This window comes from Phodopus roborovskii, unplaced genomic scaffold (genome assembly GCF_943737965.1).
Source record: "Phodopus roborovskii unplaced genomic scaffold, PHOROB, whole genome shotgun sequence".
Taxonomy (NCBI): domain Eukaryota; kingdom Metazoa; phylum Chordata; class Mammalia; order Rodentia; family Cricetidae; genus Phodopus; species Phodopus roborovskii.
The window spans coordinates 7,525,384-8,102,099 of record NW_026126611.1 but is presented as its reverse complement, the minus strand read 5'-3'; the positions used below and the strand labels follow the sequence as shown (position 1 = coordinate 8,102,099).

The 576,716-nt window shown below is 46.1% G+C and overlaps 1 protein-coding gene across 2 annotated transcripts; it reads left to right on the top strand.

Annotated features, from left to right (window-relative positions):
• Positions 1–256,182: 256,182 nt before the first annotated feature.
• Arid1b (AT-rich interaction domain 1B) lies at positions 256,183–574,723 on the top strand. 2 transcript variants are annotated; one of them, XM_051206126.1, is made up of 21 exons: positions 256,183–258,057; positions 298,062–298,256; positions 351,862–352,011; positions 376,522–376,632; positions 444,563–444,604; positions 483,561–483,804; positions 502,262–502,351; positions 515,896–516,075; positions 525,840–526,167; positions 538,444–538,589; positions 544,677–544,786; positions 545,460–545,618; positions 551,161–551,370; positions 553,347–553,551; positions 558,328–558,466; positions 558,712–558,884; positions 563,017–563,167; positions 565,071–565,167; positions 566,704–567,487; positions 569,443–569,573; positions 571,594–574,723. In XM_051206126.1, the coding sequence occupies exons 1-21, from the start codon at positions 256,183–256,185 to the stop codon at positions 573,301–573,303; spliced, it is 7,230 nt and encodes a 2,409-aa protein (XP_051062083.1). In that variant the 3' UTR covers positions 573,304–574,723. The 2 variants fall into 2 exon arrangements, with proteins under 2 accessions (XP_051062083.1, XP_051062084.1); XM_051206127.1 differs by lacking the exon at positions 444,563–444,604.
• Positions 574,724–576,716: the final 1,993 nt, after the last annotated feature.

Genomic DNA, 576,716 nt, shown 5'->3' with positions numbered 1-576,716 from the left:
TAGCAAAGCTACAATTTCAAGACAAATGTATGACATTAAAATCAGTGACTAGAGAACAGAAAGATTTAAATAAATGTTCATTTTGAGGAGCTGAAAAAAAGTAGTAAATCTAAAGAAGGGGTTTAACACATACAGAATAAGACCATAATTAAAGAATAGTCCCAAAACAATAGAGGTAGAGTTAAGGGTTATGCTGCTTTAGTAAAATGGTGGCTGTAGATTCTTTTCCGAGGTCTATGAGGTCACAAGCCCTGGATAGTTGGCCAGGTTTCCAGTATTAGGCAGGATTTCCCTCTTGTTGAGCAGGTCGTAAATCCAATTAGAGAGCTGCTGGTTACCACTAAGATATGGATGCCCCTCAACACCCATAGGGTTATTAAGGCAGCCTGGTCACTGAAGTATCCATAGGACTCACAGCTGTTGGTGGCATCCCTCCTTTGGAAGCTTGCATGGTGTATCTGGTACCATGAAAGCTAGTCCTCAGGGAAGAGACTTTCAGGTCACTTCCAGCTCAGGACTACGAAACTGAAGTACATGGTGTCTTTTGCAATAGGGACTTATCTTCCACGTCTGGGGAGTAAGCAAAGGCAAAAGGCAATTGGCTGTATGTTTTAATAGTCTCTTATGCAACCCTGACCACAACTCACAAGAGGGTTTCTCATTCCTGGTGTTAAGATTTTTATTAGGTAGTCTTTGAGTCTTGGAGGGAGCATCATCAGCCTAGATGAGAGAATTTTACTTTATTATATACATACATACATACATACATACATACATATATATATATAGATATATATTTGTAAGTATCCACTCCACAGGGAGGGTGATGCCTTCAATGAAAGATCATCAAAGTCTGTCAAATCATTTGGGGGTAGGGCCTAGGCCCTCTCCCATGTCTCTAGGCTAAGGGAACATCCCTCCATGGGGAATAGGCTCCTGGAGTCCATTCCTGCACTAGGGATGCATCAGGTTCTCCTGACAGAAGCATCATATAGATCCCAGGCCTTCTAAATGAGACCCCATGTTCAAGGGGTCTGGATCTGTCTCATGCTGGTTTCCCAGCTATCAGTCTGGAGTGCATGACCTCCCCCTTGTTCAGGTCAGCTGTCTCTGTGAGTTTCTCCAGCCTGGTCTTGACCCCTTTGCTCATCACTCCTCTCTGTAACTGGAGTCCAGGAATTTGGCTAGTGTTTATCTGTGGGTGTCTGCTTCTGCTTCCATCAGCTACTAGATGAGGGCTCTAGGATAACATATAAGGTAGTCATCCATCTCATTATCATGGAAAGACATTTAAAGTAGCCTCTCCACTATTGATTAGATTGTTAGTTGGGTTCATCTCTGTAAGTCTCTGGACATTTCTCTAGAGTCACATTTCTCTTTAAACCTATAATGGCTCCCTCTATTATGGTATCTTTTCTTGTTCTCCTCTATTCTTTTCACGACTCAATTTTCCTGCTCCCTCATGTTCTGCTCTCCCCTCCTCTTCTCCCCATCTCTTTCTCCCGACTTTTCTCCCCCTGTCCCCGCCTACTCCCCATGTGCTCAGGAGACCTTGTCCCTTTCCCCTTCTCTGAGGGACCATGTATGTCTCTCTTAAGGTCCTCCTTGTTTCCCAGCTTCTCTGGTGGTGTGGCTGAAGATTCTTTGCTCTATGTCTAAAATCCATATATGAGCGAGCACATACCATGTTCCTATTTTTGTGACTGGGTTACCTCACTCGAGATGGTTTCTTCTACTTCCATCCATTTGCCTACAAATTTTTAGATCCCATTGGTTTTTTGTTTGTTTTCTTTTCTTTTCTGCTTAGTAGTATTCCTGCTTAGTAGTAGTATTTCTGCTTAGTGTAAATGTACCACATTGTCTTTATTCATTCTTCAGTTGAGGGGCATCTAGGTTGCTTCCAGGTTCTGGATATTACAAATAATGCTGCTATGAACATATTTAGACAGATGTCCTTGTTGCATGAATGTGCATCTTTTGAGTATATGCCTAAGAGTGGAATTGCTTAATCTTGAGGTAGACTGATTCCCATTTTCCTGAGGAACTGCCATACTGATTACCAAAGTGGCTGTACAAGTTTGCATCCCCTTCAGCCATGGAGGAGTGCTCCCCTTTCTCCACATCCTCTCCAGCATAAACTGTCATTGGTGGTTTTGATTTTAGCCATTCTGCAGGAGTAAGATGGCATCTCAGAGTTGTTTTGATTTGCATTTCCCTGATGGCTAAGGATGTTGAACACTTTCTTAAGTGTCTTTCAGCCATTTTAGATTCACCCATTGAGAATTCTCTATTTAGTTCCGTACCCCACTTTTTAATTGGATCATTTGGTGTTTCAGTGACTAGCTTCTTGAGTTCTTTGTATATTTTGGAGATCAGCCCTCTGTCAGATGTGGGGTTGGTGAAGATCGTTTCCCATTCTGTGGGCTGTCATTTGGTCTTGTTGACTGTGTCCTTTGCCTTTTAGAAGCTTCTAAGTTTCAGTAGGTCCCGTTTATTAATTGTCAATCTCAGTGTCTGTGCTAATGGTGTTATATTCAGGAATCAGTCTCCTGTACCAATTTTTTCAAGGGTACCTCCCACTTTCTCTTCTAAGAGGTTCAGTGTGGTTGGATTTATGTTGAGGTCTTTGATCCATATGGACTTAAGTTTTGTGCATAGCGATATATAAGAATCCATCTGCAGTCTCTTACACACCAGAATCCAGTTGTGCCAGCACCATTTGTTGAAGATGCTTTCTTTTTTCCATTGTATAATTTTAACTTCTTTGTTAAAATTCAGGTGTTCCTAGGTGTGTGGGTTAATATCAGGGTTTTCAATTCATTCCTTTGGCCAATACTAAGCTGTTTTCTGGACTATAGCTGTATAGTAGAGCTTGTAGTTGGGGATGGTGATGCCTCCTGAAGTTCCTTTATTGTACAGGTTGTTTAGGTTGTTTTTCCATATAAACTTGAGTATTGATCTTTTCAGGTCTATGAATAATTGTGCTGGGATTTTGATGGGGACTGCATTGAATCTGTAGATTGCTTTTGGCAAGATTGCCATTTTTACTATGTTGATTCTGCCTTTCCATGAGCATGGGAGATATTTCCATTTTCTGGTGTCTTCTTTAATTTTTTTTCTTATAAGACTCAAAGTTCTTGCTATACAGGTCTTTCACTTGTGTGGTGATGGGAGTTGTCATTCTGTAAATATGTTTCCCTTACTGGCTAATGAATAAAGCCCTGTTGGTTAATAGGAAAGCAAGATACATGGGACTAGGAGACAAGGAGGAGAGAGGAAGTAGTAAGGAGGAGTCAACATGGAGAGAATGGAGAGAGCAGAACGCAGGCCCCTCTCTCAGGTAGGATAAGACCACGTGGAAGTACTTGGATTAATAGAAATGGGTTAATAATTAAGACAGAGATAGCTGATAAGAAACTAGTAATAGGCCAACAGAATTATATCAAATACAAAGTCTCTGTGTGTTATTTGTGGCTGGCACGGCTCTGGGCCAAGGTCGGCAGGAAAAAAGCTTACTCATAACGTATGGCTCCACAACGTGACTAACAAGAACTTCCACTTAAAAGTTAACAAAAGCTTAAAAAAGGGTTTTAGAAACAAAATAACAAAGACAAGCAAGGCTTCTTGCTAACAGCATTTTTCTGGGTTGGACTCTGTTTTGTGAGAGAGACTAGCAGAGACTTGTGTGGCTACTTTAAGGGAAGTTTCCTGACTCAGCATAAGCGGCAAAAAAAAAAAAAAAAAAAATGCACAGCTTTTAAGAAGCTCTGCTAACAATTTATTGGTGTGTATCAGAGCTGGCAATGGCAGTGACCACATCTCCAAGCCAGCAGGATGCTGCTGGATGGCAGCGTAGACCAAGACAGTGAGCACAGCTCTCAGTGCTGGCGGTAAAACAGCTGCTGCCATCTTTGATAGACCGCAGCTAATACAGCTGTGGCTTTCATTTAGCAATGTTATTGTTTAGCAGATAAAAGACTCATGGCCAGAAAAAAATAAAGACTTACAGTAAAGACAGATTCACATTAAGGAAAAGCACCAAAGGTTTACAGTATATTTTAAAATATACGTAGGCTTGGGAGAGAAAAAGAATAAAATGGTTTTAAAAAGATAGAGAGGAGCTAGCTGGGTGTGGCGGCACCTGCCTTTAATCCCAGCACTGTGGAGACAGAGGCAAGCAGATCTCTGTGATTGCAAAGTAAACCTGGTATGCAGAGTGAATTCCAGGACAGATAAAAGTTACACAGAGAAACCCTATCTCAAAAAAATAAAAAAATAGAAATTGAAGAAATAGAGTAATAAAAAAGCCATGTAAAGATGAAACCATGTACCGAGAAAATCTGGATACTGTATGGCATTATATTGTCATTGCATTGTTTGACTGATGAGGAAACAACTGTGAAAGGAAATGCTGCTGGATTAATTCAATTTATATATTTTAAAAATACTTTAACTCCAAAATTTAAGTTCAAGGACAGGTTACTGGGGAAAAGGATTTCTATTTTTGTTTCCACAGAAAATAAAAAGCTGTTGATTCCTTCCAGACTAACATGGTTTGATCAAGCCAGATCCCCTGAAACAGAGTTCCTGGTGATCCAACATTCAAAACAACTTGAACAAGGCAGCCTTGCAGACTACAGCCAGGATTTCTGCATCTTCTTAGGATCCCCAATGACAGCGCCCCCTATCAGCAGGAAGCAGTTTCAAAAAAAACAACGCCCAAATTCCCAAATATTGTTTATAAATGTTAGTTTTCACTTAAATGGGATTGGTTATAAATGGTTAATGACCACAACCAATCTCTTTTTAAAAGTAAAAAGGGGATTATGGTATAGATATGAATACTGTGTTTTAGAATGGATTTTCATTTATTGATACAATTCAAGGTCAATTTTGTGATATGTACATTTCTCCTTTTGTTTAGGTATTGTGTTTATATAGCTCATTTAGAAATGTAATGTATAATGTAGTACAGATTACAGATAATTACCTATGATAGTCAAAGCTTAGAGTTAAATTAATTAGGTTTTCAAGATGCACAGAGATGTATTTGAGATAGAGAGGCATTCTTCAAACCTTTCAAAGACCTAAAGAATATGGCATTTAAAATGGTTTAGGGTTTTTCTTGACAGTGAGACATAAATGCTCCTGGCAACACCACCTGCATCAGTAAGAAGATGGACACTGAAGAAACGCATCATGAAGTTTACTTCCAAAATGGCAAGACTAGCTTTTGTCTGAACGATTTGACTATATGCTGTATAAACTGGACATGCAGGGCCCACAGGAAAGTGAATACTGATACAAGATGGACATTGCTACAGAGTTCCTGCTTCATGGAAGAGTCTGCCAGACAGTCTGCTGGACACAGAGAAAAGTGACTGACAAACTGCCAATACAGGTGGTCAGTTTAGTTTCCTCCTTTGCTGAGGAGTCTGCTAAACACACTATGGCCTATAGGCTGAAGATGGAACATTACAGAAGAACTTCAGGTGACTGACCAGGCATTGAGTTGTCTCTGTCATTTCTAGAGTGTATATACTATCCTTCTGTGGCCTTTGGTGGAGTTGAAGACAGATAGTTATGGTTATAGTTTTCCTTAGTTAAGATTAAAGATAAGTTACATATAGGACTTTAGACTCACAAAGATAGGATAGATGATAGAATATTTTCTTTAAATCTCGCTAAATGTTAATGGACTAAATATTGTTAACTGTGATTTTTATTTTATAACTGTTGTGTGATGTATTTTGCTATGCTAAGGTGAAAATACTTCTTTTTATTTTAGACAGAAAAGAAGAGATGATGGGAGATGTCATTCTGTAAATATGTTTCTCTTAGTGGATAATGAATGAAGCACTGTTGGCCAACAGGAAAGCAAGGTACACGGGACTAGGAGACAAGGAGGAGAGAGGAAGTAGTAAGGAGGAGTCAACATGGAGAGAATGGAGAGAACAGAACGCCGGCCCCTCTCTCCGGTAAGATGACACCATGTGGAGGTACTTGGATTAATAGAAATGGGTTAATAATTAAGACAGAGATAGCTGATAAGAAACTAGTAACAGGCCAACAGAATTATATCATATACAGAGTCTCTGTGTGTTATTTGGGGCTGGCACGGCTCTGGGGCCAGGTCGGCAGGAAAAAACCTTACTCATAACAGTTTGTTATGTGTTACCCCAAGATATTTTATGTTGTTTGTGGCTATTGTAAAGGGTGATGTTTGTCTGATTTCTTTCTCAGTCCCTTTATTGTCTGTATAAAAGTAGGGCTACTGATCTTTTTTAATTAATCTTGGATCCTGCCACTTTCCTGGAGGTGTTTATCAGCTTTAGGAGTTTCCTGGAAGAGTTTTTCGGGTCACCTATGTAAACTATCACATCATCTGCAGATAGTGACACTTTGACTTCTTCCTTTCTAATCTGTATCCCCTTGATCTCCTTTTTTTCTCGTATTGCTCCAGCAAGAACTTCAAGAGCAATACTGAAGAGATATGGAGAGAGAGGACAGCCTTGTCTTGTTCCTGAATTTAGAGGAATTGTATTGAGTTTCTCTCCATTTAGTTTGATGTTGGCTGTTGGATTACTATATATTGCTTTTATTATGTTTAGGTATGTTCCTGTTATCCCTGATCTCCCCAGGACCCTTATCATGAAGGGGTATTGGATTTTGTCAAAGGCTTTTTCAGCATCTAGTAAAATGATCATGTGGTTTTTCTTTTTCAGTTGGTTTATATGGTGGATTACATTGATAGATTTCATATGTTGAACCACCCTTGCATAAAGCCTACTTGGTCATGGTGGATGTATGTACATATAGATAGATAGATAGATAGATAGATAGATAGATAGATAGATAGATAGACAGATATAGGTATAGATATAGTTATATACACATATATAGATATACATATACATAGATAGATAGGTGTAGATAGATATAGATACACACACACACACACACACACACACACACACACACAGGCTTGTGAGTATTAAAGAGTGAGAGGTTTTTAAGATAGATAGTTAATAGTATGGTTCCTAATGAAGTTTTCAGACATCATTACTGTTACTTTATTCTCCTCCCTCCTTCTGTTCTAAATATTTGTTCTTATACCTACAAATAAGTGGATTCTCCGCCTCTCTTTGAGGGAAATTCTCTTTGCAGTACAAATCATTACAGAAAACCACAATCAATCACAATAGAGAGCTGTGGAAGCCAGTTCCAATGCATCCATCTACAAAGCGACTCCCACACCTAAGGCTCAGGGAACGCTACAAAAAAAGACTAAAAAGCCAGAGGATTGAGGTGTTTGCTGTGTCTCCTAGGAATGATAGGAGCTAACACATATAGTCTCACCAACATGATTGCCTAAATGTGAGCTGAACAAGGACAAAAACAATAGGCATGCTTAAGGCTTCAACACTACACATTAAACTACAAGCAAGTAAGGAAGGTTGAAGGTGGAGGAAATAGTCTTCCCCAGGAAATAATGCACCAATAGGTTATCAAAACCCGATGATCATCCCTGAAAACATACGTACATACAACATTACACAGACTGAGCAGGTTATATTTAAGAGTATACATGTATATACATGTACATCTATGCATGCAACAACAATTATTGACAAAAAAAGATGCTATAAATTTGAAAGAGAGCAAGGAGATGGATTTGGGGGGCTTTGGAGGGAGGAAAGGGAAGGGAGAAATGATGCAGTTATAATCACAAAAAGAAAAGAAATTTTAAAACAGAAAAAATAAAATCCAAATTTGGTTCATATGCTGTTCTAAGTATTTAATACCAGGCTAGCCAATGAGGTGGCTCAGCTGGTAAAGTATCTGCCACCAAGCTTGATGGCCTGGGAGACTTATGGCAGGAGAAAGAATCAACTCTTACTAATTGTCCTCGGTGTTCCATACTTGGTCTGCGGTATGAGCAAGAATGACCGTGTGTGTGTGTGTGTGTGTGTGTGTGTGTGTGTGTGGTGCATACATATACACACACAAAATGATAAATATGAAATTTTATAAAAGCATATTCACATGACCTCTAAGAACAATACATTAGTTTCTAGGGAAAAAAAATTCTAATAGTGACCCAAGAATGAACAAAGAAAGTATAAGTAAGCAATTAAAGAACTTGAGCTGGTGATGGAAAGTCAAGCTAAATGGCACTACAGCCAGACTATATTACATATAAATCCACCTCAGTCTTGTAAGAATCTCAACAACAAAATCTCCAAGCTGATTGCGAAAGCAGAAAAAGAGAAGTCTCACTACTTACCCCAACCAGTAAAAGTAGAAGCAGGTAGACTACTGTCAGCACAGAAGGCTACAACAATGACTTCAACAGGCAGAGGTCTAAAATGCCAAAATATAAATGCATAAAATAGCAATTAATAAAACAATTGTTAATAATATCCTAAAGACTGTGCTCAAGTACATTTAACAAAAAAAAAAAATCAAAAGTGCCATATCAAACATTTCACTAATGGGTTCATCACCATAGAAAGAAATTAAAAAAAGAAATCATGTCAACAGATGAAGACAAAACCAACATGACTCAAATCTAATTGTTGACAAACATGTTTAACATGGAGAGGAGGGTCTCTGGAAGACACTCATGTTGAGAGCTGCACACATAGCATTCCTAGTTGGATGAATTTATAAGCATTTGATTTAGAAGTGGTAGAAAAGTAAGTATCAATTATTCTATTCATTATACCACAGGACTTAAGAATTCTGTAAAATGATGAAATATGTAAAGTGTAGTCACAAATGATGCTGATATCTACATAGATACTCCAAAGAAGCTACAGATGAATTATTAAAACAAAGTAAATGTTTAGAAAAAGCACTAGCCACAAAAAATCAACATAAATGAAAAAAATCCCACTGAGCAAATATTCTTTGGACTCCTCGGAATAAATTTTCCAGAAGATGTGAGATCTATATGTAGAAAACTACTTGCATTTGTCAAAGGATTAAAAAATACCTCAAGGACTTTAAGGTTAATTATACTACTTTGATTATCTCAACTAATTTTTTAAAATTAAAATTAAAGACTACATAAGGTTTATCACAAAACTCTATGCATCATCTTATATTTGCTTTTATATCAAAAAGCTAGTAATAGGGAAGAGAGTCTTGAAGAACAAAGTGGAAGAAATTCTTACCATATAAAAATAATTATTATAGAGTCACTGACAGTAAGAAGTGGGAGCATTATGGAGGAATGGTTCCTACACAAATATGATCCCACAGAAACAAAAGAAGAGCCAAGATATAGGCAGGGGCTTATCTGGAAATAGATCTGTGATAGGCGTGGCTACACAAACCAACAAAGGATGCTCTTTGGTCATTCAAAGCAGGGGGAAGTTGATCACAGCAAAGGGATAACAAGTTGATCTCCTTCTCACACCATACACTACATTCAATTCAATATGATGGCAGGCCTGGCTGTAAAAAATCAAATTCTAAGAATTTTAGAAGGAAACAGTGTAGGTATGTCTGGATGGGAGCAGAAAAAAAGTCTTACACAGTGTAAAATCAAATAAAAAAGAAAACATTGACAAACTCATTGTACTACCAAAATAATGTTAGCAAAAACATGATTAATATTAAAAGTTATAAGAAAAGACTATTGGGTTCCAAGGTATAGAAGAACACCTAAAGGATCCAATAGGAAAGCTAAGAAGGAAGACAAATGGCCTAGTAAGAACATCAAAGGTTTTTGAATGAGTCATTGATAAAAGAGGGTCACCATAGGCCAGACTCACTGGAGATGTTAAAACAGCAGACCATACATTCAGACTAGGACAATTTAGAGTCCAACAAACAGAATTCTGATGAGCACATGAGGAAATGGAGTTTTCCCCTCTACCAATGAGAACATAAATGTCTATCAGCCTCTGACTGCCCTTTGAACACCACCTCGCAGCCCACTCCTGTGACTTCATCACACAATAGCAAACAAAATCTTCTATCTTTGAATCCTTTCATACTCTTAATGACTGAAAAGTGCAAAGAGCTTTTATGTGAGTTGTATCAACTAGTCTATTAGAAGGTAAGAATGAGAATGTGTCAAGTGTTTACAATTAACATTACTATCCCAATAACCTCTCACATGCTGACATGATATCTTCAGCCCCTCACCAGCCCCAAATGATAATGTGTCGGTTGACGTAGTTGAAAGAAATTTAGCCTAACATATGGAATAGATCATTTATCCCTGTATAATTTTGCAATATCACAGATTTGTCATCAGGAAAATACTGAGTTATAGAATTATATGGCTCTTTCAAATGTGAGTACCTTCATTATACAATATAAAATGCTCTGCTAACATTACTATTTGGTTAAACATAAAAATGTTTTCAATTATTCAGTAAGTCTATAGTGGCAGAATTTACTAAATCGTTATTTTTTTTTCTTGGAGGCTTGAATTTTATGAATGGTCACACATACTACCAATCCTTGCTGAGGTGAAAGTTCACATCATTCATTTTTTTAAGACATGTCCCTGAGAATTCAGGTGGTGAAATGCAGCAGGCAGTGTGATGGTATTAGGAAGTGGGGCCTATGGGAGGTAGAAACAAGGCATGTGAAGGTAAGTCATGGCAGCAGTCTCCGGGATGCAGGGATGTTCTATGGGTCTATTCACTCTCTGAGTAAAGATGAAACATTCAAGGCACCATCTTGGATACAAAGACAAGACCTGTACCAGACCCCTAACCTGCCAGCAACTGTTTTTATACTCTTCAACCCTCAGGAAGTGAGAACAAATAATCATCTATTGTATATAGTCATCCAGTCTAAGATATTGTATTACAGCCACACAATCCGAGACAATCCACTAGCTGTCCAGGAGCCTGTTAGTGTGGTTTAACCACAGTTTATCTGTCTTCTGTTCTTTATAATAAATATGAAAATCTGTGGGAAGGTTTGGCCTATGACTTGAACTCTGTAACATAAACAGAAGTTCCTCCATGCACCTTTCCCGTGGTGGCACGGGTAATTATAAGGATCCATGTGTTTAAGGGTTGAGAATTAATAAGACTCATCTTTATTGCTTCGAGGATACTCAGCCAGCACAAGGTGGTAAACAATCAAAAACTATCAGCATGGTTTGTGTGGCTGTTCTGATTCACACAAGATTCCACCATAGTGTGAACAGTCATTGATTTTCACCATGAGTGCAAATACAGGCAGAGACAGATCACATCTCAACCTTATTATGAAAATGGTTTCAACCTTGAAGACCCTCTTTAAAAAAAAAAAAACCAGCATGGAAGCCAAGGGATCAATGGACAATGCTTAGAGAATCACACTCTGGGGAAAGGCATGCATCTGCACAGGCAGGCATAATGAGCTCAGCATCATTTGTATAACAAAAAGATGCAAACAACTCAAATGTCCCTCAGTAGGAGAATGGGTAAATAAAACCATGCACACCAATCCAATGGAACCCCAGATAGCTGATGCACTAGAACTGTATTCAGCCACATGAATAATTCTCATGCATAATGTTGAGCCAACAATAGTTGGCAGAGGAATATGCCACTAACAAAACGCTCAAATTTTTAAACTGATACTATGTATTCTATTATATATTTTGTAATTATACTATGTTAAAAGTTCAAGACTATGGCTGAGAATGATAAATCCTAAATACATGAAAGCAGTTTGAAGACATTCCTAGTTTCATTATGTTTTATACCTCCAAAAATCTATTGGAAATATACAAGGCATTGTGTTATGTCAAGACACCATAAGAATGTGAAGATATATATATATATATATATATATATAGATAGATAGATAGATATATGTGTGTGTGTATACGTATACATATATATATGTATATATATATATATATATATATATATATATTTACATTAACACCTATCCTCACATGGACATTTGAATTCTTTCATGATTTAAAACAGCCAATTTTAAAAATTTCTTATTCCATGGTCTTTTTTTGAGATTATGTCATTTCCCCTTCCCTTTCCTTCCTCTGAACCTTCCCGTATACCTTCTCCTTGCTTTATTTATAATTTATGGACCTTTTTTATACACTAACTGCTGTTACATGCACATATGTATGTGAATATATGAAATATATATTCCTAACTACAACCTCCTCAGTCTGCATAGTGTCACTATTACTTGTACATATGTTTTCAGGACTGGCCGTTGTTATGGGATAACCCTCATTGTCTGTTGTTCTGTGTCTAGGTTCTATGTCTTGTGGGTTTCGTCACAGTAGTATGTCCATTGGATCATTCTGGCTCAGATCAGGGTTAAACAGTCATGTTGGTGAGGATCTATGGATAGCTTCTGTTAATCCTAACAGATACAGTCTCATAGTCAGCTCTCTGTTCCCCTGATCTCCATACACATGCAGTGGCACACATGTCCACACACATTTGTATAATTAAAACGAATTAAGAATTAATTTCTTTTGTTGTGACAAAAGTTTAGTGAACTTGAATATTAAATGTAAGATCATGAACTCTCCTAATTAAATATATATACATATGTATATATATCATAATTTCTACACTTTTGTTAATACAGAGATGCCATTGTACTCTTCAAATGTTACCAGTGACTCCTTGATTTATCAAGGAAAGAATAAGCAAAACTTTTGATCCTCATCTTAATCTTTTTCCTGTCTCCCATTTCATTTTTATGGGATGGTTTCCAGAAAGTGGAAAGAAAAAAAATTAAACATAATTACTGGAATTTTGCTAAGAAGTTTGACAGAAGGGGAAATTAAAACTATTAAATATTTTAATTGTATGGCAATGTACTGATTTTATGTATTCTCTATTTTTCCTATCTCAGCAATTATCTTAAAGTTGGATTTTGCATTAAACAGGCATCATATTTATGAACATCCTGTACACTATTTATTCTTTACAAACTCTTTATACGACCGATTTCTGAGTCTAGCATGTGGACCAGCAGCCAATGACTTTGTTATCCACATCACCATTGTCACTGAGCCCATGCTTTCCTCTGGCTGATTATACCTGGCCCAAGCACAACCAACCACCCATCCAACACAAGAAGAATCAGTCAATAAAGCCCTTGTCCCAGGCAAAGGACTCAGATTTGGCTCCCAGCACCCACATCAGAAGGACCACAACTGAACTGCCTGTAACTTGATTTCCAAGGGACCCAATGCCCTTTCCCGGCTTCCACAAACATCTGCACACACATAGTACACAGACAGAAAAGCAGATACACACACACACACACACACACACACACACACACACACACACATTTCTTTAATTAAAGTGGTCGTCACCCAGCTTGAGAACCCGAGTCAATTGCTGCAGAATGCATGTATGATTGTGTGTATTAAAACCAGGCAAGCACTGGGGAGACAGGCAGAAGGCTCCCCGGCCTTGACAGAGAGCAAGCTAATGGAATAGGCAAGTTTCAGGTGGAGAATGATTAAGACGTCCAGTGTTACATGTGGGCGCTTACGGTCTCATAGTTATGCACACACAAATAAGTACACACATCCACACAGGCTGCGTGCACACAAAAAGTAAAGAATCTGAGGGTTGGGCTCAGACAAGGCCACAGTGGGGGACAGAAGCCAAGAAGAAAAGAGAAATCACAACTTAGGCATGGGGGCCAGGGGCTGGGTGTGGTTCAGCTGGTAGAACACTGGCCTAGAAGACTCAGCCCTGAATTTGATCCCGCACCACACAGATCAAATTGGGAGAGAGGAAGTAGCGAGGTTACTCCCTGCCCATTTAGCAATGGTGCAGTGCATACATGCCATTCAATGATTAGTTGATTCCTAGACAGGAAGTCCTTATAACTAGACTGTAGATGTTCAGTCCCGACGTTTGGGTGTTCATCTCTCTCTGACAGCGTGAAGAACTTCTGTTATGGACGTGAACTTTTTCTTTTTGAGATGGAGTCTCACTATGAAGCACAGGCTGGTCTTAAGGTGAGGATATCTCTTACCTCAGTCTTCTGGACACACAGATCATAGACATATACCACTATGCCTGGAGAAAAAGTCCCTGAAGGAAAATGTGTGGATTTTGTGTGCATGTCTGCCATACCAAACTCATCTGGTAAGGAGGACTCTTGAGGAAAATTTCAAGTTATTTGATATGTATTGTGGTGATGTATATTATTTAGGATTTACTAAAGCTTACCCGAGGACTCAGAAAGCAAAGCCAGCCTCTAGCTATAGAGGTCAGGCAGTGGTGATACACACCTTTAATCCTGGCAGCCAGAGGCTAGGAGGTAATGGTACACACCTTTAATCCTAGGACTCAGGATTAAGAGGTAGGTGGATCTCTCTGAGTTCAAAGTTGCCATGGTCTACACAAGAGTGCAGAGCTCATGCCTTTGATCCCAGTACCTGGGATCATATGTCTTTAATCCCAGCATCAGGGAGGTATATAAGACAGGAGCAGGGTCTCAGAGATGGCATTCATTCTCCAGCCATGTTGAGGACAGGAAGACATGGGAGTCTCAGGATTCTCCAGCCAGGCTGAGGAGAGGCAGCAATCTGAAGATGGGTGGAGCCAAGATCAAATCGCCTTTCATTCTGAGGCAGAGGTAAGAGGCAGTGGCTGGCTGCTTTGCTTTTCTGACTTTCAGCTTGAAACTTGAACCCCAATATCTGTCTCTGAGTCATTTATTTTTCATGCTACAGTGTATTCTCACATAGGTCTTTGAAACGTCACCAAATTATGAAACTTAATCAAGCACCACATGCATACACGTCCACTCATAACCTCTGAAGATACAAATGGCATTCTCTGGATAAGCGTACATAGTCAATATAACTTCAAGTAGGCCTTCATTGTAATTCCTATTACATCAATTTGCAAAAGTATTGTCGAGGTTATTTGCATGCATAGTAGGTGTTCGATACTACTTCGTTGAGACTGATGACAACACAATAATGACTGAAGAGATTTGGGGAGTTTGCTTCAATGGGATGTCTGCTTGCAAGCTTGTTTCTATGTGTGTTCCCATGGATGCCATTTGCCAGGAGGCCACACTCAATCACAGTCACAGGCAACCTCAAGACAAGAATCAGAGCCACCGGCCACTTTTTTTCTGGACCTTGTTAGAAATGAAAGTGTACCATGAATTTGAGTGCATCTACTGAATAAATAAAGATTTTGGATAGTTCAATGTCAGCATACCATATTGAAATGCCACATTACAAAATCAACTGGTTGCTATTATTCACTTACTTTCCCAATATCTGCAAGCTATTTTTCATCTTTTCCCATTTCCCTTAAACAGTAAAAGCTAAAACCTGGCCACTGATAGTACTTCCTTCTACACATCCTCAAAATAGCAAGTAACCAATGCTGAGCCTGTGGTCCAAGAGGTAAGAAAATTTTGCCTTTATTCTGTGTTCCCTATAGCCTATTTCAGGAATACCACTCTAGTGGCTTAGAATCAATAGCCTAGAGGGCTTCACAAACCACTAGAAGATACAGATACTGGAGAGAAGAAGTGTGTCTTTGTAAGGTAGCCACTGAGCAAACACAGCCTCCTGCAAATATTAACACAACGAAGCTTGATCCTTTGTAGAAGGGGTATGCGTGGGCCCAGTGTAGAAAAGACTGGAATAAGGAGCCCACAATAACAGAAATTCAAAGTGATATGCAGGTTGGTCCATAAGACTGAAGGTCAGATAGACAGACAAAAAGATGCTACATAAGAAAGAGACAGAGGAGAGAGGGAGAGAGAGACAGACAGACAGAGACAGAGAGAGACAGAGAGAGAATCATTTTAAATGGCTACAACCTCTGAAGATCAACTATTATAAGCCAAATCAAACATACTCACTCAATCCTTAGGCTATCAGAGCATGCCAGGCAATATTAATAGCGAGCATGTTCACTTGTACCAACTCTGCTATTCTACAGCTGGGTTAAGGTCCACCTGTGGACTCTACTCTCCTTCGGGATTAGACCCCAAACATTATAAGCTATTATTGCTATTGCTCTAGCAACCTCCAGAAGTTGATAGTAAGACCTTATTGCTGAAGATACCACAAAGACTTGAGTCATGGGACATATGAAAATCAAGATAGCAACAAGCTGGAAAATTTATCCTTAATGGTTAACTTTCATAGTGTTAGAAGGATCTGTGAGCACCATCGTGAAAGAGAAGAAATCAACAGTCTTACCAAGATGGCGAACCCTGTGAACAACAATGATGCATAGGCTGGCAAAATGTGTCCATTGGTGTGATAGTGGCATGGATGCTACAGAAGTAACCAAGCATTCCACCTTGGATTTAAGCTCCATGCCACAAGATGTAACTTATCCCTGGCACCACAAAATGGATTCCAAAAAATATAGCTTAATACATCATAGACTCTAAGGGGAGAGTCCAATATTATTAATATGATGAATGGGCATAGACTTAAATTTCCTGCTAGTTTCATAGTTTTAGACCTCTAGATGAGTGCATCTCTCAACCTTAATCATAGAAACATCTTTTGTTTTAGATGATAACTTAATACAGAAAGCCATGACTTGTCAAAATACAGAGAGTACTCACCCCTAGATGAGACATCCATGCCATACCTTCTTTACCCAAAGTCTCAAGTATCATTACAAAAGAGGAGGCAGAAAGATTGCAAGAGTAGAGACCAACAGTGAAACAGTTATTTTACCAATCGTGACAAGGCTGTTGTACATAAGACATTAAAGAAGTTAGGACTAAATATACAAGGCCGACACCCCAGTCAGGCTAACCAAGAGCCCAGCACGGGTTGTGGAGGGGCCCAAGAAGAAGTCTTGCCCTATGGCTGAGGCGCTATTGGCATCTGACAGTGGCTAAGAGAAGCAGCAAAGCCAGTTTTCTCCAGGGATGCAGCCCCTGGGGGACTAGCAATCCTCTAGTATGCAGTTATGTACAAACATGCACATACAGGCAGCAGTAAGTAGGCTCCCAACACATAAAGTTGGGAGGGGAAGTACTGGAGTGGAAGGAATAGGAATTTGATCAAAACGTACCCTATGCAAGTATGAAATCCTCAAACAATACACATAAAATCGAATGGCAGTTAGTTGTCTGTGATTCCCCTGCTGTGGATATAAAGCACTGCACCCCCTGATCTGGTAGACTCATTAAGCCATGAAATAGAGTGAGGAGGAGAGGGCAGGGGTATTTGTTCCTGGATGCCGAGCAATCCTTTCCTTCTTCTTTCCTTTCTCTTTCTTTTCCTTTCTCTTTATTTTTTTCCTTTCTTTCTTTTTCCTTCCTGTTCCATTCCCTTCCTTTCCCAAGAGGTAGCAGCCATCAGCCAAGGTTAGGAAATAAAAACAATAAATTAGAAAAGACTATAGGATTAGATTTTCTGTAAACTCTTACTTGGACCAAATGTCAAACCGACCAATAGTTTGGGATGCATGTCAGGGTTCACTGAACATGGTATCCAGTCTACCCCTGCCTGTGGACATGTCCAAATTCATGGGAGAAAAATACAAATTGGTGAAGCCCCAGTGAACTCTTGTCCTGATAGCAAGCTACAGAAGGAAGGAAGGATGGAAGGAAGGAAGGAAGGAAGGAAGGAAGGAAGGAAGGAAGGAAGGAAGGGAAATTGTGCCCATGAATGCAGGAAGTAGTTTGGAGTCTGCTTCAGATTGCAAGAGGCTGTATTTATGTTCCACTGTAAAATTAGGTAGTCTATTTTTTAAATACAAACACAAATACGAATAGAATACATTTATGTAAAATCAGTTATGTGCTGTTTGCTAGGATTTGGTATGTCTACTCGCTGACAAACAAGTCTCTTGAAACCCTCCTCTTCTTGAGGTGGAGAAAATGTTTTTGGCATAACCCCCGCCCCCCCAAAAAAAAGAACTTGGAAGCAAGTGTTCCCAAATAGGAGACTGTCACACTTGACAAAGAACTGTGTTAACAGCCATCAGGATGGTAGGCTTTTATTAAAATGCTTCATGATCTTCCAATTTTTCAAAACCCTGCAAAGTGATAGTTGTGTAATAATCCTAAAACTTGCACAAAACCACAGTTGATACCATAAAATTATTTAAAAAGCATAACCTATCATTTACCTCATTATTGCCACAGAGCGGGGATAATTAAGAGATTCATTCCACATGTACTTTTTGAAAGCCCCAATGTACAAAATTATGAGCATATTAAAATGAATAGTATCTGATTCAAGATCAAGTAACTTGTAGCTTAATTCAATAGTAAAAATTAGTAGTTTTCAAACAAAGTGCAGCAGGGACTATAACTTCCAGGCACCCTCCCACCATGGTTTCCAGCTAAGGATGAGGTACAGGACAGAAACAGCTTTGCAAAGGAGGACCCAGGCTCATGACAGGCCAGAAGTGACAACTTAAGAGCCAAAGAGAGTTGACTGCACATTGTCAGCCATATACGTACACTTCGGTTAGTCCTCCTGAGCTTTCTTCTGAGATGATCCATAGCCAGCAGGCTAACCCTAGGTCACAGAACACCAGCAGTGTCTCCTCTGAGGACTCCTTAGCCATGAGAATTGTGTCACACAAGGCCCTACACATAGCGATAACCCAGGAAAGTGGCCTTATCTGACCCAAGTTAGATGAACTTTAAGCCCAGTATATTTCAGCCCATTCTGTTTCATATTCTCCCTTGGGAACACCAAGAAGAACCACTGAACAAGGCCTTGTACCTTCCTGTTCTGGGAGATCGGAATTAATGTCTGCTTAACATCTTTCTACTGCCTTTACCGTCTCTTCCCAAGTTCGATTTTCCAGAGTAATCCTTCCCACTGCTCCTCTCCATTTGGACATGAGTTAACCTTAACGTGATTGACACACTGTGTCTAGGAAGATGGCCCAGTAGTTAGGAGGGAGAACTGGCTGCTCTTGCAGAGGACCTGGGTTTGATTCCCAGCACCCACATGGTAACTCACTACCATCTGTAACCCCAATTCCAGGTGCCTTCTTCTGGCCTCTGTGGGCACTGCACACACACAGTGCATAGACATACGTACAGGCAAATCACCCATATACATCAAATAAAACTGAATAAATCTTAAAGATGATTGACACACAAAGCTGCCATTTACCCATGCAACAATTCTATGTGTCAACAAAATGTATTCCTTTCTCCAGGTGTTTTTCTTCTATCTCATGAACATGGGTTATACATTCTACTAGCATGCTATCCTCCAGAATTCACTCCTAATCAACATACAACTAGAGCTGCTTCCCTCTTGCCATATCCCACCTGTTTGTCCCTGCTGTAATTTAAGAAAAGCAGAGCTCCAGAGAAAGACGCCATGAGACAGGGTTCAAGCAGAGGGGGTTTTTAATTAGGGAAAGGGATCATAACGCAATGCAATTCCTCTAAAATCAGGAACAAGACAAGGCTGCCCACTCTCTCCCTATATCTTCAATACTGCACTTGAAATACTAGCAAGAGCAGTAAGACAACAAAAGGAGATCAAATTGGAAAGGAACAAGTCAAACTGTCACTATTTGCAGGTGATCTGATAGTTTACATAAGTGACCCAATAAACTCTACCATGAACTCCTACAGCTGATAAACACCTTCAGCAAAGTGGCAGGATACAAGATTAACTCAAAAAAATCAGTAGTCCTATATACATACATGGACTGAGAAAGAAATCAAAGAAACGTCACCCTTTACAATAGTTAAAATAGTCACAAACAACATAAAATACCTTGGGGTAACACTTACCAAACAAGGGAAAGACCTATATAATAAGAATGCTGAGTCTTTAAAGAAAGAAATTAAAGAATATACCAGAAGATGGGCAGATCGCCAATGCTCTTGGATAGGTAAAAATGGCAATCTTGCCAAAAGCACTCTATAGATTCAATGAAATCCTATCAAAATCCCAGAACAATTCTTCACAGACCTTGAGAGAACAACCCTCAACTTCTTATGGGAAAAACAAAAGACCCAGGATAGCCAAAACAAACCTTACAATAAGGAACTTCCAGGGTCATTATCATCCCTGACTTCAAGCTCTATTCTAGAGCTATAGTCCTGAAAACAGCTTGGTATTGGCACAAAAATAGACAGGAAGACCAATGGAATCGAATTAAAAACCCTGATATTAACCCACATACCTACGAACACCTGATTTTTGACAAAGAAGCTAAATTTATACAATGAAAAAAAGAAAGCATCTTCAACAAATGGTGCTGGCATAACTGGATGCTGACTTTAGAAGACTGCAGATACATCCATATCTATCGCCATGCACAAAACTTAAATTAAGTCCATATGGATCAAAGACCTCAACATAAATCCACCCACTCTTAGAAGAGAAAGTGGGAGGTACCCTTGAACAAATTGGTACAGGAGACCACTTCCTGAATATAACACTGAGTAGCATAGACACTGAGATCGACAATTAATAAATGGAACCTCCTGAAACTGAGAAGCTTCTGTAAGACAAAGGACACAGTCAACAAGACCAAATGGCAGCCCACAAACTGGGAAATGATTTTCACTAACCCCACATCTGACAGAGGGCTGATTTCCAAAATATACAAAGAACTCAAGAAACTAATCGCCAAAACACCAAATAATCCTATTAAAAAGTGGGGTACAGAACTGAATAGAGAATTTTCAATAGAGGAATCCAAAATGGCTGAAAGACACTTAAGAAAGTGCTCAACATCCTTAGTCATCAGAGAAATGCAAATCAAAACAACTCTGAGATACCATCTTACTGCTGTCAGAATGGCTAAAATCAAAAACACCAAGGACAGTATATGGTGGAGAGGATGTGGAAAAAGGGGAACACTCCTTCAGTGCTGTTGGGAGTGCAAACTCATACAGCCACTTTGGAAATCAGTATGGCAGTTCCTCAGGAAATGGGAATTAGTCTACCTCAAGATCCAGTAATTCCACTCTTAAGCATATACCCAAAGAATGCACATCCATACAACAAGGACATCTGTTCAACTATGTTCATAGCAGCATTATTTGTAATAGCCAGAACCTGGAAGCAACCTAGATGCCCCTCAACTGAAGAATGGATGGAGAAAATGTGGTATATACAATGGAGTACTTACTACTCACAGTGGAAAAACATGAGGGAATCCTGAAATTCACAGGGAGATGAATGGAACTAGAAAAAATCATTCTGAGTGAGGTAACCCAGTCACAAAAAGCAAACACGGTATGTACTCATTCATATATGGATTTTAGATAGAGCAAAGAGGATCACCAGCCTATAAATCACACCACCAGAAAAGCTTGGAAACAAGGAGGACCCTAAGAGAGACATACATGGTCCCTGGGAGAAGGGGAAAGGGACAAGATCTCCCGAACAAATTAGGAGCGTGAATGGAGGGGAGAGGGAGTTAGGAGAAAGAGAAGGGGAGGAGAGGAGAGCGTGAGGGAGCAGGAAGATTGAGATGGAAAGAACAGAGGAGAACAAGAAAAGGGATACCATAATAGATTAAAGGAGAAATCTGGCACTAGGGAAATGCCCAGAGATCCACAAGGATGAACCCAACTAACAATCTAAGCAATAGTGAGAGGCTACCTTTAATACCCTTCCACGATAATGACACTGATGACTATCTTATATGCCATCCTAGACCCTTCATCTAGTAGCTGATGGAAGCAGAAGCAGACACCCACAGCTAAACACTGAGCTGAACTCCTGGAATCCAGCTAGAGAGAGGGAGGAATGATGAGCAAAGGGGTCAAGACCAGGCTGGAGAAACCCACAAAATCAGCTGACCTGAACAAGGGGGAGGTCATGCACCCCAGTCTGATAGCTGTGAAACCAATAAAGGACTGACTCAGAGCCCCAGAATGTGGTGTTAGGAGAACTGGGCAGTAATGGAGCCTCTGGCAGTGGATCAGTATTTATCCCTAGAATAGGAATGGACTTTGGGAGCCCATCCCACATAGATGGATACTTTCCCAGCCTAGACACATGTGTTGGAACTGGCAGAGACGCTCCGGGGATATTTGTGCTGTATGTTCAACCCTTTCCACTCTAGATCAAAACACTGATCATGCCCACCACCAAGGGGGCGAAGGTGGGTTATCTCTTTTGATGGTAATTATGATTTTTACCCTTAGGCAGAATTCTATTTTTCCCTAACTCACTACCTTGTGGGTGGAATGTTTGGAGTGAGTTGGATTACTGGGAAATTGGTCTTTTTATATGGATCCTACTTATGAGGGTGGGGGAGAAAAGAATAGTGGCAGTTCAAATTCCCATCGTTTAACTAGAGAAAATAGCAGGGTATGTAAAATCTGCATACACACAATGGGGAAGAAATAGTTTGTCAAGAAGTAAACAGGGATGAGGAATGACGTCTACAGAGGTGCCTTAATCTACAAAATGAAGTGGAGAATTAACGCAATCAAGCTTGCTTTCTTCTCTCCCTCCCCCCAATCGCCCCACACTCCTCGCTTCAAAGAAAAGTAATATATGAATAATTGAAGCAGAGGGGAATTTTTTTTTCCTTGAATAATTCAGGAAATTGCCTCAATTTTCCTCTTCGCTCTGTACTGCATTTGCTGGTGTAGAGTTAGGCCACATCTACATAATGAGGCCTCTCTTTCTATTATGCAATCAACAAGGTGTCTCTTTTCTTTGGTCTTAATTTCTCAATTGATTGTGTAATGCTTCACTGTATCAGTCATATATTGATCTGATTTCTTAAGGAAGAGAAAAAAAAATGTAGCTAGAATCATCTCCCTGGGCTTCTCTGACCTTCCCCTTCCTGTCTGGGTTCTTGCTACCTGAGTCAGGGTTACTGAGGTTTACAAAATTCCCTTCAACTAGCATATTTTTATTATATAATTATAAGGCTGACCTATCCGTTCATATAGTAGCAGGAAGTTCATTTAATTCTGGGGGAAATGGGTAGGCGCACATGAAGAAGCATCTTTTAAAATGCCACAGTTCTGGGGGTGGTGATACAGGAAATGAAGGGAGATTCACTAATTCAAGGTCAGGCTGAACTGCATAAGACACTGTCTCACAAACATAAAAAGGTGGGGGAGATTTAAAAGCAGTGGGACACAGACTGCTAGAGCCCTATATCCTTGTCTCCTTGCTATAACCAAATGCCTGGGAAGCAACTTAAGGGAACAGAGAGTCTTGCTACTCTGGGTCTGAGGTTCAGTTCATCATAACAGAGAAGGCATGACAGTAAGAACGACCTATGGCAGTGGCAGCATGGGCCAGCGGCTGCTGGTTCTCATGCTGGTGGGCCAAGAAGCAGAAAAGGGGGGCCAGGGACACTGCCAACTTTTTCCTCTTCCTTTTCTCATTCAGTCCAAAACTACAGCCCATATGACAGACCCCACATTCTCTTCAGAAACGTCTCTGGAATGTCCTCAGACATACCCAAACATACACCTTACTAATGCCCTAGCTATTCTTTTTTTGTGTGTGTGCAATCAAATTGATGATCAAAATTAATCATCACAGACCTTTTGTAGATTCTACTTCAGAACTTTGGTTTTTAGGGCAGACATTTCTTCATCTCACCATTAGATGCTGTTTTTCATTAGTGGGCTTAGCTTTCACAGAAGTACCAACGACAAGACAAACAGATTCCTGTGTAGGTCAAGACTGCTTCTTGTTATTTCAAAGTACATGAGATGCTTGATATGGATACAGACAATCCAACCTATCTCTAGACGCTCGCTGCGTGTGTCATGGAAATGCTCCTACCTCACTGTTGATAACAGTTTCTTCCTCATGCACTGAACACTCAGAAGTGGACACTACATCATGCATGGACCAGCACTTGCTCTGGATAGCACAGCTCCTGACTGAGAGGAAGCAACTCCTGTTCATCATCGGAAGTGATCCTTCTCTTTCTCTGCTAGGCATGGCTGGATCATGCCTAGCCCAGCAGGGGATACTTTATCAAAATGCATTTGCGGTGTGCGGGAGTTCACTCTGAGACTCCACTCAGCACTGGCATAGTTCGGCACCTTTTACCCCCCCCCCTTTCCTGACAGTCCCTCTTGCCTGTTCATTTATTTTCCTTTAATTTTCTTATTGTGAAAGTACTTCCGGGGTGGGGGCTGGCAAGATGTCCCAGAGGCTAAGAGCATGTATTCCTCATGCAAGAAGCCAAATCCAGTTCTCAACACCCATGTTGGACAACTCACAACTGCCTGAAACTCTAGCTCCAGAGGATCCGACTTCTCATATGGCCTTTGCAAGTAGCCCACAAACTACACATACATAAAATACACATCTAATTTAAAAATGAAACAAAGGATTAAAAATATACTCCCTTGTCTTTGACCCAACCTAAGCCTATTGCTATTCCAAAATGCACATCACTGAAATTAACCAGGAATGTCCCTGCTCTAAGCCACGCGTATCTGGACGGATTAAGGAACACTTTCTCATGTGTTGGCCCCCGTTCAGCTCTCAGGAGAAATGCCTCGCATATTCTCAACCGCTTTAGTTCCCGGTCAGGCTAAGTGGCTTTGGGATCACCAGTGTGTTGCTTAGCTTTGCCATCACTGTTAACAGGACACCTGACAGACAGACATACTTGAGCAAGGAAAGATGTACTTTTGGCTAATGGTCTCAAAGGGTTCAGCCCACGGTTACTTGAGTAGAGCATAGCAATGGGAACACATCGGAGAGTACAGCAGTTCCCATGGCAGCAGGTAGGAAGCAAAGAGCAGGATGTCAGAGACTGGTCAGCTTCCTCCCATCCTTCCCTGCGCAGCAAATCCTCTCTGAAAAGTCCATCCCAGACACACCCACCAAAGCTGGGCCCCACCATTCTGCTAGGTGATATTAGATCCAGTCTAGTTGCCAACAAACATCACAGCCAGCTGGCAAGCTGCATGAACTCCCAGGGCCCTGGTTTATGTTCCTGTAAAGTGTGGGATAAGAATGATCCTTGTGTTGGAAAAAATGAGGTAAAGCAGTGTGTAGGAAGCATCCTGCATGCTCCTGACAAATACACAACAGCTCAAGTTGAGGGGCCACCTTCCCAAGCCCAGCCGTCAAGCAGACAATGCCTTCCAGTGATGCCATCTCATAGCAACAAAACTGGGGTTCTGCATCTTGGGACCACACCCTCCAGATGAGTTTGCTGAGAGCCAGGAAAGTGCATTGGTGAAACTCTTGGTGGCAGTGGGGGAGAGGGGACAGACGGACAAGTAAGTGTGTACATGTTCACATGCAAGCATGTATAAGCCTAGGTATACAGACCAGAGGTCTAGGTCAAAGTTATTGTCTTCCTCAATTGCTTTCTCTCTTGTTCTGAGATAGGGTCTTTCACAGGAGCTGAAGCTTACCGAGTCTGCAAGATGACTAGGCAGCAAGCCCTGGGCGTCCTTTACTCTGTCCTCCAACACCAATATAATAGGCCCTTGTCAGTGCACCCAACTTTGTGGGTGCTGGGGATCTGTACTCTGGTCCTCACTCTTGCAAGCACACTACTCACTGAGCCATCTCAGCAGACCCTTCAGTGAAAACCTCAATGGCAAGCATAACCACAAGCACTGGGCGAGCACTGTCTCACAGCAGGTGGTGGCGCAGAGCCTGGTGAGCCTTATGGCATCCCAGGGGCTATCCCAACTCCTACACGGCTTCCTCCCCACCTGTTTCGGGCCTGCAGAAACCAGATTCGAGGTGTAATGCCAAAGGGAATAGCAACATTGTCTTCACCAATAAAAATGCAAGCCCCTTTAGGAGCAGCAGGGGGAAGACACCAAGACTCCAGGCCTGCAGGAGAACGTAATGAAAGCCCCATCGGGTGATGCTGCCAGCCGCGCTTCCCTCTCTCAATACCCAAATTTTGATTTATGGGCCCCGACAGCGGACCCCCAAGGACTCATCAGGATGTAGGTTGCAGACTTTGGCTACAGGCTAATGCAGACATTTTCAACATCACTCACAGTTGAATGTCTTTGAAAGTTTAACCTCTGGTCTACTATGGCCTAGTGTAAATGGGTAATCAGACCTGCAGGTATTAATTAAACTCATGGTTCTATTTATTGTAGGACTCTGGGGATCGAGCAGACAGCAAATAGCAATAAGTACTTCTGAATGTTCTCTTTGGCTTAATTACTGTTCCATAGTTAGTCCATCAAATTGATATACAATCAACAAGGCTGTACTTTACTCCACAGCACTCACTTAGGGGGAGAATGTTCCAAGTCTGCCAACAGCTCTCTCTTACATTGCCAGAGCCTACTGCAGGCTCAGGACAAGACATACCTGAAGAGGTCTCTTATCCAACCTACACGCAAGAGCTTGGTACGATCGCCTCTCCCCAGCAGCATCTTTCTATTCAGACACAGCCTCCATTGGTAATGGAGGTTCTCCTCACTAACCATGCCATCAAAGGCAGCCTACACAGGCAGGACCAAAAGATGAGCAGCACTGTCAAGCATCCCTGGCTTCTAAGGCGTCGTAGATGGCCAGCACTGACAATTGAAAGTATGGATTCCTGAAATCTAAAGGGGCTTTGGAGGGTACCTAATTTAATGATCTCATTTTACACAAGGTGAAACTGAGACCAGACCAGACCAGAGAAGAAGAGTGGTCGGACTAGGGTCACCCAGCATCTGAGTAAGGGGATGCCGGCTGCAATATAGAGACCCTTTCAAGCTAGCTGAATCAAGTAAAGGGTGGCTTCCTTGGAGAGTACATTGACTCTCCGGGGATCTCGCCAGGGCATTTCATGAAGCTGGAAGTCACCAGGTCCCCTCTCCACTGCTCCCCCTACATAGCTGCACCCTCCTTGTATCTGGAAACTCTTGATTTCTGTCCCTCATGACTTCGGCTCTCATGTGGCTCTGCTTGCCATCTGATCACAAGTCCGACGCCCAACAACCTCCAAGTGTCTTCCAATTCTGTGAATTACAGACTACGATGTCTCATCTCAAAGCTACAGTTTTTGGCTGAGGATGCAAACAACCGGGAGCATGGACCACCTATTCCCACCTGCTGCGGGCACTGGGGTGGGAGGGTCCCAGCAAAGCTACGTGGCCGAGAGACGCCTAACACCGTGGAACCACCAACAATAATATCCAGATTTTCCGACTCTGCACCCAGAACCCTTCTCACCTGTTACCTTCTACCAGCTCTATTCAGTTGACAGGGGCCACAATCAATGACAGGAACGACTTAAGTGGAGCATGTGGCCTTAGGATAGCCACATATAAAACAGGGGGGAAATGTAATAAGTTCCTTGATATTGAATCTCCATTCATAAATACCAAGAAGGAGGGAGGGAATGAGAGAGGAAATGAGGAAGGGAGGGAGGAAAGAAGGGCGAAAGAGAGGGGGAGGGGGAGGGGGAGGGGAGGGAGAAGAGGGAGAGAACATCAAAGATAAAGGGACGGACGGGAACTTGGACCCTCACTTCCTTCTGTGTGTGCCCATGGACACAGTGTGCTCTTGCTGTATGGAGGTCCCTTGCTAGGTAGAGCCATCCAAGTGACGAGCAACATGTCATAAAACTGCCTCCTTCCAGATGATCCTGAAATCATATGCATATTTCGCCTTCTGGCAACAGAACTGCTTCAGCCAGGGGTGAGGGTTTAGAAAAGAACGAACTGTGCTGTTTGAAATTCAGAGGTTAGCTATCCCTCTACCTCTCCTCTCTCGTTCCATTCAGTTTCCTTAAACCCGCTGAATGTGGCCAGGGACAAGTTCGTTCATACTGTTCTCAGGCCTCTTCAATCGCCCTGTTTGAAAACGGAGCATAAATAAACCAAAGCAGCTCGCAATGGGGAAACACGTGAAGCAAACACCAAGAATCTGAATGGTTCTCCTGGTGTCTGTGGCAAAGGGGCTGGGCTGGTGGTCACGGGGAGTGACCTCTAGTACTGGGTAGAGAGCAACCCACCTGTGGGACAAAGTTGACCCTGAGTGTACAGCACGTCATAGGTAGTCGGTCTCTCTGACCTCTTTCCAAGGGTGCCCAGGCAGTCACGCTTTCAGGAGACTCAATCATTCTAGAAGTTTCTGTTCCCTCTCCAGTGCCAGGCCACATGGCATTACTGCCGAGCCTACACCAGGAGGCTCAGTCTGGGCTCTTCCCTCCGGGGTGAGATGGCTTGCGTGGGGCTGTTCACTTTCTGCCACCTGACCCTCAGGAGCAAACGGGCAATTCAGACCAGAAAGGTTGACTTTGACTTTCCCCTGGGCCTGGCTCTTTCCAGGAGGCTGGTGTGCTCTATGCACACACACACACACTCTCACACACACTCACACACACACCCCGCATAAGGGCACTGTTGTGTTAACTTTTTGCGGGGAGTTGTGAGTAAATGTCTCTTTACCCCAGACAGGGCACCAAGGACAGACAGACTAAAATACAACGAAGCCCAGCTTGGTGAGGCAGTGAGCAAGATGCAAGGTCACTTACTGGGACACCACCAGCTGCGTCATTAAAAAGTCTCTCCCTGGGATGGGTGGCCACCTCCCAAAGCTGCAAAGCTGCCTCCTATCAGTACATCCTCATCCTCTATATACTGCAGCACCTCCCAAGATGCAGCTGGGGAGGAGAAGGAGCAGACAGGGGCCTGAGGGACAGAAGGCACACAATCCCAGGTCAGGGTCTAACGGCTTCCTTCACCCTTTGCTATGAAGGACTGTCAATGGGCCTGACATGGTAAGCCCAGTCACATGTGGGTAGCCACTGCTGCCATCATAAAGGTAATAGAGGCCATGCTATGCTCAGCGACAGCGGTCCACAAGTATGAAAGGCAACTGCATACTTGAGAGGCTTAGTTAACTGCCTAAAGCCTAACCCCCCCCCAAGCTGGTTCTGGCTCAGAAGCCCCCAAGTGATTTGGGAACTAAAATACCTAAGGCATTTCAAGCGTAGAAAGCAAAGAGGTCTGGAAATACCAACTATCCCCAAATCTACTGGCCATAGGAAAGAATTTTAGCCATTTGGGGTACATGAGACATCAACTCCATCTTTCCTTTAGCTGATGGGCCAGAGAGCTTGAGGCAGCTGTCTGTGGTCAGACTGGGAGTCCAGTCTATGTCCTCTGGCTTCAAGCAGGAGATGCGCTGGTAACTGAGCTGAGTTTCACACAGCTCTACAGCTCCTTCCTCGGGAGCCCTCCTCCCTGGGTGTGCATCCCTAAGATCTCCTGACTTAGGAGGGGATAGGAAACTAGTCCTGCAACACTGTAAGGCAGACTAGATGACCTCCTGTGCTATGTTGGGCAATATTCCAGCCAGCACCAGCAGTCAGTGAGCAACGGCTGAGCCTAACATGTTGTAAAAAAGAGACACCTTCCGGAACAAAGTGTGGCTCCACCTCGAAAGGCCCAAGAAAGTGACCCTTGCTTATAGCTCCTAATGGTACCATCAAAGTTACAGCAATGCCAGCCAAGAAAGCATGGCCAATGCACAGCCTCTCACTTGTGAGCTCTAGCTTTCAAAACTAACGGAGTTCATTGATGGCCTGCCTCATCTGAAGCCTGAGGCTTTCTTGATGAGAATACTACACAGTTATGTCACATTCCATAAATCACACACATAGGAGAAAGCTTGGAGCATTTTCTCAAATTTGAATACATTCCAGATTTTTTTTTTAATCTCCATTTTTGCCAGGCTGGTTGAGCAGTAGGTGTCTAGGTGGGTGAAATGAATGACAAGCTAGTGAGAAATTTTCCTCCCTCAAAAAAAAAAAAAAAAAAGTCAGAGAGCTATCATCTGGGGAAGTGACAGGCAGATCATACAGTGGAGTTACTGATGAAAAGGGGTTTCAATCTGTCAGAGCCCCGAATTCAGCACCCTGGCACAGAGAGGGAGGGGGCGAATCCTGCTCACCTGTCTGTGCTGGGGTTTTCCTTAGAGACTAATGCCTGGTGGGAGGGTGCAGGGGGGTTGAGGCTAATCCCGCAGTGGGGGTGACTCCATGGCTCTCCCCCTTTAACTTCCTGCAGCCAAAAGGCAGAGCTCAATAGCGCCATGGCACCAAAAGCCTCCAGAGCTTCCTTCCCCATTTGTCCCCCAGAAAGTTCTCTTCCTCCGCCTTGCCACACTGGCCGCAAGCACCTGTCAATCATCTCTGCCCCATTAGAAAGAGATGCAGTCTGCAAAACGAGAACCATGGGAGTGATGGGAAACTTCCTGAGAACAAAACACACACATGTGCATGCACGTGAGCACGCCAACACACGCATACACACACACACACAAAATGCTCATATACACACATGCACGCACACATGCATACACACAAATGCTCATATACACACATGCACGCACACATGCATACACACAAATGCTCATATACACACATGCACACACACATGCATGCACACAGACCCCCTAGACACATACAAAACGTACACAGTGAGACATACACACAGACAACACACACACAGAGGCACAACACACACACACACAGACACACAGACACAGACATACAAATACATACACAGACATAGAGACATAAAACACATACATACAGAGAGACATGCAAACACACACACACACAACACACACACACACACACACACACACACTGAATCTGGGCTTTGAAGGAGATATTCCCGGTGCAGCTTTTAAGTGTTTTTGAAAAGCCCAGACTCAGTCTGACCTACTTAGGCAGTATTCTTATCCGCGTCTCTGATGCAGGAGCTGTATATTTAGCACATGGCAATGACGCACCCCCATACCCACTTTGTGTTTAGAGAGCTAGCAATTTTCGCCTTTTTTTCATCCACCCTCCCCAACTGTCTCCGTGAGAGTGGATATGTAAGTTAAACACCTCTAAAAACCCTTGAGTTCCAGGAATTCTGCACAAATGCATTCAGTGCTCACCGAGTGCATGGGCTAAGTGGCTTAAAAGGAAAGGACCCGGCGTGGCTGATCCATGTTTGTCCGTCTCCTGTCACTTGGCAAACCAGCTGCCTGGCTCATCTGTTGGTAATGCACAGCCGAGATTTACTGAGGCTCCAACAACATGCAAATGGCATAAATTTTTGCCAGGAGAGGCTGTGTGTATGAAAGGAAAGGCAGAGCCAAAGCTATTATCTAGCTGACTCAAGCCAAAATAGACATTAGTTTCAATTACCTGCGTTTTCGGGAGGAAGCCTTTTTAACCTTCATTATCGGGATAATTACCTCAACTCTCACCTTTTGTCCACACAGTCAAAACGGAAAAGCTTTACTCCTTTCTAACCATCACCTCAAACCTTTTGGAAGTGGTGGTCATGGAGATAAGACACAGCCCACGCAGGTAAACAGCACACACAGAGGCCACATGCAGCCGGCTCCGTGGGTGTCCACCACCACAGGATGTCATACCACCCAGCAGTGAGATTCAGACCCTTGGACTGTGTGGAAGAAGCAAAGGCCACCTTCAGGGAATGCAGGCCACTGCTCCACAAACACTGAGCAAACCTTACCAGAGGTCTTCTGCTTCTGTCTCCTGGGCAGAATGCCTTCCTGATGGACTTCTCACCCTAACTAATCTCACTGATCAGGGAGGAGATACAGGCTAATGATGAAGAGTAGGCTAATATGAAAAAAATAAATGATATGGGGTCCACCTCAACTCTAAGGAGACCACACCTACTCCAACAAAGCCACACGTCCTAATAGTTCCACACCCTATGGGCCAAGCATTCAGACATGAGTTGACAGGGGCCATGCCTATTCAAACCACCACACTGACTTAACAGGGTAGGTTTAACATACGTGTCTTCCTCTGCCCCTCAGCCTTGCCTAGGACCCCACCATATTCCCCAGAGCTTGCTCTGCCCTGTCCACATGCCATCCTCACTCTTCTCAGGAGAACCAAAGCTTCCTTGCATTTCTATGGAACACTGCTGAACAGGAGCTACTAAGAGGGCATGCTCCATCCATCTTGCACAGCCCAGCATTGATAGATAAAGATACAGATGTAAGGATGGGGAAGTGGCTTCATCAGCAGGTGATGGCTGCACTACTACAATGACCTGAGCTTGATCCCCAGAACCCTCAAAGAGAATACACGGTAATCCACACATATGCCATGCCAGCGCTAGGCGGACAGACAGAGGAGGGCCACTGTGCTTCACTGGCCGGCTAGCCAAGCAAGTGAGAGGCTCTGGATAAAATTACACAGCACCTGAAGAACAGACAGGCTTGTCATCTGATTTCCACATGTACATGTATGTACTGACATGTACACACATGTATTACACACACACATACACACACACACACATGCAAAAAGCAAACATACAGACTCTTCCTCCCACTCCCACCAGGCACCCTGAACCAGGTCTTCCCAACCACAAGACAGAAAGAAATCCATCTCTGCGCGCAAGTCCCCCAGCTTGCACCATCTTTCCTGGTGGCCCCTGGAGGCTATGGTAAAGCTGCGCTCTCACACCCCTGCACCTCCTAGAGCCCACACCCCTCCTATGTGTTAACAACATTCCCACACACTCGGCCCCATGTGTGAGCCCATTTCCTTCCTGGAATGCACGGACTGGCGATGGCAGAGCAAGAAGCTAATGCGTGCTTGCTGTGGGGGCCAACTCTTGTTAAGACCCTGTGCCCTGCAGTTAAACAGCCACCATGAGCAGCCTATGCAGGTGCCTGGAGTCCTGCTAATGGGCTGGTACTGGCATTGGCAAGCAAAGAAAATGAAATACAACTATGTTGGCTTCTGCTCCATTAAGAAAGGGGGGGGAGAGTAATCAATGTTTGTCAAATGTAGAAGGACAAAATCAATAGCGAAAGAAATTTTATTTCCAACCTTCTAAGGGAGTATTACAAAGAAGAAAGAGTGAAAATTATTATTATTTATTGATGTATGTAGCACCTTCTGAAATCCTCAAAGTGTTTTATAGAATTACAGACAGCCTTCATCCTTTCCTGCGTGCAGATGGCTTTGCCCTGCTCTTACACAGCCCTTGTTAAGAGGCAAGTGCATGCACAACATGATGTGGCATCTACAGAACAGTTATAAAGAGCCAGAGTTTGTGTGTGTGTGTGTGTTTGTTTGTTTACTTAGAACAGAAAGGGGGTCTCTGGCAGTGTGACAGGGACAGCACACCCTCATCTTGCGGAAAGTTCCCAAGGAGGATGGCATCATAATCCGTGCTATTTGGCAAAATGAAAAGTACAGCGTATCTCCCCATCCTTCCCCGGTGTTCCTTGGTTGGAACAAGAAGTACACTTGGGGCGAAGCAGCCACCCACTGCCAACATCTGACTGCAGTTCCTGGCACACAGTTTGGATAGGCGGCTTCAAAGCCATGGATCTTGACGGCTGAACCAAACTTTCCAGGGGACGAATTGTCAGGGGTGTGGGGCAGGAGCACGCAGGCTGAGGGCTGCAGCTGTCTGAGATACCTTCACAGGCGATTGTCAAATTGAAATCCTGTGAGGGCAGAGAGGCAAACCTTTCTGCCTCCGTGCACACGTTCCCTTCTCGTGTGAACTTTATAAAAAGTCTTTGAGAAAAATAGAATGGGAATTGTTTGCCAAACTTACATGGGCTCATAGTGCGCATGGCCAGCCCCAAACCACTCAGCCTTCTCCTCTCCCCCACACCCCCCAGAAGAGCTAAGAACAAATCCTAGCCTCTTCCAGTCACAAGAAAGAGGGAAGAAGCTCCACTCTCTATCCTAAACAAAAGTCCCCTCCTGGCATCCCTGAGGAAGAGGTGTAGTCATTAGTTGTGTATTGCTAGAACAACACCTAACAAACACGGTTTTGTCTTGGCTCCTGGTTTCAAGGGTTTCCACTCATTGTGCGAGGAAAGGAATGGCAGTCTGCTCAGGATCTGATGGTGACAGCGGCATGTGGCAGAGGCTGCTCAAAGGCCAGCAAGCAGAGAACAGAGCAGGGTCCAGTGATGGGCATATGCTTGGAACCCTTTCGAAGTGAACTACTTCTGCCAAATAGGCTCGCCCACCCCCTGTAGGTTCCACAGCCTCCCAAAATGTCACTACTAGCTGGGAAACAAGCATTCAAACCATGAGCCTGCAAGGGACTGTTCAGAGTCAAACCACAGCAAAGGACTAAGCTGGAAGTCAGAACTTGTGTCTACTCTTTTGGTTGCCACTCGGCCTCTTAATTATTAAAACATGAAAATCTGCTTCCATATTGGCACCCGTCACTTTCCCATTTTTTACCATCTAGAACTGTCGATTAGTGTCACCTTCCTGTGAGGACAATGTAAGATGGGAAGGCCATTAGGTATCCACCACTGTCCACTCTTCAAACATCCTGTGCCATCAGGAACTGACCCTGTATCATGGGCTTGGGAGACAGATTGGTTGATAAAGTACTTGTCTTGCAGCACAAAGACATGAGTTCAACCCCAAGAACCCATGTTTAAAAAATAAATAAATAAATGAGCATGACAGTAGTCACACAAAGTGGTAACACTCAAGAGGGAAGGCCTGCAGTTCACTAGCTGCCACTCCAGCCTACTTAGCAAACTCTAGGCCAGTAAGGAGGCTGCCTCAGAAATACAAGGTAGATGAGGAAGATGACTCTTAAAAATTAAAACACCATGATTTTCCACAAGCACACACACAGGGAGGGAGAGAGAGAGAGGGAGAGAGAGAGAGAGAGAGAGAGAGAATTGATTGGTCTTGTATTGTGGTTTCCAGATATCAGGTACGTTCTAATTTAACGCTAATTCATATTAAAATATCATGCAAACCACTCAACAAAAGATTCAAGCATCATGGTGGTAAAACGATTTCCTCCAGCTTTCCAGACATGATTAGACATGCTAGTCACCATGGAAGGTCTTTTCCTAGGAACTGCTGTGTGTCCCACCATCAACCCCCTGGGTGCACCCGTGTAGTCAGCTCTCAACATCACATCGGGGCCAGGCTTTGAAGCCCTCCCTTCTTATGCATAACTGCTACACTTGAGGTTTTGGCACTCCTGGTTCTGTTCCTTAGTGTCGTTTGCCCATCATTTTTTATCCTGCATCACATTTGTGGGCCATACTTTCTACTTCTTCACTCCATTCACTAATGTAACCAATTCAGTCAAACGAAGCCTGGAACAGAGCCTGCAACAGGCACCAATGGCTCCCTGGGTGGCTGGGATTTTATGTCTGAGTCCTTGCCCTGGTTCTGAATTTACCAACCGGTATTCAGTTCCTTTCATCCGGCACAGCTCTAGGGTCAGCCACGGGCTACTTTAAAAACTCAAGGAAATTATCCTGACTCCAGGAGCCTGAGGTCTTCTCTGGTGTTTGTTCATGACTGGGTAGGCTGGGTCCTACCATGTGTCTGGCCGCCATTAGATTTTAAATGTCACCTGAAGACCTGTGTGTTAAAGGTTTGGTTCCCCCGGGGGGGGGGGTAGCTATTGGACAGCAGCAGAAACTCTGAGACATTTGGGGCTATCAGGAGCTCTGTAGGTCATTGGAGGATACCCTGATCTTCATACTCTCTCTGTCCCTGGCCATGAGGTGACAGCTCACTCCACCATGATGCTCTCTTGCCATAATGAGTTACCCTGAAACAGGTCCAAATCACCAGGACCCACCAATCATGGGCTGAAATGTCAGAAACCATGAGCCACCTCCTTTTAACGGATCACCCCTGGTATTTCATTTCAGTGATGGAAATCTGACTAATCTAGGACCCCAGGTACCACTTGGGCTTCCCCTAAAGCCCCACACCCCGATGCCTTCACTCTTAAAGTCACCTTCCTTAGAACTGTGATGTTGCCGTTTGTTTATCCCCATGATACAACTTAGCCTGCAGAAGCATCAGCTGCTACATGTAAAGTCTCCTTGAAACCAGCTGGCTTTAGTGCCCATGGTCCCTTGTTCATAAGATTATTCTGTCATCTCCTACCACTTCATTTTGTCTCCACTAAAATCCTACAAGGGCTGAGGCGTGGCTGAGCGGCTAAGAGTTTACTGTGTGAGGACTGTTGCTCAGATCCTCCCAACGCCTGTAAATGTCAGGTAGGCTCGGAGGCCACCTGGACTTCCAGCTTCTAACGGTGGAGATGCAGGGTCCCCACAAGAAGCTGACTACAGAGACCAGTGTCAGGGAGCTCCAGGTTTGACGCAAAAAAGACTGGCCGCGACACATAAGGTGAATGATTCTCAGTGTAGGCCACACATGTCCACTTACACACTCGTCATGTGAAACTCCCATGTGTGAAAATGGGAGAAAGTTAGAGAACTTTTGTTAAAATTCTTGTTAAATCCAGATATGTAAATACACACACACACACACACACACACACACACACACACACACACACACACGGCCCTCACACAGGACTGTGTGATCCCACACTTAGCTTCAGCTGATTGGTCCAAGAGGAGCCAATCCCATTCCTTCTATAGGGACTAACACTGGAACAGAGTGCTAACATCATTGGCCAGGCCTACGGTACAGTTCTTGATCCACAAAGAAGTGCCCAGTACTGGAAAAGGGGTTCAAGGTCAATTGAAGGACTGGGGTGCCCAGAGAACATCAAACCAAGCAGACCCCAGGAGCTCAGGAAAACCTGTCCCTAATCCCCCTGAGATGCTCCGTGTTCTTTCTGAGTCCCAGGAGGCACTCAAAATCTTTAAAACCAATACCCCCTTTCATTTGAGCTCGTCTGAGTCATTTGCTACCCAATCCTAAGTGATGTAATGACATCACAAGCCCCATCCCCAGAGCCAGAGAGCCCCGGGCTCTCAGGACATTAGCAGAGGAAATATTAAAACTCCCAGCATCCTCTGCAGAGCTCTGGGCCCCCCCCACCCCCCCAGGGGAAAGGTAATGTGAGGCTATTGCAAAAGCTAAGCAAAAGTGTATGCTCTTCCCAACTTGTCCACCAGCAGACATAACAGCCCACTGCTTTTTTTGGGGGGTGGGGGGAGCAGAGTCTCACACTGTAACACAGGGTGACCTGAAATTCATTCTGACTGGCCTCACCACAATCCTCCTGCCTCAGCCTCAGGCTGAGTGCTGGGATTACAGGAATGAGTCACCTGACCTAACTCCCCCTTTTTATTATGCCAGTCAGTTGAGATCTAGTCTCTTTTCATTACTTTCAGGCCTCGTAATCACAGCACTGCACAGTCCCTCTGCTGGGCCATAATCCAAAGCGCGGAATCTTCCAGGCAACTGGGCGTCTGGGGAGGGGGCTGGGCAGCTGGGAGTGCTTGCTGACGCTGTTAGCTGGGCAAAACAGCTAAGAGGATTTCCAGCTGAGCAGAGCACAAATACACCTGACCTTCTGTTCTGAGCACAGGCGAGGCCCCCTGGTATCTACCTGAGCCATCCTGTTTACTACACTTCCCACTTAAGTCAGAAGAACAGCTTCTGAAAGGGAAGGATGGAGGGGGGAAAGGGAACGGACTCTCCATAGTCCTAAATCAGTCAAATTCAAAAACACTGACAGCACATCTAAATACAGACTCCACTCGGGTCAGCACATGGCATCGGAATCTGCTCCTGGGAACCCCACATCAGGTGGGAGTCGCTCTCCTCCAGTTTAAGAGGGAAAGGGCATCCCTCCAGGTAGGCTTGGCATTGCTAGGCAACATTGCCACACTGACCCTCAGACTCAGGGGCTGCAACAGTTCCCCTGACATGTTCAAGAAGACATGCCCAAAGAGAGCTGCAGGGCACTGGCTACTAGAACAAATGTATATCGTGAATTCCTCCTTGGCCTGATCCCTGTTCCGTTTCTTTATTTTCCTCTCTAGTGTGTTTATAATCCAGACCTGCTAAATAATTTTCAGAGCCCCCTGCAGTACGGAAATGCAAGGCCCTTGCTTAAAAATCGTTAAAGCTCTCAAGACAGCATCAGCCGTGCGTGACAGCAAAGACCCGGCCCTGTATGAGCTCACAGGTTGCACACCCACACAGACAGCCGGGATTTGGATGGAATAAATGCTTGTCAATATTAAATCAGTGATTTAAAATAACCAGGACCAAACCAGAAGGAAACCAAAGGGAGTGAGGGTACCCCAACATCAATGTACTTTTGCCTCTTGGGATTCTGCTTGGAACCTTTTAAGAAGGGGAGATGGATAAAGCATAAAGTATACTTGTAGCACAAGCAGGAGAACCCAAGTTTTATCTCCGAAACCCATATGTAAAAACCAGGTGGAGTATGCTTCTCATCTCAGCACTGAAGCAGCCAGACAGAACCTTGGGGCCCACTGGCCAAGCCAGCCCAGCAGAGTCAGAGAAGCCAGGCCAATGAGAGGTCCTGCCTCAAAAACACAAGGTGGAGATTAACTGAAAAAGACTTCTGAGGCTAGCCTCTGGCCTGCACACCAGAAAGGCACACGCACATATATGAAGGACACACATACACACAGAGAGACACACATGCATACACATGTGTTCACATAGGCACACGCACAGGGTTTTCACCGCTGAATTAACCTTGGGAAATGTTTACAAGCATGCTTTTGTGGACTCACAACCACCTTCTTAGCAAATCAGTCCAGGGATGGACTGAACACCGAGTATCCCAGGAAAAGCATAATCCATGTGTGAAATCCAAATCTCCTTCGGAGCATGCTGCCTACTGTAAGTAATCTGCGAGGTCATAGACAGCTCTGCCCTTCCCCCAAGCCCAACCTCCTCCCATCCGCTGGCAGGCCACTTCCCCAATTTGTTCCTTCGGATTTTCATTTCTCCCTCACGGCTTCAGTCCCTATTATTAGCTCCTCAGATCAAAGTCGCTGTCTGAGAGAGAGCCCAATCCTTAAAGAAATGGTCAAACACTTGGCTGATCGTGGTAACCTTGGTCTGCTCTCTGAGTGGAGGACTGGGCTGCTTAGCAAGCATTTTCTGAGAAATGAGTGCAAATTGCAGGAAACCGTGTGTAAATTAAAGGAACTGCCTAACCTAATTAGCCGCGCAGGAAATGTAATGGGTCTGGAAAACAAAAGTGTAATTTATGAGGAAATATCAATTGGAATGATGTAAATAATGGGGTTTTTCTCTGCAGCTTCTGGTTCCTCGTGAAGCCGAAGCAGTCATTAGGAAAGGAAGTGCTTGTCCACATATAGAGAGAGGATCTAAGGGTGCTGCTTTAAAGTGTCACACCTCCTCTGGGAAAGGGTCCTAATGAACAGCTGGGGTCAGCGGAGAGTCTCACCCTCTATCACTTGTGCCAGTGCCTATAAAATATGGCCGTGCTCTTGGCCAGGGTTCTTGGGGTGATGCTCTGTGCGCTGTGCTGTCCGTCTGAGGGTGAATAATCCATTCACTCTGGCTCACACTTCAGCTTCCTCTGAAACACTCAAGATAGATATTGGCAGCACAGGCTTTAATACCATTTACCTGAATGGAGATTGTTATTGGTGCTCTAATATGCCTCTCCGGGGGCGCACTGAGCCAATGTCCTTACCAGCTTCACCTTCTGTAACCCTTGAAGCAGTTTGCTTCTTGGTATGTGTGTGTGAGTGTGTGTGTGTGTGTGTGTGTGTGTGTGTGTGTGTGTGTGTGTGTGAGACTGTGTGATTGTATGTAGCAAACCCAGTGTTTCGTTACACAAATGAAGACATAGCACAAACTGCTAAGCAAGGAACACGGAGCCGTCAACTGAAGCTCAGGCTAATCCAAGCCTTTGCATTAGTTATTAATATCCTTAGGTGCATGTTCATGGGGGTATAGTATGTTCAACACATGTCTACAGTGAACAACAGTCCACTCAAAAGATTTGTTATGGCCCTGTTCTAAAACATTTTGGAAGGACAGGGAGAGATGTTGACTAGCAGGTACCAGACATATTTTGAAGTTAAAACAACCTTAACTTGTATTTTAATTGTGTACTGCTTACTCCAAGCATCTGGTGGTTGCGTGCCTCAACTCTAACTCCAGTCTATATCAATGCTGGAGTGGCGTACAAACACCCTCAGCGTCAGAGGCTTCCTAAGTCTCTTGGTTCAGGCTCTTGGGGACTAGGGCAAGATTCCCAGACTCAGTGGAACAGAAACCAGTAAGAACGCCACAAGCTCGCCTACTTTCCACTCTCCCTGTCCTTGAGAACAGCAGTGCTGGTCACCAGCCATTCCCACTCCCCTTTCTATGAATCTTACATCCATCATTCTGAGCTCTACAGACACACACACACACACACACACACACACACACACACACTCATAGACATACACACACACACACACACTCATAGACATACACATACACACACAGACACACAGACACACACATACACTCATAGACATACACACACACAGACAGACAGACACACACACACTCAGACAAGACATACAGACACACCCACACACAGCCCCCCACCTTAGTCCTGTGTCCTCCCCTGAAGAGGGGAAGGGACTCACGGGCCCCCTCTCCTACTGCATATGGGGCAGGTTCCCCCCTCCCTGCTCCTAACCTTCAAAGCATAACCCACAGTGCCAGGGAAACAAACCCTGCCTTCAGACACTCCTAACCCCTGCACAGGACACTAAACATGTGGCAGCTGGATAAAAAAAAAAAAAATGGACAAAACTAGAGTGTGGAAAAGTCGTTCTTTGGTGAACACATGTCCAACGGCTGGAGACCCAGTTCATCAGGCCTCTCTGGTCCCTCTGTGCATCCTTTATGATAAAGGCAGGTGAAGGTGTCTTGGAAATGGTTGTGTTTTGAAGGTACAAGTAGTGACATCTATTTCTTACAAAGAAAGAAAATAATAGCCATCTCCTTACTCTTACTTCTGGCCACCATACTATCTTTCTTTATGATTATGTGGGCTACTGCTATTATGGCCATCATTTTTGCTATTTACTATTATGGGTATTTAGAGGCTCATAAAAATTGAGCTTCCTCAATGCTTAAACAGCACCAGAGATAAATCAGTGTGTTGGCTGTGTGGAGGAACCCTGCCTGAGAACAGCTGCAGTACTCTCTTGACTAAATATTTACCAAAAGCCCGATTACATCACTGAGCGACACTGCGAATATAACAATTTATCAATCATCTTGTTTAACACCATTTCCCACAGGAAGGGCGGCATTCCTATTTAACAATAAGAATCTACTGTATGCTAATTAATTTACTTATTTTCACTTAAGGTTATTTTAGACACGTTTGCCCTTGTGTTTTTATAACAGCCCCTAATGCACAGGGGCCAAACGAATGTTTTATAGGCAGAAAAGGGTGGGGGGTGGAGGAGGCAAAGCTAAGCATCAGTCTGGTCCTCTGGGGCTCAGGGTGGGAAGGAAGGATGTGTTGAGACGCATCCCGGGTATCTGCTTGCAGATACTGGGGCTAATTCCGAAGAGGTTCTGGGGAAAATAAAAAGTACAGAGGCCAGCAGCCTTCTGAATTTAAATATGAAAGTGTTCCGCAAAAATTTCTCCCCGGTGCGGACAAAGGAACATCTACCCCCACTTCTAAGGCGCCACGACAAACCAAAGCGTCAGCGAACCAAAGTCCTCCTATGGAGAGCCAATGAGGAGTGTAGAAAGCTCACTTACAAAGCACAGGTGAGGGGTCACTGACAGGACCGTGGGTGACCCCAAAGCAGCTACACTAAAGTCTTCATCTAGGTTGCTGGCGGCATAGACCGAGCCCCTTCTCCGCGTCTATATACTCCAGCCCCTCCCGGAGACACGGAACCCTCGTGCAGTCAAGGCAGACTGCAAACAACTGGTCAGAAAGACTGGCTAGATAATTGAGTAAGAGTACAGAGACCTTCTCTGGCCCTCCTCCTACGAGGGGCCGTCAACCGTCAACGAGGCCAGCTGTGATTAGTTTGTGCACCGGGAAGGCACAGCTGCGCTCCTGTAAATCGCAGTTGTTTGTACAGCAATCAGACACAGCTGTGATTACCCGTGTCCAAAGAGGCCGTGAGACCCAAGCGTAGCTCCCATCTACCACCGCCCTCAGCCTCCTGGGAAAACGTGGGAAATCCAGCTGATCACATAGACTAGCCACAGGCATGAGCCTCCCTACAGAACCAACTGGGAGAGGGATTCTGGGACGCTGGCTATGGTGCCTACACACAGTTTTGGACTTTCCAGGACTTTCACTTACTACGGAATGTATAGACAGTAAAGGTACCATGTGAGGACAAGCCGTGCCACAAAGCTAAGTGATAAGGTTTCTCTACAGATCCCCAAATGCAAGCAGTAGAGCTGTGTCGTCCAAACCTGCTCATCGTTGTCGTCTGAGAAGGAGAAGTAGAGAGGAGGAGTGGTAGCCTACGGGCAGAAACCCCACACAACCAGCAGGAATTCACTAGTCAGTACTGAGCTGGCTCAAAGGAGCTTGGGGTAAAAAAGTGTTTTACCCCCCATGGTGGGCACAGGTGAAGGTCCGGTGATGAAATTCCAGGGGCCAATACCATTGAGTCTCTGTAACCATCTAACAGCCTCCAGCCCCGAAAATTGAGAAAATTTGAAATCGCATGAAAATTAGTAAGACAAAATTATACAAGCCAACCCTCTTACAAAATGACTATAAGAAAATAATAATAATAAAAAAAACTCCCAGAATAATGACCCTAGTGACAGTATGCCAGAACTGTAATGGGCTTTTTTGAAACAAGCTGAGAAACATTAAGAAAAATAATGCAAGTCATGCAAGAATAACAAAAGTCAGATTTAGGAAAAACCTAGAAACAAAGAGACAAACTTTTTAAAAATTATATATAAAATTCAATCACTTTACAAATAAATTCCAAGAAACATAAGGATAAAAACAATTAGAACTGCCTTCTGAAAATGACAATAATTTTAATAAAAAAAATGTAAAAAGCAGATGCTAAATAGACAACAGAAGATGAGAAGCAGAGAACTGGCAAGAATCTAGCGTGAATTGTAGTAGTCCCTGTAAAGGAAAACCAAATCCAAGGAGAAGAAGCAATTAATCCATAACTTGATGGGGATGGTGAGATGGCTCAGTGGTTAAGAGCACCGGATGCTCTTCCAGAGGCCCTGGGTTTGATTCCCAGCACCCACAGGGCAGCTCCCAACTGCCTGTAACTCCAGTTCCAGGGAGCCTGATGCATTCTTCTGACCTCCATAGGTCACATGTGGTGCACAGACAGGCATGCAAGCAAAACGCTCTACACACATGAATCTTAAATCTATTTATTGTAACTCAAAGTAACTTTCCTTAAGGAAAAGATGTGCAATCATGCATTGAGAGAATTCCATGATCTTCGAGAATATCAAACTAGAATGATCAGCATAAGTCATTGTTGATAAACATGATGCAACTTTAAAGAAAATTAACATTTTAATTTTATGGCAGACAAAAAGAGCACACAAAAAATGAAATTAAAGTCACTTCCACGTGACTTTAACTCTTACATCAAAAGAAGATAAACATGTTTAAGATACGTAAAGAATGGAAACATAAAGCAAAGATTTTATACCCAGTTAAGTCTAACCTTCAAGGTAAAACATATCAAATTACTGTTCACAAGACAACTCAAGACTCTTGTTTCCAATCATCCTTCCTGAAGTGAAGAATCTATCAGAGAACAAGATTCAAGCAAAATAAATGGCAACCAAGAGATCAGCAGAAAGAATTCTAATGCACATTAAATGTCTAGTTACTAATATCTAAGGCAATGAGAGCTATATTTGTACATTGTGTTGTATGTATATGGTGTGTGTGTATGTGTGTGTGTGAGAGAGACAGACAGACACACACACACACACACAGAGAGAGAGAGAGAGAGAGAGAGAGAGAGAGAGAGAGAGAAGGGGGGGAAAGGGAGAGTTGTTGGTCAGGCTAGTCCAAGAGACTTCCAAAACAATACAGATTATTACTGCTGTTCTTGGTTGCCAGCCAGAATTTAAATGTAGGTCACTATGCTGAAGACGCTGTGTACTTCAGACCTGAGACCCACAAGATTAGTGCTGGATCTGACCTGAAAGTCTCTTCCTTAGGCACTAGCTATCATGGTACCAGAAGGTGCCATGCAAACTGTCACAGTGAGAGGCAATCAGTAGTCCTACCCAGCTGTGATGCCTCTGAACCACAGTGAAGACCAGCACGGCACAAATCTCCTAGAACAGTGGCACTTACATCATAGTAATACCAATAGCTGTATAATTGCACTAAGACTCGCTCAGCAGGAGAGAAGTGATGCCTGGTACTGAAAACCTAGGCAACTGCCCAGAGCTGGTAAGTTTGTAGCTCTTAGAGGAGAATCTTCTACCGCCACTTTCCCAGACCTAAACTGTGTCCTAAATACTTATCTTTATACCTGTGGATAAGTGTAGCTCTCGCCCCCTTGTCAAAGCATATTTGATGGAGACAATCATAGAAAACCACAGTGAGTCAAAACAAGAGCTCAACTGATCATGGGGAGTTCAGACCCAATGGATACATCTACAACATAACTCCTGCACCTAAAACTCAGAGGCCGTAATAAAGAAAATTCGGAGAGCTTGTAAGAACCAGGGGAAGCTGAATCCATGATACTGGTTATCACAACAATATGGCTGCCACAAGACCTGAAGAAGGAGGACATTAACAGACAAGCTATCGTAGAATGTAGAATGGCTTTGTCATCTTCAGAGGCTGACAGAGTGAGGACCAATGTATTCACTTGGGGGGAAAAGGGAAGGGAAGGAAAGAAACAAGGAAGGAAAGAAAAGAAAAATTGTGACCGGGAGGGGACTCAGATTGCAGAGCTGACAGATGGGCAAGTGGTCCCAGTTCACCTCTCCTGAGTGCCCTAGACCACCACATACAGCAACCTCCTGTGCGCTACGCAGCACATCCATCTCTGACTGGGATCTTCTTGACTGTAAAGATGCTCTGATGCTTTGCTTGGTTTCGCTCCTCTACCCCATCCACCCCACATCCAACATCTGAGAACTTTCACCCCTGCCTGCTGCACTTTTTAATTAATTCTTAATTTGTAACAGTTTCATATATAATGTAAACACATTTACCCCCCCCCCACACACACACACTACTCCTTCACCTCTCATGCTCACAAACCCCCTTGTTCTTCCTAACTATCCCCCCTTCCTATCCTTCTGTGTGTGTGCGCGCGCGTGTGCGCGTGAGTGTGCATGCGTGCATGTGTGCCTGTGTGCGTGCATGCGTGTGTGAGAGTGTGCATGTGTGCCTATGTGTGTGCATGTGTGTGTGTGAGAGAGAGTGTGTGAGCATGTGTGCCTGTGTGTGTGTGTGTGTGTGTGTGTGTGTTTGCTCTTTGTGCAGCCCCCATGCGTGCAATCAGAGCTAGTGTGGGTTCATGTTTGCATGCTCTATCCACAAGACCGTGCCCAAACCACTCCTCCCCATCTTTCACCTCCCAATGTCTTCTCATTGCCCATTTCACAACGTTCCCTGGGCCTAAGACAGGGCGATGAGTGACACAAATGTCCGATTTGTGGCACAGTAGTTAGCAGTCACATTCACAACCAATCACGAAACTGGTATTACTCTAATACTAAACCCAGATTAAGACACAGCCAGGAAAGGAAACTATAGACCAGTAATTCCTTGTGGCATTTTAAAACCTGGTCCCAGATCTCAGAATGTGACCTGGAAACAGTATCAGTCCCCAGTGAGAGCAGTCAGGAGAAGGCACAAAACGTCACAGACTCCTCCAAATACAGTCTGCAGACTGTCCCTTTGAAAAGAAAACTGGGCTAATTCAAAAAGAGTCTCCTGCCTGCTCCCTGCTCCCTTGGAAGGGGAGAGGGAGAGAGAGAGGGAGAGGGAGAGAAGCAAGGCCACTCAGATGTGTCCCAAGCTCCCTCTCTGTCTCACTTGGGAGGAAGGGTTTGAGGAGGGCATGCCAACACAGCCCTTTGTCGTGCACAGCTGGAGGGGAGGAGCAAGGGGGCTCAGAAGCACACATCCCACCCAGCCTGCCAGGGTGCCCAGCTGGCTCACATCCCTGGTGACTGACTGATAGTGCCTGCCTCTCCAGGACCTGAGTCTTCAGATGTCAGCAGCATCCTGGGTAAAAGAAAGAGAGTGCTAAATGCTGTCTATGGTGTCTGCATTTCCAGAAGCCTCTGTAGCTGGTTATTAACTTCAAAGGGAAACCCAAATTCTTCCTTCCTTCCTTCCTTCCCTCTGAACCCAGAGAAAAGCTGTTCTGGAATCATGGGTATCATGGAACCTTGGGAGGATGGCCAAGGCCTGGGCCCCACCCCTAGGCCCCACTCCTGGCCCCACCCCTGGGTACCAGTAAGGCAGATCCATTGTAGAAAAAGAAAGGGTCTTTCCCCCTAATTTTCATAGAGACTACAGGGTGATTTTTTTTCCTATTTTTTAAAAGCAAATCTACTTTTAATTTCATTTATGTGTGCTGTGATATTATTTATTCTTCTCTCTCCTCCTTCCAATGTATCCCATGTCCCCTCCCCTCCATCTCAAGTCTGTGGTCTCTTTTTGTTTAATTATTATTGCTATGTGTAATATGTATATGTATATATATTTATATATATGAATGAATACAACCTACTGGATCTGTTTAGCGTTGCTTATGTACCTATGTTTTTAGGGCTGACCGCGTGGTATTGGATAATGGGTTAGGGGCTCATCCCTGGGGAATGCTAGTGCTCTGTTTCTCCATAGCCATTAATTGCCTGAAGCACTTCATCTAGGGGCGGGCCCATGAGATTTCTCCCATCTATGTTGGCATGTCCCCAGAACCCACATTCTAGGCACGGCAGCACACAGGTTTGCAAGCATAATCCCAACCCCCAGACCTGCTGTATATTTACAGAGGAGCAACTTGTCTTTGGGTCTCTCAAGGGATCCTTTATCACTCTCAAGGATTAAGTAATTGTGCAAAGGCGAGTATACTTGACCCTCCTGCATCCCTCATCCTTGTGGGTGACCCCTGCTCTCTTGCAGTGAGCCCCAAGAGGAGAATGCCTGCTGGTCCTCAGCTGTGCCTGTCTCCCCATGGTCTACAAACTCTCCTGCCATTCTGTTCCATTAGCATTTCCCAAGTACATCCCAGGAAAAGCCTTTCCGAATCTGCCTTGACTTCAGCTCCTCCAAACCTGCACCAAGCATCCTAGAAAGACTGAACCCACTCAAGGTGTTCTGTTAGATGTCCCCAGGGGCCCTGCCCCTGTCTGTGATTACCACTACGGACGTTGCTTGCCAACGTTCTTCAAAACTAGCCAACAAGAGGCTGAATTACAGTGCTAATTCTCCCTGCACCCTGACATGTCTATGCTATATCTATATATATATATTAATGAGGTGTGTCCAATTGAAAATTCAAAACCAAATATATTCATTAGCAGTCTAAAAATAGACGCTTCCCTGTGTGGTTTTAAAGCCTGTAGGCTCTTCTTCCCATGGTGATGGTCTTGGTTTGCTATAATAAATGCAAGAAAAAAATAATCTTTTAAGGTTAATAGCTTTGAACAATTAGTATAAATAATCGCCCACTTTGATGTTTTCTGCAATATTAATTTCAGAACGGAGCATATTATTTTGCTGAGCCAGAGTGCTAAGCTGACTGAAAGTTAATGTGTATTCTTATTCCATCCAAGGACATGAATCTATAACATTCATTACACCATTTACCATTTTAGAACCATGAGCATACAACCATCATCTCTGAGAAGGTACTGGCTTTTAAAGGCCATGTCTACAGGATTCTAAGAGTCCAACCAGCCCTTACCATCTTGCCAAGAAATAATCCTCCATTTTATGCTGAAATCAGAGCCACACCCATGTTTATCATAGCAGTGTTCACAAGAGCAGAGACAGAGTCAGCCAAGGCGTTCCCTGGCAGGTGGGTGATGTCTCTTGGTTCCTATTGCTGTGACAAAACAGCATAGCCAAAAGCCATTAGGGAAGGAAATGGTATATTTCAGCTTCTAACTCACAGGTCCCACTCTTCCACTGAGGGAAAGAACCCGGACGCAGGAACGGAAGCAGCATCCACAGAAGATCACTGCTTACTGGTCTGCTCTCCATATGGCCTGTTCAGCCACGTTTCCTATACGAATCAGGGCTACATGTCCAGGAGTGTCACTATGCGCTGAGCCCACCCACATCAATCACTGACCCAGAAAATTCCCTTTAGATTTGCTATGATGGTTTGAATGAGAATAATGCCACCATGGGCTTATGTATTTGAATGCTTTGTCCCCAGATGGTAGAACTATTAGAGAAGAATTGGAAGGTGTAGCCTTATTGGAGGAGGTGTGTCACAGGGGACAGACTTTGAGGTTTCAAAAGCACACATTTCCAGTGAGCTCTCTCTGCCTCCTGGTTCTTGTCTCCAATGTGAGCTCTCCGATACCACTCTAGTGTTACGCCTTCCTGCCAGCTGCCATGCTTCCCATCGTGACAGCCATGGATTTGCCATCTGAAATGCCAAGCCCCCAATGAACTGTTTCCTCTATCCTTACCTTGGCCGTGGTGTCTCTTTACTACAGATCAGTGTGATAGAGGTTACCTTCTCAGTCGAGGTTCCTGTCCTCAAATAACTCTAGCTTGTATAAAGTTGACAAAAAACTAACTAGCACAGATGAACAAAAATAAATGTGGAAATACGTGGATAGATGGATGGATAGACAGACAGATGATGGATGGATGAATGCATGGATGGATGCATGGATGCATGGATGATAGGGACAACATGCATAGAACTGGAGGACATTATGTTAAGTGAAATAAACCAAGCACAGAAAGACAAATAACACATTCTAACTCATATGAATAGTGGCCACTGAAAACTGGAAAAGGATGATACAGAGGGGCTAAGTAATGATACCAAATACGGTAAGATCAGAGGAATTTGTTCTCGTGATCTATGGTTCTGAAAGGTGACTATCATTTATAGAAATAATTAGAAGAGCCACAATTCCCCTGCACCCAGGAATGGAAACCATTTAAGGAATGAAAAAGCTAACTGCTGGCTGGAGAGACGGCTCAGTGGTTAAGAATGTTTGCTGCCTCAGGCATGAGAAACCACACCTACAAAAAGCTAGGCATGGCCACACACATTAGTAACCCCAGGGCTGTGGGAGACAGGGAATCGCTGGGGCTTGCTGTTTGCTAGTCTGCCTCCACGTTGTCTGAGAGACTTTGTCTTAAGGCAAAGAGTAATAGGAGGGGGGTACCTGACAGCCCCCTCTGGTCTTCTCACACATACATGTGCATGCACATGTATACACACATATGTATATATATATATGCATACATACATACATACATACATATATATATATATATACATATATATATATATATCAACTGAGCCTATTGCATTCCCTAAACATGTACCAAGAGTACCAGTGTGTGTCAATTTTAATGAACAGTTCTGAGCTGTGTGCGTTGCTCAATAGCAGAGCATTGAGAGGCCCTGAGTGCAACCCTGGGTACCACAAAGAAAAAGGATGCAAATTACAAAACTGTACAAATGACGTTCCATAGGTGCTGGCTAGGCACACGACATTTCGAATGATTTAGGCCAGGGTCACCCTAAGTATTTGAGCTTCAAGGCTAAGATCACAAGGGCATTCTCTCATGCAGTTACTCCCTCTGCTTAAAGTGAGACGGGCCACAAACACACATGTGTACTTTCCTCTAGAGTTCAGTTGAATCAAGCAGGTTTTGGTCAGGAAACTGCTTTGGAGAAAATGTCTTTCCAAAGCCTGCCAAGTGCGTGATATCCTCCGCCAGTCTGAGAGGATGCAGCTGAGGAGCCCAGCACTTCACGGCATAAGATACAGGTGTGTAGATAACCTTCTTGCCTGTGGAGATGCTCAAAGGAAGACATTATCGACTTTCCTGCCTCAAAACCCTCACTACACACAGGGAGACTTGGAGGAGTTATGACACACTTGGCAGCTAGTTGGGCATCAGTGGAGGGCTGTGGGGACCACCCACTTGCTCTCAGAAAGCCAGTCACCAGAAAGTTAACTCCTCTCTGCCTTGCCCTATAAATGAAATCTAAGGCTTCACACACAGTACTTTAGTTACTACGGACATCACCGTTATTTGGAGATACAAATGCTGTGTTCAATATTGATAAATACAATATTTTTACATCTGATACACTGAAAACATGTTCATATTTAATAGTCCAAGCACTGCAACTTCATCATTATTAAAAAGGTCACTTTAATTTACTCTGTCTGCCTTCTAGACCTTCCATATACTATCCCTGTTTATAGATAATGCAAATAATAAAAAGAACAAAATCCTAAGAGGCCATTTATTTTTAATTCAATGTAACCATTTTCCCTAACCAGATTTGAACTCTAAACTCAACCCTAAGAACACTGGAATCACATAAGTTCTAAGCCATACTAAAATGAACAGAATAGAAGAGTGTCTCTTTATTAAGAAGTGTTATTTATTAATCCCAGCTCTTGGAAGCAGAGGCAGGAAGATCTCTGTGAGTTCAAGGCCAGGCAGGTCTACAGAGTGAGTTCCAGGATGGGTCCCAAAGCTACACAGTGAAACCCTGTCTCAAGAAAAACAAAGTTATTTAGAAAGCACTTTTACACTAAAGACTATATTCTTAAGTATTTCAACTTAAAAAATTATTTCTGAGATTAACTTTATTATTGAATTTAGACAATTTATAATTACAAATAATTTGCTTTGCTTTTCAAAACTGAAGATTAAACCCAAGATCTTGCTCATGATAAACAAGTACTCTATCTCTGAGGTGGATCCCCGGCTCAAATTGAATTGAAGCTTTGACAAAGTCATTCAGTTTACTGCAAATATCCACAGACATAGTTAAGTTCCCCTGTCGTTCAGAAGAAAGCATCCAAACAGAAATTTTTCAAGATCTGTATTTTACCCAGAGAATACAAAGACACTGAATACAGAAAATCTATTAGTAAAATATATCACATTAAGAGAGAAAAGTTGGGAGCCCCACCAGGGGCCCTAAGTTCTTTGTGATGGTTTATTACAATATAGGAGAAGATGGATCGCGCAAACACTAGTAGTAAAGAGTTAGTTTTTTTATAAACTTAAATTTGTGCTGTAGTTTGGCTGTGCATCAAGATCCAATTCATATATGTACAAGACTAAAATGTCAAAGAAAAATACGAGATCAAGGGGAGAGACAGAAAAGGGAAAAGAGAACTAGAAAAGGAGAAGAAAAGTCACAGGCTTAGTTAAGTTTAACACAGGCTTCAAAGCAGGGAAGCAGTGGAGGGCAATGACTTTAAATGGACAAATAGATCTGACTACATCAACGTTTCCATGCGTTTTCAGCATATTTCAACAGAAAAAGAAGCTGTCAACCATTAAACTGAGAAAAATATTTTCCACAAGTCTGAAAGACAAATATGACAGACCTTTTATAAATTATTAATCTAGCACCCCACTTTTAAATTTTTAAAGGAACTGAATAGTAATTTATACAGCAAAAACTCAGTTCTCCAGAAACTATAGTCATTTGTAATGAATGGCTATGCTAAGCTTTTCAAATTGTGTGCCAATCACCCTATGAAGTTGGTAAAAAGAAAGTCAATTAATTTTTAAATAAAGCAGTAACTGCAAACACTGACAGTGTGCATACCACAAAACAGACATTTTAAAGTCCCACTGAAAATAATATAGTAGACAAAACATTATCAATAGCAACCTGGAAATGTCCATTGGAAGCTCTTCATTCTAGTAACTATACATTCATAAATCACATTACAAACGTAATTCAAAACACAGACCAGGATTAATGTATAAGAATCTTAATTGTACATGATTTATAGTAGCAAAAATAAGAGCTCCTCTCAGAAGGGAAAGATTACGTTTATGGAGGCTAATATTAATAGTGCCATGGAAAAGAAAAGATGTAACAGAACAATGAAAATATCATGCTTCATAGCACAGAATGGGAGGCTCAGAATCCATTGCACCATGTCTGCCACAACATTTATACAAATGCTAAGTAGACAGACACACAGACTGGAGCAAAGGATAGCAAAGGTAAATCTGTAGCCATTCCTGATTGGTTAGATCATGAGTGACTTCAATTTTTCTCAGTTGATTTCTGTAGCTTATACCTTTTCCTCAAGTAAATATTTGGTAATTGCCCTTTATTTGCGGCTTTGTTTCCTGTTATTTTAGTGATCTGTAGTCAAAAATAGTCTGGAATATTACATGAGACTATCCAGAAGGAAGCAACCTATAAGTTTTCAAGCACATGCCTTTCTAAGTAGCATGATAAAATCTTGCACTGTCCCTCGTGTGGCATGACTCCTGTCTTTGTTCACCATATCCATGATGTATATGCCACCGGGCCATTATTTGCTTAGCATCCATCTGAGTTATCAGACATTCTACCCTTTGCATTCAAGACCCCCTAACCAGGCAGGAGTCACGGTGCTAGATATTGGTGATACAGCTAGAAGGGGGCGGGATCTCTTTCTCTTCTCTCAATTCCTAGAAGTAACTTAGTATCTCCCATATAGACGGTGTTCAATAAAAGATGGATGGATGGATGGATGGATGGATGGATGGATGGACGGACGGATGGATGGATGACTGATCTAAAAGTTGCCCCCAGGTATCTCACAGTCTGATGAACAAAGACTCTTTGATACTGGTAAGCCAGTGCTTAATGTGAGGTAGGCAAGCAGGTATTTGACAAAAAGTAATTTTTTTCCCAGCAGTTACCCCAACTTATCATCACCTAGAAGACTAAGATAAAGCCAATGAGGGAGTGAGGGTGAAGGAGAGTTCATGGGTGCCAGGTCTACAAGTGGCAACATGTATAGGCACATGGAACATAGTGATAGCAAGGGTCTACCTTCTTAATACTGAGTCTGTCATCTTGGCTTTGCAATAATACAACTAAAGTGGGTCACTAGAACTATGTCGGACTGGAAAATAACTAGTGGGATTGCTAACTTGATCTGCTGGTGAGACGTCTGTATGCCTGTGGCAGTTTCAATGGCATTAGTCCCCATAATCTCATAGGAAGCGGCACTATTGGGAGGTGTGGCTTTGCTGGAGTGGGTGTGGCCTTGTTGGGGGAAGTAAGTCACTGTGGGGATGGAATTTGAGGTTTCCTATGCTCAGGATATGGCCCAGTGTCTCCGTTGACTTCCTGCTGCCTGTAAAATGTAGGGCTTTACATCTGCCTGCACGCCACTGTGCTTTCGGCCATGATGTTAATGGACAGAACTTCTGAAACTGTAAGCCAGCCCCAATTAAATGTTTTTCCTTATAATAGTTACTATGGTCATGGTGTTTCTTCACAGCAATAGAAACCCTAACTAAGACAATGTATCTACCAGGGTCCTAGCAGCCTCTTGACATTGGTTTTAGTTAGCTGGGTTACTATTACAAAACACCACAGACTGTGTAACCTAAATATTTGCTTCCTGCTGGTCTAAGTGATTCAAGACTAACATCAGGACCCCCGTGCTTAGTCAGGTGAGGACTTACAGATAGGCTCCTTCTTATATCTTCAAGAAGTAAAGACCCCCGCTATGGTGTGAACTGCTACATTCTTCTGTGTCCTCCCCTTCGGGACAGACTAATACCTCTGATATGGTGAGCCACAGTAAATAATCCTTGCATTGTTTGTGTTGTACACTTAGTCACTTAAATTGCTAATGTTAAGTGATATTTTTAAAAAGGAAACAGCAGTCAAATGCACATTTTAGAGGCTGGCACATGACTGGCACTCTATTACATTCAAATCCAATCATTAATCCCTATAGCACTGTAGACATATGCTAAGATGTGTGTTGCAAATTGCAATGCCATGGAGTCTGTAAATGTTGTTTGGCTTTGAGGTATAAATAGGATGAGAACATGTTTTGGTGCGATGTGGGAAGAAACATAGCGTTATTTTTATTCCCCAAACAGTTGGGTTTCTCCTGGTGCTGTTGTTTTGTTTATAATAATAATAATAACAATAATAATAATAATAATAAATAATGAGCCCTCTCACATTTCAGGTACCTGGAGTGATTTGCAAGCTGTAAACATGAATTTATGGGAACTAAATCACCTGTACAGCACTTTCTCATCAAAACTTCCCAGGTACCTCATGCAAAAGCCAGAGCCATGCAAGGGTCCGAGGATATGGCATGCCACAGAAACATATCTCAAGCTGTAACCCAAAGTAGAAACTCCACAGTCTGCTGTGGAGACAGAAGAAACAGAAGCCAGAGAGACTGGGACCCTACAAATAATAACCCATATACTTTTGCCTCCATATAGATGAGTTGATAGTAATGGTTTGCTGCTACATCCCAGAAGATTCTGGGAGCCTGTCCCATTAGTAGAAGCACCCAAGATTTCTTGGTAACATATTCGCAGTAATGATGCTACTTATATATTTTCATTTTAGAAGGATGGAAACCCAATCAAAATTTTCAAATAAATTCATAAAAGTGAATTGAGAGAAAAATAAGAAGAAGACAAAGACAAAGACGAAGAAGAAGGAGAAAGACACAATGTCCCATGTTGTAGCCACAGCCCGTCTGGATTCTCCAGTTTGGACGCTTTACTGGAGTCTGTCAGGAAGCCCAACAAACATATAATACATTCTATTAAAGTTCCATGAAAATACAGTCACACCCCCCTTCACAAAAAAAAAAAAAAAAAAAAAAGGCATCTGTAGAAATCAAATTATGCTTCCCAGTAATATAGTCACAGGCAGCCATGTTGGATGTCACACACCAGCTCTGCTCCTTTAAAAACAAGATCAAGCCAGAACTATGGCTTAAGAAGGAATGCCAACCAGAAGGTTGTCCACGTGTCATGACATCCTTCAGGGACCATCACAGGACCCAAATATCAGCCTCTTCAAAGCTTAAGGGAGAGGTCTTTGTGTCACCAACAAGAAGGAAGAGAAGGCAGGGAAGATGGAATCCATTCCCTTGCAAACTGTAAGTCAAAGAGAATTTCTGTCCCTATGGTCTCTGTCAGTTCTCTTTTCTAAGGTAAATTTCATCTCTGCTAATCTTGTAGATGAAAACTAAAATTAAGTGCAGGATATGGCTTTCATCTAACACTCCCTCTACATTCTGTTTACTTGGGAAACCCCCATTGGACCTCCAATTTGGAGTGGATCCCACAGACCATGGAAACGGGATTACTGATGTTTATATGTGGCTTTGCTGCACTTGCTGAAGTGCTATCCTGTAAGCAGGGCTCACTGTCAGCATATGGGTGTGGGATAAGTCTTGCATCCCAGGACCCCGTTAGCTCAGGCTGTAAGCTAGAAAGGCCCTAGGAACCTCAGGAGGGAAATGAATCTTCCAAGAGCACCATCTGTGGAATTGGAACACACTGAGTCTCTGAAACCCTGGGCTCAAAAGTAACCCAGGGAGAAAAGCAGACTTCTAACATGTGTACACTTCAGATCTCCTTCCCGTCGCCAATAAGATTTATTAGATCTAATAAAATTCTGAGCTCAAACTTGAGGGAAATTTTCCTAAAAGACATGGGAAACCACATCAGAGTAAAAAAAAAAAAAAAAAAAAAAAAAAATATTTTCCTCTGTGTAGTACTCTGTGGTTGATATACAAACTTTGGAAGGGTGAAACCATCAGTGAGAGCCTGGATTTTGGACTGGAAGAGAAGGAAACTTAAGTTGGCCTCTGCAGTGAGCAGGTGCTGTCTAGAGGCAGGGAGAACAAACCCAGGGGCAGGAAAAAGACACAACTCTGGGGAATTCTGTGAACCCTTGTAGCCTTTAGTTAAAAACCCTGCAAGGTGGTAGCAGGGACGCTTGGTTTATAACCAGACAGTGAAACACAGGAGGCAGCCTGAATAAGCAGGTGTCCCCAGAAATGGTGTCAGAGCTGAGTTTAATGGTGGGACACCCAAGAGGTGGAGAACTGCCTGGTGTCGGAGAATCCCACACACGTGGTCAGAAGAGAAGCCCAGAGTAGGCAGACATGGAAGACCTTTCCTATTTCAGAGCCCCCGAGCATCTAGCAACCCCAATGTCTAGAGGCATCTCCATACATTTATTTTTTTTTTACTTTCTTGTGGGGAGGGGTGTACATGCCCGTGTGAGGATGTGCTTGTGGCATGGTGCGTGCGTGGAAGGGAGAACGTGCCATGGTGCGTGCGTGGAAGGGAGAACGTGCCACAGTGCGTGCGTGGAAGTGAGAACGTGCCATGGTGTGTGCGTGGAAGTGAGAACTGCCACGGTGCGTGCGTGGAAGTGAGAACTGCCACGGTGCGTGCGTGGAAGTGAGAACACGCCACGGTGCGTGCATGGAAGTGAGAACGTGCCACGGAGCGTGCGTGGAAGTGAGAACGTGCCACGGAGCGTGCGTGGAAGGGAGAACATGCCACGGTGCATGCGTGGAAGTGAGAACAGCCACGGTGCGTGCGAGGGAGAGGACAACTTGCAAGCCTCGGTTCTTGTGCTCATGGCTCCAGGCTTGGTAGCAAGCACCTTTACCCAACTGAGCCACCTCACCAGACCCCATTACCTATTTTTGTGAATACAATTGTCCTTGAACTCCATGGTACCCACTCATTCACACATGGTACCTGGCTGTTTGGATGCTTCTTCTACAATCATCGAAGCATTTTAGCCCAAAATGCCTAAACTCCGAACTCCCTGGGCCCTTCCACATATGTTAGTTTGCCCATCCTTGATCTAGATTTTAAAGTAGCAATAGGTATGCCCAATAATATGTCCAGCCATTACATGTTGATCAAAAACTTGGTCACGGAGGCTGAGGAGATGGACCAGCCTGTCAAGTGCCCGCTGTGTACATATGAGCACCTAAGTTTGGTTCCTGCCAGAGTTCAGGTAAAAAGCCACAATCTGGGAAGATAATTCAGAGGATAAAGCATTGAGCATGCAAGAGTAAGGGCCAGAGCTAAGATCCCCAGAACCCAACTAAAAGCCAGAAGGGTGTGGCAACCACCTTTCATCCCAAATCTCAGGAGGCAGAGACAGGACCTGCCTGAGGCAAGCTTGTTGGCTTGAGTATCTGAAACTGCAAGCTCTGAACTCAGTAAGAAAACCTGAGCCAATAAATCAGATGGAGCAGTCAGCCAGCATCAACTCCAGACCTCCACATGGATGTCCACACACGTGTGCACAAACACTCGAGGACTGGAGAATAATCAATACCCTGCTATGACAAGAACACATCTGTGAAGGTATTAAATTATGACATTGTACCTCATGAATCCACATAACTAAAATTATAAGCAAGTAAGAAATCAAGTAGGGGAGACATGCAGGCTAAACTACAAAGTGCCACTTAACCTGTGACCTGATGTTGTGCCAGTCATCAATTCAGGAGCAACGATGGCCATAGCTGGTAAAATTCTGGGATCCAGCTGCATTGTTTCGCTTTTGTACGACTCTTTAATGCAAAGGAAAATGTCTCCAGCGTCTATATCAAAACCATCTCCAGAGAGGGTCAGTGGTTACTTGTCACCGGGCAGATTCGCTGCCACAGCCGATCCCACATCACCATGCTGGCCAGGGGTGTGCCTTCACAACTGTGTTTGGCTTTATTTAAAGGAGCCTAGCACGTTCCTCGTAAGTTCTGTGAAACATATCCATAGCCTACCACCACCGGTGTCATGCCCTTCAACACTGTGATCACAGTTCCATTATCAGAGACCCCACCCTAGCAGTAAAGAAACAGACACACAGTGATGTAAATGACTCATGCAGTGTTGACATGGGGATTCAAACCCAGACTCACTGAAATCTAAGTACACTCCCCTGACAGTTGCAATCGCTACGATTTTTTCTTAAGTATGTTATAATCTTTTAAAAAAAAAACTATGAAATCAGTTGTACTTTAATATATATTTACATTTTATTAATGGAAACACCATGTAAAAGAAGCATTTGTTAACTCTACGGGCAATGTTTGGCATGAGTGCACATTCTGATAATTCAATATCTAATTCAGAGCTCCCCAGCCGAAGACTGGAAATTCCCGGGGCAATCTTTATGGATAAGTTTGGGGAGATTGTGCAGCATCTAGGAGGTGGGACCAAACTGATAGACATAAGGTCGCTGGGGAAGGCCTTGGGGCTTGTAACTCTTCCCTGGTACCAGCCAGAGCTCTTCGCTGATGGCCACCTCACACTCATGTGCCCAGCACTGCAAGCCACCTCACCACAGTGACTTCCCCATGACGCCATGAGCCAGATTAAATCCTTCCGCCACTGTCAAGTCCTCTGCCATGGCAACAGGGAAAGTAGCTAACACATCATGTCTCGTGGCAGCTCAGCTGAGAGCCATGGACCCAACCGTTTCCCTCGCCTGGAGAGGACTCCTTTCCTCCTCTGGCTTTCCCCTCCCCACTCCTCCATCTTTCAATCTCTTCCCTGCCTCTGTCAGATGTCGTGAGGAACAAATGGCCTACTGTTCACACATCAGCTATTCTATGTATTTCAGGACCTCCTTTCCCTGGATAGATGGCCAAGAGCACCGTGCCCCTCGCTGTCCGTGTGAGACTCTGAAATGTCCGATACGGAGCAAGTACAGAATACGTTTGTGATGCCTGAACAGATGGACAGAGCACCTGACAGGCAGACAATGTGCCTCAGCAAAACTGAAGGCCTAATTACTTACATTACTAAAGGAGTTTCTCTTAGCAAAACTACGTCTTAGATATTCCTCTTTTGCTGTGGTGAGATACTACACACCTTAGCCAGCCATGTTGGAGTTAAGTGTGGTCACCACCCACCTTCCATCTCCAGAATTTTGTCCTCATCCCACATAGGGACTCTGCCCCTGGGGAGCATAAACCCACCACTCCCCTTCCCCACCCACTAGAGATCTTCCTCCGCCTGCCACTCCAGGTCCCCATAGGAGTGAACTCGCTCGCACATTCTTTTTCATTCTGTCATGGGCTTATCTCACTTGACACAATATGCCCAATGCTGTCTTTCATCTCTCGATCCTCCTGCCACCTCAGCCTTCGTCACAGGTCTGTGCCATCACGCCTGGCTCAGTTCACTTATTCCTAAATATCTGACGGTGAGCTCACACACAGCCTCTCACAGACACAACCGTTCCAGAACAAGGGACACTGTCTCTTACAGCAATGGAGGAGAAATAGCTATATTCCAGACACGCGCGGTGCAAAACTCCTTATTGTCTCACCAAATCCTCATAAGAACTCAGGGTTGGGACCTACGAGATTCCTACTTCAAAGACAGAAAATGAAGCTTACCGAGGCCGGGTCTTGTGCCCTGAGTCATGGCCAGGAAATATGGAGGCAGAGATTTAAACACATCGGGCATGATTAGATTCCCAAATGCCACATCCTTCAGTGCCTCCCACATGGTGCAAACTTAAGTCAAGCAACCAGCCCATCCTGAGATAGACTGAGCATGCTCAGTGTGACTGCAGAAGAGAATGCTGAGGAAGGCCTCGGAGCTGCTCAGGTGCATATGATACAATTAGAGTGTTAAAGCCTTTTTAAATCTGGAAGAATAAACAACTGTCTTCTGTAGGAGTGGCAAAAATTTCACGATTGAATGGTTTGTCACCAGGCTGTGAGTGTCATGTTCTTGGGGACTAAAGGAAGCAGAGGGCCCCTAGAAGGCTCCAGTGTGAGGAAATGAGCAATCCATGCTCTCAGGGCTCTCCCTAGCATGCAGAGTCCCTGAGGTAACGTTTGCAAACCTTTGAGTTCCTGCAAAGAGGGGCTCCAGAAACACGAGGTGAATGTCATAAATATGCGTGAGTATCTTATCCCCTGTTGGCATTAAGTGTTCTACTGGGTGGAATGTGTGTCTAACATGCTCAAACTTAAGGGGCGATGTCCCCTTTGATTACAGGGCATTCTGCAGAGAACAACTTTCAACCAAGCCCTGTGTGCACGCAGGCAGCGTCTTTTTAACTCAGGCCAAGCAGAAAGTTTGCCTTGAAGTGAGGGCTGCACTGAGGCAGGGTGCCAGCTTCCTATTTCCATGTCTTTCTAGCCGGCTCTCTGTGCCTTGCTTCAAAGGCTGAGTGTGTCTGTCTCCATATGTAAACTGCAAGCCCCACGTGCAATCCGGGGTAGGTAAGTGTGGTAAAGGGTGACATCCAAGTCACCTCCTTTCAGAATTCCTCTAAAGGGAAAAACAACATTGAAAGCACAGTCATCCTGGGCGACAGGAGGCATCTAAACATTGCAGACATGCTCAGCAGTAACGCTATGCTCTGAGCTGAGGCTTTTATGGCAGACACCTTTCTTTGTCTTCTACTCGCTCCATCAAATCTTTTCTCCTTTGCTTCTGTGGTCCACTCTTACTCTCCTTCTGGTTTTAAAGAAAGTCTAAGTAAGGTTCACAGCCTTCTGCCTGGCCCCTGTCTGCTAAGGGCTTGTGGCTGCCACCATGGTACTCACCTCTACCTCCAGGCTTTCTGACACACATCTGTCACATGCTTCAAAGCCGCTTCTGGGTTGACTTTATCTTAGGAAGCTTCGGAGTTACTATTGTCTGAAACTGTTATTTCATGGCTGGTGGTTGGGTTGTCAAAACATGTGGATGATTCAGACTGGTATCTGCTAGTCTTTATGCAAAATGGCATTGGCTCTAAAGCACTGAGGTCTACAAAGGAGATGGAAACTAATGAGTTCACTGGTGTGGATATCAAGAAGCAGAAGCTCTGTCTTCTAAAAACATGGTCATTCCCAGTTCCCCAGAAAAAGGTCCTCCTAGCATTTGCAGAGCCGTGATGCCTATGGCAGGCCCTTTACTAAGGCCTGTCAACCCCTTAAGTCTGTATGCCTTAGACTGACTGGGACAGAAAGGGTTTTTTTTTTTGAGCTGCAGGCATTTCTGTGAAGAGGAATAAATGTAGATACCCACCACCACCCAAACCAACCTTAGTTCAGTCTCCTCTCTCATTTCAATTGCCTTTGCAAACTGTGAGGTAGAGGACTGAGCCAGTCTTAATCCTGTGACCTGGTTGGCTATAACTGGCCGTCTGACCAATAAGAGTCACCTGAGAAGGGAGGCTTGGTGGGGGAATTGTCTGGATGTTACTAGCCTGTGGACATGGGGGCAGGGGGGCAAGTCCTCGGTTGTTAATTGATACAGGAGGGTGGCACCATTCCCTGGGGATCGTGGTCCTGCACTGAAAAAGAAAGCCACAGAAGGAGCCTGCAATGGAGCCAACAAGAGGTATTTTTCCACCATGGCTTCTTCTTGCCCCTGCCCTGACTTCCTTTAGCTGAAATGAACCCATCCCTCCCCTTGGTTTGTTTGTGGTTTGTTTTTCACAGCAAGAGGTGAAATTAGGACAACGTGACAACAGACCCATGGCATAAAGACGTTCTAAGCTGTGACTCGGTCACGTCTGCTCACCAAGACGACCTCAATCTGCTAAGGTGGCCAGAATATGGACTGAGGGCATGGAAATGATGCTCCAGTGGTCTGCCCTGAACCCGGTCCCAAGAGACATGGGAAGTTCCCAGTTACTCCTGCTTGTGGGGCTGGAAGTTCTGATACTGGTTCTGTGCAGTCACTGTCACGACATGACAGATAGTGATGAGGACAGAAGTGGGTTTAGAAGTGGCACTGTTTTTTGAATCTGGGCTATGAATTTGATAGCCACAGTCTGAAGACACAGTAAAGCCTCCTGAAGTTTGAAGAAAAGCCCCGGGTGGGTAGATAAGAAGGCAACATAGATGGTCACAAAGCTAAAGGAAGACAATTTCAGTTGAGACAAGCTTGACAATCACCCCTTCGGTCTTGACTGAGGGGAAGGGCTTTCTGGCCTGTGGATGTTACAGTCAGCAAGGTCTTCTCTGAAGGAGGCGTGGCCTCTGAAAGCCTGATGTCTGCCAGCATTTGGGATCTCACACCAGTCCCCTGGCCACAAGTGCACGCCCACACACAGCTTTCCCCTTACAAAGCAGCTGCCCTGCTGACATGGGCATTTCAGAACGGTAAATTAGCACTCAGCACACACATCATATTACTGATCCCGTGAAAACTATTGTCCCTCATTCTTCATCTCCCCTCTCATGAGAAGTAAACAAGCACGATTTATTTAATTGTCTTGGTTAGGGTTTCTATTGCTACAACAGAACACCATGACCAGAAAAAGCAAGTTGGGGAGGAAAGGGTTTATTTGGCTTACACTTCTACATTGCTATTCATTGGCAAAGCAAGTCAGGACAGGAACTCAAACAGGGCTGGAACCTGGAGGCAGGAGCTGATGCAGAGGCCATGGAGGGAGCTGCTCACTGGCTTGCTCCTCGTGGCTTGCTCAGCCTGCTTTCTTATAGAACTTAGTACCACCAGCCCAGGGATGGCCCCGCCCACAATAGGCTGGGCTCTCCCCATCCATCACTAATTAAGAAAATGCTCTGTAGATTCACCTACAGCCTGATCTTATGGAGGCGTTTTCTCAATTGAGGGTCCCTCCTTTCAGATGATTCTAGTTTGTGTGTCAAGTTGACAAAAGACGAGCCACTAGTGATGGCTACCTTTAGTACAACAGAGGCAAAGGAAGGTAAAGGCCAGGGCTAACCTACTCTACATAGCAGCGTCCATGACATCTACAGATACACAGTGAGACCCTGGGGGGGGGGGAATACTAGGTGAACATTAATCACATATTTTCAACTGTGACGTATAAAACGTGATAAAGACACAAGGCAACGAGAGCACAGGAGCCAGAGGGATGGCACAAACCGTGAAATGCTGGCCTTGTAAGCATGAGGGCCCGAGCTCAATCCTCACAACACACGTCTTTATAAAAATCAGACTTTTGTGTGCACTTGTGTGATGGGAGATGCCATTATGTATATATGTTTCTCATACTGGTTAATGAATAAAGCACTGTTGGCCAATAGGAAATGAGCATAGGAGGGACTAGGAGACAAGGAGGAAAGAGGAAGTAGGAAGGAGGAGTCAACATGGAGAGTCTGGAGAAGGCAGAACTGCCAGCCTCCTCTCGCTGGTAAGACCACGTGGAAATACATAGAAATGGGTTAATACTTAAGACAGAGCTAGCCGATAAGAAACTAGTACCTGGCCAACAGCATTATATCAAATACAGAGTCTCGGTGTGTTAATTGGGGCTGGCGCGGCGGTGGGACAAGACCAGCGGCAGAAGGAAAAACCCCTTACAAATGGCGCCCGTGGCTAATAAGAACTTCCACTTAAAATTTAACAAAAGCTTAACAAATGGTTTAAAAAAAAAAAAACAGATAAAAGCAAGCCTTTTTGGTAGCAGCATTTTTCTCGGTTGGGTTGTTTTGCTAAAGACAAACAAAGATTTACACGTGGCTCCTTTAAGGGAGGTTTCCTGACTCAGCATAAGCGGCGAAAAAACGCTTTTAAGAAGCACTATAACAATTTATTGGTGTGTGTCAGAGCTGGCAATGGCAGTGACCACATCTCCAAGCCCGCAGGATGCTTGCTGGATGGCAGCGCAGACCAAGGCAATGAGCACAGCTTTCAGTGCGGGCGGTAAAAGTACCTGCCGCCGCCATCTTTGATAAACCGCAGCTGACACAGCTATGGCTTTCATTTAGCAATGTTGTTGTTTACCAGATAAAAGACTCGTGGCCAGAAAAAGGTAAAGATTTACAGTAAAGACAGATTCACATAAAAAAAAAAAAAAAAAAAAAACACTAAAGGTTTACACTGTGTTTTAAAATATACGTAGACATGGAAAAAAGAAAAGGAATAAAATGGTTTTTAAAATACAGTGAGGAGCTGGGTGTGGTGGCACACGCCTTCAATCCCAGCACTGTGGAGACAGAGGCAAGCAGATCTCTGTGATTTGCAAAGTAAACCTGGTATGCAGAGTAAATTCCAGGACAGATAAGAGTTACAGAGACAAACCCTGTCTCAAAAAATAGAAAAGAAACAGAATAATAAAAAAGCCACAAATGGAAAAAATCTGGAAACTGTACGGTATTATATTGTCTTTGAATTGTTTGACTGCTGAGGAAACAACAACTGTTAAAGGAAATGCTGCTGGGTTAATTCAATTTATATATTTTAAAAATGCTTTGACTCCAAAATTTAAGTGTAAGAACAAGTTACTAGGGAAAAGGATTTCTAATTTTGTTTCCACAGAAAATGAAAAGCTGTGGATTCCTTCCAGACTAATGTGGTTTGATCAAGCCAGACCCCCTGAAACATTGTTCCTGGTGATCCAACATTCAAAACAGCTTGAACAAGGCAGCCTTGAAGACTACAGCCAGGATATCTGTGTCTTCTTAGGATCCCCATGACAGCGCCCCTTACCAGCAGGAAGTAGTTTTGAAAGAACGATGCCCAAATTCCCAAATATTGTTTATAAATGTTTGTTTTCATTTTAATGGGGTTGATTATAAATGGTTAAGGATCACAGCCAATTCTTTTTAAAGGTAAAAAGGGAATTATGGTATAGATATGAATACTTTGTTTTGGAATAGAGTTTCATTTATTGATATAAATTTAAGGTCAATTTTGTAATTAAGTATATTTCTCCTCTTGTTTAGGTATTGTGTTTATATAGATCATTTAAAAATGTAATGTATAATTCAATACAGATTATAGATAGTACCTATGATAGTCAAATCTTATAGTTAAGTTAGTTAAGATTTCTAGATATACAGACATGTATTTGAGATAAATAGGTGTTCTTCAAACCTTTCAAAGACCTACAGAATATGGCATTTAAAATGGTTTAGGGTTTTTCTTGACAGTGAGACATAATTGCTCCTGGCAACACCACCTGTGTCAGAAAGGAAGATGGACCTTGAAGAAAGGAGTTATGAAGTTTGCTCCCAATATGGCAAGACTAGTCATTTGGACAAGATACTGCTCTTGTCTGGTCTGTTTGACTTTGTGCTGTATAAACTAGACATGCAGGACCCACAGAAAAGTGACTGGTGATTCAAGATGGACATTGCTACAGAGTTTATGCTTCATGGAAGAGTCTGCCAGACATTCTGCAGGACACAGAGAAAAGTGACTGACAAACTGCCAATACAAGAAGACAATTTAAAGTTTCCTGCTTTGCTGAAGAGTCTGCCAGACACACTATGGCCTATGGGCTGAAGATGGAAGATTACAGAACTTCAGGTGACTGACCAGGCAGTGAGTTGTCTCTATTATTTCTTCAGTTTTTAAACTATCCTTCTGTGGTCTTTGATGGAGTTGAAGACAGATAGTTATGGTTATAGTTTTCCTTAGTTAAGATTAAAGATAAGTTACATATAGGACTTTAGACTCACAAAGATAGAATAGATGATGGGATATTTTCTTAAATCTTGCTAAATGTTAATGGACTAAATATTGTTAACTGTGCTTCTTATTTGATAACTGTTGTGTTATATATTTTGCTATGTTAAGGTTAAAAACCTTCTTTTTATTTAGACAGAAAAGAGGAGATGATGGGAGATGCCATTATGTATATATGTTTCTCATACTGGTTAATGAATGAAGCACTGTTGGCCAATAGGAAAGCAAGAGGGGCGGGACTAGGAGACAAGGAGGAAAGAGGAAGTGGGAAGGAGGAGTCAACATGGAGAGTCTGGAGAAGGCAGAACCGCCAGCCACCTCTCGCTGGTAAGACCACGTGGAAATACATAGATATGGGTTAATACTTTAAGAGAGCTAGCCAATGAGAAACTAGTACCTGGCCAACAGCATTATATCAAATACAGAGTCTCAGTGTGTTAATTGGGGCTGGCACGGCGGTGGGACAAGACCAGCGGCAGGCGGAAAAACCTTACTCCTTACACTTGTGATCCCAGAACTGTGGAGATGGGACTTGCTAGCCATTCAGCCCAGCCTACTTGGCAAGTTCCAGGCCAATGAGAGACCCTGTCTCCAAAGAGAGGGTAGATGGTGCCTGCATAGTCAGGATAAGAATAGCCAGAGCCTGGGGAATTGGAGTCTGGGTTGTTTTCTGGCCTCAACACACACACACACACACACATACACACACACACACATTGCATATCTACACATACTGGCTCACCTGCACAAGTACATGTATACACATATGCACACAGGCGGTTACACACACACAAGAAAACAACAGAATTATTCTACTTGGGATAAAAAATGCTAAATTAGTGTTCTGAGTGACTAGTTTGTAGGCAGTCTATATCCCTGTCTTTGACCTACCTAAGTTGTATGTGTATTTGCTCCTTATAGATGCCTGACCTATTTCTGGGTATATAGACATGCAAATATTTACTCACTTATCATAAACACAGAAATGAAATACAGGAAAACTTTTCTTGACCCAGAACAAGGCTAAATGTCAAAAAGCAAAGCTGCAAACATCAGTGCCCCCAAGAGGGACATGCCAATTCCCCCTATAGAAGGCAGGCCTTGCAGTCCCCAGAGAGCAGCCACCAGCTTCCTTGTGAGACTCTTCCAACAATGTTGTCTGTGACTCCCCCACACAACAGGTGAAGGAAGAAGGAACCATTGGGCCCCCGAGGTCACCACTGCCTCAGGACAACTCGCATCACATTATTGCAGTCACAGCAACAGTGAAGGGTACCGTCAGCACTCTCTCCCTGCTCACTGGATGAGAAAAGATTTTTCATTTCATACATCATTTACAACTTGCCACTGTGGTTCTAAGAAACCAGTGGGCTTTATCGAGTTAATGAGCAAGAAAAACATATTTGGTGAGCATGTTAATTTTGCGGAAGTTCTGCAGAGCCCAGGACATTAGGCAATGAGCATGGGGGGCATCTGGGCACTGCAGGGAGTCCACTCCCCAGATGTCCTCCACCCAGCGATGTGGCACCTGGCTATTTACTAATAAGTCAGAAATGCATCTAAATTGAAACTGAATAGCAAATGTGTCCCTTGTACTTTATGTCTCTGGCAGGGACATCTAGGACCTCGGGCCAAAGTCACCATGGGCCCAGTTGAGTTTGCCCTCCACATGCAAGTCTTTATAGCCAGAAAAATAAGCTTGCAGGCGCAGCTTCGGGGAAAATTGGGCCACAGGGAGAAGAAAGTATGCTGAATTCTGGCATTGAGGACTTCCAAAATTATGTAAGACGATCTCAAAAAAAAAAAAAATCCTGTAATAAGGTGACAGTCTAGACATGCAGGTGAAATGACCCTGTCACAGGACCCTGCTAAGCCACCAGAGTAAGACTTCACTTATTAAAGAGTTCTTTCTTCTTATTTTTGTCTATCAACATCTCTGACATTTCAAGCTGGTTCAATACATCTCAGGATGAATCCCCTCTCCCAAGCCATCAAGCGGGACAGCCCCCAAAGAGCCTTCAGCTCCCATCTTGAGTTTCAGCCTACATTCGACATGAGAGATTGGATCCCAGCAAGTGCATGTGCTAACAGAAGCCACATCCACAACCGATGGGTGTGTGCGCACCAATGTGGAATGGCGTCGTATTAAAGATGGGGAGATGTCTGCCACGCTGTTGAATCACAAGTATGTGACGTGGATTGAATTTTAAACTGAAACACAAGATGACGGCTGCAACTGCAAACTACCCCTCACTCCACACACAACTGACAACAGAGAAAGGTGGCATTTGTAACTGTGCTATGAAATTCACTGGGGGCCACTTTCGGGCTTCTGGCTTCCTACTTGTCACAGGCGTGGCCCCTGTGAACACACACACACACACACAGGGGGGGGGGCAGAAACTGAGAGGGTGAGTTTTCACTAGGTAAGGGCACAGAGCATAGAACACTTCTGCTGAGCACTGTTGTGCTAAACGGGTTGTTGTGTTTATCAGGGCAAAATAGTCTATTTAAGAAAAGATGAAAACGAGTCCACTGCTTTGGGGAGGAAGACAATCATGGTATGTAGGTGAATGTTAAGCCAGGAAACAGGTCTGTGTGCTGATATTTAATGGTGGCCTGTGCTCTGTCTTGCCAGGGTACAGATAAGGCTCCCCCTAACCAAGAGACGAACTTTACTCTCAGCACTGAGCCAGGCTCGTTCCTCATGCCTCATGTGCAGTTAGACTATGCGTGAGAAATGTCCTAGTTTGCAAACGGCTTTTGGAGAAATGGAAACAGAGATGAGTAGTGTAGCAGAAAGGGAGGAGGCTAGAGACAGGGAGCAGGCCCTCTACCAGGCTTTAAATGCCCACCTTGGGTGAATCCCTTTAAAAAGGGCCACACTGACTCTACACCCTTATTACATCTTGTTCTCCTCCTGAGGCCACCTCAGGCCAGGAGAGCAGCCAAGAGCATGCCCTATATTCAAGCCAAGCAGAAATACACATGTCCTCCAACATAATCTTTAGATACTCAGTCACTCTCTACTTAAAACTTAGGCTGGGCTGATCATGGTGGCACATACCTTTAATCCCAGCTCTCAGAAGGCAGACACAAGGGTATCTCTACGAATTCAAAGCCTTGAACATAGATTTCCAGGGCGGCCAGGGCTATCTCAAACAAAGATGGGGACCTGGGGGATAGTACAGTAAGTAAGAGCATTTACCGCACAAGCCTGAGGACCTAATTTCAAATACTCAGCACCCAGCAAAAAGAGGACGGCGAAGCAGTTGTGTTATCTGTTACCTTAGTGCTCTGGGTGGCAGAAACATGGCATTCTCTGGGTGTGCCAGCTAAGTTCAGTAAGAGACCCTGTCTCCAGGGAATAAGTTAGGGCGAAGGGAACACTTGACCTTCCTCTGGTCTCCTGGAGTTGCTTTCCCATTCCACAGGAAGACACATTCTCCAACGGGATGACACACAATCATCATCTCCCTTGAGGGACATTGCTGTGCCCGTGTGGCCAGAGTACCGAGCTTGGCAGAGGGTGTTGGGATTGAAACAGATAACAGACCACCACCACGAGAAGTGAAGAGGAAGAGTAATGGGCTTATATGCCCAAGCCAGGGGATGGGCTAGGCATAGGAGGAAATCATGCACCGCCCACATTGGGGTCAAGGCACGGGCACTGCACACCGGAAAGTTATGAGAACAACCATGTTTGATCAACCTTGAGAGCACGGGAGTTCTACAGCTGGGTGGGGAGGAAGAGAGCTGTAAGGGACAAGTGCTTACATTTCCCAACAGGACATCTGCTGTGAGAGTGTGAGTATAGGTCATATAAGAATATTCTTCTTCACTGGGTTAAAGACAATATCCGACAGAACCTTTTTTGTGGAGAGACAGACAGTCCAATTCAAACAGGCTTAACAAAGCAATCAAATGAATAAACAGATGCCAAATGATGGAATAGTTCATGGCAGGCAGAACTGGCAACTCTGGCCACTTGCTGCCCTTGACTATGCTCTCCTCTGCTGGCTTCATTTGCCTATTGGCTCTCTTCTCCTGTGTCAAGACTGCAGCCAAGATCCAAGTCCCTGCTCTCCTGTTGCCTTAAAAGCACAAACAAGTCCTCCAGCTGCCATCAGTTTATTTGGATGACGTCACTGGTGAGCAATCAGGGTGGTGGAGGTGACAGTCTCTGATGGTCTTGGCTGGGACAGACACCCACAGCCGAGCATGGAGTGCAACTGGCCTAGTCAACTTGTGTAGACTGAGGGGAGTTGACGGAAGCCTTCCTCAAAGTCCGGAAGACTAGAACCCACTGTCAACGGGTGAAACCAAACCTCCACATACTACAAGCAGTATTCCAAGTGATCAGTTTTCCAAAGTGTGAAAGCCCGAATTGTATCTGACGTGAGGATGGCCTGGGTCTGTGACGTCTACTCCTGCCTGGCCCCAAAGCCAGACTGGAGAGTGTGCGCTTGCCACACATCAGCATCTTTGAACTTATTTTTAAAAAGAGAAATGTCCTCCTGGCTACTCTCTCTTCTGAGTGACAGCTAGAGGGTCACCTCCTTGCTAGCTTGCTCCATGGCTAAATGGTCACCTGCCCCTCTGCCCACTGCTTCAGATGCAGAGCCGACACCCTGGTAATCCCCTACAGGAGAAAAGGCCGCGGGCCCACGGAGCCCAGCAGTGCGGACACTTTCTCACCCCCCAGACTTGGCTTTTCAAAAGAAAATTCTTCAAACAAACCACTCTCAAGTCCTGAGTCGGTTGAAGTTTAAACACAAAGATATCTTTGAGTTTTCTAAACACATTCTAAAAGAAAAGGTTATTTTTTTTCCCTTCAAAAAACTAAAAACAGACCAATTCTTTTGGTGTTCAAATACAGTCAGGGTTGCACTAAAAAAATTTCCCCTGGGTGCTAATTGGCAATAGAGACCAGGCACTGGATATTATTTTTTTATACGAAAAGATTTTTTTTTAATTCTTTCAAAAAAAATGTACCTTAAGACAAAACATGAATTAAAAAAAAAAAACAAAACAAAAAAACGACATCTTAGAGCCTAACACTAGACACCCTCAAATAAATGGTTCACACCACCTCATCAGACATCATTTTTGGATTCAGATAATAGTTTTACTGGAAATCATTCAGACTTCTGTGAGGTAGAAGAGCCACTAAATCTTTACCCCATTTCGGAGATTCATGGGCCCATTCTCCTATTTTTAGCGACCCGTGTCTCTTCTAGCATAATGGAGGGAGGGATGTGCTTAATCTCCCTGCCAGGGCTGCATATGTGTTATTTTCTAGTACCTGGGTATAATTATCAGTGTTATTTTAATAATCAATTTCAGTATAATGGCAGGATTTGCTTCAGTTGCATTTAAATTATAATAACGCTCAATAAAGAGGAAATGAAAAAGAAAGAGAAAATATCATTGGGAGGATTACCAGAACGTTCCCACAAAAGGGACCTTTTTAATTTTCATGAGGTGATAAACTGATAGCCTTTTGAATAGACAATTAGGCTCGTAAACCCGACGCACCAAGGGCTTAATTCACAAACACACATCATCACTAATACATTCGCAGGGCAACCGTGTGCTTAACAGGATTAGAATACAGCAACCATTCATTATTAATGGGACTGCACATTGCATTGGTCTGTATCCCTAGATAGACCAGTATTTAAATCACACAATTTAGCTCAATTTCTGGAGTTTAGTTCTGTACATAAATGGCTCAGTGTTTGTCTGCACGGAACGAGGAGTTTGGGCTACTACACACTGTTAGCCTGCTTCAGCCCCTCCTCCAGTGAAAGCACGATTCTGGAAGTTTGGGGGCCTTGCTCCATGCAGTAGTAAGTTGAGAGGGAGCTAGCCCACCTCAGGATGTTGCTTCCACATCAACAAGAGGCTGTGAGCCCCAGCATGTTCTGGTGTCACCATTTACACGTTCGCACTGGACACATGTCATGAGGGTTCAAACGAAATCTGGTCCAGGTCAGGGGCAGAATTTGCAGAGTTGTGATTTTTTAACAAGACCCCGGGTATCACCATCCCACAGAGATGACATGAAAGATTCTCTCATTCTGCCTTTAGGGTAGGTATACCCAGGCAGTATGATTTGTGAGACCAGTGATCACAGATGGTTTTTCATTCTTACCATGAAGCCTGGAGGAAAGCGGCAAATCATGCCAGTTTGGCTGGGACCATGGGGCTTCCCAGGGCACAAACTTAGAACCAGAAAATTCCCCAACGTACAAGCCAATGGGTTGGTTACCTTAGCAAGTCAACATGCTTGCCAGGATTTCATGATTCTCTCAACCTGAGGCAAGGATACCCCAGTTTTAGACGTCAAATTTAAGACTCAAAAGGGCCACTCTACTTCATGGCTGGCAGGGTTTTGTTGTGGAATATTATTTTAACTAGGCAAAGATAGGTTATATTTGTTTATGCTGCCAAATAGTACTTTAACTGTGTAAAGGTATGATACTTTCGTTTATGCTGCATTTGTTTAACGATGTAAGGATGAGTGTTTAATCATGTAAAGATGTATGTTTCACCTTGCATACCTAAGGCACCTGATTGATCCAATAAAAAGCTGAGGCCAATAGCTGGACAGGAGAAAGGTTAGGCAGGCTTGGTGGGCAAAGAGAGTAATCAGGAGAAAATCTAGGCTCTATAAAGAAGAGAATGAGGAGAAAGGGGGGGGGGGCATATGCCTGGGGCAATAAGCCAGGCAGCTGCCAGACAGAAGGATCCAGAAGCAGTGAAAGTAAGGTCTACAGAAGGAAAGAAAGGTAAAAGGCCCAGAGGCAAAAGGTAGATAAAGAGAAAGGAGTTAAGTTTAAAGAGCTAGCCAGAAACAAGCCTAAGCTAGGGCAAGCGTTTATAACTGATAAGAAGACTCTGTGTCATGATTTGGGAGCTGGTTGGTGACCCAAAAGAATTAGCCTGCTACAAAGCTTGGCATGATCTGACGTCTGCCCAGAACCTCCGTGCCTACCTCTTACTCTGCTTGGACATTTGAACACCAGCTCACCTGTAGCTAACTCCAGCCAGTGCCACAGCTATGGCACCAGTGCAAACACTCTGCCCACCTAGGAAGTCCCAGCAGGCCAGCTGGGAAGTGAGCAGACCTGTGCGTATGGCCAGGCCAAAGGTCAACTTGGTGAGACTCTCTTCTATGACACAAAGGTCCTGCAGAGGTTGCGGCTTGCCCCCAACCTCAGGAGGACATGTGCCTACACACCCAAAGGACGCTTGGCTGCAGACAGTACTAAGTCGCATCATTCCATGCTTTTCCCAAGTGCTCATCACACCAGTGACCCTTAACCTTTGCCCTTTGAGGAGTGTAAAAGTAGCACAGCTTCCCCTTTCTCTCCTTGATGAAGATCTTAGTGACCTCACCATACAGTTTTTCTCTTCCTTGGTAAGTCTTGAACTCTTCACCTTGTCATTAAAAGAATCACTTCCCTGGGCCTCTTTGACATTTTCAAATAACTGCCATCATTAAATTAGCACTGGAGTCATCATCCAAAGGATAAAGGACTGCATGCACAGTCCATCCATGGTGGGACATGTCGCGGTAAATAAGGATCTGGATAAACAAATAGGCCGAATACATGTTTATTCAGGGAGAAATAACTTACAACCTAGACAGATGAACACCAGGAAATTCAACCCGATCCTCTCCTGTCCGAGTCACGCCAGAAAGAGAGCGCCTTACTTGGCCCCCTCCGACCTCCTTCCACAGGTCACTTCCGCCCATGGCTCCACCCCCAAATGGGTGTGGTCAGTGCTACAGAAGGACTATCTCACTACAGGGACAGGTCCCAGGTGGAATTGAGAGGGACTGTGCAGGGTGTCACCACTTAGAACAGGGCACAATGTAAAACTTAAGGAACTTTTGCTGTTTTGTTTTTCTATTTTGCAGTTCTGGGAGGTCAAACCCAAGTCTTACTCTTGCCAGACAAGTGCTCTGTTACTGAGCCACGAGTGCACATACACACACAGACACACAGACACACACACACACACAGACACACACACACAGACACACACACACACAGACAGACACACACATAAACACACACACACAGACACACACACAGACACACACACACGCACGCGCACACACACACACACACACCAGCTTATGAATTCTTTATTTCAGGAAGTTCCCATTTAACAATTTCTCCAAAGCAACTACGGATACCTGAAACCATGGGAGTGGAATAGGGGAAACTGGACCATCGGAAGTGGGATTTATATTAAAATTACTCATGTACTTTCCAAGATGAAAATATCCTGCTCACAGGGGTTACTGGATAGGCTTAGTTGTGTGCCTAGTGCATTCCTCGTGTTTTCAGATAAAGATCTCAAAGTCCCCAGAAAGCTCACAAAGCCTGGACGCTTGTCTCATCCTCCTGCCCTGGGCTACAAGCTGGCTTTATTCCATAGCCTAGGTAGCCACTGTGCCTCGTAAATGTGACTGGTAAACCAGGCAAGCTTCCTACAACGGACAGACAGACAGACCACACGGAAGGCAAAGACTGGGAAGGAAAGAATCCTAGCTCTGCTGTGTCACTTGGATGACCCTGCATTTCCCATGTCCTCATTAGTGGCTGTGGGCTCAGACTAAGACCCGCCCTAGATTAGTGCACGTGAGGAACTAACCACAGGGGCTAATATCTGCCCCCATGCCTTTTTCCCTGTCACACACGGCCCCACAGCCAAAATTCCTTGCAACTATCGGCATTATTCTGCTTGAAAGGGGGTTCCAGGCTGGGGTGTTAGCTTGCAAATATGAAGATCAAAGTAAGCCCCCCCCCCCCGGAAGCCACACTGAAAACCACCTGCACATGGTGGCACATGCTGTGGACATGGAGACAAGTGGGTCCCTAAGGGCTACTTGGTGATTCCTGGAGAGGGAAAGGTTGATAGCCCTTGAGAAACAGAACAGCCGAGTTTGTCTTCTGGCCTCCACAGATGACAGACAAGAGGAAGAGGTGGAGGGAGAGGAGACATGGATTCTACCCCAAGAAGAAGCCATCATGGAAAGTCTCCCTGGCCTGTCCATTCTCCTTTCCCTAGGCGTTTTGATTATTAGTCACTTCAGAATACCCTGCCCTTCATTGCTTCCTAAAGGTAGGCAGTTCTAGTGGGTGCCACTCATAAATGAAGTCATCTGCCCCGAATATAATCTGGAAAGTGTTACTCTTCTCCTTAGAAAAGCGTGTTTTCTACACAGCAGAAAGAAAATCTTTACCATACTAACACCTTAACTACCTTCCTCATTAATTATGAATGGGTAGTGGTACATATTAGTCCTCTGAAATTCACAATGTATAAGTCTCAGTGTCTTAGTTAGAGTTTCTATTGCTGTGATGAAATACCATGACCAGAAGCAAGTTGGGGAGGGAAGGGTTCATTTGGCTTAGACTTCCACAGCACTATTCATTATTACAGGAAGTCAGGGCAGAAACTAAAACAGGACAGGAACCTGGAGGAGCTGATGCAGAAGCTATGGAGGGGTGCTGCCTACTAGCTTGCTCCTCATGGTTTCTTATAGAACCCAGGACCACCTGCCGAGGGATGGCACCATCCACAATGGGCTGGGCCCTCCCCCATCAATCACTAATTAAGAAAATGCCCTACAGCTCTACCTATAGCCAGATGTTATGAAGACATTTTCTAAATTGAGGCTCCCTCCTCTCAAATAACTTAAGTTTGTGTCAAGTTGATACAAAACTGGCCAGCATGGCCCTTTTCCGTTTCCTGTGCAAGTTTCGGGGCCCCTGTAGGTCCTGGAGACTGAGCCCTGGACCCTGGTGTCTTGTTAGCAAACAGGACCTTCTGTGGTCACTGAGTGAGGAAGAATGCTAGGCAATGTCCCTCTCAATCCTGCCCCTCCACTCACAGCCCTCACCCATCACTACACAGCCCCTTATCTCTTTGCCACTCAGGTCTAACCTGCACCAGAATGACTCAGGCTTCCATTACATGGCTGAGGAAATCCAAATGTGCTCAAGGCCTGTGGAGTCAGTCACACATGGCACAGCCCTGCTGCTCTCTCTGGCTTTCCCTTGGGCTACTCTAGCCTGCAGTACTGACTTTGCAGGGCCTCTCTCTAACTCCCATCTACATTAGGCCTCGGCCCACGAGCCTTTCCTCAGAGTATCACTGGCTGCTTTCAGCCCTCCCTTCACACTCCCTGGTTGTCCCTCCTGGCATTTGTCACAGCCATGAGTCGCATATTTATTAGTGTGGGGTTATTTGCTGTTGCTCTTTTATGCCTTTCTCTCGTTCACTATAGGCCCCATCTGAGCAGGAACAATATCCATTTGTTCTCCTGGTGCCGGCAGAGAGCAGAACAATGTGTGGCTCCTAGGAGGTGCTCTGTAAATATTAGTGGAATGATCCAACCTCAATGCCTCTCTTTGTGGCATGATGAAGGATAGGGATATGTTGGCTCTAAAATAAACACGATTAGCCTGGGCTGGGCTGGGCTGGGCTCTCGCCCGATTCATACCAGGAGGGCCTGGCAAGCGCAGCACTGTTGGGGAAAGCCATTTCACCAACCGCCACCTACGGAGTCATGCTATTCATCCCAACCTCAGTTTTCTATAGCTTACAGAGAGACGCTGGCCATGAATTCCTGGTGTAGGATATTGCACAATGGCCCCTGAGGCTTCCGAAGCTCTTCCTGCTAAAGAACAGTTTACTAAAAAAGACATCAGCACACTCTTTCACTAACAGGCTGAGTGCAGGTTCCCATCACTGACCACCGGGCTGCTCTCTTGCATGGCAGAGGCCTAACAACATTGCAGAAAATAGTGCTGAGTACAAGGCCTGAATTAGGGACAAAGCTATGTTCCTCCAGCAGGGACCTGAGTGTGTCATTCACTTGGAAATATCACCTGGATTCTCTCAAAGTCACCTCCTCGGTCATGCAACCATTTTTAGACCGGGGAACAGAAGTAAGTGGCAACCCTAAACAGTTTTTGGAACAAAAAGGACATCAACCTGGTGTCATGAAGGCAATTTCAATTATCGTTCGGGAGCTAAACAAATGACTTTATATTTTCCACCAACTTTCTGCCCATCTAGTGCACATGAAGATTATCTAGAAGTCAAGCAGGATTTGTCTCTCCTGTTTCTAGGCAGGAGAACCAGAGCAAAAGCAAACTAGGATCAGAAATGGGTTCATTTTTCAGAAATGCTGTCTGTCTCGGACCCTGGAATGACCACCAGAATTTAAGTTCCCTGCAAAACTCCGTCAGTCGATGGCAAGCAGGGATCCAGGAAGCAGTCTCATGGGTACTGCTGTGTGTCCATCCGAGGTAGCTATGACTGTACACATTGCACTGTTGATAAAAGACCCCAGCACTGTGAGAGGATTCCCCTCGTAACAAAACCCTGACTTACCCTCTGTCTCCCCAGGCCTTCCTCCCTCTCAACCCAGTCCCCTTGTCCCTTTTGGCAGCTCTGGTCCCTCGTGTCTCTCATGGACTTCCACAAGGCCCTAGGTCCCCATCTCTTACTAAATCAGGGATTTTTAAAATCCAACCCTGTGCACTATAGCTGTAGCCAGCCAGGAGCTCGAGGGCTGCAGAGAAGGAGTTGAAGAAAAATACACTTGCCCAGCACTGTTCAGACTGAGAGTTCAAAATCAACTAACATGTCTTTCAACAATGCCCCACTGTCTACAAAGTTAGGCTTCCTAGTTTGGAAGGGGGGTATTGAAGTACTATCTTACATACCAGGAAAAGAGGGGTGGGCACATGAACCCAAACAAATGCTTGTAGAGTGACGTTCATGGTGGTGTGACTCAAAACAGCCAAGTGTGCGAAACCACTCAGTGTCCACTAGTAACTACGATTATTTAAGAATGCAATGACCGGCCCGTGAAAGGGCTCCACAGGTAAAGATGCTTGACACCGAGTCTTATGACCTGAGTTCAGCCCCCAGGAATCACATGATAGAGAGAGAAAATCAACCTCCACCAAATTGTCTTCCGATCCCCACATGCACACACAGGCACACACATACACACAGAGGCAAAATAAATAAATGCGATCATTTTAAGTAAAGAACATTTCAAAAAGAAGGCAATGAAAATACTGTTTCATTTGATTTTTGTAGAGGAGTTTCAAAAGATCAATAATTGTTTGGAATATAAATACTTTGTGGCGGTTTAAATGAGAATGCCCCCATAGGCCCATAGGGAGTGGCATGATCAGGCAGTGTGGCCTTGTTGGAAAAAAAGTGTCACTGGAGGTGGGCTTTGAGGTCTCAGATGCTCCAGTTAGGCGCAGTGTCTTACTCTCTTTCTGCTGTCTGCAGATCCAGACATAGAGTTCTCAGCTACCTCTCCAGCACCATGTCTGCCTGCATGTCTCCACGCCTCCTAAGATGATGACAATGGCCTAAACCTCTGAACTGTAAGCCAGCCCCAGTTAAATATTTTCCTTTATAAGAGTTGCTGTGGCCCCGGTGTCTTTTCACAGCAATAGAGACCCTAACCAAGACCTACTTATTAGGCAGTTTAAACATAAATACTTAACCCACAAATTTTCTTAGTATTCTTTGAGCCTAAGGGCACTATACAAGCATGCATGACCCAAAAGTGCTGTGACCCAACACACAACACAGGACGCTGACTTACCCAAAAAAAGTCACGCTTGAACCACGTCCACTCCCAAATTCACAGAAACCAAGAGAGAAATATGCTAAACCTTCAGCAAATCTGAACTGTGGGGTGACACCAGGGACAAAGAAACCCCGGTCCACAGACAGACCGCAGAGAAAGAAGAGTTAAGAGATAGATTCGCCCATTGTAGTCCAGGGACCTGATCAAACCTGAGTCAAACCAGCCTCCAGCATGTCAGAAGAATATCAGGAGAACGGGAGAACTGGCTGGATGCTGTTTTTTACTTAGGAGATGTCAACTCTGTGATACAGTGGTAGAGTTGTGATCTTCTGTCTGAAACGCGTTCAAATGTTTAGGGGGAAAGAAACAGTTCCAAGGTCTTGCTTGAAAATCCAGATGTTTACACTGCAGGTGGCATGGAAGCATGCCTATAAGGCCTATATGGCCACTGTCTTTTTGACTTTCAGTAGTCAGGGTTTGCATGAGGTGCTCCATCCTTTACCGCAAACTAGACTTGCATGGGATGGCTTCCAGTGTAGGCTGTTGTGAGTACCCCAAGCACATTTTATGTAGTCTAGGTTCACTTGTGTTGTTCACTGAGTTTACGGTATTTCAGGCATTTGGGGACATATGTTCAGTTCCCATCGGTGTCTTCGTCAGGGTTTCTATTGCTGTGATAAATACCGTGACCAAAAGAAACTTGGAGAGGAAGGATTTGTTTCAGCTGACAACTCTCTCGGATCATACGCCATCACTTAGGGAAGTCAGGGCAGGGACCCTACGGCAGAAACTGAAGCAGAGGCCATAGAGGATCACTGCTTACTGGCTTGCTCTCCATGGGTGTTTTAGATTATTTTCCTATGGGGTGACACCACCCCCCATTCCTCCCTGGGCTGAGCCCATCAACATCAACCATTAATTAAGATAATAGCATCACTGACTTACAGGCCAATCTTATGTAGGCATTTTCTCAATCAAGATTCCCTCTCCCCAGATGTCTAGGTTTGTGTCAAGTTGACAAAGACCAGCCAATAGAGATGGTCCAACGGGTCATAACCCCACTGTCAATCAGGGAGTTCTTGAAAAGTAAGTAGGGAGAAAGGGGTGCAGAGGAGGGAAGAAATAAAACAAACCGGGCCCTGTGTCGCTCAGTACGGATGCTGGGCCATGGGCATACGGTGCATGTAGCTCTCCCCCCACAATGTCCTTGCATGGCTCCTGCATGGCTCTTGGGGTGATGGTCGAACGGAGGCATGACTTGCGCCTTGCTCCAGTGATACTGGACTTTGACCTCATCCCTACAGCACACTCACATCTCTCCCTTGCAGGGTGCCTTTCAACACTCTGCCCACTCACCTGAAAACTCCTCTTCTGCACGTGTGGGGTCCAGATTCCTTTTCGGTGCCTCCGCTGGTACCCCACCCATCTCTGACTGGAGCTATCCCCCCACACACACACTTCACCGTAACAATCATTTTCTCTATTGTGGAACTTTGGACATTGTTTTTTATTTCACGGGGAAATAAATTCTGGTCCATACATTTCAGATTCTTAATAAAGATTCGTCAGATTAAGAAACGAATGGCATGGGGGGAGGGGATAGAGAGGGGACCTAACAGCTAAGAGGAGGATCCATATTCGGTCCTCAGCACAACCTCCTGCAACTCAAACTCCAGGGGATCTAACGCCTCCTTCTGGCCTCTCTGTGCACACACAAATGTACACAGTGGTAAAAATAAATCTTTTGAAAAGTAAATAAGTGAATGGTTAACCAAAAAAACTGAAATAAATATTGTTGTTGTCATTATTATCAATCCTTTTCTCCAATGAAAGCTTCCCATCTACCAAAGAACTTACCCTCCTACCTAGGCTGCAAACAGACTGCTGTATTAATGAAGCTCACACTAGGGACTCAGCCGGTAGAGCACTTGCCACACAAGCATGACGACATGAGTTCAGTTGTTGGAGAATGATAGAGAAAGACACTGATGTTGATCTCTGGCCTACACACACACACACACACACACACACACACACACACACACACACCAATCAATTACTCAAAAAGTACTATATTTGAACTACCTCACTAGGTCAAAGAAGTCAGCCAACATTAGACATCGCACAAAAGCCTGAATCAAAACAGTGTGGCTACTCCAGCTTGGGGTATGTCTGTGGGCTGGTCTCCATGGAGGTCTGAGTGAGGAGGGGAGGCCTCCTCACTTGCTGATGGGCGGCTGACGGACCATGGGGTTCAGGCTCCGTCAAAAGGAGAAGGTGAGCTGAGCACCAGCCTTCATCCCTCCAGGTTTCCAGGCTGTGGGGACGAGGTGACCAGCTGCCTCACGCCACTGCTGTCATACCATCTCCATCACTAACCTTGAACCCTGAGGCACAATAAACCCTCTCTTCCTCAAGGTGGTTTCTGCCTCTGTGTTGTCACAGCAACAGCAACAAAAATGTTGCTATAAGGAGTCACATAATAGGAGGGGCCTGGTGTGGTCATGAGAACCCTGATGCAAAGAATTCAGTTCTCACTTGCCAGGCACTTACTAGCCCTGTGCCCCCCCCCCCACCCCTCAGCCCACTTCTAGGGCTTCGGTTTCCTTACCTGTCATTTGGTAACCTGACATCCTCTGGTTCTACCAGTTTGCTGATATTTACCAACCACCCTTTATCTCTTTATGACAGCTTAACTAGGTGTTGGCCTTGCCAAGACTGGCCTGAACCTGGCCCCCGGGACGGGACGGGAGGCAAATTCAAACATGGGCTTTGCAGAGAAAGCCCTGAACGGGGCAGTAGAGGAGTCAGAAGACAGAGCAGCAGCAAGTCAGCCTGTCAGTTAGCAAGCCTGCACCACAGGACAGACAGCCCAGAGGTGTGCGGGACCCAGACAGGAACTGCCCTTGGGGTACAGTTGCCTGCACGGCTAGGTTTTCCATGGCTGAGTGGTTCCACCGGGCAGCTCTTCTGTCTTTCGTCCCAGCCACACTCCAGTGGACTCATCACATAGACATCCCTAAGTACAGAGTTCAGCCACGCCACACTCAGAGGAAGGCCAGAGAATATCCTTCTAGTGTGTGGTTTCTCCCTGTGGCTCTCTCAGAGGAAAAGTAAAATCTCCCCTGAAGATAACCAGCAAGTTACAGTTAAGTCATATGGCCAAAGCGAGGTGACAGGTCCATTCTGTGTCCTAGATCCATATGGGACTGGTTAGCTGAGTCACTGACATTTCTGGGAAGGCAGAGGGTAGACAGGTGGTTCTGAGCAGAGGTCTGAAGATGACACAAGACAGAGCTGAGTTCAAGTCGTCCCGGGCCCAGCGTGTCAGAAGCACGGCTGCACAGAATATCCCGGGCCATGGAGACCAATCCCTGCCTTCCACCATCCCCAGGAGTTGGGGACCAGCCTGTGCAAGTCTCTGGGCACTCTGAGGGACTCCGGTAACCCCTCTGTGACTCCCATACTCCAGCATCAGACTCCCCCAAGTCCATTAAGGCTCAAACTTCTCTGTCCCACTCCAGAGATCTCTGACACAGAGGGCCAGATGGGGGTCAAGGATCACATCCCATGTGATGTGATGGCTGTCACTAAGACACCAGGCTGTAGCTGAACACCATCAAAGTCACCAAGCCTGAAGCCTCAGCCCCCTCCCTCATAATGGCTGCCTCTGTGCACACAGTCTGTGCTGTGGAAGAACTAACTGGAAAGGACACGCAGCACCTCTCTTGACCACGCCCACTCCCCCCCCAGGGGACCTTTATTGGTTAAGTCACAATGGCTGTGGCTGTGTACTGTCCCATGTAAGTGACCCTAGACTGGTCCACAATCCCACCTCTAGCATTCCTTTGCCTTCTCAAAATGTCAAAGGACACAAAATGTGTGTATTCATGCATCCTGTGCAAATTCCAATTCTCTGGAGTGTTTTTTTTTTTTCTGTTGTTGTTTTGGTTTGGTTTTTTGTTGTTTGCTTGTTTGTTTTGTTTTTAAATACAATGACGCTGATCTGGAAGAAGACATCTGTTCTTCTTTCCTTAATCTCTAACGTATCTAACCTCCCTTTGTAAAATAGGTATATTGTTAATGACTGAACTCCTGCCAAGGGAATGAGATGCTTGCTTCTATCACTTACTCTTGTCATTGGCTTTACCCTCTGAGGAACAATTACCACCCAATATAAACATAATAGATGGGCCACATCTTTTGTTTGTTTGTTTGTTTTTGGTATCTTCATTCCTAGCCACTATCAGGGAGCTTTCCAGAATGGAGGTGTCGTTTTCCATGACGCACCATACTGCATGCTTGCTGCACATCTGTGGTGGTCAAACCTCTTTTTGAGATCCAGCTTTCACCTAGGCCCCAAGTGCCAACCCCTGGAGAACCCTCAGCGGAGCGTGACCATGACGGGACGAGGCCACCAGAGGTCGCCGCAGAGCAGTGTGCCCGCCCCTGCAAAGACTCCCAGCCGCGCCCTCCCAGCCCGGCTGTTTATTGTCGAGAAGGGTGTTTTTCAAAACCTGCACACGGGGAGGTGGTTTTCCGTGGACCATTCTTTTTTACTCTTCTGGTTTTGGCATTTAAGTGATAGTCGGAGAGGATCTGCCCCCGTCCTGTTTACAAAAGTAAACAAAGACGGCACTTAAAAGATGGAATTAGACCAAAGGCAGAAAAGGATCGGCACCTGAGAGTTCAGAGCTGGCGGGGGAGGGGGGGGCTGGAGGCACCCACCCAGGCGCAGGCCTCTGAATTCTGTTTGAGCCCTGTCCTGCAAGCACCTGGCCAGGCCCGAAGACACCAGCTCCAACAAGTATACCACTTAACCCAACACTGTCCTCTATGTAGTCTTTCTCACTCTGAAAAATAACAACATTTCAAATTCCATTTTATAACCTGTTTCTACCATACCTTGGGGGGGGGGTGCATTTTATAGTATTTGTAACTTAAAACGCGCCATTTTAACCTCGGTGGTGTTAAGTACATCCAGGCTCGCCACCACCCATCTTGAGAACTTCCTATCCTCTGGCACTGAAACACCCCTGGTGACCTCTATCATGTTGTCCTGGCACGTCTACCCTACTACCTTGCGGAAGTGGAATTGTGCCGTACCTGTCCCTTTGTGAGTGGCAGAACTTCATTCCTTCCGTGGGTGAGTTCAATTCTAGCACATTCGTTCTTGCAGTGGAAAAAAAATGGAGGAAGCAAGGCAAAGAGGCTGCCCCGGCCCCTGCCTTCCAGGTGAGGACCCTGAGCTTCTCCGCACAGTGCAGGGCCTGGAGTTTGGGTCACATGCCACTCCCCATGCCCACGGTCCCCTGCCCTGCCATGTCTTGGGCCCTGTGCCACCAATCCTCTGCACCCCGACATGGGCAGGTGCACCTTTCTTGGCCAGAACATCCAGTCCACCAGCAAGCATCTTGTGATGCCCACACTTGTGACTCAAACTAGGGCACGAAGCAAAGTGGGAGGGGCCAGTGAGGGTGTGTGCCACTTGCGTAAATGTACAGACCCTTCCCAAAGGCGGTACATGGGCTAGGCAAGCAAGCATCCTTTTGCCCTTCCATCACTTTGCCTAGGGGTGTATATTACACCACAGGACCCTGACCTGGACACTCAAAATACGCAGCGGCCCTATGTCCTTCAGAAGGTCTCTGTGATGGAAATTCCCGGGAAAGCTCAGTGTTCCTAACAAAAGTTATCTGAAGGGAATTTGGGGTCAGCTGTGTAGAGGGACTATTCTTACATCTCCACTCTGGCTTCTCTCCTATTCCCAGTACCGGGACGGTGATTTCACATTCGTGCTCTACAAGCTGCTTACACATTATACCACTGTGTTCTGCGAATGCTCCATGAAGTGTAAGGATTCGGGCATTACGCTGGCCTGCCCCTGTCACCTGGTAGAATGCACTCAGGCAGTGCCCTGGCCAGCCCAGGTGCAAAGGACCCCTTTAAAAGACAGACCCCGCCCACCCCTGCTCTGTCCTCTTTCCCAAGGCTCCCCTGGGGGAGGGCAGGACTTTTCCTGTCTCCCTCTCCTGTCTCTCTGTCTCTTTACCTCTTTTCTCTTTCCTTCCCCCTCCCCTCTCTAATAAAACTGCTCACTTAATCTCTGTCTGCCTGGTGTGTTTGTCCTCTGTCTTGTCACCCTCGCCTGCCATGGAACCCGCCACATTTTAAAGATGGTGGTTGACTATTTAGTTAACTTTCTCAGGACCTCCAGTCCCAGCAGAATGATGAAATAAACTTTCACTAAACATTAAAAAAAGAAAGAAAAAAAAAAAAAAAAGGCTAACATACGTATCTCAGGTTACACAGCCAAGAAGCCCCAGCCAGGACTGTAGACCTGGTTTTATGGCCCACATTTGCCACTGCCTAGCTAAATTATTCTGCTAGGCTCTTCTGGATCTTCCACAGGTGGGAGCTGCCCTAGAGGGAAGTATTATCCACAGGTGTTTTGAGAAATGCCAAGAGGGTGCAGCTTCCTGAATCTCCCATCTAAAAACGAATTGAGGGGCTAGAGAGGTGGCTGCTGCACGACACAACGACCCGAGTTTGAGCCCAGCATCGACATTAGAAGGCCAGGCAGAGTGGTACGCGGCTTGTAACCAGAGCAGTGAGGAGACAGACAATACGGGAGGATCCTTGGGGCCTGCTGGCCAGCCTGCCCAGCCTACCAGTGAGCTCCAGGACTGAAAAACAACAAAAAACTGTCTCAAAAATAACGAGGAGACCCTGAGAAGCCATCCTGTGGTTGACCTCTGACCTCTAGACGCACGCAAACCTGCAGGCCCGTACACATATTTAAAAAACAAAACACAGTGCTGGTTTTATCTGGGCCTTGCAGGGTTAGATTTGGGAATAGCCTGAGATTTTTGACTATATTCATTTTCTGGAATGTTCTGAGAGAAAATGAGAGTTATGTATGGGATGTCGTTCAGGTGGAAAAATATTGATACCCGGTTCTTAGTGACACATTCGGACCAACCATTTCCCCGTTTGACTTGGAGTTGCTGAGATATCTGGCATTGCATGCAATCTGTCCAGTAACTTCAGCCAGGCACTGAGGGCATTACCGGGGGAAGGAAGGGTACGGTCAAGACGCCAGCCATCGTGTCTTTCACACGGTGGGAACTGTATTTATCGTAGAACGACTATAGGGACACACACAGGAGACCTGGCTCCGTCTTGCTTCGTGTTCTAAATACTGAATGCTAATAACTTACAGGAAATGAAGCCAGACCCGAAGAAGGCTGGCTGCGTCTAAAAGGATGAAAGCCAATCCCCATGGTCAAAGAGCTCTTCGCAATTTCAACGGCTCGCCACCCCAGACTATATTTGCCAATTTCTCACAGGAAAATGCTGTAAGGGTGTGTGCTGGGCCGACGACAGACTCCCCAGGGTGGAAGGAGATGTGAGCTGATATCCTGGGTTCCCACCATACTGTGTTACTGAGGAAGAGGGGGCGTGGTCTCTAGTTTATACTGAACATTTGAACCAACAAATGGGACAGTGCTTTCCTCTTAAATAATCTGAGGAGAGTGGGGGAGGGTGCTCCTCATAAACAGTGCCACGCTTGAGTATCTGTACCCCGAGAGCTAGGAGAATACTCGGGAAATGAGCCACTGAGGTTCCTCTCGGGACAGCTCTTAGAGCATACTCAGAAGGGAGTTGGGGGTGTGTGGGGGGGGATGATGCTACACACAGGATAGTCGTTTAGAACCCAACTAGGCATTGCATGACATCACCATATGGGTGGAGCCAAGGAACCTCAAACTGAGCATGCTCAGTCCAAGCTTACGTGGGCCATGACAGTTCTTTGTTTGACCTATGCCATCTTGAATCTCTTTTCTCTGCCTCCTCTTTAGTCCAGGGATCTAACAGGATCCTCCTGGAGGAGGTGAGTCCTCTCACACCTCACTGTTGACCTGTGACCTACTTCAGTCTGTGTGTCCAAACCTCGGAGGCAACATCTAATGTCTCTGATACCACCCGGGCTCCAAATGCTTCCTTTCCTTGAGGCCTCTTTCCCTTGGCTCTGATGCTAACTCTTCACTGGCCCTCTCTATATACTCAGCTCACAGCCCCAACCTCCTCTCCCCTCCCCTCCACTGAGGGTTAGCCTTGGACCAGTGGGTTATGACCAGTGATGGAGCATGTCTGGGGGCAATCTCGGGCTCATTTGTGGCATGACTCAGATTTGAGGGGCATCTTCAGCTAAGTCCCACAATAATGATCTAAGGACCACAGCTGTAGATGACCCAGAGGGAAGCTGAGATTTTTCCCCATGCTTGTTACACAGTGTTGCCTAGTGAGTACCAAGTATCACTTGGGGCTGCTTGTTACTTGTAGATCAAAATCCAAATTCCATAAGTTGGTACCCAGACCCTGCTTCCATTGCCTTAAATTAGCCTTGCTCCTACACACCAGGGATATGTTCAGCTCTTCAACAACCCACTGCTATTGTGCCGATGACCACTTTAGACTCAGTAAGATCAGCTCCTATAAGCAAAGAGCCCCTGACCATTTTAGTCAACCCATCGCCTGCCTTCCCTACATAGAGTACATTGGGTTTGTAAGTTTATTGTTACTTGCTTGGTCATTTCACTGCCATGCCTGCCTTCCTTACGTTGGTCATCATAATTGTAATCCCTTTGCTTATTTAATGTCTATCCCTCTGGCCACATAGTCACTCTTAAAGTCCCAAAGAACACTTGCTGGTTCCTTCCTGGGTCCAAGAGCTAGCAAATGCACTAACCCATAGGAGGTAAACCAACAGTAAAGGACTAAACACCCCAAAGGAGGAACGTGAAAACAGAACACGTGTTAATAGTTATGTCTCTGAGTGCCCTGAAGAAAGTCTTGCATTTGATTGAAGAGAACAGCCAGGCTACAGTCACATAGACACCTAACTTCTCCTACATCAGCCCACCCCACCCTCTGAAGAGAGGCAAACGATTCCAAATTCCTGTGGCAGGTGGTCTGGCCTCAGAGGCCACGTGACACTTCGGAACATCTGGAGGTTTTCTGGGAACACAGATCACTAGGATGACTGATTTACTACACAAAATAGACTCTGTCCAGCTCCGAAGGATTCTCCACCTGTGGCAGCCTTGACCTTCTCATTTGCAAAGCTTTTTCCCTTGAAGGGGCAAGAAATGGAAAGAAGAAAGGGCACCCCAGGGGCTTCATATTGGCTACCAAGCAAAGCCCTAAAAGGATCAGGGGCCACCTGTCTCCCCACGTCCCACAGCTATGCCCCCACCCAGCTGCTGCCTCCCACTGGGAATGTCCTTTCTTGACCACCCCACTCTTCCACACCAGCAGCAGCGATCCCAGCATCCGCAGCGCATGATTCCCTCTTAGACACCGCGCATCAGCCCCGTCCAGTAGATCTGGGAATATGGAGCGGAAATGCACCCCTCAATTCTATGTGGGTCAAGATTAGGTTCATCTGCCCCGCAGAATGAGATCAAAGCCTGACAGGTGTGAGATGGAGGGGATGTTCACAAACACTGGACTCAGGCAAGCCCATGTGTTCAATCCCACCCCCTTTCAAGACACAGATGGCACTCGGACCGTATCAGTGTGTAGGAGGGATGGTCTGCTTGGGCCTTGACCTTAAACTGGAAGGAATACAAGCTGGACTGGAAGCTCCATGCCACCAGGACCATTTTTTTCCCCAGGCTTCAGTGATAGCTCAGACAGTCAAAGTACTTGCGCTGCAAGCATGGAGACAGGAAGTTCAATGCCCCCAGAACTTACGACAAAAGCTAGGTGTCATGGTGCTATGCATTTTTAATACCAATGCCACACGTTCTTGTTGGGAGTCCTAGTCACTGATACCCCTGAATGTGATGCCTTAAAGGGAAAGTCTTTAGAAGCAAACGTAGGCGAGGGCCCCACGGTGGGACCTATGACGGACGGAAACTGTTCCGAAGACACACGCCGAGCACACAGTCTACGACACGTCAACTAAAAGCAACCCTGCCAGTGTCAATGCCTTGACCTCAGCCTGCAGGACTCCAGAAAGCTTTGAAGTTCCTGAGACAGTGCCAAGTGCTTGTCCCTGAGCTGTGGCCGCCAGACCAGCCCCTATCGTTCGCTCCTGCTCCCACACATGAAGACTCAGAGTGAGTGACAGGAAAGGACAATCCTGACGCTGTGGGGCCAAACACGATTGGGAGGGTACAGTACACACGGCACATACGACATTCAGGGAACCCCAAACAGAAATAGGGATTGAAGTGATTGTTGGGGGGGGGCTGGTGTAGCTCAGCTGGTGGGAGGGCTTTCCCAGCATGCAGTTCTAGCCCCAGTACCCAGTACCAGGCAGAGTGGTACATGCTGCAAATCTCAGCACTCAAGGAGGCAGTAGGATATTAAGTTCAATAATAATCCTTAGCTACATGATGAGTTCAAGGCCAGCCTGGGGCATATCAGATTATATGACACCCTGTCTCAAAAAAAAAAAAAAAAAAAAAAAAAAAAAAAAAAGGAAGAAAGAAAGGAAAGAAAGAAAAAAGAAAAAAAAATGATTTGTCTTCACAGTTATTTTAAGAATGTTTGAGACAGAATTAAAATTTTTTTCATTTGTAAGCTCCATAGTCTCTTAGATAAATAAGTCAACACTTAAGCAACATAAAAAGCAAAGAACCAACAACTAAAAATAAGCTGCCTCCTTTTAGCACAGCCCTGAAGCCCTGTGGATCCTCTTGCAAGGTCGGCTTCAGCTGCCACCTGCTTCTGTCCCCAGGGTACTGGACTCACAGGCTAGGGTGTCATGTATCCCTGCCTTGGCTCAGAGCTGGCTCTCCTGAGCACCCTGGTCCTGCAAAGCTCCAACTCAAAGCTGGAAACAATGTATGGAGCAAGGGGGCACACTAGCATCCTTCCTACCTCTCCACAGAACTGAGCACAGCCAAACAAGGCTCTATCTCACACTCCACTCTGATCAGAACCAAGTGTCTAAACTAGGAAAAAACCCAGCAGAGAGGGTACCACTCCTATGAGGCTGCATAAGCAGGGGCTCCATGAAGGAAGTATCTGAGAAAAGCCACCAGGCTGCCCAGCCCTGAGTCACTCTTTGAGTATGCCGAGCTATCTCCCAGATGCTTGGCAATTCCTGCCCCTTGACTCGCTGTCCTTCAGCGGTGGGTATTAGTGCACAATCAGAGAAATGTCTTTCCTTAAGTCCAAGCCCCACTTACATCCCTGAGTCTGACAGCCACTGTGTCTAGCTGGCCCCTTCCATCCTGCAAGCACACCCCATCTCGCCCAACACCTCTTGTCCACTGTGCATCTGTGGATACTCAGCATGTGGAACCCGGTTGCGTGGACTCCCCGAGAAGGGACCAGGATAACAGACTGGTTTTCACCCAGATCCAAAGCCATGTCAGCCCCTTAAGTGTATATTTCTCAGTTAGTCCCAATTCTTCACACTTGGTTTAGGATATGGTTTAACATGAAATGTGAAATATTTGCTTGGTGACACTCGGGTTTGGTCTATACACTGGTTCTGTGGCGCTAATCCCTGTGGAGAGCTGTAATTTAAGACCGCTGCTAACAAGAAGTGCCTGGCTCCCGGGGGAGCCAGTGTGAGAAAGAGGTACACTGCAGCCAAGCAACCACAGTCAGCTGCGCAGCAGGGGAGTCCTGTGCTCCTGACCCTCCCAGCCCCTCATAGAGCACTGAGGACCCAACGGGAGAGACGCAGCTTGCCCACTGTCCTCCGCGGTGGACGCGGTGTTATACACTCTTTCCCGCCACTCTCTTAGTTTGGTTTCCATCAGGCAGCTGTGCTTTAGCGGGGAAGATGGCTCGATAGATGAGGTACCCGTTGTGCAAGCGTGGGGACTTGAGTTCAAATCCCCAGAATGCAGGGAAAGGCCAGGTGTGGGAGTGCTTGCCTTTTGTCCCAGTGTTACTGTGGTGAGAGAGGAGAATGAGGTGGGAGGGTTCCTGCAAGAATAAAGAGATTTAGCCCTGAAACCAGGTGGAAGGTGAGGACCGCACCTAAGATGGTCCGGATTGTCCTCTGACCCTCACACAATGGCTACAGCATGTGCACACACTGCGAGGCCTGGGTATGAACACGCACACACTGCGAGGCCTGGGTATGAACACGCACACACTGCGAGGCCTGGGTATGAACACGCACACACTGCGAGGCCTGGGTATGAACACGCACACACTGCGAGGCCTGGGTATGAACACGCACACACTGGGAGGCCTGGGTATGAACACGCACACACTGGGAGGCCTGGGTATGAACACGCACACACAGCGAGGCCTGGGTATGAACACGCACACACTGCGAGGCCTGGGTATGAACACGCACACACAGCGAGGCCTGGGTATGAACACGCACACACTGCGAGGCCTGGGTATGAACACGCACACACAGCGAGGCCTGGGGGCCCGCCTTGAGGACCAGTGACAACGTGTCTGTCAGGTGCTGGATTTGATCTGCAGCGCTGCAAAATGCATGCCTTTGAGTCTGACTGATACTGTCCTTAATGTGCTCTCCTGAACCTGCCATTTCCTGTAGTACCTTAAACGAATCACTTTGAATTTCTCTATGGGTGCCGTTGTGTGGTGGTGTAGCATGCAGACGTATGTGTTTGTGTGTACATGTTCATGTGTGTGGGTGAGGAGGCATTCCAATGGAGGCCGGCTCACTATGTCTCACTGTGTCGCCTCACTGTGTCACCTCCACAGTCCCCACCCCAACTCTCACCACATTTAATTTCCTCCTGAAATGCGACAGCAGTAGCCCTTACCTTGTAGGGTTTCATAAGAATTAATCAGGGGTCCATCCCAAGAAAGGTGAAGACAGAAAAGAAGTGACAGACCAATGGAAGTTGCTAGAACATCTTTGTCAGCCTATCCATAGAAAGTTCTTACAATAATGAAATAATTTCACGAGTACTGCTGCAATTATTGTAAAGTAATCATGTTCTCATCTACCTAAGTAGCTAGCACTGCAGTTTGTAAGTGTCTAGATAGATGTAGGCCTGGTGGGTGTGTAGGACTAGATGTAAGACTAGGAAAGACAACCAATACATTCATTGCCCAGGTAGAAAAACAAAGGTCATAAATGGGTTGTTCACTTGTGCATAGCAAATCAATGTAGAAAATGAAATCTTACACTGGTCATTCTTCATGTCCTCGGCCTGTTGTTGATGGCCTTGGGGAATACCCAGAAACTACAGGATGGTGACAGGAGCAGAGTCATTAGTAAGTCTTCTCTTCGGTTCTGCTGACAATTCTGCCAGGGACATCGAGGCTTATGCGTTGATCTGTACCCCAATTTGTTGATGTTACAAAGGCAAGACAGGCCTGATAAACATGTTATGTTACTTTGGGGACTGAGGACATCTGCTCAGACCTCCATCTGCACCTTGTAGGGAACTCCATGCCCATGCTAGTCCTGCGGTTTCCCAGTTTTATGCTAGGGGCTAAGACCACACGAGAATCATGAGTTGTTAGTCATGGAGGAAGAAATGGAAAAAGACTTTCTCAAACAGGAAGAGCTAACCCTCTTCCTCAGTTGCTTGTGGTGTCCAGTAGCAATGCGACCTGCATCGATCTAGCTAGCTAGCTAGCTCTTAGATGAGTGAGAACATGGGCCTCCTGGTAAAGGTTTACTAGCGTGCTCTGTGAGAAGTAAAACCACTGATCTACAGTGTTTCACGGTTTCCATGGCAATCATTTCCAAGGTGCCCCAAGAATCCACTGAATCTGATGGGACCCTGATAACTATGGCTACGGCCGATGAGGAGAAGGAGATAACAGACGCAGGACTTCAGCAAATTAAAACCACGGAACCACTAGGACAAGGAAATTCTCCCCACAGATCCCTATGCAGCTTTGAAAACGTGATAATTGTTCTGGTCCGCGTGGGTTTGCATGAGACGGCTCGGTACACTAAACATGGAGATGGCCAAGACTCAGTCACCTAAACTGGACAGAGGTGGGGTTACAAAGCTGAGTATCAGCAAAGCCCCACCCCAGGGAAGTCCAACAGACTGAGAAGTTGAGGGATTTTTCTCCCTTATAAGTCATGCCAAAGAAGAAGCTTTGAGAAAGTCAGAAGGGATAAGATTTACTCGGCTGAAGGTTGGAGCGCACACACCCAGGCTGCTCCCTTCTCTTTCTGTTTTCTCATGTGAACCTTAGTGATTTGAGAGCATTGCTCCGCCTAAACCTCGGGTCGCCATGGCAGAAAAGAACGAGCAAATTAACTGTCAACAAACAAAACTTGAAAGCAGATTTTTTTTTTCTGAAAGGACGCTCCTTGAAGGTACCAGGGAGAAACTGAGAACAACCCGAGCAGAGGCAGAGAGAACCACAAGGGTTACAAGGGCTTGAAATGGCATGATCCCTGCAGTCTGAGAAGCTAAGGAAAGAATCCACAGAACTGGGAAACCAAAGACAGGCACTGAAGACTGGCCCAAGCTAGGCAGACAGCTTAGCAGCTGAAAAGGATTGCAGCGCTTACAAGAGAAGCTGGCTTCCCCTATGGCTGCTCTGTAAGTAACTCCAGATCCTGCAGAGTCAACACCCATTTCTGGCCTTTGCAGGCACACACATTCACGTACACATACTTGCAGGCACATGCTCATACACATAAAATAAAAACAAATAGACCGGCCCAAGAAGAAGCCTATTAAACTGTGGGGTTTCCAGTGGGATCCCTAAAGAGTAACTCTCAAGGAAATGGAAGAGGATATGGTGATGCACATCCTAATAAAGTCAGAAGCTGGTTTCACCCAGCTCCACATTTCTTTACAGCCTCTATTCCTACTGCCTGCCACAGAGTACAAATCTCTTGAAGAAAGATAAAAGGCACAATGGTCTCCATGGCCTCTCTAATTTACTTACATTTCCTATAATTTAATAAAAAACAAATACTAGGCAAAAACCAATCATTAAAACAGACAAGGACAAAGGGGGTAATGAAGAAATCAAGATGTTAACATTATGCAACATAGGGACCAAGGGAATTAATGAGAATATGGACAATTTCAGCTGAGAACTAGAAACTGCAAAATGAAGAATAAGCGGAACTTACTAAGATTCAAGATCTGGTAGAAAGGTTCAATGGCAGATTCAAGAGGTTACACAGAGAGTTAGTAAAATGGAAGACAGTTGATGAGAAAATATCCAGAAGATCCAAACAACAGAGATCTAAAAGCACAAAGGGAATACAGGTTTGAGACGAGACACAAAGGACAGAAGACACGAGGGAAAAGTGCAGGGTTGTCACTGAGAAACGACCGAGAGGGTCAGGTGAGGGGTCATGCAGCACGCTGACAGCCAGGCTGGTACCACTTTCTAAAGTTTTATTCCATGTCTAGATTTGGGCTGTTGTACAGATAGCTGCTCTACTGTTCATATCTCTGTACTCTCGGATCAGTGCCCTTCACAGGATACTCCTGGTGCCCTGGGTGACATGTCCTAAAGCATCAGCCAGCTCCTGTCAGTTTTCCTTCTCTAGCATCTTCAACCCTTGAGCGAGGAGAATCATGTTGGAAGATGTGAGTTTCTGCTATAAGACTCTGTCACCAAAGACGAAGGTTTGAGGCAATGAGAGTTGTCAAGGATTGCCACTGTCCTGGTTGGATTTCTGTTGCTGTGATAAAACCTTCTGACCGAAAGAAACTTGGAAAGCAAAGGGTGATTCTGTATCACAGTCCACCATTGAGGGACGTAGGAACCCAGGGTCAGGAACCCAGGGTGCAGAAGGAGGTCAGATCCCCAAAGGAATGATGCTCACTCTCTTGCCCTCATCCTCATCCTCAGCCTGCTTGCTTAGCCAGCCCAGGACCACCTGCTGACGGGTGATGTTGCCCACTGTGGGCTGGACCCTACCATATCAGTTACTAATAAAGAAACGTGCACCACTCACTTGCCTACAGATGAATCTGATGGATGCGTGTTCCCAGTTAAGTGTCCTCTTTCAAGAGGACCCTAGTTTGTATCAACTCGACAAGAAAACTAGCCAGCATGTGACCCATCCATGCAGGTGTCTGTTTTCTCTTCCAATCTGTCTACTTTGTTCATTCTGGCCCAGTGCCAGAAACAGGAAGTATAACCTCCCCTAGAGCAGTGAGCCAGTCAGGGGAATTGATACAGTCAAATGCCTGCGATGGATCCGTGAGTCTGTCTGTGCACACACATGTCTGTGAAGCTCCTGGTGGTTCTGTTTCTTGGCCTGGACCCTCTTCTGACCAATAGAGACAATATTTAAATAAATAGTAGCTGAGGATGACCCTAAGCTTATGTGCAGCAAACATAAACTTAAGGATTCAATTCCTAAGCATACAATTAAGAAGAAGACTATATCGCAGAAAAAAAAATTCCAGAAACCAAAAAAGCAAATACTACAAGTGAAAAAGCAAACAATGCTACAAAATGCTGGAGAGGAAGCAGCACCATGGGATCCATTGTTCATTGCTAGGGAGGATGTAATATAGGCAATAATCGACAAAGTAGGCTGATACAGCACGCATGCACTAATCAAGAGAAAAGTGCTGCCGCTACATCAGTCTCGGGCTAAATAACGCAGACTCCAGAATAAGCAATGCCGTCAGGGATAAAAGGGGCACTGTGTAGTGATGGAGGGGTCCATCCTCTAAGAAGACCATGACACTCTAAACATGTATGCACCCCGCAGCAAAACTTCAAATTACATAGAGCGGAAGCTTACCAAGTCAAGAGAGAACTCAATAAATCTCCAGTTCTTACTGGAGACTTCAATGTTCTTCTCTCAACGGTCAACAAATTACTGAACAGAAAGTTGATAAGACTATATGCCTAAATATACTACTGGTCAAATTGATCTAATTAATAGTAACAAAACACTCTGCCCAAAATCAATGTATGTTACTCGTAGATATGCATAGGACATTCGTTGAAAAAGGCCACCTTTGGACAAAAAAGAAAAAACAAACCTTAAATTTAAAATAAAATAAATCTATACACAAAGCAGAATTAAACTAAGGATCAACAACAGAAATATTTCTGGAACATGCCAAAGTATTTGTTAAATAAGCAATATACTTCTAAATAATCTGTGATTCAAATAAGATTTCTTGAGAAAATTAGAAAATCTTTTAAAGTGAGTAAAAAATGAAAACACCCTGTATCAAAACGTAATCAGTGTGTCATAAAAAAATTATAGCATTAAATGCTTATGTTAGGCAAAAAGAATGCTGTGAAATCAGGAATTGACTAGATATCTTACCAAACTTGACAAGAAATCAAATCAAAGCCAATGTGAGGGAAAAGACATAAATTACAAGCAGGGTCAGTTGAATGGCAAATGGAAAGATGGAGGCTTTGTAAGGACATTCTCGAAGGAACCACAAAACCCACCCTCACCCAGACTCGCGCTTACGAGGCTTTCTCACACAAACCCTAAAAAACAGCCACAATGTATGAGTTCCCGTTGCTGCTTCCCCACCAAACACCAAGCACTTACTACTACTGGGGGCTGTGTTCCAGGGTCCCACAGGTCCATGGTCAGGGTGCCTGCAGAGATGCACTGCCTGGTACAGGCTCCCAGGAGTGCAGGCCCCATTCTTCCAGCAGGGGTCTCCCCCTAGACCAGGCCTGCTCCATCTTCAACTCCAGCTGTGCAGGGCTGAGTCCCAGGCTGTCCTTTCTTCAATTCTCCTCCTCCACCCTTCCCCCCCCCCCAGAAGAGTGCTTGCTGTTTGGGAACCCTATGCCCCCCTCCCAGAAACCATGACCCAATTACCCACAGACTCACAGAGCAAGGAGGCTGAATTCCAGCCTCTTCTAGAACACTACCTCCTTCCCTTGCAATCACAAGGTTGGGAACCACTCCCAACCCCACAGCACCCCAGCTTGAGTCCACCAACCCTCATCCGCTACTGATGTTTACTATTCAGTCCACCAACCAGCATGTGTTGAGAGTCCCTGTCGACTAGAGATTGCTGGGAGCTGAGATAATAAAGATCAATGAAATGCAGCCATGCATCTTCCAGTAGCTCTTGCTAACATTTTCAGTACACAGTGGTGACAGAGGTCATTTGGTGTGTTTGTGAGAGGACACTGATCATCACCTGTAGCCACTGATCACAAGAGTAAGTAAGCCCCAGAGCCAAGTCTATTTTTCTATAACACCTTACCCCTTCTCTGTGTACTTCTGTCAGAGACCATTTCAAATGCCCTGTAGAACTCAGCCACACTGCTGGAGGGGAAGAAAATGGTCCAGCCAATTTGCAAAACTGCTTTGTACTTTCTTTATAAATGGCATACACACTTGCTGTGCCACCTGGCAATTCTACTCCTAGATTTTTATCAATAGTAATGAAAACGTATGGCCACACAAAAACCTATACTTAAATGTGTGTAGCAGCTGTGTTCATTGTCGCTGAAACAGTGAGGAACTCGGAGGCCCAGCAGCTGCTGATCAGATAAACTGTGACAATGCAAACAGTAGAATACTACTCACGGATAACAAGGGACAACTCCCAGTAGGGAGACAACTGATAGAAGCCACATAGTCAATTTCGAGTGAGAAAAAAAAAGTTATTGAAGTTCACAAAACAGTTCAAATTTGAAATCTTTGGGGATTCAGACATCAATGTTATATTTTAATGTTTGTTGTTGTTCTTTTATTTTCAAAACCAGGATTGGAACCGGAAAATCACCAACAATTCAACTGGATGGTAAGTCAGTCAATGCTGGCCTTATGATGGATGCTTTTGGTGTTTTCCTATATAGGCTCATACTGATAAGGGGACAGACAGGTACCTACCAAATTATACTGATAAAACATTATTCATGCTGTAATGTTATTATGGCACCAATCTTAAGTGTCTCTCAAGTAGCCCAAAGATTGGCTCCCAGGTATTTCTGGCTATATGACATCAATGACAGCAAGCATCAAAGTATCAGGAGGTCAAGAGCAAGGTCCTTAATGCCTTTGCCCTATAGATGATACAATTTTAAGCAAAAGTTTCCTCGTGCTAAAATAGAAATAAATGGGGAGGTACAGTGGTTGAATATGGAAGCTCACACTTGCTAGGCAAGCACTCTACCTACCACAGGGTGAGAGCCCTAGCCCTCATCAAGTCCCCAGACTCATGCTTGCACACCTTGAACTCCTGCTGCTGCTGTGTAGCTGGGGTTACAAGCTTGTGCCCAGGTCAGACTCGGATTTTCCTTTTCAGGTTCATGAGCACGGACACACTTGTCTTGGGAGGTGGATTCAAGGACTGTCAGAGACTGTGTCCTGGTTATGGTACAGGCTGGAGGACAGCAAGGCTCTATTTCTCCATTCTTTTCATTCCTTCTGAGAAGAGAGAGTTTAGAAGCACCGGGCCTCAGTGGGCTCCCCCTGCTCTACTAAGCCATGAAGCCCTAAGCAGCCATATCCTCTGTCAAACATCCTGAAGAAGAAAACATTCAGACGGACTGTTTTCCCCTGTGGCAAGACCTAGACGCCTTTGGGAAAGGGAATAAGAATGAGGACTATTTACTTCACTAGCTCCCAAAAAAGAACCGTGACACAGTAATAGGATAGAATTGGCAAATTTGAGAGATCTTGATAGTATCCAATGATTGCATTAAAAAAATGAGCAAGACATTGACTTGTTGTGGAGCAATCTTTTTGTGCACTGTGAAGATGCGTTGCTCTCACTGGTTTAATAAAGAGCTAAGTAGCCAATAGCCAGGCAGAAAGAAGTTAGGCAGGAAAGTCAGACATAACTCTGAGACAAGAAAAGGCAGAGTCATGAGGGGACTCAGGTAGAAGCACAATAAATTCACCACGCTGAAAACAAATGCCAAGCCATGTGGTAGTGTATTCATTAAAAACATGGGTTAATGTAAGTTGAAAGAGCTAGCCAGTAGCAAGCCTAAGCTATCGGCTGAGCAATTATAGTTAGTAATAAGTCTCTGCATGGTTATTTGGGAGCTGGCTGGTAGGACAGAAAATTCAGTCTCCGTTGGCTCTTAATGATGGGAGTTTTAGGCACATGGGTGTCCTTTTAAATGCTACCATAAACTGAGAAACTGAGAACCAAACATGGCTTTGTGTGTGGAGGAGTTACTATTGCCTTTCCCCAAGTGATTTTTCCAGAAAGGGAAACTCTGCATTCCCCACACCCATCACTCATATGTCTCTTTTCAGCCCCTCCACACAAATGGAAATGTGTCAGAATCACCCGGAAGGCTGTTTGAACAACAGGTTGCTGGGCTTTCACCCCGCCCTTCATCCCACCCCTCATCCCAGTGGGCACTGGTGTATAGTGGTGAGCATAGCTGCCTTCCAACTCCTCATCCCGCCCCTCATCCCGCCCCTCATCCCGCCCCTCATCCCACCCCTCATCCCACCCCTCATCCCGCCCCTCATCCCATCCTTCATCCCATCCCTCATCCCATCCCTCATCCCACCCCTCATCCCACCCCTCATCCCACCCCTCATCCCATCCCTCATCCCACCCCTCATCCCACCCCTCATCCCATCCTTCATCCCATCCCTCATCCCGCCCCTCATCCCATCCTTCATCCCACCCCTCATCCCATCCCTCATCCCACCCCTCATCCCACCCCTCATCCCACCCCTCATCCCACCCCTCATCCCACCCCTCATCCCATCCCTCATCCCACCCCTCATCCCACCCCTCATCCCACCCTTCATCCCATCCCTCATCCCATCCCTCATCCCACCCCTCATCCCACCCCTCATCCCACCCCTCATCCCATCCCTCATCCCGCCCCTCATCCCATCCTTCATCCCACCCCTCATCCCACCCCTCATCCCACCCCCTCATCCCACCCCTCATCCCACCCCTCATCCCACCCCTCATCCCGCCCCCTCATCCCATCCTTCATCCCACCCCTCATCCCACCCCTCATCCCACCCCTCATCCCACCCCTCATCCCACCCCTCATCCCACCCCTCATCCCACCCCTCATCCCATCCCTCATCCCACCCCTCATCCCACCCCTCATCCCACCCTTCATCCCATCCCTCATCCCATCCCTCATCCCACCCCTCATCCCACCCCTCATCCCACCCCTCATCCCATCCCTCATCCCGCCCCTCATCCCATCCTTCATCCCACCCCTCATCCCACCCCTCATCCCACCCCTCATCCCACCCCTCATCCCACCCCTCATCCCACCCCTCATCCCGCCCCTCATCCCATCCTTCATCCCACCCCTCATCCCACCCCTCATCCTGTCCCTCATCCCACCCCTCATCCTGTCCCTCATCCTGTCCCTCATCCCACCCCTCATCCCGTCCCTCATCCCGCCCCTCATCCCATCCCTCATCTACTAGGCAGGCACCCCTGTCTACCCCTCCACATCTACAGAGAGAGCATGAAGTCACCTCAGGTAAGCCTATGCAGATCCCACAGGTCTGAAACACACCAAGGGGTAACTCTGACACCTACCCCAGCCCTAACAAGTAGGCTGCAGGCAGACGTGGAATAACCAAGGCAATGTTGCTACAAACTTGGAATTTAAATGAAACTTGTTTTAAGTTATAAAAGTATAACTTTGAAAAAGATTCCTGTGAAAAGATTTGTCCAAAAATATTCTAATTAGATTTTCATCACTTTACATTTAACCAACTAGACAACTTTAAACACACATTATTGCATCAGAGGAGTCCATTCTAACAACTGAAAGATTCATCTGTAAACAGAAAGTCTGCATTTGGGCCATCAAGATGGCTCTGCACAAAAAGATCCCTGCTGTCAAGCATGGCAGCTCAGCTCTTGAATTTGGTTCCCAAACCCCATATGGTGGAGAAAGAGAATGAGACTCCTGTGAGTTGTCCTCTGACCTCCATACTTGCACCATGGGTCACGCTCACACACGTGACACATGTATCCATACACATCAAATACAGTGAAATTCTGAAAAACAAGTAAAATTTACATTCAACCATAGGCAAGAAAAGTAACAACCTTCGTGGAGTTGTTCTCCCAAGACATATGTGTGTTTTTACACTCTTTAACACAGAATGAAGCCAGGCATGGGGGCCCGTGCCTGCAACCCCAGTGCTCGGAGACTGAGGCAGGAGGATTGCCACAAGTTCAAGGCCAGCCTGGGCTTCATACTAAGTCTGTATCAAAAGAAATGATAAAATAAAACCAGAATCATTTTGAAAGTATGCACGTAGAAGAAACACGATTTTCAGCGTAAACTGCCATCATCAAAACTCATCCCCAAGCTCAGGAAAATCTCAGCTTCCACATTAGAAACTTTATTCTATGTGTTTTTCAACGGCATCCGCAGCTCTGGATGGTTCCTAAAATTTCAAGAGAAAAACTGGGGTTTTGGGAAATGACTTCTGAGACCCCGCTTTGCCCAGCCACACGGACATTGGTCATAAGGTCACTCTGGTACACTTTCCACAGAGTCAGGCTGAGGCAGGACTCTGCTTCTGCTCAGTGTCTTAGGTGGGAATATGATTGAAGCTGCCCTGAATTTCATCTGTCTCTCACAATATTGGCTCAACGTACATCTGTTGTACCGCATTGTGTGCCAAGCAGGATGCTTACAGGTTCCCTGAAAACAATTGTAGGAAAAAACTTGAAAGGCATCAAAGACACATGCTGTTCCACTTTCGTGCCCTACAATTTTGCCAGGAGTTGGCTATGGTAAGGCTGCTAATCATGCCCATGTTTTAAAGAAAAACAGACAGGTGATAAATTACACTATCTCTCCAGAGTATGACACCCAGTAGTAAAAATCTACTGTAACCACATGTTATGACATGGATGGGTCTTAAGATATGATAAGTGATTAAAGAAAATGAAAGTGAAATGGAAAAACCAAAGCTGGTCCTGATGACGCCATGAGGAAGGAAGGGCAGGGGGAAAAAAATCACAGAATCACACAAGCAGATTAGAGTCAGCATCAATATTCTTGTGGTAGTCAGCATCCTACCACAAGACATCTGACACAATTATCTTCTTAGTGTGTGTGTGTACATATGCGTGTGTTGTGTTGTGCACGTATGTGCATGCACGTGTGTGTGCACGTGTGTGCATGTGTGCACGTGTATGCATTGTGCAGGTGCGTGTGTGTGCATGTGTGTGTGCATGTGTCCGCGTGTGTGTGTGCGTGTATGTGCACACTTGTGCATGTGTGTGCATGTGTGTGCACTGTGTACACATGCACACGTGTGTGTGCGTGTGTGCATGTGTGTGCATGTGTGTGCGCGTGTGTGCGTGTGTGTGCGTGCGTGCATGTGTGCGTGTGATATCACGCCTGTGGAGAGCAGAAGCCAGGTTTCTTCTACCATGTGTGACCCGGAGGTCAAACTCAGGTCATTAGGATTTGTGACAAGTGCCTTTCCCACAACCACATATCTTCTCAGCCCCAAGACAATTGTTTTCCTCAATTTTATTTTTAAAGTTAAAGCTTTGGAAAGTTCTAGCCCAAGGTCAGGGGAAGACCCTACTCTGGGCTCCAGCTGGGCTGCCTGTGCAAAGACAATGCTGTTGAGTCCACCAAGCCGTTCATATTATCCATTTACTTCTCAAAGGAGGTTTGGGGTATCCTGAGGGATGCCTTAGTTATCAAGCTGGTAGAGTAAATAAGAGAAATTTTGTAGAATTTGTTTCTAAAGGAACAAGAGAACTCTATTAGCAGACTGCCAGTATTCCCAGGTTAATTAGGAAGTCTGTTAGGCTGTAGAGAGACTCAGCATATTTTAATTTAGATTGGCACTCCTCGAGATATAGGTATCAATGGTGTTCATTCAGTAATTGTGAGGTTTCTCAGGGCCTCTGAAAGATGCGAGTCTAGCAAGAGCTTCCAGTCAAGTAGTGCATAGCATGTGTTTGCAAACCAAAGCCGCATCTTTGGGAAGGTGTTCGGGATGGGAACTGATGCAACTCTGAGATGAAAAGAAAGCAGCTTGAAAGGCACCGTGTAACCTGGTTCTGACTGTGGCCGGCACAGCAGCTGGGAGGGGAGGGTTAGAAAATCCTCAAGATTATGGATTGTGTTTGGTATCAGACTGATGTCTAAAGAGTCAGATAAAAAGAATAGATTCTTGGCAGGAACACTGAAACATGTCTCTACAAGGTCTCTAAAAATTGCTTTATCCCTCCGGGGAGTCATCACACCTACCTCTTCACTTGGCTTTCTAGTGACTACACATGGGAGCTTCTTCTTACTTGGAATCTCAGATGAGAGCTACCAAGACTAAGCAACGAGGCGAGGTCATAGAGCTAGAAACAACCCATCTCAGACTCCAAGGGCTGGGGTCTCCTTGGCCTGCAAGCCACCCTCCGTTATCCAGCCACCATGCTGTAAGAGAGAGGAGAGGTCTCAGGGGTGTGTCTCTGCCCGGACAGGCGGGAAGAGAAGCTATGGAGTGAGTGTTTAATATAAATACTCACTGGATTCCTGTTTTCCCTGTGACTCCTGCCTCGGTGAAGCTGGTGTGTGTGTGTGTGTGTGTGTGTGTGTGTGTGTGTGTGTGTGTTTACAGAAAAGAAAAATCTATGCCTAAGCCATGAGGGTCCATGAGCTTTCATTGTAAGTAGGAGAGCCATGGCCTGACTAGGGACACTTCTACAGATGTGTTCATCTCCAGTTCTAAGCTCTCTTTGCAAATTTAGAGAAAGAGAAATGAGAAAAGCCAGCCCCGGCCACCCTCAATTGTCCATGCCTCCAAGAGGCATGGCCATCATTTGTAGCTTGAGTTAAACTGTTTTCACAAAGCTTAGCCACTGTTACTATAGGGCAAGATTATAAAATGGTACAGCCTACTAAATTGTACCATCTCCAAGGCTCTGGGTGCTTTGTACCTTTGAAATTTTGGAACTGTACAATTGGGGGAATAATATTTCCGTAGAGAATAGAGAATGGGAATAATTTCTTGCCATCCTCCACTAACACTGAAGTCATGTTAATCAATCCGGTTGTCTAGGTTGTGTCTGTCTATCCCAAAAGACAGAACGCAGTTGGTCTCTGACATTAACTGCACGTGTGATTGCAGTGCCTGAACTTGCACCCCTGGACTCAGCAGGCACAATGAGCAAGAAGGCTTGAGCAGGTGACAACCACATAGCCACATTGCCCGACTTTCCCTGACACCCGCTGGAAAGGCTGTTGCAAAAGCAATCCTGAGATGCTGGCTTCTCTGATCTCTCTGTATGAGGAGATCCTGGAAGAACCTTCTGAGAGCATCCTAGGAGCCTTTTTCTCCGCTCGTCATCCACACATGTATATATGTATATATGTATATATGTGTATATGTGTATATATGTATATATGTATATATGTATATATGTATATATGATGTATATATGTATACGTGTATACGTGTATGTATGTATGTATGTATATGTGTATATATGTATATATGTATATATATGTATGTATATATGTATATATGTGTATACGTATATACGTGTATATGTATACATGTATATATATACATATACATATGTATATTCATATAATCTAACATATAATCTAGACTACACAGACAGGGTGAAGAAGTGTGTGCAGTGTGAATACCATGTTTTCTTGTGTGTGTTCACTTAGTGGTGTCTTCGCTGGAGAAGAGGAAGTCCCACCTCCCAGAGCTCCACAAGAAGGGAAAGTTCTCAGCGGATCCCATCGCTGCCGGTCATCATCTCGGGTGTGGAAGAGAAGGAAGGAAAGACGCTCATGCCTTACATCACTGGGGAAATGCAAATTAAAATGATAATGAAAGGTCACCACACCTATCAAAGTGCCGAAGTCCAGAGTAGTGACCCACCAGATCCTGGCCAGGATGTGGGGTGATGAGGATGCTGGTTCGAAGCTTCTTGGAATACACAAATCTCTGTCACCTTGCAAGGTAATCTGTCTGCTCCTTCCCAAATAAACACTAAACACTCTTCTCACAGGATCCAGAACTCGGCTCCTTGGCCTTGCTCAAATGAACTGAAAACTTGCCTGCACATGAAGGCCAGCAAATGGCATTTGTACCAACTTTATGAGGAATTTCCAAAGATTGGATGCCACAAAGATACTCTTCAGTTGGTATACAGATAAACTGTGGTAAATCTAGATAACTGGGTATTATTCGCCATAAATAGAAATTATTAAGCCATGAAAAGATGCAGACAGATATCAAAAGCACACGGAGAAGCCAATCTTAAATGTCTACATACTTTGGTTTTATTCTGTGACAGCTTTTGAGAAAATCTAAATTAAGATGACAGGGGCAGTGTGTGTGGGGGGGGGGGGGAATGACAAGACACAGAACATCTGCAGAGCAGTGCAACTATAGAGATGCTTAGCAGGTGCATCACCTAGGACGGACCTAAGGTATATGGACCTTGTGTAGACATAAGGCCATACGGATTCTTACATTTGCGTCATTCTGTATTCAGAAATGCTGTCATGTGTAGAGATATGGGTATACAAAGGTCTGTAATGTCTGCTCAGCTTCTTCAAACATGAAGAGGACAGCAGAGAAAGGGGGAGGGAGGGAGAGAAGGGGAAGGAGAAGGGAGGGAGGGGAGAAGGAGGGACAAGGAGGGAGGAAGGATGGAGGGAGGGAGGAAGGATGGAGGGAATCGGTTCTCCTAGTCACAGATAAGTAGTGACAAGTTCTAGCCACAGAATTTGACCAAACATCATCTGTTTTTCCCTCTCGTAAGGAGAGGTCATCACTGTCCACACTTTTTTTGAAAAGAGAATAAATGAGAGGAAGGAATGGAGAAAGGGAAGGATGGGGAGAGGAAGGGGGAAGGAGGGTGTAGGTGTGTCAGTTACTTGTGTGTTGCAATGAGAAGCCAGGACCAAGCATACACCCTCAATGATATACTCCCCTCAATTAGGCCCATCCCCAATATCCTCAAATAATGTTATCATATTATGAATTCATCAATGAATTACCCCACTGATTAGATCAGAGACCTCACTAACCAATTCACTTCCCTTAACATGGGGCCTTTCAGTTTCATTTCCAACCCTTATAGGGGAGAAGGAATGGGTCAGCTCACTCACAGAGGGTTGGGATCCAGGACTGGTGATGACTGGCTGTTAATGTGCTCTGTTGGTGCCCAACAAATGGCCACACACTCAGTAGTTTCAAAGACCACACATTAGAGCCTGGGCTCTGCCAATAGAGTGCCTGCTTTACAAGCTGAATCCAATCTGGAGCTCCCAGGCATAAAAACCTAATGTGGTAGCACACACTTATAATCCCAGCAATGCCCAGCCAGACCAGTTTGCATGGCAAGCTCCAGGACAGAGAGACCCTGTCTCAAAAAATAAAGTGGATGGTGCCTGAGGAATGACATTCAAGGTTATCCTTTGGCTTCCACCCATACACATGCGCGCGCGTGCGCGCGCGCGCACACACACACACACACACACACACATACAAATACACCTCCAAAACCATACATCTCGACTTTGTTGAAGGTCTCAGTTCCCCTTCTATGGGCTCTCATGCATTAACTCAGACACACCCAAGATAACCCTTTGCACTAACTCACATGTCAACCGCTTAGATACCTTAATAATAATAAACCCATGTAACATAGCATAACCATAGGAGTGACAAGCCATGTTTTACTGACCGGAAATGAATAGCAAACTCCACAAATGCTCAGTGAGAAGGAATTGCATAAAGCTGTGATGCACTGGGGGCTGCCTTATGCTATGCCCAGTTTGTTTGTTTTTTTTTTTTTTTAAACTAGAAAATAAGATGGAGTTGTTGGTGAGGATCTTCAGCTACATCTGCTCCCTGCCTTTCTGAACCCTTGCCTCTGAGCTATAAAAAGAACAGGGTCTCGCTGGGAAAGGACTTATCTTTGACTTTCCCTCCTGTGCATACATTAGGAGAAAGAGAGGTAAGAGCTGGTAAATTCTTTGACTGAGTTTTGACTAACGCTAATACAACCCACGGGGGTGGGGGGTGACAATTTGTTAAGATGAATGTGAATGAGATTTGAAACTGAGTCATGCTCTCTTATTTCTCCTTTTAGGCAGGGGCCCCCTGTGATGACCAATCTTGATTGTCAACTTCATAAGATTTAGAATGACCACAGAAACAGACCTCTGGGTCCCTCTGTGAGGGGTTTTCTACACTGTGGTAACTGGGGAAAGAAGACCCCCCCACCCCCCACCCCTGCCCTGCACCATTCCATGGGCTGGGGATCCTGGACTGAATGAGCTGAGAACATGAGCTGAGCACCGCCACCCCCTCCCTCCCTCCCTCCCTCCCTCCCTCTCTCCCTCCCTCTCTCCCTTCCCCCCCCCCCCCCCGTCTCTCTCTGTCTCCTCTTCCCCCTTCCCTCCTCCTCATCCTTGACTGCAAATTTACTGTGACCAGATGAAACTGTTTGCCTCCTGCCGGTAAACTACGCAGCATCATGGGTAAGAGGCAGGAGAGGCTGCTGGGACATTGACCACAGGGGAAAGATGCCTCCATTTCTACCTAGAAAGGGGGTACGTGGGACACAACTGTGTATTGGGTATTAATGTAAGTCTACGTGTGCAAGCCCCTAAGAGAAATCCCGGCCTACACAGATGTAACTGGGGGGGGGGGGGGAAGGAGCTGCAATTGGAACAGCATCCAGCAGCTGCTCCGCCAGATGTAGATTTCCGAACATTGAGTTCAGCCAAAACTCAAGCCAGTTAAGGTAGTGCATGCCTATGACCCCAGCTACTCAAGAGGCTGAGGCAGGAGGATTTCAAGTTTGAGACCAGCCTTCGAAATCTTAACTAGCTATCTTCTCAAAATGTAAAGGTCTTTTTAAAAGACAGACTGTAGCTCGGAGGTAGAATGCATGGGCCTTGTGTTCATTCCCCAGGACAAAAACAACAAAAATCATTGGGGAAATTCAGTTTGAAACTTATACCCTCTCCAGTCCCTCCCCAGACGTTGGGAACCAGGACTCCACCTCATCAGACGGGAGCTCAAGAGGCCCAGAAGTACCAGCACCCATCTGCATGCCTGCACTTGGGAATGGCTGTGCCAGAGATGCCGTCTGTCTTGTCACTGATCAACTAACCCTTGTCCACAGCAGGCCTGAAGCTCAAGCCCCTCTGAAGGACATCCCCTTGCCATCAGGAGACTATCCTCGGCTGGAATGTGACCTCCATGAGGCTCCGTCAGGGATTCTGCCTGTTTTACTGTTGAATGAATGATGGATAAATGAATGAGCCTACGGACGTGCTCGAAGCCCCAACCACAAATGAAATCGGCAAACGGAGCAGGCCGTCTGTCACGTCATGGACGCTTTAAGGGGTTTATTTCATCCCTTTCTTCTCTGCTCCATTACCATGTCTCACCGGGGAGAAGTCAAATCGCTCTGCCCTCCCTTCCCCACTCACCGCTGCCTGGCACTGCCACGGGCACCGCGGAGAAGCGTAACCTGGACTCTGGAGACCCTTGCAGAAGCCACATTTTTACTGATGACTCTAAGAAAGCCCCCGCGGGGAGCCCTCACACAGATATGCCAGGAACAAGATGCCTCCCCACCCCACCCCACCCCACCCCCGCCCCAAGTCCCATTTCCCTACCTCTCCTTCGGGAACCTTGACACTGACTGAGCCTTAGCCCTCCGCTTTGCCCCAGCACCCTACTCTGGCCTCCTGCCCCTTCACCAACCCCCTAGCCTTCGTGACCTTTCCACTCCCAGGTGGGAGACTTTCCCTCTTTAATTACATCAAACTTTCAGTGGTCACCGCATGAGGCCGGGGGCACCCTAGCACGCTCCTCCCACTCCTCGGAGGGTCCGGGGACACCCCATAACTTGTAAGGAAGCAACATGCCCGTAGGCACGAGGGATGCTTGTGCTATGGTCCTTGAGGGGGGCTTCCTGTGACAGGCTGGCCCTGTCCACAACCCTTCCTCATGCTGTTAGTGTTACTGAGTGCTATACCACGGTGCGTTTCTTCTTCCAGGTACGTGGCAGCAGCTTGGGGGAAAGAACTCTGCCTCTCCATGCCTTTGGAGTTCCTTCCATAGCCATTCACCACGTTTGCCTATTAGGTGTGGATAAATCACTGGTCCCTTCCCAAACACTGTCTCCCCAGAAAGTCTATCCAGGTAATAAAGAATCGAGCTCTGAGTGATGTCTCTGAGCACAAAGGACAAGCACATGTGTAAACACGTGAAGGGATGCTAGAGTAGTCATCCGAACGGGAAAGGGATCCAAGAGGCAAGCTGCAGGCAATCGCCAAGGCTCCTGCGCGGAACCTGCCAGTCACTTCTGACACGGTACAGGGAACGGCTTTTGAAAGCTCAGCTTGACAGAGGTCAATGCTAGGTCATTGTCTACACCTCCCTTGACCTAATGTGAGAAGTGTGTCAGGCTACTGGGCTGGACTTGTAGCCATGATTTGTCCTGCTGATGATGCATGGGCCCCAGATAAGAGAGACTGTGCCACAGAGTCCAGATTCAGGATGCTTGCTTGCCTCTTCTCCCCACTCACACAGAAGGCCTGATAAAGAAACTCAGGAGGAGGAGGAGGGACAGTCACAGTCAAGAAATAGGTCAGTGAGAACTCCCTGCAAAAAGCCTATCTGCTCCTCGCCCTGACTCAAAGCACTTCCCAGCGTCCAAGGGAGCCCGTTGTGTTGTTCAAGGCATAAGGGCTCCAAAGGCAAATCAGCATCCCAGAATCTGGCAGGCCAGCAAGCACAGAGAGCAGCAAGAACCCTCGGCCCTCTGAGCCCTGTCAAGTGCAGTTCACACAGCGAAACCAGCGTAAAGGAGAGACGGAGGACAGGCTCCCTAATGGGCAATTACCTCCCCTCTTTGCTTCCATTCCTTTTTCTCCCTCACGCTAAAGAACAGCAAGCAGGCAGTAGAGGATATGACGGGGACAGCAGTTTTATTTAGTCTGCCGCCTAAGAAGTCACCTTTGATGCAGTTCTGAGGTGTGTATAATTACAGGAGCAGTTAATGTGCTTAAGAGCTTAGAGGAAGCAATTGTATATGAAAGATAACTTCCTAACAGACAGCTTTATTACAGCCGGGCTGGCAGCTCCGGGATGGTGCACACCTCTGCCTGCGTACCTCCGTCCTCCCCTCCCAGCACCGCTCAACTCCGCAAAGATGATGCCATTGTCTGTGGAAATGTTGGGCTGGGGGTTCAGCTGGCCCCACCTCCCAGGGGTAACACGTAGCAGAACAAGCCACCAAATCTCTTGTTGCTGACTGAGGTTCAGGAGCCCAGCAAAAGGACTCCCCCCCCCCCAAAAAAAATGCCGGGAAAGAAGGTTCAGAAATTGGTCCAAGCGCTGAAAATGAGAGACCATGTGCCGGAATTTCCACACAGATGAGGAGTTGGGTTGCAGTGTGTTCAAGTGACAAGGAAATTCCAACAGGGTGTGGGCTTAGAAGCAGCACGGGGCAGGTTGGAAGAGCTGTGGAGCTGGACGCAGGGCAGCACCCTGCTGGAGCTCTCCTTGCGGGGGAGTGGGGGATGCACCATTTTTTGTTTCTGAATAATGTCACTTCTTTATAAGCTTAGATTAGCAACGACCAAAGGGAGACACTCCCTACAAAAGGCCACTGAAACACATGGCGGAAACCAGCCATGTGTACGTACCACTGAGGGGAATCCAACCTGGAAGGATCGAGTCCATGGAGAGAGAGAATGAGAAGGAAATGGCAGGGCAGGGAAAGGAGTAAAAAAAAAATCAATCGGCCAGCACTCAAGCCTCCCTCTGTCTCTCCACTCCATGTGTAAAACACACACACACACACACACACACACACACACACACACACACACACCTCTGCCATAAAAAAGTGAGAGTCACGTCCAGACAGACAGACAGACCGGCAGGCAGGCAGGCAGAGGAAGGCTCAACCGGAACGGTCTTTGGCCCTTTAAACACTAAGACAGACTGGGCTTGGCTTTGGCTTGAGGTCAGAGCAGGCACATTTTTGTGAATGTAAGCACAATTAGTGATATCATCTCTTGGTACTCACTACTTGTTCTTGCTAAAACGGGACGGAGAACACCCTGTCCCTGTCCAAACAGGTTGTTGTTAATGGCCTGGACGAGATGGGGTAGTTTCCAGCCTGTATTTTCCAGTTCTTTCTCAGAATCGGCCGCTAGCTTTCTGGAGAAGCTCAAAGAGAGAGACTGCTCGGTGACTTTATTACCTCCCACTTAACTTGTTCCTCTCCTGCCCAAGGCCACTGGCATGCTTTTCAACTGGATCCTCCACTCCTACCTTTCAACACAAGTGGCACCAGCTCCTAAGACATTATTGTCAGTTAAACACTGGGGGGGTGGGGTTGGGGCAACACTGCCCATCTTGTTCAGCTCAGCACTGCAGAAGAACCTCTTCAGTGCCGCCCCCTAATCCAAAATGACCACTGGGCCCCCAACTGTCTCATCCACTTAGAAAGTAAGAGGGTGGTCTCCCCACTGAGTGAGCCATCCATAAGCAGCCATCTGAAGGTTCCGTGGGACATGTGCTTACGCAGGCCAGGCAAAACCTAGTCACAGTGGACCGGGATACAGACCAGCTGATGGAGTGCTTGCCTTGCTGGCACAACCCGGGTTCTGTATCTATGCATGAACCAAATGGTAACACACACCCAGATCCCCCCACACTGGGAGGTGGAGACAGGATGGTGGAGTTGAAGAGCAACCTTCGTTACACAGAACTACATTCCCCAGCATTCCCTTCTCTGTACAGCTCTAAGCTCAGTTTAGCCAGACACCTTTGATCTAAGATACAGCACAAACAAGAGCACGGTAGTCACAGCTTGGATGCTGGCTGCTCACTGACCTGCGGTCCTGCCTTGTTACAGCAGGACAATGCCCCTATGTCCAGCCATCCCAGTTCCGGTCAGACTTCCTCAGTGCCTCTGATCCTGGGCTAAGAGCCACTTTGTGATCCTCTCTCGTGGAACAGCTGCATAGGAATGGATAGCAGCATTCCTGCAGGCCACTCGCAGAGAAAATTGGAGCCAGTGAGAGTCAAGAGCAGGCAACAGCTTATTCTTGAAGGTTCCAACCATCCTTGCAGTTACAGCTCATCTCACGGGATCATTTTTTTCTTTGCTTTTCTTTACCCCCTGTGTTCTTTCCCATAACCAGTCTAGATGATCCTTAGTAAACTCAGGCCCAACAACAGATGCTCAGAAACAGACTGTGTGGGTTTGTCTCCGCTAACCCCCACAGCAGCATCGTCCAAACTTAGAATAGAACCCCCAACATCACTTCTTGTACTGAAGCCTGCTCACGGGGTTTCCCACTCATTTCACAGAGGGAAGAGCAGAGGCAACATGTTAGCACCAACAGAACCCATATTTTCCCAGAGCTCTTCACAACTCCTAGCTATATCATCTAGCACCTCTCTTGAAAATGTCACTGTGTATGACAGCTAATATTTGTTTCAGCTTTTGTGCAGCTACAGAAATTCAGAGAAGGGAAGAATTACGTTTACACGCTAGCATATGTGATAGTGAACAAGCGATGGCTTGTGGAGGTTTGTGGGGTACGCAGCAATAAATATGTGAATAGAAATCGATTACATAGATAGATATTAGATGGTAGATACAAATAGATATTAGATGATCTCGATAGAGATATCAGTAGATAGATGATAAATAGATAGACAGATAGATGATAGATGTGACAGTAGATAGGTAAATAAATGATAGAAATAGATTAATAGAGGGTAGATTGATTGATTTAGATATGCATACTTTCAAAAACAAATGTGAAACTTCTCCATCACACTTTTCCTGACAGCTAAAGCCGTCAGGCTCCAATTTTTTGTTTAAATTAATGGAGTCATGCGGCCACTGTCTTAGAGTTCCTATTGCTGTGACGAAACACCATAGCCAAACAGAAGGGAACAGTTTATTTGGCTTGCACTTCCATGTCACTTTTCATCACAGAGGGAAGCAAGAACAGGAACTCAAACAGGGCAGGAGGCTGAAGGCGGGTTCCTGGAGGACACAGAGAGGGAGCTGCTTATCCCCTTGCTCCCATGGCTTATCCCATGGCTTTCTCAGGCTGCTTTCTCATAGAACCCAGAACCATCATCCTAGGGATGGCACCACCCACCATGGGCTGGGCCTCCCCCATCAATCACTAAGAAAATTCCCTATAAGCTTGTCTGCAGCCCAGCTCACAGAGGCATTTTCTCAGTTGAGGCTCCCTCTTCTCAGATAACTCTAGCTTGTGTCAGGTTGATCTAAAAGCATCCAGAATAACCCCCAAACTTCCACCTAATAAAAATGTTTTCAAAAGGACAAAACCTTTAAGCATCATATAGAAGGAAACTCAAGACTCCTCCAGAGAGGAGGAGGTTTGGCACTAGAGACTCAAGCCACCAACCAATTCACAAACAAACTCTACTGAAGATTCACTCGTGACTCTAATTTCTTTTTATGTGTATGATGGGTTTGCCTGCATGCATATCTGCCTCAGTTAGGGTTTCTACTGCTGTGACAAAAGATCATGGCCACCCCGGGGATGAAAGGGTTTATTTCACTTTACAGCCTATACATCTACCACCATCACAGAGAAGGGCCGAGGTAGGAATTCGAGGCAGGGACTGCATGCAGCAGAGACTGTGGAAGTACTGTGTATACTGTGTATTCCACTGTTCGTCGTGGCTTGTTTAGTCACATACCAACCAAGGGTTGCACCACCCACAAGGGGATGGGACCTCCCAAAGCTATTATCAAACCAATCATCAATCAAGAAAACGCACCATAAACTTTCCCACAGGCAAATCTTAACAAGGTGTCTTCCCAAAAGGACTCTAGCTTGTGTCAAGTTGGCAAAAAAAAAAAAAAAAAAAAAAAACAAACTATCAAGGACAGTATGTGAACACCACAAACATGCCTGGTGCCCATGGGTCAAAAGAGGCCATCAGATCTCCAGAGATGGGAGTTAGAGATGGTTATAAGCGACCATATGGGTTCTGGCAACCAAACCTAGGTCCTCTGCAAGAGCAGTGAGTTGCTGAGCCATTTCTACAGTCCTGAAGCTGGTAATTTAAAGCTACAGTAGGAAAGGACACTATGCCCCAACCAGCAGAAAGTTGCAAGAACGTTAGACAGGAACTAAAGAGAAAAGCAAAATATCAAAAGAAACTATGATACATAAAAGAAATGTTAAAACTGTCCATTGTCAGGTGTGCATGTACACGCATGTAAACACAAATGAAAAAAACACAACTGGAGTATTATTTCAACAAGAAAATGATGAACTTTGAAAGAAATTCTTCCAGTGTCCATGCACTGTGTCATCACATAAATACAGCGTGGATGTGTTCATGCTTCAATTTTGAGCTATGAGGCAGGGACCAGACACACGGAGGTCAGCTACAACCTTACGAGGTAGCTTATTGAGTCTGCTCTCCTCTTCCGCCTTTGTGTGGGTTCTAAAGTTCAGACTCAGGTTGTTGGGACTGCACAGCAAGTTCCTTTACCTGTTGAGTCATCCCTAGGACACTTTAAAACGTAGCACTGTGACCTGCACAGACAGCTCCACAGTTAAGAGCACTTGCTGCTCTTGCAGAGGACCTGGGCTCAATTTCTAGCTCCAGTCCAAGGAAGTCTGTCAACACACACAGATGATTGTGACGTCCTCTTCTGTCACACACAGATCATACATACATACATACATACATACTTACTTACAGGGGAAAAACAACGTATAAGACAAAAATAAATCTTTTTAAAGAATGTAGATCATGAAATTGCTGAAAGAAAAATTAAACATTAAAAGGAAGAAGGAAATATTGAGATGCAAGGGAGTTTATCGAAAATGGTGATTAAATGCGTGAATATTTATAGATAAGCCTGGCTCTGGAAGGTGGTGGAACATGAAACCTGGGAAGATGACTTAGTTAAAGTGTGTGTCAAGCATGAGGACCACAGTGTGGATGCCCAGCCCATGAATAAAGGTGTGTTGTCCACCTGTAATTCCAGCCTCAGGAGGGGAGGGGGCAGGGAATTGCCGGCATAAGCCGGCTGGCAAGAAGAGGCAAGGCCAAGTCTGGTTTTGATTGAGCGAGCCTGCCCATATGAAAGATGGAAGAGCAATAGAGGGTGTTTCCCTGACATGAACCTTGGGTTTCCATAAGACCTCACACATGTGTAGTCTCATTCATACATACATGCAAACATGAACACATATACATGTACATATAAAAAAAACCACACACATGATGGGGGATGTCCTTCTGTATATGCGTCTCTCTTACTGGTTGATGAATAAAACACTGTTTGACCAATAGAGGCAGGAAGATAGGCAGGACTAGGAGACAAGGAGAATTCTGGGAAAGGTAGGCAGAAAGGCACGGAAGAAAAATGCCATGTAGAGACCAGGAGGATAGGACATGCCAGGCATTCTCTAGTAAGATAAGGCCATGTAGATTAGTAGTCATGGGTTAATAGTTAAGTCAGAGCTAGCCAATAAGAAGCTCTAGCCATTGACCAACTGTTTTATAATTGATATAGAATCCCGTGTGTTTGGGGCTCAAGGGTGGCAGGACCTGGCAGGACAAGAACCTCCAGCTACACACACACACACACACACACACACACACACACACACACACACATTTTGAAAAAGGGGAAAAAATAATCATAAGTATCCTAAAACAACAAAGGAATGGTTGAGGTTAGACACCCCACATTATTAGTCAGTGATCATCATCAGTCAGGAAGTGTGTATAACTAATACTTAACACTACTATGAAATAATACGCACATGCTGGCAATAACCAATAAAAGACCAGGAGCGGGGTACACAGCTCCCAATGACACTGAGGTAGGGGGGAGAAGAAACTGAGCTAAATTAACCAACAAAGTGGAAAAGGGAAAAGCTGAAGCAAAGACAAGACACAACAAAGAAACAGTACAACAAAAATCAGAGCAGACATCTATGTTTTCCAGGTTAAAAACACAGACTCAAATTTGGTTTCTTGATGTACATAGCAGGCATTCCAGGTGCAGATGCCTGTGTGTGTACCAGTACACGCAACCATGTGCACTCATGTGGGGGCCATTGGGAGTCTTCGATTGGGAGCTCTTTATGGTATCTTTTGAGCCTGGATCGCTCGGTAAGCCTGAAGCGCACTGTTTCAGTGAAGGTGGCTGGCAAGCCCCCATGATGGGAACCTCCTAATCCTGTGGTTGCCAACACATGTAGCCACGCCCAGCTTTGAGAATTCGGATTCAGGTCCTTTTGTTCTCACAGAAAAACGCTCCCATCCCTGGCCTATCCCTTCAGCTCCTCAAATTGCTTTTTAAAAGTCAAACCCTGGTCATATGGGTTTGTATAATGAATATGCTTAAAATATACGGTTACATAAATACTATAAATAAAGGAATCAAGGCAAGATAAACCCTCAAAATGGAAACCAAATAAAGACTGCCCTTGGTACATGTTAAGAGACAAAATAAACTTTAAAGAAGAAACTGTTGGGGGGGGGGGGTTCCGTGCTCACTGACAAAAGGAAAAGCCCAGCTGGAAAACATTACCCTTTAAAAATGTACATTTATTTAATAAAGTAGTCTCAAAATATATAAAAATTGCTGGAATTACAAGGACAAATGAACTAATTCAAAAATGTTATGCAAGATTCTAGCACACAGCTATGAGTGCTTGGAGAATTTTAAGAAAAAAAGAATGGAAAAGACGTCAAAGATTCTTATAGAAGAATACAAAAGAGCAGCCCGTTATGGAGAGGAGGTGATGCGCATTGATACACCCTGGATTCTCTCATTAGGAAATGCATGTAGCATCAAATACACAGAAACCAGTGTTGTAAGCATCTGGGGAAGTGGGCAGCATAACCAGGATTCAGTGCCGTAGAATTTGGAAGCTCTCTGCTGACTCTCGAGCATCTGGGGGACTTTTATTAGCAGCATCATGTTCTGTTCAGAACCAAGATGCCTAATCAGACACAAGAAGAGAGTGTTGAAGAGGCTCAGCAAAGGGAAAAGGGTACTTGAACGGTGCAGGAACTCCTCTGATCCAAGCCAGTGCCCACAGGCTCCTCTAGGCAATGTTGTTGTTGTCCTAATGGGCTAAGATGAGAATTAGTCTACACTTTCGGTCAAGATCATACACTATGGGACAAGTGCCCTCAAGAGTACTCTGCACTGAAGTAGGCATCTGGGAAGGGGACAATAATTTACAGAAGGCACACAGAATCCAAGAGACTGCAGCTGGGATTAGCAGTGTCCTTGAGAGCCAGCCATGCATTCTCTACACCTATGGGCCAGTGGGGGAACACAGGGCCCTTGGTGAGTCTCCACCCACCTGTTGCTCTACTCTCTTCCATCAGCCCAGCCCCACACACACACACACACCTCCACATCACAGGCCTGTACAAGGGCAGCCCGCCCTAACTGTCCTCGCTTCTGAATTACTGGAAAAGAGCCATGCAAAACTCACATCCCCAAACAGCGTGCAGCACTGATTCCCCCAACCACACCATTCGAGGCCAGGAGAAGTGGCAGAATCCAGCCACTTTGTGGCCATTTCTGGTGGAGTGGGGGAAGGGGAGGACCTGAAGACAGGAAACGATGAGAAGCTGGCCCCATACACTGGGCAACATAGACCACTCTACTGGGTTGCCAAGAAGAAAATACACATGGGATTTGCAAGACGGGCAAGACAGGAGATTGACCAGTCGGAAGCTTTCCGGGAAAGGGTCATGATCACTTTGACACTCAGTCCACAAGCAGTGGTGTCAGGGAGTGACGAGGGGAAGGAGTCAGAAGGGGAAACTGGAGTCCTGGGGGAAAGCTGTGCTTCTTTTACTTAGAAAACATGAAGATCCACGCTGCTAGGGAGCTCTGAACACATCCAAGAGAGAGATACTCGTGTTACTCTTGAAGGGCCCACCTCTGGCTTGCAGGATGCTTGGAGCTTCCTCATTTCCTCTGGGAACAGGCTTTTCCTCTTAGAAAATGACTTGCAGAAAAACAGCTAAAATTGTGTGTTCTGTCGTGTTTACTTTTAGCAAGTTTACAAACCATCCAGTCAACTCGAACCTGTGGAATATGGGGACTGGGGATTGTCAATGCACACAGTCAGAAGTGGGCAGGGGCAGGGTGCCTGGAGCATGCCACACTTCTACTACCGGAACCATCTGTCGCACACACACCTCCACTGCTGGATATCGACAGCATCCTTTGCCTGCCTATGCTAAGAACATTGCGGATGTATTAGTCCTGACATACTGAATTTCTACAAAGGATAAAATACTACATCCTGGTGAAAAAGCAAAAGAAAGCTCTTGCTAGAGAGCTTAATTCCCATCACAGACTTGGTGAAGAGGGCTCCTTGCATTCCTAACTGCCAGTCTTCTGTGAGGGACAGAAAACCCACAGCCCAAGTGGCCAAACTCCCCAGGCACAATCCCAGTTCACCTGCTTCTAATTAGCCTTGACTGTGGCCGGGAGTCAGAAAAACAAAACCAGCAGAAAGCACCAGTCAAGCATCTTTTTCTTAAAAGGATGGGAGAGCACTGAGGACCAGTGCTGTGGGGACCCAGGGATGCCAGCCTTGGTCCCACTCTACTTCTCCACTCAGGAGTGAAACTGTTCTGGAGTTATCTACGCAAGGCTGGCCAAACCCCACCTTTCTGGGTCATGGGTTATTGGACCACGACAGAGTCCACGTGGCTTGTTTGCAAACATAGCCTCTTTGATTGGGTGGGAGAGGTTAAGAATTCCCTTGGGAAGGAGTGCTGGAAGCTTTATACAAATCCACTGGGGCCATGAGGACTCGGCCAGCTATAGCAGGAAATTTTATCTCACTCAGCTCTCTGAAACCCTTCCAGAGGGTTCCTTAGGAAAAACCAGCAGAAGGGGTGCTTTCTGGCATGGCTGTCCCTAGCTAGGCCTGCATGGAGATGTGGGTGGATTTTTCTGTCCCATCAGCCCAGTTCCAAATAACCACTCAGAGACAATTTATTAATTATAAATGCTGGGCTGATAGCTCAGCCTTGTCACTAGTTGACTCTTAACAATTTAAATTAACCAATACTTCTTACCTACCCTCTGCCACATGGCAGTACCTTCTTTCACACACGTTTGCCTTGCTTCTTTCTGAGTCTTGCAACTACTGAGACTCCGCCCTCCTCCCTCTCAGCATCCTCTGTCTCTGGCTGTCCTGCCTAGCCTATACCTCCTGCCTAGCTACTGGCCAATCGACTCTTTTATTAGACCAATCAGAAGGTGCCTTGGCAAAGACACATCGTCACAGTGTTCAAAAAATTTATTCCATAACCTGGAGAGCCTGAAGTCAGCCTTGGCAAACCTCAGAGGCAGAACTCGGCTGATATGCCACCTGCCTTTCTAGAAATATCCTCTTCAGAATTAGTGGTTGTGAGTATGACATCTTTCTATTGTTCTGTTCCTGGAGTTCCTGAGGTCTCATTTCCCATGATGCAATGGAACAAACTCAATAGAGCATTCATCAAATTGAGGTCCTTTGACTGTAGTAATTTATTTTCTCCTAGGAATAGTCGATGTATGTCTTGCCAATCACCTTTCACCCACAGGGATCAATACACGTTCCCTGGGACTCATTCCCACTGCAATCCCACTGTATGCCCGACACTGATGGCTGTGGACCATGTGCGCCCCCCCCCCAATGCACACTGAAAGGACATGTCTCCTGATTCTAAATATTGGATGAGAAAATGTAACTGTTTGCCATACTACAACCTGAGCAAGAAAGCATGGACATGTGCTAACCCTGGTAAGAAACAGGATCTTCCTGTGGCCTGCAGGGATCCCCCAGGAGAGTCTATTAGTGAAAAAATGAAACCACTGCCTTACAGCGCAGGAAACTGCAGGGCGCTGTCCCTGGCAGGTAGTGGAGGTGACTCCAGGAGTCACGCTTACCCGGACTCCCTCAACCCAGTCCCCCATGGTCTGAAAACATTAGATGGCAAGTTCCAAAAATAAACCATTCATAAGGCTTAAAAATAACTTTTACTTTAACGTTGTCACAACTGTTCCTTTTTATTATAACCCCACCCTGACATATGCATGCTGTTATGGTCTGAATGTGAAACACCCCATAGGTTTCCCCACTCCGTGTCCGGGGGAGCCTGCAGAACCCTTAACGGAAGGGCGTTGGTCCCCTGGGTGGGTCTTCTGGGTTATACCCTGACTCCAGCTCCTGCCTGACTATTCCATTCTCTAATCCACCAAGATGCAAGCAGGCAGCCTGACGCTTCTACTGCCCTAGCCACAAGACTCCACGGACTCTGCCATACCTCTCTCTCCATGATGGATTGTACCTTCTAAATCCGTGAAGCACAAACATATGTAACCTTTCTTCCCTTGAGCTGACTCTTCCAGGTACTGGATCACAATGAAGAGAAAATTAGCATGTGCTTAGGAAAAAAGCATAGAGTGTGAGCACAGAGCAGCCTGATTTCAGGCTCACGGTGGGGAGCGTGGTGACAGCCATGGTCACGGAGAGGGAGCTGGGATGTTTACACCCCAATCCACAGGCACAGGGAGAGAGAGAGGCAGAGAGACAGAGAGACAGAGAGAGAGGCTCTAGGCTTGGCGTGGACCTTTGAGACATCAAGCCTCACCCCCAGTGAATAGATAGATAGATGGTAGATAAAAACAATCATACACATAAGCTAAAAATATATATTTTTAAAATAACCATAACAACTTATAAAACTTTAAAATACAAGCTAAATAAATATACACAAACTTCTAAAATATTTCAGAAAATTCACATATTCATGCAGGTTCGTGTATTGTTGTATGAGTTTGGGTGAAACACTTAATCTACACCAGCCTTCAGTTTTTCCACGTGTGAACTGGAAGTAATACCTAGCCGTGGTTGTGAGGATTGATGATCTGGTGTATGTAAATTCCACAGAACAAGGGTGAGCATCTAGTCAGTTGTATATGAGGCTGGGCCTCTGCATAGTGAGTTCTAGGAGACCATGAGAAAGAGCACTGTCTGAACAAACAATCTCCAACAGATTCCTCCAGCAGCCGCTGAGATCACCTTCAGATTAGATTTTATTTCCTGCCTAAACTCACAGACTTTTGCTCACTATCCAGAGCTTGGTATTCAAATAGGCCCCTCCGACCTTCACTAGAACCAGATACCTATGATGAGTGAAATAAACAACATGACCATATGGGTTCCAAGGACTACATACTACTCCAAAGATAATAACTCTGGAAAAGTAGACACCAAGATAAATAATACTCACGACTATGAATCTATTCTCTTACGAAGTTACGTGAGGAGAAGGTTGCCCATAGAGGAACTAGAATTTGACAGCCTGTGCCTCAGCAGCAACACTGAACCCAGGAAGTGCTTTTAATATAAGACGGGAGGAACTGTGAACGTACGTTACGTTCAGCTGGCTTGCCATACAAATGTAGGGATGTGATAACAGTGTTCGAGGGAGCGATACCTCAGGGTCTGCTACCAAACGGCCCACACTGAAAACGTCTTTGGAGAAAAAAAAAACTTAAATATTAAAAATAAGTCCAAGAAAACCTTCAAAGAGTTTAGAGAGCAAGGAATCAAATTTCATTATTGTCTCAATTTTGGGAAAAAAAATAGTAAGAGTAAGAGAGTATATTGGCAACAAAAAATAAACTTTAAATAATATTTCATGAGAAATCTCTTAGGACACAAGAATGTGCAAGTTGTTTGGCTTCCAAAAAGAATGAGTGAATAAGTGAAAAGCAAACGCCAAGGAGAATAAAAGTAGAACACAAAAGGGTTTATGTCACAGAAGATACTTCAACACATTCCACAAAGCAAGAAAATGAAAATATAGGAAAATAAATGGAACATATAGCAGAAGTAGATCTTTCTATGGTTACGGTGAATCCAAGTTAAACTATTGACAAAGTCCTGCTGAATATCAAAATTCCAAGGTTCAGTAAAATGATCCTCCTGATACATATACATATATGTGTGTGTGTACACACATGTGTGTATATATATAAACACATATATATCATGATATATACATATATCATAACTCTTAAAATTCCTTTCAGTGATGCTGTACAGATGGCAGTGTGCAAATTTGTTATTTAAGCATGCAATAATAAATAAAGTTTATAATCTTCATTTTTAAGATTTATCTTCTTGTTTGTTTTTGTTATGTGTGTTTGTAGGTGTCTGCATGCATGTGCCTGCAAGTCATAGTGTCCTCAGAGGCCAGAAGAGGGCATTGGACCCCCTGGAGCCAGATTACAGGTGGTTGTAAGCTGCCTGTTGTGGGTGCTGGGAACTGAACTCAGGTTCTCTTCGAGAGCAGCAATCGCTCTTAACCGCTGAGTCATCCCTCAAGCCCCTCGTTTTCTCCCTTTTGAAGTTACTGTCTGTTGCCATGATTTTCACTCCCAAGAGACTTTTTTCTTGACTGAATGACCTCTTCCCCTCTTTAAAGAACAAATAGACACCTATTCTTAGGCTTTGGATGCAATGTCTCTGGGCACTTGAATAATGTATTTCCAGAAATTTCTTCCCCCTGTATTTCCCACCATGGGAGCTACCCCCTGTGTACTTTGATATCCACCTTCTACAGGAGACAGTTCCCTTTGTGATCATAGTAGCTGCTGGGCCATTGATCTGCTCGTCTAGCAGGAAGGCCTGCCTTCCTTCGTCAGCTGCTCAGGCTGTTCCCTGCCCCTGGATTTGTCTGGATGCAGACTTTCCATGCCTTTCGAGAGAGATATCTGCGAGTCTTGCTAAATCTCAGCTTTCCCGCTATTTCAGACTCTGAGATTGTTGCCAAATGGCAAGTGAACCTGGACTTCTGTCCTTTTCTCCCAAAGTCACTGCCAAAGTAACTAGAAACTAGAGGAACTAAACAAAAACAGTGTTAGAATTACAAAATAAGACAGAAAGAGGCTGCTTGGGGACTGGGGTGCCCATGGGCTGGGTACAGCTGCAAACCTTACTGAGGAGACAGAATGAATGACTCTTTCTCCCTGTGACCCTGGGACAGTCATTGGCTGGAAAGTGGTCTGGGTAACTAACCTGGTATTAGTAAGGCACACCCCGAACTCTGCTGGGATGGAGGATTTGAAGACCCCTACTGAACAGACTTCAATCACTTACCCTTAGGCCCTTGTCTCCCCTCTGCCCTCAGAACTAGGACATTACAACCCAGGGAGAGTTTTTATTTCCAACCTCAGTGCAAGTTAGCATCAGCCAGGCAATCCACCCCAGAGCAGTGAACCAACTGAGGTCTCTAGGTATGGGACCAATGCTTCTCTATAGTTGACACTTCGTCATGTGTCTGTGTGAGAGAAACTGGTGTTCACAAGTGAGGTGTTAATCCTGAGGAGTTCCCAGAGGAGGACATGTGCTTTGCTGTCGGGGGCTCTACCCTGTGCGAGGACCTTGTCTATCCAGACCGTGGCCTGTCTGGGCCTCTGCCAAACCTCCCTGGCCTTCCCATAAATGACTGCATGTATGCAGACCCAGGGTTGGGGAAGGCTGATCAGGACAATAGGAAGTCTGAAGAATATACCTTCTGAGACAAAAGATAAACAACTCATACCACACTGGGTCACACATAATGTTCTGAAGTAGGATTTTATAAAACATATATGTGTGTGTGTGTGTGTGTGTGTGTGTGTGTACTAAAAAGTTTAAAATAAATATATATAGGAGAGAGGAAGGAGAAGAGGAGAGAGAAAAATCATAGAACAAATATAGAAAAATTAAATTAAATAGAAGATAAAGCCCAGATAAGGCCAACTGATTTTCAACAAAGGCTCCAAAACCATCCAATGGGGAGAAAATGATTTTTTTCAATACATGGTGCTGGGAAAATTGGATATCTGCACGCGGTAGAAGAAAATTGGATCCACAAGTCCAGTAAATACTTCAAAGACCTAAACTTAAGAACTTCATGAACTCTTAGACGAAAACACAGGGGAACATCTTTTCAATGTGAATTATGGGTATTGCCATGATTTATTGGCTATGACATTAAAAAAAACAAGCAAATAAAGAAAACATTAATTATAAAGACTCTGAATGTTTATGGATCAACAGACAATATGAGCACAGGAACACAGAATCATGGGAGAGGCGATTTGCAAGCAATGTATCGGATAAGGGATCGGCATCCCTTAGTGGAAGAGGCTCTACATTCTATTTCTTTGCTCCAGAGTGTATTTAAAACTCTGCGGTCAGTCAACACACAACAGTGAAAACAACTCAGTTCAAGAGTGGGCAAAGGGCCGGTGTAGAAATTTCTCCAAAAGAGATAAGCAAATGTCCGCGAGACACACGGAAGCAGGTCCAGTCAGTTGGGAGACAGGAGGGAAAGCCACAAGCGGTCACGTCACAAACTTTAAAATGGCTACTATTGAGAAGTAGCTTGGGTGAAGACTTGGAGAACAGGGGAAATGATGCAGCTGCTTATGAAAAACAGTTCCATACAGTCTTATAACTTAATCACTGTCACCACACAAGCTGGAAACTCAAGGCTTGGTGTCTGCCCCACAGGACTGAAAGCAAGGATTCAAACAGATACTCACATGCCAGGGTTCACAGCATCTTTGTGTATGATAGCCAGCAGATGGGAGTGGCCCGAGTGCCCACCAGCAAATGAGTGGATACACAAAATATGGAATGTGTATTTAAAGTGGAATACTATACATCCCTGAAAAGAATGAGGGTGGGTGGGATGGCTCAGGGAGTAAAGGTCCTTGATGACTCGAGTTAGATCTCGGGAACACACGTGGGGGAAGGGAAAACAGACTGAAGCAAGTTCTCTGACTTCCACGTATATATCAAGACACATGCACAAACATGTGTACATGCGCGCGCATGCGTACACAGTAAGTGTTGACAGAAGTCATTCATAATGCATGGTACAATGTGTACCTTGACAACACGATGCTCTGTGAAAAACCCCCCAACAAAGATGGATTCAACAAGCACAGGCTACTGTGGCCATGTAAAGCAAAGCAAGAACGAAAGGACGAATTATACATTGTCCCAGTTATAAGGCACCTAAAGGAAGCAAATCCACATGGACCAAGAACAAAACAGGTCTAGCAGGAGCTACAGGAAACCATTGCTCCCTGGATGAATAGAGTTCCTATTTGGGATTCTGGAAGGTTCTGAAAACAGAGAGTGGCGATGACTACACAGCACGGTTGGTGCCACTGAGTTTACACCATAAGAAGGATTAAAATGGTGAGTCTTATCTGTATTAGTCAATGAAATAATACATGTAGAAATGAAAAGCTAGCAGAAAGTTGACAGATAAGAACAATGAAATCTCCAAGGAAGCAAGGCAAAATCAGAGACAAGAAAGGAACAAAAAAAAAAAAAAAAAAAAAAAAACTTTAATAGGTGAATTGACAAATGAGGTTACCATTTCTAATAACCACTGTTTTCCAGAAAACTTGAGTAGAAGTTATAGGCATATATTTTAATCAGATATATAATTATTTATATATATATATATATATATATATATATATATATATATATGGAGGTTTATAAGAAAATAAGCTCCCGAGACTACAGAAGCCTACAAAGCCACAATATGCCACCTGTAGGCTGGAGACCCGGGAAGACCAGTGTGGTGATCCAGACGGAAGCCAACATCCTGAGAACCTAGAGCCTAGAAACCTGTCTTCCAGTCCAGGGTAAGAAAAGATAGTGCTCCACCTCAAGAAGAAAGAAATAATTAGACCTTCTTGAACCTCTTTAATCTATTCTGGTCCTAGATACATGGAGTGATGGCCACCGGCTCTTCATACCCTAAACCCAAAAACCAAATTCTTCTGGAAACACCCTCACTAACAAGTAAATGATGTCATACCGGGCATCTGGACATCACTTATCCAGGTCAACTTGAAACATAAAATTAGCCTTTGCAACACACGAATAATAGGAATGTCAGGGGGTAGTATGGAAGTGGGCATCTTCCTTAAGCTGAAGGACATAAACGTCTTATCAAAAATATCTACCAATACCTAGCATATAACCTATCAATGGGGTCACACAGAGGCCATTGTGACATCCAGAAATCATGAAGCAAGGAGATCATGGACCTGAGAGAAGAGTTGTAGAGGAGGAGAAGCAGCCTCCTGTGACTTGAGAGAATAAACTGGAGCTGTGGGAATGGGTAGGCAGCCAACCCGGAAGCAATCTGTCTCATGTCTGGTTATGAGAAAAAGCATTGAATTGTTGGTGTCTGGGCTGCTGGGGACCGGCTGACTCTCAGAAAACAAAACAGCTGCACTGCAGGAAGATTGCTCAGCAGCCCCTTGTCCTTGAGGACGCTCTGTTCTCCATCATTCCCGATATTTAAGATATTTCAGAAGCCGGGGGCGGGCTGGGTGTCTCCCCAAATCTTCCAGGCAAGGACCCACACATCTTTCTTCTTGACAATACTCAACACAGTGAAAGCGCCCGGCGTGTGATAGACTCTGGGGGTGTCTTGGAATCTGGGTAGACAGTTCGAAACTCCAGTGTGACTCAGACATCATCACCACATGCCCGGCACCTTCTTTTTAAGTTCAATTATCATCTGTCGGCTCAGTTCTCAACCTAATGCCACTAAAATGAAAAGATTGTGGATAGCTAATGAGCTGCGCTGCTCCAGTGGGCTACATTCAGCATTTTTAAGTGTCTGTCTTCAACACAAGATTGGCAGAACCTCACCGGCATCATTTTTCCTGGCTTTGTGGCAATTAATGGGAAATTTTCAAATTGTCTGAATCTCTACTTAAATGATTTATATAATGGACCTTCAGGGTTGCTGTTACAATCTATCACATCTATAATGAAGGAAGTTAGGTGTGTTTATTGCCAATTTATAGATAAAATGGCAGAACTGGTGATGATTTTTTTTAAAATAATACTTTTTGCCTCTTGGTTTCCTCATGGTTCTAAGAGTCTGTGTTGGAATAACTGGACCAAAGTTCTCACATGAAGGAAGGGTGGGTTGATTTGTTTTATTTCCTCCTGGGTGCAGGCTGGTCGCTCGTGATTTATGGAAGGTGTTTCATTACAAACTGCTGTAAGGAAAGCCATTGCTTAGCCACGAGGTGGGGTGCATTTATTCATAAGTGTTCAGGAATGAGACAGTGTGAGTTTGGGAATGATAGAGCTTTTGTTTTTCCCTTCCCCATTCTCTTAAAACAAAAGGATGCTTTAAGAATTGAATCTCAGAGGGATAGCTTGAGGAAAGGGGAGTCATGCAAGCTGGGCCATGTGCATCGTGGGTATATGCCAAGTAAAGACACAAGAAGGGATAACAAGACTCATCCCACCTCTGCATCAAGGTCACAGACGTCTGTCACAGCAGAGCAGACTCCAAGGATAAACAGTTTCCTATGCCTTAAGTCTATGGGGGTCAATAAACAGATTTTAACCAATCTGTCCAAGAGGTTGAGTCATATGGATTTGAGTCACTATTTATTTTTAGAATACATGAAATAGAGAAGTATTTGCAATTAGAAAATTGTTATCATATGGTTTCCAGGCTCAAGAACATTATCATTCTACCTTTCAGTATCCTCGTTAGCTTCCACACCTCTTACATGTTATAAATGTACAAAACATCTTTGCTTGGCATATTATACAAGAACTTAAAGGAATGACCTTTTAAAAAAGAAAATGCTGTGACTAACCATTTCTCAATTCAAACCAGTTTCGTTTATGGAAGTGTGGATTTTCCAGATCTGTGGGAGATCTTTATGCCAATGTTTTTATCTTTGTGCATTTGCAATCTTGATGATTTAAATAGATGTTAGTTGCTTACGTTAGAAGCAGACCACTCAGGTCTGTGAGACCCTCTGCTATGGTACCAATGTGTCCTCTGAAGTACTTGGCAATATAGCGGCATCAGTAGCACAGGACCTTAAAGAGGTGATCAGGGAGTGAGGTGGCTACTCTTCTCAACACAGCAAAGTCAACGTCTATGGGAAGAGTGGGTTTGTCATACAAGCATTTGGCCTCTTCATGGACTTCCTATCTTTCAAGCGCTCACTCAGTTATGCACCCCCCTCCTGATGTTGCCGGCCCCATCATGCCATGCCTTCCCGCACATGACACATTAAGACGCTGTCCCCTCCACTGATGTGCTTCTGGAAGCATGAGGATCTAATCTTTGCTTTATAATAACCCAGTGTCTGGGATTCCGTCATAGCCACACACAACAAACCAAGACATTCCCAAAGCATGTAGTAGCAATTGTTGTTGTTGTTGTTGTTGCTTATTTGGTTGTACTGACATGTAAATTTCTTCTTGTTCCTTTTTATTCCTGAACAATAACCCATGTTTTTCTTACCTGTTTATCAGTTGGTGGATATTCTGGCTACAGTGATTGAAGACACCATGAGCTTTGTAAGTGTTTTGTGGGCATGAATTGTGCTTTAGGATAAATGCCTATGGAACAACTGCATCTTGCATAAAAGGATGTTAGGGTACTCTTCTCATTACTGGGATAGTAATACCTGAGAGAAACAAATTAAGAGAAGCAGTATTCATTTCTGGTAAACGCTTCATGGCAGAGGAGACATGGCATTGTTGCTGGCTGGTTCCTGTCCTTGGCAGTGGGCCCATGAGGCAACTCACTCACAATGTGGTAGCTGACCAGGAAGCAGAAACCTCTGGCTAGAAATGGTTATCTCTACCCTCTAGGCCACCAACCTTAAGTCAGCCAACTAAGTAAGCCCTATTCCCCAAAGATTCCACAACCTTCCGAAATAGCTTCACCATCTCGGGACTAAGAACTCAAACCCATGAGCCTATGGGAGACATTTCAAACCATAGTAGTAAGCATATGATTAACTTTAAAGAAAAACAAAACTAGTGGATGGGTTTTTATGCCTTTGAAGACCTCAGAAGCAACTTTACCAAGTTTTTATCTTTTGGCAAAAGTTGTTTGTTTTGAAACAAAGTCTTGCTATGTAGCCCAGGCTACCCTCATGAAAGATTGATTACATTTGCCCAGTAAATATTTGTCTTTCTAAAATAATAGCAGGTAAACCCTAGTTTCCTTTTGTGATTGTCCTTTTTGTTTCTCTGATGGCTAATCTTATTAGTCATCTTTTAAAGGATTTATCGACCATTTTATTTACCTTTGTTTTTCTAAGTGTTCAGATTGTTTGTCTATTTGGCATTAGTTAGTTTTTTTCTTGCTGAGCTATAGATGTTCTATCCAAACCCTCTATATAAGCCCTTTGCCAAATACATGCATTGCAAATGTTCCCTTTAACTGTGTAGTTCTGTGTTTATTTGTTGTTGTCGTCTTTTAAAGGGTGAATAGTTTCAATTTTGATAAAGTTCGATATGACATCCTTTTCTTATGTGGCTTCCGTTTGTTTGTGTCAGAGAAGTGTGTGTATTTCTAAAAGTGATAGAAATTGCTCCTATGTTTTGTCCCATTTCCACAGTCTGAACTCTGCTACTGCGTTCTATGAGCCATGACGTGTGGCTTGGTTTTGTATACCTTTCTTTTTGTGTTGTGCGTTACACTAGTTAGCCTTGTCAACTTGGAATGCCCTACAGTAATCGGGGAAGGGATTTCCCAGGTCAGACTGGCCTGTGGATGTGTCTGTGGAGGACTCACCTGATTGTTCATTGGTACAGGATGACCTGGTGGCATCATTCCCTAGGCAAGTGGTCCAGGTTGCATTTTTAAAAAAAGCTAGCTAAGGATGGCCTTGGGAGTTAGTCAAGAAAGCCGCATCCTCCCATGGTTCCTGCTTCAAGCTCCTGCCTGAGTTTCTGTCCTGACACCCCTCAATTATGGAGTCCAACCTGCAAGTGTAAGTCAAATAAACCCTTCCCTGCCCAGTGTTGCTTTTAGTTACAGTATTTGTCACAGTGACGGAAGGGAGACTATGACACCCACCTGCTCCAGAAAGTGGCTACGCTGGGGATAGAAACACAGCACTGTGCTGCTTCTGTTCAGCGTGGCATGCAGTGCCCACTGGTGAATTATCAGCTGTCCATGCAGTCGCTATTCACCCCTTAGTAACCCACGCTCCTCTCCGACATTTTTATCTCCTTATTCTTGCTATTCGGAGCTTCCACTGAATCATTTTTCAAGGCATGACTGTCTTTTTGTTCTGCTTGACAAAACGTCCCTATCACGCCAAACTCGCCTCTACGTTTAACCCTAGAAAAGTGTCAGCGTCTTTTTTCCCCCAAATATTTCCTGTCTCTGCTCCCCCTTCTTGCTTTCCGAAATGTGGACTACAAATAACATTATTTTTCAGTTTATCTTCCACGTCACTTGCTGTGGTTTGAACATAAAATATCACCGATAGCTTCGAGTGTTGAAATCTTGAGCCCCAGCTGGCAGCACTATCTTGGGATGTGCTAGACACTGAGAGGCAGGGCCTGGCTGGAGGGAGTAGAACCCTGGGTACCAGTGCCTGGGGTTGTTTATCCCGGTCTCCTCCTCCTATCTCTGTTCTTCCTGTCTATTACAAAACAAGTACCCTCTGTCACGCATTCCCGCCACTGTGGCATCATGGATCCGGAATCAATGAAGTCCAGGAATTTAGTCTCCATTGACACATGAACAAAGCAAACCGTTGCTCCTTCCAGCTGTTTGTGTTAAGTATTTTGTCACAGTGGCAATAAATCAGACTAGCATATCTTTTATGTTTATTTATATTGCATTTATATTAATTTCCTCTTACATTTCACTGTTTCTTTCTCCTTGGGCATGCCAGATGATGGATAATGTTTAGGCCTTCTCTCCCAACCTCTGCAACTATTCAGCTCTGTAGTTCATTTAAAGTTTGCTTCTTACTTTAGAGACTAAATGTGCCATTTCCAACATTTCTAATTGCTTTTCACTCGCGTCCATCTATTATGGGTGCAGTAACTAGCTGAACTCATGTGTTGAGGCTGTTACTGTATCATCCTGAAGGTAGTCAAGTTTTTGCTTTAAAGTGAATTTGGATTCATGTGTTGCTTATAGACCCCAGGCAGAGGTTCTTCGATGGCTGCCTGGCCATTGCCTAGGTGAAGTCATCCCACTATTTCTTCATGAACAGAACCCAGTTGTCCCTGGGTAGCATTGTGTCCTGCCAATAGATGCTGACTGCTCTGAGGCAGTTTTGACTGCTTGTTTCCCTTCACCATAGTTTCCATTTCCCCACCTCCCTGAGCCAAGGAGAGTGGGGAGGACGTGGCCCAGCCAGTATTACTGAGATGTAATGTGGATTATGTTTGGCAGCTTCTGGAAGGCAGGGATTGAGATACCTGAAGCTACAATGGCCAACAAACAACAGACTCTACCAGGGAGAGGACAAGGGAGAGACCCTTGCTCGCACCGCTGAGCTGCTAGACCAGACCCCCTGGGTCCTTGTTCTCAGAACAGATACGGAACGGAACGTGGGTGTAGCCATGGCCACAACTTCTTGCTGCTAAAATCGTTCCCAACTGGGAAAAGGAGTTCTTGCCCTCCTCAGCCTGGCTCCTGGGAGATCTGCACTTCAGAAATACGGCCTCACCTTTGGAGGGGGTCTTTCTTGTCCCCAACTCTAAGCGAAGGACAAAGTTTGATCCACATCTGAGTCATGCAGTCACTCAGCTCTGCTCCCTCTCACCACCAAAGAGAAACGGCTGTGTCAGCTGCTGAAGCCCCGTGTGGTCCACTGGAGTCACATGCATGGAAGCACACCCCCATAACCAGCTTTAGAACAGGCACATAAAATGTAGCTGATGGCTGTCCTCCGTTCCTCCGTTCCACTCCCAGCTTGAAATGTGGGCCCAATCTATCACCTCACATCCCCGGGACTCCAGGCTCAGCCCCAATTCTGCCATGGGCCTCCCCCAACTCTGGACATAGGCAGATTCACCTCTTCCCTTTGGCATAGCCAGGCAGAGCTAACTTCTGTCTCTTTGTTGTTCCTAATCCCTCCACGTGGAAGAAAAAGGAAACCTCAGCTGCTGCTTGTTTGGGCTTCTTTTCCATCCCAATCCAAGCTTAAATTACTGCACTTGAGTTTCTTATGAGTAGACTTACTCTTGGAAAAGTTTGGAACCACAAAAGAGGATACAGACAGCAGAAATGCTATTTCACCATGACAGTTCATGGCTGAAATAGTGCATCCCAGCGTTTTTAATTCTGTTTCCTGATGTCGTGACACTAATGTAATAGACAGGGTTATGTCGTGCTTTGTTATTGAATGTATCGAGATGGTTCTACGGAGGTGTATAATGATATAAATATATCTTATGCATCTACCATAACTTCCCTAATTCCCCAATTATGGAGCTGTAAATTTGTATCTACTCTACATAATGTTGCATGATAAATATTTTAAGATTTCCTTAGGAAAAACTCCTAGAAGTAGAATTACTTAGACAATGGATATAAACATTTTAAATACATATACAAACACATATCTATTGCCAAAGCATTCTCTCAACAAATGTTCATCCTCACAAACTCTGAGTATAATAATGTTCTAAGCTTGCCAGTTTGATAGACAAAAAACCCTCAATGCTCATTTAATTTACATTTCTTTGATACTCATAAGTTTGAGCATTTTTCATATGGTAATTAGCCATTTGTCTTTCCTCCCAGTGCATTTTAAATAAGATTGTATTTACTTAGAACTTTGCAGAGACAGTCGTTTCACAAATCAAATTAAGATTCCTTTTTATGCCCAGTAAGTATATAAAGCTTCTGAACGGTTTGTGTTGATATCTGTTTCATAACGGGCATCTCCTTTGCAAGTTGAAATGGCATCCTCAAGTTTCATCAGGTCCAAGTGCTAATTAGACTCTCTTTAGGTAATTTACATCCACAGATACAGGAGTGGAGAGCTATGTATATAAACATAAGTGACCGAGTTATACATATGTGTATCTACATGCATGCTTGTGTTCTTGTGAATATGTGTATACATGTATCCATACAAACAATCCATATCTATATTGTATGTATATATTGTATGTATATATATGTATGTATGTATATACTGTATGTATGTATATTGTATGTATATATATGTGTATGTACACATATATATACATACACAGACACACACATACTTCACTACAGGTATAAGTGATATTTATCTGGAAACATAGACATAATCAGATATCTCCATAACCTCTGGTCATAATCAAACCTGCTTTGAAAATGATTTTAAAAATATCATTGATACAGATTTTAGCTATAATTTGGACTAGACTAGAGAGAATGGCCATGCGGTTGTTTTCACAGGCACAGCTTCAGGGGTGATCAACCTCGGGTGTTGCTCTTCAGAAGCCATCCTCTTTTTCGTTATGAAACAAAGTCACTCATTGGCTAGACTGACTGGCCAGTGGGCCCCAGGGATCTACTTCTCTCTGCCTCCCCAGTTTAGGGATTACAAGCATGCACTACTACTGTACCCAGATTTTTCAGATGGGTTCTTGAGATCAAACTCATGTCCAAGAGCAAATACTTCAGTAACTGAGCTAGCTTCCAGACTCTAATTTTTTATTTTCTTTTCCCCTCCTCTAGTTAGCTTACATCAAACTAGGTAAACGTGCATACAGTCAAGCCAACTTCTTTTTTTTTTTATTTTGAAAATATTGAGATAGGGTCCCACTGTGTAGCTCCTGGCTAGCCTGGAATTCTTTATGTAGATCAGGCTGGCTTTGAACTCATGGAGCTCTGCCTATTTCTGCCTCCTGAGTGCTGGGACTAAACCTGTATACCACACACCCAGCCCAGGCCAAGTCTTATACCCTCAGTGAAGATGTGGGAAAATCATCCCAAAAGCAAAGATGAGAATTTAAGTGTATGGTACAGATGCCCAGACTAAGATTCATGGGACGAGGTTATATATACTACGGGTTATTATATTTCATTCGGGGAGAAGTCACTTATAGGAGAAACCAATGACCTACAAGTTCCCGTTCCAATGATCCACGCCCAGGCTGACCCCACCAGAAGCAAGAAAGAACAAGCTGCGGCCGGGACCCCAGACCTAGCCCCTCACATCGGCACCTGTGACCAGGAGGGCGTGGTCACCGCAACAGGTGCTGGCGGGTGGGGTGGGTATCTCACTACAGTGTCTCGTTATCATTACGAAATGACCAGTGATGGAGCTAAGGACTTATTCTACTTTCATGAAAAAAAAACTAAATAAATATTCCTGAACACTTTTCTCGTGTCCTCATAGCAAGTTACAAATTGTCTCTTCAGGTAGCATCTTATGACTAAGCCATGCTAAGTAAGGTGTCTGTCTCTTTAAAGCCAACATTAATGGTTTTCAGTCTTAATTTTTTGTGCATAAAACTTGTTTAGATGTTTCCTAAGTAGGAAGCAGACATGCCAGAACCACGGAGGGACCTATGTAAATAATATAGGCAAGCTCAGTCTTGTAACTCAAGCTGGATCAGCTTTTTAAAATGACACTGGCATTGTTAACACCTATGCATAATTGTGACAAGTATATATGGTCAAGACACACATAGTTATGTCTAATTACACAGCTACAACATGTTACATAGTTACAACTAACCTGTATGGTTTTAATATGCATGTAATTAAGATACATGCAGAGAGGAAGAGTCACTCTTTAGTATGCAGTAAGTCTCCCTCGTCCTTCTTTCGTGACTTTGACATGCTTACTTGAAATAAGAACAAGGGGTCCTTCATCAGAGGGCCTTGAAAATGAATAAACTGTGTTTACCACTGTACCTCTCCTTTCTACTTCAGCTCTCCTCTCTGAAGCCCAAGCCTCTCATCTTGTAAAGAAAGACTCAGGATTGCAGCCAGAGGTACTTAATAGTCTCCTTTTTTGGTGATTAGCCAATAACTGTCATATCATAGAGGCTTCAAATGTACCTGCTTCCCACATAAAAAAAAGCAAAGCCAAAGCGTGTAAAATAAGTCAGAAGCCCTCTCCTGCTCCAGACTTCATCTCCTGAGGCTTCTGAGCACTTTCCAGGTGGCACACGGGTTCTAGAGCCTACTTTCTTTCATGGCTTGTGTTGAACCTGACTTTCTAGCCTAACCTCCAGCCTCCCTATTTCTTATGATTCTGGATTTGCCTTGTTCTGTCACACTGTGGCCACAGAGAAGCACAGATGCTTGGACAGTTTGGGGGCATTGTTAGCTGTGGCTCAACCACAGAATGCATTGGAAAGATTCTATGAACACTAAAGGCAAGAGCATCCCAGATAGCCTGGAACCGGAAACCTCTGAACTGGTCATCTGCAAAGTGGGCACAATGCTAGGGCTGAGCAGAAAACCAAGCCTATGTGTTGTTCAGTTAAGAGGTTACGCACCAAGTACTAAGCCAAAAGATGAGCCAAGATGTTATGTGTCTTAGGATCCAACCCCAGCCCAACAGAAGTCCATGCTAGCCAGAGGAGCCCACCCAGTGTTGCTTGTGAGCATGGAGGTGCCATCAGGTGACATGGCCCAGAAAGAACGGGACAAAAACCTGGGCTTGTAGACACAGACTCTGCAATCACGTTCAAGGCCACAAAACAGATAGGGCCATGTGTCCTCAGAGGCCCCTACAAATGAAGTAAAGGATGGAAGGCTGGCTCAGAGCTTAAGGGCGGTCCCCACGATGGCTGGGTTGAATGCACACCAGGCACTGCGATGAGCATTGATAATGGGCTCCACACCCAGATCAGACCTGATGCCTGAAGGCCGCCCGGTCCTCACTGAGAACTTCCGTGTGACCAGGGCCCGCCTGTTCTGCACCGCAACATATAATTCAAGGACGGGACTTCTGCCTAGGAGCAGTGGGATTTCTCTGTGGATCTTTGTGCTGCCAGGAAAGGATTCTAACCTGTGGAGAGCTTATAGGAACCAAGAAAATTCTGTCAGCTTGCCAGCTATCTATGTCCCTGGTGGGGACGCAGGCCTGTTATAAACCCAGGGTTTCAGGGGCAGCTGATATCCCAGACTTCACAGATGTCACCTAGGGGTCTAAACCAGCAAGAACTACACTGGCAACCTGGTAGGACACAAAATGTAACTAGAGGTGAAGAAGGTGGAGGATAGAAGCCCAGCTCCCACAGTTTCGAACAGAGTTGGCTTCAACACTCAGGGACTGGGTTTGTGCTCCCAGCTAAAACTGTCACCTGGGGAGTGGTAGAAAAAGAAAAAAGAAAAGATGTCCTTTCTAAGACTGTTTATAGTCACCTGAGTCCCATGTGCATGCACACTGTATCTTCTCCTCCCTGGACATGGAGATACTGCTCAATGCACCGGGCTACTTATTCTCAACTGCTCTGCTCTTGACTCTGTGCAGTTAGATTTTTCTTTTTTGTACCCCTGAGGATGGTGACCACTGTTCCTTCAGTTGGTCCATCTCCCAGGCTCTGACCATAGAACACTTACCTCTGCCCTTCTAATTGGAGTTAGTCTCAACCTGGGTCTTGCCTCTGAAGACACACTGGCCCCTTCTCGGCCTCGTCTATCTCTACAAATGCAACGCCTATTGGACCTGGGGAGTTGTCACATTTCTCCCTGCACAGCCAGCTGTACAATCACAGGAGGTGCTAACTGTTGCCATCGAGGTGACTCTTGGAATGCCGACACCATCTAAGTCTACCCGGTGAAAGGGGGGGGAGGGACCAAAACACAAAACAAACAAAAAAACACAACTCCTTATAATTTCCTCAAGTCCTTGGAGTCCAGGTTCAAGAAACCCCGCTGACTCCGTTGACCTTCGCTCAAAGCATCGAGGCCTGGGGAGAGGGGATTGCTGCGCTTGAGTCTTGTGTGGGTCCTAATAGCCCAGCTTTGCCTAGCGCTTCCGATATTTTCTTTCAAACTTGCCATTTTGCTGCTACAGCTGGGCCTGTCAGTTTTCAGTACTAATGGGTTGTGATGGGGTGTCAGGGGAAGTCAGCAATCAATGCCTGGGGGGAAAGACGTGGGGGTAGAGGGGCCCGTCAGGGCTAACATGGCCAGGAATGGAAGCACAATGGCTTTCTTTTGCAGAAAAACAGTCAAGAAATCCTATGCTGGCTTTTCTGCTTTTTTCTTTTTCTTTTTAATTAGTATAGATTTTTGTCCTTCCAGGACTGCGCTATCCGACCTTCCCCTGATTTAGGTTTGGCTATCAGGAGCGTAGACTCCAGTTTTTAAATAACCAATTTACAGTATAGTTAAATGGTAATTCATGTTGTGGCTTGTGGTGATCTTTTGCCGGCAGATGAAATGAGACAGGGAGCCGTCTGTTGGAGCAGAGACGTGGGAGAAATGCTGAGGAATGGTAGGGGCACCACATGGAGCAGACACTTCTAGAAAAAAAAACTAATTCATTCAGACCCCAGAGTTGTATGACTCGAGATGCCATTACAGGAACACTCAGCGTGGAGACGCTAATGTGAAAAATATCAATGCCTGGCTGTAGTCTACATCCACAGCAAGGAAACTTACTGAAAATGTTGCTGCTAATAATTCAGAGACCCCCATTGTGACTCTGGTGTCAGAGTGCAAGAACGATGTTTAATGTACAGCTTACTTGTACCTTTGTTCAAGTCACCTATCAGATGTGAGAGCAGATAGCCTCTCCAGTCAAATTCGATATTACCTGTGTTGGAGAAATGTTTCCTAAATGAAGGTTTATTGTACATACATGCTTTTGTGGATTATATTTCTGCCAACCACCCCAGCACTACTGAGCAATATGATTCCAAGCTGACTTTATTCAACACATGAGTTGCTGAGTGTTATGTAACTCGGGGATGGCATCCTACCTAACCTGTTTGCTTTGCAAATCCAAATCCGCATGGATCCGGTTCTTTTAAAGCAAGAGTCATCGCTTTTCGCCTCTCTGTTCAAAATCCAGACTTTCGGTTACAGAGGAAAATGCGAGCAGAAAGTATTTAAAGTCAAAGTGAAACTGGATGCTCTGTCACACCCAGCCCCACCCACCGTGCCTTACCCTTCTGTATGCCTCAGACTTACCCAGTCCATCAATGCAATCGCACCCTTTTTGCTTCATCAGACTCTTAATGGGCACAGAGTATTTTCACGAGAGTTAAATAACACATTTAATCTTTTCTCAAAAACTGGCTCCAGGAAGATAAGGTATATGTGCTTTTCCCATCCCTCCCATTACGCCACAAACACTGGATGTTATATATGCCCGTGTGTTTACATAAAACAAACACACGAAGAAAGGGTAGTGCAGAGAGTGAGGCAGAACTGAATAGTGAGTTGGGGGTCACGTGGGTGCTAGGAACCCAACCTGAGTCCTCTGCAAGAGGAGGAAGTGGTCTTCACCACTGGGCCCATCTCTCCAGCCCCTAAACATGGTATTTTTATTAAAAAAAAAAATAGTTAGAACCACTTAAACCCTTCGTGTCCCAAAAGAGTAAGTGAGAAACAAGGCAATCTAGAAAGGGGACAGTCATAAATCTATGTCACCCCTCCCCCTAAAACAATGCCTGGACTCACAAAGATGAGCTCACACACCAAGACGGCCAACACTATGGGGAAATCATCATAAAAAAAAAATAATCATCAGAGACAGAAAAAAAAAATTCTCCAAGAATATTGACAACAATCTGAAACAGTGTAAAGCAAACGTCTGCACACATGATATGAAAGATTATCCACAGGTATTTATAACCATATGAGAGGGTAGGAGAGTGAGCAGATTGGGAAAAGGAGAAAAGAGGCAGCATCTAAAGAGAGAAGAAAAACTAAATGAGAACTCTGTACACAAGATACACTACCATTTCAATTTTGCAAAACACCGTTTGGAGAATCCGCGCTGCTAATTCATGGAAGAAGGGGAAACACAAAGACAACATGTTTTGCTGTGGCCAGAGCCATTCCCCAGCCAGCTGATGGTTTACGAGGCAAGACACACACCCGCTCCACAGTAAAATACAAAACAGCATCCAAGCATCCGACTGCCGTTCCGACTGACTTTGAATCAGGCTCTCTTTATATGACCTGAAGATACAGTGAGGAACAAGATGGCCAAATCCTCTTCTGGTATTTGCACTACAGTGCTTTCTAGATGACAGACAAAAATAAATCCAAATGTTGCTAAGCCTTGTGAAGACAATGGAGAATGGTGGGAGAGGAAGGTCGGTGTTTGGAGAAGCCCATCTGTAGAGGTGGCAGTTAGGCTGAGCAGGTGGGGAGGGGAGAAAACAGTGCTCAAACAACACAAGGAGAGTCAAGGACAGTTTGCAAAGCAAAAGGGAGCCTTATCACTTGAGGACAGCCAACGTATACCCTGGACTACAGCATGTCAGATGCCATGGCAGAGGGTCACTGCGAGGCAGCAGGATTTATATTTGGTGTCCTTCCCTATTTCCTGGTACAACAGCCCAGCACTGCATCATGTCCAGGCTAGGGACTACATTCCATCACTGATGGAATATGATCAAACACAAAGTGAGTGTTTGTGGTCTTGACACACTGAGCGTGCCCCGGTCAAGGAGCCAAGGCATTAAGGTTGTGTTTGGAGATAATTTCCACACTTTCATAACCAACAGATTTAGGATATTGTGTGCACTGTCTAGTATTAACAAGGTTTTAAACCCCATCTCTCTTGCCTTTAAATATTATTTTACTTCTGAGATGTATCGTGGGCGATGGAAAGGTTCATAACAAGATGGCTGCCACTACACTTTTGATCACGTTACCAGACCAGAACATGGGCCGATATTTCGAGTTTTGCTTTTTGAAACCACATACGTTTTTCACCCTGTAGTGTCACATCCTGTTGCACTAAAAGAGTTCATCTGTCTTCCCATGTTTTATGCATCTGGTACCAATGGAAGTTCCACTGCCTATCTTCTTCCAGGAGAGATGACGTTCATCTCCATTGAAGCCTTGCTATGGGTGGTGGCCAGACAACAGCTGCAACAGCTTCTTCGTCAGCCAGTGAGCATCTCTAGTCATTTCTGTATTTTTCACTTCAAAACTGTTCTGGAATGCATGTGACTAATGTAGGGTGATAAAGGACAAGGAGAACACCCTGGCCTTGACCTGGGAACTGGGATTGAAATCCCACCAATCCCTCAGGTCCCTGAGCACAAAACCCCACCAATCCCTGAGCCCCCTGAGTACTAAATCCCACTCATCCCTGAGTACAAAAATCCACCAGCCCAAGCCACCCCAGAAAGCTTGGCATCCCACAAAACCCTACATAAGTGCTGTACCCTGTTCAGTTTGCTGCTGTTTCTCATGGGAGGCAGCTACCCTCCTGGATTCTTCCTTCCCAATAAATCTCTTGAGTAAGGTTTGTTGTACAGTGTAGCATTTTTTACCAGATTGAAGCCCAGCTGTAACAACTTTGGCTGGAGCAGGAGCAGAGCAGATAAGAACTGTACCGCTTTGGCTGGGAAAACCTTCCTGTAGCAGAGCAGAGTTGTTACACTCCAGGGGACCTAAGGAGAACTGTAACTCTTTCACTGGGAAATCTTTCCCTTAAGTGGAGCAGAGCTGTGACACTCATTGGACCTGAGCAGAGCTGTAACAACTTCTCTGCAGAAACCCTCCCCTCCCCGAGCAGAGTTGTTACATTAGGGAAACCTTTTCCTGAAGCAGGGCTGTAAGCTGCTACACTTAGGGATGACCTTTTGGTATTCCTTGGCTCCGGGCCTTCAGGACACACTTTGCATCTGAGCTGCAATGCTTACAAGGACAATGCCTTGGTTGCAGTGAGAGGCTTCGGAGCACTCACTGCTGGGGATTCCACGCTGAGGTCTTCACTTCATCTCAAGGATATCGGCATCACCATTAATCAGGGCACATTTTCTGTCCGCATCTTCTCCCCACAAATGGGATGCATTTCCAGCATGAATGCTGTGCTGGGAACTTGCGAAGCTTGAGATGTAGCAGCAAAAGTCAGTACGTACTTCTCTCCCCTTCTCTCTTCTACAGGTAGGACGCTTCTTCCTGTGGGACCCTTTTTTCATTTTTAGGAAACTCTTAAGAATTCTCTCTGGCGGCTTTGAGGTCCCGGCACCACAAGTCCAATGCTTAGGAGCCATTGTTACATAAAATGGTGATTACTTGTACCCAGCCACTGTGATCTGAACTTAACAATGGCTCTGAAGTCCAAATGGAGGTCCAAAGAGGGTAGAGATACCTGAGAAGCAGGCTCTCCAAATATTCAAGTCTGAATCTGTAATGTATTGGTGAATGTCAATCACCCCTAAACTGTGGGATCATGAATATTTAGTATCTCCCGCATCTGGGCTGGATCAGAAATTTGGCTGTAGCTTTCCTGGGTGATTCTGGCTCAGGCTCTCAAGTGCGGCCAGAGCTGGAGACACATCTGTGGGATGAAGAAGCCAATCTCCGCAGGGCTCACTCAGCAGGCTGGTCAGTTGATGCCGGCAGAAGATGTTGCCGGCAGAAGATGTCTGAGCTCCCTATGGTGAGGGCCCCCCATCAGACTGCTTGTGTGTCTCTTCACAACACAGTAAATGACTTCTCCAAACAGGGAGCCAACAAAACAAGGTGAAAGTGGCCAGGACATAGCCTCAGAAGCCATAATCCATCACTTCCACTGTATTCACTCGGCCCCATAAACCAACCCTGATGGAGTATAAGGAGGGTGGTTAAAAAAAAAGAAAAGGCTTGGATCCCAGGAGATAAGTATCACTGGCTGGCATTCGACATCCATACCCTTCTACGGGCAAAGGACACTCACTCTCTTTCAAGTGTCCCAAAGTCACTTCTCATCACAGCCATAGATTCAAAATCTAGAATCTGGCCATGTACAAAATGTTCAAGTGCAAAGAGGCTTCTCAAAGGCCAACACACTATTCCAAAGACATCTGGAATTTTGAGAAATTTTAGTGCAAGCAAATTGTATTAGTTGGGTCTACAAACATAATATAGACAGACAGACAGACAGACAGACAGACAGACAGACAAGATCCATATGTTCAAGATGCTATGACCACAGATGAGAGAGACAGAAAAATATGGATAGATAGGTGATAGAGAAAAGAGAAAGATATATAAGTGGTGTGTGTGTGTGTGTGTGTTACAGAACTGACTCATACGATGTATAGGCTGAGAAGTCCCATGATCTGCTCTCTCAAGGACAGTGTAATTCAATCCATGTCCAAATGTTTGAGAACCAGGAGCACTGATCCAGTCCAAGGCAGGAGAAGACCAAGCTCCAACCTAAGCAGTCAGGCAGGGATAACAGACTTCTGTCGCCTTTCTACTCAGGTCTTTGGTATACTGTTGAGGCCCACCTCACACTGAATATGAAAATCCACTTTACTCAGTGCAAGGAATCAAATGTTAATGCTATCCAGAAACACACCACATACACCCAGAATACCCCAACGAATTTGACCCATAAAATTAGCACCCACAACCACTGAAATAAGACAGTATAAGCTAATGTTTCAGGTATTATTTCACATTTATATCTTACTGTATTTCTAGCTCGTGTAAGCTTCCTGGTATGCATAACAAAGCCCTTATTGGCTCATTAACATATTGGACACAGAAAGCATGCATGGTGTGCTCCTGATGGAGACACAGAATCTAAAGAAATATGGGGACAGCTGGTGTGAGGAGCCAGTGAAGACAGAGGACAGTGGTTGTTTAGTTGCTTCTGTTTTCAGGGACAACTGGTCAAGGAATCTATCTGGAGGAAATAAGTGATGCCAAAAACAGATACCAGCCTGACTGCCTTTGGGAAGTGGCAGCTAATGGTGTGGGTTCTCAGGGGGAGCAGATGTAAAAATCACATCAGGGTAGATGAGGCGGTAGTGTGGCAGGCGTTTTGGCTGCTCTTCAGGATGAACAGAATGTTTAGAATCAAGGACATGTCTTACTTTAAAGAGCTAGGAAACGCAAGGCCCCTTTTAAGCAACTTAAGCAACAAATCTCTGAGAAAAAAAGGAACAGTTAAGACGAGAATTTTTTTTATACTTTCTTGTAAAATAAAAGTGTTTTATTTTTAGACAGAGAAGGATGTAGATATTTGGTGGAGGGGTGAGAGAGAGAGAAGGGGCCTGAGAGGGGGAAGGAGGGAGGGAAGATGAAGGAAGAAGATGAAAGAGAGAAATTATCAATGTCTATCATCAGCAGCTGCTAGCTACTTAGCCAAAATATTGCTCTGCCCTCTCCTTTACATTCTTGTGTCGCTGAAACTTTCCCTTTCAGAATTTGGGTTCAAGATGGCAAGCTCAGTCCTACCAACATTCTTGGCCAGTCTAGTCTCAGACACTCGAAGAATGTCGTTCCCATGACTGTGCCTAGATATTACTTGGGATATTGTAGAAAGGTCCCAATTACATCATCTCTTCTGAAGGAGTTACCCTTTCCCAGCCTGCCCATTTATTTACACACAGCTAATATTGCACATACTTAGAAAGAACACCGTATAGTCAGTATAAGCTACCTGCTATCGCACAACTATTTGCATTATTGAAAAGCATCTTAGTTAAGTCACCATTACTGAGAATCATAGTCTAGGCTGCTGATGGGATTGGAATAGCCCCCATAGTTTGTGAAACTTAATGCCTAAGTTCTTATATTGGTGGTATTTAGGGGTAGGACCTATAGGAGGTCACTAGCATCAAAAGTGCTCATGAGGGTGAGGACTCCACGCTTGATTTAAAAAAAAAAAGGGGGGGGGGAAACAGAGGCTAGGGATGAACAGAACTTACTAAGCAAAGTAGGAACTGAATTCAATCTCTAGCACCCATGTAAAAAGCTGGGCATGACTGAATGCATTGGCTAGGGAGTGAAGACATGATCCCTGGAGCTCGCTGACCAGCCAGTCTAGCCAATCAGTGAGCTCTAGGTTCAGTTAGAGACTTTGTCTCAAAAAAAAAAAAAAAAAAAAACCAAAAGGAAAAAAAAAACAGGGAGACATGATTGGGAAAGAAAACTGACTTCAATCTCTTGCCTCTAACATGTATGCATACACACATGTGTAAGGGTATACCCTTACACACAACATGTACACAAAAAAAGACAAGAGATTTTTCCATTTGATGCTCTTTGCCATGTTCTGGCATAGTGACAAGGTCCTCACCAGATGCCAACACCTTTACCTAGGCTTCCCGAACTCCAAAAACATGAGAAATGTTCTTTGTGAGTTAGTGTATAACATTCGGTTACAGCAACAGAAAATATAGACTAACAGCTATAAACAATTTCTACCATGTCCTGAGGCCTTGCTTGTAGCTAAACACTCTGCACATTGCTTCTCATCCACCTAGGGGTTTCTAATGTACATTTGCCTACTATTCACATTCTGTGGAAGAGGAAATCGAGGCTGAAGTTGCTTGCCACAAGCCAAGCAGGTAGCAGAGGCTTGACTTCAGAGAACACAGCTGACCTTTTGAATATTATTCCAGTAGCTCTAAGACTAGATGTCTTTAAGAATCATGGAAAATCATGCTAACAGCATAACCCAGTGCTTCATCTCCAAACTTGACTCTCGACTGAGCAAGCCTGAGCATATCTGGGAAGTGCTTTTTTTTTCCCATGAAACACCCCTGCTGATGCTAACTTGGGCACTTAGTAGTTTTCTGAGACACACATTACATTGCTGGTCTTTGACAGGCACCATGGCCCACGTCCATAATTCCAGCATTCAAGAGGCAGAGACAAGAAAAGTAGCTCAAGCCTGAGAACTGCCAGATCTACGTGGTGAGTTCTAATCCAGGAATTTATAGAAGACTCCCTGCCCCACACACACACCAAAAAAAATCTGTCTCTTGAGTTGTAACGCTGCTTGCCTACATATACAAAGGGATGATGGAACTCTATCATATAGATTATGAATTGGAGGAAATGTGTGTATGCCACATTCAACCACAAACTAAAAACTTGGACTTTTTTTCTTTTACTTATTTTAGAAAATTACTTTTCAGTTCACAAAAAGGTTCTTTGCAGTGAGGTCTCTTGTAGCAGAAACTTCCAGAATCTGATGCCTTGCAATGTAGACTACAAACTGAAGAACATTTGGCCACTAACATGGATGATGATGACGATGACAGATTTCCCAATGTCCAGGGCAGGGGCTGTATGCTTGCCTACCATGCATGCACAAAACCCTGGGTCGTATCCTCAGCATTAACCAGGAATGCTGGTACCCAACTATAATCACAGCACTTAAGAGCTGGAGGTGAGAGGGTAAGAAGTTCAAAGTCATCCTTGGCTGCACAGTAATTCTGAAGCCCAGCCTGCACTACAGGAGACTCTGTTTGAAAAACAGAAAAAATTAATCTAGGTGTATAGAAAAAAACTTAGTGAATCCAGATTTAACCATGTTAATTTTGTCTTCCATGCTATGTTCTTTGACATCTGGCAGTGGTTCTGCTTAATTGCTCTTGAAGGAAAGTTGATGACCAAGAAAATAAAAACACACTAAGCAATTATTGGAGAAAATAGAATCTATTGGGTCACATTTGACCCTAGACAGTTTCTGAGGTGCCTGTGCTTGTAATTTCACACTTCACAAATGTGGCAGCATCAGCGTATGTTCTGCAGATGACGTTGTCCCCAGCTGACATAAAGTGCCTGGATGTCTCTTTCTTCTGTGCCTGCATTAGCAAGAACATGAAGACTTCCTCCAGGTACACTGCCATCTGAGCAAGTGTGTGAACAGCTGGCCTGGCTCCCTTCAAATGTGATTTTATTTATACCACTTCAACGATATGCTTTTCAGGAACACATTTATTATGTAAGCTACTATGTGCCCTTTTATTGTTAAGTTGAAATCTTTGTTCTTGTAGTTATTTGCCTGCTGCAAAGCAATCTTGACACAGCTCAGGAATGCCACATCCCTCAGAGACATGGGCCAGAAGCAATCCAGGAGAACTCATGCCCTGGGCTCCTGTATGTCATCACCCCTACTCTGTAGAGGGCTAAGGAACATCTCTCAACAAAGAAAGAGGAAATTAGTGAGAGGACCCAGGGGGGTATGCTGGGAACACAAAGCTGGGTGTGAGCTATTGGCAGAGAGCATGGAATGTAAAGAGGCTCTGGGGATGACTAAATCTCCATTCTAGTTGTTGTTAAGACACTGAGCTTTGCTTCTGGAAGCAGTCGGTTTAGGCACCAATTGTGCATCAAGCTAAAGAGGCCATTCAAGGAAACGGTTGAGAAACAAGGAATGGACTCTGGTGTGAAAGATGGGAGGCAGAAACATCCAAGATTACAGGGGTGGGGCAAGCTAAATGGTGTTCAGGGAAGCCCAGAGATTAGCTGTGAGCCCCAATGAGGGAAACGCCCAGTGCACCAGCTCATCATCAGGACCACCAACCTCTCTCTCCATCCTCAGGACCACCAACCTCTCTCTCCATCCTCAGGACCACCAACCTCTCTCTTCATCCTCGGGACCACCAGCCTCTCATCCTCAGGACCACCAGCCTCTCCATCCTCAGGACCACCAACTTTCATCCTCAAGATAATTCCCACACATGGACAGAGACAGCTTGTCCCCTGGAACCACAGTGCTCAGTCCATCACTCTATCTCCTCCCTCACTAGATTGTCTGTGCACTTCAGAATTTTCTCTCCCCTCTCTGATGGGTTAATTGAAAATCTGTGATCTTTTTTTCTTCCAGTGTCAACTCACCCAAAATGGCTCTGAGGAATCTAGGTAGGCTTTTAGATGCCTGGACAGGCCCATAGTCCCCAGTCTGCCTAAGGGTGTTTTGCCTGCCAACAGAAACTACATCCTGAGCATGTGGGAACAGGGGAATGTGGGAATACAAAAGTACATTTGTCGAGTACACTTTGGGTAAGGAGGAGGAGGAAGTTTTTGTGAGGAGCACTAGCCGGAAGGAACTGCCAGAGCACAATGGAAATGCATTCCTGCCAGGTTCCAGAGGGGAGAAGCCTACTGCCAGGCTTCTAGAGACTATCACTAGACCCCGATCAGCCAGGAAGGAACCACCAGGTAATGAGAAAATGCTGCCAAACTGTTACAGAACGTATGTGCCCATGCCATTATCACATCACTGTGGTGATTATGACTAATATCCTTCTTCACTCGGGCAAGCACAACCATGGGCAGGTGTAGTACCAGCTACTCAGGAGACCGAGGCAAGAGGGCTGTCCGGCAGTTCAGCACCAGCCTGGGCAGCACAGTGGAACCCATCACAGAAAAAGCCACCATCTGTGAATCCTGGACACACATGGTGCACAGATGCATGCAGCTGAAACACCCACATGCATAAAGTAATAAACGTCTAAGGAAGAGTACTATTCAATCCCCGAAACAAAAACTAAATTTCGGTACTGAGGAGATTACAGCTCACCTGGCTGAAAACAAAGCTGTGTGGCTCGATGGTCCTGGATGAACAAAGTCACCAGGCAAGAGGCTGAGGGCCAGATGAGGGGTCAGGTGTCAGGCAGGGAGTGATGGTCTGCCAGTTAATGCAAAAGAGAAGGGATGCTAGAGAACCACTTCAGACCTCATCTGCCCATCAAAGAGCTTCATGGAGCACTAGGCCACAGGGTTGGGGGACCGGGTGGGTGGAGCTTCCTTCTGAACAGCCTCACCAGTGAGTGCAGTAAGGGACAGGCTGGAGTGTGCATCAAGGTGATCTGTTTATATGTTGCTGCAATATATTGGGCTCTTCCCCAATTTTGAAACCTCCAACTCTGGGCTCTGCTGAACACAGACACAGTCAGCACTGGGAAATAAGCTGTGCCACAGCCTTTCGTACAACACAAGGCAATAGGAAAAGGAACCTGATTCTCTTTGTCTGCTGTATTTACGCTGTGCCTCAGAAAACCAATATGTGTGTGACCTCGTTCAATACACACATACGTTCTTTTAACAGGTTTCTCCTCTCAGGCAGGGACTCGGCACTGGTAGGGAGGGCAGGGTGAATTTTCATTTTCAGAAACTTGTAAGATTCTCTTTTTCCCAGCTCTGTTTGTTTGGTTGGTTTGGTTTAGTTTCTTAAGTATCTTTAAAATACACTTGTAGAGGCAAACCTCTTTCTTCAAACGATGATGTTAGCAAAGCCCCATGTAGCAAAGTCACATGCAGCAAAGACATATGCAACAAAGCCACATGCAGTGAAGCCATACGCAGCAAAGCCATACACAGTAAAGACACATGCAGCAAAGACATGCAGCAAAGCTATATGCAGAAAAACCACATGCAGCAAAGCCACATGCAGCAAAGACATGCAGCAGTTCTTCCTCCCAGAGCAGTCTCACTAGCCATTGACAGCCTGACGCTGAGCTTCAGGCTGAGTCCGATTCTTATCAGTGCCGTTAGAGGCACCATATTTCTAGCTGTGTTCCTTTCTGACCCCTTGACTGTCCTAGACACATGGATATATGGACGGACAGAAAGACAAATAATGAGACCCACGGGTCAATAACTTTTCTCAGTCCAGCACTATAATTAAGAAAGACCTGCTTTGGCTTCCCCGCCCCTACATAACTCTTGTTTGGGGCTGAACAATGTGAGACTGATTTCTATCACAGCACACCATGAGGACAGCTTTGGACATACACAAGGACAGCCACAAATGTGTTTAATTTGCATATGTACAAAGACAAGCCAGATTCACATGAAGGCCCCTGTGTGCAGACAGGACAGAGCACATGCCTTGCTCTGGATTCTGCTCTTATCAGACACCTGCTGTGTGCCCTGTGCCATTCCGGGGCCAGACTTTCAGGACAGGGAAAAATAAATGGTAAAACTGCTAGAACACCGTGTTGTGTTTTCAGACTGAAAAACCATCCTTCCTCCCTCCACCCATGAATCAGTCAAGAACAAAAAGAAACTGGTCAGACCCCCCCCCCCTTTTATTTCCAAGTAGCTTGGGAAGAACCAGGCATATAGCCAACAAGAAGAGGCTGAGGAAAACCACCGCTCCCCTTGCCTTTGATGGGGAAAATAAAGAGCAAAGCTCATGGCGCACAGAGGCTTGGAGGCTGTTTTCACGGATGACCGCCATGGGCAAAACAGCGCATCTCATCAAAGGCGCAACACACATGGACATGCCCGGCCTCTGGGAGAAAGGAACTCGCACGGACTGGTTTTTCTGCTGCTACTCAACAGAGAAAGTAGACAGCCTTACTTTGCATAAACTATCTCTCACAGCCTCCCATCCTCCACTGGGAGGGAAATGCAAAGAACTCATCGCTAAGACAAACCACTAAATCCAGACTATGTTCAAGCTAATCACATATCCCTGGTGTACCAACCAGGGGAGGTGGGGTCCCATGTGGACCCCTGCCTGTGTGAAGCCAGGAATTGGGCCTGACTTGGCAGCCAGGCTTCGGGAGGCATCATGTTCTGGGCCCCTCTCCCTTCTGGTTCCACTGCCGCTTTTGTTTGCCTGTCAGAGAGGCTGATTCTGCTGCGAGCATCCTCCTGGCTATGCAGGGGACCAGGGGGTGTGGCCACTGCCCCTCTCTGTGGCCATCATGTCCTCCAAGCTCACTGCTCTCACAGGGATTGCCTGCCCGAGTCCCTGCCACCTAACCCTCATTCCCCACCACCACTACCCTGCCCTCCCATAGGCTCCAGAAGTCTGAACACAGAACATGCCTGAGCAGGCAGGAGTGGGCAAGGAATCTGGGAGAGGAAGCAAGGTCTGGCTTCCAGAAGCCTGGGGGTGGGGGGATAGGGGAGAGGAGAAGGCTCTCCTGGGGAAAGTGTCTGTACCACGTGCTTAGTAAGGAAAGAACAGAGTTAACTAAGGAGCCTGAGAGGTGCAAATCACATCACAAGGCCCAGGCAGAACTCTGGGTATTAGAGACGCGGTAGCAGCTCTGTCGGGAACCCTTCCTAGACCCCAGATGGATGTAATTTAAGCCTGCCCCGTTCGCAGCTGTGGTCCCAGCCTCTGCCCGTCTCTCCACCTGTAGGTTATCTCCAGGCCTTGGCACACACCAGGCACCATGCTGTGCCCTGTGCGGATTACCCCACTCACTTCTCAGGGCACCGCTCTGTCACCTGAACCACCACTACCCCACTGCCAGAGCCTGGAGTCAGAGCAGGCCCATGTCAGCAAGACCAGCTTCCCTGTGCATCCAGGTGGTCCTAATCCAGCATCTTCGCCTCAGGCCATGCTTGCAGAGCCAACCGGGAAAACCGAATACATTTCTAAACTGACATGTGGAAGCCAACTAGATTGAACCCTATCAACCCTGCAAAGATGGTAGAGCGAAGGCCATCCCCAATTGTCTATTCAGCCTTATTTAGCAAATACCAAAGTGAAAGGAATACAGAAATGAGGTTCATGAGTTAGCGAAACCCCTATTAGAAAATAAAACTTATGGGGGAGGCTATAAAATCAATCTCTTTTGACTGTACTAAGATTGAACGCCCAAGGATGAGGCGGTAGGGCCAACTCAGCCCGTGATGGAGGAAGAGCGCGCGCACACACACACACACACACACACACACACACACACACACACACACACACACACACAGGGGCCTGCTCTCAGGACAGGGCTCTCAAGCGTCTTCTGTAGCTTGCTGGCCTTCCTCTTAGCAGCGCCCCGCTTATCCCTCTGGTCGGAATCCAGGTCCCCACCCCACCCCATTTTTCCTGTCTGTGCGCCGAGATAGACACTCTTGCATGGGTTCTTTTTCTCCATTCTTTCCTGTTCACATTCACCTCATTCTTCCCCTCCTCCTTCCCCTTCCTGTTTGACAAAAGTTATCATTCTTCCTTTCCCATCACCAGCCCCTCCTGCCCTCCAGCTGCGGCTGCCCTATGCTCTGCAGGCCGGCCCCCTGCTTGGAAACCTGTGCTACCCTCTCGTCTTAATGAACACAATAAATAAATAGTAAGGAATCTTAAACTGTGGCCGGAGAGGAGGTGGAGAGAGAGGGATTAATATTGGCATAGGACAGAAGCCAGTTGGCAGGAACACTGGAAAGCCCTGCCGCGAGGCTGACCTTAGCTGAGCATGCGCAGAAAGGCCCACACTTAGAAAATGACCCGAAATCCTGTGGTACTGCGATAGAAAAGTCCTGATCCCTTGTATGGTCTTTGCCACTGCGAGGCTAACCTTCCTTCCCAGCTGTCCTTGCCCCTGAAGGGTTTCTGCTAATAACTGTCTACATGCTGCTGTTCCAGTTCCTCACTGAGGGGCACAAGAACCTGGAAATGCCAGCCACATCCCTCCAGACCCCAATATACTCAGAGTACAGCATCCCTCCTGCTGATGCCATTCCCTGTTGCAAAGTTTGAAGAACTCCCTGACTCACAGGCGTGGCCTCCGGGTGTCACTCACCTAGATTCCCAGGCATTTCCCCCTTGATGCTGACTCCAGGTCTAAGGCACTGAAGTTGATCCCACTCCTCGATTTGAAGGATACCTCTCCAGGGTTCCCTAATCCGCACCCTGACGACCCAGCTCATCAGACAGCAGCTCAGGCTGTGCTCACTACCCATACTCTCTTGAGCATTGCAGGCCCTAGAAACTTCTAACTGGCAGGGATTCTACACAGTAACACCAGAGCTTATTAGTAACTCCAAGTCTGAGGATTTCTTGACCTAAATGGCTCTGGCCTCAGGGCTGGCCATGAGATAACCGGCCGGCCATTTGTAAGGCAGGAGTGAAGACTCGAGCTAACCCTCTAAGGGGCAGGCCCTCCTCACATAGCTCATAGGTGCTATTGCTGATCTGCTGACTAAGGGTGCTTGCCTGACTCAGACATCTGCCAGCTTCCTGCTTCCTGCTTCTCTGGTCCCTGAGCCAGCACTGTGAAGCTCCACAGCAAAGGCCACCAGCCACTTCTGCAGGTCAGTCCTGTCACTAAGGATAAGGTTAGTGGGAGTGGAGACTTATGGTTTGTCCTCGAGGGTGTGACTCACCCTCCACAGGTTCTAGTGTGCCCTGAATCGTCCCAGCTCTGTGTCTACCCCTTCTGACTTAAGAACACCAATGTAGAGGAAGTGAACTAGACTTCCACAGTGCTTACACTGGCTTCCACTATGCCCTGTGAGTCTGGTTGCTGCCTGAAATCCTACTTGCAGGCATGCAGCTGCAGGCCTGGCTTCTCCGATCAAACACTGCCTGCTGCACGTAATGGTGAGGGCAGTAATTTTAAGGGAATAGATCTTTAATATTGGGTTCTTTGAGCCGGACATTGGTGGCACACACCTTTAATCCCAGCACTGGGGGGGGGGGGCAGAAACAGGTGGACCTGTGTGAGTTCGAGGCCAGCCTGCTCTACAGAGCTAGTTCCAGGACAGGTTCCAAAACAATACAGAGAAACCCTGTCTTGAAAAAAAAAAAAAATGGTTCTCTGACTTGGCACTAGCTCATTTAGAAGTGGATCTGGTTAGGTTTAGAGGCATCAATGGCCCTATCACCAGGAGCAAAGGGAGACATTAGCAGCCTGTGGGATACAATGATAAAATATTCACAAAATTGTCACTTAAAATCAAGAGTCTAAAAGACAAGGCTTTAGGTATCCAAGTGGTGGTTGCCACAATACATTTGGTCAAAATAAAAAGTGTGTAATGCAATTGGTTGCCTTTGGAGAATACTAAAGAACTGAGCAAAGAAAGATGCATAATGTCTTAATGTCTCAGAGACCATAGAGCTTCTTGAACTATCCCAGAGGAAGACTTGTCTTCTGCAGACAAAGTTTCTAAGATTGAGCCCTCAGTCTAACTCAAAGTATTCCAGAATTATAAAATGCATTGAATGCATGTACCGGGAGAAGCTCCAGTGTCAGAACCAGGCATTAACTGAAACTCTGAAACCAAGTCTTGCTGGTCTGTGGATGCAGCCCTTTCTTCCAATCTGTTTCCTCCCTGAGTCCTTTCCACAGCTGAGCAACCTGAACAGTCGGTCACTGCTTTGAAGTTACCTTGTGGGAGATGCTGTGTTTACTCCAAACCTACCAGTGACACCAGTCACTGCTTCCCAACCCTGACCATTCTACAGTCCCGGCAAGTCTCAGGAGCTCAGGTGACAAGTATGGCCCCTGAGGATGAGACAACATTTGTACCAGAATAAAACAGAAGATGCTGCGAACTTCTGTCGAAGTTTTCCTGGGAAAGATGATATGGAATGGACCTAAGAGTACTGGCTCGTGTTACGAGTATGCACTGATGAGCGCAGCCCATGGCCGCCGTGTTAACTGGAAGGGTTGGAGGTGTCTCCTGAAGTTTATGCAGTGAGTTTCTACGTTAGTTACTTTTCTCGTTTCTAGACCTGACAGAGACATCTTAAGTAAGGAGTGGTTCATTGTGGCTCACAGGGGGACAGTGCATCGTGGTGGAGAGGTGTGGCAACGGGAAGAGTCAGCAGCTCATGCTGCCTCCACAGTGAGGAAACGGAGACGATGCTGTGCTCACTCGCTTTCTGCTTTCTCCTTTACCTAGCCTGTGTCCTCAGCCCACAGGATGGAGTCACCACATTTGGGATGTTTTTTCCCACCTCAGTTAACTCAGTCTAGAACCTCTCTCAAGAAGCACCCAGCCAGAGGTTTGACTAGTAAGTGATTCTCAAGCCTGTCAAGTGATGATCAATAAAGGCTGCCACAGCTTCCTGAATCAGAAAGAAAATGGCCTCTACTGACTGGGGCTGAATGCCCTCACTTCCTTGGAGAAACTCGGAGAGGTAAGCGGAGACTCACAGAGGGTGGGTGGGGATGAGGAAGACCTGTAAAGTCTCCTCCAAATATAGACTTCCTTTGCCACTTTCTTAGTCACAGTATGGTACCGAACAATGGAAGGAGCCTAGAACACTCTACAGTAAGGCTCTTCTCCGTGGGCCATGGAAGATGACCTCTGTCAACACACTGGGCCACTGGGGTCCTCAGGATGAGAGTACTATGAGAAGGGTCTTCGTCACAGAGACCAGGTTGGCACCTTGACTAACATGGGTGGCAGAGAAGCAGCCATCGGAATTGTTTGAACCACAGAAGCCTTTGGTGTCAATGGAACTGAAATAGGCACATGGCTGACTACATCTGCCAGAGGAATCTAACTTTGTCTCTTAACCAAGTCAGAGGTTTGAGCCATTCCTTTGACCCAGTGCTCCTTGTATGAAGGCAGTTGGCTCCTCTGAAATATCCAGCGATGCACTAGTAAATAGTTAACCAACGCATCTCCCAGACGTCCACAATGTGTCCTGCTCATCACAGCACTGCTGGCCCATTGAAGTTGCCAAGCGCCCCATCCGAGGCCTACGAACTCTGAGCTGTCGTTCCTCTGGGCTCTTCCTGGACTCTCTCTTCTCTGCCCTGAGTGTGAAGCTCTTCTCTGTGTTTCTGTCCTGGTCCCTCTTCTCATTTGCTAAAATATCTGCTTCGTTTCAAAATAACCCTGTCTCCTCCCTCTCCACCTCCTACTCTACTTTCCATAAGTATTGTTACCAGGGAATTCTGGGTTCCCTTTCGAGTTCTCAGACTTGTAAATAAAAAAAAAAAAAAAAAAATTGAACAACAGACTCAGAAGGAAGCTCGAGGACCATTTTACCAGGACAGGCAGCTGGGAACCTTGACAACTTCCAGTAGGGAGAGGAGAGGGAGAGGAAAGCCGTGCCCTTTTTGAGTCAGTATCCACAAAAGCCAGCCAGCATCCTCAGCAATGGAGGGCACCAGAGGTGTGGCAGAGGCCTACAGAGAGCTTCAGAGAATGAGTGAAAAGACTCAGAGTGTCGAGAAAGCGAGCTGAGCATACACTGCTTAAACACAAAGACCCCTTACCAGCAGCAAGTAGTTTGGAAAGAACAACGCCCAAATTCCCAAATATTGTCTATAAATGTTTGTTTTCATTTAAATGGACTTGGTTATATAAAATAAATAAAAAACAATAAAAAAATAAAAACAAAGAGAGAAAGGTGTCCTCATAACTCAAAAAACAAACAAACAAAAATAACCGTGTGGCATGGGGGAAACCCCACAAGCAGCTGTATTGGGGGTTGGGGGGCTTCTCAGAGTGTGAGTGTGCAACGTTCTAATCTTTGGAGCAGGTAAGAATGTCTGGCCTCCAATTCAGATTCAGAACCCATCCTCTTGACTAGGAGGAAGCTTTACCCTGATGGCCCTCAACAACAAAATCCGGAAGGGGGCAGCTGTGGTGTTTACCTGTCTAATGTTATCATGGAAATGGAGGTAAGGCCCAAAGCTAACACAAAGGGGCTCCATCTTCAATGCTTCTGCAGCTGTAACCTGAAATCCAATCCTACTGCGTATTACTCCTACTTTCCATCAGCTGAACAGCAGACACCTGTCCGCCATCACCAAAACCCTCGCACAGAGCCCTTCTGTCTCCTTAGCACCGACCCCCGCCTCTCCCATGTCAATCAGGCAGGCACAAGGTTCAGGCACACATTGAAGAAGGGAAGGCAGAAAGAATATAAGACCCTCCGTGAGTGACGGCGCACGCCTTTAAACGCAGCACTTGAGAGGCAGAGGCAGAAGCATCTCTGTGATCTCTGTGAGTTCTAGGTCAACCTGGTCTACATTTTGAATTCCAGGACAGCCAGAGCTGTTCCATAGAGAAACCCTGTTATCTGCACAAAATCTACACCAAATGAAGCCAGGCAACATTCCAGCATGGGAGGAAGAGGTAAGATGAGGTTCCACCACTCCCAGGAAACTGTAGGCAGTTAATGGTTGCTGTGGGAGAGGAGTTCTACTCCTCAGTGGGCAGTCACTGGTAAGCTGTCCTTGCTCCCGAAAATAACTTCTGACTTGTGCTTAAGCAAGAAATCCTAGTTAAATGTAGTGTGTCACCAAAAAAGTTAGGAAAGCAGACAGGGCTGAAGGAGTTTGGTGGGGGCGGGGTGTGGGGTATGGGTGTGTGTACACATATGCATACGTGAAGAATAAACACATAAATACTTAAGACATGCAATATCGGCCATCCTTAACACTATCTCTCTTCTCATCCAACATCTAATCATTTGTAAAATATTGTTTTGTTTGTACACTGTCTTACCTGCTATTACTAGATAATGTCCCCTTGCTCAAATATATGATCTCTCTAGAGCAGTGGTTCTCAACCTGTGGGTCACAATCCCTTTGGGAGGGGGGGTCAAACAACCCTTTGACAGGGACTGACTAAGACCACTGGAAAACACAAATATTCACACAAAGTTACAGTTATGAAGTAGCAATGAAAATGAATTTTATGATTGGGTCACCACATGAGGAAGTGTATTAAAAGGTCTCAGCATTAAGAAGGTTGAGAACCACTGCTCTAAAGGTTCAGTCACCTTTCACCCACCTCCCTCCTCCACAGCCACCCAGCCTGTTCTTAGTGTATGCTGTGTTTGGTATGTGTGGATCCCCTATTCAAAACTCACCATGATCCCTACCTAACCCCAAAGATGTCCACGCTTCCAACTTTAGTGGGTTTCGCCCTTCATCACCAGCCCCTCAGCTTCCATTTCCCACATCATTTCAACCACCACATCACAATCCTTGACTATAACCCATTCATTGGCACATCTACACGTTAGCTACCACCGCATTCTCACAAGCTTCGCGTTCCTTCGCCCTGTTTGCTTTACCCCTCAACACCACTAAACATCTCTCTGCAAAGCCTTCGGAGTCCCAGGGCATTGTTCCTTCCTCGGGATGCTTAGAATCTGGCCTGTTGGAAATGTGTGCGTTCTCTGTGGAACCTCCGGCAGCAGTGGTGACCTCTAAGTGCTGCACAGCTTCCCTTCCTCTTGGGATTCTCCTAATGCTAGCTTGCTCCCTATACCCGTTGGGACCCTGCCTCACACGAATTGCTCCCGACTCTATGGAGTCAAGTCTATCATTTCCTTCCGTCACTGATCACGGGGCACTTCTTCCCTCTGACTTATTCTCCAACATCTGCCCTGCTTCATTCAGTACCTGTATGAAATTGTATGCGTGCGGGGGTGGGTATTGTTCATGTACTGTGTATCTTCTACCGCAGGCATCCTCTATGAGAACAAGGATGCTGAATCCTAAAACTGTCCTTTAGAATCGGCGACTGTTCCCCAGTCACGTCTCTTAACTTCGACAAGAACGCACCACTATGAAATTGGAGTTTACATGTTCCTTGGACCAGACCAAATTCTTAGTCAGGGCTTTCTTCCTCCAGTAATTGTTTCCACCAGCGGAAAGGAGAAAGGAAATGCATTATCCTCTCTGGTCCAGCTCAATGCTTTGGGGTTTTGCCTTTTACTTTTCGCTGAATATATTAAAAACAAACTCTGCCCTCTCCCCAGGCTCAGCAAACTAGGGAGCCTGATCACTGTCTCCCAGTGAATGCCCTACTCCAGCCAGACACAACCTCTCCTACCTCTTTATGTGTAGCCGTAGCTCCTAGGGGGCCACGGCCATCTCTTGGGGCAGTTGCCTTGCAAGGCATCAGCACAGTGCCTTCCTACAGAGCATTCGGTGGCCCAGGAGCTAGAGAAGCACGGAGCAGGGTGCTTGGCTCCACACCACCTATCTTTGAGCAGAACCACATCACGCAGGGACCATCACTTCCATGGAAGTGGACTCATCTGGCCTCTAAGTTCTCAGAAGCTCTTACTCCCCAGTTCCCCATATCACATGGGCTCAGGCTTGGTTCTGTTTGGGTTTTGTTTCACAGTGGGTGGCTGATACAAGAGCTCTGGGTGGAGCTTTGGTTCTCCTAAGTGGCAGCGACAACAGCACATTGATAGCAAAGGCGGAGCTACACATCCCTGTCTCCGGGCTTGATACTGAGACTAACATGAAAGTGCTGAGTTCAGCATCTGCCCTGTAGCAGCACGGTGCCCACCAAGTCACACTTCCTATGGAGGGGAGAAGCCTCTACATCCCTGCCATCTAAGGATGCCCAGAGCAGAGCCTAAAGACAACAGGCTCGGGCTTCCCAGGGCATTTCCACACCAGACAGTTGCCTTGGATGCCCAGCAGCTCTCATCATTTTTAAACCTGTCTTCGTTGCCCATCAAAACTCTGTGCTATGAGTTGATTTCTGTGACATAGTGAGTCCCCATGGTACACATTCAGTAGTCTTCCCATTAGCTGGACACGTGCGCACACACACACACACACAGAGAGAGAGAGAGAGAGAGAGAGAGAGAGAGAGAGAGAGAGAGAGAGAGAGAGAGAGAGAAGCTACTCTAATATCTGGTTTGTATCCATGACTTTCTCCTCTGGCCCAGATTGATTTTATTCACTGCAGATCAAGGCCAGTTGAGTCATCCATCCAAGGGAACTCTTCAGACCCTCTGAACTTCCAGAGCTAATGTCAGCTGTCCCTTTTAGCCAAGCCAATTGATTTCTCCGGTAAGCTAGCTGGTGCTTTCTAACCCTGGATGTGGATTAGAAGCAAATGGGGAACTAGTAAACCCACTCTGGTGCCAGGGCCCCTCCTCCCCAGACCAATTAAGTTCAGATCCCGGAGCAGAAGGCTGAAAGCCAAGGCCTTGGTATTTTTTTTTCAAGGTCTCCAAGGGATGTTAATTGAGGTCAAATAGGGGGCCATCATAGCCTTCAGTTCCTCAGCACTAACCTCGGAGCCTTCAGTCCCTCAGTGCTAGCCTCCTTCCATGCTGTAAGGCCCCTCCACGCACGGAGACAGCAAGGGCTATCTACTGGATGCTGACAAGCATCTCTGATGAGCCTTCCCTTGATCAGAAGGGAATGGCATGGCCCACTCACCTGGTATTTTACTGTCCAGAGAAATAAACTCAAGGCACAGTCAAAACAGCATCCCAGTGGCTTCATATGCCACCCAGAGAATAGTCAGAACCTGAATTCCCCAGACAAGCAGTACCCAAAAGGCAGAGTCACTGATCCGACTATAGGAAGAGCCCGGCTTATGACTTGTGGCCCCACCCCTCCTCGAAAAGGTCAACATGGCCGCTTTGGAGGGGCCCCCAGCCCCCTATCCACACACCGGCCCGTGCACCTCCTCCCTAGTCACACAACACTTGTTGGTGTGTGATGTGTCCTAAGACACTGATCTCGGTGCTTAGGGAACTGAGAGGGGCAGAGTGCACTGAGGGTTGCATGGGTGAGCACCGGGTGAGGCTACAGCTCATCCCCCTGGGGCAGTTTGAAATCTGAGCCCCCACTTGGACCTGCGCTCCTGATTCTACTCCATCACTCCGTTCCACACGGAGGCACATGCGACTATTGTCGCCATTGCTCCAGTGTTCGCTGGTTCCTCTGCCCAATGTTAAGCACCTTAAGGAAGGAACCTGATGTGCATTTGTTCTGAACCAACTGGGCACACAGCACACAGTAGACACTGAGCTCAGGGGTTGGTGAAGGCCTTTGAAATGGGAAACAGGAAAGGCAGAGATAGTACTGAAAGGAAGGTTTTCTCTCCAATACCATCCATTCCTCCACCACCGAGCACAGTGACCATTTTAGATCAAATTGGCTTAATTTCATGGGATTGCAGTATTTTCAAATAGAGATGTTGAAGGTCTTCTCATCCAACTGTTCGTGTTAGGGGAAGGGCGTCTAAAGCCTTGTAAGTCTGGGATCTCCCCAGTGGGCAGGTACTAGACATTCCTCCAAAGTTCTTGGGGCGGCTGAATGAGCCATCCCTGCCACTTTAGGAGGACACCATTGTGGCACCAGCTGGGCCACTCCTCCACCACCTAGCCCTGCTGGCCCCAGTGGGTAGGCACAGCAGCACAGCATGCCCCTGAGTCCTCTGGGCTCCCGGCACCACAGGCCCCTGCCAGTTCCCTTCAAATTCAGAAATTTCGCCAAAGCAGTTTACAGAACAAAGAGTTTTCTCGGTGCACTGTGTTTTCCGCTGTCAGCCTGCCTGCATCTTGGCTTCTCTTGCAGAGAAGATGGTTAAAATAGCTCTAAATGAGTGGTGAACTCACAGTACACTGAGAACTCGCCAGCCTTTGTTAGCCTGTGCCCTCTGCAGCAAGCATGAAGGTACACCTCTGTTAGGGCTCATTAACGGTGCAAAGGTAAGCGCAAGCCACCACTAAGGGCAAAAATGCTAGGGTTTACGACACGTTTTTATCTGGAAGATACTTTAACTCAAAATCATCTAATATTAACACTAAGCGGGCTTGCCTACTAGTTCCTAGATTATAGAGGGAAACGGATTTGTTCTTTTGCTTTCAAAATATAAAATATCAGAATACAGATGGTGCTTTTTCCAAAACTACATGAAGTCTTATTATTGTTTAAAAAAAAAAAAAGGACAAAAAGCTGTACTTTCAACTCTGATGACCAAAGAAGAAAATGAAGCCAGACAGCATAACAGTTTTTGGACTGAGCCTGCAGCTTGGAACCAGGCACCATGTTTTTTAATTCAGATAATAGGGGCACTTGGCAGGGATGTCTCAGGCAAGTGTGCATGTTCTAACTGCCATCAGGAGTTCTGACGCCTCAGCCTAATTCCCAAGATTACTGAGATCTTACGGTCTGGCCTCCACACTTCCTTGCCCAGAGTGGATGGAAGAGAAATGGAAACTTAGTACCACATGAGTAGCCTTAAAAAGGAAACAAGGTTTCTCTGTCTGCCGCCTGCCAAAGATTTATAACAGACCCTCGAATAATAGCCAGACAGGGCAATAAGCAGGAGCCTGCAGCTCCATCCTCCATAGGAAGAGATCATAATATTGTCAAGCAGTGAGAAAAAATAAAGAATTGAAAATGCTATTGGAGAATGTCCCAGTGAACACAGGCAGTATTACTCTCTGATGTCCTCTGTAGCCAAAGAGCACGTGCCTTATGGTAACTGTTTCCTGACCTCTGATTGTGGGTTAAACACCCAAAGAGGGAAAGCTCAAGCCTTCTCCACAATCCATAAGTGGTCCTGGTTTTCGCTATCTCTGGGTGTGTCCTTCTGCCTCTCAGGACCATTGTTAACCTGAAGTCTTTGGCCCAAGGGCTGGGACATCATGCTATCCTGCCCACAATAGGACTGCTGGCGCAAGTGGATGCCACACAGAGTAGTACAGGGACCCATTCCTGTCACAGGAAGGCTAAACCACACATAACCTCAGCAAGCCAGGGAACAACTAGAGTACCAGACCCCAGGTGAACAGTAGAGCGATATGGGCATTGAGCAGAAGACAGGCAAACCCCCAGGCCTACAGCACTGCCCGTGTGAGAGCCCCCTGCCTGCCCGTGTGAGAGCTCACTGCCACAGCTTCCATGCAGCTGGCACCCATGTCAGAGCTATGAATGTGTGTGGATTCAATCCTTACAACCGGGAAGCCTCATAAGAACTGGATCCCCACTTACACAAGAGGAAATGAAACATGGGAGAAATAAGTTAATTGGGCTGAGGTGATGGTTCAGTGATGTGGAGCAAGTGTGAGTTCGGGGCCCCAGAGCATCCATCCACAAGACTGGGCGGAGCACAGGCCTGCTAACCCAGCGCTCCTACAGTGAGATAGGAGGCAGAGATTGAAGAGGTTTGGGTGCTCGTGGGCCAGCTCGATGGGCTTATATAATGGCCAACAGCAACCCTGTCTCGAAACCCTATGACTTCTACACATGAACTGTGGCACAAGGGCCCATGCTCAAGTGCACACACACACACACACACACACACACACAAATAGATGGTAGCCAGGTTAGATAAATGAGAGATGATTGATAGATAGATGATAGATACAAAAATTTTTTAATACAAGAGGAACGATAATATGAACAAAGGAGTCAAGACCACGATGGGGAAGCCCACAGAATCAGCTGATCCGCGCTAGTGAGAGATCGCTGACTCAGGTCTGACAAATGGGGAACCAGCATAAGACCGAACTAGACTCCCTTAACATAGGTGACAGTGGTGTGGCTGGGACAGTGTATGAGGCCACTGGCAGTGGGTCCAAGGTCTAACTCCAATGCACAAACTGACTTAGTGGAGCCCATTCTATAAGGAGAGATACCTTGTCCAGCCTAGAAACTGGGTGTGGGGGTGGAGAGGAGCCTTGGTCCTGACTTAGTAGACTTCCTACGGGAGGCCTTACCCTCTCCAAGGAGCAGATGGGAGGGGGGGAAGGGGGGAGTGGAAGGAAAAGAGGGAGGGAGAGCTGGGATTGGAAAATAAAAAATAATACATTTTTAAAGATACTTTAAAAAATTTAATACAAATCTTTTAAATGAACCATGAAGATAATTGCTAGGTTTGGTTTTGTTTTTCTTTTTTTGTTTTTTTGTTTGTTTGTTTGTTTGTTTGTTTTGTTTTGTTTTTTTAGGTCAAAAGGTGGAAGAGAACTTTAGGTTTCTGACCCAGCAGGTAAAAAATGGAAGGACATCATCCTATCCTAATAACAACAACATCAGCTTTTCTCAGATCCCTGAGCGGTAAGTTCTCAGGCAAAACCACTGCCTCTCCTATGGAAAAGACAGGAAGCACTCTCAGAATCAGAACACCCCAGAACAGAAACCCTGGAGGAAAGCACACACGCACACCCACCACCCTGGGCAGAGGGACCCGCCTGTGCTGTAACTGGGAGCCTGGAGGTTTGGTAGGCTCACATCTGAGAACTGAAAACTCCAGGGTGAGCCGGCCACAGGGGCCCTGCTCCTGCTGCTGGATTTCACCTCCAGGATCTCTGCCCGGTCCACTCAGTGGCCATCAAAGGGAAATCCCTCTGGGCTTCAGGTAGAAGAAAGACAGCGAATTGCTGAGAAGGTTTGCCTCAGGAGAAAACATTTTACACAAACCTAAACTAAGTGTTTTCCCGAACCTCACAGACCTGAGGGAAGGGTCTAAATCTTAATTCTGCTGCCCCTGTCATCCTTTTCCACAGAAGGAATGCTGGGAGTAAAACCCAGCAAACGGAAGAAGTGGGTGGAGTCCACAGTCCAGAGCAAGCTTGGGAACAGAGGCGGGGCTTGACGGTGGGCGTGTTCAATGCTCCCCTCCATACACGCTTGGCCACGTTTACTCTCCCAGGATGGTATGCCGGCTAACCACCACATGAAAGTGAATATATAGCTAATTCATTTCCTAGTTTCAACTCTGTCATTGTTTTCTTTCTGTGGTGGTGAAGCCCATAAAAACGTAATTAACAATGAAAACACTACGTGAAGCCCCATGGCTTCAGAATGGACAGTCTAACCAGGTAAAAGTTCGCTGAGACTGGGCAAATATTTGTTTGAGTGGCTACCTTAATCGAGCTGTGTGGTGTCTTTATTTGTGAGTTCATTATAATATACTGATTTTTAAAAGTAAAAAAATTAAGACCAGTTCCTTTGACCTAGCCCATCTTTTAACAAAACGGATTGCAAGGCATGCTACAAGGCACGCTGCAGAGACTGGGCTAGCATCATGCGCAGGGTCAGATACGGTGAGAATGTTGGGAATCGAAAAGTAGGGATTTTGAAAACTGTGATAAATATACTAAGAACATTAGTGGAAAGAGAGAAAATGGATAAGAGCAGATGGATAATGCAGAAAAAGAAACATTACAGACTAATCAAAACAAAATACTAAAGGCCAGAACAATGAGAAAAAGAACTGGCTGGACATTTGAGTGCACTGGCCACGGTTGTGAAACCCTCTATTGGAGCGGAAGGACATGGTGACAGACACCTTCAAACATGACACCAAAGAGAAAAAGACTAAAACTGAAAAAACTATCCAAGCACTAGGGGACAAGTCCAAAACGCTCACCGTGAGCACCAGGGGAGCCCCCAGAGGAAAGCAAGAGACAGAAAGTACTAGAAGAGGCATTCAAGGCTCTCATGGCTGACTGTCCCCAAATTTAACGGCCAACACTAAACCACAAGTCAAGAAAGTTCCGAAGACATCAAGAAGGAGAAGGAGTAAGAGGAAAGGGAGAAGGGAGGAGAGGAGAGGGTGGAGGAGGAAAACCTACACCTTTTGGAATTTCATGCCCAAACTTCACAAAATCGAAGAAAGCCACCAGGAAGGCGGGATGAGGAGGGGGAAAGACACCTCGCCGGTAGGGGAACGAAGGCCAAGAAATGCGAGTGCCTTCTCCTCAGAAGACATCAGTCACGGCTTTCGTTATCACCGGTGTCCATCAAGTTCATGCGCCGAATGCATGGTCCCCACCGGACACTGCTATTCGGGGAGACGGTACAAATTAAACGTCAGGGACGCAGCTACGGGATCTCAAAGTCAGCGTGGCACCCCAAGACCAAGCTCTCGGGACAAAGGAGACTTGTTTGCCCCAGAGGGACAGAGGGCAGTGATAAGGTACAACGGCAGGAGACAGAGGACAAGACAGCAGAGGACGGGGGAGGAAACGGGCAAGGGTGAGGGGCAGGGGTACTTGTCGGGGTGGGGTGTAAAATGGAAACCCTCTGTGAGGATGAGGTATTTAGCTTTAATTGGGCGTGTTAGTTAGGTGAGTCAAGGGACATTTTCATGCTTCTATTTTAATAGCTTCTATTTTAATAGCTCAAGAGGAAGAAGTGGCCCTCGGTGGCCAGCTCTAGGAATGTCATCTAATGGTTCTAGCAAGGCAGAGAAAATGGGGAGAAGGGCAAGGCCTGCCAGAGCCATGCCTGCCACATTTGCCACATTTGCCGGGCAGGCCAGAGTATGATGCTGAAGGTTACGTCTGGTCCTGGGTCCCTTCCTCTCTTACTACACTCCCTCACCCACCATCAGGTCACGTTTCCCTCACGCCCCAAGTGCTGCAGTGAAACCATGAGCAGAAATAAATTATTCATCCCTTGTGGTCAGCTGTTCTGTCAAGGCAATGAAAAGTTTGACTGACATATTATGCAATGAAAATAAACAGTATTTAAATGGCTGGGGGGGGGGAGAAAAGCACAAATCTATAGTTCCATGTGGAATGAGTAACCCTTCAAGGATGACAGAAAACCAAAAGTTTTCTCGCAAAGACTGAGGGAGATTTTTGTCAGTACCCATTTTTCAAGAAAGTTTAAAAGAGCGTCTCTGAACAGAAGAAACACTATAGGGCAAGAAATGTACATGTGCATTGTGAAAGGGAGACTTGGAGAAAGAACAGGGGAGGGTCTAACAAAAACTGGCCTCCTCAATTTCAAATCATCTAAGAACAACTTGCTTAGAAAAACAAATGTGTAGTTGATTCCATTTTCAGGTATGTAGATATGTACATCTTGAATTTATTTCTTTATGTGTATAAGTATTTCACGTGCTTCTCTGCAGTTGTATGTAAGTAAAATGAACTGTAGCGATGGACAGGAAGGAGGGCTAAGGTAAACACACAGCCCAGGAAGCAGTCGTATATTATCTGAAAATAGACTCAGAAAACTTCCCAATAACCCCATAAAAAAAAGTCTAAGAAAGAAGAGTGGAAACCATGTAAAACGCTCAACCAAAACGGCAAATAGTGGGGGGGGGGGGGATCTGAAAGGGAGAGCACAGAAGAAACACCAACAACAAACAGAAAGTAGTAAAAGATAGAGAGATAGCCATCTAAATTCACCAATTACGGGACAACAGCCATTGGAATAGGGAAAATGTGCTCTATAGTGCCTGCAAGAACCTGAAGGCAAACATCACAAGTAGAGGGATGGAGAAGAAACAGTATGCTGACCAGAATAAAGGGAGAAGAGCTACACTGATTTCACGGAGATGACTGAAAGCAAGAACAGTTGTCTGAGAGCAAGAGGGACATTATAAAATGATACTGTGGTCAGGACCGCATGAAGTCCTAACCGACTGCATTGTACATGCTCCTCACAGCAAAGCGAACCCGAAGACGCACAAAACAAAGCCCTTCGCAGTTCAAGGAGAGGTGGCTGGAGGTTCTGTCATACTTGGAGGTCTCTATACCCCTGTGCCAGAGGTCCATGCATTGAATGCATGTCAAATCTGTAAGGAGCAGGGCTGGAAAAACGACTCAGCAGCTACGGGCACTGGGTGCTCTACGCTTCCAGAGGACCCAGCTCCAGGAGATCCGACATCCTCTTCTGGCATCCAAGGGCACCAGGCATGAATGTGGTACATAGACATACATGCACACAAAACAGTCAAACACAATAAATAAATAGATGAATAAATGTAAATAAGTCACCTCTAAAATAAAACCCTGGAGACATGCAGATGGGGAAGGACAGAATAAAACTGAGAGCATGATCATCCATGTAGGAAATCCAAAACCATAAAAAAAAACAGTAACAAGGTTACACGATACATGATTAATATAAAAAATTAATCATGTTTTCATACGCCAACTATGAATTTGACATTAAAAGTGGATTGTCAGCTGGACATGGCTCACGATTTAATCCCATCACTCTGGAGGCAGAGAAGGCAGATTCTCTGAGTTTGAGGCCAGTCTGGTCTGCAGAGAGTCCCAGGATAGCCAGGCTACACAGAGAAACTCTGTCTCAAAAACAAAACCAACCACAAATGTGTATTGTAATTTAACTGACTCCCCCCCCACACACACACACACATACATATGCCCAATGAAATGACCTAGGTATAAATCTAAAAAACTGTGTGTAAAATCTGCATAAAGACAATTCCAAACTCCGAGCAAAGAGATCAAAGAACCAGAAAAGTAGAGAGAAATTCCATTTTCATGACAGGTCTTAACGTTGCTAATTTGACGGCCTCTCCCCGACTTGATCTTTAGTTATCCCAGCCCCAGTCAGAATCCCTGCAAGTTATTTTGTGGATGTCAGCGTGTAGCTCTAGAATCTGTATGAAGGAGCACAAGGTACCACAGCCAACGTAATGTGGGAGAGTAAGAGCAACAAACAAAACTCACGTTGTTAATTTGTTTAAGTGTCAGAGCTGGGATTTGGTGACAGGCTGTGAAGGCTAATCATGGCTGTCAGTGTGACTGGATCTGGAATTAACTAAAACACAAGCTGCTGGGCACGCACACACGCTGGTGAGATTTTTCTCGGTCAGATGATTCCAGAAAGGAAGAGCTACTCTAAATCTGGGCAGTGCCTTCTGGTGATGGTGGCAGCCCACATAAAAGGACATAAGAGAAGGAAACCACTGTGCCTGTTTGCCCTCACTCTCACTGGCAAGTCGTGTGTGTGTGTGTGTGTGTGTGTGTGTACAACATACACATTTTTTTTTTTCATTCTGTTCTGCTCTTTTAGGGAACTGTGATTAATACATTGGTAGTTCCAACTCCTTAAGTAGGAAACATCAACAGGCCCATGAGAACAAAAAACCAAGACCTAAGCGATCCAATTGGAAGTTGTAATGCCTATTTCTTCAAACAGGGGATCATAATGGCAGCTGGGCCTTACGCTCTTACCCAAGAAGGAAAAATCACTACGGAAATCCTCTACTCACACCAACCGCTACTGAATTCCGCCTGGCCAGTTATCTGCTCTGCCCAGTATTGCCCAGTGGCTTAACGCCCATCGCGGTATTCCCCTCGCTTCTATGAGCTTGTAGCCTCACTGATGTTGTCACTGGTGGTGACTCGCGGGGACATACTTAAAAGCCATGCGATGCGCTTCTACAGCTTAGTGTGTGACATCTAAGACAACGAAAGCCCAGGCTCGGAGCCCCTGAGTCCCCGCCCCAGAGCCTGCACGATCTGCTTCTGCTACATCCCAGGAGTCAGAGACCATCCAAGAAGGAACTAGGCTGCGCCTCTTGGGAGGAACAGCAAAACCGCACTACCAAAAACATGAGCGTGGAAAGGCATGAGTTGCCGGGGACCGTTATCGTATATGCTATTGTATGCATCACCCCCCACCCCACCCCACCCGGCCATGATTCACAGATCTTTCGTATGGAAAGTTTCAAAGCCTCTGCCAAACTCCTCATCGGGCTCAAGAGAACATGACCTCAGACAGGCACAGTGCATACTTGTAATGCCAGCACTTGAGAAGCTGAGGCAGGAGGATTACAAATGGAAGGCTCTGGGGCAGGAGAGATAGCTCAGCAGCAGTTAGCATTTTTCTGCTCTTCCAGAGGACCCAGGTTCGGTTTCAAGTACCCATGTGGCAGCTTGTAACCATCTTTAGCCTCAGTTCCAAGGATCCAATGCCCTCTTCTGGCCTCTTTGGGCACTGCACACATGTGGTGCACATATATACATGTAGGCAAACACATGTATACACAAAAAAAAATCGATTTTAAAAATCAAAAGCTAAAGACTAGCTACAGAACAGGGAAGAGAAAAGGAGAGAGAGAGAGAGAGAGAGAGAGAGAGAGAGAGAGAGAGAGAGAGAGAGAGAGAGAGCAAGAACAAGCCAAAAAGATCTGGAGGCATAGACTCCTCGGGGTCCATCCTAAAGTCCCAGTGAACATGCTCAGGCCTGCTCCTCTAGACACAGACACCCCTGTCAGGCTGCCTGTTCTGTCCCCTTATTGGTTCCCTTGCTTGTCCTTTCAACTCGTGACTCTAGTTCACACTTGTGGGTTGACTTTCTGAAGCACCTGCCATTAATGACAAAGGTTTGCAGCTGCATTGCCTTCCTAATCCCGGGAGACTTCCCACAGAAGGCTGGGAGCGTGAAGGCTTATTTCATTTCTCATTTCATCTCATTCTCTCTTATTGTCATATATTCAGGGTACACGGGTTTCATAAAGGCAGTTTCATTCAACTGTATCTTTTACTTAGACCATACTCGCCACTCCCACGCGCTCTCCTTCCTGCTCCTCCCCCTCCCCCACCACTATTCTCCTCCCTTCCCTCAGTCCCCCCCCCCACTCTAGGCTTCCATATACAATCTAGAATATACAAGTACAGGAAAACAGGTGATGTTTGTCTTTCTGAGTGCCCAGGCCTCTTTGATATTTTTTTAATTCCTCTATCCTCTCTCTCTCTCTCCTCTCTCTCTCTCTCTCTCTCCTCTCCCTCTCTCTTGCTTTCAGTAACCTCATAAATACAATTTCAAAAACCTTTGAGGGCTTCCTATGCATTTTATAGTCTTTCTCCATGCCCCAAAAAGCACATCCATAATTCTTCCCAACACATAGCTGTGCTGTGGACATGGCAAGTCACTATGAAACAATACCCTTAAGATTCTCAGAGACATTTTGTCTGGCTGGTGGGGACTATTAGGCCCCTCCTTAAATTCTTCTGAAGTCTTAATGGTCACAGTCCAGATTCAATGTTTACCTTGAGGCCACTTCTTATTTTGACAATCTTCAGCTGACTAGAGAGACTAGGATTGTAAATAGTCTTATTTTCTCACTCAATTCTCACTCAACGTCTTTTCTCCTGTAGTCCATGTAAAGTCTAATTTCCAGAGACTGTTTCCTGCTTTGGATCATTTCTCTGAAGGCCAATAGGCTCTGTGACTGAAACCCTCCTTGCCAAGTCCCCACGGTCACTGAATTAATTCTTTTCTCTTCCGAGTTACCAGAGTTATGAGTTTGCCCCATAACACCTCAGCAGTCCCTTCTTCCTCTTCCTCAGAGCCTCTGCTAACAGAGTCCTTACTACCATGCAGGCTACCTGCCACCCTGTCCCCAAGCCAATGTCACACACATTAGGAATTTGTTCTTCACAGCCCTGCCAGACACCAATTTCTCTACCAGTTACTTATCATCATGCAAACAGGCACCCTAAAAGTTGGTTGATTTTCTCCACTCAGGATGCCGCCGGTTGGCTCAGGAATTCACTGGCAGATTTTACGTGGATTCCGTGATGACTAATCTTGACTGGATCCGGAATCGACTAAACACAAGCAGCTAAGACACTCCCAGGAGGGACTTCATGATCAAATTATATGAAGCAGGAAGACCCCCCCCATCACCACGGCTAGCACCTTCTGATGACAGCCCAGATGAAAGGGGCGTGGGAAAAAGGCAAGTTTTACTCTGTGCCTCTTTAGCCTTGCTACGATGGCAAGTTCATCTGTCACCTGGCTGCTGCGCTCCTTCAGTGACATTAGAACCTGTGTCTTCAAGCTTCCAGCATGAACTGAAGACCAGACACTCTCCAGGGACCCTCCAGCCGTCAAGGCCAGGTTGGAGCTTCTGAGATCAATCTAGCCTCATGAACAGAGACAGCAACTACCACATGCTCAACCACTCCTGTATGAGACAGCCATTGGATTACCTAGAAAGTATCGTGTAAGCCAGTCTCATAAATGCCATGTATACACATTCTATTGGTTCTCCTTGAGAGAACTCTGACACACGTACCCCTGGGTGGCAGGTTGGCATTTGGACCTACCTGGCATTTCTCTCCAGGAAGGATTCATCCTGTGTAGCATTCTTCATGTCAAGAAAACGGCAAATGCTTCCACAGCCTGTGTAAGTCCAGCCTCAAATGACACCTGATGTCACTTGGCTCATATTCAACAGGTCAAGGATGGACGGACAAATATCTATCGGTTGAAAGGATGTAAAGTATGACATAAATGCAGACAGGTCTGGTTCATTAAGGCTGCCATTCTAACTAACAATCTACACACATTTTATGTAATATTTTTATATGTATAGAAATAAGTGACTATGTGCACAGTGTAGTCTTCCTTCTATCTGAATTTAGAATCATGAGGTTTGCATTACTAGTTTATTCGGATAAATGGAGTTGAGTCGTAATGCTTTATGAGCGTCAGCTAGTGAATGGTCTCTAGTATACTTGGCAAAAGTAATGAATTCTTAGTGATTTGAGATTTGCCTAGAGCTCCCAGCTATAAAACGTTCCCTGGGAAGTAAAATGACATTGCTGGGGAATTTTGTGTGTGTGAAAATGACAGGGTTTGTGGATTAACAAAGTGAGACGTAATGAGGCTCCACTATCTTTTCTGCAGTCAGACAACTGGCATTCCTCTAAAAAAAAAAAAAAATTGATTCTAGGAGCGAAGGCAAAGATGACATCATATTAAAAGCAGCAGGCTGTAACAGCCTACATTTCTCCATCCTAGACATCATTTTTATCAGACTCTATAATTTATATTAATTACATTTTCACACGGGTAACTTGGCAATAGTTATTTATAATCTTAGTCTATTATCTTACTATGGGGTATTTCTTTTGCAAAGGCTCAAGACAAAATATAGTTGTCTTTATTTCTCAGAATCCCTTTTACTGTTTAAACTGAGAAATGTTTATACACTGGGATATAAAGTATTGTTTTACAGACGCCTGTGACAGAAACAAAAATGTTATTTTTACCATTTCCAAAGATGTGTAAAATTAATTATTATAAGAATCCACCACAATCATTACCATCTTCATTCACATTTTAAGGGTGCTACTAACAAAGTTGTGTTGAGTAATACTGAGTAAGACCACCTCAGTGGGAGAGTGCTTGGTTTTATACACAAAGAGCCAAGCAAATCAGAGAGTATCACGATTTGTCTACAACTTATTTGTTTAATGGTCATCATTACACCTAAAGTTCTGACCCTTACTGAGAATAAATTGAGATAACCATCTTTACGATGAATCACATATTCAGTGAAAAAAATTTAAAAATGTAAACCACTTGAAGGCATTACATTTTTCAGTAACTCATACTGTAAAATCTTTCTCCAAAGCCATTTCAAGTCTGATAGCCATTCTGCCGAAATGTAAAATTAAGGGCTAGCAAGATGGCTCTGCGGGCTAAGAGCTCATTGTCGAATGACCCCAATTTAATCCTGAGGACCCACATGGTAACTGACTCCTTCAAGATGTCCTCTAACTTCCACATGGGCTGGTATGCACGCATGCACGCATAACGCACATGCAACTAATTTTAAAAGTTAATGTAAAATTACTACAAGAGGTATCTGTGATAGTCAACTTCAGAGTTGACAAGTAGGAGGGTTATTTCCAAGGAATGGAGGAGAGAAAGATGGGCAATTACTGGAAATGAACAGCTGATGTTGGCTACACAACAATGAATGTACTTAATGCACCAAACTGTGTTCTTGCGCTTATGCATTTCATATTGGTGTGTGCAGGTGCACACGTGGGTACAGGTGCATAAGTACGGTGTGTGTGTGTGCACGTGTCAGAGGACAACTTTTGTGGAGTCCGTTCTCCCCTTCCACCTTTATGTGGGTCCTCGGGAACAAACCTAGGCTGCCAGGCTTATGGGGAACCACGTCACCTGCTGGGCCATCTCGACAGCCCTCGAATATACCCTTAGACATAACCCAAACGGTAAAGTGTATGTTCTGCGCATTGTACCACAGTGAAACATTTTAAAAAGCCGAAAGACGAATTATAAACTTGCAGGCATAATAAAAATGGAACCTGAAGGGCTGGTGAGATGGCCCAGTGGCTGAGGGGCACAAGCATGAGGACCTGAGCTCTGACCCCGGTGTCCCAACAAAAAGCTGGGTGTGGCAGCGCCCGTTTGTGAGTGATATGGCTCCAAAGAAGGGCGGACCCCCGGGGCTTCCTGGCAACCAGCCTAGCTCCAGGTTCAGTGAAAGACCTTGTCTCAAAAAAAGTAAGGCAGGCATGTGAGAGGGCAGAGAGGGTAAAAGGGAGGGAAGGAGGGAGGGAGGGAGAGGGAACTGGGATGGACATGTAAAATAATAAATTAAATTTAAAAAAAAATGCTTTGACTCCAAAATTTAAGTTGAAGGACAAGTTACTGGGGAAAAGGATTTCTATTTTTGTTTCCACAGAAAATGAAAAGATGTGGATTCCTTCCAGACTATTGTGGTTTGATCACGCCAGACCGCCTGAAACACAGTACAAGCTGATCCTACATTCAAAACAGCTGGACAAAACAGCCCTACAGACTACAGCCAGGATATTTGAATCTTCTTCGAATCCCCCAAGACAGCGCCCCTTACCAGCAGGAAGTAGTTTGGAAAGAACGACGCCCAAATTCCCAAATATTGTGTATAAATATTTGTTTTCATTTAATTGGACTTTGTTATATAAAATTAAATAAAAAATCCAAAAAAAAAAGTAAGGCAGAAATGATACAGTAAGATACCTGACAATCCTCCTCTGACCTCCTTATAGGCATACATACATACCCCAAGCCTGCATAGGTATAAAATACACACACACACACACACACACACACACACACACACACACACACTCCCCATAAAAGTAAACAGTCTATATATCCCAGTGGGGGTGAGTTAAGGTGAAAATGACCATAGGAAAGAGAGAGGTGGTTATATACACTGTGGAGAGCTGAAGCGTGTGTGGCTTAGTGGAAACCAGGATACGGCCAGGTCATTTATTCAGTTAGAGATGAAGGGATTCTAGGGAATATCTTTAGATATATGCTGTGGGGTGTGTGTGTGTGTGTGTGTGTGTGTGTGTGTGTGTGTGTGTGTGTGCTGTACTTACAGTAGAACACTTATAAAGATAATATATTGATATATTTGGAGTCTTCTTGCACAGAATATGCCCAGGGTGAAATAGTCTTCATGGGCAAGTGTGTCGGCTTCTTTTCATAGCTCTTCCCAGGCCCTTCCCAGTGGGATTGTGAATGTAGACTAGGAATTACCAGTTAGGAAGCACACTGCCTCTTTGGGTGGACTGCCTGACTTTGCTGGTCTGCCCCTTGCTGCTGGGATTGACGTGGTTTGAATCCCGTCTATGGAGACTGGTATAGGATGACTAGGTTTCCAGGTTAGTCTTTGTGGTTGGTCCTGACCCTTGCAGTTGGACCCTTTCTATGAAACTTGATTCATCTGCTTCAAAAGAGTCCCACAAGCTGTGGTATTTATCTCCTGTTGGAAACACCGTGTGGATGCAACACACTATGGCAGCCTCCTGACAATCTTCCTTGAACATACTCTCCAGTAATCAAATGAATGCTGGTTGGAACACTGGAACTATCCTGGACACTATAAGGAAGCTACCATGGAAGCAAAATGTGGAAAGCATCCACAAAGAGTCTGATCTGGTACCTAGAGAAAGGGCTGAGACTTAGTCAAGGAGGTGGCCAGGGCATCAGAAACAGCAATGGCAAGAGAGTGGAACTGTAAGCAACAGAAGTGTTTCCCTGCTTCCAGGAAGATACCACAGGATGCTCAATCTAGTCCTGACCTTTTAAAATACTTGAATGGAAAAGCTTAAACAGCCACAGAAGTCAAGGCTGACAGGATTGTTGTAGGTGTTGAAGAGTAGCAGGGGCAGGAAGAATGAGCTAAGGAAAAATCTACCAAGCAGCTAGGTTATTTCACTTATATTTATTAAACCAATGGGTTTAGTACTTTCTATAGAATAAAAATCTCATAAAAGCTATTTGTCTAAGTCTTCTGTTGCTATAACTAAACACCTGAGACCAAGTAATTCATAAAAAATAAAAATCTATTCAGCTTCCAGTGCTGGAGGCCAGAAGTCCAAAACTAGACAAGCATACTGCTCATTTTCTGACAAGGTTTCTCTTGCTGGATCATACTGTGGTAGAATGTTCCACGGTAGCAAATAGCAAGTGTTATGTTACAGCACAGCCGCCCTCAGTACCTCATGAAGCCACAAATCATCTCCTAAGGTTCTACCGTTCAAGACCATTAGCATAAGACTTTGATTATTTAGTTTCCAGCACACAAAATTTGGAGCTCTCCAATGCACAGCCCGTCTTATACATTTACTATTTATCACCTTTCACAGTGCTGTGGGTGAGCACCAAGGGGTAGTTCTGGTTTGGGATCTTTCCTGGATCTGCAATCAGACAGCAGCTAATTAAACGGGATGGAACAACTCAGAGGGGCAACTCCAAGACTGAAGGTTGATGTTATCTCTTGGCGAATGGAATACTGCTGGAAGCAATTTGCATGTTATCAACCAGCCCACCTACAAATGCTCTCCCCTAGACACAGTTCCTCAGACTTGAAGATTACAGCCAGGTGCCCAGAGGAAACACCTTTAGAGCCTGCATTCCAAGAAATTCAGGAGGCAGCAAGATGCTTACGGCCTACAACTTCCAATGCATCCCACAATCAAGGAAGGACTTCATAAAAATGTCAAGGGGGGGGTACTGAAGACACGATTCACTGTTAAGTTGTAACTGTTGCTCTTGCAGAAAACCAAAGTTCAATTCACAGCACCCACATGGCAGCTCACACTGTTCTGAAATGAAACTCTAGTTCCAGGGCATCTGCAACCCCACCATGGGCATCAGGCTGTGGCATAATCCTTCTCTATACTGTGTGTATATATGTCACCGTGATCGGTTTAATAAAGAAGCCAACTGGCCAATAGCTGAACAGGGTAAGGTTAGGCGGGAGAGCCAAACTGGGAATGCTGGGAGGAAGAAGGGTGGAGTCAGGGGAGTCATCAGCAGACTCAGGGAGAATAAAGATGGGCAGGTTATGCTGAGAGAAGGTACTAAGTCACGTGGCAAATCATATGTAAGAAATATGGGTTAGTTTTAAATGTAATAGTTAGCTAGTAACAAGCCTGAGCTATTGGCTCAGACTCTGAGTGGTTATTTGAGAGTGGCTGCTCGCACAGGAAAACTCTGGCTACACACATATGTATAGACATGCATGCAGACAAAACACCCATGCATATAAAATAATGAGAAATCTAAATGATACATGTAAACAGATTCTTTTTTGAAAGAGTGTGATTCAGGAAAGCATGGCTCCTGGGATAGAGAAATCTTTGAAGTAAGAACAAAACAGATAGAGACATGATAGATTGATGATAGATGGATGAATGGATAGATGACAGACGTATACACGTTATATATCATAGAGCACAGAATATTATTATTTATATAGTATATATAAGTATGTTATAAAACATGCCTTGCATACATTATTTCATCACGAGTCTAGGAGTAATTTTCCCATTTTACCAACAAGGCATCTGAGCTTCAGAGTACTTAAGTCAGTGGTCTAAGATTACCAAGCAACCCCTTCAGTCTCTGAAATCCAATCAATGCGCCATCTGCTCTTAGAAACTCAAAGCTCTACTTCCAACACACACACACAAATAAAATTCTGCTCTACAAAGCACTGGTAGAATTTGAGATGAGAAAGGTGATATGGCCTCTACTTTCAAATCTGAGTACTGGGTCAAGGGTCAGGAGACCTCTCTAGACAGTAAAAGTGTTTTTCTGGGAACAACCTCAGTTCCCAGTTCAGATCCCTGGAATCTAAGTCCAGATTCTTAGAATTGAAAAGCCAGATGCTACAGCCCAAGACTGCAATCCCAGCAGTCCAATGGTGAGGTGGTAAGCAGAAGAATCTCCCAGAAGGCTTGTGGGCCATTGAGCCTGGAGTAGGCAAAGACCAAGAGAAATCTCTGCCTTCACAAGGTGGAAGGCAAGGACCGACTCCTGCAAGCTGCCCTCTCACCTCTACATTGAAGCCATGGTATGTGCACACTACCACACACACTAACACAAACACGTGCAGCATGCACATATAAACAAAAAGAAACATGAAACAGTTGCTAAGAAACCTTTTTTTTTTTTTTTTAAAGCAGATCTTATTATGTAATTCTGCCATGGTGGTACACACCTGTAAGCTAGAAATAGGAAGGCTGCCAGTATCAGCCAGCCTTGGGCTACATAGTGAGTTCAGCATCAGCCTCGGCTGCATGGGACCCTGTTTCAAAGACAAAAACAAAAAGGGGTTGAGGTATGAATTGTGGCAAACAACAAAACTTCGATTTTGATGGATGCTATTTATCAAAATGACAAAGTAAGTGCAGTTGGCAAAGCTGGCTCCTATGTCTACAGCTTTTTTTAAGGAGTCAACCAACCCACGGTGGAGCTTGCTCCCTCCCTCCCTCCCCCTCCCTTTTCCCTTCCTTTCTTTTTCTTTGTCTCTCTGTCCTTCTGTATTTATGTATTTCTTTGTTTATTGGTTTTTCTTTCGAGACATGACTTTACTATATAACACAGGCTGACCTCAAATTTGCAACTCTCTTCCCAACTACACCCTCACCTTGCGCCACCACACCCTGCCACACAGACTAAACAATACCGCATGGCATGACATTTAGGATGTGTTAGGTATACCAACTGGAGAGGATTTAAAACAGAGGTGTCCAGCCTTTTGACATTCCAACCCGGCATTGTCATCTACAGATGTATGGTGCTACCAGGGGACACATTTATCCATGGCTACCAATTAGACAATTAGAGAAACACACAGAGTGATGTTCACGGGGGATATATAAGAAATGCCACATTGCATAAGGGACTGAAGCATAAAAAGGAGTTTGGTATGGGGAGGTGCTGAACAGGCAAACAACTTTATTGGGAAGAGCTAAGGGGAATCACACTGAAAAATGCTTCTTGATCTCGTTGTATGTGCTTTAGAGATAGGAAGAAAAATCAAGAGTGCGAAGGATGTGGGTGAAGAGCAAGGAGTAGCATCCAGGAGGCCAGGGAGGAGCTGCTTTGGAACCCTCCTGAAGGAGAAGCTCCTCCACATTGTTCTCAGGGTGTGTCCTTCAAGGGGAAGGGATTGTCTTTGTTGAACGTGTAAAAATTTAAATACTATTGATTCTCTTCCAACAGACCAGGCAGACAGGAATGAGAGAGTGTGTGTGAGTGTGTGTGTGTGTGTGTGGGTGTGGGTGAGTGGGTGTGAGTGAAAGTGTAGAATGCATTTCCTTTTCCTCTATAGTAAGGAAAGGGCCATAAAAAACCTTCAACTGTTTTATCACACTGTTGATCACTTTCCCTACCTACAGGGCAATAATTTTCCACTCTGTAAGGCAATCAATATGTTATCTACCGCCCTTGACTCCCGTCCTGTCCCTTCTCCTTACCCTCACAGTTTTAAGATATTTTTGAAATTACAACTTCTTTATAGTTTCCATTTTAAGCCTTTGGTTCTCTTCAAAGCTGTTAGTTTTCGACTTAAGGGGAATTTTTTTTGTTTGTTTATTTCTGCCTTCCACTGTTAAAAGCCCCATAGTTTAGTTTTAAGGACTCGAGTCACAGTATACCTTATTTGTCCCCTTGTGTCTGCTACTGGAGCCCTAGGTGTTTTGTATAATGCATGAGTGAGCCCCGCTTAGAAATAGAAATGCATTTTCAATAAGTATTTATTATGTTGTTCTGAGCATACAGCTTTAAATTTGCCCGCTGTAGCTTGAAGCATTACACAAACTGCTGGTCTGCTGACTGCCTCTCTGGCAACAGCACACAGAAAATAGATTGCTAAGGGTTCTCCCCTCCCTCCCTCCCTCCCTCCTCCCCCTCTACTCTCTTCCCACTCTCTCTCCCTCGTTTTTTTTTTTTTTTCTGTTTCTCCTTTCTCTTTAAACCGGTCGTGAACATTTTTTTTTTTTTTTTTGGTACTCTTGTGGCATTTTTAATCAACACGTATTTCCTCCCAAGACCTATGCTCCTCTATTGATTCCCATTAAAAATGCTTTTCTTTTCTTTGACCCCCTCTGCTGATCGAATTTCAGATCAGCCACAGGATATGCAACTAACCTTCCGGCACTACTGAACCCAGCCGAGCGAGGGTGATCAAAAGACTTGATGCATTCATTAAACATTCCCCTCGCCCGGGCAGAAGCTCTAAAGGAAGCTATCTCTTTGCACGGCAATTCTCCTTACCCCTCCCCACCTTTTTTTTTTCCCTTCCCCTCCACCCTCCAAAGGGGGAAAAATGTTTTTGTTTTTTTTTTTTTTTTTGCCTTTGATCGCGAGGGAGGGGAGGGGGGAGAACATGAGAACAAAAGAGACCTATCTTTTCCCCCCGGGCTGACGTCAGTTTGATTTTGCTGACAACTATTCGAGCGTGCGGAGCAGTTGGAAGCGGCCCCAGCCGCCCCCGCCCCCCGCACCTTCCACTTTGGGGAGGAAGCAAGACTTTGAGCGGCTCGGGAGACGCGCCCTGAAAAATGGCCCGCTCGGCAAAAGGGCATCCTCCGAGGCTTATTTGCGCGGCACGATCTTTACTGGGGCGGAAAACACGCGGCCGGGGGAGGAGCGGGGACGGGGACGGGCGCAGCCGGGCGGGGAGAGCCAGGAATGTTCCTTCCCGGCCGCGAGCCCGACGAAAACAGGCCCCGCCCGGGCGCCGCGGGTCCGGGTCCGGGTCCGGGTCCGGGTCCGGGTCCGGGCGGCTCCGGGCGGGGCGGCGGCGCGAGGGTTCCGGCCTGAAGGAGCCCGGGGAGCGGGGAGCCTACGACCCCTCCGGCGCGCGTGCGCAGTGCGGCCCTCTCCTCCCAGCCACACACACCCGCGCCAACCACCCCCGCCCGGGCCGCGGAGGCCTCGGCGGCGCCAGGCTCCGCTCCCGGGAGCGCGGCGGGAGGCAAAACCCGGGCCGGATGGAGTGGCGGATCGTACGACGTGGCGGCCACACGCACGCACGCACGCACGCTCGCAGAGGCCCCGCTCCGGCGGCCTCCACCCGGCTGGAGAAGCGGCAGGGTTCCCGGGAGGGAGCGAGAGGATCGGCAATGAGGAGACGGACAGACAGACAGACACCTCGGCGGTTGCCGGGACCCGAAGATGCATGAGCGACCTGGACCGTTTCTGGAAAAGTCATATTTTCCAGGTTTCGGGCAGGAGTCACCGCTCCTATTCTGAATCTGGAGGCGGCTGAGCATCTATTTCAGGGAGACAGGAAGATGTGAAAAGTAGACCCGACTCCGGGAAACGTGGGCAGTGGGGTTGGACCGCGCCCGAGGTCCACTCAGTCCGCCCCCTGACTCTGCAGACCCGGAGTCTTCATCAGCCTAGGGCGTGGGGGGGGGCCTGTAGGGCGGGACTAAAAGTGGCCTAAGGCTGGGGGCGTGGCTCAGTGTAGAGGTCTGGGGTCCACCCCAACAACGGAGGGGAGGGAACCCCGCTCACTTTCCTTTAAGGGTGTCGACTTTTCAAAGTGAAGAGTGAAAACATGCATGAAATAAAAATTTCGGTTTTTCACCAGGCTCCTTGTGTGTACCACGACTTTGTCCTTGAAGGGGTGGGAATCGAACCCCGAACCTCCTGCCTGCTATGAAAGGTCTCTGTCTACTGAACTACATCCCCAACCATTGCCCTGGAGTAAATTATGTGTGTTTCTAACCATCTCCCGATGACTGGGGAGGAGTCCAGAGCACAAGTATCAAGGTTTATTATTTGGTGTCTGCCGGAGGCCCTTGACTGCTTAACCATAAGCACTGAGTAAATGGTTTTTGTTTGTTTGTTTTCTGAATGAGTGTTTGTAAGCAAAAAAAGAAGTTCTGAGGAGCTTAGGGGAAAGATCTGCTAGCTTTGCCTGAGTAAGGAGGATAGGCCGGGCTCCGTGATCAGCTGAGCAGCACCTTGGAGACCAGCCACAGAGGACAAGAAAGGCCATTCCATGCTGATGTGAGGACACCGGCAATGTGTGCGGGGAACATAGTAGGGCTAAGTAGTGATGTAAATGTATAATACAATAAACAACATGGACATACAGAAACCAAGGAAAAGCAAGCAACGTGGGCACTAGGTGGCCGATGAGAATTTCAGGGAGATAGATAACATGAAAAGGGAAACGCCAGCCTTGGGAGGTGGGGAGACACTGAATAGCACTATGGAGGTGCGCCCTGAAAAGGAGAGAGAACCGGAAGAATGGAGGTGTTTTCACTAACCGTCCTGGCCATTAGGGTCTTCCTTACCGGTGAAGGCATGAGTTGATTTAGAATCAGAAGAAGGTATTAGTCGATCTCTGTAAAGAGATGAGACTCAGTGGAGACAAGATGAAATGTCTGCCCTCAGGAATTTTAAATAAGTAGTGGGAGTGTCACAAAATGGAGAACAAGAGACTATGTAGTCCGGTCATTGGAAATACGATTCAGGGCTGGAGAGATGGCTCAGCGCTAAAGAGCGCCCCTTGCTTCTGCAGAGGACTCGGCTTGGTTCCCAGCGCCTACATGGCATCCCACAGTTTCACTAATTCCAGCTTCAGGGAACCAGACACTTTCTTTCGGCCTCAGCACTAGGCACACACGTGCTCCACATGCATACATGCAGGCAAGACACTCAGACATGAGATACAAATCAGTAAATAATCTTAAAATGCCGTACAGAGCTGGAGACACACGGCTGGCAGTGAAATTCTTAGGTTGCAAATATGGGCAATTGAGCCCAATTTGCAGAGCCCACATAAAAATATTTGGTGTGCTTTTCTAATTCCAGCACTGAGAAGATGGAGACAGGTGGATCCCTGGGGCCCCCTGGCCAGCTAACCTAGCCTACTTGGCAAGCTCCAGGATAATGAGAAGCCTTGTCTCAAAAACCAAAGTGGATGGCTCCTGAACAATAAGACCTGCCAGGGCCTGAACAGCTTTGAACTTAACCTTACTGGGCTGAAGGGGAAAGAAGAAACAGACACACATACACCTATGCATAAAAGTAGGGAAGGGTAGCGGGCAAGCTCTGGCCTACAAGCACCAGCAGCCCTGGGTGCTGGCTCCTCTCAGGTGAGAGTCTGAAGGACAACAGTCTCAGGCTGCACCCATCTTAGAGGAGAAAACTGTGCTCCATTCTTCCTTCAAATACTGTCAGCATGCATACTTAGACCAGGGAAAGTTCTTAGGGTTCCCCTGGGCCTAAGGCAGCCGTTCTCAAGCTGTGGGTCTTGATCCCTTAGGGAGTCACATATCATATCAGAAACTTACAATTCATGACAGAAGCAAACTTACAAAGTAGCAACAAAATAATTGTATGGTCAGGGGTCACCACAACACATGACCACATTAGGAAGGTTGAGCTCCACTGGTCTGAGGCTTTGTGGTCCTTGACGTGGCTATGCTCGTGTCAACAATACACACTCACTCAGGACTTTACACCCAAAGTTGACTTCTGGCCTCCATACACAGACAATTGCATATATACCTTCAGGCACCAGCGCATACATTAAAACCACAGCTCTTTATTGGGAAAGCCCACATGATACATTGTTACTTGAAGGAGCAGGTAACAGGTTTAACAGACGTGCAAGGACATAGCTAAAACATCGGGGATGCTCTCTGAGCCATTCAAGTAAGTTTTCACTTTCCCTTTCAACCCTGCAGAATTGGCTGAAGCCAGCTTCTATATTTCAGAGCCCAGGGCCCTTCTGTTACAACACATGTGCCGCCGGACACACTGGGCATCCTCCTACGGAAAACCAAAGAACACAGACAGTCTCCAGAGTCAAGCTGACCTGAGGGCTGCATTCCCTGTGCCATCTGGATCCAGCAACTGCAAGACCTTTCTGGGCCTAAATAACTTCAACTGTGAAATGGGGGGAATAACAGTATCTACCTAACAGGGCCTTGTGAGGATCAGAAACGATATCTGGGGGGCTCTCGATGCCTGCTGCCCTGAGGTCTCAGCCGGGGAGAGAGAGAGGCTTCCATGGGAAGCAGCCTCTGTTGTGGCGGCAGTTCTCTGAATCCGCAAGCAGTCCTCTATCCTGTGAGACATAAAAACGTTTCACTCCCTGGAGTCATGGGTAGCCATGGAATAAACTTTGGTCACCGGGGTGGAAAAAGATAATATATGACCGGTGAGCTTTTAGCCAGGTTCTTTTTTTTTTTTTTTTTTTTTTTTTTTTTCCATCTGCCACTACAACCTCAATGCTCAGATCGTGTCTTCCAGAGTCTGATGTTGGAGAGGGTGCAGAGCCTGCAGGAAGCCTTGAGAGACACATAGCACAAGGGAAGAGTAAGTCTGGGTTTTAGGCCACAGGGAAGCTGGAGGGATGTCTGCTGCCGAAGCCTTGTTTAACTAACTAGTCCTGGGAGAAGGGTAGCATTGTTTAACTGACTATCCTGGGAGAAGAGGGGAAGCCTTGTTTAACTAACTTGTCCTGGGAGGAGAAGGCGCCGTGTCCTGGTATTGAAACCTTGAGAAAGGTATTACCCTGCTCAGGCAGCCATCCCGTCCCCCTACAAAATGTAGGGGCAGTATTCTCAATCCCAAATTTGCAAAAGAAAATGGTTGCATGTTTGCAATGTTTCATGTGGTGCCTGGTAACTGGTAACTGTCACACAAAGTGACAGAGTCAATTGTCATCTCACCATAGCAGCTTCTGTCCCCACCGGCTGAATGAGACCAGCTATCAGTGTTCACGGTATCTGCTGGGGCCAGGCCCTTGCCTCTGTGTTTCTGTACATTTGTGTGTGCAGGTGTGTGTGTGTGTGTGTATGTGTGTGTGTGTGTGTGTGTGTGTGGCGTGGGGGCCAGAGGAACAACCTCACAGAACATTCCTCAGGAAGTATTCACCATTATTTTTGCTTTTGAGACAGGGTCTCTGCTGGCCTAGAATTCAGCATGTTGAGGTAAAGTGACTGGTCAGCACTGAGAAGACAGGCTACCATGTTGGTTGTTTGTCTTTCACTGAGTTCTGAGAATCAAACTTATGTCCCCATGCTCGCAAGGTAAGCCCTTTACCCACTGAGCCATCTCCCAGGCTCAGCCTTTGTGTCTTGGCCATTGCATTTGCTTCTACTGCAGCCACAGGACTAGAGATTTAAGCAAACAAGAGACAGAAGAGTTGGTGTGGGTGAGAGGCAAGAGACCCCACACACACGGTGATGATCTCCGTCCTTGGCAGAAGTGCCTCATGGTCAAATCTATGTGGCAGCCAAGTCTGTCTGTCACCATGGCCAAGAGAGACCTCTGAGGAGCTAGGAACACCCAAAGGGCCCAGGACCACAGACCGTGACTGTGACTGTGCCTGACAGAGATCACTGCGGGATAATAACCTCATGTTTCTTCTCATATAAAACCAGACTTCTGCAGGAACCACAAATTTAGTGTCAGCACTCAGGAGGCAGAGGCAAGAGGACCTCAAGCTTGAAGCAGGCCTTGGCCACATGGTCAAATCAGATCTGTAAATCAATAAACCCATGTTTGTTTTTCAATGAAGAATCGCTATAATAGAACCTGTGTTCTCACGCCCTAGGTCTGAGAAGGCATCTCTCATGCAGAGAGAGTAGCTTGTTGGCACCCTGCTGCTTTCTCTGTTTTCATGTTTAGAAGGATCACAGGGCCGCATGGCCCAGGAAGAATTTGTTTGTCTTTGTTCCTCCCACAGAAAATGAGCAGTCTGATGAGGGAGTTTGGACCCAAGGCAAACACCCCTGAGAATCAGGCGTGTGGAGTGGCTCTCCTCTCATGCCTCAGCGGGAGGTACTGTAGCACCTTCCAAATTTGGAAATGGACAGGAAGAACTCTGAATCCCCGGGGAATACCAAAGACACCTTACCGCATGCATTTCTCCTAATTAAGGCTAAGTCCACTCTCAAACTGCTTCCTCCATGGCCGCCCTCCTCTTCCTTCTCCTTGACATCAATTATGCCGATGTCACACACATAACCGGAAGCAGTGGCCCAGGCCTGTAAACCCAGCACTCAAGAGGCTGAGGCAGGAAGATTCCTGCAAACAGTAAGCCAGCCTAAGCTGCATAGGGAGCTCAAGGCCAGACTGGGCTTCCATGTGACGTCCTGCCTCATAAAATGAATAAAAGAAAAATTAAATCCACACATGAGCAGTGAGTGAGCCTGTCCTTCATGGATTACAGCAGGAGCTCTACCGTTCACACAGCCCCCTCCAAACCAGCTTCACTAACCCCTCAGGGGTCAAAACCTTGCACGAGTGGGGGGGGGGCAGACAAAGGCATTCTGAAGGAAAGTAAGGCCAAGGTCTTCCATGTTCATACTCACTTTGTATTAAACACCCGTCCGTCACAAGGGCTCTTCCTAAAATGGCCTTTACTCTCACCCATTCTCAGTCTTACTGTGATTCTCTTGCAGGTTTTAAAATTCCTATCTGAGCTGGGCGTGGTGACGCAAACTTCCATTGCTCAGAGGCTAAGGTATAAAGACTTCCTCGCATTCACGATTAGCCTCCGCCACACAGTAAATTCTAAGCCAGCCAGTTATTCCTGAGTTGGGTTCACAAGCCTTTTGCAAATCAGGTGTAGTAGTTTGTATTGATGGTCTCAGCAGGTCTCTGGGAATGTCTGCCTGGCTCTAGATTAGGTTAGCTGTGATGGGAAGACCCACCTAACTGTCAGACCGAATAAAAAAGGGGAAACAAGCCGGGCTCCAGCCTCTTCTCTCTGAAAGGAGATGCTGTGTGAGCCACTGCCTCAGGGTACTGCTGCCCAGACTTCCTCTCCAGAGGGACCATACCCTGCAGCTGTGAGCCTTGACTGTGGCGCAAATGCAAAAAGCAACCAATACAGGTGCTTCCCGATGGTTTAATTTAAACAAGCCTAAAAGAGGGTCCGATGAAGCTGCCACAGGACTGAGCTTTAAATATGTTTGATAGTAGATTAGCAGGTAATGCGGGGCAAATAATTTAGAATGAGTTCCAAAGCTCAAAGGACGCTTCCCGAATAACGCTCCGCGCATCTCCTCCTATGGAAGCACAAGGGTTTCTCAACTCTAAAAAAATAAAATAAAATAAAATTAGAACTGATGCTGTCCAATTTGTGATCATAGCAATCTGGCAGTAGTAATATTTATCCACAATCATGAGACATGTAAGGAAAGTACGGTACCATTCCTTATTAAATGAAAAAGTGCAAACTTCCACTAGGACTCTCCCCTCTTGCCAGCATTCGTCAAGGATTCTCCACGCATTTAGGCTGCTTTGATCAGTCACGTGCTACTACTCATTGTGAAGACAACTCAATCCTGAAAACACTGAAAGCCTTAAGTCATGGGAATTTTAAGATGTATAAATTTTCATTCTTATACATAGGCTTGACAGATAAAAGTACAACTGGCTATTCAGGAGGGACTATATCATAATTACATTGCATTAGCACGAGATTCTGAAGCAGAATGGAAATAAGATTTCTAAGAGAAAACAGAACACATATTTTTTTTTTTCCTTTGCTAAAGAGACGCCTGTGTGTTGTTCCTTCGGTGGACAATGAAGGTAGTAGCAAACTGAGATGAGGCTCTGAGGCCACTTAGAGACATTTAAAAGGGTGACGTCAGCATTTTGTCTTAGATATCAGTATTTACTATATGCTAGACATTTCATTGCTAGCAATATTTAAGTTCATGATCAAATCCTGCATATCGATTCTAAAATGCACAGAGAAAAGCAGCGTTCCCCTTACATTTGTGTCTGTATTTATTTGTGTGAAGGGTCATACATGTGGAAGTCAAAGGATGCCTTGTGGGAGTTGATGTTGTCCTTACCCCATGTGCAATCCAAGGATCAAACTAGGGTCCTCAGTCTTGGTGGCAAGCATGTTTATCTGCTGAGCCATCTCACCGGCTGATGAGTGTAGTTCTGTAAAGCATTTCAGGGCCCTTGAGGAGGAAAAAAAAAAACTTAACTCAAAAGTTTGATTCATATGGCACCCATTTCCATTTGGTTAATGTGGTCCTAGACAGCTTCCTGGGAATCCATGGACACTGAATGACTTTGTATCTAGACTCACTGTTCTCACTCGACAGTGGAGGAGTGGAGTTTGGAAAGAAGCTGCGTTTATCACTGTTCCACCAAGGCAGGTGGAATAGTGGAGTTGGATGTGTACTTGGAACTTTTCTCCTTTCTGAGGATGGCATGATGCCATGAAGTGCACAGTCAAGCACATGCACCACACACACACACCCTCCGAAGGCTCAGGGATCTCATGGAAGCTGGAGCAGACAGACTGTGAGAGCCAGATGTGCTGAGTGACAAGGAAACAGTGTCCTCTGGTCACTCTGGTCACAGCCGCACATATAAAGTCACAGTGCTTGTGACTGCACACACAAGCCCAAGCCAGACCAAACCCCAGTGCGGAGAAGAGAGTTGGGGATGACATTCCACCCTAGCAAAGGAGCTACTGGTGATTCTCAGCTGCTGGAAGAGGAAGGGCCATTGTTCTGGAGTGGAGACCAGGATTAGTCTACACCTTTAAGTGGAAGGCCACCTATCAGTGCATATTTGGGCAGCACAAACTGACTTTGTTGGGGAGGGGAGGGAGAAGGTAAAGTTAGGAAGGGGAAGGGGGGGTTGATCTGGGAAGGGGTAGGAGAGAGAGAGTAATGTGATCAAAATATGTACAAAATTCTGAAGGAATGAATATATATATATACACACACACACACATATATATATATGTATATGTATGATGAAAAGTAGATGGTCTTGAAACCATGTGACAAGGTGTTCCTTCACTCTGTTTGGATGCCTGTTATCAATAATAATAATAGGGATAATGATAAAGTCAGGGAGGGAGAGAAGAGGAGAAAAAATAACCAAATGAGGATATATTGCAACCATTCAAACAGTTGTGCACCTGCCCCCCATGGAAAAAGCAACATGGTGATTCCTCAAAAAATAATAATTAAAATACAGTAAAATCAAATAATATCACAATGTGGCGGTGGCCCATGTCTTTAATCCCAGCACTTGGGAGGCAGAGGCAGGCAGTTCTCTGTGAGTTAGAGGCCAGCCTGGTACACAGATTGAGTTCCAGGACAGCCAAGGCTACACAGAGAGACCCTGTCACTATGTGCCCCAAAAATCAAAAGGGGGATGTCTGATGAGGTATTTTTATGGTTTATGGCAGCATTATCCACAGTAGCAAAAAAAAAAAAAAAAAAGAAGCAATACACCAGCAGATAAATGGCTAAACAAACTTCAGAACATCTTCATAATGGAATATTACATACCTTCCAACAGGAAGGGAATTCAGACATGTGCCATTATATGGGTGAACCTTGCAAGCATTCTGCATGAACTAGGTAGTCTTATTAGGACAACGCTGTGTGATTGCACTGGCATAAACTACCTAGTTACTGGGTTAGCTATTTCTTCCAAACTAAAACATTACTTCCTGGAGCAAAGGTGGATCATAAGACGCAGGAAGCTGATAAAATTGAGGAGGTTCAGGAAACTCACAAAAGTTACAAGACTCAGGACTCTCTGGAACTCATAGCACCTCCCCTGAGGTTATATGAGCAGAAAACCATCAAACGGCAGAGGGAAAAACTCTTCTGAGGAGATGCCTACAGTCTGGGCAGGATGTAGCATTATGTGAGTCGTCTGTCACCTGTGCTGGGCTGGGTTATTCAGGGATGAGCTAAGCCATCCATCTTCATGTAAGAACCACCCAACCACACTTCTGCAAATAGTCAGTCTGATGTTTCTGTGTCTAGAATCAACTTGTATTTGTTTAAATATTCCACCAAGAAACATCATACAATACAGTAGAATAGAGAAACAAGTCATAAAAGGATAGTTTCTAAGGACTGGGAGAAGGACTCATGGGATACTTAGTTGCACATTTGTAAGATGAAAAACAATTTGGATATTGTAGATGTTGTAGATGATTGTATAACAATTCAAAAATCTGTGGTCTTGGGATTCAATGAGACCTGAGTTCAAATCCAGTATTTCTTTGATCTGTAATCTTGAATGAGTTGTTTAAAATCCCTGAGTCTCAGTTTCTTGCCCTCCATAGGACAAAGATGCCACACTTGGAGGATTGTTTTGAAAAATGAGAATATAAACAGACCCACAGTAGATGTTGTATTGTGATCCCAGAACCCCTATTAATTGCCCTAGCTGTTGGGAATGTCAACTAGAGGTGACCCACAGCCCATGTTATAAATCCTCTTGGGAGACAATGACTAGTCAACACCAGCTTGCAAGGCCCATCTCTACTCCTTCAGTTTAGGAAAGGATTATCTGAACCCTATATGCTCCAGCCAGAGCACCTGAGGTTTCTGGGAGCTTCCAGTGGTCTCAGATGAAACTTGGACACTTTTCCTGCACGAAATGTCTCTCTCTGCAAGACTCAGCCTCTTGCCTTTCCCTTCAGCTCCCGTATACACCCGTTTCCAGCCACCTTGAGGGTTCCAAGGTCCATCTTGCCTCTGTGTCTCTACACGTACTGTTCGTTCTGCTGGAGCACACACCCTTCTAGGCTTGAGGTAGCTGACTTCATCCCTCTACATCATCCCTAAAGCCTCTTCTTACACGTACCCCAGCCCTGGAAATCTCTTGCTTTGTGGTTCTTCATAGCTATGACGTTTGCATTGAACATATATGTTCATTTGTGTATAGTAGGTACAAGAACACTTTTCAAAGGCAAGAACTTCCCCTGCCCTGTGCCCCATGGTACTCCCAGCAAGTGGGGCCCTGACCATAACAGGCACTGGGGAAATGTTTCTGGAGAGAATTAAGGAGTCAGAGATAATTTGCACCGAGGACATAACTCAGCAGAAACAAATGTCAGGGTCCACAGGGTACATGTAATTATTATTTTATTGTTTCTTGTCCATCCGACTCAGACAGTGAATGTCAGACTGCCCTTCTTCTGTTTGTCTTTCTAGGCACAGAGCCACTCCACCAGTAATCTTTAGCCAGGCTTGATGTCTTCTAGAGCCAATGGGAGAAGGGAGCTGAGATCATCTGTCCATTAGCTCCTTGGTTCTCTTCCACTGGAGTGACAGGGTCCATCACAGCTTGTCAGGACACCAACCGTCACTCCCTAAGGAGATATCAGCCACTGCCTGCCAGCGTCATCCTGGCTCCCTGTGGAACCTGAAGGTTGGGTGGACACCCCCTGTGAAATCTCTTCACTCTAGTGTCTAACATCTTTAGATATTACTCAACACTCTTCTAGAAACTCCAGAAAGGGAGGTGATAGACACAATCTCTGCCCTCGGATCACTTGAAGTACGAACTGGTCAAAACAGAAGAGGAGAGGGTCCTTTGCAAGCACCTGTTCTGGCCGCCTTTAGTAACAATGTCTCCTTTCCCAGTACCAGCTCCAGTAACAATGTCTCCTCTCTGCCCCCACCCCCAGCTCCCATCTCAAGGCCTGGTGGGTAATCCCTGTGGGTTTTGAGGTGTCATTACCAATTGGCATCCCTCTCTGTGGCTTTGAAATGACAGCACCTTTGTGGGGTTTATGACCAGGGTATCTCCTCCATTGCCATATTCAGGGTGCAGCATACACATGCATGGTTAAATGGCCCGCTCCCGTCCATGCATCTGTAGAGCAAAGCAAACATATTGAGGATGGGATAGCAATTGGTGCTAAGTCTTCGCTGTTATTCTTCCTTTGCAGAGGAAAGCAAGCCGGGGAAAGAGAAGTTGTGTCCTTCTCCCTGGGAATGCTTTCAAAGGGAGGGGCAGCTGGTTTGTTCTCACTTTCTGTGCATGGACTCAAGAGGTGAAGTTCGCAGTTGTTATGGCCATGTGAAACAGAGACATGGGCTTTCTGAGCCCTTGGGCAGTGGTCTTGCCATTCAACTCTATATTTAATGTCCCGTGTCCCCCCCACCCCCGCCCCTGCCCCATCACACAGTGTAGCAATGGAAAACAAGCAAACATGCCCGTGTTGGTCTCAGCACAGTGACTGTTCTCAAGCTGTGCACTCTCTGTTTGTCCTCAAGACACATACTTTGCATAATTACACACCATAGCTCCATTACGGTTTCCAGCTCCATCTTTCCACTTTCTGTGTCTTAAGTCAGCAAATCGCTGACGGTTTTGTAGGAATGGCTGATGGCTGATGACTGTCTTTCCCATCTCTCAAGCGTTCCTCTTCTACAGAACCGCCCATGTAAATCTCCACCCGGAATCCAATTGTTCATAATCACCTGAGTATGGTCAGTGCTTTGTATCTCTTCCCACAGTGAGTAGTCCTGTTGCTGTCCCCAGGTCTTGGGTGACCACAGGATGGGCGTGGTTCTGCTTTGGGGTGTCTCTCTGGGCCAGCAGCCCTTCTGCAACCTCCACTCAGAAGCCCGTAGCAGAAGGAGTTGTCCATGGCTTTCTCTGGCTTCCTGGCCTCTCATTCCTGCTTAGGACCCACTCCTTGGTTTGTATGTAAACCTGTGGCTTCCACATTTAGCTACAGGATAGTCATTGTACAAACCATGAATCATTCCCAACGTGTCCTCCATGGCCAGGGAGAAATTGCCCCTAAAAGTCACGGTTATGCACAGTGTGACTCATGGACGTCAGGGCGACACAAAGAAACCCTTCCTTGAAAAACCAAAAGCAAAACCAAACAACCTCCCCACAATCATGTGGAGTGCACTGAAGGAAATACACAACCATGTCCTACCCCAAAACCAGCCTCAGACAAGTGCTGGGGCCAAATCTACAGGAAGAGGAATGTACCAAGATGCTTGTCCTTTCGTACTTTACAAAAGGTTGGCTCTGATCAAGCTTCAGAAACACACAGCAGTTACCGAAAAAGGCACCATAGACTGAGGCTCACTTTCAGACATCTAATTTACAAAAAGGGGAAAGCAAGAATTATTTTTTTAATCTATTAGCAAATTCAGACATCTAATTTACAAAAAGGGGAAAGCAAGAATTAATTTTTTATCTATTAGCAAATTCAAATTTTTATTTTTCTCACCAATAAGATCTTTGCTTGCAAAAAAAGAAATCCTAATTTCATTTTGAGAGTGAAAAGAGAGGGAAAATTAAAAACAAACTTGAGATTTAGCACATTAGCAACTAGGTATATATAATGCTTTTAAAACTCAGTTCTTACATGCATGAGTGTTTGCAGGAACACATGTACACCACGTGCTTGCCTAGTGCCCACAGGACTCAGAAGAGGTTGCTGAACCCCCTGGAACTAGAGTTGCAGACAGTTGTTAGCTGCCATGTAGATGCTGGGACCTGAACCCAGGTTCTCTGCAAGAGCAGCAAATGCCATTATTAATCACTGAGCAATCTCTCCAGCTCCTGGGTGTGGCTTTTCATTACCTGGCTAAGACGGGTTAGGAACAGTCAAGAATTGTTGCAGACTATGGTTTTGTGTGTGTGTGACCACTGGCAAGAGTTGAAGTTTACAATAGCTGGAATTCAGAAGAGGCCATCTCAGCGCCGACCTGGGAAAATGTTGGACTCAATCACATCGATAGCATTGTCAAAGCAGGATTGTGTTGCACTGACTGTCCCCTGTGTAACATGGGGCTCTTCATCTGAGTCACGTGTATAGGCACCATATCGGGTTAATTGCCAAACAATTGGATTTAATAATAATACAACAGTGTATCCCTGTACATCGATTCCCTGGATTGAGAGCTGCGAATTGCCCTTGATCATGAGGTTTTACTCCCATTAACATGCTGAGCAACTCCCTGGCCGATCGTGAAGCCTAAGCTGCCAGGATGAGCTGTAGCTCACGCGCGGGTTTGGATTGCTACTGCTGACACTTTGTATGTCTGGGATGTGATGGCTTATGAGCAGGATGCCTTTAAATTCCAGTTATTCTAGAAAGCATAGCTCTGTGTTCTGCTAATGCTTAACATTCGGGTCAGCGCCAGTGGAAACTTTGCAAAGAAGGAAGGTTTGCGCGGGCCCACTCACTTCATAGTCACAGAAACTGTTTCCCCTCAGCTGTTCATCTGTCTTAGCTCACCAGGTAATGAGTGTGAGCAGGGCGGTTCACAAAGTGGGCATAATTCCCCGGAGATTCACACCAAAACAAAGCGGAGATGGACTTACTGATGTCTTTGTGGCTGAGCAGAGAAGCTGCCATAGTCATTTTGTGTTTGAAATGATAAGTGCTTTCCACTTTCGCATTGCAATCTCTTCCCCTGCGAGACAGATGACTTGAAAGAAAATAGGCAATGCCGTATCCAAATGACGAAAGAAACACAAGTATGGGTATTTAAGCAGTGTTAGGAGAGGAAGAGGGGAGAGGAGAAAGGGAAGTAAAAGGTGAGTTCCTGAGACCGTCCAGACATGGTGGCACATACCCCTAAGCCCAGGACCAGCACTTGGGAGTACATGTCTCAGGAAAAAATTCAGTGCTTTTTAAACGGGGTTAAAATGTGCTCAGTGGCTGAACGCTTGCCTAACAAGCATTGAGCAAGCCCTGGACTCGGTCTCCAGCCAGTAACAAAGGAGGAGAGCATCCGACAGCCCCACTGAGCTCAGATGTCCAGAATCACGGCAGAAGCATGACACGGCGCCCCTAAGGGTGCTGTAGCGGCACACACACCTTGGTGGTAAACAACAGCTCTCTAATTGGACTTCAGACCCATTCAACAAGAGGGAAATGATACCTAGTACTGGAAACCTAGCCAATCACCTAGGGCCAGTGAGGTCACCGACCTTGGAGGAGAACCACTTTACTAAACCATCATCATCCCTAACTATGTTTTCAGCATTTGTCCTTACATCCACAGATAAGTGTAACCCTTCCTCGCCCCTGTAGTGAGATAGTCCTTCTGTGGCACTGACCACGCCCATTGGGGGGTGGAGCCATGGACGGAAGTGACCTGTGGAAGGAGGTCAGAGGAAGAGCCAGGAAAAGCTCTCTTGCTGGAGTGACTCGGACAGGAGAGGATCGGGTGGAACTTGCTGGTGTTCATCTGTCTAGGTTGTAAGTTATTTCTCCCTGAATAAACATCTATTTGGCCTATTTGTTTATCCTGATCCTTATTTAACTGCAAAACGCCGCTCATCAAGGAAACTTCCCTTGACAACAGAGGCCATCGCAGAAAAGCACAAACCATCAAAATGCAGAGTTGAGAAGCCTAGTCCCAATGAACAGATACATCTGCCAAACACTCCTGCACCTAAGGCTCGGGAAATGTTTGAGAGGGGGAACAGGAAGATTGTAAGGCACAAAGGATCAGGGAGTTTGCTGTGAGACTGTCTCCCAGGAATGACATGAGGGACACCGCTACAGTCTCGAGCTCAACAAGGCCAGCAACAACAGACATGGCAGAGGGGACGCCCAGGGAGGGGTAAGTAGGCAGAGAGCAGAAGGCCTCACTCAACCCTATACAAAGAACTACAGGCAACCAAAGAATGCTGAGCCTGGGAGACATCGTCTTCGCCAGCAAAGTGCACACCAATCGGTTAGCCAAGACCAAATTAAGAGTGACATTATACAGTCTGATCAGGGCAGGTACATATTTGCATGTGTAGATCCATTTTGCATCTAACAACAATTAATGAAAGAAAGAGGCCATGAATTTGAAAGGAGCAAAGAAGGGCCTACAGGAGTGTTTGGAGGGAAAGAAATGATGATTATGCAATCATAATTATGTAAGTATAGTTACATAATTATAATCACAAAAAATAAATCATTAAATTTTTTTAAAAAACTTCTTTAAACTAAAGAAAGAAACGTTGGTTGAGATCAAACTTTGATGCATGAATTTACACTAAAATGTTGATCTCACCGGTTATATTTATTTTGCCCATTGTTGTAATTATCGAACCTGCTATAACATTTTCTTTACAGCATTTGACTTTATTGTCGAATCAGACGAGTAGCTTTGAGAATCACTGATGCTAAGAAATCCCTCCAAACTCTGGAGGCCAAACCACTTTCCACACAGTGTAGTCCTCTCCCCCCATGTGGGAAAGCCATCTCACACCAACCTAAAGGTGAAACTTTTGGTACTAAAGACGAAAACAAAATTGCATGTGGTTGTTCAATCAGAGCACTCACCTACTAAGGTATTGGCTGTGCTTATTAGTTCGCCTCTGTGGATGCACGGATAAAGATTCACGGGACTCCGGCTCAAATACAGATTAAATATAATTTGTTTTGGGGAGAAGTCACTTGCACAAGCCGGTGACCGGAACAAGATCCCTCTTAAAGGATCCACCCAGGCTGTCCTCTGTGACCCGAACAGCAGAGGCAGCCAACTGTCCCACCCCAGACCTAAAACCCACTGATGTGAAAAGAGCTAGAGCTGTGCACTGTGTCACGTGCAATCCTAGTGGCTGCCAGGCAGAGACAGTTGCGTGCTTGGGGCTCACTGGCCGGCCAGCCCAATCGGGGAAGCTCCTGGGTCAAAAACACAAGGTGGACCGTACCCGAAGGACAGAACGCAACGCTGTCTTCTCACATCCACTTCCTCCGGCATGCACTTACACACACGCATGCGCACGCGCGCGCGCGCACATACACACACACACACACACACACACACACACACACACACACGGACACCCACAAGGCACCTAGGGGCTGTGCCCACTCTATAGACTGTTATACTCCCTTGCAATGTTTGCCTGGAATTCCCTCACCTCCCTGTTTACTGCGCTGGCTCGTCACTTTGGAGTCGGACAGGGTCAAACATGGTGGCTTGCTGCCGTTTCTCCCAGATGTTCTACTTCAGCCATCGGTACTTTGCTTGAACAAATATCTGTTATCGATGCCCAAATCACCAGGAAGTTGCTGTTTTGATTTGTGTTGCTTTGTTTCATTTGGCAGTCCTGGGACTAGAACCTAGGGGATCCCTGAAAGGATTGCTTAATTACGCTTCTAGTTACCAGATACTCTGCCTTCCTTTCTTTCCACGAGTATCCTCTCTGTACAGAACTCAAAAATGTCCTCGCCTTGCTTTGACTGGCGAAACACAACTGCATGAAGGAATCCCAGCCCAGAAACTTCCAGAGAAAGAACACAGCTAGCCATCTCCTTTTTTTTCTCTGCCATAATCATTTCTCTATGTTCCACACAGCGGCCATTCCACCATTTGAACCCCATGATGAGACTTCAGTAGGTCAGAGCCATGGGCGTACCGTGAACAAGCAGTAAAACGTTGTTGACGGAAGCTAATGAAATGTCCTAGGCCATTTATTACTGAAGTGTCACCCAAGTTACACTGATGGACACAAGGGGTTTTATGAGGCCTGAGGAAACATGACTGCCTTGGTCCATTCTGGGTGTCGGAGTAAAAGAAACCATAGAGTGGACAGATTAAGTGACGGAAATACAGTGCTCACAGTCCCAGAGGCTGGGAAAAAGCCAGGTCAAAATGCCTGCATGTCTGGCATCTCCTGAGGATCTACTTCCTGGCTTGCAGACGGCTCCTTTCTCATCATGCTGTCACAGTGGCAAGCAGGGAGAGAGGAAGTCTCTTCTTAGGAATGCTCCCATCCCTGGGAGCTCCACCTCTCCCGAGGAGCTACTGGCAGCAACCCACTTGGGGAGGAAGAGTCATTTCCTCCGGGGATGTAGCCACTGCACTCCTCAATAACGTACACGAGTAAACTCAGTGGATCACAAGACAAAGGACGTGAAAGCAGGAGGGGGCTGGGGAAGGAGTCCCGGGGGCAGTGGGAAGCCATGAAGGAAGGTAGACCTCACGGGCTAAGACTTCACGGGCTATCCGGTGATAGTCTTAACTTCTGGGCTGTTGGAAGCTGTGGTTCACTAAATTAGTACATTCCAAAAAGCTTCGTCTGAAGGTTGGTTGGCCACAGAGGTGCCGGGGTAGCCTAAGATAGACTGTAACCGGGCAACACACCAAGCTCTCTGCAATTAAAGTTCGAATCAGTTCATTACCCTGTAGAAGGTTCTAGGAATTGTCCTAAATGGGAGAACACATAGTGTGTGTGTGTGTGTGTGTGTGTGTGTGTGTGTGTGTGTTAGGTTTCTGTTACTGTAACAAAATACCTGGGACAATCAATTTTAAAAGAGAAAAGGTTTAGGTAGGCACACAGTTTCTTAGATTTCAGATGCTTGGCACCATCATAGCTTTTAGACCAGTGACAAAGTAGACAGGTGTGGAAAGCAACCGTGGGCGAAACAATGCCATCCGTCAGAGGGCATCCGAGAACCACGGTATCCCCTCCTAGGCCCCTCTCCCCACTTCCCTCCACCAAACCCCATCTTCTAATGGTTCCTCCATTTCCCAGTAGTGCTGTGGGCTCGGAGCCAAGCCTTCAACATACAGGCCTTTAGAAAATACTGATTCACAACACAGAAGCCCAGAATAATGATGAAATCCATGATTTCAAAGAAAAGTAGCAGAGTTGGGGGAATGGATTGGTGATTAAAGACCCTGCCACACAATCATGGAAACAGAGTTTAGACCACCCCCACCCCCACCCCCCACCCCCCGCCACAGTCCATGCAAATGCCTACCTGTATGGCAGCATGTCTGTAACCCAGTGCTAAGAAGGTGAACACCACAGCGAGCTGGCTAGGTGGACTCTGAGCTCAATTGAGAGACCCCCGCCTCAATGAACCAATGAAGAACAATCAGGGAAGACTCTGGATGTCACCCTCGGGCTTAGACATGTGTGCAAACATACTCACACATATGGACATGCATGAGCAAACTATACATTTATACGTGTGAAAAGAAGAAGGAGATGGGTCATGGCTACTCAGAAAGAAGGGCAAATGGAAATCCAAGTAGATTCTGGAAAACAAGCTAGGTCATTATTCTTTTCACGCAAACAAGTGACAATAGTCAATTCCGCCATGGCGTCTTAAACCTCTACTTGTGACCTGAGAAATTTGCATAACCTGAGTATGTAGGTGTACAAATAAGGGTGCAAATCAGACTCACTGGTAATGTGTCATATAGAAATTTATTTTAGAAACGGTTCTTTTCTGTACATATAATTTACCACTTATTAACAATAAAAGCAAACTGGCATGATGAAGAGAAGAGGCAGGAGTGCTTTGCTTCCACATAAATAATTAAATCTTGCAGGGATATTTGATGCTGAGAAAGGGAGGGCATCTTCAGTGATTTCCAGAGCTGGTTGACATAATGATTTCACAATCGCCCAAGGCTGTTCCTACCATGCCCAAAGGCAAGGTGCCACTATAGAAGGGCAGGAGAGATGGCTCAGCTACTAAGAGCTTGAAGTGCTCTTGCAGAGGACCTGAGTTCAGTCCCCAGCACCCACTTCTAGCATGCACAATGGGCAGCCCACAGCAGCCTGTAACTCCAACACACTCTTCCAGCCTCTGACACCTGTACACACACACACACACACACACACACACACAATTTTAAAAATCAAAGCAATGTAAAGAATATGGGTTCGTTCTTTAGGTCATGGCAGAGTGCTTGCCTAGACACATGAGATCTGAATTCTATCCCAGCAGCGTGAACAACTAAGTAACTTGAAATATGAACAGTCAGAACATAGAGTAATGGGGAAAAAATACAAAAATATAACTCCTTTAAGGCCAGCACTCGGGAGGCAGAGACAGAGCTCTGTGAGTTCAAGGCCAGCCTGGTTTACAAAGTAAGTTCCAGGATAGGCTCCAAAGCAACACAGAGAAACCCTGACTCAAAAGAATAATAATAACAATAATAATAACTATTGTTATATGATAAAAATTAATTCTAAATAAATTGAAATTGGAAGTCCAAGTTCACAATGTTGATTGTCCCACATATGTATTGCAACATTGTATTACATGTGCGTGTGTGTATGCAGTTTTTTTTTTCCAGATCATAAAGAAATCACTACTAGAGGACAGATAATTGAAGAAAACAACAAAATCCCGTATGGGAGCGACGGTCACCGCTTTAGATAGACTGGACTGAAATTAGATAAAAAATGGCTTCCGAGAGCCCCTCGCCTTTTTTATCTAGGATGTGAAACAAAGAGTAAAGAACAATGACACACTCAATCGAAGGGGAATTCTACAACCCCCAGCTGTGTAAAAAACCAGTCTCTACCACAAGCTGCAGAGAAAGACCAGAGGGCAGATGAAGCGGGCACATTTGTCCATCTGGTAGAGGACCAGGTTCAGATCCCAGCACTCACGTGGTGACATAAAAATCACCTGCAAGTTCAGTTCCAGGAGATCTGACGCCCTCTTCTGGCCTCTGGCGGTACCAGGCACATACTTGGCACACATACGTGCATGGAGGCAAACACTCAAGTGCATAAAATCAAAATAAACAATCCTTCTTGTAAGAGCATAACTGGGTGTGGTCAGATGTATGAAGGATGATTTGAGAGCAAGTGTGTGTCTCTAGCTGCTAGAGCTGGCATTGGCCTTCTAAGCTGGGAGGCCTCTGGAACAGAAACCGGATTTCATTTGCCAAAGAAAAGAGTGGTAATAGAAGGCCGGGGGAATTTTCCTCGCTTAATTTATTAACACTCGATGGAGGTTAGGGTGTGTGCTTTTAGAAGTGCCACGTTTTCTGAAAATATATACAAATAAGATGAATCCGGCTCATTTTTGTAAGACCTCTTTCTTAAGGCAAAAATGCTCGATGTTATTTCTGAAGTCGCTAGTCCGAAAATACCTGGGGTGGGGGAGGGAATTACCGGTGGCGCTGAACAAGTGGCAGTGACCTTCATCCAGGTACTTCCAGCATAAAGGGAGGCAGGTTCCTCCACTCCCTAACTAGGGAGAGGTGCGGAAAGATGGAGAAAAGCGTGTAAACCACTGGCCGGTTTTAATCTATTGGCCGCCATTCCAACTCATTCAGGCCAAGGGTTGGGGTGGAACGCAACCCAACTGCTATGATTTCTGGCATCTCCTCTCCCCATGGTTTGTCAGACCATCGGCAATGGTGTTTGTTTTCCTGTCGCTGTGACCACAATAGCAGAGAGCCATCTCAAGGGGAGGATGGTTCTCTCTGCTCACTGCTTCTGAGGGTTCTGTCCAAAACAGCCGGAAAGGTACCTTTGAGCAGATGGGTTCATATACAGCCAGGAACGGGGATGGGGACAGGGACAGGGGCAGGGGCAAGGCCGGGCAGGGTGTCAGCACTTGCCAGGCTCTCTGCTCCCTTCCTTTCATTCTGTCTAGGCCTCCAACCCACAAGAAGGTGTTCCCCACATTCCAGGCAGGTCTTCCCCAGGCTCAGTTAATCCTCTCTGGAAATGTTCTCTTGTCTTTCCTCAAAGTGATGACAAAGACGATCACCTGTCTGTGAGCCCCGGTAGGTTGACCAATCAGGGCTGGACCCAATTTCTAGAGTACTTGGCAACACAAACTGGACTCCATGGGTTTTAAGAAGAAAAGGAGGAGGAGAGAGAAGACCTGAAATTGAATGAGTCAGGAGGTAAGGACAATGAGGGTGGGTCCTGGAGGAGTTGTGGGGGAGTGTCATCAGCATACACTATATGAAACCCCCAAAAGAATTAGTAAAAATACTATTCTCCAAAAGATTACTACCTGGACACTAAAATCATCATACATGACATCTTGGGTCAGTCTTAAGAAAGCTTGTGTCAACTCCAAGAGGCTTGCCCGCGTCTGCTACCTCCTTGAGGGTGATTCTGAAACATCATTTCCCAACGTGTTTCTATTGAGATTCCATTGACATGTCATAAAATACTCACATTTCTGCAGTTCTGTTTATGATGAGGAGACTAAACAGTCATCTCAATCAGGATACCAGAAAACGTCATTTAAGGGCACTTCCCTCAGGAATGAAACACAAGGACTTCTGTCTCTCAATGTTGTGTGAAGTCAGAGGCTGGGTGCTAATGAGGAATGGACTGTAAACTGTACATCTTACCCCATTTATTTATTTATTTAATAATTTATTCATTTTTATTTCGTGTGCATTGCCTGCATGTGTGTCTGTGTGAGGGTGTCAGATCTCCCAGAACTGGAGTTATAGACAGTTGTGAGCTGCCATGTGGGTGCTGGGAATTGAACCTGGAACCTGTGGATGAGCAGTCAGTGTTCTTAACCACTGAGCCATCTCTCCAGCCTCCATACTCTTACCTCATTTATAAGAACAGTTCTAGGACCAGGGATGAAGGCATATATATGCCTTTAATCCCAGCACCTAGGCGGCAGAGGTAAGTGAGTCTCCATGAGTTCCAGGCCAGCCTGTTCTACACAGAGTGTTTTCAGTCCAGCCAAGGCTACATAGTAGGACCCTATCTTTAAAATAAACAAAACCAAACAAATTCAGGTAAGAAGTACTAACTGCTGTAAATAATCATAAAGCAGAGATTATCAACCTTCCTAATACTGTGGCCCTCTAATACAGCTCCTCATGTTGGGGTGACCCCCAACCATCAAATTATTTTCATTGCTACTTCACAAATGTAATTTTGCTACTATTATTAATCATAGTATAAATATCTGACATGCAGGATATCTGGTATGTGACCCCTGTGAAAGGGCTGTTCAACTCCCCAAAATGAGTTGAGACACACAGGTTGGGAAATGCTACCATAAGTGCCTTTTACTTTTGAGTCCAAATCTTTAACATTTATATGCGAGGGTGTTGCTGGCATTTCTTTCCAGCCTGGTCCCGCTGCTGCTTTGCCCCAGTAAACACACGGACACTATATTAATTTATAAAACTGTTGGCCGAGGGCTAGGGCTCTGTCTTAATTAGTAACCCATTTCTAGTAACCTAAGTATTTTCACGTGGTCTTATCTTACGGGAGAAGGGTCCAGACCTGTTACTCTTTCCTTGGCATCTCCTCGGGGTCTCTCTCTACCTATCTTTCCCAGAATTCTCCTCTTCTCCTAGTTCCACCTATCTTCCTGCCTCTATTGGCCAAACAGCGTTTTTTTAATTCATCAACCAATAAGAGAAACAAGCCAACACAGTTTATCTTCTGCACCATCATAAATACCTAGATTAGCAACCCAGGCTGAATTCCACACCAGCAGCAGGGGCTACAAACAGCTCTCTTTAAGTCAAAGGGAAATAGCAACACATCCAGAGTTGTCCCACCCATCCCCCACACCCTCCCTCAACCCCCAGCTCTGAAGTTCCTTTATTTCAGTTTCAACATCTTATAACAAGCTTTTTTCAAGTCTTGGGAGCAGTTTTAAATGATCCTCTTATTGATTTCCCATGCTGGGGTCGGGTGGGTGGATGGAGTGACTCCTGCTACTAATGACTGAGGTATGCCCAGTGTCTAAAGGACCAGAAGAAAAGCAGAGGAGCACTGTGGGGGGGGGGGCACCTATGACTGGGAGATGGAGACAACAGGACACAGAACTCCACTCCTCTCTCTTCCCTAAATACAGCCCTCCTGTATTAATACCTCCGGTCTTCGGAGCCCTGGCACGTCACACTGCCCATCGCAGAGACAGCCACATGCTTTGGTCTCCACCTTTGGGGTCCAAATTCCCACACAACCGCTTTTTAGGAAGGCAGTCCTCTGTTTTTGGCTTCATTCTCCATGGGCCATTTGTTAGGGATGCGGGGCCATTGTAAGCAGAGAGGTTACAGTGAGGAATTGCCCTGCCGCTTCCCAACTTGATGAGAAAGGCCCCTCAAGACAAACAAACCATTTTTTTTGAAACAAAGACCAGAAGTGAATGGGCGTTTATCATAAGAGGTGAGAAGAAGGGTTAGTTCAACCTCATAAGCAATCAGGCAAATGTAAGTGCAAGCCATTTCACACCTCATCAGATTTGTTAAGTGTGACTTTTGCCAACACACAATATGGATGAGGATGTAAAACAATAGGAATTCTCAAACAACTCGGTGTTGGCTGGGAAGGAGCGACCTGAAAGAGTAAAGCCTGTTGGAAAACAACTTGCATTACCTAGTAAAGAGGTATGCACACTAAATCCAAGGAGTCTGTTCACACACACACACACACACACACACACACACACACACTGTATGTTAGGTGATCTTAAATTACTGTTAATTTTATTACGCGCGATAATTCTGAAGTATTTAGAACTGAAATGTTGTTCACAAGTTTAAATTGAGTTGATAAAAACTAGAAAGGAGGAGGAAGGAGAGGGGAAATATTGATTAAAGGGAATGGGAAGGCTCTGAGGACAGAGTCCAAAAATTTAAATTGTGCATCCGTCAATCATTGATTGTGACCTGAGAGATTCGTTTTAGTCCTCTCTCCCGCTGTCTAACCATCTCTACAACAGAAGCAACTGCTGTCTGACTTCTTTAGGGACCAATAACTCAGAAAAAAATGGCATGGAGACTTCTTATTAATTATGAAAGCTTGGCCTTTACCTTAGGCTTGTTTCCAACTAGCTCTTTTTAGTTAAGTGGTTGGTTTTTCCAGGTAGGGTTTCTCTGTATAACAGTCCTGGCTGTGGTGGAACTCGCTTTGTAGACCAAGCTGGCCTGGAACTCACAGAGACCCTCCTGCCTCTACCTCCCGAGTGCTGGGATTAAAGGCATGTGTCACCAGCACCCAGACCAACTAGCTCTTATAACTCAACTAACCCATATGTTTTCATCCACCTACGTCCTGCCACACGGCTTTTTACCTTTCCTCAGTACAGCATATCCGACTCACTCCAAGTCTGCTGGCAAAATCCTCAAGCCTGGATCCCTCCTTCTAGTTCCTCTCTCTGCCCGGAAGTCCCGCTTGCTTACCCTCTCCTACCTAGCTATTGGCCATTCAGCTTTTTATTAAACCAATCAGAAGGCACCAAAGGCAGAGACCCATCTTCATAGAATACTAAAAGACTACCCCACAACAAGTAACAGTGATCAACACTTCAGAAAGGAAGCCATTAAATAAAGCAACTCGAGTAAGTAATTGCTCCTTTGTTACAGGCTTGCACGGAACTGCTTAGCTCTGTTGCCTCTGTTTTGCAGAGGATGTAAACTGAGACTAAAGGGGAAGCAACCAACTTCTTGGGGCCCAACAGCTGTTGATGGTGCCAGCAGATTTGCAGCACGAGGACACCCGAGAGGAAAATAGCATAGCTACACTATGCATTGACAGGAAGGCTACTGAACATTACAGTAAGAGGGGGTGGGTGGGGGTGACGGAAGCCGTGAGTGACTGCATACTGTTGACATGGACACAGCAATGTCAGGGACCCTAGCCTCAGACTCATGGAGAAATGACAAAACCTCCCCTTTCCCAGGGGGTGAGGCTGTAAGAAAAGAAACCCCGCCTCCTTGTTCAGCTGTGTGCTGAACCCTGTCTCTGTGCTGAAATCTATGTAATAAACCTGTCAAGCTTCTGGGATGGTGTAGCTTCTCCATCCAAGAGCCCAGACCACCCAACCCCAGCTTTTCTGAGCGCTGGTGTGTGTGTGTGTGTGTGTGTGTGTGTGTGTGTGTGTGTGTGTTTCCTTCATTCCCTTTCCATGCCAATCAGACCTAAGTCCTGGAGGCTAAGCAGGAACTGGGCAGGCGGGGACACATCTCACTCCGTAGACTGCTTACTTGGCAAGCCTGAAGACCTGAGTTCAGTCCCTGAATGTTTTTATGGTCTCAGGATCTCAGGCAGGATAAGTGGGTCAGCCTAACCTACTTGGCAAGTTCCAAGGCAGTGAGAAACCCTGTCTCAAAAAACAAGGTGGGCAGCATCCGAGGAGCATCATTTGACATTACCATGCATGGCCACGTGCATGTGTGTGTGTGTGTGTGTGTGTGTGTGCACCAGTACACACATGCACCTGCATATGTGTGTGTGTACACACAAAATAAGCTAAAGACTTTTATTGTATCCTGAATGATATTAGCTGCCCCAGAAACAAAAATAACAAATTCAGCCACCAAAATTACCAAGAAGATGAATCAGAAAGTGCTTTTATTTAAAAACCATATTGTCTTTCTTCACAGTACTTGTGGTTAGTGTAAGAAATCACTGTCTAATTGTTTAACAGGTGACTAAACCAAAGAAATGGCAGCTTTAAAACAAAGAAATGCCCCGACAGTGATTGAATCTGCAACCATCAACACAGTGTCTTAAAATGGATATTTAGTGGTGTGGTAAAATGTTCACAAAATAATGCTAAGTTTCAAATAGAGGATCTGGGGCTGATGAGATGACTCAGCAGGAGAGTACCTGCCCCTCCAGGCTGAAAGACCTGAGTTTGATCCCCAAGTCCCACCCTAGGTTAGAAGAGAACAGACCTCCACAGAAGTACACACACACACACACACACACACACACACACACACACACACACCATGCTTGTACACAATAAAACACAAAAAAAAAAAAAAATAAAGGAATGCTATTTTCTTTGTTTCTGTTTCATGTTTGGTTTTTGTTGTTGTTATTGTTTTGCTGTTTGGTTTGGTTTTTTTCAAGACAGCTTTCCATTGTGGCCCTGGCTGTCCTGGAACTAGCTCCTTCCACCAGGCTGGCCTCCAACTCAGAAATCCTCCTGCTTCTGCCTCCCCAGCACCAGGACTAAAGGCGTGCACCTCTCACACTCGGCAACACAGATGTTTTCAGGTTGCAGCTTTTAAACTTGAAATTCTGAAATCTTTCCACTCCTGCGTGGAAGGCTTCACTTGAGTAGAATGAGATGTGACAAGGGAGTTCACACCAACCTTGTTTGTGCTGGGGAAAAAAGTCAGAACAAACAACATCCACCAAGAGAAACGTGGATGTCTAGACAGCGGATTTGCCAGCAAGAAATAGTTACAGTAACTAATTCAGCTATAGCTAATGGAGTATGTCTGCAGTATGATGGCATTGATATAAAAGCTTGGAAGCATTTGAATCATACGTGATGTGTGTTGCATGTGTTTACACATAAGCAGTGTTTTGTTCTGTTTTCTGGATTTTCCAAGAAAAGGGTTCTCTGCGTAGCAGCCCTGGCTGGCCTTGAACTCACAGAGATCCACCTGCTTCTGCCTCCTGAGTGCTGCGATCAAAGACATGCACCACCACATCGAGCTGAGCAGGGTTTTTTTTTTTTTTTTAAAAAAAGACATCATATATATATATATATATATATATATATATATGTATATATATATATCCACAGAAACCAGAATAGGGCACAGCTTCTCCTAGGAGGTGATGTCACACTGGTCATGAGAGACCCTATGAGGATACTTTGAAACTACGAGGGTCCTCTGAGAGAATAAACTGGAAGTCTTCTAAACCACTGAGCCCTCTCTAGATGCATGCCTTTTTTCAATGCACATGAATGATAAACTCCAAATGCAGTGTGATAGGTCTGTCTGGAAGGTGAGGAAAGGAACTTGACTAAGAAAAGGGGCAGGTGGGTGGAAGCTTCAGTTGCGTCTATAATACGTTATCTCTTGGGTAGAGCACAGAGGTGTATTACAAAATTCTCTGGAGGTTTTGTATGTCTGTAACGTTTCATAATTGAAAAGAAGTATTTATAACGAAATAAAAGTTTTAAACCAAATGTGCCACTACAGACAGGCAACTAATTGAACCATGAACTTTTGGGATAGTTTTAGATTTATTTGTATTTATGTGTTCATGGGCCTGCATGGATTTATTGTGTACCAGGTGCAGAGGTGTGTAGGTGCCTGTGCGCGGTGAATCCCCTGAAGCAGGAGTAACATGTCGTTTGTGAGCCAACAAGTAGATGCTTGGAACTGAACTTGGTTCTCTGGAAGAGCAGTTAAGTGCTCTTTATCACTCAGCCCTGGACCCTGAAACACTTTTTTTAAAAATACATATATTTTTGGTCAAAGCCCAAGATTTCCTTCATTTCTACAAAACTAATGATTTACGATATAAATATTTTATTATAGTCATTTCTAATTTGGTTTCTAATCCAAACCTTCTCTCTAGTGGAAGCGAAATAAGTAAGGCATGTTCTCTCCTCCCTCTAAAATACATTCTCTCTAAAAGGGAGAGAGAAAAGACGGCATTAACTCCGTAGAAGGTAAGTAGTTATCATTTTATTTTTCCACCAAATCGCAAGTTATAGGGAGAAATCAGCACCTCCAGCCTCAGTACAACAGACCGGCCGGCTCAGCTCAGGCAGAGTTGCACGTGGTTAACCGGTTTCGTCAGTGAAATGGATTGAAACTTGCTTAAATGTAGGAAAAGAAATCGTTTGGTGCATTCCATACTTGCCCCTAGGTATACAGTACCTTCAAATCATGCTGGCCCCAGCATTCCACAGAGCTTCGAAACACACCCCCTTCAACTGTCTACATAAATCACTCCATCCCCTAATGGAACAGGGCTTTCTCTTCCTGGACAGAAAATAAAAGAATAGAGGCGATCTGTCCCCAAGGGGCTACACCCCAGGATGAAGATCCCTGCCCAGACAGGATCTCATGCAGGTGTTACAATGTCCCAGTTCTGTCTGGAAGCCCAGAGAATTGGATTCCTGTTCCCTCTGCCACCCACCCACCACAATCCTCCTCGCTGCAGAGAGCAATGACCCCGGTGTGTAGAAAACACGGAATTGCACCGGGTTAAAAAATAATAATAATAATCACCAAGAAGGTGGACACTTAACCAAGACGGACAACAATGACCTAGAGGAACGCTTCCTGGTAAACAGCCATCTCCAGTTAAATCCTCCGTGGGCTTCCTGCAACTCACACATTCCCCTTGGCTCTTCCGAAACGGGCGATTTGTTGACAGGCACACACCTTAGGGAAGACCCACGCCACGTTCTGGGGTTTTGAATGTTTCCTTTGCAGAGAAGCCGCCAGGCCTGCGAGGGGGCGGGCCCTAGCAGGAAAGGCCTTGGAGCAACTCACCTCTCCCCGCCCAGCCTGCTGCTCCCGCTGGAGGAGGTGCAGGGGGACTAGCGAAACTAGTTCGTGTGTCAACTCCCCCAGGGATTTGGCCGAGGAAGGCTGGGCCTGGAGCAGCCCGGAAACACTGGCTTGGGCAACACACATCCCTTCCTCCTTGCATGGCCTCTGCAGGTCTGCTTGCAAAGGTGCTCTCTCTCTCTCTCTCTCTCTCTCTCTCTCTCTCTCTCTCTCTCTCTCTCTCTCTCACACACACACACACACACACACACACACACACACACACACACACACACACACGAGACGTGCTTACTAGCTGCATCTTGCATGAGTGCACGAGCCAGGCCAGCCCTCTCTAGAGAAGCCAAAGGGGCCTTTGGAAACGTCAGGAAGTCTCCATCTCCGGGTAGGCTGGGCCCGATCAGCCCCTTCCTAAGGGCCTGGCTTTCCCTGGCACTGAAAGGACTGCGACAAACCGGGGAGATCACCAGACCGCGAGGCAAAGCTGACTTCACCCTTGACCCCTTGTTTCTCTCGCCCACTAGTTCTCAAGAGCCATTTTTCATCTCTCCCTGGTCCTCCTTGAGAAGAGCTGAGCCTAGATTCCGCAGGAAGAATAGAGGAGGGTTAATGGCCCAGAAGCAGGGGAAATCCTCCATTAGAAGAAAGACGGGCAGAGCCGGGGACTTCCGTGCTTGTCCCGCCCCCGCCCAAGTTAATAAGCTACGAGAGAGAACCAGTTGCTTCGAGTCTGGACACGCTTTCCAGTTCTGCAACTACAGAACCTTTTCTTTCTTAATTTTTTTTTTTTTTTTTGTCACTGTAACTCCAGTAGTCTTTGGTGCCCCTGAAGGCGAGCAGCACACACACACCTGAATCATAAAACTTCCAGATGCGCTTTTGAGTTCAAAGTTTTTATTTTCTACTTTTAAAGCCCTCAATAAATTAGGGCAAAGGTAGCTGGGACTCAGCCTCCTGCCCTGCCGATCCTCTGAGATTAAGGTTGGCGAGAAGATCTGCTCTTGAGAAACCAGGTGTAACGCGACCTGGGCGGAGGCATCTGGGAGTTGTTTGTTAAAATGTTCCGGGCCTCTGGGTCTGGGCCGGGTCTCCTACGAGCAAGTTTTTGACACCAGCTAAGATCTGGTCGAGCTGTCCTTTTATGCAAGTCTCCAAACCAACCAGGCACCCTGGCTTGAGTAGCCTGGCTAGCACGTGGAGCAGTGAGTGCATCAGACCCATAGTGCCTGTCCTCGCAGCCCCCACAGCAGCCTGATCGCTGAAACTCTTAGTGTCTTCACTGTAAAAGCCATACAACGCAGTCAAACATTCTGAACAAATTTAGATTGATCCTAAAGAAAGCAGCTAATTCTTACTGACATATCCCTCCTCTTTAATAGAATTCTTTTGTGTGCGGAGGGTCTCGTCCGTTCCTGTTCCCAGTAACGTACATGTTTCCAAAATTCATTTAAAACGGTGGCATTACTGGACTGAAGAGATAGCTCAGTGGTTAAGCGTACTTAAGTGCTTTCATAGAGGTGCTGGGAATCCAGCACTGATATTAGGTGCATATATACGTATGCATAAAAATTAATTTTAAATTATCGTTTAAAGCGTACCACCAGGAACTTGAATTCTCACTAAACCCTGTCTACCTGCACGCATGTCTCTTGTTGCTGGAGTAGTACCATACTTTTGAATCCTGGGTGAACAGATGCTATTTACTGTAGGGAGGAGGGACTCAGATTGTTTACCCAAGGGGAACTCCAGGGAAACACACTGGGGAGGGGGAGGCAGAAATTTAGAAGGACAGAGGACGGTATCTTTATTATTATTATTATTAATTTATTTTTCATCCTGACCACAGTTTCCCCTCCCTCCTCTCCTCCCATTCCCTCCCCTCTGCTCCTCCACCCCAGAAGGTATCTTAAGGTGAATGTGTCCCAAAATACAAGGATATCCTACTCTAGGAGATCCTCCCCATTGAATCGGCTTCTCAAAATCAAAGGGGGAAGAAACAGAGGCTTTGAGAGGAAAATAAAGAGAGAAAGCTACGCTTCCAGACATAAAGGAGATCTTGTCCTAGGTTTTGTCATCCATAAGCCTGCAGGTCTTGGAGGGGCACAACCCATAGGCTCTCCTTGAAGCTGTAGGGGAGAGAGATGGCGCCACCTCTCCTGGCTATCCCCAACACTTCTCTTTGAACTTTTGGGACAGCTGCTGCATCACAGTTGTTTCCTAGAGGGTGGTGCTATCCATGGAGGGCGGGGCCACTACTATTTTTACTACTACTACTACCACCACACACACACACACACACACACACACACACACGCACAGTGGCGGTTCTAACTGGGCTGGGCGTTATTCTCACTTCAGACTTTTAAGGTTTGTTTTACCTTAGTGATATTACAGTGAAACGTAAATTTGTTTTAACCAGCAAACCAAGGCATCATACATAGATTAAGAAATGGATGGGTTGAACCAAAAGATAAGTATGGAGAATTAATCCAAGTTTTTGACTCTTCCTTTGCTCAATAAATTTTTTTTTGGCAAAGATTAAATGATGCCAAATAGCTATCAGTTTTATGCTGACAAGACTATCAAACTTGTTTTACTAAACACTTCCCCCTTCCCTTCCAACTGTCTAGACAGGATTTTCCCACTTAGCACCCTATCAGTCCAACTGTGACTATACCACAGCCTAGGAAAGCCTATGTATCAAATATTAATGTTTGTATAAGCTATTGAAGTAGTTGGTGATTTCACTCTGTGAACTTAAATATAGCATGTCATTTATAGTATTTGAAAAGAGCATAAATTAAAAAGTATTAATATAGCCTTTGGTTTTTGCTGGAATGACTTATAAGATGACATATTTTAAGTGGTAAAGCTAATAAAGAAATGTACTTTCAAATCACGCAGCAGGTAAGCAAAACCTTTTTCACTGCTCAGGGGTTTTCTATCGGTATTTATCCAAGAACGCTCCCCTTACCCACCTACCCACCCAAGGAAATATTAAATAGGAGGAACCCTGGGTTTCTTGTCACCTCAACACACTGGCTATCCACATTCCTTTTAGGGTACCGTGCTCTGGAAAGCTTAAAGAATGTGAGGGTTACTAAGAATACATATACGGAGCTGGGAAGAGAACATAGTTGTTAAATGTTGGCCACACAAGCATAAGGACCTGAGTTCAATTCCCAGAACCCTACAAAAAACCAACCAAACGTGTTTGTAATTTTGTTACCAGGAAGGTGTAGATACGGGGTTCGCTGGGGCTCACTGGCAGGGAAACCAAGGCCTAGGAGAAAACTTGTTTCCAAAAGAAGGTGGATTGTGACTGAGGAATGACACTCAATGTGAACACACTCACACACACAGTATGCACCCACATACAGATGAACATGCATAATACACATACACACAAAAGGCAAGTAAAGGCACTATTCAAGGTGTCCCACGTGTATGTACCACAATGTTTTTGAAAAGTCATTCAATCAACGTCTGACTCTTATCTTCAGCACTCATAGTTTAACTTGTGGCCTTTTGTAGCAGTGACATACATAACAGACACAATAACTATTTGTACCCAATACTTAAATAGGTAAGCGGATTATTTCAAATTTCAAACTTTCCTTATTTTGCTGTTGTTTTCTTTCGGGGTGGGGAGATCTGTTTATTGCTTGTTTATCTTATCAGTGCCAAAAAAGGTCAAAGGGCATGCTAGCCCAAAAGACCCTATGACCCAGATGAAATATTTAGAGAAATATTCCATTTTATATAATAACAGCATGATCTTACTAAACGATTGTCAAATTAGGATGGTTCTCAACCTGTGGGCCATGACCCTTTGGGGGGGGTCAATCCACTCTTTCACAGAGGTCACATATCAGATACCCGGCACATCGGATATTTCCATTACAGTTCATAACTCGAAAAATTACACTTATTAAGTTGCAACGAGAAAATTTTATGGTTGGGGGTCACCACGATGCAGGGGGCTGTATTAAAGGGTGGCAGCGTTAGGAAGGTTAAGAACCACTGCCCTAGAAAATACTTTATCTCAATCTTTTTTCTTTTCATCTGAGAAGACCAAGATCTTAAATGCCAAAGCAGCATCACAAAATCATGCTGAAGGTCCAGACCAGAACATGGTTATCTTGCTCAAGAGACACAGGCTCATCTCTACCCCACTATTTCATCTATTTGTATTGTACACATTAGTGTGTAACTTTTACAACTCGAAAACTGGCCGTTTGCAGAAATCAATTGGCTATTTCTACATGTCCATTATAATCAAGAAGCAGAGATTGTGTAGGGGTTGAAGATGGCCCATAAATAGCACCAGCTGAAGGAGGTGTGTCTGACAAGGCCGTAGTTCCAACGCTCACAATGCATCCACAGAGTTAGCACAACTCTATGCACAGACAAACACGGCAAACACGTGCCTGAGAGAGCTAACGCCCCAACTGCTGTAATTTAAGAAAAGCAGCACCCGAGAGAAAGATGCATGAGGCAGTGTTCAAGCGGAGGGTTTTTTTTTTTTTTTTAATTAGGGAAAAGGATCTTTAAGAAGGGAAAGTGATGGGAGGTGTCATTCTGTAAATATGTTCCTCATACTGGTTAATGAATAAAGCACTGTTGGCCAATAGGAAAGCAAGACAGGCGGGACTAGGAGACAAGGAGGAAAGAGGAAGTAGTAAGGAGGAGTCAAGATGGAGAGACTAGGAAGACCAGAGGCCGGCCCCACTCCCCGGTAAGATGAGACCACGTGGAAATACTTAGATTAATAGAAATGGGTTAATAATTAAGACAGAGCTAGCCGATAAGAAACAAGTAACTGGCCAACAGCATTATATCAAATACAGAGTCTCGGTGTGTTAATTGGGGCTGGCGCATTGGCGGGACAAGACCAGCGCAGGGCGGAAAAACCGTACTCTTTACAGGAAAGGGGAGGGGGAATCCCAGCCTCCAGAGACAGAAGAAGCAGGGGAGAGGGCAGAGGAAAGAGGGGAAGAGAGAGGGGAACAGACAAAGTGGGAGAGAAAGAAAAAGAAAGCGAGAGAGAGGAAGGAAAGAAGGAAGGAAGGAAGGAAGGGATAGGGGTGGGCAGGGCCTTTTAAAAGGGAACATAGTGAATGTTCACAGCTGGTGCTCTTAGTGGCTGCAGCTGAGGGTGTATCTTGTCAGGACCCCAAGGACAGGCCAGTACAGATGCCTGAATACTAACACCAACAAACATCCCAAGAATCCCATACTTTCCACCCTTCAGGAACAACTTTGCTACCTGAGCCCAGGAGCAAAAATCAGGATGGGATAATTCCAGAAGCGTTAAATCTTGCTAAATCCAAAGGGTTATGATCAGGGCCTGTCATGCATATGTATAATTAAAATAAGAGTCCGTGTGGTTTTATTTAGCATGAGTATTTATTTATATGCCACATACATTCTCAAATGACACAATTGGACACTTTACAAGTCATGTGTTCTTAAACATTGGAATGTCTTAACTAAATTGGAATCATTCAAGGTCTTTTTTGGGCTTTCAAGGGAAATAGTCAAGAAGAATTTGCTAGGAACACAATTAATACACTAATTTCCATCCTGATTTTTGCCAGTTTTGTTTCTGCCAGAGAATAATCTGTTCCTGTAATGACAGTTGTTGTACTCTTAATCGAGACATAATTATATTACATGCATATCAATATTTGTATTTGCAAAATAGTTTTGGAGAAGCCACCAGGAGCTCAAATGAGAGAGGTGGAGGTGTGATGGGCCTGTGGGTGGAGTTACCAAGCTCATGCTGTGAAAACTGACCTATACCAGATTCTAACTGGGGACTTATATGTCCTTTAGTGAAATTCTTCAGGTGAAAAACACTTCTCTTTGTAGAAGCATCTGGAGAGCTTGGGACAGAGAGAACGTTTTCTATTCAGGTTGTTCAGGTTATATTATCCAGGATGGCCTTGATTTTTAAAGTATATAATACAAGGTTAGGGATAGAGTGGCTGGCTCATATAAGCAAGGCTCTCATGTGGGTTCTAAGCATCGTAAAAAAAAAAAAAAGTTATGTATTTAAAGTTTCTTCAGAGCACAGCTGGAAGGAAAAAAAAAGAACATCATTGATCTTTACACATCACATAGTTCTTACTCACCCTACTCGATATCACTGGTGTTAAGGAAGAAATAAATTTGAAAATTGTCAAGGATACTACCAACTGGGAACTGTTGACATCTGTGGTCATGGATGCATTTGCTCAATTGCAATTGCGAGTTAGCCCTGAAGCGAACACAAACCGTTCAGACTTCTACTTTACAGCAAATCCATGAAGACCCAGGGCACTGAGTTTTGTCCTTTATCATCACCGCCAAAGCACAATCTACAGGATACGCGCTGTATAAATAAAAGGGCAACACGGGGATTTCCAGGGTATCTCTACAGGTGTGCAGCCATCGCTATAGTCCAGCTTCTGGGTCATTTCCATGACTCTCCAGGCCCCTCATCTGCAGCTAACCCCTGAGTCTACCCCAACCTCCAGTAGAGTAGTCGTTCTTGTAATGTTTCTCTCTCCAAACTTGTCTTCCTGGACGTTGCTTATAAACAGAGTCACAGGAGAGGTCTCTTTCATCTAGCATACTGCTTCTCTGTTGCCATCAACACTGACAGAGAAGTTGGAAGGACAGGACATATGTGATTGACAGGTTGTAGTCGGCAGGGAAACTGAGGCAGGAATCTGAGGACAGGAACTGAAGGAGAGAGCCAGGGAAGAAAGGATACAGCCGACTGACCTGTTCCCTTGGCTTCTTCAGCTTTTCTTACACAGCCCAGCCACAGCTGCCCAGGGATGGCAGCACCCACAGTGGGCTGGGCCCTCACACATTAATCAACAATAACGAAACCGTCGTCACAGACTTGCCCACACGCCAACCTGATGGCGGCAATGCTTCAGTTGAGATTTCCTCTTCCCTGGTCCGTCTAGGTTTTTGACAAGAAAACATTCCACATACGCTTTTGAGGGCCGGGTGTTGATCTGGGTTTCTTTTCTATAAGCAATCTAACGGATGCCTGTAAGCAAGCATGTGTCTCCAATTCTCTCAGGTAGATTCCTATAGTGAATTGGTTTTGCTGGTGAGTTTGTGCAGTTTCAACAGCTGCCAAGCTGTAACCCAAGGTGGCAATGTCACGTTGCCTTCATTCCGGCAACGCCTGCAGGCTGCGTGTCGCGTTCTTTGCTGTGTGCTCCCAGACTCTCTGGCTGCTGCCACCCTGGCATTTGTGCGAGGCTCTTTCTCGCCCACCGTGGTTTTGATGTGCATTTCCCTGGTGGCCACAGAGGTTCAGCATCTTCTCCTGTGATTTGCCTTGTCTTCTTTACTGAAATGTCTGTTCTAATCTGTTACCAGTCTTTAAAATTGTGCTGATTGGTGTAGTGCTGAGTTGAATGAGATTGGATTTTTATTTTTTATTTTTTAATCATTAATTGACACCTTACTTAGCCTCAACTTGTGGACTCCTTATTCTTTGGTCTTCTGTTGTTTTTAAATTTCTGAACCATCAGTTGACTTTTATTTTACACACACACACACACAATAAATAAATGTAATTTAAAAATGAAAAATATGCTGACCCTAAAAGAAAACTTTTGTCTCTTTTTTTATAAAGCAAATAATTTGAACACAATAGATTTTTTAAAAAATATTTGTTGTTGTTACAATAGCTGGGTGGTGTACTGGCACATTTCTTACTTCCCGGGAGGTAGAGTCAAGCAGGTCTCTGTGAGTTCACAGCCACCCTGGTCTATAGAGCTCCAGGACAGCCAGGACTACATAGAGAGAACCATCTCAAAAACAAAAATAGAAAAAATATTGTTTCGTTCATGATAAAAAGCTTGTTGTTTTTTCTTTTTAAATCAAAATATTTTGACAGCGCCTGGAACACTAACCCTGTAAGTTGTGGGGATACTGTTTCATTTTGCTCATTTTGTGCATCAAAGCCTTTGGTTTAAAACCATTTTTCGAGGAAGACATGCTTCAGTGTTTAAACTTGCATGAAAGAATCAATCACCAGAGGAAAAAAATCTGAAAGAAACCTGGAGAAGACATAACAGTCAATGGCAATTAATATTTTAAAATTAAAAACAAATTTGAGTTTAGGTACTTTGTTTATTCTACAGATGTCTTTGGGTACCTTAAACAAATAAAACAAATAGCAAAAAAATGTAATTGATCACAAGCAGGCAGTTCTCAAGTGTACCCAAGAGTAAGCAGAAAACACATTGTATACCTTAGTTATGAATAGTACTTTAGAACCCAAAGAAAAGATTTAAATAGGAATGCAGAAGCCTGCATGTAAATCAATAACAATGCCCCCATCAATGGTAAATAACATGGGGGGGTAACTTTTGTGCCTTACCTGGAAGGATGCCAATGACATGCACTCGAGAATATTTTAAGGTAATTAGCATTTTGTCTATGTGTCAGTTAAAGTAGGCTTTTGCCTGCTACTAATTTTCTTTGGGTTACCGAGCCATTGTATGAATGAAGGGCTTTTAAAGGCCATTTATATTGTGCAAACAGAGGTGCAAATTAGGGAGGGCATGTTCCTAAGAAAAGAGGGCTCATGAGAGCTTAGGAACCCTGAACCTGTTTCTATTTTAGATGGATAGAAAACACATCAATCTTGCTTTTGGAATATTTTCAATTAAAACGAACAGCACACAGCACACCAAGAGCCAGGGAACACTGTGACCGTGAGGGTTTTGAATAATTCTTCCATGCCATCTTTGCATCGAAACTGATAATACATATAATAGGGCTGAAATACAATCTGAAATCCCAGAGGAACAAGGTCCCCAAGCTGCTCAAGAAGCTGTAAAAGAAAAGAAATACAAAACTAGACCATCTGTTTTACTTTTCAACTTGCAACCTTCAGCATAGAGGATTTGGAAGGGGATCCCGTTTAAAACCTGGATAGGGATCTGATACAGTGCGTAGCCACACAACATATCATTAACTCCCTCTCTCCTCAATAATAAATAGCACCTGCAAGCCTAGCTCCCCATGTTCAAAACAACACCCACATCAGTGGAAGTAACTGAGCTTCCTGCACCCCGCTAGAGACAACGGTGAGTGGATTCCTCCGTGCCCCAGGCAGAGCCCCTGTCTAATCAGAGGAAGCAAAGGAAAGTGTCCACTCTCCATGTATGGTTTGCGTAGTATACAATGTTGGCCTAATTTACTCCGGGGTTAGCTACTGCTTTCAATTGTCTAAGATCACGGTGTGTGTGTGTGATCATATTTTCTGGTATTTGCACGTGTATATCCGCATTCCTGCTTACACTTATGGAGACCAGAAGTCAGCATTAGTGTTGTTCCTAAGGACCATCCACTCTGTTCTTGGTTGTTGGTTTTTTTTTTTGTTTGTTTGTTTGTTTTTTTGGGGGGGGCTTGGGTTTGGTTTGTTTTTTTTAGTCATTATTCATTTTTGTTTTTAAATTTATTTTTATTTGTGTGTGTGTGTGTGTGTGAGAGAGAGAGAGAGAGAGAGAGAGAGAGAGAGAGAGAGAGATGTGTGCCAGTGCCCACTGAATCAGAAGAGGGCATAAGATCCTCTGCAGATAAGAGTGATGGGAGCCGTTTATAAATGGGTGCTGGAAACCAAACTAGAGTCCTCTAGAAGAGCAGCAAGTGCTCGTAAGTGCTAACCCATCTCTCCAGTCACTTACCACCTTGATTCCAGAGACAGGGTCTCTCACTGGGATCTGGAGCTTGTTGATTAGGCCCTGCAGATTGACCCCCAGCGAGCCACAAAGATGTGCCTGCCTTTACCTCACCAGTACTGGGACCGAAACCATGCTCACCCCCATTCCTGGTATTGTTACACAGATTCTGTGGGACCACACGCATGCTCATTCCCACTCCTAGTGTTATCACACTGGTTTGGGGGATCAAATTAGATCTTCACACTTGCATGGCAAGAACTTTGCTGGCTGAGCTCCTCCGCAGCCCCAGATTATATTTTTGATAGTCTCCAAAGCTGCCTTTTCCCCTAGGTAAAACACTTATTTTAGAATCACAGCTAAACGAGGCACCCAGGATTCCCACAGTGTTTAAAGAATAGAAGTGGATGCCCTGAAAAACAAAGAGCAAGAAAAACAAAGGCTTAGTCTCAACAAAAGTCAACCGCGCTCCTCCCTGAATCCCATGCCCAACTTCCTCATGGCATCTCAGTTAGAACCTTTCTGTTTCAGGCAGAACTGGTCCTCTCTTGAAACTTTTGTAACTGCTAAACCTGAAGCGCCATAGAAAGAAGGTAAAGGGGTGAGCAGGGTCTTTCCTGAGCTGGTTGTGGAACCTGGCTTCAGGATGATGGGACTGAGAGCTTGGCTTGGAGTTTGTCTGTTAGAACGTGAAAGCTTTCTTTAAGGGAGACACACTCAGGGCTCCTGACTGAGATATAACGTCCGTTGCTATGGAAAGGTGTGTACGTGTTACAGAAGTCTATCAGGGATGACAAAAAACTATTTTATAGCACATACCCCAGATATTAGAGGAGCATTGTAAAGGGCTTTCCCCCATCACATCTCACCATCCTACCGCCCAGGCCCTTCCTACAAAAACAAATGACCGTTCACTTAAGCACCACTGGTATTTCCATGGCGAAATTCACCCCCGCGTGACATTTCTTGTTTCTCCCCAAGATCTGTCATTGTCTCCATACGAGAGCTGTACTTTTGCTATGCCATGTAGTGTTACTTCCTGGTGAATAATTTGACACCATGAATGCGTTGTGAACCCTTGCTGCTCGTGAGCCCAGATCCCTATGAACTGGCAAGAGGGGTTGGGGTCTCTTGCTTGTCATAATCTTGGCTTTTCCAGACAGATGTCACAAGTTTAGATACCCTCTAACAATGATCTGCCTTGACATTTTCCCTTACCGTTAGACACTAAACGCTCGGCTTTGGTTGCTGTGGCTGTATGGTGTTCCTACGGTTAGTGATACAGGAGGAGGCGGGAAGTCCCAGCCAGGAGAGAATATGAATGCATGCAAGCTGACTCCTCCATCGATGAGCTGTGTGGCCTCAGGCAGGCTTTTTTTTTTTTTGATACTTCTTGCCCTGGTGCTACATCTGTGACTTTGGAGAGGTCACGGTGACCACTTCCTAGAGCTGAGAGAGGAATTAAGTGAGGTCACCTTGGTGAAGCTCTTCAGAGTGTGAATGGTGGGTAGTAGGAACGCAATTAAGTGCTGGTTTATTGTAATGGTCCATGTTATAACCCTGTGATTTTAACTCTTGCCTTTTATCGTGAATGCACAACTGCTTCCTTGATGCGAGCCCTACAGTGGTGCACTGGGCCAGCATAGAAGGATGCTTGGAAACTATATGGGGATGGGACATTTTCCAGTGTTCCAAAAAGAGTGCTAAAGCTGGAATGGATAGCTAGCCCGTATCTATGAGGGCCTCTGAGGCCTTCAGTATGGAATAACTACTACGATCCTCTTTTGTCTACTGTCCCTCTAAAAGCTGGTTCTGGATGATCCAAACACAACAAAGTGCCTGCTTTACTAGCATAAGGACCTGAGTGTAACCCAGATTAAAAACAACAACAAAAGCCTGCCATGATGGTTTGTGATTATAATCTCAGCACTGGCGCGATGGAGAAAGGCAGATCCTTGGCGGCCAACCAGCTTAGCCTACTTATGTAACAAATCTTTCTCTGCCCTACCAGCCAGCTCCCAAACAACAACGCAGAGACTTATTATTAATTATGAAAGCTCGGCCATAGCTTAGGCGTGTTTCTAACGTAAAGTAAGGCATTCCTGTTAGTCTGCATGCTCCCATGTGGCTTCTGGCTTTTACCTCTCCCCCAGCATGTCCTGCTCTCTCTGAGTCTGGCTGGTGATGTCCCTTTCTTCTTCCCAGAGCTCTCTCTGTCCAGAAGTCCTTCCTATACCTCCTGCATAGCTATTGGCTGCTTAGATTTTTTTTTTTTTAAATCAGTCACAGTGACACATCTTTACACAGTGTAATCAAATATCCCGCAACATACCAGCTGAGAGATCATGCCTTGAAAAAAAAAAAAAAAAGGACAGATTCCTTAGATGTGCATGTGATGCTGTCTTTTAGGCTCCATACACACATACATATATACACACAGGTATACACACACATAACACACACACGGTACAATGGTTGTCTATTACAACTTGCAAGCATCCAGTCCTCCTTATAAGAGGCCCAAGACACAGATGGGCCTCATATGTGTAAGGCTTTACCAGGGTACCAGGTTTCATTAATATAAACATTTATGAAACATACAGAAAGATGTAAAGAGCCCATTTTGCTGAATCAGCCCACCCCTGGCACTCACTATCAGATGTAGCATTTTTCCAGTGCTCAGAGCCACTGTGAGTTCACTCAGAACATACCCTGGCACTGTCAAGTCAGTCTGGCAGAAACTAAATGGCGCTTTTCCAACTATTGTTCTTCAAATGCTTTTCAAAAATATTTTATTTCCATAATACCTCTAGTATGGTCAAACTCCCCTGTAAATATCATCTAATTTATTCTTGTAACATCCCTAAGAGATAGGATGCATTCATCTTTGTTATTAGCATCTGGCATGAGCAAATTCACATTTACTTTCCTGGAAATCACCAGGAATAAATCTCATGTAGACACTAATGGAAAATATAATAGGAGATAAATACAGGTATGCTTGCAAATGAAGATATTTTCCCTCCTTTGAAATCTGTTGACTAAAAAGATAAAAAGTGGAACAACTTATGATGATTGAATAGTAATAAAAAAACAGCATTTAATCTAAATCTCTCCTTCCTGTGATTACAGCATGCTAAATATGACTCGATACTAGGGAGTCTGTTGATGAGCTATGTAAATGTTTTCCAATAAAATTAAATAGATTAGATTTAGAAAGAGAATGCTAATGTTTTGATGGCTTTTGAGGAGTCTTCTTTCAAAACTTTCCAGAGAGACATTTAAGACAGTGCCACAGTCCTCACAGTCCCAGAGGAACAAATGCCACCATTTCCCCGTGTGGAGCATGGACATAGACAGCTAAGATGTCCCAGACATTTGTGCCATCTGCAATGCTTTGTTGCTAATTCTCTTCGTGTCTTCTGTCCACACTTTGCTTTGGTTGTCACAGTGTGTTACTGAGACAAGGCCAAGATCACCCTGCTTTGACAGCTGAAGATTGACTTGGCATGACGTACCATGAGGTGAGTCTAATTGCTGTTAATATCGAAAGGATGAAGAAGCATAGCAAAGAAGATGGGCTATTAAAAAAACAGTAATAATAAGTGAGTGGAGCTAGGTCACAAAAGAAAGACCCATTAACCTGAAATCAGACAGAGCCTTCCTTCTAATGTAGCAGCTGGGGTGCAACTATGTTCCTACTAGGTTGAGTAGAAACAGTTTTTCTGATTCATTTATAAACTTAAAAACAGGCTGTATGTGGGGAACCAGATCCTTCCTTGGCCCTTGCTAACAACAAGCAAAGAGCCAGGCTGGTCAGATGTATCAGCCTTCTTCTTCCTCAGATAATGTAAACAAGACCAAGAGTTGGTGTCAACATTAACTGTATTGGGTGATGATGACAATACGCTAGACTGGACGTTTGTATTTTTCTAGGCCTTGATACATGGCTTCAAATTCCTAACCCTTCTTCCTGTGCCCCCTGAGCACTGGGACTACAGGGGTAAACCACAACACCTACACAGTAGAGTGATCTCAACCGTGGCTTCTCAAACTCTAAGGAGCCCATGGGTCTCCAGGTTCTGATTCAGGAACGGTGGCATGGAGCCTGAGAGGTTTTAGTGGGGATGCTCCCGGAGGACTTCCCTGCTGCTGCTTCAGGACCATTTTTTGAGAACCCCCACTCTCCCCAATGCTTAGAGCAAACGTATGAACCACTGTATCTGGCTCAAATGTCAAGATTCCAAGGTCACCTTGAATCGTTGGGAAGGAAGAAACTAGAGCTAGGCAGTGTAAGAGGCGGACATCCTGGTTCCTAACGGCATTTCGTGCATGGCCTTCTGCCTATGGTTGTAGTTAATGATGGCTACAGGAAGTATGGGGACAATCTATCCAAACAAACAAACCTCTTCCCCTCTTGACTTCTCAGTAACTTATGAGAGATTGTCCTCCCAGGCTAGGCTGTGAAGAGAACACACAAGGACCATTTTTTAATGGCTCCACACTGGCAAGAGCGCCTGACACTCTTCAGTGAAAAGTCTGGTGTTCTGGGCTCTTGAGTGCATTAATCAAACCTAATCAAACTTCAGATAGCTGAATAGGTGGAGGAACGTTGAATTGCTTTTAATAATTAAGAATGCATTCGAGTTGGGGGGGGCACTTTACAAGAGGAAAAGAAGTCTGAGAAACCTGACTACTCACCTAAGACTCTAGATTATGGGGTGATTACAGACTATCATTTATTATCATTTGTCTGGCTAGTGTGTGGGAATAGTACAAACATGAAACACTGAAATTTTGTCCATCAGATGAGAAGAAAGTAATTCACTGGTTCATGGGAAAGGATGCATTAAAGGAGGGCGCGTGTTGATCAATTAAATACATCAACGCATTTTTCTCTAGCTCTCTCTATATACGTCTTACATATTTATCCTTTTCTAGCTATGTTACAGCTATATGTCATCACTATATGCAGTCATGACAATTATTAACTAACCACTAGCATGCTATTTATTTATTCATTTATTCATTTACTTTGAGAGGCAGCTGCACGTAGTCAAGGCTGTCCATTAACTATACAGTTTTGTAGCTTTAATCTTCTGCCTCTGTGTCCTGTTTCAGAGCAGGGCTTGAGAAAACACACACGCGCACACACACACACACACACACACACACACTAACTACACCTCTCTGGATAGCAGAAACAAAGAAAGGCACCAAACCTGGAACACAAGGGCCGATGTTCCAGGCCTCTGCAGGGGATACAAGACCTAGTGGAGAAAGTTAGAGAGGGCACAAGGCAGACCCAGGGGTAGATGAGGCCTTAGACTCACTCAAACAAACTCCCACAGAGTCCAGAAGGTGAAGCAGAGCTAGAGAAACCCCAGTCCCTGGCCGGAGGTATGAATCAAGAAGCTGGAGTGAAGGACATCACCCGAGAGTAAATGACACCTCACCAGGTCACATGGTCAGAGGGCTCAATTAATATTCTTTGCGTGGAAACCTAATTCCATTTTCTTAGAAAATGGCTCTATGTAAATAAATTAACATTAAAAATAGGTTAAAAAATAGAGACCTTTGAGTCCCTGAAAGATCTAGTAGACATAAATACAGAAGTGTTCTATGAGACCATTTTCACACACTTGGAGGTTAAACACTGTCCTAATTTTCCAGTGTTTCTATTTAAAAAAAAAAAAAAAATACACCATAGACTGAGTGATTGTTCATCTTCACCATCAGCTTGATTGGATGTAATCACCATGGAAACAGATCTCTGGGTGTGTCTATGAGCCTGTCTTCAGAAAGATTTTTACGGGAAAAGGGATGCTTCATCCTGAATGTAGGCAGCACCATCCTATGGGTCTGGGGTCCTGGGCTGAACAACAAGGAGTATGATGTGAGCTGGCTCCTAGCACTCAATGGGCTGCTCTCCTGACACCTAATGCAAAGTGATGACTGCCTCACATTCCTGGGCCATGGCCTCCTCTGTCGTGATTGGCTGGATCTCTTCAAACTGTGAGTCTGAACAAGCCCTTACCTCCTTGAGTGATTTCCTGTCACGAATTTCAGACTAATACAGGATGGACAGCTTACACAATAGAAACTAGTTATGTCATAGTTCTCCTGGGAGCTACGAAAGCCAAGATCAAGATGCTTCTCCCGAAGACCCACCCTTGGGCTTGTAGACTACCTCACTGGAGTCTCATCGGGCAGGTCATCTGCTTTTGTCCATCAACCAGCTCAAAAGTCAACTTCTTCTGAAAGCCCTCACAGTCACATCCTAGGTAATCTATCTGGGCAATCCATGGCCCTGTCAGGACAACACATAGACTAACCACCCCGGGCTTCAACATTGGAGCAGTGAGCAGGGTGCAAATCAGTTCACAGCAGAATCTGCTCGGAAAGGAAGCAGGACAATGGCAACAAGCTATCAAAGTCACAGGAATATAACTGCCACTCCAAAACAAATGGCATGTAAGGGGAGTAGAACAAAAGAAAAATTAAAAGATGTGAAAACATAATGAGACAATAGGGCACAGTGGAAGTAAGGAACAGTAAATTTAAAGTCAAACACATAGATGTCTAGAAATGAAAATATGCACCTTAAGGTCTCAATGCATAGACAAAATTGTATTGGGTGCTATGGGAAGAACAGTAAAGGAGAAGTCTCCGTGATGGCGAATAGAGAGGCTGAAGGAGTGAAAATGTTTTTCAGACACGAGGAAGGTAGTTAAGAAAGCTCATCCCATCCGCATACTGGAAGATAGCAGAAAATGAAAGGGAGGAGGGATTCAAAAGGAAAATCAGTGATCCTTCTTCTGTAATAGAACACAAGAATCTAAAGCTTGATTAAACATGATGACCTTCAGGCCTGAGAGATGACTCAAGGTGTGAAGGGCTGGCCACCAAGCACGAATGGCCACCTGAGTCCCACGGCTGAGACCCACATGGTAGACAGAGAGAGCCAACTTTCTCCAAAATTGTCTTCTGCAAAAGAGAAGTCAAATGCACTTATTACAAAATGAGAAAAGCAAAATTAAGTAAATATCTAGTGCTCTGTTTAGCCCCCCCCACCCCACTGGTTTTTTTTTAAATCAACAGCTCTGGGGCTGTGGAGTGATTCAGAGGGTAGAGGCATTTTCACCAAGGCAGACAGCCAGGTGGGGACACTGAGACCCACATGGCAGGAGAGACAAGATTTCCACAAGTTCTACATACATGTGAGCTGTGGCACATATATGCTGCCCACATACAAATAACAAATACATATGTAACAAAATATTAAAAAGCAATGTCAGTGTTTACTAAAAAAACAAAGGCTACATATGTAACGCATTCTTAGATTGTAATACTGAAAAACTAGAGATTTGTGACAGGGTGGCTGGTAGAATGACAAAGAGGGCTTAAGCAGTGATAAAAGAATCTGAAAAGCACAGATGAGTCTACTTGGATGTAACTCAAGAAATACCTATATGGAAGTACACATTGGACTCCCTCCCTTCCTCCGTCTGCTCAACCCCCTCCTCCTCCTTTTTGAGACAGAGCCTCACTAGGTAGCCCCAGCTGACTTGGAGCTCACTATGAAGATCAGGCTGGCCTTGAACTCAGAGATCCCCCTGTATCTGCCTCCCCAAAGGCATGCACCTCCACACCTGACTAAAACCTTCTTAGCTACCTCCTCTCCTCAATGTAAAGAGCAAATGGTAAGAGACTTAGTGTAACATCTTACCTGGTCATTTATAACAGAGGAGTTTTCCCATACCTCATGGCTTTTCCTGAGAAGACTTTTTTTTTTTTTTTTTAACTTCTGGCTGATTTTGCTATTACAGGACTACATTCTGACATTCTGTGGGTATTTCATGAAGTGCTTTTACATACATCCTGTCGTCTTCTAATTTCTTCCTCTTGGTAATGTAAATGGAAAATGCATTTGCAGCATCCTTCACTTAACTAGCATGCAAATCGCCTAACGATATGCAAATGAGCAAATACTCAGGGTGTTGGAAATTCCTTGCCAAGTGTCTTCTCCCCTCACGGAGTAAGGAGACATCACTCGAGTGTGCCCAGTGGATACCGTCTTACAGTGGAAAATTACTGCTTCTAAGGGGACGACTGAGCTTAAAGACAGAGCCCTCCCACTAGAACATGTTCATATGTGCAGATATGGGTGTGTGGGGGCATGCAGGCCAGAGGAAAATCTCAAACTCAAACATCCCTCTTCAGGTACCATCCACCCCTTCCTTCCTTCCTTTCTTCCTTCCTTCCTTCCTTCCATCATCCATCCATCCAAGACAAGGGCTGTCATTGTCTTGGACCTTCCCAAGCTGGTTGAACTCCAGCAAACCCGTGTCCGTCTCTCCAGCCCTGGGATTACAAGTGAACCACCATGCCCATTTTCGTTGTTGTTGTTGTTGTTGCTTTGTTTTTTTGTTTGTTTGTTTTGTTTTTTGTTTTATTTTTCCTTGAACTCTGATGATCAAAATCAGGTCACCCTGTTTCCAAGACAAACACTTAGCTACGGAGCTATCTCCCCAGCCCTCCCATTAGTATTATGGATTAGGTATATTTTAGATTACATGTGTGGTTTCATTGGCTGAGGAAAAACCCAGTCTGAATAGCCCGAATTTAGTAATTGGAGAGTAGCCGGGAGTATAAGTAGAAAAGCTCACTACGCCCTCCCTTTAAATCGGTCTATGTCAGCTAGAGGGTGGCTCAGAGGTTAAGAGCACTCAATGCTCTTCCAGAGGACCTGGGTTTTCTTCCCAGCACTGACCAGTGGCACACACTGCCTATAACTCCAGTTCCAGGAGATCCAACGCCCTCTTCTGGCCTCTGTGGACAGCTGCACTCATTGTGGTATCCTGTGTGCACGCGTGTGCGCGCGCGCGCACACACACACACACACACACCATTTTAATGAAATAAAATCAAACTTCCAAAAATAAAGGACAAAATTGATAACTTTTTAAAAAAGGTGTGTGTCACAATGTGTGTACATGTAGGGTGTGTGTGTGTGTGTCTGTGTGTGTGTGTGAGAGAGAGAGAGATGCTGGGGTTTCGTGATTGATTTTAAAACGCTGATAATTCTGTCCTTAATTTCTATCCTGATATGCTATCAGCCCCTGAACGTCTAATGGGGCTGATATTCACAAGGAGGCGGGGCGGGGGCGGGGGCGGCTCTCAGAGATGCTCCTAGTGAATTCTGGCTGCTTTCTCCATAGGCAGGCAGCTTTTCTTGAGGCATAAGAGCAATTTGAAGCCTGGGCACAAACAAACTGCAAAGCATCCTGTGATTCCTCTCTTGTCCCTTTCCTGTCGGGGCAGAAGAAGTGTCACTGAAGTATGTGCTGTTTTTTTCATGCATGGAGCTGAATGAAGGCTTCTGCCGGGAACCCACGTGATACAAAGCCTTGCTATTCGCCAGCTTCCACAAGATATCCAATTCATTCAGTCACTTAAAGATTTATAATCGATAGCATCAGTCAGTTGCAGACCCTGAGGGAATCGGTTGCACGAGAAGGGAAGTCTTAAGTCCTCCCTTGCCTGGGACCTGGCCATTACAAGCACACCTTCCTTGTACTCTCTCCAGCATAACTTTCCTGGAGATTTTTCCATTCTTCAGCTCCAGAATGATCTCCAAGGTGAGTTTCTTTGCCAGATGCCCTTCGCCCAAGCCCTATTAAGCAGGGCAATTGGGAAGGAACCTTTATCTTATCTCAGAAGATAGTAAAGGAAGGCCCTAGAGCGGAGAGGCCTACAACCAACAAGGACCCTGCTAGCCATAAAAAATAGTTCCTCATTAAACTACCTGTCCTGACGTTCCTCTCCTCCCAAAACCACCTTTGTTCTATAAATAGATTAAAATGTAAGACAGAACAATTTTTAACATAAAGAAGATCTTATTAACAGCACAGTGACTACATTCTCTATTAAATGAGTTGAATCAGAATTTATTTGGGGTGGGGAGAGACAGAAACTTGAAGATTTGGTTTGGAATTCTGAGCAATTTCAAAGTTCAATGAAAAACAAGACACGGTTTTAGAAAGTTTGGTGTCGCCTCTTTCTGGTTCTAAGTGCTTTTAGTTTTGTTGTTGTTGTTTGTTTGATGGATGGTTTATTTGTTTGGGGTTTATGAAGTCAGCTTCCACTTGGTAGCACCTTGCTCCCTATGAAGCTCAGCTGGCTTCGAACTTGCAGCAATCCTCAGCCTCCCAAGTGCAGTGGTTTCAGGCCTATGCCACTCACCCACACATGGCTTCAAATGCTTAATTCAGTTTTTATTCTAATGACTCCTGAAACAGATGATTAAAAAGCATTTACCTAACGATTTGGAAAGACCTATGCGTTGGTAAAAGATCTGTCATTGGTAAATAATCCTTGAACCCAAAATACACTTGTTCGCCCTTCTTCCTTGAGAGAGAAACAAAACCAAAAAGCTAGGTGTGGTGTGGGGGCAAGACCTTAATCCCAGCGCTTGGGAGACGAAGGCAGAAGGAGCAGGAGTTGGAGGCTAGCCTGTGCTACTTTGCCTCAAACAAACAAGAAACAAAGGCCAGGGAGGTGGCTGGACACCCTAAATATTGAAGACCAGAGTTCAGATCCACAGAATTTACATAAAGTCAGGTAGACAGGGTGGCTACCTGTAATCCCAGCACTTGAGAGACTGAGATGGGACTGCCAGGGTATACTAGCCCACTAGACTAACCAACTGGCAGGCTTTGGGTGCAACTGAAAGGCTCAGGCTCAGTTAATAGAGTGGTGGTGGAGGAAGACATCTGATACCAATTTCCAGCCTCCACAAGCAGGCACATTCACCTGCACCCACATCCATGTGAACCCATACACACACACACACACACACACACACACACACACACACGCCATAAATGTATATGCATGCAAATGAATGATAATAAATTTTTTAAAGAAACAAAACCAATGTGCATCGGTCTCTGCTATAGAAACGAAACAATTAAAGTGGAAAATAGTGATAACAATTTCTTATAATTAGCCTACCTGGAGATATGAGATAATGTTCTTAATTCCACTTAAGAATAAACTAAAATTGCCAACCAGCTACTTTCCTTCCTCACTTTAATTATATCAGGCTTCATTTAGTCATTCATTCCAGCATTGGCTACTGTGTGGCCTCTTTACTCTGAAGAACGTATATTTTGTTAGTCAACCAACCCTAAGACCAAATAAATTCTATAAATAGCCTCGGCTATTTATTACAGCAATAGAAAATTAACTAATATTCTGAGGGTGGAAGACCAACCTTAAAGTAGGTAACACTCTCTCAAGGCTGGGGTCCAATTTGCCTAAAATGGAGAAAGTGAGCTGAGCCCCAGCATGCATCACTTTCTGCTTCCTGACTGGGGATGTCATGTGACCAGAGGTCTCACCCTTCTACCACCCTGCCTTCCCTCCCAGGAATGACTGTACCCTCAAATCATGAACCAAAGTAAACTCTTTATTCATTAAGTTGGTTCTTATTAGATATTTATTGTAGCAACAAAAAAAAAAATTCCAAATACAGATAAGATTCTCTGATTAAGAGAAATGAAAGAATTTCATCTTTTACCTAAAGCCCAGAGTTGAATACTCCAGCCAGCATCATCAACGCTCATCTTCCCACTCCAGCTACTTCAGAGAAAACACTTGAATGAATGTCAGTTAGCAAGTAAGATTAAGATGCAGCTCTTGGGCTGCAGGATTTGAGCCGCAACACTTGAAAAGTAAACAAATAATAAGATGATAAAACTCAGCTATGGATACACTGTTTCCTTACTGATTCAAGTTTGCCAAGCCTCCCTAAGACCATCTGTGAGCCAGTAAGCCTTAGTCCCCTTGAAAATGCGAAATCATAGAAAGTAAGATAATTTGGATAGTCTATGAAGAGGGAGAATTTCAAATAAGCTCTCCAAAGAGAACATTGTAATAGAAACAACGGACAAATACAACAAGTATCTTAAGGATAAAGTTCTGAGAAAGGCTTGAAATCCCCATACATGTTCTATGCCTTACGTTACCTTTATTTCATCCTAAAGTTTTCAGAAGATGTGGAGATGGTCATCATTTTTCTTTGGCTTTTCATTGTTCCTTTTCTAATTTTGCTCCCTCCTGAAATATAAATTTGTCTTTGAGATAATGACGATGTATTAAAGTTACATCAAACAACTATCTTAGGATTAAGTCAGTTCCAAGAATGCACTTTCTTTGGGAAATTTTATTAAATCCAGTTTCTCTAATGAGAGCCTTAAATAGAAATGACCTTAAATCAAATTTATCTTGCATAAGAAGTCTACTAGTAAAAACAGGGTCATTCTTGTAAGTAGGATATTTATTATGGGTTCTTTAAAAATTATTTTTTCACACCAATGATGTGGCATTATTTCTATGACAATGTTTTTATATAATAATTTTATATCATAAAAAGGTAAACCAGTCAGTTTCAGAATAGCGCGTCAGGGTTGGGGACTGTAGTTCAGTAGGTAGAATGCTTGCAAAGCTCCCATGAATCCTTGGCTTTGATGCCAAGCATCCCATAAAACTAGGTGTGGTAGTCCATGCCTGTAATCTCATCACTCAGGGTGTAAGCTGCAGGATCAGAAGTTCAGGGTCATCCTGGGCTACATGGGGAGTTTAAGGCCAGCCTAAGACACATGAGACCTTGTCCCTAACAAAATTATGATAATAATAGCTCTGTCTGTAGAGGAATAATTAGCCAATGCTACACACAAAGTCAAAGCTCATAGTTAAAGGAGAGAAATGAAGCTTTCAGAAACCCAGACTTGACTTTTTCTCTTTCCTGTTACCAGGGATGAAAACATTTGTGGGGAGTTGGCAATCTGCCCTCCCAGGCATAATCAGTAGGACCGTGAATGGATACAACCTTTCTAGAGAGCCATTTGGCCGCATGTATTAAACTTTAACACATTAAGTCTTACTTTTAAATTTAAATAACACAACCTTTGATTTTCCAGTACCATTTACAAACTTATCCTGCAGTTCCCACACACCTGATCGGCAATGATCATTGATACATTTGTCAACAGCCAAAAGCCTGGAGAAAAATTCCACTAAGGATCTGGCCTTCTTGTGTGTTATGGTCCACATGTGTGTCTATTGAGAGGATGAGATGAAGCAAGTGCCGACAAGTTGTAGTCTGTACACACATGTGGTGTGAATGTGTAATTTGTTTGCCTGAATAAGTAACCATTTTCCTGGAAAATAGGAGAATGGGACATGCTTTTCCTTTGCATATTATTCTGCTCTAAATGACTTCTTTTAGTTTGACTGTTGTTCTGAGTTCTTTGTTTGCTTGTGTGTGTGTGTGTGTGTGTGTGTGTGTGTGTGTGTGTTTGCTGTGTGCACATTTTATCATTTTTGTGACAATTTGCAACTAATAGTGAAAATTCTTCTAACTGTGCTTAGCATTTTCTTTCAGTGTCCCCCAGATCTCCAGGACACCATAATGTGCTTGCGATTTATAGGCATAGGAACCAGCCTGAGAATATGGTCAGCCCCTGTGTCCCTGTCTCCTCATGGCACCCCAGGTAGAGAGTCACTCTGTAACCCTGAACAGACGCAGGGATGAAGGAACCCTAAGGGGTGGATGTCTCATGGCTTTATGATATAATAAAACGTTAATGTGCTTTTGTAAAGTAATTTTTAAAAGCCATAATTACATGTAGTGCATCCTCATCTCCTCTCAAGTTGTCTCGAGTAGTAGCCACTGGTTTAATTTAAAAAAAAAAGTGTGGGGGGCAGAGAATGGAAGGAGACATGGGTGTACCCCCACTTCTTTTATGGAATCACTTTTATTTGTGCATCCTGGGGCGCAGGTACTAGTGGAGGTCGGAGGACAACTTGCAGGGTTCCGTTCTGCCCTGCTGCATGGCTCTGGGATCTCAGTCAGCAGGTTTGGTAGCAATCATTCTACCCACTGGGGCCATCTCACTGGCCCACAGCTCGCTCTGGAGCCTTTTTCTAGGGCAGCCCCAGTTCTAAATGGCTCCCCTAATCCTAAAGAAATCAACAATATGGATCAGAATGACGTTATCTCCTGTCATGTCAAGTATTAACTGAAAAAAAAAAAAGAGGACATATACTGTCTGTGTGTGGCTTTTTCAGACTAAAAAGTATCTGTGATATACTTAGGAATGATTATTTCTGTATTTTCTGATATTGGACTCAATACACTGAAAGTAAGACACACCAGAAGGGGAGTGGTTAATAGCTATTTTATTTATCCATCTTCTTTTCCTGTTTGGTCAAGATTTCCAGCAAACTCCTCTGCTGATTAAAGTTTATTTTTGCAGGCAATTCCTTGGTTGAAGCTGCTTCTCAATCAGAGAAGGATGGATTAAACTGCCCTCCTCCTAATTGCTTTGTGAAGCCTTCCCTTCCTAATCTCACTGTAGTTTCTTAAGAAATGAGGCTCTTATGTATCCCGAGGGCTTAAACGGGTCTTTCTGAATTGGAGGGGAAAAGGAGGGCGCTAGCCGCATTAATCATTGAGTGACATTAATCAAGCTTCCACTTGGGCAGCTAAGTTTCTCTTCAGTGAAGTACAGAAGTACCTGGGGAATGTCTCCCTCTTTGTAAGCCAGGTCTGAACTGGGTATCTGTCATGAAGGCTTGTAGCTAGAGATATTTACACGCCAACAAAGTTATTTTAATGCAACATAATGCTTGGGCACACGGTGCATGATATTTTACAAAATATCATACCAGTTCCTCAACCAGACTATTTCCTGCCTGCTTACTCCAAACCTGTCGGCTTCTTGGCAGCAAGATTTACTGTTTTAAACAACATTTTTATTCCAGACACATTTTTCAGAGATGATAATAGGCTCAGGGGTTAAGAGTACTTGCTACTTTTCCAGAAGACCCAGGTTCAAGTCCCTGTACTCATGTACAGTTCCTGGGGATGATACACTTGCTTCTGCTTCCTCAGGTACCAAGCATGTAAGTGGCACACTGACGTACACACAGGCAAAACATCCACACACATAACATAGGTTGCTGTTGGTTTTTTTTTTTTTTTTTTTACTCTTTGTCTTTTTGTTCTTTGGGGAACCCACCACCCAGCTCCCAAATAAATTCACATGGAGGCTTATTCTTACTTACAAATGTCTGGCCTTAGCTTGGTTTATTTCTAGCCAGCTTTCTTTAACTTAAATTCTCCCATTTACCTTTTGCCTCTGGGCTTTTATCTTTCTGTATTCTATATACCTTTCTTTCTTATTCCCTTACCGGTTGTGTGGCTGGGTGGCTGTCCCCTGATGTCCTGTTCTCCTCCTTTTCTTGCTCCTTGCTCCTCTCTTTCCAGATTTCTCCTACTTATCCTTGCTGCCTGCCAGCCCGGCTTATCCTTTCTTCTGCCTATCTATTGACCATTCAGCTCTTTATTAAACCAACAAGGTGTTTTTAGACAGGCAAAGAACCACAGCTCCACAGAGGTAAGCAAACACAACATAAAAGAGTACAAACACATCTTTGCATCACTAAACAAATATTCCACGGAATAAATGAATGTGGCACATCTTAAAATAATATTCCACAACAGTAGTTCCAAAAAATTGAAGAGAGGGGGTTTTAAAAGGACAACCATAGTCTCTGTCACATAACCAAAATATTCACTCATGACTAGTCCAACAAACAAACTGTGGTGCTTTGACACAATGAAACAGAGAATTATTAAAACAGCAGTGGGATTCCATAGTCACACGGAATGTGCATAGCTGCATTCCATAGTCACTATCATGAAAGGCACACGATATTTTCAACCCCAAAACCAATTCTCAACATTCCCTGTTTAACCATCTACTGGTTTTTTGTGTTAACTTTTTTCTTTTAGCCTAGGTGTGTGTGTGTATGTCCTCGAGCGTGTACACAGGTGTGCATGGTTGTATGTGCATCTATGTGTTGAGATCCAACCTTGTTGTCAGATTTCTTCCTTGATCTCTTTCTACCCTACATAGAGTCCAGGTCTCTCAATGATTTGGAAGCCCCAGGTTCAGGTAGCCTGTGCTAACCCCGCTCGCTGCAGGGCTTCCTACCTCCAGCATACTGGGATTACAGACCACTGCCATGCCGGCCTAGCTTTTAAGTCAGTGCTAGGGATTTGAACTCTGGTCCTCTGGATTGTTCAGCAAGCTCTTTACCCACTTGAGCCGCTTCCCTAGCCTTCCTATCATCTTGAAGCGCCATTTTAGTTTCTAAAATGATAGACTTTCTAGAATATCTATCTAGTATTCCAATGTCTGGCCACACTATATGTGAAATAAGCCATACATAAAGTACACAACTTGAGAATTTGCAGAGTGTTTGTTGAGATTCAATTGTGGTCATTCTATTATTTGTCATCTCTATTTGGGGCAAGATTTTGTATATATTTACTCTAACAACAATCTTAACTTTTCACTATATATAAATACAGGATTGCTGTAGTTTCTTGGCAATTGTTATAATTACAGTTATTATTATCGTGTGTGTGTGTGTGTGTGTGTGTGTGTGTGTGTGTGTGTGTGTGTGTATGTGTGTGTATGTGTAGGGTCACACATGCATTAGTGTGTGTACAGAGGACAGAGGACACCTGGTGGGAACTGACTCCTTTCACGTGCCTCTCAGAGATTGAATTCAGGTGGACAAGGTGATGCAGCCAATATTCTCCGCTCTTCTTGTTTTAATTAAATGATGACCCTGCTTATGCTGAATGTTAGTGCATGAGAGCGTATTCCACATAATTAATGTGTCATCACCATTACCAGCTTAGTGTTTTTCTGGGTTTTATTTTTCACAGTTTTTTTTTTTTTCTGCAAATGTGTGACCCTTATGTGACCCTTCCCCCTGAGACTGAATCTCAGGGCAGATGATCTCCATCTTGAAGCATGTGAGCTTACTTGCATTTGTTAGGACTTCTAACATTGCCTTTATTTCCACAATCTCTTTACTTTTAAATATCATTCATTTGTGGGTGTGTGCCTGGTGCCCCTGCCACGGTGTGCCCCGACTGTGAATGGAAGGTGAGAGAGTCAGATCCCTCCCTCCTCGTGAGCAGGATGCAACCGATAGGCTCATTATTCTCACCAGTTTGTTCTCTTCTTGGTCTCAGACTTAGGGTTTGGGATCAGGGCCTCCAGTGGTTGTGGACCCGCCCACGGTCCACAGGAAGCAGCAGCTTCTGAGTGGCTGTAGGTACCGGGTCCCCAGTGTCCCAATGATACGGCCTTCAGTGGAGCCTGTGGAACATGAATCTCATCCCCAGGAGAACAATCCAGCCAGCTTGTGGCTCCACTCCCAGCTCAAGAGCCATGTGACTTGGCTACATAGTCCCCTTGGCACACCCCACTGCCAAGAACAGCCTGGCAAGGCAGGCCTCGGAGAAACACTGGGTGTGGCAAAAGCCAGTTGGCCTGACTAGCTTGCTGTGACGGTGACTTCAAAAGGCTGGAGCTATCTGTGGACTCACCACCACCGGCGGTAACGAGTTGAGAAGCTAAAATAAACTTTCCTCAGATACCAAAAAAAAAAAAAAAAAAGCAACGTTTTGATCTTGCTAGAAGAAAACTTTTTCTTTAAAAGCCCGAGTTGTCTCTCTTGCTTATTTCTGGTGTGTTTTAAAGTCATTGTCACCGCAAGGGGAGGGTGGTGGTTTCAAAGAGCACGTGGTCAACAGTACAGAGAATAAAGGTGCTGTAGGTTCCTGGATGAGTTAGGTCAGGCGTAGCAGGTTGTTTTTAATCCCGGCTGTGAAAACACAGAGGCAGGTAGATCTATGTGTGTTCAAGGCCAGCCTGGTCTTCATAATGAAGTCCAGGCAGTGAGAGAGGTAAATACTGAGGCCCTGTCTCAATAAACAAACAAACAAATGAACAAAAAGGTCATGCTATATCTTGAGTTTTGTGAGATGTTATAACTTTTCATGGTAGTTGAATTAGTATTTGCTGTAATTCCTAGCTTTATGCTAAATAAATCTAAACTTTATGCCCTATTGTCTATGAGTATGTTGGGACTATTTTGTTAAAGAGAGTCAAGAGTTGGCTTGGTTGGGCTGCAGAAATGGTTCAGAGGTTAAGAGCACTGGCTGCTCTTCCAGAGGTCCTGAGTTCAATTCCCAGCAACCACACAGAGGCTCATAACCATCTATAATAAGATCTGGTACCCTCTAGAACACTGTATACACAATAACTAAATTAAAAAAAAAAAAAACAAAAGAGTTGGCTTCGTTTGGTGGCACACGCCCTTAATCCCAGAACTTGGGAGACAAAGATGCAGATCTCTGTGAGTTCCAGACCAGCCTGGTGTACAGAGTGAGTTCCAACACAGATATCAAAGTTTCAGAGAAACACTGTCTCAGGAAACCAAAAAAAAAAAAAAGTGAACCCCGTTAGTACTTGCAAAACTATACCCACTTTTTGTTTTTGTTTTACAAAGTTTGTTTGTTAAATGTGTTTGTTTTTTAAGGCTGGATCCCCAGTGACCAGATCTGCCTCTCAGCACTGGATCCCAGGAGCTCAGCACCTGCACCCTGATGTGGGTACCTTGCACTGAAAGAGGCGTTCACACTTCCGGATGAAGCACTTAACCCACCAAGCTATCCCAGGTCTTTCTTGTCTGTTTTCCTTTGGGTTTTGAGGGAAAGTATCTTGACGGCAAAGAGGCTGGCTGGCCTGTGAGCTAAGGAATCTGCCTGCCTCCTACCTTCCCCTCGCCCAGGCTGGTATGACAAACTCATACTCAACCTTGTCACGTGGTCTTGGGGATCTATCTCAAACCCTCGTGTTTTCCAGTACCGCTTTACCAACTGAATCATCTCCCTGGCCCCCCAAATTAATACAAAGAATAACGGAGAGCCAGATGAGGTGAGGCACATCTGTAAACCCAGCACTTGGGAGGTGGAGGTGGAGTTCAAGGTCAAGGGAGGCAGAGGCAGGCAGATCTTTGAATTTGAGGCTACATAGTGCATTCTGGGTTAGTCAGGGCTAAAACCATCATTAACTACATAGCAAATTTGAGGCCAGACTCTCACAAAGCAAAATTGTTCTCCAAGAAAGAATAAGATTGGGCTACATAAGAGTCTGTCTGGGCAGGGGGGGAGCATATTAATACTGCCCCCAAGAACGTGTGCATCGATGTGTTTCACCACCTCATTCCATCCTCACCTCATCCTAAACCCGATGGTAATGGGAACTTTGACTCCTCTGTGACCTCCCAAAGCCACGTTACTATATATGTTTTTAAACGGCGTATCATCAGACAGAAGCTGGGAGCGTTTTTCCCTTTGCATCTTCGACTCGGATGACAATCCCCAGTTTCCTTTACGTGGCTGGGCATAGCTATAATTTATTCATACTCTTCACTATATAGTATTCCACCACCTATCTTTTATTGTTCTGTCGATGGGCATTGATCTGCTTCTAGTTCTTTCCTAGCAGCCACAGTGCTGCTCTGGGCATTTTTGTTAAGTGCCTTTTGGAACAGGCTGTTTTCTTTAGCGTTTCAACAGCAGAGTGAAATTGCTAGGTCATGGAGCTCTGGCATTTTCATGAAGCAAAATTGTTCTCCAAAAAAGATTGAGCTGATTTACAGGCCTATCAGCTGAAAATGAGGAATGGCTCTCCTCTGCCTGCCCATCTCTGCACCAAGTTTTTGCCAGTTCTTTGAGTCTATCGTGGCATTAACTTGTATTTTCTGGAATCTGAATTCAGTTGAGTGGGGTTTTGTACATCGACTGGCCATCTATGTTTCAAAAACTCTTCCTCTTTTTTGAACGATTAATCTGTCTTCTTCTTCTTGATATGTAAGAACTCTTTATATGTGCAGGATACCAATACCTTGGCAACTGCTTTGTTTGGTTTGTGGTTGGAGATGGAATGCAGAGTATGTTCTGGGCAAGTGGTTTCCTACAAGCTATATCTCCAATGTTATTTTTACTTACTATTTTGACACAAGGTCTCAGCAAGCTTCTCTTATTGGCCTTGAACACAGTGTGTAACTCAGTGCATTAGTTAAGGTTCCCTAGAAGAACAAACCATACAGATTAGCCATACAAATAAAACCATACAGATTAGAATAGCTGGTGGGCTATGATCCAGCTAATCCAACAACAGCTGTCTATAAATGAAAGGTTTGAGAATCCAGTAGGTTACTGTCCATGAGGCTAGATGTCTCATCCGGTCTTCAGTATGTACCAGAATGCCAAAGAAATAGACTTGACTGCCAGAAGGAAGGAAAAAAACTCGCCAGCCAGGGCGAGGGCAAGCAGACAGAAGAACTGAAGCTGTTTTCAAGTCCTTACGTAGTTGGCAGCAGAATGTGTGGCCCAAGTGTCTTCCTCTATCATTCTCCATCTTATTCTTTGAGACAGGGTCTCTCACTGAACCTGGAGCTCACCAAATCAGCAGGTCAGTCAACTCCAGCTCTGGGATCAGAAACATTGTACTGCCTTGTTCTGTTCACCTCACTTGATATGGACACTAGGGATCTGAACTCAGGTCCTCAGACTCATGGGCTAAGTACTTTTCCCAGCTGAGTCATCTCTCTAGCCCCAGTAATTTTGTAGGGGTTCAGCAGCTAAGAGCTGCTCTTCTAGAAGACCTGGGTTCAATTCCCAGTACCCACATGACAGCTTACGTCTGTCTTTAACTCAAGTTCCATGGGGATCCAAGACCCTCACACAGACATACATGTGAGCAAAACACCAATCAAGGAACCTCAAATAAAAATAAATATATCATTTTTAAAAATTTCATTTTCTATAACTTATTCAAAATACTAATGTGCCTATTGAAGAGGATTTCCGCATCAGCCCATCTTTCTATTGGAACCAGAAATTGCAGAGAGAAAGAGGTCCTGATTAAACTCCTCTTTAAAAGAATACCCCCCAGTGTGGGTGATGATAGATGCTCTTGGTTTCCTATTGGCTTTTCTTTAAAACATTCAGGCTTCATACAATGAATACGTAGTATTTGTTATTTGAAAACACAAATTAACTTCAACTTTGAAAAGCAATTGTAATGAAACTGGATTAGAGTATCTTGTTCTCACTTAGCTCAGAAGTGACTGTGCCCTTCTTCTTATATTTAAGCATGGGGAAAGGGCCTCACAAAGTCCCAAACAGGATCCAGATTTGACGTTGAACACCCCGAAGTAAAGCATTACCACCTCGGAGGAAATGAAGGAAACGAGCTCAGGTTAATCCCATGATGTCTCGATATCTTTAACATTTTTTAGCTTTTATAGACAAACCCAATAAATGGAATGGCAAATTGTATCAGTCAGGAATGCTCCTATAATAAAAATATAAGCTGTTTTGTTGCTTTCAAATGGGCGGGGGATGTCCATCTCCCTTTCTGCCCCTCAACCCTTGTGTGTCCTACTTAATATTCAGATATCCTTGAAGTGGAATGTGGCTTCAGTATGTTTTCCGGGTGCTGTGATAAAAGGAGAAAGAGTAAAGTTAAGTTGAAAGAGAACGATCGGTCGTGGTAAGGCCTTAAGCAGCGTATGTTTGGGTTCATCCTCCCCACCCCCTACCTTTCCCATCCCAATTTAATTAGTCCTTAGCTAAGAGGTATCAAGGAAGAGGCCGGTAGGTTATGGCGTGGTGGTGCAGGAAAGGGTTAACCATGGGATAACAGCCTAGCCATGTGTACCCGCAGAGTCTAACCCGCCTATTGAGTTGAGGAAAACACCAGAACCAAATTCAGCCCAGGAACTGTAGGGAGAGAAGCAGCAATCCAGGCCTGGCATACATGGCCCTTCACCTCAGGATGTCCTTGGACTCTGAATGCCTGGGACTCCTCCAGCTCAGAGTGAGACCTCTGCGGTCCAGGCTCTGGTTCCCCTTTCCTGCATTCCTGCACCACCTTGTCCTATCTAAAGAAAAGAACGGTGTCATCCACCTCGTAGGAGCCTCAGGAAGAAGTGGACAGGGGTGAAGGCAGAGACCCTGCAAGGCTCCCCCAACACAGCAGGCCCTCAGTGAGCCACCGCGGTTACACAGTTGCTGAAGAGCGCTCTGCCTAAGTGCTGCGAGCCAGGTAGTGTTCAAAAAGGAGAAGCCGACACTTGGCAGCCCAGGCTGGCAGGCGGCAGTGATTTCAGCAGTCAGCCGGTAACGAGGTTCCAGCAGTGGACCAATAGTGAGGGACAGGTGCCATTCCCGACAGAAGTGTGCAGGTAAGATGGCCCAGTGGAGAAGCAAAGGAGGTTCAATGGCTGGGACTCACGGGCAGGGTTAGCAAACCCGGGTGCCATGGACACGTCTCTGCTACCAAGCTCCGAGCATAGCTAGCTGGACTGGAGAGAATTTCAGCAAAGGAGAAAGTGTGTATGTGTTCCGAAGTGTCTGTTGTAATTGACTTTGAATATGCATGGTATTTTCACAAATGAAAAAAATCAAAACTGGTCCAGTAGGGTGGGGCAGTGGGTGGAAGCAGCTGCTAGCAAGCCTGGCGAGCTGAGTGTGAGCGCTAGGTCCCTCCCTCATGGTGGAAGGAGAGAATGGATTCTCACAAGTTGCTTTCTCTGACCTCCACCCACATGATCTCATGATTCCCCCCCCCCACATCCCCCTACACTGTAGTTTAAAAACTGCAAGGCAAAAAAAAAAAAAAAAAAAAAAAATCTAAACTAGGCTGAATAGCTCAGTGGCAGGGAGCTTGTCTAGCATGCCTGAGGCCCTGGGCTGGATTCTTAGCCTTAGGAAAAGTAAACACAGGAAAGAATTGAGGAAGGAGAGGGGAAGGCAAATAGAAGGAAGGGAGGAAGGGGAGGGGAAGGGGCAGAAGGGAAGGGAGGGTGGATATGGAGGAGAGAGAAACGCACAGGTTCTTCTGCGAGGAATTGTATTGCTCCCATAAATTCCCTCATTCCATTCCATAACCTCGTCACCCCCTGTAGTCGCTTATTCATGTTTTACAAACATAAATAAATAAGTGTATATTTTTTTTGTTTTTTGTTTGTTTTGTTTTGTTTTTTACTTCTGCTTCTTATACAGAAGATAGCATACTACAAGCACTGGAAGTTTTTGTTTTGAGAGGCGGGGTCACTCAGCAACCCAGGCTGACCTTGACCTCATGACTGTCCTACCTTAGCCTCCCAAGGGTTGGGATTACAGGCTCAACTTTAAAACTTGACATATATCTTGTGGTAAACTGTCTATACTGACTTCGAAGTAATGGCGCATGCCTTTAAGCCTTTAAGGAGGCAGAGGCAGGCAGATCTCTGAGAGTCTGAGACCAGCCTGGTGTGTAGAGCAAGTTCCAGGTCAACAAGGACTGTTACACAGAGGAAACCACCCCAAAGCACAAGTGTGCCAAGCACACACACACACACACACACACACACACACACACACACACACACAAAGCCATGACCTCGGGCACACGTCATTTTGCACTTTTACAGGGATAGTAGGAACCAGGTTTCCAGAGTGAAGTGGCTATCAGGTTTGCCAATGAGGGATAGTAGGACAATTGCTTGGGAGCTGAGTGGCTGCTGGGTTAAAGGATGAATTTATTTTGTTACCCTTTACCAAATGCCTTCAGTATCTTCAGATCTAGGTCTCCATCCAGCTAGCTATAGTTGGGATGCCTACTCCTACAGCTTCCCCAGTAGAGCGTGTAAAACTCTGAATGGTTGCTAGCCATGGTGGGAAGGTTGTCAACCTGAAGCCCCACCTGGCAATGTTTTTATCACTTGAAGCAATCCTCCCTCCCGTATTTCTTTTAAAAGATGCGAAATGTCGTACTGTGTGTAGTTATATCTACTCAGCTATGGACCCACACCTGTAGCAAGCTGATGAACCCAGCTGGTATAGATAAGAGTGATGTGGACGGTAACACTGCCCCCTGGATGTTTTGGAGCCTGAAAACTCTCTCCTCTTGCGCCATTCTGGCTCTGGAACACCCTGCAGCAGCCACATCCTCACCACAGTGATCTGACCTCCTGGCTTCCACCAAGCATCTTCCTGCCTGCCCATGGTCTCATGCAGAACCCTCTTGTGTTGTGATACCCAAGGCATCTAGCATGCCATAGAAAAGAGTTTGTAAGGCAAATTAGGCAAACAAGAGTGGGCTGAGACCTTGAAGGCAGAGCCCTGGTTATTTTCAATGAACTTCATTGTTATTGGGCATTGACTGAGAAGGACACATCATTTGTTGGATCGTTAAAAGATGACTTTCAGTCACCAGAGAAGGCATAAAGCACTTTTTAAAATTTAATAATAGATGTTCCCGATTTTCCTATTAGGACAATGACGATATAAGTCTCCTGTAGACCAGAACAGTAACTATTCTGCCTTGGGGGGGGGGGGCGGGGAATCAAGGTCACTATAGGGCTCCTACTTCTGAATACACAGCCAATGTCACTGTGATGCTTGGTTTGTTTGTTTTGATACATGTCTCAAGTGTCCCAGGCTGGCCTCTAACTAGCTACAGAGTCAAGGATAACATTGAACACCTGATCTTGTTGTCCCAGCCTCCTAGCTTTTAGGTCTGTGCTGCCACAAAGTTGACTTTAGTGTAGAATCGTCAAAGAGAGAGAGAAAAAGAAAATCCCATCTTCATTTTCCTCAAAGCATTAAAGAGAGACTGTCTATATACTCCCAGCCTTTCAAGGAGGCTAGTGCCTATGAGTACTGTGGTAAATGCAGAGATTCATGGCTGCACAAGTGACAGCTGAAAACTCAGTCCAACACAAAACATTTATATCATCCCTTCTGAGGCACAGAGACCATTTTAAAAGAGGGGGCATAGAGAATGTAAGAGTAGAAGACAGGGAGGATGGTTACAAAACGCCATCTTCCATAAGTGATGTAGATGTTGTAGTCACGAAAAACTTGTAGCCAGGCTTGGGTAGAGGAAGGGCTCAGGGGACCTCACCCATCACTGCGGAACTGTTTGCCACTGATAGACTCAGGGAGAGCGGGAGCCCTTTCCTTCGCTTATGTGCCCACTAGTGACTTCACCAGGGTCAAATGGGTAGCCCCAATCCAATGGTCACAAGGATAGTCATGGTAAACTTAATGGAACACAAAGCCAAACCCAAAGCCATGAACCTGGGAAGGAAATGCATGGAAGGAAGTAAAGATGACAGATGTTGGCGGGGTATTCTGTCCCACCAGGCAGCTCCCAAATAAACACACAGAGACTTACTATTCATTAAGTTGCGTGGTTGATAGCTTAGACACGTTTCTAATTAGCCCTCATAACTGGAGTTGACCATTTCCATTAACTTATCTGCTGCTACATGGATCATGACTTGTTACCTCACCTTGTACACACCCTGCTTCCTCTGCATCTTTTAAAAAAGGGGGGATTAACATTAATGACTTTATTCCATAGGAATGTCTATGAAACCATAGAATAATGCTCCTTCCAGAAGCCACAGGTTATAAAACAAAAATCCCCAGCACCGGTATGGCATGCCTTTACCGTGAGTGCCTGATTGGAGGAAGGGTCCAAGAGACATCCAAAACAATACAGACTATTACCATTGCTTTTGTTGCCCACCAGAACTGGATGGAAAGACCTTATTGCTGAAGAAATCATGCACTTCGGCTCCAGAACTTGGAGAAACCAAGTTGTACTGAGCTTGAAGCTCTCTCCACGCTGGTCGGTTTTCAGAGTTCTAAAAGGTGCTGTGCAGGCTGATTGTCTTCAACAACCTTAGGCAGCTGTGAACCTTGAGAGCTACAATAATGACGAGTTTAGCAAAATATATCCATAGTTGCAACAGTAGTATGAATGTTGTGGGTGTAAACGATTGCTTTGTTGCTGGAGGTAAGGCTCCACATTAGTGTGAAAATCACCTGTGATACAGTAAATCTGGCTAAGGAATTTTCTCCTTGTTGGCTACAATACACTTCTCTCTCGGGCTGGTTCCATTCCCTGTTAGCAGCTCTCCTCAGCAGGTATTCTACGACCCTGGCATCTCTAACATCTTGGGGACTCCAAGGCAATCCAGGCTTCACCTTCACACAATGGCCTCTCGGGGCCTCCATTCAGGGACGCCCCTGATACATGCCTGGCCTCAGCATCTTTCGTTAGTCATAGCTCAAGTTTCCATAGCCCCTTTCTTCTGTCCTTGACTCTAAAACCAAAACCATGTGGCTGACGCTGCCAAGTTCTGCTGCTTGCTGGGGCTGGACCATGGTCCCCTAGTTCAGTTACATTTCCGCCAGCTTTCCGTTTTCCATGATGTCCTTCACTACCTCAGTTTGGCTGTCCTGGCTCTGTAGATGAGGCTGGACTCTGTAGATGAGGCTGGACTCGAACACAGAGATCCATCAGCCTCTGCCTCCTGAGTGCTGGGATTAAAGGTGTGTGCCACCACACCTGGCTCTAAACTTCCCTTTAATTTCTTGTCACAAGTTGTAAACTTAGACAGGTGGGATCTTGCCTTGAGGTCACCTCGCCCTTTATTCCTTGTCTTAATTTATCTCCTTGAACACTGGGTTTAGTTTCATTCCACTTCCGGGGCCCCCTTTTTCCTCCTCAAATTGTACATTTCGTATTTTCCTTGCTCAGTTTGATCCTTTCATGGTAAATCCTTATTATCATGAACACTAGTAATCACACAATAGAGTCTACACTAGGCTCTTTTGAGATTTCCTCTGCCAGTGGAATTAATCCAAAACTTTGGCCTCAATAAGACACATCAGACAAGGGCAAAAAGCAGCCACATGCTTTTCCAAAATATCACAAGAACAACTCTCTAGGCCACATATTAATATTCTTCGCCCCTGAAACCTCTTGAGCAAGGCCCCCGCAGTTCATCAAATCACGCTCAGTGCCACTGTCCTCCATGCTCCTACCAGTGTGGCCCCTTAAGCAGCACTTAAAGCAGTCAACCGCTGTTCTAATCCACAGTCCCAAAGTCCATATTCCTTCAAACAAAAGCATTATCAGACCTACCACAGCAATGCTCCAGTGCCTGGCACCAAATTCTGTGAAGAGACACCACGACCACAGAAACTCTCATAAAGGAAAACCTTCAAACTTCAAAATTGGTTTCAGAGGTTTAGTCCATTATCCTCATGGCTGGACATGGCGGCATACAAGCAGAGATGGTGTTGGAGAAGGAGCTGAGATTAATACATCGTGATCTGCAGGCAACAGGAAGCAATCTGAAGTAGGCATAGCTTGAGCGTAGGAAACCTCAAAGCCCACCCAAGCACCTACTTCAACAAGGCCACATTTTCTAACGGTGCCACTCCTTACGAGTACATGGCAGACATTCCCAGACTCCAACTGTCTTATAAGTATGTATATCTATACCCATAGATGAGCATAGCTTACAATCCTCACTAGAGAAGCATCTCTGTGTCGGTGGGTGGTTGTTAAAGCAGAGATTCACAGCTGGTCCAAGTACAGAGAGTAAGTATTGGTGGAGTTCAGCCATAGCAGAACATCTGTATCGCACCCTCTCCAGACAAGTTCAGGGAACAATGGGAATGGGATGGGAAGGATTGTATGAGCCAGGGGTTGGAGAGGACTGGAGCAAAAAAAAAAAAAAAAAATTGTGTCTTCTAGTTGGCTGCAGGAACTCAAAGTAGCTGTAGTTGCCTGTAGGAGATCAGGCCATGCAGCCTTCCAGCATCAATGATGGAGGTCATGCACGTCCCTACCTCTGGCTAAGAATCTGCTGATAGCTGCTATGCTCCAGTTGGTCTTTATTTTGTTTTTAGGGATATGGCCTCTGGTGGGTTGGTGATGCTCTGGTGAATGGTTCTATAGTCATGTATGTATGGGTAGCACTAATGGGTTATTAATGAAACAGGAAATTAGGCTGAGAGGGATCTTGGTGGGGTAAACAAGGAGTTGGGACAGGGAGTCAGGGAGAATATGATAGAAAACCATGTGTGTATGAAAGTCTCAAAGAGTAAACAATGTTACATAAAATATTATCTGACCCTCAGCTGAAAGTCAAGCAAGAAATCAAAGGGAACACATCCCAAAGAAGGTTAACAAAAGGATGGAGAGACTAAAAACCAAACAAAAACTAAAACACAACAGCTGGAAAGGGGGCTGCTTCTTGGTTGTGGGGCAACGGGAAGTGAAGTTGTTGTTGGAGAGAGGGAAAATGCTCAAGAAAGTTTAGCTAACGGTGATCTTGGGGGAGTTGGCAGGACAGAGAGTCACCAGAGACCCAACCGGTCCACTCACCTCTTCCTGGTGGATGGGGACATTGCTCTCGGGTCAAAGGTTATCAAAGGTCCTTTACAGTCCCTTTCACCAATTATACTTTGGCCTCTTCATACACATTTGAGTGACACTTGGAAGGGTTCTGCCACCTTACACAGACCTCCCCTTACTGTTTTTATTAAGCAGGGGTTGGGGTATGGTTATAGAAGGCTACCATCTTAGGAGTCCAAGTATATTTCCCAGAGATTGAGCAGAGGAAGAGTCAGGGAGGAAGGTGAAAGAATGTGTGTGTGTGTGTGTGTGTGTGTGTGTGTGTGTGTGTGCACATGTCATTGGAATCCACAAATGGGAATCTTTTGCCAGCCAGAGGAAGTGAGGATTCAGAGTGTGGCAGGATTTTGAGATAAAATATGAAAAAGTAGAAAAGTTATCCAAGGAATTTGTTCACAGAAAGTGTGTGTGGAGGGGGACTGAGGGGGGTATAGTATTTAAACAGGCTAAAGAGTCTTCTTAATTTTTGTAAGAATTCATTTTACCCTGAACCTAAAATTTCTGACTCGCATGAATTATCTCAGAGTAGTGAACCAGTAGTCTAGATTAACTTCATGACAAATATATCGGAGGATGCCTCTGTCCCTCTCTTCCCTCCCTTCTTTCCCCGGGTCACCACTTGGGTGAGGAAAAACTTTTATTTCCGTTGAAGGCGGCAATCCTTTTCATTCTTGTAATTACAGCCCGTGGTGATATTTTGGTTATGGTCTAACAAATAAAGCTTGACTGAAGATCAGAGTGCAAAGCTAGCCACACAGGTCAGTCACAGAGGCCGGGCAGTGGTGGCACACACCTATAATCCCAGCAGCCACACTAGTTAGCCATAGAAGCTGGGCAGCGGTGGTGCACGCCTTTAATCGCAGCACTGGAGAGCAATCTAAGGCAGATGGAGATAGGAGTGCAGTGTATTCAGTTACGCCGAGGACAGGATTGATCCTTTTGGTCTTAGCCTTGGGAACGCTCTGCTGGCTTTTCTCATCTTCAGCTTGAACCCCAATATCTGTGTCTGGGTTTTTATTTGTGCTACAGCGGCCGACGGAACCATGGCTGCCCGCAGCCTTCCGCCAACACAGAATGAGCTCCAGAGGTCAAAAGCCAGCAGCTGTGTCCCCTAACACTTTGGCCTTGGTGCTGGTGTTGGTCTACGGAGAAGTCATGGAATCCCACATCACCCACTGACCCATGTAACATGGGAATCTGGGAATTCTCTTGGGCCCCATATTATCTCAGTGCCTCTCTTCCCTAAAACATGGCCAGCAATGACAACTACATTAACAAATGGGACCAGAAGCCTCAAGACCAAATTGTTTGGATGGAATGAAATATGAATTTTTCTTTTTTTTTTTTCTTTTTTCTTTTTTTCTTTTTTTTTTTTTTTTTTTTGCTGTATTGGTTTGTCTTTTTTGTTTCTCTTATCAACCGGCCTTCTTTCTTCTATGCAAGACTTTTAATTAATTTTTTTAAACCAGGAATTGAAGCCACAGCATCACACTTGCTGGGTACCATCCCCAGCCCTACGAAATAGATTCATAGTGAGTTACTTATCCGAGAGAAGTTCCTGGTGATGCTGAAAGCAAAATTTTTATTTTGGAGAAAGGGATAAATTCACATGTCTTTACTGTAGAAATTCCAATCACGTTACAAGAAAAACGTTTGGGGTCGATAAGAGTACATCTGGTTTCCTGAAGTTATACACCAGAAAGCACGTTTGGAAATTAATTCTCTATTTAACTCCAAGCACTATGCTAAATGATTGATATAGCCTTCAGTTCATCATATGAACCAGGTAACATTGAGCCGTCCTTTCTTCCTGCTGCCTTCTGTCTCGTTGAGACAGAAGTCTAATGGAGCCCATCCTATATAGCCGAGGATGACCTTGAGCTTCTGTATCTACTTCCTGCTGAGATTTTAGCCCTGAACCACCTCTGGGTTTGTTCAGTGCTGAGGATCACTCTAGGGTTTCGTGTCTGCAAGACATGTTCCCAGTTCAGTGGGTCCTGTTTTATATACACCGTCGTACTCAAATTCTGCAAGGTCAGGAAAACTGCCCAAGCCTGCACCCTGTACACGCAGAGCAGGGGATATGAACTGAGTTCTGACCTCAGATCTTGAAAGGCCTGAAGGTTAGCGTGATCTGCATGGAGTGGGAAGACATTTCCTGCTTGCTCCCTGGCTTGCTTGAAAAATACTATTTTCCATACATCACTCTTAAAAGTCCTTTTGGTGAAAAAGATAATTTTTATTTTTCAGGGAATTGTATAGAGTTTGTGTATGTCATTCTCATAAAGATGTCCCTGGGATGAAACCCAGTGGCTTGGTCTAATTTCACTTTCAGCCTATTCCGGGTATACAAAATAAACAGCATATGGCAAGAAGTTAATGAGATTTAAAAAAAAAAAATAAGTTCACTTAAAATAGTCCATGGGTTTTTCTACATGTGTTGTTGGTCTGGTTTCAAAAGACCACAGGAGTTTTACTGTGCTTCAGAGAGGGGTGAATAATTTGCGTTGCTTCCCTTGGGGTCAGCCTCATGGAATCGGCTGCAACCGTTAGACTGTTTATAAACACGTGTCATGCCAGACACATGCAGACAGGGTCTTATGTGAGGAGCCTGAGTGCTAACAGTATACAAAACACCGTGTGGCACTGGCTGTGGTTGGCAGTCTGTGGCCCCGATGGTCCATTGCTACCAAGGATAATGAACAGTCTACCTGGGGCTGGAGCTGGGAGATTAGATAGGGTTAGTTTCTGCAGATGGCGGCCTCTGACCACAGTCAGCATCTACTCTCGTACCCTGCTTCTTGTGAAAAATCTTTTGTGTATACTAAGTAAAGAAAAACTTAAGAATCCTACCTTTATTTTATTGCTCCCTCATTTTGGGCAAGTACATGTTGATATGGATTTCTCTCTCTCTCTCTCTCTCTCTCTCTGTGTGTGTGTGTGTGTGTGTGTGTGTGTGTGTGTGTATGACAGCTTGGATGTTGTTCCTCAGGGTTTGGCCATCTTGTTTTTGACCTAGAATTCACTAACTAGCTTAAGCTGACTCCAGTGAGTTTCAGATATCTTTCTGTCTCCATTTCTCTGGTGAGAGACCAGGAATAAGTACTTCATCTGTCAACCAACACATAGTTTATTTTGATGGGTCATCTGTGCTTTGGATTTGGATCTTGATGCCCCCCCTAAGCTTGGTACTTTTGAAAGGCGATAGGAGCTACAAAATACAGGGCCTAATGAGGTCTATAGGTCACTGGGGCCATCGCCTTGAAGGGGATAATGGAACTCCAGGCTCTTCTCCCTGGCCCGTGACTTCTTGCCTTTTTCTCTGGCCAGGAGGTGAGCAGCTCTGTTGACCAAAACCTCTCATCATGATGGCCCAAGATCTTGCCACAGCCCAAGATCAACGTAGCCACCTGATGATAGACGGCTCCTCCATGCTGTGAGTCCTAAGGAACCTTTCTCTAAGTTCGTCATCTCAGTCATGTGTTCTAGCGATGCCAAGTTGACTGCACTATCACAACCTTACAGATCTCTACTCAAGAGAAGGCCCCCAGACCACAAAACATTCCCACTGCATGGGTATGAGGTATTGCGGCGACTCCCCAGACTTCTGAGTGTCAGTAAGTTGAGAGCATGTGAACAGAGTTGGTTATCAGAGCTATGGCAAGTGGGTAGAGGACACTGGATAGGAGGCAGGGCAGGGTGACGGTGAGCTGATTGGTAGTCTCTGCAATTCTGAATTTGCTAACTTGGCTAGGAAGAGAGAGGAGGAAAAAGCCAGAAGTGAGACCCCTACCCTCTTTCCTCTTTGTTGAACTTGTCTCTAAATTCTTCAAAGATGAATCCTCATCATCTTACCAGGAGGTCATCGTTATCAAAGGAGGTGCTCTGTGAAAAGAGAAAGGTACCCCATTCTTGTGAACTCTGTCCTGTTCAGCCAGGATTTATTTAAAAAGAACACATCTTAGGATTTATTGCATGTGGACAGTACACTTGTATCACACTGACTTTTGTTTATAGTCACCTATAGTTTTAGACATGCATATTGATGTTTAATAAGGATCAGGAGAAACAAATAGACTGAATAGATGTTTATTTAGGGAGAAATAACTTACATCAAAGACAGATGAACACCAGCTTGTTCCTGGTCCCAAGGATGCCTCCGGATGTACCCCTGTCCCTGTGCTGCAAGCAAGAGAGCTCTCAGAGCCCCCTCCTCAGCCTTAGTTCCCCCAGGTCACGTCCGGCCCTTTCTCCACCGCCAATGGGTGTGGTCTATGCCACAGGTGCGGACAAAGTGAATATCTCACTGCAATTCCCCTTTTAGTCTAAAGAAAAGATTTGGGCTAGATACACAAACTACATACAAAACAGTGAATAACAAGTGTGCTCTAAGAAAAGGAAAATCGAGAACATACAAACTTAAGACCTAACTATCTAGTCCTAGGGTAAAGTCAATAGAGTTGTCCTAAGCTGGAAAACTTAAGTCTAGTACCTAATATATCTAACTAGAAAGAGAGAATAATAGTTGTGATAATTTAATCTTCAACCTCATCAAAGACCTGAGAAGGAAAATAACAATACCAGGGTAGGCAGGAAGTGCGGATGGGCAACTTCCAAGAGGTGCAGCAAGGACAGAAACAGCAAGCTACCTGGACAGTCACCCTAGGTCTCACAGCAACGTTGGTACAGCCAGTTTTGGCTAAGGCCTAGAGTACCTGATAGACCACAACAAAAGCAGGGAGGTAGAACGGCTGTCTTACCCTGACTTGGCAGTGTTCAGCAGTCTTCTATGTTTGTCTCCGCAAGCACATAGGACCGCATGTCCAAATCAGTGGTCGAGGTGGGGCAGTTCTTTGCCCAAGAGGCCATAGCTGAAGCAAAGATGGACTCCAGAAGGAGTGACAGCAGTGTCCAACATTTTTCAGGAAAGTGCACGGTGCTGTCAGGAGCAACAGTGTCTCATGTCAACAGAGTACTAATATTAAAACATTTAAATGCCATGATCTGCAGGTCTATGAAGTCTTTGAAGATTAAGCACCTATTTCTGACTAATCTCATAGGTATAGGAAACATGGGTGAAGATAATCTGTAATACTCAGGAACCCAGCTATAACACTGATTGAAATTTCCCCGAGTAAAGCAGGGGCAAATTCCTAAGCAATATAACTATGTACATGTATATATGCATGTAAATCCCTAAAGCAGAGGTGGAGTAGAAATGTCTAGACCAGAGGTAGAACTATAAAGTGCAGATGATAAAGATATCCCAAATTGTGTCAATATACAAAAATGTCTTGAACATAAGTGAAAGTATACATACATAGAATATGGTAAAGATGGGCGTGGTCTATGCCACAGGTGCGGACAGGAATAAATCTCACTACACATGCAAACATTAAAAATAAAACTATTATTGTTGTTGTTGTTTGAGACAGGGTCCCTCACTACATAGCCCTGGTTGGCCTGGAACCCTCCACGTAGACCTCGACCTCACGGAGCGCCTCCTGGCTCTCTGCTTCCTGCAGAATTAAAGGCATGCACCACCAGACTTGGCGCAGTCAGCTCCTTGCGTCCTGCTTTGCTTTTATATACTACGATAGAGCACCGTGAGCAAAAGCAGACTGGGGGAGCAGAGGGTGTGTTTCTGTTTGGGGTTGTAGCCCATCATGAAGGGAAGACAAGAACTCAAGACAGAAATGTGGCGTCAGGAACCAAAGCAAAGCTGTGGAGAGCCACTGCTTACTGGCTTGCTCGACTTCTCCGTTTTTATGCAATCCAGGACCACCGGCCCAGACATGCCAGTGCTTGTGATGGCCTGGTGCCCACCCACATCAATCATGAACCAAGAAACTATCCCACGGACTTGCTCATAGGCCAACCTGATGGGAGCGTTTTCAACTGAAGTCCCCTCTCCCACAAATTTGGTTTGTGTCAAATTGACATCATGCCCGGCAAAATGAATAGATTTTAACCATCTTCTTTGATTATTTCTCACAACCCTAAGACCCTGGAAGCTTCAGCTGATCATGAAAGGTCTGGCAAGCCTGAGCCTGGACTCCTGGGACCGGATCCCTAATCTCCTTCGCATCGCTCTATGTCTGATGTGCTGCCTTCCCGGCCCTAACCAAAGTCTGTTGTTGCTAAAAGACCCTAGTTCCCGCTCACTGATGTTAGGATAGCAACCCTGATTTAATTAGGCTTCCGGACCAAGTATGGCAGCCGCACTGGGACGCAACTGGCTACTTTGATTCCACCTTGTTTTTAAATGATCAGCCCAAGCCTGGGGACGGGCTGGGGGTGAGGGACAGTCTCACAGCCCAGATTCCCCTCGTGACCATACCAATGCTCCCCGAGAGCCTTGGATCTTTCCTTCAGCTGTCATCACCTGGCAATTACGTTTATTTTTGTGAGCATCTGCCTAATGTTTAGCAGGTACATTTGGTACAGTTATTATTTCTCTGTATTGCTTTCAGCAGTGGCTGCAGGGCTGGCACAGCTGAGAGGCTGGGTACTGTTTGCTGGGTTCAAATGAGTGGGGTTTGGCTGGACATGGCTGCTAGTTCATACATAGAGGAAACTTTCAGCACCCGTATCCTTTAGAAAACTACTCATCTACCTGGCATAGACCAGCAGCTTAAGACTCATCTATGTGTGGAGAGACGTCTTAAGACTCATCTGTGTGTGGAGAGAGGTCTTAAGACTCTGTGTGTGGAGAGAGGTCTTAAGACTCATCTGTGTGTGGAGAGACGATGTCTTAGTGCTTACAAACACTGGCTTGTTCTTCAGAGGACCCAGGTCAATTCTCAGCACTCATGTGGTGGCTCACAATCACCTACAAGTTTAGTTCCAGGGAGAGCGGTGCCTTCTTCTTGGCTCCCTGGGCACCAGGCATGAATCTGGTGCACAGACATACATGTAGACAAAACATTCATACACATAAAATTAAAGAAAAAAAATGTAAAAGATTGATCCGAAGAAGATACTAGATAGAGTTATGCTGTGGAATATTCCTTTACACTGTGTGAATATATGTCAGTGTGATTGGCTTAATAAATAAACTGATTGGCCAATAGCTGAACAGGATACAGATAGGCAGATAAGGCAAACTGAGGATGATGGGGAGAGGAAGGGAGGAGTCTCTGGGAGATGCAGAGGGTGCAGGAGATGAAGGTGCCATGCTAATAAAGGTATCACCGTGTGGCAGAGCCTAAAAAAGGAATTCAGAATGTAAGAGTTAGCTAGTAATAAACCTGAGCTATTGACTGAGCACTGATAATTAATATAAGCCCTTGTGTGGTAATTTGGAGCAGGTGGTCAGGACAGGAAATGTCTGTATACAGAACTGTATTACTTAGGTTTTGTATTTTTTTTTTTTTTAATTTTTATTGCTTCAAAGAGACACCATGACCATGACAACTCTTATAAGGAAGACATTTAATTGGGGTTGCTCCCTTAGTTCCAGAGGTTCAGTCCATTATCATCATTGTGGGGAGCATGGTGGCATGCAGGCAGATGTGGTGCTGGAGAGGTAGCCGAGAGTTCTGCATCTTGAAGGCAACAGGAAGTTGACTGAGACACTGGGTAATATCCTCAGCATATGAAACCTCAAAGCCCGCCTCCACAGTGACACACTTCCTCCAATAAGGCCATACCCACTCCAACAAAGCCACACCCCCTAACAGTGCCACTCCCTGAGATTATGGGGGACAGTGACATTCGAAGGACCACAAGAGCTCACTGAATTTTGCATCTTAGAGTAACATGTTGCAATGAGAAAGAAATATTCAAGTTTTGTGGAGAAAAAAATTCCTTGTGATTAACAACAGCTTGTACATTTTTAGGGGTATGCCATTAAGAAGGGGATTCCTCAGTGAAATTATGTCACTCTTTGTAAGAGACAGATAAAACTAGTCCTTCTGCACTTCCCAGGACAATCGGGAGCTTGCCACTAATGTATCCTTTAAAGGTAGCCATTGATTTTCACAATGGAAGTAGGCGCAAAGCAAGTGTTTATCAACAGCTGAAAAGGAATGTACCACATGAGTGCATATGGCCCATTTGGAATTTATTGTACTTGAAAAATAGCTTTATTTTCAAAGTCTGTATGTACCATAAAGCAATTAATCACAACTGTGAGAAAGACCTGGAAGGCCTTTGGATTAAGTCACAGAAACATCTCTAGAAAAAAAAAAAAAAAAAAAGAGTTGATTTGATCCCCAAATGACTTCCCCTTGTATAAGTAATTATTATACATTATATCAAATATGTTTACTAGCCAAGTATTTGTTTCTGAGGAACTAGAATGATTTATAAAGTGTCTCAACCGAAGTAACAGCTCATGGATGAGGGGACCCAAGTGACAGCCAATGACAGAATCCACACACTGCTTTTTCCAGTAACAGGGATTGAACCCAGAGCCTTGAACATGCCAGGCGAGGACTCTACCACTGAGATATAGCAGCAGCCCTTTTCTGTTTTTCAGACAGGGTCTTCGTGAACTTGCTTCAAACTTGTGATCCTTTGTTTTCAATCTCTCCAACAGTTGAGGTTATAGGCTTTTGCTGGTATTCCCAGCAAGGGGAGAATATTGAGAAGCGACAGCAATACCTTGTAACTTTCAATGATGGTGAAGTGAGTGAAGACAATCACAAAAACAAAAGGACCACCCACGGACACACATTTGTCTAAGAGTTATACAACAGTGACACACTAGACTGTAATAAAAATATTTATTACACATCGCTCCAAGTACAGATAGCTGATAGCATACAAAGCATTAAATGCAGTAAGGTGTTTCTTCATTGCTGCCCTGTGTTCCCAGGGTCTTTGGAGACAAAGTTGACATAGACTTCTGGAAGCTCAACCTAGGACTGGTGGTCTTAGTGTTTGCAGAGCAGTGTGCACTAAGGGTTAGATGTCTCATAGAGGCTGCCAAAGATGGACAGCTCCTCAGCGAGGAAATCTAGGCTCAGTTCTTCACTGATAGAGTTTTGGTGCAAATGTTCATAGTTGATCCCTATTCAGGACTGGGCAAAGGTAACACACTTTTCTTTCTCTCTCTCTCTTTTTGGACACGGCAGGAAGTAGACTCTTAGCAAGCGTGTTGAATGATCAAGTGTAATTTATCCCTATCCTGTTTATTGTGCCCACTTTAATCTCCTCAACAAATATAATGCTGCCTATCCCAGTCTGTCCCCCTCCACCCCCAATCCTAATTGTTTAGCACTCTGAATTTACAGGCCAGCGATAATTTGCATAACTGTTTCCAATTCAACACTGTAGAGCCCGGACCCTGCACCGACTCAGTTATTCACCGCTAACGTCTAAATCGGAGAAGTGAATAGGACAATTGTTAAGTGCTTTTTAAAGTTCCTGACCAAGACCAGTAGGGAAATCCCATTAGTCCCATTCATCGCATCTCTCATAAATCTAAAAGGAAAGCAAGTATCCAAAGCTTTATTCTTTAATAGTTCTTATTTGTAAAACCTTGACAGGGCTTTATTCCAAATTGCTTCCAAATTACGGAAAGAATACTGAGAAATATGATGGGCAGTGAGTCGTGATAGCTTTAGTCACCGAGTAAATAAGGAGATCAGTATAAAGGGCCTAATCTCAGTGCAAACAGTGCATGGGCCTTGGAGAGGCGAAAAGAACTGTGGAATCCTGAAACTACCATCTGGCTCGATTCTCTTTCAGTGGGCAAGTTGAAGAGCCTTTTATTTGGTGCCCTAAAACTTATTCAAAAGGAGCAGTATTTGAATATTAATATTTCCATATAGTCAGGGAGGAAAAAAAAAAAAACCCTTTGTAACTAGAAAGGCATGTTTAAGGAAATAATGGGTAATCTTGTGGCTACACAGGAAAGGGCTGGGGATAACCCTGTGGGTGGGAGGGTTAGCTGGGGCCAGCGCATGGCCAAGGCCACCAGCAGATTTCCACCTCCAAAGCTTCCTCATGGTGACAAAACATGACTGTCATTATGGTTTGACACTTAGGCACAAGAGGTGTAAAAATTAAGAAACTCATTAAGAAAAAGCCAAATGCAGCCAGCGATTCCTATTGCTTTATCCCACCAGGCAGAGGAAATAAGCTAGGGTTGAAGCTGCACTTCTGTGAAAGGTGACCTTGTTTCGTCATTTTAGGCCAGACCCCCACAAATATCATTTTCTTTATTAAGCGCTGGGTTTTTACGTGAAACTTTGAGAGGTTTTCGTGATATTTTCCCGAGGAGGTGTGCTGGAGGAGTTGAAAACATAGTACTCTATAGTTTCTCTTCAGCAAAGACTCATTTTAAAAGTCACGTTAGAAGTCTCAGTGGTTACAGGGACAAAACCAAGTCCTGAGGGCTTTGTGCTCCTCTATTCCTGCAGGTTGCAGGGCTGTCTGCTTCTGGGTGTGATGGCATCAGCCATCGGGGAGGAAAACTGCCATGTGCCCTCCCTTACAGCAGGTTGATTTCCTTGTGCTGGGGCCTCTACTTTACAGACTCTTGGGTCCACTCGTTGAGTTGACTTGGAATTAAACGAGATTCCACTCACATCCTTAATTATCAGTTTTGATTACCATTTTCTTCTATTTATTATTTATTTTAGTTTCACGATTTTGACATGAAACTATTTCTAAGAAACAGGCCAGAGCTGAACTTGATGACTCATTTTCTTTCTTTCTTTTTTTTTTTTAGGCATGGTTGTGAAAATAAGTCACAACATATGGCTTGTCTGAATTGACTTTGATATATTCTACTCATTTGGAAAAAATGCACTTTTATGATTATATGTATATATTTAGTTTGACTGTAAGTGTCTACAAGCATAAATATGTAATTGATTTTAGAATGTCGATAGACATATACACAAAACAGACATCTAGTTCTATTTGTGTATGAAAAACTTTGAAAATTCAGCTCATGTGGTGTAACCCTATAATTAGTATGCATTCGAATATATAAAGAGAACATCCAGGGGAAAATGTCAAAAGCCACAGTAACAAAGATGGAGTATTCTTTTGGCAAAACTGATGATTTGGCATAGATTCATTCTGTGGCTGCTACTCCTTCATAGGCAAGGATACATACCCTGCTTTCCAGTTGTTTCCATGGTGTCATGATCTGCTTTTATACTCTGTTAACGGCCCTGGTTCTCTTCCCCTTTTAGTCATTACTACACCCCACTCGGCTTCTAGAGTTGTCTATTTAGCCACGGAAAATATTTACACTCGGTCTAGCAAACAACCACTGCAATTGACATAAACTAAAATAGTTTTTATGAGCTGCTAAAGAATGATTTTGGAAAAAAGGACTCTGTACCCAAACTGAACGTGTTCCGCCAGTGTGACCTCTGGGAAATGCTGGATTCAAATGCTTTTTCTCAACACAAATAAGTCCATAGGTGGAGACATCTGGGCATCAGAGGCCCGCCAAGAGGTTTACTCAGTGATTATAATAATAATGTTCAAAAACATTATACTGCTAAAACAATAGGTACCTTTTTAAAATGGGAAGTTACTGCATATTTCTGCTTTGGGATTAGACTGTTTACATTATTATTGACTTTATGTTCATTAAATACATCTATTTGGTTTTGTTCCCCATTACTTAGAAATGAACTCATATCAAGAGGGTTAATTGCACACATTAACCTCTGAAATATGATGAAAGGTGTCGTGTAGATTTATGAAGACATGAATGAGATAAAACCTTAGCGCTCGCTGTTTCTGCACCAATAGGTAAACCTCCTCAATGCTATCTGGAGCTAAGAGAGGACACCCAAATGCATTGTAAGAAAAACACTCCGTGGGGAATACTAGTTTTCGAACCTACTTAAGGTGCCTTAAAAAAAAAAAGTTATATAATAACATCCACTCAGGGATCGAAGTAGTGAATCATAAGCAACTATTGAGCGCCTGCTGTGTACCGGGCACAGCAGTCTTTGCGCCTTAGCCTTCACTGAGTGTTTCCTAACGTCTCAGTTGGCTGAAGTTGTGGGAATTACGCCGATGGCCTGAAATCGAGGCGGAGAGGCCAAGGTTGTGAGAAATTACGTAACTCCTGGGAGAGAGGGTGCTTTCTGCTGGGCCGGCCCGGCTAAATAAACGTATCCCTTGCCCGGCGGCTCCTTAGCACCTCGGGAGGCCCAACAAGACCCTTCTCCCTCTTTTGTCTACTCGTCAGACTCGTCCTCAGCCTTCGCAGCGCTCCCTTTAGACGTGAAAACAAACACGGGGACGCGGGTTGGCAAGGAGACCGGAGGCGCGAGGGGAAAGAGCAGCTCGGGGCCGCGAGCGAGCGAGCGCCAGCAGCCTGCGCCTCCCCGCTAAGCCCGCTCCCCCGGGCCGGGGCCGGGGCCGGGGCCGGGCGAGGCGGCGGCGCTGGGGGCCCGAGTCCAGTCCGCGTTTTGCGAGTGCGCAGCAGCCCTGGGAGAGAAGCGGATAATAGTTGCTCCGGCTCGCCCGGCTCCCTCACGCCAGCGCTGGGCCCGAGAGGCTCAGGCAAGTCGTGCATTTATTTCCCCCACCCCCATATCCGGGTTAGAGAGGGGAAAAAAAAGAGAGAGAGGAGAGAGACAGACAGAGAAAAGTTTTCATTGCAAGCGGAACTAAAAAAAAAAAAAAACTTTCCGGGGGGCCGGAGCGGGCGCGGGCCCCGGAGCGCAAAGGCGCGCCCCCGGCGGGCGGACGGACGGGCGGGCGGCCCGGGGCTCGCGGGGGGTGGGTGGGGAGGGAGGGCGCACGCTTCCCCGCGGGCCGCGTGGATGCGCGCAGGAGGGGCGGCCGGCTGCGAGTGGGGACATTGTCTCCCCCCCACCCCGCCCCGCCCCGCCGGGCCGCGCCACGCCGCGCCGATCATGGCCGCGAGGGCGGCAGCAGCAGCGGCGGCGGCGGCGGCGGCGCGGGCGCCCTCGGGGCCGCGGCCGGCGCCCGGGGCCCGGGACCTGCAGGCGGGCGCGCGCGGCGCGCTGGCGGCGGCTCCGGGCCCCATACTGGGGGGCGGCGACGGCGGCCTGAATAATGTGCACCACCACCCCCTGCACCCCCGTCACGACCTGAACATGGCCCATAGCGCGAGCGCCGCGGCCGCCGCCGCCAGCTCCAGCCGCGCGCAGAGCGGCGGCTCCGAGGCGGCTCTCAAGGAGGGTGCCAGCGCCGCCACCGCCACCGCGCTGTCCTCCTCCTCCTTCTCCTCCACCGCCGCCGCCGCCGCGGCCTCTTCCTCCTCCTCGGCGGGCTCCGGCTCGGCCATGGAGACCGGGCTGCTCCCCAACCACAAACTGAAAGCCGTTGGCGAGGCCCCCGCTGCACCGCCCCACCAGCAGCAGCAGCAGCACCACCACCATGCCCACCACCTCCACCATGCCCACCATGCCCACCACCTCCACCACCACCACCACCACCACCACCAGCACGCACTCCAGCAGCAGCTAAACCAGTTCCAGCAGCCGCCGCAGCCACAGCAGCAGCAGCCGCCGCCGCCGCCGCCGCCGCCGCAGCAGCAGCAGCAGCAGCATCCCACTGCCAACAACAGCCTGGGCGGCGCGGGCGGCGGCGGCGGCGGCGCGCCTCAGCCCGGCCCGGACATGGAGCAGCCGCAACATGGAGGCGCCAAGGACAGCGCCGCGGGCAGTCATGCCGAGCCGCAGGGCCAGCCTCTGCTGAGCAAGCCGGGCGACGAGGACGACGCGCCGCCCAAGATGGGGGAGCCGGCGGGCAGCCGCTATGAGCACCCGGGCCTGGGCGCGCAGCAGCCACCCGCGCCGGTCGCCGTGCCCGGGGGCGGCGGCGGCGGCCCGGCGGCCGTCTCGGAGTTTAATAATTACTATGGCAGCGCTGCCCCTGCTAGCGGCGGCCCCGGCGGCCGCGCTGGGCCTTGCTTTGATCAACATGGCGGACAACAAAGCCCCGGGATGGGGATGATGCACTCCGCCTCTGCCGCCGCCGGGGCCCCCGGCAGCATGGACCCCCTGCAGAACTCCCACGAAGGGTACCCCAACAGCCAGTACAACCATTATCCGGGCTACAGCCGGCCCGGCGCGGGCGGCGCGGGCGGCGGCGGCGGCGGCGGAGGAGGAGGAGGCAGCGGAGGAGGTGGAGGAGGAGGAGGAGGAGCAGGAGGAGCAGGAGGAGCAGCGGCAGCGGCAGCAGGAGCCGGAGCTGTGGCGGCGGCGGCGGCGGCCGCGGCGGCGGCGGGAGGCGGCGGCGGCGGCTATGGGGGCTCGTCCTCGGGGTACGGGGTGCTGAGCTCCCCGCGGCAGCAGGGCGGCGGCATGATGATGGGCCCCGGGGGCGGCGGGGCCGCGAGCCTCAGCAAGGCGGCCGCCGGCGCGGCGGCGGCGGCGGCAGCGGCGGCGGCGGCGGCGGGGGGCTTCCAGCGCTTCGCCGGCCAGAGCCCGCACCCGTCGGGGGCCACGCCGACCCTCAACCAGCTGCTCACATCGCCCAGCCCCATGATGCGGAGCTACGGCGGCGGCTACCCCGACTACAGCAGCCCCAGCGCGCCGCCGCCGCCGCCACCGCCGCCGTCGCAGCCCCAGTCCCAGGCGGCGGCGGCGGTGGCGGCGGCGGGGGCGGCGGCGGGTGGCCAGCAGGCGGCCGCGGGCATGGGCTTAGGCAAGGACCTGGGCGCCCAGTACGCCGCTGCCAGCCCGGCCTGGGCGGCCGCGCAACAAAGGAGTCACCCGGCGATGAGCCCCGGCACCCCCGGACCGGCCATGGGCAGATCCCAGGTAACCCCCGCGCCGGCCGGGCCTGCTTCCGCCCGGGCCTCGCGCCGCGATCCCCGACTTTCTTTCTTCGCCGGGTACTTTTCCGGGCGGCTGGCGGGGGGTGGCGGGGCCGCGGCGCCGCCCGGCCAAGTCCGGAGCCCGCGGGGTCGGGGCAGCGGGGCCGCCCCGCGCCCTCCCCCCCTCCCCGCTGCCGCGCGCCCCTGGCCGCGCCAGGCCCGGGACGGGACCTCGGTTCCCCTACCCCCCACCCCCACCCCAGGCCGCGCCCGCCGGGAGGGCTCCCCGGGCGGCGTGCTCCGCGGCCCGGCCTCGCTCCGCCGGAGCCCACGCTGCGCCCCGAGTGGGCGCGGAGCGAGAGCAACTTTCTCGCTCCTCCGGGCCCCGGCCGGGTTCGCATCGCCCTGCGAGGTAGAGGCAGGGAAAACGGGGTTAGCAGCTTTGTGACAGCCGGGGCTGTTGGAGTTTGGATGTTTACCAGCGGGGATGAGACCCAGATTTACAACGACGCGGAGGCGAGATATTGTAAAATAACATCGATTCGTTCCTAAGAATAGCGGGGGAGATCCATTATGGGGCTTTAGGGCTGCTCGGAAGGAGTCACCTTCAACCGGGAGGCGATGTGGAAGGAATAGATTCCGGATCGATGGAACTTATTTTGATCAAGGGTTAGACTTTCCTTTTTTTTTTTTTTTTTATTTATTTTTATTTTTTTATTCAGCAAACCTAGTGAAGGTAGTAGGCCGGTGAGAATGGATCTTTGTGGATCGCATTTATGTGGATTTTCTTGGTTTTGCTGTCGCCCGAGTCCTGCAGCGATGCTAGGAAGTGTCTTGCGCTCTGGCTGTCTCTTGCTAGTAGGCTGAGCCTAAAGACTGACTTGATCTCCTTTGCAAGGTTTGGAATTTGAATTGTGGAGGTAAACTGGCTGTAATAGTCTCCAGACAGCTGCCTCTGAGTTGACATCTAATCTGCCATCTGATTGGCTCCCCTCTCACCATTGGGCATTTAGCACGGCTGATGTAAATAGAAGTGCCGAGCAGTACAGTCACAAAAATTCCTGCCACAAATAATAACTGAACTCTATTCCGAGCAGATGGAAGGTTGAACACTATTTAGAGCTCAAACGGTTATGAATCATAGTTAGTAATAAGAGGATTGAATACAGAGAAACACGCTGTTGTCCAGCATTGGGCATTTATAAAACTCGGGTCTTTGATGATAGTCGTGCAGTATGAATATCACGTTTACCTTGGACTTTAATTGTCGATTAAAGATTGGAGCATTGAAAAATAATTAAAGCACAGATCGTGCCATTTAGAGCTTTTCTAAAAAAAAAAAGTCTGCTTTTTACAGATTTAACTGTGAATATATTTTAATTCTATCAGCACACAGTTTAATACGTTAAAATTTCAGTATCTTCATATGCAGTCATATTTCTGGGCTGATATTTAATTATCTAAATTCAGAAGAAAGCTATATATTTGGTGATTCTTAATTAGCTGAAAACCAGAATAAAAAGCTATGCATTCTCAGTGATTTGTGTTCTTGCAACTGTGACCATTTTAAGCTGGTCATGTGTTTCTTAGAGCTGGCATATTTTGAAATCCATGAAATGAAACTAGTTTTTGTAGAGAACAACTGACTAAAAGAGACAATGAGTTTTCCTGTGAAAGTCTAAACATCCCATCTCTTGGTTTGTAGAATGTAGAAATGTCCTCTCCTCCCCCAAATGTTGTCCCCCCCCCCTTGATTGTTTTGTTAGGCTAAGTAATGTGAGCCTTGTTTGAACTGCTTATGAATTAGAGCAAGCATATTATAGGCAAGTCGTACTGGATACTGTTTCTTCTAGATAATGTTTCCCCTGTGCTTGTCTTAATGCTGTGGAGTTTTGTAGTTTTTTTCTTTCTTTTTTTTTTTAATCTGCTAGGAAGGAATAGCAATGGTTCTTTTTATTTAGCTCATGATTTTAGGGAGGTGTATTTTAATAATAGCTGTGTGTTTGAGGATAGACTTGTCAGGTAAAGAGGCCTTAATATAAGAAGTAATTGAGTGACTCCTAGGTTCGACATTGGTACCTGATAAAAATGCTCCTTCCAGAACTACATAGTCCATGGAGTTCTGCTTTAATAAAAATTTTCCCTGTTCTTGAAGGGAAACTTGTGATTTCAGTTTTTATTTTTGATCCACACAGTAAATGTGAAAGAGAAGCCTGGTAAAAAAATAAGCCATCTTGTAATTAAAATTCTCATCTTTGTAAACTATAAAGGGAGGGAGTTAGAGGCAGATGTAGGTTCATAGGTTCATGTTACTTTTAGAGTATTATTTCTTAATGATACCAATCATTGTAAGTATTTTTTTTTTTTTTCTTGGAATGAGAGTGTATCCATTATGGCCTCAGTGTGGCCCTTGGGAATAGCTTTTTTTATCTCTGAGAAAAAAGGACAGACTTATGACCTCAATTCACAGATTTCTCTTATGCACCTTACCGATAACATGTAGATTGTTTCTTTTTACACTTTTCTGTTTTGCTTTTGGGAGAACAGTATTATTTAATATTTGTTATGATAACTGTGCTAGGTAGCTACTTGTCTATAACACTGAAATATACCAAACTATAGGTCATAAAATACTCAGTCATATTAAATACTTGAAAAATAAATCTTTTTGGCTTTTAATACATTTAGTTTCATTTTTGATTTTAGGCAAATGGTTTGTGTTGGGTGACTTTTTTCTAGGAACTAAATCTGCCTATTGTGGGGAGAGGTGTTTCAAATATTAAAAAACCATTTTATGATTTAGTTTATTCCCCTTTCTTTCTTTCTTTCTTTTCTTTTCTTTTTTTTTTTTTGCAATAAGAATTTAGATATAGCAGTCTCAAAAGAGTCCTGGGGACTAAACTTTTAGGATGTACATATTTGTCTAGAATTCTCTGTGTGTTATTTTATCCTTAGTTTATAGGCTATAGTAAAATATAATAATAAAGAGTGCTATTTACCATTTGAATAATGCAGCTTGTTTAGGCTTTCAAGGCAGGAAGCCCCAGAATCCTTCCTTATTCCTTAAAACGACTCTAAGATATAGTGTCTCACAAGATCTATCTCTCCCTCCATGACATCTTAGATTACTTGGTAGTTCAGATCTCATCAGGTCATCCTGAAGGCCTAAATTTATATATTTGCCTAGGTGTAGATGTCTGACATCTGGTTAGGTGAATTTAGTAGCAACAGTTCAGATAAAAAAAAAAAGGCCTGTTACTTAAGAAACAAACACAAGGCCCCCAGATTTTTAAAAAGTCCGTAGTTTTTGAAGATATTTATAGCTCAGAATAAGTTTTGTTAGACACGTTGATGTTTGTATTACTTGGTTTTGACTGTTTTTCTTTTTACAATAGTAATCAGTTTTAAGGCAGCTAATTTACAATTTTGATTAGTTAATACTAAATCAGATTAATTCCTGGGTGCATGCCCCTGCCTCTACTCAAACTGGAAACAGCCTTCCTTCTTTTCCCCCATTTGCTTTTGTGTGTCTGTATTTAAGAGTGCACTTTTGGTCAGGCTTTGGTCATTTTCCTCAGTATCGCATTGTGTGAGAAGTGTGTCATGGCTATGGGCATAGTCCAGAACATGCTCGCGCACTTTCCCTAAGGCCCTTAACCCCTGAACTTCCTCTTTCTTTGGCATTGAGGAGAGTAACAGCTTCACTCTGCTGTGAGAATGCCGTTAATTCTAGTTTGAGAACTAATTTGAAAAATACAGGACGGTTGGCTAATTTTACTGTACACAGTCATCTTTTAAAGAAAACCAGTGTGGTAGGGTTGCTTAGTTTTTAGATCTGTTTCTCATGTAGGGACCATAGCCCTTTATAGTTTGGGCTGGTGGATGCACAAAGATGATTTCTGATAGAACAGGATCATTGATGCTATAGGATGTTCGCCAACTTCGTGTCACTCTTTGACAAACCCAAAAGGGGATCCCTTCCTTTATTTAACCCTGTCCTTTCCAGGGAGGGTTGACTTAAAATTTACCGTGATCTGTGACATTTCCCAGCTTGTTTTGGGAGCATTGCAGATGCTCTTGGGCCAGGAGGTTTTGGGAGCTGGCCTCATGCCGGCCTTCATTTTGCCGTTGCTGTGTCCAGCTGTTGCTGCCCTGGTCCTGGAACCCCATGCTCCGTGCTACGAGCTGCATTCTGGGGCTCATTCCACTTTCATTTTGGGCTGTATGTGGATTTGTAGATTTGAGGTTGATATTTATGTTTGATAAAACTGCCTTGCGTTACTTAAAACAACAGATTTATGGGAAGCTGAAAATGAATATTAATAAGAATCCCATTAATTTTTTTTGCAGTATTTACATTTTCAAAATGGATGTTATGAAAATTTTATGGCACTATAGCAGTGCTGTTTTTACTTAAGGGGCCATACCCACTTCTTCAGCAGTTTTGGAACTGAGGTGTTAGGGGCTGTGTGTGCCTTTTCTGAGGAGTTTTTTTTTTTTTTTTTTTTTTTTTTTTTTCCCCCAAAGGAGGCTTTGTGATTCTCTGTGGACAGGGGAAGTCATGTTGCATGCTTGCTGTTTCTGCAGATTAGCAATGTATGTATGCTCTCTTGGAGCTGTACGTGCATGCTTGCTTTGTATATAGGCTTGTTATATGTACGAGCTTGTAGTGTATGCACGCTTCCTGTGCCTGTGTGAATGCTACGTGTGCACATTGCTGTGTGTGCATGCTTGAAGCTGTGTGTGCATGAGTGAGGCTGAGGAATCCCCAGACCCCTTCTGATCCCTGTGGTGTGGGGGAGGAACACTGGGCAAGACTGTGCATCCACCAGGGAGGTGTTTATGCACCACAGATGCAGAATATTGCGAGGCCCAGTTTGGAGACTATTTGCATAAGACTAATGACCCTTTTTTGGTTTAATTAGGTGCCTGAATGGATTAACTCTGTTCTGAAGCCTTGGTGTGCTTTAGTGGACTTTCTCTTTTAGAAAGGCCGTATCTAGAAACAGATACAGTTACCATGCAGTTACTACCTGAGTGTCTCCAGGATTCTACTCAGTTTACCCTATACTTATATTTGAAAAATACACTATTTGATACACATTTACTGTACTTCCTTAGAGTTTACACCCAATGAATCTACTGAAGTGTAGTAGGTGTGTCCCCAGTGAGTTTTCATGAAATGTATTTTACTTTTGAAGTTTGTTTTTTTTTTTTTTTCCAGATAGTTTTGTGTACCCCAGGCTAGCCTGAAACTTGTTGTGTAGCAGAGGCTGATACCTTGACTTTCTGACGCTTTCACTTGGGTGCTGGGATTACTGGTGTGGGCCACTACCACAGATGATTTGATGCATTCCTGGGATTGAACCCAGGGCTCTGTGCTTTGGGCAAGAACTTCACTCATTTGGAACAATTTTAAGTGTACTGTTTCTTAAAAAGGACTTAAATCTAAGTAGGATCCAGCAGGTTGTTTCCAAACGTAGTTCCACATGGATCAATGCCAAGTATGTTAGAAGGCTACTGTTTGACAGAGGAATTAATGATGAGATTAATTTGTTTCTTACATAATGTTTACTTCCAGGACAGACTGTGCATACATGGGAGACAATTATTTCTATTGTTAAAGTCGGGTAGATAGAGACAGAGTCTGGAATGATGTGTCAAGCAGGACTGTCCTTTTGGGGTGCTGAGTGAGCTGTAGTCTCTGCTGACCAACTCCTGTAGGGCACTCTTCTTGAGTTTTCAAGAAAGATGAACCTTGAGAGCTAGACAGAAAGTTATTCCTTATTCAGCCATTCTGGAAGGGAAGCCGTAACTTGATGAAATCTAGAAAATCGTGGATGAGAGTGTACACCTTTTCTTTTTTTTGGAATAGATGTCCAAAAAAATTACGAATTTTAAAATATGTATCTTCATATGTTGATGAAACATCCATAACATAGAATTTACTTTTAACCATTTGTAGGCATGGCTGGGTGGCACAAGGCACATCTTGTACTGTCTGTCACCTCTGTAGACTTTCCACTTTATAAACAGTACAGAGGTACTGTTTCTGTGTCTGGCTTTGACCATGTTCCCTCTCACAGTGTGGTATGATTGTGCTGGTTTTGTGTGTGTGTGTGTGTGTGTGTGTGTGTGTGAGAGAGAGAGAGAGAGAGAGAGAGCACTTGATCTGCCACTTTATAGTTTATTAGTAAAGCTTTCCTCAGGTTCCATTGGGGGTACCAGTGATGTTTTTCTTTTTAATCTTATTGATTTGTTAATTTCAGTTGTAACTTTGAGACGTTGTGGATTTGGTCTTTCTGGAGGTGTGTGATTGTGTCATTACTGGGTATGATGTCATAGCTGTCTTTCTCAGGTTGAAAGCGCAGGGGACTGAGTGGGAGAAACCTGGGACTCTCTATGTTCAGATGTGGAAGCAAACTCCTGTGATCACTTCTCACTTTTGCATTTTTAGCTTCTTTTAAAGAACATTTGTTTTATATTTGTAGGGTTAGGGGAAATGATTTACATTGATTTTTTTTTTTCCTTCCTGTTTTAAATGTTTGGGGATTATGGTGCTGCCCTCAATCCCAGACACTGGAGTGAATGTCAGGCCAGGTGACACTGTGTCCTCTTTGCACCCAGATTTATGCTTTCTGCATCTCATGTTGCTGGTGTGTGTGTGTGTGTGTGTGTGTGTTTCTGGATGTCTGTCTCTTATGCCATGGGCTTGGACTCTGTGTGTAGTTCAGAGGTTGGCACTTGACTATTTTATTTTTCCTTTTGGAGAGGGTCTTACGTGGTCCAGATGACCTTAAATTTCCTAAGTGCTGGGGTTACAGGCATGTGTCGATACTCGCAATTTTATCTGGTATAGGTATGAAATGCAGAACTTCCTACCCAATAGGCAAGCATTTTCCCTTGTTGGCTTTCTGTGTTGTTGGTGAGCATTGAACTCGGGTCCTCACGCTTGCAGGAAAAACTGAGCCATGACCCGGGCTCCCATGTTGTTAGTGTTTAGTCCTCTGTAAACGCAAAAGTTCATGCAAAAAGCACTAATACACGGGAAAAATACTAATGTAAAAAATTAGAGCAATTGGTCTTTTAACTAAAATTTAAAGGCTGCTCCAAAAGAGATGCTTGCTAGATCTTTCTCTTCTTTCTTTATTTTTTATCATATTATATATTTTGATCATGTTTGTTAGATCTTTAATGTGAACAGGTGTGTGTGTGTGTGTTTATGTGTGTGTGGGGGTTGCCATGCAGTCAGTTCTTCACTGATGGACAGGAAGTGCCAGACCCTAGAGAGGAAAGAGACTGATGTAAGATCCTGTGTTGGGAAACAACAATTATTTTAGGCATGAACATTTAGTGTTCATGTGTGCTGTGTGGTATGTGGCTACCCCAGACGACCGACTAGCAGATAATTTGAGTGCCCACTTTTTAGTCAGTGCTGTGTAGACGTGGCCAGTAGTGGGACTAGGCCCCCTGCTGCTCCCTGTGCTGGTGATGCTGATGGCTGCCAGGGCTTGCCCGGTCATACCTGCACGGCAGTGTTTGGCACTGTGGCCTTAGAACTGGCTCGTTTCAACAGTGTGGCTGGCAGCTATGTGGTTCCGCAGAGTGGTGGCCCGATTTGGGGAAGGGGGGTGTGGATTTGGGGAATGGCAATAGTTGCAGGTGGATGTGGTGCAGCTGATGTTTGTTATTTAGTGACTCCTGTTTCTCCCAGTCAGCCACTGGCTTTGTGCCAGTGCAGAACACTTCTTCGTTACAGAGAATAACCCAGACTGGAAAACCGAATCAGAATGTAGAATGGTCCTTTCCCTTTTTCTCAGTTTTCTGCATCACATAGACTCTTGGAGAGGCAGTCTGCTGGGCCTGGGGACTCTCCTTAGCTTGCTGGGTATTTCTGGGAATGGTTTAGATAATGTATGCTGGCTGAGCATAGGACAGCCACTGCTCCGGGTCCTGAAATAACCCTGTCAGAAAGCCTGGCACCGATGATTAGTGGGGGTGGCTCCAGAATTCTTAGTAGGGCTCCTGCCCCTTTTCTGTGGTGTCTCAGAAGTTCAGCCACTCCCCAGAGCCCGATCAGGAAATGGCTGGGAATCCCAGAACTGATCTAGGAGTTGTCATCTGTCTAAGGTTTGAAATGTTACCAACCAAATTAAGAATGCCTTACATCATCTTTTTGCAGTTCATATGTAATTTTAAATAATGGTGACCTTGGGAATGCAAGTGGAAAATCTTGCCAAACAAGTCGTTTTCTGAGGGAGCAGGCGCAGCTGCAGGGCTGGGCACTGAGCTCTGTGATGGTTAGGAACCCGGAGAGGGAGGCACCCTCTCCTGATGTGGCTTGGGAGTCCAGCAGGTCATGTCATGGCTTAGTGTTGGGCTGGGCCATTCGCTCTCTGTGGCTTCCACAGGGATTTGATTTTCCGTGCCGCCGCCGGCCTTCCTGGGGGGGGGGGTGCTCGGTTAACCCTGCCCTCACTTTTGCCTGCCTCACGAGTCTGCTCGCTTCTGTGTCAGGACAAGGCTGCCCTGTCAGTTCCAACGTTCCTTGCTTCTTCGTAGTCTCCAAGCAGCCATCCTCCACTGTCCCTCCGCGTAGAAGCTTACACTGCGTTCCATGGGTGTCCCAGGGGGGTTTCAGGTCGTCTAGGAGGTCCCTGTGAGCCATGTCATTGCTACTGATATTCCTCTGGTCAGGACCCAACCCTCCCTTACACTTACACTGTCCGTTTACATGAACTGCAAAAGTTACTCTTTAGGGTCATTAATTTTCAGAATTTCAAAAATTAAAACTGAGGTATCTTGGAGCTTCTGGGTAACTGGACTTGGGTTCCTTACTAGCTGAGTTAACTCAGTTCCTTCTGTGTCGTCTACGACTTCACTGGAGCTATTAGGTTTGCTTCCTCACAGAATTCTAATGCTACATATAGGGATCAGGGATGTTCTTAAATATCCAAAACACACAATGCCAAATCTCAGAATGCTAACGGCTTCCCTCAGAGACTACTATCTCAAGTATTTGTTTATCTGTTTATGTATTTATTTATTTGAGGCAGGGTTTCTCTATGTAGCTAAATATGTATATTTGTCTGTTTGTGGGCGTGTGCACGTGACTGCAGATGCTGGAGGCCAGATTCAGGTATTGGAGCCGGGGCTACAGGCAGTTGTGAGTTGCCTGTTGTGAATGCTGGCACCTGAACTCAGGTCCCTTTGCAAGAGCAGTAAGTGTTTCTAACCACCCAGCCGTCTCTCCAGCTACGTTTTTTTTGTTTTTAATGCTGACACTTGTCATAGACGAAATTTAATTCTATCAGGAGCAAGTGCTGACCGCTGTTTTTGCTTTTCATACAAAGAGTAAATACACCATAGGATCCATAATTCTCCCTGGTGAATGGTCAGAAACTCCTTGGGGTTTGCCCAATAGAAATTAGAGCGAACGGCTGGAGTAGTCCTCAGTTCTTGTGTGGAAGATCACAGCCCTCTAAGCATACCATCTGAGGGGAAGCTCACCAGGGGACACAGGAGAGGAAGGGGAACAAAGCGGAGAACTAACTCAGTACAGTGTATGAAGATGCTACTGTTCAACCTAGCGCATCAGGCGCTACCCCCAGCAGTCCTGGCAAACTGCTCCTCTTGGGAATATTTGACGTGGCGGTTGGCAGTTTGGCTACAGTGAATGTCCTGATGCGCTGCTCACTTTCAGATCAGTTGCGAGAGAGTCTGGTGCCGCCAGCACTCACCCTTTCAGGAACTTGGAAGCTGTTCTTGGATGTGAGGGTGTTGACAAGAAAGGGATCCTAGTGTGGATTTTGTCTTGAGCATCACTCATATTATGTGTGCTCCCTAAAGAAATGGGATTCACAGCTAGGCGGAGCCCCAGCAGCTGGAGGAGACATTGCTAGGTGTCCAAGGCCAGCCTGAGCTACCTAAGTGAGTTCCAGGTCAACCAGAGTTAGGAAGTAAGGCCCTGCCTCAAAAGCAAACAGAAAAAGTCCGCAGTGTCCTTGCAGGAAGGGTTTAATATTGGGTCATTTAACTTTACCTCTCTGGACGGTCTTGTTCCAGGATGTGTCTGTCACCATAGCAAGAATGTAGCCTGCTGCGTGCTTTGTACTGTGGGGGAAGATGAGAGCCCCCAGTGGCTCCCCTTGATTAAGGGATCTGCTACAAGCAGGGTAAAGGAATCTTGTGGGAACAGTTTTGTTAGAGCCATGCTTCACAAAGATTAGATTGAGCGTGTGGAGAAGCAAGAAGGCCCTGCCCATCAACTGGGGCTTGCTGGAGATGGGAGCAGATGGAAGAGTACCTAAGAGGCAGAAGTAGTGAGCAACAGAGGCTTCAAGATGGGCTGTTTACTGTCTGTGTGACCTCAAGCCAGTCCCTTCATGTCTCCCTTTCAAGGGATGGGAAAGAATTCCCATGCGACTTCCCGTGTAGACTTGATTTGGTACCATTGGCAACGAAAAGGACATTTTGATAGAGTTACAAAATAGTGTGTTTTCTCATCAATAAAGATTCTAAATGAGTTTGTTCTCTTTTTCTTGTAGTTAATTTAACAGTCTATCAGTTTTTCCCTTCAGAACAAATAGGTTAATATTTGCAGCTTATTTCTAATCTAAATCACCTCAGCCTTTTCCCCTGATGTTTCTTCCTTTACAAAGTAAAGGAAAAGTAAGTTGTTGAATAGTTGTAAGATGTGGGCTGTAGTTTTCAGGCCTGATGTTGCCAAGGCAGTTGGAGATGCAGAGAATATTTGTAAAGCGTTAAGCTTTGTGTTCATTGTTTATCATAGAGGGCTGCTCTTAGATTATGGAGGAGGTAAATGTTGGCAATTAATGAAATGGAATCGTTTGTTGGGGGTATTCTTTTGTTCCTTATGCTACTTAATTAGAAATAGAGACTGTGTAACTGACCTTATGGCAGTCTAAATTTTGAGTTGAGGGAAAATGTTGGTATGTAGACAATTTCCAAATTGGGTCTTTTGTTTCTAATTATTTTTCACCATCAATTAAGTGGGTTGAAATGATAGTCCTACTGGCTAAGAGTTTGCTGGCTTTGAGGATTGCCCTTGCCCCCCTTGGTGCCAGATCCCCAGCTTCTTGGCTGATGTAGGAAGCGGGCAGCAGGGGGATTGCCCAGTGCAGGAGGAGACTTGTCCATAGCCCTCAGCCTTCTGTCCTTCCGCCTGGCAGCCAAAGTGTGGGGAGGCTGCGGTCACTGAGTGTGAGGCTTGCAAGACACCAGCAGCGGAGACGCCCACTCTGGGGGGGTTGTGTGTTGTCTTTGGAAGTTCCTGTGAGTCCCCATGGGCAGCGTGACTCCTGAAGGGGGAGCCGCAGAGGAGGGATGTTACTAGAGTCGGCTGTGCTTGGACAGCTTATAGGAATATGACTTTTGGGTCTAATTTTTGCCCTTGTAAGTCTTTTGATGTTTCACTGAAAAATTGGTTGCAAAGAAGTGTGTTCAGCTGCTGATACTGGAGCCAACTGGAAGTTAGTGTGTTGCCTTTTATCATCCGTGTGTCCAGCAAGGCCACAGAAGGGTATTTGATGGAGAGGAAAGCACAGTAGCATGGCCTACCCGGCCAAGCTAAAAGTAATGACTTTTAGGGACTCTCAGAGTTTTGCGTGAAATACACTCGGCGGTATGCACAGTACCACGTGATCAAAATATTTTTCTCTGGCTGCTGCCAGAAGCTGACTATTGCTTCTCAACAATCTCACTTGTTGGGCATCCTGCCAAGATGTTTAAGACAGCCCCTTCCGTGAGCCTCCGTTTCTAACCTCACACTGAAGTGCCGTGACCTTCACATATGTAGATTAGCCATGTGCTCTGTGAATTGAAACCGCTGCCTCAGGATGAAAGCTGTTTTCTTTATTCCCCGGGGAACTTGACAGCTATTCATCCCTGACCTGGGCAGAGGGAATGCAAGGAAATTGGACTCACGTGGAGCATGGACAGATAACCCAGGGAAGGCGCGTGTGCCGGCATGCCGCTCTCTACCAGGCCCTGCGGTGAGCACTGGTCCAAGAGTTAACACACGCAGATGTGTGTGCAGTGTCTCGTAGAAAAGACCCTTACCATGTGGGCTTTTCTAATTAGTGTAGAGTGGCCTTTCCAAGTTAAGGTGTTTTCTTCTCTGCCTCTTTCTTCTCCTCCATCCCTCCCTCTCATTTGTTTGTTTGTTATTATCTATTTATATGAGGTAGAATCTCACTGTATAGTCCAGGCTGGCCTAGAACTCCCAAGCTTTCCAGTGTTTCCTGATCACAGGCATGTGCCTCCATGTCTGGGCTTTGTAGTAATTGTTGTATTATTATTTATTTCCTATAGCTATTTGAAACAAAATACTCAAGAAAATACTTTCGGTACCGTGGAGCATCATGGGTTACATACTTTTCATTCAGACAAGCCTTTCAAAGATAGGAGATTTTGGACATTGGAGAGATTTGTTGTGCATGTCTGAAGTGAACCTGTATGGCCTGACTCACTCGAGAGTTTTATATTGATGGATGCAATTAATGAGCTGTGGGCTTTTATTAGATAAAAGTAGTTTGAAAGGGTGTCTCTCTCTGCCTCTTCAGTGTGTGTGTGGAGTTGGAGCTCCACATGGGTGGCAGTCGAGGCGCTTGATCGGGTTGGCATGGTACAGTATTCAGAAGGAAAAGTTCTCGTTGTGAGATTAATCGGTCTGAAGAGGCACTCTAGTGCGCTCTTGCCAGAAGGAGGGTGATCTGGGCGGTCTGACATTTGTAAGTGCTTTTGTGTTGCTTCAGGCTGAACTCTTCCTGTGAGCACTCTGGTTTATGACGTGGGTCAGAGCCCGGGTGCGGATACCTGGCTCTCCCCGTGGAGTCCGGAAGAGGTCCCTCTTCTGTGAAGAGTGTGCCTGATGATCATGCCAGACTCAGGAGAAGAAAAAGCTGCCCCTTTGACCTGAGGAAAACTTGTTTCTTTCTGGTGTGTGTGTGTGGGGAGACTAATTTTAAAAAATTGGGAGAAGTGATTGTGACAACCTTGGCTTCCAGAGATGTACGGGTCGTGGTCCCCAGGTCACTAGGCCAGCATGTGCCTGGCCTCTTTCTGTGTGCAGTTTTGGATTAGGAACAGAAGCACACCTCCAAAATGAGATTGATGGAGGTGGGCGTGGCAGCGGCTGGCATCGGAGGAGGAGAAGGGAGCTCGTTCTGTGATGGATGAAGTCACAGGGCAGCTGTGTAATTAAGGTCAGAGTGGCTGCGTGCAGAGTGGTCCTCCCGGGAGAAAAGGGTGCACGGAAGGGAAGGAGAGTGGCCAGCCAGGCACAGAGAGAAATGTCACACTGGCAGTGGGTCAGCAGCTGAGCCTGGCATCTTCTCTAAAAATGTGTCCTGCCGAGGACGGTCATGCCATACATAGTCAGGAGTGATGGGTTAAAACTCTGAAGACATGCTACTTTTTGTTCTTGGCCTCTCAGATGAAGAAAGCAGGTTTACGGAATGACTTAGGAGAGTGATACAATGTAGTGCTGTAATAACAATCAGTACTGTCAGAATGGCTGCAGTTACTGGATGAGGCTGTGCATGCGGTGCACGTGCATGAGCTGGAAGGCACCCTCCTTCCTCTGTTTGAAGACAAGCAAATAGGTAGAATTAGGGAATGTGTTCTTTCCCAGCCCACCCAGGGAGGAAGACATTCAGAGGCCCCCCTCCTGTGGAGGGGCCTGGGGGCCCACCTTTCTGCTGTTCACTCACAGAGACAGAATACTCTTTATCCATGTAAAACCACACTGTGATAATTGAGCTTTTATTATGTGTTCCTTTGTCACGACTGAACACAGAGTAAAGAAACTGTATTACAAGAGGGTGGCTATTGGTTTATTCTGGTAGTGTCACCAGACATTAATTTGCATCCGCCTGTCATGGGAAGGCCATACCATGATCTGGGTCATTGCTCTGAGTTACCAAGGCTGTGGAGATGTCTGGATGTTTAGAGAGAAGTGTAGCTCGTCTCCCCTCTGTTTCTTTCAGAGCAGCTGCCGCTGAACTTCTCAAGCAGGAGGTGGGGGTGTGCATGCAGAAGTGCCTCTAGGATGTGGGAGCTGCTTAGTGACTTGATTTGGACAAAGTGGATGATGTCTGCACAGCATCTCAGGTCCCTCTGTTGTGCACGAGGCCTGCACCTCTGAATCCAAGGGCATAGGAAGAAAGACTCAAGGCAGTTGGTGATATTGGAAGGGGCTTCGCTGAAGATTGAGAAAAGTAGGAATATGGGCAGCTGGAAGACTAAGAGTTTTAAAGAAGCCGACAAAACACAGTGTATTGTGTTCACTGAGCTGCTGAGGTGTGGGTGTTGTCAGCCTGACAGCAATATCTGTATGGTTGGAAAAAAAAAAAATAAAAAAAGCACCGGGCTTGGGCTGTGCTTTGGGGGTGACTAAGATGGTGATGGACTTGCCCCCCAAACGCAGGGAACTGGGTCTGATCCCCAGAGCCCACGTAGGAACAAGTGCCTGTCCCAGCACCACAGAGGAGGCAGAGCCAGGCTAGCCCATTTGCTGAGTGCCAAGCCAGTGGAAGGCCCTGTAAAAGAGGGTGGATGGTGTCCCTGAAGGTGACACAGGGCTGTCCTCATGTCCCACGTGTCCCACGCAAGTGTGCACACGTTTTTAAAAAGAGAACCAGGATGTGAATGAGAGTGGGAAATGAGCTTGAGAGAGACCTTCTCACTTCCTTTTGTGAGGTGCAGCCGGGATTATCTGTCTTTGTGGTGGCCAGCCACTTGGCCCCTCAGGACCGCCTTTAGTGGCAGTGAGATTGGAAAGCACTCGCCTGACCACATCTTGCTCTGCTGTGATGCCTCTAGGCATCCTGGGCCTCATGATGCTGGGCCAGATGTAGCGAGCCTTTCTTGTCCTGTGAGTGAGTGAGGTCCAGGACTGGAGATGGTTTCCCTTTATGCCCTAAATAATTCTCGCTTAAATTTCTCAGTGGAAGCAAGTCTCTGCTTTTAGTAAAGATCGGGTTGTCTTCTGTCTTGCAGCAGAAGTGTGTAAGTAACAGCGCTAACCCTGCACAGGTGTTGCAGGAGTATGAAAGAGCTACTTTTCCCTCCAGCTGGTGTTTCCTCACTTCCTGTTCACATTCCCCTAATGCTGTTCTTGGCCTAGACTTAACGGTATTTCACTTTGCGTTATTGTTTATAAGATTATATTCCTAAGAAAATGCTTAATGTCTGTTTATAGTAATCCCGGAGAAAGCTGTATGGTAGGGCATGTGTGTAGGGAATTCAAAAGACTCGAACCTTGTTTAACCTGTGGTCAAAGACTCAGAGACAGGTACAGAAAACAATCCTTACTTGCAACTCAGAACTCATGTGTAGTAAGAGTTTTAATATGTGCTAGAGGGAACATTATGAAATATAAGACAGTTTAAAGTAACGAGATACTAATAACTAGAAAGGTTGGTTCTCATACTGAAGAATAGATCATTCACATGGGACTCGAGAAAAAAGTGGATATTTTAAAAAACCCTCGATGTACTAATGGGGTTAGTTACTCATGCCTGTCACAGTTTTTAAAAGAACTGCCACACGTGTATTTCTTACTCTGCACATACTCAGCATGCACTCCTCTGACCCGTGCTGTTTTCAGAAGAGGTATTTTCACCATTAACAGCTGAAGAGGCAGATGCAGCCTGGCCCTCTCTGCCTCCTGGAGGCTGGGGGGGAGGAGCAGGGGGGAGGGGAGGAGAAAGGTGTAGACTCTTTCCCATCAGGCCCCACCGGCAGGAGATAGGGACTTGACATGGGTTCTGCAGCTTTGGAAGGTATTCTTGCTTGTGTATCTTTGTGTGTGTGTTCATTCTGGGCTGTGGTTTGGGAATGCTGGACCCCAGATGCATTTCAGACAATACAGTGGAGATGCTAAAGTTCTTTGTAAGGAAAGTAGGAACCAGCAGGAGATGAGACCCTGCTTGGGCATGCATCTGTGTTCTTTAAAAACCCTAGTCACATGTGGTATACCATGCCTTTAATGCCAGCACCGGGAAGGCAGAGAGTGATGTATCTCCTTGAGTTCAAGGCCAGCCTGGTCTACACAGGAAGTTCCAGGACAGCCAAGGCTGCATAGTAAGACCCTGTCCCCAAACTAAAACAAAACAAAACAAAACCAAGCAAATAAACAAACGAACAGAAAGAAGAGCCTGAAAGGCACGGAGGACTGTGAGGAAGTATCCAGATCCAGAGCGAGGGAAAGGAGCTTAGAATTGGAAGGGTCCCAAGCTTGGGAGTGGAAGCTTCTGGAAGAGAGACAGGCACAGAGTGAGGAACTCTGTGGAGTCCCTGAGATTGGAGAGGCTATTGTGGCTGTTGGTGTCTAGGTGAATGGGGGGCGGGGCGCTAGGAAGGCCAGACTGACTTGTGTGACTGCGTGTGACCACCTCTTAGTGATTAGGAGCTGTTCTGCCAGGCATGGGGGGCTTTGTTTCTGTGTACCCCTAGAAACTGTATGCGCTTGTGATCTGAGTTCCCATTTAATCTTGGCAGCACTCCTGGGAGGCAGGTTTTGTTTGCTGTTCCCACTTTATAGATTTCAGCAAATACAAGTCACAGGGGCATGTTTATACAGAGATTATTTACAAACATTTCTGAAAATTTTCTGTACTCTGTTGAGCTACCAGCATGTTCACGTGCTCTTTATCGATGCCAGCTGCGGTGTCGTCTTGAAGTAGACAGTGGGTACTACCCTAAGTGTCTAGGGACACTTAGGCAGGGTCGTTGTTTGTGACAGTGCCTCGGGGTCAAGGCCTTGGCCAGCAGGAGTAAAAAGATGTCACTACATATTTTCATCACCTGTGAAATCATTTGTGTTTGCAAATGTCACACAGGGCTTCTGCCTGCATAGCTGGTTCATGGAGGCTAAGTCAATGAAATGGGGATGTGTTTCTCTTGTGCATTTGTAATGAAGTCTCTTTAAAGTTACAACACACTGTGCCTCTCACTTCTATACAGGTTCTTTCATGCTACCTAGAGCCCCAGAGACAAACCTGTTGTTGGCCATCGCACTTAAAACTCATTGGTAATGAATGCATAAGGTAATTGGTAGACCGGCGAGTAGGAGTCGGCCGCTACTGAGGGATTCTACTTTGGTGTTTTGATGTTGGGGCCTGCACTGTATGTCCCCGTTTCCCAGTGAGTACAGCGGAGGAAGTGGGGGGCTTTCCAGCCCCTGAATTTAGCTTTTGGAAGCTGTTGGTGTATGAGGATTTTTTTGTCTGCTTGCTTGACAGCATCTGATAGCCTGTGAAGACAGTGGAAAGGCTGGGGTGGTGGTGGTGGTGGTGGAGTGTCTTTCCAGCAGAGGACATCATTTGGTTAAAGACAAAACACCTCACTCTTTCAGGAAGCCAGAGTAGGGACATCCCCAGGCAGCAGGCCCTGGAGATAATACCCAGAGAGAGGCCCTGCCTCCGGAGACCCTCCCCCTACCCATGCTGTGCCTGGGCTTACCAGCTAGGAAGCAAGTTGAGCCAGGGTGTTCTTCCCTTCCTTTTGAAGCTATGCATTGCCATTCCTTTGCGAAAGGAAAATACAGAGATCCCAGCAGAGGCAAGAGGAGCTCTGTGTGTTTGAGGACAGCTGGGACTACATAGGGAGACCCTGTACCAAACCCATCCCCAAAATGGGTGGTGGTGGGGGACTTAGGACATTAATGTGATTGAAGCATCTTTTTCATTTAAAAAAAAAAAATAAGCATGGAAATACATTCTGGAACTCTGTTAGGTGGCCACTAGCCCTTTGTGATTGTTTAAAGCAAAACCTCAGTTCTCTACATGGCTCCATGGATATGCAAAGCTGAAATACAGCACAGATCCAGAACAGGCCAGTGAACAATGAGACAGTACTGTAGAACTTTTAGTTGCATTTTGCATTAGGTCAGGAAATTTGGACATCTGAGTGCTCTACACTGCTTCTAAGCACATAAGGTCAGTTCCTTTTATCCGATTGAGCATCATCACTAAGGTAGGATGTGGAGTGATTTTTTAAGTCCCTCACTCCCTGATTTTTTTTTTTTTCTCCTCTTTGAGGTGGGTTCTCAGTGGGTAGCTTTGGCAGAACTGTCTGTGTAAACTCTGCTGGCTTTGAAGTTGTGGTTATCCTCCTGCCTCTGCCTCCTGAGTGCTGGAATTACAGGTGTGTACAGGTGTGCCTGCCTTGCAGCTATTTTGACATAGCCAGCATTAGATTTCTCTCCTCGGAAAATAATTGAGTAAGAACAGTGTTATTGCAAGCAAATTCTTGCTAGTGAAGCCTCTGTGGTGCTTTTGTGAAAGGTGATGGGATGGATGCTTACCCTGAACTCATTTTTGTTTGTCTGTTTGCTTTGTTTTTCCATGACAGGGCCTCACTCTGTAACCCTGGCTGTCCTGGCACTCACCCTGTAGTCCAGGCTGGCTTGAACTCAGAGATTCTCTTGCCTCTGCCTCTTGAGTGCTGGGATTAAAGGTGTGCGTGACCATGTCCAGAATGAACTCACTTTCCTTTCTTTCCCCGTCTGTCTGTCTGTCTGTCTGTCTTGAGGCCAGGTGTCCAGTGGTGACCAGGCTGGCCTTGGCATGTTGAGCTGAATCCCCCTGTTTAAGGACTATACCTCCTCACTGGCTCTCACTTTCCTCAGAGGAAGGCTTTTGTTGCTTCTACTTTCTAGCCATTGAAAGTCCACATGAGGTTGGTTAGTGTTTTCTTCCTACAACACTGCCACAGACTTCATTTCTAGAAGTCCCTATCACAGTTTGAACTTTAACCCCCTGGCTGGGTGGTTGGGATAGTTTGTGCATTTGGGGGAAAAAAAAAAAAACATTGGAATTTTGTTCTTAAGATTGACTGAAATGCGTTCGCACTCATAATCAAATGAGGCATGAGACAAATTGTCAGGAGCTTGGAGCTTGCCTGCATTAACGTGGTGTGTGTTTAACTGATCTGCCCTGTGCTGGTCAAGGTCTGAGAGGAGCAGAGGAGCAGAGGATGTATGAGCTGTGCCTTGTTCCCCTCTCCTGCCCAGAACTTTCACAGCCTATCTGCTGCAGGACCTCCGGAGAAATTACAGCCCTTCTGAGAGTGTTAGGTTGCAGTGTTGCTGATACTGGGAGCTGCAGATTTGGAAGGGATGTCCTGTTTGCAAACAGTTCACTTCGATCATTAGATGAAGAAGCAAAATACATTTTTTTCCCCGTCTGAAAGCTTAGTTGTATGTAAAGGATGGTTATTGATGTGCCCAAATTCTCCTTTATTATTTGGTGTGGACGTTGTACTTGGAATGATACTCCTTTTGTTAGGACATACTTAGTCCTTTGAATAATAGTGCTTGAACTTGAAAGACAGTGAAGTGTTTAAATCCTGGGCATTTTCTTATAGTTGGCTCTTAGCATGGATCCCAGATTAACCTACGATCCCCATGGCCCAAGTGGCTTTGAACTTTTGTTTGAGTTGTTGCAACCGCCCTGTAAACATCCAATCCAAGCTGTGGATCTTTTAAAAAAAAAAAAAATCTTTTAAAAAAATTAAACCGTTTATTTAATGTGTATAGCTGTTTTTCCTGCATATATGTCTGTGTACCACATGTGTGCCTGGTGTCTGTGGAGGCCGGAAAGGGCATTGGATCCCCTAGAACTGGAGTTAGAGATGGTTATGAGCCACCATGTGAGAGCTGGGTCCTCTGTTAGAGCAGCCAGTGCTCTTAACTGCGGAACCATCTCATTAGCCCCAACTTAAAAAAAGAAAGCAAAACAAATAAACAAAACCAACCAACTTTTAAACAGCATTTTCTCTCTCTCTCTCTCTCTCTCTCTCTCTCTCTCTCTCTCTCTCTCTCTCTCTCTTTTTTCCGGAGACATGGTTTCTCTGTAGCTTTGGAGTCTGTCTTGGAACTCACTCATTGGACCAGGCTGCCCTCGAACACACAGAGATCTGCCTGCCTCTGCCTCCCAAGTGCAGGATTAAAGGCATGGACCACTAGCTCCTGGCAAATATAGTAAATGTTAACTTGAGAATTCCTACAGGTTTAATCGATGATACTTCCTTTGTGTGTGTGTGTGTGTGTGTGTGTGTGTGTGTGTGTGTGTGTGTGTGTTATTTGCTTTTCAATTTGAAGCTTCTTTCTAGGTTCCGATGCTAGAATTTCTTAACACACAGAAAATAGAAGTTTATAGATCTCCTAGTCCACCGGAGTATTTCATTTCAAGCATACATGTAGGGTGGCTAAAATAGCTGTTCCCTGAGGAATAAAGGAGAGGCCATTTAGAAAGGAAACATTGGGTATTGGCCTTGTTTTTCTGTGGCTAAAATTAGGCTACGGCTTATTTTTATATTTCTAAACATTTGTAGTGTCTTATAAGCAGAGGGATACATGAATACATATGAACATATATATGTGCTCATAAGTGTATGTTTGTGTATATGAACATCTGTAACATTAGTCACCAGGCTTTGTGTAACTGCAAGGATGCAAGACCGGCCTGCCACATGGAGCCAAAAGTACTTTTGCATCTCTTTAGTTTTTTTGTTTTGTTTTTGTCTTTTGAGGAAGGGTATCTCTGTGTAATAGCTCTGGCTATCCTGGAACTTGCTTTGTAGACCAAGCTGGCCTTGAACTCACAGAGATCCATCTGCCTCTACTTCCCGAGTGCTGGGATTAAAGGCGTGAGCCACCGCCAGCCAGTTTGCGTTTCTGACAGCACCAACACTTTTTTTACACCCCTCCTCTAAGTCACCATGGCGGGGTAGGTGTTTGTAAAGCATGTAATGAACTGGTTATGCAGCTTCTAAGCAACAGGGCTCCCTGCTTGTTAGACTGACTGCAGTGTACAGAGACCAGTACATTTTCTGGCATGGTCTTCTACATTTAGTAAGTCTTTTTTTTTTTGAGATGGGATCTCTATGTAGCCTTGACTGTCCTGGAACTTGCTATGTAAACCAGGCAGGGATGCTTCTGCTGATACGCACTACCACCGCCCGGCCCTTACTAAGCTTTTCAATGAAGAAGCCAGTATGGATGGGATGTTTCCTCTTTCATGTGGCTGTATAATGGGAGTGCGTGTGTGCGTGCATGCTTGCGTGTGTGTGTGTGTGTGTGTGTGTGTGTGTGTGTGAAAGAGAGAGAGAGAGAGAGAGAGAGAGAGCGAGAGAGAGCTGAGCAACACTTGTTGAGGGCTCAACACCAAGTTTTGAATCACATCCAGAAGAGTCAAATAAGTGGGAGTTCCCGTGACACCAGAAAATTTCCAAAATACACTGCTCAGTTTTAAGTGGTTGACGGTCGGGCACATTGTAAAGAATTCTGTGCATCACTGGAGGACAATAGCATGTTCTACAGGCAGTAGGAACAGCTGAGAAAATTTATTACCCAGAGAATTGATTTGGCTGGGGGGGGGGGGAGCAGAAAAATAACAACAGAACAAAATCAGAACAAACAGTCTCTTTTTACTTTTTTTGGGGGGGCGTGGTGTTGGTGTGGCGCCCCTGTGTTTATGAGTGCCAAGGGCAGAGGTATCTTTGTCTTGCCCAACCTTATTTTTTGAAACAGGGTTGCTTGCTGAACTTGGAGTTTATGCATCACCTGGCATCAAAGCCGCCGCGTGGCCCCCTGACCCCTCCGCAGCATTGGGATCTCAGGCTTTTTCTTATAGTGCTGGGGTCTGAGCTCAGCAGAGCCTTTCATTTGTGTGTGTGGTCCTGATGCTGCATCACATCTCTTCGTCCTCCTGAAAGGATGCTGTTTCCAGGTTGGGTGGCATCACCAGTGGCCAGTGCTGCTGCAGCATCTTCCAGAGGCAGGGTGCCTTCACGGCAGGGCTTATTCTCCGTGTTCAACCCTGCCTAGCCATAGTGACCCGTTAGCAGTCTTGGTTGTTTGCTCATGTGCCTGAGGCCAGGGCACCCTTCCCCAACTTACCCTACCAAGGCTTGACATGTCGGGTTTGCCGGGTGCCACTTTATGGCACTTTACATCTTCAAGCCACTGTGGTGGAGTTCTTGCTTGTCTTTGGCACCGTGGACCCTATGACAGAGAGCAGACAGAAGGCTGAGTTGGAACGCCCAGCTCGGGTGACTTCTGCTTTGCAGAATGGGTTGATCATGTGACTTGGTTTGGGAGCAGCATTGAGAAGTGTGTGAAAGTGTTCTCCAGCACTGGCTAGCCCGCCTTCAGGGCTTCAGGCATAGTTCTCCAGGTGTTGCTGTGGTTGCCCGCAGGATGGTTCTCGCTGCTGTTAGGCACCTACCAGGATCCTTGGCCTCTCTATCTGGAAGCCACCTCTGCCTTTTTAAATGCCTGGGCAAGAAACAGGCAAGGGGAGCTGTGTAAAGTCTGAATGATTTGATTTTGAAAGGGTTTCCAGCTCACTTCTAGTTTATGCATGCGGTAGCCACTCCAGACTCCCGGAACTCAGCTCAGCTCGGTGCTGGGTCCTAAGCCATAAACACAGCTGAGCTTCTGGGTCCTTCTCCATGCGATGGGGGCTAGTAACCTGCCATGAGGGGTGCTGCCCAGGTCCTCAGCAAGTGAGGCATTTGTACAGAGCTCCTTAAAGGAACTTCAAAGACTCCAGACCAGCAAAGGGAAGCGCTTTTGGTGGCTGAGACCCTATAGACCACTGGAGAAGTGAGCTCTTGGTGTGAACCAGTGACCCTCTCCCCAGAAGTACATCTCCTAAGAACGTGTTTCACGGCTTCATGTTTTGAGATTCCGTCCAAGATGAAATACAGATTGTTTGCTTTTAACGTGAAATTCCCTCGCTGGCGTTCTCAACTTGTCCTCATACTGAGTGTGGAAGGACCAGTGGGCATTCCTGTCTTGTCTGTGGCCAAGCTGGGCCGCAATGGCTTGTCATTCTGGGCACCCAAGCTCCAACACCATCATCCTTGAGTGTTGAGATTGGTCTGCTTAAGACTGCCCGTGTTTGGATCAAGGATTAGAAAACTCCACCCCTGGGGGAGGGCAGATAGTGCCTAGTTTAGGATTCCCAGGCCAGGTGATGTTCGCTTTGAACGCTCATCTTTGCCCATTATCCCCAAAGCAGACACCAACTGGTTAGGGGGTGTGCCACTTAAACCACATACACTGCATTCCTAGTGTTACATACTCTTACATGTCAGAACCCTTTGATTTTTATTTCCTCAGCCATGCATCTGCAGATCGTGGACCAGGTGTGGGCTGAGGACTATAGTTTGCCAACCACTGGACAGGATGTACTTCATTTCAAGCCCCATCTCCAGCTAGGCAGGAGGACTGGCAAGCCTCTGTTAACTCATTCTCCACTGAAGCGCGAAGCTGACTTGGGGCTGGCAGTTTCCATCTATTGGATGAAGGACCTGGATTGGGGAGGGAGGAGGCAAAGCACACAATTTTGGAAATGGATGAGCACAAAACTTTCAAACCAAGTTCTCCATTCTGCACGTAGTAGGTAGCATTTGGTTTTTGTTTTTGTTTTTTTTAAACTGCCTACCATTCATTCAGTTGCGTGGTCTTTCTTGTTCAAAAATTTGGTCTGTCTCCTTAAATTTCATTCCTAACATCTTGAGTTTTTGTCTTTTTCCCCTGAGTTACAAAATGATGGCATTTGAATATGTTTTCACTATGAAAGACTCAGGCATTGGCAAAGACACGCAGGGAGACTATTGGTAGCCACTTTCCCAGGGTTGGTCTAAGTGGGGATCACTGTGTATTGGTGCCAGGTGACACCTGTTAATTCATACACACAGAGACAGGTATACACTCTTGCTATGTAACCCAGGCTAACTTTGAATTTATAGACTTCCTACTTCAGCCTGGTAGGAGCTGGGATTGCGTGTGTGTGTGTGTGCGCGCGCGCGCGCGAGCGCGCGCACATGTGCAAGAGAGAAAGAGAAAGATATTATAACGAGGGTCTTGAAATACTTTAATTTCCATCCTTTTTTGGGGGGGCCACAGTGCTAAATAACATAGCCATATAATTTTGTAACTAATACCTCTTGAAGAAATCCTTTATTGCCTTCTTGATAACCTGGCAGGGGCGTTTATTGAGCATGTGGGCCCCTTCCGCTATTGACTCTCATTACAGCTGACATCAGCTCTTTTCTGCCCAGATAGCAGACTCTTAGAGCTGTGCCTTGCTTCCTTCCATTCTTTTACACTTGTGTTTACGATAGAAATCTTAACTACAATTTTTACAGACATTAGAGAGACGCACTGGCTCTCCAAAACTAAAGAACTTTCTTCCATTTGCATGTCACATATGCAAATAAAATAAACACGGGATTGCCTGTTAATGAGGATCTATTCATTAGCTGTGTAAACTTGTCTGGCTCTAAAATATAAAGGACTACCCCTTGTCCTCATTTGCTCGAGTTTTCACTTGATGAAAGGGAAAAAAACTTTAAAAAGATTATATTTTTAGAAGGACTAAAATCCGCGATTAGAAACAGAATTAAGGATTTTTATTTCATTGGGAAAAACACTTCAAAGTTTTCGCATCTGAGCATGTCTTATCTCTCAGCGAAGTTAACCAGAGTCCTGTGGCCCTGCAGATTCAGATGATCACTGTTAGAGATTTTTATCTGCATGTCTGTTTCTCCCAAGTGATTCATTTTCACTCCAGTGACCTGTCTGAGAAGTGTTGCGCTCCTTATCTGGGGTCTCATTGCCTTAGTGCAGCCTTAGTGCCTTAGTGTCCCTGCAGGTGGGGTTTGTGGAGCTCTGGGGACTGTTTCCTGCTGGCAGACCATCACCAGCTTCAGGTGAGGGAGCAGGCAGCTTGTGTGCTCCTCCTGGAGTCTTCTGGCCTGCGCTTCCCATGCTCTGAGCAAGGCTGTCATTCTGCACACACGATACTGTTGGTCTGATACTCCATCGAGCTTGGAAACCGGTCCTAAATTCCGCTGTCTCTTGTAATGACAGCTCAGCCCCGGTTTGCCTTTGAGATCTAGATGAAGCTGTCCCTGGAGGGTTCTTCCACCATTGTTATCTTTTCATACGATAACCTGATTCAGTCGGAAGCAAATTTGTAACCATGTACGCGTAAAGGAAGCAATTTAATAAACAGGGTTTGAGAGGAACCTAATAAGAATTGTAAAATGACCCCAATGAACTGTGAGGTTAGCTGAAATTTCTAGGTGAGTCTGGGCAAATCATTGCCACCCCTGCCAAGGACATACAAAGATTGGCCTTTTACTAAGGAAAGGGAAGGAGTGACTTTTGTTTCTTAAGCTTGTGGGTTTATTAAACAGTGGCTCACAGGTAGCCATGTCCAAGTCATCTGAAGGAAAATAGGCAAGGATCTTGTGTGCTGCGGTGTGGTCTCCCAAGTGAAGGCCAAGTCCTGGGCAAGTCTGGCAGTTTGTTATGTGGTCAGGTAGCACAGAAAGAGAGATACCCCCCCCCCAAGCTGCCACTCTAAAGGGGAGCAGGATGGCAGAGTGCTGGCTGTCAAGACTGGCGGGCTGTGACTTAAAGACCTGTGGCAGCTTCGGCGGGAAATACAGGCAGTGATAAATAAGCATTTGTTTACCTCCATGTCTGCAGTCCTGTGTGCACTGACAGACAGCTACCGATAGTCTGGACCACTTACTTCAATCCCCATATATTGTCATTGTCTTTATTCCTGGGGTTTGGCTTGCAATTCAGGTTGACCTTAATTGTCACATTCTGGTGACACATACCCTGCTAGACTCTGCAGCTTACGGAGGCGCCGCCGGGTGCAGCGTGTTTGGCCTTCTCTCCAGCCCTGCTGCTCAGCTGCAAGTGTGTTCATGCGCACAACGCTCTCTGGCACAGAGTGGGGCCTGCTTTCCTTGGCCATTGCAAGAGGGCTCCTCTTTTCCTCGGCCTCTGCTGTCCTTGAAGGTCTGTGAGCCCCAGAGAGGTGTTCCCTCATACAGTGGTTTGTGGATACTCTAGACAGGGGGGGCCATTGTAGAACCAAGGTCTTAGTAGATGGAGTTTGCTCGGAGATAGGGGAAGCAGAGTCACACACAGCAGCTTCTGAGACACGAAAGCATTCCGGCCCTGCCAGCAGTGCTGGTATTTTGGGCAGCAGTAGGTCCTGTGTGGAGGGTGGTCACCTACAGGTGTGACCCATTTGAATTCAGGAGTCTGGAGCAGCTGTGTGTGTTGTTTCCCTGACAAGTGGGTTGGCTTCCTGTGGCTCTATGGAAATTCAGCTTAAGAGAACCCCTTACTTTCTCAGGGTGTCAGTGGAGTGGGGTTCAGGCTCTGCGGAGCCCTCTGGAGCTCCTGGGCTGCAGTCCAGGGACTGTCCGGGCTGTGTTCTGTGTAGGACCGAGGAGGGAGCATTTTACAGCTGCGTTCCTTGAGGCTGTAGACTTCATAGCAGTTTGCCTCTTCATTGCCCCAATTGAGGGAGAGTCACTATGGCAGGGGCTTTCTGTTCAAAAATCTCACCTGGTTAGGTCAGGCCAAGCTAGGATGCTCTTTCAGGACCCAGAGTCAACTACTTGGGACTTGAACGCCACCTGCAAAATCCATTCGAATTAGCAGTGTTTTCTGGGTTGATGCAGTGCAGGACTTAATGGGAGGGAATTACACAAAACTGTAGCTACAAGGAGGCATAACTCTCAGGGATCTCCTTTAAAATCCTGCCCACTATATAGGTGGAGTGTTCAGAGGCGTACGGTGGAGTAGTTTGTGCTAGTCTGTTCACGTTCCATTAATAAATACCACAGGCTGGGTACCACTCAAGTAGGAGTCCTGGGCCATGGCATCTAAGGGACAGGTGGCAGGGCAGGTATTTTCCTTCTGAGCCTGTGAGAGGTGGCCTCCCTCCCTCCCTCCCTCCCAATTTATTATTTTTATTTTATGGCTTTGGTGTTTTTCTGGCATGTTTGTCTGTGTGAGGGGTTCAGATCCTCTAGAACTAGAGTTACAGCCAGTTGTGAAGAGCCATGTGGGTGCTGGGAATTGAACCTGGGTCCTCTAGAGGAGCAGGAGCAGCCATTGGTCTTAACCACCGAGGCATCTCTCCAGCCTGGGGTTTTTCCTTAACTTGTTAACTGAGTTGGAGGACTTACCCTGAATGTGGGTGGCCAGTTTTCACTCACGGTGCATGTGTTTGGGTTTCTCTCTGCTCTTGACTGTGGGTGTGATAGAACCACTTGTTCAGAGTCCCTGTCTGACCCTCCCACAACGGTGGCCTGGCACCTGGGACTGGCAGCCAAGCAAACCCTTCTTGCTTAGTTAGGCCACCGTCAGGTGTGTTGTCACATCAACAGACATGAAGCCAGCACGTGTTTACCTTTTGGAACTTCTGCTCTCAACAGTTTGACTTAGACTTCTGCTAGTGGTAAGTGTTGTGAGGGTGCTGTGTCTCCAGCCTCTTGACGTGCACAGTAGATTTCTCTGTCTTCCCTTAAGACCCCGACTGTGTACCCAGAGGTTTGCATGGATGTCTTTGGCTTTGTGAAGCCTGTTGTTTAATGGATCAGTGTGTGAGTTTGGGGACAGGCATCCATCCCACCTCTCTTTGGAAGCCTTTTGAAGACATTACTGATGTGTAGGGTGTCCTTGAGGGGAGCCACGTCAGCATTGTGAAGCAGTGTTAAGTGGGAGGGGGTAACGTGGACAGGGAGGTCAGCAGGACCACCCTCCAGCCCACCGTGTGGTGTGCAGACGTCACTGACCATGGGTTTGTCATGTTGGCATGCAGCATGCTGGTGGGTCTGATGTACCAATTAGCTCCCTTCACCAAGCCAGCAAATTAAATACTTGGTTTCAAGGTAATAGAATGGTTTTGTAAGGGGATCTTTGTTTCTTAAAGGAATTTTGAGGACATACATAGGGATTAAAATTCAATGTGGGAAGGGAAGGTAAAGTTCATTAGGGCCCCATTCATCAGGAGCCCTTTGAAAGAGGCCTTGTGTGCAATTGGATTGTGTCCAAAGGGTATCGTTCCCACTATACTTTGGACGTTATTTTATGCCTTTGAAAGTATCTTGGCTTAGTTTGGTGAGCCCGCTTCTATGGACTGCTGGAGACAAAGAACATGCTAGTGAGTTTGAAGGACAAGAATGGGGGTGTGCCTCCAAGATTTAAGGGTTTGGGGGAAGCTGGACATTCTTTTTGAAAATGCAAATTAACGGTAAAGAGAAAAGTGCAGCCTTGGGCTGGATTTACACTTAAACTGGTACAGTCTTGGTATGGTTATATGGATAATATGTTCTCAGTTTTTTTTTTTTTTTTTTTTTTAGAATGACAATTAGTTTAAATCCCTTCCTACTTGTTCTATATTTCAGTGGTTAATTTTTACACTAAGATATTTTTGAAATTATTTTGTTCTGTATGTCCATGTGTGCAAGTGGCCATGTGTGCATGTGTGTGGGTGACAGTGTGTATAAGTGACTATGTGTATAGGTCAGAGGATTACTTTCAGGAGTGAGTTTTGGGGGTTAAACTCACGTTATCAGACTTACACAGCAAGAACTTTTACCTGATGAGCCTTCTTATTGATCCCCTAAAATATTTTATGTCCTAATCTTTGCTAATTGATTATGATGCCAGGCTTTTAGTTGAAGATTCATCAATTATTACTGATAGCAAGAAATTTAATAACAAACTGAGTATCCAGCAGATACTCAGATGTTTTTGAAGATGAACGATGTGTGTTTGTGTGTGCTTGGAAGGATAGGTTTTGGCATCTTGGGAAGTTTCTAGAATTCTAACAGCAGAGGTTGATACTGCTGTGAATCCATTTGGTGGGTCGTGTGACACCCTGTGTCTTTCTTCTGGCCTAGGGATAATGTGCCTTCTCTGGTTTTCTTTCTTTATTGCCCTTTCCCCTTATCCGTTTTTAAAATAGCAGTGCTTTTCATACTGTCAGAATTTCATGTTGTGACACCCTACTCAGCCTTTATGACAGTAGGGTAATGACAGCAACTGCCTCCTGAGAATCAATCAGGCAATTAATTTTGTAAATGAAATGCTGATTATACAAAGCTTCACACGAGAGGCCCAGTGATTAAAATCAATTTAACAAATTGTTTCAGGTGGGACTTGATTAATAATTTGCCATAAATGCTGAGGATATATGACCAGTGTACCTGCTGCTCTCACTGTGCCAAGTTTCCAGGTGGCCTTGTGTCCAAATCCAGGTAGATAGGTGAGTCAGGCTTCACAGTCCCCATGCTTTGGTTGTGTGTCCCGTCCTCACCAATAGTGAAATGGAATACACAGTTACACTTTTGTATTATTATAGCTCACATTTTCATGTGTTCTGCTTAAAAAAATAGTTGGCGAGCCGGAGAGACAACTCAGCAATCTGCTCTTCCGGAGGACCCGGGTTAGATTCCCAGCACCTACATGATGGCTCACAACTGGCTGTAACTTCAGTCTTAGGGCATCTGTCGCCATCTTCTGGCCTCCAGGGGCACCAGGCACGCATGTCTTATGTAGACACAAATGCAGGCAAAATATCTGTACAATTAAAAAAGAAAAGATAAGAGTTGCCCCAGTGGGCCTGCGTTCAAACAGGTCTTTTTTCCACATGGGGTGCTTCAGATTTTGATGGTGATGTGTGTGATGAATCTTTAAGAGCGGCAGGTGCTTTATAGGCGTTTTTCATTCTTAATTACAGTAACAGCAATCAGCAGAGCTTGGGAAATGTTTTAAGACTATTGGAAAGAGTGACATTATGGCAGGGAAATAAAACACGCCTGTTTGGAGCATTGTAATTTGAATCCAGAAGTCACGCTTGGAATAGGAGACAGCTGGTTGCCTTCCTCACATCCATATACCAAACATTTATTAAGAGCCAAGCATTTATTAAGAGCCTGTCATGAGTCAGGCTCCGTTATCAGGTGTCATAGCTGTCATTACTCAAAATCGACACCTTTAGCCAGGTTGTAAAGGCATTGGAAGGGGATGGCTGGGAGAGAGGTAAAGGTTGACTTGTCCTTGGATGTCATATATAAATCGACTCGAAGCAGTATACTAGTTGTGTCCAAAGTTCACTCTGGGGAGGATTAGAATGAAGAGCAAACGTTTCCGGTCTCAAGGAGCTCGGCCTCTGATGAAAGTGGCAGATAAACAGTTGCAGTGCTTGGAATAAATATTTAGTGCCTGTTAAGTGGGAGCGTTGTGAATGGTGGGACCCTGGGAAGGCAGGGTGTTTTCTGCAGTGCTACTCGGCAGGGTTTGCCAGAACTGCCCCGTTTTACCGGGTGGCCAGGGGAGTGCTGGGGAAAGGCTTTCTAGACAGGTGTGTGGGGCATGGCTGCGCAGGGATGGTGTGTGTGCAGGAGGGCTGGGTAAGACTTGAATGGTGGTAGAACTTACTTGTTGAGGTGGGTCTTGTCTCAAGGTGTCAAACCTTCAAGAGACTTTACCGACTGGTCGAATGAATGGAAAGGAGACGCACCATTGACCACTGTTCGTAGTCTTTAATACCCTGCAGCCGGAGGGCCAGGCAGGGTGGAGGAGTAGTTGTAGAATGTCAGAACAGCAAGGGCACACTGCTTCTCCCTAGTCCTCTCCTCTTGCCTGTGAGGAGTGGGCAGCTGCAGGACCGAGGGTCTTCAACATGGGTTAATGCCCACATCCCCGGCCGTGTGCTCATCGCTGTGACCCGCTGTGCTAGACTCTCAGACTGATAGTTATTGTTAGTGTGTTGACTTTTCAAACCAGGCAACTGAAAGTTCAGACCAGTGAGTGTGTTTGGTGTCTAGGCTATTTAGCCTGCTTGTTCTGCTGCGGAAAGCAGGATAGAGCGGGAGAGGTAAGCCCCAGGAAGGGCCCCTGTCCTGGCTCAGCCCGCTGTCTACCATGGCAGCTGCTGAACTGCTGGCTCGTTGTCTCCAAGTTGATCCCAGAAGCCTCCTCTCCCGTCCGTTCACCTGCACCTTTGGAATGCATGCTGAGTTTATAAAGACACTTGTTTCCCTGTGGCTGGTCCTTTCTCCTCCACACACATGCAGAAATAAAACTTTACAAGGAGAGGCAAGCCTGGAATGGCAGGGGGCTGGCATGTTTTACGGGCATATATGTCTGTCTGTACATCATAAGAATGCCTCGGGAGGCCACAGGGTCCCCTGAACCTGGAGTTACAGGCAGTTGTGAGCTGTTACGTGGCCACTGGGAATCAAATCTGGGTCCTCTGCAAGAGTGCACCTCTCCAGCCCCTCTGTCCTTTTGTAAAATACAGTATCTGTCTGTGTGTTGGTCTCGGGAGCGTTTATCCTGCTACCCACGTTGCATAGGAGTCACTGTAAGGTCCCGTTGGCTCTGATAAAGCACATACTTGGGCATGTCTCTGGAAGCAACCTGTGTGTCACCATGGAGTGTGGTTTCATCCAGAAGCAGGTGTTGGTTGACAGTTTTAGCTCATTAGCATTTTTATGCCGCAGTTTTAAAGTTGCTAAATTTAACAACCGGGGAAGTAGCGCTGGATGGATAGCTCAGTGGAAGGGGGCTTGCCATCACGAGCAAGCAAGGCCCTGTTAACCTACCACCCCCAGCCAGTTAAATCGCTCAAGAGAGATTGGAGGGCAGCGTTGAGACCACGAGGGAAGTCTAGCTTCTGTCCTCAGGTGTGGTTGTGAAGTAGCTATGCAGGCGTCTTTCCCGACAAATGACAGTGGCATTCCCTTTGAAAGATGGGGAAATCGTGGCTCGGCTCTTGAATAACTTATCCCTCATTTTGGAGCCAGGCCTCTCTGATGACAGACTCTTGCACTAGAGACGATGTGTGCAGAGTGCAGTTCATGGGGCCTTAAGGGACTCCTGTGGGGACTGTCCTCTGTGCCATGGTGGCAGAGTAAAGGGTTCCCGCACATTTCAGACCACTGAGATCCTGTTTCAGAATTGTAGCGCTCTGTAACGATGCCACTCAAATCCTATGCTATGAGAAGCCCGCTTGTTATACGTGAGTATTTGAAACACACCTACGCCTATCCTGAAAGAATTTTACAGCAAGAGTGGCAGTGTTGATAGCATGTGAGAGACTCAGTTGCGATGTGTGGAGGTCAGTGGTGGCTTTTCAGCTACAGGGGGTGGGGCTGAGGTTTGACACATCCACACACTTTCCTTTCGTGACCTTTGTCTGTATTTATATGGTCCATGCCACCATGCTATTGCTCTCTGTAAGTAAGAGCCTGCGGGGAGGGGGGGGGCTCTCTGCTCAAGTACAGTCTGAGCACTGGTGCCTGTGTGGCCAGGGTTGGAAACAGTGAGAGCTTTAGAGTTTCCTCTAAAGGAGGGGCAAGACGAGGGACAATGGAAGAATGTTTCAGTATTATTTTGATACTCCATTTAGACCAATTTACCCTTTAGTAGACCCTCTCTCTCTCTCTCCCTCCCTCTCTCTGATGGTTGACAATATAAAAGTCTGGTTTAGTTAGACTACAATACACTCACCGAATTGATTTATAAGCCGCTGGACTTTTGGGGATTAAACTAAGTTTTTACCGACTTAGAAAAATCAGACCAAAGCTGGCGAACTAAAACTTTTTCTTTTTGAACTTGTGTAGTGCCACCATGACAGCCACCACCAACGCTTTGGTTTGTCAACCTCGCCATCTGTACCCTTAGGGACAGACTAGGCAGGACGTAAGTCATCAGACAGTAAGAGTCACAGGAGACTTTGTCACCTGTGGGAACATCCTGAGGGATCAGCATAGGGTAGTTGGAAGGCAGCCTGCTGCGGCTGCTGCTCAGGAAAGCTCTTTAAGGAGGAGACAGTGGAGTTGAGTTCTGTAGAACATTCCTCTTGGTGGAAGGAGTAGCTTGTTTGAAGACCTTGGTGGGGAAATATGTGTAGTCCCAGAGTTCCAGGCGACCATTGTGAAGGGTTGGGGTAGTTGAAGCCAAGGTATGTGTGATCTTCAGGGATGTGAAGGTTTGTCTGAAAAGGCTTATTGGTCATTGCAACCCCTGCGCTGTGGTTGGAACCCTGCTGATAACAGGCCGTGTCACACTGATAAGCCTTGCCTTTCCTGGTCCATAGGGCTTTTGGTGTCAGGCATTGTGCTATGGGCTGGGGCAAATCAGATAAAACTTTCACCCTTAGTCAGTCATCTGCTGGTGAGACAGGAAAGAAAATCATTGTCTGGTTGTGGTCTAGTTCACTGATTTCTTAAGAAGAAACGAGTTTTAGGCAGCTCCTAGTGTGAGATAAAACTTGCAGTATCTTATTTAATCCCCAGCAACACTGAGAGAGAATGTGAGGCTCTATCCTTAAAGATAGCACTTAAACCAGTGTGACTGACAGGGAACGCGTGCAGGCTTCACACCCAGGTGTGTCTGACTCTGTGTCCTTTCCTGTACATCCTTTGCCTCTGTTTCTGAACACTGAACTGTTTTGTGTAAGTGAAGGCGGAGATGATTGGCAGGTGGGCCTTGCTTACAGGCATTTTAGGTAAAGCAAGGAGGGTTGTGGGTACTCCAGCTCCCACTAGGACCCAGAGGAGTATTTTCCTTCTCTTGAATATTAGTGATATGGCTATAAAGACAGAATGAAGCACATTGCTCTCACCGTCGGCCGGTGTAAAGCTGGGAAACGTAGCTGGATGTTAGAGGTCCTCACAGAAGCCTCTGGGTTAGGAACAGAGACCAGAAATACACAGAAGATGAACAGATGCACAGACTTCCGCCACACAGCTCACCGGTCCGATAGAGTCCGCTGTCAGATGTTACTTGGGACAAGTGGTGTTTAGTTAGTCACAGATAAGGGATGGCTGTGGAGAGAGCAGAAACGTTATAGAGTACATTAGTGGCTGTGTACGCTGTGGAAAAAAGCGAGTGCCGACCTTACCGTGCTAGCTTTTGTGTTAGAGAACTGGCTAGAGCCGTCTCAGATAATCTCAGATAATCTCCTAAAGGTATGAAGACAAACTGTCCTGTAGGAAGGAACCTGCAGAGCAACACTTCCTGGTGTCAAACCCCTGGGGGTGGTTCCCATTGCTGACTGCTTAACCAGGATGACTATGGAAATGAATGCTTGTTGTCATTGAGGGTGTCTGGGAAGGCTTTGGATGAGTTCCCAAGAGGGTGGCTCTATGAACTCCCAACTCTGTAAAATTCGGGACATACTTGTTTATTTCTTTACTTTTTAATTAAATGACTGGCTAGCAACTTACTCTGTATCTCAGGTTGGCTTTTAACACTCTCTCTGTCTCTCTCACTCATGCATACACATACCACAAGGAAGGAGGGAGGGGAGGGGAGAGAGAGAGAGAGAGAGAGAGAGAGAGAGAGAGAGAGAGAGAGAGAGAGAGAGAGAGAGACTGAGACCTGCCTGTTTGTGCCTCTCCAGTACTGGGGCTAAATGTGTATGCCAGCCACTAGAATTCTTACTTCTACTACCCTCAGACTGAAAAGAGAGTGAGCTCCTGTCTCCTCCCACCTACATTCCTCTCTCCGCCCAGTCATCTTACTTTCTGTCTTTCTGTACAGACCTCCAGACATCAGTGGCTAGCCCTGCCCTCTGATCATCAGGCCAGCTTTATTTGTACAAATAAGATATTACCGCATTTCCCCCCTTTTGTCTAAAAATAAAAAATTATAACTAATGTAAGAAAAACTACATACAGTAAGTACAATAAATATATACAGTATATACAGGCAATAAATAATCAACAATGTCTAGTCCATTAATAATTGGCAAATTCATAGAAAATACTGCATATCTAGCCTATCTTGGTGAGTCCAAAAGTTTGTACATGATTCACTTTCTCTTCTAACTTGCATTACATCAAAACTGTCTTTTTATGTCTCTCAACTTTACACACTTTACATGTCTTTAGTGAGTTTCTTTTCTAAATCTGGTAACAATGAAAACTATAACTGTAAAGTCTTATACTCCATCAGAGACCTGGAGAAGGAAATAATATTACTTGAGTAAGCAGGAAGTGCAAGCAAGTGACTTCCAAAAAATGTGAGAAATGACAGAAACATCTGGCTGCCTGGACGCTCACCTAAGTTTCCTCTGCAGCACTGGGGCATCCATCTTCAGCTCACAGGCCTAGCGTATCTGACAGACTTTTCTGTGAAGCAGGATGCTCTGAAGGGCTGTGGCTGTCCTGCCTTGTCTTGTCAAAGTTCGGCAGTCTCTTCTTACGTATCCTGTCCAGTTCGGAAGGCATACTGTCTGTCAGCAGTTGAGGCAAGAACACGTTCTTGCCCAGTGGCTAACTTCTGCCAAAAAGAAAAACTCCATGGGGAGTTTCTTTGATGCCCATCATCTCCTCTGAAGTAGATTGGAGCTACCAGAAGCAGATGTGTCACACTGTAATAAAAAAGAAAAGAACATATATTATTAAAACCTCTTAAAGGCCATATTCTGCAGATATCTAAAGTGCTTGAAGGTAACCCGTCTATCTGAAATATGTGTTTGGCCTTGAAAACACCTAATATGACTACAAGTTCAATTGTAATAAGTGACAAATCGATAACTTGTGCTTTCTTATTATCCTAAATAGTTGATAATAATAACTTTTAAGGGCTAAAAATGTGCATGACATTGTTAAATGAGTTGCATAGGTACCATACCTTGAACAAGATTAGAAATGTATGTACAGTATGTTCTAGCAAATAATCTCATTTTTTATCAATATAAAAAAAAATCCAAACCAGTGTAAAATACTTAAAACTAGTAGTTGCTCCTTTGGTTTAAAAGTAGAGTCAATAATCCACCTTTTAATTCTATTTCTGTACCCGCCCTTTTTTTCTTTTCAGAGTAGACTTCAATAATCTATCCTTACATTCTATCTTATCTATGTCTCCTTTTATTTCCCAAACAAGAACTCTGAGTCTAATCTCCTCTATTTAACTTTTTTCCTGACCATTACCAATAACAACTTGTAACCAACCTCCCTAAACAATGACAAATATCCATGACCTGTTGAATGACATAGTCTTAAATTTACTTCTTGCTAATTTTGGGTAAATTATCAAGTCCTGGGAGAGGTAGCTGTATCATTTGTTGTCTGTTCGATGTGTAGTGGCAAAGTGTAGGGCCTGTCTCAAATCCTGGCTAGCGTAGTCTGTACGACTGCATCATCTCAGCTAGTCACCTCGAAATTGTCCTGAGCAGTTTGTGGTCCAAAGCCGGTCTTTAGGTTTTCCAGCTTAGTGGTATTGTCACAGTTCTGGTGGAATCGTCTTCGTGGGCCCCTTCATCCTTTGGAGACTTCAAAGGTCACCATCCGGCGCGGTCATGGTTCACTGAAGAAAATGTAAACATTTTAAATGTCATATGCAGCAGATCTCACAGAGGTAAAAGGATCAGCATTTGTTATGTACATCAAAAACTTAAGTCCTAGTTACCTGATAGAGACCCAAATCCAAAATCATGTACAGGAAGCTGGATGAATCCTTTTTCTAGAATTAATTAGCACTCTATATGACCATTGATTTCATGACAAGAGTTAGAAGTATTAGCCACCTTAACCTACTCAACTTCCCAGCTCAAAAGGGACCGAGCTCCTGTCTCCTCCTGCTTTGTCACTTCCTCTCTCCACCAGCCATATCACTTCCTGTCTGTCTGTACAGACCTCCAGACCTCTATGGTTAACTAGTGGCTAGCTCTGCCCTCTGCTCTTCAGGCAAGCGTTATTTGTACAAACAAGGTATCAGCACAGAGGAATTTCAAGAAAGTCCTAACAAGTAATACAATCCAGTTTGGCAATGGTTGTGTCTCCCGGGACTGAAACTCGTGTGCAGCATTGTGGAATGCTCGTGGAGAGGGAAAACGTGCTCAGTGAGGTGCTGGAGGGCCTTTGGCTGTGGATGGTGCCTGGCGTAGCATACATTTTGTGTGAGAAATGAAGATGGTCGTACTAGAAGTATTCGAACAGGACAAATGGTAACATGATTTAGGGGTATACGTGCACACGAGGACTAACCTAGCTTTTAGTTTTTATAGGAAAAGTCTGGGTTTTGGTTGGCGTTCTGGTTGCTTTATAAAACTGGAAGTAGAAGGAGCTGGGGAGAAAGAAGTTGAGGTAGTTCATTCCGTGTCTTAATGTTCAAATCAGCAAGTTCACAGAGGGAGGGACTGGATTGTGGACGAGTGCATAATAATAGGATGTAAGGAGAGAGGGTACAATTAGATAATATGCGCTCTATGACTAGTTATGAGCCTTCGTACTTAAAGTCTCATGATCGATCTGATGCCTTCGAGGTGGGATTATCTGTAGTTCACATTCTTGATTTTCAGGAGTCTCAGGTTAAGCTATCGTTTTTGATTCGAGTGCAAATTAACTGCGTTTAAAATAGGATTGAGTTGCTGAGACAGATATTATAAAATAGTGTTTAGTCACTGGTCGGGCGGGTGCTGCCCTGGAATAGCACCCCAGTGCAGGCATTCTGTACATCTTACCAGTTTTAAACTGCATAGTGGCTTTCACTAGCCCATTGGGTTGGACGTTATGTAGAGCGAGGTGAGTAGACCCCTCCTGTGTTTGTGCTGTCTAAGCGAATGCGGACACAGGTCCTCTGCAGGACGGTACTGCTGGATCGCTGTTTGCAGCCTCTCTGTGGGCCACCATTCCCTAGCTGGTTTAGAAATTACCAGCTCAACCTTGATTTTTCACACTGCCAAAGAAAGTCTTGCTTTATCGTTGGAAAGAAAATCTGGAGAAAAATTACACCCTACTTTCACAAGTGTGCGCTGTAATGTAAATATTCAGAGGAAATGCTTAGTTCTAGAATTTGGTGTTACCGCAGTCATGCAAGTGCATGTGTTTGTGAGGCAGGCTGGGGTTATGGGAGAGCAATGTATTGAGTAAAACCATATGCTCTTGTTCATTTTCGGTTAGTTTAGCTTCAAAGTTCTTGGTCGGTGAAAGTAATAGAGTTTAAATCCCCAAACCTGTGAATTTTCATAGGTGGTGTGACCCAGGGGGTACACCCATTTCCTCTCTGCTCCCTATAGTGGTCCATCCATGCAGGATCTGTACCCACAGATGTGTTTCACTGTGCGTGCGTGTGTGCGTGCGTGTGTGTGTGTGTGTGTGTGTGTGTGTGTGTCTGAGGCCGTGTGTTTCCCAAGGTTCCTTTCTTTTCTCCTGCCATCGAGGCAGTGTGTCAGCTGCCTGCATCCCCCCCCCCCATCCTTGTCCTAGGATCGTGATGTCTTTAGCCACCCTCCCCACGAAATCTTACCCACCACCATCATGACTGCTGGATTCTGTGCCTTCACTCCCTCACTGCTGAAATCATGTCAGTGCACACACACTCTGGCGTGACACTCTTTGCCAGGCTCAGCAGGTACCCGTCCTAGCCAAATGTTGGGACAGGCTTCCCACCTTCCTTGTGTGGCCTGCGGGCCTCAGTTGGCGGGCTGCTGGGTTGCCCCTGAAGGGCCTTCCCTGCAATGACAGCATGTTCCCTGGAGTTCTGACGACACTTTCACACACTTTTGCTTTCTTTGTGGTCCATATTTTTTTCCTTTCTCCTAAATGGTGAGGCTCTCTTAATTTATTGTTCCACCCCTCGTTCTCCCGTCCCGCCTCCCCCTGGTTGTATAGTCTCTGTGTCCAGCTGCCTTTACACTCTCCATCCTCTGCCTCAGCCTCCCAGGCTGAGAGTACAGGCCATGGGCCACTCTACCTGGATCATGTCAATGGGCATTACTTGCTAATGCATCCTGTATTTATTGAGCATTTACTTTGTACCACTTGCGAAAGTTACCTTTCGTGTCAAGTGTCAACATCGCTGTGGGTTCCAAGTTGTGTCCCCATTGCATATTCCTTAAACTGTGCCACCACCCTCTTCCATAACTTCCTAGACTCCAGTGTGTGTGTGTGTGTGTGTGTGTGTGTGTGTGTGTGTGTGTGTCCCCGTCCGTCCATCCGTCTGGCCTTGCATCCTGTCATCACTGCTGTTCATCCATCACAGGACCTCTGTCTCACCTGCCCAGTGTGGCGGGTGGCCCTGTTTTCAGCCACCTCTTGAGAGAGCGGTCCTAACAGGTGGCTTTGATGACAGGCTTCTATAAAAGCACCCAGAGGGTCATCGGAAGAGCCAACCTGAGATGACCTGTCAGGCTTTGGCTCACACTGTGGCCTCAGGCTCCTTCAGCAAATCTGCAGCCACCTGCCTCATATACCAGTAGATTCCAAGTCCCCAGGCACCGCAGGCAGCTTAGCTTCTGAATTGCAGGTTAGCTTCTGAATCCTCGCCCTGAGTGGATTCCCATTTAGTCTGCAGTTCTTTCTGAGAGTCCTCACATACCTAACAGCCCTGTGTGTTCGGGAGCCTGGCACATAGTACGTTTTAGGAGGAAGGTCTGTTTGTGAATGTTGTGGGCCTTGTGGCCTCTGGTGAGGGGCTTCCCTTCATAACTGTGCTACTGTGGCAGGCCAGGTTGTGAAGGCCATGCTTGAGGCTCTGCTCCTACCTCTCTGGCCTTGGCCCTGAGGCTCAAGGACTGACTCACCAGACCAAAAATAAAATTCGCAGTTAGCTTTGAACTTGTGTTTGTAAGGTGTTTAACTGGCTTGTGACTCATAGTCTGAGGCTATTGCTCACTAATTATCTTTGGGAATTTGTATCTGAGAGCGTTTTGGTTTGCACTATCAGGAATTCTTTTTATCGTAGTGAATCCTCGGACACTCAGGCTCCCTCAGGATTTGTAGACTTAGCTCTAAAATGCCATTTTTCTATGCTACTTTGAATCAGAAGTGTTGATAATCATCTTTGCCCCTATTAGAAATCATATTGTTTTCTCTATGCATTTTAGGATTCTAGATACTTAGGGTGTAAACTTTTTCTTGATATTGTTTATTGCAGATCTTAATTTTAAAATCATCTCTGAAAGTTAGTCAAAACAAAAACCAAAAAGTCTTTTTTCCTGCAATGTTCTGGATTTTTATTTTTTGGAATTGTGGTCTTTAATCTGAAAATTTGGGTAGTTATTATATATATATGTATGTATGTATGTATATATATATACACACACACACATATATATATATATTAAAATACAAAGGCTGCCTTTGTTGTAAGTAATAGCTAATAAACTCACTTCTTGGTTTATTTCCTTGCAGGGTAGTCCAATGGATCCGATGGTGATGAAGAGGCCTCAGTTGTACGGGATGGGCACTCACCCCCACTCCCAGCCACAGCAGAGCAGTCCGTACCCAGGAGGCTCCTACGGCCCCCCAGGCGCACAGCGATACCCCCTCAGCATGCAGGGCCGAGCTCCGGGGGCCCTGGGAGGCATGCAGTACCCACAGCAGCAAGTAAGTGTGAACTTTGCTCCGCCTTCCTGGGCTGTGTTTTTCTTTTGTTAAGGATGAACAGCTGGACTATTCTCACTTTTGTTTCTTTTCTTAAAAAAAAGAAAAAAATGGAAATTGATCTTGCAACAAAGTAGGCAAAGCTCTGCATGGTTGGCAGAAGGCGGTCTTGCAGTTCCCGGTGACCTTGACTTCCTCGCTTCCCTTGAGATTGAACTCCTCAGATGGGGAGTTGATGCCCAGCTGTGAGAAGACTTGGATGGTGGATTTTCCAGTCATTTAAAGTGTTGTTTGAGTTAGTCTGACTGTGTTAGCCCAGGCTGCCCCCAGTGCTGCATTGCAGGTGTTGCCGCCTGCCTGGGTTGGCATCAGTTGCCTGGGTTAGGCTATTTCTGTGGAGTGCTCTAGAAAAGGTTTCTGTGTTTCATGTGTGATTTTGGTTAGTTGTCTTGGATCCCATCTTTACGCCCCTTCGCCCCTTCAGAGTCAAGTGTTGTTAACCGTACATGGCTGTACATCTTCTAGCAACAGCAGCTCAGGGGCTTCGGGGTTCTTAGAGTTTGCTTGGGCCTTGCAAAGGACACAATTGGACCCAAGTTTGCCACAGCATGCCCAGCATGTCCAGGGAGGGCGAGGCTACTGGGGACGTGTGTTGTATGGCATCCAGACTGGGGCCATGGCAGCCATTACAGCCCTTCCACCCAGGAAATTCCTCTCTGCATTTCACCAACGCTCTACCGCGTGGCAGCAAGTCCACAGAACCTTTGTTCACTGACGTGGATGAGAAGAGCAGTTGACTGCATTTCATGCGATGCTGACCTGTGGTTGAGTGTGGTCGGCCCTCATCTTGCAGTTATAGGGAAAGATGGAGTTAGGTCTGTCAGCCCTTCAGTCCTAGCGTGATCCCTTTCACTCGGCAATATCGAAAAACAACTCTGAGTGCAAGGATCAGCTTGCTTCCTTCCGTTACCCCAGGTTACCCTTTGCTTCCTGTTACCCCAGGTTACCCTTTCCTCTGCCAGGCTTTACTTTTCCCCAGAGTTGAAGTACTGATTTTGACGAATAAGAAATTGATAGCTCTCAGCGGTCCCCACCAAGAACCTTTGCACTGTTAGAGTTCCTTCCTCCCTGAAGGATGAGGCCCCATGCAGCAGGGAGCCCAAGGTCTCCTGGCCCTTGCAGTCCATTTGGTGGGTGAGCAGTGCTGTCTGCTACGGAAGGAAAGAGACTGAGGCATTCCTGGGAAGCTGGAGAGTCCTCTTTTCCTGAGTTCAAGTCTTGTTAGTTTTAGACTTTGGCCTAGTTTGAGCTAGGGTGAGAGCCAAATACAGACAGTCTGTGAAGAATGGTTACCAAGGAAATATCTGTATATTAGTCTCTTCCTCACATGTGTGGGTCGAAAAATAGGTCTGTGCTAAAATACAGTCTTAATTTTCTTCTTGGTTTTATGTAACTCCCATGATCGTTACATACCTTCAGAATCTGATAACTCTTAGATTTACTTGAAAGGACAAATTGCTGAATGCCCATGAAGTATTACAGCAAATGCTTTCTGGGTAATGTTTATTTATTTATTTTTGTTTTTGTTTTTGTTTTTCTGTGTAACAGCCCTGGTTGCCCTGGAACTTGTTCTGTACACCAGGTTGGCCTTTAGCTCAGAGATCTGCATGCCTCTGCAGTGCTGTGATTTAAAGGCGTGTGGTTACATACGTGTCACAGCATGTGTGTAAGCGTGTCTGTGGATGTCACAGGACAGCTGGTGGGAGCTGCTCCTGTCCCTCTACCACAGGGGGCCCAGGAATTGAACTCAGTTTAGGCTTGTTGCGGTCCTTGCCCACTGAACGGTCTCTCCTGCCCTCAGCATGTTTTAATTAAGAATTTAGTTCAGGTGTCTACTGCTACCCAGTTCAGCCGCACACATCTTTTTGATAATAAAAAGAAAATAATATACTTGGTGAGAAAGTGAATATTCTAGCTGCAGAAATCTCAAACTTTCATGACAATTCATTCATAGTCAAGACTCTAATCTGCCAAATTTTACCCTTTCATTTACTTATAAGACAGCCTTGTCTCATTTTGAAATTTCAAAGGCAAAAAATAGCTGGGGATAGATTTCTGTTTGAATGCTTGTAAACTCTGTAAAGGAGATACAGCTGCAGATACTCATTGCTCTCCCTCCCACTCCCATGCTGGGGATTGAACTCAGGGCATCACTCTTGCTAACAGCCCTCAACCTCAAGTGAGGCTCACCCTCACATGGTACATAGGGCATTTACAGTGAGTGAGCACTCGCCCACCGAGGCTAACCCTCCACTAGAACACACAGCTCTTATAACAAATCCACGGAGCAGTGTCTAATGGTTGGAAACAGAAAGTAGTAAAGGGCTTGAGAAATAGTTGTTAGAGTGTGTGCGCACATATGTATATGTATTGCTGTAGTCTGCACAGGTGCACTTAGCGTGCCAGACTGAGACAGGGTTTTAAACTGGTTTTAAACTCACAGTGTAGCCAGCAGTAGTCCTGGGTTCCCGATCCCCCTGCCTCTGTTAGTCTTGTGTGACCACGCTGGGCTTTGGTCTGTTTTATTTATTTATTTTTTTCCTTCAAGATGTGAAAGTTATAAATGTGTATACGACAAGGTCCGGACACTGTGATTGGTTGACATACTAGTCTCATGGTCTTGTCTTGGGATCCGTGTAATTGGCCCAGCATTGCAGGAGTACAGGACTAATGTCCTTCAGAGAAAAAGTTGGAAGATAATTATGATATTGAGTGTTCATTCAGTGGACATCACCACCTAGGCATAGATTTGCTTTGGACGCCTTCCAACACTTCCTGTGTTTGGTTTGTGAACCTCTAATGAGCTGAATCCAGTTCATTTAGCATTGCTCATATATTTCTGCAGAGGATTAAAATGCAGGGATTCGGCTTTGTAAATTGAGTTGCCCACTTACCAGCTGAGTGGTAAGTTGCCTTTGGCCCAGGGGTCGCGGTTTGATTCTTGGCTGGCATTCTGTTCCTGTGATAGGAATTTGAAATGCGTAACCCATTAGAACTGTAGTGCTCGTGTGGAATTTCACATGTACAGCATCTCGGCTTATTGCTGGCCACTGAGTGTTAGATATTATCACTAAACTCGACGGTCTTGATTTGGTAGTGCTAGTTTTAGGTTTGAAACATCCCCATGACTGGCTTATTGAAGTATGGCTTGGTAAGAGCGTGATGCTTTAATCTTTGACTGGAACTAGATATGGGGTCTTCACTGCCTTTACTCGATCCTGCAGATACATGCCTAACCAGACCAGCTTTGCGTGGTCCCATCGAAACTCGTCTGTTCGGGTTCCTGTTGAGCTGACGGGGAGGAATTTTCTCTGTGTCCGTGGAGAATGTTCCGCCTGGAGATGGTCCGCAGAAGCGCCCTGTTGATTTGTCATACAGAGCCGCACTGACGGGGCTCTTCACACTTGTCACTGGCTGACTGGGATTTCAGGGTTGTTTTTGACGTAAAGAAACGAGGGTGTTCCTCTGCAGACCAGGGGTGTGGATTCGCAAAGGTCTTGCTTCATTTTTCTCAACTTCTGTGCTCATAAGTGTGTGTGTGCCTTTTCCTCCTCGCTCTAAGAGAGTTTTATACAAAATGAGTAGCAGTGATGAACCCTGGACCATGGAATCCGCTGTCACAGGCTCCCTCCCTCCTGGGTTCTAGAGTCACAGCGTTGGTGGCTTTATCTTGCTGGATATCCGAGCAGGATTCCATGGTCATTACACAGCTGGGGAAATGGAAAGAATCTGAGATTCGAGTAACTGTTCTTAGTTCAGTTTCTTTCTTCCTTTTTTGTCTCTGACAGTACCTTGCCAGGTGGGCCAGGCTGGCCTGGAACCCAGCGATCCATCTCTCTCTATCTCCCAAGTGCTGTGATTAAAGGCCTGTGCCACCACACTCAGCACAAATGTTTTTTATGAGAAAACCCAACTTTTTTCAGTTTGTAGTAAGTACCGGTATCGTGCAGAGTTTTACAGTAAAGCATGGGATGTGGTCACTGTTTGAAAGTGGCCAAATTCAGTCGAAGTTAGTAATTTTTGTGAGGGTGCTGTATCTGAACTCTCCAGTTTAAAGTGAGGCGGAAACTGAATTAGGCGCAGATTCTTCTGAAGATGACTTAGGGCGGAGCGGACACTCTGATGCTTGTTCGTTAACCCTCTCATTCTCTGACCATGTTAACTTCACTGCGTGTCTGGAGTGAGCTACTCCAGAGCAGAAGCATTGTCCTTTGGTACCATCTTTGCAGCCAGAAAGCATCTTCGAGCACACATGTTTATTTTGGCAGTAGATGTTTCTAAAAAGGAGGCAAACATTACAATTGCTTGGCGAAAATAAACCTTTTTTTTTTTTTTTGTGGTTAACTAAGGCGACTGAACAGTTTCCAGGATCCTTACCTCTGTCACCATATTTTTGGTATTGCCTAGAAAAGTTTTTTTGCACTTTCTTGAAAGTCATATTTTGATGGAATTTGAACAGCTTCCTGAGGAGAAGACTGCTTCAAACAGCAGTTCCATAATGTTCATTGTTTTTGTTTTTAATGTGAAATACTTGTTCAGGTTTACCGCATCGTAAGTGTGAAAAGCCATAGTTTTGGTTTCATCTAAAAAAGCTTAGATCTCCTGTTTTTGAGGGGTGTGATTGGATGAAGGGGGAAGGCTTGCTGTGGGACAGTGGAAAGGAGAAGATGCCTGGCATGTTTACACTTAGACGCTTGGAATTCTGGGTAGCTTCCCATTGGCCTACAGACATCCCTGCATGTGTGAGTGAGTGCATGTTGATACACTTGCTTATAGAATATTAGCGGGACACAGCGTGTCCTGTACGCTAAGTATATTTTCTGTGTAAACAGACACATTTATGTGAACCTGTAACTAAAGATGAAGGCAAGCATTTTGCGGTTACAGCTATGGAATGCTGCGGTGGGGTCAATTGGCTGTGTGGTCCATCGCAGTTTCGGTGGTTGTCCTGTCTGGCGTCAAGGAGCTTTGCTTTATACACGAGATGCTTGCATTTCTCAGCTCTTGGCCGTTTGTGTAGATAATGGTGTTTCCTTGGCTCGTTCTGTCTGGTTGCTTCAGCTCTTCTTACACAGGGAAAATGCAGGCATTTAAGGTTTGTCAACAAGACTCTTACAGGTCACACACCTGCTTCTGTGAGGAGAGAGCAGAGGCAGAGAGCCACCCAATCTAATATGACACCTACTCTCTGCATTTTATCTTACAGGTTTTTGTTGTTTTGTTTTTTGGGGAACAATGGATAAATGTGGTTGATTGATTTCATTGGCATCAACTGTTAGCCTTATTGCTAAAATTTTAACATAAGTACATCATATTCTTTTTTGGGGTGACAGCAAGTAAGTGAAATTTATTTAGAATATACTGAAGTGATACTAAAACCACCTGTAATAGTCACTTATGACTTACATTAAAACTATAGAAGCTGGAAACGTGGCTTGGTGGTTAAGAGCACTGGCTGCTCTTCCAGGGGACCCAGGTTTAAATCCCAGCACCCACATGGCAGCTCACAGCTATCTGCTGGTGACTTGGCAAATTGTATGGACACAACCACTACCATCAACATCAAACATTCTTTATAAAAACCAAAGGATTGTTGGAATGAATGCAGTGTGATCTTTTACACTTTTTTACTTGTGAAGTTATTCTTGGGCAACGTGTTTTCTGGATACCTGTCATGTGTAGATGCATGGCATGTAGAATGTCTTTCTGACAATGAGGGGAACTGTTAGGCTAACACACTTAGGTTTCTCCGTGGTTCACAAAGGAAACCTGTGCTGTGAAACTGCGAGGTAAATTGTGTAAGTGAAGCCTGGATCACTCTGAGTTTAGTTTCTTTCCTCCAACCCCTAACAGGGCGTCCATGGCTAAGATGGGTCTTTTCCAAAGGTCGGAAAGAAGCTTGTTCTTTTTATGTTAATAGCTAGTCATTAGTTAAACTCTTAATGGCAATTTGATTGTTTTATATATAATAAATTACAGATGTTTGTTCTTATAGTCTTGGAAAGTAACCTTTAAAGTTAATTCTGTGCTGTGAGTAAAATTAAGTGTTACTCCGTGTGTGTGTGTGTGTGTGTGTGTGTGTGTGTGTGTGTGTGTGTGTGAGGTGGGGGGGTGGGGGAGACAAACGAGTCAGGGCAACTACTGGAAGAGAGAAATCATTAGGGTACTCCCTAGAGCAAGGGCGTCTTGTGTAATCCAAGCTTCCTTGGGCCTTGAGAGGAACTCCCTGTCTGGAGGTACTAGAAATTTCTGGAAGTTCTAGAGCTAAGCTCTGTATGTGAGAATTACATATAAACATATGCCACAGACATCTCTTACCTATTTACTGTAGTTCCGCACCAAATTTGGGTTTCTAGATTATTATATAAGAAAGTGGGAATTACCTAGCTTCCCAGTTTCTATGGAGAAATATGTAAAAACAGATTGTATTCCACAGTGAGCCAAATTCATATTCCATAAAATTAGCCAAATTCATCTCTATCAGAATTGACTCAGAGCAAAAACATTGATTACTAAAACAACCAACCAACCAACCCACCCTCCCACCCACCAACTGATCTACCAGTTAACCACTTAACCACCAGCTGACTAGCCAACAAGCCAACCAGCCAGCCAGCCAAACAGCCAACCAGCCAACAAGGCAGCCATTAAACTAGCTAGCTACCTTATAGAATTTACTCTTCAGGCTGGTCAAGGCTATGATCCAGGTCAACTTTTATAAAACAGCAAACATTGAGGACAAAGTAAAGACTAGTAGAATGCACAAATGTTGGAATTGAAAGCAGAATCAGTCTTTGCTGAGGTCATTACCTCTTACTTAGTGGTGGTAGCAAAGCCAGCTTCCCTGGACAGCTGCAGTGGTTGGCTCCTAGAAGGCTGGGAAGGGGTACTCCTGCCCAGCTGTACCTCAGGAAGGATAGACGGGCTGGGGTGCCCAGGTGTAGAGAGAGCAGTGGCTTTTGAAGATGGGTAGTGAGGGTTGGCTGGTCCAGGGTTGCAATTTCTTCCTGACTAGTTTTAGGATTATCTGCGGAGAAAGGTCAGCATACACTGTTGTTGGCCTGTAGGCTCTCTGCTTCAGATGCCTCACTAAAAGGGCAGCCAGAAAAGGACCTGCCCTTGGCTTTCATACCCTCTGGACATTCCTGGCTTGACTGGGGGGGGGGGCAGTAGTCACTTCCCCATTTTCCAAGCCCGTGCTTGTGGAGTTAGCTCTCTGTGTCCTGGCTTCATGGAGAGAAAAGGTTGTTGTTGTGGTCGTCTTAAGTGTGCTATTTGTCACAGGTCAGGGAGACACATGATGGGGTCTTCTCCCCAGGAACTGGGTGAATTTGAGTGGTGGAGGATGGAAGAGTAGAATTTCCTTGTAAACAGCAGCTGGGTTGCTGGGATGAGCTGGTGCTTTGCTCGGGGGCTTTGCTGCCATCTTCCACATTAGCTTCTGTAGGGAAGAGCAGGGGCAGGAACCTGGGGACGCCACTGGTCTTAGTTCTTGTGTATCAGATGTGTCATGGCACACGTTAGGTAGTTTCAAGACAAAAGGGACATTTTCCTGTCATCTACCTGCTGACGGGAGAGTAATAAAGCCTGAGCAGGGGAGGAGACCAGCAGGGTTCCACTGGGAAGGCATCACCCCTGCTGGTGAAAACCATCCTGACCATGCTCACTTGTAAATCAGAGCCTTCTGGGAGGTGTCTGACTTCAAGAGTAGAGACGCCAGGGCAGGAGGTAGGCTTGGCGTCTGTGTTCCTGTTCTGGGGGCTGATTCTTGGCTCTGGAGGCTTTGTAAGAACACAGGATGACTTTCAATTCCAAAGCTTCTCTTGTTCTTTCCAAAGATTTGTTTTATTATTTATCTGTGTGTGTGTCCTGGAGTGTGTGTATAGAGGTCGGAGGAGGAAGGTGGGTACTCTGGAGCTGGAGTCACAGGTACCAGTGAGCTGCCCACCGTGAGTGTTGGGGATGAACACTCCCGTTCCCTGGAAGAGCAATGCTCACTTTTAACCACCTAGCTTAGCCTGCCAATGTTTCATGTGTAAACACCTCCCATTCTGTAGTCCTATCTTGTCCTCGCCCAGCCTCAGCAGCCACTCCGTCCATCCGTCCATCCGTTGGTCCCAGATGCGCCCTGACACGGCTCTTCAGGACTTTCAAAGGCAAGCATGGATTTACAGCGTTGTAGGTTTTTGGTCAGTGGAATCTGTCCAGCCTGATGTTAATTGCATATGGCTTGGTCTCTGATATAAATCACCACGAGGGTCTCAGGGCCATTTCTGTCCCAAGTTTGTAAGTACAGTGATCTCTGTCTTGCTCATCAGTGTAGCATCCTGTGTGTGTTTCTATTTGATGCTACACTGACGTTAGAGATGCTTCTGCCCTGCTTTATTTATGGCTGGGCATGTTTCTAGAATTCTCCCCGGGACCAGGTGTAACATGTAAGTAGGGCAGATGGTCAGAGGCCCTAGAAAATGGACAATGGCTGCATTGGATGTGGTCCACATGTAATGGAAACTCAAGTTCCTGTCTTCACCAAGGCCATTTACCATGTGTATTGAGGAAGGCTCTTGGGTAGCTCGGATGCCATGTGGACAGCAGACAGGTGCCTGCCGCTGCCTATTTACTGCTCTGTCAAAGAATGCTCCTTAATGCCGGGAAAATGTTCTACATGTTATGGTAGAATAGGGCAGGGCATGGGTATGAGCACCTCACATCCATGTCCATGACTTAAAGGTTCTTAGCAGACATTATCTTCACTTGCTGACCAGGGCCTGAAAAGCTCAGTAGACTTAACTTTCAGAAAGGGTGAGTTGCAGACTTGGACTTGGAACTATGGCTGTCATAGCCTGTTTCCTAACTTGGAGGTTATGGCTACGCCAGGTGTGTGACTTAAGCTTCCTTCTTCCTCTTCTTCTCCTCTCCACTCTCCCCTCCTCTCCTCTCCCCTCCCCTCCCTTCCCTCCCCTTTTCTCTCCCCAAGACAGGGTTTCTGTGTAGCTCAGGCTGTGCTGGACTTAACTCCAGAGACTAGGCAGGCTGCTCCCGCCCCAGAGCGCCAGATAACTTGTTTGGTTCCCAGCACCCAGGCAGCCCCAAACAATACTTACGACTCCACTCCGGAGCACCTGACACCCCTGGCCGCTGAAGGGACCACACTCAGTTGTGCACATATACGTGTAACTAGGAATAAAAATAAATCTCTATAAAAAAGAAAAAGGAAAATTGAATGTTGCCCATTATGCTTATCATAATGTTTAGAATAATTTGTTTTGAGATTAAAAAGATCCATGTGGCATAAAGTTAGCCGTTTAAAAGTGTGCAACGCAAACATTTACAGTGTTGTGCGCGTGTTGCGCGCTCCAACACTGTTCTGGCATGTCTTTGCGATTCCCAATTAACGGACTAATCAATCCATCTATCCGTGCCTGCGGAAGTCAGAGGCCAGCCTGTGAGAGTTGGTTCTTCCCTTCCAGCGCATAGGTTCTGGGGATCATATTTAGTTTATCAAGCTTGCTGGTAAGAGACATTCACGGGCCCCCTTTTGTCTTTCTGAAGATTAGACTCTCTCGGTCTGTGCTTGGAGTAGCGAAGTCAATTATTTGAAGTAAAGTAAGCGATTCTCTGTATAAATACACAGCCCACACTCTAAGATGCACATACCTGCTTTCAGTTTAACTTGATACAAGTGAATTGAGTGTGTGCTATGTGGTACCACACCAGTCACCAGGAGTCCCAAGACGACCATGACCAGTGTTTGCAGAGGACCTTGGAGGAGAGACTGGAAGGGTGTAGTAAGGTGAAAAACACTGAGTCAAATTGAGTAGTGAGCACAGGTATGAGCCCTGGCCCTCCTGTTATGATGACATAGAGGGACATTCACTTGGGTAGGGGTTGGAAGGGGCCTTGGGGAGGTGTCAGCGTGCTTATATGAGTGCTGACCCTTCCCACTTTCTTGTTCCCACTGATTTGGTGCTATTTTTGGTTCATTGGATTGAGAAAATATTAAGGTCTTTGATGGCTTCTTAACTTAGTTGTCGCCAGGTATTTCTTGGTAAGGCTAGAGGACCTCTAGGTGCACTAGTAGGAACAGACCCGCATGCAGGCCCTTGGGTGTGGTGTGCCGGTGCTGGGCTGGTCTTTGAGGAAGGTGTTCTGGGAGCATCTATTGCCGCACGGGGCTGTGGCATCTAAGGGTCCGTGCCAGCAGCCCTGCATCTTGCCAGAGAGGACTGTTTTGCGTCTGAGTGAGAAGCATGCTGTTTTCAAGTTCTATTAGGCTTCAAAGGGGTTTGTGTGCGTTTTACAGAAAATGTGAGGTGTCAGGGTTGCAGAGGTTTGTGAATAGAGGCCAGCCACCCCACCCTTCAATTCTCCTTTCATTTGTACCCCATGCCAGGGTTTCATTCACCCATAAAGAGGAGGGCAGTGATTTTATCTAAATAAATCAGTTGAATAAAGAAGATTAATTTAAATTTATTGCATTTATTATTCTTTTAGAGGAACTACTCTTCCACATGTAGAAGCAGCACTAGGTCTCAGAGTCGAGAAAATTCCCTGTCTGCCCAGATATCAGAAATGTGCATCTGTTAAAATTGTGTCCCTTGGCTGGGGATTGGAAAGTGTCCCTTTGTACCCGAGAATCTAGAACTCCATTTTACAACCTACTGCAGCTAGGACAGATTCCATTAACTTAGTTCCTTCCAGTACCACCAACTGTAGTAGAGTCTGCTAAGAAGCAAGCCCTTGTCCCAGGACACGTCTCCAGTGATTTCTTGGTCAGAGCTGGCAACCTAAAGCCTTTGTTACTGTGCTTTCAATGTGGTGTTGTGTGTGTGTGTGTGTGTGTGTGTGTGTGTGTGTGTGTGTGTCTGTCTGTCTGTCTGTGTGTGGGGTGAGTGTGTGTGTGGTGTGTGTGTTCCTCTGTGTGTGTGTGTATTGTGTTCATGTGTGTGTATGTGTGTTCCTGTGTGTATGTGTGTTCCTGTGAGTGAGTGTGTATGTGCGCGCGCGCGCGTGCGCACGCGCGCAGATGAGTCAGTCACTCCTTGGTGTTTTAAGTCACACCCTTCTGGGTGCCATGTCTTCCATGTGTCCCTTGTTTGGTGGGCACACCTCTGGAGAAGCTTCTTTGAAAGGTGTGGGAGAGGAGAGTGTCCCTGGGTGTGGGAAGATGCTCCTGACTCTCACCCCTGAGCGGATAGAATGGAGTTTGGATATGTGTTCCTGGAGCCCTTTGTTCCCAGTTGCCCAGGTTCCTTCTAGTGGTGCTGTGGAGAGGCTGGGGCTTCGTCCCCTGTGTGGTGTCCATTTTTTTCCTTTTCTGGACACTTTAGATGTTTTTTATTTCCCTGACGTTTTTTCTAGACCCACCTATTGTTAAGCTCATGCTTTGTGTGTGTTGGGTGGGTGGTTTATGTTTTTTTTTTTATTATCATAGTTTCCTTTATTACAACCTATAAGGTTTATTATTTAATTCTGGGTTAACTCTTGACTCTGAAAATATTTTCTTTCCCTTTTTCATCTGTTCTTCTATTTTTCTCTTCTATTTCTTGGCAGATACTGTTAAGTTTTCTGCTGTCCTGATAGATGTTTTATTTATTTTATTTTGGTAGTCTCACTATCTACAGACTTGTTTTTGTTTACCAAGCTTTGTTCTCTAATAGTATCTTACGTGAAGGCATCGGTGGCTTGTTTTGCTGGCGATAGTTTTAAAAATCTGTGGCTTTCTCTTTGCATGTGATTGCAAGGTTCTGGTTTCAAAGAGGAAGCACCATCGTGTGCTTGGATGGCCTTGTACCCAGGCGGGCCAGGTGACGGCTGGGCTGAGCCTTTTTGTTTGAAGACCCCACGTGTTGTCCGCATTCCTCTTCCAGTAATGCACCCTTTGCTCTCCGAGAAGGAGCCGGGCTGAGTGGAGATGGTCACCACCGGCTGTGGTTTCATTCCGTGGGCTTCTCTCCTGCTGACCTTCCAGATGGTAGTCCTCCTCTGAGGTGAGGATCCGGAAGGGGCTCTGAATTTCTCTTTGCAGATCTTTTTGTCCAATTCCTGGCCACCCTCTGATTCCCGAGTCTTCGGGGTTCTGTGCTTTAATTAGCTTGCTTCTCACCTAGAACAAATTAAAATGTTAATTATCACTTGTCTCTGCTTTTCTCCTGCCAGAAATGTGTTGACCTCGTGTGGGCTGTCACCCCAGCCCTTGTTTTCCCCGTCCTCGTGGATTTAGACTTTTACCTTGTATTGTTCTTTCGCCGGGGTTCCATAAGTAGTTATAAACAGGAGCGGTCTGTTTATGGAAACCTGCGAAGACATTTTTAGTAAAAGCTGCTCTTACAAGCTGTTGTCTATATGTTTGGTTTTCACGGTTCACCACCGGGTAACTTGCTGTCTCTTAAAGTGACTCCAGGAATGTGTACGCTAGGAACAGAGCTGGGTTTGGGAGCTAAGTGTCTGCCTGGGGCTTGGGTTGGCAGGGCCTCAGCCTGAAGAGCTGTGTGAGGTGGGGTGACCTTTGTTTAGATGAGCCAGGGAAGGCTCCTGGAACTGAGGAAGCAGCTTCAGAGAGATTGCCCAGCTGTGCAGGGCAGGGCCAGGGAGTCCTGCCTCCAGGCCAGTAGGCTGTCTTCCCTTCTGGAGGAAGCCAGGCTGGGCCTGAGGAAGAATCCCGGTGAAGGGGACTAAAAGAGGCTTGGTGAGAGGGGCCGTAGGGAAGCACTTGGAAGGTGGACTGGGTAGGGGCAGGGGAGTGTGGTGCTTCAGGGGAGCCAAGGACCGCCCTAGGCTTCTTCTCAGGGTCCACACACTCTTGGGCACTCTCTGTATCATGAACTTCGTCTGCGAATGGCTGTCTTGCTTTGGGAGAGAAGACCAACCGGGCATTCAAAGCTGCTTGGCAGTGGATGCTGAAGGTGGTCGGCCCCTGGACTGGAGCCCACCTTGCTGAACTCAACCTGGCCCTGTTGGAGGATGGTTTCGGTTGCGTTTCCGTAAACCTAGTGGGTTGCTAGCCTCCATTCTCAGAGAAAGATGAAATGGTGTCACCAAGGGCAGAAACATTTTACTGAAGTCTGTGTAATGCACTTTTTTTTTTTTTTTTTTTTTTTTAGCAAGAAAGGCCAGGATGAAAAGAGCCTTCTGATGAATACTAGCCCAGGAAATAAGTTACCCAGAGTAGAATAACCCAGGAGCTCTCTCTGCGTGCTCGCGTAGCGTTGGAGTTTTATCTACCAGCCTGGCTTCGTGGTATCTGTATATTTGGCCCAGTGCCAAGATCAGTGTGAAACTAAAAAACAACAACAGCAAACTGTTAAGAGTAATTATAACAGAAGTCAAGTTTGTAGCCTTCTGTGTCAGGAATGAAAACCAAGAGTCCAATGTATTTGGCCCGTGTTCGGCATCCACGCTGCTGTTTACATAGCTTTGCATATGGTCTTTGAAACCCTGTGTGCTCTTTCAGCGTGAACCATCTACCCACTTCTATCAGCGTTCAGGCTGCTGCCTTTTATGTCCCGGCCACTGTTAGATCACTGTGGTTGGGAAGGAAGTAGAGAGCTGGGAAACAGATCTCAGATCAGACCACCATCCTGCCTGGAGGTCGTTAAGCTTCCGTGTGTATTTCTGGTGCCCTCCTGGTGGCCTGGTCCTTAGGCCTCCTTAAGTTAAAAATACCGGGTGTGTGTGGTCTTGCCAGCTGGCATGCAGCCAGGCTTTTTATATCCTGGTCTGGTCTGGGAATGGAGCTCAGTATAAGGAGGTGTGGGGTGAAGGGGGGGGCTTCTCTGGCTGGGGAGGCAGGAGTGTGGAGAGGCCCTGTGGCCTGGCTGACCTGACTTAGTCATCGTAAATAAAATACAAGAGTCATCTGATGCCAGCCCTTCACACATATCTTTTGGTCTGATATTTGTTATAGTAACCATAGAGAGGAAACTTTAAAGTATAATTTTCTTTTCCTTTTGAAGCCTGTTACACCATCTGTTAGGGAGAAACTTCTGCCTAACTACTTAGAGTTTAGCTAATTAATTGGGCACCGGGTTCCTGGACATATTTAGTAAATGTCAACAACTTGGGGACATTTAGTCTTTGTTTCCGGAGTTTTATGTCCAGTGTGATTTTTATTTTTCTTAGACTATGTCTAGAATATCGATAGTTGGGGGTCTGCGCATGCTGTGGAGTTTTATTGTGAATTATTGATTAGATTGTTCTGAAGGTGTCTTCCTCCCCTCACCGGGCCTAGAAAGCCATTCTGTGTCTCCTTTTCTCCCTTCCTCTCCTGGATATCGATTGCTTTGCACACTGAAATGCTGGAGCTAACGGGAGGGGGGGGGGCGAGGCTGACTCATTGCTTTCTTGCGTATTAGACAGTAGTAAAGGGAGGAGTAAGGACAGAGCTTTCATTGTGAATGCTCTTCAGGCTGTGCCCTCCAGGGTGGGAGTCAGGGTGTGGCCCCTGCAAAGCCCTTAAGATGGAAGAGCAGAGTGTCAGCTCCTCACGAAGACCCAGCTGCACTTGAGGCACCTGAGACGTGGCCACGGTCGGTCCCAGCTTCCCCTGAAGTCCCTGACCAAAGAGCAGGAGAGAGACGAGCACCCATGTGGGTCTCTTGGGAAATGGAGGGATGAAAGCTCTTAAAGAGGGTGACTGGTAAGCTAGTTGTCAAAGTTGGGTGAACCCTGAGCAGCGTAAAGCCATGTGACAGTTACAAGGATCTTTCCCGCCCTTTCTCAGGTTGAAATGCACGAGAGCATCTTTGTGCACTTTTCTTCCCGAAGCCTCATGACGTTTCTTGGAACATTCGTGGGGATGTTTCTCCACAAAGTGGAGTCCTCTGCAGCTTTAAGTGTTATTTGAAGTGTATTTATGTTTGTGTGTGTCCTGAATGTGTTGCATGTGTGTCAGTGTATGTGTGAAAGGCAGGCCAGAGGAGGAGTCTTCCTCTGTCTCTCTTGTCCTCAGTGCCATGAGGCGGGGTCTCTCATTGAACTGGAGATCCTTTTCTCTAGGATCTGCCAGTCCCTGTGCCCAGTGCTGGGGTTCCAGGCTGTTCAGCTGTCCCTGGATTTTCCTAGGGACGCTGGAGTTTCTAACATGGGTCTTCATGCCGGCCATATAAGGTAGTCAGTCAGTTCCTGGAATTTAAGGAATATTTTTCTGGCAGACGTTAATGGGTAGCCCTGGCTCTAGCCTTGTGTGGCTTTAGTAATTACTTACCTCAGGCCTCCCTAGCCCAGGCATTGAAGTCAGGCCAGTCTACACACTTTGCAGAGCGTGTGCTCCCACTTTGAGTAGCATTCACTCTCTTCTCTGAAAATGGTATTTGTTGGGTGGAGAAGTAGAGATGTTGAGGGCGCTAGGCTAGGGCCGGTCCTGCAGACCCTGTATAAGTGGCCTGGCCAGCGTGAATGTGTGTGTTTTAACTACAGCTTTGGGGGACCTTGGACTCTAGCATTCCCATTTCAGACTGAGCATTCACAAAATAGGACTCAGCTGCTGTTCTCCCTATGGCCCCGTGGCTAAAACATAAGGGGCTTGCTTTGTGGGTCAGCGTTGGGACCTCTGAATTTGTAGTATGGGGGAACCCATTAAGATGCTCTGTTTTGAGTTTAGGTCCGTGGTCTTCACGTTAAGGGGTTTGCTGGGGTACTGAGTTAGAGCCTTTTGCAAGGCATGCTGTATGTGGTGCCTTGGAATAGGCGGGGTGGTGGTGAGAACCTTGAACTCCACCTCTCCTGGGCATGGGAGGAGAGTTGTGTCTTTTTCTTTGCCCCCATTTTAAAGTAGTGCTTGTTAAGAGACATACAAAATATAAATGCTTCATGCAGAGGCAGAAGGGTAAACTCTCCGAAAACCCGCTTTTCATAGATGAAAGTGTGCGGAGCGTGCAGCACGCCGTGCTGTGCCGTGGTCCCTGCCGGCCAGGCCACTCACATGCCTTCCTGTGTTCGCATCTCACCCCTCGCTGTGCAGTGCTGACGCTCTGTGTGGGCTGGATGGGTTCAGGTAAGCCACGTTCGCTTGATTCCCCTTCACCGCGGCTACAGAAGCATTGCAGTCATGCGGGCAGCTTTACACATTAGGAGCTACTCCTTGAAGATAAATCCCTAGCAGTGAGCTGAGGGCCACCCATCCCATGATCAGAAAAACAGTCAAGAACATGAAAGAAGTGAACTTCCAGTCATCTGCTGCTTTTAATAAAAAAGTTTCTTCTTGGATCACCAGAAAGCCAAGGCCACAGAAACAGGCAGTGTGAGGGGCGTTATCAGGGCTGCTTTGCTTGAGAATGGAGTGCCTTTTGGTCATTTTCTCTTTTTCGTTTGGCCTTTGATCTGCCTCCTTCGCTTGGAAAGCTTGAATTTTACCTGTGTTTTGTAATGCCCAATTCATAGAATATAACCATGGCCTTTGTAATTTCCCGCTTGTAGAATATAAGCATGGCCTGTGGATCTCTCCTGTTTTGTAATCTGTGACTGTAAATCTTGGGAGACATCTCTGAGCTCGTTCTTTGACTTCTTTTGGATTCATCGTCAACACCGAAGCTAGGCTAAAATTCAGAAAGTAGATCATGTCTGCTGGTCAGTAATTACTGAACTCTGTAAAAGGCAAAGTGGCCTTAGGCAGCTGGGGATGTGTCACATAGGACTTTGATGTAATATAGCAGATGGCAAATACTACGCTGTCTTTGTGCATTAAACTAAGTTCCTTACCTTGGGTGGCATCAGATCAGTGGATCAGTGGTTGAGCACTTGTGTGGAGTGTGTAAGGTCCAGGGTTCTAGCACCGGCATGTACAAACTAAGGCAAAAGCTTACTCCCAACACTCAGGAGGCAAAGGCAAAGGCAAAGGCTGACTTCAAGGCCAGCCTCCTCTACAAAGTGAGGTCCAAGACAGCAAGGGCTACACAGAGAAACCATCTCAAAAAGCAAATAACAACAAAAACCCTAAGCAATATAAATTGTAGTATCAGAAAGCAACTTTTAGGGATTCGTGTGATTGCTGTGTGAGAGGCTTGTGTTGTTTTGGAAGGACTTGATAACTTAGGACTACTTTATAACTTTCCTCTCAGTAGAAACTTAACATTACCACAATCACCTTTGAAATCCGGGGCAGGTTCAGGCATCAGCTCTCTTGGGAACCTTATTTAGTTTCAAAGTTGAAAAGACATTGTCTTAAATTTTTTTTCTCTTAAGGATATGTGCTGCCCCCCCCCCCCAATTGACTAGAGAATAAAAATCACTATCAAGGCACAAAAGCTCTTCAGTGAGCCTTCGATTCGTTAGCCACAGGACCAACGAGCCTCCTGAACTTCGCTCAGAAACAGTATTGGCTTTGCCTTATGTGTGTCATTCATGCACCCCTGCTGTCTCCAACCAAACATCCACACAGCAAAGAAGCCAATAGGGAGAAGAATCAGTTACGTGGGGGTGAGGGCTGTGTGCAAGGGTTCCCCTGGCTCTTGGGGCTGTTGGTGGTGGTGGTGGGGGGGGGGGGGACTCAGGAAGCTGACTTCTGAAATCGGGACTGACTTTGAGGACAAGTTACCTGTGGTCACGCAGGGCACGGCATGCTCCTTGGAATTCATTTTGCAGCCTCTAGCAGCTCTTGACTTCTGACACGGCTATGTTTAATTGTATATTTAGGAAATTGCAATAAAAAAGCAGCGTTTTAACAGAAGAACTTCCCTGAGGATTTCCCCTCTTTGATGGTGAACCAGATGCGTAGAGGCTCTGGGTCAGACTTTTAAGGGTTCCCGTTGGAGCTGTCCAGCTGTTTTGCTATTTCAGACCTGGCTTGTCTTTGCCGTTCTAGCTCTTACAATAATTTAGAGCCGTAGGGTGTCGATTAGGTTTGAACCAGGCCAGCCAGGCCTGCACAGTGTAGTGTAGGACTCTGCAAAGAGTGTGAACAATGACGACTTTTGCATTCTGATGACTGAGTACAGCAAACAACTTCGAATACTCACTGCTCGAGTGCTTCACACAGCAAACTGAAATAAGGGAAGAGCCAGCACGTGTTCAGGGCTGGTTTGGCTTCTTAAAGGATTGTAGGCTTGCAGATAGCTAGCTAAACCATCTTCAGCAGAATTGACTGGCAGTAAATGGCTCCCTGTGGACGGTTTGCGTGTGGCTCACTGCAGCCTGGGATGCTTTCGAGGTGTTCTGGTGTGGTTGTCTCTCTGTTAGGCTGCTCTACAACAGGTGGATTCAGTTGTGTGAATAGGCATTTTCTTCCTAATTGGAGAGAGTGATCAGCTAAGAAGGATTGAATCAGAGTGTTGTGTTGGGATTGTGGAAGCCTTGCTGAACTTTGTTTCTATTTTTAAGGCTCTTTTACCTCGAAGTGATTAAGAGCTAGTGTGTTAGGGCTCCATTAAGTCAGCATTTTCTTGAGAATTAGCCTCCTGTGACTGTGCTTCTGTCCCAACCAGAGGATGGAATTTTCCTCTCCCAAACCTCAAGTTTTATCAGTAGTGTATACATACATATATACATACATACATATTTATTTTTACAGCTGACCACAAGGAACCTTATGAAGACTAACTCGGGATAATTCCGAAGATTAAACTGTGATTTAATTAGAGCCCTTCACTTTGGTCCTGTTAATGACCAGTGACTTTGTAGTATGTTTTCCCCTGTCCTTGAGTTGTGCTATTTTATTTTAGACCTTCCAGTTTACAACCACTCAGCAGATTCAAGGCTGGAGATAAGATCATTTCTTTTCTTACTTGGTATAGCTTTAATATTTAACATTTGTTTCTCCCTCGTTTATGTTAGAGGGAAGAGGTGCTTATTGAACAAGCAATTTTGAAGGAAAACCCAAAGGTCTTGGTGATCTCGTGAGATGGGTTGGAGTCCTGCCGCCTCCTAGAGCCCTTGCTTTCCCAGGAAGGTCCCTCCTTCCTTGGCTCCAACCAAGGTGCAGGGGATTTTTAGTCTTAGTGGTTATCGGCTGGACTAGGGGTTAGAATCTCAGACTCTGCTTCAGTTCCTGATTAACGCATTGGAACTATGGCAGTTAAGTATGCCTGCGTTGAGCTGTGTGTGGTGAGACCAGATGAATGTCAGTGTACTGAAATGTACTGAAAACTCAGTCTTGCCCTCGAATTGTCCCGAGGCTAACCTTTATAGAGACCTGGGCCTCAGAATCGAGCATTTCCTTTCCAAGGAAGTCTTGACTCCACCCAGGGCAAGGCACACCTGGAGGGTGTCGGGAGTGGGCCACGGTGTGGAAATGTCCGACTTTTGATTGGTGAGCACACTTTGGTCTCATCAATGTCATCCTACGGCACATTACCTGTACCGTATCCTTTTGAGCCTTCTGTCATAGCCATGTCTCAGAGAGAGTTCTGCAAGGCGACTCTCGTCGTGCTGACTGCCTCAGGGGGTTTTGCTCATCAGGGTTTCTTTCTGGGAGGGTTAAATGAGATGATATTAGAGATTAATGTTATTATGCATGGGGAAACTTGATTTTGTATGTTGAATATTTTTAAAAAAGCAACTTGTGAATTGTGACTTTAACAAGAACTATGCTAGCTGTGTGGAGTGGCTAAAAGCGTATGATATGTCACTCTGCTCAGACTCGCTCGTGGATTCAAATGGAACCCTAAGTCCAACATGAGGATTTACTTGCCTGATATCCAGAGGGGAACACAGAGCCTCCTCTGACTTACATCACAGGACTTAGCTCTGCAGGACAAGGCCTGGCTGACTGTCTCCTTTCGGTGACATCCTTCAAGATGTGCCCCAGCACTTGAGGGTTAGACATTAGTGTGACAGATTTAGTTCAGTAAACACCTACCATTGCCACATATAATAACAATAGCCGTGTTTACATGGCCTGGTTGTGGAAAGTAGCTTGGACAGTGAGCTTTGGATGTGTTCTGATCCCTGTAGGGGTGTGGTGTGGCCTCAGTGTGTTACAGTTAATATATTTCTTGGCTTGCGTATTACCATTTCATCTTAAGAACATGTTCCTTTTGTAACTTGTATCAGAAACTCTGCCCTAAAACATGGAATTTTGCTAAAACTAACCAAGCTGAAAATAAAAGTGGACACGTGATCTGACGTCTTGTAGAACACATGAAAGTATTGCATTCTCTTAGGAGCACCCATAGGCACGCGCTCAGCATGCTACCACCTAGTAATGCAGACCAAGTACCTGTGACAAATGGGTGTGTGTTCACAAACACAACTCCACGAAGGCCTGTGACCGCTCGGACAAGTGTCTGTGACGATCACCCTACCTGTATTCCTTGGGTTTCATTGACGATGAGGGTAATCTGGGACTCACCCGGTGTCCGCTGTAGACCACGCTTACACGCTCAGTTCAGCTCTCTTGCAGTTTGATGAGATCTGTGTTGTTGTTGCTGCCCTTCCTGTGTAATGGAACTGAGGCAGGAGAGAGGCCGAGTAACTTCCCCAAGCCCTGCTGGTGGAGAAAGTGTGTTTGACACGGGCCTGCTGTGTCTGTCTGGCATTCAGTGTCTCTTCCCGGTCTCATGAGAAGGCTTGTATTGGTCTCACTTATGCAGACGTGCTTATACTGTGTCATTGTCTGTTTATTGTGTGTTGTGTGTGCGTGTGTGCCTTGGTACATATTTAAAGAGCTGAATGATGTCAGCTTTTCAAAACACTCGAGCAGTGAACTCATTGTAAAATGTGTCAGTCGTACAGTCATAGGCTGGGCGTTGGTGGCACACGCTTTTAATCCCAGCACTCAGGAGGCAGAGGCAGGGGATCTCTGTGAGTTCAAGGCCAGCCTGGTCTACAGATCAAGTTCCAGGACAGCCATATTTTGTTAACCAAACGTAAGGGGAATAAGGAAGATAAATGGCAGAGGCCCTGTGCTCTGAGGTTGGGGTAAGTGTGACATCGCTCATTCCTCCAAGATTTGGGGCTATGTGTGGTGCAGCCCTGGTGTGGCATCTGATATGACTGAGGGATGCCTTGTCCTTGTGACCTTAGCTTGCTTGAAGTGTCACTGTACACAGCATGGTGCCTGCCAGGGCTGTGTGGTTGCTCTTTGCTTTTAGTCAATGATCTGAACCTTCGAAGAGCCCGGTGGGTCCTTGGCGTGCCACCCTTTCCTAGATGTGGAAACTGAGGGAAGTCCCTACAATTGTGTGGTTTTCTGAGGTGTCAGACGCCAAACTGCAACTCTCTGGTGATACATCAGTGCTCCCCCACAGTTAGGGACTGTCAGAGTCCTGTCTCCTCTCTGTCAACCCAAAATATCAGGCATTCACCCTGGGCTGGCCAGATGGAGAAAAGTTCAGTGGCAAGATGCAGAACATCTGGTGTGGTCCAGTTCAGTTCCGTACGTACAGGATGGGGTTCCCTGAAGCCACCTTACCCAAAACAGCCATGACCTCCTCTTCCTCCTCCACCTCCATCATCAGAAAGGGTCTCATGGATCCCAGGCTAGCCTAAACTCACTTTGAGGCCAAGGATGACCTGAAAGCTGGGATTACAGGCCTTCTCGACGTTTCTGGTTGGGATGTTATCGTTTGTTGGAATTCCCAGGCTAATCACAGGATGGAGTTTCTGTTTGGTTGGAGCTGGAGTTGGGAGACTGTAGAATCTATCTGTCTGTGGTGCTGGCTACCTGCTTGGAGCCACTTCTGTCCTGTCCTACTTGTGTGTAGACAAATAGCACATGATGGCAGTGGGCGGTGCTCCTTTGAGGTGTAAGGGAGCCACCTGTCTGGCGTTCCTCGTTTTGTTACCCTGTGAGCTTTTGCCTTAAGTGGTGATGTCATACTCCGTTGGATGCCCTGGGCACAGCCACCCATCACCCCCATTTCTGGGGATGCAGGAGTGGCAAGAAGGCCACTTCCCTTAAGTTAGCATCTCCGCGACAGTGACTCGCAGAAGGTTTTCTTTTTAAATGTTCCAGTGTTTACTGGCACTCCGCAGTGTAAATGTGCAAAGGGAACTGTTAAAAATGTAATTATTTTATAATTCACAGCAGCCTTTGCTAGGGAGCGGTGCTTACCAGCAGCTTCCCTGTGTTAAACGGAGCCGAGGCTTCTCCAGACTAAACCTGTAGGCGGCAAACGCGGTTGCTTTGCACGGGCTCTCATTTCTGTCACCGCATCGTCCTTCCAAGCCTGGGCTACATGCGTCTGCAGTTACCATCTGCTCCCTGCAGTTTGGAGAGGGCAGAGCACCAAGGTGGAAAGCTGTCATTTCGAATGTTTTCATTCAGACCTTCACACTCTTGGCTGGTCACATGACGGCAGGGGGTTTGTTTTAGCCATTTGGTCTCAGAGAGGGAAGAGAGGAAGGGGAGGAGGGGTTTAAGTGAGAGGATCATGAGTAAAAATACCTGTATAGATTTTCGTAAGCTGAATTTGCGTCCTAAAGTTTCAGTGCATCTCAAATTTCATTTTCTGAAGTTGTTACAGCATAGATGAATGATTCAGTAGTTTCTCGGTTTTATTTGATGTTCAGAATTTATCACATGTAATATTGGAAGGACTTTGGATCAATTGTAGAATTGAGGTTTATAATGTTCTGTTTTTTTGAACGTTGATCTGCGTTGATTTTGTTGGAGATGAACAGCCACAGTAGGATTTGGATGTGATGTATGTTGGGAGCCTGCTATCGTAAACCGCCAATACGCTCTAGCTCTCAGGGTGAGATGACCATTCGAAGGTGGAGTTCATACCAAAGGAGAAGTAGAGGTTCAGTATAAAAGGGTGGCGTGGCTTTAGCGCTCAGTTCCAGCCCGGTTTCCCTGCAGGTGGGTTGTCTAGCGCACCACACCAGGCTGCAGACTGCTTAGCCTTTCCTTCGGCGGGGGTCGATGTAGAGAGAAGGGTGTGAGTCTTCAGTCAGCGAAGCCCTGCTTCTTATTTGTCTTTCCTGCAGTTTTCAGTGAGATTCCCCCAAACAGTGTTTAGTTAAGATGAAGATAATTGGCATCCGAGGAGAGTGTTGCAGACTTTTTATCATAGGAGATCTTGTAAACAGAAATCCCTTTTCCCTGGCACTCCATTTCCAGCCTGAGGAAATAGATCTTTCTGGAAAAAAACCTTTGATCTCTTCAAGTGCCCCGCTGTGTGCCACAGTTATTTGCATTCTGTATGGCCAGCATTCTCACAAAATCTGCAACTAGAAGGCCCAGAGAAAAGGCAGGACAGGAGAGCCATGCTGCAGTTGAGATGCCACAGCAGAGCCAGGGGACCCACTGAGGAAGACTCTGTTTCCACAGAAGCAAGAGTTGCCGGGCTCTGGGAAAGGTCCTGTGTCTTCCATTGCTACAGCAAGTGCCCGTGAGAAATCAGCTTAAAAAGAGCCAAGGTTGGTTTTGGCTCACAGCTTTGGAAATTTCAATCCATGCTGGGTTGGCCTTTGGCAAGGCATACATATCAGGGAACCACATAGAGTACAGTAAGACACTCGGGTCACAGTAGCTGGGAAGCAAAGGTCAGGTGTGTGTGTGTGTGAGAGGGAGAGGGGGGGGGGCCTTTGTCCATTTTACTTCTCTCTCCCCAACAGCTTCTTCCTACAAGGCTTTACCTTAAAGGTCTTGCCAGCCTCCAATAAGAGAGTGTAGCTGCTAACTAAACCAGTAACACATGGTTGAGGGTGCTGACCCAAACCACAGCAAGACTCATCTGTGTGTGTGTGTGTGTGTGTGTGTGTGTGTGTGTGTGTGTGTGTGTGTGTTTAAGAGGACAGGCATTATCTTTCTAATGGGCATGGTTTGCATACTGACTTGTAACCCTTTGTGGTGTGGAGATGAAATGTCCTCCAGAACAAATGTTATACACTTGGATTGTAAAAGTCTGGAGATAGGCTATGTAAGTGTTAATGCTCTTAGACTGTTCCAGAGGGATCCTTGTGCTGTCATGCTTAAGGAGGCGCCCGTTCTGTTTCATTTTTTAAATTAAAGTATGTGTGTGTGCGTGCCTGTGTGTGTGTGTGTGTGTGTGTGTGTGTGTGTGGGCATGGCGTGTGCCTCAGTGTGCATGTGTAGGTCAAAGGACAGCTCCTGGGATTTGGTTCTTTCCATCCACAGTGTGGGTCTTGGGGAGTGAAGATCAGGTTGTCCGTTTTCAGGCTGGGTAGTGGGTCCCTCACTGCCTGGCTTCACGGAGGGTTTAGTGGGGAAGTAGCTGTGGCGTCTGGGAGTCTGGGGAGTGCACTGGACAGGGAGGCTTGGATGCAAGAGGACCGAGCTGAAAACAGCAGCAGGGAGGTTAGAAGGGAGGGACTGAGGCCGGAAGGAAGCACTGAGTCCTAGCTGAGGGCTTAAGGTTGTTTCCTAGTGCATGAGCAGGTCATCCAGAAGAATGGAGCACGCTTAAGGACCCGGAAGGGAGAGTAGATTGAAGTACAAGCCAGTAGGAAATAGGAGTCTGGGGGAGTTGTGGCTGTCTCTGGTCACTGTGGCTCACGGTTCGGACCCCTGGCTTCCCTTCCAAATCAGCTGGGCAACTGTAGCAAGCATCCGCAAGGAAGTCTAACCCAGACGTCCTCTTGCTGATCTTGAGTGGGTCCCGGAGGTCATGTGAGCAGTAGTCACAGTTGAAGTCCCTTTGCGACTCTGAAGGAAGTGACAGGTGTGTTGTCCAGAAGGAGGTTTGGCGAAGCCTGCTGTCTGAACTCTGAGGCCATGAGTGGACGAGAGGAAACAGGGATGATGGTCAGGGAGATGGAGAGCGGAAAAGCTGGTGACATCAGAAGTGTGGCTGTGGGGCCATTCCAGAAGAGGTTGGGGGCTGTGGTGATAGCAGATGCCCCAGGGTGGTAGCAGCGCAGTAGGGAAAAGCCGATGTGGGGTAGCGGTTAAAGGGGTGAATGGGCGGAGGTGGAGAGGGCCACCTTGAGAACACACACTGAACTCTACCGTGTGGTGACACCTCCCTGCCTGCTCTTGAGCTGTCTGCTGAGGACACAGGTGTGTGGGAGACAGCGAGCTGAGTGGACGAGTGGACAACTGAAGATGGAGGTGGGCAGCCTGGTCCTCGGAAGGGCCACATGGTAAGCCATCCCGGGTGGCTAGGGCCCTGGACTTGTGCACGGAGACTTTGCTGGAGGAGAGAGCAGGGCATGGAGGACTGTGTGCTTAGCCTGTGTTCTTCCTGATCCATGAAGATGCTCAGGTTACAGTGGCCAGGAGAGAGCAGAAAGAGTTGAGGTCCTGCTGCCCTTCAGTCCCTGGGCCTAACTTCCTCCTGGAAGGTTAACCTCCTAAAGGCTCTGCTGCTCCTGGTAAACCGTCCTTTGAGGCACACTCTGTTCTGTTACCTTCACCTTTAGATGCTCCGTCTTGTTTTTCCTTCTGGATGAAAGTGACTCAGTATTTTCCAGCCGGAGGCCCTGGCTCTCCTGTGCTCTAGGCCTCTCAGAACACACTGATTGTGAGCTGGACTCCACCACTGCTGTGTTTCCCGTGTGAAGCCCGAGTGAAGGGTTCAGAAATGAGCGGCGGCCATTGTGGCGTTTTTCACTAGAGAATAGCTGGCCTGCGCGGCCTTTGCCGGCCCGCACGGTCTTTGCTGGTCTGCATGGCCTTTGCTGGCCTGCACTGCCTTTGCTGGTCTGCATGGCCTTTGCCGGCCCACGGGGCCTTTGCTCCGCAGACACTGCTCTTCTCAAGCACTCTGTGCTGTCACCGTTCACCTTGGATCTATTGCCTGTGCTATCAGTGATGCTCTGGAGGCCTCTCTTCTAGAACTTTCTGGCTTGCCCTAGTTTCTAAGAACCTTGTCCCTGGATTGACCTTTGCTGCCTCTTGGACTGGGCTGGGCCTTTGGTGCCTATTCAGTGTCCATCTTTTCTTAGGGCCCATTTCCTAGTTGTTCTTTCAGAAGTGGAGCAGAGATGCAAAACCAAGATCTTGCGTATCTGAGAACTGTCTTTATCATCCTGCACAACTTACAGATTGACTGGGAATTTCGGAAATCAGCTTCAATATATGTATGTGTATACACACATACTTATATGTATATATACACACATGCATATATAATATATATACATTCTGCATATATACATATCTTAAATCTAATTATTTAGACACATATATATTCAGAATCATATATATATGTATACATATGTACATGCATATGCATATTTCCATATTTAGAGACAGGAATTCACTGTCTAGCCATGAATGTCCTGGAACTTGCTATGTAGATCAGGACCAGGTTGGTCTCAAACTTACAGAAATCCGTCTGTCTCTGCCACCCAAGGGTTGGCATGACAGGTGTGTACCACCATGCCAGCATTCTGAAGTGGTTTGCACACTCTTAACCCCGGTGTGAGCATGGAATCTGATGCTGCTAACTGTTGATGTGTCTCTGGCCCAGTCCTTCACGCTTTCTTGTTGTAGCTACCTCTTGTCCCTACTGCCCTTGAGTTCTTTGCCCTGTGCGCCCTGACTCTGAGGGCACAGAAACACTCTGGGCCTGTTTCATCTCCCACATTGGCTTTACCCTTCATCACTGGATGCTTTGGACTTTTGTTCTCTTCTACTGTCTTGTTAGGATGGCACCTCTGCCCAGCCTGGCCTGAACGCCAGCATCCAGAGTAGCTTCTGGGCACTGCTGCATCGGGCTGAGGGCTTAGGGCTGTTTTCTACTGTTACCCATTTTTTTCTTGGTTTCCCTTTCTAGAAGAGTTCCCAATTCTAGCATTATATATTTAATTTACAAAAGCTCTTTTTCATCTTCTCAAACTTCCCTTTCCTTCACCTCCCTCGGGCCTCCTCAATTCCTTCTTTGCTTTCTTGTGTTTTAATACAACCCTGTTGTTACTTCAGGAAAGTTTATTTTCTCTGACTTCCGAGACATAATCAACTCTGGTTTGTTTCACATGGCTTGATTTTCTTCTACATTTTACTTTTCTGTGTTTTGGATTCCGTTTTATGTTTGACACTTCCCCTGAACTACCCAGAAATCCTTGGTTGCCTGGGTCCCTTAGCAGGGCTTGCTGGACAGTTTGGAAATTGAAGCTGGCCCCATGTCTGCTCCACTGGTCTGGCCCAGTGTTGGCTCCAGGAGGACACTGCTGGCATGCTGTTAATGACGAGGGTCTCAGCATTCAGCACCTGCTGCCATGGCTTTCACAGCAGTGGCTGTAGTGGGCCTGTGCCTAGCCCTCCTGCGAGGGTGACCCCTGGATTCTGCGGGGATGAAGAAAGAAGAGCCATGGGAGGGTCTTTCTGGTTGGTGTAACCCTCCCATGTTCAGGCTCTCTTCCTGTTCTGCAGCCCCCCGGTGTAAATGCTCGTCAACCATCACACAGCCTTTGCCTGTGTCTGGGGCCATCAGAGCCCAGGCTTCTGTAACAGGCTTCCGGTAAGCTGTGTGTAAGACAGCCGGGTTTGTAGGCAGTCGGGTTAGTTACTGTTTGTCCTTCTGTTTATGGCTTCCAAAGTTTTGTTGTGGTTGTTCTTGTTCTTGGGAGTTTGTTATAAAAACAAACAAAAAGCAGGCAAGAAGAAGCAAGCTGTACAGTCACTTTGTTTTTAGGAGGGAATGATTGGATGTGAGCTTGAATCTGCTATCTTCCTCCAGATGTCTCTTTAGGTTATAAATATGTAAGCCGTAAAATTAAAACAATTTGGTTACTTCTATGGTTGGAGGTCTGATTGATGTTTTGTGCAACTCTGTAAAGACTTTTGTAATTTATGTGAATATGTACATAACTGTGGGTGACAGTCTGTCCAATAAACAGAGCTTTTATAGACATTAAAATGTAATTAACAGCCTCAAAGAATTGTCTATATTCTGATGTCTTCTGAGTGACTGTGCTTGTTTACAGAGACTGAAAACTCAGTGTCGTTTGCAAATGTCTTGAGAGTTACTTCATTTAAATGTGACTTCGTATACTTTACTGCCTGGGCAGACAATTGTGATGTCAGTGGTACAACACTGTTTGTTTCAGAAGTCGTTCTCTTTAAGAACGTGTGTGTGTGTGTGTGTGTGTGTGTGTGTGTGTGTGTGTGTGTGTGTGTGTGTGCCTGTGAGTGGTCCAGGTCCACAGAAACACCCTTCTTGTCTTCTTGCTCTGAGCGCTCACCATGCTTTTGGCTCATGACCTAGTGTGTCTTAGGTAGGCTGTCTTGCCTGCTCCCTCTTCCAGCAGCTTAGCACTCCTGTGAGTGTTCCCAGCCACTGTGTACTTGTAGCATGCTGGAGTGTGCTCTGGAATCTCCTTTAGCCATTACTCACTGACTAGTAATCAACTTCAATCCCAGATGGTAGACACCGTGTTTATGGCCTTCCTGGAACTATTGATAAGTAGCTAAGGCAATTTTCTCACTGGACATTGAAGTATGGGCTCTATGGTGGCTAGAAAGATCTCTGTGCCAGAGGTGGTGTGGTAGGCAGAGGGCTGGGGAGAGGTTCCCTGCTGTCCTTGGAAGGCACAGCTGGGTGGTTGGCATTGGCTGGAAGGCCTCTCTCTCTGCTAGAGGGCAGCTGGACTGTGTCCCGGGACTCCCCTCACTGGCTGAGAAGATTGGAGGCTCCCCGGTCTCACCTGGATAGTGCAGGTGCTGTGGAAGGATGGTCTAGGTGTGACATCAAGGTTTGATTTCCTGGCCATCTGCATCAGATGTACCGGGGCAGGGTCATTACCAGAAAGATCATCTGGTCTTATTTTCACCATGGTTCTATGTGAAAAATACTACAGGTAGAGAGGCTGATGAGCACAGAAATGTATTCTAGGTTGTCAGGTGAAGGTGCTAGTAGAGCCGTGGTTTGGAGCCTGTTTCCTGGTCCACTGCTTCCACCCGATGCCCGTGTTCTCTCACCCAGAGGAGACCGGACCAGCTGGGTCTGGTCTCAAGCGAAAGGAGTCTTCTTAGGAAAGCTGGGCTGTCTAATTATTCCCCAAGGAGCCAGCTCCTGCACCTCACGGTTCCATGAGGGTACCTTGCCAGTTAAGACAAAACTTAATAAAATAGTGAGTTAGTTATTTATGTACAAAGCCACCCAAAGCTATGAGTGGTATATCTCTGTAAATATGACTTCAAAATCTGGGTTTAGTGATACACACCTTTAAGCCCATCGATCGAGGCAGAGACAGACAGGCATATCGCCACAAGTTCAAGGCCAGCCTGCCCATATAGTGAGTTCCAGGACAGTGTGGACAGTGCGAGCTATATAGTGAAACCCTGTGTTACTTAAGGACAAATTTTGGGTCCTGTTTTAATGGTTCCCATGGCATTTTCTGCTATATATCAGTGTAGGATAGGAAGATTGTAAAGACTTCAGTTACATTGTTCTAAAAATGTGGCAGACATTGAGATACCCAATTTAAGTGAAGTCATAGCTTATAAAAACCGTTCTCATGGAAAATGGGTTTAGTCTTCCTATGCCTACATCAAACTATCGGTTCTTTTAAGACTTCTGAACTGGTGTTCATTGTATGAGATGCCTGTTTATGTTTTACGAGTGAATTTAAAGTCTTGCAAGGTTTGTGTCAAAGAGGCCATATCCTCATATTTAGTAATTTTGGAAACTTTCCTGCGTGATGCTCCCTGTAAAACCCAATGCCCTTCTCAGGCCGTAGCTCTGGTGCAGATCATCCATTGTTTGTTGCCTTAGCACCTGCCTGTCAAAAGGGAATGACAAACAGTGCCTTTCTTTCCTTTCTTTTTTTGACATTCACCCCTGCATTTCTGTACACTAGAAACCCCCTCCATGCAATTAACTGCATTTGCTTTATGAACAGTGGCAAAATTCCATAGTCAGTGTATTTGTAGGCCAGTAACCAGCACATATTTAATTTACTGAAAATAGGGAGCTGAGGGCTCAGACTCTCAGCAGTCCGTGCTGAGCATCGACTGAGGGGCTGGCGTGCACACCCAGCATGCTCTGTGTCTCACACTGGTACTACACGTGAGCACGAGCCTTAAAGAATTAACGTCAGATAGGATAGGAAGAGATAGATTTGTCTAAAGTGAATGGTAAAGTGGGTTTCTTAATAAAAAGCAAAGGTGGCATAATCCAGTGGGGGAAATTGGTTCTGAGGACGTAGTAAAGTCTCACTTAACAACTTGAGATACCTATTGAAAATGTTTAAGAATATCACTTAGTGTCTTAGTGTCCATTGTTAAAGATGTAACAACCGATAATTACGATTAATAATAGTTCTATTGTGGCTGGTCCAGTGAGCAGCGAGGCTTCGGCAAGGGCAACCCTGGGTCAAGATGCAAATGTCCACCCTTCCCACAGGTCACCACCCCTGTGGGCTGGCTGGCTGAGGACTCGGTTTGTCCTGTCACTCATACTTGTTCTCTTCTGTGAGGCAGTGGCCGACATCTATCACCCTGGATTATGGTCCCTTGAAGCAAGAGAGCCAATGGCTGGAATGCCCCTGCTGGCCTAGCCTGCATTCTCTTGAGTGACAGCAGGCAAATCCAGGGAGAGCCTCCCACTTCTTGGAGACTGTCCTTCTCCCTGCCTGTGCCAGCAGTGAACATTTGCAGTGCCAGGCTGCCCTGCTCAGAGCCCTGCTCTGGGCTTGTATGGAGAGGCAGTATTGGGCCGGGCATTCCTGGGGTATGTCTGTTCACAGCAGACCCTGCCTAACCCAGAATGTGATGCAGTGTGGCTCCAGAGGCTGAAGGTACCTGAATAAACCCTAACCTCCAGGTTTAGGGCAACACAGCAGGGCTCCTAGCACATTAGTGAGGTATAAAGTTCATTCACTAGCTTTTATATCTACAGCTTAAAAATGTCTTATGTGCTACTAGCTGTATTTATAAGAGCTTCTTTGAATTAAGTCTTGTCAAAGACGAATCTGTGTGGTAGTTTAGAATTCATGGGACATGGTTTCTGAATTTTCCATGAAAATCGTATAAGGTAAAAAACGCCTTGAAAGCTGCATTTAACATGGTGCCATACGATACATCACATGAATAGGTGTAAAAGAATTGAGTTGTATTTGGACATAATCTGTAGACTCTAGACATAATCAGAAATAGGTTTTTACTAAACCTCTTTCTCTTGTAGCTATCTTCAGTAATGATCCTCTCTCCTCGAATGGCGACCCTGTATGCTTTATAGTCGAGATTTTCATTCTTGTATTTTAGTATCTGGAACCTTTGGATTTCTAATATGCCAGAAATGGCTTTCCAGATCTCAGTACATTTTATAACTGGCCTATAAGCGAACCTCCCACCCCTTCGGTAATCTGGAAGAAGAAAGATGATTTGCTCATGGAGACAAAGTACGAGCAGATTATGAATCTAGAACTTTGATGGTGATCAGAAGTACTGCTGCTTATTTTCATCTTCTGTTCTTTGCAGCACCTAGGTAGCCCAGTGCTCAAAAGGTTGTAGGTGAGGGGGGCATAACTTTGTAAACTTTCGTCAGTAAATTTCCCCCAGTAAGGTAGCCACTCTTACAGGGTCCAGACAGGGCCGAGACGGGTACCAGGTATATTGATAAGCAGTGAGCCTGTTTATTCTCCAATTCGGCCTGGGGATTCTGACGTCTGTCTGTGACACAGTGATCACCTGAAGGGCACAGCCTTTGCCTGGAATTGCCCTGTGCTGCCTGTGCTGGGCTGGCCCCTCCAGCTCCAACCCAAGACTGTAGGGCGAGCTGCTACATGCTATTACCATCAGGCAGACTGTTCTTACCAGCTTGGATGATGTTACTGGAAGCAGGGGGAGCTTGACTTTTCTACTTACCCTGGTACATTGCACAGTGTCTGTCATAAAACACTCCTAGTGGGTAATGGGGCTCAAGCACAAATCAAACAGAAATATTAATGGGCTCTTGTTTATAATAAAATCAGGCAGTGGCCTGACCAAAAGTCTGCTTATGAAATACTGTGTTATAAGTTACATGATGTTCAGACTATGAAACACTAATTTCTTAGATTTGATAGTTGCTTCAAAAACTGGTTTTATACATAAGTAACTAATAATAATAGTAGTTTTAGTAAAACTCTTTAGAACTCAGTTAGTTGCCTTTGCTTCTGTACATACCCAAATTTCAGCATATACTGTTCCTGGGCAGAAAATGGGAAGCATGGCGTTGTGCCAGGACGCCAGGTCATGCACAAGTTTTGATTTTCATATAAAGCTAACGGTAGCTTAATGACTGTGTAGCTGCTGGGTGTACTTGTCGCGTCAGTGTAGTATTAACTGCAATCTACCTTTGACTTCAGACTCGCAGGCACTGTGAAGTCCAAGTAGGCCACAGTGAGACTAATGCCGGCCTTTATCACAGTCTAAACGAGCTGAGGCAGGAGGGCTTCTGGAAACACCACTGTGAAAATCACTCTGGTGTCTCAAGGCAAGGACAGGGCAGAGCGACAAGGTGACTGAACCCCATTGTGCTAGAAGCTCCTCCAGAGCTTTGCTGTAGTACGTGGTGTTTTTTAGGAGCCTTCTGAGGTGTTTGTGCCTTTTCTACTGAGGGGTGAGCCTGGGCTTCGGTTCTCTGGAGTAGCTCTGGGTTCTACAGCCCCAGGTGTCTGCGAAAGCTTCTCTCTGAGTTTCAAACCCAGAATCCTGGTTTCGGAGAAAGCCCAAATCTCTAAGCCTGTGGGGCAGCCTGAAGAGTCGGTTTGGTTTTGCTTGCTTTTCCTGTATTGGTGGTTTTCTCTGGTTCAATTCTTCTTAAGGGACAACAGCAGGTGTGTGCCGTGGGTACTACTCACGTGTAAGGAAATTCACTTGTTAGACATTCAAAAGTACATGGGACTCTGTGGAGTTCTACAAATTAAAATCAAGGAATAGGCCACTGGCAACTTGTGTGGTCACTCTCCTATGAGGACCTTCTGTGGCTGAGTCCCGCCCTGTTGTCCTGGTCCTTGATGCTGCTCAAAAAAACCCTTGCCTTAACAGGGCAAGTGGTGGTGCACACCTTTAATCCCAGCACCCGGAGTGGGGGTGGGGGGAAGGCAGGCAGATCTCAGTGAATTCAAGGCCAGCCTGGTCTACCAAGGGAGTTCCAGGACAGCCAGGACTGTTACACAGAGAAAACCTGTCTTGAAAAACAACAAACAAACAAAACCAACCAACCAAACAAGACAGTAACAAGAGGCCCAGCTTTTTAGTGGATGCCCTGAACTCCATCTGTTGCCTGTATTTATGCCTCCACATACCTCATCTCTTCTGCCTTTCCGAGGAGTCTTTGGCCATCTCACAAAGCTCAGCTGCACTCTGCTTTGAAGAAGTCCCCTCTCTTTCCAGACGGTCTGCAGTGCCTTTGGTGTAGTTCCATGTTGTGTTGCATGCTGGGAAGGGACGGATACGGTCCAACTTCATTGCTGTATCTTAAAGTAGAGCTTGTCTGTGCTGATAGGCCAAATAAGCATTTGGATTTAATTGACATATACTCTGCCTTCAAAAAATAGTTATTCTCTAGTTAAGTGTGCGTGTGTGCTGGCCTGTGTGGGCGCTCTCAAAAGGCCAGAGGCATCCCTTTCCTTGAAGCTGGGATTACAGACAGTCATAAGCTGCTGCGTGTGGGTGCTGGGAACTGGAATTGGGTTTTCAGCAGGAGCAGTAAATGCCCCTCACTGCCCCCATCTCTCCACCCCCATGCCGTCTACTTTTGCTGCTAAAATGTACAGTTCTTCAAAAGAGTGTTTTTAAGTTGCCTGTTTGACTAGAGTTGAGAACCCTTTACCTAAAATGTATGAGGCCACAAGTGTTTCTGGCTTTGGGTCTTTAAGTTTAGACATAATGGTGTTTATAGAATGAGACATCTTGAGGTGTGGGACTCCAATCTAAACAGGAAACCTATACACAGAGCCTGAGGGTAATTTAATACAAGGTTCTTACTTGTGTTATGACTGGAGACCAGCAGTTGAGGCCCGGAGTGTGCTGCATTGCTTAGTGCTCACACAGTTTGAATTTCTAGGATTTAGATAGTGAATGTTCAGCTGGGTCTTAGATCCAGAACAGAATCTAGATAAATGCTTGTAGCTGACAGCCCTTTAGTACGCATCAGACCACATTGCCTTCATTTAGATGGCATTGTCCATTGCACTGCCGTACACCAGGTGGTAGAAGCCTAGTGTGTGAAAGAGAAGGAATGTTTCCGTTGGAAAGGAACCGAGGGCACGGATGGATAGTGAGGTTGGCGAGCTTTACACAGTTGTAATTGCAGCGCTGTGCACTTCGCTAATTACGTCCATCATTCAGTCCAGTTACTGATGTCTATATTTAGTTCCCAAGAGAAGAATGGAAGAGTTTGCGTAATTCAGAGTGGATTGCACTTATGTGACCCAATGACGAAGGCTAAATGAGGTGACATGCTTCATAATCCCAAACTGGCCACCCAGTTGCTGTCTGTTTACTGTAGATCTCAGTACTGTAGATCTGTGTACTGTAGATCTCATGCTGTAGTGTACAGTAGCTCGATCTCATGCTGTAGATCTGTGTACTGTAGAGCTCATGCTGTAGATCTGTGTGCTGTAGATCTGTGTACTGTGGATCTCATGCTGTAGATCTGTGTACTGTAGAGCTCATGCTGTAGATCTGTGTGCTGTAGATCTGTGTACTGTGGATCTCATGCTGTAGATCTGTGTACTGTAGAGCTATGTGTAGATCTTGTGCTGTAGATCTGTGTATTGGATCTCATCTGTAGATCTGTGTACTGTAGAGCTCATGCTATAGATCTTGTGTGTAGATTTGTACTGTGGATCTATTTAGATCTTGTATGTAAATTATGTGTAGATCTGTGTGCTGTAGATCTGTGTACTGTGGATCTCATGCTGTAGATCTGTGTACTGTAGAGCTCATGCTGTAGATCTGTGTGCTGTAGATCTGTGTACTGTGGATCTCATGCTGTAGATCTGTGTACTGTAAATCTCATGCTGTAGATCTGTGTGCTGTAGATCTGTGTACTGTGGATCTCATGCTGTAGATCTGTGTACAGTAGATCTGTGTGCTGTAGGTCTGTGTTCTGTAGATCTCATGCTGTAGATCTGTGTGCTGTAGATCTGTGTGCTGTAGACCTCATGTTGTAGATCTGTGTGCTGTAGATCTGTGTGCTGTAGATCTGTGTTCTGTAGATCTGTGTGCTGTAGACCTCATGCTGTAGATCTATGTGCTGTAGGTCTGTGTATTGTAGATCTGTGTGCTGTAGATCTGTGTACTGTAGATCTGTGTGCTGTAGTCTGTGTACTGTAGATCTCATGCTGTAGCTTGTTGGAACCTGAGTGTGCTTGTTTCTCCTTGCCAGTGGCCAGACTCTGCTTAGATTTAAGCAGCATCTTGCTTTTGCCAGGGAGCTGTTGGGATTCCTTGGGGGTTTGGGGTGGGCGGCAGGGGAGGGAACACTATGAAAGTTGTATCATTATTTTCTTTCATTTAATAGGAGGATGGCTCCCTGCCACACTTGTGGTGGTTTAATAGTATAGAGATTTTCCACAGCTCTGCTGGTGACTACAGAGTGCCCGCTCTGCTAACAAACACAGCAGATGTGATGACAATCCCATGTTGTACATTTCTACGGATAACATGTTTATATAACATGCTAAATACGTCTGTTGCAGATTCCACTTGGGGTTTGGGTTGGTGAAGTACATACACACTGTCGGATAGTCCAGACGACAGGGGGAGGTTGTGAGTGTTGTGGAGTTCTGTGCATACTCTGACCTTTTTGAAGTGGAACCTTGGAAAGATTGAGAGTTGAATGTCTGGATGACATGGTTGGTTTTCCTGCTGTGCTTTGTAGGCACCGAATGGAACCACTGAAAGCCATTTTCCCTGCCCCATATTTTGGACTAGATAGCACCAAGGCCCTACAGAAAGAGCGCCCGGAGGGATCAGTTTGCATTTATATTTATAAAATTTCGCGTGGTTGGGTTCTGACCCTGCCTTTGTGGCCATTACCACAGCCTCGCTCACTCTGGTTCTGTAGAATCTTGGCTTTCTGTGAATTTGAGCCTGTCTCACACCTTCTTGGCCTCTTCCATCTAGCTGTTGATCTTTGATCCTGGTTTCAGTGACTCTACCCAAGACCATGGCCTACTCAACCTGAGACTTTCTGGTTTCTGAGTCCCAGGTATGCGGTGTCACCTTAGTTCTGAGCATCCCATAGAGCTCTTTCCCTCACTCCATCACTGGCCCCCACCTGCTGTGGTCATCCTAAGTCACAGGCTAGAAGTATAGTGGCTCTCGCCTTGCCAGTGAACTTGTAGTACTGGCCACACCTTTTTTGGGCGTGGTTTCAGGTGTAGGCGTGATCCCTCTAAGGTTGAGGAGCTTCGAGTGCACTTGCTCTTGGGTCACAGAGAGCATCAGAAGGGCAGAGACTGCATGTTCTGGAGCAGGAAGGCTGTGTTGGTTATTTACCCTTATCTGTGTAAGCTGTTCCCAATAAAACACCTATTTATCTTTTATCTTGGGCGTGGTGAACTCATTTAAATCACCTTCTTAGAAGCTTTACTTGTTGTTTTTAATCACCCATCTCATGAGGATGCTTTGCCTTCTGTGGTGATGGAGACCCTCATCACCCTGACAGGTCAGCCACGTCAGCTCATCTTTTTTCCCTGTGAGTTTCACCGCTGAATTTCTGAAGACTGCAAGTCCTTTGGAATTAAACCCTAGGATTTCTGCCCAGTGTGCGGATGCTTTTTTGTGACCATTATATTTTTTGAAGTTTCCAAGAGTCTCAGATGCTGAGAACTGGTGTTGTTTATTCAGTCTTTCCCGAGACGTGTCAGTCGCGGGATTCTGAAGACCATGCAAACGCCATAGGTTCCCCCTTTTACTTAAGGCTCTCCAGTGAGTGAGTCCCTGTCAGTCATATCCTCACGCTAGCCAATGGCCTGGCTTCTCCGCCAACACCACCTTCATTTCTAGCTATTTCCTTCTACCCTTTGCCTGAGGACTGCGTGCCCCAGGGTTATGAAATGGCGCTGCAGCTAGAAGTGACACCATGTTTTGTTTCCCTTTTATTTCTGAGATTATAATATAATTGCCTCATTTTTCCTTCCCTGTCAATCCTCCAAACCCTCCCATGCATTTTTAAATTCATGGCCTCTTTTTCAATTGATTGTTGTTCTTGGTGGTGGGGTGGTGGTGGTTGGTGTGTGCGTGTGCGTGCCTGTGTGTGTGTGTTTATATTCCTAAATATAAGATTTCAGTCTGTATAAAGTTACTTGTATGTCTGTATGCTCTCAGGAATGATCATTTGGTATTGGATAACCAGCTGGCGTGCTGTTTCCCTGGGCGAGACGTTTCTCCCGCTCTCGCCTTTGTTAGCCGCCTGTAGTCCTCTGTGTGTGGTTTTCCCTGTCTACTTTAGCATGTCTGTTGCTGTTGTCCTTGTTAGTTCACATTTAGGCAGCCATGTTGGCGTGGCTTTATGCATGTAGCTTCTGACATTCCTAGGAGACGCAAGCACCCTGCTCCTCTGGCTCTTATGTCCCCTCTTCTACAGTGCGCCCTGAGCCTTAGGTGAGGGAGTGTTGTGTCGATGTATTTGTTGGGACAGGGCTCCACTGTTTTGATGGGTTGTGTCTCTTTGTAATGTCCTCTATCTGCTGCAAATAGAAGCGTGCTTGATGAGGTATGCGAACTACTCTTGCTTGTGAGCAAGGGCGGGTCAGAACATAGTTCAGGACGATGCTGGTGTAGAAAAGTGGTGGTTGCAGATAACCCCAAGATCCATGACTCCACCAGCCTGGGGTTGTTGGCAAGTTTTTCAGTACCAACCAAGCATGAGTTCACCATGGTGTGTGTGTGTGTGTGTGTGTGTGTGTGTGTGTGTGTGTGTGCGCGCACGCGCGTGCACGCTTTGCTTTGCTCTTCCCGGTTACTGGCTGGATAGTCTCGTCCGCGTTCACCCAACTCAGTGAGATTACCTGTTGCTGCCCGATGCACTCCTCCTGAACTTCCGGTCATCCTTAGTGCCTCCAAAGCCTGCCACGTGCAGCCCTGACCATGCCTAGTTTAAAGGGAAGAGAATGCATCAGAACTCTTAACCCCGAAAGCTGCATGTGTGCAGTGTCCTCGTGCCCTCTGAGCCTCCACACAAGCAGTGGCCGCTGACTTTTGATGAGTTGTCCAGTCTTGTGAACTGCTTCTCTTACCCTCCAGACCTGATGGAGCCTCTGACAGCTGGCTGTCTCATGTATGTTTTCCAGCACTTTGCTTACCTTTCTCTTATTTTAGGAGCCACCTTTGACACTCACAGTTTTTAGCAGCAAGAACCGGCTCACAGCGGCAGAGCAATGTCCGGAACCACCACGCCCCACCCTTTCCTTGCCTCTCGGCATTTCTGTTCCTAAGTGAGAGCATTGGGCACATTGGGCATTTGGTGCAGCTGCCCAGGAAAATCCTTCGTGTTTGTATTTCCCTGTGTCACCAGATAAGCCAAAGGGCACGCGCAGCGCTTGCTTGTCTGGGTCTCGTGCTGGTAGTGCTTGCGAGAGTTGTCTTTGGAATCTCCTCCTGTAAGGAGCAGCAGAGAAGGATGAAGAGGTAGCTGAAGGCCAGAGCAGGTTCATAGCCTGTACAGCCAAAGGGTGGGTGGGTGGCCATTGCTCTGCATTGGGATTTCGTGGGGGATGTGTTCGAGGTCATTCTTCGGTGCGTTAAATCTTCGTATCATGTGGTGGTTATTTGCACAGTTGACCGTTTAGAGTGTTCTCTTGGCAACTGTTACTCAGTGAGGTGGATGACATTGTAATTTTATCCTGGGGGAAGGTGTGGAAACTGCTGAGCAAAGAGATGATGTGATTTAACAAAAGGCAGTTAGTGCTTGGGACTCACGTCAGCCTCTGGCTGCGGAGCCCCCAGTGGGCTTTCCCAGCTGGCTGTGCGAGCCTGTGCATCTATGCACCACCACAGTGTCCAGGAGAGCTGCAAGTGTGCGGTGTCTGGAAGGTGTCACCCGTACCCACTGCACAGATTGCACAGTTGGAATCAGGGCAGGGAAGTTTGGTATTTTGTATTCCTGCTCTGCCTACTTGTGTTGGTTAATGTTGTAACATGCCTCTGGTGGACGGCAACCATATGTCATTCAAAGGGAACCTGTTCTTTGCCATTGGCCTGACAATCACTCGGCTGAGGGACACAGCCGTGAAAATTACGGCAACTGTATCTGTCCATTAGAGCAGTGGACTTGATAAGCACTTTTGTGGTCGTGCCCTGCAACTCTGAGCTCTGACCAATGAGAGCCCAGTAGGTTAAGGCCTTGCATACACCCCCCCCCCCCTGCATTGTATATTTGTTTCCCACTTGCACATTGCTGTAAAAGCCAGATAGATGAGCACTTTAAAAGATTATAGCGATGGAAAATGTGTTTTGGGAATGAACTGCCTCCAAACAAGTATTATAAGAGGTGTTCTAGTGGATTCTTTTTCATATCACATTAAACACTTCTGCAGACTTAACAGTTTTATTTTCGAGAGGATTGCATGCTTTTTCTGTTTTAGGAGAAGAGGGTTTATGCTCTATTGTTTTTGTAAGTATTTATGCCAGCTCTCACTGGGAGTTGAGCTGTAGCCATATGCTCTGTGAATATGCAGCAGCGGGTTTGTGTGCATGTGTGCCTGTGCGTGTGTGTGTGTGTGTGTGTGTGTGTGTGTGTGTGTGTGGCACACACACGTGTGTGAGCGCTAAGTTGCTCTGTTCCAGACTTTGATCTTTCATAGGAAAGTGAAGTCAGTTCTTTCATGCCTGAGAGAAAAGCAAAACAAAAATCCTACAGCCCGACTCTCAAGTCCTCTGCACAGCAGCAGATGGCAAACTGTAATCAGAGGAGGAGCCTGCCAGCCTGCAGTTTCAGTCTGTTCCAGTGGGGACTGCTGACCTCTGGGAGCCCAGATGCCCCCAGGGTGTTTTGAGCTGTTAGAGGGGCCAGGTGGTAGAAGAGAGCCACTGATACCACCTGGAGGAAGAAGAGAGGGGACAGAAAGAAAGCAGGGGACACAAAGGGAGGGAGGGAGGCATGTGTGAGGAGAGAGGGAAGAAGTTAGAAAAGGGCAGAGTGGAAATGCAAAGAGAAAGAAAAACCTGGAGTGTTCCGGAGTGTTCTGTGAGAGTGTATGCCAAGGTCCCTTGAGGTCTTTGTTGGGTCATGTACTGTGGCAGTGCTGAGCCATGCCTTTCTGCATGCTTGTTAGGCACTCGCTCTACCACTGAGCCACACCCCAGCCTAATGCCCCATTACTGAGTGCCAAGACAGCCTATGAGCATGAAGAAAGTCAGTTTTTAAAACTTATTCTAAGTTTTGCATAAGGAAATATCAGTGGCCTTTTGTTGTTTCAGAAGTTTTATGCTTTCATTAAATATTTGTATACTTGCAGAACAGAGAAAAAGCTTAATCTGAAAGTAGTTTACATAGCCATTTCCTCATATTTCTACTGTAGGGTAACAGGGGGATCCGGAGAGGGTTCTAAAGTACCAGTCTCGCTTGATAGACATTTGGGAGAGGCTAGCACTAGGATTTCCCAGCGCTTCTTCAGGTGACTTGTAATTGTATACACATATGTCCACATGATGCATGCACATGCGTGTGCGCACGCACACACAACTGTTCTGTGTGGTTCTGGGAACCTCGAAGGCGGATTTCATTTCTTGAGTTGCAGATTGCTGCTAGGAGAAGCTTCGACTGGCCCTCTGAATCCAGTCTGGACTCTAAGAATATGGTCTTTAAAAACTTCAGTATTACAGATTCCAAATTCTAGCGGATTATTTTGGAAGAAATTGTATTATTTCTGGTCCTTGGGCATTGCCTCATTCTGGCTGCAAATGGTCCTTGTTTTGCATATGTGTCTGATTCTTGCCCCCTCTTGCAAGGGGACAAGTCCTTTGTTTATGTTTGTCTCTGTTTAGTGTGTGTGTATGTTCAGTGTGTGTGTGTGTGTGTGTGTGTGTGTGTGTATACTTGCCACTGCACTTGTGTGCGGGTCAGAGGACAGCTTGTGGGGGTTGGGTCTTTGCTTTTGTCACTCGGTCCCAGGAACTGAGTTCAGGGTGTCAGGCCCTTGGTACCAGGTTTTTTTTTTTTTTTTTTTTTTTTTTTTACCTGGGAGTCATCTCTCCAGGCCCCCACTTTGTCTCTGCTGTTGGCAGGAGGTCTAGTCTGTCCAGTTTCTCTCTAGTCTATCCAGTCTCTACTTTGTAGCCCTGGCTCAGCTCTGGTCAGAACAGTTTCCAGTGTTCTTGGACTCCTTTCTCCAAACCCTCTGCTTGTGAGTGGCTTCTGTGCTGTGGGCCTGTGTTGCTCCCATTGTCTTCTGTTCCCCCAGAATGTGGTGTTGTTCTCCTGCTTACGGACTCTCAGCGTGCTAGGGTTTTCCTACCCACGTGTGCAGGGCCTGGATGCTTCTGTTGTGACTTCAGTTTGTGTAAGGGTCCCCTGATGGATACTTGTGCAGTGAGAAGAAGATGCTTGACACCGACCTGGGATAGCAAAGCATCGATGCAGGCTTCCACCTTGAGGGCAGCCGTGGTCGGGTCTACCAGTCTAGCATGGTCAGCTGGCTGCGTTCGTAGTCGTGGTGAATAGTCACAGTCTACCCCATGTGTCATTGGATTGTTGCAGGGTTTGGTGAATACCACCTGGTGTGCAGGACTGCCGTGGTCATGGGTGCTAGTTGTCAGTGTAGGAAGCTGACATCAATGGAAAAGTAAAATAACTGTCCATTGGACAGTTGGAAAAGAGTTGGTTGGAGCCAGCCAGCTTTATGCTGTGTTTTATGGTACAGGGTTGTTTTTTTGCTGAGAGGGTTGAACACAAAATAGGGTTGGGATAGAATGTTAGCAGTGCATCCCCCGTGACAGAGAGCGCCCTGGTGAGATCCCTGCTTCTTCTCAGGCTGTCGCCCTGTAGGCAGCTGGCCTGGTTGGGCCCTGTGCATGTGGCATTTGGACCCTTACAGACCTGTGTTCAGTAGTGCCTTCCCAGCCAGTTCTTGCCGAATTGTTACTGTTAGTGTCTGTTTTTCTTAGGAGCGTTGTCATGAACTCAGGGTAGCTGTTTCTAACTCTTTCTGTCAGACCTGGAAAAAGTCAAATCCCCAGAGCCTCAGCCTTCCCGCAGCAGCTGGGTCTCGCTCCCCAGGCACATGGCAGTGAAGCCTCAGGGACCCATCTGGGAAAGCAAAATGAGCACCACACCACACACCCCTCCCTTAACTGTGGAATCCTCCTGCCTCAGCATCCCGAGGACGAGGATTACACAGGTTCTAGCGTGCATAGCCACCTCAGCTAGATTTTTTTTTTTTTTTTAAATTAAAAATTTTACTTCACGTGATTGCAAAGATCTCTCGGTAGGTAAGTGTTGCCTAAGCATGAAGACTCACTGCAGGTCTCCTTTACACAAATACAAAAAAGCAAGAGATACAAACCGAACTGGATGCGGCCACACTTAACCTGTAACGCCAGCACAGACTAAACTGGACTTGTGAGCTGTGTGGAGTGCTTGTATAGCATGCATGACTCCCAATGTTGTATGACCCACTCTTGGTGATGCAAGCCTCTCACGCCAATTCTTCTGGGACACAGAGCTTGCAGGGTCAGAAGTTCAAGGCTATCTTTGGCTGTGTCCTGAGTTTGGGCCTAATCTCAGAAAAGTCAGGCGATCGCCTACCACCTTACGTTGAGCCTTGGAGCTCTTTGCCCTCCGTGTCTTACCTCTGACCTCCGAGCCCGTTTCCCACGCAGCACTATATCCTCATTCTCCCGGTTCCCAGCCCAGGCCTGAGCCCCCTTGACCACCTGCTTTGACCGTAGGAACCTGCTCTCCGTACTTTATTCTGACACTCGAGCCAGCCAGGCTTGGGGCCAGTCCGGTTCTTTTCCTTATTATTTCTGTGTTCCTTCCCATCCCTCATTGCTCTCAGCATAGTTAACGTTTCAGTTGAGTTGTATGTTTGCCAGTGCGCCTCCCCTTAGCCAGCCACACACTTAGATGGTTACGTTTCAAATACTGCAGTGTTTGAAGTTTTCAGTTTTGAGAGATGGTGTATTTCTTTTTCTGCTGATTGTGTACTTATTTATCTCTTTTCTGGGAGAGGATGGGTAGTTAAAAAGGATGAAGAAACTACCATGCTCCTTACCCTCAGAGTAAGCTGTAGGCTGTAAGATAGCATGGAGCCTGCCTTCAGAACTCCCATAAAAGCAGAACAAAATGTGACATCAAATAGGGCTCTGTAATTTTTCTGTGTCATTTAAAAATACAAAGCAACCTCAAAGACTAAATACCACCCACATTCACACATACAGGCATCCATACCCAATTATGTAATGCATACACATAATACACACACACACACCCTTTGCCCCTGTGACCTACAGTCCTGAAGGTGACATACGACCTGTAGTGACTGTGTCCTTCCTCCTGCTCTGGGGCTGACTTCCCATCTGAATAAGGGGGCGGCTGCTGCTCTCTCTATGGACTCTTTTAAACATGGGTGGTTTCTGTATCCCCAACTCTGCTCAGGAGTTACCTCAGAGAGAACAGCCTTTTAATTGGGTATTCCTCGCACGTGTTTGCTATCACGCAGCTACAAGGCTGACATTGCAGCCTCAGCAAAGGTTATCTCTTGAAAATTCCCAGAAATTCCCCTTTGGCTCATCCTTGTTGGCAGCTGGGTTTAAGTAGGAAGCTGGAAAAGCTCTCGACTCCTCTCTCTGTACTACATAAAAGCAGAAGGGTAGGTAGGCAAGCGGCTCCTCTGTACCCCACAAGGTCACAGGCTCTCGGTTCTCAGTGTGTCGAGGGGGGTGCCCTGTGGGTGGCTGTGAGAACCTGCGCACTCGGTAGCCTGGCTCTGATTCTGAAGTCTCTCTGGAACCCCTGCTGGGCTGCGGTGTGCACACATGTTGTCATACTGCTTTGACTTGGGGTTTTCTACTTGTGTATTTTTTTCCTCACTAAAAAAAAAAAAAAAAAAAAAAAATCATGTTTATATTATAGAGTCAGAAGTACCTGTTAGAGTTTTGGCAATAAAATACTAAGAAAGCTCTCCAGTAAGATGCCTTCATTCTTAGAAAATGAACTCGTGTGTGTGTTTTCCTGAGCCAGCACTTTCTTGGATGGAGACAACCAAATTTCCTGAGGAGGTGGCACAGGCCTTTCTATTTTCTGGTCGCCTTTTCTGAGGAAGTGTCGCTTCTGTGTCTGTATAGATCACCTTTGGAGACCTTCCTCTCTGTCCACACGATGACCTCGTGGGAGGAGCACTTTGTGGGACCACGTTCATGCACTATTAAAATGACTGCACAGGTTTGGGGTGTGGGAGAGAGAGCATGTCTAATCTAGCGTTGCTGGCTGAAATGTCAGACAGAGCTCGCCCTCAGAGTGTGGCTCCTTTTACTGTTAGCATTTTTCCAGCTGCTGCTATACACATAAGGCAGGCAGGTTCATCAGTGGGTTGTGGCTCAAGGAAGATGGTAGAATGCTGGATGCCGTCTTCATTAGTAGGCAGCGGGAGCTGATAATCTTGCCCTCAGTGCCTTCCACTTTACATACATAGGAAACGGTCTCTTTCTTCCTTTTTTTTTTTTTTTTAAATACTTTTATTTTGTGTGTATTGGTGTTTTGTCAGCATGTCTGTCTGTGTGGGGTGTCAGATTTTGAAGTTCCAGACAGCTGTGAGCTGCCATGCTGGGAAATGAGTCCAGGTCCTCTGGAAGAGCAGTCTGTGCTCTTAACCGCTCAGCCATCGCTCCAGCCCCTGAGTGATCTTTTCATAACTAAAAATTTCAGGGTAAAAATGATCACCCTGTGATACACATTTACTTCTAGCTCTAAAGCTGCGTGCCCCTCCCCCCCTTTGTGCTCATGTTTCATCTGAAAATACTCTGTAGACTTCATAGACCTTGACGTTGAATGTCTCTGATGGCTGCATGGGAAGGGAGTGATAAAGAACACATGATTAGGGTGCCTGAACGTAAAACTACAATTATACACTTGATGTTAATTTCATACACGGTAAGACTTGTTCAACCTGGTTACAGTGGAGAGAAAGCGTCTCACTACCAGTGAATATTTAAATAAGCCGGTAATTGTTTGCCGTGGACTTAAGGTGGGCCTTGTCTACTGAGGTGGGCGCGGAGAGGCCCGGAACGTCAGTGGAGGGCTCTTTCTAAAGGAGACAAGGAGGGCCATCCCAGCCTTCTGCACAGCCAAGAGCACATTACCTTTGGAGTTGCTCATGCCGGCTTAGCTGCAGTCGAGGAAGAGAGGGCTGCAGACAACAGGAATCTGATCGGGGAAAGCAAAGGCATTGGCCTCTCTAGGCTGCCCATACATTTATTAGTCTAAGTCTATGCATGAGTTAGGGCACCCCCTGAAGCTTGGCTGAGTTAATTTTATGAAAATTAGAAGATTTACCACTTTGTAAAGTGGATAATAATGTTGCCGAATTGCTGTCCTAAAGAGGTAGTATGGGCTGGAAATACAAATGAATGTTAAGAAGGATCTAAATAAATTCACAGATAATAGATTCATAATGGTTATCAGGAGTAAATAAAGGCTGTTCTGGACATATCCCTGACTTCTGGAAATTGAGGTTACAAGAGACACTATCATTTAGTGTCCCCAGCTGTAGACCATATTCATTCTGAGTACATTGGTCTGACCTCCTGTTCATTTGCACTGTGATTTGCTAAACAGGGAACAGTTGGAGCTAGAGAAAGCCATGAAATTTTGTAGGCAATGAATAACGGTAAAGAAATCCAAGCAACATAATGATGGCTAGTATTTCATCTTCTTCATATCTGTAAAATCTTATAGAGTGTACATTGCTAAGAAAGTTTATTATCAAATTTGTCATAGAAAAGGTTGCTGCTAGTAACAAATGAGAACTTTTCATTGTTTCACAAATCAAAGGGAAAATCTATTGTATGGCACAGAGTTTAAGTTTCTTTGTGGTGGGGGAGTGGGGGGCAGGCTTGCCAACCCTTCCCTGGTCTGTTGTTTTGAGTTGGATGAGCAGGAGTGTTTGTGGCATTGTAGATGAACCCTCAGGGAACAGGAGTGGGGGTGGGGCTCGCAGCAGCTGAGGTACCTGGTGTCCCTGTGCTCTGCCACCTGCCACGTCTTCTTAAGTGGAAGGCAGAGCTTTGGCCCCGGGATGCTTTGCTGACTCGCCCTTAGCCCCAACCTAACTCATGTGTGTGTGTGTGTGAGAGAGAGAGAGAGAGAGAGAGAGAGAGAGAGAGAGAGAGAGAGAGAGAGAGAGAGCTGCTCTTGAGAAAAGCCAAACAGGCCTGGAAGAAACGTGGCCCACACACAGTGTGTATGATGAACACAGCGCGTTTGCTGATGGCTTTACTTTGTAAGCATAAAGAACCGTTGGGGGAGGTGGTGGGGACTTGGAGTGAGCAACTGTGGAAGGGAAGGCTTGCCCCTGTGAAGGCTATTGCTCCTAGCACCACAGTACTCACTGTGGCAGCCGCTTCGACTGGGCTTCAGCTGAGGTCTGAATTTCTGCGATGTGGGACTTTTCATTCCTCTCATGCACGGAAAATACTTGATATTTCTGTGAACTCGGAAGCCAGCAGAATTTACCTCACTTGAGTGGAGCTGTTAACTTAAGATTTTTTTTTTTTCTTTTGTTTGCCTCCTGTTGTGTAGGCTTTAACTGGAAGGGCCCAAATCTATTAGTGAAAAACAAATTGCAAAGGTTTCTGCTCTGCTATTAAAGGTAAATTGCTACAGTGTGTTTTTTGTGACTCTTGGTGGACAGCAGCAGTAAATAACCAGAAACAAATTGCATTTTGGTCTAGAATCATGAATAAGGCATTAATCAGGTTAAGGATTTGATCACACTGCCATATTCTGTAGATAATTAATTTTTATACACGTGAACCCCGAGATTTTTATATTAAAGCAGCACTGTGTATGGCTTTGCAGCTTGCTACCCTTAAGTCATGGCTCAGGGGCCCAAGGGGCTCCTTATGTCTGGAGAGAGGACCAGCGTATTCAATGGTACTGTTGCACTTCGACTCCCCTCCCCCTCCCCTTTACTGTATCTGCTGGTGATGGACATTGGGTGTTTGGGCTATCTCTACATTTTCAATAGGCAGAATTAAACTCCCAGCCATGCAAATGTGTGCTTACTTGCTTCATTTTTTTCCGCCTTAAGATAAATACCTAGAGACAGAATCCAAGTAAAAAAGATGTTGCTTCTATTCACTTTGTGTCCTAGCTTTAGAGACTTGATTTTTATTTGAACAGAAATCATAATTATTTCAATGTGCCCAGTTGCTCTGTACCTTCTGTTATGTGAAGGGAAACCTGAAAAATACCATTAAGCATCTATAAGCAATCTATTTAATAGTCAAATAGAGCATGCCACATAAGCAAGGCAGGAGCGAGATGCTTGGATATGTTTAATGTATGTGTATTAAAATGTCTTACTGAACAGTCAAGGTGTGAGGTCAACAGTTTAGATGCCTTTTCTCTCTTAGATGTAGATGCATATTCTCACACTATTTTAAGGTATGATTTGCAGACACTACAATGCCCAGATTTTAAGTATAATACAGTTTGATGGATTTTGACAAATGTCCAAGTATCCATGAAACTATCCACAAATTAAGAACATTTTAACCACTCCCAGAAAGCTCTTGGTGTCCTGTGAGCTGTTAGCACGATTTCTGTGGTCTAAGTTTGAACCTCATATGAACAGGTTGGTGTATTGAGTGTGCATGCATTTAGGATTCTCCTGTTTTCCTTTAAACATAACTGTACTTCTCAGGGACAGAAGCAGAGCATCAGGCACACTGCTCTTTAAAGAAGAAATTGTGTGCGCCCTATTCAATTGCCTTATAGCCTATTCAAAAATAAACTTAACGGATGCAAGACCTCTAGATGTAAGAGGCAACAAAGGCTTCAGGCCAGGACCCTGAACACTCTCAAAGAAAACACAGAGGAACACTTTCGATCATGGCAGTGAGTTGTTAGCTCTAACACCGGGATCATGGGTTACAGTGGCAACATCAAGAAATCCAACTCTGGTTAAATGAAAACTTACTGGGCATCGAAGAATGGCACCAAGAAAGCGGAAAGAGAAAGTATTTGCATACATCTGATAAAGTTTAATATCCAGATGACAGTACTTGCCCCGCCCCAGCAACCCAGGGATAACAAAAGGGGGCGCAGGGCTGCAGAGGCGTTCCCCAGCCGCTCAGCTGTTGATCACTGAATGTTAAAGGGACATGCCCCAGCAGCTCAGTCATTAGCGAGAGCATGCATTACAAGGATGGCTACTGGTGCATCCCACCTGTGAATGCACCTGACAGGTGGAAACAGTGTCTGCACGGATGCTTTTAAGGCCATGCTCAGAGCAGCGGCACACACAGAACCCACTGATTGGGAGCAACACAAATGTCTGTGGGTAAACAACATCTGTAGGATATGCATGAGGTGGCCTTGAGAACCCCGGACAGAAATGAAGCCAGCCGGCCACCTATGGGGTTGGTGTGTGTTTCCACTCCCACGAGGCAGGCAAGCATAACCAGGCTTGCAGAGCTGAATGTAGGACAGTGGCAGCAAGAGGCTGAATCGGGAGAGCCACAGTCACGCTTGAGTGGCTGCAGCCTCGGCGGTTGGCCATGGAGTCTGGAGATGGACAGCATGCTGGTTGTCTTTTTTCATTAACTTGACACAGCTGGTGTCATCTGGGAAGAGGGACCCTCAACTGAGAAAATGCCTCTCTAAGATTGGCCTGTAGTGATTGACGTGGGAGGTGGCCACCTAGGTGGTCCTGGGTTGTATTTAAAAACAAGTTGAGTGAGCTGTGGGGAGCAAGCCAGGAAGCAGTGTTCATGCGTGACCTCTGCTTCAGCTCCTGCCTCCAGGTCCCTGCCCCGGCTTCCTTTCAAGGTGGACTGAGGTGTGTGAGCCGCTCCCCCCATTGCTGTGGTATAAAGCAGGCAACTTGAATGTACCGAGTGTCAGTGAACTGCGCGCTAAAAATGGTGTGGGATGAAGAACAGGAAAAAATTCACACATCTTAGGTCACAAATCAGCATGTTCAGTGTTCAGAAGCAGGAAGTGTTTTCCATAGTGCACGCGTTGGTAATGCATGTGCGACAGTCTGTTTCCTGTTTGCGTGCGGGTTGTCTTCCTGCAAAGGAACGGTACAAGCAGATGGGGTGAGCAAAGTCTGGACGCTGGGCAGGGTCTCAGCGTTAGCCTGGGAAAACTCATGGAGTTGGGCTATCTCAGGTCTTTCAAGGGTTTCCCAAGCAGCTTCGGAGAAGCTTAGTGTCTTGTTTAGCTCACTGTTGGATCAGGGCTGTGGTATCTATTGGGAGTTCTGGAAGGTTCTTCACTGAGTTGTCTTATGTCGAGTAGTCTGCACACACTGAAGACTTCATCTAGAAAGGCCTGTGAGGTTTGCAGCTCTGGGCTGGGGTCGGCTAGGTCATGCGGCTCTGTGAGGTGCTTGGTGAAGAGTGGGCAGGCTCCTAGCTTTGTAAGGGTTTCTGGGTCCCCCATGTTGCAAGCTTTTCCCCAGCCCACTTATTTTACAAACCTTATTCACCATGGAACTCATTTCCTGAGTTACCTTAAAGGATTAGTTCCTCATGTAGGAGACACAGGAAAATGCAGGGCTAAGTTTAGCAACCCCTAGGACTTCAGTTAGTGGAGAACACAGAGGAGCCCTGGACTGGTCTGGGTGAATCCTTCGGGAGGGCTCTAGGACCCTCCAGGTCCCCAGCCTGTGTGGCACCACGTGCTCCCTTCCTTTTAGGTGGGAAGGATACTAGTTGCAGGCAAGATCTTCATTTTAAAATGTAACATTAGAAATTTAAGCATAAGAAAAAGTGCAGACGCACGCGGAAACAAATATTTGGTGTCACTGCACTGAGGGTATAGATCTCCCCACGTCTGTGTCCCTGTCTCCCTCCTCCCCTCCTCTTTCTCCCCTAACTTTCATTCTGCTCCCTTCAGCCTCTATCTCCTCCCCCCTCTCTGTTCTGTTTCCACTGGGAACAGAACCCAGGGCCCCATATCTGCTAGGTAAACACTACCGCGGGTACCCTCTGCCTCACTCCTTTGAAAAGGCCAAAGCACCTCCCTCTCCTCCCCGCTGCACAGAACAGGTCGAATATTTCTTTAATGGATGAATGCTTTTGTACCTTTGGATGTGAGAGGTGTGTGTGTGTGTGTGTGTGTGTGTGTGTGTGTACACCACATGCAAATGGTGCGAACGCGCTGTAACCTTCCTAGAGATTTTGATGTGTGTGTTTTGACATTGTTATGTATGTTCACGCCACCTTTGTCACTCTAATATAACCCTCAGTTGTGAGGCTGTAACAGTTGGGTCTTCCTCATGCCACTTAGTCTGATTCTTCCTGGTAATCGGGACAGGGCCTGCCTGCCAGTAGCTTCAGAATGTGCCCTAGCTGTGCGTGTGTGCGTGTGCGTGTGTGTGTGTGTGTGTGGAGGGGATGCTGGGTCATGAGGTCAGTGATAGAGAAGGAGAAGGAAGAAAGGGAGTCATTAAGCTGGAATATGAGCAGAAAGGCCAGGGCCTGGTGAAGGGAAAAGAGGGCGGAGAGGGAGGACTGAGACTCTCTTTATTGGGGTAGTTTCCTGGACGGAACCCTTGAGGCAGGTGTACCATCTTCAGGCACACCTGCCCTCCCTCTGCAGTAGAACTCTTGGAAACAACCCTCATCTTTTTAAAGGAAGGTTGTTATTTTGTGTTTGTACGTAATGTGTGGATGTGTCTAGAAATGAGTGAATCAGACTCTTTTTAAAAGGTCCCAGACGTATGCTGGAGATTTGCCATTAGCTTAGTTCAGTGATAACTGTAGAGGTAGCCGTGGACTGGAAGGCCCAGGCATTTCGTTGCAGTAATGCCTCCTGGTTAGCTGGTCTGGTGTGGGCTGCTGCTGCAGGGCCTTCGTTAGGGAGCTGACTTCCTGTCGTGGATGGAGTGAACCTGGGTTCCAGATCTGGTGGCACAGGTGCCTTCCATGAGTTAAGTTTAACTTTTTGATGCTGATAGCTGCCCGCTTAACCCACTTGTACGCTCACTCATCATATAACTGTGCCGTGAGGTCTTATTCCAGGGGCAGGGCTTTGTTGTGGGAGCAGATCTACACAGTCCATAGCTGAGGCCGTCCTTACCCTTGGTAAGTCAGTCAAGCCTGGGGAGGACGATGTTGGTAATGTTGCTTGCTCTGGCTCCCAGCTCCTATCACTTGGCTCATAGTACTCCGTCTCATTTGCACGTTACAGTCTGGTGACTTTAGTGATCCCAAATATGGTTAGAACAAACCCTGAGGGGCCAACACGGACTATGCGGCGAGTTCTTCATGGATGTCTCAGGCATTGGTCAGCACCGCAGAAGTAATGAATTACGCCGGAGCCCAGCAAGGCTGAGGTGGGGTGAGGAGGAGTACCAAGTACCTGAGGGGCTCCTGGGCTTTTGGGGTGGTCTGTTTTGTCATAGTGATATTTCACTTAAGTCTGAACGGCGGATAGTGCTTGAAAGTTCCACTTTTAAACTGACCAAAGCAAAACCCGTTAGCATTAAAGAGCTGAGCATTGGCTCCAGCACCAGATGATGTCACACTGAGAGGCTGGTTCTTATAGCAGCACTGAGGAGGTGGCCACTATGGCTTGGCGTTTGATGAGAAGCAGCACCTTTGCTGTGAACACCTACAGAGAATCCAGATTATGAAACTTCTGACTGCCCGCTGGTTTCAGTGTGATTCATGAAGTAGCCCGATTTACAGCTCACGTGTATGACAGACAAATGATGGCATGGGCCATACTTGCTGTCATGTATGATGGGTTCTGTATTGTGTGTGAGAGCTTTTGTAAGCCATGGAGCCAGCATATTAGAGCATTGCTCCTAGGGGAGTTGCTGGCTGTGTTGATGGAGGCTTATAGTCATCTTGATGCCACCAGACATGTTATCCTTGCCCCTTCAAATCGCACAAGGATGTCATGTGAAATTCTGCATTAGATATCACATCAGACATGTGAGTGTTGATCGGGAGGGAAGCACACCATCCTGATGTGGGATATTCTAGAAAGTGATTTTATGGACATTTCTTTGGCTTGACTTGACTCATTGTGAAATAGCAAGCTAAAATAAATAAAGCAGAGATTTCTGCAGTGATATTATTATTTTTTTTTTTTAACTTGCCTGCTGTAACAGCCTAGGTTCTGTGTGTGAGGAGCCTGTGTACTACTTTTTATTATATTTTCTGTGGTCATTGCAGGAAGGTTTTGAAAAAGAGTTGGCCCGGGTTGGAAGGAACCAGAGCATTAACTTTCTTTGCATTTTTCTCCTTTGATTCCGTTGTGTGTGCTGTGAGTTAGTGCACTATCTTGGAGGTAAACTTTTTTGTGTGTAAGAAAACTGTGTCCGCATTTCTTTCCCCCTGCTAAGTGCGTTTGCAGATAATTTGGCTCTTAAGTGTGAATCTGGTTCTGTTTCTGAAGTGTGTGGGCTCATGGGGCTGAAGTTCTTGGAGAGCTCTCATGGACCATATTGTAGCCTTACTAACGGGATGACGCTGTCAGCATCCACAGCAGCCGTGGGTTTCACTCCATGACTCCCGTTTTCCTTCCTGCTCTCCCAGTTGAGTTGGGGTTGGGTGCACGGAAAAAAAAAAATCTCTATTAAGTGGGGCAGGGGAGGGTGGTTATCATTTTGAGAGAAGCTGGAAAAACTGTCAGCGTTGGACTCTTGCATGAGAAAGGGCTTTTCTCTGAGCAGTGGGGGACTGAGGACTTAGGCTCCTGTGTGTTAGAGAGCAGAGGGATGGTTTCCCATAGCTTGGTCTAGCTCTGTTATTTGTACTGCAAGATTCTTTGTTTTTACCTGCTCTGTCAACTAAGAAAACTGCCCTCTGTTAGAAGTCAATCTTGCCTTCAAGAATGCACACTAGGCATGGCATTATTTGATGTATGTATTCAGTGTCTTCTGTGTATGGATCAGCTATCCAGTACTCTGACAAAGTCTGAGGTAATCCTCTCAGATAGGAAAGCAGCTTCCTGACTCCCAGTTTTGAGGGCACAGCATGACTGGCTGGCCCTGTGGCTCCCGGTCCTTGACGGGCAGCACGTCATGGCAGGAGCTCATGGCAGAGACAAAGAGCTTAGTGCATGGGCAGCAAACAGAAGTCGTGTGATGGGGTTGGCGTCCCTCTGTTCCCTCGGAGAGAGTGCCCCGCTGTCCTGCAGGCTTCACAGTAGGTCCGCCTTCCTACACTTGGGCCTTTGATCAGGGGTTTTGTGTGGTGGTAAGAGTGCCCGTCCCTTTCAGCAAATTAGTAACTGAATGCTGATGTCATGGTCCCACATGCTTGCCACACCCCATATCCCATCGAAGCCTTCCTACAGTGTGTGAATGACTTCACCTGGGCTGTGCGAACTCAGGAATGTCAGTGTCGGGGAACCCCTACCCGTAACTTTTCCGTCTGTATCAAAACTTGAAACCTGGCAAAGGTCACATTATCGTTTGACTCCATTGATGGTATGTGAACAGAAACGGAAAGGCAGTTTATCTGGTGAGGAGGAGAAAACACTGAGTTGAGTTGACGCCACATGACGGAATCAGAGCTGAATTTGAGTTCATGTAGTTGCGTGTCTTCCCTTCTCATGAGCTCTGTTTGACTTTCTTACAGATGCCGCCACAGTACGGACAGCAAGGTGTGAGTGGTTACTGCCAGCAAGGCCAGCAGCCATATTACAACCAGCAGCCGCAGCCCCCGCACCTCCCGCCCCAGGCCCAGTACCTGCAGCCCCAATCCCAGCAGAGGTACCAGCCACAGCAGGTGAGCTTCTCCTCCAGGCCTGTGTTCAGTGTTCAGTGACTGACAGTGCTCTGAACATCCTCCTGCCCTGGAAGCGATGGAGGAGGCTGCTTTTCGTGTGTAAAGGGGGAGCGCTTTCCAGACCCGGTTTCTCTGTCGCCCTGGCTCCCCTGAACTAGCTCTCTAGACCGGCGTGGCCTTGGCATGCCTGCCTCCTGAGTTCTGGGATTAGAGGTGCCCTGCCACCTGGCAGGGAATGTACTTTTGAGGGAAGGGTAGAACTGTAATCTAGCCCTTCCTCTCTCTCCCTCCTCTCCCCATCCTATCCTACCCAGAGATTGAAGGCTGGGAAGAGTGACTTTTGATAACGGCTCGGACACAGGCTAGTGGCAGCAGAAAGTGTCACTCGCTTCATGTCCCTGTGTATTCCCAAGCTTTCCACTTTGGTGAGGCCCTGTCGGGAGGGTTTGCAGGTCACGTGACCCGTGCTGGTTGGCCTTTTTAGTTTGGATGTTAAGGGCTACAGCATGGAAACGTGCTCGCCTTGGAGTGTTACCCTCCTGACGCTCAGTTATAAACAGGGGCCACTTCCGTTAGCACACACTAAAGAGTGGCCACCGCCATGCTCTACTGAATGCAATAGACTTCCATCTGCCCCTTCTTGCTGGGCTCCTCCTCTCTTGTCTTGAGGGGTGTCTTACTTTTGATCCTTCTGCTGCTGCTCTCCTGAGCGCTGGGGCTGTGTCGCCACCATGCACATCTGGTTTCTGGTTGAAATTAGACTGAAGTACATATTTGTGGAGGCAGGTAAGATGGCCGAACAGGTAAAGCCACCTGCCTGAACCTGATCACCCACGTGATAGAAAGAGATCAGACTCCCACAGTGTGACCTAGGATCGCACGTGCATGTCCACGCACGCACACGCGCGCGCACACACATGTAATCGAAATGAACAAGCATGTGTTATTGGGCCATGTATTTCAGCTAACACAATTGAGAAAGATAGTATAAGATACGTACGTGTTTGTCGAGACAGTTCTGTTTCATTTGTTTTACATGGCTGCTCTTGAGTGGGATGAGGCATGAGGAGTTGAGAGCCTTGCTCTGCGCTCAGACGTGCCCAGGAGCGGTCCAGCCTCCTTTGAAGCAGCTTGGCTCTTTGTTCTCTAGCCTTTTCCTCCACCCATCTGTCCTTTCTCTTTTGTGGGATGGGTCTGGTAAGGACTTCGAAGATGAATGTGTGTGATGCAGGCCTTGTCTTCTTTTAGAACTTTCTTTATGGAGTGAATGGATTTTTGACCTTAAGTGTGTGAACATGTAGCGGTTAATTTAAAAACTGTACTGGTCTTAGTTGTGTGTGTGTGTGTGTGTGTGTGTGTGTGTGTGTGTGTGTGCAGGTTTGTACACAGAAGTGCAGGCGCCCATGGGGTTGGAGGTGGTTGTGGGTCCTGGGGATCTAACTTGTGTCCCAAAAGAACGGCAGGTGCTCTTAACTGCTGCACCCATGGAACTTACTTTTAATGGCATGCATTGCTGCACCCATGGAACTTACTTTTAATGGCATGCATTGCTGCACCCACGGAACTTACTTTTAATGGCATGCATTTAAAAACTGTTCTTGGGGATCTGATGCTGTCCATTGCCACGTGACTTGGATTGTAATATTTTAAAGGGACTTATGACTGTAAGCAGAGAGTGAAGATGGTATTTAGTCCTGCTTCCTACATACTTAAGTTTTAAAAGCTTGAGCAGCCAATCCCGGGTTTATGGAATGGGGTACACAGTACTCCAGCGACCTCATCTAGCTCTTTCTAGTATGGGAGCGTTTTAAGCACTTCAATATCAGTCCCTGTAAGCGGGAGAGGCTGGCACCTGGCTTTTAGTAGATGAAGTTAGAGGCTTTTGTGAGGGCTTTGAGAGCCTTTCTGAAGTGATCTGTGGGCACGGGATGTTGTGTCACTGCACTGGAGCACTGGAGATTGCATCGCTCATCTTACCCTGCTATGCCCAAATGCGTCTCACCTGTAGAAGCAGTTTGGTGAAGGACTCTGAGCACCTGTCCCTTCCTCAGGACCAAGCTCCAAACTCACTTCCTTTACGAAGTGTTCACAGACAGCTTCCAGAAGAAGGCTATTAGTCACTTGATGTCCTTCATATGTAGTTGTGGACAGCATGCCACAGGTACATCCTGTTTTAGTGAATACTGTTTTATTGCACTCATTTTAGGGTTTCCGTTTGTTGTTCTTATAGTCCTGTTCTTTTCTTGACTTGAATGCATTGGAGTATCTGATAAGAAATACTGTCTCTTAACCATGATGGCTTGTTATGAAAATGGTCACTGAAGGGGGGAGGGACTGGGAGGATAGGAGGGAGAGGAAATTTTGGCTGGGATGTGAAATAAATAATAAACAAACAAAACCCCTAAATGAATATATTGTTATTTTTTAAAAAGAAAGTTGTCACTTAAAAAATGTATTCTGTGCAAGACCAAACACGTCCAGGATTTTTTCTTAAGTTCTAAACCTTTTTGTTTGTTTTTTGAAACACAGTTTCTCTGTATAGCCCTGGCTGTTTCTGAACTTGCTCTGTAGACCAGGCTGCCCTTGAACTCAGAGAACTCCCTGCTTCTGCCTCCCAGGTGCTAGGATTAGATATGGGCCACCACCATCCTGCTATGTTCTAACTCTTGATTTTTAGGATATCTCAGTATGTTTAGGGCTTAATTCAATGTCCGACACAGAGACTATATTATTTTAACAGGAAAAAAAAAAAAAGGCTATAGAAAAAAGTTTCTTGCCATCTTAGTTGCTTCTTGCCATGTTACCACCCATACTACCCTTTGCCAAATAATCACACTATTATAGATACACATGTACAAGCATTTATTATGTATGCCATATATTTATATTTGAGATTGCATAGTATCATGCTGTAACTCCTGCCCTCCTTTTACAGTTGAAGGTGTACTGTAATACTGTGTTTATTATTTATTACTCTTTTATCCACTCACATAAATATATTTTCTCCAGCTCTTTTCATTCCTTTATAGCCTTGTTGGGTTTTACAGACATATCGTAATATTTTTAACTAGTTCTCTTTCATGACATTGAGATTGCTTATAATCCAAACAGTGTTGCCCTTATAACCTGTGTCCGCATTGTGTCTTAAGCAGACGATAGTTTCTGTAGGGTAATTCATACAGGCCCCACTTGATGTCAGAGAGTGGGATGTGAGTCCTTTTCCAGATGGCTCACTGTGGAGGCTGCCTCCGTTTGTATCCCACGTTCATGGATATGTGCTACCCCATACTCCTTCTTGGAAGCCCTGCTGATTGTATTTGAAAGCATTTCTGTTTGGCTTTTTCTTGGGCTATAAATTCATGTCTTTTAATCTTGAATTCTTTCAACTTGGTTTTGATTCATGAAAATTCTGTACATTTTGGTGTACAGAATCACCACCCCCTCCAGTGTGTGTGTGTGTGTGTGTGTGTGTGTGTGTGTGTGTTGTTACGGAACTGTTTTTTTTTTTTTTTTTTTTTTTTTTTTGTGGGAATGGAGGATGGTGAGGCCCGTGAGATGGCTCGGTGGGTAAAGGTGCTTGCCGCCATCTCTAATGAGTTGTGTTCAGTACCCCAGGATCCATATGGCAGAAGGAGAGAAGTTACTTCCAGAAGTTTTCCTCTGACCTCGACGTGTGCTCTAGGGTATGGAATGCGTGTGTGCACGTGAACAAAATAAATAAATGAGTGTTTTTTAAGACACACAAACAATACAGAATGGATGGAGAGTGGCAAGTCCAAAATGTGTGCTGTGGACTGGAGGCCCAGAAGGGCCCTGGTGCAGGTGTGTAGGGATGAAGTCTACTTTACCTGTCACTTACTTGAATCTGGCCCCGCCTCAGGAATTGGATGATAGTGTGGGTGCCCATACTGTGGGTGGCAGTTTGCTGGATTCAAGTCACCATGTAAATGATGAATTTGACCCAAGAGTATATAAAAGTGACTTCTGCAGCCGCCCTCCATTGATAGCCTCCGATGTCCCTTCTGTGATTTGCCGGGTCCCCTGCAGTGTGCTGTTGGAGTTTCTTCCAAGTCCCTGCTCTTTTCCATTTGCTTTCTAGACTGTTTTCCTAGTGGTTGGTATGCATGTGCTAGTTGCATGTTCTTAGTGTTCTCTTTTTGGCGATTTCTTGGTTACCCATGTTTCACCGTGTAGCTGGGACTGGCCTGTTCTCCTATCTTTGGGGCTTTAGGCATGTGCTACCATGCCTAGCCTAAGCTTTCGTTTCTTACTGTTTTACTTCCTGCTGAATGTCTGTTTTGTTGTTATTGTGATTGTGTCTTTCCTCATGCATTTTCTTTGGAATAGTTAGTACTTAAGAAAATGGAAGAGCGGTCGGAATACAGTGTGCATTTGAAGGCCGTCCACCGAAGGCCGAGGGCTCCTGCTACTGAGTGTGGTCTATTCAGCTTCTTGTGCTTCGGGCCAGGCAGGATGCTGGCCTAGGGAACTGGAGGAGCATCTTGGGAAGGAGGGCTGCTAGTAGCACTGGGTGTGGTGCAGAAGAGGGGTTAGGGAGCGGGAGTCAGCCCACAGTGAGCTGCTCTCAAGGCCCTGGGGAAGATGGTGATTGGATATTTCATAATTGGCAGAGGTGGAGGAGGAATACAGTGAGGCAGAGTTGACACTTGAAGAGAAGAGCATGTCCTCCTGCCCTTCTCCACCCCTGGCTGCCCCAGCCTCTGGAACCCTCCGCTGGCCATTCCTTTAGGCAGATTTAAATTTCCTTTATATTCTTCAAAAGCACCCCCCCCCCCCCCCCCCGTAGGGATAGTCTGTGCTTTCCTCTTTTGTTGCTATTGTAAGCTGCATTCTCTTAAGAGTTAGCCATCCTTTCCGCTGCCCTCTGGCTGTGATGAGTTCAGTGTCTTGATTTAACCCATGTGATTGCAGTAAGTTCTCGGCAGTGCTATACTCACTCTAGTCACTTGGTTTCCATGCGGTTTGCCCAGGAAAATACTTAATTTTATAAAATATAAATTACCTTCCAGCTTTTTTTTTTTGCCTCTCTGCACCCCACTTCTCCCACTGCATTGTGGGCGGAAACTGACAGGTCTGCCCTGTTAGCCCTGATTAAATGCAAGCCTTCGCCTGTCGCTGTTAGATGTACTCTCCAGTGTGTTTTCCTTTCTTTTGGTAGCAGCCCATTGTTGGACTAAGGAAGGTCCCTCTTTGCTAACTTGCTGGGTTATCTTATTCATGGTGGGAATGGAATTTTTCTTACTTTGCTGTCTGTTGAGGTAAGCACTTCTTTTTCACGTATAATTTGTTCCTGGTGTAAGAACCTCTCTTCTGGGTTATTAAACCAGACCTGGATTCCAGCATGAACAACCTCAAGACACATTGTGCACATGCGTGCGTGTACACACACACACACACCCCACATTGTGTGCATGTGCATACATACACTCATATACACACACAAACACACTGGATTCAATTTCCTGGTGTCTGTTTGGGTTTCTTATACACACACACACACACACACACACACACACACACACACACACACATTGGATTTGGTTTCCTGGTATCTGCCTGAGTTTCTTATACATGTATTTGTGAATGTGATTGAGCTGTAATTATCTTCTAGAAGATGTGGTGTCTGTGGAACTTTGTAAGTCAATTGCAGACTCCCCTTTCCTAGTTCCCTGGAATGAATGATCTATTCTTTGAATGTTTTGCAGAAATGTCTGTAAAGCCATAGCAAATGATGTAGTTCTTAATTTTTACCTTCATTTCACCCTTGAGTTTTTAACTTGTAATTCTATTTGTGTGTGTGATTATGAGTCATAAACTTTTTCTAGAATCAGTTCACATGTAAATATTTTCATATTTATGAATTTAGCTATTTCATTTATTTTATAACATTATTAACATAAATTCATAGTCCTTATTAGCATAATCTTTGTAACACCCAGAGCTGAGGCATTTGGACTGATATTTTTCTTTTACTCTTTTGTTAACGTGATTGAATTTCCCATATTAATGGGCTTTGATGTTTCCGTCATGCGTGTAAGTGCCATTGATCATGTCCCTTATCTCCTTCCTAACCTTGTCCCTTCCCAGTTCTTACATCATTTATCTTCCACTCTCAGGTCATCTAGTTAAAAAAAAATTCTGGTAAAAGCTTTTACAGGCCATCCTTGGTCTTTGTCTTTTCCGTGTGTGTGTGTGTGTGTGTGTGTGTGTGTGTGTGTGTGTGTGTGTGTGTGTGAGAGAGAGAGAGAGAGAGAGAGATGTGTGTATATATGTATGTATGTGTATGTATGAGTGTTTATATATGTATATATGTACACATATACACTACATATATTGTATTTTGCTTTCTACTTTCCCAGTGTGGTTTTTTTCCAAGTGCACACTTAACATATTTGAATCCTTTTAGCCACGACTAAAGTAGTTCTAAGCACTGCATTAGGTAGTTGCTCCAATTTTGATATACATTGCCTTTGTCTTTTATTTCTGAGGTTTGTCTGGGATTCCTCTACATCTTTGTTTGCTGAAAGAGGTTTTTGGAGGCTGGTTGGGGTTCTGAGCCCATTCCCTTGGAAGGATTGATTGGTTTGCTTGGCTTGTCATTTCTAGTCCAGATATTCCCTGGGTGCTAGTCATCCATGGGCGCTGGCCACCTGGAGCCATGTTTCACCTTCTTTTTGTGGAGGTTCTCTTTTACATGTGTTCTGAGCATGCGCTGGACAGATCCCTGTGTACAGATGTTGCCGCCATGTCATAGCCCTGAAGGCCCTGAAGGCTTGTCATAGTTGCCCAGCGCTCTCCACTCTAGTCTCCCACCTTCCTGAGAGTATTTCAGAGTGGGATCATGGACACACTTCACCTCCAAATAGTGCCATCATCTCCAAGCACTAAATTCCTTGTCTTTCCGTCTGCTAAACTAGCCCTGTTGGGACATGGGCAGTTGGCCTTAATGCATAAGTAGCGTATCTGTTTCAAACAGAGTTTAGACAAGGCTAGTCCAGCGATGGAATCCCTAACCTGTTTAATAGAACAGCTGTGTCCTCTGCTGACTTGGGCCCTGACACGCCAGAGCGCCTGGCCATTGTCGCAGAGTGCCTTTACTGCTTGCTGGGTCTTGACGTGCTGGACATCTCCTGTGTTTTTGTCAGCAAGGCCCACTGGCTGGCTGGAGAGTAGCACATCATTGTGGCTGCTGTACGTCATGCTCCGGAGTCCCTGTCCAGCTCTCCTTCAGAGGGCGTCGCCTGACACTCCCCTGCCGTAGTTTTCGCCCTCACCCGAGCCTCGGTGCTCCGAGACACCAGCCTTTCCCTCCTACTCCCTTCAGCTCTCTCGCCCACGACTCCTTCTAGTATAACCCATACCTTGTGAAGGCCAGGTTGGTACCCATCGTTACTGACCAGTGGGCTGTCCATCCTGTGAACCTATTACATCGCGTTGACATAACGCTTGATTGTCCCACAACAGGGAAGCTACGATTGATTAGAGAGCTCTTGTAGTATGGCCTCTGGGACCACTTTCAATAAAATTCTCCTCCTGCGGTTTTGCACACCACAGGGGCAAGTGTTAATTTTGACCTGGCACCCTGGAGGTGGTGAGCCTGTGGTTGCTGAATCTCCCAGGATCCCCGAGTCTTTCTAGTCTTTTGTCTTTCGTTCCTCCTCCCTCTGGTCCAGACTTGCCCCTCCCTTCCCTGTTGTAGGCTCCTAGCCAGTGGTCCTTCTTGGTCTTCTACTTTGTTCTCCATATTGCTCCCCTGTCGACAAGCTCAGACTTCTCTGCCTTGCACAGAGAGCAGCCCAAAGCTGAACTCTGCAGCAGGAGCCAGCTTTTCTTGCTAGACTGGCGTCCTGTGCTCCAGAACCACTCACATGTAGTCCGAGGATGAGCAGAGGTGTCCTGACAGACAGAGTAGCAAGTCTCCCTAGTTGTTTGCTGTGATTTATATTATTTAAAACTATATAAACACGTACTGTTGATAGCAGGTAATCCAGAAGGCCCCCTTTTCTATGTATTTTTTAAAAAGAAAAAGCAGAGTTTATTTAGTCGAGGCTGGCCTCAAACTCACGATACTCCTGCCTCCTGAGTGCTGGGGTAACATGCCTGTTCTGCTATGCCTGGTTTAAGTTTCCCGTTTTCTAGTGAAATTTCTCTAAGCCCTCTTTTTTCATTTTAAAGAATGCTCATAGTTAAATAAGCCACTTTCAGAATTTCAAATAAGCCAGAACAATATGCCAACTATACAGTAAAAATGAAAGAGAAGCCGTATTTAATGTTGCTGTGCATTAGGAAAATGCTCGGATGCAGCCATTAGAAGTCTACGGCAGATGTCTGATGTTCGTGTGGGGTCTCTTTGGCCCTGACAGAACCAGGGAGAGCTGGCGCGAGCCTTGTGTTAGCATGTCTCGTATCTCCAGCAGGATCATCAGTGTGCAATTCTCCGCTAAGATGATGAGATACTTTTGGTAAAGTCCTCAACAAAGCACTATGCAGCCTTAGAATGCCGGGTAGTCTCCTTCCTGGATATGTTAGGGCATACTAAAGTGATTTTCAGAACATTTTGTTCCTCTCTGCAAATAGACTTGGTTTCTTGACTCACACAGTCAGCTTTTGTGTCACTATTTGTAGTCAATGTATATATGTTCAGATGTATGTATTGTATACAGACTGAGAACTGAGCCAGGACCCCACACATGACAGGCAGGCAATGGAGTAATTGAGTTATTTCCCTCATCTGCTTTTTGCTTTTGTTTTTCCCTGTAAGCTGCCCAGCTTGGAGCTTAGGCAAACCTTGAGCTTTCGATCCTGCTGCGTCAACCTCCCAAGTAGCTAGGATTACTGGCAAGTATAGGTCATTGGGCTTGGTGGCATGATTTTAGGTGCATGTGAGTGCTGGGAGTTTCTCAAGTAGGAAGACATTTAGTTGAGGTGGTGTCTTGTGGTTTCAGAGGTTCAATCCATTATCATCATGGTGGGACATGGCAGCGTGCAGGCAGACATGGTGCCTGAGGCAGAGCTGAGAGTCTATTTCTTGCAGGCAACAGGAAGTCCCACTGAGACACTGGGTATATCTTGAGCATTGGAGACCTCAAGGCCCAACCCCCGCAGTGACACACTTCCTCCGACAAGGCCACACCTCCTCATAGTGCCACTCCCTATGAGATTATGAAGGCCAGGGACATTCAAATTACCCCAAGTGTGTGACCAGCACGGAGTCCACAGGGTGAGTGGTGTGGCCAGACCATCTGTAGACTCTGAGCAGCTTGACTCCATGGGATCTGATAGCACAGAGCCCGCGTCAGGGACTGAAGTTAGAAGGGAGAACATGCTCAGGGACTGAGAACTGTTTCCACAGGCTGAGTGACCAGGCAGTGATCATGGTTCATGCCAGTGAACCGTCTAAGGCTGTACAGAAGGGGCTCAGAACACCCCGGAAGAGTTGAAGTTCCTTTTGTTCTATTTGTGTTTTCTGAATTCTCTACAACAAACATGCGTGTCATGTATGTAATTCAGAGCACTGTAGCCGTCCAGTAGTGCGGCAGATAAGGATCATGGCATGCCTCTGTTGTCCAGCCGTTCGCTTTCCTTCTTAACTACATCTTCACAATGTCTGAAAATCCCTTCAGTGCTCCTGTAACCAGGAGGCAGCTCCTGCCTACTTGCGTTCTCATCACTTACTAGAGATAATCCTTGCCCCCAGGCTCTACATTCCCTCAGATTATTCCAACCTCCCTCCAGTATTTAGGTCCAAAGCCTCAACCCCCATCACCCCACCCCCCACCCCACCCCACAGCTGCTGCTCCTTCCAGCAATGCTACCGAGGGGTGAGATACAGGAAGCGGGGGGAGCGCCTCTGTCCACACACGCACACACACTCACACACACACACACGCACCCACTCTCACACACTCTCACACTCACACACTCACACTCACACACGCACACACACTCTCACACACTCACTCTCACTCACGCACACACGCACACACACACTCTCACACATGCACACACACACTCACACACACGCACGCACGCACACACACGCACTCTCACACACACACTCACGAACACGCGCGCGCGCGCACACACTCGCACTCTCACACACACTCACACTCACTCACACACTCTCACACACACACACTCACACGCGCACACACTCACTCACACACACTCACTCACACTCACGAGACACACACTCACACACACAAACTCACACACACTCACACACTCACACTCACACACTCACTCACACTCACACACACGCACTCTCACACACACCCACACGCACTCACACACACCCACACGCACTCACACACACTCACACACACTCACACACACACACTCACACACACTCACACACACACACACACACACACACCCCGCCTTCCCTGGGAACACAGGCTGTGGTCCCTCACTGTTACTCCCAGGGGCCCTGCCTCCCTCCCCTTTCCTCCTTAGCTACCCTTTCTGTGTTCCCTTGGCAGTCCCTCTCAGCTGCTCCTCTCTTTCCTCCTCGAGTTCCTGCTGCCCCTTGAATGTGGCATTGGCCACATGATGACCCTGCGGCCCTGTGGCTAGCATACTTCCTATGCACTCTCCCTTAACCACAGCCGCCCGGTCTCCTGAACTTGGTTTCCCACTGTCCTTTGCCCAGCCTCTCCCTCCCAGTCTAGGTCCCAGCAGCCAGGCTTTGCTCTCCTCCCTGTGTGCTTGCTCCCCAGAATCCACACAGCCTGAGGCCAGGTGCCCTGAGGAGGCTCCTTTCCAAGCCCGCACAGGGCTCCCCTCCACTGTCCTCCCAACCTCACCTGTCCCAGCAAGCAGCCTCCCTTGCTTTCGCCCCTGGCTTTCTGCCTGGTTTTTCTTATCTTCCTGTCTCTGAGTGTTGGCCTGTGGTCTGGTCTCACCTTTGGAGTCTGTTTTCCTTCCCGTCCGCTCTCTTCCCTGCCTGCCTGTGGTGGTGACATTGAGTATCCAGAGGAGTGATCATCAGGTACACCTGTAGCTGGGACTCTCCCTCCTGCCGGTCCAGCCTTACAGAGAAGACCCCTCCCTCGAGGCTTCTAAAGCTCACACACAGCTGCGCTCTCCTGTCCTTCCTTCTGCAGACCTTTGCCTTCGGTAGCCCCATCCCCAAATAAGGAACCTCTTCTTCCTGATAATTTGGCCAGAAGCTTAAACAAAAAAAGATGCTGCATCTGTTGACCTTGTGTGTGCTGACTGACAGTTGTGTGGCGGTCAGAGGACACTTCCTGGCTGTGGCACCCCAGTACCCCTCTGCCACGTACCTCTCTGCCTTTCTCCCTGAGCTGGTTGCTATGTGGCTTGTGCAGACTTGTCTGTTAGGATTTGGTATTGCCTGTGCTTTCACCCCATAGAAACCAGCTTTGTGAGAGCAAGGTCTCTGTTTTGTGCTTATTTTATCTCTAGTTCTGAGGTCAGTGCCTGGCACAAAACAGATACTCAGTAAACATTTTGAATATTGTTGCTAGTTTAATCATGGAAAGTATCTTTTTACTTTTCTGGTGCATGGCAAACTGACTCTGTGTGTGTGTGTGTGTGTGTGTGTGTAAGAAATAAAACATTTGCTACTGGGCATTGGGGTCCTGTGACAATTGTTGATATGGCCCACAGTACCTAGTAAGAGGCAATTCTAGATGGCTTTTTCATACACCGTGTAGAGGGGCGGGGACGCACACGCACGCGCATGTGTACACACGTGCATCGAAGCCTGCCTGCCGGCCTTCTCCTCACACACACAGCCACGTCATGGCACAGCCACATGTCGTGGCCGGGCACAGAGCAGCCCTTTTCAGAGGCTTGGGTTCTTTCCAGACTCCTCCTTAGCAGGTTTTCACAAGCAGGCCCCTCCCCTGGCTCTGTGTTTGGCTACTTTATCACAAAATTCTCAGTGGCTCTTACGTCCTCAGCGTCCACCATGTCCAAGACTCTACAGGGTTCCGAACGTGAGGGGTCTGCTGTGCTGTGTGGAAGTTCAGGAGCTAGGGGAAGCAGTGGGCACTCTTGGACCTTTGCAGGTAGCTGAGGCAGTGAGCTGGAGGAGGGGTTGCAGGGTTGTAACTGTACTTTCTTCAGGGGAAAAATAATCACACCGCTTTCTTTACACTCATTCATTGTCAGCAGTTTTCAAACGGGAATGCCAGGGCCTGCAAGTGTGTGGTAAATGGCTGATCCTTCAGAAGGGACCAGTGCTGGAAGAGAAGGGGGACATGTTTGGAACGGTGTCATATAAGCTGTCACCGTCGTTGTTACTGGAATCTTGCAGTTTAAAGCTGAAAAAAAAAATACATTTCTGAAGTAAAAGTTGGAGCATCACATCTCTCCCACCCCCAAGTACCTTAGTCACTGAACCACTTAGGGCGTTCCCAAGTCATCTTGAGGTCGGTGCCTGTCATACACACATCCTGTGGTGTACACTGCTCACATCTGTCTGCCATTGGTCAACTACAGGAGCCGCTCCTTCTTCAGCTTTAGAGGGGGATCAGCCCGAGGAGGCTTGTGGTAGCATGTTCCTTTCATCTGTGCTGTACTTAGGAGCCCAGGGCCAGTAATCGCTTAGCTTTTAGGCAGTCATGGAAGACCCGGTTAGCTTTATACCAAACTGTCCCAGTTCTGGTCAACTTTGGATATAATTGAAGTTTTAATCTCCTTCCCTTGTCTTGCTTGCTCTGTGTGAGAGCTTTGAACACTTACTGGAGAAAGTTAATACATTTGAGGCACTGAAGAGAGAATTTGGGTGTTATTTTAAGGGAAACTGAGGGCCATTCCTAGACAATGGATGAGCAAGTCCCTGGCAGTGGATCGTCCAGGCTGGTGCAGGAGGCGGTTGATGCGAATGTATGGGTGGCAGGCAGGTGTGGAGAGGCCGTCCTCTGTGTCCGGTTCCTTGTGAGTGTTTATGTTATGCCCACTCTCTCATCAGGCTGGTAACGGTTTTGTTCCTTGAGGGCCTTCAGTTGGTTCTGTGCTATAGTTCTTATTCCTGAGAGTGTTGGGGAAAACCCATGAGAGTATAGATCCAGTATCGGGAGTAGTCAGATCGCTCTCCGGCCTGATGCTTTTTCTCAGCCGCTCTGCAGTCAGGTGGCTTTTGCTTTGGTGACCTGAGCTTGTGTTCTCTTCTTAGGAACGGGGAAGTAAGAAACCCTCAGCATCAATGCACATCTTTTCTCGGGCCTCAAAGTGTAGCTCAGGCTGGTCTGGAGCTTACTAAGTAACCCAGGCTAACCCCAAATTGATGACACTCTTCCTATCTGAAGCCCCCTAGTTCTGGAAATGGGGGGCATCAGGAGCCACACCCCATTCTCATTTTTCTATTTTTTTGTATGTATTAATTATACATAATTGGGCTTATGGATTTTCATACATGTGTTTTGGTCATATCCATCTCCCATTGCCCTTTGTCCCCCTCCAGATGACCCCTTCCCCCTTCCCAGTTAGTCTTCTTGGTCTTTACACACACACACACACACGCGCGCGCGCGCACATACACTCTTGATCTTTACAGACACACACGCGCACACACAACACGCGCACGCATGCACACACGCGTGCTGCGCGCGCTTGCATACACATTCTTAGTCTTTACACACACTCACGCATGCGCACACATGCGCATGCACACACGCGCACGCGCATACGCACACACATGCGCACACACTCTTAGTCTTTACACACGGACACCCATGTACACTCTTGGTCTTCACACGCACGCACGCACCCCATAAATCCGATGAGCCCGTCCGTTTCTTCAGGGTTGCTGACGGGAGCACGTGTGAGCGGCTGCTTACAGCGATGAGACCACTCAGGAACAGCGCTTCTCCCTCCCCCAACAGCACCCAGAGAGGGTGAGGGCCGAGAATCCCGCTTTGGGCAGGTAATCTCAGCTTCTGTGACTTCAGTGATGTGCCAGGCCGTGTCTGACACCCCTGACCCACTGTCCTCTTCCTCTGGGCTTTGTGTTCTTCTCACCCTGAGCCTTGGGGGGGGGGGGTATGACACACACGTTACGGCAAGGCTCACCTGTCACTCACCTTCATCACTTTGACTATTACGAGTCTCTGCAGCCACTGCCGCCCACAGTGGGGAAAGCAGCTTCTCCGGCCAGGCTGATGGTAGCCTACCCAGACTATGTGCGTACACATAGTTGCTGAGGAGGTGTAACGGCCACACATCGGCAGTTGTGGCTTTTAATGGAAAACTTAGTAGTTACCCCTGTCCATTTTGAAGTGTTACTGGAAATCTAAGTGCGCTGGGTTATAATTTGATAATACTACATTTCCATGTTGAATATTTTCAAAATATTTTACGTCCTTTTTAGAATGAGAATCAAAGGGGAAACCCGAGCAGAAATTGAGGAATGTCTGCGTGAACACTTATTTCCTTCAGGAAGGTGGTAGAAGGAGCATTCCCTGGCATGCTGCTGGGTGCTGAGGCAGGCCAAGAGCACTGGAATGTGGTCTCCCGGGCCTTAGTGAGCGTGTAGTGTGGGGTCTGTTCAGAAAGATAGGAGGGCACATCCCAAGCTCACGGCTGCCACTGAGCGCAGAGGTGGGGGATGTCAAGAGTCTGAGGCTCACTGCATTCTTTCAGCCTTCTCTCCCTTTGGTATTCGTATTCTAACGTAAGAAAATCGGATTCCCCTGCTACGCTTCTTCTTGCCACTTTTAGCAGTTTTCATTTGACTTTCAAGTGCGCATTTCCAACTCAATTTAGAGGTCATTGATGGCTCTTTCAGGGGACCCAGGTTCTGGTCCTCTGGTCATGGCAGCCACAGTTGTCTGTAATTCCAATCCCAGGGGATCAATTGCCCGCTCAGCCTCCATAGTACCAGGCAGAACAGACATACCTGAAGGCAAAACAACATACACATAAAAATGAATGAATGAATGAGTGTTCATCATTATCAGTCATTTTGATTAAAGACATTTCTTAAGTGGGGTAATAAGCTGCGTGTACATTGTATTACGGTGGCAGAGAAATGGTGTTTAAAACAGTACTGTCGTTGGAGCGTCCTAGTTTAAGCTGTAGTTCTCACATCCACCTCCACACACAGTAAAGGAGGTAACAGAATGAGCTCGTTTGCTGACTGGTTCCCCCAAAGTTTAGCGTATGGGGTGAGGACTGTGTTCGAGTCTCTGGGTTAACTTCTGTGAAAGCAGCTCTGGGGAGAGGTCGTTTGACAGGTGGCAGTTAGGATTGGTGGGAAAGCAGGGAGGGGGCGGGACCGTGTGCCTCCGAGCCTTGCATGGTGTTCACTCAGCAAGTCTTACCCCAGCTGTTGTTCGTGGAGGGTGTGCGTCACTGATGTGCACACGCACACCGCTGCCTCCACTCTTGTGCTTGTCCCTATGCACTGACTCGCGCATTACTCAAACCCTGGGCTGTCTCACAGAAGCGGTGCCTCGAGTTGGGTTTGATTATAGCTGTGTTTTAATCAAATGGCTTCCCTGTCTCTTTCATTGCTAGTCATACTGTAGAGACACATTGTGCTCCAGTGATGGGCAGATGGTCAAGCCTGAGGGCTGTCGGTGATGGCCTTTGCATGGTGTCTGCAGCACAGACCCGAGCTTCTGACTTGATGATTTGGAGCACAGCCTGGTAATTTTCCTATCTGTAATACTCCCCAGTGCTGATACCTGCAAGGGGGACCTCCTTGGAAATCACTGTAGACTACCCTAGTTTTTGAAGTAGCTTGTCAAATCCCTTGCCCTCGGGACCTGAACCCCGGCAGTGTCTAATGCAACAGGTGGACTCCAGGACTCCGGACTCCATCACTTTGTTAGTTGCCAAATACATTGGATAGCATCCTTGCTTTACACCAGTGAGTCTCATGTTTAATTATGTTGTAATTCATGGTAAACTTCACACTTCTGGACATGTTTTCCTTTTTCCCAAGTAGGAATTAATTCTCTTTTTAAAGGTAAAAATGTTTCTGTACTTAGAGGAACCCTTAAGCAGACTGCATATATTTTTAAACACTATAGAAGAATCTTTAAGCAAGTTATATTTTCTGTTACTTCTTGGAAGTGATGTACATGGTCTACTTTCCACAGATTAGTAAAGATGAGAGTACCTGGATCCAAGGTCTTTGTAGTGTGATTTCCCTCAGTGTGATCCCTCATTCATGTGATTCTCTCAGTGTGATTTCCCCCATCTTCCAGTGGGTTCTCCTGCTCGCCGTGCAAGTGCCTTCCCACCAAGCTGTCCTGTGCCCCCTGTTAAGTTCTTGCAGCTTTCACTCCATCAGCATTTCCAAGGGGTCCGACAGCTTTTAAAAGTGGCGTTGCACAGTCTTAGAGATGAGTCCGCAAGCCTGCATGCTGCTCTCCCCTGGGCAAGCACAGGTTCTGTTCATATAGGCTATGGGTTCAGACATCTCCTTGGAGTATGTTGCTCTCAGGCCACGTGTGCCCTCATCTTATTCCTCTAGTTAAAGCACGTGTACAATAACAGGGTGGCCAGTGTAGAGAACTCCAGACCAGCGTTACTCGGGCAGCTACAGCTATTATTATGCATTTTAAATCAGGCACCAACAGTGATGGAGAAGTCTTCAGTAATTTTATTTTTGTGCCAGTTATTTCATAAAAGATTATAATGTTATATTTGGTTATTTGTAATTAACCTCCTTTTATAAGCCTCAGTGAAATTATGTGCCATCTCTGGTGACTGCTGCTGCTGATACTAAGTGATTTTAGCTCACTAAACTTACTGAGGGGATCTGATCAAAGCTATGACTCCCAACCCCATGACATGTAAGATAACGCATATAATCTGCCCTAATTTCTGGAAAGGGCTCAGTGCCCTTTACTACAAAGTCAAGCATGTAGGCCTTGGGTGAAGATGGCAGCCTCACCTGGCAGGAGCTTGCCTGTCTTCTGGGTGAAGCCCTGCTGTGCTGTACCCTAGGTGATGGGATTCTTGGTCCAGGAGGAATGGCGCACACTGTTGCCTTGGGAGTCAGATTCCCAGGGTGTTCAAAGCCAGTGCCAGGCTCACGTCAGTTCAAAGCCAATGGAAATAAGACCTCAATGGCCACTGTCACCTCTGGAATAGGGTGAACTCATCTTGGTCATGATACAGCACTTGATACTAGGTACTTTGATGCTACGAACCTCTCAATTATGGCCGTTTAACGAAAAATCTTATATTTAAACCCCGGGCCTCACAAATTGCAAGTGCACTCGTATGGTTGTTATACCTGAACTGTGACCCCAGGCTCGAGCATCCCTGATATGATACTGACTGGAGTCAAGGGCAGGAAGGTTGTGGGCACAGGAGGGAGAATGCTTTGCTTCCCAGTTAGCCCCTGCCACTTGGTGGCTCACTGGCCAATCATTTAGCGTCTACACTTGGACGTTTTCATAGTGAAACAGGACATTTGGCTCTTTGTAGCCTTTGTTTCAGTCACCAGATAAAAATATCCAGAAAATGAAGTTGTATCTCTGCTGAGCACACACGTTTTTCGTTGCTACCACTCCTTATGCTGCATGGTCTAGCTACTGACATAGCGTTGATATTGCATTGGTTAATATGAACAGGCTACATGACGTGGGTACAGGAAGATGTACTTAGGTTCTAGCCAGATGTCAAGAGAGCCAAGTGCCCGTGCATCATTGGTACTCCACGGATGAGTGAGAAACAGCTGCACCTATCTTGTGGGTGTCTAGTGAAGGAGTAAAACACTCAAAGGACGCATGGCCAACAAGATTGGTGACTGCATATTACCTGCTGAGATGCTGGCCACTGGCAACGTTAATGCCGTGACGTAAGGTCCTAGGAGCTGAATTAACATTTTGATTCCAATTCTATAGTGTCTTTTTAAATTTAGTAGAATGATTGCTGTTAACCGGAGAGTTCACTTTTGCCATGACGGCTTTGTGGGTGAAGAAAGGACTTCTTGTGGTACTAAGTTGTGGAGCAGACACCCTTGGGTGTTCCACCGATTTTAGCATGTGCCGCCTTTCACTGATGAGTACACAGGGGAGGAGTGACTGCAGCTGATTGGTTGATCTTTGCGAGTTTGGAAAAATTAGCTGACTACTAAAATGGTGCATTATTTTAATCCTTAGCTCTTGAGTTGTCTTTGTTAGGAAATGAGGTTTTAGGCATCTGCATTCTTTGCCTCCTCGCTCTCACACTGCTAGTTCAGGATGGAGCGGAGGGGGTCAAAGGCGTGGTGCTGCTACCCCCAGGCCCTGGTGGCACAGTTCTGCTCTGTGCCCTTCGGGCTTCACCCCCCTGCAGGTGTAGGGGACAGCTGTCAGTCTGCAGTAGTCACTGATGACAGACGTGACGCTGTGGATGTTACTAAGCCTGCTCAGAAGAGGCGCTGAAGCTGTGCAGGTCTACGTTTTCTCTTGAGTATCTTCAAATCTGCAAGAAGATAGCCCTTTGAAGGAAAAGAACTACGTGGTTTGTGAAGCGCATATCCAGCCTTTGACTCATTGATGTGCGAGCACACGCACCTGTGCCCCTGTGCACGTGTAAATGCATCAGTACACTTGCGTGTCATATTTTGCAGAGAGCATGGTTTCAATAGAAGCTAAAGTGGGACTCTGGTGTCAGTAGCAGGAGAGCCCCATTTGGGTTTTGGTCATGTGATCTTTACACGAGTTTTGGAACTGGTATGAGGAGAATGCCTGGGAGATTTCAGTGACAAAGAGGAGACAGGATGAAGCCAGTGAGGAGCCAGCTCATCTGCATCCTCCGTCTAGTTTCTTGCCTGGAGCCTCCACGCTCTCCCCTCCCTGGAACATGTTCTAGCACGCTACACCCCAGCCCCGCCTTGCTGTTTGACCTAAAATCCAATCTTTGATTAATAGCTTTTTAAATAGTTTTTACTTTTATTTTATGCCATTGAGTGTTTTCCTTTGTTTCTGTATGTCCACCATGTTCATGCCCGATGCCCACAGTGTCCTGAAGAAGGCATCGGATGCGCTGGCACTAGAGTTACACATTGTTGGTTGTGAGCTGCTGTGTGGGTGCTGGGAACCGAACCCTGTTCATAGGCAAAAGCAGCCAGTGCTTTCAGAAGCTGAATCATCTCCACAGCTCCTGGTTAATAGCTTTTAACGTGCACGTTTCAAACATTTCCTGTCTTTTTTCTCCCTCTTTTTCTTAAACTGAGTGATGTTCTGGGATTCCCACAGTGTGCGATAGATACTCTGACTCACCCAGCCTGTTCCTTGGACCTTTTGTTACTTAAATGTTTATTATTGTGTGTCCATGACGTGTTTATGATCTTGGAGCGTGAATGTGAGCTTGAGTGCGGCATAGGGCTCATGAGGAGTCAGAGACAGCTTTGTGGAGTTTGTTGTCTCCTTTCGCTGTAGGTTCCAGGGACTCTACTTAAGTCGTCACACTTGAGCAGCAAGCACCTTTAACCAGCCATGCCATCCCAATGACTCATTTAAAAAAAAAAAATTAAAATTTAAAACACGGGCAGATTGCTCTAGTGTTGGTGGGCTCTTTGCAGACTTGGATTGCTGGTCCGTTTCCCAGGAGGCTCCTTGTGTCCTGCTCTGCCAGCTGCAACGGCATCATTACTGTTCTCTACACCAGTTTCTTCCTTGATTTCCAGTTTATTTTTAGTGCAGTCTTTCACAGTCATCTTTTTGCCTTAGTTCTGCCAGTAGCAGACAACAAACTGTGTCTAGTAGCACGTTGCTCCCAGACAGTGTAGCTGCTAACTTGATGTGTATTCCTGGGCGTGAGCCAGTGCTCAGCTCTGTGTGCTTGCCCTCATGATTTTTATTTTGGAGTTGGGGTGTGAGCTCTGGGAGCCCATGCCAGCCCTTTACCTGGCTGCTGTTGAGTTAGCCAGGGCTAGGCTCTGGAAATCCAAGAGGACAGTGGCCTTCTGAAGAAGTCGCTAATGTGGGACAGGCAGTTCTGTTGATGACCTGTCTAAGCTGGCTGGGATATTGCTTCAAGGTCCTGGAGGTCATTGTAGCGGGATTCTGTGGAAAGCCCAGGCATTTCCTTGGAGGATGTGAGGAGAACTGAGGCGCAGAGATGGGCAGAGCACCCTGGACCAGGCCTTGGGAGGGCGCCGTTGAGCACAGCCTTTGAGGTTTACTCACCTGAGGTCAGGAAGAGGTTTCCTGCACACGGGGATGCTGGTTGCATAGGCAGGAGGGAGCACTTTCAGAGCACTCATGAGTCTGTGGGCCTCAAAGTGGGCAGGACGCTGAAGTGTCGGGCGCCCAGCACACATGCTTCCATCTAGCAGGAGGAAGGATGAACAAGATTTGGGTTCAGGGTGGGGATTTGCCAGCTGTGTGCGCGCCTAGAGGAAATAATAGATGTATGAATGTCCTAAGGCCCATTTGTAAGGTGAGGCATGAAGTAGAAAGAACAGTTGAGGGTTTGGAGTCAGACATGGACATGAGGGTGAACTTTCCTTACATGTTTCTATGTTTTGTTTGTTTGTTAAGATTTATTTATTAATTATGTACACAGTGTTCTGTCTGCATGTATCCATGCAGGCCAGCAGAGGGCACCAGATCTCATTACAGATGGTTGTGAGCTACCATGTGGTTGCTGGGAATTGAACTCAGGACTTCTGGGAGAGCAGCCAGTGCTCTTAACCTCTGAGCCATCTCTCCATCAGCTCCACATACTTCTATGTTAATGGAGAAAAGGAGAATAGACAATGTGGGGTCTTTGTGGGGACTTTGGACGACAGATGTAGGGGAATCAGTTTGAGCCCCTGTGTCTGGCTTCTCTCGGCCCTTAACTATAATGGCAATGCAAGGCAGAGAGAGAAAATAGTCTTGCATTGGAATCCATGAAGAGGAATTTGTATTTGAATTTTTTATTCATGATACTGGAATAAGTATTTTGAAAGTGGTCAGTGTGTAGCCTTGAAGCTTATAAAGAAACAAATTTAGGAACCTATAATTAAAAAGTAAAAATCATATTAAATCATTCACTATGCAGTAGTTCTTGAAGCTTCCTCTTGTCTGCAAACAGCTATAGAAATTAAGTGTCCATCACTCAAGACCACAACATAGGACTGAACACAAAGAAGCAAATCACGCATATTTTGCTGCATGGTATGTAGGAGCAAGGTCATAAAGGAGACATCCTGTGGGTGGAGCTGTTGCAGAGCTACTTCTTGGATTGTCAGCTTCCAATGCTGGCATTTCCTGTAGGGTTTCCCTGAGGTGGCAGAGGCGATTGTTCTATCTTGTGTGCCCTCTGGGGACAGTACCTTCGGTGTCTTTATCTAGAGACACGGTAAGTTTCTTCTCTACAGCTTGTCACCTTGCAGCTTGCAGTGTTCTGTGGAATGTCTCTCCTACACCAATGAAATGCCTTGTGTCATTGGATTAACTGAAGACACGAGTTTCCAAAGTAGGGAGACAGAGGCAGCAAGGGATTGTGATCAGGGTGACACTGGCCTTTACGAAGCCTCTCAGACATTCTTCCTGTACCCAGAATGTAAAAAAAAAAGCAAAAGTAGCCCTTCCCCCAGTGTGTGTGTGTGTGTGTGTGTGTGTGTGTGTGTGTGTGTGTGCACCCTTGCATGTGCACACGCGGATGAGAATGTGCTCCCTGGAGACTGAACCCACGTACCTGTGCATTCTGGGCAAGCGTCTCCCACCGCCTTGGTCGCTTTGTGTCTACACCTGGCTCTCTATTGGACTAAAGGACAAGTGGCCCTGTGTGTTCTCGGCCTTCGTACTAGCTCCTTCATGTAGCTTTTCATTGCTTTGTAGGTAGGGGGGCCAGCTGGATTCCAGCTGACCTTGCTGTAGTGTGGCAGTGTACCCAACAAAGGGAGTGGCCCACTGCAGGCGTTCAGTCAGCGCGGTCCGTTTACCAGACAGCCCAGAGAAAGTCTCTGAGCATGCACGGCTTTCACACGGTGTGCCACTTTCCCGTTACTTTCGAGTCCTAGTATGTAGATGGTTCAGCCCAGAGCCATCGTTCAGTCTGTGGGTGAGGTGGGGGTGTGCTCAGAGGCGGCGGACCGCGGTCCAGTGCTTGGTTCTTGTACCGGAGAGTTTCATGATACGGTGTTGTTTTGAAGAGCCGACTTTTTATATACTTGACAGATAAATTTAATGAGTGTTCAAATGCGTATGCTGGCTTAAATTTATAAATAACTAAAGAAGGCAATGTTGTTTTCAAATACAAATCTGGGCTTTAAAAATATGTGAAACAGAGTGCTCAGTGCACTTCCCTGACGCTGACAGTCATTTCCTGGCTTATTAAACATGTTCAGTTACTTGAGGTGAAAAGGAGTGCATGTTAAAGGGTAACAGCAGTGCTGAAGCTCAAGTGAGTCCTGGGATATACGGTGCCTTGCCGGGTAGCCCTGTCTGATTTTGAATCCCCAGTCCTCCTGCCTCGGCTTCTCTCTGTATTATAGACCACACGGTTGCTCTGCACGTGACCTTGAGGGATGGCTGGTACAGGCTAGAACTCCTACCCACTCCCTGAGCTTCTGAACTTCTGGAGCTACACTCAAATCCCACCCAAGGCAGAACAAACCCTCTCCAGGCATTCCTCATGAAATTGGATTTTGGTTTTATTTCCAACTGTGTTTAATAATTGAAAGTTTCTGTGGTTAGGAATAGTACTTAAAATTTTGGTGAACTCTAATGATTTTGAGCATTTGCAGTCCCAAGAGAGCGAATTGCGAGGCCATAGCGTCTTCTGACTGTGTTCAGCTGTGGTCTTCTTCTTGATCCTCGTTTTAGGGGCTCTGTCTGAGCTGCAGGGTCAAAGCTGTGATTCTTCTGTGGGGAGAAGCTGTCAGCATCAAAGCTGATTGAAGACGGGTGGGTCCCTGTACTGCACAAGTGTGTGGAGAAGCAGGGTTCATCTCCTGCTGTGGCTGGGCGAAGGCTCGGATTGAGGCCGTGTGCCCCACTTGATTTGAAACCCTGCCTGTTAATCTCAGAGAACTACCAGGTACCCAGCAGAGCATCTCTGTGACAGCAGGATGCCTCCATCTGTGGGGAGCTTCCTTGGGGGTGGGACTTTGGGTGGTAATAATCCTCCAAGTCTTGCTCATCTCCGACCAGTGCCGCCCTCTGCAGGCAGCCAGGCTGCACAGCTGTGGCTTACATGGTTGCATGGTCTCGGGGTTGCAGGCCTCGCTCTCACTTTGTCTTGAGGTAGCTCCCAAGTCGACCCCAGAGGCTTTTTACATCACCCTTAGAGACTTGCCTGAGTCGGGTTGGCCTGTCGTTTTTGTTGGAGATTTCTGTAAGAGAGACCCTAGAATGCTGTTCCCAGGCGGTGCCTTTACTTTAGAGCCAGTTTAAAGGCAGTGTACACTGACCCTTGGCTGGTGCCGACTGGTGAGATCCAGTTTGTATGGCTCTTGGGCTCTGCAGTATCCAACTCTTTCCATGGAATTTACAGCGTATTCTGTGTGAGCATGGGGTGGAGCAGCAGGCCAGTTTTAGAGAATTTTCTAATGAACATTATTTTCCCCTGTATTATCTAATAAAATAAAATTTGCGTATGCTCCTTTAATGCCTATTTGCACTATTTTATTTGAAGAATTTTTATTTGAAGGTAGCATTTTCCAATTTTTTTTTTCTTTTCCCTCTTTCATTAGAAACTGGTTCTTCAACTTTCAGAGCCAAGCAAGAAGCCATGTAATAGGCCCTTAGCTCTGGCCACTCCGGCTCTAGTGTGCTGTGAGAGCAGTGTTGAAAAGCTGAGGCGTGTATTAAATAGCCAGTGTCTGCCATGCAGGGCCTGTGAGGCAGGGCAGCGCTTAGCTTGAGTGCTCTGTCAGCCCAACGCCCAAACTGCCTTCTGGAAAAGGCCAGGGAAGTGCTGAGTTTCTCTTGCTCGACAGCTGGTTGGCGGTGTGTTCGGCTCCCCACATGGGCTTGTGGATTTTCATACCTGGGTGTTTTTTGGTTTTCTGGAAACTCATACCATTCTGTGGATATTTAGGAGGACGTTTTAAGATTCAGTTGTTAATAATATTTTCATTAATTATTTTTAAAAATTGAAATAGTATTTGACAATCATAGTTCAGCTATCCAAGTGTGGCAGCTTACCCCTGTGAGTCCAGCGCTTGGGAGGCTGAGGCCGGAAGGTCATTACAAACTCAAAGCCAGCCTGGGCTAGGAGTGAGCTACTCCCCAAATCCTCCTACCCAAGAATAATTAAACAATAGATCCTATTTTAGGACTAAGCAATACAGCCAGCTCTTGGCTGTGGTTTGCACAGCTCACCTGTCCCGCAGAGCGCTTCTCCATTTGTGCAGTCTCCTACTAAGTGTGCTGCCATTTATATTCATTTCTATCATTGATCCGCTACTGGTTTTGCTTCTGATAAAGTTTTAAATGACTGCTGTCACATGTTTAAATGTTGATCAAAATGTAACATTACTTGATATGTAATCATGACTAGCTTTTGTTTGCTTTTTGTTTACTATATGAAGCTTCACACTCAGAGATACTGATGATGCACTGTGTGTTTGTGTTTGTTTAGGACATGTCTCAGGAAGGCTATGGAACTAGATCTCAGCCTCCTCTGGCCCCAGGAAAATCCAACCACGAAGACTTGAATTTAATTCAACAGGAACGGCCGTCGAGTTTACCAGTAAGACATTACTGTGCTGATTGGAAAATGTAATGAGTTTGAAAACAAGGATTGTTTTGTCTGCTCTATTTTATATTACAGGGAAGACGCTTCTAGGTTTCAGATCTATTTGGGAATTAATAACTTTAGACTCCTTTCTTGAGAGAGCCCCGTGGTTCTGGTTAAGTCTGTTTGTTTTCAGGGTCTTGGGCAGATCAGATGCCCACTGTTGGAAGATCTCACCTGACTGGCTCGCCTTGAGAGCACAAAGGAATTTCTGTTGCATTACGGAGCTGCTTTTAGCTTTTTTGAATTTTGGTAGTGATACAGAGCAGAAGTGTCAGTCAGTGCACGAGCTGAAACATAAGGACATTCTGCTTTGTGAAAGGTTCGGTGATGTCAGTGGTTTGAATCACTCTTGGACTTTATATAGAGTTTTCCCCAGAGAAAGTACTTTAGTTGCAATTTGGCAAAGCAACTTGTGTGGTGATGGCTGTGCATGATGGCAGCAGAGGATGCAGTGTGGGGCGCATCGTGGTGACGCTCGTAACAGTTCATCTGGACTCAGTTTACCCTTGAATGGAGAACCCACTTGAACGGCAATTTCTATATTAACTAACAGAATAAACCTGTGAAACAGTCTTTACATTTATTCTCCTGTTAACTTATTTTGACCTCAAGCATTATTGTTGTTGTTCAATTTCTCTTACAGTTTGTTTAAAAGTTGAGTTTGGGAGAGCCGTGATTTTAACTTGAACTGTAACCTTGTTTGCACTAAGTAAAAGTCATTATGTCCTTTATAAATATTGGGGAAGGCGCATTGGTAATGGATGTAGACCTTGACTGACTGTGCATGCCTTGCTCATGCAGGTTGGCTGGGTACCCATGAAGAAGGCAGCATGGGATGGGTAGGGGACACACACTGCTCTGTGTAGGTGTTGTTTCTGTGAGGTGAGCCTGCGAGCCACACAGAAAAGTCTCTTGTTGTTAAGCGGCATGGGACCATGTGTTGCTTAGCTCCTGTTGTTTTGAAGGAATGAGAGAGGCGGTGGGTTCCGTGTTCGTGTTAGAAGCTTTTCAATGCAGTTACAGTGTGGTGAGTGTGTCGAATGTGGATGACATGCACCTGTTACAGATGCAGCATCGGCCAAGGGTGTGGAATTGAAGTTGAGTCGCAGGAGGAGGGTCTCCAGTGGGCCCCACACGCTTGATTTTGTAGGTGTTCTTGACCGCTGTGAAGCAGGTTGGAGAACGTACCATGATCAGGTACCAGCTTTCTGCATGGCCAGACGAACAGTGTGCATTGCTTTCTTCATAGCTGTTTACAAGCTTGACCATCACTAACACACACTTGTCATACGCATTCCAGTGGCGGTTTATACTCAGCTAATTCTGTGACACAATTGGGGATTTTTCCTAAAATCCTCCTATCTATACATCTCTATCATGTAGATATAAAGGCATATAGTCTATTACTTATCACCCTGTAATGTTTACCTTGCCTACTTCAAGAGAGAATTTCAGGTTATTTCCGCATTTCACAGACAGTTTTAACCCATCCGGTTCTTTTTATGGGGCCATTAAAAAAAAAAAAAAAAAAAAAAGTCTACATTGACGTTTTCTTTCTGTTTTTGTTGCTGTTTTGTTTTGAAGCTCACAGAGGCTGATAGACTGGCACTTAAATCACATTTCTGTGATATTTTTTCCTTTTCGTTTGGTTTAAGAGAACAGAGCTTCTAGGTTTTATGGCAAGTCTGTATGCATATGGATTGCACAAGGCTGCTGTGCCTAAGCCATCCAATCTGTTGGGGAAGAAACTAGCTTCATTTAAGTGAACTGCAATGCACTATTTTTCTTCTGCAAGGTTTCACATGCATAAACAATCTCTATATAGAGTTTACAAATATGTTTTTGTTTATATTGCTGTTTTGTAAGTTGTACATAATTAAGGTAATTATGGCTTCAGGGAACACTCGGTATTCTGTTACAGACTCGATGCATGCATTTGTGCAATGTGACTTAGGAGGTTCTGTAACTTCTGGCCTGGCGAGGCTGGAGGTGTAGGACTGTGAAGCTTCTGTTATTTATGCCTGAGTTTGCTGTTGGGCCCCTTGTAGGTTGTCTCTCAGATTATGCCTCCTGATTTAATGTCATCAGCTTAAGATGCCCTAAGACACTATAGTCCCTGGTTTGGGGACTTTATAAGTTTTAATTGAGCTTTTAAAGTATAGCATAGTGATTGTAATGTATGAATTTTAAGTCTGCCTGATATATGTATGTATGTATGTATATGATGTATATGTATGTACATACACATGCCTATATATGCATAACACATACATACATACATACATATATATACACATATGTACATGTGTATTATATATAGTCAAAGCAGATAATGCTTTTTGAGTCTTCCTTTTTTTCCCCCAACTTGGATCTGGAGTCCCAGGAAGTCCTAGATGGCTACCAGTTTTCAGTCTACATTGGAATACCAAAGAAATATCTTCTCACACCAGAGAAGGAATGTCTGAGGAACAGGATAATGAACTCATCAGTGAGATGAGAACAAGCAAGCAAAAGCAAAACCTTCCTTCTCCCATGGTCTTTGATGTTGGCTGCCACCAGAAGGTGTGGCCCAGATCTCAAACGCTCCACATTTGGTTAGGTCTTCCCAGTTCAAATAGTTCAATCCAAAAAAAAAAAAAAAAAAAAAAAAAAAAAAAAAATCCCTCGGATGTGCCCAGATGCTTGGGTTTTAGTTAATTCCAAATAAGTCAGGTTGACAGCCAGCCTTAGCCAGCAGTCTGGGCCTCACTATTTAATGCTTACCAGCCAGGAACTCACGATGTAGAACTGGCAAGCCCTGAACTCACAGAGACCGGCCTGCTTGTGTATGCCTGTGGCACACTACAGTTAAGGTGTGTACCACCACTTTAGCAGAGGTAGTTATTTCCTTTTGTTTGTTTGTTTGTTTTGCTTTTTCACGATAGGGTTTCTCCGTGTAGCCCTGGCTGTCCTGGAACTCACTCTGTAGACCAGGCTGATCTTGAACTCAGAGATCAGATCCACTTGCTTTTGCCTCCCGAGTGCTGGGATTGAAGGTATGGTACTTATTTCTTAGTTTTGTTTGCACATGATGAGATAGAGGCCATGTTTTCTATGACCTCATTTTCCCTTTAGCATTGTTAGACAATTAACCGGCTTTGTACAAGGAGGCCAGACAGCACCCTGTCCTTCCGCTGCATCTTTAATTGAATCCTGAGGCTGCCTTCTCTCTGGGCTTGCCTGTCTGCCTATCTGTCCATGTGGGTTAGAGGGCTCCCTATGCTTGTCAGTTGCAGATGCTCGTAGGTTTTCTAACTGGCTCAGCCAGAGCCTCACGTTACCCCAGAATGGAAAGAGCTGATAAATTCATACTTATTCTCGTGTCTTGGGCCGTGACCAGTAATATTTACTTTCTACTTAATGGGCTAACACTAAGCTCAGAACAAATCTCTCTCTCCACTTATTTCTGTAGCTCTTAATCATCCAGGGTTCTCCTCGCTGACATACTGGGTTTATAAATCTTGGCATTTCCATTATTGATAGGTCTTGACATATAGCATGTAATATAAAGATTAACCTGTAGCACTCCCTCCCATTAGAACAGCATCACTTATCATTTGAGTATATTTTGTAGTTTTCTTTGCTTCTGATATCGACAGTGAATGAACCAAGCATACGAGGAAAGACACAGTGGAAGGTTGATGATAACAAACCCTGTAATTTACATACAAACCCTTTATTTCACAAACCTTGGATGTATCTCAGTTGGAAGTCTTAGTAACTCCTACAGTGTAATCGATGGAGTGCACTAGCTACTGGGTGTCTTGTCTGGTGATGCCTCTTGGGACACTTGCTGGTGCCTCCATGACAGCTCTTTTTATAATTGTCCTGACTCCTTTGGTTTAGACTGAACTATTTTCATGGTATTTAGTGTCTTATTTAGCAACTATTTCACTAAATTATATATGTAAAAAGTTTTTAAAAACATAACCCTGGTTTCAAACTGTTCATTTAATCACTTGGCATTGAATCGGTTTCAGGAAAGCTCGTGTCCTCTCTAGGCTGATGATACCCAATGATAGCTACATTGGCCAAAACCTTGTCAATCTTAAAACTTTTGCTTTTTTTTAAATGACAGTTTGCTTTTAACTTCGGCTCCTTGAGTTTCAAGGTAAGAAGTGGACAGTTTGGATCACTAAGCAAATGGTAGGATGAAATCTTTCTTTCACTGGTAATACATGTTTTTTGTTTGTTAAAAAAAATACTGTCAGAAACACTAATCATTGTAATTTTAGTCAATATAGTACGTCACATATATTCTTAGTAACGTAGTAATGAATATATAGAAGGGAGTAATCAAAAGATGGAGGTTTTCTTTTCCCATCAACAAACTGGTATGTTTCTTCCCGGCAGGCAAAAAGCCATTTCTATGCCCCGGTTTGGAAAGAATCCCTCTGTTGTGCTTTGTCCCGGAAGCCCACAGGTTTGCGCTGTAGATGGGGGTCCTGATTCTGTTTCCCCAAGGTCAGCATGGGTGTCCTGTTCTGATAGTACTGAGGAAGGACTGCAGTGGAACAGGGAGGTCCATCTCGTTGTTAAAACCCTATTTCTGACTCCATTTCCCTCAGGCAGGAGAAGCTGGAGAGATCGACATGCAAACGGTTGGCTTTTTTTTTTTTTTTTTTGGAGTCATCCAAATAGCGCATATGTCCGTCCCTCTGGTTGAATTGTCACTTTTGAAAGGGAGGGGTACTCAGTGCTGGTGGTTCTTAGAAGAGGAGGGTGTTAAACAGGATATTAGATGCCTGTTACTGTAACTATATACATTTTTAATGAAATAGTGTCTCCCTTTTAAGGAAAGAGTCTTGGTTCTCCTATGTTTGTTTAGTCTTTAATAACATTAGTTAGGGTAAAGGGTCGTGCATTAACACTGACGTCATACTAATGGTGCATTGAAGATCTGGATTTGGTAACTTGGTCCCTTTGAGTGACAGAGACAAGTGCAGGAGGCGGAAGAGGCAGCTTCATAGCTGGGCTCGGACTTCCCTGTTCTCAGCCCAGCCTCCTGTTGGCAGGCCTCTGCAAACCTGAAGTCTGCCAGACTAATGGCTGTCGGATGAACTCTTTGGAAAATTTTGTGTTTGTAGCCTGAACTTGATTTAAGTGGTTGTCATGAAAAGGTTAAGAGTGTAGCTGTCTGCTAGTGATTGATCCTTCTCAAATCATTGTAAATGCTTAAAAAATTATAAGTTAATGAAAGAGAAATCTCACTTGCCTTCATGCAGCTCTGAGAGTTCAGATGTGGAGACTGTCCTGGTGCAGCTGTTTGTTTCCTGTTCCCAAGTGTCAGCAGCCTTTGGGTTGCAGTACTCTGGAGGAAGGACCTTACAAGGGAGGTGCCCTGGGCAGGTGGGGGCCTCTTGGGGCATGGGAAGGCCTCCTGAGCAGTTAGGGGCTCCCTGAGGCAGGCAGGAGCCCTTTGTGTAGGAAGGGGGTCTCCTAGGCAGTGTTCTCTGCCATTACAGCTTTGGCAGAAATTTGTCATCACTTGCCCAGTTACAAACTGAAGGTACAAACATAATTTTGATGTCCCAGGAAATTGTAAAAGGAACACACAATACTTAGATGTTTTTCGTATTGTTTATGTTGGTCTAGAACTTAACTCTAGTTGTTTCTCGATGGGAAGAGCATGTGAGGGTCCTACTTAGAGAAAGACTGGCAAATGTTTCTTTGTGAAGTGGATTTTTGACGATGGAATGTTTTCCTGAGAGGCTGGGTGTGTGCCACGACCTTTCCCCAGAAGAGCAAGCAAGCAGGAAGAGATGTCCTGCAACCGTATTTCCTGGGGATTTCCATGGCTTGGCAGGCATTTTAGAAAAAGAAGACAGACTAGAGCAAGGTGTGAAGGCCCGTGCTTAGCTTCTTTCTTCCAAAACAGTATTCCATTTAAATATTTATTCTGTAAATGAAAATTCAATAAAACCTGAACAGTTTGGACTTCTTCCAGGAAAGGAAAAGCCTAAATATAATGGAAAGCTTGAATAAATGAATATTTTAGAAGAACTGTAGCCTGCTTTTAAAGCACTCAAATGTTTGTGCACAGGGTTTCCTAATTGACATCTTCAATCCTGGTAAAACAAATGGTTATTTCTTTAACTTTAATTTTATTTACTTAGTTAGTTTGGGATTGAACTCAGAGCCTTTTGCCTGCTCGGCTGGCTCTCTGTCACCAAGCTGTACCCATCACCTAAAGTGAGGAGTTTTAAACACAAGGTGGTCACGACATTTACTTAGGGACAGTGCATTAATGTTCAAAAGTTTGTTTCCGTTTTAAAAGCAGATTTTTAACTAAATTTGCCATCTGTGAACTTTCTCGTCTCACACCCTGGAGAGTTCCTTTTAGCATGTGGGGGAGATGGATTTCAACCCATTTTGTAGGACTGTCAGTTAGTTCTTAAAAAGTTAATGGAGGATTGTTAAGGAGTTCTGTAAAAATAGACAGTGGCAAAATCAGAGCCTAAGAAGGGCCGGAACAGAACTGATTTGCAGGATATTGGCTGTGATAATAGAAGGATAACGGTGATCTGTAGTTGATAAATGAGGTTCATTAAGTAAGGCATGATAAATGTACACACTCCTGGCTAAGACCCAGCATATAACTCTCAGATGACCTGGGTGGGACCATGGAGTAGGTCTTTGGGGCATGACCTGACTTTCCAGGCTACAGGCATGTGCCTTGTTCACCCCAGACATCCCCGAGCCACCTTGCCTGTTGTCTGCTTCTCTGGCCAGTAGGTGGGACCTAGGGGGCAGGGACATTGAGCCTGCAGGTGTGATGGAACCTCTGTGTTTCCGAGCATGCTCCTAGAGCCCGGGCATGGGCAGGTGTGCAGAGTCTCGGGATCCGTGACAGTGGGCACTCCATTACTCCATTCTCGGGGCTCCTCACAGTCTCCTGCTGTTGGGGCTTTGGCCACAGTGCCCACAGGGTGAGCACTGCCTCTCTCTTCCCGTGATCTCTCCCTGGGCTCTGCCTCCAGGCCAGGTAGGCCTTTGGCCACTGGGAGGCAGCAAGAGTGCTTTGTTTGCTGCAGGCTATTCTACCTTGCCCTGGAATGGCTTTTAATTTATAGATTTCCACTTTGCAGGTGACGGGAAGGCACATGTCTGTTTCCTCTGACAAGGGACATGTGACCAGCAGGCACTCACAGTAGCGTTTGTGGACTCGTTACTTTTATGTTTCTTTGGGCCTAGAAGTAACTATTTTTGATATTAACTGTCAGTTTAAGAGTTTGAATAATACATGTATAAAAGGTTGCCATGAGCCAAAATTTTCTATTCTTCTGCCACAATGGAGGACTTTAGAGGCCATGGAGCTCTCTCTCTCTCTCTCTCTCTCTCTCTCTCTCTCTCCCTCCCTCCCTCCCTCTCCCTCTCCCTCCCTCTCTCCCCTGTGCATCTTTTTCTTTTGCCTTCTCCAAATTGTTGTAAAATAAATGAATGGTCTTGTTTTCCTTTGTTTGGGTCAAGAAATTTTAGCTGAAAATTGTTACTGTGTGAAAGAAGATTATTGACTCAACAAGCCTTCAATTTTCCATGAATAACACGCCCACCCCTAGCTTCAGGAGCACGCCGCGCATGCATTCTATTTTAAAATACAGACTGTAATTTAAAACAGGCAGTTGGATGCCCCACTGAACTTTGTTTAAGCCTGGAATAAGAGAGAGAGAAAAGCTTTAAGCCACAAAAAGTGGCTAAGCTTCCTCAGCTGCTGTTCTTCATAATGTAGTGATTCTGTTAAAAAGCAAAGCTTGCAGGTACTGGCGTCAGGCCACGCCACGGGCCCGCGTTTTGCCCAACTTGAGGCTGCGGTGTGTACATCTTTTCGTTGTTTCGTCATCAGTCTATCCTGTGAACCCTTCTAAAGCACTCAGGAGTGTCCATTGGCACCAGTCAGGGTGTTCGTGTTTGCACATACTGTTCAAGTTCACTTCGTGTGTGCGTGTTATTTCTGATTTTATAATTTGGCATTCATTTACTACAACATAGCTAATATTGTGTTGGTATTATATAATAATGGTTTTTAAATTCTTTGATCATTAAACTGGAAAGATACAAATATTCGGCCCTGTACTGTTTACTCTCTGAGGTTTGAGTATTTAGAAGTCGTGAACATCGTTCACCTGTTTCCTCTTTACAAGAATGACCAGCTTGTCATGACTCGTATGGAAGGCACGTGGTCTGACCAGGGCCTGCTTGTGCCAGTATTGAATGGCAGCTCAGCTCTGGTCTCGAGTAACTTCTGCCAACTCAGCAGGATCTGTTTCTCTCTCTGAAAACTGTGATAGACCAGGTTACCACAGAGCATCCTGAAGCACCTTCGCGTCTATTATCGGCCTTTTTCTGTTAGTGTTTAGGGGAAAGAGATAAAAATGAGTTCTCCCCTCTCCTTCCAGGCCTCTGCTGTGGCTCCTGGTGACCAGCCTGCCATCTTGGTGCCATTTAATTTGGGGGGTGAGGGGCATGATTTATTTAGGGATTTTGGCCACCAAACAGCCAGAGATTTATTTTGGCCTCTTACTACAACAGGCATCTACCAATTCTAGACCGCCCACCTTGTGCCATCAGTGTGGGAGACTTGTGCTTGAGAACAGGGAAACCTTACCTTGCTGCCTGCAAGGGAAGGTAGAGGAAGGCTGCAGGGTTCACCCAAGCATGTGAAGGCTGCCAGTGCCAAAGGAGAGCCAGTGGATAGCTTTGTGAACCAAGGCTGTGACGCTGTACTTGGCTTGAATTTCCTGCCAGGGGCCTCTCTGGACTCGCCTTTGGTTTCTGACGTTGCCAGGTTTATTGTATGATCCATTTAACACTTTTTGACTCCTGTTTTCAAAAGTCTTATATAGAAAGTGCAAGTTTCAGTCAACGAATAGTGGAAACTTCCAGGAAAAGAAGACTCAGTGCCCCAGAAAGTTCCTTTGACAGAATGCAGAAATGTAGGGACACGTCCCAACAGCCATCCCCATTTTTCTATGGTTGGAAAATGTAGCGCTTTCCACATACCTAGGTAAGTAAATTGTAAGGTGCCTTTTATTTTGCAAGGCCTTCACTCTCTTTTTGGGGGGGGGGTTGTGGTATGTTTTGGGGGATCAAGGTCTTTGATACTGAAAGGGTCACAACTATAACTTGAATTTTATGAATTCATGGAGGTGATACAGAGAATATTGGGAGAGATTTTGTATAAGCAACTCAGTAGACCATAATGGGATATTCTTTACATTGCCTTGGCCGAAGGTAGCAGCTCAGCTAGCTTCAAGAAATAAGCGAGGCTAAGGGCTGGGCAGACAGCAGTTGGTGAAGTACTTGCCATACAGGCATGATAACCAAAGTTTGATCCCTAGCATTTGTGTACAAAAGCCAGGCGCATCCCTGTAACCCCAGTGCCAGGGAGGCAGAGATAGGCCTGTTGACCAGCTGGGCTAGTTCAACTGAACCAGGTCTGGATTCAGTAAATTGTGGTAAGAAGTAGAACATGATTGAGGATACCTGACACCAACATCTGGCTTCTACATGCGTGTACACCCTCACGTGTCCATATAGACACTAATTCATGCACATATGTATATACGGACACACGCACACAGAAAAAATAAGTGAAGCTGTCAGTTATTCATTCATTTTGGCTTCCTGGGTTGTCTCATTGACTTTGCTTTTAGGATAATGTAGTGTAGTATCACTAAGAAATGTGGTCATGTATTTCTTTCTCAAGCAGACATAGATTTGTATTGCTTTATTTGATGTACTTGTGATTGATTTTTGCCTATTTTGGAGGAGTTTTTCTTAATTTAATTTGTTTCAGTTTCCCCTTCCCAGACCCAAGTCCTGCAAAGGACTTGGTGCCTGAAGAGTCCCTTGTTAACTCTGCAGGGTGTCGTTCATTAGCTCCATGGCGAGCATTTTCTCACCTGAGGGATGCAAGGTCCTAGGTTAGCTCTGCAGCCAGCCCTCCACTGGGCTCTTCTGTATTACACCCTTTTCTCCCTGTGTAAAAAGGGTGTTCTTTCTTTAGAGATGTAGAGTTTGGATTTTAGTAGTGCTTATTTAAATGCTGTCTTATGAGCTAAAGCTTGAACATATTATAGTCTCCAAAGACAATTGAACAAGACAGGATTAATATTAACCAGTTTACATGTGTGCATTTTGTGTTTTTAATTTGATTCAGGTTTTGACTGTTTTGAGCTCAGATTCCCAGATGTGGAAATAGAAAGTTGCCAGTGGTTGGATCCTGTGCATTGGAGTCACTTCTGCCCAGCAGCCCCTCCAAGCGCCATGACTGACCATGTGGTGTCCTGCCAACTGTCACACTCAAAATGGGGCCACCCCCTTTGGAGTACAACTCTTTTGCCCAAATATTTTCTTAGTTACTTCACTTAGGCTTTTCTTAGCATCCCTAAATGTTGACATCTTCAATAAGGGCACAGGCTCTCTCTCTGAAAATTAAATTACATCTAACAATCAGTTACTGATTGCCTCTTATGCCTAAATGGCTGTATTAGATGTAAGAATAGTAAAACAAACGAATGAAAGATTTAATTTTTTCATTAGTTTTGATGAGAGCTGTTAGTATTTTATTTTGAGACAATGTCACACTGTGTAGTCCAGGCCCACTTGTAGCTACGACAGTCCCCTGCCTCAACTTCTCTACCGTTAAGAGTCCAGGCACATGGCACATGCCCTGTGTAATACCTGCGTATTGGAACACCTCCCACTGTGAGGAGAATTCAGCAGGGTTGCCTCTCCTGAGAACTCCTGCTATTTGATAGTCTCTATACTATTTTCTCATCGCATCTTCTTACCCATCTCTATGGAGTTCTAGGACTCTCCTTTAGCCCATGTGGTTTTACAAAAGTGGTTGCTGTTTTATAGAAGTCTTGGCAGTAGTAGTAAGTGGTGACTGCCGCAACATTTGTCTGCAGCCTTGCAGGCGGTCTAGACAGCTGTGCAGGCCACTCCTCTGCCCTGTGCCTGGTGCAGGGAGAATACCACACGTGCCTGGTGCGTAGGGGGTGAAGTAGCACCTACACAGCGTTCTGGACTGGCTTCCTGCAGATTTTCTTATTTTTACTATTTGGTTGGCTTTTTGAGGATAAAGACAAGCTATTAAATTCCTCTCCAACTCTGATGCATTCCGGTCAATTTTTAAGTGTATGTCCAAGCTGGTCTTAGAGATGCTTCCTAGAGTTCCAGCTACTGTGGTTTCTACAGTGGAAGGATTGTTTCAGCCCAGGGGTTCAAAGCCAACTTGACCAAAACACAGTTTTGGTTGACAGAATGTATGTACAGGTCCTGACAGTGAGGTTTATGGCCCAGAAACTTAATCTTCATCATCTGTATGTATGTGTGAAATAACACATATAAACCCTGGCTGAATACATGGCAATAACTCACTCTCACTGAGTTTCCAGAGCCTGGGGTTGGTAGCTGTAGCTCTTTCCTGGGAGCAGGGGCTTCTGTGAAGAAGGCACTAGAAGGAGCATTGGGGAGCACTGTGGAGCACTAGGAGGAGCACTGGGGAGCACTGTGGTGAGCCTGTGACTGCAGTATAACCCAGTGTTAAGACACTCTGCATAGTCCTGTGAATTCTGCTGCAACTCTTCATTCAAGTTTTTCTTCATGCAGAGGAAAACAAAGACGAGAAAAATATTACTGGAGATTTTAGGATAAAATGACATTTCCTGGAAATTTGGACTCTTTTTAAACCCCCAAAGCCATGGTGTGTGGGGACCACTGGTAAAGAGGCAGAATCCGTTAGGGTTCATGCCATGAAACCTAGGATTAAGGAACTGCAGCTATAGACAGTTGGAACCCACTGCTCAGCCGTGCGGCCCAGCATGGTAGTCGGAGTGGGGACTGCAGCTGCGACTAGAACTCACCCTTCCCACGTGATTTCTACCTGTGGTGTCAGCAGTGAATATACGGTAACCACCTAAAAGAAGCAGAAGTAGCCGGTAGAGAACGCCGCGGCTTGCAGTGTGCTGTGCCTTCAGTAAAGGGCCTAGATGACTCAGCAGAGGGTTTAGATTTCAGTAGCTGATGCGTGTTCCCATAGCGGCTGTCAGGTCAGAGGTGATGGATGGCAGGCCTCTAGGGTCAGCTGAGATGGGGAGCCAGTCCCTAGCACTGTGTACTTTTAACTTAGGTACCCAGTGATAATCCTTAACTTAAAATGTTTTGTGGAGCCAGGTGTGCTAGCAAAAGACCGTAATCCCAGCGCTTGAGAGGTACAGCTGGGGTTAGGACTTCAGAGCCACGAGTTCAAAGCCAGTCCAGTCTGTATAGAACCCCACCTCAAAAAAAAAAAAAAAAAAAAAAAAAAAAAAAGAAATTATAATAAGTCTGAATATATGTATGTGTGTGTGTGCATGCGCCTGTTCACATGTGTATGTTTATATACATGTATGGGTGAGGGGGTGTCAATTAATAACTTATTAAATAGTAACCACACTTGGTCTCTGCCCTTCCTTCCGTCCCAGTTGTTGAAATGGTGTTAAATAAAGACATTGCTTTGGGGTGTTCACGTGACTCACACCTTGGGATTTCTCCTCCTGGTTCTCAGTGTTGTCAGGTCAGTTTTAGTTATGGGTGCTTAACCCCAAGACCTCCGAGAAAATTCTTGGAGAAATTACGGAGGAAATGAATTTAGGCAAATACATTTCACCTCTTCTCTGTTATTTTAAGCAGCCCCCTATGGTGTCCTTGGTGTCATGGTCAGCTCATCTCTACTTTCAGTTAAATATAAACATCTAACGTTCATTTAAATATAAATTACCTAACGTTCATTGTAACAGTAGGATCTGTAAAGTACAGTGAATACATTTCACCCTCCAAATTATGCTAATCTCATACAAAGGGCAAACCAGGAGCTCTAACTTCATAATCAAAGTTTGGAATCACTTTCCTTACAGAAGTTTATAAAGGTGCATAAATTATACTGGGTGGAGAATTTTTCTTGCAACTGTCCATTGTTGCTCTTTGCTGAGGATTGAAGAGAAAATCGTTGAGTTTTGTGTGCATCAGTGGCCACTTTTAATGGCTAGAACGCTGGTGTGGGCGAACTGCTCATCTCCTGGAGCATTTGAGTTTAGGATGGGTAACCTTGTGCTTGTGGAAGGGCTTGTGCTGAGGTGAAATCACAAGTTCATATTAACAAAAGCTGCCCTAAGTAATTACAGTTTGCCCAGGGGGAGGGAGATGGGAGTAACAAATCAGCCAGGATAATGTAGTCACGATGAATGGCTGTCAAATTTAAGGCTAATGTAGTCACGATGAATGGCTGTCAAATTTAAGGCTGTATTCCCAGCTACCATGGCGAGGAGGGAAATTTGAAGTTGGATAGTTGTTAATAAAAAAGCAAAACACGTTATTTCTTAGTGGACTCAACCTTATGTGATTTTATAGAAGGAAATGTTCTGTAGAGAAACATAAAATACTCCTGAGAAAATAAAGACTACAATGCCAGAACAGAGGCTTCTTAATCACTGGTAAACAGGTAATTCTGTGGTATTTGGGAAGAGAATGTGGGGCCTAAATTAGACCTTGTCACCTACATGACCAACACCTTTTTTCTAGTATTTGTTTGACCCTTTTAACTGTCAAAATTATAAATCTAGCAATTGTGTCCAAAGGAGTGGTTTTCTTCAGTCCATTCTTATCCTTTATTGTGACTTTTAACATAGTTTGCAGCAGAATGGAAACTCACAAAAGGAAGAGGTAGCTGAATTGCGAGCGTCTGACTTTATAGATAGGTGTGAAGTGATGTCTTCTCTTGTAATCTGATATTTTCTCTTGTGTTTCCCTGGGAGAAGATGGCTTAGCCCTTGCTTGTAAAATCGGTGGGACAGTAGCGGCTAGGACCTTAGGTTGATGCTGTCATCCAGGGCGTGTGTGGCAGGATGCCTGTGCCTGTGCACCTCTAGACTCCGGCTGCATCCAAGGTCAGAACTTCTGAGGAGACCAGAAGACTGTCCAGCTCTTCCTCGGGGCAGACTTAGCTGGCCTGACTCCCCTAGTGCCACCCCTAGGAGAAGTCATGGGAAGCCACTTTGTTACCTCTCCTGCCCCTTTAGAGGAGAGAGTTTAGGCGCCTGCCAGTGGCCCACCAGGAAGTGAATTTACCACACACTGTATTGTTCTTATAGACATTAGCATTCTAATGTATGTGTCTTTGTTTATTGGCCCACCTTCATTATTTGTTACTGACATTTCTTTATGAGGATTTTCGTAATGACTTTAGATCCAACATAATTCTCCTGGATCTCCATGACCACACTTGTCCAGAGCTTGGTGTTTTGTTTTGTTTTTTCCAGTTCTGGGGCTCTTCCTTTTAGTTATGGTACAGCGGGGTTACTGCCAGGCCAGCCTTACTCATTTGCAGTGTTTTTAAAAAGCTCAGAGCTCACACCCAGGCAGCTCGATGGTCCTGCCCTTCCCTTGGACTGTGCTGCCCTTGGGTGGTTGGAAAGAAAAGCAGCTGGGACAGGCCAGGTGTTCCCCCAAGCCCAGTGAGGTGGGTGCCGGCCTGAGGCAGTCCCAGCCATGCAGTGGAGTGGGAATGGAGGTGGCCTTGGAAAGTCCTGGAACATCAGCAGATTCTCAGTCACTCCTAATTTGAGCGAGAAAACGGTGGTGGAGGAAACTGTATTTCAGAAGCAAGGCAGAAGTCTGTACTGTGAAACTGAGATTCTTTCCTGTTTACTTTTGGCCTTACCTCCACAGTCTGCTGGTGTGCTTGAGTAAGGCGGGTCTTCCCCCAGGAATATGAGACTGTGGTACGGTCCGCCTCATAACCTTCCTGGGTATTTTTATAATTTATCATCAGCTGACACTGCCTGGGTAGAATATTCTTACCACTCCCTCTGGCTGCTGGAAGTCTGAAATTACATCTTTGTCTTTGAAGTCAGGCATGCTGTTAGCGTTGCTATGGTGACAGGGTGGGTAATGGCCTCGTCAGACAGGGGATTGGTATTTAGCATTTAAACGCTGCTGTACACAAGGCCTTGCTTTTTAGAGTGGTTACTGAAGTCTTCCCTTTTAGTAAATGTTTAAAAATTACATTTTTACATGGTCTTACTAGATTAATAGTCATGGTTTATTTCGTTTTAACTGCAAGGATAAAAGCATTATTCCATTAAATGGGTAGCTTTTTTCCTCTCCTTTGGTTTATGCATTATTAACACAGGCTTTCCTGTTTTGCTTGTAACATTTTATAGGCTTTTTCAAACATGCAGTCAGCTTTGCTCTGTTGCTCCTTTAGTTTTTGGATTAACCCATTATCTGCTTGATCCTTCACAATCTCTGAGGGAACAAAGTTCCAAGGAACTAAGCTTTCAAATCTTAAGAGTAAAGTTTTTTTTATTTTTTTTTCCCTGTAATAGTTGCAGTAATGGTTAATTAGCTGTTCTGGTGAATTGTAGCAATAATTTAATTTAAAATGCTTTTATTGTAAGACCTCATTGAATGTCCCTCTGTCCTCCGCTGTCACATGAGTGTTTGAAGGAGGGAAGTTCATCGCTCTGGGGAGATTAGAACATTTGGAAAGGTTTCAGTTGATGTAACTTCAGAAGTAATATCTTTGACTTATTAAATCTGACTGGGGATAGACTGTGCTTACACACACACACACACACACACACACACACACACACACACACAGTGCCTCACCACCTCCATGATTTTAGATTTGTGACTACTTTGTAATGGGAAAATGATGACTCTTTAGACTTCAAGTAAGGTATCTACCTTTCTGTTTGCTTGATACATAAATTGCTTCTGATACTCCTGCCTCATGATACAGAATTTATCACTTGATGAAGTGTTTTACTGCGGTAATTTAAATTAGTTAGGGCATCCATCTTTATATTAACTTCATTCTTTGGATCTGGGCTCTACCCCCACACAAAACAAATCTAAATCCCTCTTCTACATAAGCGATGTTCCAGGCATTTGAAAATTTTCTCTCTCTTCTTTCACAAGGCTAACTAGTTCCTTTAATATTTATACCTTTTGTATGTCTCCAACCCCCTCCACCACCATTATCCCCCTTCTTAAATAGAAAGGGTTTGTTGTGTTTCCCAGGTGGGGCTTGAACTTTGAGGTCCAGGCAATCTTCTGCTTCATTCACCCTCTACCACACTCACCTTCCACTGGGCTCTTAACGCTCTGATTCCATTCTGCTTGTCTGAGTACCTCCAAGTTTGACGTCTGTAACCAGACTGAATACCCATCTGGAGGTGTGTTATGGTGCACAGTAGGAAAGTGGGTGGACTCGGCAGCTGTTTCAATTCCTGTCCTGTCCCTGAACTGAAGTGGAGCGTGCCCGATGGCACACTGTATAGTTTATGCAGGGCATGCATGATTCAGAATCTTGTTAACAAGTGTTAAGACCCTGAATCCGATGCCTGTTGTATTTAGTGTGGTCCCTAGATTTGTGGCATTGGTAAATTCACATCTCATGGTAAGTGTCACAGCAAGTCACATTAGGCGAAGTACAGAACTATGACACTCTGGTCCCTGATGCCGTTGTCCAGATGTAGTGAGTCTGGAGTTGGCTGTGTGTTCCGGGTGTACATTGCTGATCAGCTCAGCATGGTCCTAAGACTTTAACTATCTTTGGATCCCAAACAACAAAGCAGGTTGGCATCTGTACTGTTATGTAGGCTCCAGGCTGATTGTGGCGTTGGGAGAGTGAGCTGGTTGGCCCGCTCAGAAACACTTTCTTCTCCTTTTATGTCTGTCCATCGTTACCTGGGTCCTTTCATGTGTTCTTGGAGAAGGCACGTGGTTTCTGCTTAGCCTGGCAATGCGCTGCCTCTCCCTCTCTGTCTCCACTCCTCAGAAACAAGTGATGGAGTAAGTTCCGGATGTCAGTACCTGGGGAGCAGAACGCAAAGATCTTCAGTCACTTTTGTAGATGGGGGACAGTGTTTGGTGGCAGCTGGGAAGTCTGCACAGGCTGTCTATCAGTGACTTCCTGTAGCCAACAGAAAATCCCTGCACCGCTGGTGACCCCTGAAGCTTCTCTGTGGACTGCAGTTTTCAGTTGTCTTGGTGAGGGATGGCAAAGCTCTTTCTCCACTGAGATTTGATGACTGTTCCCGTACATATATTTGTACCCTTCTTCCAAAGGGAAAAGAGAAAAGTGTGATTTACTGCTGACTATTAGTAGCCCAGCTGTGGAGTACAAAGACCAATATACTCTAGTACTTATGGAAAGTGGTTTCAGGATCCCCACAAGTGACAGAATCCATCCATGCTTGGCTTCCTTAGAGAAATGTAATCTATGCACATCTCTCATAGGTTTCCAAATATCTCTAGATTACTCTCAGTACCAACTGCAGTGTCAGAGCTGTGTGGATGGCTGCTATACTGTTCTATTTAGGGATGATGACGAGGACACAAAGCCTATAATGTTCAGTGCTGACCCAGTTTTCCCCAAATGTTTTGGTCTGTGGTTGGGTTTATGGATGCTGAAGTCTGACTGCATGAGGGCTTGTAGGCATCTCTTCAATGCTGATATTCTAGATCAGAACGGTCCAGAAAGTATGTGTGTGGTGGAAAAGAATAGTCCGCATTTGTGGGATATGCATCACCATATATGAGCCGCTTGCCGTGTGATGCTCTTGAGTGTTTGAACTATGGCTAGTTGGAACTGAATTTCAAACTGTTGGCCCTGAAAGACATCTGTGGTATGTGGCTGCCATACTAGACAGCATAGCTCTAGAGTACAGATGCTTTCTGCTTAAGGTCTTTGTACAAAGTGGATTTTTTTCAGGGGGATGGGTCAGAATAAGAGTATTGCTTACATTAAGACTCTCAGGGTCTTGGTGTGTAAACACTGACTTTTAGGGGCCAGTTCATGTTTGCTGGCCACTTGAAAGGAGAGACTGGATGGAGCAGGAGCTACTAATGAGGCTGCTATGCAACCTGCCTCGCCTCACCCACATAGCTGAGCTCTGGTCTGGTAGGGATGATCCAGGGTGCTGCCTTTCCCTCTTAGGGAATATACAGGGAGCAGTCTCTCCCCTGTGTAAGAACAGCCTCCTGGCTCAACTGTTGAAGTGCCCAGAACTGGGATTTGCAGGAGAACCGTGTTTTATATTGGAAACGATGCAGTTGGGTAGTTTGAAGGACTGTCTCAGGATTTCTGGTTCACCTGCTGCAGTCTCTCAATGCGCCACTTGGGTTTGTGTATGCCCTTACCCTAGTGCTGCAATTCACCGTGCTCTGGAAAGCCAGTCTGACTGGTTTTGGATAGCAGGAAGTTGCATCTTTTTGTTGCTGAACTCCTCCCCCATAAGAGAGAAGAAAAACACTAGCAATGTGACATCAGAGGTCCTCGGTGCCTGTTTGATTCCACGGTGTGCAAACGGATGGCTTGTTACTGCTCGAGGCTCCTGTTCCTTCCATCTCTAACCCTGACTCCTTTTATGTACGATGTGAGGGTTATTGAGAAGTCCACAGTGTGCTGTTGTGAGGGATGCATTCCTAGTGTGAAGAGGTGGAGAGTCCCTCAGATGGGGATGCACTTTTCTACAAATACATCTTGTAGTAATGTACATTGTTACATATTATGATGTGTATTATATATAATAGTGTAATAATGTACTTGTCTCTTTTCAGGGTTCTCTGAACATCTCCAGCATTTCTTTTGAATCATTTCTATTTTTAATTATGCTCTGAATTTCTTTTTTTTTTTTCCTCTCTCTCTCTCATTTATTTGTGTAATTTCTGGTTTTAAAAGTGTCACTAAACCCAGTGAATTATTGTCGTCCTGCTGGTGAAACAGCACAGAAGATGATGAGGCCAGGAGCGGCTGGGACTTAGTTTGCTAATGAGGCAGAGTAGTGTGAGGTGAGCAGAGCATAAGGAAGTCCCTTCTCCCCTTCTGACCTGCTTGTTATTCGGGATTTTTCAGTTGAGTAAAGCCACTAACCACTTCGTGTGCCTCAATCTAAACATAAACCCCAAAGACTTTAATTAGCGTACTTCTGTTAAGATAATGAGGAAGTTATTAGATGGGGCGATGGGACTCACAAAGGAAGCTGCAGCCCCAAATGGAACCGTCCTCCATCAGCCGGTGCAGTGCCCCTGCTTGGTGGCCTGCATCTGTGAAGGCCCCAGCGTGGAAGACTCCGGCTTATGGCTCCTGTGTGCACCCTTACCCTAATCTCTCCTGAAGGCGCTGTTGCAGTTTCTTCCTACCAAGCACTTGCTGTGAAGGTCCAGCAGTTACTTAGTTTTTTGAGCACTCTTCAGAAAGGCTTGTATTTGTAGGGTAAATTATCTGACAACCTCCTGTGCTTCAGAGTTCTTCTACATACACCATCAATTTGACACAAACAGATCCTTCGCCCCCTCCCCACAGAAAGTGCCTGTAGCTTGCACCTGCATACTTTGCTTCCTTGTGGCCAGAGAGGCCTGCATTCCATGCTTGAGTTTGTTTCCTGTTCAAGTTTTCATTCAGAAAGATCTTAGAAGCTTGCCCACCCTGATCTCACCCAGAACATTCCAAACTCCTGATGTGGGTATCTTTAAGAACAACATTTCAGTGCTTTTACACCATTTCTCACTTCCATCCAAGAGATGTCTGTTTCCGACAGTGAACCAGGGTCTGTATCTGTATGACGTGGTGTCTGTGGAAAGATGCCATTTGCTGACTCATAGTAATCCCCCTGAGTGTTGCTGATACATAAATTCTGTTCTTGAAATAGTGCACTGTGGTTTATAATAAACTGAGAAGTGTGGTTTCAGTTCGGTAATTGTGTTAGTTCAAGCAACGAGAAATAATGTGCATAAACTTTATTGACAGTGTGATGTCTTTAAAAACCACTACTTATGGATGTTGCATGGGTTCCGTGGAGTCCCTTTAGTACAGCTGCTTGCTAACAACTTAAAAGGCAAAGCAACATTTCATTGCTAACCCTTGTGTTGCATCCTTACTTTGAGGGAGGATTTGTCAGGTGGGACAAATCCTGAAATTACTCTTTGCAAGAAGGCCAAGAAGAAATAAGTAAAATGGCATTCAGATTTAGTTCAGCCACAGCCTTAGAAGTGCACACACACTCCCTGTCCTTCCTTGGAATTGCACACTCAATTGCACAACTCTCCCATTGTTCTTAGAAAGTGAGTTTAGAGAGATGGTTCTGCTGAAGCCAACTTCCCTGAGTATGTATGAAAATCAGCAGGAAGTGCCCAGGGTAGACCTTGCTGTCTTCCTGTGTAGCTAATGATGTCATTGAAGAAGTGCTCACACACCTTTCTCCTGCACCAAGAGAGGAAAGGAGCTGTAAGCTGGCCCCATTATCACAAAGCAGAAGATTCATGTGTTCTCACAGACAGGAAGAAGGCAGCTTGGAACCCCAGCCCTTAGCTCTGGCACATCCCTGTGCTGTGTGCCCAGTGGGGAGGGTACAGCGCAGTGTTTGGTACCCCGGATGCCCATGCACTGCGTCTGAGTGCCGGGCACACCGGCCTGTTCAGTAGAAGCCAGATGCTAAAGGACAGTTTTCTTTTACGCAGTCCTCTGTCTGGGACCATTTGTGCATGCCATTCCAGCTACATTTTGAGAAGAGGTGTCACCGCACACTTGAGATGTGCGGGTCGGAGAGGAAAATCAAAGAAGCTGACTTCATGCAGGAGTGATACCCTGGCCACAGCCTCAGGCCTCTCACCCAGGATGCCTGCTGATGCCCCTGCACTCCAGGGCATCTTCTGGGTCCCCGCAGCAGCACATGCTCTCAGCCTTTTATGGCATCTTGACTCCTGTCTGCATATGAGGTACCACTTGATAGAAGATCAGCATGGTTCTTAAAACTATTTGATGATCAGGACAGAGTAATGGAACCCTGTGTGATGGATCTCACCAGAGCAATGGAACCCTGTGTGATGGATCTCACCAGAGCAATGGAACCCTGTGTGATGGATCTCACCAGAGCAATGGAACCCTGTGTGATGGATCTCACCAGAGCAATGGAACCCTGTGTGATGGATCTCACCAGAGCAATGGAACCCTGTGTGATGGATCTCGACGACTTCTTCCTGTGAAATGTTACCTCACTAGGGTTTTCTGGCTATTTGATGAAGTAGAAATAGACACACAAGGCAAGGAAACTGGAATTGTATTTACCTAGGAATACAGTTTTAAAAAAGAAATCTGTATTTTATACCTCCCAAACAGAGGGAAACTCATTTTGGTAAGGAGGAGCTTGCCTCTTCTTTACAATGAGAAAGAGAAAAGCGGACTGGCTGTGTTTTCAGAGTAACTGTGTATGTGGACATTTTTAGGAGTTGACACACGTGAATTTTCCAGTCTTCTGCATGATGTTTAAGTGCATGTATACACAGGTTCAAGCATGTTTTAAAGGGTGAATTCCTTTCAGACTCCTTTGCTGTTAGTAATATTTGTAAATGTGGAGATAAAGTCCCATTCCTTCCAAGTTCGATTTTACTCTTGTTTTCTGTTTAGAAAAGAAAGTTCCGGAGATCTGTGCCTGTTCTCGTACGTGCTGGAATTGGCTCCCAAAGGCTCTGTCTGTTTTGGGCATGCCCTTCACCACGGTTCTCTGTAGACCTTGCTGCGTTCATCCCGCGCACAGGGAAGGGTGTGGATTTGGGAAACGGGAGCCATAGTCTCTCCTTACAAATGGCTGTTGCTCGTCTGTTGTTCGCGAGTGTGTGAGACCCAAGTGTTGCTGTGACTTGGGATCACGAGAGTCTGTATTGTCTTTGAGTTTTCTCTGCATATATTTATAGATCGTTTGCCTCTTTTAGAAAAACTGATTTTTTATACTGTTTTACTACTTGGGAATTTTAGCACTCTCTGCTGTCAAATATAGTTTTAGTCCTCTTTTTAAATGATTGCATAGTATCCATATGGAGCTGGCCTGTGGAAGAGAATATGAATACACTCTTTGAATTGTACCTTTAATACTCATAATGTCAGTCATCTGAAAATTTCAGATATTGTTTACTAAGATCGATCACATTTAACTTAAAAAAAAAAAACTTTTATTATAAAACAAAAACGGCTCCTTGTGGTGGGAAACAACTTTTCTTCGTAGTATGTTTATTTGAAATTCTTGTTTACCTATTAATTTCATAAAAGAGAAATGCTTGCTTATGAGGCGGCTCCTGAGCAGGACTGACTGTATTCTGTAGTGTGTCCGAAGCTTGAGTATGGATGGTTCGATTCCCTGTTCAAGTATGGCTGCCAGTTAGGGAAGGGAGTTGCGGAATCAGTTTCCCCGTTAACCTTAGGCCGTTTAGCACTGACAGCAGTCAGGCCCTGCTCTCCCGCCAGCCATGTTGGATGCTCACAGTCCCATGCACACTTGCTCACACTTCCGCTTTTACACACACACACACACACACACACACACACACACACACACACACACACACACCTGGCGCTGAAGGACTCAGCTGCCTGCCTGTCCTGTTAGCTCATCTTGGCCTGCAGTAGTTGGCTACTGTAGACTGCCCTTCCACGACATCAGCCATGTGTGCCCCACCTTGCTGGTCGGCTCTCCTGCGTTCTTCATGTTAGTGGCACTCAGTCTCATCTGGAGGGTTTATTTGGTTTCTCTGGTGACACCTGAGAGATCACTCTCCCTACTGGACAGAGCAAAATGGAAGCCAGTGGTCACGTGGTGTTGGAGACCAGTAGTTTTCCTCCTACCCCAATTTTAAAAAAAAAAAAAAAATTCTTTGTCAGGCAGGCTAATTTGATATTCTGTGTGGGGACTATTTGACAGAAACATGGTTTTAAATTCTTAATGATAGATAATTTTTGTTTATATTCAGTCAATAGAACGTGTCTCTGGATTAAAAATTGTAAGTTTGGGACTATTACTGATATATAAAAATGAAAATGATCTTTAAAACATCTTTGTTTTTATATTTATTTTATTTTTAATATGTGTATGTGTGTGGCTCTATGAACACTTGAGTACAGATTCCCACAGAAGGGAGAAGAGGGTATCATTTCTCCTGGGGCTGGAGTTATAGGTACTTGTGAGCTGCCTAATGTGGGTGCTGGGAACCGAACTCAGGTCTTTGGCGGAGGCCTTCTCTCTGGCCCCGAGACCAGCTTTGTGGCAGCTTTACCTCATTGATATATAGCTTCCCTACACGGAAGGGTTTTGTCTTCCTAGTGTTTCAGGGAGATCGCCAATGCTGTATTTGTCTTGTGTGTGGTCTGCAAAGGTTTTGCTTTGGGCATATGGAGAAAATCATCTTTTGGTCCACTTTTATTTGAGCTTGTAGGAAATGAGAAACTGTATAAACAGCATATGTATCAGTGTAGATGAGGTGCTAAATAAATTGTAATGAGCACCAGCGGCCATCTGAATGTGCTAATCTCCAGGCTGTGTGATGGGTTCTGTGTTGTGAAAGGTTAGCTTCTCAACTGCAGGACTTAATTACTCTTCAGATGAATATTTCATAGCAGTTATTTTCCCTTGCATGTACAGCAGCATCCATAGTCTGTTGCCCATGTGGCAGACACCAAGCAGCTGGTGGAAGCAAGGTTCATAGCAGTAACGTGAGTCGGTGTGGTGCGTTCTAGCTCTGACCTCGCAGTTTCTGTCTGGACTGCACCACACATCTATCCCGCTTCTGCAATTTTGTCTGGCCTGCCCAGGTTTCCCCACGCAGAGCAACCTGCCTCTCTCAGCCCAGCGTTAGATGGTATTCTATGGCTGTTGGATTCCAGGCTGAACAGCCTTCTCACTACTTAACAGTGTGGAAAGTGACTGCCATTCAAGGAAAGTGACTGTGGATTATTATGTGACTGCTCGGTCTAGTGTAGTAGAACAAATCAGACCTCTGTGTTGACACGTTCACTATATAAAGCATAGGTTAAACTTACATTAAGACTCAAGAAAAAAAGAACCCAAGTTAAAAGTTATCACAATTCAAACAGGAATAACTATATTTAACCTCTCTTCTAGCTCTTTTATATGAAACATGGTTTTAAATACTTGAAATGTAATGTACAATAGTGCTTGCTAAGTTTTGAGAGGGCAATTTTTCTTTTTTATTATTAGCTTGACTGTCAAAATGTTACGTTTAAGCCTAGCATGGCGGCACCGCTAATACTAGCACTTTCGAGGCAGTGGCAGGTGAATCTCTGAGTTTGAGGCCAGCCTGGTCTATAGAGCGATTCCCGGAGAGCCAGGGCTACAAAGAGAAACCCTGTGTTTTAAATGTGCATGTACAGTTGTAGTTCTTGAAAAGTATTCATTAATCTTTAGTAAGTAAGTTCTGGGGCTATTCAGGCCTTTAAGAATTTTGGTTTTGTAGGCAGTAGGTTCCGGCTTTTTCAAGCATTTCTGTCCTTGGCTTGTAGTGCATCTGTTTTGGTGAAACAGCAGCACACTTGTTGAGCTCAGCCTTGGAGTAGACTGCAGCTCCTGCAGCATCTGTCTCTCCAAAGTTCGGAAGCTGAGGGTGATTTCTTCTAGTCTTTGCTTGCAGCATAGGGCTCTGGAACCCACAGCTGCACAAATCACAGCTTGCTGTTTCTTGCCTACATTACATTGACTTCAGAGCCATCCTCACTGTCCACAGCTCCCAACACCAGAGCTTGAGTGCTTGTCGTTTGGTTGTGTAGATGCTTAGGACAGTGGTTTCAGGTCAGGGAAAAGGCTCTTCTCTATAAGCACAGATCATGTTTATTGCCATTTGAAGCTGCTTTAACAGATAGTACATGGACTAAAAGATAGTTTCCAACTCTGTTAATGGGCTTAACTTTTTGTTATCTGTTTGTCTTGATTAGACATTTTTTTTTTTTTCATTTTTTTGAAACAGGGTTTCTCTGTGTCTTTGGAGGTTGTCCTGGAAGTAGCTCTTGTAGACCACGCTGGCCTCAAACTCACCACTACCATCACCACCACCCAGCTTTTGATTAGAAGTTTTATCTCAGCCATTTTTAGAAATATGTATCTCCATGTAGTTATGGTGATTCTCAGAATCTGACTCATGTTTGCCCATTAGCTCTATGTTGAGTTTGAGTTTAAGTTAATCTTACACAGACACGTGCATATACACACAAATATGTGTAGGTATGTACTCAATACTTTCCCTTTAGGTAAGCATAGCTGCTGGTATTAGATACAAAAGCACCACAGAAATGTAATTAAATATTAGGTATGAAAAAGTCAGCAAGATAAATTAGCTGTCACCCATCAGGTTAATGATTAATTTGGATTAATTTTTTTTTCTCTAGGTTCTTCCTCCTTTGACAGATTTTCACTGCTTCGTGAATGATGAATAGGGAAGGAGAGGTGTGGGTGTGGGTGTGGGTACCCGTGTGCACATGGTGCACTTTGGTCCTTGAGATTGACTCCGGTACTGTAGCGATTTTAATTGATCTTGTTTATTCTGCTTGATATTTAGAAATCATGATCACTGGTGTGAAGGAAATTCTTTGTTATGTTTGTTGTTACCATGCCAAAATATGTTTTAGACTTTTCTGATTGTGTTTGAAAATTGGTCATTGGGTTGGAATAGTATTTCCGTACAGACTTGCTGGTTTTGGTAGCTGTATGGTTCTTTTTGCACGTCTTTGGAAATAATGATGGATGCCTAAGCATGGTAGGGATGCCTGTAATCCCAGTATTCTGGAGGTCCTGTGAGCAGGACAAGAAAGAGTTGGCGGCTGGACTGGAGTGCATAGTGAAAATCACTCTAAAAACAGAACAACCACCCAAAATGAAATAAATAAGAAATCAAATACATAAAACTATAAAGTATTGTTGAGTCGTGGGTCCCACACCACCTCTCCTGACTGTGTGAGTGGTGTTTCACCCTTGGTGCACGTGTTGATTTGCGAGTGGTGGGAACAGAAGCTCCTACCCCTGTGAGGTATGTGCTTGCAGAGTCTGGTAAGCAGTGGTCCATGTATTGGTCATGGATACACTGACTTTGAGTTTAGTCCCAGCTCCAGCAGTGAAGGAGGCTGAGCTTGGCAGGTCTGGTTTGTGTGCCTGACAGCCAGGAGAGAGCATTGTTGGCAAGGTGCATTAGCTTCCCATCAGTCAGTCAGGCTCCTCCTGAGGGGAGATTTTCATAGGTTGAGGAGTTCACTTCAGGTTAGCATGTTTCTGGAGAGTGCATTCCAGATTCCTAACATGCACTTTAGAGATGAACTTGAGCAGTCAGATTCATTCCCAAGTTATTTCATGAATGGACACAGTAAATAAACATACCTCACCATTCACATCTCAGCAGATTTGTCTGTGTGTGTCAACAAAATTGTCTAGAAAATACTGTATCTGACCACAGACCTCCATCCGGAATGAGTCTGTCAGCCTAGTCTAACGTTTATTTCCAGCCCCTGAGAGGGTGGGCTTTCCTCCTATCCCTGCTGGGGTTGTCCTGTAGCCTGTCCTGTGAGCTGCAGTATGCTCTGAGGCAGCCAGCAAGGAAAAGGGGTGGCCTCGGGCTTCAAAACACATGACAGAACTAACTCTAAAACACTTCAGTTCAGCGACGTTGAATATTTATACTTACCAGTTAAGAAAAGAGGCCAGGAACACGTTGGGAGCCACATAATAATACAGCAGCTCCCTAAAGCCAAGTTCAAGAGCTGCACTGAACCTGGAGTGAGCGGCCGGTTTATAATTACCAAGGTCTAGTACAGATGGATGACGTCATGCATGCGGGTCAGTGCAGGAGCTTCCAAGCATGCTCTGCCACTCCTGGTCTGTGAAGAAGATGCCAGGTTAGTGACCAAAGCTCAGTGCTCTTTGCATGGTTTATTCTGTGATGCCTTCTTGTGTCGACTACCACCAGACAACCCAATCCCAAGCCAGAGCTTTTAGCAGAGAAAACTAGTGATCCCTGCTTGCCCTGCCAAGGGGCTACAGAACATAGAAACTTCCATGTTCAGTTACTAAGGACCCACTTCACCGTCCACGTGCCCCGCCACTGTCCTGCCATGGCTTTGTGTGTGGTTAGGTAGCGCCTTACACGCTTGCTCGCGCTCCCACGCCGCCAGCCACCCGCCCGGTGTGCTGTTGGACACTCCAGATTGCAGTAGTTGGTGCTGTCCCTGCAGAGTCACCGTCATGTGCTGGACCTGGTCCCCACCCCCACCCCCAGTTTGCTTCCCGGATCCACGGTGGCGAATATAATTTTGCCCTGGTGATACTTTATGTGAAGTGTCAATCTCAGGGTTCCTTTAGAACTGGACTGTGATCGCACTTGAGCCTGGAGCCCTGTTCATTTCCCTGTAGCTGCACAGCTCACGTCAGCCTGCTTTTTCAAAGCCAGCCAGCCAGTCTTCTGGCCCTCTTGACATAGCTCTCCTAATTAGGCCAGGGCTACATGGCATTTTTCCCCTAGAATTAACTCAGTCACATGGTTAGGGACCTCAATTACATCTGCAAAGTCCTTTAACCTTTGACATGTAAAATATCTTAATCACAGAGGCAATATCCTTACATAGTTATAGGTTCTGTCAGCAGTCCTGATGTGAGTGGAAGATAACAGCTGGCACTCTTGGATCCTCCCAGAATCTGTCTGCCATAGAGTAGGATCAACTTACAGGACTGCATTTCTTAGTTCAGGTGGTTTTGTGTCTTAAAACACTTCAATAATATACAAAGTTACCATTTAGTCACAAGATATGAGATTTCTACCAGAATGCCTAAGTGAAGAAGCAAAGTGCCTAAATTTAGAAAGAATTTTAGCTAGTTATGTGTAATCAGCAATAGCAGTTCTTGGGTGTTTATTTAACACTTACAGCAGGTCAAGGGCAGACACTGAAAAGTCAGAGAGGAAGTGTTTTAGAGAGTAACTTTGGGAACAGAAAGCCCCGAATAGGGCTGACCCTGAGGTGCTGCCTCGTCTCTATACCTGTGCCTGCTCCCCGTGCTTGTCCGGGCAGAAAATTGAGCCCATCAACTGCTTAGGAGTGTCCGTTTAGTGACGTCCTGCATCCTTAAGTGCGTTCTTCAGTGTGCATGGGAGAATAGAAGTTTAGCGTGTCAACAGCTGTGTGCAGTATTGCTTTGCAGTCACAGCTCTAACCCTGCGGGGCTTCTCGTCTAGTAATTTACGCAAGCTGGAAGCCGCCCCTGCCTGCCCTTTTCAGCCGGACGGGTGCTCTCTCCTTGTTAATCTAGGGTTCAAGTGAGCTCCAGAATGACAGGAGTCTCCTCATGAGCAACTGCAGCTAGCCTGTGGAGCCAGCTGCCATTAGAAGGGGATTGATTGCATGTCTAGTGACCTTTCTTTGAAACAACTATCCTCCAACAAATGTCAGGCCAAAGGAGTTAGCCTTGGAATTCTGGTAAACATTGTCTCTTTACAAAAGAAAAGTTTTAGATTCCTTGTATTTTGTTTCCCCGTGAAAGAAAGAAATTTAAAATAGCCATTCCAGCTTGATGCTTGGTGTTATTGCTGCTTCAATAAAGGCTAACACATTAGGCTAGTGTGTCTCACATTATGCTACGTGATAGACTGTAGACATCCTAATAGACTTGGCCATATGTAAAGGATCGTAGCCACACATTCTGTCATTGCAAAAAAATAGTGGTAGTCTGAGAGGGTATGTAACGAGGACGGTTTTTCCTCCCACCGCCTGGTATTGTCCTGCCACGGCGCCAGCCCCAAATAATACACAGAGACTCTGTATTTGATACAGTGTTGTTGGCCCGGTTACTTGTTTTTTATCGGCTAGCTCTGCCTTAATTATTAACCCATTTCTGCTGATCTATGTATTTCTCTTACCCGGGAGCCGGCGGCATACTGCTTTCTCCCGACTCTCCATCTTGACTCCTCCTTCCTACTTCCTATTTCCTCCTTGTCTCCTAGTCCCTCCTATCTTCCTTTCCTATTGGCCAACAGTGCTTTATTATTAACCAGTATGAGAAACATATACAGAATGACATCTCCCATCAAGGGTATGTTGCCCAGTACTTCTCATGGCTGTTTGGGTGTCAACTGTATCTGAATCAACAAAAACCCAAGTGGCTGGGTACCGGTACGAGTGCCCGGTGAGGGAGTGTCTCTTTTTGAATCCTTTGAAGTGAGAGGATCCACCTTTAATCAGGCTCTTCTTAAATCTGGACAACACCTTCTGGTGGCAGCCTGTTAAAGGATATGGAGGAAGGCAGCTGTGGCTCTTTGTTGACTTGTCTGTCCCCACTCTCTAATAAATATGAATGTCATATATAATATATTGACACACAAACCTTGCCACTCAATCAGCTTTTTTCCTCTGGAGAACCCTGACTAACCAGTACTGTAGCTACCAGCTAGGCCTACTACTCTGGGATGGTGTGAAGTACAACATGGCAGCCACCACCTAGGCTGCCGTGTTCTTATACTGGGACACTGTAATAACAAGATTGAGGTGTGACTGTATCTAGTTTAATGAATTTAAATTTAAATAGCTACCTGTGGCAAGGGCAGGCTTAGCAACTGCACAGATTATAGAAGGTGTCTGCTGCTGTGTTAGGAGTAGAATTAGGTTCTGTAGAATGGGAGGAAACAATACGGCTCCCAAAGGTCCCAGCATAAAGCTAAAAGCAAATCATCATTGCTCCACACCCCACTCATTCTTTGCTGAAAATGGTTTTCAATGCACCCATGCAGCCTGTGTGATGCTATTTCTGCTTCTAAGTTCCTTGTCGTTCTTCAATACATCTCTTATCATTTATACAATAAAATTGTTATCATGTTGATCTTAGCAAGCCTACTTTTGAAGTACTAGATTTTCTGTCGATAAATAGAGACCTAAAAGGACATGATTTTAAGAACCAGAGTTCTGTTTCAGTTTCCTGCTAGCAGGGAAAATGTCACTTGGTCTATTTGACGTGAATGATGACACCTTCCTTATCTTTTATTCAGTTTGATTTGCCAATTTTTTGCCAATACTTACAGCATGAGATTTGTATTAAAATTCCTCTTATAACTACTTCATGACATGTTTTCTCTGTTTATATATTTTAAAAAAGAAGGAAACCATTGAGATGGCACTTCGGGTAAATGCCCTTGCCACCAAGCCTAAAGACCTGAGTTCAGTCCCCAGAATCATGAAAGAAGGAGATACCGACTGCCAAGTCGTTCTGGCCTGTATATATACCTGCACCATGCAGGACAGGCAGGCAGGTAGGCAGGCGCGCGCACGCACACACACACACACACACACACACACACACACAACACACACTGCTGAGATCTGTGTTTTTATGGAGTTTCTTGCCCTAGAACTTCTGGATTGTTCCAGTTAATTTTTATGTGACCTGCATACAAGTTCTCTCACTGTCTGAGAAATTTCCTTGTGGAACATTGCTCTGCAGGATCACACTGTGCTAATTGAGCTGTGATTTCCCAGTGGGCACCTGACTTGAGAACATAATTTTATTCATTCAGAGATCGCCAGTGCCCAGAATTTTAGGAGAGAAGAAAAAATACCAGGGGAGTGAAGTGAAAACTAATGTGATTTTTGGAGTTTTTTGCTGTGGGTTCATTTCAGGCATATGGTTGTGTGTTCTGTAGTTTTAATAACCAGCGTGAAGAAGTGTGTGGAACAGCCTCAGCCTGAGTGTTGCACAGAATCTTAAACATGTGCTCTTCTGGGAGCGCCGGCTTTATAAACTGCATACAAGCAAAACCATGTGAGTGCTAGGCTCATTATTCACGCTTCTCACGAGGGAAGTATTACTGACTCCTCCTGCAGCGTACTGAATTTTTAAAAACCGGATTATGATTATCAAAATAGTGTTATTTATATTTTTATCATAAGCACTTTTAGCAATAAAATAATTAAGGCATGCACAGGTTTTAAGACATAATACTATTATGTGCTTAATAACACAATAGATGCATAACTAAGAAAAAGAAAAATGTGTTTTTGTGGTGCTTAAGAACCAAGAACCAGTATCTCTTTTAGTCTTTTAGTGCCTCTTCCTGTATTTTTAAAAATGGCTACAACACTTGTGTACATTTATGGGGTTCAGTGTTCTGCTTCGATGTGTTTTCATTATGCCACAGTTGATCCAGTAAATAGCATAGCCATTTCCTCTGATGCTCTTCATTTTTTAATAGCTCATCTCCTAGCTGTTTTGAAATGCATGTTACTTCGTTTTGTCCTTGTTAAACTGTGGCCATGATGACAGAATCTTGGCCCTTGCTCTTCTGAAAATTGTTTTCCTGCAGTGGCTCATCTTGAAGACTCCATGTATGTGTGAGTTCTCACTGTACCAGATAACTCAGAATCTTTCCTAACAGTGGAAAGCAGAAAGCTGAAATTGTTCCTAGAAGACCGCAGCAGACAGAAAACAACGTGGATGTTGACACATTGTCACAGCACTCAATTCAGACCACTCAAAGGCCAGTTCAGGCACACCTGTCTTTGCCTTTCCCTCTGTTGGGTATTGCTGGTTTCTTTTAATTATGTGGGTGGCATCACCTGGACCCATCAGCTGTATTTGCTGAAGCCTTGACTTATCCGGTAGTAAAACACACATTTCTCCTCAGCACAGATTGCCGATGTCACGATCTCACTTCCACAGAGATGCTGTGGGTGTGGTTTAACCTGCCCCTCCCTCCTCACTTGTTACAAACCCACTGTGTCTGCTGTTTGGGTTGTTTCTCTTTTTGACAGTTCTGAATGGTCCCATCGGAAGCACGAGTAGGTCCTTCTATAGACGTAATGTTTTTGTGTGTCCGATTGGTACCTAGGAGCAGCATTCTCTAGGACGCTAAAGTTCGGCCAGGCTGTTTCACTGACTGATGTAGTTTCTCCCTGCCTTTTGCTGAGTTTTGGGGACCCTTTGGATGTGTGGTTTTAGGGTGTCCATCAAACTCAGAAGAACCTAGCGTCCTGTTCTCCAGATGCTCTCTCCCACTTCCCCGTTTGTCATGGCTCCTGTCACATACCCTTTTCCTCTCTGCATCTTACCTCTCCATCCATGCTCCCCTCTTCCATGTTGGTAGATCTGCTGCTGAGGGCATGGAGTATGGCAGTCACCTGCTGCCCCAGAACCCGGGATAGGAAGATAACGCAAGGCCTGGATTGAAGGTCAACCTCAGCTACACTGAGACCCCATACCTACAGCAAAGTCAAAAGTAAAAACAAAACAAACAAACAAACAAAACAAACAGGAAAGGAAAAGGTCTAATTAAAAGCAACAGTGTATTTTTTGTTTTAACATGAGACACTGTTTTCTACCTGTGCAAGTTGAATCTGAGTTACTTTGTATCACATTCGTGAATGATGGATGTACACTTCTCTGTTTTTGAGCTTGTAGTGGTAACTCTAATATTTTTGTCTAATATTTTTGTGATCTGTGTGCATTTCAGTTCATTGTTATTCCTCTTGATCTAGGTTACATTTTATTGCTTTTTTTTTTTTTTTGCATTCTGATCTTTTATTATTATGTGTGAAACATGACTCTTACCTTGCTGATTGTTGTATTTGTGTATGTGTGTTCACGAATGTATGTATCTGTGGGCACATAAATGTGTAGATGTGTGTGTCTTCCATGCACATATGTGTGTATGTGTGTGCATGTGTGAATGCGTGTGTGCATTGTGTGCATGCACCTGTGTGTGCACATCTGTGTATGTGTGTGTGTGTGTGTGTGTGTGTGTGTGTGATTTTTGAAGGAAGGCTGTTGAAAATGGAAACCAGGGAAACCCAAGACCGTGCCTTTCTTTACACGAGGCATACAGAACCAGCCATTAGAAGGCACACATGCCCCAGGATAAATTGTAATTCAGGCACTGTAAGTTTTCGAAAATAGCTCTGAATGTAGAAATATATAGCTAATTTATAGGTGATTAAAGGACAATGAAGCTGTCTCTACTTTCATTGTTGCATTTTTAAAGCCTGCATGCTAAGTTATCTATTGCATTTGCTAGATTACATTGCCTTTCTGGAATGCCCTTTAGTTACCCCCTCTTTGCACATGCCTTATTCCCTTGTTTATCTGACGGGCTCTCTCGTGCCTCCCACCAGTCACCTGTGAGATCGTTTTACCCCTCACCCCTTCTGTCTCCATAGTCTCCCTGGCACAGTCTCAAGTGGCTGTTAACCTTTAAATGCAGCCAGCCCCTCCCTGGAATGCCCTTCTTTATTTTTCTGACCCTTCACTTTGACTCATATTTGAATCCTCTGTTTCCTAAATCTCTTGCCGTTTTGATCATGTACATTTTCCTGTAGGGGCCTTGGAGAACGTGATGGGAGCTGATTCCATTAGACTTGGTAGTTTTAGAAAATGTTATACATGTGAGTCATTTATGAACCTTGTCCTGTGCTCCAGATACAAACAGGTTTTTATTAAACAGTCGCTGTTCTTAAAAGTTTTTATGGGAAGGACGCATCCATGTATTTTAGAGTATTTTGAAATTCCTTAAGGCTGTAGCTCTTAAGAGCAGCTCAATTTTGACAGCTGCCCTTGAAGACGAGAGGAGTAAGAATATAATTTGACTCTGTAAAAATCACTCAAATGATTTCAAGTTGACAGCACTCTCTGTATTGTCTCTTTCTCAAACCAGTGTAATAATCTTCTGCCTGGAGAAATGCAGTCAGGAAAACACAGTCGAGTCTGCATTTAGTTGTTTGCACAAAGTGTGTACAGGGAGACTTGATGCAAGGGCACTGTCCACGTCCAAGCCAGAACTGTGAGCCTGGAAGAAACACATTTCTGAACACTAATCGCAAGGCTGTGTGTGCGCATTTAACAGACCCATTTAGACATTGATATTAACGGTGCTTTGCCTGTTAATTAACTGTAGTGACCTCTCTTAACTGGCGCTTCAGTATTACAGTAGCTGACTGTGGTGCCTTAACTCAGCCCCAGGGCCTTGGGCATGCTATGGAAGCTCTCTGGCACCAAGCAGCTGTGGATTTGTTGTTGGGTTTCCTTCCAGTACAATGCCATGCTGTGTGTCTTTTAGGTTGTAAGCAGTGCTCAGGGTTGAATCCGCCCTGCTAGACAGTCTCATGTGTACGTGTTGGTTATAGGAAAGCCCGCGTCAGCGCCGTTACTGTTTCTGTTCTTATAGACTTCCTGTCTGTCTGTCTGTCTGTCTTTCTTTCTTGTTTGTGGTTTTTTTGTTTTGTTTTGTTTTGTTTTTTTGCGACAGGGTTTCTTTGTGTAGCCTTAGCTGTCCTGGCTGTCTGAGGCCCAAGCTGGCCTCAGACTCACAGAGATCCACCTGCCTCTGCCTCCCAAGTGCCAGGATTAAAGGTGTGCGCCACCACTGCTCAGCCAGACTACCTTGAGCCTAAGATGTTTTTTTGAATTGCTGTGATCTTATTCCTTTGAGTTGAATAGTACATATATTAAAATAGTTTTAAAGTAAAAATTATGATGTTAATGTAATTAATCTATAGCTGATCAAAGTGTTGAGTGTGTGTTGATGGTGTTGGAGGATGAGAGGATGTTGTGGGAGTGGCCAAAGCCTGCTTAGGCCGCTTCAATCCAAATGATCAATGTTTGAGACACGACTGACCTGCTCAAAGAAAATCTGCTCTGTGGGAAGTTCAGATTTGTCAACATTTTGTGGCTAACAGCAAAGGGATTATTGCGCAAGGGTTTAGCTGTAGATAGCTTGCTAGCCACCCCTGAAGGTCAGAAGAGTGAAGGGAGCCAGGGAAGAGAGGGACAGCCCGGGATGCCACAGGGGCAGGGTTGCTGAGACGCTCCCTGTTGGCATGGGGTTGTTAGCGTGGCTAACCCCATCTCATTTCCCAATCGGCGCTGCTGGTGCACTCCTGTGTGCGCACCCGCGCAGACCCCATCTCATGTCCCGGGCCGTGCTGAGATGCTCAGCACTATCTCCGCGTGTGTTACAGGCGAGGAAGTGGTGGTTTAGCTACACAGCTGTACACACGCTGGGTGACATGAAAATGGGTGCGCCGGGAAGCTTTCATCAATATACTGTACTCACAGCGAGACTTTGGAGGGTCAGCTCACGGCAGTATCTGCCACACAGGCAGTGTACCTCCCTACGGCTTTCAGCTGCTGACAGTTAGCATGGCCATCTAGTGCTGTCCATGTGTGGCTTCTTGCTGGTGCTCTCAAAGTAGCTTCACAGTGCTGTTTGATTCTCCCTAGCTGAGGGCAGTCCTCTGCTGCTGCCCTGTGGAAGCGTGGTACAGGGCAACCCTCTGATCCTTCGTCAGACCCAGCTCTGTAGGCTGTTTGTCCCTTACCAAATAATGTGAATTTAAAAACAAAGCTCTTCGTGGATAATGGGAAATTTCTTGGGAGGCAGCTCTGCCCTACACTGCCAACACACTCATGCGATTTCCTGCGGGAGTTCTAAGGCTAAATCAATGCACTCCGGTGCGTGTGCCACCAGGCCAGTCAAAGGGCTGCTTCTTTAGAGACCAGAAACAAGAGTAGGAATTTGTCCTTAAGAGTCTAGACTAGGGGCTGGATAGATGACTCAGTAGAAAAGAGAATTGACTGCTCTTCCAGACCTAGGTTCAATTCCCAGCACCCACATGGCAGCTCACAACTGTCTGTAACCTGCATGTATGAGAGGGTCCAACATCACATACATGCAGGCAACACACCTGCTAGAGTATAGTGAATTGTATTCTGTGTGTGTGGGTGTGTGTTTTACACTAGGCATCAGACCAAAGGCCTTTTGCATGTTGGGCAAGCAATCTACTACTGAGTAACATTCCTCGCCCATTAACACTTTAATTTTTGTTTTAGGTTTTTGACCTGGTATATTTGCTAACCACTGTTACGTGTCATTAGTGGCTTTTCATGGCTAGTCATATTTCATAGCCATGATGATCCATGACTATAACCAGAGTAGTAGTCATGTTGACTGAGGCCTTACTGGGAAGCGTTTGCATGCATGTGGTGTCTACCCATTCATTTAATCTTCATGGCACTTCTGCTATTGGTTTTATTCCATCCAGGGGCGCTAAGAATTAGTAAGCGAGTAGAGTTGCCAGCCCTGGGGACTGTCCTGCGTGTTTACTCTGCTCTCCAGCTTCTGTGGTTGCCGCTGGCAAATGGAGAAGCGTCCGTATGTTTATGCAGGATTGGCCACCAAATTGTATCAACTTAGAATTAGAGACATGTTTTAGCTGCAGTCCACAATTGTATTGCATAGCCTCCTTGAATTTCAGTAACTCTAAAGGGTGCATTGATGAATACCGTGTTCGGTGCTTAGTTTTCATTTATTTTAATTAGGCGTTCCTAGAACCTAGTACTTTTAGGAACATAAGTATACTAATAAATTCTCTATGCTCTGATTATGTCCTAATTTGAGGCACTTCAAAAGTTCTGTTGGAATTAAATGAAGTGTTTGTACCCTGCTCTTTATTGTGTACCTTAATTTACTTCTCAAGAACGTGTTTGCTCGAGTATATATGCATATTAAAATTCTTAATTTTGAAATTAGCCAAAGATATGCAAAATGTTGCAATCCTAATTTAATAGTAAAGAAAACAATATTTTAAAAAAAAATCAACAAAGTAATGAGCAGCCTGAGCAATAGCCATGACCACAGCATCTAGTTTACAGTTTAATTTTCTTTCCACCGGAAATGCTTTATGTACAGTACATGATATTCTATACTTCTTATATAGTTTACAGTAACCATCATGATCCATGACACTAGACACTGTTGGTATTTTAGCTTTGTATACTGTGGGTTTCTTTCTGCTGTAACTTTACCTGGAGCAGACTCTGGCCTCTATGCTCATGTTCCAGCAGCCTTCACTGGGTAATCTGTTGAGAATATGGCAGACGCTGTGGTTCCTTCTAAATTTTTCCAGGGTCACAAGAAAAAAAGTATAATCAAATTATTGTACATTGTCCACTCACCAGCATCTCATGGTCAGGACAAAGCACAGGGAACAGATTGCTGTCCTGTGGCTTTCCCAGCTTTTGACTTCAGAGTCTTCCTTTTGTTTGCCTCTTGTTAGGTCTCTGTTTGCTCTCCTTATCAGAAAAAGCACCCAGACCAGAAGGGCTGAAGGCTAGCACCAGTGCCACACCCTCTGAAGCAGGGGGCTTGAGAATGGCCTCCCATCTGTGCAGCCTGGGCACAGATAAAACGGGGGCAGCTGGCTCAGTTCCCCAGAGCACATGTGGCCGCCTGGAGGCTGCTGGGCCTGGGAGAGCTGACCTGGCCATCGAGCTGCACAGGCTGCTGTGTCTTCCATGGTGTGGGCTACAGAGGCCAGCAGCCCGGTACGTACAATCTGCAGTGAGGCACGGGCTCCAGAGGGGCTGTGGAGGGTAGCAGTTATGTATCGGGTTATAATAGTTTTGAATTTTATAGAACCAACTGATAAAAAAGCAAAAAAGAAGAAAAGAAAAAGAAAACCAAAACCTGATTTTAAAGTGAAAGGGGAAGCAGACTTTACCACAGGCCTAGTGCTCAAGTGCCTGCTGTGGGGCTGGAGCTTGTCATGATTATGTCTGTGTTTAATATGCGCAATTATCTGTAGGTCCACTAACAATCGTGTGTGTGTGTGTGCGTGTGCACGCGCACGTATGTGTGTGTGTGTGCGTGCGTGATAGAGTGGTGTGGGGAGATGTGTCTGTTCTTACTGTAATACAGTATGGGAAGCTTCCCCGGTCTCTAACAGCTTTCTGTTAGAGACGGTGCGGCGATCCTGACCGCCAAGGATTGGTTTCTATTGAGTGTGTTGTTTGTGGGTTTATACTCTTTATATTACTTTACAGATATAAATGTTTCGGATATAAGATGTCCAGAACTTTCTGGCCAGAATGCTGTATCTTGCAAGTTTTGTGAACACAGGGATTATTCCTCAGTGTCGGCTGTGTGAGGATGTTTTGGCGATATTTTGTTCCCAGATTTCTCTGCTGATCTTGAGACAGTATGAAGCACGGACGGTAGAACAGTGACTGCTTCTTCCTCCATGAGCGCGGAGGGCGCCATGGGTCATTTATTCACAGTCGGTGCAGTGGGTGACTTCAGCGCTGGGTGACCTCAGCGCTCTGCCCATCTTGTCTGTGCTGTGCACTCTGGTCAGAGGGTCTCTAAGCGAATGTGTACGCAGGTCTTCAGTCTTAGAGTAGGGTGCTCCGCCAGGTTAGTGGGCTGAGCGCACATTGTCGCAGCAGTAGACTCCAGCAATGACGACACTGGGCATTTATGGGCCGCCAGAGAGGTGCACTAGTCATTCATTCCTCTGGAAAGATGGCATGACATTTAAACAAACCAAGTGCTAAAAATTAAAGTGTCTACAAAGGGCTGAGGAGAGGCCTCCATGGGTAAAACCTGTGTGCAACCTGGGAACTAGAGCTTTGAGAAGTGCACAGTGGAAGGCGAGAACCAGCTTCATGCATGCTTGTGCACGTGTGCGTGCACACACACAGGCACACACACATGCATCACACACATACACGCGCACACACGCACGCACATGCACACACATGCATGCACACACACGAATTGTGTAGGAATGTAGGATAGACGTAGGCTCATCCTCTCTAATAAATGCAGTTATTGGCAGCTTCTTCTGGGTTACTTGGAAAATGCTCCTTAGCTATCCCTCACTTCTTCAAGACCTTAGATCCTTTTACAGACAGAGGCTGCTGCAAGCTAGGGCTGCCTGGTGTCTGACCCATGGCTTCCTCTCTGCAATTCTAGATAGTTGCGTGCCCTAATACCACAGACTGTACTTTCCAAGAGTGTCCCAGTGCCCCACAGAATGTAGGGCAGAGTCCCCTCTTGTCCTACCAGCTGAACTCGTGGATTGACCTAGAGAAGCCAGGGCCTGTCTCTTGATGCCCCTTGATGCCCCTCTGCTACGCAGGTACTTGGCAAAGTTACCCATCTCTAAGTGGCACAGCAGCCCCAGGAGTCTGGGTGCACTTGGATACTGCTTGTGGCGTGGGAAATTTAACCTCGTTTCCCTTGCTCCTTTATTCACTTTTCATCATACAGAAATTGGTTTATATAAAAGATAGACAAGGTGCCAGGACCAAGGGAGAGATCTTAAGGAGCTGGCCTGTCCCTTTACTGATTTACCTATATAGTGAGCTTTTGTTAAAACCAGCTGATTATTGGACAAGGTTGTCCTAAGTAAACAGTTTTGATAACTGTGTAGAGCAGTGTACAGTCTAGATTAAGTATGTGTTGATGAAATTGGCCTGAGTGTCTGATTTGGAAGCAATTTGGGGTAGCTCAGATGTGCTCCACATGCTTGTGGCTGAACTTGGCTTTCCCTGACAGTGAGGAGTTCCCATAAGTTTGTGTGCTAGGTAACATGGACAGACACTTAAGTTACCATCAGTGGAGTGCTGCCTCTGACTGACTGGTCCCTTGTTAGATGGAGAGTCGGTGTGGCTGATGCAGAGGATGCCTGTATTATGTGTCAGCTCAGATGAACCGTCGGCAGTGTCAGGATGCCCTTCACCTACATGTGTGACATATTCCATGGAGCATGGTACTAGCTGGCAGTTGCTGGTGTTTAAGAGAGTTTCTATAGCACGAAGGGGCCTCCTCCCTGCGGATGAGCTGAGAAAACCCCAGTACCCACCTCCATCGGATATTACTATCTTCAGATATTTTTTTATAGTAACTAGTTAAGTCCTGTAATCCTTTCTGGTAAACTCAAGCACAGTGTGAGTAGTGGTCATTGTGTTCCATTCTCATAATAGGGCCTTCCCTGATCCTGCAATAATTTATTTATTTTTATTTTATGTGCATTGGTGTTTTGTCTGCATGTATGTCTGTGTGAGGTTGTTAGATCTTGGAGTTATAGACAGTTGTGAGCTTCCATGAGTGCTGAGAATTGAACCTGGTTCCTCTGGGAGAACAGCTTAATGCTCTTAACTGCTGAACCATCTCTCCAGCCCCAATCCTGAATTTTGATCTGGGGAAGTTTTAGTAAATGTATTTCTAGAAATTATGGATTTCAAGCCCCAGGTTGGAAGTAAGTTTTTGCTGCATAAAAGCAAATCAGTTTTTGGTAACTGAACTAGCAGTTTCATTATTGTCTTTAACATCCAAATCAAACTAGCATACTGGGTTAGGTGGCTTTGTTTTATCTATTTTTAAAACTCAGCTTTGCTTAAGTGGTCATATTAGTAGAAATGCTGGTAAACTTCTGTAGTCAATTAAAAACCACAGTGAAAGTAAGGTATGTGGTCAGGAAAGAAGGGAGGGAGGGAGGGAGGGGTGTTATTACTATGTAGAATGTGATGCACTGAAGTTGTCCTGGTAGTCATGGCATCTTAGCATTACGTGGTTATGAGTATTTGTCTCCAAAAAGTTCTTTTAAATATTTTCTTCTCACAGGCATAAGAATTGAGGTAGTCCCTAGAAAAGATCATGATAGGTATAAAATTGATATTCTTAAAACATTTGGTTTAGCATATGTAATACGTTAGTTAGGCATCCATATAAACATTATATATCTGGCCGGACTTAGGGTTTGCGTATGGAAGTGTATTCTAACAGCTTCTTTGCCAGAATTCTACAACCTGCGGGTCAGTTCTCAGCCTGTTTCCTAGTCTGTAGGTCAGGATCTGTGCGTCTACAGCTCACTTTCGGCATCCTTATACTTTAGTGGCAGGTAAATTTTTCCGCCAGTACCACTGGCGCTAACGTTTAGCTCTGCGATTTTTCCTCCAGTACCACTGGCGCTAACATTTAGCTCTGCATGGCACCTGTTGCTTCACACACACCCTTCTTTATTCCACATGTGCGCAGTTATCACGTGGTAGCGGAGGCAGCCATCTGTGCCCTTTTCATCTGAAAAGCAGTAGGAATTCCTTTCTGGAAGGTTCGGATGGCGAGCAGTAGGGCTGAGGTTTGAACATGCTCGTTTTAACTTGTTGTGGTTATTTTCACATTGTCATGCTGTTTTATACAGTAGTACATCTTGCATCATTTCTAGGATTTCATATTTTAGTTAACATTAACAGAAGAGAATGCATTTGAATGTCTACAGATTCTCTGGGAAAATTGATGTCAAGTGATTTGCTTTTAAGTATATTATTTCCACAAGATTGAGTAGAAGGCTGCAGCTACACAGAACAAGCCATCTGCTGGAGAGATCATTACCCCAGAAATAGATTGTCTAAACCTGTGATGACTGACAGGTCTTCATACTGGGGTATGGATGTGTTTTGTGGGGATGTTTGGATGCATTCTTAAATTCTTTGGTGTAATGTTTGGAGCACCCATTCACCCCGAGACTATCAGTTTGGCCACAGAGCACAAGGGTGGATGGTTGTGAGCCCAGTCCACAGCAGACACTCTGGTGTGTTTAGAAGGTTTCCATGTGAAAGTGTAGTTTTCCCTGACCTGGCGTTCCCATTGTAGGCCCTCGCCAGCCTCTGCTAGGGAAGAGCAGAGGCTTGTTTTCTTCGGTGGTGGTTGTACTGCATGGACATGTCCACAGAGTTCCTGGGCCAGTGGTCTCAACTCAAGAGCTGTGGGGGAGCACAGTGAACCCTGTCTTCCCAGAGGGTACTGCTCCATCATTGCCAGGAGCTGCTGCCTGCTCAGTGCCCAGCCTGCTCAGTGCCCTGGGCTTCGTTGAAAGCATCCTGATGAAGCCTAGCTATGCAGCCACTGGCTAATGAACATCATTGTCGGGAAGAAATCCTGCTTCTTCTGGGATTTTACCTATATACCAAGTTTGGGTAGGATCTCCCCCATAGGGATTTTTTTTATTTAAGGACATGGGTACATGTGGAATGTGAATAAGCCTGGCATTTAGGACCAGATAAAACCACTGTACTACTTTTGTCTTGGTAAAATACAAAAAGTGGTTATTTTCTCAAGGGGTTCAAGGGATGCCTAGTCTCTCTCTCTCTCTTTATTTTTTTTTCCTCCTATTACTTGTCACATGTCTACACGGTGGTACAGAAAGCTGAAGGACCACCGTAGGCAACTGGGTCTCTAGTCATTAATATGATGCCTGCTTTCCCCTACTGTGTGCCACCAGGCTTGCTGGGTCTAAGGCCTGTCTGCCCAGAAGACACTGGAGACTGGCCCGGCCCCTGCTGGTGAGCTCGTTGGGACCATAGCAGCACAGGGATGAGATGGCTGCCAGCGCTTGTGTCGTGGAGGGAGGTGAGTGATAGGCAGGTACACATAACATCCATGGGTGTCCTTTCATACAGAAGAGTCCCAGGCCTGTGGCTCACTTATGCTAGGTGGGCAGGGAGAGCCTGCTGGGAAAATGAACCTTAAGCTAAGGTCTCAATGATCAGGCGTCTGGTGGGTAGCAGGTTTCAGGTAGAAGGAGTAGCTGAGGGAAGCCTCAGATAAAGGAATGGACAGGCACAGTTGGAGGCAGGTCCCAGGTGTGGCACAAGAGACAGAGCCATGCAGTTTTGCCACCTAGCTACTGTTGGAGTTTCTGTGTTGTCATTTTGGATAGAACTGCACAAAGTTCCCTGTGGCCGAGGCAGCTGGCTGCCTAGGCCCGAGGTGATGTTCTGTTTCTATTTCTTTGTGATGGAACCTGAGAAGAGCAAAATGCATCTATAAATGTGTTATGTGTTAAGAATCAAATGCATCAAAGCAGACGTTATGGCATACTACGTTCTAAAATTATTCTAGATTCTGTCCTAATGTTGCTTGGCCTTCAGCATGCAGGGGTCCAATGGTCTTAGATTACCCTACCATGGACAACTCTGTAAACCTGTTGGGATGGCTCATGGGCAGAGAGTTCAGCGCATCGTGGAGGGAGAGGGAAATGAGACGGCGCTTGTCCAGAGAGGCAGGCAGACAGAACCAAGCCTGCCCTTGGTGACCACAGCCTCCCCAGAGCAGCACCCTGGTGCCGCCTGGCCTGTGTGCGGACAGGAGCCCCGGCACCAGACATCATTGCTTTGGGCTCTGAGGGAATTTTAGAAGAAATAGTTAAGGGAAGCCCTAAGTTGAGAATCTTTTTTAAGTTTAAGCATTTAAATTTGGGGAAAACAATCCAAGCCTTCTTTCTCCATTTTTGGCTTGTCTTCCCATCCATCCTTCTTTTCTTCCGGGCTTGGGTTTCTGTTTGTGGCAAACTATACACAGCTGCTCTACAGCCACTTTTAAATGCAGCTCGACCCTGAGCACAACTGTTCCACCAGCCATCTGGTGTGGCAGGAATATGGTTCGGTCTGCAGCCGGTCACAGTAACTGGCAACAGGGACGGACAAGTGGGTTGTGGAGGCAGAGGAAGGGTGGCCGTCATACACTGGACTGTCACTTCCCTCCTTCATCTGTGGTAGGTCCTCTGCTAACCCTGGCCTGTGGTCCCACTGAGTGGTTGACCATAGTGACAGTCCTGGAGTCACAGACAGTTGTGAACTGACTTGGGTGCTGGGACTTGAACCCAGGTCCTCTGGAAGAGCAGCCGGTGCTGTTAACCCTGAGCCGTCTCCTTAGAGCACCAGGGGCCCCTTCAGTGAACACACTGCTAGCTTGTGGGTTCAGGAGACTTGGGATGGGGTAGACTCGATCTTCACTGCTGTCAGCGCTGTCTAGACTTCTTCCTAATCTTGAAAATGTTTTATGTGTTCCGGCTTCAATGTCTGGGATGCAGCAGAGCCCCGGTGAGCCTGGGCACTTGTGTCATCCATCTACATCTGCATCTGCCTCTACATCTACATCTGCCTCTACATCTACATCTGCCTCTACATCTACATCTGCCTCTACATCTACATCTACATCTGCCCCTACATCTACATCTGCCTCTACATCTACATCTGCCTCTACATCTACATCTACATCTGCCCCTACATCTACATCTACATCTGCATCTGCATCTGCCCCTACATCTACATCTGCCTCTACATCTACATCTGCCTCTACATCTACATCTACATCTGCCCCTACATCTACATCTGCATCTACATCTGCATCTGCCTCTACATCTACATCTGCCCCTACATCTACATCTACATCTGCCCCTACATCTACATCTGCCTCTACATCTACATCTGCCTCTACATCTACATCTGCATCTGCCCCTACATCTACATCTGCCTCTACATCTACATTTGCCTCTACATCTACATCTGCCCCTACATCTACAGCTGCCTCTACATCTACATCTGCCTCTACATCTACATCTGCATCTACATCTACATCTGCATCTGCCCCTACATCTACATCTGCCCCTACATCTACATCTGCCTCTACATCTACATCTACATCTGCCCCTACATCTACATCTGCCTCTACATCTACATCTACATCTGCCCCTACATCTACATCTACATCTGCCTCTACATCTACATCTGCATCTACATCTACATCTACATCTGCCTCTACATCTACATCTGCCTCTACATCTACATCTACATCTGCCCCTACATCTACATCTACATCTGCCTCTACATCTACATCTGCATCTACATCTACATCTACATCTGCCTCTACATCTACATCTGCCTCTACATCTACATCTGCCTCTACATCTACATCTGCCTCTACATCTACATCTGCCTCTACATCTACATCTGCATCTACATCTACATCTGCATCTGCCCCTACATCTACATCTGCATCTGCCCCTACATCTGCATCTGCCCCTACATCTACCGTCTACAGCTACCCTGTGTGTGTAAACCAGAGCTCTTCCCTTAGTGCTTAGTCCTCTTCCAAGGGCTAAGGGGACTCGGTTTGTAGTTAGGAAACTACCATCTATATACTTGTACTTCTGTGGGAAATCTGTAGCTTGTGATCAGTAATAAAAATCATCATAGGACATTTATTGCTTAAACTTTTAACAAGATGTAAAAACGGAAGGACCAGTGTGGTTAATTCTACCTGTTCACAACAGCTGACACCACCACTTTCCCCTCGCCCCTCCCTCCCCCCTCTTCTCTCCCCCTCCCCCTCCCCTCCCTCCCTCCAGCTTTGGCACTGCTCAGGGCTGTTTGTTTTGTTTTGGGGGAGACTTGAGTGGATAATAGTATTAAGTGAAGATATTTCTCGCGTCTTTGTTCTTTCTCTTTTTCCTTTGTCTATAGTGAAAGTGAAGTGAGCCCCTGGCTGCTCAGGTTTTGTGCTCTGGCATTTGACATGCACTCATGCACTCAGGAGGGGGTTAGGTTGCATTTGATGCACTCGGGAGTTAGTTAGTTAGGTTGCATTTGATGCGCTCGGGAGTTAGTTAGTTAGGTGGAGTTTGATGCACTCGGGAGTTAGTTAGGTGGGTTTGATGCACCTTGCAGTCAACTCAAGCTGGAAGTCACTGATGGTGCGCTTGGGCCCTGAGCCTCTGCTGAGAAAATCTTGCACCTTTAGTCAGTACAGCAAGAAACACGTTGTGAGGAGTTGTGCTTGCTTAGATAAGGTAGTAAGTGTGAAAAGAAATTGAAAGTAGTGTAGCAGGCGTGAAACTGAATGCTTTTACATTGTGGCGACTTTTGTGGAAAGTATAAAATGACAATGCAGTGTTCATTCATCTGGAGTCTGCAGAAGCTCTCTGTCATCAGACAGCCCTACGGTCATGGGCTGTGGTCCTCCAAGGGCTCAGGAACTCAGGGCAGAGCTCCTAAGAGCTCAGGAACTCAGGAGAGAGTTCCACGCTTTGTCTGGAAAGTGAGCTTCATTTACTTTTGTGTGTTAATGTGTGACTATCTGGAGAACATGTCTTTATCTAAAAACCAGTTTGTATGACCCTAGAAAACTCATCACTGTTAGCTGCCTCTCTTCCCCTTTTTAGTCAGCATCTTGTTTGCCTTTTATAAAGTTAGCTATTTTAGGCCAGGCGCGGTGACATAGGCCTTTTAATCCCAGCATTTAGGAGACAGGCAGGTGGATTTCTGTGAGTTCAAGGTTGGCCTGGTCCACAGGACAGCCAGGGGTAGGCAGAGTAACCTTGTCTCAGGAGGGAGAGAGGGAGGGGGAGGGAAGAGGAGGATGGAATGAATTACCTATTTTTCAGAGCATGTGATAATGGAGCACATACTGTATCTGGGTTTACTAAGAAGCGTCTGTCTCCTCTTACTTTCCACTGGATGTGAAAGGGAGTCTTGAAAGCATTCCACCTGTGGACAGAGGATGACAGACAGGCCGCCGTGCTTCTGTGGAATGAGAAGCAAGTCTGTAAAACAGGACTTAACAAAACTATCCTAAAGTTTCCTCCCTCCCCCTCTCTGTCCCCCCTTTCCAGGTCTCACCATGTAGCACAGGCTGCCTTGGAATTCTCTCTGTGCCCTAGGCTGGACGTGAACTTGTAATCTTCCTGTCTCGTGCTCCCCGAGCACTAGGATTACAGCCTTGTGTCACCATACCTGGCTTGTATTTTCAATATCATTCAAAACTTCTGACAAAGTGAATACCAAAGAATCCATTACTGAGGGCCTCAGAAAAAGGAAAATTGTCAGGGTTTGAGGGACAGGGACGACCCGTGTTTAAGTGGAGTACAGGTGGGAAAAGGCAGAGAGGCAGGATGGAATGACACACTGAGTATGAACCAGTGTTGAGGTTCCCGCCTATAGTCCTGGCCAGCGAGGAGCCAGGGGATGTCCTGGATAACACACTGGGAGGGACCCTGCCTTTACAATTGAGGTGGCCAGGGAATTGAGTGGTATCAGTTCAGAAAGGGGGAGCCTGTTGTTAATTCAGCGTGCGTGGAAAAGAAATCCCTTAAAGAAGTAAAGGATGAGGAGAAATTACTATAAAGCAGCAGCTAAGTGGGGAGAGGCAATGGGGTGAGCCCTCTGTTCCTATGGAATCCTCCCAATACCAACTGCTCTCACCTAGCGCAAGCAGTCTCACAGCCTTAAAGGAAAAATGCCGGCACCGTAACTACCCTAACGACGGAAGTCTGTACGCAAGTGCACCGAGTTTTAAAAGCTAAGTAACTTAAGCAGACCCTGAACTTTTTCCAAACATTGAGCAGCTTAGGGACCCCTTTCTTTCTGTTTAGACACAGTGTGAACAGCTGAAGCCTTAGTGTGCCCTAGCCCTGAGTCACACTGCCGCTCACAGGGACTCCAGCTGATTGCCGTGGGAAATGGGCGTTTTAGGTGAAGACGGAACTACCAGCCAGTCACGGGGTCTGTGTGTGTGGGGGGGTGCTGCCGGCGGTTGATTCTTCCTGTGCCCTGCTTTTGAAATTTTAGTAATGTCTCTTCCTGAGTACTCACTACCTCAGTCTAGACATTTGTGGAGTAACAGTAACTGATTTACAACCCTCCAAACTTTGCAAACACAGGTGGTGTTTCCTCGCCTCACACCAGATGTTGAGCGGACCTACCCTACGTTTCCACAGCTGGCAAGTGGCAGATGAAAAGTCCAACCTGCGTGCGTGGCGCTAACACTCACTCTCCCAGGCACGGGCTTGCTCAGATCTGTAGCTTTCCTTTAAAGAGAGGGTAGTGATCCTTCTGTTTGGCGACTTCCTGTCTTCCTGAGAGGCAGTGGAGACCTGGGTGGAAATGTGTTCGGCCTTCTTTATAGTGCTTCTACTGAAGCCAGTTGCTAGAGCTTCCTTCCATTTAGGACATAGCCCCCCAGTCACCTGAAGGCCTTGTCTGCCTGGCTGCTGGGACTGGAATAATATCCTAAGGCATTATCAGCCATAGCACTAAACCTGCAGAGAAGGTCAAGCCTCTTGCTGAGTAAGTGTCCACACTGACGCTACAGACTGGTGGTGTCCCCAGGAGACAAAGTGCAGGCCTCCATGGCCTTTCTCTTGCTTCATTTGAAGGAGACACTATTCATGGAGCTGAAATTCTTGGTCAGGAAGAGATTGGCATCTAAAACATGTGCATTCCCATGGTCCATGCCTGCAGATTCTGAGGACATGCCAGTGCTGTGTGTGGTTGGTACAGCTTAGGGGACCAAGTGCCCCGAGCCAGCCTCCCACAGAGATGGAACTATTGGGCCCCTATTCGGTGCTTTCCTGTTCTGCACAAGTCAGGGCTTCGTTTGATCTGGTGGCGGCAATGGGTATGAATATAAAACAATGTTTCTACCACTTCCATGATTTTGTATGTGTTGAGCCAAATCACATGCCTAGTTAAGATAGCTGCTGCCCTTGCCTTGCTGGCATGTCTGCTAGAAGATCTAGTGCCTGTGTGAACCTGTGTGCTTGGGCTTGTGTTGGCCAGTGTGGATCTGGAAAATCTGCCAGCCTGTTGCATTCCCGAATGCGGTGATTCTTGACCCCAGATGAAAACCACACTCACCCGTGAGCTGCAAAGTCGGTTCCTATCAGTGCGCAGTGCCCCAGGGATGCCAAGGCCTCAGAAAGAGGACAGCAGCGGTGGAGAAGCAAGCGACCAAGCCCACTCCAGTGTGTAGCCCTCCACACTCCGTCTTTAAGTATTCCTCTGTTAACATCTGGAGTGGGGGGAAACGCTGAGGGTGAGCCAGGGGTTCGTGTGATTCTTCACTAAGTGAGTTCCAGGAAAGGGGTGACAGTGTTGCTTGGGCAGAGGAAGGCTCCCAGGAAAGTGGCTTTTGGTAACAGACTGGAAGCAGAGGCCCAGCCTTTGGCTGGAGGGACCGGACTGTCGTGACTCCCAGAAGGAGTTGGGCCGTTGCAGAATTTGCCGCAGATGTGCAGCGTGGGAACACTGATGGAGTCAGTTCTGGGAGTTCCAGCTCAGCAGAAGTGGCACATAGGCAAGTGGGTTAGAAGCACAGGACAGGGGTTTGGGCTGCGTTTTCCTGGACGCTGATCAAGGGCTTCCTGTAAGGACAAGTGGCTGCCACACACCTGGCTTTGGCTGTCAGCAGTGGGTTCCAGCCAAGTGCAAGTGGAAAATGGTATTAGAACAGTACAGAACAGGGATGGTCTGGGTGGGGAGAGGGAGTTCCGATTCCTCAAATCACCGTGGATGACCAGAGGTCAGATGCAGTCTCTGGTCTCAGGGTTCTGTTGAGGCTTGTGCTGCAGTGAGTGTGCCTAGTAGTGTAAGCTGTGCTCCTCAGAGCCTCTGTCGTCATGAACCATGCAGCATAGACATAGTCCGTGCCTCTCAAGCATCCCCTCACCTCCCAAGCTGACTGATTCCACGAGCCAGTCACCTTTCTCCACTACTGTCTGAAGTGGGTTTCCTTAGTGTTCATTTGGCAGAGTAAGAAAAGAAGTCAGTGCTCAGGCTCTGGCATCCTGGGTGGGGTCTTAGCTGAGTGTGGGGATATTTTAGAAATTCTGGATTGCTATCACTGCTTTACATTTTGCTTCATTTGGTAGTCAGAAGGAATTGACTAGGTTAGCTATCATGCACACAGCTCTGCCGTGGGCCACCAATTTTAGTTTATCTTTGGGCTGGTGAACTGATTTCCATAGTCAGTTGAGTACCACACAGAGGCGGGCTAGCTGCTTTGGAGGTTCAGTCTTGCACAGTCTCATGCACTGACTGGAACAGATTGCACCATAGCCACGTGAGATGTCAGCACAAAGGGAATTCAATGGCAGACCTGAACAGAATAGAAGTGACAAGTGAAAATCAATTAAAGGAGCCAGCTGCATGGTCTGTTGAGTGGCACAGGCCAGCGCTGTGGGACCTCATGCTCTGTGACTTGCTGGAGATCGATGCTTTGACTCTGTATTGTATTGCTAATATGCACATGTGAAGCCTTTGAGCATCCTGAAATTTTGATGGCACTATTAAATACTTGAATGTTTGCTAGGATTTTGTTGTTGTTGGTTTTGGTGGCTTACCATACATATGGTTTCTTTGGGGGAACAAAAGAAAGGTATGGGAGTTACTTAAAAACAAGCCTTCTATTTTCCACTGCCAAGTCCCAAGTCTTGGAAAGCTGCTGAGAGAGCACGTGACTAAGGGTTTGCCAGCCATGAACTGTGCTTGTTGAACTACAGAGATGTCAGTAGTCTAGCAATGTTGTCAGTATCCCATGTTCACTATTAGAAATGCTAGCGGTGGCACATTGTCTCTTGACTTGCATCCCTCGGTTCTTACCGCCCTGTTTCGCCACTAGTGAGCCTGTAGACTGAGGCTGTCCTCTTGATGATGTTGACTAAACTCAGCTTGCATTGTTTGCTCAGAAGGCAGATTCCTAGGGTTTGTAAATTAGCGATTTTAGGAGTATTAAAACAAAAGCAGGTGTGTCATGAATCTGCTAATAGCTCGGCTCCTTCACAATGACTGATAGCCTCTACTTAAGTGAGTTGAAGCTTATCTGTGATCACACTGCTTTGGAATGAATACGTGTTTCCATCTCACTGGCTGCAGCTACTGTTAGCTTGGTAGGGGTAAAGCTTGGTATGTGGCTGCAGCAGGCATGGGGTAATAATGCTGGCTGCACACTAGATTAGTCAGGGATTTGAAAGAAGATGATCATCTGAATTCTAAGTTTCAGGACATACTCATTTTCAGTGAAACACAAACCTTTAAGTGGGTATCAAAACTAGAACACAAGTCTTCCCTGAAAACCAGTGATGATTCAAATGGATAGTTTACTGCATTTCCTCAATAGAATGTATTGACTACATTCAAACACCAAACACTATACAGGTTGCTCTATTATGTCAAGAAAGAAAACGATGAATAGCAACACACTTTGTCTTCTGTCTTCTAGGAACACGTAGGCTAACAGAAAAACAGTCAGATCATTATAACTCAGTATTTTGAGGAATAGCTGCCTAATCGGACAGGGATAAAAGGCAGGTGATACTAGACACCGCGCTTCTATTCACACAGTGCCTGGCGTACGGTGTAGGTACTTGGGAAGTAATTCAAAATTGATGAGAACCAGACTGAAGAGAAGACATGGAGGAGAGAGAACCAGCTCCCACCACAGCAGCAAAGAGAAGCTCCGTCTCAGAGAGACCTGAGAATAGCAATGACTGATGGACAGAGCAGAGGTTGACTGGAGGTCTGCAGGATGGAAAGAGACTTAGCCCAACTTAGAGGTTTGGAGGGATAGCGCAGGAACTGTTCTGCATACAGGTGAAAAAGCCTGGTCAGTCCTGGCTCTTGCTGGGGGTGGGGCGATGAAATGGAGATAACATTTAGGGTTTAGCAGTCTCTGCTATTCTAAAGCCAATGGTGTGAGTGAGATTGAGGATGTGATAATGCCTGTGAAGATGAGGGGGAAAATAAGGATTTCCCATGAAGGCTGGGCAGGTCTACCTGAGGACTTACAGATTCTAAGCAGACTTTCCAGCCGGGAGTATGTATGCAGTCTGCTCATAATCCCTGTGTGAATATCTATGTGTTTTTATTAATTGGGTATAAATTAATTTATTTGTGATAGTTTCATATTTGATTCTCAATTGCCCCCCTTCCCTACTGTCCTCCCCCATGTAATTTGCCCCCTATTTCCACCTTCCCCTGGACAGCCCTCCTTTAGCTTTCCTCACCATAAATTTAAGATTTCTTTCTTCTCGTCACCCCTTTTTAGTTTCATGAACTACACACAAATGCACAGATATACAGAAATACACATACATGTACAATTTTAAATATGGTTCTACGTATAAGAGAAAACATAATGGACATTTCTAGTGTTGATGACACTATTCTGAAGGAGACCTGCCCTCCTTTCAGTAAGGCCCCAACCTGCTGTTTCCATGTGAGTAGGATATTTTGTTGCTCAGGGGAAGAGTCCCCAAGGCTGTCACTTTACCCTGCCTTCCCTGTGTGGGTCACACAGAAGTACTTGGAACTCATTTCTGTAGATCCTGCCCTCAGATACATTCAGCTCTGAAGTGAGCCGGGTCTTTTCCACGTTTTTTACCAGAATGCTATCACAGAGCATCCAGAGCCTGACTGGCCGAGCTCTAGGAATCTGTGGCTCAAGACAGGGAAACTTGTTGCTATTGATACAAATGGACACTGTTTTTCTGTTTGGGTTGGGAGTGGTTGCTCTTTCACTCCCTTAAAAGACACAAAAGTAATGGCCTGCAGTGCCATTACACTGTTAATTGGTTGCTCTTTTTTATCAGTCTTAACCCTTACACGTCTCCCATTGATACCTTGTGGGATTCCCACATCAATGAGAGTGATTGATGTCCCTTATGTATCTTGATGTTTCCAGTTTTGAAAAAGTATTTAAGTATGAATTTAAACTTCCACTACCAAACCCCAAACAATTGGGTATTTTGTTTTCAGATACTAGACTTCTCCTCTATGGCTGTTGTACATTTGACTGTTACTGGTACAAATCCACACTGGATCATGAAAGCACTGCATAGGGAAAGATACATGGCATTAAGTTTTAAATGAACACATGTAAAAATAACATTTTCAGTATACTGGGCCGAATCAGAAATACTGTTAAAATTAATTCCTCTTGTTTCTTTGAAAATATGGGACACTTCACCAATGTTCTTGGTGTCTTTGAATTGAGCTGAGAGCATCTTTTCTATAAAGTTCCAATTTTAGTGTCTTGTGTTTCTGAAATGACTATTTTTTTTTCTCTTTTATTTCCTTGATGTGGCTACTAGAATATGGTATAACATCTGTGCAGTTGTGTTACATTTTTGTCAGACAACATTGCTCTAAACAACTTTATGTGAAACACTCTGCACCTTGCCTTAATTGAGTTGCCCCTGCCTGTGGACCTGTTTTCCGCTGGTTGAGCTGGTGGGTACCTTCTCTGCCCCATGAATATGCCAGCGGTAATGTAGCAATGGCCATGTCATTTAAAGCCATCTCCCTTGATTACAGAGAGCCTTGGAACTAGCAGAATGGGGAATTGATTGACACTCCTTTGGCTATTCAAATAGCAACACTCCAGTCAGTAAATATCAATTTAGGGGAAAATAATATTTTTCGCTATTTTGTTTTGGTTGCAATTTCTGTAACAACGACTTACTTTTGTAAAATATGTGTTCATCTCCTCCTTTGTTCCTCAACAGAGTCCAGTAAGTACTCGGTTGAATAATACTTAATATCAGGAAATTGTCTAGAAGCAAGTTGGTCACTGCTATGTTGGGCGTGTGCAGTAGTTGTAGAGATGCCAGGAGCATACCCGAGTGGCTGCTTCTTCCCCTTGGGGTGGCTCTTCTGGGCTTCTTAAAGGACATTTGTGAATTGAGAGACCCTCACACCAGAGTATGCCTTTTAGTGCATTTACAAGTAGGGCGTAAGCACAGCTCTGGCTTCTGCTGTGGCCCAGATGTTTAGAGCCTCAACTGTCCCCAGATGGAAACTGAGTTTGATAAAAGGGAAAACTGTCCAAAAGCGGTTTGTAGCCTTCTCTTATTGTGATAAAGAAAACTTTGCTTTCTGCCGATACTAAAACATAGCTACTGTTGATCAGCTCCTTTCTCAAGTCTGAGGGTTCATCTTTAGGCTTCAGCCTTCCTCTGCCCTGGTTTACCACTGTGATTAGCAATGAACTGCTGGGTGTAAGAGTTTCTGCCTCTTAAGACCTCCCTCATGGTCACAGTGTTCAGTAGATTGTTATCTGTAGGGCACTGCTAGAGGCTCTGCAGGCAGCAGACTGTATGCAATGGATAGGTCCTACTTCATGGCACTTATGGGGAATATATGTGTACATACATGGTTCTGTATGTAATGGAAATATTGCAGTTCAGTTCCACATTATACACATTCTAACACTGGGGATCTGGGAAGCCTTGGAAGCTTTCAGAGGGCAGCATTATAAAGAAAGTGAAGAGGCCCGATAAAGGGGTGGGAAAAAAATTCAGTTACCTTATCATACAAGTCACCAGAGAGGGTGATTACCATCCATTAATGAGTTCAGGGGAATGAAGCCACTTGGCAGATTAGGAACAGGCTCCCCTGGCCCTTTAACCTAAACTAACGAGTTTATACTCAGATCCTCCGGTATTCTGGCATTGTTTAAGTGAAACAACAAATTGAAATGCATGTTTGCCAAGGATAGCATAAAAGGCGCCATGAGAAGTGGATGGGAAACCCTGGTGCAGTTTCAACTGTTGCCTGTTTATCGGAAAAAGAAAGGTCTCAGCACGGCACTGGAAGAGGACTAGGCCAGGGCGGATTTAGAAACTAGGTTTGGGGCCTGACCTGGTCATCACAGAGGACAGAGTTAAGCTCCTGTAATTCACCTAGCGACCAAGAGGTAGCTGTCATTCACTACCCACGTGCAGACAGGAGGGATGCTAAGAAACTGGCTTAGGAACACAAAGGCAGTACTATATACTCTTACTCCAGGGCCCATGTTTTCCCCCAAGTATCTCTCCCTTGACAAGGAGGAGAAGCAGTTGTGGAATTTACAACCTAGTGGCTTTTGCATGGGTCTGGGGAGGAGGAAGCCATCGTACTGGGGCTCTGTTAGGTTCTACCCTCATCTCTTTCTGGGTGCTTTCCCAGGTCAACCTGGACACCTCTCATTCATCAGTTACCCTTGATTCTGCGTGGTTTGGTTTCCCACTGTAGCTTGTGTCCACATCTGTGTTTACTCAAATGGCCATCTTCTTGCTGTACCGTAACATGTAACATTGTCAGTTCACTACAATGACGTCTGTGCCAGAAACATCTGAAATTCCCATTTAATCCACTTCCTCCTCCCAAAGATGAAATAAGTTAATAATACAGTTTGGTGCCATTTGGAGGTCTAAGAAGGAAAAAAAGAATAGAGGGCTAGAAGGAGAGTAAATAATGTCAGGGGGAAAAGTGAACTTTCAGTCAACATAGTATTTAACCAAGTACTAAGTGGTTGTAGTTTTTAAAACTTTGAAATAAAGTTGAAGAACATTTACTAAGGCCTATTCCTATGAAAATAAGGTGGGGGAAAAATGGAATATCAACTGATGAATTAGCCAAAAATCAGTTTGTATGATTGCCTATTTTAGGTAAATTTACCAAGTATTAACACAAATCCCAGTATTTCAGGGGTGCAAGTAATTTAATTCATAGTATGTCAGCATGTGTGTTTGCCTTTGGCCCTGCTGCTTCTATACAGAGTAGATAGAGTGAATGAGAATACCACATGGTAGCGCTTAGGTGAGCCTTGTCAACCTAACCGAGACGGGATTTAAAGCCACATATTAATCTCTTTAAACATTTGTTTCTGTAACTTTACCGCCTTAAATGCTAAAGTTCCATATAGCACTTGCTTGTAACAAAAATTACTAATGTTGAGTGAATTTATGCGTTTCTTTTGCTGAACTCCAGATTACCTAATATCTTACTAAAAACTAATGGCTCTGGATTCGTGAGTATACGTGGCAAATTCTGTGTACCCCTAATGGTGTTGTTACACCCCTAATTGGGTTGTTATGGAGTTTGACCATCCATCGCCTTTCTGGCCGTCCCTCTTGACAGCCCTGGAGGCCTGGCCTGCTGGACCCCGAAGTCCCACCGCTGCCGTCACGTGCCCCACCCTGCACACACGCGTGCCTGGGGGGGAGCTCCTTTGTTTTGCAAGCCCCGCGCGTCCCCCAGCTCGCGGGCCAGCGAGTGACTCGGCACTCTTCCGGGCACCAAGTGCGGCGCGCGAGGCCGACTGCGCAGACGCGCCCTTCCGCAGCCCTGGCCGGAACCGGCCGCTGGGGCGCTCCCGGCAGGCCCCGCGGCTGCGCAGGCCCCGCCCCGGAGCGAGCGCCCCTGCCGGTTTCTACTGACGCAGCCGGCCCGGCCGCCCGCCCCTGTGGGCGGGGCAGGGGCGGGGCCAGGAGGCGGCACCGCTAATGGGAGGGCTGGAGAAGTGGGCGCGGCTGACGGTGGGCGGGGCCAGTGGCTGAGCCCCTTTTGCCTGCCTGGCAGCCTTTACAGTTCAGCTAGGCATTTGTGCAGTGACAGGGTTGGAACCACGTGCCAGGTTCCCCGACAGGAAAACCAGTTCCAGCATTTGGAAAACCTAAACAAAGCAAAGCCTACGCTTTTGTAGCGTTTCGTTTCCTGTCTGTACCTTCTTAAAGTTTATTTTAAATTTTACTTAATTGTTTTATACTAATGGACGTTTTGCGGGCTTGTAGGTCAGTGCACCACGTGTGTGCCTGGTGCCCACAGAGGCCAGAAGAGGGCATCATTATATCCCCCCGCAATCAGAGTTACAACGGTTGTGTGCAGAGAACTGAACCTTTCTCTGTAAAAGCAACCAGTGTTCCCTAACTACTGTGCCATCCTTCCAGTCTCTCTTGTTATTAAATGCTAAGAGGTTTTGTGGGGGAATATTTCCTGGACATGAAAGGTTACTTTGTCTTGAAGACCTAAGGATCACTGGCTGCTCTCTCCACTCACATGTCTTTTAGCCCAGTTTAAATAGAGTATTGAAGTGTTGTGACCCTTGACTTTTCAAGCAAACTAAACAACACATGTGCTAGATCAATCAGTGTCCATATACGGCACCTGGTAAACAGCCGTGGCTCTGGTTCATAAGTTATTTTAAAGTATGCACACTGTTGGTACTATAAGAGTATAATTAATACTCATTAACACATGAGGTATATTTCCTGTCACATCAACTTAATTTTGGGAATTTACTTGACACTGATAGGGTTGTAAAATTTGTTACAAAAGTTGTTGAGATGGAATCTGAGCAACAAGTGTTTTACAAAGTACGTAAGAAATCTTCATGAAGACTGATTATATATACTGTTCTGTTTATAATTATGCCTCATTTACTGTGCATATGCATAGTGTTTTTACACAACTGTAGTTATGGTATGTATACAAATGATATTCTGTTAGAAATAATTAGTATAGGATGGACATTGCTAACCTTGGCCATTGCTGGTCATTGATGACACTGGATAGTTAAAATTGAAGTTAAATCCAAATTATTTGTAAAAAGACATTAGTTGCATGCCAGAGTATATTTCTGGGCTATACTGTCTCTCTCTTTTGAAAAATCTAAAGGTATTTATTTATTATATGTGTGTGGATCTGCTTGCGTTTATGAGCACTACATGAAGGCAAGAACCCCCCAGAGACCCTGAAAAGGGTGTCATATTTCCTGGAACCAGAATTCTAGGGGACTGTGAGCTATTGTGTGGGGAGCTGGGAAATCAGCTGGAATCCCTGTAAGAGCAGCACAAATAAATGCTCTTTACTGTACACGAGTGTGTGTGTGTGTGTGTGTGTGTGTGTGTGTGGTGCGAGTGTAGGGCAGTTTTCATTTCTATTGTGGGAAAACATCTGGTGTCTTCTTCAGTGTCTTCCCACCTTAGTTTTTGAGAGTCACTAAATGTGAGCTCTCTGTTTTCTCTTGGGATTTTCCTGTCTCTTGAGACCAGGTGCTGGGAGTAAGAGCCCAGTCACCCATGTGGCTTTGGTGCTTATGTTCCTAACTCACAGCCTCATGCTTGCACAGGCATCACTTTACCAACTGAGCCTCATCTCCAGCCCCCTTTTAGGTTCTGAGCTCGTATATGGTCCTTAAGCTGATGGGGGTCACTGCAGTCTGGGTTGACGGGCTTTTAAGTACTTTATTTTGTGAATAGTAAGTTAGTAAAAAGATTTCGTTTTCTTTGTATCTCAGGAGGGATGTGTATAATTTGAAGGAAAAGCAGAACAAATTCTCTTCAACTGATGCAGTTTGTAACAGTGTAACATGAATGTAATGAAAACAGCCTCTCCTCTCAGTCCACCTGTGTTTCCTTTTGCATTGGCCCCATTGATGAAAGCTGCCCAGAAACTATTGTGTATCAGACTAGTAATGTTATATGGAACATTCTAGACTTTAAATCAGTCCTAACTCAGTCATCTCTGTTTCTGATATTTTAATCACTTTTACCTTCAAGTGCAATTACTACGTATATTTGCTTATAGCAAGTTCTAAAGATGAATTTTGCCCCCTAACACCATAGTGAGGTTGGGTTTCTTGTGCTTCCGTGGTTCCTTGAATTAAACCTAAAATCTTGGAAGAGATATGAAACAGATGAGTAATTTGACCTACTTTCCATTTAAAGTATAGATAGCTGGCTCAGATTATTTATTCTTCCAATTTTGGTCTCTTTCCCCATTTTTAAACAGTGGCTCTCTCTGTATTAATGATACTTGATTCCCTCCCTGCTTAAGTGGGCGTTGAGCCCACATTTCATATGCGGTTTCTCTGCCTGTGCAAGCATGGCACTGAACTTGAGACTGTCCTTTTGCATGCCACTTGAGTTGGGCCTACTGAAGTGCTCCTCTATGGTTTGGTTTTTCACCCTCCCCACCGAGTGGTCAATGATGTGTAGTTGCACTGTGTCAAGACTTAAGGTAGCTTTCCCTGAAAACCCCGATGCTTGGTAAAAATGTGATAGAAGTGAATGGCACTGCTCAGTGGCCAGTTCTTTTTATGTTTGGTTGTGTATTGTTTACTTCAGAGATCTCACTCATCTCAAAGGCCATAAAGAATCTATTTGAAGGGAGCCGAGTCTACTTACTTTAAAAGTGCTGACAGGGCTCCCGTAAGCGGGCCCTGTGGTAGACAGGGCTCCACTCCTGGTACAAGCTTGGCACTCTTTGAGTTTTGCACTGTGCCTTCCTGCTGTAGAGCAGGGGATGTAAATAGAGTATTATTTAGAAGTTTTCTATTTTCAGATTTGAATTGTGGGACTTGACCTGCAAACTGTCTCAGTGGTATGTCAAGGCACTACCGGGAAGAATTAGGTTATGTAACGTTTTCATGTCGAAACTTGAGCATGTTCTAGCTTCAGTTGTTGGCTGTAGGTGGTGTGTGTGTGTGTGTGTGTGTGTGTGTGTGTGTGTGTGTGTGTGTGTCCGTCCTCATGGTTGATTTTCTGGTTTTCATGTTCAAACTGAAATTTACAGAACGGTTTGTATGCAAGAAGCTCTGAGTTTGATTCTGGGCACTAGAAAACAACGTCAAACCATTTTGTTAGACAGATGATTCTTTTCTAATTTCAGAAAACAACCTTTAGGCATTTCTGTCTGAGTAAAAGTAGAGCAATTTCCAATTCATAGAGAAATTTCGAGAAATTATTAGCTGTATTTTCGTTTGGATCACTGGTAATAGAGGAGCTGTTTCAGGTAGTCTGTTCTTCAGTGGAACACTGCAGTCACAGAATTATAGGAGTGCCCTTGTTGTCTAATGTCAGGATGTGTCCTTTGATGGAAAGCAGTTGTCCTTAAGAACACAATGACAGATACAGGCATGTGCTGTCCCAGGGCCTGCCTTCCTCCCCGAGCCAAGCTTGCCCCAGAGCTGCCCACTTGCTTGTTTTTCACTGTGAGCTGAGTCCCAGGAACCTCCAGACCCTCACTTTGCAGTTCCTTACCAACAACATGTTTAAGTCCCTTTATTGTAGAATATTAATATTGAATAATTTTTGAAGTCCCAAAACTACCAGAATAAATAGTAGAGCGTTTTCATGGAGTTGTTGCTTAGTTTTCAACTAAGTTGAAACTTAGTTTCCTCCTCTTATCAGTGTAATCTTCTTTGTAGAGGATGTACTTGGTCCCCAGTGGGGGGCAGAGTAGAATAGTGACACATTACCGGGGAGTTGCCTAGAAAATTTCTCTCTCTAATGTGACCTCTTCTGACGCCCTGCAGTAGGCTGAGTCTCCTTCACACATACATGCATTTTGGTTTTTCTGTTTGAGGTACCATTAGCAAGTAGACTCTATTAAAGAATCTGTGCAAAGGAAGGAAGTGGATGACATGACTAGTAAGGGGCCTTGGGTGGGGCATGGACCTGAAAGAAAAGAGAACCAACTGTATGTGTCTGTGTCCATCCATTTTTCTCCAAAGAATCCCGTCTTAGCTTTGGAGTTATGGGTTTGCCTAATTAAGCATCCTTCAAAGAAACTCCATTAAAACAAGACTCCTCTGTAGTGCAAAGGGTGAGGCTTACATACCGAGTGTACGTGCACCTAAATGAAGCCTCTTTCCTCCGGCCTGTCTTCCTGGTCCAGTCCTGTAACCAAGACTGTGCCACGCCGTTCAGTTTACACTTCAACGAGCCTAGAAAATGCCCTATGATCGGTGGTGGTGACCACTCCCCCGCCCAGAGTGTTAAAAACTCGCCCATTCTGGTAAGGGAGAGGGTTTTCTTTGTTGTTCCTCTTACATCCACCCAGGTGGCAGGGCCTGGGAGAGAACAGCAGCAGAGACCCCTGCTCAGTCACAGCACCAGGGGCGTGGCTGCGCGGTAGTCCTGGACTGGTTTGTTAGTGTAAAAATGTATTTGCTTTTAAAGCACCTCCTGGGGTCAGGCTGTCTGTCTGTCTGGCCTCCTTGCTTGTCCTTCATGTGGCTGTCTGAGATCACTGTGGCTTGTGCTTACCATGTCATTCATCCCTTCTGGTGCGATTTTATAACAGCTTTCAGCTTTTATGCTGGTAGGTGAGACTGGGGGAACAAGTAAACATATCCGCATTTTAGTCTTTTAGTAATGCATATATGTGTGTGTGTATGTATGTGTATGTGTGTATGTATGTGTGTGTGTGTATGTATATATGTGTGAGTGTGTGTATGTGTGTGTGTATGTATGTAAGGAGTAAGGTTTTTCTGCCAGCCCGCCGCTGGTCTTGTCCGGCTGCCGCACCAGCCCCAATAATATACAGAAACTCTATATTTGATATAATTCTGTTGAGCTGTTACTAATTTCTTATCAGCTAGCTCTGTCTTAATTATTAACCCATTCCTATTAATCTATGTATTTCCACGTGGTCTCATCTTACCAAGAGCCGGTGTCCTGCTCTCCCCAGCCTCTCCATCCTGACTCCTCCCTACTCCTTCCTCTCTCCTCCTTGTCTCCTAGTCCCGCCTATCTTGCTTTCCTATTGGCCAACAGTGCTTTATTATTAACCAGTATGAGAAACATGTACAGAATGAATCTCCCATCATATGTATGTATGTGTGTATGTATGTGTGTATGTATGTATGTATGTATATACACACATACATATATATACTATGTTTTCATATGTAATATAAAATTCATAATACATATTTATATATTTTTATGTAGCTGGGATTTACTTATTGCCTTGTGTTTTAAGATCCTAACCCTAGTCCATAATGCTAACTCTACATACACAAAGTTGAGTAAGGCAGCATTGCAATTGAACCCAGTTCGGGCACACAAAACAAGGTGAATATTTAGGGAAAATCAAGCACCAGTTGAGCGTGGGTGGAGCTTATCACTGTCATCCAGTGAGCAGTGATGAGCAGAGTGGTCCAGGACCTTCCCTGCCCATCACCATGGCTTCTTTGGCTCCTTCAGAACAGGCCTTGTAAATAAGTATGAAGGATACAAGAAGGGCAGCGAAGCAGCTGTGACATGCATAAATGCTGGTGTCTTCTGTGTGTGCCATCTTCCTCTGTCATGCATCTTACAGCCATCTGCATGTTTCTCTTTTAAGAAGCGTTTCTGAATTTTTATTTGAAGCTCTAGATTATTTATATACACATGTTGTGCTGAGAAGAAAAACAAATGAAGCTATGAATACACGTATCTGTTTTGGCCTATGTTTTTCATGATGCCGCAGCTTTATTTCTTGGTAAACACCAGCGGTATGTAAATGACTTAGAGATATGTGGTTTTTCTTTGAGGTGTGGAATTGTTCATGTATCTGGGTCTGCCAGCATCCTGTTCACATAACTAGGAAGGTAGCTCTGGGTCAGAGAGAACATTTATGGAGGAGGTATGTTGCACCGTTGGCCAGCTGTGGCAACCAGCCAAACTGCAAAGCCCAGGTTTACTTTTCTTCCATTAAGTATGGAAAGGTTGTGGTCTCCATGCAGCTCCAGTCAAATACCAGCTCTAATCTGACTTTACTCATTTCATCTGCATCGGGGAAATAGAGGATATCTGTGTTTGAGCAGTGCGCTTTCCTCATTGCCAACTGTCAAGAGAATTAAAAACCTAGACTAGAGAGAAAAGTGCATTAGATGTGTCCACGCCGTCCATAGATGCAGCCAGACTGAGGTTTGCCTTACTTTGCACTAGTGTGTAACTCCGGAGTGTATCGCCAGCCAAACACTGCATGTGACTTTAACCTACATGTTATGTATGTGCCCATCGGAAGGAGCCCTGACAAACTCAGGTTAGCGCGCGCTCACACACACACACACACACATGCACGCACGCACACATGCACACACGCGCGCACACACACGCACACACACACACACGCCCGCGTGTTTGTACCCCACCGTTTGTAGTGTGGTCGCCACATACATTCAACTGTAGTTGATGTCTGAGCTCTTGCTGTGACACTCTTCCGGGGTAACAGTGAGCAAGATAGGCCCCGCTTCTCGTGGAAAGAGACAGCGCAAGAATAAATGTCAGCCCTCACGCAGTAAGTCAGCAGAGAGTTTGGTGAGGAGTGAGTGATGCGGGAGCACGCTTTTAGCTGTTCTGTGAGCCGCGCTTGAGGAAGAGCCCCAGCTGGGAAGGACAGTGTGGGGGACCCAGAAGAAAGCGTGGCGACGAAGCACTTCCGTGAACTTCTGCACGCCGACCACTTGTCCTGGTGCAGCTAGGCGGTTCTGGGCTCTGCCGGGTTTGTCTCCCTTCAGCAGTGGCCTTGCCCCTCAAGGTTGACCGCCTCTTAGCTAAGGTCCAGTGTGGCATAGTCTCTCCCTCTGCCATGGCCACTCTAGACTCACCCTAGGTGTGCATTGCAGCTTGCTTGGTTCCTAGACTTACAGCGCTGCTGCCTGTCATAAGCCTGGGTCAGATTGAACAGTGACCTTGAGCATTGATGGCATTTCCTGCACGCACACTCAGCATACTGAGTGGTTTCTGGTCTGGGACGGCATCCTAGCGCTCACAGGCACAAGCCTGCCACTTATAAGTAAGGGAATTCTCATATTGCCTGTTTGGGAAACACCCTACCCACTGTCACATATGTCCAACCGTTTGGGCATTATACATGTATTGATTGTCGTCGTTATTTGTTTTACATATTCAGTTAGAAGTCTTTCTGTGTTATAGCACACACGGTGTGGGCAGTCGTGGTTTGTGTTGCCAGCTAATCATGCATCTGAGCAGTTGTGACTGGTGCATCCTTAACTTGCATTTGAGCAGTATTTGCTACAAGGACATAGAGGGATTGATAACTGAAAGGGATGCCAACAAAGGCTCTGTTTTTATATGCTCACATTTTTAGTGGTTTATAAAATTGAAAAACATCTACTAAAATAACAACAACAACAATAATAATAATAATGAGCTGGTGAGATAAATACAGCTTGCTAAGAGTGAAAAATTGCAACCTAGTCTGTGTTAGTTGGGGGTGCTATCAAGAGAGAAAATAAATTAGCCTGCACTTTGAACTGTCCAAAACCCTGAGACATAGTTGAGATCTGGTCACTTATTGGCTTTTACTTTTCTTTAATGTGGATAAAAGTACAGTCAACGGGGATGTCACTTGGTATATTGGGCCTTTGGGCCCTGCCAAATAAAACATAGCAAATACTATATGGAAGTATATGTTTGTTCTTTGACGCAAGTATAGGTCAAGTTTGTCTTTTTTAAGAGCACCAAAATTCTTTGCTAAGAATTTGCTATTCTTTTCTTCAAGAAGTACTATTGTATCTAAGGATTCCCCCCATACCCGCTTTTCCGTTGGGTTCAATAACAGTTTACTTGGGTAATTTTGCCTTTCCCATCGCAGCCTAGAATTGGAGACAAAAATTACATCATTTTAATATTTAATTATGCTAAAGATACTGCATCTCTAATCCTCAGAGAAAATAATGGATTATTCTTCATCGTGGTTATTCAGATGGAAAATTAGGCCTGGCTCACTCCTTCCCCTTGTTATTTTGAAATAAATGCAGATGGATCAAATGAAAAAAGTAAAATGTAAAAAAGTAAAAGTCAAACACATTAAGAGAAGCCGTGAGTGAAAAAAATTTAAACTCGAAGGAGGAGAGATTTTTCTGGCATGGCACAAGTCCTAGAAGGTGTGGGGGAAACTTAAAATGTTCGGTGTCTGCTTTTAACCCTGCTTTTGAAATTTACTGCAGTATACACATTTTTCCATGTTACATTTCTTGAAAGTGGAGTTTTTCAGTTATGTCTAGTGTAAGCATACCATACTTTATATAACTCCCTCCTAATTTTGTATGCTGTTTCCAGTTGGATATTACATTAACTAATGACACAGGTTTGCATGCCCCATATATAAGCTGTGAAGGCATTTCTCTTATAGAGATTTCCAGATGGTCATGGGCATGCTTGAGGACACTACACTGTACGGTGATAGGTTCCTGAGTTTTGTTTTTGTCATTGCCGTAGGGGCTTGTTTGTTTTTTACTTACCTAGGAGTGTTGATGACTCTACTCTGCACATAGCAAGTGCTGGCTGCTGTACTATCCATTATCACCAACATCGAAGATACTCATAAACATTCATTGAATTATCAATGATGTCCAATGGCTATGAATGTCATTGTCTTATTTTCACCAATCACGTTTAATTAATCTCCTAAATAACTCTACGTTATAAGACAATATACAATGAAAAATAATTTGCTCTGCCTGAAGGCAATTATTGATGCCACCACATTTCTTGGGCATGTTCTAAGTGCATCACACAGATGACCCGGCCATTATTCATATACATATGCTACTTCTGTTCATGCGATTTTGGGGGTTGAATAAAATATTATAGAAAAATGCCCTTATTTGTACTGTTTTTCGTACTGGTATCTTCTTATTTTTTACGATGTATTTATTTATTAGTGTGTGAGGGGGGAGAACATCCTACCAGGGCTTATGCTTGGGGGTCAGGGGATACTGCACAGGGTCAGTTCTGCGATTCCACCACATAGGCTCTGGGGATCAAACTGACGTCCTTTAGGCTTGGCTGCAAGTGTTTCTAACGTGCTGAGTCATCTCTGGTCTGAATTAGTATTTTTGTTCTCTCTCTGGGTGCCTCACCTGGGAGAGTGGGAAGGACTCTGGGAGTGAGAAAAGGAACTTGATCGATACCACGTCTTAAGTCATGTGCTGGCATTCGCCGGCCTGGGCACGTAGCCACTGTGAGTTGTGTCATTTAGGTTGAGATGGTAGTGGTGCAGTAAGAGTCAGGGTCAAGGGCTTGGCTACTGTTACTGCTTGCTGTGCTGGAGTCCTCTACAGATGGAATCTCCGTGGGCACGTGTGTCAGCTGGTGTTGACCGTGTGCTCCTGTGAAGCCAGTGTGATGGACAGGGCTTCAGTTTTGTAGCTAGGGAGCTTCAGCTTTGCCTGCCTGCCTGCCTGCCTGCCTGCCTGCCTGCCTGCCTCCCTCCCTCCCTCTCCCCCTCCCTCCCTCCCTCCCTCTCTCCTGCCTGCCCTCCTTCTCAATGTGCATGGGTGTTTTGCCTGCATTCTGTTTGGTGCCTTCAGAGGGCGTCACATTCCCTGGAAGCTGGAATTGCAGACAGTTGTGGGCTTCCGTGTGTGTGTGTGTGTGTGTGTGTGTGTGTGTGTGCTGAGAATTGAACCCCGATCTTGTGGAAGGGCAGCTGCGTTAACCCCTGAGCCCTTTTTTGTCTGTGACCTCTCTGCCTCACTGAAGTCTGTCTCCCTTCCTCTGTGGAGAAGGGGATTGGCCACTGCACCTTAATTTCACTCTTGGGAAGGCCTGTGGCCTTCTTGTAGGTGGCTTACATGCCACTGCTTTTAACTCTTCAAATGAAATCAGAAAAAAGATTGCCAGCACGGGTAATCTCAGCTTGACCTCGTAGACCCTGAATTTTTAAAACAAATGTGTGAGGATATGTAAATATTTCAGTCAGGCGTTCACATGAAACTCTCCACTTTGTCTAAGCACGAGCCTTGCGTGGATTAAATATCAGGAAGTCTTAATTGATGAGTGTGGGAGGGTGTTTCTTTTGAGGGGTTGTGTTACAGATGACAGCCAATAGGAAGAGCTGACATTGAGATATCAATGCACAGCTCTTGAGTTTGGTCAAGTCTTTCTACTGAAAACACACTGTATTTTCCCAGCCACACATTCTTGTTTTAACTTAAAGTTAGGATTGCTTCATAGTCGAATCAAATATGGTGTCAGATGGCTAATAACTAAAGATTAACACCATGTCTCAGACCAATACAAATGCCCTTCGCTTTGTATGTAGATAGTTTCTGGCTAATGAGAGGCAAAATGGGTATCAACTTTTCTCTTAAACTTTATTTCAAGTTTATGACAGAAGTGACACACAGCATGGCTGGTCCCTGGTAACTTTCCTAACCTGAAATGATATGAAGCCTGAAATACTCTGTTGCTCCCACTAGAGGGGCTCCTTCCAATGGAGACAGCCGCTCCGAGCCCAGCACGAAATCCTTCCTCTGACATTGCTGTTTCCTCGATAGTAAACCCAATTTATCTTGTGGTTTTTCAATAGGGTTTTCCTTCTGTGGGTGCTAAACTAGAACTTACAGAACCAAGAATTTTGGGTTTAAAATTATAGTATTTGAAGAAGACAGCTCTGTGAAGTTACCTAAGTGATGAGTTTAAAAGGCTAATAGAGTTTTGAAATACTCTTCCTTTAGCTGGCTAGAGACAGCAGCAGACTGAAGGCTGAAGGCCGCCTGTGCTTACTGTCACACTCGAGAGCAAGCGTAGCTGTCACCTCCTGTAGTCAAACATAGTCAAGCCTTATCTCTAAATAGATTTCTATTTGCTATTGCTGCTGACTTTTTTTTTTCTACTTTTAAAATCTGTTAAAATATGCAGAACTCACTCTGTGGATACCAGTCTCGACTTTAATATGTTCAGCAATAATTGTACATATGTGAAAACACTCACATCAGGGTGTGTGTCCTAACTAAGTGGTGAAGAAGGCAGTTAGGGTCTATGTATGCAGCTCACAAGCAGATGTCACAGAATGCCCACAGTAGTTGAGTTTGGCAGTGTTTCCCCCAAAAAGTTTGTAGCTGCAGTCTTCAGTGTTAATTGGGAGTTGTAATTTTAGAGGTGTTTGAGGTCCGTAGCCTGGTACTGTAGAAGGCAGGATTCAGGAAATTGGAAGATGTAAGCTTTTGTGTGTGTGTGTGGGGGGGGTGATCCTAAGCCAGGGTCTATAATAAAGCTTCTTTCTAAGTCTACGGTTAGCTTTGGGAATCGGAGTGTAAACAGAACTGGTGTAAGTGGTTCTTACCATGATTTTCTACTCTAGTTGATCCAACATCTCAGTCTTTAGCCTAAAATCGTCTCTGATGTCAGCAACATATGCTTTTCAGCTCAGTGTAGCTGCTCGACTTCTCAGCGCAGCCTCCCGTCTGCCATCTCTCGGGGAGGGGGCTCTGGCCTTTATCAGGGCTTCCTCTTCAACCCTTTTAGTTTTATGCTGGATGTTGGTCTCCTGGGGTAGCCATCCTTGGTGTCGCTGTCATTTACAGCAGCACATGTTGGTGAGGCCTCTGTACACCTGCTCAGGCCAGTGACAGGTCCATTCCAGCCCCGCGCCCCAGCCTGCACCCGGTGCCCTACACTCAGACTGTCTGTCTCCTCCTTTCCTCGTCCCCTGCCTTCACATTGGCTCTTTGTAGTAGCCAAACTTAAGCGCTTAATACACCAGACTGAATAATTGTGTTTAAAAAACAGTAATTATCAATACATGTCTCGTTGCACGCAGCTTTTAAATTCATGTTAATGAACTCTGTCGTCTGCTGCACAAGACTGACAGCCGGGTTTGAAGTTGGGCCATCATTTTAGAACTGGCTGCCTAGACCCCGCCTGCCTTTGCCAGAGCACTGCTCTCAAGAACTCTTGCTCTGCCGCATTCCAGAGCTTTGCTCTGCCCACTCTGATGTGAGCAGACAAGAAGCTACTAGCAGCAGCAGGGGCAAGGCCACAGGCGTAGTGGCCGCTCATGTGAGAGTGACTTCCCTCACTGTCCTGGCCATCAGTGACAAGCTGCAGCGATGCCCGCCCGTGCGGCATCCTGTGGTGTGAGCACCACCACACATCAGGGCAGGTGGGCCCTCTCCTTGAGGCCCGCTGACCTTCTTCCCCACAGCCGGCTTCTGCGGGCAGCTTCTCCATCTCAGCTGGCTCGGGCTTCTAGGGCTGCACTCAGAAGGGTTCTTGATAATGCCTAAATTATTTCTCTCCTTATGATTACAGGTTGAAGTCTTGGCCTCGGAGGATGCAGCCTTTGGACTCAAGGTGTGTGGCCCGGTGTGGTTTATCATGCAGGTCCCCCCACCCCCATCCCCTAGGCTTTACAGTAAGGCTTTGCTGTTCTAATCAAATACCAATGGGCTAACACACGCATGCGTTTGTATCACTTAGGCTGTGGTTGAGATTATACGTTTGGTGTAAGGAACTTCAGAGAGCCCAGAGTTTTGCGTAGTAGCAATCGGCTTCTAAGTTTGCTTTAGTGCTGGAGCAAGGTTTGCTGACACCCTAGCCCATTTGGGGAACTGAACGGGTGTAACTGCTGACTGTCACTGTGCCGCATTGGGCCGGTAGCTCTGGCTTTGCCAGATGCATTCCTAGTCCCCACTTCACGCTCATCTCCACCGGTCTTGTCACTACTGAGTTAAAACCCAGCCTCTTCCAGAAGGAGCCCACGGTTGGCAAAGGCCTGTAAACAAATGAGCCGTCAGGGAGTGGGCTTCAGTCCATGCTGGATACCAGCTGCACCCATGCTTGGGGAGGAGAGAGAGAGGACAGGACAGGAGCAAAGCCATAAAGCGGTGGAGAGCCTTTCCAGGAGGCGTGGTCCTGGGCTGAGCTCCAGAGCCTGGATTAGCTGGAGACTTGCAGGAGCAGGTTGTTGTTAGTGAAGGAGGAGCCACATGCTAGAGTCTGCAGGAGTCTGGGGTGTAGAGTGGGTGCCTCTGAAAAGCGAGGTTGGAGGGAGCCGGAGAGCATAGCGATAGCCTGGGCTCCTCTCGCCGACTCCTGTCTGCTGTGTCCTCACAGTCAAACTTCAAGTTGGTCCTGTTTGTTTCCGAGCTTTTTCTGCTTGCAGTCCAGTGTACTCCCAGGCTCCTAGTTATGCTAATATGGTGAGATGACCACCCCATCAGAGCTACTCTGAGGCTATAAACTTACCAAGATCACAATTTAAAAGGAATTACAGATGAATACATAAATGCTATAAGTTTGTGTTAAAGGCTTAACGTGTTTTTATGTTTCATGTCAGAAGTTACTAAATAGCATGACTCTGATAGTTAATTCAGTATTTACAGGATTGAACACATGATTATCGTCTCCTGGGCCTTTGGTTTTGTATTCCATGCCCAGCACGGATGCAGAATACTCACTTCGTACTTAATAAACCTGTGAACTTAACTCCTGCATCCGCTATCTTCACTTACTCAGGGGAAAAGGATGGGAGATTAGTGGCTCTGACATCTCTGGTACACTATCCGCTGGGGCGTGGCTCAGTTTCCAGAGTATGTAAATCTAACCACATGACCACATGTTTCTTTCCTAGGAACCTTTTCCCAGCAAACTGGTCCAGGTCCTCACAATGCTTTTTTAGTTTTGCAGAGCTATAGGAATTGTAAAAATGAGATTTTTGAAGGATTATTTTGTTTTACAGATTTATTTTCTGGAGCTCAGCAAATGTACTTCAGTGTGAAAATGTATCGTATTTCTTAGAAAATTTAGATAGTCAGCATTAGTCACAACAGACGTGCCTGCCTATTAAAATTGCTGAGAAAAATAATTAGAATATCCACCCCATGTGTCAGTAACACTCACTGGTCTTCCTCCCCAAAGGCGTAGTCTCCTCCTGGTCCACAGTAATGTGTCTGTCCCCCATGTCTGTTCTTTCTTTTCCTTTTTATTGTACTTCATTTCTTTTGTCTCAAACTACTTACCACTTGTATGTTTTCCCTTAGTTTACGCTATAAACGTCCTATTGGTTCAGTTCCGATGACTTATACTAGTAATACTGGATAAGGACTCAACTGCATTGGGACCCAGGGATGCAAATAACTTTTTGTGTCTTAGTGTGGTGAATAATACCCAGGGAAACCATTGCAGTCTTACTTATAAAACTAACCTGATAAGTATTTTTCAGCTAATACTTGCGCTTATTAGGTGTCATTTTCATTATTAGGTCCTAGGGTATTGTTTACCACGGCATTTCTCCAAAAGGACTCTAAAGCTGTAACTACTTCACACTGTTAGACACTCTGGGTGTTTTTGAGGAGTTCTAAACTCGTTTTGTTTTTCGGGACAAGGTTTCTCTGTATAACACCCCTGGCTGTCCTACAACTCACTCTGTAGACCAGGCTGGCCTTGAACTCACAGAGATCCGCCTGCCTCTGCCTCCCGAGTGCTGGGATTAAAGGCAAGTGCTACCACCACCTGGCTTGAGTTCTAAACTTTTAAGTAATTTCAGGTTTCTTGACGTTATTTTGCTTCTGCAATCTAGATGCATAATTAATTTTAAGTTATGGGTAACTGTGCAAACAGGAATCACGATGAGTAAGAGCTGCGTAATAATGAGATGGGTACCACCAGCATCTGTCTCCCTCAGGGGAGGGAGACTGTAACCTAGAGACCATTGTAACTTTGGTTTTGATCAAAACTTGGACGTAGAAATAACCATTGTATAATTCTATAGGATGTCAGCGTAGTTAGCTACTGTTTTATATGGTTATTGTGTCTTCTGTGTCATAAGTGAACAAAGTGAAGTTGCCAGTGATATTGAATCGATGGGTCAGCTGAGCGAGTGTGTGTTCGTGCCGCACGCACACCTACACAGAGTAGGGGTATGATTATGCTGTTAGGCATAGAGAAAAAGCCTTAAAATTGACTTGTTTTTATGAGGAGAAATTAATTGTAAACATTTATCAAAGAAGGAGCCGCTAAGATATCCCAAATCATTGTGTTCCCGTTTTCTGAGATGGGCTCAGCCCTGTCGCTCATTCACCTCCTTGCCTCTGTCTGCCTTGTGGTAGGAACTATGATCACCAGGCCATGCTCTGCTTTTTAATGACTTTAAAACTCTCACCAATCTCTGTCTAGCTCTTCCACATCCCAGGATGCCCATGGTCTTTGCCTTCTAATATTTTATAGATGGCTAAGTTAAGGATTATAAAGCATCAGGTTTTTGTTTTATTCATTCTGTACAGATACCTGTTTTACACACACGCGCGCACACACACTCACACACACCTACCTTTGGGTGAATAGCTAAGAACCTGGAGAGTTTCATCGATTGCTCAAGTTCACACTGCTAATCAGCAGCAGAGCTAGGATTTGAACCAGCAAGGGCAAGTCTAAAGCCTTTCCAGTTCTTTACCTGTATCTTGTGAGAATCAAGATAGTGTGTACGATGTTACCAGAATGATTCAGTCCTGTGTGCGCCATGGCGCCCTTGCCCTGCTTTGCCCCTTCCTCTGGCTCTGGCAGCGATTAGCTGATTCTCTTCTAGTCCATGTCGATTTGTTTTGCCCAGATGATTTTTGCTCTCTCTTTGCCAGGGCTCCAGCTTAGGTTCTGCTGTCTTGCCCCTGCGGGTAATACCCCTCCTTCTTACTCCTGGGACTCACTCTGAAGCCCATTCAGGCTGGCCTTGAACTTGTGATTCTCCTGCCTTAGCCTCCCAAGTGTTGGTGCTACAGGATTGAGTCACTGCACCTCCCTTACTCCAGAGCATACCCTTAAACGTCTCTCCAAATGAACTAGTATGCGTAATGGTAAAGGAGGCCGTGAACATTTCTGTCCTGTCCTGTACAAGGCAGTGCCTAGAGGAAACTTCTGGCACTGCTTGACAGTAATATAATTCCACTAGCAAAATAGTTTTAGGAATAACCCTGATATGTTGTTTGGTTGTTACATTCTTTTGAAAAAGAAAACCTTTGTTTTTAGTCCTTTTTCATAATTTTTGAAATGGACTCTTACAAAAAATAATACTTGGCATAAACAGTTTATGATATATCACAGGGGTCAGCAAGATGGCTCAGTGGGTAAAGACACTTGCCACCAAGCCTGAGGACCCGAGTTCCCTCCCTGAAAACCATATTGTGGAAGGAGAGGACCAGTTCTTTCAAGTTGTCTACTGACCATGGTGCATATGCACCCCCCCCATAAATAAACAAATCAATAAATAAATAATGCATGTGGGCATGGAGTCTAGGCGCATGTGCTGATGGTGGAAAGAATGGGAAGCAGCCGGGTGTTGCTGGCACAAGGCCCTTAATTCCAGGACTCAGGAGGAAGAGGCAGGCCGATGACTGTGAGTTCAAGACCCGTCTGGTCTACAGAGCGAGTGTCAGGATAGGCTCTAAAGCTACAGAGAAACCCTGTCTGGAAAAACCAAAAGAAAAAGAATAGTAAGCCGAACAGTGTGCACGGGGCCCCACGAGGGGTCAGGGCACTTCTGGCTGGGGTTCTCCTTCCGCCTGCCTGCCTGAGGGACAGGCTCACACGATCTCTGAAGTCCATAATCTGAGTGATGTATCCCTGCCTTTGCTGTGTGTCTGCGGTCGGTCCCGCACCCAGCCCGGCCTTCTGTAGTCTTCAGGGTTAACCCTGCTGTTGGTCCCAGGGTCCCATCTTCTGGTCTTCCCGAGGTCACGTAAGCCTTTCCTAGAAAGTGGACACCAATGGAGGACTTTGCTGGTGCCATTACTTTCTCGTGGTTCCCTAGAGTTCCTGGCACTTGATGTGTGGTGCGCGTGCACACACACAAACACACAAACACACACACACAAACACACACACACAAACACACATACACACACACACACACACTTCCTTCTTACCATTCTGCTTTCTATATTATTTTGGCAGTAATTTTTTTTTTTTTTTTTTTGTACTTGTTTGGGACACCTCAAATTGATTACTCTGAAGTAGGAAAGGTCAAATAAGCTAGAGTAACCCAGAGTAGGGTCTTCAAATAAATCCTGAATGTGATTACCCCCACATATCACTTTTTAGGCACATCATTGGAGAGAAGCATGGCCTCTAAGTCCAACATGGCCATCGCATTGTCTCCATGTGCCCGACCCTGAGCACGCCATCTCCTCCCTCTGTCTTGCTCTGGGGCTGTCACTCTCTACCTTTGCTGAGAACGCTTCCCTTCGCCTCTCTGAATCGCAGTCAGCCTCCCCCCCCCCCCCCCCGACAGAGGCGGCCTGCTCCTCCTGGCTTCTCTGCTGCTTCTGTGTTTGTTGAGTACTGCCTCTGGGCCTGCAGCCCTCACTGCCTTCGCAGCTCATTCAGAATTTCTCCTGAGCCGCTTTCTTTTCTCCCTCCTCTGTGTAGGAGAGATGGCGTGATGTGGCCTGGCCCAGTTCTATTATGTGGCCTTTTGTCCCCAGCGGGATTGTTCGCTTAGAGACCACTTTGTGCCTTGCTTTCTATTCATATTGGCTCGCGTGGTTAACAGGAAATGCGTCTTAATGATTACTCGAGAGTTCTGATTGTGTAACGGTTGTGATTGCTGAAAGTGAATGCATTGTCTGTTAGCACAGCACCGCTACGTCCCTGTCTCCCTCACTTGGGTCCACACAGAGTGTGGCACTTGTCACTTGCGCCTCAGAGCCCACGCGGAGGAAGGCTGCTACCCTCTGAGTGTTCAGAGGCAGTTGGGTGTGGAGAGTTGATTGGAAAGCTAGCAGGTCGGGGTTGATCCTGCTTAATTTATATACACGTGTTAGTCACGGTCTACAGTAGTGTATATAATGGACGGTGTTCTTTCATTCACAGACCTACCTGTGCTGTGTGTGTTTAGTGTTTGCCTCAGGAATGCAGACAGGAGTAAGAACAACTGAATCTGTTGTGTTTTACAGACCAGAGGGGATTCTAAGTTTCACTTAAAAGTTACAAACAACAAAGGGATTGACCTGTAAAGCAGGAGAAGTGAACTTTAGTTTGTTTTCTCAAAATACGATATTTTTAATTGTGAACAGCTGCATAGGCTAGAGATTGCATTTGCCCACAATTGAAGTTGCATCTGAGTGTATTTCAGCCTGGACATCATAAACTCTTTGGAAAATAGTCGACATCTCACCTCCCCCATATATAAGGAGTTTTAGTAATGTCACGGGTGAGGAGAAAGCAGCAGTGACTACTTCCCTCTGACCCTAGCAAGGACGGGGTAAAGCGCGTGCTTGTCCTCTGACCAGCTCACAACAAAGGAGAAGTCCGTTTCTTCTCAGTCCTTCTGGATGGTAAGCCTCTTAGAGCAACCTCTCTGCTCAGTGTTCATTCTGGACATTGGATCTATGACTTATCGCCCATGTAGCCATGCAAATTCAAAATAATGCACAATAACACAAATTAAAGATCACCCCTTGAGTTTGGCCAGCAACGCTTCAGTAGCTAGCCTGCTAGTGGTGGCCACACTGGCCCAGGGCACAGAGAGCATGTCCATGGTCAGTGAACTCTGTCAGCCAACTCACTCCCACAGTAAAGGTCCCAGACCAGTTTTGTGACACTCACCGAAGAGCCGATGACTAGCAACTGGGCGTGAGAAGGTAGAGGACTAAAGGACTCCATAATCCTAGCAGCATGCTGGCAAGCAGAGTGTGATAAGGATGGCGCTTACATTAGATAGTCACTGGACAAACTGTATGTATCTTGGGCCGCCAGTGCCATACTTGTGGTTTAGAATGTTTGGTTGAGCGACGTGAGGTTCTGGGTCTTGTCGCGTCCACCTACAAAGCACGCTGGTGTTAGAGACAGATGCCGTTCGCTTTCCTTTGAAGTTACATTAGCATTGCGCCCCCCCCCACCCCTCCTCCCCGCTCTTGCTCTCTTCCCGCGCATTTCCTGGGCAGCACCGTGGATGGGGCTGTGATCAGAGCGGTGCTTGCGTAGTAATGCTGTTAAAATCAAGCCGCAAGCACTTTCTTTTGAAGTTCTTGCAAGTTCATGGGACCCGATATGAAGGCTTTGCTTTGGTGTTTTTAATTTAACTGAGATCCTGACATCTGTTAGAAATCGTAGCGGGACAGAGAACCAAGTTCGTCCCTTGTTGTTTTGGTCGTCCAGCCCAATTTAGAATGATAAAGTATAGGGGTAAAGCTTCAGGTGGGAACCAGCACCTCAGCAGGTCTGGGAATCCCTGTTCTTTCTTCCTGACTTCTGCCTTTGCATCTGCTGGTGGCTCAGACACTTGCAGGCCCATTCTAAGCCAGAATTGCCTTACCATTGGGAGATGTGTTTTGTTTATATTCACCTATGCTGTTTGGATGCAGTGTTGCTTATTATATTTAATCTCTTATTAGGGGCCATTTTAACTTGTTTTTCAACTCTGGCATCATAGGGAGGCTTGAATATAAAATAAAAATTCTGAGGACAGATGATTTGAAGTTCAGAAAGTAAAAGAACACGTGTTAAAAGGAATTTTTTGTTTTGCTTTGATTTTGATTTTGAGACAAGGTCTCATAATGTACCCTTTCTGACAAGTTGGCCATATAGACTAGGCTGGCCTTATAGAGCAGGCTGGCCATCTTTCTGTCTCTGCCTCCCAAGTGCTGGGCTGATACCTGGCCGTGAGATTTTAGTGACGTGGGGAAGGGGGTGGGTGTCTGAGAGCTGTTAGGGTTTTACCTAATTTCGAGCTTTGTATTCAGTATGGTGTAGAGTTTTTGTCTGCTAACTCAATAAAGACTCCGTGTCTAGGAGTCGAGCTCAGTCTGTCTCTGTGTCTCTCTCCGTCTCTTTGTCTCTCTCCGTCTCTCCCTCCTTCCCTTCCTCTCCCTCCCTCCCCAGTATAAGGTAGGCAAATTGGTTTCTAGCTGTCACTAGCCTTATTGTCAGCTGTAGGCTCTATGGGCCTTTAGTTCTTTTGTACACAAAACACGCAGGGACACACTGGCCAGAGGTCAACATGAGATGTCTTCTGCCTACAGTTTCTCTCTCTCTTGGGATGGTATCTCTCACTGAACCTGGAGCTTACCAAATCAGCTGTGCTAGCTGACTAGTAAGCTCCGGGAATCTACCTGTGTCGGCCTTCCTGGTGCTAGGACTGGAGAAGTGCCCTGCAGCTGGGTTTTTGTGGGCTGGAGATCGGAATTCACGATCCCATGCTTGCACGATGGGTACTTTACTGACAGCCATCTTCCCCAGGGCCTTTACAACAGGCTTCCTGTGTTCATTAAGCGAAATCTTCTCCTTGTCCACACTATTCTGTCCGCCAGTCTAAGACAGTCTCCGTGTCTTAGGGGGAAATAGAAATGTGTTTTCATCTGCACACACATCTTATTCAGTAAAGTCAGGCAAAAGGCTTTAAAAGAGGCCACGGATAGGAATTCCATTTTTGTTCCAGCTTTGTCTTCTTTTCAGATTTCTTAAAAGCTGGCTTGACTGATTCTAGAGTCTTGTTCAGTTATCTTTCATTTTCTCAAAGAGAAAGAGCAACCAAAAATATTAATCTCAACGTTTCCACGGTGAGGAAGGCTGAGAGGTAACGCCACTTATTTTAGGTCCTCTCTAGTAGCAAAATAGGACAAGAACCTGAGAGCCTGCTCCCAGGCGAGTGCTTTTTCACAGGGTTCCCTCGTAGCCCTCCAAGCCCAGACTGCATTAGACTGAGTCTTACAGAACTGTCAGTTTTACGGTGTAAAAACCATCCAGAGCTGACGATGCTTCATCCAGCGCGTTAGCCTTCTATGAATGATTTACTCCTAGCAAACAGTGGAATCATTTTTTTTAATTGCTCATCGCAGCTATGTGTACACTTTTTTAGAGTACTGGACTTCACAAGTTGTATATAGTGTTGCCATGACGGGTAGTGTTGCCATGGCAGAAAACTACGCAGTTGATGACTTAGCCTTGACAATGACATGCACTGCTTCTCCAATGTCTGTTTACAATATACGAGAACCCAGAACTAGCATGACCCAGTGGTTCTGAAGTGTGGCGGGCACTCCATTTCTGGGAGGATTTTCTTTCCCAGTCTGGGAGGTGGCAGGCACTGGATCGGTGGGCTGATTGCTCGGTACCTGCCCTGAGACTGGTAAATACCGCAGTACTTAACTGTGCCTTTTACCAACGATGCTGAGGCACAAAGTAAGCAGAGGAGGCCATGTCACAGGACAGTTCATGCCCCCTTGGTCAGATTCTATTCAGTTTTGCAAAAAAGGCGGTTGGAGTTCAGCATGCTTTCGGGCGCTGTGGTTCTCAAAGAGGGTCTTAACAGAGAGGCAGCAATGGGAGCTTGTTTCCTCCTGTAGTTTTGGAGTCTGACTGACTCTGTCTTTCTCTGGGGACATGTACTTAGCAGTATTTTTTTGAGGGCTTAATTTTCTAGCAGTAATAAAGACACGTATCTTCTATCACCTCCTCCAAACATTTATTACAGTTAGAGGCAGGGTTTGGGGCCCCGGATGGTGTTGCTGTAACCATGTCAATAATCGGGAGGCTGCTTACAGTGATGCTAGGCAGGAGAAAGGCAAGATCCTGGGGAAGGCGGCTGCCAGCTTTGATTGTGCATCTTTTAGCTTCTCTCCAGTGCCAAGCTGAGTCCAGCTCTGTTTCTTTAGATGGTGATGGCCCTTTCCCTCCCCTCGTCATGACTTAAAGCTGGCTTCTTCCCAAGCTATGTCAGTATCTTCAAGTCAGTTGAGAATGTCAAAGTGGCTGGTGTTGAAAGAGCCAATATGTTAGAAGATGCTCGGAGCCAAGTAGAACATTTACATGAATTAAAGACTGTATTATTAGTGGATGGTTTTGAAAAGTCAGATCTGAGCAGGCCTAAGAATGACTTGTTGAGTTAATACTTATAGACCAGACACGTCTTTGATAAATCCTCATAAAACTTAGTCCCAAATAAGAAATAAAGTTATCATTTTATAACTGAAGCATTGTCTCCCGTGGAGCACACTTCAAAGATAGGCCAGGGAAGTTCTTGAAGCAGTAATAAAGAGAAAGCATTTCCTAACGGATTAAAAGATATAGTGAGCAAAGGCCGGGAAGTATTTGTTTTTCTAGTTCTGTCTCCTCTTCAAGCAGTTGGCTTTTCCATCGTGTGTGGTTGCTATCGTGTGTTCATATGTATTAAGGGGTTGGACTGTCACAGAATCCTGTTTGAAAACTCTCAGAACTCTAAAACAGAAGTGACAAATATACTTGTTCACCTTGCTGTCATAATAGTGTGTACGTTACTGAGATCTGGTGTGCCTTCACTACACTGATTGAAAAGTTAAGCCAAAGATTTACCATCGCTAATTCAACGATACTCCCATAACAAATGCCAATGATTATGTGTCCACGTGTGTCAGAACACATGCAATTCCCCTCACCGCCCACCAGGGACAGTCAGGCTCAGGTGTGGCCTTCCTGGCATAGCTGCTCACTCTGCTGTCTGCAGTGTATGAGTTTAGTTGGATCTGTGAGGGGTGTGGAAGGTCAGAGAAGTGCCAACATGATTGAGTTGGGTTCCTTGTGGCTCGGAATGTTATGTATAGAAACTGTACATTGTCCCTGCCAGCTCCATTTAGCGGTTTAAAGCTCTTAACTGGATGCTCCCTAGCAAGTCATGTCCTTTGTGAAAGAAACGCCCAACTTCCCTCCACCTCTCCATTAAGGAAATGTCCATTTCAGAGTTAGTTGCTTCTTATTGTGGGGAGAGGGAGATGAAAAATGAAATAGTTAGTGAACATATGTTATTTAACATGATAATTAAGTATTGCCTTTGATTGGCTAGTGTATGTTAGACATAGTAAAATTAATACAATTTTAGGAAGTGTCTTAAAGATAATCGAACTTCTTGGAATTTGTATAAACATGTTAACTAGGTCTCAAGTTTGTTACTTTACTTAAGTTTCTCAAAGTGTACTCATATTTTGCCTCACTCGGGTCTTAACCGGCTTAGCAAAGCTAAGTTTCTCCAGTTATGTGACTGTGTGAACAGTGTAACATTGTGAATTTAGAGATTTATTTTATGTGCTGCAACAAGAGTACAACAGTTGTCAAGCTTAGAAATGCTCTCCCTGTGATAAAGGAGTGATTTAGCAAGGAGCTGAGAGGCCCTGGTTATTTGACACAAAAAGTATTTCTTTATTGTGTGGATGATACTCAAAGGTCTGCAGGTTTGACAGTAATAACCTTTATAAAAATTAATCTCAGGCATGAACTGGAATATCTGCTACCATCACACTCACGAAGTGAGCTCTGCTTCTCAGCACCTGTGGAAACGCATAATGCGCTGTGTCAGAGCCTGTGCGGCCATCACAAGCCAGGTAGGAGCAGACCAGGCAGGCATGCACGTCGCTCACCGAGTGGTGAAGCTTGCATTCGTACGTGCCCATGTTCTCTTGTATACCGAGGATACGTGGAGAACTTGACCTCCCCAAAGGGTAAGCTCTGAAGGGAAGGAAATGGAGGTCTGCCAGGCTTGTTGGCTGGAGTCATGGACAAGAGCAAGGCCCGTCTGAACTGCCACTCAGTTTTTATTCTGCGTTTGCAGGGCTGCTGATTAGAGTGGCTTTCGCCCAATTATGCTGTGATTACTCTGCTGCACTGTAATTGACTGGGGAGATATGCTAATACCTGTCATTTGGGATGATAAAAGATGAGCGGGGGACGCAATGCATTATTTAGCTGGCTGTGTGATAGATGAGGGATGCGCAGGGTGCTTTAATTGCTGAGAAGAGAGGTTAAGCTGAACGAACGGATGAATTAGAAATGAGTTTCTTTATGGCTGTGGAAAAAAGGAAAATGTGCCTTAAACTAAGGCAGCAAATAGAATGAGCTAAGGCGACTGTATCCTCAGGATCTTGTTTTATCAATTGAAAAATGAACAAAAATGTAGCTTAGAGCTCGGTAAATAAGCAGAACGAGGATATACAAAATGTTCTGTATTAAGCAAAAACAATCATAGAATCATTTTTACCTTAGATGGCAATATTTATGATTTGTGAACTCTTAAATTTACAGTGTCAACCCCTGCTGAATGTAATGTGCAGGGATTCTGAGTTCACATCTTCCAAAGGGGAGCCTCGAGCATCTGCCGTCTGTGTGCCTGTTTCTGAATCATTGCAAGCAGGGAGACCAAGAAGAATGAATATTTATAATACCGGGAGAACGCAATAATATAATTAGTGAGAGAGTGTACAGATAATTCTTGAGTGACAGAGTTGGGGTACTCCGTGCTGTGTCCTTATGAGCCAGTTAGGTGTTAGATTTTCTTGGGGGTGGGGGAACACAGGAAAGAGTGTAAATTTCCCTTTTCATGCTGTTTCCCATTGTCACACCCACGTTTCTCAACAGTATTTAAATGACTGTCTTGGCACTTACATGGTTGTTTGTATGATGGTGCCTTGCGTGGTTTTAGTCGTGTTCAGAGCTGGTTTTGTTGAAATGAAGGTGGTAGCTTTTGCACGTGGTTCGGTTCTGTGCAGCCAGCCACGCTTCAGTCTGCTGACTCAGCAGACTGACCTAGAAGGCGCTCTCAGCCCACCCAGAGGGTCTGTACAAAATCACACATCTGAAGATGCGGCTGCCTTCTGCCCCCAAAAAAGGTTCCTGGTGGCCAATGGCCTTCCTCAGTATAATGAGCACTCCCTCCCTCCCTCCCTCCCTCCCTCCGCTTTTCCTTTGTTGTTGTTGTATGCTTACTTGCTTGTTTTGTTTTCTGTATTTGACCTGAAACAAAGTAAAGCTTCGGTCTGAAACATTCTATTGATATCTTTGGGATCCCAAAATGGACTCTCAGAGCTATGTAACAGAATCTTGTGAGTCAAAATAGAAAAGCAAAAGGAAATCAGCCGGCAGGCAGCCTTAAAGATTTTAGGATTATATGACCAGAGTAAAGACGAACCCAAATCATACCAAAAACTGAAAGCTTGAGCTGTGCCACGTTTCAGAAAGAAAACAGTGCAGCTACCCCGGGAATGCCGTCCACAATCTGACTGTTCTCGTGGGTAACCTGCTCCCTTTTGTGCTGAAAAGAAATACAAGCCGCCCCCCCCCAACCTGGCAATTATTGGATGCTGCAACTTTGTGTCTTAATCTTCACCAATTTTTCACTTGAACTTGAACTTCTTTGAGAACTTACCTCACAAAAGGTTTGCTTTGTTTTATATGTTTTTTTTTTTTTTTAAAAAGCATATTCTATAGGTTTTTGCAGTTTGCTTGATGGAATATGTCTCACTATAAATTTGGTTAATGGTTAAAGAATTGTATGTCAGGGACTGTGTGTTGTCCCATTCTTTGCCTTAAACTGAGTTCTTCCCTTTGCAAAATGCTGGTACATGAAAGAGCTTTGTAACCGGAAGCAACATAGAGCCACCGGAAGCAACATAGAGCCAGCTTCCTTACATTCCATCAGCATCACTGTGTATCTTACTGCTCAGTTAGTGATTGCTGCCTTTGTTCTGAGCTGATAATAATATCGTTTATAATGGTTCTGGGCTAACAGAAGTTTGTTTTTTTTTAATGTGTGGATGTATTAACTCTGTACCAGAGGGTTCTGATCTCGTTTGGGGATTTAGTGCTAGCTGCAGTGAATATGAAGAGTTAGGCAACCTATTTTAGCCACACCACAAACTAGGAACCGGGTCTCATGAGAGTATGCTGACCAAAGGATCTTCCTTCTCACCTGGGGCTGCTGCCTGTGCTGTGGGAAAGGTTCCTAACGAGCTACTGTAGAATGCGGTAGTGGAAGAGATAGGCACACCACCTATACCTTCTGGTGCTGGGTGATCTGACGGGTCATTTCTGCTTGTGGCAAAATCAGAAGCATTAGCACGGTACTCATCCTCTGTGCCACTGTGCCTGTGGGCCAGGTGGCTGGTGCCTGCATCCTCTGCTCGGGATCTCAGAAAGCAGCTCTAACAGGACCAAGGAGGCTGGGTTTTTATCACTGGTTGCTCCAATTCTCCTCTGTGGCTATAGTCAGCCAGCAGCCGTACTCAGTTCTTGGAGATAGATCTGCAGCTCTCTGCCTCATGGCAGCCCCACCTACACAGACTCCCGTGCAGCCCCGCACAGACTCCCGTGCAGCCCCGCACAGACTCCCGTGCAGCGCTTAAGCTGTCTGGTGTTCTGTGGTTCTGCTCTCAATGCTACCATCCACAAGTGCTGGTGGCTTCTGTCTCTTCCTCCCTTGGCCATGTTGGTGAACTCTGGAAGTCTGCACAGCCCAGCAAGGAGGAGGAAATGAAGTTTGCTTAGCCATAGAGCAGTGGTTCTCAACCTGTGGGTGGCACCACCTCCCCTTTGGGGGTTGCAAATCGGATACCCTGCATATCAGATATTTACATCATCACTCATACCAGTAACAAAATTACAGTTATATGGTAGCCAGTTTTGTGGTTGGGGGTCTCTACAACATGAAGAACTGACTAAAGGGTCATAGTATTAGGAAGGTTGAGAGCCACTGCTGTGGAGACTTGAGTTGCCAAGGAGGAAAAGTTATCAGTGCTTAAAAAAAGATATTTGGAGTTTTGATGTTGGATACTCATTTGGAACATATAAAAAGAGCCAATGAAATTCTCTGTTCTGTTTTTTTGTTTTGGTTTTGAGACAGGGTTTCTCTCTGTAGCCCTGGCTGTCCTGGAACTCACATGGTAAACCAGGCTGGCCTCAAACTCACAGAAATCTGCCTGCTTGCCTGCCTCTGCCTCCTGGCAGAATTAACTTTTTATTCTAAATAATTTATGTACTCTCTTAAGTTCTTTGAGTAAACACATATAATACAGTATATATTCTTTTAAAATTTTAAACTACCTTTTTCCCCCCCTCATTAAAACTCAGGGTTACACTTAGATGTGTGTTTACCTCAGCTGTCATCTGGCCCCTTGCAGAATGAACTTAAAGGAAAATTACGTATTTTAAATAGGATTTCTGTGTACTTGATTTGAGTTCCCTTCTGTAGAGTTGCTCCATGAAGCTAAGCATATAACTAGGAAGGCTTGAAGCAGGTCTAATAGTATTTTTGTAATTATTCATATTTGGAAAATGTGTCAGAAATTTAAATGGAATAGTTCCTGAACTTGATTCTCAGGTCAAAAGAAAAGCCGGGAAGGGTTTGTGTGAGATAGGCCAAACACAAATAGGCCACTCTGTGACGGGCGTGGATGTTTGTGACTCCTAAATGAACTTCCAATGTCAGCATGCATTGTTTTTCTTTTCCTTCTTAGAACTTTTTGAGTTTTAATGGAATATTAAATTAATGGAATTAATTTAATTAAATTAATGGAGTATTACGGATCTAGTCCTCACTGGGAGGCTGCAGTTAAAAGACGGCATCTGTGGTGTGGACAGCGAGCTGCTAGTTCCCCTGCAGACTGCGATCTGTTACCCAGTCTTCCTTGCACTACCCTGTCCGGGTCTCGGCTTGGGACTTACTCTGAAGTAGTAGGGGCAGCCACTCCTCCAGCCATCTGTGCTTGTCTTCCGTGTTCCTTGTGCCTCTGAAGGGTGGCCCCTGTCGATGCTGGAGAGCAGCAAGCCCCATGCTTAAGGGAGAAGACCCACTGCCCCGCCTTGTGTGCAGGGGGCACCAGGACCAAGTGTGGTTGGAGGGTTCCCTCATAGCAGTGCGGTTTACGCAGTGCGGCCAGGACAAGGCGGCCGTGTTAGGGCCTCCGCGATGCCACAGGTACCAAGGAGGACACACGTGTGGCCTTGGACAGGGAGGCATTGCAGGGCCTCTGAGTCAGTTCTGGTGAGGGTGAGCATGCTGCTTGGTGTTTTACTAAGCTGAGTCTGAAAATGGAGGTTTTCATTCATCCATGGTGTAGTATCTATTGGTATACCAAAGACGTTGGAGATGGTGTGTCCATGGAGTGTGGTGTTAAGCTTTTTAGAGCAAATGAGAAAATGGGTGTTTAGAAAATTGGCATTTGTATTTGGTTTGGATGAAGATTCAGATAAGCTGTATCATTGCAAAAAAAAAAAAAAAAAAAAACCCGGGCTGATATAATATAGCAGCGCTCTTGTTCCTGTCTCCCTGCCTTAAAACTTTATCTCCTAGTGGATGAATTCATCCGTAAATCTGCAGTGGGATGCAGAGAGCATGAGGTTTGTTAAGGATGGAGATGACTTCCTAATGGAAGCAGGTTAAAGAATATTTGTTTCTGGGTTGCAGACTCTTTCTGGGACTCGCTCATGCAGCGTTCAGTTTCTTTGAGTGAAACAGGCTTTGAACAGCACTGGGCTTAGGAGGGAGACCCTCATGGTCCTTCATTTCTGTTACCCTCCAGTCCTACTGCGAGACTACAGAGTAGCCATGAAGGGCCTGCCTGAGAAAGATGGCGGTGGGGAGGGGGAGGAGTGTGTGCCCACGGGTTGCTGCCGATGAGTGAGGGTTCCAGACTCACAGAACACTCTCTAGTTTAAATGAGATACCCTAGGTTAGAGGGAACAGTAGAGTAGCGTTGCTGTTCATTTCATCGTGGTGCTTAATCAACATCTTAACTGCCACTCACATCAGCTTCTGTCCCTTCCAAGAGAGTTAGTTCTGTGGGCAGCACGTCAAGAGGAAGTGGATTATTCCTGGCAGGGCACTTGAGTTTCTTCTAATTACTAGATTTCTGGCTTAATTGCAATTACCTGGACACCCAGGCAGGGTGAACTTTTGGAAAAGAATGTAATTAGTGAAGCAGGAACTTTGCTGCCAGCTCCCTGTCTAGGCACCAACACTAAACAGAGCCTGGTAAATCCACATCTGTGCCCACCGTCCGCCAGTCCGAGGACCCTTCCTTAAAAATCCCGGAGCACCTGTCAACCTTGCATCACAGACAGTGCTATGTTTTGTGTATAGGTGTGTGTGTGTGTGTGTGTGTGTGTGTGTGTGTGTGTGTGTGACGTGTGTGCACACTTTAGGAATGAGTAATTATCTAGAAGAAAAATAATTACCAAACAGTGTATTATCTGGACAAGCATCATGTGCTTGGAGGCTTATCAATGCAGGTTTAGATTTATCTTTAAAAATAAAGTCTGGGGTGGCAGAGTTGAGTCAGTGGTTAAGAACACTGGCTGTTCTTCTAGAAGACTCGGGTTCAGTTCCCCACACCCACATGGAGACCCCACAGTCATCTGTAGTTCCAGGTTCAGGGGATCTGATATCCTCATTCTCTCCTCTGTGGTCAGTGTATACATGTGGTATACATACATGTAGGCAAAATGCTCATGCAAGTAAATGTATTTGGTTTTTTGTTTTGTTTGAAACAGGGTCTCTCTGTGGAGTCCTGGCTATCCTGAAATATGCAGAGTAAACCAGGCTGTTCTCGAACTCAGAGATCTGCCTTCCCCTACCTCTCCAGTGCTAGATTTTAAACCACCTGGCCTAAAATTTTACTTTTTAAAGTGATTTTTAGTTCCATGAAAGTGAGATCTGGACTCTCACGCATCTCTGCCCCTCCCATTTGAGAGGCCCACCATGCGGTCTGAGCACAGACTCGGCCTTTGAGGACATTAGCCATCTGCTGGTGGTTTCTTTTACACGTTTTTGATTTGGTACTTAGCCCCCTGCTATTTTCCCCCTTCAGCTTCTCTGAGCTCTGTCCTTCCTTTCCATTCAAGCAAATTCCTTGTCCACGCCAAGGTTAATTTTGTCAGTGTATGGTTAGTTAACTCACAAATGGCCTTTTATAGCTTCTTCCCCCACAGAGCGCTGGTCCTTTGGTTGCACCCTTCTTAAGAATGGCGTTCTCTGCCCACACTCTCTCTTACCCTACATGCATGGGCTCGGCAAGAGCTGGCTGGCTTCCTCTGATTACACTCAAGCCATCCCCGGGACTGTCCTTCCTGTCCCCTAATGGTAATAAGAGCATCTAGTTGAGTATCTTTCATGCTTTTAATTATATTTTTATTTAGATAGTAGTAAATTAAAAAGCATGTTGCCTAGAGCCCAGCTGTACCCGAATACATCCTTGTCAGCTATTGAATAGTAGAAGCCTAGAGCCATGGAATCCCACGCGACTTCAATAGCAAAAAATACCAAAAATCTTGGTGAAGATGGCATGCGTTCCTCAGGGAGCTCCCAATGGGCCCTAGCACCTCTAGAGGCCTTGTTTGCATTGTTACTGCTGGTGTTGAGTTATTGTCACTTGGGTCTCATGTCACATCTGCAAGGTGGCTGTGGCACGCGATGGTCCCATCTTGTAGGCAAAAGAAACAGGTGGTAAAGGTACCCTGTTCAGTACCCATTGGCTGGGAGCAAGGCACTGGTCAAAAGTACTTAACTTCTATTTTTATGACTGTTACCATCGTAAGGTTGCCAGATTTGGGACAAAATACAAATTGAATTCCGAAGAAACGGTAAAATTTTAGTGAGTTCAAATAAATGTTGCACAATCTTACGCTAGAAAGTTTTTGTTGTTGTTAGACTGAAGAGATGGCTCAGCTTTTATGAACGCTGGCTGCTGCTCTTGCAGAGGACCCAGGTTCAGTTCCTGGCACTCACAACTGTCTGTAACTCCAGTTCTAGGGATTGGATCCCCTTCTGACCTCTGCAACCTCCAGACACACTTGCAGGCAAGATGGCCATACACATATAATAAATTCTCAAACTTGTCACTTCTCTGAGCTACAAATTCAGTGGGACTCAGTATCTCCCCCGATGACCCTAATCCATGCACACAGTGTCTACCATTATTTAATGGTAGGTAGGCAGGGGTGACTGACTCTGGGCTCAGCCCTACAGGGCTTTGTCGTGGCTTTTGTTTCTGTACAGTCCAGTTACTGTCAACTCAGTGGGAGTGTCTCTGCTGCTGTCTTCCTGTTGCGTGTTGAACTTAGTATTTTTCTGGAAGGGACGGCATGCTAAATTCTTTCCGGCAGCTAACACGGAGAGTTTGCAAAGGGAGCATGAAATAATAAATAGGCAGATTGTTGAAGGTAGCTCAGGTGAGCCGCCACGTTGGGAGATAACACAGTGTCCAGCCAAGTCCCTGCGCAGAATCTGGATCCCCGAACAAGCCCCACACTGGCGGCCTGTGCTGTCTCTTGCCCTTGAGCCTCTCGGTCTCTGCTGCTAATTGCCTGCGTTTCCCTTGAAAACTTGTTGAGTGTTTATGGAACGAGACCTTGATGGCAGCAGTCTGCTCAGGGCTGCCTGGAATCCTGTCCCTTCTGAGGCGCTTGTTGCTTTGTACAAGGCGTTTATTAATCGCGCAGGGCTGTGCAGTCTGTTTTAAAGAACGGGCTGCTTTGGAGTGTGTCCAGCTGGACCGTCCTAACTCTGTGCCTGGAAGACTATGGAGAGTATCTCATGTGGGGCCTTTCCTGTCCCCAGTAACACGTGAATGCACGCGCACCAGAGGTTGACAACTTTTTGTGTGTGTGTGACGGGGTCTCTCACTGAACTAAGTTCCAGGGATTGCCCTGCCTCTGCACCCTCTTCCCTAGCACAGGGGCCCAGACATGTGCTGCCCTCTTTATGTGGGTGCTAGAGATTGAACACTAGACATTGTATACGTGGGTTTCCAAATGTTGCTGATTTATAGTCCTAATCATCTATTTCCTGTTGTAACTTCCAAATTGCCAGGGAGTTGCCGAGGAGAGTTTCAGGCCCCCCCCCCCCCCCCCCCGGCTTGTCAAAGGGTGACTTGACATTAGCAGGTATCTGTCAGCCTGGATCTGAATCTCCACGCAGCTCAGAAAGCGATTGTCACCAGTAGACTATGCAGTGGATGAGCTGCCCCTGGTGATTAAATACCTGCAGGTTCTAGCACTGATTAAGGCCTGGGACAGCCCAGTGAGGAGGCACAGAGGTGGCACCCGGTGCCACTGATGTCCCCAGAGCCTTTGTGGGAACGACACACTTTCCCTGGAGAGAGACAAGTGCGCTTGTTCCGATCACAGGGCGCTGGCTTGTAAAGACATTGCATATACCTGGTGATAATTACTGTCCTGTTTATTTGTAATAATGACGGATGTCATGGAAGAGAATGCTCTCTTTTTTTCTTTTTTTTTTTTGTTTGTTTGTTTGTTTGTTTGTTTGAGTTGAGAATCAGTTTTTCAAGAATTGAAAATTGCCATGTGTTTGTAAACACGGAGAATTCAAAGCTTGTTTTTCCAGGCAGCTCTTCAGATTTATTGTGTATGTGTCTGCGTGCCTCCGCTGAATTTACGTGTATGCACCACATGTGTGCAGTGCCCGCATAGGTGGGAAAAAGAAGGGGTCGGGCCTCCTGCAGCTGGAGTTGCAGTGGCTGTGTGAGCTCCCTTGTGGGTGCTGTGAATTGAGCCCAGGTTCTCTGGAAGAACAGCCAGGGCTCATAACCCTCTTAACTACTGAGCCATGGCTCCAGCCCCCACATGTATCCATTTTGTAACGTCTACGCTATGTTGTGTCATGTATAAACGGTTCTCCTAGCATTTCTTCTAGGTTGTGAACATATTGTTTCTCACGGTGAATGCTGAAGACTTGTGTTTTCCTCTTCCTGCTTGTAGCCCTTCTCATTCCAGTGCACATCAAGTGGGAAATCCACCACATGCATACACGTCAGAAGATAAAATTACCGCCCCCAGCTTTTTCTTAAAGCTAGAACGATTTTGGCTATGAATATTATTGGTTCTGTATTTAATCAAGATAGTCCATTCCATGTGTGCATACCTCTATATTTATTTTATTTAAAATTTTTTATTTATTCTTAAATTAATTTATTATGCATTAAGAACGCATCAAGATCGGTTTGTGTCAACCCTGGATTTAATGGGCATGTTAGTGTTTGAAGTGGAACAGGTAAATGGGGCCTGCTGAGAAATCATTAGAGGGTTGGAGCAGTTGTGCTCATAGGGTCAAGGGCCAAATCATTATGCACCCTTAAGAATGTCCGTTGGGGTTGGACTTGTTGCTCTTTTGGACAGGGGTCTTATTTTTAAGACGATGCTCGAGAGTAGCGTGTCTTATTTTTATTTTATTTAAATTCTATTTTGCTTTGTTTTTTCAAGACAGGGCTTCTCTCTGTATCCGCCCTGCCTGTGCTGCAGTTTGCTCTGTAGACCAGGCTGGCCTTGAACTCACAGAGGTCTGCCTGCCTCTGTCTCCTGAGTGCTGGGATTAAAGACGTGCGCCACCATGTCCAGCAAAAGAAGTGTGTCTTAATTCTAGTTCCACTGTCCTTGCCTCAGGGCCAGGTTTGTTGTTGAGACAGAGTCTGGCCGTATAGCCCAGGCTGGCCTGGAATTTGAACTGTAGCCCAGGCTATATTATACGAGCATAACAAATGCAGGGTCTGTGCAATCATAATATTTATCTTGATACAAGACTACCCTGAGGAAAAGACATTGCTGCTTCAAACGCCACTGGTGGTGGCCGGCCCGCCAGGCTGACTTACTGTGAAAAGCAGTCTGATTTGTCCTCGGCAGCATGGTAAAAGTTTTTGTAGAGAAGGGGTTTGTGTCAGCATCCACCCTAATGAAATTTGATGACGTAATAGTGATAAATGTCCACAAGAGAGTAGGCTTTGTGTTGGAAAACAATCCTCAAGAGTCTAAAAAAATATGCAGAAAGAAAGGAAAATAACGTTTTCTTTCAGCTTTGCCTTTCCACTCGTTTTAGAAAGTTCTTTTACATTTAACTTACTTGTTTGATGGGGAACATGTGTGGAGGTCAGGAGAGTGACCTTGTAGGAATGGGTGTGGTTCTCTCCTAAGATGAAGGCACCTTGAGAGCGACACCTGACCTTCCGCCCATCTTGCTAGTGCAGCCATTCAGAGCAGTATATCCAACCTCTAAATTTGTATTTCTCTCCTGGTAATGAACAGCAAAACAGCAAGCATGTTAGTTTAAACATATCACCTGCTAAGTTTCCTAAAGGCCCTGTGGAAGAAACCTTAATGATAACGACCTTCTCAGGAAAAGCCCTCTCTTGCTTGCCTGCTGCAGTATGGCCTTTAATAGTTTGCATAACCTGAGTGGGGGGGGGGGTTGGTTCTAAAGCCTTCAGTGCTCTGTGAGGACACCAGCAGCATTGTCTCCCTCTTCTCTGTCCCAGTAGGGGTCAAGGAACCGATTGCAGTGAGGCTTCGATTTTTCCAGCTGAGAACTGAGAGATTTCTTTTTCCCCGTGACATGGGAATTATTCCCAGTGACACTTGGATTATTTAGTGATCTCCATTCCAGGAAAACAGTGGGCCGCCTAGGAATGCCCCATAGGCTTTTCTTTCTTTCTCCATTGCTTGTGGATTTGGCCTGGAAGCAACAAGGAGGAGTGACAGGAAACCCAGAAGCCTGGTTTACCATGGGAGAGCTGGACTGAAGCCCCGCCCTCTCCTGGTCTTCCTCAGGGTGAGACCTGCTGGTTGTCCCTGTTTATCCTCAGAGCCGGCAGGCTTCAGTGACTTTAGAAAGGGTTTAGAAGCTTGATGTGGTGGTCCTCTCCCTTCTCCCCCCCCCCCCAGCAAAAGGAAGTGAGGAGGGTGTGTGGTGCACGCGCGCACGCACACACACACACACACACACACACACACACACACACACACACACACGCTGTGGATAAGGGCTGCCGTGTGCTGTATTCCCTGTAGTTTCAAAGAGGCTCTCAGATGCTCTGTTTTATCACTACTACAAACCGGTTATCAGAGCAGAAATGGCGGTCAGATCATTAAGAAGCAAATGTGGTTAAGACTAAACGGTAGCCAGGCATTGGTGGCTCACGCCGTTAGTCCCAGCACTCGGGGGGCAGAGGCAGGCAGAGATCTCTGTGAGTTTGAGACCCGCCTGGTCTACAGAGCTAGTTCCAGGGCAGGCTCCAAAGCTACAGAGAAACCCTGTCTCGAAAACAAACCAAAGACTAAACGGTAAGTGAGGAGTTGGAGAAAGGAGCCCAGTTCAGACTGCTAACCCATGCTCTGAAAGGCCAAGCGTGCATCAGCTCCCATCTTGCACACATACTGGGCAAGTCTAAGACTCTCTGGGCACTGGACAGGGCCACCCTGCTGGTGCTCTAATGACAAATTCTTGAGGGCCAACTATGCATTGACCCACGGCACTCGGGCTCTGGCTGAAGCCGTCACCCTCCACCTTCAGGTACAGTGGGGCAGGGTGCACAGTCTTATTCTGCAGGACCCAGTAGCCCCAGGGTCTGTGTCTGCCCAAAGGACCCTCTTCTCTGAGGCTCGCCATTGTAGCTGCTTACTCAGCTGTGCATGTCTGTTCAACTCAGTGGCTCTAAAGTGCCTTAAATAATACCTACTGTTTGTGGCATCCGCCCAAAGCCTTGTCTCTTTTTCGTGCCCCCCCCCCCCCGTTTTGCCATTGGCGTGTTTCATTCAGCCACCCGGAGAACATGGGTTAGGCCACAGTGCCTTTGCTGGCCTGATTCTGTTCCCTCTCGTTTCCTTTTTGCCCCTCTTCATACCCCCCCCTTATTCGCATTTTTTGCGCTCTGCTCATTAGTTGTAAGCGTGTATAGTTGGCTTTTCCATAGGTTGAATTCTTGGGCATTTAAATTCAGTTTCTGCTGTAGTCCATATGTTAGTGAACTAAAACAGTTACAAACATTTCAGAACTCAGGGCTCTGTAATAAGCAAACTATTTATCACATCCCAGGGGAGCAGGGACCCATCGCAGGCTGAGAACTGTGCTAGGTCACAGATGGTGTACATCATGACTTAGGGTCTCACAAAGCAGTCTGCCTCTACCATTTGGTTCTCTTATATTTTACTCCTGTAAGACCAGGGGCCCAGCCAGCATACAGAACGGGGCATACTCTGATGATTAGCCAATTTCTGTATACATTCATCTAACCTGCTGCTATCTGGCTTCCCTGTGACTAACAATGAGCTTTTTATTGCGTCTGAGTCACCCTGTTCAGACCAGGTAGGCTTCCCTGGTAGTGCTCTGCCTGTAATAGTGGGACTTAATTGCCCTCAGGTGAATCAGTTGATTTACAGGGCTGTGTACAACTCCTGTATGCCCCACGTCCAAGGACATGGAGTGAACGTGTTTGTCAGTCTGCGGAGTTGGAGAATACATTAGGACACACCAAAAGGGAGAAATCAAAGTGCAGAAGACCGATTTGCAGCCACCAAAGGAGGCAGAAGACTCTTCCGTTGCTGCGTGCGCACACTGAGGCGCAGCTTCTGGGAGCATTTGCATGTTGGCTCCTCCATTTATCACTTACAAAGTTGTTTTGAAACAGGCTGTCACTATAACCTAGGCTGACTTGGAACTCACTCTGCAGCTCAAACTGGCCTCAAACACATGGCAACTCTCTTGCTTTTTGCCTCCCAGTACGGGAACGACAGGCATGAGGCACCAGGCTTATCTCAAAGTTATGTCCTTGTTTACTACATGAAACAAGATTTTGAAGTAGTGTGTGCTGTATAAAGACTGAAATGGTAAGTATTGGGCAGTGTAGTTAGTATAGCTATATGTGTTTGTATACAAGTTTATACAGGTACAGACACACACTGGTGAATGAGCGCATGCGCGCGCACGCACGCGCGCGCGCGCGCACACACATACACACACACACACACACACACGCACACACACACACACACCTTTGTCCTGTATGATGATGTGCTGGTGGCCTAATGAACATACCTATCAAACTGAAGCCCGCTGTAAGCTGGTTACAGAATGTACGCATGAGTTTATAAAATCCCACTTGTCGCTTTAAGCATGTCGTGTGGGTCAAGATTGCCCAGGGCCTGTGTCAGTTCTGATTGTCCTGTTCAGCTCTCAACACCAGTCGTGTACCTCTTCCAAGAGGGGCGTAAAATTTAGTCCCTTTGCCCTTTGGTACTTCCTTCTCCTTCATTTACCTGGGATACAATTGACAAAACCCTCAGTGACATGTCCCAGAAGACCACTGGTGGCCTCCCGTTGTCTGCCTTGGACATTAAAAGTGGCTTGCAAAGCTTTTAATCAGATACAACTCAAAAGAAGCTTGAAGCCTGTTGAAGGGTCAGTACCACTGACTTCTTACAGAGAGGCTGCAGTTCCTAGCTTCCGGAGTGTTCTCTAGCAAAGTCCGCTTCCCCACCCCTGGAAAGACGAACTTGGCTGGTTCTTCCCAATCCTGAGCTCTTAAACCCTGTTCATCACTCAGTCGCCTCTCCTGTACTAGGAGTGTTGTGTTTTCCAAGAGTGCATGACCCTGCTTGAATCCTGAGAACATGGACCCGTTGCCAGGGTCTAAAGCTCGCACTGAGAGCTTTCTCTGGGAAGAATGTAGCATCAACTTGACATCAGTAACCCTGAGTGATGGGTAATGGGAGGCTGAGGCCAGGGGGAAGGAATTCCACGCATTCCCACTTTTCTGTCAATCGGGCCTCTTCGGGAAGCTGTGCTGGGCCTAAGCAGCCACACTGCACAACGCTCCACACCCTAGCCCTTGAGACCAGCACTTGTCACTTGGTAATGTCCATTGTTCTCTTAAGATGACTGAGGTCATTTATAATTACAGTTTTTTAAAGATGCACAAATTACCAAATTGTCAGTTTACACATCACCTTGATAGAGGACAGCAGCTTGCTATCTTTTGCCCATGTAAATAACTATGGGCAAGGATGTGTTTCACGTACAAAAAAGGAAATGTGGCAATCGTTAGAAATAAAATGGTGGCAGTAATCATTTTTATTCCATCTTCTGATTTGTTGTTGTTGTTCTTAGGCATAAGCTGTGTTGCCTTAACTTTTTCATATTCTTTCTTTTTTTAAGATACTATATGATACCATGAAACTACTTTTTTCATTGCTATTATCCACTTCCTCCCCAGAGGGCATTAACGTAGAACTCCCCCCCCCACCCCCTCCCGCCCCTCTGCTGCTTGTTAAAAGTCTTCGGCAAAATAAAGTTAACAGCAAATGTCACTTCATAATTGCTGTGATGATCGCACAGCTGTGCTCTGTTCAGCGGAGGAGCTCTGCCTCATTTCCTGCCCGGATCCAGTCTTTCGGCCTGTGGTGAGGAGGCCCAGTGGCTTGCTGGCCACTGCTGAGGACCTCATTGAGGACCGCCAGTCAGGCCAGCGCTGAGCTGCACAGGGCTGTTGTCAGTGCAGGGCCGCTGTGCTTAGCTATTGTGCCCGCCTACTTGTTTTCTTGCTTACTTTTCAAGTCTTTCTCTTGGCTAGGTTAAGATGGTTTTATTTATGAGTATGTGTATTTTCGAGGAGGAACCCTTACACTTAAATGACCCTGTTAGAAGCCCGTAGAAAAGCAAGTGCCTGCGGCGCTAATAATGAGAGCTGACAAGGCAGCTCCGCTGGGTTTATTTATGACCTTCTGCCTTTGTTAGCTCTTGTGAGAAATTCCTTTCTAACCATAACAATATTGTTGGAGTTTGGCACTGTACAGAGAAACCCTGCCGAGCCCCGAGGCCCACACACTGGCACCCTTTCAGCTCATAACCGACTGCCTTGCTGCCCGTAGCGTCGCGTTTCCCCTCCACTACTCGTCTCCAATCCTTGAGTAGTTTTCACCAGTCTTCCCATGCGTGGCTTGGCTTTTAAAGAAGGTGTAGCTGTTACGCTCAGAGCCGTACAGAGCGTTATTTGGCAATGTGGAAGAATTCAAAAGAGGGCAGGCTGTGGGAGGTCTGGAAGAGGCGAGTCCAGTCTGGGGTGGGCAGGAGAAAGCCACATAGGGCCCTGCTGGTGGCTGACGTGCCTGGGGCTGTGACCCGGAGTACAGTGCCCTGGTTATTAGGTCAGTTCCAGGCCCGTCCTGTAACGTCGTCTCAGCCTGTTTGTTTTTGTCTGCTACTCCAAATGAGACAGCAATTTTCAAAGCACGCACGGAGAATTGTCTTTATAGTTGTGGTTGTCTGTAGCTGTAAATGAGAATGGGTAGCTTGAAACATGGAACTCTTAAAATGAGGGAGGTGACAAGTTGTTCCTCTTGGCTTTGCTCAGGGCGCAGCAAAGCCAGGGCCTTGCAAGCTGCTCTCTGATCGCCCTTGACAGGGGGCTACCAAGCTACCATGACACCATGACGGTTCCACATGAACACTGCGCTCTCCATCCTCCCTTCCCTGAAGCACTGCACTCTCCATCCTCCCCTGGAGCACTGCGCTCTCCATCCTCCCTTCCCTGGAGCACTGCGCTCTACATCCTCCCCTGGAGCACTGCGCTCTCCATCCTCCCCTGGAACCCTGCGCTCTCCATCCTCCCTTCCCTGGAGCACTGTGAAGGTTTAGCCGAGCATCAGCCTGGGCCTCTTAGACACTCATGAAGGGTGAACACACACAGATGTGTGTGAATGAGATTATGTGCATTCATGTACTTTGTGTTCTTCAGAACCTGAACCAACCTGTAAGCTTATTTTCTATTACTCAGTTTTCTCGCCAGTAAGAATTGCATTGTTTTTAAAGTAAGATATTTTAATAATTCATGTTTTAAGGAAATCACTAACCAAGATCTCAGTGATTCCAAGTCTGCTGTTTTCTGTTCTTATATTTATCTCCACACTGTAGTATAGAATAATTAAAATGAGAGCCAAACATGCATTCAAGGAGTCAGACCAGTTTTATAGATAGATGAGGGGGCAAGGACAGTGTCGCCCCCTGGGAAGTGGTGCAGGCAAGGTTCCACCCAGTGTCCTGACCCAGGCATCCGCCCTCCTCTGGAGCACCCTCTACTGGGCGGTTTGTGTATTGCTGAGGTGTGCCAAAGAATACTCCCAGTTCTCGGTTTCCATGGTGCATCCTCTACTGGGCGATTTGTGCATTACTAAGGCAGGCCAACGCATACTCCCAGGTCACCCTCTCCGTGCTCTGCGGCATGCACATAAAGTCAGAAGCGAGAGGCAGCCATACTCGTCTCCACTCACAGGTGAGGGTTAGCGCTCCTACTCTGTCTCATCCTCACCTTGGCATAAGTATTATTTCCTCATTGTTGCCGGAGCTGCACCTTATGCTTGGTGCCTTTTACATTAGCTGTTTATGTTATAAAAGCGTAGCTGAAAACTCTGAACTTTGTTTGCATGTGTGCGCATTGACACTGCACAGCAGCTGTTTACCCAGCACCTGTGTGTTTAATCCTCTGTATTTATAGTTTGGTTGGTGTTCATTAATACAGAAGAAGTGATATTTCTTCCACCGTTTGGAAGGTGGAACTGAGGCTCAGTTAGGATAAGAAATGTTTCCAGTATACTTTTTAGTTTTTCAAGACGGGGTTTCTCTGTGTAGTCCTGGCTGGCTTGGCATTCACTTTGTAGATCAGGCTGACCTTGAACTCACTGCAATCCACCTGCCTCTGCCTTCCCAGTGCTGGAATTAAAGGCGTGTGCCACCACCTCTTGGTCGAAACTTTTCCAATGTTAGCTGAGGAAATGGCAGCTGTGAGTTCTTACTGCCCTTGCTGCAGGGTACTGCCTGGAGAACGCCCTGCCATGCTGTCCCTGCAGAACCCTCATGGGATGAGCCCTCCTGGTGCCAGACAGCTCGCTGTGCGCTGCACTGTCGGTGGCCTTGCACTTAATTCTTCTGCCAACACTGTGAGGTCATCACACTGTAGCCAGACTCGGTATGGCGGCCTGCAGGCTGTCTGCCCACATTCTGTGTTTGCCTGTGGGTAAGAGGAGCCAGTTTGAGGACAGCCATCTCCTTCTAGTGCACAGGTTTTCTTGTGACCACCTCCAGGCTCCAGAAAAGGACTAGTGTTCACAAGAAAACTGGGCATCTCACAAAGGCCTTCCAGAACCTGAAGTGAGGCAAGAGGAGGCAGTTGTGTGGAGGCCTCCTCATTCCTCCCATGCATTGATACGGGTGCCTGGAATAAAATCCAATTTACCGTGAACATATGTGATTCCCAGAGACGTTAGGCAGTGTGACAGCCAGGGGCCCCCAGCCCCTGGAGAATCTCTGTATTCTGTTCCAATGTGTGGGGTCATGCTCCAGGCAGCCACTGAGGTGGCCCAGGAATGGCAATACAGGACCAAGTAGGGGTGTGGTGTGGGGCTAACTCACACCGAGGCCTCTGTTGGCTATGTTATTGTCATCATCATCTTCACAGTTATGATTACCAGTACTGGAAATTTCTGTCTGCAACCTTGAATGGGTTTATGACCGCCTTTTCTCAAGGAGTTTCTGAAGTAATATAAAGTGGTTATATGCTCTTAGGAAAAATTACTATGTAAAAGTGTTCTTGAATGCTACCCCTTGAGATGCTAAGTGACCGTCTGGCCTTGTAAGAAAATGGAAAACAATTTGTTTTGGAAACCTCTTCTAACAGAGCCTGCGAATCATAAAAAAATGAGAAAAATCCATATTGCAAGTTTGGATTTTTAGAAGAATACCGCATGTCTTGAAGCTCATTTTCAAACAGAAAAGGTCTCCATAAATCCTTTCTGTCTGTGACCTCATTAGCCTAATTGTGTAAAACTATCTTTGAGGTAGTTGTTGTTGTTGTTGTTATTGCTGACGTGTATATGGTTCAGGGCTGACCAATTTTGTGTAATCAATTAGGAGATGTGTGAGACTAGTAATAAAATGAAAAAGCTATTAGTTTGAAAGGTGGTGGAGCGTGGAGGGACACAGGAGAAGTGGTGTGATCACATTTTAAACTGTAGTTTTAAAACAAGTACCGATGAAATAACTGGAAATGGTGTTAACAATAAGAATAAAGAAGCCAGCCGCTTCCCTTGTAGTTTTGCTACTGCTAAGCATGCCTGGCCCCTCCCACTTCTCCCTGTGGGAGTGACAGAGAGTAGCGTTGCTTTGCTGTTGGCCAGTACTGGGCCATCTGTGCGTGTATTTTCCTAGCTCTGGCTCATCCCCTTTCAGGGCTGTATAGTATTCCTGAGTAGATATCTTTCATACTGTTGGGAAGGCAGGCTGTTTCCAGCATGTGTTTTCACGCAGAAGCAGTCCACTCTGTGGACATCTGTGGACAGGGCTGCTGTAAATTTAAGAATGGATTTCCGAGTTATGTAAAGATGCACTTTTAGCTTGCATTGCTGACAAATGGTTGTCCAGACTGGTTATACTAATTGACCTTCCTACCACGTGTATGCAACAGAATAGAGGAGGGTTATTCCCCGCCATTGTTTCATAATCATGGCGTCTCCATGTGTGGCATCTCCATGTGTCATTTAGGGTTCGGGTTAGGATTGGGTTAGGGTTAGGGTTGGATTAGGGTTAGGGTTGATATGGAGAGAAGACCGTATTGGAAGGAGCTGAGGCATTTCTGTTGTAGCATCACTGTTGGAGCAGTGGCTTGTGCAAAGGTGTAAAAGCCAACAGAGGTCCGCTTAGCACGTGCAAGAAATCCCCCCAGGATTGCTATGGAAGGCCTCGTCAGTTTGTGCAGGAGCCCCCCAGGATTGCTTTGGAAGGCCTGCTCAGCATATGCAGGAGCCCCCCATTATCGGCAGCGGAAGGCCTCGGACTGGCGGTGGAAGGTGTAAAGTCAGCAGAAGCCTGGTCAGGGTGTGCAGCACCCTCCTCCCCAGTACCAGTGTGGCATGAGAGGGCCAAATTCCTTTCAAAGCAAACAGGCTTTTAAAGTCCAGGGAAGGCTATAAAGCAAGCATGTATCCGTGTGGTTCAAATTAATAGCAAAAATACCTAGACAACCAAGTTTTAGTGTTTTCTGCTAACAAAACTTCTCTGTATTCCACATGGACTCGCTGTAGTTGTGAGCTGTGTGTTTCTCAGTCATTGTTTTCTTAAGTTGCTAATTTATTTGCAGTTTCTACGGATCTTGCTGTTTTAAAGAATTTCCCTGCTACGCTGTTGAAGAAATAAATGTCTCCTGAGGGTTCATGCCTTTTTGTTTTTAAGTGTTATTTTTAGAGTTTTTGCATGCTTAGCATTGAACTTCTAAGATAAACAGTGACGCTTTGCACCTTGAGAGATGCAAAAGGTGGTATTGATGGCTTTTCTGTCCTAAAAATTTATAGTATGTTTTCAGTGATAAAAACAGGAATCAGGAGACAGAATCTAAATCTTATATATTTACAGGCCTTGTTAGTTTGTCAATTTCCTCTCCGAACACATGGGTCATTAATATTTATAGGTCCATACCCGGTGGTGCTATTTATAAAAGACCAAACCATATTCCAGAGGCGTCCTCTGCTCCAGTGGGGGCCCCCTTGCCAGATCCAGGTGACCCCAGAGTTGCCATTGGTCTCCGGGTACAGTATCGAACGGTAAAGGTGTGTGTTGCTCACGGCTGGCTGTAGGGTACCGCCTGATGTTGCTTCGTATAGCTGTGTGCACTTACGGGATCAGCAGAGTCGAGAGAGCGCCCAGCTATTAACCCATGCTGCCATCACTTTAGCCTGCATTCTCTCGCTGCTTGCTCGTTTGTTTAATTCTGTACATTTTTCAGATGTTGATTTGGAAAGCAATGCAAATTGTCCTCCAGTGTTACCTGGGGTTTTAATCTTTAGCTTTTAAAGCCCGTTGCTTGGCACCCCATTCTATCTATCCCTTCTATCTTCTCTGAGAATATATAATTTTAAAATCACTTGCTGGCTTTCTCTTGGCTCCCTAGTTCCCAAGATCATAAATCTCTGTCTTTTGGGATAGCAGAGCCTGTGGGAGTCATTCCCAGCTGACCCCCACCCCACCTACCCGTCTCTGGCCAGCCCTCCCCAGTCATGACTCCAGAGAGCCAGGGCCCGCCCCTAGCCCTCCCCACCCTGCCAAAGTGGACCTCCCCCAGAACTTACCTGCCTGCCTCTCACAGTAAAGAAACGCTCCTTGGGGTCACAGGCCCCTGTGTTTGCTACAGTAGAAACCACCTTGCTCCTCCTCCAGAAAACTCGATGCTTCTTACCCTAATTGCCTCTTTGTACTGAACCTTAATGACAGGAGTTGTAAGTGTGTAAAGCCACCTGGAGCCTGCCCACTGAAGTCTATAGGCATCCACGTGTGCACGCTGCCCTCCCCCATCCTCCCTTCTGTCACACAACTACAGCCTGGTACGTATAATGTGTGCCCCAGGTCTGCCGTTGGCTATTTTATTGCACAGCTTTGTTCTCCCAGCCGGTACGGGGGATTGAAAGCTCCGCTGCTTTCGCCGTAGTTAAAGGGCAGCAGTTGGCCACACATGTGCTTTAGTGTTTCAATGCTGGCTTAGGCCTTGATTGGCGGGTCTTGGCCATGGTAGATGAGGGACTGGTGAAGAATATTTGAGTGGCAGAACGAGAAGCTCGTCAAACAGTATAGCGTGGTTTATTCTGCTGAGGAAATAACTGTAATACCCAGGTGCCAAACCGCGGCGATAGGGTTGAGTCATTGCTAACATTTAGAGCCATTTACAGGACTAAGTTCCCAGGCACTTTAACAGAGGGTAAGTCTACTTCCAGATGCAGGTTAATTCCAAAGTTATAAACTCTTTTTTACCACGTTGACTCCATTCAAGACTGTATTACGTTAAAAAAAAAAAAAAAAAAAAGGCCTGCCTGTATGTTCTTGGTAGCCGACACATCTGGGGATGGTTATTAGTCAAGGAAGAGCAGAGAATCACCCAGAGGGAGTTCAAAACCGGGAGTATTATTGTGACACCTCCTCTCCCCCCACCTCACCCCCAGAAGAGGCAGCGGAAAACATTCCCTTTACACATCACATTTTTATGGTATGTTTCCCGCCCCTGAATCTGCAGTGGCAACACGTTTCATGTTAGGAATGTTCACCTGAGTGAAGTATTGGGCAAGCATAAGAACCCGTATGCAGACCCCTGCACCCATATGAAAAGCGAGGCGCTGTGGGGACAGCCGCGCTTGGTGAGTTTCAGGTGAGTGAGAGACCCCATGGTGGAAAATAAACCATGATGGAGGATGGCGCCTGCTGCCCACCACAGGCCTCTACGTGCAGCTGCATCTGCACGCACACCTGTTCACAAACAGGTGTACACGTATCTCACACACACATACACACACACACACACACAGAAGAGAGAGTTTTCACCCCAAAACACTTGCAATAGCTTTACTTTATGTGTTGATACTTAAATTTCCTTATTCTTTTATAACTTCACACATATATACTCTACTTTGATCATATCCTCATTAACCTGTCTTCTTACTATACCCTCTCTCTTTCGAAAACACGACCCCCCCACTTTCCTGTCTCCTTTTTTTTTTTTTTTTTTTTTTTTCTTTTAAGAAAATACAACTCTTACAATATGTATAATAGTATTCCTAAGGCTGGCTTCTGCTTTCGTCATCACCCTGGAAACCTCCTTAAAGCGAGAGTTGCCCACAATGCAGTTGTTGCTTTGGTAGGGCCGAGTTGTTTCCCAAGGAGGGGCTCGTGGCTGTCTGCCTCAGTGTGGGTTCTGACCCACAATTTCCATGTAGCTCTCTTGGCTCTGGGGTATGCTCTTGTTCTCCACGGAGTCTGTGAGTTTCAAACCCATGCCAAGTATTTTCTCCAGCTGACCTCACACATCCGTTGTGCACTGTATATGTTGTCCGACCCCGGATGACGAGGTATCTATTTAAAGAAAAACTGAGACATGCAAATTGGAAGGAGGGTGGCTTTAAGGCCTCCGATCGGTGCTTACTATTTGTTCCCTGGGCTGTCTCCTGATGTCCTTCATTTCACATTTAGACCTGTACTCGAAGCTTTTTAAAAATCTTGTTTGCTGTTGAGAAGGAGCAGCAGGGGCTTGAGGGGGCAGCTTGCAATATGGGTTTGTGCTGAGAACCTAGGAAAGTCGTGGAAATCTATATCGCTGATAGGTTTTTTTTTTTGTTTTGTGTCAAAACATTGGCTGAATTTTAATATCAACTTCAAGGTTGGTTTGTATTAAATGCTTGAAGTTAGAGTACCAAATGAGCTGGGAAGGTGTGAAGTTTGGTGGCCATTCCAAGAGTCCTGAGATGCTAACAAGACTCGACCCTTGACCCTTGGGGTGCTGCTTGGGAGCTGGGCTGAGAATTCATTCATAAAATGTAATAGCTGGGTCAGTAGTTTTCAGGAAAATCTTTTGTGGTAAATATTTAGAACTGTGTGCATATGCTAGACTATGCTGTGTAGTGTTTGCCATCGTAGTGCTTATAAATTCAGTTTAATTTGTCCTTGAACATTTAAGAGATCCTGTCTTCGCTCCACGCCTGGCATAAGAGTCAGTGTCGTTAAGTTAGGGTCTAGTTGAAGTTGAAGGTGTATATATGTATGTGTGTGTCTGCTTCTGTATGTGTATTGTGTGTGTGTGTGTGAGAGAGAGAGAGAGAGAGAGAGAGAGAGAGTCCGTTTGTCTCTGTGTATATGTCTATGTGGGTGTCTTCCTGTGAATATTTCTGTTTGTGTCTGTGTCTCTGTGTGTATGTGAAAGTTTGTGTATATATGTGTGAGTCTGTTCCTGTGTGTGTATGTGTGTAAGTCTGTGTGCAGACTCAGACTGTGTCTGAGTCTGTGTATTTCTCTTTGTATGTATGTGTGTCTTGGGTCTGGGTGTGAGTATTTCTGTGTTGTGTTTGTATGTGTGTGTGTGTGAGAGAGAGAGAGAGAGAGAGACAGAGAGAGAGAGAGACAGAGACAGAGACAGGAACAAGGTCTTCCTGCCTCTGCGCTTCGCTGAGAATTGGCAGAGTTGTGAATGGGCATTGTAACCCATGCCCGGAGCCTCTGGGAAGTCACAGTGAGAAGTCATTAGCTGTGTCCTATTAAACCCTGAAATGAGGCCTGTGCCTGTCGCATTGACTGAAATATCCTCTCCATTCCTAACTCTGTTTATCCCCTTCTCAGGGGGTGCGCCTGAGCGAGGGATGCCCAGATGTGTGCTGTGCGGGGCACCTCACCATCAGGGCTGGGCTGACCCCCACCAGCAGTTAATTGTACTGAGAGTTGCGGCTTGGAGTGTTTGGAACTTCAGTGGCTTTTTGAAAACCCACTTATTTAATTAAGCAAGGGAGTACACTTTCCGAGCTTATGCCCAGGTCTGTAGATCAGTGACACATTGCCAGTGTTGACTGAACTTACCCTGGGCTGACACGTGCTAGATTGAAGGCCTTACCATCAAAGCAAAGACACTTCGCTCTGGTGACTCATAAATACCAACATGAGTATTTCAGGGAGGTTCATGTGCCATGTACAGACATGAGAGAACTCATACACAGTGTTCCTTGTTTTCTGTTTGCATATAGGTCGTTTGTTTGTTTGTTTTCTAGATAGGGTTTCTCTGTATTGCTTTGGAGCCTGTCCTGGAACTCACTCTGTAGACCAGGTTGGCCTTGAACTCACAGAGATTCACTTGCCTCTGCCTCCCCATTGCTGGGATTAAAGTTGTGCACCACCACCCAACTGCATATAGCTCTTCTACAGTCGTTCCTGCATACCATCTTCATGGACTCGTCCACATGCTTTCTTCTGTTACTGCCGTTCCTACACCTGTGTCTACAGGAGGGATCCGGAACCTTCTTGTGCTGTGGTAATCCACAGTTGTTTCTCTTGTAAAAGTCAGATGAGATTCCTGGAGCTCTCTGGAGCACTGAATTCTTTGTCTAGTCCCTTGAGTTAATTTGAGATTTCTTACTTGGACAGAAAAGGGTGAGGGTTGTGAGTTTACAGTGGTAATGGCTGCGCAGAGGCCTTCTTGAAATGGTTAAAAGCAAAGCAAGGGTTGCAGGGTTTTTGTGATGTGCAAGAAGGGGACTTTTAAAAATAAGCAGACCCTTGGTAGTGAGGTCACATTAATTTTGTTACATTGAAAAATATTTGGTATTGTGGGTAGCATTAAACAGAGAATACCCAGTTTGATAGCAGGATCTCACCACATAAAATTATGATAGCAAAGCCGTAACTTCGCTAGGTGAGAGCCCAGGAAGTTGCCTTACCCTTCCCTGTGTGGGGAAAGAGGGCCCCAAGGAACGCTGTGGGGTAAGGACTCCAACCCCCAAGGGCCCTTGCTGCTGTCCCCTGACCCGACCTGCCATCTCTCCAGCAAGATGAATGCAAGCACTGTAGCATCAAGGTGCCTTGGCCGTGAGGAGAAGCCAGGCAGCGTGCGCCTTTGCAGGCATCACAGATCTGATGGTGCTTAAGAAGGAGCTGGTACCCTGCTGACTAACTGTCCTCCAGGGGAGCCTTAGTGATGGGTTTCTGTGTTAACGAGGCTGTATGCTTAAACTGCTGCCGAACTTCCTTCATTAGTGGCTGTAAGATAGCTCTGCCTATGGATACCACCAGTATCTGCAAGGCGGGAGTCTTTCTATATCATTTACATATAAAAGTTCCAAGAGGGGTATGTCGGTAATATAAAAGTTATATCTTTTTATTGCTCCTGTGTCGCACCAGCGTCTAGTCAGCACTGAAATCCTGATGACATGTGATCACGAAGGAAACCACCGGTTTTATATTTTCCTCCTGGCGCTTCCTTGATCAGCCTGTTGAATAACAGAAATGTTTTCCACGCCTCTGCAGCTTGAATGACACTCTCCCAACACCCATCCTCATGCTTTTTTTTTTTTTTTTTTAGCAATAATGTGGATTTTAAAGGGAGGATGGGGAAGAAATTTGTAGGTCATGCAGAGAATTACAAAAATTTATGAGTAACATTCCAGGTTTTATGAAGGAAGATTTGCATAAAATTATTTAACTACAGCTGAGCACTGAATTTACGCTGTGTCTGTTTGACTCTGTTCCTTATGCAGTGGAAAATGACTGTCTATCGAGTTATTTACTGAATTATCATGGGAGGTGTGTTTCTTCCCGCCCTTCTTGCCAGTGTTGAGGAAGCACCTGACTCGAATGAACGTCCTTGATGCAGTCCCTAGCTTATGGCCCCCAGCCCAGCCGTTTGCTGGAGCTGCCACTCCATCCAGAGTGTCCCTCACAAGCACTCACCTGTTGTCATCCTGGGCCCAGAAGAGGTTTTGTCGTTTTGCTTTTCTAAGAAAAAACTAGTAAACTGTGGGAAATGTTTTATCTTTTGGGGTTTTTTGCTGTTGTTTTTGGTTTTTGTTACTTCCTCATCAAAGCTAGTGAGACAAGCCCTGCCCTCCCTTTGGGCACATTAGCCAATCACATTCAACTGTGAAGCTGAGTTTGGTCCAATGGGATGAGACACCATCACCTCCCCTATTAAGGAGGGAAACAACAAAACCCGAAGCCACTCTGGGTCAGTTTTGGCCAGACCTCTAGTTCTAGGACTCGCCCAGCCAACTTCTCTCTGTTTATGTGATTCTTCTTCCAGTGTTGAGATCATTCATTCTCACCACAAACCTTGCTCAGTGCTTGCAAGAGGTTGTGGTACTGTTCCTGGTGAAGTCTGCACGAACTGCCACGTGCAACGAGGTCTCTGTGTGGTTCGCCTAAGGCCCGCCCAGCACCTGTACCTGAGTCTTTGGCCAGAAGTCAGGTGGCCAACATCCTTGGTCTCGTGGGCTGTCCCAGCTGTCTGCTCAGTCTTCATCACAGCGTTATTAGGCAGTGCTGAGGGCTGGATGTGTCTTGTTTTAAGGAAATACAGGGAGGCCACCATTTGAATCTCACGTGTTTCCAGTTTGTTAACAAACGCTGCTGCTGTTGTTATTGTTGTTTTACACTTCACCGTGTGGGAAGCTCATGGGCAGAGCATAAGTACAACTTGCCTTTAACCCACAGGGCATTGATTGCAGTCGTTTTGCAAATTCTTGATTCGGTTACATGGATTGGGAAGGAAATGCCTGGCAGGCAAACACTGAAAAGCTCAACCCAGGATACCCACTCCTGTCCCCCAGATCCACCCAACCCAGTTCTCAGAAGGAGGGAAGAGGAAGCCTGGGCTGGAGGAAAAGCTACCCCTTTCTCTTTGAAATTTGTGGGTGGAGCTGTGCTGCTTGCCAGAAGCTGGTTTGTTTCTGAGTTGTGTATGGCATGTTACTGGATTAATAACCTTCCTCTATTCCTGCCTGGCTCTGTAAAGCCATATCCAATTTATAAGATCTAAGTGGGACTACCACTGAGCCAGCCAGTAATCAAGTTTAAATGGGAAGTTTTACCAGCTGAATGTGTGCAAAATCACGTATGCCGTGCGCCTAGAGCAACAATGTTTGTTTTATCTCTGAATTCCAAAGGAAAAAAAAAAAAACAATCTGATTCAATTTAGCTCATCTTATTTGAGATATTTGATAATACCTTTTCCAAAGGTTAGATATTTTCAATCATCGTGTTGTTTTTCATAAGCAGAATTATTTGACTTTATAAGATTACTTTTTATTTTACTTAAATCAATGTTATTCTTGTCATAAGACTGTTTAATGTATACTCCGTGTTTTTAGGGGGCTGATCAGCTGTAGTTTATGTATAGTTTTGTCTTTGATAACATCGTCCTGAAAGGGAAGTTCCTGGCACAACTCCATGCCCAGGGCCTGGGGTCTCATCCTGGGTTGGTCTTCTGCCTTCTGAGCTGCATTTCTTCTGAGCCTGAAGGATCTTCCTGCATCAGTCTTGAGTGCGCTCACTGGAGAAGGAAGGCCCTGTAGTACACAAGGCTGAGCATGGATAGAGCTGAGTGGAGCGCATCTGTTCAGAGCAGCTCGTTCTGGTGTTTTATACTGTGGCGCGCACGCACCCACTCTCTCCATCCGGCTTCCAGTCTTGGTGGACCTTCCTGAGCTGGCTGCCCTTCTAGGCCTGGGAACACGGCCTCTCTGTTTGTTACTGTTTGTGTCTTCTCTCTCATCTTACCTGCTTTCCTTAGTTGCCTGCATTCCCACCCGAGGAGCGAGTGAGCCCTAAAGAGTGTAATATGTCACGCTAGGCTCTGCGGATCTCCCACATGGAGACCTTAGTAACTTCCTCTGAGGGTGTTATAGTCACATTAGACGCTGCTAACAGTGCAGAATTGTTACATAAGCGCATGCTGCGTAACAATAGAACTCGTTTCTGATCATGTAATAGTAGGATTGTATTTCCATACTATATTAACACACAAATAACAGTTTCATTATAATGCTTAAAAATGGAAGAATTTGTCACCACAGAGTTCAGTGAGAATTTTGACCAGCTTCAGATTATAGTATGGCAGCTTTTAATTTCCATATGAAGGTTCTCCCAAGCCTGTAGTTGCTCAGTTTATGGAAGTCTTCACTCTTGTGGTAACTTGCTCTACAGAGGGCTGTCTGAGACAGCATTTTGCATAGGCCCATAGCTGGGTGCTGGTGGCCGGATGGAGACCTTCAGTGATAGCTTGTGAGTGTGAGATGCAGCTCACTTCACCTTTTAAGTGATGCCAGACCTTCTGTGTGAGTTCGCTGTCGTCTGTGAGACACGACCACTCAAACTCTTGGTCTTGGCACTGGGACTTTCAAATCACTCTTTGTGTGCTCCAAGTGTTTGAACACCTGCCTTTTCTTTCTTCCTCAGGACCTGTCTGGCTCCATCGATGACCTCCCCACAGGAACGGAAGCAACTCTGAGCTCAGCAGTCAGTGCATCCGGCTCTACGAGCAGCCAGGGGGATCAGAGCAACCCTGCTCAGTCTCCTTTCTCCCCACACGCATCACCCCATCTCTCCAGCATCCCTGGGGGGCCGTCACCTTCTCCCGTTGGCTCTCCTGTGGGAAGCAACCAATCACGGTCTGGCCCGATTTCCCCTGCAAGTATTCCAGGTACTGTCATCTTTAATCATCTGCTGTCCCCATCGTGGGTTGGTCTGTCCTTGTCCTGATATCATGTCCTGTCCTCCCTGCCCCCCACCGCCCTGTTCACTCTGTTTCAGTCCTTTAAGACGTGCCTATGATGCCATATTAGGGATGTAACTGCATTTCCCGCCAAACGTACCATTGACCCAGTTTCTAAATCGTCTCAACAAATGAGTCACAAATGACCAACTACCTTCAAATGTTCCGTTTGCCCTAAACAAAACCCTTTGCTGTCTGCTGCCTTACGGTTGTACAGGGAAGACTTTCCCTCAGTAAGTGTCCTGGAATGGCATCGCTGACCTGTGTCGGTCATGCCTCTGGCTCTGTTGGGAGGATATGATGTGGCCATTATTGTCTAAGGTGTTTTCAGAGTTGATGTTTCTCCATGTCTGATCACAGGCACACACTGGTCCGTGCCAACTGCAGTCCAACATGGTGGGCTGGTACAAGCTCACACCTTTTTTCTGATAGAGCGTGTGTTCCCAGTAACCCTTGTGTTCACGTGACATCTGTGTTATATGTCTGTGTTTTCTTGGGTTCTTAATTGCTTTAACCACATTCACCTTTTTGGTATTGTACCAGCGAGTCAAGCCCACCCAGTAACTAGCTTTCCGTCATCACAGAACAATATGCCATTTTTTGACATGTAACTTTTGCTAACATGATACTGGTAGATTCCAGAGAGCACTTCCACTAACCTAGTAAAATGAGAATTGAACAGCTAGTAAATGTTCATAATTTATCATGTTCTTCCCCAAAGTCATGGGTGATAATTTTACCTAGTTTACATTTTACTCCTTTCATCTTTTATGGAATTTGTATTACATAATGTTTATAAATAATCGTTGTATATAGTCTATTATATTTATGCAGCATAACTGTGCAATCTAATCTAAGAGCTGGAGTGCTAGGAAGAGGGCATCTACTGATGCTCACTTCCTTAATCCGCCTCCATTCCCTCTCCCTGCCTCGTGTCCTCTATTTATGTTATCGCTTTTTAAAGAATCTTATTTGTTACATTTTTAGCGTTTATCTTACTGTTTTTATTTATTACTTTTTTTTTAATGGAAACATCCTACTGACGATGACTGTGATATTTCATCCAAGCTGGGGGATTGTTAATAGCTGCAGTACAACAGCTCTTAAAACCAGGAAAGGCCCTAGGCAGACCAGAAAACATGGTCTCCTCAGCCACACTCTGTGTGGTGTGGTCTGTCTTGCCTTTTAAAAACATTAAGTGTTACGTTTTTATGACTGTGCCGTAACTTATTAGGTGATGCAGCAGAAGCTGGAGTTCGCTGGGGCCATTGTCACCGGCTCCTGTGCTGCGTGTGACCACACCATCAAGTGGCATTTAGTGCTGAGGGTAGGCAGCATAAGCTAGCTCTCTCTCTCTCTCTCTCTCTCTCTCTCTCTCTCTCTCTCTCTCTCGGTGTACTTTCAGAATCACTTCTTAATCATCTATACATCTTGCAATGACACAGAGTATAGTATTGGTTGTGTGAACTGTGACACACACACCATTTCTTGGTGTTATTCCAAGTGGAACCTCCTAGAAGGTCTGCTGAGCAAATTTAGCATTTGTCTTGCTCTCCCCCAGTGAAATAGTCACCTCAGTTTCTCTCTGTTGCATGCCACATCTCACGTGGTTCTCATACATGTGCTGGATTGTGACACAGGACAGACCTCCACTATGCAGGGCAGCACAGTAACCACCGCTCCCCAAACTGAGACATGGGTTAGTCTGGTGAGCCTTGACTGCGTATTGCAGTGGGCCTGGGCAGCCGAGTTCTCCTTCTTCATCCCCACCATCCAGCACTGCTGTGTGCATCCCGGGATGCTTGGAAGCAAACATTCTGCTCTAGTTTATTTATGTTGCTGGAATAAGCACCATGTCACCACCCCCACACCAAAGAAGGAAAGAAAACTTGGGGAGGAGAGGATTACATTGATCTTGCAGGTCTGTAGATGCAAGGGAATCCTAGGCAGGAACTGAAGGTGTGAAGCAGAATCCATGGAGGATTGTTGCTATTGGCTTACTCCCTGGCTCATATCCAGCCACCTTCCCTTGGTGATGCATTTGCATTCAAAGGCCAGAGTGAAGGGCCCTCATCCTCCTTGTTGGTAGGGCACATATGTTTCATTTCAGTTGGGGTGTAGTTCATTCCAGAGTGTTTGCCCTTAATGTCTTTATGACTGCTTTGTTCACATTTAGGTGGGACAGCTTCTCAAGTTACAGCTCAAGAGTCCCTTATGGGGTTTATGGAGAGAGGACTTTGAATGGAGAGGTTTTGATCACAAATGCATGCAGGATCTGGTCCCCCAGCTCCGCCCAAGCTGAGTCAGCACCAGCCAGTTCCCGGCTGACACCGGACAGTCTGCCCTGTGGTTCCACTGGCCTTGCGTCTGGAGCCCCTCCCACATCCCTAACAAAGCACAAAGGACGATCAACCCACCCTTTGCAACTCACAGTTAACACAGAGGCCTCATCGGCTCTTCCTGCCTGGGCTGCGAAGGCAGGTCGGCTCTTCCTGCCTGGGCTGCGAAGGCAGGTCGGCTCTTCCTGCCTGGGCTGTGAAGGCAGGTGGTGGACAGGTGGTGTTCATGCCCGAAAGCTGTTGCTGTTTGTGGAGCTCCAAGCGTGTGCATGGCTCCTGCTCCCTCCTCTTTGCTTTTGTTAATGGATGTCTAAGGGTGTAGGCTTAAGGGCGTCCTGTGCCCGGTCCTTTTGGCCTTTACATCTGGCTTGTTGCGTGTGAAGTTAAGTCGCTCTCATCTGGCTGCAGACAAGAAAGAACCACAAAGTTAGATATTCGCATGACTGCCCCATCAAAGGGACATGGCTTTCTGGGCATTCTTGTGTGGTGTTGGTTTCCATTATCAGAAAATTAATCAAAGGAACGTCTTCCTAGCAAAAGAACAAGGGGTTTATTGAATACAAAAGCCAAATCCCTCCTGCCCCTGTCTGTGTTTTCTCTTTGTTTTTGTGGGGTTTTCTTTCTGATTGTGGGAGCACTGCTGTATGCTTTACTGAGGGAGGTGGCTCACTCGCTCTCCCCTCTGACTGATGGTTGGCCGGATGAGAGTGAGGGCTTTGTTAGGCAGGTCTAGCAAGAGTCCAGAGAGCTTGAGAGAAGAGCAGAGTAAGAAGGGGCTTGGATTCATCTCTTAAGTGCTGCCCTGCCCCCTCCCCTTCTGTGCCTTCCTCTTCAGTAAAGCTCCCCTTTACTCTGCAGCTGGTGCAAGTACACTTGCGCGCACACACACACACACACACACACACACACACAATCTCCTGCACACCTGTCCCCTTCCCAGGAGGCAACTCACCCATGCCTGCCAAAGGCCTCTAGTTTCTGGGCTTTGCAAAAGCTTGCCAGGATAGAACTTGCAAAGGAAGCTTGGCCAGAGATAGTCTGTGCTCTGGGAACTCCTGTTCCATAGAGTTTGGCCTCATTCCAGAGCTCTGTTAGTTCAGCTCCTGAAGGGCGAATTGTTCATTTAACTGGCCCTCAGACGACAAATGCACATGTTTTTAAAAAGGGTATGGGGGGGTGGTGGACAAGATGCTGTGCTGCTCTTTGATATTTAAAACAATCCCAGCCCCTTCTCAACAAGATACCAAGTATCTTCCAAAGCTTCAGCTACAAACAAGAAAAGATTCTGCGGGTACATTCAGAAAGGATGCTAAAGCAGGGAAGAGAAAGATGGATGGCTGTGTGGAGTTAGGCATGAGCCAGCACGAGCAGGAAGGGTTTCAGTGAGAACAAATGATAGTCCCTGATGTTTGTCAAGATTAGTGTCTATAAACGCCCCGTGGAGGGTGCGAACCAGTGTCTCCTTTTTGTTTAGTCCTTTCTCCATAGATTTTTCAATCTTTCAAGGCTCAAGCCAAGCCCATCCCAAGGAACTACATTTTTTTCCACGTTTAAATTTATCTTTAATAAAACTCGGGGTAAATTACAGGTTTATGTTTGTGTGTTAATGGCTCTGAGCCAGTTTTCTTTCGGGATTGCGAATATGAAGCTGCAGGTGGCGTTGCAGGGACAGCAGGACCGGTGGGTCTGTGTGTCTGCACTAGCCTCCTACCTGCTCCGTTCACTTTGCAACGTCTGTCACGTGGCCTCTGTTGGCTTCTCTGCAGGTAGAAACTCTGCAGCAGCTTGTTCTAAGGGGATTGCATGCTGCATATTGGCAAACTGAGTGGAAATGGGAAAAAAAAAAGTTAAGCACAAAGTGCCATCGATACATCCATGCTTCTACTCTGTCGCAGCACAGAGAGCATGAATTCAGCATTTCTGAAAACTGAGAGAGCTTAGCCAGTATTTCCCCCTCACTGTGTAAAGTATTTGTGTGTGTGTTAAACAACGCAGTAATTCCCCATCCTTCCCAAATGACTCTGAGCAACAGTGAGGGAAGCAGAAACCGATTTGGGTTTTGAGAAGTGATGTGCAGCCCGGGAGAGCTTGGGTAGGAAAAGTGTGACATTCAGCCTCCCCTTAGTCTGTAACACTTCATACCAAGGCCCGCCTCGGTGTGAAAGGGCTCTGTACCACGCACACGTGTGCACACGCACACACACACACCAGCCTTGCCCTCTGGCACCTGTAACTACTCCCTGACTGGGAGATTGAGTGTGGCTTCTATTTTCCAATGACACAGGTCTTCCGTTCCTCTAACACATTTGAAATTAAGCCTTTCTCTTCCTCTCCTTCCGTATTCGGAGACTCGGGGAACATTGGGAAATTCTCAGGTGTCATTCGCACCTGACTTTTCACCCTCTCCTGTCCACGGCAGCACATCATTCTCTCTCAGCTCCTGCCGCCCTCACCCTCTGTCATGTCCTCCCACCCCCCCAACCCCCCCCACCACCACCCCCGTCTCTGGTATGTGTCTGTGTGTCCTTCATTGCATTGTCTGCTGAAGTGGCAGTCAGACACCTTGCTCACGTCTGGAGCTCGGCAGACTGCTGCACACGGTCTCTGTGGAGAAACTGTTGCCATTGGCACTGAGGACTCAAGGCTAGAGCAGTACAAAGCTCTTCGAACCAGTTGAAGCCTAGAAGAAGAAACTGTCAGAATCCATTTTGCTACATTTTAGGAACTGGTGGTAGATGACTAGTACTAAGAGCCGAGGTGTTCCTAAACTGTTCCATGGGAGTGTTTTTCTAAAGTGGGGTAAGTCACTGATGTGGAAGGAGCGTTAGTCTATTTCCCCACCTTCTGATAACCTGGGGCCGGGAGTATGGTGATGTGTTGATTGATTATAGCCGTTAGGCCTGGTACTAATCAGTTTCATCACTTACTCTCATTCACGCGCGCACCTTTGATTTCTCTCCCATAGCAGGATGATGTGGGTTGTCATTGACTAATGAAGAGCAGAATTGATTTCAGCGCGAGACAAACGGAATGCCGACACCAATCCCGAGACACATTAATCTCTAATAACCCACGTCTGCATGTTTATAAATGGTATAACCAGGGATTGTTAGTGTTGACATTCTCCCTTCCAAACAGGAAGTGACATCAGTGTTTGTATTTGCAAACGGCTTTAAATGCAAACAGTGGAGGGCCAGGACGGTGACTTTGCTGAGGTTACAGTGCTGCATGGGGGTTCAGGTTGTGCTCTTGCTGACGCTTGTCAGGTGTGTCCTGTGACAGACCAGCCAGCCCAACTGCTGATGTCCTTCCTCAGTGTATCACCTCCTCGGTTCATTCCTTCCACAACACAGACTGTGAACTTGTTTCCAGAAACCTCGGGAAAGGCACTGACCCTGCAAGTAGAGGTCCGTGTTCTCATGAAATATGAGAAAGACATAACACGTGTAACAGCAGTTAAGCATTTGGACTGGAGTTCAGATCCCCAGAACCCAGATACAGGGTGTCCCCAGAGAAAGCTAGCCAGAAAGTTTGATTGACAGGCCCTGCCTCAGTGAATAAGGCAGGCATATTATGATAATCATTTTATCGTTAATCTCTTACTATGCCTAATAAAGAGAAAACTTTTTCAAAGGCCTTTATAGGAAAAAAACGTACCCATGTGTGAGGTTCAGCATCCTCTATAGTCTTGAGCATCTGCTAGAGTTTTTGGAGTGTCTCCTCCAATGGATAAGGGGGACTGGACTGTTGCCTGGGACTTTATAAGATTAGGGTGTGTGGTTTTAATTGTAATGGGAGACCACTAGAAGGTGAGCCGGTAGGACTGCCGTGGTCCAGAATAGGCTTTAAGGGGTCATTCTGGCTGTTTGGTAAGGAGCAAGAACAGAACCAGGGCCTACAGACCATGGCAGGCCCCTGAGGAGGGGAAACAGGGCAGGTGTGGGTGTGGGGAGGGCCGTAGACGATTTGGCTGTGGAGAAATTAGAGAGTGGTAGTTCTGTGTGCATTGGCGGTGAAGGAGTGGGTGAGAGACAAGTCTAGCATTTGGTGTTGGCCCTGTTCTGTTTGAACGTTGTTGGTGGTCCTACTTAGCCATGCAGAGGGACGTGCTTTGCTTTGCTTTGCTTTGCTTTGCTTTGCTTTGCTTTGCTTTGCTTTGCTTTGCTTTGGTTTTCCCAGAAAGTTTGGTGTAAGAACCTGAGTGCAAGGTTTGTATTTCAGTGTGTATTACAAACTTTGTTTAAAGTGAAGAGTGGAGGTGCCAACCTTACTGGCATGGCCAAGGCCCGTGGGCGCACAGACTGCTGGTCCCTGCTGTCCTTTCCTGTTCAGACGCCTGTGCTCTAGCTACCCAGAGTCTCCTGCGGCCTCCATCACTTCCATTTAGTGTCCAGGTGATTATTACTTAGTTATGGCTCACTGGAAAGCTTAGGGGTGAAGAGCCCACTGAGGGACAGAGGATGGCCAGTTTTGTTTTTACCTTTGTTGTTTCTTTGTTTTCTGACCTTTCTAGAGCTAGGTTATGAACTCAGTCGGTAGTACTGCCACAATGCCAAACTGTGATAGGATGCAGTTACAACTTCAGGCCTGAATCAGCCAGCGCTACACTCCCCATCTCCTCAGTCTGTCACTTGGGAAGGATGGAGGGAGGGAGGATGGATTTTTCTAAAGCAAGGCGCATCACTTTAGAGAGGCGAACCTCAGCCCTCAGTGTGTGGCTCCATCCTCTTTTCTCCCCTCCTCTGCCTTCCCCTCACTCCGCTCCCCTCCCTTCCTCTCTGTTTCCTCCCTTAGAAATGGTCACAGAACAGATTTCCCTGTTTCTGTGCTGCTGCTAACTATGGCTGTGGACAAGATCTTTGCCCACGAAGCTGAATAAAGTGTAACGAGCTAACTCCTTTACCTGGCATCGTCCATCCATCTCCCAAGACCCAGCTGAAGTCTGTTTCTCTTTACTAAGTCCCTTCTGACCTCTTGGAGAGAGTTAGTTTTCCTCTGTGTTGTGGGAGGGAACCACTTCCCTTCACATGAGGGTGGAGAACTGTGGCTGGCCAGCAGGGGGCGCTCAATGGATGTTGGTCAAATTTAAGAGTGCCAATTCTAAGCGGGGGAGGAGGAGTCCAGGAAAAGAAAATTCTGAAGTTAATTCCGTAGCTAACTTTCCTCCTGTGCTTGCATAATCTTTGTGCCTTGATGTTTTGTCCTCCATTTGATTATTCTCTTCCGCTCTCGAAAGAGATTTCAACTATGACAGATCATTCTGCTTAAAAAAATATTTCTGAACGTGTGGATGTGAGCCAGGCCTTCATGTGTGAAGACTCTTACCTAATTCTGATCCTTCACATAGATGCATTAGCATTTGTAGTGAAATATTAGCTAGTGACTAAATCTGCTTTGCAGATACTTGGAAGAGATGAGCTATTTTGAAAGCAGGTGTGATAAATAACTTTAGCTGACCATTGAAGTAAGCATTGATGGTGAATGCCTGAGGCCGTGTTTCGAGTGCATATCTTCCTCTCCTCTGTGTCCTATTGGTCTTTGTCATGCACCCTCAAACTCTCTCCTGTTAACCTAGGCTCCTGGTAACCTCGGCACAGCTTATAGAGTTCTGAAGAGCTGTGTGCCCAAGAGCCCACCCACTGTTCCACACACAGCTGCCTCCATTCTGGCCTGCGCTAGACGGCTCACCCACCTGGAAGCCCCCTCAGTAGGCTGCAAGGATGAGGGTTCAGTTGTCTGTCCATTATCCCTTCTCTTCAAAAGCCATTACCTGAAGCACCAGGCATACTATAAACTGGGACATGAGGACACATTACTGGGATGTTTGTTGCCTTTACATATGAGCAGTGGTGTGTTAAGTGGACCCCAGGGGTCTCGGAGATTCCAGTAGGTAGCTTGAAGTTGAGTTTCCAAAAACAGTGCAGCGCTTTAACTCCCGCTTTACTTTTATAAGTATTTTGGAGCTGGGAGTTCAGTTCAGTGTTTTCCCAGGAGTAAAACCCTGGGCTCCATCTCCAGCACCATGTAAACAGGGCTAGAAATCCCAGCCCTTGGGATTAAGCTTCAGGCCCATTACAAGTTGAAGGCCAGCCTAGACTACTCTGCCTCAAAAAGAAAAAAGGTAGCTCATTCAAATGAAAGTCCCATAAACATGAGTTTGGACCCCAGGACCCATGTGGTGGCACACATCTGTGATTCTAGCTCTGTGGAGTCAGAGACCGATGGCCCCCAAAGCTGACTGGCGCACCGACTTAGCTGAGTCACTGTGCCCAAACTTTAGAGAGACCCTTTCTAAGATAGTAAGATGGGAAATGGAAATCGCCCTCTGGTTTACTCCTGTATATGGACACACACATGCGCACATACCACAAGCTAACCCAGTCTGTCAGTCAATGTACCTTTATGGCAAGGCTACAGAAGTTTTAAGTGTTGTCTTAAAAATAAACTATTAGTGTAGTTGCAAATGCAATAAATTTTTAAATATTTCGGAAACCTGGTTAATTTCACCCATAAACTGACTAAGTCAATATTTAACAGAAGTTAATTCTATACTTAATAGAGGAGAAACCGTGGTTTTTAGTGATGTATTATTATGTGCATACACATAGCTGAGCACACATGCATGGCCTGTGTGTGGAGGTCAGGGGACAACTTTGCAGAGTCGGTTCTTTCATTCTTTCCCTCTTTACCCCAGTAAAGAGAGAACTCAAACTCGGGTCACCAGACGTGCATGACAAGTGCCTTTACCCGAGGAGCCAGTTTGTCCCCCAGTACTGTGTTTTATCTGCTGGTCTCCTTCCTGAGGCTGTAGGGCTCCAAACCGCCTGACTCACCCAGGAGTAGTGTCACCACGCACTACGTGGCCTGTTGTGCATCTGCCACACCCCACATTCATTCTCTTGTGGTGAATGGGCTCTTGCGTGCACAGTAGCTCTGAGGGCCAGCCCATCCTGTGTGGCATTTTCATAACCACTCATGTTCACAAGCGGAAGTGTCACAGTGTTGGAACCCGGTCTGGAGAGTGTTGCAAGGGCGCGTGGAAGGGGACAGTGTAGAAACGAGCATTGTAACTTTGACTGAAGGCAGAGAGTACCTGGCTTCCACAGCACCTGTCCCCATCCGTGATAGCGGGCGGGATGAAGGGGAAGAAAGGAAGCAGGCAGGCACTCGGCTAATCTTTCTCCTGGGGGTCCAGGGGGACAAATTGGCAACTGCATTCACAGGGTTTTTTTTCCCCTTGTCCCTTTTGTATCATAAGAACTGCTAATCGGATCCACGCTGCTGCAACTGTGGTTAGTTATTAGCAGAATAAAGGCAGACTTCTTCAAAAGAACGGGTGGGGGAAGCGACTATACAAAATTGCAAGGTTGTTAGGGTCTTAACTGCACAGCAGTCGATTTCCCCTTCTTCTGAATTACACGATGGATGCGAGCCTTTCTTTCATCTGTCACTATACCCGCTTCCTCACAAGGCAGCCAAACAGTAAGCCTCTCAAACATAAAGAAAGGAATCTCAGAAAGAGGAAAAATATTGAAGAGGAACAAGAATGGGTAAGAGAAGGGGAAAATTAGGTTTTGTTTCTATTAATTTGTCCTGGTGAGAGAAATATAAACTGCTCTGTTTGCCCCTCCTCCACCCCCATCAAAGCAAGGATTAGAGCAGATTCAGTGGGAGGGCTCTTCCCCATTTCAGGTCTGCAGTTGTTAGTGAGTCCGGCTTGGGACCTGCCACTCTCACAGACCTGAGGATGCTGCCTTCCGGGTGAGCAGCATTCTATCCAAACCCGTTCTTTGCCAGTGCACTTTTCCAAATGCCGACTTTGAGTCGTACCACAGGCTTGAGGGCTTTTGAAAAGGATGTGTGTGGTTGAGCAAACAGTCGGGTCTTCGGTGTGGTAGTTTAATCAGTTGAATAAATGCATTGTCTGGCATCCCCATGAACTGTCTCCCAAACTGACTCCCCAAGAAAACCGTGGCCCCTAGTACGCCTGCTTCTCCCACCCACCCCCTGTTCATATCGTCACACTTGGCCTTACCAAGTTAACAGGCAGCCCTCGGGTCACCCAGAACCTCGGAAGAGTGGGCTTCCTCCCTTCTCACCTGCTCTGGCTGAAACTCTCAATCCTTAAATGCACACTTTCCAGATTTTGAAAGACCAATGTATGGGAAATAAAGGAGTCTGCAGCAGGGACTCTGGGTGCAGTCTTATGCAAGACATCCCTTCTCCCCTTACAATTTACCTATTCTATGATTCTGGGCAGAAGAAACGCAGACAGCAAGAAAGGTCAGGTGAGACAGCTCAGCAGACGGTCGCTCCCACCAGGCCTGGTGGTCTGGACCTGACCCCAGAGCCCACGAGGTGGAGGGAGAGCCGGTTCCCAAAAGTTGCCTTCTGACCTCTATCCATGCTTCCTTACACTTACACACACACACACACACACACACACACACACACACACACACACACACACGCTCTCACACACACACCCCACGGGGAGGGGGTTGTAAAGCAAGAGCAATGTCCAGATAAAGGTTCTAAGTTCTAAGATAAAGTAGGAGTAGTTAGGTTTGATGTGGAAAGTGTTTAAACAAAACATCCAAATAACAAAGTCTGAGTATTCTTAATGACAGTCTACGGAGTAATCAAAGTTGCTTTTCTAATATCTAAAATGATACACAAATCACAACAGCCTGGGCATTGTTGCTGGCCAGTCACCTCTGAGGCTCTTAGCACACATGGGTGCTTAGTGACAAAAACCTGATTTCTGTTAAACTCCCGGCCTAGTCAGGCGGATTGGTGGGGGATGCCTGCTACTAAGGCTGCGGCCTGGATTGATCAGTGGGACCTGGAGACTCTGGAATCGGAGTCCAACTCCTTCTGCAAGTTCTCCTTTGACTTCCGGACATGAGTCATGGGACATGTGTGTGCTATACATGCACACACATACACACAAACACACACATAATACATATACACCCATCACACACATACATACCCCACACACATACACCCCATACACATTTATTCTCATTGTCTGTGTGTGTCTGTCTGTCTGTCTGTCTCTCGCCTGTTTTCCCAAGGTGTTGTGGCTCAGTTCTTCCTCTCCCCAAGGACATTTTATTTATGCCCAATAGTTATTGTGACAGCCTGCTCACTGAACATCTTCTGTTGTCCAACACAGCTCTGGTCAGTATAACCTGTGCAGCGGGGTCTCGTGGATCGTTTTTATTTTCTACTTTGTTTGATCTAAGAGCTGAAAAAATAGTTTAGTTCTTAGACCTACCCTTGCTGTGATTACCAAGGAGAGTAGTGAGTCTGCCCCAAGTCTGCCTTGCAGAGGTCTTAAACCCAGTTGTTGTGTGACTTCTGGGGAAAGGAGACAAGCATCCATCCGTTAACCCCAGGGAGGTCACCAACAACAGACCAAAGAAACGGTTCCACCAGCTGCAGCTCAGTGGAGCAGTGAGCTGATGGACTGAAAGCTCACCCCAGCATGTGTGGGGGCTCACAGAGGCTCAGTCCCTGGGGCCCTTGCACAGCTCGCGGGTAATTCCGTGGAACAGTCCCCTCCCCCCCTGAAACCCTTTACTACTTTTATAGCTGTGGGAAGGGGCCGTGTGACTCTCGGGCCCTTGGATCATCAGGAGGTGTCATTAGCTCTCAGTCTCCCGAGGCAGCCCGGGCTCTCTTTCCAACTGCACAGTGCACTGTGTGTGTACGGCCCCTGCGTTGATGCGGGAGGGTGTGTGGGGTTGCCTGTCACTTCCTGGTGTTTGCTAGCCTTTCCTCACAACTGTACCGCATGATTTCCTACACACAGAATCGTTTATAAAGAGCCAGCTAACTAGGCCTATGGGATCATTCCAGGGCATCACACAGTGTCATAAATAAAGTTTTAGTTTTTCCCTTTCATGGATCATCAGTGGCTGCTTTCACACTGTCCACAATCACTGGGTTAAGTAGTTGTGGCAGGCAACATATGGTCTGCAAAGCCTAAAATATTTACTATCTGCCAGTCTAAAAGGAAAAAAAAAAAAAGGTTGTCTAATCCTGATTTAGAATAACAAGATAAAATTACATGATTACTGTTAACTCATAAAAATCTAATTAGCTATTACTCTGAGTTTGCTTTCTGGAATAAGCAGCCATTTATCCATCCGTCAACAAATACGTATTGAATGCTTACTGTGTGTCTGGTTCTAGGGATGTAGCAGAGAGTGAATCAAACAGAGGTCTCTGTTCTTGTGGGATTTGCACTATAATGAGACGTGTTGTATAGAGGCACAGAAGTAAATCGGAGACCTATGAGTATTAATCCCAGGGACAGTCAGTGAGAAATGTGAGGCTTTGTAGCGTCAGAGCCAAACCACTCCAGGCCTTGCTGTTACACTCACTGGGCTGCTGTATTAATTGTTTTTCTTATTGCTATGACGAAATAGTTTACGAAAGTAACTTCAGGAGGGACAGGTTTATTCTGGCTCACAGATAGGCGTGGTCTGCCCTGGCTGGGAAGGCATAGTGGCAGCTGGTCACATGGTGTCCACAGCCAGGAAGCAGAGGGAGGACTGACTGCCTCTCCACTGCCCTCCCCTTCTTATTCAGGCCTGGACCCCAGCCCCATGGATGGTGCCACCCACCCTCAGGGTGGGGCTTCCCGCTTCAAGTCATCTAATTTGGAGAACCCCCCACAGACACGCCCAGAGACTGGTTTCCATGGTGATCCGAGCGAGCGCACCACGTCAACATCACAGCCACAAACACTTTGTTAACTGGTCCAGGCCCCCCAAAGTACACCGGCAAGATGTGTGCCACTTTGCCACGGTGCACATATTAGCCAGTTTTCTCCAAAGTCCATATCTCATTTATCCTCCTAAAAATACTCACTTTATTGAGTCTTGCCTGTTTTTAATTTCCTAATTCACCCTCAAAACCTAGTTAGTTAGAAAGGACATGTGCAGCACCAGAATCCAGGTGTATGTTAGCTAAATAGCATTTATCCCAGAAAATCTGGATGGTTCAATAGTAACACTCATTAATATTAGAGGCCATGAAAATAAAATGTAAAGGGGAACGTAATCCTTAACAAAAATCCAATCCCCAATCATGACTTTAAAAAGAAAGAAGGAAGTAGCGATCCATCAGCTGTCTCTGGTTGTGGTTATATTGTGGACAACCTTGCAAGGCATTTTTGTTTAGGCTACAGATGGCACAGTGATGACCACTTCCAGTAATATCACAGTGTACCCAAGACAGCAGCCGATACAGTTAAACAAGAGAGTTCAACTGAAGGCATAAGAACACGTATAGAAGAAAAAATAATAAAGCTAACCCACGCTACAGGCGGTCAGATAGAGAGTCAGAAATAAGTGAAATGACGGTGGTGGCCTGCCAAGTCACTACACTAAGGGTGGGCTTTTTTTTTTTTTTAACCAGTTATTCATTTGCATTGTATTTGTATGGGTGTTTGCCTGCATTTGTGTAAGTATACCATGTGTGTGCCTGGGGCCCACAGAGATGAGAAGATGGCATCTCATCCCCTGGGACCCTGGGGCTGGAGTTTACAGAGGGAGTGGCTCTGTGTGCGTTTTTGACTTTGACTTTTTGAAGCATCCCCACTATCAAAGACAAGTGCTAGCAGCCACAGTGTACAAATGAATAGCAGCACTAATACATTGTTTTTTTATTGTAATTTAATAAAGGAACTTAGCTGATTTAGATTAGTTTGGCCAGGTTGTGAGAAGGAAGCCTTACATCTTCTCTGGTTTGGAATTGAGAGGTGTGTGTCTCAGCTCATCTTTACACATATACACATCAGCATGCGGGTTCATGTGGTACACGGGTTAGCATGTGCCTCTGCCCACTGGAAGCTCTAGAAGCATTAGTAAACCATTAACTGTGAGCCTCCCTGAAACCCAGAACTAAATCTTAGAGCACCTTCGGCAAAAACAAGAACCGGGCCTTCTAAGATGAGCCTGAGGCCTGTGTAATGCAAAGGGGGAGCCTGGAAGTCGAGATCTGCTTCTGGTTGTGTTCAGATCACAGCACAGGTCGCTTCCTGTTGGTTGTGGAAATATGTTAGCTTTCCGTGGCTGTGACAAGTCCAATGGGAGCTAATAGGGGAAAGGGTGGTGTTGGACCTTAATTGGGAAGTTTTGATCTATGTTAATTGCCTGTTTGGGGCCTGAGTTGGGCATTGCATCATAATGGGAACACAGTGTAGAATGGAGGTGCTCATTTGCTGGTGGCCAGGAATTAAAGAAAGAGCAGGAGACTTAGAACATAGGATTCCCTGATAAACAAACCATTATCCCAACAACCAAAGACCTTCCATTAGGCTCTACCTCTTATTGTCCAACCACTTCCCAGAAGTGTGATAGGCCAGAGATCAGGCCTTTAAAGCTTGAGTTTGGGGAACGTTCTAGGAGGATGGCTCAGTATTTACCGTGGTGTGAAGTATTAGCCCACCCGCAGTCACAGAGAAGGAAACAGACTGGATCCCCCAAGCAAGCCTGCACGCTTGACTAGCCGCCGAATCGATGAGCTCTGAGATTGACTGTGCCTCGGGAGATGGCGGAGAGCAATGAAGGAAGATACCGTGTCCACTTCCGCGTGTGTACACGCATGTACTACATGCATGTCCAACTGTTCTGATGGAAAATGAAACACAGAGTAAGGAGTGAAGCTTCTCTAGTGCTGACAGTTCCTACCCATTCCTCTGTCGGGTTACGTCACAGGCGAAGTCGCCTCCCTTTCGATGGCGTCCCCGTCACAGACTGAACTCTCCTTTGCTTTTGCCACGTATGGCAGCTCTGCAGAAGGAGCCGGCTTTCACCCTCCTGCCGTGGTTCTTTCCTCAGTGAACATGAGGTTGATAGGAGGACATGCTCTTCCCAGACTGAAGTCCAGTTAACACGCGTGGAAGTCAAGGGGGAAAAGGGGAGTTAGCATTAGCACATAGATACCGTGGTAAACCTCACGGGCGGGATCTTCTAGTAGATGCTGAAATTAGCTGGAGAAAGTTGCAGGAGTTGTGGGGCTTGGATCAGCCTCAAAGGGGAAATGGACACCCCCAAAAACGAACATCAGCCAGATGAAGTAATCAATATGGACACCAGAAACGGAACGTGCCGGTGCCCTAGCCCCATGAAAGGGTGAACAGAGGAAGACGTGGCATTTCCCATGCATGTCCCAGATTGCATGTCCTCGTTTTCAGTGATGGAAATGTCTTACCTGAGTCGGACAAAACAGCTCATTGGTACATGAGTAAGTCATCAGGAAAGACTGAGCTACGCTGAGGGGACACTAGGGGGCGTGGCTGAAAGCAACAGCGGATGCTCCTAGAAGCAGAGCGTTTACTGGGAAAATTGACAGATTCAAATAAGGTCTGCAGAGAGAGCCGTACATAACAACGTTGTAGTTGCATCAGCTGCGTCCGCGAGGGGAGGTGGAGTTTTGGACGTAAGATGACCTTGTACTGTTCTCGCTGTTTCGACTGAACAAAAGTAGAAATTTGCTCACTTTAAATTGTTGTGCCTCTTTCTTTATACCGCGTTTGGTTAATAAAGACATAGGGTTACCTGTCGGCGTCCATTCTCATTACAGTGTCGGGTTGTCTTTTCCGGTTGTGCTAAATCATTATGGATATAGATGAGGGCAGAAGGCAGATAACACGACTCGAGTTATGGCTAAACTCGAGTTATGGAGGTTGGAGTTCGCCTCCTAAGGTAGGTTTGTTTACCTCACATGGCCATACCCTCCTTTGAAATAATTAGCGAACTCTGAAAGGTTTTACTTAAAACTAGCATACGTGGGACCCCACAGATTTGAGGGTATTTCCTTAGTTCGGTTCATCAAAAGGCTCTGGATTTCCTGCTGTGGACTGTGGACACCGGAGTTCTCTTGTGCTACACTTCATATGTGTTTTCTGGGTCCACTGCTGTAACATGGTTATCTCTGCGGGTACTCAGGGTGCTGCTCCCAAGTGATCAGTTACCTAATAGTTATGGAAGAGGCTAGGTAGAGAGGGTGAAAACGGGGAAGTTGGAACGACTTGGGTTGATTCAACATTAAACAGCTGTTTCCTTTCGTGAAAGGGTAGATTTAATGTGTGCATCCTCCGTTGCTTTGAAGGGACATCATCCTTACGTTGTACCAGGTAGCGCACAGCAGCGGTTGGCTGGGGCAGCGTAGTGTGCATGCTGGGATGGATGTCTTGCAGTCCTTATTTTTGCTGGTGCATTGTATGGGAAAGCAGTGTCTCAGGCATGCCCTGTGTGGACATAGAGTCGCTGCTTGTTTTCTCCATGTGAGCCTAGGAATCCAGCCTGTCATGCAGAAGCAAGCATTAAATGTAAGCACTCACTGTCTCGCGGCAGCTTGTTCCCCAGTGACACTTTTAGGAGTCTGAGTTTGGCTGCAGAGTGCTTTAAATTTCTAAATGGACTATAGATTGGGGCCCTGGGGCATTTCATTTCATTTCATAGGAAGCATGTAACCCACAGTGGCTACAGAACAGCTTTTGTAGATCTATACCCAGTGTTTGCCCTTGGAGTTGTTTTAGACCAGGAAGTTAAATGTTTTTACTGTGCAGGTAATTATTTGCTATTAATATTCAGTTACTGTAGATGCCTAAGATGAAGCCAGTTGGAACCAGTTGGAGCACACTGTGCTATTTGCCAGGCTCCAGGAGCTCCCCATTGCTCAAGGTATCTCATGAGTGTGACAGACGAGCACTTGGAAATATATAACAATTTTTATATTATTCTCTAAAAGTGGGGTGCATAAGCCCCCCAAAAGAACCTGAGGGTTAGTCATGCTTTCATAGCCATTGCCTTCTCCCTGTGGTGGAACGCATCTGCCTTCCTTTTGCTGTCCTGTGCAAGCATTATTATTAGAGTGATCATGAGTGGCCATCCCCAAAGACTTCGGGACTAAGATGCATGGGTGCGTGTCACACAGCCTGAGTGGAAAGACTTGGTGGCAGTCTTGAAGCCATTGAGTTTCCATTTCTATTTAGCTGTGATTCTTGTTGAGTAATGTATTTAGGTATGGCAGAACAGGACCTGTGAAATCCAAGTAGTTAGCATAAGATGCCATGGCCATGTGACTGCCACTCATAAGGATGTGGGGAAGTTACATGTGTTTAAGGGTGTCTCTTTTATATATTGTAACTGAGAGAGAAGGTAGAGCATAAAGTCTCCATACCCTCATGCCATGAGCGCTTGGGCCTTGAGGGTGGTGTTAAATTCAGTACTTTTTAACCCTGCCTTGTCTTAAGCCTTAGAAATGAGTCTACAGCTCTGGACAGGAAGTGAGCTAACTAACACTGTCAAGAACCTTGAATGATGCTTCATATCCCTCCACATGATCTGAATCCCTCTTTTATCAACAAGTGTCTTTTCCTTTATCCTGTAGTCTGCGGTTATGAGTCATTGTATATTCTTTGATGCCCACCTCGAGAAGCTTACATTATGTGGGAAGAAGTAATGGGAATTAAACAGATGCTGCTGTTGTATCAGCAACACAAACAAGCTGCAGGGCGGCTCTCCCTCGGTGTGAATGCACCGCCTGCTTTGCGACGTTAGGGCCCGCCGTCTAAGTTTAGGGTGGACCTCAGATTGCTTATTAGAAATCGATGTTACTGTATTGACTGGATGTCACAGGTGAGGGAATGCCAGCCGTTTTTTATTTCTGTCCTGTGGGGATGAGTTCAGACTCAAGCACTATGTTTGGGTGCCCATCTTTGCGTTTGTGGAATGTGGTGATGGGTGAGTTGGATTGCAGCCATTGCTGAATCCTCCATGAGTTTGACAGGCCATTCAGCAGTCGATTCTTGGATTTCGTATCTTTAACCAGGTTTTTGGTAAATATCTCTATCTTTTCTTCTTCATTTTACATGGAAAAAGATGAATTTTATTTTACTTTTTGAGCTCTTGTCTCTGTGCTTTTTGTGATCATAAAAGTGAATTGTTAAAATATATCCTGGCTTTTGTGGGTACAGTATTAATCCAAAATATAAATCCTTGTTTCCCCCCTGTGTTTTACAGGCAGCCAGATGCCTCCCCAACCACCAGGGAGCCAGTCAGAATCCAGTTCCCATCCTGCCTTGAGCCAATCACCAATGCCACAGGAAAGAGGTGAGTCTCAGGTCATGCCCACACAGATAGTGTTTCCTGTCAAGTGAACACCGCGAGCTTTCGTGTAATCGCAGTCATGAAGAGGAAGGGGTCTTTCATGTAGATTGGGCGACATTTGACAGAGGGTGACTCAAGACCCAAAGAACATGTGTTCACAAAGCCCCGTAAAACATCATCTATACATGTTGTGATAAAATAATGTCTACATTTGCGTGTGTGCGTGCATGCGTGTGTATGTATAGGAAAATCTTTTTGACCAATCCCTCATTCCTGTGGTATTTACTAGCAGATTTTAAGCATGTAACAAGACCTTGTATAAAATTGTAAGGTCTTTCAGACTGGAGCCCTCCTGGAATAGCACACGGTCAGCTCCCCGAGTTCACGTGGGTTCCCTTGGTGGCATCCAGGTCAGAAAAGGAGCGTGTACTCTTCTGATACTTCCACACAGGCGTTGGCTGGCGCCTACAAACTCTCCGTGGCTTTGCTGGGTGCTGCGTGTCACTCCATGGTGTGTTCATAATGCCTGGTGTCCCTAGGCTTATCCCTCGGCCCTCTTGCCCTCCGTGAAGGTACAGTTGCAGCTAGGGCAGAGGGAAGGGAAAGGCAATTTTAACAGGATTGGTATGGAGAAGAGTTATGCACCTCTGCTGGGCCGGGGGTGATTTTAAGGTAGTTTAGTATGGACCACCGCTGCTGGTGGATTAGAGTTATCTTTTCCACACAGGCACACTTTGAGACTGAAGTTTCTGAGTGTTGGTGTGCCTGAGTATTCCTGGGAGATTGTGTGGATGGCTTTGAAACTTCCGAGTGTGTGGGAGTCATGTGCACATTGTGAATCCCATTGTGGGGTCTGCCCCAGATCTCTTATGGGAAGGTTAGAGTGGCACAGTTAGCCATCATTGATGACCAGCTCTCAGCTGTTGCCAGTGCTGACAGGTGCAAAGGACTGTGATGGTTCATTGGTCCTGGCTTGTATCTTGGGTCTGTAGCTGGGCCAGTGAGATGGCGGTAAGAGGAATCTTTCCTGCACTGGGCATCTACCCGCTCAGACTAGGCCAGCACTGAGCAGGACATAGTTGCCCTTGTTTGGAGACCCTAAAATACTAAGTACAGCACACTAACTGGCAGAGGGAAGCCCTCATAGCCCCTCAAACAGCATTTCCCCAGCCTTTAAAACTGGTAAGATTTGAAAACCTAGAAACACAAGCATGGAAACCTGACATCCGGGGGTGGGGGGCATCCTAGTTAAATCAATTTGCAGGGCAGAATATAGACATTTTCCCTGTTACCTCCAGTGTGGTTTGGTTAACACACTGGATACCTGACAGTCTGGGCTGTTATAGCAAGCATTTCCTTCAAATAGCAAATTAATAATTAATTTTATAAGTTGCTTTTTAAGAGCATATTCCCTAAGCCCCCTTCTTTGAAACAGTCCTGAAAACATAGCTACACAGCTTCCAATCAAAGCAGAACTTCCTTTTTTAAAAGTAGCTATTAATTTAATAATGGACCGACATATATAAGTTAATTTTCCTTTAAAAGTAGGCAAAGGGGATTAAAAGAAAATAAGCTTATTATTTTTTAAAGTGTAAGAAGAAATGTTTGCTCCTAGTAACATTTGATAAAAAACACTATTTTACATATTTGATAGCTAGAGTCTATTTTCAAAATGTCTTTCTTCAAAAAAATCACAGCTTTGGGTAAGACGAGATAAGAACCTAGCTTCTCAGATGCTTGGGGCTGAAATAAGCGAGTTTAGTGGTTTCCTCTTACATTTGTTCTAATGAGGTGAAATAGTGGGATTCCACATTCTGCTTCCTTGTATGCATGCTGAAGACATGCTTCCCTTCATGCCAGGAGCTGTGTAAACACTTCCCTGAACACAGGCCCACAAAAGGCTGTGGTGCCCCCTCCCAAGTCCCCACGGCACAAACATGGACGGCGGCAGTGTCCTGGAGCCCGGTCCCTGCAGGCTCAAGAGGTCGAATGAACTCTGTTGGCCTTTTTGTCCTGATATTGCTCCCTCTGCTTGGCCCTCATGCTCTCCTTCAAAAAACAACCTGCCCGGGTTAGAAGGGGTTCACGGATGGCAAGGTCCCACCTGGGTGTGCACAGCTTTGGTAGCCGTGGGCCTTTACGGTGCTCACAAACCCTGAAGGACGAGTTTCTAAGTTCTCTACTCCTTCTCACGCCTGGTGGGTCAAAGGGCGTAGGTCATGAGGCCCTTCCCCACGTTGTGCTTAGATGCCGGTGACCACAACCCACCACAGCTTTGGCTTTTCCTGCCATAGAAGGAAGGTATTGGTGCCCACACACACATAGGTAGGTTACAGAAAGGAGAGAAACACGTTGGTGTTGATCAACCCCCCCCCCATTCCTTTCTGTGGCAGTGGCTCGCAACCTGCCGGTCTCAGCCCCTTAGGGTTCAGATATTAATCACGATTAATAAAAGTAGCAAAATTACAGTCATGAGGTAGCAGTGAAATAATTGGAAGGCTGGGGTCAGCACACCATGAGGCACTGTATAAGGGGTCGCAGCGTTAGGGTGGCTGAGAACCACTGCTCTATTGTGTCCTCCACACTTTCAACGTAAAACCCATTGGTACTTCACGCTGAAGCTTTAATAGCTGAGTAATTAAAAAAAAAAAAAAAAAGATTAAAACTTGGGTTTGTTATTCAGTAATAACATGTATTCGTCAGTGACAAAGACCTGATGTAAGTAGTTTGCAGAAAGATTTATTTGGGTGTGGGGTTTCGGAGGTTGTAGTCCAGGATCAGCTGGCTCCATTGATTGGGGCACAGAGGAGATGGCACAGGGGACCAGTTACTGTCCCCAGACACCTGGGAAGCGCAGATAGATGGGAACAGGCTCCCAGTAACCGGCTTCCTCCAGCCAAGCCATTTCCCTCCTCCTTCCTAGTCCCCATGACCTGCCCACACTACCATCAAACTAAGGATCTGTCCACGGATAAGTTACTGATTAGCTCAGAGCCTTCATGATCTAATCACTTAATCTGTGACTGAATCTACCTTAGAAGCCAAGACCTCAACACAGGAGCTTTTGGGAGAAGTGTCATACTTAAATTGTGACAACACATTTGTGTCTGGTTCTTGTTTTAAACCGAGTCTTTCTGTAGGGCCGGTTAACACCATGCACAATCGCAGTCATCTGGCAGGAGGCGTAGAGGACTGGGAAACCCCAGCACAGGGGTTTAGGCTGACAGTGGCCTCGTTTCTTTATTTTCAGTGTGTACATCTTATACTTCCTAAAGAGCAATTTCAACGGGCTTATTAATGTGTGGCCCGTTTCTCAGGAGGGCTTGGACAGAGTATGGAATAGTCAGTCATTTTAGTAGCTAAATAAGCATAATAAGTGCTAACGCTAAAGTGATCACATTTTTAACCCCTAAAACACGTTAAGCCTAATGAAACCAGCAAATGCCCTTCAGGGTTATTGGATTAGCAATTAGGTGAAAACATTGAGGGAAGCCTTATTTATTTGGACAGATGTAGAGAGGTCAGAATTAATTTTTTGCTAGGCTTTTAATTGAATTCCCTTTTAATTTTCACAGTGGTATCTAGTTAAATATTCATGTTGATGCTGGTGGCTTTCTGAAGGACTATCCCAGAACTGGATTCGCAAAACCAACACGGCTTGTTTAACCCTTTTCATCTCTTCGTGCCAGCAGGGACTTCCTGAGCATAATCCCACAGTATTTGAATAATTAGAAGGTGGTAATGAGGATTTAATTAGTCCTTGAGATAGGTTGGAACAGAACCCCTAAGAACTTTCCCTCTCGGACACGGATCGCAGGCAAAGTCGACGCTGCCGCTGGCGGCGATGTGCTGTAGAGTGTGTTCTGTGGCTTGAGGCGGTTCTTTGTGCCCTGCGTGAGCATCAGATCAGCACAGGAGACACCCTGGGTGATGTCTTCCTAAGCCGTTGAGCAGCAGCCCCAGTCTTCATCTCCTCTCCATGCCGACCTACATAAAGAAAGACCGGTTGCCATAGCAGCCTGAGTGCTAGCCATGCTTAACTGAGGACCACTCGTGCTGTAACACGAGCCAAATCAGTACAACCAGGAGAAGAGCAGTGACAGAGTGTTGCATCTTTATAAAGTCCTGGCCTTTGGGGTGGGCAGACATCATAGGGCCTCTGGCTGTTGGTTGTCAGTGGGATCACACAAAAAAGAAACTTGTCCCTGGAATCTGATCTTCACAATGACGCTTCTCAGTAACTACATTCTTTTAGTGAAAGTAGTCCGGTACCCAGGAAAGCAGGTAGCAGACCCCGTGTGATATGCATTGAGATGCTACAAAAGGGGAGTCAGAAGCCAGGCGGGAACAATCCGCCCTTTAGCGCCTCACTGGGTGTTTCTTTAGACTGGATTAGTAGGGCATGTCCTGATTGCTACTACATTCTTCTATTCTTACAGTGTCCCTCTACCAACGGCCAGGGCCCATCAGCTTCCCTTCCAAGTGAGCAGAACTTCTCATCAAAAGTTTACTCACATTGTGCTTACAGACCTTTCTCATACTTTGTATGTTTGTTCATGTTTGTGCGCACGTGTGTGCAGGTGCCTTCCTCAACAGCTTTACATGTTATTTTTTGAGACAAGACCTACCACCTAACTAAGAGCTTCCCAGTTTATCTCTGCTAATTGATGAGCCAGAGAGTCCCAGGGATCCACTCTTTCCACCACCCTGGCTTCTTAATAAGTGGGTGCTGGGGACCTAAACTCAGGCCACCCAGGCCATCTCCCCAGCACCTTTCCTGTATTTTCTGATGCCATGGCATGAGAAGAGGATCTCTTGGAGTGTCTCTGTAGGTCTCTGAGCCACTTGGACACACACCCAGGGCTACGTGAACAGCAGAGGCACTGTAAGTGGCCAACACTCACAGACCCAGAAATCAGTCAGTTTCCATGCGGTTCAGTATTCACGTCTTCCAATGCAGAGAACGAAGCATGAAGCGTAGCGTACCCCCTCTCACATTCCAAACGTGTCCCCCGGCCAGCATGCCTTTGCTAGCCCATCGTTTCTTCCTCCTGCACGGTGGGAGCATCTTCAGTCCCCACTTCACTTCTGGCTTCTGACTCCGGCCCTGCCAGAAACCAGCTGTGATACTGGAAACCTAAGAGTTTACTTACTTCCATGTAAATATGTAAACACACTCAGGTTCTAAGAGAACCCAGGTAGGGATGGCAACCAGTGTCGGGCATGAGAGATTTCCCCTGTATTTGACGGAATGCCTTAACTGTCAAAAACAGCTCTGCGTGTCGGTACTGAAGTGAAGGAGGCAGCCAAGGCAAGGGTACACAATGGGAAGAGGGGTTTGGTGTTTAGTTGTGATGTGGGAAACTGCAAAACAAAACAAAAACACAAAGAAAGGCAGCAGCCCCCTCTGGTCCTCAGCTTTGAAACTGACAGTAACCCTGCCCACGCTGTGATGTTCCGGGATGCACTGGTTATCAGCGAATGTTCCGTAATTCGCCTTTCTAGCTCTCTCTATTTCTAAAGAGAACGTGCCTGCTGGCCACTAGCAACAGTCCACCATCTCCTCTGAAAGCAGCTGATTACCCTCTGCTCTTCTTCAAGATCCCCCCTTGTGACCTGCAAAGTACGATCCCAAACTCAAACCAGAGGTTTCTTTTAAGGATGGCACAGGGGCTCACTCTAGGACTTCCTGACCTCTTCGAAGTATGTCTCACAGGAGGCTGGGGGAGCGTTCCATGTAGGAAAACTCAGTACTGGAGGAGGAGTGCTCTGTTTAGCTTTTAGATCACTGTAAAAGAAACACAGCACTGTCCAGCAGTCAGACTCCAGCTGCCCATGATGTGTGCATTAGCAGGTGACATTTCCAACTGGTGGCAAGTATCTGAGAGTGTCTGATCTTGGTAAATTTAACATTGTATGTTGAACAAAATGTGTCTTTCTCCTGATCCTCTTGTGTTCCTTAGCTTGGTGAAAGAATACTTTTTGCCTTTAATCCTACACCGGAATGCTACATCACCCCCTCCCGCTCTCTAAGTGGTCATGGAGTGAGTTCCAGGAGCTCTGCCTTGCACTAGCTCCCCACGTGAACTGGCCAGCCAGTGTCTCCAGTTACCTTCAGAAATCTGCAGCTCCTCTTACTGCCCCTAGCCTGCCTGGGAGCCTTGGTCGCACAGCCTTAGCGTCCTTCTGGTGGGCTCAGCTGAGGCCCCTTCTCTGAACAGACCTGTCCTTTCTTCCTGATCTCTCCTCACCTGTCACAGCCGCCACCACACTCGCCCTGTCTTGGAACCTCTGTGTGCACAGAGTGTTCTGTGAGCCACCGGGATTGTCTTGCCTGGCTCTCGGTGATCGTCAGGTCCAGATCACTGACCTGTGTTTAGCTTCAGGGTCAGTGTTTGTCAGGTGTGAGGAAAATGAGGCCCTGTATGGTGGGCCTGCAGACCCTCATCGGTTGAATGCCACAGGCTGAGGCTGGCAGCCCCCTTGGCCACCACAGGCGGGTAACACTGAAGCGTCATGAACTAGAACTCCGTTGGAGGCAATCTTTACCATTAATGATTTTGTGACCTTGACCTTGGTGAAATCTCCTGGAACATAACATGAAGGTCAGAACACCTTTTGGGTGCACTGTGCAGATAGAGAAGACCTTGAATGTGAAGGGGTTAGTGCGAGGCATTGGTTGTTAATACGATGGGCGCCATGCAGGTAGCTCGGATGAGATGGGTTGAAACAAACCGACAGAGCATTGTTTGCATCTTTCGGGTGAGGCTGAAAGCGTCGGCGATGCTGTGGTCATCCACGTGCTTGTGTCTCAGCACAGCGATGCGCTCACCTTCGAGGCCCTCGGCCCTGAAGACAACTTTGGCAGTAGACGTTTTCATAGAGAGAGGGTGAATGTTCCATCCCCTTCTTCCAGCTGGGTAATCAGTCTGACCCTCCCCTGGCTCTAATTTACCCAGTGATAGATGATGTCAGCTTGGATGCAAGTCAGCTGAGAGCGAGTGGGGTGGCCTAGCGGCTGCTGTGGAGCCTGGGTATGGAGCTCTGCAGTAGCAGGGCAAGGAGAAAGAGCGATTCTGCCAGTCACAGTCAACCTAATGGCACAGCTGGCGCAATGCAGGGGTCCTGGGTTGAAGCCTTGAATGGGCCATTAGTTTGCATCTTCCTCAGAGCAGGTCCTGTTGTGAAGAGAGGCCGGCAGGCAGATAAACACTGAAGATATTACAATGCAACAAGAATGCTTGTTACGATCTATTTGTCTCTCCAGATGGGAATGTGACACCTATTTGTGAAGAGAAATGGCCACGCCTGCCTTTCTAGTGGAGACATTGTACTGAGGTGACCACTATGACACACATGTGGTGTGACATCCTCTGTTGCTCTGGCTTGCAGGAACAAGTTATTTCTGAGGGGTATTTTTTTTTTTTTTTTTTTTTTTTTTTTTTTTTAGCAGATACCAGCATGAAAATAGATTGTCTCTGTGCCGAAGGACAAGCATGCTTGGGTTTTGGTGGCTTCTGGATCCTTGTGTGTCTTGCAAGCGCCCCTGTAGCTCTCAGTAGCGTCCTTTGGTGAAGTAGCTGAATAGCGTGTGAGCGGAGCTGAGCTCTGCTGTGTGAGCCTGGCGCTCGCCTTGGTTTCCTTCCTGTAGAATGAGCCCTTGCTGGGTTTTTACCTGACCCCTCTTCTCCAACCTCCTCTACAGAATTTGTCATCACGTGAATATGAATAAGACAGCGACAAACAGTTGGAAGCCAAGACCCTGGCTTAAATTCCTTCCAGTTTAACTGTGGAAATTCCCTGCCTGCACACATAACATGTCACTGAAGAAAACGCTGGGAGACCCTTGGTCTTCACACCTTTAGAAAATCCTAATGGATGTCTGGCCACTGACGACTGAGGTCCTAAGGTTAGCAGAGTTGCAGCCTGCACTCTTCACCTGGAACGTCGGTTCAGGCTCTTGACAGGAATTAATTATTCTCCCCCCCCCCCCACCTGTCATCCCCGACAGCCAAGAAGGCTGTACACTCGAGTCCATGGGCCATGCAGAGCTGGTCAGTACCTAGCTTGTCTGTCCCATATAGTGGCCTGCCAGTTATTTCTAGAACCAGCCATTTGGAAGGGTAGGGAAGTAAGTAAGGCAAGAACGCCCTGGGCTCTGGCTGACTGTGCAAAGAGAACTCAACAGACAGACCCTAGGGCTACTCAAGGGCTCAGACTGCAGGCCAGAGGTGCTTGAGGACAGATTTCCACCTAGGGGAAGTCACCACTTACAGGGACTTAGGATGTGGTTTGCCTTCAGTAGTTTGTAGGGGAACCTGGCAAAGAGATACATTTGCATATGTGGGGTCATTGTGGCAGGAGGTAAATGGTGGGTTGGATGTAAATGCCTGAGTAATAACAGCTGTCGAGCTCGTGTGTGTGTGCATGCGTGTGTGCGCGCGCGCGTGTGTGTGTGCGCGCGCGTGTGTGTGCGTGCATGCGTGTGTGTGTGTGTGTGTGTGTGTGAGAGAGAGAGAGAGAGAGAGAGAGAGAGAGAGAGAGATCTCTACATCTCATCTAAGGTAGGTACAATTGTCAAAAATGGCAGCAGGCTGGCTCCTCTGTGGTACTCCACACTCTGACCTGGGTTTTCCGACCAGAGCCCACCGTCTCCGTGGCAGCAGGCACAATGGAGTTGACTTGGCGCGTTGGCAGAGGGGTCCACTGGCAGGCATTTAGGCTGTGGGAATGGCTGTGCCTTCTGCTCTGTTCGCTACCTAACCTACTGCTTTGTCCCAAGTGTGAATTTTCTCCTGCTAGATATTTGGTTGGGATATAGAATTTTTTTGGTGGGGGGTTCAAGACAGGGTTTCTCTGTATTACTCTGCAGCCTGTCGCTCTGTAGACCAGACTGGCCTCGAACTCAGAGATCTCCCTGCCTCTGCCTTCCCTGTGCTGGGATTAAAGGCATGCACCACCAGCGCCCAGCCTGGGACATGGAATTCTTTACTGCATACAGCAAGTTGGCGCAGAGGTGTTCCATCCTGTACTCACTAAGCTTCCCTTGCTGGAAAGTTTGGCTTCTAACTAGCAACACTTCACACCTAGTACAAGTTCTCGCAGCTGTCAGATTGCCTCTTCTGCACTGTCATAAACTGCCACTCCATAATAACTTCCTGAAAGCAAAATGCAGGCAAACAAATACTAACACCATAAATAGGCAGAAACACTGTTACAGAATTTGATTTCTTTTGAAGGTGAAGAAATGCTTACAATGCCCATTTCCTTCAATAAAGATTTAAAGTAATAACAAAAACAATTATGACGGACATGTTGAGTCTTGTTACAGCAGTTTTCTGTCCCGGCTGGTCCCGCCACCACTTCCAGCCCCAGGTGAACACACAGATGCTGTATTAGTTGCAAAACTGTTGGCCGATGACTTCTTATTGGCTAGCTCTGTCTTAAATATTAACCCATTTCTATTAATCTATGCATTTCCACATGGTCTTATCTTAACCAGAGAAGGGTTCAGATCTCTTACTCCTTCATCTGCTGCATGTTTAATGCTAAGCTTCTCTGCAGAGAAGAGAGCAATTTCCTGTTTCTCCCTGCTTATATCCTGATTCTGCCCAGCTACATCACAGCCTGTCTGTCTGTACTCACCTCTATGGTTAGCTAGTGGCAGTTTCTGCCCAACTACATCACTGCCTATCTGGCCAATCAGCCAATCAGTGCTTTATTCATTAACTGATGAGAGAAACATACACACAGAAGGACCTCCCCCATCAGAGTCCACCCCAGGCCCCCCCCCACCCTGCGGGAGAAAAACAAAATATGTCTGACTGGAGTGATAGAGAGCTAACTAGAGCAAGGGGAGCCTTAGAGTCTAGTTGGTATCTACCCAGCAAACCTTGACTTGGAACCATGCTGCTGTGGCCCAGGCCACCCCTCCTGCTGACCACTTGGGGATAGGAAGTTGCTATTAGTGGCATTTATTGGGAGCTGATGGTGCTAGGTCTTTCTTTCTGGTGATGTTCTCTTCACTCATGGCATGCCTGTGAGGCAAATAAAATTGTCCCCACTTCATAAATACGGGAACAAATTATTATTGTGTGTGTGTTGTTTCTATATTTACACAGAGTACAAATGCCTCTTTTTTCAAGCAACTTCTGTGTCAGCTTTCACCAATGTTTTTAGAAGATGATGTCGCTATTTACATATGTCACTGTTTACAGATTGGAAGTCTTGAGAGCTGGCAGTATAGCTCAGCAGTATAGGCCTCTCACGCACACAGTCTCAGGTCCTATTCCCAGCCCACAGGGGAGAAGAAACAACTAGAAGTGTTGTTTAGCTTAGCTGTGAGTCACTGTGTGAGCCTCGAGCTGGCCTTGCGACTTTACACACCACCCCCTGCAGGCCTTTCTTTGTACTGCACCCTGCAGCAGCATTAGCTGTCACTTTGCTGTGGTGGCATCATCTGGCCAGGGCTGGTATTCACACCAAGAGTCCAGCTGTCTGCAGACTGCGGAGCAGGCTGTGAGCCCTGTGCAGTTGGGAGGCCACTGCTGTCTGTAGGAGACTGGTCAGAAGACCACGACTGATGTGTACAGACAGATGACAGAAGCAGAGACTTCTAGAACCAAACTCACCAGAGCCTTGAAGCGCATTCACGACCACACACTGTAGAGCACCTGCAAGGGGCTCTGGGAAGGGGAGCTAGCGCGTTGCTTCCCAGGACATGCTCCTCCCACAGCCCTTGCACTGTGCACAGCTGAGTACCCAGGGATGCAGATTCCACACAGACAAGTGAAGCAGGCCCACAAGTAAATGCCAGCGTGTTCTCTAAGTGGAGAGTGTGGCTGATTGATGGGGCATCCAAGAGCCAAAGGCATTTACCTTTCGTGCGGCAGAGCACCCCCAGGCTGACTCCGTTGAACCTTACAGGAGTCTTCATAAACACATCTGATTCCAGCTACATTCTAAGTTGAAGACACAACCCTGGGGCCAGTACAGGCAGTTGGTGATTGCTGAGACAGAGGTCGGGGAGTGATGGCTCCTTCTTCTGTGGTTGAGCACCGACACCTTCATAGTTGAGGGACAGTGAGGTAAACAGTTGCACACAATCCCTGTCGAGCAGAAGGGCCTTTTCTATTAGCCAGGGTACTGTTTTCTGTGACGTCTGAAGATGCATTCGCGTAGAGAAATGTAAGTGCACTGATTCCCACGCGCTTGTTTTCAGACTGGCAATCTTAACGTTTTCTCTTGATGATTTCTATCCAGGAACTGCCAATGAAGCCCAATGTCATCAGATGTCTTTTTGTAAATAAATTAAATGGGGTAATAAGAAGTAGCTCTCCTAGCCTTTACTTTAAGGCTCTTTAGGCAGAAGCCCTGTTAGAAGATCGCATTGTGCTCTTAGGAAATGTAAACCGTGGTCCCTGTCACCTGGGAGCATTGCTTTCCTGTGCTTGCACACTGCCCTGCCTGCAGCCGCTGAGGCTCCACTCTGGGTTCAGCTCTGAGCAGGCAGGGCCTCCACTGAGAAACATGAGCGTTCTCACCCAACACTCTTGTCATCAGCGGGTTACTCTGAACACACACTTCTGTTGGCCTGGGCTGCTCCAGTGGGTATTTCTAACATTGCATTTCTGCATAATGTAAGCACACATTTTCTTGGTGCATTTAAAATACCTATTTGTCAAGTGCCTTCTGTGGTAGGCTCTGCAGCAGCTTGGATGTCCACCCAGTTACTCACAGGGCAGTTTGGGTTGGGTGTGGTGCTGCCGGGGAGATAGAAGGAGAAGGAGCGCATCAGGTTCATGCGGTCCAAGGAAGTCCAGCCTACATGGGGAGACTCTCATACAAGGGCCTGGGAGGTATCCTACGTGTACAGTCCACTCTGCAAGACACTCAGGCTGAAGCATTGAGTGAGACGAGATTGTGTGTGTGTGCGTGTGTGTGTGTGTGTGTGTGTGTGTGTGTGTGTGTGTGAGATAGTGAGGAAGAAAAGGAATAAGCAAGTCATGTTGGCTGGAGAAAGGCACCTTGATGCTTTGCATCCGAGTATGGTGATGTACCTGGGCACCAGGACACACATGAGGCTTTCCGTCCAGGCATGAAAATGTACCTGGGCACCAGGACATACATGATGTTTTCCATCCAGGTATGGTGATGTACTTGGACACCAGGACACACATGATGCTTTCTTTCCAAGCATGGAGATGTACCTGGGTACCAAGACACACATAAAAGCCAGGTAGATTTGGCACCCTCAGATCCCAGCAGCACTCAGGCAGAGGCTGGAACCCCAGGGAAGCTGGCAAGCTGAACTAACCGGAAGTGCCAAACTCCGGGTTCAGCAAGAGACACGGCCTCAGTGAGTAAGGTTGAGCGTGGTACAAGAGAACAGCCAATGTCACGTGCTTGTGAAGGCAGACAGGTGCACCCACACACATGTGAACATGCATGCACACACCACATACACATGTAGAAATGATAATGATGCATGAAAAGTACTTTGAAGGCATCTGAGAGAGGGAAAGCAGTAGAAGGATGGAGCAGGTGAGGTGGCTTCTAAGGAGCAGGGACCGGAGAGAACAGACCTTGTTGAAGGACAGTGCTTGATACCATCTTCTGGGGTGGACAAGAGGCCCGTGGATGGTCATTATAGCAAAGGGAGAGGAGCTTCGGCGATGGGGTCAACATGAGAGGCTCCCAGCAGATGCTGTGTTGCAGGTCCCAGGGCCATAGAAAGCGATGAAGGGCTTTATGCAAGTGAAGGATTTGTCTGGTACCTGTCTTCAGTCCTAAAAGTTACTCTTACAGATTCGTAGGACGAGGGGCCTGGAAAGTAGTTAGGCTGGGAGCAGGCTTTGCGGAAATAGGACTGAAGAGATGAGCCATTCACCGTGTCTCCATAGTCAGCAAGGCAGGCTGATGGGTCCAGTGTGCAACAGAGAGAGGGCCCTGCTGACGGATGCATCTGGGCACACAGGGATTGACAGTGGCTGGCAGGGCAGATTCTGGGCCTGTGATGATGTCACATGGGGTGACTGTGACTGGCAGGGCAGATTCTGGGCCTGTGATGATGTCACACGGGGTGACTGGCTGGCAGGGCAGATTCTGGGCCTGTGATGACGTCACGCACAAGGGGTGCTGTGGCTGGCCGGGCAGATTCAAGGCTGGAAGTTGGAAACTTGGAGGTGCAGAACTCACGTGGACTGGGGTCCCTGTGGGACACAGCTGCACAGCTGTCAGGAGGGAAGCTGAGGGTGTGCGGGGAGAAAGCTGGGGCGCCGTAGGCCTGTGCTCCGCAGAGAAGGCACGGAGCCCCCAGGGCCTGGTGTGAGTGGAAGTTGGCCTGCTTTCACCGTTCTGTCTCTGGGACTCATCTGGCGTTGACTCCCTCTTTACCCCATTTCCCATCCATCACGTTCACCATTCCTGATGTCCAGAGACTCCGGGGACCCGTGGCAGCCTTTGGGCCCTCTCCACCTTCCACATACTTCGTGTATCCAGAAGCGATGAGACACCTGCGTGACCGTTTCTGTTTGTTTCCCATGCAGGCTTTATGGCAGGCACACAGAGAAACCCTCAGATGTCTCAGTACGGACCTCAGCAGGCAGGACCGCCCATGTCACCCCACCCTTCTCCTGGAGGCCAGATGCACCCTGGAATCAGTAACTTTCAGCAGAGCAACTCAAGTGGCACTTACGGTCCACAAATGAGCCAGTATGGACCCCAAGGTAACAAAGGCAAAACCATCTCCGAAACACGTGGTGGTGGCTGGGAGGGGCTCTCTGAACACGCCCGTCAAGATGTTAATGGCATGAACATGCATTACAGTCCTGATGTTTGCTGTGGCGGATGGTGAGCTCAGTGCAAACCCATGGCAGTAGGAGGTTAAGTGCAGCCGCTGGCCTTAGTGTGTAGGGCTTGGACCCTGGGCGCATGCTCAGATGTGAGTGCTAAGAGAGTACACCTGGTCCTATGACGCGGCTCCAAGTGCTCTTGAAGAAGGGGCACAGGCACATCCTCAGACCGCCTCCGGTTTAAATTGGCCATCTGCGTAGCCTGCCAGTGTTTATGTCGTGTGCACACTGGTAGCCTCTCCCACTGCCAGCTTCCCGCTCAGCAGGGTGTCTGCAGTCCAGGGCCTGGTCTTTTCCGGTGCTGCAGCAGAGGCCCAGGAGCTCCCACCACCCTGACCCTTGTGTCCTCCAGAACACAGGCTGGCATGGATGCAGGCCTGAGGCTGGCCGGTGAGGAGGGAGTGGGCACATACACAGCCATACCCACACCCAGTTTCCAGTCTGCCTCCCGGGGAGTGTCAGGTACATGGAGAGCCCTGTTTTCACGGCTTTAAAACTCACAGGTGTATTTTGGACCACTTTTGGTAGTAAGCCACTTAAAGTATCATGCCTGCATTATATTAGACTTTAATGGATAGAAAGACCTCATAGCTGAGAAGCCCAGGAATAATCCGAGTTAAGGCAAGTGCCCCAAAGATGTCCAGTTGCTTCAGCTTCACAGCCAGAGCTTGACCTGCCCACAGGACACCGTGTCTCAGTGTGATCTGTGTCTGTGTAGTAAGCAAACATAGGCTCCCAGAGCCTGGCCAGTTGCCAAGGCTTTCAGATGATCAGCAAGTGTCCTGGAGGCCTGGAGACCCTGGCTTTTCCAGTAGCTAGCACTGCTCATCCGAAAACAGTGAGTCACCAGGGTCTTGTTTTGAGCTCCATCTCTAAAAGGTGTTAAATATCCTCGGAGTTATCAGTGCGTCCGTTTCTTTAGCATATTTATTGTGCTTGCTTTTCATCTCCTTCTGTTGCTAGAACTCTTAAAATACCCCATAACCCTTTCCAAATGGCCCCTTCCAGGCTTTGTGTGCATGTGGGCAGGGTGGACAGAGATTTTAGGATTTGGTATGACCGACCTCATAGCATGTGGTGAAGTCATCCATGCTGCTAATCCCGCAAGTTAGCAATGATGAGCCGCCCTGAGCTGATGTGGGCTCCAAGTCAAGTCTCCTGTGGGAGTTCACCTGCCTACTCCCTTACCAGGCCTGACTGGGCTCTTCCCAAGCAAAGCTGGGCTCCTTAGCTCTCATGGGAAGAACTTTGGACAAGTGTTTGTAAATTCTGTAGTTACAGAAAGTGTGGGCTATCATGGTAAATAAGGATCAGGATAAACAAATAGGCCGAATAGATATTTATTCAGGGAGAAATAACTTACAACCTAGACAGATGAACACCAGGAAATTCAACCCGATCCTCTCCTGTCCGAGTCACGCCAGAAAGAGAGCGCCTCTCCTGGCCCCCTCCGACCTCCTTCCACAAGTCACTTCCGCTCATGGCTCCACCCCCCAATGGGTGTGGTCAGTGCCAGAGAAGGACTATCTCACTACAGTGGGCTTTTCCTGAGATGTAATTTGTCAAGGCTGGAGCCCTGTTCTCAGAACTGGGGCTACTAAGGATCTTGGCCTCAAACTATGGAGGCTTCATGCGGGACCATGTGAGTCCGTGCAGGACCATGTGAGTCTGTGCAGGACCATGTGAGTCCGTGCAGGACCGTGTGAGGTCTGTGCAGGACCATGCGGGTTTTGTGCAGTGTTCACACATGAGCTCTGAGCTTGTGATCCTTTGGATCCTCTGAGAAGTACTGTGTGCATAGGCTGCAAGCTCTGCCATAGGAGTTGAGATTAAAAAAAAAAAAAGGCCATTGCTGCAAACTGCATTTCTTTTTTTAGTAAATCCCTCTGTTTCTCCAAGTCATTGCATGGACTAGCCTTCATTTAAGAGCACTGAGCCAGGCAAATCCTCCCTCACACAAACCACTCTGTGGCTCAAGTTCTTCCTGTGACTTCCTTCTCCCCCAGAAGGAAACTGTTTACCTTGGAAGGACGTTGCTTCCTGGTCTGGTTTTCTACCTGTTCGCCTCAGTTCCAGGGCCTGGCCCACAATCCAGCCACTGGACCCCTGCAAAACAATGGGGTGTGTGGTCAGAAAGGCATTTCGTGGGTTTATTGGTACAAGCTGACAGCAAGAACAGTCTGAAGCAAGGATGATGTTCCCACACCTGGCCTCCGCCCACCCTCTCCACCTCAGGCCGTCTGACAGTTTCGTTCCTCTGTGGCATCAAAACCGTGATCCACCCTGAGAGAGGATGACCTCTCCTCAGGTCCCACACTGGCACCGCACCGGTGATCTTAAAGACTTGTCCCGGCCAGCACTAAGCACTAGGACCTGGCGTGTTCAAGTCAGGAATTGCCCTCCGCATGTGTTCCTCCTTGGTGTTCCTGTGAAGACCGCTGAAGGAGGGTCTCCCCTCACTCTACACATTTAAGTTACCGCTAAAACAGTTGGCTAGCGTCTTCTTGTTCTAGGTCACAATCAGAAAGACACTCTGTCTGGTAATACGGTGGCCTTATCCTGGAGTTGATTTATTTCGGCTATCCTGCTTTATAGTCAGAGGTTGCAGCTCCAAAACTGTTATTAGCCAAAGAAGCCAGAGCCAGACGTGGCTCACGCCTGTAATCCCAGCACCCAGGAAGACCAGTGTAAATTTAAGGCCAGCCTAGCAGGGTCCTGTCTGGGGAAAAACAGCAACAAAGCAAAACACCAACCAATGCTTACTGGGTGCCAGAGTGCAAGGCGTATTCTGAGCAGTGTTCACATTTGAGCAGGAGGGCAGACGGGTTTTCTCTGCATCTCTAAGGAAGAGCTGAGCCCAGCACAGGTGCCCACCCCCTCTCCATGCAGACTTGGGTCTGTTCTGAGTGAGCCGGTCATCACTTTGCAGGCCAGGAAAGCAGATTTTGACAGCCTGCCCCGTGCCCCTTCATCCCCACAGGGAGGACCAGGCTTCAAACCCAGGCCGAATGACTCCTTCGTCCCTGTGCACTCATTCTGTGAGGGCGGGGACAGCCAAGAACAAAGAGCGTCCTGGAACTTCAGGAATGGGAAAGTATCAGAAACACGAAGGGCCCTGGCAAACACGGTGATTGACAGCTGTAATCCCAGCACTCAGGAGCCAGGACAGGAGACTGCTGCAAGTTTAAGCTCAGCTCAGGGTACAGAGTGACTCTGTGACTCAAAAAGGAAAAAAAAAAAGGAAAAAATCAGTTAATTAAAATTTAAAACTACAAGGAAGGACTATGAAGGAGATTAGGAAAATAATTCCTGTGAGGTACAGAAAAGAAGGGGTGTTAGAAATACATCACGATGCTTTAAAAGTGAATTATTAAGCGTTCAAATAAGATGAAACCAAGCTAAATGTGTAGAAGTGTTTAATTACAGCATACTCTCCTACCTTCGAGCAAGCACACGCAATAATCACCCTCGCAAAGTGTTTACGAGGACAGAGGGCCTCGGGGACTCACTTCTGCAAATAGAAGGGAATTGTGTCATTAACGTTAATTATTAATGGTGAATTTGGGAGAAAGAGGGCAGAATCGGCTTGATCTCCATAGCCTCCTACTTCACTTGTGTCTTCCTGAGAAACGCACCTTACACCGACCGCCCTGGAACACTTTTTAACATGCGTCCCTGACTGCCAAAACCAAGGGCCTGGCCTCAGCTTGCCGGAGCGAGCAGCATTGCCTTCTGCAGGGAGCTGTTTCTGAGTCTGTGTCCCTACCAGTTGCCACTCGTGCAGAGGCCTCTGGAGTCTGCCCGGGCTGCAGCTGCCTCTGTCTTTAAAGTGTGTAGCTGAGGACGTCGTCTAGGGGGCTTTAATCTTCAGTTACTCTGGAAATGTATCTTCAGAAAGGTTTAAAAGGTGTTTGTTAAAGTAATGAGACACCCTCTGAGTCTTGGATTTTCCTTCTTTTCTCCAAATTCAGCCAAATCAAATTGTGAATGGTATTCAGCTGGCGTAAGAGCTGCTCCAAGGCTGAATTGCATGGTAATTTTACAACTATTTCGAGTCCAGGGATTGGAGGTGTAAATGTCGAAGGTGTCAGCCTGCTACCCGTTTGAGAGTTGCACGCACGTGGGTGCCCAGTGTCACCGCGACCCAGGGCTTCCAGCTCCATCCTTAAGTCCCATCTGAGTCTGAACACTTGGTGCATTCTGTCTTCCAGAGGAGGGGTGCGCCTAGCCCCTAACTCTGCTGGAGACCGGGGCAAAAGCCTGGTTAGTCTTCCAGAGGCTGTATCTATGCAGGCCTTTACTTCAAGTCCCTCCCATCATTCCCCCTTGAAACAGCTGGCAATATGCTTGTTGTGCTAACCTTTGACACTCTAGGCAAAAGAATTCACCCCACATTCCAACCATTGTGTTTCCAATTAAAGGAATGTTCTACTCCTCCGTCTTAGAAATACTAAGGAGAAACCCGAATCAGATCATTGTATTGCCAAAGTGGTTTAGTGTAAGCAAGTTGTATTTGGATGCTCAAATTTAGCCTTCATTGACAGAATTTAAACATGAAAATTTTCCAGCGTGATTATTACCATGATTTGATCAATTCCTATAAATTGGGAATTTACAGTATAAAATAACAAAATGAAAACGACATAAAGCAACTGTACACTTGACTCTCGTGAGGTTCCTGGTTTGCCCCTGTAAGGAAAGCCAGTGATGCTGGACTATGTGTCACGGGTCACTGAGAATGTTACTAGCAGCCTTTCTGCAGGGTTCCATAGGCTGCGGCCAGTGGTCGAGGTTGCCCCTTGCCTGCCTTCAGCAGGTCCCTCCTCCTGCATCCTCTGTTCCTGGTGCCCAGGGTGTCCCCTCTGGGCATCAGAGAGATGTGACCTCCCTGCAGTGTGTGGCAGATGCTCCCTTACTGGGGGTGGGGGGCTTGTTTCTTGTGTGGAGACTGCCACTTGGTACAAGGCTGGCTGTGCTTGGGGCAGCAGTCCTTAAACACTGCTCCGTGTCACTATCTACTCTCGTCATCTCTGAGGAGGACACTAGGGTCTGCACACGATGCAACGCCTTCCTGCTGCTCACTGCTTCAGCATTCACAGTAGAAGAGATTTCCATCTCCTGCACAACCCTCTGTGCTTAGTCAGGCACCTAGAAGTCTCTGCTGTGTAAAATGTTTCCCCACAGCAGCTGCACTTGAGGGGTCACCGTCATTACTCCCTGTCCATGGATGAAGCTGCTCAGCTTTAGAGATGGCAGGTTCTGAAGGCCACTTGCAGACCAGACCTACCCTGCCATCAGATTGGCATCGGGGTATGCCCAGGGACTGCATCTGATGTTAGCCTTGGTGTCCCCTGACCTTCCAGGAGACCCTCTTTGGGACCCTCGCCACTCTGTAGATGTCCCTCTTGATTTTCTTCATAGTTCTCCTCACCAGCAGGCGTAAGCTGCATTCCTTCACTGGCCCACCTCTTTACTCTGTCTCTGTGCACTTCTGGGTACCCAGCAGCCGGCATGGGGCCTGGCATGTGAGAGCCTCGGAAGAACATGTTTCTGGATGGCTTAAATGGCTGATGCTAAAGGAGAGGAATCCAGAGCAGGTGTGGCTGCCTGCCTTGTGTGGGTGCTAGATGGGTAGACTTTGCAGCGCCTAAGGTGTGTCGAATGTGGTGCCCAATCTATGGGAGGTGGAACTCAGGCTGATTCTGTGCCATTTCTGTATTTTATGTATTGACCTCACATTACTTTGTAATTAGGTGTTTTGAAAAGAACTGTTGTTAACACATGCAGGTTGGGGGGAACCTCCATACAATCGAAAGTGATACTGTATCAACAAACAATGTAGAATGAGTATAAAAGGTATCGTTTAAAGAAGTGCCAAGTGCATATTGACCCGGGAAAAGCAAGATACCTTGTAGACCAGTGCAAAACTCAACCATTGTTCTCTCAAGCAGGAGGATTTAATCAGGGCAGTTACCTTTAATTTTGAACCTCTATTTGTGGTGTCCTTAACTACTTGATCTGTGACCCAAGAGGATTGTGTGGTCATAGTAGAAAAAGGAGTTTTGTGTTTTTTAATATACCTATTTTTGATGTGATTAATGCAGTGAGGCATTTACCAGCAAATCACATAGGAAAAACACCTAGTTATCTCTCATGAGTAGAGTGAAAATTAAAGCCATGGAGAACTCTGTGTTGCCTGTTAGGATGGCTGGGACTTTTGAACAGGTGACAACATCAGGCTGCCATCTGTAACTGTCATGCATTGTCTGGTGTCTGTGTGCTTAAAACACACAGCATCCACTTAGTGACTTCCTATCAAGTTAAAAGCACACTTATTCTGAAACCCAGCTTGCTCTTACCTACGGTCATCCAAGAGGTGAAACAAAAATATATCCACACAGAGTTCTGTTCACAGCTGCCCAAAATAGTGTCCACAAGTGGACCTCCAGTCACAGCCTTGGACTGACTAACACTGGTGAGTCAGGAGTGTAATGTTGAGTGGTTATAGAAGGTATAACAATATTCTGTGTCTTGATTGCTAGTTACAGAACTGTATGTGCTTGTTACTGCATATGGGTTCCATTTCAGTACATGTGACTTCATGTAAGGAATGCCATTTCAAATGGGAAACACTGGCTAAGGGGCAAGGAAAGTGCATGTTTAACCCTGATCATATATACATGTATTTTTATTTCATGTATATGCGTGTTTGCTTGCATGTTATGCGAGTGCACCCCCCCACCTGGTGTATGCCTGTTGCCCACAGAGGTCAGAAAACAATGTCTAATCTTTGTAGATTGTGAGCTGCTGAGAACCGAACCTAGGTCCTCTACAAGAGCAGTAAGTGCTCTTAAGCAGGAAGCCATCTCTCCAGCCCTGCGAATATGGTTTTCATAGCACGTGACCACTCGTGCATGTTGTTTCTACCCGAGGTAAAAAGTCAGCTTTGAAACGTATCATCATGTGTCCTTCTCGGCGTAGGAGAATAATACAGATCCTTACCCTCTGGGAGCCTAGGCACAGGGTCTCATATGACAGCAGCAACCCTCTGTTTAAGAACAGGAACTTGGAGTATTGATTATGACTATCAGATACCAATGTGCTGGAGTCAGATAGGAAATTATCCGCAGCCCTCCTAAAATAATGGCGGTGACTTGAATAGTGTCTAGCTGCCGCTTCCTCTATCTGGTGCTTGAATGTAACTCCTGCTGGGCTGAAATATGAATTCACTCGTGGCTGATTTTCCAAAGCTGGTGTGCCAAGATGAACCCACTTGAAAGCGGTGGGCTCTCGGACTTGGCTGCAGGAACAGTCCAGCTGAGGTGGGCTGGCCCGGCATCTGCTGCCTTCATTGTGCCTAATGCTGCACCCATCTGCTTTCTGTCAGAGCTGGTGCCAACAAATTACTAATCTATTAAAGAAGCATGGGATGAAAACTGCGCTCCTCAGTCCTGGCGTTCCCTCTCACATTTTGCTTGGCGTATACGTTTGGATCCTGGTAGCTGGAGGACGGATATGAGCTGTAGACTACGTAGGGTAGGGTGGATCATGGCCGGCCCCATCCACTCATCCTTACAGATGGCAGGGAAGTGTTGCTAGTGTCCCGTGGCTCCGTGCTGATGGTAGCAATGCAGACCCTATGCTGTCTCCTTTCCTGTTTCACAGTAGCTCACGGCTCCCTGATGCCAGTACCACTGTGTGGAGACGGTCATGCTGCCAGGCAGGGTCAGACGCAAGGCTCAGCTCCTCATGCTAAAGCCTGTCCTTCACCCATTTGGAGCCTTCAGAAAGGGCAGTGATCGAGGCGCATGGGTTCATGAGGAAAGTGTTTAAAGATTCAAGGAAGAGAAAGGGGACTTTGTAGTTCTTCTCTGAAATAGAGGCCTCTATAATTAGAACACTTCTCTGGGTATGTGATTCTGAGTCAACCCAACTCACTGAAGGAAATAGACTAGAGCCCAGTGCTAACACCAATGCAGGCCTGCACTTCAGAGCCGTGTGCCCCACACTAACCTCATTGGCCAGAGTGCAAGGCAGCCAGCCCCAGAGTCTACAAAGAAGGAGAGCTTGGAGCAGGGTGCAGGACAGTCAGGAAGGCTGGGTCATTCTCTCCTCCGTGCTCATCAGGATCCAGCCTCCATCCGCGCTTTAGATCCCCACTCCACGATGACTCAGACCCAGACTGGGACAGCTCAGTCTCTGTCTCAGCACAGCGAGCAAAGCTCAGCAAGTCTGGAACGCACGCTCCACCATGGTGTGGTTTTGCTTTTGTATTTCCTCCCCCTTCGTCCCTCTTCTAAGCGTATACACTGGTGTGCACATACTTCACAGGAATCGAAATCGGGAGCTTTCCAGCGCAAGCATTTAACTTGAATTCCCCTGTACCTTGAGCAGTTACGGGCATTTTTATTCTGTGTGTTGTCATTAGGTGATGGGAGAATGTCCCAGAATGTAGTCAGAACAGTAGAGGAAGTCTGTCCATAGACGCTATCCACTTGTCTTTTTTTGCATTTATTTTATTTCTGGGAAACAGCTTGTTTCGTTGGTTAAATACATGGATTCTCTGATCAGTTTGCATGAGCTTCAATCCTAACCTCCGAGCTTGGGTTTTTCCCCTTTATAAACACTGATGTGTTTGGTTGTTGGGAGAACTGGGTTAACCAGGTGTCTCGTGTGCGTTTTGGCCCAGCTGTTAACATCTGCTGTTATTACTGAAGTAATTCCACGCCAAGGTTCTGAGGGAAAGGGGAGTATAGCTGCTAAAACAGCTGGAAGTCCTGCAGGTGCCACCAGGGCCAGGGGGGCAGGAGTTGTAGCGATGGCCATGCCCTCACTCGGGGACCCTGGCTTCCTCCCCGCACTCCGCCCGCCATTCCGTGTGCCCATCGTCACGCTGGTGCTTAGAGTCATAAGACATGACACCAAGTACATAAACGAGCCACTCAGTCTGGGGTTGGAAAGGGTTGGATCCAGCAATAGAGAAAGCCATGTCGGGCCATTGGGGATGTACCAATGTGGGTTCAGGCAGGGTCTTTGTCTACGTCGGGTACGTGTGAAATTTCAGTGGCCCTCACCCGAAGACTAACATTGTACTGCAGAGTGAAGTGTAAGAGTGTAAGGTATTCAACACACTGATGACATTTTGGGACTGCAACCTCTATTGTTGTTCATTTTGTTTTTGCAGCAGAGGGGATTGACCCTAAGGCCTGCGCACATTAAGCAACTGCTCTACTACTGGCCTATGTTTAGAGTCTTTTTTTTTTTTTTTTTTTTTTTTTTTTTTTTGAAACAAGTCTTACTATGGTGGCCAAGCTGTCCATGAACTCTCCCAGGAGCCCAAGACAGTTTGAACATCCTCCTGCCTCAGCTTCCCAAGCATCCAGGCCCAGCTTGGTACAGCATGTTCCAAGCCTGGCTTTCTATCCCAGTGCTGCAGAGTCCTGTGGGCTCTGTCATTGAGCTAGTTCCCCAGGGGCTTTGGGAATGACGCCATGTCTGCACAAGAAGGAGCAGATTCAGAGCACAGCTGGTGATGAGTGCCCTGTAGTGGGCCCATCATTGTACAGAATGTATTTCCCACAAATGTTTTCATAAATGTTTAAATAAAAGGCTCTAACTTGCTTTTGCTTTTTGTTTAGGCAACTACTCCAGAACCCCGGCATATAGCGGGGTGCCCAGTGCAAGCTACAGCGGCCCAGGGCCCGGTATGGGTGTCAATGCCAGCAACCAGATGCATGGGCAAGGGCCAACCCAGCCGTGTGGTGCTATGCCCCTAGGACGGATGGCTTCAGCTGGGATGCAGAACAGACCGTTTCCTGGAAACATGAGCAACGTCACCCCCAGTTCTCCTGGCATGTCTCAGCAGGGAGGGCCGGGAATGGGCCCGCCAATGCCCTCTGTGAACCGTAAGGCCCAGGAAGCCGCTGCAGCTGTGATGCAGGCTGCTGCAAACTCAGCCCAAAGCAGGTATGCCTCTGACACAGGTCGGCTGTGTGCCCTCGTGACCAACACCCAACCCGTCCTTTCCTGTGTTCAAGAGCACGTCTTTACAGGTGTGGCAGGGTCAGATAGTGACACACTGAGCTTTCTGATCTACTGAGGAAGCGATCTGAGCAGTGGGCATGCCATTCTGGGAGGTGACTCCAAGTGCCTGTAACTAGTGCCTACCACATTATAGCCAAAGGGCCAACTGTGTCTGGCAGAAAAGGAAATGTGTGCCAGGTTGCACTTCAAACAGCGATTTTTTTTTTTAAAGCAGAAACATTGCGGCCTAACTATGCAAAATCTAACACATTGCAAAAGAAACAACAGGGTCATACTCACAGGCTCAAACACGCAACTCGAATATGCGCTCATTCGCACTGGCACGTGCACACTCACACACACTTTCAGACACACTCAGATATGTACAGCCATACTGTTAAGATTCTCCGTACATCAGAAGCTTTGGTCTGATATAGTGCCCTTTAATCTTATTGCTGGGAGGGAAGAGGCGGGCAGGACCCAGGAGACTGTATAGTAAATCCTGGGCCAGTCAGGGTTATATAGTGAGATATTGCCCCCCCCCAAAAATTGAAATCTTGTATGTATATATGTGTGTACTGCGTTGGTCTAAATGAGTGTGTATGGGATTTTCTGTCCCAACCACAATGTGCTTGTTAAAGAAAACAATAATAATATTTTAGAAAGTTTAAACTGGTTGAGCAAGGCTTTACCTTGTCTTAATCTTAATTCTTTATTAATTCTTAAAGACTTGACCTGCTCCAAAATATCATAATTTACAATGAATGAAGCAAAGATGAACTCGCTTTAAAGGAATTCGGTGCAGATCTGTCTTTTAAAAGCACAGCAGAAGCCCTGGGCATCCATGGTACCTTCAGAGTCAGGAAAATTCTGACTTTTGTCAAAGGGAAATAAAAGCTAATTGTGCAAGTGTGTGTGTGTGTGTGTGTGTGTGTGTGTGTGTGTGTGTAGATGTGTCTGTATGTATGTGTTGAGAAGTTCATTTCTTCCCTTTGAAGCTGATGTTTGGGGAAGTGGGGCCCTTTGAGGAATTAAATGGAAGTTCTTCATTCCTCCTTTGCATGCACTTAAAATCTCCTGACCTAAGTGTCCGCAGGCAGCCAGGCTCACCAGGCCATGAGAATGTTTGAATAGCTGGAGACTGGCGCAGCTGCTTCCATTGTAACTGGCTTAAATGAACCTGCCCATTGTCCAAATTCCTAACACCCAGGTTACTTCCCTTCTGTTAAGTAGGAAGTATGCAATTGCCTCTGACAGGACCTCTGATGGCAGCGATGGCCAGAGAGAGCTGGATGAAAATCTTGGAGCCCCTTTTCTGGATCCATTTGTAAAGGAAATTCCTGTGTTAATGCATAGCCATGCGTTTGGTTTTTAGTCAGCAGACTAATGCAAAACCTTGACATCACACCCTCCCCCATTTAGCTCTCTGGCTGTGTGAACGGTGGCCATTTGTTGATTTTATTTACATCAAGCTAAAGCTATATTTAATTGACAAATTGAGAGCAGCTATGAGAATCTTACTTTTCTCTCTCCTTGGCCCTCTCCTCCACCTCTGCTGAGTTTCACAGAGCCCCATCCCGGGTAGCTTCATGGCCCAGAGTAGTGTCCTTTACCCCAGTGTGTAAGCCCCACACCTCTACGTGGAATAATGTGTGGACAGGGCCGCAGACGTGCTTCAGAACAGAGCCGCAGAAGCTATCCCTCTGCTTCACTTAGGCCGGCTTATGTTAGGTCGCCTGCTCCCCCCGCCAGCACGGGGCTATCGGATGCTCCATGTTTCCTTTTCCAACTATGGCAGCTGCCAGGCTCCCATGATTCACGAGCCTGATCTTTATGGGCAGGAAGAAACACACCAAGAGATTGCTGTGGGAAGCCTGGCATGTCCTAGGGCAGCATGATGAAGGCCTCCATGTAGCCTTCCAGGTCCTTCTATGCCTGCTTTCACCTGCCTGCACCCCTTGATGCCTGAGACAAAGGGTGGGAATCGTTATCTCCACAAGAGTGGTGAAATCCTCTGATGCTGGTGTTCTGTGGAGGACGCTGTGTTGTGTTGCCATACCCAGAACCCCTTCCCGAGCAGCCTGGACACTCGAACAGTGGGCTGCTGGGCCACCAGGGCAGAGGAGAGAGGCCTCCTGGTCCTGCTGAGCCTACCTTTGAGCCAGTGACTTCTGTAGCTCTTCCTCCAAAGAGGCCTAGAATGTTTGACCAGGGAAATTGGACAAAGGAACCAAGAGTTTTCCGCCTGTACACAGTGGCTTCCTTAGTCTCAAATGTCAGTACAGCAAAAGTGCTCCTGTTTCCTGCGACGGAACTGTGTAGTTCATAAACTGCGTGTGTTACTGAGTGGTTTACTAAGCTGTAATGCTAGCAATATCATGTGGGTGTTCACCTGCTCCTGCTGCCGCTGGTGGTTAGGGACGGTGGGGACAGGCCCCAGCTGAGCCAGGCCGAGCAGGAACTGTCTACAGCCCTGCCAACAATAAACTCGGCTTTGCTCACATCCCTTCTTGTGGCCGACACCAGCTTTGGGGTAGTGTTCCCTTCAGCCCACACTGGGCAGACAGCAAGAGCAGAGGGTCTCTTTGTCATGAGAGACATTCGTTCTGTAACTCACCTCGTACCAACAAGATTCCTGTGAACATAATCCGAACCCTAAAGTACTGTAGGCTGGGACACACATGCTCCTTCTTGGGACATAATCCGAACCCTAAAGTACTGTAGGTTGGGACACATGCTCCTTCTTGGGACATAATCCGAACCCTAAAGTACTGTAGGCTGGGACACATGCTCCTTCTTGGGAACCTGCTTTCCTTTCCTTGCATCTTTCCATGGTTCCCTCAGGGTCAGCTGGTGAGCCTAGAGGAAGGTAACCGTGGAGCAGAAAAGCATTTGTCACCAGCTGCTAAGCCACAGGCTCTGTCCTTTCCCAACTCGGGAGTGCTATTTAGACCCACAAAGCTGGTTTGGCTGTGCCTTGCCAAGCCACATTAAGCAGCTGTGTAAAATGAATTTAAATGGCATGCATCAGAGTAAAATCTCTTCCATTGGGGCAGAAAATCAATGTTAGCTAACCAGCCTGAGAAGATCAGCTCTGCTTCAGCCAGCAGCTCCCAGAGAGCTGCTACAAGACAGCTCCTCCTCCTTAAGAACAAGGGGAGGGGCCGTGCTGGAGCTGTGACGTCTGCACCCCCGCAAAGGCCCCTGTGCCACCCCTGCTGCTGCCTTGGTTTGCTTTTTGTGGTTACAGTATTCTTTCTAAAAAAGAAAGAAGTCCAAGTTGTGTTTCTATTTAGGTCACCCATCTGCCCGGCTTTGCAGAGCGCTAGCCTCCTGTGCCGTTTTCCGGGGACAGACTTGGCATGGGAAAGCAGGGTTACAAGTCTCTGCACCCATGGCCCAGAGCCCTGGTTAAGCATGATTTGCTGCCCTGTGCTCCTTGCCTCGGGATCACACTGTTTGGTCTCCCCCCTCCCCCATTAATGGATGAAACCGCTTTAGAAGATCTGTTTCTTAAGTGGGGGAAGCTTACCCTTTGGGTAACCAGGGTTTGTTCTCTTCGTCCTTCCCAAAGAGCCTAGAGCCTGGGGAAGAACTGCAAATTACTGATAAAGGTGGGAAGTGTGTGTCTGTGATTCAGCCAGAGCATCAGGCTTGTTGTAAAGAGGAAGGGATTGTGCACGGGCGTGGTGGTGACGTTCACAGGTGGCGTGTAAGGTACAGACGAAAACATCAGCTTAACTGTGGAAAAGTATCTGGTTAGTGCCACTTTTGAAGGTGACTTGTCACCTGCTGTGGTGAATAAGCTACAGATACATAGATTGTTTCTCTTGGTGACCCCTTCGGATGAAGGAATGAGAGTCTCTGTGGTAGTAGGTGGTGCGGCTGTCCAAGTGCTAAGTTAGGTCATTCCAAGTTAATGACTTACAAGGACTTGCTGTCCTGAGGGAGTACCTGGCTGGGGGTTGTTCCCAAGCATCAGTAGTTAATGTGGCTTTATTCTGGAGTTGGTGTCTGTCCCAAGCATAGTCAGGAGCCGGGGAGACCTTGGCTTCCTGAAGAGGCTTTGCCAGGAATCCTAGACACAGCCCCAGCTTATAGGATGTTTTCAGTGACTAAGTTCATTACCGGTGGCCTTGGCAACGGGTGCTCGCCTGTGAATGAGGTGTCCTCAGCCCTGCTGTGTGCCTGTGTTGTCCATTCCTTTTAAGACAAACCTGGCAGTTCCAAACAACTGGCCTCTGACAAATTCCTGGGTCTTTTGAAGGATGGCTGGATGACAGCTATCACCAGCATCGTATCAACTGGCTCCTTCGGTGACTTCAGCCTGTCAGTGTCACAGGTCTGGCCCCGGTCTGTAAGACCCTTGTACCATTCCCATTGTGTGGATTCCCACAAGAGGCAGACCTTCAGTTACAGGTGGCAGAGTCCGGAGCCAGAAGGTTCGTGGACGCTGTCCAGCCTCTGCCCTCTATTTTATGGTAACGGTGACTGATGCCACAAGGGTCACCAGAGAAGGCCATTGGATTAGAGGGGGGGCACAGTAGGTGGTAGGTGCAAGGGCCTGTCTTGTCCTGTGAGTGCTGTCCCCACACTTGCTTGCACACACTTGTAAGGCTGCTCTGCTGTTAGAAAACGAAGCTCAGCATGTGTCTGAGTGACACCAGCCTACCCACAGAGGCCTGAGCAGCGCAGGGACTTCGTCTCAGGACAGGCAGTCGGCCCTTGCTGGTACCCGGATGGGTTGGAATCCAGTCCTGTTCACCCTGGGGTTGCCCATACTGGTGCTGCTTCAGCCTTTAAAACTGACGGAGAAGCAGCTGTGGTGCAGGCCACGTGCATGAGCTGGCCCCTGTTCGCTGACCCTGGGGGAATCTCCAGTGGACTCCACAAGCACCAGGAGGCATCTCAGACTTAGTTTTTAAAAATAAGTAACTGGTAGGGTCAATCAGTGTGAGGCCTCACTGGGGTAGACTAGGAGGTTCTGAGTATGAGGAGTGTGAGCATGTCTACCTGCATTCAGTGCTTACACCAGGGCCACAGAAATCGGCTGTGCTCGAATAGGGAGCTATAAATACGAACTGATGCCTTTTCCATCCTCCTCACTTGCAAGCAGAATGGACGACCATTGAAATCATGTTGGTTGCTAACAACACAGGCATTCAAAGCATTGAAGGGACGGAGCTTTGCCAGACCCCTGCCTTCGACCGGCAGCATTCCTCCATGGAGGACAGGCAGGACCTGGTACAGCCAGAGAGAAGTTAGGCTGGCTTTTCCTGCAGAGACGCCTGAACTTGTGCCACACGACCACACACTCCAAGCGGCTGTCCATTCTCATATAGCCTGTTTGCTCGCGAGGTACTTTTTCTGTAGTTTGCTCTAAGGGCAGTGTGACGCCATTCTGCTGATGGACATGGAACCAGCGATACGGAAATATGTTAGTGCATTAGCATGTCAAAGAGACTAGTCCCCCCCCAAAAAAATAGCTTAAGCCCCTGGTTATAGTGGGGTCCCCATGCTGCAGACAGTGAGTGATTTTGAATTAACTAAGATTTAGCCCTCCGGATTTTGGACAGTTAGATTTCGATTTAATAGCTATGATTTGAAAAGTCATGTTATTGAAAAACAAAGAACAGATCTCAAAGGCTAAAATAGGGTTTTTATTTCTGAAATTAGATATAAGCCTTTGTGTTATCATCTAAATACTATGCTTTCATTCTTGGTCCCTTTTTTTCTATTCCAAATTTAGAATTTGAGTGAATATTATTATGTTATTTGAAGATTATTAATTAACTCCTTCAGAGTCACAGGACTATTATGGAGGCTATAAATTACATTTATCAGTCTTCAAATAAAATAGTAAAACATAAAGTCGTAAAGGACTGAAGAGTCTTCTCTAAAAGATAAGATCCAGTGAATCAAAGTATGAAATCTACAGCAAATCTTTAATGGACTCAAGTCCGTAGCGCGATCTCAGCGGGGCAGGGGACAAGGCCGTGTGCCTGTGCTTTTGACAGATGTCCCAGTTGTTCTGTATGGAAAGCCAGCTCCGCTGAGCACTGCTACCCAGAAGCCCTTCTCCTGGAAAACAGCCCCGGCGAGCCAGGGAGGAAAGGCGAAGAGAGCCGGCAGGGCCACCTTGTCCCTGGTGGGCATCAAGCCAGGAAAGCAAGCGTCAGCTGGGTACCCTGAGCAGGATTTGGAGGAGCTGGGCTCGGTGCAAACCTTCGCCTTCGGTTAACCCAGGTCTTCTCCACAGACCTGTCCCACTCTCCTCTTGGTGTCCTCCCAGACATCAGGGTCCCCTGTGCTCGCTCCTCCAGAAGACAAAGGGCTCGCTCCGTAGTTAAGTTACTCTCTCTGCCACAGGCTGGCCCCTTCCACCGCCGGCCTGTGCCCCTGCTTGCTGGCCTGTGCCACTCATTCTTGCTTCTGACCCCGTATCCCTACTGTGCTTTTCACATGCACTAAACAAGCTGGCATTTCTTGTGCCGGCACCACGGTCTCCGCCGGTTGGGAATACTCAGCTCTGCAGCCCAGCACGTCCCAGTTCCTCAGAGCCAGGAAATGCCAGTTGTCCCTGCAGCCAAGGCCTGTTTTGTCAGCCTGCCAGACTCACTGCGAGTGCTGAGGCTTCTCAGCCCACAGCAGTTTTCACGGGGGGGGGGGGGGGTGCGTGCCCCGAAGCTTGGCAATATCCTGTTTGGAAGTACCCGATGGCCTTGTAAAGACCACGAGGAAGAAGCAGACTCCTCACCGCCCATGGCAACCTTAGTTTACTGATACTGAGGATCTTGGGGTGTGACACCCCATCAGTCCCTCTTCATCTTGTTCTCCATACATATTTTGACCGGTGCTTCCGCCATCAACAACCAGACCAAAGCTGACAGCCGTAGGGTTTGTCCATTGTTCATACTGGAGTGCCTTGGTTAGAGCCACTGCAGATGGGGGCCTGATGGGGTCCTGGGCCCTGTTCTCACAGGGCAGAGTTGGTAAGACCCTTATTCGGCAGTGTCTGGCTTTACTAAGTTAAATGACTTCATGCCTTAGCCTTACTAAGAAACATTGAGGACTGTTCTGAAAACCAGAAATGATAAGCTAGGCGTCCTCTAATTCGAACACTTGGGAGGCCAATGCAAGAGGATTACCACAAGTTCAAGGGAAGCCTGAGCTGTATAGTGAGCTCCAAGGGCCTACAGAGGGAAACTATGTCTTAAAAACAGAAAAGAAAATCAGAAATGACTGTATTTGTGTTCCCTGGAGGAGTGCATTGCTTGTTTGTGGGTTTGAGAAATACTGCCAAGACAGAGTAAATAGGATGGAGAACTCAAGACCCAAATTAATTTTGTAAGCTGAGTGACAGGTCTACTAAGGTACTAAAGATTTCAGTAAATGCCTGCAAGATATATGTATTCTTAATTATCTCACCGCTAACACCTCACTTTGATTACTCCTCAGTACATGTTAATTAGCCCCTCAGTGTCTGCCAAGATCACACATCCTCCATGTCTGCGGCTGGCATTCATAGACCTCCAGGACCCCTGAGCCTCACTCTGTTAAAATACATCTAGGCACTGTCCTTCATACTTGTCACCTGCAAGGGAATGTTCAGGTAGGATGGGGACATGCAGTGTGGCTATTCCTAACACTACAAGGGATCAGTTCTCCTTGTAAATGAATTGAGAATTTTCTTAATGGTATGATAACCTCGAGATAAAATGTTAGGTTAGCATCTTTATATGCAGTGCAGTTAGAAAGAGGCATTTTATGTGGGTACACATTGACGACAATCAGTTTTTCTTCCATGCAGTACATACCTCATCTTTGTCCAAGTAGAGGACTGTGTTAATTGTGTCTTATCCGGGCAGGTGAACTATTGCACGGTACCGGAACCCATAAAAGCCCTCAGTCACCGAGCACCATCTCTGAGACCCACTACTGCCCTCTGTGGCTTCATCAGACCAAGCATACGAGGCAGAGGACACTCTGAGAACCAGCAGGAAAGGACTAGAATGGAAATCTCTAAATTAAGTGCATTCAAAATCTTAGTTCAGTTTTGTGTGGTTACTAATAAATGGTGTATAAAACACAACAGTAGACAACAAATCACGGTCCACTTGGAAGGTGAAGAGATCATCCTTAGTCACTGACGAAATACAGACTGCCAGAGACCGTATTTGCCTTTTCTTTATCCTCTGAGGTCAGAGCCTTTGAGCTCTATTTGTTTTGGTTGGGAACAAGTAAGGATAGGTTAGGCACCACATAAAAGACGGGGCTAAGTCTGCAAGCCACACAATGGTGCTGTTGGGCAGTGGGGTATGGAAGTGGAGAGGCTGGGAAAGGGGAAGACATTTGTGATGTGTGAGCTTTCAAGGGATCTGCAGAGCCTCATGGGAGGAGCTTCACCAAGACTCCATGAGAACCAGCTCTGTGGACAGTTGTGCAGCCAGGTGAAGGGCTTTGGGGTGGCCTTGGGGCAGACACCAGATGACAGAGGCCCACTCAAGGGCAAGAGGGGTCACACCTGAAGAGTTGGGTCTCTGTACTGCAGAGGTCACCCTGAAGATGTGCCAGCCAAGCCCCTACTGCCCCTCCACTGGACAAACACTGTTCTCCCATTCTCCAAAGGGGGGAAAATGAAAGACTTCTCCACGGCGTCTCATTCACTCTGCCTCCTCCAAGCTGCCCAGTCCCCTTTCTTATTTCCCACCTTTCTTCCAGGGCTCCATTGTCTCTTACCTAGATATTTACAGGAGCCTCCTGAGGCCAAACTCTTGTTCCTCCAGCCAATGGCGTCAGAAGAATGTGAATTTTAAGTCCCCCCCCCCCCCGCTTGAAAATGCCCTATACCTCAAAGAGCCAACCCCCAGCCTCTCCTTCCTGGTCTGTGCTTATACCAAATGCTCCAGATCCCTGCTCCCACAGGGGTGTGCATATATATATATATATATATATATATATATATATATATATATATATATATATTTCTCTTTACCTGCTAGACTTGATTATTTCAGTAGTTTTTTTCCTCTTGGTGATGCCGTGTAATTCTGTCAGAAATCTGTTTTACCGGTGATACGCGATGGGTATGTGGAAAGTTTGCATGTATAGCATTTTAACAAGGGAGCCTCCTGGAGAATCCAAGAAGCATATGAAGAGTAAGCTTGGCTGGAATTGGGGCTGGCTAGGGTTTCAAGGCTCAGTTCTGATTGTTGGGACTGGAGGTAGAGCGTCCCAAATGTCAACTGGTTTCTTTTGTCAGAGCAGCCCTTTTTTTCTGCGGCCCATTGTCTCCACCCTCCCTGGCAGTCCCCCGAGAGCGGGTGCTGGACTTCGTTCACCTGGGCGGCCTGGGGCAGGGTTCTGTCTGTCCCTGCTCTCCAGATCCACACTCATGTACTCTTCCCTGTCCCTCAGAGGGGAAAACAAGTGTTCATTACCAAAACAATAAGACTTTGCCCAAACTCTGTGGGCTGGATCTCACTGAAAATTTGAAATATATATTAAGATTTTAGCTCCTGAGCTCACAGCAGAGCTGGGCTCTAGTTGCCTTTACCAGAAATCAATGTAGTGGTCTCTTTAGAATTGGTGTTGGCCCTGCTTTTCCCTCCAAAGCCAGGCCCCTGTTGGAGCTCAGGACTCAGGACAGCACTTGCCTACCTTGTTGAAAATTGCTCCCATAGGAACCTGGGTTTATCATAGACTGACAGGTCCCATCTTCAGCTAGTCCCAACCCAAGACCCGTTTCACTAACGCTCCCCCAGGCTGCTGGTAACTGAAGTGGGAACTCCAGCTTCCAGCAAGCACCCTGTTCAGAAGTTGAGCGTGCTTGTCTGTCGTTCATCTGTAAGACACAGAGAGCCATTTCAGTGCGAGCTACTTCTCAACATTGCTAGACTGTCCTTGTGGATAAATACAGTGTTCCTAAGAACAAGGCTGGGACTAAGCAACATGGGGAGATGGCTCTGGCATCTTCACAGGGTTTCATACAAGCCCCCAGTGACCTAGACGCTACTCAGGAGCCACTGAGCGATGGTAGTTGTGCCCACACCAGCTGCAGTGGGCACTCTGATGCTGGCCAGCAACCTGTGGATATGTGCAGCGGCTCCCACAGACATGCGCACACCATCCTTTCAGGAATGTCTTCCCAAGTCCCTAGTGAGTATGGCTACAGAAATGTCCTGAATGGTTTGTACTGTCAACAAGAAGATAAAACAAATACTAAAACCTTTACCTCTTCGATTTTTTTTTTAAAAAAAATCTTATTTTAATTTCTCGTATAAGCCAGATAGTCGAATCCAATAGAAACGGATGCACGAAAGGAATATACTCAATGGTTTTGAACAGTAATTCTTCTGACTCTTTTGAGCCTTGTGGAAAATGTTGCCTGCTGTACAGTAAGAGCCACTGAGGTAGCTCAGAGAGGGACTCGTCAGGTGTTTGGGACTGGTGAGGGGAGAGTGAATGTAACCCTCTTCTCAGGGTTATTCCTAGAGGAGCATAGTCACAGTTGGGGCAAGCGTTTCAAAGGGGTCCCAAAACGTCCTGCACAGGTGACCAGACCTCCCTGCCACCTAGCCATTCCCCTTCTCACTGCTAGAACCCAGGAGTGGAAGGCAATTGTTTCTTACTGAACATACACTAAGTCCGTAAGAGGTGACGGCATCTCTGAAGTAAAGGTACTTCAGCTGTTCCTTCCCTGTGACGTCACGGGACAGAAGAAGCTTTTGCACTCCACTTCTGGTGTCTGAGCTCTTCCCTAGACCACATGCCCAGATGCTGTGTCTTTCATAGGGCCTGATTTCAAAAAGTTAAATAGCAGGACTGAGGCAGAAGCAGGACTTCCTCTCATACCCATTATATCAGAAGATTGAGGGCAAAGAATTGTTTTTAATAGGATTCGCACACTGCTTGTTTGTTGCTCTTCATCTCTTGATGTCTGGTGTTGCTGTGAGGATACTAAGCAGTGTGAGTGGTCAGCTCTTATTCCGAATTAGGGCTGTAGAGGTGGCTCAGGGGATAAGCACATGGTGCTCTTGCAGAGGACCCGAGTTCAGCTCCCAACACAGCCACCTGTGACTCCAAGTCCACAGCGAGCCAATATCTCAGGCCTCTGGACACCTGTATGTCCATGCTCCCTTTCTCTCTTCTCTCTTTCTCTCTCCAACAGACATAAATAAGAGAGAGATAGATAGATGATAGATACATAGATGACAGGTAGATACATAGATGATAGATACAAAGATGGATGGTTGGATACATAGATAGATGATAGATAGATGGATACAAAGATAGATGATAGATAGAATCATAGATAGATGATAGATACAAAGATAGATACATAGATGATTGATAGATAGATGGATACAAAGATAGATGATAGATAGAATCATAGATAGATGATAGATACAAAGATAGATACATAGATGATTGATAGATAGATACATACATAGATGATAGACAGATGGATAGATAGATACATAGATGATGGATGGATCAATACATACATAGATACATAGACGATAGAGACATACATAGATACATAGATGATTGATAGATAGGTAAGTAGGTAGGTAGATAGATAGGTAGATAGATAGATAGATAGATAGATAGATAGATAGGTAGGTAGGTAGGTAGATAGATAGATAGGTAGGTAGATAGATAGATAGATAGATAGATAGATAGATAGATAGATAGGTAGGTAGGTAGGTAGATGGATGGATAGATAGATAGATAGATAGATAGATAGGTAGATAGATAGGTAGGTAGGTAGATAGACAGACAGCAGACAGACAGACAGACAGACAGACAGACAGATAGATAGATAGATAGATCTTAATGCAGCTTCAAGGCTTCATTTGTGCCATCTTAGGGTTTGGGCTGGGCGAGTGGGGCGGGCAGAGTTGGGATGACCCAGGATTTGATCCTTGGTGCCAAACAGGATAAAGAAAGGTAGTTTTAAAAATGAGGCATTGACTTGGCTTGCTTTTGTAATTCCTGTTTCTATTTCAAGCCCACTACCCCTGCTTCTGTTTGTCTTGGTCACAGTGAAGACTTGACACAGTTATGATTGTAACTTACTTGTGGATAGTATATGGAAGATTTGCCAACCAGCAGAGTTCAGCCTCTCTGAAACGTGCAGGCCTTGCCCCTGCATCTTGAGATGACCGCCAGTGTGCAGTCAGCTTGGTGCTCAGTGCGTGTTCTCTCTCCCTACAGGCAAGGCAGTTTTCCTGGCGTGAACCAGAGTGGACTCATGGCCTCCAGCTCTCCCTACAGCCAACCCATGAACAACAGCTCCGGCCTGATGAACACACAGGCACAGCCCTACAGCATGACACCTGCAATGGTGAACAGCTCCACAGGTAACCAGTGCCTCTGCGTTTGAGGGCCACCCTGTCTTCTTGTCTCCTCTTCTTAGGCTTCAGGGTCAGTATGCCCAAATGCCGGAGAAGAGGAAATCATTTAAACACTACATCAACATGTTTCACGCATCTTTGGTTTGACTGTATGCTGTACATCCGCTTTATCCTTGGGAGTGACTGGGAGGATTGAAGGGTCCCAGAGCATGAACTGTCATGACAGAAGTAAACATGGAGGCTCTGGGATTCGAGGCGGGCCAGGGCGGGGATGCAGAGCCAAGCAGAGAAGCCTGAAGCACTTCTCCCTTCCAGAACAATACCTTTCCTTGTGTGCGACCCTCAGCAGCTCCACAGAGCTCTCTGCAGTTGTCTCCAGAGAGCTGTCCGGCTGTGGTGAATTCTCTCAGTCCCCTTCTTAGAAAATATTTGCCTTCTTCAAATACAGTACATTACGGCTCCTATCCAGCTGTGAGCATTGTACAAGGCCTTGATACTTCTCAAGAGCCAGAGCTTCCCAAAGATGAGTGTAGCACCAGAAATAGGAAACTGGCGTTTGGTTGGGTGGTAGCATCCCTTTTGGTAAGATTCACTCATTATTTCACACATGCTTGATGAAGATGGAGAGTCCTCCAAAGCTTTGGGACGTGTCATCAGCTCCCATGGTCATCAGTTACCATTCACACAGCTTGGCCCATGAGCTCTGTGTCTGGGTACCCTGGAAAGCCCCCACCACACCCCTCCAGAGCTATCTGTCATGGGGTACAGCCCAGAGGGGCCAGGCATGTTACCTGCATGAGCAGCAGAGCCACCCATCTCTAGGGGCTCGCTTAGCAGCTGCCTTCCCTGATCACTCCTCTGTAAGTTTAGAAAATTATAGACTAAACTGTGAACCTGAAATATCCCTTCCTAGTGTTAGGCAGGCAGTGGTTCATGGGGGAAATGAAGTGTGCAGGTCCGGCAGCCTCCAGCTGGGAGCCGCCTCCTCCCCGCAATGCTGCCCCGCCCATACAGGAGCTGGGTCGGGACAGCCTATGTTCTGTCTGGCTTCCTACAATAAAATTGCTTCTGAAACTGGAATAAATTTCTATCTACTGTTAGCAATGCTCATTTTTTCCTTTCCCTTTAAATCCCAGAGCTCCCAAAATACTAATAGTAAACAGATGGCCCCCTGTCCTGACTGGGAAGATCTATGTATTCTTAAGAAAGAGTCAGTTTTATGGGGATTCATAGAAAGGGTTTCATTTTATTATTCAGATAATTCAGCGATTCATTACTTCATGCAGAGGAAATCTGTTCAGTGAAAGGACCATTTATCCTTACAGCTTTCTGTATAGCATAGTAGTATATTTTTCATGGCATTGTGCATTTCAAAATATTGAATTTTTAATAATTCAAACATTTATCAAATTTCCTTCTTACACATTTATATGATTTTATTTCCACATTATTAAATCACATGCTACCTCATAGAAGTAATCACTCAGAATATCTGAAGGGTATTGACCGTCTGGTATTTCTTGTGTCTATTGACAGGTCCGTGTGAGTCTGTTATGAGTGTGTTCACCTCGGAGAGGAACAGGAATAGGATGGCAGGGTGTCAGCAGCACAGCTCCCCCAGAGCTCTGTGCTACCCTGTACAGTGGGAGAAGCTCGTTGTACCATCTACCTCCACGGCTTGGTGCCATGGAGATAAATTCCCACGGGTACCAGCAAGGCACTCCTCCATCTGGTGCCATGGAGATAAATCCCCACGGGTACCAGCAGGGTACTCCTTCGCCATGGTGCCCCACAGAGGAAGGAAAGTGGCAGAGATGTAGGCAGGGCCAGCAGTGGGATTTTCTGAGCTTCTGTTAGCAGTCCCTGTAACTACTAGCATCCCACAATTCCCTTCACTGAGCCAATTAATGGTGTAGAAGGTATATTGTGCACGTGCGCGCGCACACACACACACACACACACACACACACGCACGCAGGCGCACGCACGCACGCGCACAATCCTCCTGTGTAGTAACACTGTCACAGGCTTCAGTGAGTAAATAATGACTTAAATGTGAGTACAAATGGAGCAGGGATTTCTCCAGAAATGTTGGATGGGAAACAGTGGGCATTTTCCCTGTGGTGGAGAAATTTGGGTCTGGTGGGATATTGGTGGTCATTTTGATTTTGGGGATTGAAATTTGTGTTTAGAAAATTGGATTAAAATTTTGCTCCCTTAATATTGTGAACAAAAGTATAAGTTATAGGTAAAGGTGTGCGTACCCTTATGCAAGACCTGTACTGTAGTTGCGTACATAGATTTGTACTAGCATTTATAGTGTCCTTTAATGCACTCTTGTCTGCACAGGAGGCATCGCCTTTAAGCGGACATCTATATTCCAGCAGCAGGAAAACCTACCCCTGAGCTCTAAGTTTGCCTCTCGAGAAGCACTCTATAGAAACCAAGCTTTCTACTGTGCTGCCCTATAGGACATGAGCACCTACCCACTGCTACAGCAAAGCCTCTCCATGGGGAGCCTTGGCCAGATTTTAATCCCAAAAGTGAAGTGTCCTGCCACTTCCCTACCTAGACACTGAGTGCTAGCTCGGGTAGCCTTCTTGGAGAAAGGAAGAAAGAAAGTTGCACTACCACAGAACTACCCAAGGACTACCTAGCACAGCTGCAGAGCCTATCGGAATTCTGAGGGTGTGTCCAGGAGGCTGTATTACTAACAAATTCTTTGTGTAGTTTTCCATGCATAGACGGGACAGCCACAGACAGGGAAGTGTTTTGCTCACTGGTCACTTGATCAGTCACGGTCTACCGTCAAGAAAGAAAAGGGGCAAGCAAACCAGAGACAAGGAATGAGGCCGAGGGACTTGACAAATGGTGACAGCCAGGGTTTTTAACCTGGAAGGCTTCCATGCTGACGTCATGTGCCGGGGTTCTTGGTGTCCCTCCTAGCTGGAGGAGATCAAGCTGCAGAGGCTGTCAGCTGGGCACATTATGGAGCCATGCCCACCTCATGCTCCCTGGGCACACTCACAGAGGCTGCGGTACAAGGAAAGGTCTGTTGCCAGTGCTGTGAGGAAGAACATTTCCCGGAGATTTTTATGTCGCTCACACATGTGCTCTGTTAACGGTGCAGTGTGTATTCCGCTACACATCAAATCTTCGAGCAGGTGATGCTTGAGATGCAGGAGTATCACAGTGAATTTGAGGTTAGTCTGGACAACATAATGAGCTCTTTAAGCCAGCCTAGACTACAGAGAGAGCTTGATTCAAAAAGTAGCAAGGACCAATTCATGAACCAGGTAGGCCCTTTGTATGTTTGAGAATGACAAAATATCTCTAGAAAATGGGATGTCACCAAGAAAGGAAATAGCATTGTGTGTTTCGCTACCTTCTGGGGATCTTTGCGACCTTGTAAAGAATGGAGAGAAGCTGGGAGGGAGCAGGCTAGCTTTACTCAGTCCTATGCTCCTTGAGTTCTTGGGGTTGCACGAATCCAGCAACCTTAGGACCTTGACCCCTGGTAGCTTTAAGAGGTCATTTAGCTCCTAAATCCACTGGCAGGACCAGAGCCTATACTTAGAATGCATTTGCACCTTACAGGCAGCCCATGTTATCATCTCAGATGCTATCAAAGTGGATCCCTTGTTGTCCCTGGCCACACCCACCCAAACTTGGTTCTCTGGATTCCTGGGAATGGGAGAATCAGCAGTTGATGGAAAGCACCCTGACAGTGGTGTGGTCTCCTTCCCTAGGAAAGAGTGAAACACAGCGAGAGACCACTGCCCTGGAGAGATGGTAGATACGTGGCTCTGTGCAGTGACTCTGAAGTTTTGCTTAAATCAAAACTAAGCACTTCAGTAAAAGGAAAAACAAAGGAAGACAATGCAGTCATGTAGCAAAAGAATAATGTATGTTGTACTTAGAGAGTATCATTCCATTCCCCTGTCTCTCAGAATAATAGGGCAATGCAGGTATATTTGCATATCCAGGATGCCCAGTTTAAACTATATAATAGAGAATGAAGAAATTTGGGGAGTTTCAAATCCCAGGTATACTTATCTTCTTCTGAGTCTGATTGTGAAATCAGTGTGAATTACTGTTGATTATTATAGTACAATGGGCTTAGTTCTTTCTGCTTAAAATTACTTTTGTGTACATTAATGTGTGAGATGCATAAAACATATCACTATTCCTACTACCAAAAAAATATACAGCCATAACTTACAAATACTGGCAAGACAGTGGCTTTCTCCTCTGAAACAGCAGGGTTCGCCAGAAGCCATGTGTTGTGACCTCCCCCGCCCCCAACTGTGCTGGCTGCCGTTGCTCTGAACAGGGCCTGCAATGGAGCAGGGAGCAACATGCAGACATGCAGACCGTCCTGCACAGGCCCCTGTGTTCTACATTTGTCTCCTCGACTTCCAAGTGTCCAGGCTCACTAATTCTGGGCCCGTTGGGCCCTTCAGGGAAACCACACGAAAGCAACCTCTGCTTTGAGCAAGGCAGGCTGCTGTAATACGGCTCAGCTGCTTTTTCTGAGCCTTCACACATTCGCAGAAATAACACATTTTTAGCTGATCCCAATAGATTTTTCTCTGCAGCTGCATCACTTGAAAAAGCTTTTTGTTCCCGTTCTTAAAGGTCTAAGTATTGAAAGTAATTTAGGAGGGGAAAAAAAAAGCATCTCAATTATGATCTGTGTGTGCTGTGATGACTTTAAGGACTGACTGGGCTGCAAATGGGCTCTGCACACCCAGCTAGTGTGCCTGTGGAAACATGGGATTTCAGAGCGTGGTATTGAGTGTGCCGATGTAAACTCCAGGGCACGTGGAGGCTAGGCTTTTTTGGCAAGACCTGAGGTCTCAACCTGCCGTGATGCTAACGATATTAACAAATTAGCACCGTGGAGCTTGCCAGCTAGCTCACCAGAGTCTGTTCATTCTCTCGCTGCTGTAATTAAAACTAATTATTTTCTAAAACATAGGAATGCACGAGTGTGTGCAGCAGTCTTTTGTAGTGGGTGATCTGCGGGGCCTTTTGCTAGCAGGCTTGCTTTTCCTTTTCTCCCAGTACCTTGTGCTCCCCGTGTCCTGCCTGGCTGAGCCCACACCTGCCGCTGCAGCCTCGGCAGCGGGAGCCGTTTGTTTGTGAGACCTTATCGTCTTGACAGGGAGTGGTTGCAGATGCTGCCTCAGTGTCCCTTCCACACATCTGTCCGTAGCCCAGTCGCAGCTCCTCTGGCTCAGGCCTGTGCAGATGCTGTACAGGAAGTCCTGTGGGAATTCAGCTCTGTTCCCTGGATAGCTGCACAGATCTCATGCAGTAGTCTGACTCTGCCCTGAAGAAATCATCCGCCTGAGGATGTGTGAGCCAGGTGTCCTCTGACCCTTTATCTGGGGCCTCCGTGGACCCTGCTGTGTCTCTCAGACCCTAGATAGAAAATGTAGGTGGTGTCAGGAGCGCCTGTGTTGTCCCATTGGCTGTAAAGGTTGGTGGCCGCAGGCTCTGTGCCAGCTGAGGGGACAGCAGCCCGCTGTGGTCATGGGGACCTTCCGCTCAGTCCTCTGTAGTGTAGACTAGACTACGTGAAAAGGCTAAGGCTTTGCAAGCAGAGTACTTGAACTGAAGAAACAGCACCAAGCCCTCTAGAGCCCAGCTGGTACACACCACGCTGCTTCCAGAGCCTCCTGAACAATTCGTGTGACTCTAGAGCCCAGCTGGTACACACCACAGCTGCTTCCAGAGCCTCCTGAACAGTTCGTGTGACTCTAGAGCCCAGCTGGTACACACCACGCTGCTTCCAGCGCCTCGACAACAGTTCACATGGCGCCCACTTCCACTTGTTGCCTACTCTCTTAAGCTGTGATAAAGAAAAACTACAATAATTGCCCTCAGTGTTTGGGGGTCTTGGGTACACAGAGTCTACCCCCCGCACCCACCCACCATGTAAAAGGATTTCAGACATGCTCCGGGATCCCACGCCTTTCCTCCCTTTCTTTCCTCCAAGGGAAGCCTGGGTGCTTCACGCCGTAGTTCATGTGAGCAGAAGTGTTGTGGGACATCCACGTTTAATCCTGGCTCTCTGTTTTCCCTTAGCGTCTATGGGTCTTGCAGATATGATGTCTCCTGGCGAATCCAAGCTGTCCGTGCCTCTTAAGGCAGACGGGAAAGAAGAAGGTGTGCCCCAGCCCGAGAGCAAGTCAAAGGTACTTCCTTTTCCCTGCATGCCATGCCGTTGTCTCTGGCCGCGGGGCCGCCTCGCTGTCCTCGGCCTGGTGCTGAGACACCGGCTCACGTTTCTTCACGCTACATGCCTTCGTGTGCCGCATGTCTGCAGGCTTTCCTGTTCCCGCTCCCCACCCTCTAGGGCGTGAATCTGAAATTTACTAGTTCTTAAAGCATAGAATCACAATGGGGGAGGCCTGGGAGGGCCCAACCAACCTAAGAGATGCTGTTGGGGGAGCGAGGGATGTCTCTTGGCTGGTGTGGGCCTTGCAGCCATTTTCTCTGCCTTTCGTTCAGAGCTTCCTGTTTTAGCCACCTCAGCGATAGCAATCATACTTTTTCACAAATACGGTGACTGGCTTTTCCGTGTCTGCTTTCTTACTTTCTTGCATAAGGGCTGTCCACGCTCAGCATTCCATCTAAGCTCGAAGCAAGCATGATGGCTTTGTGACCTCTCCCGAGTCTCACAAACCGACCAGCCATACTAAGATGTCTTCGTACTCTGCTAGTGTGCCATATATACACGTGTGTGCGTGTGCGCGTGCACGCGCGTGCGCGCGCGTGCGCGCGTGTGTTAAACTGGTGTACTTTTGTTGTTTTAAATAAAGTTGACTGTACCTTTGTCCTTTCTTTTTTCTTATCCCTCTACCACAGGATAGCTACAGCTCTCAGGGTATTTCTCAGCCTCCGACCCCAGGCAACCTGCCAGTCCCTTCCCCGATGTCCCCCAGCTCTGCCAGCATCTCTTCCTTTCACGGAGATGAGAGCGATAGCATTAGCAGCCCAGGCTGGCCCAAGACTCCATCCAGCCCTGTAAGTGACCCCCCTGCTGTTTGTCATGTCTTGTGGGGCTGGGGTAGTTGATTAATGAATTAATTAATCCGCCGCTCCCTGGTTCGCTTTATAAGACTGTTCATGGTGGATCCATGAAAAGGCAGAATTGATAAGTGATTGCAGCAGTAACAAAACAAGTGTGTGTGAGTCTTTCTGGCACTTTCAGCAGCTGCTCTGAGGTGAAGGTCCACCTCCCCGTGGAGTGAACCTCTGCCTTTGGGGCTCAGACTCCGCCCTGGGGTGCATACCGTGTGCCACGGAGGTTTCTCTACAACCAGCTGCTGTCGTCTACATGGGAACCAATAGCAGCCAGGAGATAAATGACGCATCTGGCTCCTGGTTCAACTTTGACATGGTCTACTATATCTAAGCCTTGACTTCAAAGCTGCTTACCTGAAGTAAATGAATATGACAGCCGAGTACAATGTATCAAAACAGCAGCCCGTTTCATTTATAAGTTGTATGTCTGAAGTGGACAAAGTTACTGAAATGTCAGGGAGTGTGAACTTTTGGACTAAGAATGCGTACCTGCATCAGAGCCACTGAGGGACAGAAGTGGCATTCTGCACAAAAATGCTGGCTGTCTTGAGATAAGTGTGGTGTGTCAGTAACAGCAATGTCGTGAACATACCAGGAGACGCTCTTTTGAAACACCATGTTCGACCTTTATTCCTTCTAAAAAAAAAAAAAAATTGTTCTGTACAAATAAAAAAAAAAAAATAGAATAACCTTTTACTTTAAATGCATATATAAATCAAAAGATATTTAAAAAAAAAACAGTGAAATTAGTTGTCAAGAACCTTAACACGGTGTTTCAGTAAGACAGTGTTAAGGAGCCCAGCTCAGGAAGGGTGACCTGGAGAGAAGCCCCTGGCTGTGTAGGATCTGGCAATCTAGTCAAAACCCAAGAGGAGGCTGTCATTAATTACCCCTGGCCGGCGTGTTGAAGAGCCGGTGGCCTGAGCAAACCCTTGTGAAACCGCTGCTGTGGCCAGAGATTTCCCTTTCAGGTCAGGAAAGGGCGCCCCTGGTATCCCTTCCTGAAGGTGTGCTTCAGTTCTGAAATACCCGGAGTGGACAGTGACCGCCCCAGCCAGATCAGAGGGAGAGCAGCCCGCACGCCGTTTTATGCCCTTGTGCTTTACTTTGAGTCTCAGAAGGCAGCCGATAGTGTGGTTTGGGGTGAGCGGTTGTTTTATTTTTCAGTAACCCACCCTGGACCTTTTCTTTCCTTTCCCTCTCTTTTTAATGGGAAAAGGCATATGAATTCATAATACTAAACGAATGGGAAGACTCCAAATACATTTACAGATACATTTGCATACTGGCTCATTGGTAGAAAATGGGAATGTTTAAAACTTAAGATAATAATTGAGAATAATTAGTGGAAATGAAGGCCTCTAATAGAATGGGAAGCAGGCTATAACACTCATTGTTCGTCCTGGAATCACAAATCACAACTGATGGAGAATGGGTGCTGTGCTGCGTTCCAACTACTCAAGCTGTCCTTATCCCGCGAGGCCTGTGCAAAATTGTTACCCCAAATTCCACTTTCTAGCTAGATGCAGTGGCACTTGCCTATAATCCCAGACTAGGGAGGCGAAGGCAGGAGGATCATGTTTGAATCTAGCCTGGGCTACATAGCAAACCCCTACCTCGAAAGAAAGAGAGAAAGAAAGAAAGAAAGGAAGAAAGAAAGAAAAGAATACTGAAGTACTGACCCCATTTTCCAACGGTTACAACTGAAATTTAGCATTTTTCTTTTTTAAAAACTACTGCCATATATCTTACCTGTTTTCATACCACAGATCGCTTTGTGTTTAAGAAGTTATAGGCAAAGCTTTGGCTCCATTGCTAAGCAAGGACAGGGTGGCAGGCAGGCTCTTGCTGCATGAGATGGGTATTCCAGGCGGGCACTGAAGGAAAGCGCAGTGCAGTGCAGGACCTCTTGCCATTGTGGCTTCTGATCGCTGCAGACGTCCGCGATGCAGGAATGGGTAGCTGCTCCTTCTGAGACGACACTTCAGTTTGTACTTGAAATTGCTCTTAACAGTGTCCCCAGTAAAGCTTTCTAATAGCAGGCATGAGCCACGAAATAACAGAGCTGCTGCGGTTGCTTTGACAGAGCGCTACGGACCAACGTTGCTTTGTTAGGAAACATTCTAAAATATAAATAAACATTTGCCCATACACATTCACATATACATAGAACCAAGCATATGGTAAAGACTGCAGAAATGTAAATCTGCCTCAGAGGCTTGAGGAAATGTGCGTCTTAGCTTAATTAAACTATATGCAAGGAAAACATTTGTGGCACTGTAAGAATATCTTGCTGTAATTTTTTCCACAGCGTCCGGTCCTTTTTTACCCCCTCCCTTCCCCAGTAGTTTTAGGACCTGGGATACGGGGTTTACAGCACAGAAGCAGTTTCAAGTGTCCCTTGGACACCTGCAAGTCACCTGGTCTTCCTGAAGGCCTTGCCCCCTGTCGTAGGTAGTGGGTCTTAAAGACCATCCTCAGACGAGACTGGAGAGATGGCTCGGGGACAGGGTAAGAGCTCTTGCAAGAGGACAAGATTTAGTCCCCGGCACCCAGTGGTGGCTCACAACCATCATAACTCCAGTTCCAAAGGATCCAGCCCCTCTTCTGGCCTCCATGAGCACTATATACACATGGTACACACACATGAAGGCAGCATACACAAACACATAAAAGATAAATAAAACATAAATGTAAAAGAAAAATGAAAACTTCCTCAGAGGATCCATCCACCTAGTGTGCAGTGGCAGCGATGAACATGTCCTTGTTTTTAGCCCTGGAGCCATAGGTGTGTTGGTAAGTTCTTAAACACGAAGCCGTTTGTGGCGAGCTCTGCCTCTCTGTTCTCTGCCTTACCCTGGGGTTTGCCTCCCAAGCCTTGAGCCAGGGAGGTGTCAGCCGCCCTCTTAACTGTAATGTCACCTCGGACACCACACCTTTTGTCCTGCACATACACTATTTGAGTCAGTTGTTAATTGTCACGCTTAAGCATTCAGAGGACACCTCCCAGGCCATTAGTGTGAAGGACACTGTGCTGTGAGGGAGTGCAGCCTCAATCGCCGAGCATAAGGGCAGGTGCGAGGGCCGTTGTCAGACAGCACTGCACACTCCACTCTAGACAGAGGACGGCAAGAGAACACTCCGGACGTGAGGGAGGGAACCAAGCCCTGGTGTAGATGAGCCAGCCGGCTTCCTGAGAGCCCATCCCACGGTCAGCTGCGTGCTTCCGCTGTGTGAGATGCCTTTCCTGCACAGCAGGGCCAATAATGCTGTGGGGAAGGTGCAAAATTATCGATAACTGTCATTTGTGATGCTGGGGAGATGGCTTAGCTGGGGAGTGCTTGCTGCGCTATCTGGGACCCAGTGTCAGGGCCCAGCACCCACAACCCACGTTGTGTGGCTCCCAGCCACCTGGAACTCCAGTTCCAGGTGATCCATGCCCCTCTTCTGGACTCTGCGGACAACTGCAGACGAAGACACACATGCGGACACAAACATACACACACATAATTTAAAAAAAAAAAGACCCCTTTTGAAAAACTACTCATTGCCCCTTCCTAATTATAAGGGAACAGATTAGAATAGCAAATGTTAACGAAGATGACCAGAGTTTCGGGTCTGCTCCCAGCTGCAAGGGTCCTCTCAAAAGAGGAGGCACGCTGCTGTGCTCTGGTCCTCTGCCTGGGCTCAGCTTCTGTCCCAGGGAGATGCGCACTGGCCACATTGCAGCCTGGCTCTTACTTACCTCCAGGGTGGTGGCAGAGCTGCTCAGGTCTTTCAGGTCCCTCTAAACAAAGGGGCCGTCTCTGTAACTCTCCTCCTTAACAGCAAGCAGTGTCCAGCCTTGTTACCCATTGTCCATGAGGGAATGGGTCAGACTGTAGGGAAAAATGGTTTTTCCTCATGTTCTCCCATGATTTTGGTTTTTCAGAGCACTGGGCTTATGTTTGAGTGACAGCTCTCTGCCACCACTTAGCAGCCACCTGCTAATGGCCGTCCTTTTGGCAGTAGCCAGGCTTTTCTGCAGGGTTTCGGTATGGACATCCTCTGTCATCTCCGTTGGCACTTTGTTCTCTTAGTAAACGATCTGTAAGATTTTCTGTAGAAAATAAAGTTTATGGAAGATACAATTCAAAAGCTTATCATTTGGATATTGTACACGCAAACACACATACATACACACAAACACACACACACCTTAAGAATGGTAAATTTCTTATCTAAAGTAATTTCTTGTTTTTAAGAGTCACCTATTTATTGTGTATAGAGTTCTGCATGCATGTCCGCCTGCAGGCCACAAGAGGGCACCAGATCCCATTATAGGTGGCTGTGAGCCACCTTGTGTTCCTGAGAATTGAACTCAAGCTCTGGAAGAGCCCTCAGTGCTCTTAACCGCTGAGCAATCTGTCCAGCCCTTAAAGTAATTTCTAAATGACGTAGAGTTTAAGTTCAATGCCAAAGTCAACCCTAAAAGATCACACTTACTTCCCATTGTAACCATGTCTCTCCTTACACTGCCTTCATTACTGGGGACGGTTTTCTTTCATTGGGTTCTATTCCCAGGCCTTCTCCTCTTTACTTTTTTCAAGTTTGAGACAGGGACTCAATAAAATGTCCAGTCTAACCTCAAACTTTGTGATCTTCCTGTCTCATCCTTCCAAGTGGCTTGGAGTGTGAGTTCACAGCAGGGGGCCCAGGTCGTCCATGTTTATGTATTTTACAGACAGATTTTATGCCTCAGGCATCTACAGCTAGAGGCTTAACATTATAGGCAGAATGTCCTGCCGAGGGGAAGCTGCCACTTGACAAGCCTGGAGCGTGGTTTCTAGGGCACTAACAACACTGAGGAACGTGTCTCATACCCCTTGATCACACTGAGAAGCTCAGAAATCTTACCTAGGGAGAGCTGGCTGCCGCATGCCACAGCTTTAACTGCCCAATGGCTTCCCAACTCCAGCAGCTTGGAGGGTTCTGTCCTCCTGCACGCTCTGCAGTAAGCACCATGTATCTGTCCCACCACATGACTTGGTTTTCGTTAAGGACACATATTAATCAGTCTTACTTTGAGAAAAAAAAAATAGGAATGTAGTATTGTGGGTAAGGGGACTCTGTGACATCAGACATGAGAAATCTGGCCACAGGCGTTCGTTGTCTGGGTTCCCCGTCTTTTATTTTTTCAGAAGCACAAGAGACTCCATTGGAATCTTGCCTTCTGGGACTCAATGCTTCTATTGGAGTGTTTAGTATAGTTAAGTATGAAATGGAGAGCTTGGCTCCTTTTATTTAAAGTTAAAGTATGTTATTTAAGAAAATGGATCATTTGAACTACTAGCCTTTGTTCCTAGCTGCTGTACGATAGCTGTAGTTTTTAAATGCATTTCCTTACGCTCATCAGTTCTTGGCTCTTTCCTCGCCTCCCCCGCCCCCGCCCCCGCCCCCATCCCTGTCCCTTGTGCCCTCTGCCACGTACTTGTGACACTAGAAGTCCAGCTCATCTTCCACCACGGGAGAGAAGATCACAAAAGTGTATGAGCTGGGGAATGAGCCGGAGAGGAAGCTGTGGGTTGACCGCTACCTGACGTTCATGGAAGAGAGGGGCTCCCCCGTGTCCAGTCTTCCGGCAGTGGGCAAGAAGCCCCTGGACCTGTTTCGACTCTATGTCTGCGTCAAAGAGATTGGCGGTTTGGCCCAGGTGAGAGAGAGGAGCAAGTGTTAAAGGCTGGCCTGTGGATGGATGACTTCGGGGTGGGATGTTGCATTTTGTGTCAGGATATCTTTCCAGAGAGGAATAGCTAAGCCTGTAGGAAGGTCATCTTCTAGGACTCTAGGAGCAGGAGAGAGCTAGGACTCTACACTTGTGTGGCCTCAGTTTCCTTCTCTATAGCCGATCGCTAGCCTTTTTTTTTTCCCAGCAGCTCCAGAATCTCTGGAATCTGCTACAGATTCATGGTAAACACTCCAGAAGTGTTTTAGAAATGGCTAAATTCATTATGAGGGTCAGATAAAAATCAAATTCACTTTTTTAATTTGAACAGTATAGTGGGGCACACCTGTAATTTCATACTTGCAAGGTAGACACAGGAGGTTCAGAAGTTCAAGGCCAACCTCAGCAATCATGAAACCCCATCTCAAAAGAAACCAGAAGGAGAAATTCAGTCATAATTTAGAACCATGCCACAGCTCCTGGATAGCCACAGGGCTAGTACTGTAGTAGCACCCGGGCCAGGACACTGGCTGGGTGGGAGGCAGACCCAGATACAGAATTCTTGTTGGTGCTCATTTTCTGTCTGTGCACGTCCCCGCCAATACACCCGGGATAGGTGTCCCCCAAATCTTGTGTCCTCGGCACCCCACTGTGTTCACCCCATTTTTGGTGAGGGGTCTAGTCATGAAAACAGAGTGTGCTAACTTCTCCCTCTTCCTGCATCCCTGCCCCTCCCACTCTGCCCTGTCTCCCCTAGGCTAGACTCTAATGCCAATCGCCAAGCCTAGAGAACAACCGCAGTCCACTCACTGGGTGGCCTGTGCAGCTCTGCTAGGATAGCTCGCACCGAGCTGGGGACATGGTGCTGCTGGCACCCTGCTGCTTCCCGGCAAGCCTGTGAGCAGGCGCCCTGACAGCTCTGGGTGACCAAGCAGCAGAGTTGCAGCCCAGCCCGAAGCAGCCACATTTCCCAGAGCCACCAAAGGGCGTTTATTGTGACTGTTGAGCACTAAGTAAATGAATGTGAAGAGCCTTGTGCTACAGTTCGGATCCAGATAGTCATTTTTTTCATGACAATTTCAAGCTACTCGACGTAGCACACATCAAAAGGCACAAGCCTCTGTCTTATTCGTGTGACTGCATGTTTCATTCATGACTTTATTATTTCATAACCCATTCCTGGGTTGGAATGAAGAAGTTGAAACAATGCCCCTGCCTCCCTCCTTCCCCCCCCCAACTCTCTTTCTGTCTCTCTTTATCTCTCTCTGTCTCTGTGTGTCTGTCTCTCTATCTCTCTCCCTACTTGTCTCTCTCTCTCTCTCTCTCTCTCTCTCTCTCTCTCTCTCTCACACACACACACACACACACTCCTTCTTGGGTTGCTGATGTCCACCCCAGGCAGGAAGTAGGAAGCCCTGTAGGATAGGCACAGACCTGTGCTGGCCAGCACTCCAGCAGCCAGGGAACAGTAACCCTGCTCTAGATACTTCCTGTGTCTGGTTCCCAGGGAGCCTCAGTGACTGAGCTTACTGGAAGGGTGCAGCCAGGGTACAGGCGCACACTCTGGTGGCTGTTGGAGGAGACATTACTTTTTCATGCAAGCATGGTGTTTTCCTTATGTTCGTGTTAGGCATCATGTTAGAGATTAGTTGGGGATGGGTGTGTGATGCAGGAGGGGTCTCCATTCGTCCTGGGGCTCAGGAATCCAGAAGCTCTTATGCAAACCTCTAGGAGATGGAGCAGCCAGAAGACCCCAGCAAGTGGGCTTTTATGTAGCCATCAGCAGGTTCCTTAATGGCTTTAAAACCCTAACGCTGTCTGTGCTGCTGAGTGGAAGTGAAGAGCATTGGTTAGAAGAGGCAAATGAAAAAAGCCAAAACATTAAGTGTCTCCTGGCTTTAAACGAGACTCTTCGCTGCAAACCAGTGACCCCGCCCTTTTTTTTTCTTATTCTTTTCCCCCAGGTTAATAAAAACAAGAAGTGGCGAGAGCTGGCAACCAACCTGAGCGTTGGCACTTCCAGCAGCGCGGCTAGCTCCCTCAAAAAGCAGTACATTCAGTACCTGTTCGCCTTTGAGTGCAAAATCGAGCGAGGGGAGGAGCCCCCGCCAGAAGTCTTCAGCACTGGGGATGCGAAGAAACAGCCCAAGCTCCAGCCGCCATCTCCTGGTAAGTGTCGGTGCTACAACTGGGCCAGTGCAGGGCAGCTGGCCGCGCCAGACTGCAGGCCTGGGAGACGTGGGCGCTGCCCGGCACTCACTCCCTGCCTTCCCTGCATTCCCTCGTCTCCTCAGAGTGGACCTGCCAGTCCTGAGCTGTATACCTTTGCTTCTAATACAAGAGCTTCAAAATATTCCATCTAACCCTCCAGAGTAAACACCCCCCTTCTGATAGTTTACAGCCCCAGTGCTGCCCCCTTCAGGCCCAGGGGCTGACTTGCACCACCTCTTCTGTCTGGGCCCCTCTAATTTGTACTTTCAAAAGAAAATAAGGGGAGGTCGGACTTAAGTTCTGCTGCTTCATGTCCAGCAAGTTCTCACTGAAGGGAATCCTGCAATGCCGTGGAAAAGTCCTTCAGTGCCATCGTGAGGCAGCCCCTTCCTGCCCTCCCATTCAGGCTGTTGGATACGGGTCATGCTTTTCAGCTCCGGCTGCCTTTGTCACCCATTAGACTTTCAAGTGTGAAATTACCAAATACTGTGCACTGGGAACTCCCGAGTCACAGGCAGGAAGACGTTGCCCTCTGCTTTGCTGTGAATGGTAGCCCTCACTCAGGAACATCCACCCCACCTTTCCTGGCTTCTGGCCACGGGTCATCACAGAGACCACATTTAAGCCCGCGGCGGCACTATTGCAGTTGCTGTGCAAGGTGGCCCCTGTGCATCGGTCCACCACATCCGGGCGCTGAACACGGCTGACAGCCCGTGTTTCTTGAGCGTGTACAGTGTGCAGGCACTGTCATACTTGTCATCAGCCCTGGGTGCAGGAGCAGTTCACATGTCCCTGAGAGTAAAGGCTCGGCGAGGGTACAAGAGGCCTGTTTCTGGATGTTCACTGAAGCCACCAGGTCCTCAGCCTAGATGGAAAGGCCTTTGAAACAGACCTGATGTTTACATCTGGAAGCCAGAGAAGGAATTCTGTTCCCTTCTCATGATTCTTCGGCCACTGTCAGCATTGCAGAGCTGCTACTCTTGGCAGCCAACAGGTCGCAAATAAATACAGCCAGCTGCTCACTGCCCTGACCGTCCCTAGGCACAGGCCTCCCAGTTGGAAAAACCCTCCGCTCTAGCCTCGCCCTTAATGACCCCGAACTGTCACCATTGCAGGATGTGCCTGAGCACTGGCCAGCCTAATTTTAAAAACCACACAACACTACATTCAGTTCACAGAATGAAAGAAGCTGCCCGTGAACAGCTCTGAAACTATTTTTTTCCAAAATAAAACCCCAGTGGGGTGCAGGGCCCAAAGTAGTAATGTCTGCAAAGATCTAAAGATGCATGTTATTTGTCAGGAAAGAACTCGTGTCCCTGAATGGCCTGTACTTGTGTGTGGAGAATAGCTCTCCCAGCATGCCTCATCCTCCGGACAGGAAGCCCTGCCGATCTACAGAAAGTGGAGGCCTGTTCCCTCAATGGCCAGCACTTTGCTCTCCCCTATTTAAAGCCGCTGCCTTTGTGGTGACATTATCATTTTAGCTGCACAGAGGAGTGTGGTTTGGACATGCACTCTAGGCCCTTCCATAACATGGGGACAGTAGAAGCAAAGCTCCCTGGCATTCACTGTAAGGTCGGCGTCCGTTCCATAGGACACACGCAGTGTGCCCCAGACCACACAGAGCCCATCCAGGGGACAGTGAGCATCAGTATCCCTGCAGCCCATAGCCAGGTTTGTGTGACAGCTCTGTGTGCATCGGGTGGCCTCCCTGACTCCCAAGACCCTTGCTGAGAGGGAGGAAGAAAAGTATTCCTCTTCCAAGATGTTTTCTTGATCTCTTTTAACGTGTGGTTTTTAAAGCTAATTCTAGTTTGTTCTCCCATCCTTCACCAATTAAGTGTCTCCCATCCTTCACCAATTAAGTATTTCTAACCATGGGTCTGTGTTCTGAGAGGATTCCAAACTTTGGGTTCCTGGCTAGTTTTGATTGGCTCTGGCTCTATGAATCTAAAGTCGAGTTCCGTCCAGCCTCGGAGCCTTGTCCCCTGCAGACAGATGCGCCCCCTGTGAGCCTCCATCCTGGCCTTGGTTTGCAGTCTGACTCTCTACCCTGAACTTCCCGAAGTTGGTGGAGTTTGGTCAACAGCAGGTGGCCCAAGCAGACTTGAGGAGTGAGGCAGGCAGAAGAGACGAGGAAATACTATTCAGCTACTAAGTTTGTAACCCAAAGCCCATCCATCTTTGCTGGCAGGTGGCTGACTGCGTTTCTATTCTTAGCTGACAAGTGATGTCACAAACTTGTCCCGGCTCCAGCTAGGGAATCCTCAGAGGAAGATAAAAGAGAAAGGGGCTGCAGTAACAAAGGTGCCCTCTGGGTGACCTCGAGTCACTAGACCTGGGACACATCAGCCATTCTCCTTGCCCTGTGACCACACCCTCCCGCTAGAGCTGGGCCACTGGGTTCATGCTGTGTAAATTATCTTCCCAGCCGGGAGCCTGGCTGTTCCCCTCTGTAGTGCGTGAATGTACTTAACCTTCAGTAACCTTTCCATTGTTTACTCTAGAGTATACATTTGTAGCTTCTGGCAAAAGGTAGGGATATCCTAGAGAGCCAGCCAGCCTCCTCTGCTAATGGAGTTGCAAGAGGGTGTATTCATTTTTTTTTTTTTTTTTTTTCCCTGAAAGGAAAGGAAAAACACTGGCAGGAAAGGAGAATTTTTCCATTTTTTTTATTAGCTATAAATGTGAATACTCTGTAAATAAGGATCACTCGAACCTCACAGCAGGCTGTGAGCCAGATTTCCAAGAAAAGTGATGTGGAGTCCAGAGCCAGTCCTCTCTCCGCGGTTCTGTGGTGTTGGTAGGGCTGGTGCTTTAAAGGCTCTATGCTCACTTGTAGTCTGCCTTCCTAACACACATCTCCAGAGTCTTCCAGAGCCCCACATACCATATGCTGTGGGCAGAGCCACTCAGGCCACAGGGGCTGGGCAGGCCCCATCGGACAGTCAACACTAGACCTTCGAAAGCTAAGGCTTTCTAAGAACACGTTGTTAACTCCAATTCCCAAACTGCAAAAGGCAGTACACATATTCAGAAAAGAGCTCAAGCTGGACTATGAGATAGAAGCCAGCATTCCTCAGAAACTTGTGAAGCTGGTCCCCATCTGCCATAGTCATTTACCTCTGGCAGAAGGGAACCTGTGCTTGCATCTCAAAGCTCACCTGGGTCCTCCAGGCCCCTCAGTATCACGGGCGCCTGTTACACATTTCAAAGTCAGTGCTAGCACGCTGCCCTCCCAGGGCCATTCTCTCCTTTCACAGATAGCCTTGGCCATGTCCAGCCTACTTCTGCCTAACCGTATCACGGAGAGGTCATGTGAGCAGTTTCTTTACCGTATCTCTCGCATCCATAAGTGATGCCCACCTTTCCCGTTTCCGACCCCTTCATTAAGTAATGGCGTAGGACTTGTGTAACCTCCACTTACTCCGGAGTACAACAAGAACTAGAGTGAGTCTTGAGCCCTCCTCCACAGGAAACAGGTGTCATTCCCAAACACTGGCAGTCTGCAGTGTTCCCAGCCACAGGTGTCATTCCCAAACACTGGCAGTCTGCAGTGTTCCCAGCCCCAGGTGTCATTCCCAAACACTGGCAGTCTGCAGGGTTCCCAGCCCCAGGTGTCATTCCCAAACACTGGCAGTCTGCAGGGTTCCCAGCCCCAGGTGTCATTCCCAAACACTGGCAGTCTGCAGTGTTCCCAGCCCCAGGTGTCATTCCCAAACACTGGCAGTCTGCAGTGTTCCCAGCCCCAGGTGGTTGCACAGGCGCCACAGGGCAGGATTGTGTGGCCTTTGTCAGTTTGCTACACTGTTCGCCGGTTGCAGAGAGCCGGGATGCATCAGACACAGATCCCCCCCCCCCAGTGTGCTCCTGTCTGATCAATACACGGAGCCCACATCTGCCTGTCGAACATAGCCGATAAAGTAGGAGCTCTTGAGATACCCGTGTAAGGCAAGGTTAATTAATCATCCCACTTGAGTTTTGAGAGGGGCTCTCTTCTGAGCGCCATTGTTGTGAAGTAATTGTGGTTGAAACAGAGCCTCAGAATTCCAACAGCAGTATTGAAGAACGGCAGGCTGGCATAGTGTGTATTTGTAGTAACAAATCTGTGCGACAGCTCAAATGAGAGTGTTTTTAATGATAGAGCATAGATGTCCAGTTGTTGAAAAGATGTTAAGGTAAGATGCCTTGCTAACCACACTGCCACTGTTGGGTTGCAGATACCCCCGCTGCTGAAGCACTGTATTACAGACCATGAAACTGATGTGCCAAAATGTTCATTCCGTTTCTGCTTTATTTACATTGAGAGTATCTCCAACAATGCTGGGTTAAACAAGTTTCTGCATAAAACTATCTTTTTCTTAGGCTCTTTCGCCCTGGGATATAAATACTCGAGGAAGCAATTACCCAGTCAAACGTATAACTATATCTTATGGCTCACAAATGAAGTTTGTTTCTAAATCGTTTATTAAAAATCTTCCTTTACTGGATGACGAGGGTAGAACAGCATTCGCCCACAAATGTGAGGTCTTGCCCTCCATCCTTAGACTACACATGCCCTCCCTCTCTCGCCTCTCATTCTCTTCCTTTCTTAGCAGAAACAATGGGTGACTGTTTCTACTACATTATTGCTGTTTCCAATAATGTCTTACTTTTAATCCTTTTGCAAACTACCAAAAATTACCTTACTCGATAATTCTAGCATCTTCCCTTATTTTCCCCGATCACTGCTAGCTAACTCAGGATCCTTACAAGGCCCACAGACTCCACAGTCAACAGGCAGCAACTCAATGACTGAAGTTCCCAGTGACCTGAAGCCACCGACCCCAGCATCTACCCCTCACGGACAGATGACCCCCATGCAAAGTGGAAGGTATGTTCAGAGGACCCTGAGACGTTCACTCAAGTTCTGTTTTGTTTTTGGAGCAAACTTAGTGGAGAAAAAAAAAAAAACTGTTGTTCCCAGTTAGTTTTAAATGTTTATTGCTCCTAGTTTTAGCATGTAATTTTGGGTGGTTTTATATTTACCAGTTTCAAGAGTGGTTTTATTTCTTGAGCTCAGTCTGTGCGGATGATGCTGCAGTGTCGTTCAGCTTTCTCATGTTTTGCATCTTCCAGAAGCAGTACAATCAGTGTGCATGACCCATTCTCAGATGTGGGCGATTCGTCATACCCAAAACGGAACTCCATGACTCCAAATACCCCGTACCAGCAGAGCATGAGCATGCCAGACATGATGAGCAGGATGCCCTATGAGCCCAACAAGGACCCCTTCAGTGGAATGAGAAAAGGTACAGAGAACGGAGTTTCTGCATGGGCAGGGTCCACAAGGGTTCCTTCTCTCCACTGACTCACAACCCATTCTATTCATTTGGGACAGTTCTAAGACCTGCCTTTTAGCGGCTCAGCCTCGTTTCCTTGCCTTGCTTAAGCTCTAGCCGGAGGAAAGCTTAGAGTCTGTGTGTCTCTCTTGTCTCCTCTGGAAATGACGAAAGCAGTAGGTGTTCAGGTGTGGTGTAAGGGTTAAGTGCAAGCACAAGAAGGCAGCTCAAGAGTGATGGACACCTGTGATTGGGAAGCGCCCGCTGTCAGCGTCAGCAGCATTGTGTTAACACGGGCTGGTACTGAGTAGGGTACTTGTGATTCTTACACAGTTCTTCAAGGACTTGACAGACTTAGGAGGGGGAAAATAAAACAAAAAACCAGAGGCCATGACTGGAAGAAAGCAAATACACAGGAAACCTTGGAAATAGCCGTGACGGCGTATGGATGCGTTGGGGCGACGGCAAAGGTCCTGAGATTGGTCACAAGGAAGTGAGACTTATGGGGTTGGGAGGAAGGGCACGCAGGCTGAAGGCATCCGCTGCCAGGGGCCAGGGCCCTTCCGCTGACTCCTACGGGGCCATTGGGACAGTTGAGCCAGAGATGCCAGTAGGAGTCGGACGCTAGCAGGGGGGGAAAGCCCCCTACTGCTTTCAGTGACGGTGAAAGTAGGAAGGGGACTCTGGGACTAGCTGCCCATAGCCAACTGGAAAGGGACGGTGCAGCAGGAAATAGTGTCTTTAGCAGCTGTGGAGGAGGCACGTCGCAGGCTGTGTGTCCAGAGCTAGGCTAAGGTTACTCTTCACTGTGTATCTGCAGCAATGGGACCTGCGAGCTCAGGGACACCAGAAACACCGGGGTTGGGTCTTCCTAACCCTGGCCAGCCCCAAGGAGTCCATGCCGAGCTGGCATATACCAGCATCAGGGGGGAACCTGGCAGATTGCATGTAGCCTTTGCCCAAATGCAGTTACGTCCTAACAAATTAAGTCATGGGTATTTTTTAAATACAGAAGAAATTGTGAAGATGTTTTTGTGGCGTTAGTTATTCTGGGATCTGTTAAAGAATGGCAGCTTTGTTATACTTAGATGTTAGGGTACGTGGTTTTTTGTTTTTTGTTGTTGTTTTGGGGGGGTTATTTTTCTTTTTGAGACAGGGTCTCACTGTGCACCCCTGCCTGACCTGGAACTTTATGTAGATCAGGCTAGCCTCAAACTCAAAGAGACCCACCTGCCTCTGCCTCCCCCAGTACTTGGATTAAAGGCATGCGCCACCACACCAGCTGTGAGTTTTGTGATACCCATAAGTGGAGAGATACAGAAAGCCCCAGCTTGGTTTGATAAGTATGATGGACTATAAAAATATAACAGAAGAATCTCAAAATTTTTACCACTGGCCATATACTTGTAAGCCAATGACATTTACAATATTTCAAACATATTTCCAGTATCAGTTATGTAAAGCAAGAGGAACTGTAATTTTTCCTTTCAAGAGTGCCAGGACTACTTCTAAGTAAAGGTTTGCAGAACATGATAGATACGCCCAGTAACCTCTCAAGCCAAAAGCCTGGTAGACCTGGCTGGGTTTTAGTTGTGTGAGGATACTGTTGGGACCTTATCCCACCTTTAGACTCTAAAAATATAACAATAATGTAGAAAAATTATCCCTGGTGTTTGGGGTGGGGACCCCAGGCTCTCCTGCATGTCAGCTCTGTGCCCTGCCGTGGGACAGCTGTGGGTCCCCTCTGTCCCTCATAGCCACAGCCTCTGCTGTAGGGATGATGTGAGAGGCTGTGAAGATGGCTCCTCAGGACAGGTGCTCTCTGCACAAACTCTGCTGAATTTGGATCTCCCCCATGCACATTAAAGCTGAGTGTGTGGGTATACCCACAGCTCCAGCGCTATGAGGGCTGAGGCCAAGTTCGTGAGCCCCACATTCGATAAGAAAGCCCTCGTCTCAGGGTAGGATGGAGAATAGAGGAAGACTAGGTGCCATGTGCCTTCCGCATGTGCACACGCCCGCAGCACGAAATGGACTTGTGCACTTTCGGGGAACAAGTAGAAAGCTATGCTGCTAGAGAGACAAGGTGCCTTCAGCAATGTAAGTCATAGATAAATAGCACAACCCTGTACACTTCAACTCATCCGCTGCCTCGTAGCATTGGGGCATTCACTACCAAGATAAAGCAGAAACGCGGTCCACGGAAAACGTTTCCTGTCCTTCACTTTGCCTTATTCTACAACCCAGTCCAATGTGGACAGTGGAAACCATTGTTAGTAGTGTCACTGTCGTTGGCCTGTGACTCAGTGGTGCAATGAGGCGGCCTGGTCTCAGAACCCTTACCCTGTCAAGCCAGCCTTGCCTGCTCACCACCTGCCTCCAGCCTCTCTCTGAAGCTCTGCCCGTGGTACCCAGTGTGCTGGAGTGTCTCTTTATAACCATGCAATTGCTGTGCTTAATCTTTGACTAGAGCTGCTGCTGTAGCACCACACGGCCCGTTTCCTCCCATTTTGCTCATACAGAACAATCGTGATGGTTGAAATAAACTATTTCTGTGTGGCAGCGTTTCCGTGAGATGGGTTACTAGAAGATTTATTGAGTCAAAGAATAGGAGGGAAGTGCCTCGGTCTTCTTTTAAGGTGTAGCGATCTGCCCCAACCTCCCTGACTTCAGTCAGAGGGACTTCACTGTGTCCAGTGGCTGTGTCGTCAGGGGCATAGCTAATGTCGTCAGTCTTTACTAGGAACCCAGCTAGAGTCTGGGACTTTTCTGTGTAGTTTCCAGGGTACCCTTAGCACAAAAGGTGAGGTCCTAAAGATAGCCAGCCCTTTTGAAAGCTCACCAGGGGTTTGCTTGCATCCATCTTCCTGAGCCTGTTGGTCAGCACTGGCCATGTGACTCAGCCAGTGTCATCATGGAAGGGGACTTCATGGGCTGTGAATACACATACACATGTGCTTTTGTGTGTGCTGGGGGATGGCTGCCCACAGCCCACAACCAGCAGAGGTTGCAGCCGTTACAAGCACTGACTGACCAGGGTATGCGGATGTGTGGGTCTCTGCTCACTACTAAGCAGATTCTGACCAGCCAGATTGTGACTGACATTTCTGTAACGTCCATTGAGGCCGCACGGCTGTCACATGCAGAGTGACCATTTAGTTTCCTTTTTCTGTGAATGGGTTTTTCTTGTTTTTTGTTTTTTGATTTACTACCTTTTTTTTTTTTTTTTTAAGAGCTCCTTGTATTTTGGAGAATTAAATTACTCGACTTCAATCGTGACACTCGACTTCTGTCTGTCTTTGTCTTTTCATCTACAAAATGGAAAGAAATCTCAAAACTGGTTCTACCACAAGTTGACGTGAGCTCAGACAGAGAGACAGTGGCGACTGTGAAATCCCTGTGTCGGCCTCGGCCCTCGTGCCTGGTCCACAGTGTGCCAGCACTAACTTTGAAAAGTTCAGTCAGCTTTGCCTTGCATAGGAGTGGCTGTCATAAAATGAAAACAAACAGTAGCCATGGCGCTGTACGTATCACACAGAACCAAGATGCTGGCCAGGACTGAGCCTCTGAGTTCCAGGCCTCCCTCAGGGTTACTCAGGTTGTGGGCAGAACTCATCCCTTAGTCTCTTGTGGTTATGGGCCCAAAGCGGCCATTATCTTGTTAGCTGTTCTCTGTCCACCCTTCAGAATTGCCTCTCTCTTTGGCAAGGCCAGGAGGAGAGTCTCGGATAGGCTCCATCTTTACCCTTCAGCCCCAGATTGGAAGGGTTGCTTGAATGCTCCCTTTGGGAAAAGGCACAGTCTGCTGTAACAGTCACTGTATCTGTGGATTTCTCTTGCCATGGAACATACCCTAATGACGGGGACACAGCCCAGCCTGTTTCTGGGTCCTGCCCAGGTCAAGGCTCATGCAAATCAAACAGCATGGATGCAGGTGTCTTTGAGGCTGTCTCAGGGTTCTGCTGCCTTTCCGTATCCTTTCATTAGGATTGGGGTGTGTCATACGACATATAGGGACCACAGAAATTACTGGAAGGGATGTGTAGGCCCTTCGACTTTTAGAAAATACTTAATTCTACGCTTTTTATTTGAAATACCACAGTGCCTGGAAGTAGCGAGCCCTTTATGACACAAGGGCAGATGCCCAACAGCGGCATGCAGGACATGTACAACCAGAGTCCTTCGGGCGCCATGTCCAACCTGGGCATGGGGCAGAGGCAGCAGTTCCCCTATGGAGCCAGTTACGACCGAAGGTAAGAGCCTTTTGGTGAAGATGAGAGAGTTTACCAGAAACTGCTTTCAACCAGTGCTCCTTTCCAAGCCCTGGTGGCTGAGCTTCCCGTGACAGCACAGTGAGTGACCTCTGTTGTGCCACAAATGACCGTGAAGACTGTGGCTGGCCATTCTTCCCTCAGAACTCAGGAGGCGCAGCACACCGCACCATCCCCATCTCTGAGAAAGCCCACCATTCGGGGACACGAGAGCCTCTCCCATGAAGCCACTGTGTCATGCAGGTGGCAGATCAGGCCACAGGGTCAGTCTTACACCGATTGTGCTTATGGGAAGGCAGTAAGGTGTCACGGGAAAGGCCTAACTCTGCAGTGGTGACAGCGATGGGCTTCCTTCATAAAGAGGCCTCTCATGACTGGTGTAGTCTCTGCTCCCCTGGTGAGAGAGATGCTTCTAGTAGGCCCTCGGTGTGGTCTATAAAAAGAAAGCATGAGGCACACGAGAGGAAAGGGCCTGTCCCTCTGCCACTGTGGTGTGCTGGTGAAAAGGCACATCTGATTTGAGTCCCTTCCTCCATGGTCCTGGTATGGTTGGTGTCTGCCCAGGTGGCCTGGCCACACCTAGGCCCTCTCACCAGCACACCTGCTGGACCCGAGGGAGGGCCGGTGAGTAGAGGGGACTCAGACCAGGGAGAGTATAAAAGACCATTGTTACACTGTGAAAGGTGTCCCCCGGGCCTTCTGGGAGCCTGGCTCTTATGGTATAATAGCATCGGGAACCAGGTGACAGGTGATGCTCCGTGTCCCTCATATGTCATGGATAGCTGTTGGTACCCTCTGCTTCCAGTGAGCCAGCACACATGCCTACTGCCTGGAATGAGGGTTGCATTTAGCCATAGTAGATCCCTGTACATGGGATAAGGGTTCAGTTGGGTTTGGTTAGGTTGGGTTGGGTTTTAGGATCCAGTGAGAGTAGACTGTACAAGGGCGGACAGTCTAGAGAGTCTCCAGTAAGCTTGCTCTGCTGTCGCCTACAGAGTGCCTGGCTTTGACCGGCCCATCTCATTGTAGGCAGTCTTCTGAAAAATGTTACCTGCCTGTCTTAAGTTCTATTCTTGTCAATTCTGTCCTTTTTTCTAAACTTCCTTCTAGAGTCTTCCCAGTCTATTTGCGTATGGTAGTCTATTTCTTTCCTTATTTTCATTTCTTGATCAGATTAATAACACCTCCAATCCAGTTACTTTCCCCTCCTACAAGATTCAGTCCTTCTAAATGAAACCAGTCTATTGCCACAGTTCCAGATCCCTTACCCTCGAAAACGTTAATTTTATAGCATTTTTCAGTTGTGAGAGCAGTTGGAAACGAACACTGTCTGTTTCTGTGCGATGATTTGGTTTCAGTTGTTGTTAGTGTCCTTTTCCATACCCTTTGGAATTAGGAACTTAAAACTGTGACCAGTCCTCTGGCATTTGGGGATTCACTCCCGAAGTCTGGCTTTAGAAACAGAAACATGTCTGGAAGCATCATCCCTGCTCCGATGCTTCTGAACCTTGGCTTCTCCCTGCTTCTTGCTCCCATGACGACACCCTGTAGCCCTTGCATATGGAAGCTTCAGGGGATGGGTGGGGCTTCTGCCTCAAAGGAAGAGGCCGCAGCCAGGGCAAGTACACACAAGGTCCTGCCTGTCCAACCGGTATCCCTCTGACACCTATTAGCAACAGCCTGAGCCGGGAGTTTGGCTCGGCTCAGGAGATGGGGCGTTACCACCGTCCCTGCAAGAAGCTGAGCCACAGCTGTGGCCTCCTGTGCTGTTGAAAGTGCTGTGTGAAGAACATGCAGGGTCGTTGGGTACAGGAATGGGCTGTTCGTGTCTACGTTTGCGTCAAGTCCTACGTCAACTAAGTTTTCTTTGAATACCTTGTTGTAGGCATGAGGCTTATGGGCAGCAGTATCCAGGCCAAGGTCCTCCCACAGGACAGCCACCGTATGGAGGACACCAGCCTGGCCTGTACCCACAGCAGCCGGTGAGTTGGTCCGTGGGTGTGGGTCTGTTTTCTCTTTGTCTTTCTTATGAAAATTTGGGGCGCGTTAGCAGAAGTCATATACTAGTGAGTAGCCAGGGTGGGCTAGCTAGAAAGTATTCCTGGGATTTTAAAGGCAGAGTTGAAAACAGCTCTTGACATGTAGTATTCTGGGATACATAACAGCATGCTGGACACATGTCTGTGGTCACCCCCATGCCCACAGGTTCCGGATCCATGAACTGAGCCAACCACAGATGAAAAGACAAGCACACAGAACATGAGCATACATTTCCTTTCTCGTCATTCTCTAAGCAAATAGGGCACAGATGCTCATATAACATCCACTTCACTGTATTGTCAATCTGAGTACTCTAGAAACAACCCAAATGACAAAGAGGGTGTGTGGACAGTCTAGAAAGCTTGAGCCCTTGCCTCTAAGGGACACGAGGGTCCATGGCTGTGACCTGCAGGGGTCATGGGACCAGTCTTTGCAGATACATAGGGACAACTGTTTGCTATGTAGTCAATAAAAGAAACCCAGACTGTTGTAGACCAGGACTGAAAGCCAGCTCCTTTAAACGAAGATATTAACACCACACAGTTTGGTGGGCACTACTCTAGTGACTACATAGCCCACTGCCCCCTAAAGTGTACTCACTAAGTTTTTTCTTTAATAATTAATGGCATATTTTGAGTCATGGGATAATTCATGCTGGTTCCCAGCTGAGTCATGCAGAGCTCACAGTGACCCTGAGGACTGAACTCCTGAAGTGGTCTCAGACACTCGGATCCAGCTGTTACTGAACTACTTCTTTGATCTGTGTCTGTGTGTGTGAGTGTGTGTGTGAGTGTGTGTGTGTGTGTGTGTGTGTGTGTGTGTGTGTGTGTGTGTCTTTTAGAATTTCTCAGTAACAAAGTCATTTTGGAATATCCATTTCCTTCTGGAGCATGCCCTACAATTGTTGAAGCCACTTCCTGTAAAGTTTGAAGTGAGACAGCATAGTTCGCCCTCAGCATCCCTGCTGCCCATCGGGAGGCCCCACCCACTCTCTGGCAGAGGCAAAGAGTCCCCGGGTAGAGCTGCGTGGAAGGAGCTGTGTGGAGGGACCAGTGTCAGTTCCATGGAGAACTTGACCTGGACAAGCTGGCCATCTGGGCAGGAGCCAGGACACCTGGTGTGGTGACCCAGCCTGAGGCGCTGTCTCAGCATCAGGACCTAAAGGTTCCTTTAGTCCAGGACCTCCCTGGGTGGCCCTGGGATCTCCAGCATGCTCAGTTCTGTCTGTCCACGTGCGCTGCTGTGGTGGTCACCCACGCTCTCACAGAAAGTTCCTTATACGTGGAAACAAACTCCTGACTGTGTGGTGACACTGAAATGCAAGCCTGAATTGTTAGCAGTTGTCAGTACGTAGGAGTGTCCCGCATTCGTTCTGAAATGAACATTCTACCCAGTAATAACTGTTTTGCATAATTTGAGTGTGTGTGATTATACCTCCAAGAGTACATCAGCATGACTTGTCTGTGTATGAATTTCAGAATTACAAACGCCATATGGATGGCATGTATGGGCCTCCAGCCAAGCGCCATGAGGGGGACATGTACAACATGCAGTATGGCAGCCAACAGCAGGAGGTGTACAACCAGTATGGCAGCTCCTACTCTGGCCCAGACAGGAGGCCCGTCCAGGGACAGTATCCCTACCCCTACAACAGAGAGAGGATGCCGGGCCCCGGCCAGATGCAGCCACATGGAATCCCACCTCAAATGATGGGGGGCCCCATGCAGCCATCCTCCAGCGAGGGGCCTCAGCAGAATATGTGGGCGACACGCAATGACATGCCTTATCCCTACCAGAACAGGCAAGGCCCGGGAGGCCCTGCCCAGGCGCCACCTTACCCAGGCATGAACCGTACAGATGACATGATGGTACCAGACCAGAGGATCAACCATGAGAGCCAGTGGCCTCCTCACGTCAGCCAGCGCCAGCCTTACATGTCGTCCTCGGCCTCCATGCAGCCCATCACGCGCCCACCTCAGTCATCCTACCAGACGCCACCATCACTGCCAAACCACATCTCCAGGGCGCCCAGCCCCGCCTCCTTCCAGCGCTCCCTGGAGAGTCGCATGTCTCCAAGCAAGTCTCCCTTCCTGCCCGCCCTGAAGATGCAGAAAGGCATGCCCACGGTCCCCACATCCCAGGTCACTGGGCCACCCACTCAGCCACCGCCAATCAGAAGGGAGATTACCTTTCCTCCTGGGTCCGTAGAAGCCTCACAGCCAGTTCTGAAACAGAGGCGAAAGATCACCTCAAAAGACATTGGTAAGAGTTTGGAAGCCTTGTCCTAAAAGGGGGTTGTTTTGTTGTTGGTTTTGTTATTTATTTATTTATTTATTTATTTATTTATTTATTGGAATCTAGAACTTTAATTTAGATGTCATTTCCATCCATTCATTTGGATGAGATTCTTAATAATATAAATGATCAGGATATTTACATATGGGAGTGTTGAGGAGAAGCCATTCATCTGAATAAGAAACAGGCCAGAGAAGAGCCTGCTTCTAAATAACGATACTTCTGGGTGCGAAGGTTGCTTGTGGGAGAGACCAGAGCTCCAAGGGAAAGAGCCAGGGTTCCTCAGTAGTCACTTGCTGTCCATTGGCTTCGGATTTAACCTTAACCAAGCCACTTACCTGCTGCAGCCTGTGCTTAAGAGACCCACTGCGAGGCCGAGGGACCTGAAGGCAAGCCACTCTAATGGCAATGCAAGATGTGTTTTCATGGGGAAAGGTAGAAGCCTGGCTATGCTAGAAGGTAGACAGATGTGATATGTGGAGTGTTCTCTGCAGTGATGTATGGAGCCGCAGAAATCCACACCACACTGGCAGATACAGGCCAAGGAGTTAACCTCAGCTGAATACTAATGTTGCTTGCCCGTCCTCTGTAAGGTGGTAGGAATACTAATTAGCGGTCTAGAACGTCTGGGAGTAAACACAGCTTTTTCTGCATTTATTTTGAAGTTCTTTTAACACAGCAAGGGAAATAATAGCTCTTGGTTATGTAAGAAAACATTTTTTCCCCAAAGCTTTTGGAATCACTTGGATTAAAATCATTTGCAGTGATTAGAAAATTAAAGATATCTAATTAATGATATTAAGATTCTTTCAATTGTTGGACATTAAGTAGATGCATAGCAAGAAAAAATAGGTATCTTATATATGGGAGCTGTAGGAGAGATGCTGGAGTATGGATAGTGAGCCCAATTTTACAGAGAATTTAATTGAAATAGATACTTACATTGTGTGTATGTTGTGTCTTTAAATAGATACACATATTTACTTCTTAAAAGATGTATTTGTTTTTATTTTATGTGATACTTTGTCTGCATGCTTATCTGCGCTGTATGCATGCATTTCCCAAGGAAGCCAGAAGAGGGCATCAAATCCCCAGGAACTGGCATTCCAGATAGTTGTTAGCTGCCATTTGGGTGTCGGGACCCCAACCCTGGTCCTCTACAAGAACAAGTGTGCCTAACTGCTGAGTCGTCTCTCCAGCCCAGTTTCTGTTTTTAAAAAGCTTGCAAAACAAAATCACACTGAAGATGTCTTTGCACACACACACACACACACACACACACACACACACACACACCCCTGCACCACTTGTAGCTGTGCTGAGTGGGGTAGGTCAGGTTCCCTCTCCCTCGGGGTTGCATCATAGGCCCGTGCAGGCCTCCTGAAGAGCTCCCACTGCAGCCCCTGTCATCACCCCCTCCTCAGCAGACCTGACAGCTGTCATTTAGCCATCGCATCTGTAGTGGCAGGAGTAAGAAGGACAACAGAGAGGAGGGCTTTTGGTCTCCCACTCCTTGGCTCAGCCACACCCTAAAAACCACCCATCAGTTTTCTTCTCATTGTACAAACTTGCCAGTCTTCTCAAGATGCAGCCTTTGGGTCCTTTTGAGTGAAGGCAGCTGTGCTGGGGTTGGTTTGATTGTGCAAACCGGGTGGACACTTACAGACGCTCATCAAGTGGCCAAAAACACCACCCAAAAGGAGAAGGACCGTGTGCTGGCTGGAACCACCCACTCTAAGGGCTTCTCTTTAACCCCCAAAGCCACAAGGATCTTGAAGAACAAAGTATCCTGCATCTCCAGCTGAAGTCGGGTGGCCAGGCATGGCCAACTCCGAAAGCAAGCATTTGTTTAAAACTGTCCTGCAGCAAACGCTGCTGCTTACTGTAGGGTAGATGCTCACAGTGCCGTTTTTCCTTTTTAGTTACTCCTGAGGCGTGGCGTGTGATGATGTCCCTTAAATCTGGTCTGTTGGCTGAGAGCACTTGGGCTCTGGACACCATCAACATTCTCCTCTACGACGACAGTACTGTTGCCACCTTCAATCTTTCCCAGGTGAGGCAGCCACCGTGCAACAAGTAAGAAGGGTGTGAAACCAAGCATCGCGCAGTGCTTGTGCCGGTGCCTGAAGGGATGAGCAGAGGCCATCCAAGTCACTGTGGTTGTTATGAAGCAACATTAATCAATATATAGTTGCCTGAATACTTGGTCTGGGGTGATAATTCATTTCCATCTTTGGGGTAAATGTATGTGTATATACAGATGTATATGCATATGTATTCCTGTATTTCTCATAGAGAAAAGTGACTGTGTGTGTGTGTGTGTGTGTGTGTGTGTGTGTGTGTGTAAGATAGTAGCAAAGAAATTGTTGCTTGGAGTGAACAGGCCGTAGGAATAATCAAAACATAACGTGAAGTTGTAATTGATGAATTACAGGGAGTCCTTTTCAGGGCAACTTTCTTGTTTATTTATTTATTTATTTACTTATAGAGTCTGGTGCTTTCTTTTGTACTGCATTGTTTTTTAAGTCATTAGTTTGAGGCAGGCCTCGTGTGACCTGGCCTTGAACCTACTATGTGAAGCCCTGCTTCCATGGGCTAGGGTTGATGTGTGTACCACCTACCCCATGCTGTGGCCTTTTTCTTCCGTAGTGTGAAACAGGTAACTTATGTAAGAGACTAGAACTCAGTGAGCTCAGGGTCCCCACCATATGACTGAAGTGATCAGGGACTCCTGGCCACGCCTGCACCCAGGTCTGCCTCCTCGCTTCTGCCTTTGCCCTGGTTGTTTTGAAGCAGTTGTTTGAAATCCTGCTGCCTCCCCCATCTGGGAACCCTCAGTTCACAGTTGGCCTTAAAGCAGCTTCTAGCCGTATGACGGACAGAGCAAGAGGCCTGGGAAAGATGCCAGTCACCGGGCTGTGGGCTTTAAAGAGATGTGGGGGAGAAATGAGAGAGGGTTACTTATTCTCTCTGTGGGGTGTAAACACTTCAGCCACCTGCTATTGAGTAAGACCAGAACTTTCCACCGAACCGTTTCTTTCACTGTGGCTTCCGTGTAGCCCAAAAGGCAATTATCAGTTGGTGAAATAAATTCATGTGTCACAAACACTGCGTGATCTGGGTGGTGGTGGCCAGCCGTTTCTAGAACCTTGTGACAGGTGACTCTGGCTGGTTGTGCATTTTTATTTTTGTACCCAGAAGGGCTTGGTTAACTTGCCCTTTTCCCAGGGAAAAAGGTAAACTTGTGAAAGGGAAGGGAACCACCCACACTTCACGCGGGACAGTACCTTCAGGATCACGAAAGTGACTGCTTGGCACAGCTTATGTCCCCTTACCCCGGGACAGGCGTGACAGATTTCCATAGTGTGCCCTGCAGGGTCCTCGTTGCATGGCATTTACAGACAGCATGTTGGAGCAAGCTGTGTGAGCAGGAGCTCTCGGCTTCCACAGGCACAGTGGCTCTCTCCGTTCACGCAGCATTGCAAATAACTGCAATGTAAAATTGCATCTCATGGAGCAGTCTATTCATTTATCAGGGACCAAATTTTCAGTGTTTATGAACTACTACATTGTTGAAACTATCTCCTCCAAAAGAGAGTGAGAGAGAGCATAAATTAGGGCAACCTGTGACACCTGAGACAAAATCCCAAGAATAATAACCATAAACCTCAGCAGACGACTCCCAGATAAGCAGTAGAAGAGCAAGCAGGTTCGCTTTGGGTGCGAGCATCTGTAAATTCCTTGCTCCTACGCCTCACAGTGAGCATTCCTAACTCATGCAAGCTGTCCAGAGTGCTGCTGGATCGCCCCATGCTGGAACCACAGCTATGGAAAGCTGGTGCCGGTGCTGGCAGTGCCAGTTGGCAGAGAACCAGAGACACACTTGCGCACACTTAGTCTGTCATCAGGAAGGTAGCTGTCGAATGTGTGATGTGCCCTCCAGGATCTGGCCAGAAGGACATTAAAACAGTGTGGATGTCATTACTCAAAGCTGCCCTAGGCTCAGGCTCTTGCCCCTCCCGTTGGAGCTGATGTCCTCACTCTGCCTGTTCTCTCTCTCCTCTCTTCTCTAGCTGTCTGGGTTCCTGGAGCTTTTAGTCGAGTACTTTCGAAGATGCCTAATTGATATTTTTGGAATCCTTATGGAATATGAAGTAGGTGACCCCAGCCAAAAAGCACTTGATCACCATGCGGGAAAGAAAGACGACAGCCAGTCCTCAGGAGAGGATTCTGGGAAAGAAGAAGAAGATGCTGAGTGTCTTGATGAAGAGGAGGAGGAGGAAGACAGCGAAAAGATGGAGTCAGAGAGGAAGAGCAGTGCGCCCCCTACAGCTCCCGATGTCACGGTGGACCCCAAGGAGACGCCAAAGCAGGCCAGTAAGTTTGACAAGCTGCCCATAAAGATTGTCAGAAAGAACAACCTGTTTGTGGTGGACCGGTCTGACAAGCTGGGCCGCGTGCAGGAGTTCAACAGTGGACTCCTGCACTGGCAGCTGGGGGGCGGCGACACTACAGAGCACATCCAGACTCACTTTGAGAGCAAGATGGAGATCCCTCCTCGCAGGCGCCCGCCTCCGCCCCTGAGCTCCACAGGAAGGAAGAAAGAGCTAGAAGGCAAAGGTGATTCTGAAGAGCAGCCAGAGAAAAGCATCATAGCCACCATCGATGACGTCCTCTCTGCCCGGCCGGGGGCCCTGCCCGAAGACACCAACCCAGGACCCCAAACCGATAGCAGCAAGTTTCCCTTTGGAATCCAGCAGGCCAAAAGCCACCGGAACATCAGGCTCCTGGAGGACGAGCCCAGGAGCCGAGACGAGACACCCCTGTGCACCATCGCGCACTGGCAGGACTCACTGGCCAAGCGCTGCATCTGTGTGTCCAACATCGTGCGGAGCTTGTCTTTCGTGCCTGGCAACGACGCAGAGATGTCCAAACACCCAGGCTTGGTGCTGATCCTGGGAAAGCTGATTCTGCTGCATCACGAGCATCCGGAGAGAAAGCGGGCGCCACAAACCTATGAGAAGGAGGAGAATGAGGACAAGGGGGTGGCCTGCAGCAAAGATGAGTGGTGGTGGGATTGCCTTGAGGTCTTGCGGGATAACACATTGGTCACGCTGGCCAATATTTCCGGGCAGCTAGACTTGTCTGCGTACACGGAGAGCATCTGCTTGCCGATCCTAGACGGCTTGCTGCACTGGATGGTGTGCCCCTCCGCGGAGGCGCAGGACCCCTTCCCCACGGTGGGGCCTAACTCAGTCCTGTCACCACAGAGACTTGTGCTGGAAACCCTCTGTAAACTCAGTATCCAGGACAACAACGTGGACCTCATCTTGGCCACACCTCCATTTAGTCGTCAGGAGAAATTTTATGCTACATTAGTTAGGTACGTTGGGGATCGCAAAAACCCAGTCTGTCGAGAAATGTCCATGGCGCTTTTATCGAACCTCGCCCAGGGGGACGCACTGGCAGCAAGGGCAATAGCTGTGCAGAAAGGAAGCATCGGAAACTTGATAAGCTTCCTCGAGGACGGGGTCACAATGGCTCAGTACCAGCAGAACCAGCAGAACCTCTTACACATGCAGCCCCCGCCTCTGGAACCCCCTAGTGTAGACATGATGTGCAGGGCGGCCAAGGCTTTGCTGGCCATGGCCAGAGTGGATGAGAACCGCTCAGAGTTCCTTTTGCACGAGGGCCGGTTGCTGGATATCTCGATATCGGCTGTCCTGAACTCTCTGGTGGCATCTGTCATCTGTGATGTACTGTTTCAGATCGGGCAGTTATGACACACGGGAGAAGGCACGCATGCGTGAGTGAAGATGGAGGGTCACATAGGACTGGCTGTCTTCTGTTCTCGTTTATCCAGCGTAGGAAGAAAGAAAAGTCTTTGCTCCTCTGCCCCATTCACTACTTACCAATTGGGAATTAAATCATTAATTTGAACAGTTATAAAATTGATATTTGCTGTCTGTGTGTATAAGTACATCATTTGGGGATTTTCTATTTTTTTTTTTTTTTAACCAAAGTTGCTGTCTAGTGCATTCAAAGGTCACTTCTTTCTCACAAATTTCCTTTTTAATGTTTTTTTTTTTCCATGTTGTATTGCAGTTTTGGGGAACTGAATTGACTTTAAAGAAAAAAAAAGTGTTTTGACAAAAGATGCTAAGACAGGAAAATTTCACCACACCGAGGCAAAAAGGTGAAAGGAAAATTGATCCTTGAATTGATTTCCTATGAGTTTTAGTCTTCACAGAATGAAAAACAAAACAAAACTGCATCATCATCCAAAGCTCTGTGCAATAGAAACTTCTAGAAAAATAGGTGTAGGGGCTTGAGGAGGTGTGGCAGTCAGTAGTCAGAACGACGATGATACTGGTTTCTCCACAGCAAAGTGGTTACATTAGGCTACGAGTTGGGGGTGGAAATGCACTCCTAGCGGCCATCTGCAGAATTGCTTCCTCACCGCGACCGCCCGCCATGTCTGCTGTCAGCCTCCGCGTGACAGTTCTTCACAATTCCTTTCATCATTTTTTAAATATTTTTTTTACTGCCTATGGGCTGTGATGTATATAGAAGTTGTACATTAAACATACCCTCATTTTTTTTCTTTTCTTCTTTTTTTTTTTAGTACAAAGTTTTTAGTTTCTTTTTCATGATGTGGTAACTACAAAGTGATGGTAGATTTAAATAATTTTTTATTTTTATTTTATATATTTTTTCATTAGGACCATATCTCCAAAAAAAAAAGGAAAAAAGAAACAAAAAATACAAAAAATAAAAATTAAAAAAAAAATAAAGAGGGTAATGTACAAGTTTCTGTATGTATAAGTCATGCTCTGTTGGGAGAGCGGCTGGTCCCAATTTGCTTCATAAATCAAGGTGTGGAAATGGTTGCATATGGATTGATTTAGGAAATGAATACCAGTACAGACAAAAGACAAAAAAAAAAAAAAAAAAAAAAAAAAAAAAGAATGAAAGAAAGAAAAGCAAAAACAACTAAAAGGAAGAAACACAACTTCAAAGATTTTTCTGTGACAAGAATCTGCATTTGTATTTCAAGATAATGTAGTTTAAGAAAAGAAAAAAAATGAAAAAAACTTGATGTAAATTCCTCCTTTTCCTCTGGCTTAATGAATATCATTTATTCCGTATAAAATCTTTATATGTCCCACATGTTAAGAATAAATGTACATTAAATCTTGTTAAGCACTGTGATGGGTGTTCTTGAATACTGTTCTAGTTTGACCAATGTGGTTGCGTAGTAACCAAGTTATTCACAGGAAATCGGGGAAATATAACAGCTGGTAATGAAGCCAGGAGGCCGGAAGGGACTTTTGGGGATACCTGCTTGAGAGTGGGGACAATGGTTTGATTTCTCAGATTGTTTTGCAAATTAGGCCTTCTCTGAGCAATTAACAATGATGACACTGAGGCATGCTGACTTCCTGCATGCATGGCTGCCAGTCCCCCACCCCCACCCCCGGGCGGGGCCCTCCAAGCTAACTGGCCTGAAATCATAACCTTCACTACGCCTCTGACTTAATCCTAGTTCGCACTCGCCATGTTTCTTCTGTGTGCCTCGAGGTTAGTGTGCGTTCAGTTCACTGCAGCGTGTAGAATATGTATAGTGTGCAGTGTTGAAAAGAACATGTTATATTGTATGTGGTGTACATCGTGCCGGGTGACCTTTCTATTTCAGGGCCTACTCTCCCCTTCCTGCCTACCTGGTGCACACCCTCTTTCCAGTACTCAGCTCTGATTGGAAGGTCCTCCTGGGTCATTGACTGTCACTGGGAAACACTCAGTCTCTGAGGCTGCTACATGGTCTTGCTGCTGATGTTGCCTCTCTACCTCTCTCTGCCCTCTTCCGTCCGCCCTCTTGTCCCTCCCACACCTGTTACTGTGGCTCACCCTGCTCGCACTGATGTCCGGAAGAGTAGACAGGAGCACGGGCATAGCTAGGGTAAGACCTTGACTCTCTGGAGTCACAAGAAAGAAATGATTTCTTTCCTGCAAGCAGTCCATCATATAGTAGCCCTCATGTCACTTAGGCAAACAGATCTTTGTGGAATTAAAGCCCCGTTTATAATTCTGCTACATTGTTACACATCTGCTTGCAAAGGGCCGATTTTAGTGTTCCCCGGAGAACCAGAATTCAACAGCATCCTAACCTCTCTTACCGACTTTGAATAAAAGTGTCTAGCACCCCATTTTCCTAGCCAGAAGAGCAGTCTCATCAAGCAGCTCTACAGTAGCCTGTCCCAGAGCAGATGGCTGGTGTGCTCTGACACCAAGCCCGGTGTCTGAGTCTTCTGGGAACCCTTTTATCCTCCCCACACCCGTCCAAAGAGGCTCCTGGGAGCCCACAACCGATTTACACCCTGATTGATGTTATCTTGCTACTCTGTCCTAAAAATTAGTTGTTTTCTTTTCCAGGGCTTCTCAGAAATTTTCAGGGGGCCCATACTCTAAAATGTGTACTGGAAAAAAGAAAATAAAAAGAAAAGAAAAGAAAAAAGAGAGAGCAAGAGAGAAATAAAGGTGCAAAGAAAGTTTAGTATTTTGGAATGGTGCCATAAAGTCAAATCTGGTGGTATTTGAGTGTTTTTTATATATGTATCACAAAAGAGATATTATTGGGTGGCATTGACTAACAAAAGCTATTTGAGTGTTTGAGTTGGATGTGCAGTCAGCTTTTGCTTGGCTGTTCAAAGACAGTGTTTTTCTAGTTCAGACAGAATTGTTCTTGAGAGGGGCCATGGGTAGTCTACAATGTGTGTTCTTAGCCACCCCTTCTGGGGGCTGACAGCCTTTGCCCCAAGATCCATCCATCTCAAACTGTGTGCCCGTCCCCTGGTCCAAGAGAGTTAGAAACGAGGTAGCAACCTCTTCTTGCTTCTTGCTGGTTTGTGGTCACTTGTTTACAGAACCCAGCACAGTGCCCCATGTGCCTAGTGCATCCAAGAACAGCCTTATAAAATATTTCTGAGAGTGACATGTAGTATGCTGCAATGGTGCCTTACTCATTAACTCAGCAGGAAGTGTTGGGTGTGTACTCCAAACCTAGGTTCCAAGGGAGCACCATCAATGCGAGTTAGATAAGTCAGCTGTATAGCCCTCTACCTAGAATTAAGTGAGGCCATGGCAGTTAGACTCCCAGTGTGATGTGTAATCTCAACCTCCAGTTAGTCTGAGGCCC

What these genes read in the sequence shown, in the direction of transcription:
- Arid1b (XM_051206126.1), top strand. Translation starts at nt 256,183, where the DNA reads ATGGCCGCGAGGGCGGCAGCAGCAGCGGCGGCGGCGGCGGCGGCGCGG. An exon ending in GGAGCCAGTTACGACCGAAG is followed by an intron (nt 563,168 to 565,070) that starts GTAAGAGCCTTT and finishes ACCTTGTTGTAG; the next exon opens with GCATGAGGCTTATGGGCAGC. An exon ending in GATCACCTCAAAAGACATTG is followed by an intron (nt 567,488 to 569,442) that starts GTAAGAGTTTGG and finishes TTTCCTTTTTAG; the next exon opens with TTACTCCTGAGGCGTGGCGT.